At 41.5% G+C, this 576716-nt stretch overlaps 17 protein-coding genes and 1 long non-coding RNA gene across 37 annotated transcripts; 11 read left to right on the forward strand and 7 right to left on the reverse strand.

Moving 5' to 3' along the window:
• Positions 1-14679: 14679 nt before the first annotated feature.
• Positions 14680-27197, reverse strand: tfap2a (transcription factor AP-2 alpha). 2 transcript variants are annotated; one of them, XM_035143112.2, is made up of 7 exons: positions 26970-27197; positions 23927-24346; positions 22735-22786; positions 20890-21115; positions 19898-20016; positions 17940-18081; positions 14680-16421 (listed from the first exon to the last, which is right to left on the reverse strand). In XM_035143112.2, exons 1-7 carry the CDS (start codon positions 27018-27020, stop codon positions 16136-16138), a joined length of 1296 nt encoding a protein of 431 aa, XP_034999003.1. In that variant the 5' UTR covers positions 27021-27197; the 3' UTR covers positions 14680-16135. The 2 variants fall into 2 exon arrangements, with proteins under 2 accessions (XP_034999003.1, XP_034999004.1); XM_035143113.2 differs by lacking the exon at positions 26970-27197 and adding an exon at positions 24874-26009.
• A 5521-nt stretch (positions 27198-32718) lies between these two features.
• tmem14ca (transmembrane protein 14Ca) lies at positions 32719-36028 on the forward strand. 2 transcript variants are annotated; one of them, XM_035143030.1, is made up of 6 exons: positions 32719-32806; positions 33098-33160; positions 33246-33330; positions 34606-34707; positions 34850-34937; positions 35842-36028. In XM_035143030.1, the coding sequence occupies exons 3-6, from the start codon at positions 33255-33257 to the stop codon at positions 35897-35899; spliced, it is 324 nt and encodes a 107-aa protein (XP_034998921.1). In that variant the 5' UTR covers positions 32719-32806; positions 33098-33160; positions 33246-33254; the 3' UTR covers positions 35900-36028. The 2 variants fall into 2 exon arrangements, with proteins under 2 accessions (XP_034998921.1, XP_034998922.1); XM_035143031.1 differs by having other exon boundaries at positions 32753-32809.
• Positions 36029-36070: 42 nt separating this feature from the next.
• On the reverse strand, positions 36071-50765 carry mak (male germ cell-associated kinase). Of its 9 annotated transcripts, none has more exons than XM_035143022.2 (17): positions 50626-50765; positions 47967-48057; positions 47759-47864; positions 46041-46095; positions 45419-45540; positions 44131-44213; positions 43159-43291; positions 42719-42890; positions 42045-42212; positions 41430-41732; positions 41063-41268; positions 40778-40917; positions 40131-40280; positions 39316-39402; positions 37468-37587; positions 37114-37176; positions 36071-36880 (listed from the first exon to the last, which is right to left on the reverse strand). In XM_035143022.2, the coding sequence occupies exons 3-17, from the start codon at positions 47860-47862 to the stop codon at positions 36720-36722; spliced, it is 2067 nt and encodes a 688-aa protein (XP_034998913.1). In that variant the 5' UTR covers positions 47863-47864; positions 47967-48057; positions 50626-50765; the 3' UTR covers positions 36071-36719. The 9 variants fall into 9 exon arrangements, with proteins under 9 accessions (XP_034998913.1, XP_034998911.1, XP_034998912.1 ...); XM_035143020.2 differs by having other exon boundaries at positions 37114-37209; XM_035143021.2 differs by lacking the exon at positions 44131-44213 and adding an exon at positions 44662-44741 and having other exon boundaries at positions 37114-37209.
• A 1355-nt stretch (positions 50766-52120) lies between these two features.
• plcxd2 (phosphatidylinositol-specific phospholipase C, X domain containing 2) lies at positions 52121-58833 on the forward strand. Its single transcript, XM_035142655.2, has 8 exons — positions 52121-52635; positions 53401-53537; positions 53686-53805; positions 54478-54531; positions 54659-54814; positions 55830-55940; positions 56247-56377; positions 57970-58833. Exons 1-8 carry the CDS (start codon positions 52533-52535, stop codon positions 58127-58129), a joined length of 972 nt encoding a protein of 323 aa, XP_034998546.1. The 5' UTR covers positions 52121-52532; the 3' UTR covers positions 58130-58833.
• A 3880-nt stretch (positions 58834-62713) lies between these two features.
• On the forward strand, positions 62714-107378 carry phldb2b (pleckstrin homology-like domain, family B, member 2b). Of its 5 annotated transcripts, XM_035142709.2 has the most exons (24): positions 62714-63121; positions 70489-70545; positions 70665-70788; positions 72380-72478; positions 73289-73372; positions 83074-83193; positions 85413-85597; positions 85854-87050; positions 90480-90854; positions 92194-92355; positions 93154-93291; positions 94848-94976; positions 96415-96570; positions 96725-96835; positions 96993-97067; positions 98568-98714; positions 100122-100262; positions 100390-100489; positions 101578-101728; positions 103974-104064; positions 104161-104307; positions 104607-104826; positions 105081-105166; positions 105379-107378. In XM_035142709.2, the coding sequence occupies exons 1-24, from the start codon at positions 63089-63091 to the stop codon at positions 105517-105519; spliced, it is 4269 nt and encodes a 1422-aa protein (XP_034998600.2). In that variant the 5' UTR covers positions 62714-63088; the 3' UTR covers positions 105520-107378. The 5 variants fall into 5 exon arrangements, with proteins under 5 accessions (XP_034998600.2, XP_034998603.2, XP_034998604.2 ...); XM_035142712.2 differs by lacking the exon at positions 98568-98714 and having other exon boundaries at positions 62716-63121; XM_035142713.2 differs by lacking the exon at positions 98568-98714 and having other exon boundaries at positions 62716-63121; positions 100125-100262.
• Positions 107379-109750: 2372 nt separating this feature from the next.
• On the forward strand, positions 109751-124965 carry LOC118098314 (TLC domain-containing protein 4-B). Its single transcript, XM_035141984.2, has 7 exons — positions 109751-110115; positions 113014-113183; positions 114875-114964; positions 115397-115455; positions 116006-116100; positions 120691-120764; positions 121038-124965. The coding sequence occupies exons 2-7, from the start codon at positions 113023-113025 to the stop codon at positions 121354-121356; spliced, it is 798 nt and encodes a 265-aa protein (XP_034997875.1). The 5' UTR covers positions 109751-110115; positions 113014-113022; the 3' UTR covers positions 121357-124965.
• A 3760-nt stretch (positions 124966-128725) lies between these two features.
• bco1 (beta-carotene oxygenase 1) lies at positions 128726-134730 on the forward strand. The gene is made up of 11 exons (XM_035142660.2): positions 128726-129210; positions 129309-129437; positions 129806-129935; positions 130563-130710; positions 130807-130957; positions 131437-131657; positions 131805-132059; positions 132154-132259; positions 132366-132460; positions 134004-134115; positions 134265-134730. Exons 1-11 carry the CDS (start codon positions 129147-129149, stop codon positions 134417-134419), a joined length of 1566 nt encoding a protein of 521 aa, XP_034998551.1. The 5' UTR covers positions 128726-129146; the 3' UTR covers positions 134420-134730.
• Positions 134731-142436: 7706 nt separating this feature from the next.
• Positions 142437-150640, forward strand: zc2hc1a (zinc finger, C2HC-type containing 1A). 2 transcript variants are annotated; one of them, XM_035142768.1, is made up of 10 exons: positions 142437-142530; positions 143101-143168; positions 144452-144568; positions 145099-145125; positions 146170-146311; positions 146638-146780; positions 147489-147594; positions 148328-148403; positions 148848-148952; positions 149234-150640. In XM_035142768.1, the coding sequence occupies exons 1-10, from the start codon at positions 142512-142514 to the stop codon at positions 149367-149369; spliced, it is 939 nt and encodes a 312-aa protein (XP_034998659.1). In that variant the 5' UTR covers positions 142437-142511; the 3' UTR covers positions 149370-150640. The 2 variants fall into 2 exon arrangements, with proteins under 2 accessions (XP_034998659.1, XP_034998660.1); XM_035142769.2 differs by lacking the exon at positions 145099-145125.
• A 12163-nt stretch (positions 150641-162803) lies between these two features.
• LOC118098704 lies at positions 162804-166098 on the forward strand. Its single transcript, XR_004694198.1, has 3 exons — positions 162804-162933; positions 163305-163461; positions 165112-166098. It is a non-coding gene; the product is annotated as an uncharacterized LOC118098704 (long non-coding RNA).
• A 3703-nt stretch (positions 166099-169801) lies between these two features.
• On the forward strand, positions 169802-414457 carry ctnnd2a (catenin (cadherin-associated protein), delta 2a). The gene is given in 26 exon segments (XM_035143145.2): positions 169802-170231; positions 205724-205854; positions 247910-248022; positions 275653-275687; positions 276092-276196; positions 280801-280973; positions 285978-286032; positions 286832-287042; positions 287404-287521; positions 288525-288657; positions 293651-293821; positions 307655-308018; positions 336166-336298; positions 345452-345665; positions 355018-355204; positions 368405-368442; positions 368445-368521; positions 371074-371256; positions 374118-374291; positions 376427-376577; positions 389975-390224; positions 393752-393836; positions 404617-404743; positions 410353-410484; positions 410928-411004; positions 412043-414457. Coding segments are annotated over 25 exon segments (3855 nt in total). The 5' UTR covers positions 169802-170231; positions 205724-205725; the 3' UTR covers positions 412463-414457.
• An 8979-nt stretch (positions 414458-423436) lies between these two features.
• LOC118098374 (death-associated protein) lies at positions 423437-436747 on the forward strand. Its single transcript, XM_035142115.2, has 4 exons — positions 423437-423647; positions 425219-425318; positions 431694-431736; positions 435167-436747. Exons 1-4 carry the CDS (start codon positions 423593-423595, stop codon positions 435284-435286), a joined length of 318 nt encoding a protein of 105 aa, XP_034998006.1. The 5' UTR covers positions 423437-423592; the 3' UTR covers positions 435287-436747.
• Positions 436748-442116: 5369 nt separating this feature from the next.
• On the reverse strand, positions 442117-457440 carry ankrd33ba (ankyrin repeat domain 33ba). 2 transcript variants are annotated; one of them, XM_035142111.2, is made up of 6 exons: positions 456589-457440; positions 446685-446814; positions 446271-446411; positions 444644-444785; positions 444337-444535; positions 442117-443661 (listed from the first exon to the last, which is right to left on the reverse strand). In XM_035142111.2, exons 1-6 carry the CDS (start codon positions 457012-457014, stop codon positions 443116-443118), a joined length of 1584 nt encoding a protein of 527 aa, XP_034998002.2. In that variant the 5' UTR covers positions 457015-457440; the 3' UTR covers positions 442117-443115. The 2 variants fall into 2 exon arrangements, with proteins under 2 accessions (XP_034998002.2, XP_034998001.2); XM_035142110.2 differs by having other exon boundaries at positions 444337-444565.
• A 2108-nt stretch (positions 457441-459548) lies between these two features.
• LOC118098372 (ropporin-1-like protein) lies at positions 459549-469422 on the reverse strand. The gene is made up of 7 exons (XM_035142112.2): positions 468428-469422; positions 466772-466904; positions 465852-466049; positions 464980-465103; positions 464154-464315; positions 463393-463568; positions 459549-462042 (listed from the first exon to the last, which is right to left on the reverse strand). The coding sequence occupies exons 2-7, from the start codon at positions 466900-466902 to the stop codon at positions 461982-461984; spliced, it is 852 nt and encodes a 283-aa protein (XP_034998003.2). The 5' UTR covers positions 466903-466904; positions 468428-469422; the 3' UTR covers positions 459549-461981.
• On the reverse strand, positions 469416-476148 carry LOC118098373 (ropporin-1-like protein). Its single transcript, XM_035142114.2, has 6 exons — positions 475975-476148; positions 475091-475223; positions 474282-474402; positions 473753-473914; positions 473028-473203; positions 469416-469963 (listed from the first exon to the last, which is right to left on the reverse strand). Exons 2-6 carry the CDS (start codon positions 475219-475221, stop codon positions 469903-469905), a joined length of 651 nt encoding a protein of 216 aa, XP_034998005.1. The 5' UTR covers positions 475222-475223; positions 475975-476148; the 3' UTR covers positions 469416-469902.
• A 1209-nt stretch (positions 476149-477357) lies between these two features.
• On the reverse strand, positions 477358-491194 carry nup58 (nucleoporin 58). Of its 4 annotated transcripts, XM_035142547.2 has the most exons (14): positions 490766-491194; positions 490183-490391; positions 489139-489171; positions 488774-489049; positions 488365-488527; positions 488181-488246; positions 487786-487960; positions 487054-487133; positions 486777-486895; positions 486372-486454; positions 485913-486114; positions 480207-480290; positions 479380-479478; positions 477358-478943 (listed from the first exon to the last, which is right to left on the reverse strand). In XM_035142547.2, the coding sequence occupies exons 1-14, from the start codon at positions 490843-490845 to the stop codon at positions 478774-478776; spliced, it is 1839 nt and encodes a 612-aa protein (XP_034998438.1). In that variant the 5' UTR covers positions 490846-491194; the 3' UTR covers positions 477358-478773. The 4 variants fall into 4 exon arrangements, with proteins under 4 accessions (XP_034998438.1, XP_034998439.1, XP_034998441.1 ...); XM_035142548.2 differs by lacking the exon at positions 480207-480290; XM_035142550.2 differs by lacking the exon at positions 479380-479478 and having other exon boundaries at positions 490766-491192.
• An 824-nt stretch (positions 491195-492018) lies between these two features.
• On the forward strand, positions 492019-504063 carry mtmr6 (myotubularin related protein 6). The gene is made up of 15 exons (XM_035142869.2): positions 492019-492248; positions 495011-495142; positions 497543-497705; positions 497842-497999; positions 498681-498809; positions 499436-499570; positions 499747-499879; positions 500005-500114; positions 500380-500505; positions 501137-501186; positions 501525-501618; positions 501714-501820; positions 502514-502648; positions 502771-502897; positions 503411-504063. The coding sequence occupies exons 1-15, from the start codon at positions 492225-492227 to the stop codon at positions 503765-503767; spliced, it is 1980 nt and encodes a 659-aa protein (XP_034998760.1). The 5' UTR covers positions 492019-492224; the 3' UTR covers positions 503768-504063.
• Positions 504064-510303: 6240 nt separating this feature from the next.
• amer2 (APC membrane recruitment protein 2) lies at positions 510304-515158 on the forward strand. The gene has a single exon (XM_035141907.2). It carries the CDS (start codon positions 510492-510494, stop codon positions 512568-512570), a length of 2079 nt encoding a protein of 692 aa, XP_034997798.1. The 5' UTR covers positions 510304-510491; the 3' UTR covers positions 512571-515158.
• A 3670-nt stretch (positions 515159-518828) lies between these two features.
• LOC118098933 (beta-1,4-galactosyltransferase 1) lies at positions 518829-521730 on the reverse strand. Its single transcript, XM_035143190.2, has 2 exons — positions 521224-521730; positions 518829-520596 (listed from the first exon to the last, which is right to left on the reverse strand). The coding sequence occupies exons 1-2, from the start codon at positions 521677-521679 to the stop codon at positions 519928-519930; spliced, it is 1125 nt and encodes a 374-aa protein (XP_034999081.2). The 5' UTR covers positions 521680-521730; the 3' UTR covers positions 518829-519927.
• Between the last annotated feature and the right edge of the window lie 54986 nt (positions 521731-576716).

Consider the following 576716-nt stretch of genomic DNA (forward strand, 5'->3'; position numbering starts at 1 on the left):
AAAATTGATACCTCGATGAATCCTCCTATGTTTAAAACCACACGACCATGTGACTCATTCTCATTATCGTCAGACTGAAATCGAAAGTGATCCAGTGGGCCAGCACTCAGTCACTAGAGTCACTCGTGCGTAGCTGAGTGACTAAAACATACACAAACGTTGAATCTTGAAGTCAATCCTTAAATTGTTGCTTCTACCTTAAACTGTGCAGAGTGTAAGCAAATGGGATTGAGGCGGGTTCAGCCCAAAAAATCAATGGATCCATGTTTCCCACATGGAGTCCTTGTTCCCAGTTTTTGGACTTTTTTAGTTTAGTCCGAACCAAAATAACAAATGTGAAAGTCGAAAGACCAACAGACAAAAATGTTGTCCAACCAAAAGAGAAGGTCTCGGTCCGGATCCAACATTAAATGGTAGAAGAAGAAAAGAAGGTGAATTGGCTTTGCAGGGTTGCTTGTAGGATATCATTAGATGTTCATCTTGATGGTACTAACACCATAATTATATTACACTGCCAATGAAATTAACCAAGTGAACCGGTTCATTCGTTTTTTTCCATTCAAATAAAGACTACTTTCTTTCAATGCATTTTATTAAAAAACTTTAGCGAGTATAATCACCAAACTGATGTCAGACGCACGCCTATCTACAAACCAATCAAATGTATAGGTAGACGCCGCCCATGAAGGTGATGAAAGGATTTAAATATGTCATACAAAAGTCTTTAGTGTGTTCCCTAAATTACAACGTGAAACAAAAACTAAAATGTAATGTAAAGTAAACAATGTAACAAAGACATGAACCTTGACTTGAGACCACGGTCTGTTCTCTCAGGGTGTAAAAAGACCTTAAATCCACAAATGCACCCAAAAATACACTTGTAAAGACCTGAGCATCTGTGTGACATAGACCAACAACAAATACATACACAAAATCCATACTCCTACATACTGCATGAATCTGTTCTCCCAAAAGTCAAACCGTCCCTCCGTCCCATAAGTAGATTAAACCACAGGACAAAAGTCCAAATCCAATTTCTTATCACGATTCCTTTATTTCCCGGGTTCTTGCCATGAGTGAATTGGTAAATCTAACACCAGTGATAACACAGGAGAGAAAAACAAGCAGCCAAGAACATCAGGTGGCTTTGTTGGTGGCATTACTGCTGTGATGGTGATTGTGAGCCTGACACGTTTATAATTAAAGCAATTTGTACATGCACTTTAAGCAGTTTCCTGCCCTTTTTTTTTACGATTGTCATGCAAGTTGCATGTTCTTGCAAGAGTAATTCTTCTACCTCTGTGGTATAGAACCAATAAAACGAGGCTTAGTCAGTGACTAGTCATAGCACGGAAAATATTCATCATTCAGCTGCAGACTGGCTGCTGTTTCGTCTCTAACTCCGGTAAACATGATCGAAAGAATTAACCCTGTCATGTCAACCTGTCATCCACCGAGCTGTTTGCTTTACCCTTGGTCGGGAATAGAAATGGAAACTCAGAAAGTTGGTGGAAATTAACAGCAGGACTTGTGTCAGCATGGGGGCGGACTCGTAAAACACCTGTTTGCAGTATGTGGGCCTGAAAGCTGGAGCTGTTAATAGCCGGCCATAAATCGCTCACTCCATTGTTCTGTCACCAGGTTGCAGGCCTGCATTTCTCTGTGGGATTCATGAGGTAAAACTTTGTTGAAAAGTATAAACCGCCCCACCGCCACCCCTCCTGTTCTCTGACATCTACCATTTAAAAGGGCCCACCATACCTTTGAGACCGTAAAACACACTTCAGAGCAGCTGACCCCTACACACAAACATGCAAATCACCTCCACCTCAGTTTCAACGTCTTTGCAGACAATTTGGTTATGGCCTCATAAACTTTATAAAAAATTTAAGAATAAAACATTAATGTCTTCTTTTGTGGTTTAACAAAGTAGAAAAGTCAGCTGTTTTGGTGGAATGCTGATATTGGGATTAATGTTTGCACGGAAAAACACAGAAATGCTTCAGGAATTCTGCGACATCCACACAACTAGGTTTTCATTAGAAAACAGGGTTTTTGGACTCCTACGCACTTAAGCAGTTGTATCTTTGTAAAATGTCGAATTTAAGCGGTTAGCACCCAACAGGTTCAGCAACGCACGTGATTGATTATCTATGTTGCCTTCTACAGTGGTAGTCGAGGCTAATGCTGGTTGTTTTCTTCCGGAAAGGGGTCATGTGATCGGAGCCTGACGAATCAGCGAAGGCTATGTCGTGACAGAAAAGACCCAATCAGCAAGTGAGCGTGTGTGTCAACATCATTGGTGCCAAACTTCTCTGTTTCCGCCCGCAGCTTCAGAGTTTTCTAACTCAAACGGGTCCAGCTTGGTTTCCAAACTTCTCTGTTATAATGGCTCTAAAACTCCGGACTGTGGACGGGCGTATCCGTAGTGGGGTTGATGTGTTTTCAAACGAAAACGTGGTTGTGTGGATATACCCTCAGCTGCTATTGAACAGTGAGGGTAAAGCCAGCTGTGAGGGGTCTTTTACCTGATCAGACTTTTGACAACAAACACAAGCTGTTTGGGAAGAAAGCATTGAAGGTGGGTGAGGAGCACATATCACCTGGACGACCTGAGTAAAACCCCCCTACCCCTGCACCCCTTTTTATTTTTGAAATCGACCTGTGGATGTCTATGGCGTCTTGCTGATGCACCACAAACAAAGGAGCAAGGGAGAGAAATTGCGAGGAGGGGCTAGGGGAAAAAAAGAGCAGTTGCTCCCGGACAAGCCCGGACGAGACAGGAGGGGAGACCTCTGGCCTTCCACCGCTCGTCCCTCAGAGTCTCCTCAGACGAGGGGGGATCGGCCCGCGCTAACTAGCTGCACAAAGGCAGCGGGAGGAGCAGAGGGAGGAGAGTTGAACACCTGAGATCAGATCTGTTGATCACTTGCCTGGAGTAAAGGGTCGTCCCTGCATTCATTCATTCTCCCCTTCAAAGAGCCATTCCAACAAAAAAAAAACTTCAAGGGGTTACAGAAAAAAAAAGAAAGTGATTCATTGTGTCTCTCATTTGAGACAGGCGTGATCATTTGTAATACCGCGATGTAGCTTATAAACTCGAAACATCAAAAATAGTTGATAGGTTGTTATTTCATTGCTGATTTTCATTTTTAAACAGACCCCAGTTCATTAAAATGTTAATTTCATGAATTATGAAGCAGATTTTTGAAGGGCCGAGAGTGAGGACTGTGAGTACACCATGTTAAATGAAGAATGCTAAGTATGGAGTACTGAGTGCTTTCCATCTTAAAAGACAGACGGAGTAAAACCGAAAAAAAAAAAAGACTAGGGCCACACCAGCTTTTCAACATTCTCTGTCTAGTTAATGTTGGGAGGCTCTAATAAAAAGCCACCATGTGCCAATTGAGCGCCTACAATTAGCAGATTAGAGTGATAAAGAGGTTGCATGGCTGCAAGGCACGGGGCCGCCTCCCCGGGCCCTCAGGGCTCCACGATGGGCAGGAGCAGGAGGAGGAGGAGGAGGGTGGGTGTGGGCTGAACCGCTGATGAAGGGCCCAGATAATCTCTTCCTCCCTCCTCCTTCCCCCGTCTCTCTTTCCCCTTCTACCACCACCCTCCCATCTCCCCCACCCCACCCAATCCCTCACACTCCGTGCCCCGGAGCACCTTTTGCAAATACCTGCTCAATATTCCAGTTGGGGGTGCAACAGTGGCGGCGGCGGCGGTGGTGGGACATGTGGTGTGTCTGCAGACGGGAGATACAACGCACACAAAAAGCCGCTTGAAACAAAAAGCAGAACATCTGCTAAAGCGATTGCGGGGTAAATATGTTTGACAATTATTGTTTACAGTGACAGTGGTAACAGTTTCAACACCCAAATCAAAACCCCGCCATTTCTCTATTTGCAAGTGAAACAGATGGGCCTACAGCGATCCATTAGCAACCTGTCAAAAGCTTCGTTCCCAACTTACTTTTATGCCTTTGCTTCTTCTGCAGTGTGACAGAGGAGAGGCACTATTTGGGCATAATGATTGTTATCTACTCGCCCGACATAAATCAGATACCGTGTACAGTTTTTCTTTCTTTCTTTACTTTCTCCTGCCAGTTTCTGTTCAATGAGGGCTGCTTGAATCCACATTTGTTTCTCCCTCTTCACATATTATTATATTATTCATGGAGATGCATCCGACGTAGCACTTCGGAAAAAGAAGAAGAAGAAGAAAAAAAAACCTGCAAAAGGGATAACGACTTTTCTACTGGTTGTTGTTTTTGTTTGTTTGCCTCCGCAATGAAATCGAATACATTTGGGGGCATTTGCTATTTGTGAGAGTGAGATTATTCAACAGTACAAATTATTAACAAGTTGCCTCCTTCATCACGCTCTCACGCGGCTGCGAGAGATCATCGCAGGCTGTTATGAGCGGCGCTGCTTTGAATACGTTGGTAATCAAATCAATTCTGAAATGAGGGAAGGGCGGCAGGAGGCCTTTTCCTGCATTTTCTTTTTTTTTTATTGTTTTACACGCACCGTTTAGCATCAAATATACAGTAGAACAGACCATAAGTAAGAGCACACTCTGTATGTGCATGCGTCTGTCACTGTCTGCCCACTACGAAAGTACGTCGACTAAGACTCGGAGGCGTTATCTACCTCTACCGCTGTCACCGTTTCCCCCCTTGCACTGTACAGCTCTAAATACGCTCAATCAAATAATGTGTTAGGAATAATTAACCTCAGAGCACCCACTGGTTCTAATTGGCACCTATTAGAGGGCTGTATGATTCCTTGATAAACACCGAGAAGAGAGAGCAAATGGCAGCAGTGGTGGGCCCAGGTTTGATTGGTAAGCAAAGTGCGGGAGCGATGCATACCGGGGGTAACCAACATTTAATTATCAATGAGGTTTTCGCAACACTTTAGAGAGGCCCCGGGCACCGTTTCCTTCAGTAGTAGTAATGGGCTCTTTTTAATGGAACTTGTGTTAAACATGGTGCTGCCACTGCAAAGCTTTGGCGTTCAGCCCTTAGTTGTGGCTGCTTTAATTTAGGTGACTACTGGAAGAAGACGGAGCTCATTTGGGGGACACACTTTGAAAGTGTGCGCCACGGCCACGGAAGGAGATAAAGAGGATGCACATACTGACTTCACATAGGCCGCATTTACATTTTCTCATTTGCATCTGCTTTGCAACTTCTTCCAGGACTTGGGTTCGGGGAAATAATTCATTTATTCAAGTTGCATCTAAGATGTTGCAAAAAGTCTGCTAGTGAACTTGTATGAGAGAAAATTACATATTCTGGTTTACAGGCAAAGTGCAACTTTTTTCCAAATTATTAACTTTAAATGGCTTCACCCTATAGCTGTGCCCAATATTCAGGAGCTGCATTTGGAGAGCGATTGGGTCACAGCGGCGCAACTAGGCTGTCCCATTTGGAAGGCTCGTCCAAATGTGGCCAACAAATTCGTCCTTTCATACAAGAGCAACGAAGGCTCCAGTGGGTTGACCCATCTCCGGCCAACCTATCTCAGGATTTGTGCGCTTCGGTGACTAACCGCTTTTCAAAGGGATAATGGTGCGGGCAAGCGATGAGACGTCCGATGCCTACACTTTTAAATACAAGTATCGGGTTTCAACTGAACCATATAGCTAACGGTACACATTTAAAAACCAAGGGACATTAAACAATTTCTTGTCGTGTTCAACTGCCTAACCTTAACCCAACTGCATTGAGCGAAAGAGGTGGGACAAGCTGGTGACGCAGATCACGGAATCCTCCAATTTCTTTTACAATTCAAAAAATACATAGGCTTGCTTCTCTTTATAATATGTATTTTACAAAGAATTGTGAAGTTGATATGATCAGATTTTGTACCTCAGATTAAATTTGCATCCTCTGTGACAGTGTATTTATCTATCTGAAGATGACATATTAAGCTTGAAGGAGTAGAAACATAATCAGGAAACGTTATTATAGGTTGGGACACCGGTGATTTAAGCCAAAAAAGAAGGTTATTTAAGAAGGTTACACTATGATTCTGATTTTAGAGACAGTTGTTGTGTTGTTTACCCTTCATCTGGAAAGCCCAAGATGTCATCCTCCTCTTCCAGTAAAACTTGCACTAGAACCAACACTGGGCCATGGTGGGGGGGGGGGTTGTTAGGTGGCTTGAGGCAGAGCCAAGCCCGAGTCTGACCCAGTTTCCAGGGGTTCCTAATAGCAGGCGTCTGGGAGTCGCAGGGTAACCCTCCATCATCACCAACTCCTGTAATGCGGCCTAGCATGTGCCAATCAAGCCCAACGCGATGACGAAGTCCGTCATGACATGGCCATCGTCCTCTCTCCACTTTTGCTGCCTGGACATCTCAAACGGAAGAAAACATCCCAGTGATTATGGCATTTCAGTGTCAACTGGCATGTTGAGTTTGACCAGAACCTCGAGACTGACAGTGGGAGAGACAACATGTTTGTGAGCGTCGCAAAGTTCGCTGAGAAAGGTCGGGGGGGGGGGGTCTGTGACACAAACGTGTTCAGTGATAGTAAATAAAACTTGTTCTGGGAAGCCAACTATCAGACTACATTAACGTCCACGGCGCTATTCGAAAAAACCATGAGTGGAAAAAACATCAACACTTTTTTGCAGAGACAGTGAAAAACACCAACTTCAATTACATGTAGATTTGAGTGTTGGCAGAAAATGTGTTTCTTATGAAGCGGGTTCTCAAGAAAGTTCACACTCGTTTTTCCTCCATTTTGAAAATGGTCTTTTTCCATTTTCCGGCTGTCAGGAGGGAATCCTTTTTCTGGACACTCGCATAGAGGCTCACTAGAAAAGAGAGAGAGGAAGAGAGAGGGAGAGGGAGAGAGAGAGAGAGATACTAAGTGAGGAAGAGAGAGAGAGAGCAGCACATCTGACAATCCACTGGCATGAAAGTGAGCCCCTCAAGCTAACAAATTCAGAGAGAAAATTACAGTTTTGCGCATTTGTGTCAATATGCATGTCAAAAGGTAATTGGGAAATTGTTCTGCAACGTCAAGTCCTGTTGGCAATGTTTAGCCTGTGGTAAGATCAAAACCATTTCTTCACAGGCTTGCAGAGGCCAGACCGAGCTCTTGAGCTCTCTCAACCACACAGGTCTCCGCTTTAAGCTAATAATGTGGCTGTTTATCATAAAGTGAATATGTTATTATCAGCCGGCCACAGAAACTACTGAGAATGACAAAAAAAACTGCCTGGACCTTCTGCCCTGTCACGAACGATTACAGTTTTTATGCAAGTATATAATTTTTATTTTCATACAAGGGCAACTAACAGGTTGAAACGATCAATCACAGCAACAGAATAGTTTTCTTTCATAGACGTTCATGTGGTCACCCATAGCATAAATCCATTAACATCATTTGAGGGGTATTATTAAGGCTTTTACGCATTTTAACTTGTGTATTGTACAAACCGTGACCAAATTTTTTAAACCCTAACCTCAGGCAAAGTAGATTTACCTCGTCTTTTTTTGCCCAAAACAGTGGAACAAAATATAACCAAATATATATCGTGCCAATTTTAAATAGAAGAAATGATATTACAAAAACAAAAAGAAACAACACAAATGCAGCCTATAGTTTCAAATTGAATGTTATCCTAACATTGTGTCCATTTTTCGAAAAGCCGATTTGTTCTAAGTGAATAAGTGAAACAGAGGGTCTGCCTTGAGGTGTTGTTTAACTATACCATAAAGAGTTCCATTAGTTTTGGTGTCAGCAAAGACTTCTCCTCGAACAATAGTCTCAATGCTGTTTCGCAGGGTTTTCCACTCTGTTATCTGTAAAATTCGAGGCTAAACAATGAAATCTTTAGCATGACGGAGAGGAGAAATACACAGAGCGCTCGCTGAAGAAAGACATCTCAGCAAAGTTGGGAAGATCAATGCATTCAATCTATTAAAATGCTAAAAGTAATATCCTTTGGTTTTCAAGTGAAGGCCTTCACTGTTTTCACGCTTGACAGTACCTATATATTTTATATTTCTGTTAGGGACCACATGATTTGAGGCCTGCCACCCCTGACCTCTTCAGACATGTAAAAAAAAAAATGAATCACTGTCATTCTTATGCATATGATACAAAGAGCATGTGGCCTCCACAACCTCCTGATGGCTCCATGTGGAGGTTCAGACATGTGAGTCTGGCTCGGAAGTGGCTCATGATCTTTTGGTCACATGTCACGGACCCCCCTCTCTTTTCTCCATCTCTCACAGTCACTCCTAACTGTTAAAAAAAAAGAAATGTTGGTCAATAATGTGAGAGGTTAAAATAAAATTAAAAATTAAAAAATACAGGGAGGAAAAAAGGAAATATGTATTATATTGATCCCTAACTCATCTCTGTGATTGTGATGATAATGGTGGTGATTCACCTTATTTTCTATTTTAAAATAATGGTGAAAAGATGGTTTCAACCCAACGTTTGATTTTTAAAAAGAAGCAGTGGCGAATACAAATAAAAAAACATTATCAAGATATAAATTGTGGCATTTGTGGAAATGTGAGCTCTCAGAATGAATAAACCGCAGTCAGAGCACAAGTGTTTTCTCTCTCTCTCTCTCCGTCCCTGGCTGACCTGAAGGCAGAAGTAAACCCAAATGGACAGAATGGGCTCTCTCACCTGGCATTAGAGTTTTAGGTCCATTAAAATGCTTCAGGGGTAAGAGGTCAATATTGTGTGTCCCATTTCTTCAGAAATAAATTTCAGCTATCGTCTCCATTTGGGAAATAAAACCGACAGTATTGGGGGGCAAAAAACGAAAACAAATACAGGCTACATATTCTTTATTTGAGATTCAGAGAACTGCGCAAAGTCTTTCCAGTGAAAATGAGAGAGAGAAGAAATGGTTGTTTTAAGTGACCTCATCGAGCTTTATGGTTGTTTACACAACTATTTTATTATGTTCTAACTTTATTTTCCTCCTTTTGTTTTGATGGGCTTCATGGGATAGTGCGTCAGGTGTGCGTGAAACCGTTTCTGTTGTATTGTACATTTACATTATTGTAGTTAATATAGTTATTATTATTGAGCTATATTATTTATGACTTAATGATGAATAAAAAAATACCCAACAACAAAATACGCAGTGGTTCACTCGTAGATAGACCAGAGCAACGAAAAGAAGAGGGGGAAAGAGACGGATGGAGGAAGAGAGAGGGAAGGGGGGGTGGGGGGGTTGTGTACCAGTCGCAATAGGCCCAAGCCAGTGAGTTGATTAGGTTCGGGATAGAGGGAGAGAGAGAGGGAGAGAAGCTGCTGCGGCTTTCTTTGCGCGCAGAGTCTAAGTCCTTTATCATGGGGAGGCACCGGCGTGGCCCGGAGCTATTGCTGGCCTGAAGCGAAGTACCAGGGAGAAGGGAGAGGGAGAGGGAGGAGAAAAAGAAAGGAGAGGGGAGGTCTATCATCAAACTTCATAATAACGCTTGGGGTTTACCACAGCTGCGCGGTGACCCTTTTATTTTCCTGTGATGGAACAGATAGCTCGCTATGAAATAGTGTGAAATTATCATGTCTATTAATTCAGTCAGACACATCCACGGCTCTGTCACCCCCCCCAACCTCCACCTCCTCCTCCTCCCCCTCCTCCTCTGTCTTACTCCATCCCTCATCCGTGGAAATATGTGATTTCTATAGCAAATTTCTCCATTTTTACTGCGAGTGATTTTTTTCATTGTTGATGCACGGAAAATAAGGCGGGATGTTGACATGGGGCGTTAAAGCGCCGTGTGTGTTTGTGTGTGTATGAATGAGTGTTTGCAGGACATAACACTGCAGGCCTGCACGTGTGCGCCTTCATTCGCTTTACGCACTAGCAGGAGAAACCGTGCGCCTTTGTAAATTCATTCCAAGAAAGCAGATATTTGTATTCCCTTATAGAATCACCTTTAACTGGATACAGTTTGTCCACCTGCTTTTGCACCAACATTTCAACATCTAACATTAAAATGCACAATATCTCCCATAAGTCTGGAATGTATTCTTAACCAAATGCAATGTCCCCCAAAACTTAGTCTGGTATGTCTTACTATTTATATTATTATTTTTATGAACAGAATTAGTGTCATTAGTATCGTAGTATTGGTGTTATTATGTAATGTTAATTACTGAAGAACAATTGCTTATATTTAAAAAAGGCCCTCAGCCTTTTGGGCTCCCAAAGCTGCTCTGATGCTTCAACAACATCTGTGAACCTCTGTAGATGATGTCCTTTGCCACTTTCGGTTTATAATTTCCCCCCAAAATAACAAACACATAATTCAGCCATTTCTCCCCAGAACTCAGATTAGCCATGTCAGCTTTCTGCTTGGATGACCAGGCTGATTGTTCCCTTCTTGACTGAATAACACTTGGTGTTCGGGAATGAAAAGAAAAGGCGCATGACCAAAAGAAAAGTCCCCAAATACAAGAAAAAAGTAATTTTCATTTGCAGTCGTTGCTCGTATGTGTAAGTTTTCCCAGTAATGTGCTGCAGAAATATTAGAGAACACGGTGCATCCAAATGGGATGACATGACAGAAACAACAACATGAGTGGAAAATAAATAAAAACCCGGTTCCTTTTTTTTAGGGATGTGGCTGTGTGCGTAAAGAACGTGGGGGTCTGGTTTGATAAAAGGTCTGGGGGTTTGATACAGAGAGGGAGCTGATTGAAATGGCGTGTGCCTGGCTGAAGGGAGCCAGTGAGGGACAAAGCCCCTGCGAAGCCACGGCCACTCGAGCAATTATTCCTCCACGCTGCATTTGGATTAGTGCAATGGAAAGAAGCATATGTTTGGCCCGGGGCGACACACTCCCTCCCCCTGGCTGACTGCATGCAGAGGATGCAGGGTAGAGACACAGAAAAGAGGCAGAGGGAGAGAGAATGACTAAAACTAGAATATAAACTGCATTAACCGAGTGGAGAAACATTAACACAATTTTAATCCGCTCTTTTCTCTCTTATATTTGGGGAAACACAAGGCTGTGAAATTGTCAGACCCCCGAAACTGGAGGACAACAACATTATACGTTTGTATGTAGTTGCATAGTTATATAATGTTACTGAACATGCATGTCCTGTAAAGTAAATAGTTTGCTTCATCATATCCAAACATGAATAAAACTACATCAGCAGGATCAATATCAAATGTGAATCAACCTGTAACAGGGCATCAAATACTGTGATCGCATAAAAAAGCCTGGGAAATATAACATCTATGCATTTATAGGCCTATATATTCTGTTTATGTGTGTGCGCCTGCAGAAGTGTGCGTAAAGAAGCGCGCGCATGTTCCTCCATGCAGATGGCAACTAAAACCTGATCAAAACCTCTCGTTTTTTTTTTTGTGAACGAACCACATTGCGGAGGAATTGTCGAGCTCCACTTGCCTATCAGGAGAGTTTTTGTTTATTCAAAGTGACTTAATGTGTTCTAATCGATTAGCTAATGTCTCAAGTAATCAAGGGCGATTTGGTGGGAGTCGTTGACCTCTCTTGGCTTTTGCGCCCCGGCTCTATAAGTGGCTAAAAGGGGGTCAGCGCCCGGCGAGAATGCAAAGCCCCCAAATGACGGCTGATGTCAAGAGTTGAGGACAATTAGCCATTATTTGCGCCTCGTTGCGAGCTTTAAAGTCAAGTAATTGGATTCAGCCAATAACCATATCGAATTTAATGGAAACCCGTGCGGCCTGTCCGAGTCACTTATTATAGAGTTTAAAATAAGTTCAAAAAAAAAAATGTGAAAGTGGCTCAAATTGACATCATAGAAATCTGTCGATGGAAGCGGCCATCTGGTTCCTATCATTTAAGAGTTATTTTCTCCCAGTTCTTCAAGAGCATCATGAGCATGTTTAGTCCATCGAAACACCTCTCCGTCATTAATGAGGAGAAAAGTTTCCAGCGTTGTGTGGACACTGACACCTCTGCAAAGATATTTCTCTCTTTCTTCATCTTTAAACAAGCACTCCAATCTCCATCCCATTCCCTCTGTTTAAATGTCAGGGCTGGGCTTAAATCAAATTCCGATCATGCCAATATAACATTCGTGGCAGTACAGTGCAACCCCCCCCCTGAAAAATCTGTGCCTCGTGGTTTGCCCTATATCTTCTGCAGGCGAGCAGCTCCAAAGCATTGCCTCCCAGCGCTACAGTGCAGACTGTTGTAGTGGTGGTGCTGCTACGGGGTAATTAGGCCGTGGCAGACACTCTTTCCACCGAGGAGCAGTGATCTCAGCAGCATCAGCTAAACACTTTCTGACCACAAACATGGCTGCTAGCGCGTAAAAGTGGGATGGGTGGGGTGGGGTGGGGGGGGGCACATTCGTAAAGAGGACTGATGAGCGCAGCAGTGACGTGCAGCTGGTTGCGGGGGAAAAAAAGTTGCGTTGCATGACCGACAGACAGTGTTGAGTAGAATGCGACCAGCGTGAACAATAAATAAATATGTTTGTGGGTATTGGCACGCGAACACCCATTTATCCTTTGAATGGATCCAACAGAAACACACAGCATTTATTTAAATCGGGTTATTCGATGGTGCAGCTTTTGATTTGGACCAACACACACAGCTCTTGTCTACCAGCAGACAAATATGGCATCAAATAAGCAGTATCATTCAAAAATAATAAAGGAAAAATAAAGATATATCTCCACATAAACCCACGTCATCCGTCACGATCATCACCTCCTTGCATTTTTACGCTTAATCACACATAATTTATCATTCCCACCTCTCCAGGCCTGTATCTTTTATTTTCCACATCATTTGACAACAACAGACCTCACACTTATAATAATAATTATTAATTATAATACAGGGAAGCCACTGTAATTGCTTGAGTTGGAGTCAAGCAGGATTGAATTAACCAAATTCAGCTGACTGGCTCTTCTTATTTCCGACTTTTGTTCCAAATGACTTTCGCTTTGAGGCAATCACGAGAAACCAGCTCTACCTGCTCCACGTCCCATTTTTTTCGTAATAAAAAGGAATGCTAATTATTAACTAGTATCGGTGGAAACAATAAAGCAATCGCAAGACAATAGGATTTGCAGTTTCTTTAACACTCCAGTGCCGTTACGCATGCAGAAAGACACAATTACAGGCCTTTTTATACGCATCCCGCCTCATCTCAGACTGATAATGCGCACAAATATGGCACACACCATTGTTGCAGATAGCACTATTTCTAATGCGCAAAAACCTGTTCCCATTCAACCGAAGAAGAAGCTCTGTGATACATTTATTAAATAACATTAGCATTAATGATACTGCACGTGAGGGGCTTCCCTTCTCGCTAATACCAATGAATGCTGCTTTAATACGATTGTTTTCCCCCTTAAAGTGACTATTTATGCTTTTCTCTCCCCCACCCCAACCTCCACCACCAACACGCATCCACCACAGCAGGAGCAGCCGGGGTATAGTCGTCTCTCTCTCTCTCCCCCTTTTTTTTTTTTATGAGTGAGCTATTGTGCCCGAGGACAGGATCCCACACACACAATCTGAGGCCCGAGCCAACAAAAACAGGGGCCCTGACAGACAATGCTGCGCTTCACCTGCTCCAGCACCGTGCATCGCAATTATGCCAAGGACATGTACAGTTAGGTTTCATTCACCCTGCTGCAAAACAAGCGCCTCAGAATTAAAACCAGGGGAGAGGAGAGAAGAGGTGGTGGTGGTGAGGGGGGGGAGAGAGAGGAATTGTGCAGATAACAAATATGGGTGAGGGAGATGAGGGAGGAGGGGTCGTCCAGCTCCATATCTCCCCAGTGTTACAGTATTTTTTTAAAGCTGCATGGTTACCAGACAGTGAAATAGGAAAAAGGGAAAAAAACAGCAACACACAAGATGCATCTCTGCACATCACTCGCCTGATTCATGCTCCAGACGACATTGATTCCCGAGCTATATAGGTGCCACGCCATCGATACACAATCAAATGTTATGCAACCAGCGCTCCAGTCTCTGCAGCTCACGAAATACAAGAGGAGAAAGAAAGAAGAAAAAAAACAACAGGAGAGACCAGCATCAGATTTTTTTTTTTGTTGTTGTTGCCATTACAGCCACAGTTATCGACTCACTCAGCCAAACACAGCGAAATTAAATCGCAGTTAGAGGAGATTAGTTATGAAAGTATTATGATTATATCACCAAAACACATCTCCAGCACACTGATTGTTCATTGATTACACCGAGAGGCGAAACAACACAGCCTAACAAATATTTGATGCGCGTCTTTGAATAAGACTCCAGCGCAGAATAAACCGGTGGTGCCAAATATAGCCCTGCAACATCCAAACATTGCGCACCAGGCCTATATACATCTCAGAGGGTTTTAGCTGGAGGGGTGGTTGCTGCACACTTCAAACGCGAATATATCCATTGTTGTGAGCCACTTGGCCTGCATGAGATCCTGTGCTCTGAACTAGGGAGTTTAAAGTAAGAATTTTTTTTTTTTTATTATACTTGAGGGAAACAATGAGTTCAGCTGCTTATTGCAAGGAGCAATTGTCAGGGGAGACTTAAGCTCAATTACTGTAGCCGTTCAGAATGGGGAGAAAAAAATAGCAAAGACCAAAAAAAAAGAAGAAGAAAAAAACACCCAGGCTATCAAGCAAGTGAATAAAAAATTTAGAGATATGAATAAAAATCGAGATGAAGCGTATCAAATATTTATTTTTTTCAGGGCAACAAAGGACTATAATACATTGACAGGCATGGGAACTATTGCCAGCACATGTCTATACAATACAGCTAAAACCGCCTCCAATTTTTGGACATTATCGGACATAACAGGATATCAGGTGGTCCCCAAAAAAAAATTTTTTTTTGAGTGTCTTCCAACAATTTTTTTATCTAAAAAAAAGAGACAATATTCCATTTATTGCTTTTATGGTGCTTCAAGGAGAGAACAAGGGGTGAAACGTATTCTGATTGGCACAACACATAAAAGCTTGTATAAAAACGAAAATAGAAACACACACACATTCCACACACACACTCACACGAGAAAAAAAACAGTTCTCCTCAGGGTCTCACTTATGCTCTGTCTCAAATTAAAAAACTGCAAAAAATAAGGATGATATATAGAGAGAGAAATGGAAGTTTATTTCTATTAAATTTGTTCACTTGCTTCAATGTCGCCTCAACATGCTACAAGAGGGCTGAATTGAAATATCCCAGAGAAATAAAATGAAAAAAAAAATATCCCCCAAAACTTCTTGTTTTCTAAAAACCATAAAATCACATGAAGAACTAACCGAATATTCAAAAACCCACTAAAACAGGAGGCACCAGATAAATAAAAAAAAGAAGTTTAAACAGACGCACCATATTTACAATTCCCATTAAATTACACATAAATAAATATATACATACATGAACACTGATTCCCTTATATAACCGCGAATCGTGTTGAAATTCAAAAAAGTTCAAGTTGGTCGCTTGGAGAGAGAGTTAGAGAGAAGAGTGTGTGAGAGTCTACAACTGAAGTCATGACAGGGAGCTCTGTGGAATTTCTCGTTGTTTTTCAAGTTTATTATTCACAATACTGATAAGAATTCATCCTCTTTTAGCTTCGGTGTGTGTTTTTTTTTTTCTCGTCACAATCGTAAAATGGAGATAGAGAGGGGTCGCTGGATTTCAGTCCATTCGCTGCAGCTCATAAAAAAAGGTGGAGGTGGAGGGAGTACATAAAAAGTCCTCTGGCTGAGGCTGTGGGCCTACACCTTTTTTTTTCCCTCCCTCTGCCCCGGAGCTCATCCTCTGCAGCCTCCTTTTTTCTTTTCTTTTCCTTTCTTTTCTTTTTTTTAAATATCATTTCATGTGGTTCAGGTGTTGGAAGAAGCAGAAAATACTTGCGTCATTTCCTCGGTGGATCCAAAGTTGGGATGTAAAAACAAAACCAAAAAAAAACAAAAAACATGTAAAACCACGCAAGATCAGGAAGTGGCACAATTAACTTTTATCAATAGTATTTATAAGGTATTTATAATATTTATATTGGATGGGTGGGGGCCAGGCCGAGGCCGAGGCGGAGGGGGTGAGGGCCGGTGTGGAAGCAGGGGCCCGGGGGGGTTTTGGCCCTCAAGTGGAGGCGGGATGCATGGAAACATCACTTTCTGTGTTTCTCGTCTTTGTCTCCGCCTTTAGTGCCGTTATCGTGACTGTTTGGGTTGTTGTTGAGGTACATTTTGTCCATGGCTTTGATAGCCTCGGTCAGATAGTTCTGCAGGGCCGTGATGGCCGCGCACAGCGCCGGGGTCCCAAAACCGTGCGAGATTAGACTGAAGTGGGTCAAGCAGCTCTGGATTCCCGGTTCGAGGATGGGCTGCGGCCGCGAGTTCCCCAGCGGCGAGCGGTCCTGGGACAGCAGGTCCGTGAACTCTTTGCAGACTTGCCTGTAACAGAGGGAGAGAGACAGTGTCAGGCCCGTGGGCAAAACCCCTTCATCTGCAACCACAACTCCAATGCACACAGACGTGTCCTGCAGAAGTGGCACGCAATTTGCGCGCCACCCCATGATATCGTTTTACGCAAATCCCTGCTTGGCCTTTAATGTCCCGATAAAAAAATGATAAAACATGAAAGGACCAGAAAGTCAGTCATGTCTGCAGGTGGCTTTAAATCCTTAGTGTACCTTTTTTTTTTTTTTAAGCAAAACATCTATTAATGTAATAAAATTACTGTTCTTATTCTACTTTCGTTCTAAAAAATAAAACTTTGGGGAAAATAGAATTACTCTCAGCTCATTGGCAGGGAGTTTTACTTTTATTATATATATAAATTCAGGGCAAAAAAAGTCTTATGGAGGCAAGGTGAATATTTTTTTCCAGTGTAAAAACAAACAATATCAAAACAGTCAGACAAAAATACATTAATTCATGCGTTTATTCGTTCAAAAGACATTTCCTTTCATGGAACTTATAGCCCATATTACTTAAATGTATTCCCCTGTGAGTTCATGTAAAATAGATTCATGGGCTGGGCTATTTCATGGGTATCTTAATAACGCTCTGTAATAAGCGGTTATAGCTGACAGCTGTTTGATTATGGCGGCCCGTCATCAATATTAAACGCAGGCCTCTGCGCTTATCTGTGTCCCGCGCAAAGGACTTTCCCATGTTTCAAGTAAATGCGTGAAGGGGGAAAAAAACATGTCCAATGGCAGCGCTGGATGAGGACCAGCGATCTGTCAGTGTCACTGAAATCACAGGGCAAACAACAACGCTGCTGTGCGCGTGGACGAGCGGAGAGAAACCCCATTGGACGCGCGTGCACGCAGCGGGGTACATTCAAGTGCACTAATGTGTTTTGTGTATTTTCATTATCGTCATTAATTGATCATATCGTATCAATGAAATGCATTTAAAAAAGAGAACGTAATGGAATACGTAATTAAGAGAGATGTCAAGTGTAGTGTGTGTGTGTGTGCGTGTGTGTGTGTGTGTGAGTGTGAGTGTGAGGTTCCTAATCAAATTAATTGACAGGAGACACCATGTATCAGAATCTAAGTAAGAACACATAAACTGTATGTGTGTGTGTATTAATTAATATTAGGTTGGTAAATAATTATGTATAGACCAACATGTACATAGATATATATTTTATTTTATGATTAAAATGAGTAATTATTATCAATATATAAATACATGCTAAAAACAAACACGTAAAGAGGGAATAAACGTTTAAAAGAAACTTTTTTGAAATGGAAAAATGGAAAATTAATGTGCAATATAATTAATGCTGCTCCACATTTAGATGTAGAGCTGTGTGTGTGTGTGTGCGTGCGTGCGTGCGTGCGTGTGTGTTTGCAAACTGTCAAGTAAACAAGACACACACACTGGGCATGCACAGACAGGGGGGTGGGGGGGTACATTTCGGTGCAACACTGAGTGAAATGTGATAATAGCACTTACTTTGTGGCCAATAGCATGTTTTTTCTTTGGACTTGTTCGTTTGGGTCGGAATGCTGACGGTTTACATATTCAGCTACTGCCTTGGATGGAAACTCGGTCTCGCATACATAACCAAAATCCCTGGCAAGATGCACCGCCTCGCCTGAGAAAAGGGAAAAGGAAGAAGAGGGGGGAAAAAATATGAGATTGAATGTTGTTTGTGCTTATTGAATGTGGCCACATCAAATCCAGGGGCCAGTTCACACTCCTCGCACCAACACTTGATTAATCTGATGTGAGCAGAGCCTCCACTTGTGTTCACGCGTGCAGACAGCGGGGTTATGGCACCTGTGCCTCCATAACAACATTAATGATGATGAGAACAATAATAGCCCATAATAATAATACTAATACTAATAATAAAGCAGCCCCTGCGAGCTGTCAATACGCATCAAGCCTCCTCCTCCTCCTCCATACCGTGAGAACGCTTTAATGTGGAGGAGACACAATAAGTGGATATGAAATATAGACACAGGCATCATGCTTAACACCATGTCATTGATTACCAATGCCCTGCGCATTATTGGAAGTCCAGCAGATCACAGGGACATGCAATTTTAAAGGGCTATGTCTAAATCTCACGTTTCCTCCTGCACATACTTCAGCTATGAGAATCACTGCAGGTTTCAGTCTGAGCTCGTTGAATTTCTTTTTTTTTTTTTCTTCTCCCCCCAAAGTCTTTGGTTTTAATTTCCTGAAGCAGTTGAGTTTGACTGCGGGGCTTCCTGTCCATAAGCCCCGTGCTCCGGAAGAACGCATGCGCCAATTAGCATCAAAAGCTCAAGTCCAGTAAACTCGTTTTCCATAAAATGGAGGGGACCATAAACAATGACAGCTCTCCAGAAAACACAGTGGATCTTCACTAAATGACCGACTGCCTTCAATACCCCCCTCTCCCCACCCCCCTCTCTCTCTCCCATATCTGCCACCAGCCGCTTATTACTCACAATCATACATTTCTCCAGGCTCATTACAAATACAGCACCAAATTTCTACGGCGCACAATGAATATTGCATCCGGGCCCTCGTCTGTAATAATGATTAACAGGGACCAATGAACCGTCACGGGCTCTCACCTTTTGCAAACCCACAGCGCACCAAATACCACCGCACTGAATAATAAGGTTCAACTCTGCAAGCGAAATGGATTTACCCACACGCGTAAAAAGGCATCTCCTTACGCGCAACCATAACGGACTCATTTATTCTTTAATAGGCCCCAAAACATATAGCTCCCAATAGGTCAGAGCCACTCCATTTGCATGCAACAAAAAATCTTCACTGAGAAACCCAAAAGCATGGAGGGGGGGAAGCAGAAGCTATTAACAGAAGAATTAAGTCACCATTAAAAAACATCAGCCCCTGCGCGCGACTGTCGCCGTGGCCGTGGCTGTATTAATGTTTGAAACAATGCAGGGTTAATAAATCAATCGACTTCTTCATCCGTGAGGTGAAACAGCTCAGCGGTGCCCAATAAACAAGCAGCACTCAATAATTAACTGGACTTCAACACAAACTCATCCAGCGTGTAAACTAGGCCAGCCGTGGACCTGCAAGTGCGCTCCTGCAAGCGAGGGCCAAACGCTGCAGAGCCACAAGAATTACCAGCACCGTTCCCCCTCTCTCTCTCTCTCTCTCTCTCTTCCTTGTCTCCCACTCTCTCTCTCTCTCTCTCTCCCACACCACACACACTCTCTCACAGACACACACACACACACACACACACACATCCTTCATGGTTTATTACTTGCGAGGCAAAGTCGGTCCACATTACACGGATGAGCGCATATGCTGATTTAAAACACAGAGAAAGAACGAGAGGGAGAGAGGGAGCGAGAGAAACATTCCCAGTTCGCAAGCACCTGGTATCGCGGGAGCAGCGAGAGTGGGAACGTGATTTACGGCAACACCCGACTTACCCTCGACTAGTGACGTCAGCAAGGTGACGTTGGCTGCCTTGCGTCTGCCCGCAGGTAGATTCAAGCCGATTTTATCCAGCTTCTCCCTTAAGGATCTTCCTCCATTCTTAGACTTGGCCCTGTGACAGAGGAACAAAGCGGAAATTCATTGTAGTGGATGACTCTCTCTCTGAGTGGGCATTCATTTTGAGGATGGATATGTTCTTCATTTTGCAAAGATGCACGCTGCCCTCCAAATATATGGCTATATGTGCATGTTTGAAATGGCCTATATAATATTGCAGTCTTGCATTTGTGAACAGGCAAAAAAAATTGTGCACAAGCGAAAAGTCACTTATGCATTGCCAGATATTTTTACTTGGATGCATAGTGCTTATGTGCATCATATGAAACCCATAGCTCCTTTTATGCACTAATTAAGAGTGACTGCATTGGGCTCAGTTTGTCTGCATGGCTTTATATACTCTCCTCCACATCCCTGATATACAAACTATAGCTATTTAACACTATAAAAGAGCCCCGTGCAGCCCTTCTTTTCTGCAGCAGACAAATACTGTACAAGATGAATAAATAAAACCCTACTTAATAGGCAGGGCTGCGTGTCTGCAGCACTTCACTCGACAGTTCACTAGAGACCAATGTTTTCATGCGTAATGCCTTCACTGGGCCTATAGAGCTGAGGTTGAAACAGACTAGGCCTACATTAATTTAGAGAGGGAGGGCGAGAGAGAGAGAGAGAGCGAGAGAGCGAGCATGGGGAAGTTAATAGGGAATTTAACAGACCCCTCCTGCTTTAAATGCAGGAGCTAGGTGTCATGGTTGGTCGATTTTAATTATTCTTGGTACAGAGGAGAGAGAGAGAGGCAGATGCATGCTCACAGAAAGAATGGATTGGCGTATAGAGTGAGAGAGCTCGAACGCACTCGCACGCACGTACACACACGCACAGGTAGGTATTTTCATTTTTTTTTTTTTTTTCACTTCACACTCACCTCCTCAGCACCCCGCCCAGCAGGGAGGCGTTGAGGCACTCGGGCGGCGAGAGGCGCCTCTGCACCTCGGCCACCGTGACCTTGTACTTCGACGTGGAGCTGAGCAGGGAGAGGCGGCCCGGTACCGAGCAGAACACCTCGTTGGGGTTCACCACGCCGCCGAAGAGACCGTCCTTGTTTACGGGGATGGAGGAGATGTTGTTGTGCTTGGATAAGGACACTGGACCTATGGAGAGCCAGGGGAGAAAGGGAGAGAGGGAGAGAGGTGGGAGGGGGTAGTAAGAAAGGACAGGGATGGAGGGATGGAGGGGGGAGAGAAAGAGAGAGAGCGTGCTCAGTGAATTTCATGCAATGCAGAGCCTTAACTAAATGAGAAGGGGGGATTTAGGCCTTGGATTTTGGAGTTTAGCACCACATGTGTACACTTTCAGCAACAACATGTAATCATATTAATAACGAGAATAATAATAATAATAATAATCGGATAATATTCTTGTGCATAGAATCATTACTAGTTGCCACAATTGTCGTTCAACGATACAAATGTCCAATATTTCCATTCATGTTCTTCAACATTAAAAAACACTGGCCAATGTTTTTGCGCACAAATCTCTCAACAGCAAGACCCCCCGAGGGCCTGTGCGATCCCCCCAGGCACCATATTTTAGAACATAGGACAAGATGGAGAATATTATTATCAGTAGTATTAGAGTGCGTCACACCATGCCTCGACTCAACCGAGAGATTTGGCAAAACTGTGCCAATTCTGACACAGATCTTCGGTATCCAGCACAGCACCACGCATCGGCCCGTGTGTGATTTCATTGCACTGGGCTTGGTTGGTTGCTCGGGTGGGTGGGTGCGGTGGTGGTGGTGGTGGTGGTGGGGGGACTCAGCACACTACTGGGCTTTCCACCGTTTTTTGGTGTTGCAGTAACAAAGGGGGACCGACCGTGCGCCTTTTTGGATAGATCACTTGTGACATTAATGGCTCAGGGGAGCCTAATAGAGACAATAGGAGCTAAACGAACTCTTGAGATTACTAATATAAGAAGCCAATTATCACGTCGATGCGCAGATAGGCAGACTCCAAAAAGAATGAAGAATGGAGGGGGGGGGCTGTGACGGAAATAAAGACCAAAAAAAGAAAGAAAATTCAGCTCCATGTCTGATCTTGTGAGCTCTAATTTGACCTGACAATGCGCTTTTAAACTTGACCATGGAAGCAGGCCTCCTCCTGGTACTGTACCAATAATTGTTTGACAGCAAATAAGTCGAAATGGAGCAATATAATCCAAGAAAGCTTCACCAGAGTGCTGTAAGTATGAAAATCACATTTGGAGACGTTGGAAACCATGTCAGAGGACGGATTTTTGAATTCCCTCTAAATGACAGCATAAGGCTCCATCCAGCGGCACCAACTTCCATTTTAGATTTGACCATGCAGTGATTTCCAGCTCTATATTGGCCTCCGTGCACCGCTCCGAGTGCCAGGATAGTCTATATAGCTCCGTGCGTCTTTGACCATCAACACCACGGGCCCCCACAAAGCCCACCAGCTCTATACTCATCTCCACGCCTGCTCTGAAACGCTGACAGTAAATTCCATCAGCGAGAGGTGGTGGAGAGACGGAGAAGAAAAAAAAAAAATAGGTGCAGCCAGTTTGATGCACTTGGAAACCATGTAATGAAAAATAGGCTACTGCATATTAGGATCAGTCAGGCGTTACCGCATTGCATTGAGTCCTCTCAAGCAGAAATGGTGCATGGTGCGCGTGTGTGTGTGTGTGCATGTGTGTGCGCCCAGCCTGCAACATGCATGCTATCTCGGAGGAAAGCGCTTACCTTTTTTAATTACAGTCTGGTCGGGGATGTGAATTCCTTGATCCTCAACAGGCTGCGACACAAATGCAAAAAAAGAAGATGGACAATTTTAGCACACAAAAGGAAAAGGGGGCAATAAAAAAATCTGTGTGCATGCACGAACAAAAGCCACGGGCACGATCAGCCAACATGGAGGCTCTGGAGGCCCATTCCTGTTATTATTGTCCAGGAGTGCTTTCACTGGCTTTTTTATTTTTCTTTATTTTTCCACTGATGGACGCGTTTCCAACAGATCACAAGCTGCAGACTTAAATAACGACGCCGTGTCGCCCCATAATCCTGACCTAATTCTGCCCTCATATTGGCTCCACTCACAGGGAAACTTCTAATCTAGATTGGATAGTAATTACGGCGGCGCAGCCTATTAAAGGCCTATGAACTAATTAGAGGATTATCGGTGTTTGTTTCTGATTTTAAAAAATCGGGAGGAATGATCCCAATAAGGAGGAGAATTATTATTATTATTATTATTATTGACTGTGTTATCGTTCATCTTTTTGCTAATCGACCTAAACTCAATTCTGGTTGAGTGGTGCAGGCAGGACGGCCATCTCAAATATTATTGTAAACTGAGAAATTAAATAAAGGCAGAAGACACGAAGAAGCCCTTGTTAAATCACAGGCGTACAGTGTGTGTTGTTGTGTTTTTTAAAATCCATTTCATTTAATTTGAGTTATTACACTGAACAACACAACATTGGATCTGGCTATAACAGCGTTTTAAAAAGATTAGTTTTTTTATATATTATTACAGAGCTCAGAATATATCTTTTTGTCATGCTGATTTTTCAGGCAGTGAAAAATGGCCGCATTAAGAACTACAATGAGCCCGAACCCGAGTAATTAATAATAATAATTGAATGTATGTCATTTATAAGACAGGTAATAACAATGAAAACTGTTTTATAACATTTCTAAAATATGTTTTAATATTAATACCATTAACACATCAAATAGGATAGTAGGATGTTTCTGTGAAGAGTACTAATAATCAAAAGAGAATAACGTAAAAACATCACCACCGTTACTCGTTGTAATTATAACAATATTGATACAAAAATTATAGTAGTGCTCAACTGTTCCTAATATAAACACCAACACCACGTTTTATTTATGTTTTAGGTCACAACCCAGCAGGGACACGCTGTCTCACCTGAACGTCTTCTAAAGAGTGAGGTATTCCATGGATAGAGATAGAGTCCGACAGTCCCGAGTCGAGACCGTGGCCGGACGGCAGCAGCACTTCCCTGCGGTAGTCCCGGCACAGCTGGTGCGGCAGGCCGCGGTGCTGGTGCAGCAGGCCGCTCTCCTGGGCCTGCCGCTGGCCCGGCCATCCCGGGTGCTGCGGCTGCTGCTGGGCGTGCAGCGAGTTGAGGGAGTAGGGGTCGTTGACGTGCGAGTAAGGGTCCTGAGACTGCGGGTAGATGGGCTGGTAGGGCGGGGGGAAGTACGGGGGCTGGAAGTCCGAGTTCGGCGTGTGGGAGAGCGGCGGCGCGCTCGTGTAGGGACTCTGGCCCACGCCGCCCAGCTGAGGTAGCCTGGCTGTCCCATTGCTGGTGCCGTCGTGACGATCCTGGCAAAGAAGCACACGGAGAGGAAGGTTGATTTGAGCGTGAACACATTTAAAACACACAAAAAAGACTCAACGTGAACGTGCGTGTTTGTCCTCTTTGTTTTTACTGGATGTTCTGCGGGCTGGTGTCAGGGTATTATCAAATATGGCCCGAGTGGATGACAGGAATTTGACTTATTAATACATTTTACTCCAATTTTTAACAAAAACACACAACATGTCCACACAACTGCTGCAAGTCCACATTTGTTTTTTTTCTGTGAATAAAATTATATGATAATACGTTTCCAAAAAGTTAAATGAAACAGAAATTCCGGAGGTGAAATGCCTTCAAATAAATTTGCATTATATCACTTATTTTTTTTACAATATGTCCCACGGGCTTTACGCGTGCAAGCGTTGCAAAACATGAATCACCTGGAGGGGTAAAAATTATATAAATATTATTATTATACAACAAAAAAATCTGATAGACTAGACAAACAATACCCCCAAGTATGTGACGCGGTGAGGCTCCAGCAACTTACCATCGCGGAAAAACTGTGCACCAACATCTGAAAGGATTTAGTGCGATTCAAGCAAAGAATAATGGGTTGAAAAAGACACTATTTGGAGTCGGGGCGAGCAAAAGTGGAATAACCAGCAAACCAGGAAGAAAAATATCGATATTTTTGCCCCCGAAAAAGACTTCTTCTTCTTCTTTCCTGCAAGACCACAATGGCCCCGGCGATCAGATATGTGCCACAGTAGCAGGACGATAATCCATCAGAAAGAAATGGTTAGATCCCCGCTGCCCTTCATCCGGAGCTATAAAAAATGCTGATATTCGGTGGCGTCTTTGTGGATTTTTTTAGGTCGAAAAGTTTCTCTCGGTGAAAAAAAGAAACACCCCTCTTCTCCTCGTCGCTCTCCTGGCTTCTATCACACTGCTGCCGTCCCCTCGCTTGCGCTCATATTAGCGAAAAGAGCCGCTTCTTCGTCTCCCCTTCTCGGACTCCTAATGGAACGCGCTCATGGCTATTAATATCACAGGAATACTTAATAATGATAACAACAACAGGGGAAAAGACCGGGTTGAGAGTGGCTGAGGCGCAGGACGCAACTCGAGGCAGGAGTCTGAGCTTAAATGACGTCCATTGAAAGGAGGAATCAGTATATCTAATCAGAGATGGGGAGGGAGAGAGAGAGAAAGAGGGAGTGAGTGAGAGAGAGAGTGTGGAGGGAGTGAAGAGAGAGCGAGACAAAAAAGAGGGATATTCACTCTCGTCTGGCGAATCAGAGAGTGAGGAAGGAGGAGGAGGAAGAGGAGGGGGGCTTTTTTAAAAAGGGGGTCCCAGGGCCAAAGCGCAAAAAAGTGAAATAAAGACAAGGGAATAGAGGGAGCTGGACAGCCAGCCAGGGGAAGGAGAAGGCAGGGGAAGGGAACAATTGTGCACCTCTGAACTGGGTGAAAATCCAGCAGCAGACTCATACACGGGCACTGCAGCCGGCTCGTATCTACCGCTCATCCCTTTGTTTTCCACCTCAGACTCCGACAGCGAGCTGTCCTCCACGGGTCTCCTCTCTCTCTCCTCTGCCGAGTTAATCCACCGGTTCCTCCTCGACTCCAAAAAACGCACAGAGGCTAACTTTTTAACTTTGACCCGGAAAGACGGAGAAAGGGAGAGAAAAAATAAATTCCTAAAAGTCTGTCTGTCTTTAGGGCCGCTCGGATCCGGCGCTCGAACCAACTTTTACGCACGACTGTAACAGCTCCAACTGCGCTTCCTGCTCTAATCACACGTTTTTAAAAATGACCAAACACCGGCTGGGGACCGGTTTCGATTGACAATTTTGTTCTATATTTTTCTTTTTTGCGTTGACACAACCGGGAAAACACTTTCGCCTGCAAACTGACACAATCGCTTCGGCGCCGAGCTTTTTGTTTTCCTGCTCTCGCGGCCGTCTCTAGCCCTCCCAGGACTGGACGCGCGGCCGAAAACACGTCCGACTGGCTTCTCCACTCCCCAAACAAGTCCCCGATATTGCTGCACAACTTTGCGCCCACAACAACAGCCACTTAGTGTATGCACACACCACACACACACACGCACACATGCACAGAAAGCTGCACGCAAAAATCCAAGCAGCTCAAATTGCACGGATATTAAAAGTGAAGGGTAAATGCCCGTGCAATTTACGCAATAAATAAAGCAGACCGTGTTAGCGCTTAGTGCTGTCAATGAAATTAAAAAATATATATATATTTGTTTTAATTAAATATGACAAGCAATGATTTCACGTGTCATTTAATATTTGTAGATATGTGTAATGTGAATTCAAATAGAAATAAAATAGTGGCACGAATTTATTCATGCAACTAAAATATTTGACAAACTTGTTATTATCATTATAAATATTATTGGACTACATACAAATAGGCTACACAAAAAATAAAACCTTACCAAATTAATAAAATACAATGATTATTCCTCCTGAGCACAATTAAACAAGGATGACATATGTGGACTAAAAACATAAAGACATTTCCATAAAATAATTTCTCTTAGTAAAGTTTTAAAAATATATATTTTTTACATCGCATGACACAATTTTTTAAAAATTAAAAAAAGCAGCCCCTTACCTCGCAATCTTCATATTTAATGTTATCTGTTAATTTCCAAAGCATTTTCATGGGTTGTAGAGGTGGCTGGTATTTTGAGTGTGTGGGTATATCGCCTTATATCGCCCTTGTTTTCAGTCAGTGAATTGTGCTTCCCCCGCTCAGAAAAAAACTACTTTTTATTGAAGCTGTGTGTTGCTCGCTGTCTGTCTTGCGCTCTGAGGTCTCCCTCTAATGGTGGAAGTACATGGGGCTGGAGCAGCTCTGTAATAACGCTGGCACAGGGCCTCATTAGCATATCAACAGCCGTTTGATTTTCTCCCCCTCGTCTGCTCACACAACACCAATGGACACCGCACAGGTAAAAAACCGAAGCAGCACATGCATTACTTGACATCATTTCTATACCGTTCATGGTGGTGTGTGTGTGGGTCAGTGTTTGTTAAGGGGAGGGGTGCAGGGTATTGTCATGCATGGGGACCTGCTTGCACATGGGACGGTTTTATGGTCATTTTGCATGTCTTTCCGGGGGTAAGGAAAAGCACACAAGACCCCCAGAAATTACATTTTAAGAACATTTGTTTTATTTTGATTTTTTTTTAAAGGAGCAAATATCTGTCCTGTGAACTTTTGGCGACTGATTCGCTCCTTTTACGCACAACCCAGCGTCTTATTGATTAGTTCTCTTGATGTGAAAACACTGTACCTATATGCAAATACTCCCCCTGCCACACACCGACCTGTACTTTTCTTTTCTTTTTCTTAAACTCCCAAACTGTTATTTTAATCCCATTGAGAGTGGAGACCTTGAGAGGCCATTCTTTCAATGTTATGTTAAAAAGGGGTGAACCATGCAATTCGGAGCGGCTCTACAGGTCCATTGACGACATGTAAGGGCGCATGGGTTTGGAGATAAGGTGGGGGGGACGTCAATAATTAACACAACAACATGGCCTTGTTTCACTTCAAATACCGGTTAGGTTAGAGGGGGGGACCTGTCTCGGCCACTGTCGCCGGCCGAGCCTTCACCTCAGCGGGTCGTGGGTCAGGAGACAGGTCGCCACATCTTTAAGGCGTTGGCCCCCGGATTACCATTTGTACTAACACCCTATTTTTACGCGCAGTTGTCATTAATGATAATGGAGCGATGATACTGACAATGACAGCCATGCACGCTTCTAGAAACTGTGTCTGGGGTGGATGTAGTCTTTTTTTTAAAGGAGTGAAACTCGAGTGTTTTCAGGAAAAGTCGCCTCTTAACCCCCCCGCCTTACCACACACACACACCTACCTCAGAAAGCAAGGCCAGGTTTGCAATTACGCACAGGCAACTTAATAAAGAATAAGGCTTTTACCCAAAGTTTGCGTATGGATACGAGACATGTAACAGCTGCATGCACACGCAGATTTATGAAAAGTTACAGTGCACATCGAGGGCTCGGCGCAGTGTTTTGAATACGGTTTGAGTTTCAGTAAACGCTGCACAATCTGAGCCACTTTATGTCGTTTTTATCCATTTCTAGTTGATTTTAAAAACACACCCTTTACATTACGATCTGTCTGAAAGACGCACGGAGACCTTACAAGCTACAACAACATGCGATCAACATCCAGAGCAAAGCAAAAGGAGATGGATCATTTTTGGAGTTGGAAAAAACAACAAATATCTCAACATCAAATATAGGAGCGTCTAGTCGCTGTACCAGCTCTCTTTACTAAAAACAATCCACCGTGCCTCATCCTACAGCTACTCGACACTTTGACAGTTTTCTTGGATTTTTTTCTCAGGCGTGTCTTTGTCTTAAAGTAAGCAGCACATACCTGCCATTCCCCCATCTTGCCCATAATTGACATTCTTTGTCTTCTGCTGGGTTTGTTTTTTTTCCCTCGTCTTTTTTAGTCGATCCGTTGCTGTGTCTGTCTCATTGAGCCTTCGGTCCCAAACGTATACACCCACTGTGTTCTCACCTGGACCGGATCGTCTCACCTGGCCATAAAAACGGTGTGAGGCCACCTGGTGACGCATGCGCACTGCGCCGGGTGTGGACGAGAAAGGAGAAACTACATGAGGAGGGAAGAAAAAGTGAAATGGCCTATTTGTCTGTGTGTGTGTGCAAGTTGGGTTTGTCATGTAATTTGTACTAGACAACAAGCTATTCGTGTTATTAAGCCAATGGTAATAATAATACAATACTGAAAATATTTTTTTTATATATGACATTAATGCCACTGCTATTAATAAAAAATATTTGGAGGAATGTTTCAATTTACACCTGTCCATATAAAATCCTGACAATTTATTTGCATGAAGTGAATTTACATCTGAGATAAATGTTGTTTATGGAAAGTGAGTAAATGTGTGTTGTGCACATGAGAAGTCAGACAACTTGTTAAATTTCCAGTAAAAACAATATAGTAAAGACACCAATAATAAAGAGTAGTTTTTAAACAATATTCCTGCAAATTAAAGTAAAATAAGGTTAAAATATCAAGTATAAACATTATCCTACAGGTTTGTCGTCAACTAGTGCAAGAGTCAAAAATAACAGATCTCTTAAAGTTCTTTAAGTCAATTTGCCTATCCATCTTTTCTTTCTTTTACCGTTTTGTCTTTGAACGAAAACATGAATTCTCGCCGCAAATGAAACTGTGTCAAGTTAAAAAACTTGAAGGTTAACTGCCAACATCATTACTTCTGCACAGAGAGCTCCCCTGCTTTTGTGAGGGTCATTATTTATTTATCCACTGTTTATTTCTAATACATACTTATGTAGACCCCTCGGGCCAAGAGCGAATGAGCTTTCCCTCCCTCACTCTCTCTCTCTCTGTCTCTCTCTTACGCACGCACGCGCGCACACACACATACACACAGACAGTGCAACATATGCGCTTACATAGGTGATAATGGTCCAAGCTTTAGTCCAAACCCCATTTTTTCAGAGAAAACACACAGACACACACACACACACACACACACATGCAGAGCTGCGGAGCCCGTCTCCAGCAGACAGCTGCACGGATGCTTCTCCACTTCAGACACTGACATGAAACACATTTCATGCATGATCACAGAATGCTGGACAAACTTCTCACAGGAAAAAAAAACTTTCTCTTTTTATTTCCCCCCAATAAACCATTTATAGTTCATATTTTCCCCCAAATATATAATTCCACACATGCATCTATAGATTTTCTCTTCTGGTGTTAATGTTTAAAACAAAGCCTTCATGTCTGACTTCAAAAGGCGCAGACATTTTAACTGCACAATAACTGAACAATACCTGCAGCTATATAGACCCAGACCTCTACCAGGCCTGGACAAAAGCAGGGGAGAGAGGGAGGTGGGAGGAGGATCTGAAATATTGTTTGGGGGGCTCTGCGCACTTTGGGGAGGAGTGGAGTTTTAACGCCGAGCTGTCGGAGAGTGGGGTTACTGTCTGACAAGAGCACGGGGTCCCTTTTGAATATCCAGCCGTGTTTGTCTAGGGCTTGGTTTCAAGCACTTCCACCATGGCACGGGGCCTCCGGCAACGTTCAGCTTACTAAAACGGCGAGGCTGTGTTTCATAGACGGTTGCACCTCAGGCACCTTGTACAGCCATTCAATAAAGGACACTGATGAATGTATTATTATTATTATTATTATTATTATTGTTATTGTTATTGTTATTGTTATTATTAATAATAATTATATGTGTGTGGTGCGTAATTTCGTGCGTAATTAATGCGTAATTCGAGGTGCCAAAAATGTTCAGAAACATCCCAGAAGGCTTTTCCCCATCCCTTCATGGTTTCTGCTCCTTCCCTTATACTTTTAAAATACTGATCAGTGGTGACACTAAATCCTTAACCCCCATTTTTTGAGCAATTGGACTTGGAATATCATCTGTAAGAAAAGACGCACAGTTGGATTTGTGGCAGATTTCGTGGCTGATGACACCAACAATCCCGTCACAGCCACTCCAGGTACAAACGCCCCGTGTAGCCTCGTAAAAATATGAGATTGGTGACAGCTGAGTGAGGTTTCAGGCCCCCCCCGTCGTATGAAACGCTGGCCCTCAATGTGAAAAAGTTGTATTCTAGCGCCATCTTCCTGCAGGAGGAGAGCGGGGACACACAATGTGGCAGGTAGCTGGAAACCATAAGCTTGTGTGCACAGTGAGTGAACGTGCCAAAGTGAAGTCTGTGGATCAAAAGGGACATTTTCAAAATAAGAGAAATGAAAATATATTTGGAGAAATTCACAGAGGGGGAACAATCAAGTACAGTTAGAGCTTAGGGACGTCGTTGGGGGGGATTTGTCCCAGAACACAGTAAAACCTAATGTAATCCTGTGGCGCCATCTTGTGGTCGTGAAAAGGACACCAGCCTCCATTGAGTGACTGAGGCTGCAACAGTTAAACTGATAAGAATATAGACTAGATACAGTTTTATAAATAGACAAGGTTCAGTCTCACATACTCCACTCATACAGGAGATTAAGACGCTTGCCAATGTGTGTGTGTTTGTGTGTGTATGTATATAGGCCTACACATTCATATATACTGTGTGTGTATATATATATATATATATATATATATATATATATATAGAGAGAGTGCTGCACATTTATGCACTGTATGTGGGTATGAGTGGCAAAAGCTGTACTGAAAGGCGAGCGGCCATCAGGACTAGAAAAGCACAACAAGAAGAGAAGAACTACAGACCCTTTTACTTGCATCTATTTTAGGAAAAGTGAGGTCCCACTTTAAGAAATTAGCTTGCTTGCAGCAAATCCTCCTAAACTCCATCAGACTGGACGGAAAGCGTCTGTTAGCTCATCTCCTCAGGTCTTTGCACAGATGTTTAACTCTGAGGACTGTCGAAGAGATGTCCTGCAGTCATTCGGGTGTTTTCCTCTTGTCCTGATAGGTGAACCATCACCACAGTCTCAGGCACTCTGCAGCAGGTTTTCATTCATCTCATATGGTTTCATCCAGCCCAGTCCAGTGCTGCAGAGTAACACCGACTGTGGATGATGTTGCCACCACCATACTTTACCAAATAGATATATTAGCCCGTATTGTATTAAACATTTAAAATGCTGCCAGGCAAACTCCAAATGAGATGTCATGTAAGTCAAGAGTGGCTCCTGCCAAGAGCTTGCTCCGAATATTCTCTCAGCAGTGTGGAGACAGGTCCTTGGATTCCATGACTTGTTTTTGTCCAGTGATGCCGTGTAAACCTTGTATGTGCTTTTCTACAACCGCGTCCAGTCCATTCACTTTGCTACAGGAGGACTACAATCGTCTTGGGAATATAATTCAATGATATTTACAGCAAACAGGATGTGCCTGTGCCACAGTTTGCAGCAAAGGGTCTGAATACTTTCATAAATAGGAGATTTCTTGCTTTTGATTCATAAGAAAGTTGCATTCCTTATTAAAAAAAACACATTTGTCAGTATGGGATATAGAGATATAGTGATAAGCAAAATTATTTGATCAATTTAAGATAAACACAACAAAATGTCATAATGTAATCATAGGAAATTGGAGCATTATTATTATTATTAGTTGTAGTAGTAGTAGTCGTAGTCATAGTAGTTATTTTTATAGAAACCCTGTTCGAGAAAAAACTAAATGTAATCCTAGTAAATATGAACATTATTATTCTTATAAGCCTACTATTATCTTTATTTTTAAATTTTTAGTGGATGTTATAGTTGTGGTGTTGTAAAAACCCAGCCTCTTAGCATCTGGCGCCTACATTTCCCATCATACACCCCGCTGCACGGAACGTGTGCACCAATAATTAGTGCTCGACGAGGAACAGGCTGCATCTGGTGGTCGTGACGGAGGAGAAGCAGAAGAACCCAAGGTTGTATGTGTTTATATTTATATCAATGTTTGCTTCTTGTTGAACACGTAAAGCTTCCGACTGTCATATAAATAAAGACACGTGTTCCTCCATCGGACCGGGTGTGTTTATGTCCTGTGTGTGTTTGTGTGTAGCTAGTTCAAGCTAAGGCTCGGTCAGTTATATTCTTATCTAACGAAGCGCACACGGGCTCGCCCATGAGGCCACAGTTTAACGATCTAGTTGTGAGTGTGTGTGTGTGTATGTGTGTGTACATGCGCTACAATGCTCCCGTGTCTCCTGTTGGTTCAGCTCGTCCTCTCCAGCAGCTCCGGGTCGCAGCTCTCACTCGCTCCTGCAGAGCTTTTCACTCGTGTAAGTCAACAACAGCAAGAAGTGACCTTGACCTGAAGGGTAAGTGTGCACTGTCTAAAGTGTGTGTGTGTGTGTGTCCTAACAGGTGTCCAACATGTCCACGGACTGGGTCGGTTACGGGTACGCAGCGCTGGTCGCATCCGGCGGAGTCATCGGTTACGTCAAAGCAGGTACGTTGGGAACTAGTTTTCGTGCATTTGTTGCAAATGTGGTAACGACCTTAACGGTATGGAGTGTGTGTGTGTGTGTGTGAATAAGTCATTGCACATGTTGCACCGTGTGTGTGTCGGTTATTTCACATTTTTCCAGAGGTGAGCCAGATAAAGAAAAATAAAGTGCAAACATGCAGGACAACAGCTGTGCAGAGGGGGCTGTTAGTCGTGGGATGAAGTTTAGAAACCTGATGGCCTGGTGGTAGAAACTGTTGTTGAGTCTGATGGTGCATGCAGCCCTGCTCCTGTACCGTCTGATCTTCAATGGTCACAACTAGAGCCCGACCGTTCTATCGTTTAGCCAATAAAAGTCAGTACATATGAGCCTGTCGCCGACATATTGATATCTGTGTTAATGTTTGCCGATACGAAAACTTAGCAATGCTTATAAGGCCTTGGCACACTAGCCATGTACTTTTTCCGTGTGATTAATTAGCATGTTAATACTTTTCAAACCGGTATTCAGAAGCAGCTGTAGAGAAAGAAACCGACTTACTCCTCTATAAATAGATTTACTTTATTGATCCAAAACTGGGAAATTACTGTGTTGCAGCAGAGAGGTATCAGGCACATAACACACAGAAATATAAGAACATACATATAAAAATGGGACCTCCCTCAATTTTTTAAACCTCAAACTATGATCTTAGTTCTCTGCTATTGCAGCAGCACTTCAAACTGCTGACAGACATCCTGTTTACTCTGCTGAACCTTCATTGAAACTCACCATGTTTACCTCTCTTCATCAGTATTTGGTGTACCCAGGTATTTTATATTACTTAAACACCAGAAATGGTACTTCGGTGCCTACATTGGTATTTTTGAATGCTGCGATGTAATTTTTTTTGCAGTATCTTCAAATGCTTCATATCTGTAAAATGTGTATAATCCACGCTAAACGTTTTATTGGTGTTTTTATTTATAGTTCTTTATATTGAAGTGTATGGTTAAACTGCAAAATATCCAGCATCAGTTATATTTTGTCATAAGGATTTGATCATAACCCCGGCCAATATATCGTTATTGGTTATCTTTTACTCCCCAATATTGGTATTGGCCCACAAAAATCTAAATCGGTTCGGTGAGCTCCAGTCACATAACCCCCGAGGTGACCTCAGTTTCCACGTCCATTCAATGATTTGTGTGCTTTGAAATAAACCACACACCAGTCCATACATATGTCCGGGGGACGTCACGTGCAGGTGTTGACCTGACGCCTGTTGTCTGTTCCAGGCAGCGTCCCCTCTCTGGCTGCAGGTCTCCTCTTCGGGGGCCTTTCAGGGTTTGGTGCCTACCAGATCTCCAACGACCCCAAGAATATTTGGGTTTCCCTCGGTTGGTACAATATATTTTTGTGTTGCATGTGGACAAATGAGATCTACCTTTCCTGAGAGCGTCAGTGTTTTTCTCTGTGTTCTTCATTCATCCTGTATTTGTCAACATTTACCAATATTTCACACCACATGCTTCATTCCAGCTACTTCCGGAGCTCTGACTGGCGTAATGGGAAAGAGGTTCTATGGGTCCAGGAAGTTCATGCCAGCGGGCTTGATGGCTGCAGCAAGGTATCATTCATTTCATGCAGAACATACTGGAGAAGTAATAATGATCAGTGCTAAGGACAGGATGTGGTGTTGTGCTCTGTGGAAGCAATTCTGTATTTTCACTGTTGGAGTAATTTGCAGAAAAGTTGTCTAACGGGTAGGAAATATATAAAGTTTCAAGTTCTGGCATGCGTAAAAATGAACTAAACATGGATGGACATTGGGTAAGAACTACAATGTGTGTTTTTTTTAATGGAGAAATTATAATTATTGTGCAGTATCATCTCACATCTATATCAGCTAAAATGAAGCCTGGTCAGCAGTAAGTATTTGTTTTATTATGAAAGCCTATGACACCCCCTTCACTTACGCTCAAATAACTGTCACTACCGACTAGTACATAAAACTGTATCGCAAAAACAGCCAGTGTTGAATATATCCTCTGGGGCTTTGCTGCTTGTAAAAAGTGTCTAAAGTATTTGCATTTGCTTGCAGCAAGCTCTGCACGTAGTTGCGGAGGAAACTCATTGACAGCTGCAGGAGTGCAGGTGCTCTTGACAATTCACAGATACTTTTCCAAGAACACAACTCAACCACCAAAATGGGAGCACAAGGAGGCCAAACCCAGTTGATTTGAGTAACTGTGTATGTAGCATGTGTTAAATCGTGGGTTACGGGTTAGGTTGTGGGTCATTTAGCAGCCCCTGATGGGTCCTGATTAGGAGATAGTAACAGGTCGGGTACGGAGCTTTGCTGGTGCGAGTTGGCAAAAATGGAGCCACGCAGGACTCTGGCCCTTTGCTGTTAATCCCTGATAGAAACTTGCTCGTAATGTGACATTCCCTTTAAAAAAAACAATACTTTTTTCATTTTGTTGTTGTACATCTTCCATCGCTCTGATACGACCTCTGTTATCTTCTCCCAGTCTTCTGATGGTGGGGAAGCTTGGCGTGTCACTGCTCCAGAAACCCCAGCCGTCCTGATGGAGCGAAGATTGTGAAGTGTATCCCGTCGTCTGCTTCAGGAGCCGTGTGTCATTCAGTGTTTAAAAATATGTTTGAAATATTTCCCATGTTACATGTTTGAAATATAGTACTTTGTTTATATAATAAGAATGTCTGCTGTGTCCTTTATTTAAAAAAAAGAATGCTATGAACTTTCAAATATTTATTTGTATAAAATGCTTACAAAATTGTCCGTTTATGCTTTGCATAACGTAAAGATGTTTGAAGTCACCTCACAATATTAAGAGTAAGTTGATGTTGGCCTTTCAGCCATTACACTGTGAATCTATCGGCTACACTATGGTGGATAAAAGCAGAGAGAATGCAGCATTAACAGTTAATAAAATCCTGTTAACACTTTGTCCATGGGTAGTGAAACAATACTTGACAATTTAAAAACTAGTTAAAAAAGCTATGCAACATTTAAATCCTACTTAGAACATCCACCTGCTAACAGTAGAATTGGCTCACACTGAATCCTCCAGGGAAACAGGGATTGTCTTGCAGACAGGATCAGTCTCGGTTCATGGCAACCTTCATCTCCACAATATACAGACAGCATAAGTTAAGTTGATCTTGCCTGATGAAAAATGTCTCAGCAAAGAACGTGGGATGTGTCGTGCACACCTTGATGTGTTATTTTTTTAGAGCAACATACAAAACTATCATATTTCCTCCAGATTTGAGCTTAAAAAAGGTCCAAAATCTGCTCGTATTCATTTTCAGAAGGTTCAAAGTTGTGTACCCATGGCAACGCCGCCCAACAAGCAGAAGTCGTTGCGTCCCCTTTTCCCCAGAACTACCGATTTCCGCCATACTTGGATGTCCAGTCCATTCTTCCGTGGACGGGCTGTACTGCAGGGGCTCTGGTCAGGAGGTTCCCAGAGGTTTTCCCCAGAGCTGAGTAGCTGGTCCCCTTCGCCTGAGACCCGTCCGTCCTCCTCTTCCAGCCCTCGTAATCTGTAAGGAACACGCCAGTCAGTTTACACATCTACTGTATTTAGCCACGTACATTTTTATTAAGAGCATTTCGATATATAATGCAGTAGAAAACAATGAAGGACAACTTTTTTCCACTGAAATGCTAATAATGATTGAAGCGGCAAACTCTAAGATTTGAGGTATAGCAATATTTATATACTTGCAGTATCCTATGTATAATTGTATCTGTGGCAACGAGAAAATGACAATACCTTCATTGGTTTCACTCAAAGATGAGTTGGATGTGGGCTTGGGCTTTGCCGCTATAGCTTTGTCTTTTTTATTATCAGGAGAAGAAGAGAGATTGACTGGAAGAGTGAAGAAAGAGTAGCAAGTAGTAACAGTGAGAGAAAACTTGGAACATGGAAATAAGTGAGGAAGGGGAAACTGAATGCAGGAAACCAGGTATAATGGCCAAGTGGGGGCCGATAATGCAGCGAGCAGAAATGAGGAACGTAAGGGGGAAATAGTGTTGGATTTATCTCAGATCAGATCCGAGGTGATCTGGCTAAAAGTATCAAGAATCATCATGCTGGCATATTGACATAGATGAAATGCGTCCTTACTTGCGTGCTGCCCAGCCAAAGGAGCAAGTTGGATTCTCTGCCCCACTGAGCCCACCTCTTTCTTTTGGAATGAAGGGATGTAACCACCTGAGAGGTTGTACTTGGTGCTGACAAAGTTCCCTGTACAAGAGAAGAGAGACATAGTTAGTGTTTTTTGTGTATTTTGTTGTTAAACCTTTCAGGTACCCACCTAGCATGGACTTTAGGTCAACTTCCTATAAATCCATCTCTGAGGCCATTGGCTAAAGTCCTTTGGGGCAACGGCCAAAATTTTGGCTATGAGTGGCCAAGACTCCGCCTTCCATTCACGTACACCCTTAACAGTCCGACTTGTATGTTGACAGTGAAACTTTCTGTGGGTGTTTTAGGTCCAGGTGACATTTTGGGCCAATCTCCATTAACGGCTATCTGCATATGAATGCCGATAAATTAAAAAGCAGATAGCCAATGGGTTTCAGTTAATGTAGTCCACCTCCACACAGACTCTCAATTGGATTGGTCAAACTAGAAACTGCACCAAAATCTTTTTTCCTTAGCCTAAAGATTCTGCATATTCACATGCAGACTCTTTAGAGATAATATACAAGTTAACAATGACTACATTGAGGCTACAAGAAACATACAAATGAAGAAAGCTAACAGCTAGTAGATGCTCTTGTAAATTGTGTGTGAAGTAGTTGCTGCAAATGCAACAAGAAAAAAACAAACAGACCAAAACAGATGAATAAGGCCGAGTGATTGAAGTCATTCAATTTTCTCAAGTGACACCATCGACCTGCTTCACCAGCACTCGCAGATGGTTATCAGTATAATTAGTCGAGAGCCCCATTGTTCCCACATGAAGCTGTTGTGGTTGTAGTGCAATTTACCATCTATTTAGCAACGGGTGTTCTTAGTTCCCAGGTTAAATTGTGTATTTATACCCTCGTCTCCTGCAGAGCTTTTAGCTGCTGGCTCTCTTTCTCATGTTAAGTCACTGGCTGAATACCTGAGGCTTGCTTGTATCAGAGGCCATGCTGGTTGTTAGTTTATCTCATTTTACCCTCAATCCATAGAGCTCAACAGCATAGTTCCAGAAGTAAAAAACGTTCATTTTCTGTTGAGTATAGCTTCTGATTATAAGCCAGAATATTTCAACCACCCAAGGTAGATTTACAAGATTGAGAAACAATGTTATATTATCCTGTAGAAGCCTCAACTTTGTATGGTATCAACTGTGTTGTTAGAAAAAAGGCCTAGCCTGTCTACCTGGTTCCAGGCTTAAAGGTTCAGTGTGTAGAATTTAGTGACATCTAGTGATGAAGTTGCATGTTGCAGCTGAATACCCCTCACCTCACCCTCCCCTTCCAAACGTGAACGAGAACCTGTGGTAGCCTTCAGTTGTCAGTGGTGTTAAGTTTGTCCAGTCTGGGCTACTGTAAAAAAAACATGGCGGCCTCCGTAGAGAGGACCTGCTCCTGATGTAAATAGAAAGTATTTCAATATAAAAGGGTAGGGTAAAGAAACCAACAATTTGTACCATTTAGATTAAACACACTAGTGAAAACATAACTAGGATTATTTTATATTCAATTTCTGTCAATAGATCCCTTTCACCTAAATCTTGTACCCACACTGGACTTTAAAACTCTTTTAATAAGGATTTTCTGGAACGTCAATGGAACCAGAGCCGTTCTAAATGTTGCCACTCACTGTTGTGATCTACTCCAACTACAGCTACACAGTTTGTACACTAAAGAGCTTTAGCATGGCTAGCACCTTACAGTCATCAGATATCTAACTCTATACTATTGCTAACAAGGATGCAATACAGCAAACAGTTCTCATGAAGTCATTTGCTTCAAGTACCTTTGGACAGATCAATTTTCTCCAGTATTCTTTCTTTAACAACCGTTTTCTCTTGTGGGCTATCCACAGACTTAGAGGAAGTCTCTTCTATTCTCACGGCACACAAAGGAGAGTTGGAGGGGAAAGACATGCAATCAGAGAAAAAGAAGAAAAATAGATGAGAAAACAGAAATATCACGAACATGCTGGTGTGTGTGTTTAAATGCCGGGGAGGTGGGCCAAATGAGCAGGGGGTGCGAGGGCCGTTTCAAACACTTGATCTTATACGGACAGTCTTAATCTCATGAATAAGCAATGGGGAGGGAGAGACGAGGCCAAAGAAAGAGACGGAGGAGAGCGAAGGAGGGAGCACAGCGGGGAGTCATATTGTGTGTCTGTCTACATGACAAATGATTTTTAGAGGGCTCCCATCTCTAAATTCGCAGACACTTAGGCCCACCCCTGACACGGCTTTGTCCGCGGCCCCGTAACTACTGATCAGGAGACATTAGCAGCGTCATTAGCATTTACGGCTTTAGTGTCACAGAGGACAATCTCATATCGTGTAGCGGTGGATGACAGTGACAGTTGCCAGGTTTCCACCGCATGGCGAAATGAGACGAGTCACAGCGTCATTATTTACGTCGCTGAAGACTTGACTTGATGGCAAACACAGACCCCGTTCATTAATGCAATATAGGAAACTTGCATTAAAAGACCTTCGATTTTGAATTTCTGTTATTACGACAAATTTGTTTATAGAAATATACTGGAGCTCAGGACATTATCTTCCTCTCTACATTACGGGAGCTTGATAATCAACTCCTCCAACTCACCTGCATTGGTTCTGGTGACGGATAATCCTCCTCCAATGGGAGCAAGTGGTTTGTTCACAGTGCTAGAGGACGTCTCCCAGAGATCCCGCAGCGTCATGCCGTTCATCTCCTTATCGCCCGAGGAGGTCGTCTGATTTTTGCCAATCAAACCTAAAAGCAGTCAGAGGGCAACTTGGGTTAGAGAGAAAGCTGAGTCGCCATGCAAACAGCAGTTCAGTGTTTTTTAATGCCTGTAATCTTACTACCAGAAATGATGACTATTAATCAAACAATATAATCTGTGATTCACATCATTTACTCCCACACTGTTACTATGATAATATTTTTCATACTACTTCATAATGTATTTTAAAATAAAATCTATATTTGCAATTTTCTCTGCACAGTAACAAATTATATTAAGAGACACATTGCATGAATACATAATTACACATGTATAGAATAATAATCTATATTGTATTGTTTATTATTATTGCACATAATGCATGTATTTCTATTTTGATCTTATTGATTTATTCTTATTTTAATCTTAATAGGTGACACAGAAACCCAAAGTTAGTTACACAATTGTTTTTATTACACCAAGTTATGTTGACCTCATTGCTATGATAAAGATTTTTGATTGGCTGTTAACCGTGCGGACTTACCAGGCAAGTACCGTGACTGGCTGAGGTAGTGCTGCCGTGCAGCAGATCCTGGAAGACTGTTGTCCATCTGGCCAACCTTCACGTTGTTGGGCAGCTTAGTAACTGTGCTGAAGGAATACAGAGGTTTCTGCTCCTTGGGCCTGAGAACAGAAACCAGACAGAATGTTATGCATCACACTAAGAAGGCTTTCACACCAAAGTTGTTTAGTCCGGATCATCTGACTTTTCAATGCTTACATTTGTCCAATTGGTAATCCAGTTCTATGCAGACATGGTGGCACTTACTGTGAGTGGTGCTCCTTAGAGCTCTTCTCCTCCTCTGCGTTTCCCAGGCTCGGTTTCTTGGAGTTGGAGACTGTGTTTTCTAACTGGTCGGTTTCCTCCATGCTATCCAAGGTCTTGGCCACCGTCTGGCCCCAGCGCCGACGACTGCTCTTCAGCCCCCCCATCCCGCCACCCCCAGCGCTGTTTTCACTGCCCTGCGATGCTTTCTGCAGAAGGGAGAGATATAGAAAGTATCCACACAAACTGTCACATTTGGACTAGGTGCCCTTCAGTATGTTCTGTATCTACAGAATCTTGAGTCCCATCATTCTTTCATTAAACACAGAATGCTGCAAATAACTTTCTGAGGGCACACAGAAACACTCACTGCATGGCTGACACCTCCTGGTTTACTCTCGGCTTGAGGCAGAGGGATCTGCTGAAGAGGCTGATGATGATGATGATGATGATGATGATGCTGCTGCTGCTGCTGCTGCTGCTGCTGCTGATGATGATGATTTTTAATTGAGGGTGTGGAGCCTTTGGACTCGGAGGAAGACTGCTGGTGATCAGTCTTGGTCTCGGAGGTCTGCTTCTGGGCCGGTGGCCTGGCTTGGACTTTTTTGACCTCCTGGCTTTGAGGACGAGGCCCCAACACTTGGCCTACCTGGAAGTACGGGTAACGCAGGGCCTAGCGAGACAAAGATAGGAATACTTTGCTATTCTGTTCTTCCGAATATTCTATAACCACTGGGACTTATTTAAAACCTGAACATACAAACAACATGAATAACAACCATAGAACCTCCCTGCGTGCTCAGACCTGCAGGGAGGTTTACTTAGGCGGCCCGCCCAGGTAGATAAATAATCACATCAGCATATTTTACTCTTTTCAAACATACAGACTTTTGGCCACACAACTGTCTTATTTGCATTAGTGGCAGTAATCCAGTGGAGACCTGAGGCTTCTCTGTGGCAGTCGTTGAGGCTCAGTCTAGCCTACCTGCACGGCAGTGGGTCTCTTTTTGGGGTCCCACTGCAGCATGTCCCTCATCAGGGCTATGGCCTCATTGCTGGCGTTCGGTATCAGGGTCTTTAGGTGGGTGGGCACACACTGGGGGAAGCGGAAGTTCATCGCAGAAGCTAGTTGGTAGCCCTCTGACCAATCCATCTAATGGAGAAGAATGGATGGTTACACGTGACTATATTCATTCGTAAGACCAAAATAGAGATTTTGCTTCACTTGTATTAATATTTTTGTGACTCAGCTTGAGGTTTAATGTTTAATATTTCTAAGTATACATTCTACTAAACTAGAAACCTCTGTTAAGGCCCAACAGTCCCCTTCTTAAACCACATTTAAATTCACTAGATTCAAATTTCTTATTTGGAGCTACACCAAATTACACAAGCTATATATTCACCATCTTGTCCTATGCTCTAAAATGATAACTCCCCTAAACGTGCCTCATTTCTTTTCATCAAGATCCATGAAAAACATAAGAAATCAATGAATATCTGGAAAAATGCCTGGAAATGTTAAAGAAAGTGAAAATTCCTGGATCTACCCCCTGATCTGGATCCGCACCAAAATATACTAGGGTGTCTCCTGAGCCATACCGCATCCTTCTACCAAGTGTTTGCACTCCCAGCTCTCTCCATTCAGCCTCTTCTCACCTTTTTGACGGTGCCCAGCACTTGGCAGATCTTAAAGATCTCATCCACTTCACTGTTCCCGGGGAAAAGAGGCCTGAGTGTGTAGAGTTCAGCCATGATGCAGCCCACAGCCCACAGGTCAATAGGAGAGCTGTAGGTAGACGACCTGAGCAGGACCTCTGGAGCACGATACCTTCACAGAGAAAATACAAAACCTAATTCTCAATAGTGCTCAGATAAACAAGCCATAAACAAATATGTATGACCCAAATGAAAGACCCTGTTCATTTGGGCCACATATGAAGGGCCCCCTATACTCAGCTGACGTCCTCCGACCTGCTACAGTTTCACAATGAGACTTATTTCTATGTTAATTGCACTAACAAACTGTAATAGATGTGTAAATATACTTTTTTTATTTTTATTTTCAATGGCTACTGATGTCTGGAAACTCCTCTCACCATCTGGTTGATACGTAGTCTGTGTAGGGAGGTTTGGAGCGGATCTCTCTGGCCAGTCCAAAATCTGCTATTTTGACCAGCTCTGGACCCATGCACAGCAGATTCTCCGGCTTCATGTCTCGATGGAAGAAGCCTGTACAACAGTTAACAACACGCTTTTAGCCAAATGAGATTACATACACAATTACTCTGTAGAAGCATTTTACACTTTGTGCAAATGATGAGTAAAATTCAGAAAGAACTGGAAAAAAATAGAGGAGCAAGTAAAAAGGTTCTTATTTGTTTGCATGGAACCACAACTGATTTTTGTACTTCACTTTTTTGTATTTAAATTAACCAGGGCCACATTGTTTCTCCTTAACATTAACCCAGCAATTTTAGTTGTGTTTCGTTGTGATGGTTGCATACGAAGGTGAATCCTAAATATGGCTGCAACCTTACTTCTACCATCAAGCTCAGGTAAAATGAAATTAAACGTCTCTCAATTAATCAAGTTTAAACCTTGAGAAGTTACAAAGTTTGATGTCACAAACAAATATGTCTTGGCCCAGATTTATATAGAATATATCTAAACTCATGCATTAACCTACATTACCTCATAGACATAATCAATAAAACAATATGCCATATTATTAGGAGTCTGTCTGAGGGTTCCGACAGAGTATTAGGGACATATTGGAAGAAATCAGGAAAACCTAAAGTATAACTTAACAAGATGATTCACATTCCTCACTTTAATGAAGGCAACAGGCTGATCCTTTGATCGCCCCCTGTAAAATGACACGTAGCCTAAAATTACGTCTTTATTATTGTAATATTATGACTTTATTCTCGTAATGATTTGTTTGCCCTTTTAAATGTCCCTAATACTCGTCGTAGGGAGTCACATTGACTTCTAACTATTACAAAACACAGCATCCAAGCTACAGGTCGAGCTATTTTCTGAGAGAGTGAGAGAGTAAAGCCTCTTACCATGCTTATGTACAAATACCAGCCCAGACAGCACTTGAAACATGATGTTCCTAATTTCATTCTCTGAGAACATCTTATTCTCTCTAGTCGCAGACCAAAGAGATGGAAGAAGAAGAGAGGAAAGACAGATACATGCAAGAAAAGAAGTTAAAAAGGGAGGAAAAGCGCATGCATTTAAACTGGATGTGTGGAAGCATGGGTTATGTGTGAGACACTTGCCAGCTTGTTGTGAACGAGTGTGGATTTTATCACTCGCGTAAGAGTTTGAAAACTTCCTACCCAACATATGAGTTATCCACACATCCGTTAGTTAGAGAAACGAAGATCAGAGAGTCAGGATGAATGAGGCAGTTATGGAGGGTTCACAAACTCCAAGATTCTGATCAGCTAATCGCCAATTTGATGAGGCAGGTTGAAAGAATTCCTAATTTGTAGTGAAGTCTTTAATTTGACTCTATAGAACTCTTGATTGAATCTTGCAGTGTGCAGCCGCTCCCATGCACAAGGCAAGAGGAGAACACGTACACCTACCATGTTTGTGAATAAACGACAGGCCTTGTAATATCTGAAAGCTTATGTTTCTTATAGCTGACTCGGGGAACAATTTTTTTCTGGAAACAGAAAATGGATATTATTCCAGTTAACCCGCTAATGTGAGCGCCATTAAATAAACATCACTCTGTTTGCTGTTGTGCACAGAGAAGAACTGGTCAAATATGCTGAAAAACAAATCACAAAAAACACATAACTGTCTCCCTGTAAAACCAGAACATACACAAACACACTTGGGTATGTCCAAGCATTAGAGCCCATGGGCGGTTGGAAATCAGCCCGTATCTCAGTATCTGCGTTTATGTTTGCAGATATGAAAAAGTTTATTTTACAGAATAAACAATGCACAGGAAGATGTGCATCTATGTTTATATTTTACATTAAAAAATATGTTTTTTCTTTGCTCAAGTTCCATATATTTGGTTGTGTTTGTATTTTCTTTTTATTAATAACGATTTATAGTTGCCAAGTTTATGGATAAACTGTAAAATATATAAGTATATATATATATACATAAATATCAGCCAATATATTAATATAGAATTTTTTCTACCCCCAATAAAACAGCATCGCCCCTCCAAAATACATCTTGCCAATTTATATATCTTTGTCGATATCTATATCTATATCTATACCTATTCTATATATAGAATAAATCACCATCATAATACCCCATAATACCTCGGTCAGGCTCTACCAAAAATGTCGCCATAAAGGGGGATGTTTAGCTTCTTACCTGTCCTTCATAAGCTGGTAGAGGTTCTCCTTCATGTACTCAAACACAAAGTAGAGGTGATCGTTCTCTCTGATGACCTCCTTCAGTTTCACCACATTTGCATGGTTCAGCTTCTTCAGTGACTGTCGTGACACACCATGGGAGAAGGATGAGAAAAAAGAGTTCTTGCACATGTTTGATATCAAGACTATAATGGATACATCTCACAGATTTGCTCTGCAACGGCGTTTTAATGTTTACAGCTACAAAATGGGAAATTACCTGAGAGTAGGAACACTGTCTCACAGTTCTGAGTTAAATAGTGACACACTAGTTATGAATGTTGAATTTTAGTGATGTGCAACATGTATTAAATCTCATTGTACAAAAACGAGGCATTTTGGAAAGTTGTGACTTGCAGTATTTTTTAAACAGTTGTTGTTCATGCAAACGATATACATCATGGTTAATTTGATCCAGACCGAAACCTCTATTGGTCGGACTAAATTTTAATTCATTGGTCAAGACCCTGAACTGAGCACTTTAAACACCTGTTGCTTTGGTTTGGACTGAATTGAAAAAGTCTGAAGTCTGGAAAAAACAAGTCAGGTGTGAAAGCCCCTGAACGTATCACTGTCCTTACCTTCACTTCTCTTAGGTTCATGCATTCCTCCCATGAATAAAACTTCCTCTTCATCCTATTAAAGACAAAACACAGATGTACAGTATATGCATATGCCAAGAGTAAGAGATGACGTCAGGATTGCAGGCCGTATAAATTACACCCAACATATGGTCACCGTCTTTGCAAAATTGTTTTGTGTGGCTGCATCAATAATTCAGCTCTTTTGACACGTCTCTGACTTCAGCTTATTTCATATCATGAGCAAACCTCCAACACCTCTGTATTTTGACGTGAAGTGAATTGATGTTTTTAACGTTACACACGCTTCACAGATTAATTTCTGACCCATTGATAACCTCAAAACACACGTTGTGTTGCTAAATACATGAAAACACCACACAACCAGCTGGGATATGGCACATCTTTTACGATAGCTCCCCTCCCTCTAAACTTATTTAAGAGTTACAGAACTTCCAGATATCTATTTTCTACTCTCTGGGCACCTTCCTTCTACAATGTCAGCAACCTGACACACCCCCTTCTACTTTCACTCCCTTTCACGGTCACCACAGGTATTGTCTTGCATGGTAACCGAATGATCAACGGGTGGACACATCTCCCAGGTTTCTCATCTATTATTGAACCCTGCTGCCACGCTGCTGAAACAAAGCCATGAAAGCCGGTTTGTTTGCCTTGGTGATGGCAGGAAACCATTGAAAACCTCCGTCCGGGAAGTCACTTTGAATTTCTTTTCCTGCTATTCATCAAAGACATAATTCATCAAGCAAATACAAGTTTATGAATATTTTGTACATCATCTGCCCAAAAGAACCGTTTTTACCAGGCAACAAATGTCAAAGACATTGGTTTAAAAGGTTGTGAGACCTAAAAATAGACTTAAAAGACTTAAAAGACTCAAAATGTATTTGGGTTCATAGTGTAGAATTGAAGTGAAGACTTTATATGCTCTCTGTAGGAGAGTTTGGAAATATTGTCAAATTCAAATAGGATATTCCTCTTTTAGTCTTTCATTCAATTTCTCACTATCCCTATATTGATGATTATTGATGCTTTTAAACAATATTTCATGTAAACAATGGGTATGCTTTACTTATATGACTTTACTATAAGATAAAGCAACAGTAACTGTGAATCATATAGTGCTGGAGGATATGGCAAAATATTATATCAACACAAAATGTTCCATATCAGTCGATATTTGTTTTGTGTTTACATATGTGTCTTTAATCCTTTTCTTTTGCCATGACTTTCAAATGATGTTGTATTATTTTATCTGCTGTCTATGATTTTAGATTTTGTACAGTATCATTTGCTGTCATTGATTTTAAATAACGTTTTTTTAATTGTCTTCTTGTTTTTGTTTTGTCCTCTTTGTGAAGCACTATGCAACGTCTTTTTTGAAATGTGCTATACAAACCATGTTATAATTGTTATAATTCTCTTGATAATTGTCCCATTATTATTGTCCCAAGACTGATTATTGCTCCTGAGTGAAGGTTGTGGTTTTAAACTTCTCTTTATGAGCAGAAAATGACAAACACCTAACAAACAGGGAAACTATTTTGAGGTAGATCAATTATGTGTTATGTCTCCTCTCTGATCGATATATTGATATAGTAATCGGATATATATACTGGACATTTGTTACATTGTTATTGATGAAAACTATATCCTGATGATTAGTGAATTGAAAGTTAAATGGTCATCACTCTCACCTCTTGATAGCCACCAGTTCTCCTGACTCGTTGCTTCTCCCCATCAGCACACTGCCATAGGTGCCATCACCCAGCTGCCTCAGGGTGGTGTAGCGATTCATCATCACTACAACACATTTGTTTCAACAACTTCTTAACTTTCCTGACGCATGAATCAAGTTATGGAAACACACCACTGGTCCTTTCATCAAATGTCTTTTTTGCTCACCTGGTCTTCAGGTTCACAACTCATCTTCCAGAAACTGATCCATGGTTGGAAAATCCTGGTGTGGCTCAGTCAACACTGGGCATTTGCAAGTCTTTGGTAAAAAAGGAAGGAACAAATATCATCAGGATCAGACGCGATCATTTGAACTAAATAAAACTGCAGGTATTTTTCTTAACCCAGAAAGCATCTCAAACTCTTTTTTTGTGATCTGAGAACAAATTCAAAGCCAGGACCATTTCTTGTTGTTTTGCTTATGGAGGAGAAGCAGGTGTGTGTCACACTGGTATGAGGCACCAACACGACGACCCAAAGGAGATGACATAGGCAGCCCTGGGCAGATTAGGCCCACAGGGATGTAAATAGGCTGTTACATCACTGTCACTACTTACCGACATGCGCTACCTTCCCCAAGCACCCTGCCCGGCAAGAGGATTTGACTGTTAGCTTGTATAATCGGCCAAATAAATCTCCCTCAGGACTTTTCAAAAAATTCTATGGAAGCAGAAAACGAGCAAATGAGCCGACAGATACCCTCAAAGCAACAAGTCGGAAAAACGTAACTGGTATTGACAAAACTGCACTGCTGCCCAATGTTCTGTATAACTCTGCAACATGCTAGCCTGGACATTTCAACTTTCATGCAGTCAGATCATATCCATAGCCGTGTGCATTCTTACACTGACATTACATAAATACCCCAATAGAAACTATGATAGGTTGAGGACCCCCCCATCCAATTTATCCCCGTGTTAGAGGGAAGATTGAAAAGAGATGAGTTGTCCAATACATGTTAGTTTCTGCAACAGAAGGCCCATAGAAAGCATTTGGTGGGCCCCCCAAAATGTATGTCATGATATTTTAGCTTTTAAACATACATCTCGAGTTTTTAGGGTATGATGCTGCATGCATTCAATGCTAATAGCTCCTGAAAAATGTGTGTGCCTCAATGTATCCCATAAAATAGGCATTTAAAATGTCCTCCGGGTATAAAATCTTATATAAAATGGGTTGGTTGTGGTTTTCGTACTATCAGGGGTCATTTACTGGTGACAAGAGGCAACAATTGAGAGACTGTGACCAATAAATTGATAGAAGACTTTTCCCCTTATCTATCAATTCACTTTACGTTTCTCTGGAGCACAGCAGTTGAAAGGTGGAGCTGTTCATACAGCGTATATCCACTGAGGAGGTGTAGGAGAAAAGTGGGTATTTGTGAAGAAACAAAGGTCAATGGATTAATAGATTGAATGAATTGGTTTCAAATAATAAGCGTAATGATGTTGAAGATTAGGGCGTAGGGATTTGAGTTCCATCTGTGAGCTGTTTTCATGAAACTCTAGTAAGTGCAACCACTCTGCTGTGTTTAGATTAAAGAAATATAATTGCAGGCGGGTCAGGGGCAGCTAAACAAAATAAGATCAGTGTTCATTTCACTTGAAAGAAGGAGGTGACCAACAGCTCCCATCGAAAGAGAATGTCCAAACTGAATCTAGCTCTCTGCCTCTTGACGATGAACAAATCAGTTCAGCCAACATTTATGTGAATGTTTAGTTCAAATAAGAAATCGTTTCTCAAACCAACAATACCCTGCTTGATATTCAAGTCTCACTGAGACAATGAGCGAGAAGACAAGTGGAGAGGCTGCTCAGCCCTCAGCTTTCACATATGGCAATCTGTTGTGGAGGGATTTAAAGGGAATTAAGATATATCCAGGCCACATGACATTAAGAAGCTACTCAAGGTCAATCATATTGTAAGCAAGCGTAGACACTAACCTGTAAGTGACCAGGAAACTGTTCAATGTGATGTGAAACGCGATTACTCACTACACATCGGTATGTTTGCCGATATAGGTTGGTTATTACATTTTAGTTTAAAACATGTTTATTTTCTTAATAGAACTTCTATATATTTGGTTGTATTTGTGTATTCTTTTTATTTAGAGTTATCAATAACAACGTTTATGGTTAAACTGTCCTCAATTGTCTCTGCTCCTCCCCCACAACTCACTGGCATCGCCCTTGAGGTATTAACATGTTTTCACCCACAAGTAACAAAACATATCGAGGTCATCAGATTCATATTTAAGGAATTATTACTCAATAAAGTTATATATATTTGGTTGTATTTCCGTTATCTATTTATTTCAACTTGTTAATAATAATGTTTATGGTAAACTGTAAAATCTAAACCCTTGATTGTATTTCTTTCTCATCATGGTTTGATAACGGCAACGGAATCATTGACAAGTTTTTTTATCAATAGTATCGGCCAATATATCGGAAATTTGTTTACTCCCTAAGATCGGTATGGATGCCAGGCCCCTAAACATCCATATCTGTCACACTCAAGTGAATAGCCCACTGAGACTTTGCTTTCCATATCGGCAGAGTTAACACATAAAACTATAACATCAGAATTACGGATATTGTTTTGAGGAAGAATATAAAGCAAAACACTTGACAGTTGACAGTTTAGTTCCTCTAGCCTACCAATAACAACAAGTATGGTTTTCTCACAGGTTGTTTCTCCCCAGTAAGAACTGGGTGTTCAGGGTTAGGGGGTAAGGGGGTTAGGGGAGGTTCAGGTACCGGGAAACCTGTCGTCCAGGGGAACACAGTTTGACACAGAACCTTCTTCCTCTCAGTTTTAAACTCACCATTTCAGGGTGTAGTTCCTCGGCTGCTGTCTGTGTCCTCTGAAAGCACCGAGTGTCTTCGGGTCAAATACACACTGTTTAATCCCCACTCGCTGCGTGCGTGAGGGTGTGTGTGCGTGTGTCCGCTCCCTATGGAAACGTACACACAAACACGGGACGCTTCTTTAAGCTGCTAGGTGACCAACGGCGCGTGCGTGCGTGCAGGGGCAATGCTTTGTGGGACTTGTGGTCTTTGGGGTGTCGGCGATCGGTCGAATAAACTACGGAAGTATACAACTATATAAATATAGTATATTTGTTAATCCTGTGACTCCAAATAAACTGCCAAACAGATTGAGACAACACAAAGTCTGTTTTTTAATTAACCCTAATATAGAAGATATATAAGTTTTTCATACACCACTCTTTTACACTATTGTTTGCTAAACATGTCATTTTGCACATTAGTGTCCACTTGCATTACTTGTATTTTTTCCCTAAAACATATACCAACCACTATTTCACATGTATTCATTTTATTGTGAAATTCATATGTATAGAGGTACCATCTTTATATTAGGGTTCATATTGAATCCTACATACACAGCATATATACATGTACACCATTTACGTTTATTTCGATGTCTCCTAATGTGGGCCTAAAATACAGTAAACATCCTCATGCAATCATGCATTTTACTCATTTCTCGACAAATAATATCTACGTCTGCAGTGAAAGGTGTATATTGTGTTTATTATGTACATATTCTATGTATTTTTAATTTTAATTTTATTGCCTATTTTATATCTTATAATTTCACATATTCTCTTGTCTAACTAAATATAACGCTTTTTTTAAGTGAATTTTGCCAGCATGAGATCAATACAGTTTATCTTATCTTATATCTTATCTTATCTTATCTTATCTTATCTATCTTATCTTATCTTATCTTATCTTATCTTATCTTATCTTTATCTGGATGTTTCAGAACCACAGTAACCAAGCTGAACAGTTTTTTTCCTCCTGAAAGATGTTGAATTGTATCATGTCTGCAAAAGTAATCAAAGTCTAAATCATAGTTTTCCAGAGACTCACGTTTGGGAGAACTGAAATACAGTGGAGGGGGTTTGATCTGAAACTCAGTGGTAGTTAAAGTGCTGCACCAGGAGATGGCGCTGCCTTGTTGTGGTTGTCCATCTCAGCCAATGAACAGACTCAGATTGGTCAGCACACAGGTTCTGATGGAGAGTCACTGAGCCTCTGAATGCTCATGCGCACAATCAAACGTCGACAAGCAACAAAAACATGGGATTTATGTTTTATTTAACACAGTGTAAAAATCATTTTCTGTTTTATAGAAGAAGAGTCTTTGAGGGTGAGGACTGGTTGCTAACTGGACTAACTGGTTGCTTCTGCTCATGCACGTCCTCTTAATCATCCCACACCAGTTAAAGAGCAACTCACCTTTTACCTGAGAGATTACCCAGACCTGTCTGTTCTGTGTGTGTGTGTGTGTGTGTGTGTGTACCCAGGGGTGGTCTTTGCTCACACACATACGATACAGGTTAAGCCCAAAAGCAGGAGAAGGGGGATAACAAGTGGGATTTCGCTATAAGAGGATTATCCCGGTCGTTTACCACCCGCTGGTCCTGTCAACATGTGCCCGGTTCGCCGTTTGGAGCGTTACGCAGCGCAACAGCGTGCCACAGCCTTACCTGGAACCGGGCGAGGAGAGGACTCAAGCTGGATGTGATTCACACGAGCGTTCACTAGATGTAATACTATTGTGAACTTATATTGTAACGTTCCAATATGCCATATATAGTTGTTTTGTATCTACTGGGAGCGCACGGGAGTCTCACTGGGAGTGCGTCCGCGCCGGCGAGCGGTTTCCTGAGGCGTGGACTGTTGACGGGCCGTTTCTGACATGAAGACGAGACCAGCCGGGATCGGCGATGTCCATGCCGACTGGATGGGTTCGCTCCCCTCCAAGCTCAGTGCCATGCCCCTGAAACACCTCGCCGTGCCAGGTGAGCCCGGAGCGCGTAGAGATGTCCCCTTCTCTCCATCACTGTATGGATAGTGTCACACTGTTAAAGGACAACACAAGAAAAGTGTTGTGAGTGTGTGTTTGTATACTTGTACTTATATCTTATTTGGAGCTGGACCTTAGGGTGTGAGGACATTTGGCTTTTTCAAAGACCTGTTTGAGGGTTAAGATTTGCTTTTGGGGTTACTGTTAGAATTAGGTTATGGTTAGAAATTCAGTTTTGATGGTTAGGGTTATAGGAGTAAGATGTGCATTGTGGTTATAGGTCAAGGTTAGGGTTAGGCGTGGATTAGTCACAGTCAATGGGTGAGGGATAAGGGTTCGGTTAGGTTGTCTACAATGGATGCAAAAATCCAAATAAGTATAGCTACCCAAGCCTGTGTGTGTTTGTTTGTGTGATACAGCTTTCAGAACTTTCTCCTCTATAAACCTTGTTGGGACCAATCCTTTGGATCAAATGCTGGTCCTAAAGATGCAAAATATAAAAAGTCTGAGGTCCTGGTTAAGGTTGGGGGTCAGGTATGAATTGAGACTAGGTTACAGTTAGGATTAGACATATATTTCTTGAGGTTAGGGTGTTTGTTTCAGTTTCTCCTTTGCAGCTTTTCAGTCTTTTTATTTTCTTTCTTGCCTTTCCGTCCCATATGTTCTGACAGTTTCCCTGAAATGAGTCATTTTCCGTTGTCTTTGCTTTTGCTCTGTTCCTTTCCTATTGTATTACCATCATCACCTCTTTTTTAAATAGGATCCCATGATTCTTTCACCTTCTGGGTGGATGTGCATGCTCCCGTGGGCCCAGATCAGAAGGCTTATGTCAAATACCTGGCCACCATGTTCAGCGTCCTAGCCAAGAAAGTCATGGTGAAGTGGTCCATGACACAGGTACCGCTCACAAACCAGCAGGTTGCAGATGATTTGTGAATAGACATATTTGGGGCATATTTTAAAATTTGTGCATGTGTTTTACTGTCCAGCAGATGTGTTGTGTTTTGTTGTGGGCCTAACACGCGATTGTGATGTGTATTCCTAGAATCTGACTTTCAAGGAGCAGCTGGACGCTGGAATTCGCTACTTTGATCTCAGGGTCTCCTCCAAACCAGGTGAGCCAGGAAAAGAGATTTACTTCATCCACGGCCTCTTCGGACACAAGGTGAGCAGAGCACACGTTTGCTGACGTTGTCCCTGTTCAAGTGTTTCACATTTCTCTTTGTAAACTCGTCAAAGTGCAAAGTTATCTGTCACCGCGTGGGATGGTGTTGGCCTTGACTAGGGATCGAATGTTGTTTATTTACTTTCAAACGTCCCTCCTCTGAAACCGGTCACACCAACATGTGCCTGACCCACACACTGTTTTGTTTCAAGTGGGTCATGAGATGGACCTGTGGCTGTTAAATATTAGATAATAATAACAACAGCTGAATGCACTATAACAGTTTACAATCATCAAGCCACTTCAGTTGATGCTTTACTACATCTGCCAAGGAGGTTATGTCCATTGGTTGTTAGTTGGTCTGTATGTTTGTAAGCAAGATCATACAAAAACTACGGAGCAGATTTCCACAAACCTTGGTGGAAGGATGTGGAATGGGTCAAGGAAGAACCCACCAAGTTTTGGTGCAGATATATATCAGGGATAGATCCAGTATTTATTTTTTCCTTAATATTGAGAGATTGGGCATTTTTCAACCTTATCTCCATTTTCTAAGGAAATAATTCATGGATCTTAATCGGAAGAAATCCAGCACATTTAGGGAACATATGAGTGTTTTTATACAGTTTTGGTTTGATGTCACAAACAACATTTCGTCTGTTCTCCCCAAAGGTCAGTGACGGTCTGCTGGAAATCAACTCCTTCCTAAGCAGACACAGGAAAGAGGTGGGAAGAACTTTCAATATGTATGTATTCATAAAATGAAATAAATAAAACACTGATTCGAATATAATCATGACCAGTGAGAGTTTTGGATGATCAACTGATTGAAGGTAACGTTTGATTGGTTTAGGTCGTGTTCCTGGACTTCAACCATTACTACGCGATGGGCGCAGAGCATCACGTGTACCTCATCAACCTGCTGCGGGAGGTATTTGGCAACAAGCTTTGTTACAACTGTGTAGTGGAGAGCGTTACTCTGGACTACCTGTGGGAGAAGAAACATCAGGTGAGATCCGGCTGCATCAATCAAAGTAGTTACAACATTATCTTAACATTTCGCAGTTATTTCATTGTTTAGAAAATTGGGGGAAAATCGCAATAATCCTATCATATAAAACTAATTCTATCTGAATTGGCAGATCTCATAGTGAGATGTAGTCACCTGCATTTCAGGACTGTCCCCTGACTGCATGTGTGTGCACTCCTATGCATGCATGAGTGGCTGCAGCAAAAAAAATTATGCATGCAGATCTGCAAGTAAAAGCAGTGTGCAGGGGTTTATTGGATGGTGCTTTAAACCCTTGTTAATGTTAATCTGTGCTGCCTCTAACTCTCCTGGGCAGGAATTAGTGGCGAGCATCATCCTATTACCACGCCTTCTTCCATCCAACGCACCTTCTCTCGCCTCACGTCATCGTATTCAGCGTTTCTTCAAGTCATTCCTCTACTGTTTTTTCCCTCTCTTTTTCCTCCTCGTACCTCCACTCAGCCCCCAGCTAAACATCCTTCCTTCTTTATTTGACCACTTTACCTCTTACCTCTTGGTTTGCGTGTGCATGTGGTTCCTGCTTTAGATGCAGATAGCGTCGCGTTGCATCTGCATTGTCCCATTCGTGTGTTTCATGCTGATAGCCCGCTATCAGTTAAATCTGGTCCTATGACCCTAATCTGTGATTGACTTAGTTGGCAAAGAAGAGGGAGCTGGAGATGGCAGCCTTCACTTCCTGCTCTGTGTGTCACTGTTCTTACACTGATGTCACAACCCGAATCTAGAGCCGTGACAAAATATGAGGAAAACGCTGGATAGTACGTTGTTTATCTAGAAATAAAATGAAATAATTAAGGGTAGGATCCCATGATTAAATTAAAGGGTTATAGATTATCATACATGGAGATTGGTGTTAAGGTTGCAAACGAACATGTACGGGCTCTGATGTGTGTGAAGATGAAACGAGTAAGGAAATTAGAAACACTTTCTCCCGTGCTGTCGTTCAGTGTCTTTCATTTTCTGCTCTTCTCAGGTAATAGTGTTCTACCATCATCCCTCTGGTCAGGGCAACCCCATCATGTGGCCTGGCAACAAGATCCCTGCTCCGTGGGCAAACACCACTGAACCCAACAAGCTCATACAGGTCAGAAAACTACAGTCAGACCCCTGCTATGTGCTAAATTCCTAAAGAAAATAAGTTAAAGCTGGCACCTAACTGCGCAAAGGCCAAACATTCCCCTTAAATTCAATCAACCCACTTTAAATTAACACACTAATAGATATATGTCCCCTAAATATGCCTCTACTTTTTTTTCATCAAGATCCATGAATTATTCCCCGCAAAATGTCAAAAGCTGAATATACAGCTATCCTGAAAATAATCCAGAATTCTCCCATTAAACTGATGCTGAGACGAGATTTCTTCCATTTTACATTCTCATGTCTGCAGTTCCTGCAAACCACACTGAAGGAAAGAGCCAAACAGGGCTCCTTCCACGTGTCGCAGGCCATCCTCACCCCCAGGGTCAACACTGTGGCCAAGGGCCTGGTCTGGGGGCTCCGTAACTACCTGGTGGAGAGGTCAGTCACCACAAGTCTGGGTCTGTTTATCAGAAAGTGTGACAGAGAGAGGCGTGGTGGACTATTCCAGATGTGTGGAGCTACAAAATTGAACATGTCAACAGCATTGTTGGTTCTGATGCATCGCTTTTACACATAATACATATAATCATATGCAGGGTTGGAAATCTGGCTCTGTTGAACAAATCTGATGTAAAAAAAAAACTTGGTGTCATCCTGGACTCTGAATTAGATTTGGCAAGCATCATCAGCAGTGTCATAAAATAAGCTTTTTATCATTTAAGACACATTACAAGAGTGAGACAATATTTTTCACATGAGGAGGACATCTAAGTTTTTTCTTACTTTTTATTGTTTTAACATCTTTAACTGTCCTATTTCATATATTTTGAATCACGCTATGAAAAGGGTTATTATAATTATTGTTATTAATATTATAAATCCAAACCTCACCTAAGAATCTCAAAATCTTCATTTATGAACTCTCATATATGGCCAGGAGGGGGCAGTATAGCAAAAGCTGCATATACCTACAACTAATAAGAAGTTTGCCAGTCGTGTGCAATGTGTGCAGGCCCTTGGAAAAATAGGTAGAACTTGATTGATTTGAAAAACACAATGTCAACAAAAACTTTCTAAGGTTCTACTTCTTAGAACATATACCCTGTCTTCTACATTGATGTACAGTCATGTTGTAACGACACCAGTGTGGGTATGTGTTTAATTTTAATAAATATTTGAATATTATAAAAATACTCTCCAGGCACATGTGTTTAGATTCTCTGTTACAATATTATATCTCTTCACTGTTTTATCCAATATTTCGGAATAATCTAAAGTCGTCAAACAATAGAGGCTCAAACCATAGACCAACCCATTTCATCTCTCAGATTAGAGATCTTATTTCCTAGACCTACATTTTCACTCATCCAGCTCAAAAAGAACCCAAGATTTGAGTGGAAATCACGTTAGAAATCCTGACTTGAGTCGATACCCACCAGTGCCTTTAAATCTGAAAGAGACCGCCTGTGGTGCTGGGGTATGTATGAAGCCCCTGTATGGACGCTGTGGCGAGACAGGAGGTGGCCTAATTTTGCCCTTCCGAGGAAACGGGATTGTTTATCGCCGCTGTACAAACACTCAGGCTTCCTGGTTTTGTTCTGCTGGCGGCTCAAACATAGCAGAGAATTCACAGGGTGTTGGAAGTGATACAGTTACAGTCGTGGCATGTGTGTGTGTGTGTGTGTGTGTGTGTGTTTGTGCCAGGAACCAAAAACAGAAAGTGTCCCGGAGACTTGATTTGGAAACAATAGTGGCACAGTCGTCTCCCACTGACAGACACATGCATCACTCCCTTTCTCCCACGTCCCAAGCCGTCAAAATATTTCAAAACCCTATCAACAGCTTCATCAAGGAACAACTGACTGTGGATTTCTGCTATTACTCAGTTCCTCTAATGCGGAACTGAGTCATTTCTCATTATACCTGAGAAACCAACTACAGAAACTTCTAAAATTCTAAATCAATCAAATTCACCAATAATCAACTATCAAATCTAATCTAAATCCATCTCTTATTTTTGGTGGCTCTAGGAACCTGCCGACCATCATGTCCTGGGTGGAGGCTCAGAGGCCGGGGAAGGACGGCGTTAACATCATCACCTCAGACTTTGTGGAGCTCACGGACTTCGCCAACATTGTCATCAAACTCAATAACCGGCTGTTGTCCGAACAGGAGGGCAAAGCAAGATGACACATGTTTGAACAGCGGCACTAATGTGTGTGTGACTGCTGAAGCCATGGGAGCAAGATTCTGTGAAGTTAGTTTTCATGATAATGTATTTTCTTCCATCACTGATTCAAATGAGGATTTTTATCATCAGCTGTCCCTGGCACATTAAAGCAACGCTGTGTAAGTTTTTCTGAGCAACAGCGCCCTCTGCAGTCACAAGTGGTGATGAATTCTGTCGGGCTCCATCAAGCTCTGACTGAACTGAAACACAACTGAAGGGTGGATGTTACCCATGATCCCCGGCTTCCTGAACCAGAAAAGCTGCTGCTGAAACAAATTCACCAAACTCTTTTTGGAATTCTTCATATTTTCAAAGTACAGTTTGGCATTACACTTGAACTCCCTGGAGCTGATTACATATTAAAATACCAAAGGTAAATATTGTTGACATCAATGTCTAAGGAATGTGTGTACACAGTAGAGGTAGTGGGATGCGACTGGGACAAATATTCCGTTTACAGGCAGATAATTACATCCATATTTGTCATGTACATTGAGTCTATGAGAGCAAAGGCCTAACGAGATGGTGATGCAATCTGTTTACCTTGTATTCCAAACTCACTAATAATTATACCATAGTAACTCTGAGCCCACGAGCAAAGTTGGCTTTTCAACTAGGCTCTTGGTGTTTTTTCCAATAATTAAATCAGCACGAGACAAAATTAGAAGTTGCAATTTTTCCTTTTTTTGGTTTTGTTTCCATGTTTAGCGAAGTGTATCCACTGTGGTTTGTCGATAGAGTTTAACGAGAGATGCAAACGCTGGCATCTTTTTATACGTTCCACAGAATTAAATAAATTACAGGATTTCAGTGGGAAAACCAAATATGTGTGGAACCTGTGCCACAATCCTCATAAAACGTATGCAGCCATATGCACGCGGCAATAAATGGTAACGTTTGTAGTGTTTTTGCTATTTGCGGACATGGAGACACAGAAATAGTCAGTATATGGCCGTGTCCAGCATATGTCAATGTGCAGCACGTTCCATAAAACATTCACGCATCATATAGAAACAATGGGAATGCAGACTGAATTGTTTTGGATCTCTCTCGGTGTGTGTTACTGTGTTTAGTGTGCGTTCATTATGGGCCCGGTGATTACCATATGGGACATAGACAGGAGTGCAGTGGCAGTCAACCTGCATTCCTGTGGTCAGAGTCGAGGGGAAGACGGAGAGGACAGGAAGAGGACAGCAGAAGAAGATGAAAGTAACTCACAGAGTAGATGCCTTTATTCAGCAGACAGGAAAGAAAGAGTAAACGAAAGGAAAGAAAGAAAAATGACAGAACTCGGATGACTATAGAAAGGGAGAGGGAATGAATTCCCCTGAGTGTCGATCAGTGGGAGGATGCAGAGAGGTTCCTTCAGCAGCACCATCATCTAACGGAGACAATTTTTTAATCTGCCCTACATTACTTCACTCCCTGAGTAATTTGAGTGAAATAGCTTTTCTGTCAAGGCCATGTTGTTTACACAGTTGAGTGTGATCACCAAGCAGTGCAAAGCTAGCACACACACACACACACACACACACACACACACACACACACACACACACACACACACACACACACACACACACACACACACACACACACACACACACACACACACACACACACACACACACACACACACAGCTAAATAGTGCAGTAATTACACCTACCATGGCAGGCAAGTGAGAAAGCAGAGGAGTACGCAGCCCCAAGTTATGCAGAGCCTTCTCTCTCTCTCTCTCTCTCTCTCTCTCGTTTTTAATGAGTTAATTATTGATATAAATACAGAGTGAAACGTCATGATGCCGCTGCTCCATCGATCCACCGATCGCTAATGTGCAGACTCTGGCTCCAAGTGATGTCATCGGTGCAAGATGGCAACGTGCGTATTGGGGATAGTGGGAGGAAATGACACGTTGCCATCTTTATTTACAACCTATTGTTCAGACTCTTTGGCTGCAAAGCCAGGGGTCAGTCGGAGTCTTGCTCTCAGTTTGGATCAAAGTGCCCTCAAACTAGTTTGCAACAATACCCTCAATAATCCTCCATTTACCTCTGTGGTCAGTGTTTAGAGTGTTGAAAACCCATTTTTATTAAGGATAGATTGATGGGCAGTTTACTAACTTCAAATCAAATCCATAACACAACGGAGTGTGTTAAAAGTGAAGAGTCTGAAGACTTTCTGAAGCCACTGTACATCAACACAAGTGATGTCAGTGAGCGGAGCCAACCAGGCCATTAACATAAATTACACACAGATTTATTAGTGCTCTCTTTTAGACCACGATGACTGCAGTATTGAAACAAGTTAAAAACAAATGGTAATGCTCAGTATCTTATGTCATGTCCTGAATCTCGCACAGAGGCAGAGGGAAGAAACAGAAAGACCTCACTTCCTCCTAAGCCACTAACAATGTCAATTTCATCCAATTATCTGTACTGGAGATGTTGTTTAAAAACAAGCAGTTTGAATAGTTCCACCCACACAAATGCTCAAAGCCTTACACCAATGACGTGATAAAGGCTATAATTCAATAATAATTTGTTTTCAATAATTCAATTTGTACTGGTACTTCAAAGTAACATGTGGATGTTAAGTGGTGCAGCAACTGTTTCATGCAGGATGGACTGCACTGGAAAAATAACTTCACGTGAAAAGGAATGTAGGCCTTTAAGTAATGGCTATTAAAAACCTGTTCAAAACCTAAGCTGGAGGATTTATCTGAATGAAACTGGTCTTTCATGGCGGAGTCTCCTAACGACGGGTAGAATCCTTCTCCAAACAGCTCCAGAGTCTGTGCTCGGCCTCCTGGGATCACATGGGAGCTGAGGAATTGGCTCGGGAATGCTGTCGAGCCCACGGGCGCTTGGATGATGTCACCGGGAAAGCGCACCATGCTCTCATGCCAGCGAGCATCCATGGAGGCCAAATAGCTCTTGGAGACACTTGACAAGAAATACATCAAAAGGAACTGCAAGAGTTTTATCCTGATAACTTGAAGCTGTTCCCAATTTAAGACTTTTGGCTCCTGTCTACATTGAGTTTACGCCTAAAATGGGCAAAAATAAGGGGAGCGCACCAAACAGAAGCAAATTTGAGAGGTTTCTACTTCCTCACCAATTAGACTTTTTGATGACATAACGTCTCCTGATTTCCTCTGTTGCTCCTGTCATAATGACTACAGCCACCAGAGGGCTCTGTCACTTGAATATAAATGTTAGGTTTTTTTTGCGGAATTGGCTGAAAAGACATGAACCTCTTCCACCTGAAATCACCCATTCTGATACAGGCCTAGTGGCAAACCTGCATGATGTCTTAAGGCGAAGCATGACTGTACATGTAGCTGAGATTTTTCAGATGGTGCACATAACTTAAAAAGGAGCAAAGGGTGTGTGTGTGTGTGTGTCTGTGTGTCAGGTGTTGTGTGTAAAATGCAATATGTGTTGTCAGGGAGGACATGTGGCTCTTTTTTATAGGATCATTTTTATTTTATATTTTATCTTTAACATTCTGATTCTCATAGTCTATATAACTGTTATTTTGAGGAAAGCTAGTGAACTAGGCTCATGAACTCAATGTCCTCCTGGATAAATGTGCATTCTTGTCAGAGGTGTGCTGACGTTGGGTCTGTCTTGAGGTACGTTGTGGGATTCGATCATATATTTAACTTCCCCTGTTTCATTATGAAGAGTTTTGCATTGTGAGATGGGCGTCCCTCACTACAGGTCTTTCACCAGGAGAACACACCCACTAGTATGTTCGGTCAGTGGCGGATCTAGGATTTTTCTAAATCGGAAGCCATAAAGGGGCCACAATTTACACAGAGGGGGCCAATTCTGTGTCAACGTCCATGCACACTTCCTGATTCAGTAAGGTGCACAATTGTAGTCATTCCTTGTTTCCTGTTAGCGCTACAGCTTTGACCAAAGCCTCATCATTGAACATATTTTGAAAATTGTTCCTTGTTGTGTAATTGTCACATGTATTGCTAGCTAAAGAGTACTAACAGGACACAGGCACTTCATTTATAATTCAGAAACTGGAGTTTTTGAAAATCTTTACTTTGAAAGGTGTAAAAAATCTCTATTTAGTGACTTAAAATGTTTAAAGGTTAGTTTTATAGCAAAATATCTGCTTCAGTGTAGACAGGGTATAAGTGACTGTACCTTAAGACTGGACTGTGTTGTGAGAAAAGCCGACTGGTCTGCATTCCTGTTGTAATATCATTAGTTAAACATGCGTCTTATCATTGTTTCTTATCATTGCTGCCAAGTAGTTCTGAAAGAATGCTCTCTCTCTCTCTCTCTCTCTCTCTCTCTCTCTCTCTCTCTCTCTCTCTCTCTCTCCCCTTTCTTTGTCACTCTTTATTTCCCCCCTCGCTCTCCCCTTGTCTCCACCTCTTAAGGCTTCTCCCTTTGAAGCAGTCAGAATGAGAGGTCAAGTGTAGGTGCTCTGTTAACACCTGCACCTTATTCTTTGTGTGTGTGTGTGTGTGTGTGTGTGTGTGTGTGTGTGTGTGTGTGTGTGTGTGTGTGTGTGTGTGTGTGTGTGTGTGTGTGTGTGTGTGAGTGAGAGAGAGAGAGAGAGAGAGAGAGAGAGAGAGAGAGAGAGACTCCCTCCCTCCCCTTGTTCCCTCTCCTGCTCAACTTTCCAGCTGTTGTTGCATTCCTCTACACGTCGCAATTGGCAGGGGCCGCCGGCTTTTTCACGTTTGTGTGTGTTATGTTTGAAGTGTGTGTTCGTGTCAGGGAGCCCGGAGCTGCGGTCTCTCCCCATAGGCATCCAGAGGTGGCTCACTGGGAATGTGTGTGCTGTCAAGCAGAGACCGTGATCACCAAAGGGGAGAAGTGAGGGAATATTTGTATCTGGAGTTCTTGTCAGGCGACATAATCCTGGATCTGGGAGCTGCTGCTGCGTAACCATGACAGAAGTGGCCAGTCCTGCTTCAATAATGGTGAGCTCATTTCTTCCACTGTGTGTGACTCTCATTGGGCTAATGAGGCTCAATTTGATTTGCAGATTTTCTTCATAGGAAATAAAACACAGGAGAAGTTTTGTTTCTTTCTTATGTTGACATTGGAATCACGTAGATTATTCATTATATGATCATATTTTATTTCAATATTGCCCTTGATTACGAAAATTTATGGCATATTAAAGGACCCTCAACAGCCAATCAGAGCAGTGTTTTGACTGATGATGAATGGTTTACAAGATATTTTATATTGGTGTTTGAGTCAGAGAAATCCTTCCTCCATATGTGATATTCAGGCACAAGCTTAGGCTGATGATATAAACACAGTATCACAGAGGAAGAATGTGCATGATGTGTGAGTGCGTGTGGAGCAGAGTACCTCAGGTCAATCTGTGCATCTATAGTGTGGCTCTTGATGTAGTATCATTAGGCTAAGTCCTCAGCTACAAGTTTAAAAATTCATATGTGGCTTTATAAAAGCACTTCTCCATCAGAATGCTCAGCATATGTTGAACCTGTCAAGTTGGCTCTGGCCAGGATGAGGAAATCAGCTTGACAAGACTTTTCCATCATAAGGACTATTACTAACTCCAAGCCTGATAAACATCTGGTATGTGGTATGTGTGCAAATATGCATGTACATGTACATATAAATCTATACAGATGCTACAGCACTAAAATGAATCTTTCAACCTCGCAGCAGTGAATGTATATTTCTACCCTTAATTTTTCGCCGAGGGGTTGTAAGTGGGAGTAACTTAAATGTCCAAATCTGTGGATGTGATGACGTTTCTAACACCCGATGGATGCAAAACTAAGAAAACTAAATGAATACGAATATCTCAGGATGAAAAAGACATCATACAAGGAGAAGACAAAGAAAGACAATGAGATTAAAGGGCTCTTGGGGATGAGGACCGACGCTGGTGTCAATGCGGAACTTAAAACTAAACAAATTGCATATTACTTTTTTAGTCTGAGTAAAATGTTGATGTCTGAAAGTTGGTTCAGTTTCATTTTTGTGGAAAAGGATCACATTTCCCTTCATCCCTGGATTCTCTACTCTGTTATTTCATTCATCTCTTTTTTGTCCCAGTCTCCCCTTCACGCTCTGTTTGTCTCTCTTCTTATCTCACATTCCTCTTTTCTTTTCTATCCATCGTTTCATTTCACCATGTGAGCCATTAGCACTAATGTGGGTCATGTGTCCCTCCAGAACTTCACTGTTCCTCCACTTGTGGACATTTTCAAAGACACACACACTCAGTACATATTTAATTTAGATTTCCTCCTACTCTGAGTCATCTGCAGCAACAATGGACTTTGATTCCTGTGAGGACTTTGCCTTTTGTTAAATGAAAGAAATGTGTGGGAGAGTTTGAATTTGGTTTTAACAATGCTGGCTAGTATTTGTGTTTGGCAGGAGTTGAATGTCAGGTTGTGTTAATCGGTTCGAGTTTACACCAAACATAAACGCACACACAATGTATGTTTGGTGTAAAAAAAAAGGTATTCTGACCCTTTCACTTTTTCACTTTCTGTTGTGCTGAAATGTTTAAACTCGTATCCACATCAGTGTACATGTAGCACCCCATAATGACAAAGCTAAAGCTGTAATTTTAGACATTTTTTAACAAATGTTTTTAAAGGAAACTAGAATTACCACCTCTGCCAACCCGTCAAGCTACAGGAAATATGGTCAACATTTTCTTCTCCTGAGTTATGGCATTGAACAAGAAATGTATTTTTGCAGAACATTATAATGTCAGGGTGGCTTGGTGTTGTAGTGGTTAGCATTGCTGCATCAGAGCAAGGTTCGAATCCCGGCTTGGCTGCACGTTCTCCCTGTGTGTGCGTGGGTTTTCTCCCGCCACAGCCCATAGACGTTGGGGTTAGGGTAATTCAAGACTCTGGATTGTCCGGTGGTGTGAATGTGAGCGTGAATGGTTGTTTATCTCTGTATGTTGGCCCAGCATCTAGTGGTCGGGACCTCAGAGTGTGTCAAAGGTTCACCTTCCAACTGGACAATGACCCTAAACACACAGCCATGACACGACAGGACTGGTTGAAAGACAGCTCTTTGAATGTCCTTGAGTGGCCGAGCCAGAGAGATGACTTGAAACCAATCAAACACCTCTGGAGAGACCTTGAATTGCCCGAGCTCCACTGACGGACAGCTCAAGAACATCTGCAGAGAAGATAATCTCCAAATCCAGATGTGCAATGCTTGTCGCGTCATACCCAGAAAGAGTTGAGGCTGTAATTTCTGCAGACGGTGCTTCAACAAGGTCCTGGGTAAAGGATCTGAGTACCTTTATCAAGTGATATTTCAGGGTTTTCTTTTTAACACATTTTTCGCTTTGCACTCATGGGGTATTGACTGTAGGTTGAATAACCGATTTAAATGATTTTAGCAGAAGGCGACATAAAATGTGAAAAAAGTCAACAGGTCTGAATACTTTATGAATAAACTAAAAGTGTCCTGTGGAATCAGGGACTGAGAAGTACAGTGTTTTATAATCTGTGTTTTTTTAAGGGGCTGTCATCTATGTCGCGTGTGCCTGAATGACTCGGGCTCATATTAAACTAATTAAAGTCCTGTTGAAGCTGATTTAGCCACGTGAGTTGCTCCATACAAGGTCGCCTGAGACGACTCCATATTAACCAGCATCTGTGATACAATACTGGCTTTGTCAGGTGGGAGGAGGAGAGGGTGACACTGGAATGTGAGGGGAGGGGATGTCTGTGAGGAACAGAGAGATGGAGAGAGGGGGAGATAAAAACAGAGAGAGAAGCCAGGCACAGAAACCAGCAAAACAGATTAAACACAGGCAATACTCGTAAATATATATGAGACTGAGAGCAAAAGAAGAAGAGGAGGACTTGTTTTGGCTTTGTATCAAAGGAAATAAAGTTAGGAAGACAGAAGGAAGGAGGAGATCCTGTAATAACCAGGTGACGCTATCCACTCATATTTTAAAGAGCAGCTGAAGAGTTGTGGAAATGAAGGCATACAGGATTATACCACATGTATAACACCCAAGCGTGTGCATAAGCACTACTCAACACAGGCACATTATTTCCCCTGATACTCTGCAAGCAGTACAAACAACTTCACATTTATTTACACGACCAGCAATCTTTTGTTTTCTGACCTTGTTTGATTCATTTCATCAGCAGCTGGCCTTGTTTCGAATAGATGGAAAACAATGCATTTGATTTTAAATAAAACACTCGTGTCTCTACACTTATCATTTATTATTCATTAATTTATTCTCCTGTTTACCTACAATATTTTGCTAAGCCATAACACAAACATGTTTTTTTCACCAAATAGACTCAACAATGTCTACATACCAACAACTCCTATTTTCCTCTTCTGATCCTGTCATTATGACTACAGCCACTAGAGGGCTTTGTCATTTGAACCTTAATGTCCTTTTATTGCATATTCCGGCTCATGTCCATCATCTTGAAGAGGCGCCTGCTTCAAAAGACCCTCGAGCCTCAGGCCACTGTGAGCCCCTTTAATAACGCGGCCAGATGCAGTGAAGAAGCAGATGGCCAACATCAGATATCTGCCTTGAAGTAGAAAATACTGATGACTTGCCTGTTGCATAATCGTCTGTGCTTTCTGCTTTTGAAATTGTTGGTGTGGGAACCCATATTCCAAAGGCAAATTCATGCAGAGACCAAAAAATGCTAAAGTTCCTATTTTGAGTCGCCCATATTGCAGATTTTACTTAAGAGCTTACAACCAAAAAGGCATACATGTATGCAAAGGACTCTATGATGACAACTAGTGCTCAATATTCAAAATCAGTGACATTAACAATGGTGATGAAAATGGCACTGAGATGTGGTCATGAGAGTGCAGACTGCATTACAACCAGAAAGCAGAAATAATGCAGAAGGAAAACAAAACAGGAGGAAAAGACCAAACAGATGGAGAGGAAATACAGAGGAAATAGAGGTAGTAGACAGAGGGATGAAAACAGAGGATGAAGAAGTAGTAGCCCGGGATTGCAGGGTCTTTCCCTTCTGGCTTCACGGATTCGCTCCCTGTCTTTCATCACTTTCCCTTTTTTTTCATTAGTTCATGTATCTCTCTGTCTCCAGATGCAGGTTAAACACAGCATTTTTGAGGGCGACTCAGCTGTTCCGCAGATGGGATCAAAGAGAGTTTGTGGGTGCATGCACCGTCTCGACTGCAGATTTAAAAAATGTTTTTGTATTTTCAAAGTTATTTCAGCCAGTCTTCAATTATTTAAAGGGCGAGTTCTGAAGTACACCAGATTTAGGATTACAGGTGTTTAAAGTATGAGATCGGGGCCCAAGATTTTTTCCAAAAAAAGTTATTTGTTATAAGTTAGTTATTTGATGCTATAAAAATGAGGTAACAAGTCATGATTGACAGCTGAGACTGACTCACGATTGTTTGAGCGCACATTTCGGCAGGACCTTGATCCCATTGCTCCATCCCTGATCCCTACTGTGCACACTCTGGCTAACTAAAATGATAGAAACAAATTATTTGACATTTACTTTGACATTTTAGTTTGGTCAGTGTCCTATCCACGAACATGGAGGAGGCAGTGCCTATGACCTCTACGACAGGTGAGCGGGTGAGCAGGACACATTGTCCTCACTTTTCGGGGAGCAGTCATGTCGTCCATCTTTATGTACAGTCTGTGGTTAAGAGTGAAACAGAACACGTAAACCATGTTAAAGCCAAAACAATGAGCTGAAAGAGGCTAACAAGGTGTGTAGATCTCCAGGAAACAGCAGAGTCGACTGATAGCGGTCTGTGGGTTCACTCTTCTTATTTTTATCAATATTGTTTTGTTGTTTAACCCTTTATGCCCACATTTACCCCAACCAGCCAGTAGTCCAAAGGCCCTGATAGCATCAGATTTGGTGTTTGGATCTAAGAACCTAAGGAGAACTCAAGGATGCCAGAGCCAGAATCGGAAATCGAGGAGGGGGTGGGTTGACATACTTCACTGCTTTACTTTGCTAGAGCACAACAAGGCCAGGGAGATGTGTCCTGACCTGCCCAGACCGAAGCTCACCTGGTGAGAGGAAGAAAGAGAACGACAGAGACACAAAGTTTGGGAACAATAGAGTAAAGAGAGGAGACGAGGGGGAGAGTCGAGGAACCCGTCCGGAAAGGACGTACAGGAAGGAAAGAATTGGGAGGAGAGAAAGAGGAGGAAAGAGCTTTGTCACTGTTTTTCACAACAGTCTTCCTTGAACTTTGTGATTTGACTTTAACCTCGATTTCTCATCTGGACTTCGTAACTCTTGTCGAGCTGATGTTGCCATCATACATTAGTGTGTTTGCTTTGTCTACACCAGAGAGGAAAAAAGAAAAAAACTCAGTGGAATGTTGGGCCTCATATCTTCATGCGATAACAAAAAGAGCTGATGCGTGACCGTATTTGTGGATGTTTGTGTGTCTGAGTGTGTACGTGTGGGTATAAGAGCTATAAGGGTGGTGTGTGTGTGTGTGTGTGTGTGTGTGTGTGTGTGTGTGTGTGTGTGTTTGAAGGCAATAAGGGTGTCAAGGCAGCAAAAGGAAGTGAACTCAGAAAGGAAGCTGGCACTGAATTAGAGGAAGTGCAATGGAGCTGACTTTAATTTGTGCTTCCTCTGCTGGTGATTGGAGGAAAGAACGGGAAGGAGGGGAGAGTGACAGTAGAACGGCCAGAGGATGGGGCAAGGAGAGAGGGAGAATAAAGAAGACGAGACAAACAGTCGAAGAAATAGAGTAGTTATTAAGCATCAGGAAGAAAAAAAAAAATAAGAATGGTAAAAAAAAAATGGTGGTGAGGACAACAAGGAGAAGGAAGAGGGAAGGAAGAGATGACAGAGGGTAGTCAGGGAGATGTGGTTGGGGGTGGTTTCCTGTAAGCAGCAATCATCTGTGCTGTGGTGAGAAGCTTTGAATGGGTGAAGCACTATGTTTGTTAACAGCATTGGAGTCACCATGTGGGGGGGGGGGGTTGGGGTCACACCAGAGACCAGTTTTGGTTCAATGTAAATATGTATAAAACCAAACCAGTCGTTCCCTGACCTTAACTAAGTGCTGTGAGGGCTTTCACATAACCACACAGCAAGATGAATTATGCTGACGTCACTACAAATAGATATTGTGCTGAAAGATCAGATAAAACCAAATCCGTTGACTATGAACGTTCAATAACTGAAGCAAAGGTTTATCTCCTCATGACCATGAATTGGCTAACATAATGTCCCTGTTAATTTATGACATATTGGCCATGACAACTTGAAATTTGAACTTTGGCACAAAAGGGAAGCCAATGGAGTAAGGGTTCATCCTCTGGGGAGCAGGAGGTGGTGTTTTCATTACTGTTTGTTTCTCTTTTTGTCAAACTTTTTGCAGGATTACGTAAAAATTGCTCTGCCGAAACTTGGTGAAATGGTGCGATGTGGGCCAATGAAGAATTGATTCATTTTCGGAGTGGATTTCATCTTCCAGGGATTTTTTTTTTCTCACTTTCTTTAACATGAGAAAAACAAGTTTTTTTCATTGTGTGAATTGCTCATGAAAAATAAGAACACTCAGTAGAGTGCATACCTCTGCCAAGGATAGATATCAGTTCCCTAAATGTGCCTGATCTTATTCATCAAGATTCATGACTTATTCCCTGGGAAAATAGAGAAATAGTTTAAAACGCCCTATCTCGCATTATAAAGAAAGTGAAAAGAAATATTGGATCTGCACCAAAATTAATTTGTTCTTTCCTGATCCATATCACATCCTTCCAAGTTTTGTGGAAATCCGTTCACTTGTGTTTGTGTGATCTGACAGTAACATATCTTCCTTGGCAGTGAAAATGCAGAGATAAAAAAAATATAAACAGGTTAAATTAGTTTTCGATCCAGATAATGATCCAGATATCTTGTTTTAAAACATGTACGTGATAACATGGTGATAAAGTGGCCAATAAGCCTTGGAGGAGGTATGTGCTCTCAGAGTGACTATCTGTGTTTTCATGGAACATTTCTACCAGTTCTTCCCAATACAAGCCTGTGTTGTTGTGTGTGTTTGTAATTTTGCTCTCCAGTGGTTTTTTTCCCTGGAAGACTTTCACACAGGGAGTTCCTCTCATGTGGGAACCCAACATGCCACTCATAGTTTTTCTTCTTTGAGTTTATAAGTAAGTGTAGCTATGTATGGGTATAAACATCAGATGTGTACAACTTACTCTTTACTCTATTACTTTGCTTTCACATAGGAAATATTTGTGTCCTTACATGAGTGTGTAAACTTTTGACCTTTTCAACAAGAAAACTTCACATGATTTGCTTTTTTGCTGCAGGACTCTGAGAGGATGTTCCAACCGGAGTCAGATCAGATGTCTCCAGTTAAATCGAAGGTAAGACAATACACACAAATACATTTGTTGTGTCATTAAAGAACAAATAATGGATTATATTACATATAAGGTTTCTGAATAAACTAAATGGATCTTTCCTCTCTGACTGATTCTTGCAGTCTCCAAACCTGGACCTGATCGACACGGGGAAGGGGCTGAAGGTCCAGACAGCGACGCCTCATCTCGTTAGCTTGGGCAGCGGGAGGCTGAGTGTGGCCATTACGCTGCTGCCGCTGAAAGAAGGTAATGCACATGCTGCATAGACATGGAAGGATTACACTCACTCCAACCTGTCAGATCTTCCTCCTTATTCCTCCCTAGTTGTTTTCTTTCACTGCCCTTCCTTCTCTGCTTTTTCCCTTTTTTTCCATGGTTTCTGGAGACGTGTGCTGGGAGTGGTTCAATAATTGAAAGTGTTACTCTATCCTAGGTCATAATAAAGCCACACAGGACGACTGAAACCCATACTTATACAAATTACTGCATAAACATCCCTGGTTATTTCTGTTTATTTTTATTGGGGAAAGAGAATTATCCCACTCTTGTGCTACTGCACAGCCTGAACTCACAGTTTACCATAAAAGTGATGACAACAACCCAAACGGTTGTAAAACAGTGATGACTCACACTGCACGGTTCAATGGAAGTGATTTATACAAAGAGTGAAATCCCCTTCTTCCAATCAACTGAAAGACTGAGATCCAGTGTATCATGTTTTATCATTATTATGCATTATGTTTTCAGGTTGTCCATCCATCCCATTTTTGAACACAATATCTCAAGAACACCTATCGGGAATTTCATCAAATTTAGTACAAATGATCTGTTGGACTTGAGAATGAACTGATTAGATTTTGGTGGTCATGGCGTCAAAGGTCAAGGTCAAAGTGACCTCACAAACCCCTTTTTTTACCTTGTGAACATGCTATCTTCAGAACGCCTTGAGTGGATGCTTTCAAATTCGGCAAATAGGTTCACTTCGACTCACAGATTAACTGATCAGATTTTGGTCGTCAAGGGTCAAAGGTCAAGGTCACAGTTGCTTCACAAAATATGTCTCTTGGCCTCTTGAACATATGTCAAGAGAATTTCTTCAAATTTGGACCAGTTCTGGACTCAAGGATTATCTGATTAAACTTCTGTGGTCTTAGATCATATGAGTGTGGAAAAAAAATAATGCAGACTGAAACTGCACTGGTTTAACACAACCACAGGACACTAATTCTAGTGCATCCTGAAAATACAGGCATTACGTACACACACAGACACACATTCTCAGCACCAGCTTCTAAATGGATTTTAACACGTTCAGATGGTAGAGCTGTAGTCACAATGACGAAGTACGACAGTAACTGTTGGCTTTAGCGATTGCAAGAGTGATTTCAGCCACAGTATATTTAACAGGATAAATGGAACAAATACAGTACAAAGGTCGATTGCAATGGCAGAGTCAGCATTGTGACATTTTCATTTTCTACTTTTTCATTGTTGTATAAGCCTTGCCACACATTTTCTCCCTTCTTGGTGCGTCCTTCCATTTCACTGAGGCATGCCAACAATGTGAACAAGCCATTTGAGGACAAATGGGGGTCTATTTTTCTCCACAATGTGTCTACTGAGGAAGAAGAATAATCAGTTCCAATTCATAGTGCAGTAGTGCCTCTTTAATTGCTGGCATACACTATAGTTTAGTTTTTTAACTGAGATGGAAAAAGATGCTGTCCATGAGTGTTTGGTTCAAATGGTGTCTTGTTCACCATCAAGCCTGATTTAATTTCTATGTTGCTGATATTTTTACTCAAATGATGATCACGTGTATTTATTGATGTTGCAGGGGTGACTCGCATCGGCCGGGAAGATGCTCCAGTTCCTCAGGATATCACCATCCAGGGGCAGGGCATCGAGGCGGAGCACTGCCTCATCTTCAACGAAGGTTTGTCTCATTTCACTTTCTCTCAATAGAATTTCTAACACTGGTCGGCCTCTGAATGTGTACTAGATTTGCTGAACCTAGTTTACATTGATACAGCACATTGCAAAGCGTGCATGGGCCATTGACCCCAAGGCATTTTATCTTTTTTATTGTGTATTCCTAACATCTTACTTTTGTTGAAACTATTAAATGTACTGAAAAAGAATTGTGCCTGTGAAGTGAGATTACAATTTATGAAAAGAGGATTAATTATTGTTAGAAATCTGCAACAGAACTTACCGCAACACACTTGCACAACTCTGAAGGGTCTGATCTTTTAAGAAAGATAATCTTTCAAATGAGATTTAATGAACTATTTAGCTAGCTAGATAACTGTCTGTAAGCACACTGTCTTGTGTAGGAGTGAGGGAGAGTTTGTTTTTTTACTGCTGCTGTTAGACTCTTCAATCATCTCTGCTCCGTGCGGACCACATGCACCTTATATATACCTAACTCAGGTTTTCAACTAATTTAACAGTGCAATAATTATTTTCTATCCGTGCAATTTCAATAACATGTGTGTGCAATCTTATATTTTCTTATCTTATAAAGTGTTTGAAAGTGATTACTCTTAATTCAGTTGCTATTTCTCTGTGGCACATTGTCTTTAATTGTTTCCGATTAAAAGGGTTTTAATGACAATGGTTTTGTGTGTGGTAGGATAGGAATGAAAATTGATAGTGTGATAGTTATAGGAGTAAATTTAAACGTGCCCTTCAAATTTTGAAAGTGTGTTTAAAGCTGAGCCTCTTCTCATATCCAATACAACAGGAGGGGTGGTGACCCTGGACCCCTGTGGTCACCTCTGCAGTTTGGATGGAGTCCAGGTTACTGCGCCTACGCCACTGACACAGGGTGAGAGGTTCAGTGTACAAGCTTAGAAATATTGCCACCTACTGGTCAATAGCAGTAAAGAGGTGGACTGAAGTTGATTTAATTGCATCAGAAGTGTATATATTGTACTTCCAGTGTGTGTGTGTGTGTGTGTGTGTGTGTGTGTGTGTGTGTGTCTGTGTGTGTGTGTGTCTGTGTCTGTGTGTGTCTGTGTGTGTGTGTGTGAGAGACAGAGAGTGGGGTTGGTTTGTGGTTTGGGTAATGTGCATTCCCTAAAGCCTGAGTCATGTACGTGCACAGTTGACGTTACACTGACATTCTGCAACAACAAGTATATTTATGCAGGGTGTGTGCGTGCGTGCACATAAATGTATGGGCCCATGTGTGTGTTTCTCCCAAACCAATGTGTATGTGTGTTGCAGGTGGTGTACGTGCACCTCTGGTTTGGTTTAAATTTTGTAGTGATTTACAAAGTGAGCTGCTACAGTGAGTCATAGCTTCCAGAAACTGCAGAGGATGCACTCTTCAACTTTACATTAAACTGCAGAACACAACACATATACACATAGAGAGAGAGAGAGAGAGAGAGAGAGAGAGAGAGAGAGAGAGAGAGAGAGAAGCCTCCCACATTCTCTTCTCCTATCTTTCTCCAGCCCTGCCCACGTGCCTGTGTCTGATTATCCTCTGCCTGTATCTTGATTAGTTCATCTCCTCTGTCTGTCTTCTCTCTTCTTCTCTCTTCCCCCAACGTCCCAGGATTTTTGCAGCTGAAGAGCACATTCAGTTTCACGGTGTTTTGCCATCTGTGACACTTTCCACTCTCCTTCCCTTCTTCCTACTTTCACTTTTGTATTTCACAGACACGTTTTTTGCATTACACCAGCTTTTTGTTTCCCTGTGGGTCCATCCTTCCACTTTGCACTTTTCTCCTTTTCACTGGGCCCTGTGTGGCCTGCCCTGTTTTGGGTTAAATATTGACAGGCCTATTTATCCTCCCAGCGTGCCTGGCCGATTCAAATATTGACATCGTGTCGGTGTGTCCACACACAGAAGGCCGGGGTATTGTGAAGAAGCAGGAGCGGGGAGGGGATGGTTTGAAAACGAAAGGATGGAGGAAGGGAAAAAAGGGGTTAAAAAAAGGGCATGGTTTGGAAAATCATGCAACAAGTGAGAGAGAGAGAGTGAAAGAGAGAGAGGGTGCGCTCTAGTTTGAGTTACTCCAACCACACACACACACACACACACACACACACACACACACACACACACACACACACACACACACACACACACACACACACACACACACACACACACACACACACACACACACCGAGTCTGGAGATGATTAGCTTTGTTTAGGAATTGATCTACTCTGTACTTGGGACTCGACCTGGAATCTCATCAGCTTCACTACTAACTCGCTGGATCAGCTGGAGATTCCTGCCTCACAGCGAGAACATTCCCGGGTCGAATCCCAGTTTGGCCGCGGTCTTTCTATGTCTTGAGTCGCCCAATGTCTGCCGGGATTAGCTCCAGCTCCTCCTGCAGCCCTCAGAGCATTAGCAGTATAGATAATGAATGGATGTTCAAATGTTTAGAATAGTTACAGTAAGAATAATAGCAGTGTTTCTTAACAGTCTAGTAGCCTTTATATATGCACAGTTTTTCCAATGGGGATTTAGTTTTCTCAAGGAAGCAGGTCTATTATATTTTGCTGTCAATATGTTAAACTCTGGAGTAAGAAAGAAGACTGAATACTTAGGACCTAAATACTTCAGGGAGGTTAGTCTTAAATATTATAGATTATATTACTACATGATCAAACCACTGTGAGGCATATGAGAGGGCGGTGCAATCGTTCAACACTTAAAATTCTTCATTTTGCGTTTATAATTCGCTAGTATTCCAAGAATTTTGGGGGCCTGGACCCCAATCTCACCCATGTTAAATCCGCCTCTGCTTGTACTAGAGCATAATATGTTCACACAGCATGACAGACACAGAAATGATGTCAATTAAAAATCACTGTGGGCCAATAACTGCACTGACAAACAAGCAGTGTTACTAATACAGGCCTCATTAATTCTGCTTTTATTTCTGTACACATGTCAGCAGGGTTTTAGGAGCCTATAAAACCCAATCTCCCAGCAATCACACCAGTCTGGAGCGAATGCAAATCTAGCTGCTGAATTAAATGCAACTACTCTTAACAGCCACTCCGCCCCCCCGTCAGTCTCCACGCACACATGCACCGTCTGCACACCGTCTGGGTCCATGTCTCGGTTGCAAATCACAAATTGTCTAAATGAAACACGAGTAGCACAAACCCCTGACTTGGGGCTATAGGGGGCAAAGTTCTCCCAACAAAGCCTTTGTCTTCTCAGTGGTGTCTCTTCCTTTCCTCCATTTTACCCTTTCAATTTGTCTGACCCTAAAATCTCAATCAACCCCTCCCTCATCTGTTGTTTCATCTTAGAAGCTGCTTTTGAACTACGTTGTGGTAGAAGAACTCAGCAGAACTCAGCTGCCAGGCTATTTTTACCAGATTTAACAGGTCGGAACACATCACCCTGGTTTTTGCCTCTTTACACTGGCTTCCAGCACGTTTTAAAGTTAATCTTAAAGTTATTTTTAATTATTTACAAGGCTTAATGGTCTGACTCCTCAGTGTCTTGTGGATCTTTTATCCTCACACAACCCTGCTTGCACCTTGAGATCCTCTGGCAGGGGCCTTTTAACTGTTCCAGATTCTTGGCCAAAGACTAAGGGGGACAGAGCTTTTGAAATAAGAGCCCTGAGGCTCTGGAACACCCTGCCAGAGGAAATACAGCAGGCTATGTGAGTAGCTTCCTTTGAATCAAAGCTTAAAATATACTTTTAACATAAACCATTCCATGATTTTAACTAGCTCTGCCAAGGAGGTTATGTTTTCGTTCATGTTTGTTTGTTTGTTACTAGGACTACGCAAAAACTATACCCAACTGACTTCCATGATAGTTTGCGGACAGGGGCATCACCCCAGGCAGAACCCATGGATCAACATTCACTTTCCTCAACATTTCGAGTTAGGGCGTTTTTCAACATTTCCGTAAATTTCTCGGAAAATAAGTTATGGATCTTGACGAAAAACATTTGTGCATGTTCAGGGGACTGATATTTTTCTGGATCTAGTGCATTTAAATGTGGTTTCATTAAGGGATCGTTGGGCCTTGGCGCAGGTATGTGTGTGTTCTAGTTTTTCTACTTTTTATGGGTGGTCATACTTAAATTTCTTTCACATGTTTAACTTTTTTTTATTCTTTTGAGACTGTTTTTTATTTTATTCTTGTGGGTTTTTTTGTTTTTTTGTGAAGCACTTTTCAAACTTTGTTTTGATAAGTGCTCCACAAATAAAGATATTCTAATTAAATTAGAATTCAACCACCAATTTTAAAAAGTTGTTTTCAAAGTCATTCTCTACAGTCAAACTGGTTGGGGGGTTACTCTAATCCAAGGTATTTCAAAGAGAAAGAAAGAAAATAGGTAGGTAGACAAAGAGAAGCTGAGGGGGCGTCAGACGAATACCTCACTGTCGAATGGTCTTTAAACCCCATCTACATATGGGGGTGATGGCTTACGACTCTACTGCTTTAAATACGGTTTTCAACACTTACAGCCCTGTTTTCTCTCCTTCACTCGTTTATTTTCGCTAAAGACATATACGCTTGGTACAATTACAATTGTTGGTAGTTAAAACTGTGTTCTCTTGAAAAATTCGAATGTTCCTCCACCCCCTTTCCTTCCCAAAGTTTGGTTCAGTCCTGGAGTCTGGCTGGTGGATAGTAAATCTGTGAACTTTCCTCCTCACAGAGTCAACACAGGCAGACATCAACACACACACACACACACAGGGAGAGAGAGAGAGAGAGAAAGGGGAATAGTGGTTTAATAATTCATTTATCCCCTTTTTTTCTTTCTTTGAGGAAGATTCAGGTTATGTTGTAGTCATTTATCCACAGTGAGAAGGAAGAAGTTTGGTGTTTCTGTCGTGAGAAGTGCGCACTGAATGGGAATCAAAAGGTGTGTAACGGATTTCTTTCTTTTTCTCATCTCTTCTTACAGAGAAGCAACAGTTAATTAACTCAATTCAATTTATTATTGAGACCGTTCGACTATACTGTATATTTAATATTTGTACCCTGCAATGTTTGTAAATGAAATAGTTTGTTGTGTTAATTTGCGACGCTACACATCTCATGGCCGTCTGTTATATTTAATCAAGTAATTAGCAGTTTTTGTCATCATGCTAGCACAACCTTCCTGCCCCTTTGTTTTTGTGTGTGTGTGTGTGTGCAAAGCTGAATCTGGATATGATGGGTGTGTGTTCAGACTCTCTCCTTCACTGATTCGGTTTATGGCTGATTCACCTTGACCACAGCACACTAAAGAAAAGTTAAATTTACTACATTTTATTATGTTCAGTGGTTACACAAAATAAAACAATCTAAATCAACATGTTTTTAAGTTGATTGAAATAAGCCAGATGTACCCAAACATGTCACATGTGGTCAGAATCGATATTTTTCAGTGAGTTACCAGTGACATATTGTGATCAATGTTTTGAAACTAGCCTCATGTGCTCTTTGAACATGTTTGGGCAATGCTCTTAATCTGAAATCTTCTAGTTATCATCATGGGTCGATAGATTTGCATTTGCTTAAACTATTATCTTACTTGACCCTTAAATAAGCAGTGTAAGCCGTCTCAGCCAGTCAGGATGATATTAGGAGCAGATATTATTTCATTAATTTGTGGGTTAGCAATTGAAGAATTTGTCACCTCCACCATGGAGGTTATGTTTCACGTCGGTTGATTTGTTTGTTTGTTAGCAAGATTATACAAAAACACCTCGATGGATTACCACAAAACTTGGTGGAAGGATGTGGTCTGGGGAAGAACCCGTTAAATTATGGTGCGGATCCAAGAATGGTTTTATCACTTTCCTCCACATTGCAAGATTTCTGTGTATGTGCAATTTGGTGCAGATCCAAATCTGGATCTGTTGACTTTAAATGTGGTTTCATAAGGAGACTATTGGGCCTTGGCAGAGGTATGCACTTAACTGAGTGCCATTCTACTTTAAATTTTCAGTATATCGTCTTTTAATTTTTTTTTAAAGCCAGTTAGATTCTATGGAAGCTGCTAGAACTCCAGTAAATTGCAAGGTCCATCTGCCACTATAGATCAGTATCAATATGAATCAGTAGAGCTGAACTCACTGAACTGATCGTTTTTTAACTCAATGATTTATTTTGCCTTATGCTTCACATGGCATGTTCGTTCAGCAGGAGTTAAGTTGTGAATCAGTGCAGCCACTCAATCCAATCCAGCTCAAGCCAGGGTGGGAAGTCAAACTCGTTCCATCACACCCTGCTTGTGGTTCATCGCCTGCCCCTTTTAATGGAAATAAGCTAGTAGCGTATGCCTTGGGCTAAAATAAATTAGCTGGCAGGATCACAGGGTGGTGTGAGTGCATGTGAGAGAGGGAACTAGCCTGAGGGCATGAAGAGAGGGTGCGTGGTCAGGATACCTGACACCTGAAAACAAAACCTGCTTCATTGTTCTGCGTGTATTGTTTTCATAAGTCTTTCTTCTGCCTGCCTCCAGCGTATATTTTTTCCTCTTACGCTATAAAGATAAATGAAAGATAGATCCCTTTGTTATCCGTTTGTGTTTACCTTCTGATAAATCAGAGGTTGCGGAAAGTTTATCCCTGTCCGTTGGGAAGTGGGGGGGGGGATCTTTGCGGATACGATTTGAAATGGAGCAGACAGAAGATGGCTTCTGAGCTGGTGCTCAGCAACATTATTCTTGTGAATGAGAGAGAGAGAGTGAAATAATCTACACCAACTCCCTTGAGAAAGATCAGCCTGGTGTTTGTGATGATACTGCTGGACCCGTTTGCCCCAGGGAGGGTTAATTTGTGGTTTTGAGGCCAAGTCACACTCCCACTGGGACGTGTGTGTGTGTGTGTGTGTGTGTGTGTGTGTGTGTGTGTGTGTGTGTGTGTGTGTGTGTGTGTGTGTGTGTGTGTGTGTGTGTGTGTGTGTGTGTGTGTGTGTGTGTGTGTGTGTGTGTGTGTGTGTGTGTGTGTGTGTGTGTGTGTGTGTGTGTGTGTGTGTGTGCGCATCTTTGCGCGCATCTTTGCATGCCTGAGTAAATTCCTCTTCAGTTAAGTACCATGCACGTACTATTTCCAGGATCTTAGCAACATTATGAGGACAGCCAGTTTTTCAAACAATGCATACATTTTGATTTGAAAACAAAAATTATTGACAGGCTGCACTTTGAAAGTTTTAATTGTTATCACTTTGGACATCAAAACTGACCAATTAGCAGGTAGTATGGGATCTTTGTCATTGGTTTATTTTTCATTCTAACCCAATGGTCTTAATTTGCCAGTTCCTCCACTTATGTTAACCAAACAGAAAAGCAGTTTTGAGTTTCTCCCTCCCATAACATTGCGGCAAGAGTTTAGTTTATTCGGATCTACGTAGGGACATAAATTGACTCCAGACGTGATACAGCTCCTACATCTGTGTCCTCAAAGACTCTGAGGTCTGACTTTGTAGATTGCAAACTTTCAATTATCCTATAAATGTATATACAGACTAATTTCAAGTTTTATTGTTATTGAAGAAGGTCTGTGCCCTATGTACTTGTTGGGGGGTGCTGGCGCCCCTTGCTTCCATACTCAATTAGCCCGTAAACAAGAAAACACGGGGACAAGATTAAACGTGTTTTGTTGTGGATGTGGTACGTCTTTGTGCGCGGAGGGGAGCGAACATGTGTTTGTCCTGAATAACTTGCATAAAAAAGTTAGGTCGGACGTCAGACTTCAAATTTGATCTGTGTGGAAGAACTTATGATTATGCTGTTTGTTCCCTTGTTATTGTGTTAGATGAATTTAAGGGAGTAAGTCCTAAGACTAGGAAAGATTAGTCTCCATATATCTGCTAGAAATAGATTCAATAAAGCGTGTACCTCTGCCAAGGCCCCAACAAGTTCAATCAAGCCGCACCACATTGCACACACTCACATCGATATCTGTCAACTCGCTCACGGTGAATCCTGCGAGGGTCTCCTGCGGACTTTATACCAGGGGGCCAGGAGGGGAAAGTCCGCAGAAACTCCAGCGCCTCTCACTCGGACATTTGGGTTCACGCACGCGCCTGATCTGGAGGATCTCCCGAGTTCAGTGCATGTCTCAAAGAAGCTCTAGTTTGTTGGAAATGCGCTCAGTAGTTTTTGCGTAATCCTGCGGACTAAAAAACAAGCAAACGGACAGTGGCTGAACCCTAACATCCTTGGGGAGGTAATAATAACTCGAGGTCCAAAACAGAGAAAGGAAGTATAATGAATAAACGGTATATTTGTTGTTATCTCGTTCACATAGACACACATACGGCTGGTATTTGTTTATGCTGAGGGAGGGAAGGAGGAGAGGATTAGTTATTTGTTAGCTAAGGAAGAAGGAGGGGTGGAGGGCTGTGAACAAATGAGGGGCTGACACACTTTGCACATGTTGAGGCCATTGAAGATAGGAAATTCGATTTTTACAAGGGCTGGTTAAGTGTGTGTTTGTGTACGTGTGTGTGTGTGTTTGTGTGCTCGCAGATGCCTGTGAGTTTGCTGCTTAGCAAAATACTGAGAGCTACTGCGAGTCATTAGGCAGACCCTGTAACAAGACACATTCCCATTGACGCATGGTTTGTGAAGACATACACTCACATTACTCATGTCTGTTGATGAGAAAATACATAGTGTGTGTGTGTGTGTGTGTGTGTGTGTGTGTGTGTGTGTGTGTGTGTGTGTGTGTGTGTGTGTGTGTGTGTGTGTGTGTGTGTGTGTGTGTGTCTTTCTCTCTCTTTTCTTCAGAGAGATACACATCTTTTTGTTCTCCTTGTCTTGATGCCACTTCCTTACAGTTTTTGCCTAAACCTGCACGGCTGTGTTAACTTGAGTATATTTGAAGAGGTTGAGAGTCCAGCTGTGTAGACTAAACATTTCTTACGCTGTTTTTGTGCGTGTGTGTGTGTGGTGTAAGCTCCACCTCAGTGCTGCACTCAGGTCTCCCTCTGTGCTGGGAAATTGCAGCTTTGAAAGCAAAAAAAGAGAGAATCTGCACTCTCGGCGCTCTGAGGCAGTGTCGAGACAGGTATGACCTCTTGGAGCTAAACTATAATCTCACATTATGCAGCTTTCGAGTGGAGGTGTCCATGGAACTGCACGTGAAATTGGAGAATGAGGAATAAAAGGAAAAGTCGAGATCAGAACCGGGGAAGTGGGAAGGAAAGAAAAAACGGATCCTGCCATTTTTCCATTCTGTCTTTTTCCATTCACCCCTTTGCCATCCCCCTCCTGCCTCGGTGGTTATGACGAGCTTCAGGTCCAAGGAATCTGATGTAACTGTAATGGAGCTATTAAGGAGACGTTGTGTTGTTTTAGCCTTTTACTCACATGCTAACATTGTGGGGGTTTGCTCTAATGCTTATGTGAATAAGGATGGAGGTCGGGAGAGGAAAGAGAGCAAAGATGACGTGTGTCTTTTTTTGTCAGGCTTGTGGTTTTGTATCTTTTCTTTATTCAGTGACGTACTTTGATTTCTGACTTGGCATCTCTCAACTTTCTTTAACTTTACAGACTGTGTGTGTGTGTGTGTGTGTGTGTGTGTGTGTGTGTGTGTGTGTGTGTGTGTGTGTGTGTGTGTGTGTGTGTGTGTGTGTGTGTGTGTGTGTGTGTGTGTGTGTGTGTTGTGTGTGTGTGTCTGTCTGTGTCTGTGTGGTTGTGTCAGCACTGCCGTCCCTCTCCTTCCCCTCTGAAGTATTTGGACAGCTGTGGCCGACTGTGTGTATTACAGAGGTTGTGACCCTGACATCTTGTTTAATACCTGGCCCTCTCAGTCTAATTGATGGCCAGAATAAACACTGTGGTCTGCAATTGCTGGTTGTGTGCGAGCATGTGCAAGTGTCTGGCTGTGAAAAAAATACTAATTTTAAAGCTCCACTCGTGACTCTTCATACAGTTTTCGGGATATACCGAATAACCAGAACTGTTTTCAGACGTGAATTTTGGAAAATGTCCGGCCCCCTATTTCTGAACTCTGCCCGTCTCCTCTTGTAGCCTCTTCTCCAGTTCCTCCCTTCTATCGTCCCCCTCCATCGCCTGCGTTCGCATTTTCATCTCTCCCTCATGAAGGATAATCCAATCACCCAATTAGTCTATTGAGTCTTTTTCAGCCGTTCACATATGAAGAACGCAGGAGGAGATATTCCTCGTCAGGCATGTTTTCACAACAGGAAAATGCACAGAACAATCAGGTGAGGGGTGGCGTCTGAGTAGAGCAGGCAGGAGGCAGGACATGATGCATAATTACTACTGTAGAAATCCTGTTTTTGTTTACAGCACATGACACTTTCGTCTGCCCTTATTTCCAAGTGGACGTCTCCACTGAAGCGCTGTGAATTTCCCAGACGTTTTCCCGCTGCTTTCTCACATGGGCTCACAGACATTTTACATAGGGGCCGACGGGAAAATGTCCAGAGCAACTGACTCTGGCGTGTCAGTGTTGATGTGTGCAGACTTAAGAGTGTGTCTGAAAGCAGCTCTATCCACTTAAATGCCACGACTTACTTGATTGTGCTTTTTGGGGTCTTTACTTTTCTTTCTTTTCTCTCCAGGTTATTCCCTGTGTCTGGGTAAATCCTACTTCTTCCGCTTCAACCATCCTGAGGAGGCAAGCAGAATGAAGAGCATGCTTCCACAGAAGAGTCCTGTGTCGGCTTTGGCCTACAACACAGGTACACACACACACAGACACACACACACAGAGTAAAACCCTTCCCTGACCCCTGAACTGCAGTTAATCCCTGTTCTTTTTTTCTTTGTTCCACCCCTCTGCCTTTGTTCTGCTACATCACCATCTTTTTTCCTCCACCTCCTCGGTTTTCATCCTCACGCAGCTGCTTATCACCTTTTTGTCCACCTTTAGACATTCATCAGCTTTTTTTTCCTGTTGTAACATCAACACCCTTGCAAAAAAGTTGTAGGTAGACACGACCCAGGCAGGTGTGTAAGATCAGTGTGTGTATGTGTGTGTGTTAGCAAGAGAAACAGGTAGGGTGGGGGCAGCTCTTTCTTCCAGCGCTCTCAGATGTCTCTCAGAAACACACGCTTGCACTGTCACACACATGCTTAAACTTAAATTCAAAACATGATGGAATGTTTTCGTCATCTGGTGGCCCTTCATCGCCGTGGTGATTCAGCTGGACTCTGTTGTCTCCTTAGTGATTGATCGGCCTGTGTGGAAGGTGCAAGCACGCCATAATCACTTGAATCCTTGCTCCTTACACTCCAAGACACAAGGAATGCAATCCTGTCTCCCTCAGCCTTACATCTCCGACTTATATTGCTCTCTCACACACACACACACACACACATCTGTGTTATTACTGGCTGCCAGCATCTATAATATACCTTTCAGATTGCCAAGACTCCCACTCGGACATGTGCACCTACAGTGAAGACTCGCACAAAGGCAAGAGTGGCCAGGCATAGATGAGAATGGTCACAATAGAGGAGAGTTGATGCACACCAGACCTCCAGTATAAATCTGCCCATGTATGGACACAAATACCCAGAGAGTGTGTGCGTGTGCAGATCTTATGATGTCTTTGATTTTCTGCCCCATTTCTCTCCACATGGCCCATGACGTGCACTTTTAGATACTTTACTTTCCCTCGTACAATACCACTCAGCGAGGCGGTAGTAGCTGTTGAATACGCTGCACTGTTTTCTGCAACACACATGTACGCTCTTGGCATGTGGACATGCAGCGTACTCATTTCTCTCAGGCGGAGCCGCAGCTTATGTGTGTGGGTGTGTGAGGCAGTCAAACACTGGGTGGTCCGAGCTGACACATTGTAATAGCTCCTTTTTTCCACATAGCACCACACATGATAAAGAAAAACCTAGGTAGGTTTCCCACACATTCCTTTCCACTACCACAAGTGTTTTACCTACCTTTTTTGATGACAATATTTCGAGATCAGGCTTTCAGGGATTCTCTAAAACAGAATTGACTTGGAGCTATCGATCAAATGAACTCCAGCTGATCTTGGAGATATTTTACAATTTTCTGGCTGATATTTCCGAGTTAAATTTAGCAGAGAGGAAGTAAAAACGGACTTGGTTGAGGTTTGGAAAATAGACCCTTCCACTGCTGAAAACGGCTTTAAATAAAAGGCTGTAGAAAGGGCGGGGGGGGGCCTCTTGAGGGTATTCCAGAATATTTTGTGGTCTTTTTCATTTCCCCAAATCCTATAGTGAGGAACTGAACTCCAGTTAGAGTTGAGCTGTTTTTCTTGGATCAGATGGAGGGTTTTGTGCGTGCGTGCATGTGCGTGTGCGTGTGTTGGTTCCTTTTCTGGGGGATCTCCTGCCAGTTGGGAATTGTTTGGGTTTGGTTTGTTCTGCCAAGGGCCCAGTTTATGAATAGCTGCAGCTTCAGGTAAATGCAAACTTTCTTTTTCTCTTCTTCCTGCCACCATTTGTGGTTCTTAACCCCTCGTTTTTTTACCTCTGCTAAGGAGGTTATGTTTTCACCCTTCCATTTGTTTGTTTGCAAGCAAGATTACTCAAAAAACACACTGGATGGGTTCCCACAGAACTTGGTAGAAGGATGCAGTATGAGTCAGAAAAGAAACCATTACATTTTGATGCGGATACAGATCTGGGAGCAGACTTTCTTTAACATTGCATGTTAGAGTATTTTCCCACATTTTCCTTGATTTCTCAGAGAATAAGCCAAGGATCTTGATATAATCTTTGTACATATTTATGTCTTATCCCTGCTATACAGATGTTTTTGTTTTGTACCTGTCTTATCATTTATTTTACACACAATTGTTTCCTCATCCTGTTTCTCTTCCCCACGACTGTTCACCTGTATTTGTGTATCTTCACGTTCCCATGTTGTCCATTTATTTTCTTGCCCATTCTACCTCTGCCCTCCCTCCAGACTACCTGAAGTTTAGCAGTGACTACAGCTATGCGGTGGTGGGCGGCACCAGCAGTGCAAGGGGCATGCGGTCGGCCTCCGAACTCCGAGACTTGATGGACACCCTGCAGCGCAAGAAGACTGCCCTGGAGAACAGCCTGAGAGCCAATGGGAATGCAAACCCCTCCTACTTCAGCATGACACAGGTCGGCCATCATTTAGCTCCACTACAGGGTTTATTAGGGGCACTCTTTTCCAGTTACCCTGGATGTTTGTCTTGGGCTAACCACGGTTCACCCATTATCCCTTGGCTCTACTAAAGTGTTGAACTGGCAACAAATGATTTAGTCATAAACTTAAATCTACTGAAGCTGCACCATTACATTCTGTGTATAAATGTGCATTAGACATTACAATAAGATGGCATTTTTAAATATTTCTATTCTCTTTTCTTTCTCTCAGTCCCCCCCCACAACACCCGTCACAAGTCCTTCCACATCCTCATCAGCCTGTCAGGAACAGATGAGGCGATTCTATGGCTCGGATCGTCCACCCATGTCTTTGAAATCTGCCCCCCCTCTTCCCCCTGGACGTCGATCTGACCCTTCCTCCTATCTGGCCTCCCGCTCCTCCCGCAACCAGGACAACTTCAGTGTCGGTGACAGCCGGCGACTGCATAGCCAGAGCTCCTCTCCGTTGCTGTCCGCATGGAACGGTGGAGGCTCTTCAAGTTCTGTTGCTGGTATGGATGGCTCCCTCCTCTCTCTTCCTCCTCCCTCCTCCTCCTCATCCCACACTCCATCGACAGGAGGCGCAGTCAGCATGCCCTCAAGCCCCCGTCTCGGACGTCGCAGCTGTGGGAACCAGGAGCCATCGCCCAGCAGTCGACCCAGGAAATACTCAGGGGGCTCGCTGAATGGGATGATGGGAGGAGGGTACAGCCGCTCCCTGCCACGCCTCTGCCCCTCGTCCTCTCCTCATGAAAACGGTAGATTGATGACCTTGTCAACGCTGCCCCCACGCAGATCCGATACAGCTGGGAGTCACAAATTTAGTAGAGACCATTACAGCAACATCAGCCAGGATGCAAACCACTATGGTGCTTACAGCAGGAATCAAAATCTGGGAGAAAGTGTTGTGTCTATCTCCCTCTCCTCCACCAAGAACTTGCCTTCTACCACCCCCTCCATCTCGACCACAACAGCCCCACCTGATGTGACCATCCCATCCAAAGCGGGGGGCTCCTCATCACCTCGTGTGGCCAAAAAGCTCAGTCTGACCTCCTCTAGCTCAGTTGGCACCATCAGCTCCACAACCCCCAGCTCTCCAGACACAGAACACTATGCCAGCCATGGAGTCGCCCAATCAATGGAGCAGACTTTGGCAGAAAAGGAGAGGCGGGGGGGCGATCTTGAACTCAATGGTACCCTGGGGTTTGGTCTTGGGGAGAGGAGGTCTTCGTTTGGAAAGGCGGGGCTGGAGCCTCGGATGGGGTTCGGTGATAGACGGACGTCATTTGGAAAGGCAGGAGTGCCTCCACAGGGGGGCTTCAGGGAAAGAAGGGGCAGCATCAGCTCACTAAGTGGGAAGGAGGAACTGACTGACTACCACCAGCACCAAAAAGAGGAGAGACTACGTGAGCAGGAGGTGGAGAGACTGGTGAGTTGGAGTTTGTGTGCAGATGCATAAAGAACGCCATGTTTTCTTCATGTCTTCCAGCAAATGTAAATCCACACTGTGGGAACATATTTTCATTTGATCGTTGATTGTTACGATTACTGAAGGTGGAAAGAAAAGGAATGCGTTTAGGAATGCCTCCCTCCATCACTGACCTCCTCCTTGTCCTCTCAAACACACTCTCCCAGGGAGCTTAACACACACACACACACACACACACACACACACACACACACACACACACACACAAGCACACAAACACACAGTGAGGTTCACCACTCTCACAGATGTCCCTGGCAGTTAACCGTTTCTAACAGGACTATTCTTAACCCTGGGCTTGGATTGTGTGTATGTCCGTGCGTGCGTGTGTGTGTAATGTGTGTTTATATCAGTCATCTGGAAAACCGCCCAGTGTGGTTCGGCCCACCGAAGAGCCACAGAGCACATCAGTCAGTTGTCGGTCAGAGAAACTCTCGAAGATTAGAGAGCAGAGTTGTCGTGGAGCAGGTGGAAAAACATACAGATTCTCAACATACTGTGTAATGACAAGTGGACTCAGAAATCCCACTGTCCTTCTCTCTTTACACCCAGAAAGAGGGGAGCGTAGATGAGTGAACTGGTGTCTTCTTCTTTAACTGTGAGAAATAGTTTTCTGGATGCTGTACAAACTAAACTGCTCCACGAACCTCCCAGTGGCTTTGGGCTAACCTCCACATGTTGTAGTTATGATATAAAGATGGAATGTCCTGCTCTGAGACATTTTTACTTTGTTTAGTTTCAAGATGGAATATTTGCTTTTCACCCCACAGTTTTAGGTTTCATTTGGTTTAGTCTGTTATTTTTAGTAGATGATATAAAAGACTGCAACCTCCTCTGAGGCACATGTGAATATGCATTTAAATTGAAGCAGTGGTTTGCATTTCTTTAATTAATTGTCAAAATGATTATTAACTGAATGTTTTGAATAGCAGGTTCTAAATAACTGATCACATAAACTGGAATGTTGTAAGCAAGTCATTAGCATCATCAAGTCTATTCTCAAGCTGTGTCTGCCCTCTAGTGGTGGTACAGGAAACCTGCTGGGGAACACAAAATAGGTATCTGACCACATTACCAGTTGTGCCATTTACAATGTGCAGCTTAGATGGATTTGGTGAGTTTTGGTTCAATGTCAGTTATGGCATTTCATCAGCTCCCATCTAAGTTTGCATTTTGTTACCAGCCATCAACATCATCTTGTGTTGATTGTGTAAATGGTTTCGAATTTACAGAATGAACAAGAGAGCAGAAATTTGGTTGTTAGCATGGGATCACTGACAAGTAATGAAGAGAAACAAAGGGGCATAGATTGGAAAAAAGAAAGATGAAGAGAGAGTGAGATTAAAATGTTGTAATGGAATGTAAGGGCCACATTGAAGGGAAAATAATTTTGAGAATAATGTCATCTTGAAACAATGAATGAAAAACTACGACTTTGAATATCATGCAGGTCTCTTACCGTCGACCTCTACCAAACATGTCCTCATCCACAAAGTGACAATTTCCTCTCTGTAGTTTGTTCTTTGGAATAGACACAGTTTCTTGCTCAGTCCGTTCAGAGTCTAGATATTTGTGATAATGTGCTGCTGATGTGACAAAAGCTGACATTTTGTATTGAAACAAGATGTTCCGCATTCCTCATTTTAATGCATGCGGCAGGCTGATCTTCTGATCCTCCAAAATGACACCTAGGCTAAAATTATGACTTTGCGTAATATTCATTTTCTTTCTTAAAATGTTAGAAATTACACATCAGGATTTAAAAAAAACAAAATATTTTACAGCCGGCATTTTCTCTCATTTTCTCGCCAAAGTACGAGCTCATGCTGCGTCTCCCAGCATGATCCCCTCGTCTTTCTCCCTTCACATTAGTCCTTCCATCCATCTTTTTTTTTATCGTGGCCGCTGTCTGGCTCTCATCTCTCCCGCTCCCATCTGTCCCTCTCCAGTTGACAGCTGATTACTATAAGGGCTCCACAGAGGCTTGTGGCCATTAGAATCGAGCAAGGTGACAAACTGACACTTGCTTGTTTTGGTCTCAGCTCCTGGTTCATATTACCCAGTACACTGTGAATATCTGCTTGTTTGCATGCACACATAATGTACAAATGTAAAGTACATTATCAAACAATTTAATGTTGTGATTCATTATTAGTTTATAGATTTCAGTCATTTTTTTGCATTTCATTTCTAATATAACATGTTAAATAATAAATATAATGTATGTTTATTGCGATGATACTTTTCCTACATAGGATAGGACATATCTCTCCAGCCTTTCTAAACAAGGAGGTTACTGTATCATGACTTTCACCTGGTTCAGATTCCTTTTTTTGAAGTACAATTCCCTGGAAAGAGTCTTGTTTCCTCAGTGGCAGCACACAGACACATTCCTGTGTCTGGAGCCACGGCTTGTTCTCGCGTACTCTTCCGATCATAGTTGACAGCTGTCCACCGCCTCATTAGCTCACACACACACCCCGCCATCCCACGTTACATTTTTCCTGCCTCCATCTTTCCCTCTCTAACATTACTCACTCACACAGGCTCCTCGTGTAACTTACTACTGAACCTGTAAGAGGACTTTTCCACTCCGTGCAGCCTCTGTAGCTCCCCCATATAGTTTCATCCGGGCTGGACGAAGCGAGGGAAAAAGGGATTCTCTCTCCCAGGATTCCCAGTGAGAGGAACTTAGACTTTCTAGTTGGGAAATCATCTACTAAAGTGGTGTGTGTGCAATGGCATACAAGAAATTATAATCCAGAATATATTTTCGACAAAACCAGGACAAAACAGACAGTGATTTCTGCGATGCTTCCTCAGGTAACCTGAGCACTGAAGAGATTTTTTTTTTTATGATGATGAAAATTATAATTCTTCTGTGTTGTTGTGACTCTGCTCTAGAACCTTTTAAACAATTTGTGCTTTGAGCAATTTTACATTTTCTATACACAGTATGCATGAAGAAAGGAAAAGTGAGAACTGGTATGAAAAAGGGCAAAATGTATTGTTAACTGGTTTTAAAAGTCAGAAGTTGTTGCACTGTTTGACATCTGTTTGATATATCTCAACTTGTAATATCTTTATTTAAATTGTGTGTTATTATAATTTGGGGCACACATTCAGCACCACTCCTGAGCTTTATAAAAATATCTTTTTTATTTAATTAAATAGGCTTATATTGCATTTCTGTTGCATCCTAACAGCAACACTAAAAAACTGACTACACAATTTGAAATCAGGCCTTTTCACTTTTAAGTACACCTTATTAAATAATCTGCTACTTTACTACAATAGTCGACGACAAACCTTCTACTACATTTGCATACGCTGTAACTCATGCTCGTGTTTATATGTGTGTGTTTATCTCAGGAGCGACAGCGGCTAGAGACCATCTTGTCTCTATGTACGGAGCTGGGCCAGGCCGAGAGGGACGGTGGCGGCTCAAACTCAAGTCCCGCCTCAGCTGTGGCAGATCTCCAGAAGATCAACCAGGAGCTCCAGAAGCTCCAACTGAACGATGATGACGACGACGACGATGACGCACCGTCTGTCTTTTCTGACTTCTCGGCTGTTATCGACACCCCAGGGAGCGGACACATGACCTCCCCTGGATCGGAGAACGGTTTCTATGATGACGATCTGCAGTGGCGCAGAAGCCACCGAGACAATAGGGCAGAATCCCCCACTGTCAGTTTGCGAAGCTTTGCCCCCTCACCTTCTCCGCGTACACAGAGGACCAATGAGGTATAAGAAGTAGTATTTGATTTCTAATTAGAATGCAGATGTCTACTTTGTGTTAAAACAACATCTACAGCTCTCCTATTAATATCACATCTTCTAGTCGAGCATTGAATAGGGGACTGATACGTGAATTGATTCCACCACATTGGTTTGTTATTCTCAGGGTCACTTTACCACTTTCAGGGTGGCACAGTGGTTAAGTGGTTAGCAAGAAGGTTCTTGAATCGTATCCCAGTCTCTGTTGAGTTTGCATGTTCTCTACGTGTGTGCATGGGTTTTGTCAAGGTCCTCCTGCTTTATCCCAAAGTCTGTGACATGCTGAAGCGTTCATGTGAAAGGTGATGCCTGGGTAGGTCGAGCAGGAGGCAGGGCATGACGTTTAAATATTTCTGTGTTTTTGATCCAAAAGCTTTAGAATATTGTTTTTCCAAGTCAGCGTCTTCTACGTGTATGGTACCTCCTTTTCCTCCTGAGGAATTTGTATTCTATTCTTTTTTCCCAGTTTTGCATTAGTCAGCTTCAACGTGCCCAATTCTCCGGACATAATCCTGCTGTATTTTCACTGGAGTTTTTACGAAGGGGCCGGCAGGAAAAACTCTGGGGAATGTCCCCAGCTACTGACTCGGACATTTTTGCGCTCTCACATAAAGCTCCTCTGGATAATTTCAGGAGATTATCCGGAGATCCGTGCATATCAGAGAGCAGCTGAAGTGGTGGGGTGTAATTTGATATCACTGGTCATTACAACAGGACTATCCTACTCATTATGACAAATTACAAGTGAAGAGAAGAGTACTAGAACGCTGGCAAGAGAGAGACCGGAGACTGCACAAGTTGGTGAATAGAAGTGATTTCTAGTTGTTTTGTGTCATTGTGTGGGGAAGCTGTAGATGTGTTAAGAGGCACAGTTACCGTCTTGGATCTAGAGATAATTTTTTAATGACATAGGACAGGAGTGCAGGGCTGCGATGGTTGCTCCTTTGACTTTGGTCAGCTTCTTAAAAGATTAATCGGGATTAATTGTGGGAAGTGTCGACTCGCCATGTTCTTTCTGAAAGCTAAGGATCACTCCTCTTAATACTTGGAAAGTCTTGACACACACATACCTCACATACGCAGATGTGAGATATTTACAGAGCTTTTATTAGATTAGAGCTGGTCAAGTGTGGGAACTTATAATGGAGAGCTGGTATCTATGTGTGTGTGTGATATAATTATGAATACTGTCTGTGCTCCTTTTCCACATTATGCCACTGATTTAGTACAATTGTGGAGTGGTGGATTATTGTTACAGCCACCTATGAATGCATACGATCTCTAACTCTCCTGCTGATGTCACCAGGCTCTGGAGGACGCAGCTCGCCGCAGCAGACAGGACGTGAGACCTTCAGAGGAGGAAGTGAGGCAAGTGAAGGAGGAGAGGATCCAGGTGCTGAACAACATGGAGGAGCTGGAGAAAAAGATCAAGGACCTGGACAACCAAGTGGAAGAGTCTGCCTGCGAGGTAAAGCGAAGAGACAGCTCATGATTGAAATATTTAATTTTGTTGAAATGTATATTTATATAGAGGTCAGATTATGTTATGTTTAGTCACAGATCGAAATATTTTTCTAAAAAAGTGAGACAATTATAACTTTACTCTATTTATTAAAGAAAAATTATAACAAGGAACTTTTGCAAAATTCCAGGGGTTCAGTGTTTAAATAAAGTTTAGCAATATTAGCAATATTTAATAATCCCCTGACAAATGGAAGCGCAGTATGAACAATAGTAATTTTTTTGTTGTGACTTCAGTGTTTCCCATTAATTATCTTGACTGCGCCGGATTGTCATATTTTAATTTGTGCCACCACAGTTTAATAATGAACCCAAAAGAATTTGCACTTCTTATAATAACATAAGATATTTCTCTCTGTGAGGTTTTTTCCTGTTGATTACTTGTGAAGCTGTCGTCTGTAGAGTTATTTGCCTCATGCTCGCTCTGTCTCTCCCGCTTGGATGCTTGTGCTATCGTCCATTAAGTTTTTACCATTCATGCAGACAGTCAGACCTCGTAGTTTCAGCTGCCACAGACTGAATCAATTAAAAGTAATACTGTATTTTACACTAATATTTAAACTTTGCAATTAATCCCCAGTTCACATGTGTTCCAAATTGTGGAAGTCAACCTGTATTACACCACTCAAACTCTTGTGTCTAGGTGAAAAGCTCACATTTACAAGTGGTGACATTATAAGTTATAATAAAATTAAGAATACAGCAGGTCTTCATAAATCAGCTCTGCTGTGTGTATTTGTCCAAGGTGGAGGTTGAGCGAGCGCTGGTGGAGGCTGAGCAGGAGTCAGAGGTGGCTGCTATCCAGCAGGAGAAAGAGGCTCTGGAAGCTCTTCGCAACAAGATGGCTCACATGGAGACCAAGTCCCAACAGGAAAAAGACAAGGTACGCTGTGTGAGCTTTGTCGTTAAACAATGCGAGTGAGTAGGTACTTCTACTAAGAACCTGTCGAGAGGACACTTGAAATGTAAAGAGGTTTAATCCACAGACTGATGTTTGCTGATGAATCTTCTACAAATTGTGAGAATCACTTTTGGGAGTCATTAGTAAGGAATACTTGGGAGAGGGGCAAAACGTACTGTAACTAATGGGGGGGGGGGTTACAACAACAGACTGTATATAAAATGGACAAAATGTAAGCCAAATCATCGCAATTGCCTAATTGGCTAGCTAAGTGTGATGTGAGTCCGCATGCTTAGATTATTGGTGGATAGGAGATAAGTCGCTCATTTTCTCAAATGGATGTTTGGTTTCTGTCCTTTTAGGTAGTTATAATCACATTGGTGTACTTTATTTTCCCTGTAACATTAGTTTTAATGAGTCATTTGATGCTTCAAAAACAGGGTGAAAGTTCATTTTTGACAGCTGAGACTCAATTGGTTGAGTGTGTATATCAATGGAACCTCGATACTCCACGCCTCAATCACTACTGCGCAGACTCTCTGGCTCCAAATGACGATAAAAGCACAAGATGGCTGCTCCCGTATCAGAGATATTTAGGCTTTCAGGAGAAAGTGGAGACGCATCGTCCATCTCTATATACAATTTATGGTTTAAACCAGCAGCCTGCATTTCCCCTCCCAAAGTGTGTGTGTGAGTTTGATAGTGAAATTACATGTGTTACTCAAAGAGTCTCCAACATGTTGGGATCATGTGACTGACTGATAGGTGTTAATCCTTCTCATGCTGTCCCTGGTCCAAATATATATCTGTCAATACTGCCCAGGGTATAGCGGTCACCGAGCACTCCCATCTTACCCACACTGCCGTGGGGGGACGCACACACATGTGCTGTGAAGTTCTTCTCTGTTGGATTGAGTCTTACCCTGAATGGGAATTTTCCATGCACCCCACATTAGAGGTACATAAAGTCAATGGTAAAACCCCATTAAGATAATGAGTGAGTCAGAGGGAAAGACAGATTCAACAGTTAAATTCTAAACATGTTTAAGAGTGGTGAATGTGAGTGCTTGTACAGGTTTTGGGCGTGTGCGTGTATGTGTGGTATTTATTGAATCAATCATTCAGGTGTTAGTTAACCTTCTGCTGAAACATCTGATATATCTCTTTCTTTCTCACCCATCATTCATTTTCATTCAACAAATAAAGGAAAAAATGCAGGAAACAGAACTAATGAAACTTTACATACCATCATCCCACCTTCCTTTTTACTCCCTGCTCCATTTTAGCAGATCTTACTTCTCCAGCTTTCCCTCCCTCCCCTCCCTCTAGGCTAATATCGCTGACCCAGTCGCTGTAGTAATTAACCGTGGCTCCCCAATCCAACTAACGCTGCCATCCTCTCTTTGTCCTGTTTGTGTGTGTGTGCGCGCGTGTGTGTGTGTGTCTTTGTAATTATATGTACACAAAAAACCATGTACACGGTACATGTGTCCTTGTGTGGGCATCCTCTTCATGTGTGTTCACGTGTGTATGCGAAGGCGTGTGAGTTGCTGCAGGCAGAGAGGGGCAGAGTAGAGAGGTTGGCTCAGATTGTGTGTGAGCAGCGCTCCCAGCTGGACAGCTGCCCTGAGGCCACCAAGGAGCCCCTGCAGGAGCAGCTAGCCAGGGTCAGTACACACTCAACACCGCACTCATGCATGCACAGGAAGAAACAGTTGGGTCCAAAAAAATCGGACCACTTTCCCTTTCTGGTGAATGTGGAAAGTGAATCTCGGGCTAAATCCACACAGCTACTCTATCTTCACAAGTGTTTTGGCTCCAAATCAGTTTTAATCCAAGTCCATATCACTGTCCATTTGTGTGCCGGTGTAAACGTGTAAATTTGGTTGTTGCAGATTGTTTAAATAGTAGCTCGCCTCCATGTAAGCAGTTGTATCTGTTAGCAAAGACAAGAGGGTCAGCAACACTATTAAATGTTGCGTTCTACACTGGTTGCCGAGGCTGATGCCGGCTGTTTTCTTTCGGAAAGTGGTCATGTGGTAGGAGCCTGACGAATCAGCAAAGAGTACGTTCTCCAAACCTCCATTTCTGCCCGTCCAGACTAAAACGCAGCCCCAGAGTTTTCCAACTAAACCGTGTCGGCAGTGTTTCCTAACTTCTCCATTTTTGCATCTCTAAAACTTGGGAGTAGTGTGGCCGACAGACGTATCAGTAGCAGAGTTGATGCGTTTTCAAAACAAAGACGTTGCTGTATGGATGTAGCCTCAGAATCTTGAGTGTGTAAAACCCGAGGATCCATGAAAGTTAAACACAATATGTAGGCAAGGTTACAAGCAACAATATTCAACAAGAAGTGGGAACTTAAGCCGCTGTGCTCACACACTGGGAGCAGAAAACCAGAACAAAATCCGATCAATGTACTATAAATGTGGAGTTAACATGATGCTTGCCTGCTTGAACTTGCATGTGAACATTTTCTCTCCTCAGCTAACTTGCTCTCTGTGTCCATCTTCATCTTCACTTCTCACTCTCTAACTAACTAAGTCTTTATTTCATGAAATGGTTTGATCCTGTAAGAGTATGAGTTATCTCGATGGATGAGCTCTAAGATCTGTTTGGGGCTCACAGAAATCCACGACATATAGAATGTCGAGGCCAAGTCTCCATTCTTTTTACAACTCTTTAACTCTATATTTTGGGTAAATGCTTGCAGAATGTAACATGTTGCCTAAACTGTAAAACACTGGTTATGCTTTGGTGTAGTTGTCTGCATGACGGTTGAAATAAGACATCAGGTGTATTAGCAAATGAGAAGGTGCCTGTCAATACATGATTGCTTCTTTATTTCTGTTTTTCTCAAAGCAGTTGGAAAAAACTTTTTCAGGTAAAATAAAAATACACAACAAAGATTCATATATGACTATAGTGCAAAATTATAATAATCCCGACTTCTAAGCTGCTTTTCTAATAAAAAAAAAGAGTTTTCAGGGTTTTTTGTGTGTGTGTTTATCAACCACTTGCATACACACTTGCATACACACTCCTGTATACATGCATTCCTTTATCATGCCTTTTTACCAATGCATTATTCTTGTGTGTGTTCAGGACTGTGAGGTGCTTGAGACGGAGACCAAGCGTTTCGAGGACCTGGAGTTTCAGCAGCTTGAGAGAGAGAGCAGGCAGGACGAGGACAAGGAGACGCACACACAGCAACTTCTGCGAGAGATCGCAGATTACCAGCGCAGCACAGTCACCCGCAAGGTGACAGCCGCCTCTTCGCGATTGACCCGACAACAATGTTTTGATTTAATATCAGTCCAGAAAAATCTTGACTTTGTATTTTAATGTAATGCAGTCTTTTTGAAATGTTTGTGAAGAAACAAACCATCATTATTTTCCCTTTCAAAAACGTCAGGCGCGACTGTTGACTCTGAAGAAGCAGGCGGCACAAATTACCCAGCAGGCTCAGCGAGAGAAGGAGAGCTTCTTGAAGGAGAGGAGCAACCTTGAATCAATGCTGCAAAGGGTACAAGGAAATCCATGTTTGCATGTGTATGCATGGGACTGTTCTTTGCTTCTGCATGTGATAAAAATGTTCATAAAAGTCCAGCATCAACAAAAGGTAATTTTTTTTAAATTAAGTTTTTTATGTTTTGCTTCCCTTTTGTTTGCGTTTCTTCTAGGAAAAAGAAAACCTTTCCCAACTGGAGGGAAAGCACGCCGACCTCACTGGAAGCAGGGGTTTCACACTTAGAGAGGTAGGTTTATTTCACAGCTGTCACACAAGAAAATGAGAATGATGCCTCCTTTTGAACTATTTATAAAAAAGGGAAGGGAGCCTCCATTATTTGAATGGCTGAGCGTTTCCCTCTGTGCTTGCGAGGATCTTTTAGTGACTGTTGCTGTGACGGCACATCGGCTACAATTATTTCCCCTCCAACAAAACTATAGACACATGTTTTCATGGACACCGATGTTCCGATAATAACTCGATTAAGACAATAATCAGAAAAAGTCAATGCCATGCAAACAGCATTTTAACTTAACCCAAATAAGGTCATACTCAGAATAAGCAATAATTCAGTCAAGACATGTGGACTTGTGGAGCATTCTGACCTTACTCACATTATGTTAACATGTATAGGTCTATGCTCAATAGTCTGAATATTACTGTCCATGGAAACGCAGTCAGTGAGAGGGTGCAGTCAAAAATTACACCCCCCATCCCTCCTTTCCTCTTTTTCCTCTAGAATCCTCTGCGGCTTTTGTGTTGTTTTACTAATTTATCCCTCTATCCCCTGTTTTCTTCTTTGTCCAGCTTGTCTGTTTAAACCCATTTCTTCCTATTGGGGATTTCCCTGATCCCAAGCCGACTCCTTTCACATTGGGTATCTGCCGATAGAGTCCGCTGCCACACTTGCTAAATTACGTTACTTAAATGTTGATTAAATAACCTACTGTCTGTATTTCACACATATTTGAAATAACACAGCTGACATAGGTTACTCACAGCGACTGCTGATATGAACTACCACCGGCCATGTTTGTCATTTTACTGGAGAAAGCAAAACTGAGCACTGCCTAAAAATGAGAGGCTGCTAGTGTAATGTTTTCTATACAGACTGTTGAGGATAATTAGCGTTGGAGCATAGAGAATCTGAATTCAGATTCCATCACCACTGCGTCCAAATAATATTTCACTCTTATACAGTACATACTATCCTCCCTGGCTTAAGCAGCTTGATGCTGCACTGTAGAAGCCAGGTGTCTTAAAGAAGAGGAGCTGCAACACAATCGAGATGAAGTGGACAAAACACAGCCAAGCATTGTTTTGAACAACAATTTGGATTCATGTTGTTCCATCAGATACAGATCCATTAAAGAATGCCTGGATCAGCCAGATCCTTAGGATCGTCTTCGGACATCTCTACCTCCAATGCTTTGTTCCTCCTCTCCAATTGGTTTCTTGTTTAGACTGCCAGGAATCAGAGTTGAGACCTATTATAATAATTCAATGCACATACTCACACATATTAACCCTGAGGTAACCTCGTAGGAAAGTGAATGGTCTTGTTTATTCCTCTTAATCACTGTTAACAGTGTAGCTTGTCTCTAATTGACAGGACTTTCCCCCAGTTTTTTGCCTTGAAACTAAAAGTCTGCATCATTCTAAAGACTACTTTGTCATAACATATTAATATGGCTACGCTATGCCTCACCCCTTCTCTCTCCTCCATTTCTCTGTTGATGCTTTCCAGGGCTATGTCACAGTCAGTGAAATCAATGAGCTTTACTCACAGCTAAGAGGAGAACCTAAACCCGCCCCTGCTCTGGCCAATGCCTCTCCTGACTCCGAGGCAAAGCCCTCCCCTGGCGACGACACCCCCAAACCACTGGAGGATGAGGTGTGTGTGTGTGTGTGTGTAGTGGTGCAAAGGGCTTGCGTGTGTTGTTAGTTACACAGACGCAGATGATACAAAGTGTGCGTGTGAAAAAAATATTTCCCCTCCTCCTCCTTTTATGTTTTTTCACTTCTCTGACACGCTCCTCTCTTCTTTCCAAAGCTCTATTATTCTTCCTCACCTGCCGACTGTCACTCCTCTTCCTCCTCCTCCTCCTTCTCCTCCTCCCATCGTAATCCCCGCCCCTTCCCCAAAACCCCCTCTGTGCATTGGCCAGAGAACATGGTGTCTTATCGAGACCCCTCCCCTCTCCCTGACTCTCCCCCACCTCCTCTTCCTGTCAAAAAACACCACCACCATCTCAGCCAGGTAAAGTGAACTGTAGATATAGATTGTTGAAAATGTAGTTGTAGTGCACGATGGACATTTTTTTCCCTGCAGCCATTTTGATATGAAATTGTAGGCAAACACAAAACCCAAATCAAAGCGCTGCTAAACAACTGTGTGGACATTATTATGAACCTTTCTGTTGGTGTCTATAAGGTGCAGAGGCTAACGACACTGGCACGTAGTAGAGCCCATCTGCTATGGTCCAACAGTCCCCCTAAATACAATCACACCAGTTCCACACATTTATAAATATCAGTCTCCTAAATGCGCCTTTTTTCATTGAGATCCATGAATTATTACCTGAGAAATTGGTGGAAATGTCTCACACAATGTTAAAGAAACTGACAAAAATTCCTTTGTCCGGGTCTGTGCCAACATTGAATGGATTTATTTCTTGGCTCCTGTTCCCTCCTTTCACCAGGTTTTGTGTAATTCTGCCGAAACTCTAACAAGCAAACAAACCAGCAGATAAAAGTAAAAATTGAACCCCCTTGGTGCAGGTATTAGCAATTTAGCGAGCCAACAGTTGAGTAGCGTAATGCACTGAATGCAAACGCACAATGACAGAGGGCAATGATGACACCTGTTGGGAATATCAACATTTTGGGGGGCGTCTTCTTGTGAACATGGTAAACAAGAAACCATTTGAAGGCACCAACAGAGCTTTGATTATTGTGTTTGCGGTGTTAACCTATTATCTCATGTCAAGATGGCTGCTGTGGAAAGAGGTCAATGGAGTGTGGTTTTGTCTGCCACATTGTCTTGTCGTCTTTTTTCTTTCTTACTACCACTAGAGGGCAGCAAAGTAAGAAATTTAACAACTCATACTTACAGTAGTTAGAAAAAGGTGGGACCATGTTAAATCACCTAAAATTAACTAGGATTATATTGATTGTTAATTTTAATTGAAATAAATGTTGAGAATTAGAAATTAATTAATAAATATAAAAATGAATTAATGTAAAGATTAACGGTTTACATCGTTTTTTTGTGTGTCTGTATTTGTGTGTGTTTCATCAGCAGTTCCGTTTGCTGGAGGAGAGGAAGAGGTCTGAGAGAGATGGGTCCCATCTGAGCGACACATTACCCAGGAAGAAGGTCACTCCCAACATGAGCCGCCAGTTCACGTGTGCAACACTCGGACGCAGTTACCCCACCAAGGTACACACGCACAGATCAAAGACTAAATAACCAAATTGTTAATCACATATTATATGAAGTTATACTGTTTATTGATTAACTAAAGGAATAAGTAAAAACGTTTTTTTCTCTTCTTGGTTCTTCATAGTCCCATCAGCCCCTGGTACAGAGCACAAGCTGTGGCAGCATTCTTCCAAGGATTTTCTCGCTGTCCAGCAAGGAAAATGATTCTCGGTGTTTGCATAAAGGTACACACACACACACACACACACACACACACACACACACACACTTGCCTGGAAACCTGGAAACCTAAAATAGGGATGAAGAGAGAGCAGGCAAGTGTTTTAATCTGTCAGTTGTCTCCATCTCTCGCTTGGGTTGTGACATGGAAATAAGCCTTATATGGTCACAATAACCCGAATAGGGTTTTGTGTGTGGGTGTGCACATCTTTGCGTTTTGTTTATCTGTCGGGAAAGATCATGGAGGAATGCGAGTGGAGGAGGGCTGTCCCGTCAAGTGATACAGACCGTTACAACAAGTGGACAATTTTCGTCCTAATGCTTTTGAGTATGAACAATTAGTCTTGTTGTGTCAACTGTTAGAGGTGTTTTATACGCGTCTACTATTCATTGTTACTACTATTGTTACTATACTACTATCTACTATTCGTCGTTACACGTAAACTTCCTACTGCAAAAGCAATCTTTAAAAAATCTTTATATCATTATTTTCTATCGGTTTGGACGTTTGCTGACTTGTGGTGTTGAACCTAGATTTTGCTGCTGTGAGATAAGTTTAATGTGTATTTGGTCTTTAAAGAAAATGGATTTACTTATGTACCACTTTTAATCTTTTTTGTGCCTGACACTGGGATGTGTATTTGGCCCCCCAGTCCCTTTGGTCCCTTGATGTGGCTCATCAGATGGGTGGGTCTGCTGCATGGAGCTGATAGTATCAGGTTGTGTGTGTGTGTTTCTGTTTCCTGTACCCAGAGGCTGAGTTTGTCTCTCTTTAAAGTATCGGCTTTGTAATTTTGCCACCATTCCTCGCTCTCGTCCTGAGGATGTCTCATATTTCTTAGTCTTTTGAGTCTTTTGTACACTGTTAGTTTGACAATCTGGACACAGGAAGAGTTGCACCATTAAGGTGTGGATATATTTCGTTTCACCGTGGCGGGACATTGTGATCCAAACTCGAAGCTGTCTGAGGAAAGCGTTGTGCCAGAGGATGTGACTGAAACAGGTACAACATGGATGTGCAGGAAAACACGAGAGTACTGTTAATTAACTAAATGTCTTTTCTCTCTCTGTTTGTGTTTTTGTGTGTTTCCAGGTCAACCTGGCTCTCGAGCCGCTTCCCAGACCAACGTCTACCTCGATGCCTTTGGGTACCGTGACAACCAGGCCTTTGACACGATGAGCATGGATAGTACGGACTCCATTGAAACCAGCATCTCTGCTTGCTCTCCTGACAATGTCTCCAGGTAAGTTCACACGTGTTTCACTGTATATACTAATAGAAGTTAAGGGAAAAATAAAAAAGAATTGATCCTGTTTGTGCTTCTGAACGTTAAATCATCTCTTCCTCAGGCTGATAAGTGCTATGAGAAAACTGACAAACCACGAAAGAATGACAAAAAAGGATGAAAGAAAACAAGAGAGAGACAGAAAACACAAAAATGTCCCTTTGTGGTATTTAATATGAAACACTGATTCTGAGAAAGGGGGTGGGGGGCGGTCGGCAACAAAGAACAGGACAGAAAAAGTAAGTTAATGTAAAAAGTGTGTGGAGAGGTTTCCCGCCTTTCATGGTCCCTCGCAGGATTTGTACAATTGTGTGTGTTATGAGTCAAGGGGAACTCTTGATTAGGGCTCCTGGGGGTCAGGTTACAGAGGAGAGAAAACATCGAAGTGTGTGTGTGTGTGTGTGTGTGTGTGTGTGTGTGTGTGTGTGTGTTTGTGTTTGTGTGTGTGTTTGTGTGTCAGTCAACCCCCTCAGGTTCAGATGAACTGAGCGAACCAGTTTAAATATGGAGGTACATTTTAGGGGTCCAGTCAGTCTGGACTAAAACCATGTGTGCCTGCTTTCCCCCCCCCTATCACGTTTTTTCCAGTGGTTGCATCTGTCTTTTGTCCCCCCTTCTCTTGTTCCTCTCAATGGTTTGGTCTTGTTTCCCTAAACCATTTGCAGATTGATCTCCCTGCATTGTATGTTCTCCTCTGCTCGGCTCCAGTTTGAATTGTGTTGCTCCATTTTACATTGAATTTCAGAATGCGTGATGGTGGAACAACAAATTAGTTTCAGGATAGTAAAGAAGTGGATTTAGTTTTGTCACCTTGTCAGTGAAGTCCCATTTTGTGGAGATGCAAGTGCTGGAGCAAGATCAAGTTGTTTTCAAGTAACCCAAATACTTAAAGGAATAGATTTGCTCTGGGTTAGTCTGCAATGACTATGAGTACGATTCCCTCTCGTCGACTGAGGTAAGAGAAAGGCAGGGGGGACTGTAGGAAGAGGAAAGGATGGAGTTGAATGTGTAATGACCTGTAGTTTTTGTTAATGAAAGTGAATTACATTGAACATGTTAACTACCTGTATAGAACTTCCCAAATCCTATACTGTCTAATTGGAGGCATTCAGAAGAGCCCTACCAGGTTATTGGTTGGCGGGTAAAAATTGGCCAATATGAGCCATTTCAGTTTTAGTGTTGCAGATATGCACATTTATGAAAACATTTATTTTACAGTATTAACAATGCACAAAAGATGTATTATTATATTTATATATATTGTGGAGTATATTTAGATGTATTTGTTTGTTTTTAATTTAGTTCTTTTATAATAAAAGTTATGGTTAAACTGTAAAATATCAAGTCTCAATTACATTTCTTTGTCAAAGTGTTTTGACAATGATGTTTTAGGATAAAAAAAAATATATATTTAATATATTTGTGTCAGGAAATGTTATTTCTCCCTTAAACCTGTATCTGCGTCAGTCTCAGAAATCCATATCGGCCGGGCTCTAGTGTTCTGTTGAAACTGACAATGAAAAGCATTTTTCTTCACTTCACCATTTACTCTTGTCTTTCCTTCATCTTTCCAAAGCTTTCTTCAGATGCTCTAGTTATTTCCTCCCTCTCTCTGTCTGCCTGATTATTTTAAATAATTTGATTGGATATTGTCCAATGTCTACCAATCATCTTATCCAAGTTGTGATGTCATCACGTTTTCCTTTTTGCTGCAGATAAGAATTAGTGTGTTTGCATGTCAGAGGAAGAGAGAAAAAAGTACTGTTATTGATACTGTTATTGTTACTGATAAAATGACAAAACATGTGCACAAATCTCTTCCCTGTGATAATTCATGTGATGTGTAGATAATCAGCTGCCTGGGTGACCTGAAACTAGAGCGGACGTGATTGTCTCTACTCCTTAGATTGGTTCAGCTCACACACAAGCATAATACTGAGAATTCTCAGCAGAGGGCAGCATTTGGGCGGGAATCTAACTAGTGATTGTATATGTCGAAGATGTACAAAGTAAATATTAAAGTCAGAATGGAATCAGTTCGTCATATTCACTGCTTGTGCATCAGGTTTAATTCATTAACATTACAGCTTCATGACATTTGCAATGTGATGAAATTGAAGGTTCAACATGAAAAGATGGTTTGGTGTTTGTTTTTTCTATAACCTTAACTTTAAAATGAATGTGTTGTGTTTGTGCTCCGCAGTGCCAGCACGTCAAATGTGGCCAAGCTAGAGGAGATGGAGCGTCTGCTGAGAGAGGCTCAGGCGGAGAAGAACCGTCTCATCGAAAACAAGGTCACTAAAGAGATTCATGCGGCCTGATTTCAAATCTTAAACCTAAACACCAGGAGACACAACTTAAACTGGTATGTGAATGAATTATTTCTTCAGGAGCAAGAGATGGAAATGCGAAAGCAGGCGCTGGATGAGGAAAAGAAAAGAAGGGAGGAACTGGAAAAGAGGCTACAGGAGGAGACGAGCAGACGCCAGAAACTCATCGACCGCGAGGTGAAACTGCGAGAGAAACAAAGGGCACAGGTGAGAACTCGGAAAGTACAGTGTTGGTGGTTATGTGATTATATTTTGGGACACCACCCTAATTACAACCAGTGGAGTGTTCAGTGTCATCAGGAAGAGGTTTCGTATCCTTTCCTTTCTACCTAAAGATAATTTAATATAAGCATCACCCATTAACTTTTTATTTTTACCACCAACTGCTAAATATTGTATACATCTCAATGGCTCGTAATTCTATTTCTAATTAATAGAAATTAGAAACGCATCATTGTCATGACATGAACCGGTTCCCTCTCCTTCTCATTCACCCTTCCCTCCAGTCCCGGCCATTAACACGCTACTTGCCAGTGAGAAAGGACGACTTTGACCTGCGGGCTCACATCGAGTCGGCGGGCCACAGCGCCGACACATGCTTCCACCTGTCCATCTCCGAAAAGACCTGTCGCGGTTACTTGGTCAAGATGGGAGGCAAAATCAAAACGTGGAAGAAACGCTGGTTTGTCTTCGACCGCAACCGACGCACACTCTCCTACTATGCAGGTAGGACAGAAGATTTACACACACATGCACCCAAATGAATGTGTGTGTTGGTCATACGGAGCAGAGGAGATTATATATACATTAAACGTATCGCTTTCTTATCAGAAAGGAACTTTACAGTGAATTAAATGTGTATTTTATCAGTAATTATTATTTATGTATTTTTTTTATTGTCAAATAAGTATATTGCCAAAATTGAGTGGAATTTCTTATATTTTCAACTGAATATTTAATTTCATATTGATCTACTGCAGATAAACATGAAGTCAAGCTGAAAGGAGTCGTCTACTTTCAAGCTATTGAGGAAGTGTATTATGATCACTTGAAGAATGCACATAAGGTATGTGTTTGCATCCTTTGCATATACTGTATATTACTCCAACAGCGATGAATGCTACTCACCCTTGTTGTGAAAAATAAGATTTCTTATCTTTTAATATTCATGTCTAATATTCTTCTGTCTCCTTCCCATCTTTCTATATTTTTTAAACACATCCCACTTTTCCTCTTGCGCATTCCTTTTCGCTCATCCTCGTGTTCTTCTCCTTCCAGAGTCCAAACCCCTCCCTGACCTTCAGTATTAAGACTCACGACCGGGTCTACTACATGGTGGCTCCCTCTCCGGAGGCGATGAGGATCTGGATGGATGTAATCGTCACAGGTGCTGAGGGATACACCCAGTTCATGGTTTAGTGAAGGGGTTATGGCGGCGGGATACGCCGACATGTTACTGCTCTTTGTGGCTCCAAAGATTATTTCTTTTTTTATCCCTGGACTTTTTTTGAAGTGTCTGGATGGATATTGTTTGCATCTATACTGAAGAAAGAAAACAGTTTCTGCTGAGACAGCTGCCTTGAGTTTTCAAACTTTCAATATGGGCAGGGTTTTACAATTTTATGTGGACCATTCATGTGAAATAGAATAGGCACATGTATGATAATAATTTTGACATTGTTAGGCAATCAGGTTCAGGCCAAAAGAAGAAATTAAGTGGAGGAAATTGGTGCTATGGTCACTGCAGTGCCTTGCAGTGGGCTCAGGAGTATCACAATGATTTGCACATGCAGGTGACATTAGTATTTTTTTTTTTAATTAAGGCGCTGACTGTAACCATTTTTTCAGCCAGCTAAATTGAGCTTTATTACGTCCATATCAACATCTTGTTACTTACATCTACAGGGGAAATACATAAAAAGTTGTGTCTTAAAATGCTAAGTGCCAAACAACCTTCAATAATTTTAATGTGTCTTGGAACAACTCAAATTTTAAAAGGATTTATCAAATGTCAGATGATTTCAAGTGCATTGTAAATCATTTATTCCATTTTATTTGTACACAATAAATAATGCATATAAAGTTAGCAAATGTAGCTGAGCAAATATATTTTATATTTAAACTTTTTCATCTTGATTTAATTACATGCATCATATATATATCTGTCCTAAAAAAAGTGCCTTCTTTCTGTGCATACTCAATGTAAATATCTATTTTCTATGAGGTTCCTATTAAGCTTTAAGGTTGTATTCTTATATGCTATATATGTCACTAATAATTCAAGTCACAGCACATTTACATTGGGCTGTAATTATATGCTCAAAATAGTGATCAATCATGTAGGATGTATTATTATTCTGGGTTTACAAGAGTGTCACCATGGGCTCAGAAATGAAGATGAAACCACTGTGCAATCGTGTCATGTGACATGTCTTCATCAAGAGTTAAATCAGAAAGAGGAATATTGACTTTTAATAACCCTCAGAGTCGTTATATTTGTACATATTGTTTTCTTTAAGTTGTTTTAAAACAGTTATCACATTTAATGAGCCATTATCCACTTAAGACTCCCGTTTGTGCCTTTTTGTCATATTTTGTCTATATTTTTAAGATCTACGTTTATCTATACACTAAATGCTGAACTGTCTGTGGTGAGAAAATGTGCAAATGAAATAGAAATATGTTCCTGTGTGGTTGACTGAGAAAAATGACTTGTTTTATTATTTGCCAGGCAGACAAGATCTATGGTACACAAGCTCAATTAATAGACATTGAGTCGTAAAAACGGGCAGATAATTGTGCTGCTTTGGTCCTTTAGCTTTAAATGTGTTCCTTTGATTGTCGTCAATGTGATGTATTTGTTTCAACTGACGATTCCGCATTGATTACTGAAGCTTCTTTTATCATCCTCCACACTACATCAGAAAACGTCCTCTGACTAGTACGTTCATTATATTGCCTCATGACATTGCTTTTTGTTTTGTTGAATTGACCAAAGTACATGTCCATGACGTGCAATATAGACAGTACACACACAATGTATTCATGTTGCAGCTTTACTCTGAAGATGTTTAATTCATGTTTCCCCTCATCAATTTACACTCAATACCCTGTGGCAGTACAAAAGCAGCATTAAGAAATGCTAAATTATTAAAGGAAAAACATTTTTCACCTTTTTTTTAAATAATAATTTTTATGTTGCTCCTACTATACTGTATTTATGCCAATGCATGTATCTTTTGTATTTCCATATGAACAATAAAATACAATTTACTTTTGTTATTGTCCATTTTGTAGTAAGTCTGTTGAGGAGCACACTATGCCTCCCTATGCTTCAAAATAATCTACAATAACAATTTTGCATGGATGAACACCACTGTAACTTTCGCTTAACAAGCCGTTGCTACCATTTACATTACTGACCTGCAATAGAAGCTTAAAGGAGACTTGATGCTTTTTTCATTTTTTTTTCTCTAGTGTATTATATAGTTTTGTTTGTGTATGTAAAGTTTTGCAAAGTAAAAAATCCCAAAGTTTGTAGTAAAGGGAGCTCTTCTCGCTCGCTGGACGTTTTTGACAAATCACCACAGAGTGGGTCAGCTGGCCAATCAGAGACTTGGCATTATCGGCAAGGGGAGGGGCTTAAAGAGACAGGAGCTAAAACCAAGTGTTTCACACAGAGGCTAAAAAGAGGAGCTACAGCAATAGACAGGATTAGGTATGTGATGTGTTTTTTTTAACATTAGAGCATTTCAACCTTTTAAAGTAATAACCCACGTTAGAGCTGAGACGGATTGTGATTGCGAAAGGAATCATTTTCAAATCACGCACTGTGCCAGTTGTGAGGGTTCTGTTGAACGTGTGTGGCAGAGTTCAGTCGCAAAGGCCAGTATAGGAGTCATGTAAATATATATAGTGACACTTTTAAACCAGTAGTGTGCCCGACTGCAAATCAGGTCACTGATGACGTCGGCCTGACCACATCTTAATGCTCAAAATACTCAGCAACACAATAATTTGATATACTGCACCGAATGATCCTTTAATATGTCATTTGCCCTCTGGTAATGTTTATGGGTGGACTCTGCACTGCAATCAGCATATGTGGGAAGAACAGGGACTGTATCGTCTGCGGCTTGATAAGAAATTCAATTGCTGTTTCCGAACAAAGATATGATCAGATCAAATAAAGATATACATACTAATATATGTATATAGGCAGGTAAAGTAAACAATATGAAGTAGTCTAATACCCTTGCACAGTACATTTCCCAATGGGGCCACTCATTAGGCCATTCATCAGTCCACAAACGTTGCAGGACAATATAATCCAGAGACAGACACGTAAACGCCATCAGTTAAGGGGGAGATTCAAAAGCCTGAATGGATTCATTGATATAAAGACCAGTTTGCTTTACTGGCTGGTTTACCCTGGATCAGTTCAGTTCAACGAGCCTTGGCTATAAATAGACTGAGTGAGTGTTCTTGGAAAGACCACTGTGTGTGTGTGTGTGTGTGTGTACTTGTGAGAACCATTTTGAGCCAAGAACCTAGAGAGTGAGGACATTTTGGCCGGGCAATTGCCACAAAGAGCACTTTGAGTTAAAACGCAGCACTCTTAAAGGGATAGTTCACTGGTAAATGAAAATGGACCTATTATCTACTCACCACTATGCCGATGGAGTGGTGGGTGAAGTGTTTGAGTTCACAAAACACTTTTGGAGTTTCAGGGGTAAACAGCATTGTAGTTAAATCCAAAACAATTGAAGTAAATGGTGACCACTTCCTCAAATGTAAAAAAAACAACAGAACGCCTCCATACTGCTCCTGTGGTGTCACCCAAGTGATCGGAAGCCCCGACAAATTCGACTCGAAACGGCGCAATTTACACCATGTTTATAGCCTAAATGTCCACTGTTATCCTCCCATTAGTTACTGTTACTATCCTTTTAATGAGTGCTACACAGGCAGATTAAAAACATACCGATTAATTCCTTAAAGGTTCAGTCTGTAGAATTGAGTGACATCTAGTGGTGAAATTGGATGTTGCAGCTGAACACCCCTCACCTCATCAACCCCTTCCAAACATGATCAACAATCTGTGGTAGCCTTCAGTTGTCATAAAAGCTCAAAAGGTGTTTAGTTTGTCCAGTCTGGGCTACTGTAAAAAAATAAAACCATGGCGGCCTCCGTAGAGAGGACCTGCTCCCGATATCATTTCGAAGTATTTAAATATAATGGTAAAGAAAACAACATTTCATAAAATATCGATGAAACACACCAGTGAAAACATCACAAAGATTATTTTATGTTCAGTTTCTGCCAATAGATCCCTTTCACCTAAGTCTCACACACTGGACCTTTAAACCCTGAATCGATTAATTAATAATCCCAGCACAACTAGTAATTTCCAGTGCAATAAAGATTAAGGTTAGGTATTTAGTTGGGATGGTAACAGTCCAACTATCAATTTTATTCAAGGATTGTTTGAGGGTTAGGGTTAAATTGGGATAAGGGTTTAGGCACCATGCCAACGGGTGGTCCCACTGAACTAGACGCACGCGGGTGTGTTTCTTTAAGAATTCACTTGAAATATGATCTCTGCGGGTTGGAGAGCGAGAGAGAGGCTGTGTGTGTGTGTGTGTGCGTGCGTGCTACCTCACACACACCAACACCTCCCACCCTCTCCTGTGCTGTCGCTTCAGTAATCGAGCGTCGAGCTTCACGATCATCGCCTCTGCAGCCACCATGCGCGCTCCATGTTGTCACACTGTGGGCTTCTCCTCGGTGAACATCGCGGAACGGGCACGGAGCAGCGGCGGGAGGACCACCGCACACCCCGCAACTTGTTAGCGTGCGTGCGTGTGCGTGTGTGACAGGAAAGGCAGGCAGGCTGTGTTTTCGACATGGATGTGACGTCTTCTGCCCAGCACACACGACTCCGTTCCGCGCGTGACCCTGGGAACCACACAGCGCAGAGAGTGACGCGCTAATCATCTGGATGAAAGTCAAAAGGTACGTTCGGTTCCTCCACCTGCGCTGTTTTCGTGTGGGGGGGGGGGCTGCTCCACACTAACACCACCAGGCCAGTGTCTGGTCCTCCAGCTGCTGTCCAGGCAATGCGGCGTGATTTGGCTTTGTGGGTGTGTGTGTGTGTTTGTGTTTGTTTGTGTGTGTGTGTATATACGTGCGCACGCTTTGCTGCATGGCTTGAAATCCTTTGACGACAACGTGTTTTTCGGTGTCAATGGGATTCTAACCTGCGTCTTGTTTTCGTGACGCCACCGAAATGCTTTCGTTTCCACGGCCCACCGCGTTTCACGCAAGCGCATTTAACCGTACGTGCCAGTCGTCATAGGAACATGGAGGAGAGGAAAACAACCTTCCAGGAAGCAACCTGTGTCTTTCCCGTGCAGTAGAAATAAGACACCACCCCTTCTAGGGAAACTGATGCCAGGTCTGTTTTTGAGGCGTGCCCAGGCCTGCAAGTCCTAATGGCTGTGATCATAACAAACTAGAATAACCCCTAGTATAGTGCAAACCTTCACTAAGGCCCAACACCCCCTTAAAGGTTCAGTGTGTAAGATCATTCCTCCAGGGGCGTTACCAGGGGGGGGGGGCACAGGTCTCAAGTGAAATCTGATTGGCCCCTTTCCCCGTCAGTCATCTTTACTTTTTTAATATTTAATAAAGTAGTAAATGGTCTGTATCTTTACAGCCTTAATGACCACTCAAAGCGCTTTACAGTACAGCTTATTGCCATTCACCCATTCACACACACATCCATACAGGGCATCTATGGGCAGCACTTAGGCATGCAGATGGGGAAGACTGGGATCGAACAGTAGTCAGTTACCAACAGTACCCAAAATAAATCTGACAATTTGTTAAGAATTTTTGTTATTCTCAATCTGCTTAAACATACAACAATATATTCAGTGATGTGTGGCTTTGCTCAAAAAGGTGGAGTTAAGGGTAAACAAGGAATGACTTAAATGTGCATCTTTCTGAGTCAGGAACTGTGTATGGATGTTGGACATGTAAGTTGCCCCTCTGTCTCAATTTTGTGGCCCCTTTAAGGCAAAAATAAATCTAGATCAACCACTGCAGTCCTGTAAATACACATGCCGTTTTTTTTTTTTCATTCATTATTCCCTGGGATATTAGAGACAATGTTGGTAAACGCCTTTTCTCACCATGTTAATGAAAGGGAAAATTCTGGGATCCGCCCCCTGATCCGGATGTGGTTATTCGTCCAGTAGTGTTACGTAATCTTGCTTACAAAAAAAACCCCATACAAACCAACAAAGAGACTGAAGTGAAAACAAAATCACAATGATGATCAAAATGAGGTTAAAAAAAATCAGCAGGGGGCTGAATAACACTGCTCATAAGTCATGGTGTTACTTTGGGTTTACTTCTTATATACTTATTTATTCCAGAGTGTAGATTTTCACATGCACACATGCATTTTTGTTTCAACTAGTTTTTTTAGCAACAAATAACTAACAGACCTAAAATGATAGAAACCATCTTTTAGAAAAAATCAGTGACCGAAACCACCCTTGAGAAATATTTATTTGACCTGAGTTATTTCAGCTTCATTGTTGTACAACAGGAGAAAGTGGAGACACGTCGTCCATCTTAACATCCAGTCTATGGGGACATTCTATACATTTGTCCATGGCGTTTCCTGTCTGTAGCCTGTCTTTGAGTCGACCTCTATAACCATGTGGCCTTGGTTACAGTGTCCTGTATGGAACTTGTGTGTACCTTACACAGTCGGTGCTTTGTAAGCTTAACAAAAGGCATCAGGTATCACTTCAGGCAGAATCCTGCTTATAGTTTCTTCAAGTGTCCCTATAAGAACAATAAAAGTATTTCTGTCTCCCAGTATGCTATTTTAAAGTACTGCTACTCACTGACCACGAATGCATTATGTGCAGGCAAAAGGAGAGGGCTCTGTGGGAATGGCCTCAGTTCCCCGGTGGCTTTTTCTTGGTTACAGCGATTTCAGTGAGGCCCAAAAGCATTTCTTTGGTATAACACAGGAACAAAGGCCGGTAGAAAATCGCAGAGGCTAGAGCTCCAGGGAGTGAGGTGTGTGTGTGTGTGTGTGTTTTGTGTGCCTGACCTGGAAGATACCCAGTTCTATTACTGGGGAGACCCACTGTAAATATGTCTTTTAGGTTAACAGACTTGGCTAATAGCTCAATGAACCACGCTCCAAACAGTTCGGTGGTCAGGACTCACAGTGGCTGCAGAGCATGGACCTCTGTCACTGACATACATTTACATTTTACTGGCTGCATGCCAGAGTGAAGAGCTGCTAATTTTGGATCTTTTGTTGACGTGCTTTTGATCCAAATATAGACATGTTGAATAGATTTTTTGGTTTAACAATGGCTTTAAGCTATAGGGCCTGGTTTTACTGCACACCACAATAATTCAAGGCCTACATTTTGTAGTAAGTTGCGTATGAGTAGGAATGAAATAGATTTTGTTGAAACATTGCGTGCTGATGAGCATTTATAACATGAACCAATGTTCCACTCTCACAGGGTTGACCCCTTAAAGTTAACCTGAAATACCGGTCCCACATAAATCCCCCTAAAATAGACAAAGTACCTAAAAATTAGCTTCTAGCTGTTTGCCTTGTGATCCAGCATCACACGTGGGTACATTTGAGTTTAATGAGATTCATTACAATCCATTTTAAATACTTTTATGATATAAAGATCATTTGGAGTGAAGGTTGTGATTTTATGGGCAGAACAATGTATTTTTATATTGTTATATTGGGATAATCATTGATATTGTTCTGTTGCTCAGCCCCACTGGCCTGAAAACTTACTCCAATATCTAGGTCTTCCCTCTCTAACCTTTACCCTCTTTGTGTCCCTCCTCCCACAGTGGGGTTGGATGGCCATGGACCCATTCAGCCAGCTTATCCTCACCATCTCAGTGACCAGTTTCTTCACCTTCCAGTGGCTCTTCCACAAAGTCAGCCCCTGGGTGTCCATACGAGTCAGCCCTGGCTTCCTCGGCCTCGGTGACAAGCAGAAGGTGGAATGGAACTCAAGGTGACCTGACATGAACCGTTGATTTTGATGAGTTGTAAAACACACATGCTTCGTGAGGCAGGGAGTGTGTGCTCAGCTCAGATGTTGGCCAGAAGGGTTTTGTTTCAGCTGGGTCCAAAGATAAGCACTGGCAGTCAACCTACATATCTCCTGTGACACAAACATCTGACTCACCAGTAGGATGCATTGTGTGTTTTGTGATGCTTGCTCTACAGGGCACTGCTTCAAGGTTCTGGCAGTGTGGTGGAAACCCAATGCAATGTTTTATTTTTTTTTCTCAAACTGTATTATGCCAATGGAAACTCAATATTTTAACATGTCCCTACAGTAGTGCAACTGATTTACCCCCTACCATCCTCAACCTCTTGTCCACAGATTTTGGGCAGATTGTGCAAAATTCCAGTACAAAGTATAGAAGATAACTAAGTACATTGCTCAGTATCACAACAAGTTTAAGTGAGCAATGGTTTTCTTCTTAGATGCTATGGCTGAATTCATGTGATGCCCTTCACACTGTCTGATCATCCACTGAAACATGAATTTCCACAGATAATTCATGTGCCACGTGACAAACCTTTTAATGCAAGGTAGCATAAATAATGCATCGTGCATTGTTGTTTTTCAAAGACAGCCACTGTATCCTCCGTTATTGGCTCCTCCTCTACCTCCTAACCACTGCTGCAAGTGTGTTCCAGCATCTGTTCAGTTGATGTACACTCTTTTCTGTGTAGACAGTCAGGCCCCAAGCAATAAAATGACAAAAGAGCACAGGATGAGTTTTTTAAAAGATGGGATTTATTTATAAAGAGGTCAACCAAACAGAACTCTACTCAAAATACCACGAACAAAACAGTTGGCTCAAACAACTGACCAAACAAATGAGACAAGAAGGAGATAAACTGGCAGATCAAACCATTTTCAAATGTAACCTAATGAAACAAAATACTTAAACTTGCTACAACAAACCCCCATGCTGATGCAGCAATTGGTCTGGTCAACATTTTGCGGTGGTGTATGGATTTTTTTTTTATCTTACATTGGTGGTCTGGGGAAACTTTTTTTCCTATCAGGGTTTTTTTTAATGTTAAATCTCTAATGCAATAGCTGGAGATCCTTCTTTTTGGCAAGTTGTCTGATGTCAGATGGTAGTGATGATGATGCTTCTACTCTTTGTTGGTTTTAACCAAAACAACTTGCTCAATCAAATCCTTCCTCACTTACGGTAATGTCAAGCATGGCTTGCAAGGAAAGCAACTCTGCCTTGAATGAAGGTCGGCAGTAATACTACGTACAAACATGGCTGGTTAGGCTGTATTTGTAATGTCTGTTATTTAATCAAGATTTGCTTAATGAGAGTAATTGTCACGATGAGACTTGCTCCCCATAGTGAGACATCATTCAGAATATAATGAAAAGCAACTGTTGGACTGTCTCCCTGCTGGACTGGGACTATGTGCCATTCTGTCCCTTAAGCAGTGTTTTATCTATTAGTCTAATTGGTCTGAATCTGTCTCCAGCCCTGACCGGGAATCTGTTCATTCACTGTGCTAAAAGCTCAGAGCTAAACCTTAAAACAAAGCACTTCTGATGAATAAAGATAAATCTCTAAAAATCCTTTTGACAAGCTTATTTAACATCAAATCTCACACATCTCTGATCATACCTGTATGTTTTGTTTTTTTCCATTTTAGGACAGTTTCAACGTTTCACGCACTGTTGGTGGGAATCTTCTGTCTCTCCATCTTGTTCTTCGATGATGCCGTCAATGAAGACCCAGTCTGGTGAGAATTTGGCATTGAATTAGTATCGGGAAGGGAAACATTTTTATCAGAACATCTCTACCAGCCACAGTTATGATTTTGGTGATGATTGATCTGCCAGAAATGAGAAACCTCCTTTTTTAAATTGAGAAATTAAATTTAATCCCTATTGTTTCAAATATTACAAATAACTTTGAGTGTTACATCTTCCAGCATCATCGGTGGGGTCTGCTTCTGTGGTGTGCTAGAATAGAAAGCTTGACAGGCATGGATGAGAGGTGGGACTGGGGGTAAAGTTAGCTGATATTTGGCAAATTTTCCTTCCATTTCTTTTATTTAAAATATCTTTTTTTTAACAACCGTTTGGAATAGCCACACTTTGAAATTACCAAGGCCAGAACAAAGTGACTTTCATCAGACAAACCAGTCAAACCAAATGTGTATTTTCAATAGGGGAGATCCTACACTGGTGAAGACTAATGTGGCCATCACAACAGGCTACCTCATATCTGGTAAGAGAAACATACTGTTTAATTAAAACTTTTGTAAAAGATACGATACACTTGATCCTTTGATGACACCATTAAGTTTTAGCCACAGACTATGGCGATATCAGTCGATATCGAAATATATCGCGATATAATCTAAATAATCAGGAAATAACCTTTTTGCACATTTGTGTTTATGTAAAATGTCTGTCCTGAAGCAGTAGTGTTATAGTTATTCAGGGGTGGAAACCCGCTGAAACTATGAACGGAGCTGAAAACATGAACATAACTCTTTCCAGCTACATGATCTCATTGGCTGTTCGTGTTGTCTGTCAAAACATGGACAGGATGAGTTCTATCGACGTTATATCGGCATATCTTAAAAATCTCTATCGAAGAAAAGTTATATCGCGATAATTATCGATATCGTTTAATCACCCAGCCCAACCACAGACAATTCTAAATAAAGTATTTCAAGTTCACAGCATGCTTTTTATCAGTTGTATGCACTCCAAATGTTTTTATTGCACCAATGACATGTCATCTCTCTGTCCTCTGTACTTTTGTTTTGCAGATCTGCTGCTAATATTTTACTATTGGAAGGCGATAGGGGACAAGTTTTTTGTAGTTCACCATCTGGCAGCGTTGTATGCTTACTACTATGTACTGGTGAGTGCCCTATTGTCCAATAGCAGAACGTGCAGGCAAGATGGGAAGGAGACAACCAAGGGTGAACAGCTGTGTCCTGCCGAGTTGGGTGTTTTAACGAATTTAGTCACTGTTCAGTGTCCATGGCTGTCCCCACGCAGCCATTCAGCTCATATAGGTTAGTTCAATATGCACAGGTTAAGCATAGTGAGTATATGTGGAAAGAATGCACCCAAAACTGTACAAACATCAGAGAAGGAAATTATATGGATGGATAAAGTCCACAGTTTGGTGTTTTCAGCAGTGGCTACAGTTTTGACGTTGTTGAGATGTTTTTATGTTTTTGTTGCTACTTCTGTGGTTGTGTTTTGTCTCAAAACTATTGAACACAGTCTATACATTGTCATGAGGTGTATCGTACTAACATTGATATGCACAGGTGCCGTGTTAGGCTACATCCACACTAGTACGTATTCGTTTGAAAATGCATCAACACCACCTCCATTTCAGACATAGACTTCACCAAGTTGTCCTATCACATGACCACCTTCTGGAAGAAAATGACACAACTGCTTACATGCGTAGAAGACAAGATATTATTCAAGCAATTCTGGTCATGTAAAATGCGTTTTTAAGGCATGATAGTATGGATGGGATAACTGATGCAGAGCCAAAATGCTAGTGTGGACAGAGATCCTTTTTAGTTTGAAAACACTCAAATGAAAATGTAGTAGTATGGATGTAACCTTAGTTTGACATATTTCATTGAGGTCCAGCAGTTTGCGTTGTAAAGGCCCTCTTTCTGGTGACATCAATTGTGGGTATGGTTATTAGCATGATCACAATTCCTGTGCTGCTGGTATTCAGTTGGCTCCTATCTTGTCGAGCGTACTCGGCAGTGCTGTTCACTCTTGGTTCAGTCCGAAACCCTCTAGGTCTCCAGGATCTGTCGCATTATATACTATAGAAATGAATGACTATGGTATTTTTTGCATGGAATGCTCAATAATGATACTGGCTGATGACCCCCCCTCCCTCCCCCCCTTTCACCTTGCTCTTCCAGTTTCTGTGCTCTCTGTTTTGTTTTTAACCGATCCCCTTCACTGTTGTTATGACTCAAGCTGAGCTTTTCGGAGCTTAGCGCAGCTCAACTCCCGAGCGGTAACCACTGTGTGCATGCCGGCAGCTTCATACACAGACGGGGTATCTTTCTCTTTGCTGTGCATGCCAAACAAACAGTATTTGACTGTCTCAATAACATACCTGCCTATCTGCAGTGCCTTCAGCCTGTCTTGTTTTTGTGCCAGAACCTAAGTCTGCCTCCTCTTTCTCTTGCTTCACACACCTCTCGACCCTCTGCAGTGAGGGAATACTGACAAAACCGCTCAGAGAATGGCATCCATATGACCCCAGGTGGTTGAGGCCCTCACCAAATAGCCAAGTCCTTTTTCTAATACTATGCTGGAAGTATTCTGTCAGGTGTAACCAATGGAATTACTGTTGTTGTTGCTCTTAAAAGTCAGTCTTTTCCTTTATAACCATTTTACTTAGAGTGAAGAAAACTTGCAGGGAATTCCATCAGTTCCCCAACAATAAATGCTCTTTATAGGAAAACTCAAAAGGACATATAGCGTGCGTTGCTCTGCTTCTGAGTCCCCATACTTAAACTGTCCTTGGATTAAAAATAAAGAACTACATGCTTTACATTGCTTAGTTCCATACTTATGTTGCCAGTGCCAAGTTCAGCACAGCACTGAGGACGACTTGTGTCAATGCAGAAATCCAGATGTACATCTCACCCCATACAATATTCAAGTCGTCGGCTGGATTAACAGATTTCGTCTTAAATGTGACACGCATCATTTTTACTTTTTACACATTTCTACATCTAAATTGAAACCGTGTCACATTGTCATCACAAAGTTCTGATTGATTACTGACTGTAAATCTGGCCTTTCAGTTGGAGAAACAGAGCAAGCACCTGTGTCTAAAAACCATTAGGTCGGTGAGATGAAGTAGGCCATACTGTTACTGGACACTCGTGACTGTTTCCTCAGACCAGATCTGATGCTCATTTGGGATAACAGAATGAATGCTCCACATTTTACGACTGTGATTTAAAAAAGAAAACACATTGCGAGTCAAATTACTTCTGGCGCTATTACATTTGCAGTAAATTCTTCATAACCTTGGATGTCATTTTTCATTTGATTTAGTTATGTCTTCAAATATGTTGTCTCATTAGTTGTTGTGTTGAGTGTGTTTATGTGGAAGTGTACATGTAAAATACACAAAAACCCGAACCTATTCTATACAAACATTAAATCCTGAGTTGTACAGCCTAATCAAGGCAATTAAATGTACTTGGATTTGGGAAACCTGTATTTAATATGAATACATTTATCTTGGTATGTTTTGCTTATTGATCAGTCTGCCACTAATGTTGTGAGAGTGTTCAATGACTTTGACTGATCTGATAGCAGCATAATCTGACTTGACTAAAGCTTAACTAAAAAGCAGAACATATATATGCTGTTTAAATATCAGATGCATGCTTTCTTCTCAGTGTTGTTAGTCTCGCTTCTGAGGCGCTTCCAATTGTGGCGGCATCTGTTTTTTCATTTCAATAATCTTTTTCTAATGTATGTGTACAGTCTTGTCTGTCTCTGTGTCTTCCGCTGACTTTAACACAAAAAGCCCCTCTTTAAACCCCACATGCAAAAACTACCAACAAGCACTTTGGGGTGTGTCATCCCTGTTCATGCAAAAACTACCAAAAATGGGTTGTGTATCATTCAGAGACCCCAGAGCTGGGTCTGGATCTAGATGGGGACTTCTTTATTCCTGTCTTGTCTGCTGTTATTGCTGTTGTGTTGCACTGAGCAGATATGATGCCCAGTCACAGTATGGACTTACCAGTTCCTAGAGGTATTGGCATTCTCATGCCCGGTGGAAAGTTCAAATCGCAAGGTAGAAACACTGAAATGCAGATGCACCCTGTTTGTTGTAGTAAGTATATTTCAATGGCCAGATTTTGTTTCAGCCCTGACGGTAAGTCTTCTTTTTACATGCTTTATAAATCAGGCCACAAGAAGAGTCACCTTGAATCCATTTCTGTGGATGTTTTTGTCCAATTGAATACTGTAATACTGTTTTTTTAGCAAATTTAGACTTTGATTTGTTTTGTATTGACTGGAATGAGACATAACACCAAATAGCAGCTCTTGCTAAGGCTTCAGTCAAAACCTATAAATAAAGCCACAGCAGCTTTGACATAACAGATGATTTAGTATTGTGGCAAGGTCAATGTTTTTTAAGCTCGGGTCTCCTGAAACCATATTGGTTTTATGGTTATCTCTCATGTCATCTCTCTACTTAGCAGCAGTTGAAAAATTGTACAATTTATTTAAAAAAAAATAAATAAATAAAATAAATTCATGCAAGTATATCCAGGAATGCTGGAAGTAAGTCAGAGTTGGGGGTGCTGAGAAACAGTCTCAATAAAGAAAGCGCTTATCTTATAACAGGGCCTCTTAGCAAACGCAGCTGTTGTTGCGTTTCGTAAAACACATATGACTGTTGATATTACAAGTTTCATCAGGAATTGTCTCAAGCAGTCATAACTCAGCTCTGAGCTCAGATTACATACAAGACAAAGTGGCATTCCGGCCGTGAACTCTTAAACTGTGACATGTTTGGCAGTGAAAACATTTTACTTTTTTTCTCTGCATGGCTTTTAATCTCTCCTCCAACCAGTGGCTGGCTGAATGAATGAATGTATGATTGTACAGTATGTTTATCAAAACCTGTGCTTTTGATATTTGCTTAATACCGTTTTCTATTGTTGAGATATTATTCGGATGAATTGTCTCGAAAGTTATCTATATATATTTATATATATATAGATAAATCTGTATGTATAATCAAAGTTAGCTAGCAATAGTAGCTAAGATACGTTAGTGATTATTACCTCAGTGCAGACAAATGTATAGTTTTATGTGAGCATTTCTGCATTTGAACCGTGTCCTCTCGGTATCTTGAAAGATGGAGGATTATGGTGACGAGATTCTTACCAATTTTATATGAAAGTTTTGGACTAGGGCATTGAAAGTTACTGGCCACATTGATATGACTGTCCATCGCCAGTTCTTTGTGCCCCTCCTGTAGGGTAGTACGAGTTCCTGCTCTCAATAAATATAGAGAATGAATCATCAGGAAGGGAAATTGGAGATGGCAGTCTAATTTTGGCCTGCAAATTCTGAAGGAATAATAATGTGCCCTGACAGAGAAGGGTCTTTTGTTAGATGTGTCAAATAGGTCTAAGTTTGGTGGGAACTTCATGTAATTTTAGAGTTTCCCCCTTCCTTACAATTATTCCTTAAATTTAAAATCAAATACAAAATATCAAAGGTCCAAAAAAGTCTTTCAATCTTAAACATACCTTCGTTTTGATAGTTAATCGAGATCTTTGCTGTCATTGATGTAAGTGCTGTGGATCTGCTAGATACTGACAATGGATGGTGTTCACTGAGGAGCAGATCGCTCAGCAGCTTCATGCCTGCTGGTCATTTCATTTTCTGTGGTTTTCCTGTTCTTGCTTTGTTCTTCCAGGGCGAAGGAATGTTGCCTTATTTTGCTAACTTCCGTCTGCTCGCTGAGTTTTCTACACCATGTGTGAACCAGCGGTATGTATCCTCTTTGCGTTATTTAATTCAGGATTCAGGCTAAATTTTTTAACATTTCTTGAGATGTGTCAGAAGTTGTTTGGATTGTTAGGAATTGTAATTATATGCACAAGCAGTTTTCAAACCATTTATCTTAATAAAGCTGAGGTCATACCTGACATACTTAAACTCTCATGCACTGTAAAGGTTCAAGTTACTCATGAATGAAACTTTTAGATATTGACATTTTAATATTGCTAGATACTGTATTTTTAAATTTGTCTTCTGTTTCAGCTGGTTCTTTGAGGTACTAGGTTATGCCAAGTCCTCGCGACCCAACATGGCAAATGGCGTTGCCATGGCAGTAGTGTTTTTCGTGGTACGCATCGCCGTCATGCCCGTCTACTACAGTCGCATGTATGCAGTCTATGGCACGGAGGCCTTCTACCTTGTGCCGTGGGGTGGCCGCGTAGCTTGGATCTGCTCCAGCATCTGCTTGGATGTCATGAACATTATGTGGATGCATAAGATCGCCCGTGGCTGCTACAAGGTGTTGCGCTCAGCTCACCGGAGCAAAGCCAGCACGCCTCAGGAGAATGGGAAGACAGATTAAGGGAACCAGGAAGTCCGTGGCCACAATATGGACAAAAATGACGTCACTCTCAGTGCACTGGTTAGCAACAGGTGGGACCCCTCACATGTCGAGCTGCTTCAGCAGGAGCACACCTGGGATTTGTGACATTAAAAGGCTGAATGTAATGAGGGAAACTGAGATTCCTTTTGGAAAGTGGGTACAGTCACCGAGACGTACCGATGGACCAATCAACTGGCCGTCCGTAAGCCATGAAATGACGTCTTAGCAATACTCTGCGGCATGGCCACTTATTTTTCTCTTGAACAATTTTACGACTACACAAAAGAGGTTGTGCGGGGACAGTGGACTGTTAGCCCGAACCGGAAATTGTCCAAAAGTTTACTGTTCTTTACATATTTGTTAGTCAACGAATGAATTCAAAATTTGAGTTTGTGTCGACAAAGAGGCCAACACTTGAGGGAACCGTGTAATAAACGTATTGGTGCCATGAAATCATTGGGAGCTGCCTCCTGAGGGAGAAGAGTCTAGCATCACTTTTATTTCCCCTCCTTCTTTTAGATGCAGGTACTTGGTTGAGATGCACAAAGGGTAATAACTGAGAAGAATACGTATGAATACATCACCTGGTCACTCATTCGTTTTCATTCGCTTTTAAAAAATCAGCCTTTAAGAAATGTATGGCGACATTGTGAGTGTCTTGGTGGCATTTGATTGGTTCATTTATATTATGTAGGGGTTAAAGGGCGTCAGTGCCACGTATGTAGTTCGTGTCTTTAATCTTGCAGGAGCAGAAGTCGAACAGGACACTGATGTGTTCAGGGTACATCAGTGCAGAAGTGCTAAAAGGGAAACTGAATGTCAATACTGTGTTTTTTGTTGTTGTTTTTTTAACTCTTGATTTTGCAATGCAAGGACCGTAACCGTAATGAAATAGAGGCCACAGTTAACATCCAATTTGTAAATACACATGATTCAATGTGTATACGAAGTGACGTGTCACGTTCACACAAATATCTTGCCGACACTCTCCTCTGGGAGTCTGCGTTTTTTATTTATTTCACGTTGTGATGTATGTGAAGGGGTGAAACTGACGTGGAATCTGTGTCATAGACAAACCTAATGTTCAGTGAAGAGTTGTGAGCTGTGTCTCAATTCAGGGGCTGTACCGTTCAGAGGCTGCATTGGAAGAGCGATTGCGTCAAGGTGGCACGATCAGGGCCATTTCATTTTGAAGACCCCTTCAAACGCGGATGAGAAATTAGTCTTTTCATCCCCAAGAAATGAAGGTTTCAATGGGTGGATCTATCCCATCTATCCCAGAATTCATTGCGTTTTACTGTTTTTCAAAGAGGTAATGGCGCCGGCAAGTAATGAGACATCCGTTGCTGAAGTATCACACTTCAAGTCAACCAAACAGCCAATGTTGCGCACGTTAAAAAAATCAAGGGGCATTCAAACTTTCTCGCTGTGTCCAACTTCAGCTCCGTTGCTAGGTAACAGCAATAAGGGCGGGATGAGCTGGTGACACCCATCATCGAAATCCTCTGTAGATCAGACCGACTCATTGTGGTTCAGCCTTAGCGGTCTCCCCAGCCCGCAAAGGCCGCCTCCTTTATTGTCCGGGTAGACTGCGTCCTCTGAAGGAGGTCGACCCGTGAATTGGGACACAGCTTTGTCTGGAGGTTTATATAATATTCACACTTCCTGTTAATTGTTTCTTTACAGGCACAAACTGTTAATTTCACCCCCTGGGCAACAATTGCCAACAAGCTGCATGCTGCTACGTGTTTTACAATTGAGGAGTAGTTTTTGTTTCCCAGACAAAACATCTGTGTTTCATACGGTTTAGAAGTTTATGTCAGCAAATATTTTATAATCAGAAAGAGCATTGTAATAAAACCAGCCTCTGCCTCGTGTTGTATATGATTTACAAGCTGGACACAAGTGTTTTAAGTTTGTCAGTGGGTCTGAGTTCTACTTGTTTTGTTTAGCATCATTCTACTGACCCCCGTACAACACTGAACACACATGGAACAAGTCAGCTCAAAGGTATTTAAGGTATGTGTATCATCTGTTTAAAAATTAAAAGTTGCGATTTATCGGTGATCCGCGATACCTACTTGAATTTTGAACTGTAAATGTATCTTTTTATGAGCTGTACATCAAAAGCTGTCATATGTGAAAGCGAAACAGGGATTGCTAATATGCCTTGTTTATGTTACGAATTTTTGTTTTGTTGCCTTTTTTGTTCGCAAATTATTGTTGCACGTAGAATATTTTTGTTACTCGACTCCTCACAACACTGTGATTTACTTGTGTGATTTCCCCCCCCCCATGTACTATGTGATTGTTAAGCGTTTTGTAATGGAGCAGTTTCAAATGTAAAAAACCACGAGGCTTCTCGAGGCTGGTTGTTTTTGCTTTAGTTAAGGATTTTAAAATTGAAAACAAAAACGAAAAAAAACGTATGTTTATGTGCCAGTGATTGAATTCATTACAATTCCATGGTTAAAAAAAAATCTTTTGGTGTCGTCGTAGGATGATGCTGGTTTTCTTTTCCCATGCAGCAGTGCCAACTCGCAACGAGTTCAGTGGTTCTGATTAGTTCTGTTCTGTTTGCCATGGTAAAACTTTTCAGTAGGAGCCATTAAACCAGTGTGTTTAGATCAGGACGGATTTATGTATGTATGTATGTAAGGCATATGTCATCCACATCACAAGAGAATATCGCTTATCTCACGTGTTAAAGAGCAGCCAGGATGTGGCGTCTTAATACGTCAGTGGGATTCAATAGAAAATCTTGCAAGGGGTTTCAGGACGGCAGCAGACGGCCACTTCTGGGGGACGTGGGCGTCTCTGAGCAGGGTCATGCATGGTCAACGTCTTCATGCATTCACTATTACTGCATGTGGTATCGCATGGGTATGCACTGTAAAACAAACATATACACTTGCAAGAGTAATTTTGTTCTTTTTTTCTTAGTACATGTACATAATGATTACTTAAGCTTTATTCTTGTACTGTGTCACACAATGTAAATCCACAAATGACGAGGATGATGGTGTGGGGGAGAACATTTAACAACTTTAGTCCAATATCCAGCACAGAAGTAAATCGTTAAGGGAAAACTTGAATACTGATCAGCACAGTTCATAAGGACCTGGGCAGTGCAAATAGACATGAATACTAGGATCACCTTGCAACATAGGCGTACCATTGTCTTTAATTTATTAATCCAAGAGAACAAAACAAAGCAGACATTATGGTACCGGAGCGTGGCGCCGTCGTCTGCTCTGAATGTACATGAGAGATGTAGGTGGAAGGTTTGGTGACGTTCCATGAATGTGTTGGAGATGAGAAAATATTTGTCACTTACAGTTTTTTCACTTGTCCATTACAATAAATACCAAATTAACCCTCGGCCAAGAAAATAATGTTTTTTTTAGTACTGAATCAATGAACCATTAATGTGTTGCATGGATTTCAAACTACTGCCAAGAACATGAAAGTCATTATTACTGGGTACAGCTGAGCATATATAACAAATTATTATTGCCTTTGTTTTGCTCATTTTCTTTCAGGAAAAGCAATATACAGAAACTGCCAATAAAAACATAGTGAACTTTGCCATGTGGAATTTTATTGCTGAATTTTCCATTGAAGAATTTCTTCAGTCGTTGTTTGCATATTTCATATTTTTACAATTCTGCAAAATGTATGCATAATTTATTCTTTATTTAACTAAATATTATTTCAAAAATGACCAGAGAAGCCCTGAAAGGCTTTCTCCTTTTTTCAAGTTACAAAACACAACGCACAGCATTCCTGCCCGATGCTGGTAAGAGCAAGTTAACATCTCGTCAAACAATACAACAGAAATCTTTATCTGCTACATTCATTATTTTTTGTCATAATTAAGCACATGGGTGTCATCAACAACATATTCCCTGAATATGTTAGTGTATGGTAATGACTTTCATGAGCCACAGGAGGGCAGTGGTGCCTGTGTTTCTTTCCTTGTGCTGTGTTGTCATTATCAATAAAAAAGGGTGAACTCATTCATGTGTTTACTATAATCTGAAAGACTGCTGTCTGTTTGTCTGACCTAACATTGGACATACGAGTGAATGTGTCGGCCTGATACCTCTGCTTCTCACTTAAACCTCACACGCAACTCAACTGGACTAAAAGGGTAGATTTAGATTTTATTTGTATTCTCTCAGCTACAGTAAAAGGGCGTTGAACAAATTGGTTTGTTGTTGCCACTTTATCGTATTTTGCCCACAAAGCAGTCACCTGGTTGAACCAGGAATGTCGAGCTATGCTGCTTCAGGCAGAGATGAGAGTATCTTTGTTACCAGGGTTACAAGATATAAACAAGATGGGCATGTATCAGCATACAAAGCATTTCATCACAGACGATCAGATCGAAGATAATGCTGTGCACTTGTATAACTTCGGAAGATACAGCGTTTCCTCAGTTCCGGGTGAGTGATTTATTTGTCTAAGTGCTTTATTAAGCCCTCACATTGTACGTGTGTTGTGTCCAATGAGCAGCCGCTGCAGCTTTTCATACACAAAAACATAAAAGTTAAAATTTACATAAATGCTGAAAGTTGTTGATCCATCCTTTGGTGAGAGAGTATTTATTACACTTTTTTTTTTTCTTCATAACTCCCTTTATCTTTCTGTTGACAATAGCCTCCTTTAAAGACACATGCACACATAAAGTTACATCACAAACCTGATGAGCAAGTTTTCAAAGCATTTGTGAAATGTGACCGTTCAAGTAGGTTGCTATACTTGCATGAACGTTACATGAGAGTCTTACTTTCTGCTCTACTACATTTATCACCTTTGCCAAAGAAAGTTATGTTTTCATGAAAGTGATGTGATATAAACGAGTCTATTTGGTGCTTAGACCCTGTGATGTCATCAAGGTTGAAATGGGGCGTGGCTACATAGTATAGGAAACCCACTGGTGGTTAATGGGACCTCGGATATGTTGAAGATGATTGATATAGATGAGATGAGTGGACTCAGCTGAGCTCGACCCCGACACTGGATATGGAGACTGGAGGGGACTGGGTAGGAGGAGGGTTGCAGCGAATCACTGAAATAACTCCTGGTGGTGAGAGATGACCACGTTGGCCATACCCACAGCAGAGTGTGCCACAAAGTTACAACTGACATAACAGTTCATTACACTTCATAGGTGTGACAGATGCCGTTTAGCTGCTCACCAGAGCAAACACAACGGTGAATGTGTGAGCCTCTCGGAGGCTGTTTGCATGACAAGTGGGAACTTAACGCCCTCTTTTCACATATTAGTCCGTCTGCAGGTGAAATTAGCTGATTTCACTCACTTATGACTTAACGACGGTTAAAGGCCCAGACCAAAGGCTTCAAATCCCACACCTGGCTCCCTGCTGTAGCCCCTGGGCCTGTGCTCCACCTTCTCCTGTGAATGACCTCTGAGCACACTCCTTCTCAGCTTATACACTGAAAGTCTCCAACGTCCCTCATTAGCTGAGCATGTGGCATGATAGCTATACATGTAAATTGTATTGTCAGTGATAAATTGCGTGTACACTTGACCTCCTCTGGGCTTGGGCTGGGGCTATCTACTGTATACCCTTTGATCCCCCCCAATGGCTTGACTGCACTCGTTGTGTACACACACTCTGACACGTCAACAGTTTCAAGCAGATTTCAATGTCTCTGAGCTTCTTTTCAGATAAGACAGGTCGTTTCAGCATTTCCCCTCAGAATGATAAAAAGCTTATGCAACTAAAGTTCACTATATGTCATATTTATTGTGTATTTATTATTGAGGCAGAACATTTTTTGCAATGTGCATCTGTCTGAAAAAATGTTTGTCAGTGTACATGACACACAACTTTAAAAAATAATATCTCATAAGAGTCAAACAGACTGAACATCAGACCAAATCAGACAATAGGAATAATTTACAACAAAAATTAAGACACAGCCACTTGAACCAGTTACTAATTACATCCTGACTCAGACAGAGTTGTAAAAAATGTGAGGAATTGTTGTGTAACTAGTTGTTGGAAATGGAAGATATACGTGAGATAAGTTTCTTCGTGTTTCTTGTAGTTAGTATCCGTGTCAATGTTTAAAGAACACGTCATATTCAAGTACCTTTAACATAAAAAAAAACAGGTCACCACTGCAGCAGGAGAGTGGGAGGGTCACCTGCCCTACTGCTCCACAGATTACTCCGGTCATCTCAGGACAGGTTCATCAGCAGCTGGTTATTCCTGGAAACAAACATAATGCATGTTATAAAAGGATTAAGACGATATTATTCCACGAATGTCGAGTCAAGTTTATTTATATGGCATATTTCATAAGCGAAGCATTGACTCAATGAGCTTCAAGATAAGAAGCACCACAACAAATTCATGACATGACCCAAAAAATATAAAATGTTTTATTGGTGATTATTCCCCCATAAAAAATATGAACGTAACTATTTATTGCACGCACAGAACGTGCACGAGCACACACACACAATAAACACAGGATAACAGGTCCTAGTTAGCTGTTTCTGACTATGTTGCTCCACAAATTCTCAAGATAAATAGGTTGCACATGCACGGTGCATGTATATGACGGATATGCTATATTCAGCAATGTGAAGCCATAAAACAATACTGTGATCTTGATCACCACAGCAGATAAAAGCGATTACTTAAGAACTGAGATCATCCTAAATTCTCAAAGGAATAACAAAGAAATTATTCGATAGTCTCAGCTACAGGAGTTCATATATATATATATATATATATATATGCATGGATTTCTCCTCCTTTAGAAATACAGTAGTGTGTTGTATATTTGCAGAGCCTCGCTGCTGATTCAAACATCACACCCAGACAAGGGAAATATTGCCCAGAATGCATTGTTTTTAACTATTTTAATGGTAAACAGTATGTAACAATTTGGATGCTTTTTTCAGCCATTTGTTACAGTGTGTTCATATGTATTCTTTATATATTTTATATATGTGTGTACTTGTACTTACACTTTGTGAGGACCACTAAGAATTTATGGACATTATGGACATTATGAGAAAGTGAGGACATTTTGGCCTGTCCAAGTGTAAAACGTCAGGGTTAGGATTAAATTTAGGTCATGGTAATTGTTGGGGTTAGGCATTTAGGTGCTTTGATTTTGTGTGCGTGTGTGCGTGTGTGTGTGTGTGTGTGTGTGTGTGTGTGTGTGTGTGTGTGTGTATGTGCGTGCGTGCGTCCGTGCGCGCGCGCGCAGCATTGAACTCAACAGAGGAATATAAAACATATAAGGAAATAAAAACGGCCAAGGTGGTGTCTAATAAACTTGTATTGCACATTATGCAATGTGTTCGCAGAATCCAAAGGTGCAGTGACAGGTGAGCACTTCAACTGCATCTGCAATTTATGCAAGGACATAATGGGCAAAATCTCATGTTGCATCTAAATGACTTCCATCTAAGGGGACATGGTAAAATCCCATGTGTCTGTAAGGGATAGAAACTGATGAAACAGCAGCCGATGCCTCCAGCAGGTGAGGAGTGGCGGGTCAGTTCGAGGTAAAGCCCTCTCCGGGGAATGCGTTTCGCTGAACTGGTCACTGGGAGATTTCAATGAAATCATCCCGGGGGCAGCGTGAAGATAAGATAATCCGCCCTTTGCCAACTCCCCAGCAAAGACAGAAGCTTTAAAGGGAGTGGTCTGTGCGCCTGTTGGACTACAGTATTTCCCAGACACCTCCAAGAGTTCGTCGTCTCTCTGTGCGCAAACATGGCCCCAGACTTTTCAAAGAACGCAGAGGAGAAGCCGGAGCCTGCCAAGGCAGAAGTAAAAGGTAGGTCGAGTTTTTTTAATTTATTTACACTATTAAGAAAAGGACCAAGAGATGCACAAGTACAACACTGAAGGTTTGTTTTGCTTCTTTTCGAATAGGGAGCATCCCCGATTGGTTGCAAGGCACCCTGCTGCGTAATGGCCCCGGCATCTTTTCTGTGGGGGACACCAGCTACGACCACTGGTTCGATGGGATGGCCATCATGCACAGCTTCGCCTTTAAAGATGGTTGGTGTTGCAATTTTGTTCTATTACACAAAGTAATGAAAGATCATATCAGAAAAACTGAAAGCTTTGTCTTCTCTACAGTTATTGATCCGTGATTTTGTTCTATGTATTACAGTGTGAGCTAAGGAATGCATAAAATATGAAGCACAAATAAAAACACAATATTCATTTTTTCTTTTACCTAAATTAGGTGTAATTCGTGAAAGGTTTGATTAAAAAAAAAAAATAAAAGCCTTGTTTGCTTCTTCAGTTATTGATCCGTGACATTGACATCTTTGTATTCTAGTGTGGAGAGAAGCCAAGAAATGCAAATAATAAGCAAAATAGCACAAAAACAATCATAACAATATATTTGTTTTTTCTTAAAGGTGAAGTAACCCACAGAAGCAGATTCCTCAGAGGGGACACCTACAAAGCGAACATGGCTGAAAACAGGATAGTTGTGTCTGAAATGGGGACAATGGCCTATCCGGACCCCAGCAAGAACTTCATCTTCAAGTAAGAACACTCTCTCATTCATATCATGATCTTTATCATCTTAGTAGTCTGATTTCATTTTTACAAACTTACCACAAGGAATAGTACTACGGTAACTCTTCTACTTGAGGGAAAGTAATTATAAGTAATTAAGTGCTTTTCAATATACTTAAACTATTAAAAGTAAATGTACTTGTATTTCCCTAATGCAATGATCTACTACATCATTAACTGTGCCTATTGTATATTTTTGTTTAATACAAATATACTACAGACTAAGTCAAATGTTTCCTCTCCACAGTGATTGGATCAGTGGACCAATTCCTCTCTCATTATTGATTACTTTTAAAAAGATAAAAAGCAATGTGAATATGTACTGCAATTCTTTGCATAGTAGAAAATACTGATAGTAGATGATATATGTACCTACAAATAAATGTACTTAAGTACAGTAACACAGTACTTTGTTACATCCCACCACTGATAAAGGATATTCTAAGTATGAGGATAATCAGTGGTTGGTGTCGGAGAAGCCACCTGCTGTTTGCCTCCCTGGTGTCGATTTACCATTGAGATTGCAACTAAGAAATTAAGTCTTTTGTGTTGGATAATCCCTTAATTTAGCCCATTTCCTCCCTTACCTTTCAGGGCAATCACCTTCCTCAACCACACGGTGCCCGACTTCACCGACAACGGTGCGAGCAATTTCATCAAATACGGGAACGACTACTATGCCACCTCTGAAACAAACTACATCCTCAAGATTGATCCTGTAACCCTGGAGACTCAGGAAAAGGTAAAAAAAAAAAACAACAACAACAAGTGACCACTGTTGGTTGAACAATGGAGTGAAGAGCTGGTTTCAGACCTCCAGTGCTTCTGTTCCTCACAGGTGGACTACATGAAGTACCTGCCTGTGAACCTGGCTTCCTCCCATCCGCACTACGACAAGGAGGGCAACGCCTACAACATTGGAACTTCAATAGCAGAGAAGGGCAAGACGAAATACACTCTGTTCAAAGTCCCTGCCGCTTCAGAGAAAGGTATATAAACTTCATAACCTGCTCTACTTTGTCCGGTTCCCTCAGCGCTCTCTCTCTCTCTCTCTTCCTATCAGCTGCACTTTGTAGGAGTGAAAAATGAAGTTATGCAATTAAAATCAGTCCTTCAGTATCGGGTCCCATCTATTTTGCTAGATGTAAATTTTCGCTCTATAAAAAGATATCAGTTTCCACATCATCATGTCATACACATTGTTATGATAGTTAGAACAAAACCTTGTAACCCAACAGCGCGTCAATTTCAATTCAATTTCAGTGTAGCATTAGGGGGTCGATGCAGGTATTAGTTTTCACTTTATTTAACATTGTGTGATAGGGCACTTTTCAACATTTTCACCTTTTCCCACGAATAATTCATAGATCTTGATAATAATAAAAAAAGATATCTATGAGAGTGTGAAATTTGGTGCAGCTTGATAGTTGCACTGCATTAGTTTATTTTGTTTCTTTGGGTTTTTCAGACAAAGACAAGAATGCCCCTGCGCTGAAGAACGTGGAGGTGGTCTGCACAGTCCCCTGCCGCTCCCTGCTTACACCGAGCTACTACCACAGCTTCGGCATGACGGAAAATTACTTCATCTTCATCGAGCAGCCGTTCAAACTGGACATCCTCAAGATGGCCACGGCGTACATGAGGGGAGTCAGCTGGGCAAGCTGTCTGAAGTTCTGCCCTGAGGAAAATGTAAGGGAGCGTCGCTATCTGTTATGTTTATTGCTTTGTATGTGTCATACTTTATTGTCATACTACTGAGTGTTATGGAAGATTATAAAACCTTGGCAGCATGAGATTGACTCTAATTTACTTTCCAAATGATCGTTCCGTCCTCAGACTCTGATCCACCTGATAGACAGAAAGACCCGCAAAGTGGTTGAGACGAAGTACTACACTGGAGCCATGGTTGTCTACCATCACGTGAACGCTTTCGAGGACGACGGCCACGTGGTCTTTGATGTCATTGCCTACGATGATACCAGCCTTTATGAAATGTTCTACCTGAGCAAGCTGAAGGAAAACGCTGGCCATGACGAGAATTATTCCAAACCAAGCTACAGGAGATTTGTACTTCCCATCCATTCAAACAAGGTGGGATAATAATAACAAAAACTATAACAACAATAATAATACAGAAGTTTTGCGATTAAACTGGTTTTATTTATGGACTGGGTTTTTTTTGCAGGGCACTGCAGTTGGAGAGAACCTGGTACGACTCAAATACACAACAGCCAGCGCTGTGAAGGAGAAGGAGGGCAAACTGATATGCCAGCCAGAGGTGTTCTGTGAAGGTAAAACCACAAACAGACACTTCAAGTTGTATCTCCTACATTGTGTATCTGTGAGAGTAACGGATTTTTCCATACCAATACGAAAACTCCATTTTATCTCCATCAGGTTTGGAATTACCAAGAATCAACTATGACGTCAACGGACAGAGACAACGTTTTGTCTACGGCAACTGTGTGGAGGAATCTGCACTGGCAAAACAGGTAAGGTTCCCTATCTAATCTATGGGATTGTGTCTTTGGCTGGCAAAGCTCGAGTACCGTCTATCTTATCCACTTCACACTTGGCATGTGCATGTTAATGGCCCGAGAAAATCCAGTGTGGAATTTTGTGCGATTTCGACCCACGATACGTTCATTACTATATTAAACTTGGATAAACAGGTGTCCAGCACTCTGTCGTGAGACTCATCAACTTAAGTGGCGTTGTTAATGTCGACAACAGCGTATTCACTTTCCATTTCGGGGGCTGTGAGTCGAGCTTCGCAGAACTTTGCATAAACAGGCGAACAGCACCTTGTGCAGCAGCAGTGGCGCAGCTTCAGGGTCCTGTGGTCTGAGTCCTGCAGCCGGTCGTTACTCGCCACGGGTCCCTTTTACACTTTCAGAGAGAAAGCTGCAACCAGCATCACCGGCCGAGTAAACAGACCGTTCCAAATAGGCAGGTTTAAAACAGGCAATGCACAAGTTGTTTCAAATGTGGCTGTCGCAGAGCAGGCCTGGTGGGACTCTTGAAGAACAGAGACTTTAGATTCAAGGCCTTCGAGAAAGTAAATGTTCCGGCCGGCATTGTTTTTCCAGATTTAGGGAGCAAATTGCAGAACTGGGAATTAGCAGCTGGCACAACAGAAGATGGGAAATACTTTGTTCAAGTGTGAATTACCTATCGTGCCAACAAAGATCAAACCACTTCATGGCTACGGCTGTTATACCCACATCCTTTCCATTGATCGTAATTCGACACGAATGCACCAGAAACAATGGAAAGAAGAACTTCAAAGCGCTCCCTTACAAAGGTTTCATTCTTTGGAAGAGGGATTCCCTCGTGTCTCACGGTTTACTCACAGTCCACTGACGTAAAGAGGAAGGCACGGAAGGAAACACATTAGTTTAGACAATACGATTCCTGCTCATTCCCACTTGACACGTGTATTTTGTAGAGTTATAGCATAGAGCTGAACCGGCACCCCTTTGACAAAAGAGACATCGGAGTCAGTAAGTTACTTCAATCATAGATACAGATTGAGTCTAAACATACTTAAAACATATATATAACACTTTTTCATATGTGTTAACAGATGCAAGAATATTTGCCCCTTATTTTGTACTGATGCCTTAAATGAACCAAACATATGGCGCTCACATTTTATTAGATATTATTATATACTGATTAAATTCAGCAAAGATGGTTTTGCATAACAGTTTCTCTCTAGCTCTCTAACGATTAGTGAGTCACTCTGTCTAAAGTCTACCCCACTTAATACCTGGAAAAGAGCTGGAGCCAGTTCCTTAATGTGCACGGCCGACCGTCATGAATACGACGGTTGATGGTTTATTGCTCTTTTCTAAGAACATGGCTCGCAGTCGGGACAAAGTGCCGCACCATCACGTGCTTATCTACTAGAGGGATAAGCTATTAACGCTCGGCTCTGTTTAGAATTAGAGAACATTTATTTGACCCACCTCAACAAGCCAATGAATCACGCACCCACACACATCCACATCCTAATCTGTTCATTTTCTGCAGATCTCCAAGTTTGACACAGAAACCAAGACAATGGTTTATTGGAATGAAGAGAACTGCTGGCCATCAGAGCCCATCTTCATCCCCAAACCAGCCGGAGAGGCAGAGGATGATGGTGAGAGTGTGTGACACGTGCATGTGTGTTGTGTTACGTATGCTTGTGTACAGTGTCAGCTGGTGTACTAATTCATTTGGAATACTGGCCTAAAAAACAGGAGATTTGATAACCTGTCCGCTGTGACCCACTTTCCTTTCCATTTGCAGGTGTCGTCATATCATCAGTTATCAACTCCAACCCAGGCCAGTCTGATTTCATCCTGGTTCTCGACGGCAGCACATTCAAGGAAGTCGCTCGTGCATACTTGAGCACGGCGCTCCACAAGGACATGCATGGGTTTTTTATCCCGCAAGGAAATTAGTCATTAGGATATGTAAAAAAAAAGAGAAAAAAGAAATGCCTTTAGAGAACTTTCCACCAAACAAAAACTGCTTACAAATAGGATTGCACAGGGAAGGAATGCATTTGAATATTGAAAATGTTGTGTTTTAGACCGAAGTGTGATGAGGTTCCACGTAGTGTAGTTTCATGGACTGCCTCATCACTGTCAAATTGAACATATTGTATCACAACAAAACAATTTATTCATACTTTTAGTGCATATGTGTTGATTTTGTGAAGATCAATTTATAACATGTATATATCATTGTGTATTATGTAACCTGCATTATTCTATTGTACTGCTATGACTTTCATTGTACAAAAACAAAATAAAAAGTGTGACATGTATTCCAGATCTTTGCTTTAACAATAGGATAAGAATAAGTCCGACCCACACTTCAGATGTGGGGCTGTCACGGTGAGCAGTCGTGGTTATATGTTGTAATTACATATAGGAGGACATTATCTCTTGTCACAAACCCCCCTGTGACATGACCTAACAGCTAACTTAGTAATCTAAGATAGCTTAACTCACAAACAAAGTCCATTCACACGAGGTGAGTAAAAGCTGTGCTCAAGCTTCACTCGTGTGTAGAAGTTGTGTCTTCACGAGCTTTGTGATGAGCGATTATATACTGTATTTTGGTGACAGTTTTATAAAGTACACAAAAAATGATTTTAAAGGATTAATGGCATCACATATCCTTATTACTTACAAAACAAATATGACCAGCAATGTATTTTTCTGTGACTTAACTTGTGCTTTTGACCACTAGAGGGAGGGAAAGACCAGCTTTTACTCACTTCATGAATTTGTTTTGACAAAATTATTTAATTGCACATGAGAAGTCAAAAGAAAGTCGTAATTGAGCAACTTGTACAGTGAAGTCATCAACAACACAAAACCATGACTCGTGAATACAAATGTAACAATACTAAGATGACAACATGATTATGGAGGTCTCCGCTACATCTACTGAACCTGACTCAATGCACAAATTATTCTTGACCTGTCGAGCCAACGTAAAAATGTCATTTATATTCAGATTTATTAATGAAATTCTAAATAAATAATATTTCAAAAAATATGATATAATCAAATAATACAGAATATTATAGTAAAGAGGGGTGGTGCCTTGTCTATGTAAAAAGATGATCTGCTCTTTGTACAATCCCAATATAACAGAAACCCTTTAATGCAGTATATATGACACGTTTATACACACACACAGATCTATTATAAACAGTAAGAATTATACAAAACACACATGTGTACTTCAGTGCAGTCAGTATTGCCATTTTTAAATAAATTAAATTGTCCAAACATACTGTACATCATAAAATAATCATAATAAAAAAACTCACGCGCACGCACACACACATTTGGATGTGTTAAATGGATGGCAGTGTATTTATATAATGTTGGTTACCCAGGACACAGCAATATAATGATGACACTTTTTGTGTGTAATAAAGGATATTTATAGCTTGTACTTAACTAAATAATAAAAAATAGACACTGAGAGGGATGATTAAATATGTCTGGACATAGTCACTACCCCAAATTACTCATTATACCCAAGCATCGGAATAACTGAGATTTAAAGAATTAGATGTTAACAGCTAACTTCGTACAAAATGTTCATCACGTGAATCATAGGAAAATCATCATTAGAAAAAGAAAATTCTGTGTATTTTTAAAGACCAAGAATAAAACCTTTACAATGTTTTGAATATGTTGAAAAAAATCAGAAGCGACAGCAAGGATGACCAGCTTTTGGCAATTTCCTAAAAGAAGCAGACACTTACTGCGTACGTGAGGCCTGGTGGTGCACACAAGAACGGGTAGTGAGGATTGTGGGGTCAGTGTGTAAGAGCAGAGCAGTCAGCGGGTAAAACAGAGCACAACTCGATGGAACTTCACCACCATGACAGTGAAAGAGCAGGTAAATAATAACTTTCCATACATGTCTTATATTCCTGTGTACCTCATCCGCACCAAATTGAACACATTTCATCAAGATCCATTAATTATTCCCTGGGAAATTTGTGACAGTGTCAACAAAAAAAAAACTATCTGGCATTGTGGGGGAGAGTTCTTACTTGGCCCATGTCCCATCCTTCCAGATTCCTCAGGAAATCTGTTCAGTAGTTTTTGTTTTCCAACAAACAAAAAACGGACAGGGGCGAAAACATGATAATCTTGGCCAGGCTACAACATTATTTAGCCATACCCTTTTCAAGTTACATCATTAGTCTGATATATTTGACCCATGACATGTATAAACCATGGACTTTATACAAAGATGGACGAGGCATCTTCAAATCCTCCCACTATCAAGAAATGAAGCCAAAAATGAATGCCACCATCTTGCGTATTTGGAGCCAGACTCTGCAGCGTAGTGATCAAGGGATGGAGCCGCTGTATATGCACTCGACTAATCATGAGTCAGTCTCAGCTGTCAATCATAGATACAGACGTTTTGGCTTCACCTTTGAGGAGCAGTCATGTCGTCCACCTCTACATCCAGTCTATGTTGTTGACAAATGAAAAACACAGTGGCCGCCCTGGGATGTGAAGTTAACATTTAGAAAACGTTCCCAAATTCAGCACATGGATGGAGCTCGAACCCCAAAAATCATTGAGGGAGATTGTAAAGTCAACAATGAGCATTGATGAGGAAAGTACATGGGTGCGGGTGTTGATGCAATAAGAGCAGAGGACGAGTAGCTGTCCAATCACTGTCCTGGGATCCCTGGAAGCGTTTGAGTCTCACCTGTGGTGATTGATTCAAGGCGAGACAAAACTCAAATTCATCTGAAACCCTTGATCCTGCTCCCAAAGCCTTGAACGGCCTCGGTTCCCTTCTTTCCTTCCTCCTCCGAGCTGCTCGCAGACAAACAGGGCTGCTTCTGGTTATCCACATCATGATGTGTTCACGTGCATCACATCTGATCCTGTATCAACAACCCGAAAGGAAAGGCAGCGAGGAAAGAAGGCTTTTAAGGAAATGGGAACATAGTGGAGTGCAGGACGGACGCAGAATTGTGGTTGCCACGGTGATGTTGTCCTAATGGTAGGCTGGTGACAGCGTTGTGTCTTTATAGTCACTGGGTCAGTCAGAGGCCGAGCATTCAGGGATCAGGCAGACAACAGTGAGTGGGACTTTCCTGAGTCCAAAAATTTCCATTCAGTCACCTTCCCGTCGAGACTCCTCCTCTTTATCGGGAGAGTCCGGGCTTTTCTCAGCGTCTCCTCCTTCGCCTGACCAACGGAGAGAAAGTGAAATGGAGAGAAGCAGACAGATGAGTGAGTTACTCGACCTCTTCCAAATCTGTGCAGTTTGAAGAAATCCTCACAATTGAGTATCCAAATAAAACAGGAAAAACGCTACGTGTTTGAGAAGTCGTGAAAACATCGTGATATTTTGACCAGTGATGTTTCTCACCTGGTTTGTTGATGTTGAGCTGTGCCAGACTCTCTGACAGGTCGCTGGGTCCCTGCTCTCCAGGGCCTGCTGGGATATCATGGATGGCGTTCCTGCGACCGGACCGTCGAGAGGCAATGAAGTCCTCAAAGGTCGCCTCGACATCAGTCATCGCTGACAGACCTCACCATAGCAGGACCTGAAACACACAGAAGGACCAACTTAAGTCACACACAGGTGCATAGGGACACACACACACACACACACACACACACACACACACACAAACAAACAGCCAAAAAATATTTTCATGCAATTTCTATTTCATATATCTGCAACACAATTTTACTGTATATGTTCTGTCTCACTATTGTTATGTTTCCACTATTACCCCTTTGCTGCTGTAGCATGGACAATTCCAAAGGATTATCTTATCTTATCTATTAAAAATGCAACACAACAACCAAAAGCACACACTCACAGGGATAATTATGGCACAAAGGAGAATAGGACTGAATTCAAATGTCATCCCACTTGGACTAAGCCCTGAACATGCTGGGAGCTGTGTTGCCACAGAGATTTAGGTTAAACCCCTCGGCTGCTGACATTCTAATGCCCCGGATCAATCTGCCCTTCAGCACTGAGCGTGTTCTGGCCTCCCTGCCCCAATTCCACCTCTTAAAATCTGTCTTGTCTGAGATTTCTTTTCTTTTTTATTAACTTTATCTATTTCTTCCGACAGTGTCAAGTCAATGATCTCAGCTCCCACATCCATTTGTGGCTATTTCCAGAGTCGTGACTGACTGACTGACCGAGGCTATTTTGGGACTTTCCACTGTCATCATCAGAGTGCGCTGCCCCACTCAGCCGTCATCCTAAAAAACGGTGTCAAAATGGGCGAGCCCTCGACAGATGTTGTCTGTGTACGATTGGCAGACGCAACATGGGGGCAGCAGACAGCAAGATGACAGAGAATCAGTGTGTCCTCTCAAACGCTGATGCTCAGAAAATGATTGTGTTTCTGGATTTTGAAAATGTCTGCGTTTACTGCACAGAAGTTAGTATGGAATAAGTACAGTTGGAGAAAGTACTTTACTCTGAGCGTCAAATTGTTGTTTAAGTTTCATGTGAATTCATATCTCAATCAGTCACGTCTTTGTACGTCCTTCTCTATATGGAACATGAAGCTTAACGCTTACAGCCAACTTATCAACACATCTAATAGTGATTGATTATTTACTATCATAATTCATTTAGTTCTTAATACAAAGGTATTTATTTAGACTGAAGATGTGCTTGTTATTTGTAGCTAAAAGTGAGGTATTTGTGGCATTGTGTTCACTCTGCTCATATTCTGTGAAATATTGATCGACATTTTACATTATTCAGTCACACTATTGTAGTGTGTGTGTGTGTGTGTAATGAGGTCGCCTGTAGACCACAATATATCTAATATATCTAAGACAGACTCAAGAGTTTCTCCAGAAGATGTCTATGAACGCAATGCACCTCCCCCACTTAATCCTGCAGGGAATTGGCTGCTGTTGTGAACGTGTCTGAGCAGAGAAAGTTCAGACCCAATTCTTAGGACGTGTCTGAAAACAGCTTAACTCTAACTTAGGTTCATCGTATAGCTGTGTACTGTGTAGCACTATTTGCCGCATGCTCGCTCATAATTTTTTTGCCATAAAGTTGTTACCGGCCACGGAGACAGTCAAACCACAAAGTTTCCACAGACCTCAAAGTTTCCACACTTGTCGGGCACATACCTGCAAGTTGCATGCAATGCTGTTCTCTCACTCACGCGAGAACCTGTCTTTTGGAATTTGTTGTGTGTGAGAGCAACATTCATTCGTGTGCACAGGCCTCTCTCCTACAGCAATAGATTTGAATGAATTGTGCAGGAAACGCTGCAGGGAAATGAAAAGAACAATCCTGGATCTGGGCATTTCTTTGGATCTGCACCTAAATTGAATGTGTTCTTTCCTGACCCAAACCATACACTTGCACCAAGTTTCATGGTAATCCATCCAAGAGTTTTTGCATAATCAGACAGACAAACAAAACAAAAACATCACCGCCTTGGCGGAGGTTATACAAAAACACAACAAATCACAAAACATTGGCAAAAAAAAACGATCAGTCCATCCAAACAGCGACTACTGATAGCAGGTCCTTTTCCATTAGAAATGAACGCAGCTTAGTTTGTGTTTTGTGATTTGCACTTCAGGGCCACCGTAGTGCTCTGCCCTCTTTGTTACTGAGTAATAATGAAAGTAATCAAAAGAAACCTTGGCTGCTCCTGCTCTGCAACTATTTGATTTGTCCTGCTGCCAAACAAAAAGAGAGTATCCAATAGTTAGGTGGTCTGGGCCTGATGCCCAACTCTCTCTCTCTCTTTCTGTCTATATCTGTCTCTCTCTCTCTCTCACACACACACACACACACACACACACACTATACTCTCACACTCCTCATGTTATTCATAATTATAGTATCAATACCTCAACAGCTTTGCTTATTTATACAGCATCACATTGAATATATTCACTCACTCGTGATTTAATACCCTGAGCTGACTCCAGTCCAGAAAACCTTTGTGAGAATATAAACTAAATAATTTACGTATTCCAACACGTTAAGAGGCTGAAGTGGAGGAGCAGCTGCCCATCAAATATATTCGTGCGCGGCCACAAATCACTGACATTGTTGGCACTGTAGAGATCCACCCAAACTGATGATAAATCAATATCTATCATTCTGTCAAATATCACAAAGACACAGAGTTCAGTGAACGCAGCCTCCACGCACATCAACGTCACACATGGAGTCATGCAGGCGGCCAAACACGCACACTATCCTCCTATAATTACTATAATTATTGTTGTAATTATCATTGTTATTATTATCAGTACCTGTTTAGAGTAGGGGGGCGTTCCAATATTCGCAGGGGGTCGATCACATCAGCAGCTCTTCGGTATTTCCCATCACTCACATCAAGCCACTGCCAGAATACTAAAACTTCCGGATAGGATTTCAAAATAAAACCTTTATGAACCTTTTATATTATATTATATTATATTATATTATATTATATTATAAATATTTTTCCATCCATCCAATTTCAGTTTCATATATGTGCAATACAGTTTTACTGTATACTACTACACTACTACTTATTGATTACTTGTACTGAGTGTGTACTTTCATTATCCCCCTTTGCTGCTGTAATATGGCAAAGTTGAAAGAATTATCTTATCTTATCTTATTTTATCTAATCATATCTGATCTAATCTTATCTGAAAGTCAATCGTGTATTATTATTCATCCAAATAATCACATCAAAGAAACACTGGCACTCAAATTTACAATGAAAGCTAAAAGGTCAGCTGCCAGCACAAGACAGGACCCTTACTGTTCAGTGTGTGTGTATGTGTGTGTGTGTGTGAGCGAGAGAACAGTGATCTTGTTGTAGTGAATGCACACAGGCCACAGAAGCATCACATTTGCTGTGGTCTCACAGCATCTGGATGTGAATTGCTCCATTCAGTTGGCACATGTGCTCAATATGCTGAGCTGGGAACTTCCGAGTAGTTCAGCTCACAAAGGAAACAAAGATACAACTTGGTTGTGTGGTGGGAAAAAAGCACTAAAAGCTCTATATACCATTATTAGAATAGATTAATTAATATATTTGCAATGTAGAAGTGGCCTTCTTTCATTTCACTGTAAATATCACTGGATAGAACTGAATTACTTCTGGAGCAAAACTATGAGTCTGATTAAACCAATTTCTTCACCACTTGAAAAATAGCAAGATGCTTTAATGGGAATAATATTGAGAAATCCCCTCCCAGGCTCCACCTGCTGCTCAACCTACCTTGCATTAACACGCACCGTGCTCCAACAGCCAATGAGATCCTCGGATGTTGGGACTTGAAGCAGCATTTCCAACAAGCCGTTACTCTTGGTTACCAAAGATGAGTGATGTCAAGATGGTTCATTTGCAAACATTGGCTTCCTGCGTCAAATCACAGCATGGCTAGGCGTGGATTTCCCTTTTGGTAAAGTTTGCCCTGCGACCTGCGATTCGCATCACACGCGTGTCTGCCTGTACACCACCTTTTGGTGAATACAAACGTTTTTAGGATTAATTGTGATGAATGTACATATGTTTTAAATTAAATGAGCCTTTCACACGTGATCCCTTTCCATTGCTCTTTGTCATTATGCAAATATTAGAAAGTCAACGTGATGTTTAAACACTGTTAACGCAACACATTTTGTTTATGGCGGCCATATTTTCTGATCTATAACCTCACGATTCTGAAAACGGGAGATTCCGAGGAGCATGTGAATACACAGAGCTACTGCTTAGAGCTGATTGAGAAATGATGTTGATTGACATGCACGCAGCTACTGTTCAGAGCTGATTGAAAAAATAAGACACACAAAAGAAGGCAACACAAATGATCGTGTCTGTATTTAATGTTATCAGTGGACACAGGTACAGAGGTAACACCACGAATTAGAGACCTTGCTCGCTGTATGTGAGCGAACCCGGAAGTGCGCGGGAGGGAGTCCTCTTGTTCCTTCTTCCCGGTCCGTAACAACAACGGGAGCAGCTTCAGAGAAAATAACAAAATGATGGAGGAGGTGGAAGGTGAGAGGAAACGATGTTCAGGTTGATTTGGGAGCTGTTTGGAGACATAGTCGTGGTTATAACCGCTCAGCGTCCATGTTCTCAATAATAGCGGCTTATAAATGCTAATATCACACGTTAGGTTTGACGGTAACCTCCTCTTCTGTAGCAGGGTTTAGCTGTTGTCATGCTAGGTATCACCACAGGCTAACGGCTCTTTCTCTCTCTCTCTCTCTCTGTGTGTTTGTGGGTGTGATCCTGACATTAGCCACAGTAGCTGCCCCAGCGTTAGCATCATGCTAAACAATGAACTGTCAAATGAATGAAACCGGTGTACCGTTATTCTGACGGGCATTTCTATAATTATGTATAAATATGAGTGTATATATACACTATGCTGAATAATCTGTTACCATAGCTACAACCTGACCTCCTCTGTTTGTTTTCAGCATTTGGACATTGTTGGTGGAACCACTCATCAAATATTGCTTGTGTCGTTAGAAACTCAACGTTTTTCGTGCACATTATCATTTCATCGCTGCACACATTTATTTCAATCGGTCATTTATTTGTGTATTTATTTATTTGCAGACGATTTCGCCCCCCAGGATCTGGCTCAATGCAACACCTGCAAGAGATCGTTCAACCGTAAAGTGCTGGTAAAAGAAATCAAAAGCTTCAACAATCCTCTCCCTGTCATCGTGTCTGCAGTGCAGATGTTGTCTTTGATTCAAAGCCCGATCTGGGGTTGCTGTGGTCACAGTGTTTTCCTCAGTGATCATCAGCTGACAGGATGTGAGGTGTTTGGACAATACTGCGTCCTTGGCTACAACCCAAACAGCCTGCAGGGCGCAGCACAGAGCTCTTTTTGAGGAAGATGAAAGTATTTACAATGCAGGGAAACTTTATTTGTAAAAGCAGATGTTTCACATTTTAGAGAACACGGATTAGTACCTGCTATTGTGCTAAAACATGTGTGTGTCTTTACTTAAAAAGTCTAAAAGCAGGGAAGCTATGAAGTGGTACTAACAAAACAAACAGTTAAAAAAAAAGGGCAGCACCACTTGGACTATTCCAACACCACCCCCTTAGAGTGATATGTTCCCACTGCTAAATAAACCAGCATTGATCAGCATGGAAATAATGATGGGTTATGATGGTAAGTTCTAGTTTGGTACTGGCTTAGCCGGTGGACCATCATAGCTGTGCTGGTCTACTTGCACATGAGGCTAGTCACCAGTTTCCCAGCACTAGAATGTCATGGTGGTCACCAGGACCCACCAGCATGCCATGTTTATTTATTTATCACCTTTAAAGGTTCAGTGTGTAGAGTTTAGTGGCATCTAGTGGTGAAGTTACATGTTGCAGCTGAATAGCCCCTCACCTCACCCTCCCCTTCAAACATGAAAGAGAACCTGTGGTAGCCTTCATTCACCATAAAAACTCATAAGGTGTTTAGTTTGTCCAGTTCTGGCTACAGTAAAAAAAACATGGCGGCCTCCATAGAGATGACCCACTCCTGATGTAAATATAAAGTATTTCAATATAAAGGGCCCATTCTAGGATAAAGAAAACAACAATTCATACAATTTATATGAAACACACCAGTGAAAACAGCACTAGTATTATTTTATAATATATCCCTTTCACCCTAATCTTACACACTGGAACTTTAAAGACTGTTGTTGCTCCCTCTTATGTTGGTCACGCCTGGTCCTGCTAATTAGTCCAGTTAAGAGCATGTGCACTGCAGTGTGTATTTGATGTCAGTGCATTCAATGGGCCTACTTCTAAATTCTCATTTGTAATAAAGGGTTCTCACATTTAGCCTCACACACACACACACACACACACACACACACACACACACACGTTAATTCTACTAACTGGGACTTCTGGACTATTTGTGATACAGTGATTATAATTTTTCTCCCCCCCACAGGAGAAACATGCTAAAATTTGCCAAAAGTCAGCGACCAAAAGGAGGAAGACCTTTGACTCCAGTAGACAGAGAGCGGAGGGCACAGACATCTCTGTACTCAAACCTATCAAACCAAAGGTAAGGCTGCACCTAAGATGGGAATCCAACTTCAACTCCAGCTCCGAGAGACTTCAATTTGATTCTCAATGGGAGAACAAACTTCTTATTTTTTATTGTGAGGATTATATACTGTTTGGATAAATAGGGAATATTTATGGAGATGTGACCAGTTAAAGTCACACAGTCCCCCGCCCAAAGGTTCAAACTCCATTAGCTCATATCTCCCTTAATTAGGATTGGAGGCACTAGACATTTTGCTTCCATAGATTTCTCATGTGACCAAATCATTCTGAAAAAACATTTCATTAAGATTTGGGACGGTTGTGGCCCAAAAGTGGGATGATTTTAGATGTAATAACCCTACTAAACAAGATGTTTACACAAAATCCTGGAAATAATCTAAAAGTTCAATTATTTAAATATTTACATGCAACATTTCTAGGTCAGTAGATCAAATTCATCAAATTCTGCAGCTTCCATCTAAGACATTCAGTATTCTGTGTTGGCAGATTATTTTCAAATGTAAACCAATTTTAATTGTATTTCAGTCACAAAGTACATCTGCTACTGGGAAAGTAAGTTAATTTGCCTTTTTTTTATTTGTCCTTTCTTTCTGTGTACTTGAATTGCAGCAACTGAATTACTCCAGAGCCTCACCATATCTGGTTTTAGAAATAGTTTGCCTTTGTGGTGGTAGTCATTATTAAAGGAAAAAAATCACTTTCCTAACTACATTCTTCAACTCCCTTTAAGATTGTTTTATTTCTTTATTTCACCTTTTCTGCCTCAATTCTATCTGTGTTTTAACTTCACTACTATAACTCTGTGTCATAGGCTCTTGTTAATTTTTGACGACTCACCTTAAAACCACAGAGCTTAGTTTATGGCCAGTTGTTGAGATGTCAACTAAAAAAACAAATTTCCACTTGACTACAGCAGTACGCTCCCTCTGTTAGCTTGAATAAGAGTTGTTCTCAGTTTTGTGGCATGACTGGTTAAACACATACTTCTGTTTTTTGGAATTGAAGTCAAAACAACAAACCAGTCATTCAGTTGTCAGGATGTAAAATTATACACAAAGTTGTCGCATAGTCAAGATCCTGAGGAGTAAATAGTTTATTTCTTTATGTTTGTCAGACAAGCATGTTTAAGGTGTGTGATGACCATAACAGTATGGCAGGAAGTTGGAAGTCAGGAAACGATGTGTTACCACTGAAGCAGATGAGAGGAGGCCCACTGAGGTACTGCTGTCAGAAATCATCAGCCACTATGGATAAAAAGAGACATTTAAAAAGGGAAACAAAGTTCATTAATGCTGACAGTAGTAGCCGGTTATTGAGAGCTGCACTCAATAAAACATGACTCAAAATAAGAGGAACTAGAAGGGTACATGGATTTTACTGGAAAGGAATATTTCTTATTCGACAGTAACTGAATAAAGATCACCCCCCCCAAAATATAAATGACAAGTTATTCTCAAATCTGAATCATTATCCAGATCCTCTCCAAATTTCACAGGTTCATAGATATTGGCACTCTACACTAGCACCTCTCTGCATTATTACTTGAGAAATTCATAAAATGTCAAAAAACCTGTCCTCTGTGTTGCCTCCCGCCAGGCAGAGCCCCCCAAGAAGCCGTCCAACTGGCGCAGGAAGCATGAGGACTTCATTAATACTATCCGGGCCGCGAAAAATCTTACTCAGGTCATAAAGGACGGGGGACCATTACCCCCACCTCCTCCTCCTACATATGACCCAGGTAACCTCTAACGTAGCTCTATGGTGAGAATTACACTTAATAATTGATCCGTTGCTTGAATTACCATCTTTTAAGAACTACACGTGTGATGATAACTACAACAAGATAGTTAGCTGGGCCCACACATTCCTTTTTAGACTGCTTATGAATCAGGAAATGATGTATAAAAACTGGACACAGCAAAGTAAAAATTATAAATATTGCTTGTAAATGAGGGCATTGTACCATTTTTGGGGTTTAAACTTACAAATGAAAACAAATTCATGTATATGGCTGGATGATTTATAGTAGGCGCTGCCACTGGTATATTTTCTCACCTTCCTCAGACTATGTTCAGTGCCCTCACTGTCAGCGGAGGTTTAACGAGAGTGCAGCCGACAGACACATCACGTTCTGCCAGGAGAAGGCCGCCCGTAATCCCAACAAGAGCAAACTAGCAGAGGTCAAGAAGACTCCTGGTCGTACACAGGTAAACACACATGTGCAGCAGCGGCAATTGTGTGTGCACACAAACATACACACACACACATACACATACATATACATACATACACACATACTGAACATGCGCCTCAGCTGGTCCATCTGTATCTATTCCAACATGAATGCACTATTTATTCATAACAAGTCCTTGTCACTTAGCAACTGCCTTGATTCATGACTGGCAGCCTATAAAAACAGCAGGATCCTAACCAGTTTGGTAAAGACCTCTGCTTTTCTCATTATCATGAGTTGCCCCTAGTCATTGAGCAGTCTGTCACCTGCACTGTGCTGCTGTGGAATGAATCTATATTTGGGATGGATCTGAGTCTGTTTTCTCAGATTTTCTTCCTCTGTAGCAGTTGAAAACATGTCAATATAACCTTCTGCAGAGCCAGACACAGAACCTAGCTATAAGGGTGCAGGGAGAGCAGGTACCTACGCTCTATACCATGTTAAAGGAAGTGAAAGAAAACAAACTGGTTTTATCTGGGGTTTTTCCTTGGGTCAGGTCTAACCCCTCTAAAAATGTTCATGGAAATCAGTTCAGTAGTTTTTGAGTAACCTGACTGAAGGCTATGAAAATATAACATCCTTTCTGAAGTGTATTATTTCCGAGTTTTCAGGGAGTGTGAATACATTAATGCTTTGTATTGTGAACATATTTATTTAGCGTGGCCTTCTTCTCTATCCTCAGTGCAAGCCTCCAACTCCTGTAAAGAAGGCCAGCTCCACTGCTACATCAACCATCCCCTCAGCCTCTTCTCGTTTACCCCAGAGATCAGGTCTTGGACAGCCCACTGGTAAGAAAGTACTGCTGTGTTGATCATGCCTCTCACGGGGCAGTCTCTGGAGATGCACATTTTTTCATTGGCCAGGCTGAGTTTATTACACGGTTGAGTTCTTGACGGGTCCAGAAATTTGTGCTCGAACCCCGAAAAGACCCGGAAATGTTCTACCCGAACCTGACCCGGACCCGTCTATCGTGATTCGTCACCCGTGATTTCAGATCTGTTTAACGTCCATTTATTGTCACCGTGATAGGTGACAAAGGCGACTCGTTTACAATCAGCCTTGCACACACACACACACACAGGGTTGGTAATGAGTTCCACAGAGAAGGGACGGCGACTGAAAACTGTTACCCCAGGTTTGGTGCTTGGTGCTAGTGACCTGAAGAAGGTGGGCATCAGCAGATCTGAGGTGTCGGGTGGGGGTGTGCTGGTGGAGGACGTCGGAGAGGTAGGGGGGAGCCAGGTTGTTGAGGGTCTTGTAGGTGGTACAAGGTGGATTGTTGGACCTGAGGTTTCAGAAAGTTATGGTGCATTTCTGCTTTTCAAGGGGGGTAGGGATGTCTATTTGGAGGATGATGGCAGGATAATGTTAAACAGACATGGGACCTGCGATAGTAGAATGGGACTCGACCTATGGTTCAGGTGGACGTGTGAAGACCTCTATTACATGGACTACAGCAGTCATAGATAATGTATCTGTTGCTCGTTCACTCTTGTCTCCCACCCCTCTCTCTCGCTGTAGGAATCCCCGCTGGTAAGGTCTCCTCTGCAGGTTTAGTGAGGATGAATCCCTCTGGTATCACAAGCCCTCCATCAGGGTAAGTGTGCACGCACGCACGCACGCACGCACGCACGCACGCACGCACGCACGCACGCACGCACGCACGCACGCACGCACACACACTGTCTAATGGTTCCTCAAGCATTTGTTGGTTCAGTTTAAATGATTGTACCTGTGCTTACCACCTACAGTGTTTTTGCTTTATGTCTTTCATTTCCAATAGAATAATAACCCTACCCCTGGGAATTAAAAATTAAGTTAAGTCAGGCTGCCTGATAAACAATGAGAATTAAAAACAAACTTGATTAAACTTTTTCAACTTTGCTGTGGTTATTTTGTCTAGACAAGATCACTCAATCACAGAAACTCACATCAAAATGTTCAGGTCAATGAAACAAAACTCAAACAAAAAAAATCACTGTAGCTGTATATTCACATTGTATGTTTATGCTCTTGTTTTCCCCCCTAATTCCTCTGTTAGAGCGGGAATGAAGACACGAACAGCAAGTTCTTCGTACGGCTCCGTGAGGAACGCTTACCCTGGAGTAGGACTCAACAAGAAGAAAGTAGACAACAATATATCCAGGTAAACTAAGACAGAAAGAAAAACATCCATGCTATCCTACTAATCTATAATGACCTCTTGTGGTTAAGGTGGTTTGTTGCATACACCTCGACAGTCTAATCTGCTTCCAGTCAGTAACTTGTGTTATAGATACTCTACGTAGATGCGTTAAGAAGTTGTTATAGACTATTGTAAAATACCTACTTTAACATTAACAACCATTATCAGCAGCTCTAAAAATATAATTTATAACAACTTGCAGTACATAGATTGTAACCCTGCTGCCTGGTCGTCTTTCTCAGGAAAGATGCCGACGGCGGGAACGAAGTTGACAACAGCGAAATGAAGAGCAAGTTCTGTCACTCTTGCGGGACCAGTTACCCCGTTGAATCCGCCAAATTCTGCTGCGAGTGTGGCATCAGGAGGATGTGTATTTGAGCAGAGGGAAGAAAGGACACACACCAGTACTCAAGATCGCTTCAGAGAGTTTCATGAGTTGCACGTCCGTCCATTAATGTTCCCTGTGCTTTTACACTTGGGTTTCGATCACAGCAGTAAAGTCACCGGCAGACGGCTCTGCAGCGCTGTGTTTTCTTTATTTTTTCGTAATTGCTGTGATGAACAAAATTCAGATGAGGGGATTGAAATAAAGCTATGAAGTTGAAGAATTAGGGATGGCACGTATAACATCACATTACTCTTACAGTCCTGCTGAACAGTGCAAATTCTGCCCTTTTTTCACAGAGATACATTTTCATAACTAATCTGATATGAAGCTGTTCAACTCAGTAGCTGATATTAGTGAAACAGGAACAACTCACAGAGCTCATTACTCATAAGGAGACATTTTTCTTACTGCTGGAATTACCCACGATGACGCCGCTGTTCCCACCAGCTCATAAACTTCATTGCTGTGAAGAGGTGATGGAAGGATTAATAATGTGTAATGACAAGGAGAAAAAAAAATTCCCTCTCAATAGTTTTGTTCATGGGACGTAATGTGGTCTGATTTATTTGAAACTCTTAATTTTATTGTCGCCTTGACAGTAATTAGGAGTACCCTGCAGAGCTAAGTCAGTATCAGCAGTTAAACCCAATGCATCCTTAGGAGAAAGTAGAGGAGAGAAGAGTGAGAGTGTATATACAAGCTGAGAGGTGGGTTGTAAAATGTGAAGAAGAAGGTGGAGGACAAGTGCAGGACACATTATTAGAGGTAGATGTGATTGTATCCCTGTATCTGCAACCGTGATTTGAAACAAATCCCCCATCTGCCTCCACTTCCTCACAAACACTATGTTACTATTGACGTGCAATATGATTGACAACTGAAGAAAATGTGTGTTTCTCTAAAGGAAATGTTCTAGGAAAAGTATGTATATTGCCGCGGTTTGTCTGGGACCAGTCCGAAAAAATGAACTACATGTTAAAACGTCAGCGCTCCCTTGACCAACAGGTTCTAGACCAATATAGCATTTCCTCTGTCCCTTTTTATCCCCTCTCGTTTTATACAACGAAATCAGCTATTTATTTTCACCAAAATTGGCTGCATGTTTTGTTGATGTTCTGCAGAATTAAAATGTGGTTTTATTTTAATTTGTATGAAATCTAAATGCACCTGGGTTTGTTGCAGTTTTTCTTTTCCTCAAAACTGTCTTTTGTCGGTCTTCAGTCGGATTAAGAGTACAGTAACATTAAATGCTCTGTGTGGATATGGTTGATCTCTCTGCTTGATACAAAACAAAACTTTATGGCCCCACACAGTTCTTTTACAACTGGGACAACAAAAGGTGCATAGTTAATGATCATTAACCGCAAATTTCATGTCAGTCGTAGTTATAATAATCTGTAAAAAAGTAAGGCATTAATTCAACTTCCACAAGAGAAAAACACTATGTTAATGGTACATGACTGGAAATACTTGTGGTGCTGTAAATAATGTAGATCAAGGTTTTTCAAAGTTGGAGGCAGCTTTCCACATGGCGGGGGGGGGGGACTCAAAATGGAGGTCTTGCTATCCATCGAAAAAAATATGTTTTCACTCCTTCCGGGTGAGTTGAAGGACCCAGCTCAATTTCATGAACATCAAGGCAGCTGGAACCCGAAGTGGCCGTGTTTCAGGGGTCCCTGTGAAGCCCCCTTTATTTAGTGTAATGTAAGTTTTATGTCACACTGTAAAACCTAACAGTACATTTAATAAATGAAGTAAGTTACAATAACTTAATTCTCAAATAAAGTTGAGGCCACTCATCAATAATTTAAAAAATCTAAAGTAATAACTTAGTTATTTTGAGTGCACTTATATTTTTGGATCATTTAAAGTACTGGTGACATAATTCCATTTGTTTCATTGACTCATTAAGTTGATTTTATAATAATAATAATAATAATTTTATAATAAGTTGATAAGTTGATTTTATACTATAACAAAAAAATGTATTTCCCACAGGCTGCTATTTTCCTGTGGCTTAGGATTTTAAATTGTATTTTTGTTTCAGTTTATAAATCATCATATTGTGGATAAGTATGCATCCAGATAATCTTTAATAATCCTCCAAAGTGAGGATGTTAATTACATTACATTACTCTATACAAGCAAGTATTTTTAACAACTTTATGGACAGAAAATGTATTTACCAACTCATGATACTTGATTAATTGTGTAGCATATGTACATTTGCAAGTGTAAATGTCAATTGTTTCATATATTCAGCTTCTCAACTATGAGAATATATGGTTTTATTTGACAGAGAGCGGAGGGCACAGACATCTCTGTACTCAAACCTATCAAACCAAAGGTAAGGCTGCACCTAAGATGGGAATCCAACTTCAACTCCAACTCCGTGAGAGTTCAATTTGATTCTCAATGGGAGTACAAACTTGTTATTTTTTATATTGAGGATGACATACTGTTTGGATAAATAGGGAAACGAGCTTTAAAACAATATGAGAACAATTTGTGTGTGATCTATATTTAGGGAGATGTGACCAGTTAAAGTCACAGAGTCCCCCGCCAAAAGGTTCAAACTCCATTAGCTCATATCTCCCTTAATTAGGATTGGAGGCACTAGACATTTTGGTTCCATAGATTTCTCATGTGACCAAACCAATCAATTAAGATCTGTGACGGTTGTGGCCCAAAAGTGTTATGGTTTTACATGCAATAACCCTATTGAACATCTCTCAAGATGTTCACACAAAAACCTGGAAATAATCTTAAAGTTAGGCGACTCATAAACATGTAAAATATTTCTAGGTCAGTAGATCAAATTCAAGCTAAATTCTGCAGCTTCCACTTAAGACATTCAGTATTTTGTGTTGGCAGATAATTTTCAAATGTAAACCACTTTCAATTGTATTTCAGTTACAAATTACATCTGCTACTAGGAAAGTAAGTTGATTTGCCTTTTTTTATTTGTCCTTTCTTTCTGTGTACTTGAATTGCAGCAACAGAATTACTCCAGAGCCTCACCATATCTGGTTTTAGAAATAGTTTGCCTTCGTGGTGGTAGTCATTATTAAAGGAAAAATCACTTTCCTAACTACATTCTTCAACTCCCTGTAAGTTTGTTTTGCCTCAATTCTATCTGTGTTTTAACTTCACTACTATAACTCTGTGTCATAGGCTCTTGTTAATTTTTGACGAGCTTAGTTTATGGTCTGTTGTTGAGATGTCAATTCAAAAAACTAATTTCCACTTGACTACAGCAGTACGTTCCCTCTGTTAGCTTGAATAAGAGTTGTTCTCAGTCTTGTGGCATGACTGGTTAAACACATACTTATGTTTTTTTTAATTGAAGTCCTCAACAAGGAGTCAAAATAACAAACGTGTTGATTCAGTTGTCAGGATGTAAAATTTTACACAAAGTTGTCGCATAGCATTATGGCAGGAAGTTGGAAGTCAGGAAGCCATTGTGTTACTTTAAGAAAACATCCAACCGTCCGTCAGCTCATTATTTACGATAACACATTCAGTTCAAGTCATGACATCAGAATGACAGGTCGGTTGTGTAAACATCATCTCTGTGTTGCCTCCCACCAGGCAGAGCCACCCAAGGAGCTGTCCAGCTGTCCCATTAACCATGAGGACTTCATTTGTACTCTCCGGCATAGAGTAGCAATGAAGAACCACGGGACCATTAAACCCACATCTTCGTCCTAAATATGACGCAGGTAATCTCTAACGTAGCTCTATGGTGAGAATTTAGCTGAAAATGTTTAATTACCATCTGTTAAGAACTACAAGTGTGATGATAACTATTATTACAACAAAACAGATAGTTAGCTGGGCCCACACATTCCTTTGTAGACTGTTTATGAATCAGGAAATAATGATTAGAAACTGGACACAGAAAAGTAAAAATTACAAATATTGCTTGGAAATGAGGGAATTGTACCAATGGGCTCACATGCAGTGACAGTTTATGTTGAGCTGTACCCTAGATTGAAATGTCTGCTGTAAGCATAAACTAAGAAGTTATTCAGTAAATTTCCATTACACTTTCCTCAGCCTACATTCAGTGCCCTTATTGTCAGCGGAGGTTTAACAAGGGTGCAGCTGACAGACACATCAAGTTCTGCCAGGAGCAGGCCACCCGTTATTCCAACAAGAAACTAGCAGAGGTCAAGAAGACTCCTGGTCGTACACAGGTAAACACACATGTGCAGCAGCGGCAATTGTTTGTGCACAGAAACAAACACACACACATACACGCATACTGAACATGCGCCTCAGCTGGTCCATCTGTATTAATTCCAACATGAGTGGGGGGTGTTTGTGTGAATTTTCCCAGTAGAGAAGCAAATTTTTCCGATTTTCCCGACACAACATGAATGCACTATTTATTCATAACAAGCCCTTGTCACTAAGCAACTGCCATGGTGCATGACTGGCAGCCAATAAAAACAGCAGGATCCTAACCAGTTTGGTAAAGACCTCTGCTTTTCTCATTATCATGAGTTGCCCCTAGTCATTGAGCAGTCTGTCACCTGCACTGTGCTGCTGTGGTCATCTTTCTCAGGAACGAAGTTGACAACGGCGGAATGCTGAGCAGGTTCTGTCACTCTTGCTGGAACAGGTACCCCGTTGAATCTGCCAAATTCTGCTGCGAGTGTGGCATCAGGAGGATGTGTATTTGAGCAGAGGGAAGAAAGGACACACACCAGTACTCAAGATCGCTTCAGAGAGTTTCATGAGTTGCACGTCCGTCCATTACTGTCCCCTGTGCTTTTACACTTGGGTTTTGATTCACAGCATTAAATTCCTCGGCAGACAGCTCTGCAGCGCTGTGTTTTCTTTATTTTTCACCCACCCATGATGACGCTGCTGTTCCCACCAGCTCATATCCTTCTCAATTCTTTTGGTCATGGGAGGTAATGTGGTCTGAGTTATTTGAAACTCTTAATTTATAATAATAATAATAATAATAACTTGTATCGCAATAATCTAAACAAGGTTACAAAGTTACAAAAAAGAAATCCATGGCAAAATGAGGAATCAATTATAATAAAAGTTATTCAGTTCAGTTTAATTTTAAGAGCCATAACATAAAAAGGTCAAGACCATAAATTTAGAGAGACCCAAGAGTTCCCACAACCTGGACAGTAATTAGGAGTACTCTGCAGAGCTGAGTCAGTATCAGCAGTTAAAGCCAATGCATCCTTAGGAGAAAGTAGAGGAGTGAGAGTGTATATACAAGCTGAGAGGTGGGTTGTAAAATGTGAAAGACAAGGTGGAGGACAAGTGCAGGACACATTATTAGAGGTGGGTGTGACTGTATCCCTGTATCTGCAACCGTCTGCCTCCACTTCCTCACAAACACTATGTTACTATTGATGTACAATATGATTGACATGAAATGGCTTGTTTCTCTAAAGGAATTATTCTGGGGAAATTTGTGATATCGCCACGGTTTGTCTGGGACCAGTCGGAAGAAAACGTCAGTGCTCCCTTGACCAGCACGTGCTAGACCAATGTAGCATTTCCTCTGTCCCTTTTTTATCCCCTCTCGTTTTATACAACGAAATTAGCTAATTATTTTCAACAAATGAAAATTGGCTGCATGTTTTGTTGATGTTCTGCAAAAATTAAAATGGTTTTATTTAAATTTGTATGAAATCTAAATGCACCTGGGTTTGTTGCAGTTTTTCTTTTCCTCAAAACTGTCTTTAGTCGGTCTTCAGTCGGATTAAGAGTACAGTAACATATTAAATGCCCTGTGTGGATATAGTTGATCTTTCTGCTTGATACAAAACGAAACCTTATGGCCCCACACAGTTCTTTTACAAGTGGGACGACAAAAGGTGCATAGTTAATGATCATTAACCGCAAATATCATATCAGTCGTAGTTAGAATAATCTGTAAAAAAAGTAAAGCATTTAATTAAACTCCCACAAAGAAAAAAAAACTACATTTATTGCACATGACTGGATACAGTTGTGCACTTAATGCCATGTATGTTTACCATCAAGAAACATCAATGAAGTCCAAGTTGTGAGAGTGTGTGTTGGAAGGGAGAGGAAGCAGAAAACATTGTGCTGTAAATAATGCAGATCAGGGCTTTTGGAAGTGGAAGGCAGCTTTGCCCATGGCTGTGGGGTGGGGGGCGGCGAGCTCAGATGGAAGTGAAACAAATACTCCCTCTCTGGTGCTCTAGCGACTCTGTGTTTTTCCACCTGCTTTTCACCGGACTTCTCTGTTTGAGCTCCCCCTCGTAGGCTAACAGGCTAATCTATTAACGATGGCTTCTCTCCCTCCCTCTTGCTGCACTGCTCTCTCCTGCTCCGAGTGTCTCGTGTCCAGCTGCTCCTCTGCCTCCTTCAACAGGAGGATGGAGGCGAGGCTCCGCAGCTTAGAACCTTCGTTAGCTGTAGTTAGCCGGTGTTCGCTAGCCGCCGCGGAGCCACCTAGCTTAGCCCTCGCTAGCAGTCTCCCTCGACTTCTCCCGTGCAGCCGGGAGCCCAGGGCGGCTGGGTGACTGTCCGGAGGGGGGGGGGCATAGTGCAACATCAAAGCCCACGATTAAGGACACAGCAGTTCTCGTTTAAACAGATTGTCTCCACTCAGTGACACACCGCGGCAAGCCAGCCTCCACTATACAACACAACCAGCCCCCACTCCATCCGCGGTGCACATTCTCACCGAACATTACCGGGCTTGTGAAGCATTATGTTACGAGGATGTATGGGTGAATTCAAAATGAAAGGCGACCTTCCTGTTAATGGGACGTGACACTTTAACAGTTTGTGAAGTCAGTGAAAACAATTACGACTTAAAATTAAAATTGAGACTTAAAAAAAATCATGTATCATGACCACCCTGTGAATAATAAGTACAACCTTATTATGAAGAAAAATCTGAATTTCAAGCAACAAAACAAGAGACTGTCATTAAGAAACTACCTGTTTCCACTGAATTATTTCACTTCAGAATGACAGATCACCACTATCAGAACTATCTGATGAATAATATCAAAGTAAAAGCCCTCTAATTATCATATGTTCAATGTTTTTTCCTCTAATTTCAGATAGATATTAAAAATACACTACCTGTTTCCACTGACTTATTTCACTTCACAATGACAGATCACCACCTCAGAGTCTCACTCTGACAATATCAGAACCCTCTGATGTTTTATTTCAAAGTAGAAGTCCCTGAAGCCACAGTTTTTCAGTGAAATTTGATAATTGCATCCTGAACAATATGTCAGCCAAAATGAAAAAACTCACCCCAGTCATAAAAATACACACCTTCCCCGAGACTCTGGCAGAGGAGGTGGAGTTGCTGCTGTTTAAACTTAACTAAGCTACAACTCATTTGAATGTCTTGTTCTTAGTCTTCCACGCCCATCCAAGAAATCACAACAGCCAATCATATTTGCTGTAGTTTACCGTGCTCCTGGGGCTTATTCTGATTTATTTACTTAATTCCCAGAGTTTTTATCAAGCCTAGTCCTAAAAACAGGTAAAGTTATTATTGTCGGTGACTTTAATATTCATGTTGACAATAAAAATGAAAGCCTTAGTGTTGCATTCATTTCAGTATTAGACTCAATTCGTCTCAGTCAGTGTGTACATCAACCTACTCATTGTTGTAACCACACACTTGACCTTGTACTATCATACGGTGTGTCAAAATAAAGATCTAATAGTACTTCCTCATAATCCGATTCTATCAGACCATAATTTAATAACCTTCGATTTCTCATTATCACACCACATTAATGAAAAACTCATTTTCTAGATGTCTACCTGATAGTGCTGTAGCTAAATTTAAGGAAATAATTCCAATTACATTTAACTCCTTCATCCTATCATCCTTCACTATAACCAAGGGATTCTTTAAAAACCCTAACTCCACAGAGATTGACCATCTTGTCGATAGCTCTGTAAACTCATTACAATTAACATTAGACTCCATAGCGCCTCTAAAAAAGAAGCGTGCAAAACAGTAAATTAGCACCCTGGTACAATTCCAACACACATGAATTAAAACAAGTGTCGAGAAAACTAGAAAGGAAAATCACCTGGAAAGATAGTGTTAAAGCATATAAGATGGCCCTCCACAAAGCAAGAGCTGCCTACTACTCCACATTAGGAGAAGAAAATAAAAACAACCCCAGGTTTGTCTTCAGCACTGTAGCCAGGCTGACAGAGTCACACCTCCACCGAACCCAGTATTCCTCCATCCCTGAATAGCAATATCTTTAGGACCTTCTTTAATGATAAAATTCTAAGTATTAGAACTAAAATCTACCATCTTCTTCCCTCATTTGACACTATTACACCATCAAGCACAGAAATCTCAGAAACAGCTGAGAATCCTACCAATTATTTAGACAGCTTCTCTCTGATCACCCTTGATCAGCTGACCACAATAATCTCATCATCTAAACCCACAACTTGTATCTTAGATCCCATTCCGACAAAGTTACTTAAAGAAATTCTGCCCATAATTAATAGTTCCTTCCTGAATACAATCAATCTATCACTATCATCAGGATATGTACCACAGTCCTTTAAGTTAGCTGTAATCAAACCCCTTCTCAAAAAACCCACCCTGGACCCGGAGGTTTTGCAGACTACAGACCAATATCCAACCTCTGCTTCCTGTCTAAAATCCTCGAGAAGGCTGGAGCCAATCAGCTGTGTGAGTCTCTCCAGGAAAGTAATGTATATGAAGACTTTCAGTTAGGGTTTAGAGCTCATCATAGCACAGAGACAGCCTTAGCAAAAGTCACTAATGACCTTCTGCTTCAGTTTAAGGGTTTGAGTCTGTCCTCGTCCTGTTAGGACGATGATGAGTCATCTGTTCGCACCAAAGTTAACCACGGTGTTCCTCAGGGTTCTGTGCTCAGCACAATTTTATTCTCAATATATATCTCATTATATGTGCGGCCACATCGTGGATTATGATGGTGGATCGCGAAACAGATTGGGATCATAATGGAGAATCCTGTATCGTGCTGGCTGATCGTGATCATATTGGCCGCTCATTTATTGGGTTTGCATCTGATCGTGGATATTGGAGGTGGACCATGATTGTGTTGGCAGCTGATGGTGGATCCTAATGGCGGCAGTTGATCATGACGATAGATGGTGGACTCTGGTGGCATCTGATTGTGGTGATAGATCCTGATCGTGGTGGCAGCTGATCGTGGACTATGATTACAACAAGACTGCTTGATATACAATATCTACTCAGATACTCTACCATTACTGACAATAATTCCTCAATTCATTTACCTTTTATTATGCTACAAGCAGTTTATCCTAATCAATGCGTCAAATACTCTTTGTATTTTCTGATGTTCTCCATTACACGTGGCATCTATTGCACTTCTTATGTTTTCAATCCTTCAGGGTGAGTTGATGGATCACGCTCAATTTCATGAACATCCCAGCACCTGAAACCCAAAGTGGCCGTGTCTGGTGGGCTTCACATTGATCCCTGAAACACGGCCACACAAGCCTAATTACCACAGAACTTTGTAATTTTCACATCGCCTTACGTCTCTGCCTCTCAAAAATGCTTTCCAGCAGCATAATTATAATCTTTACAAAACCATAGGTCTCTAGCACCATCAGTGCTTTATTTAGTGTAATGTAAGTGTTATGTCAAACAGCAATAATTAATTACTGGTTGTCTATTTGATCAAATAACAAATGGTCGCACAAACACCTGAAAATAAGCTAATACTCACACTGGTGGTGAAGCAAGGAGGCACTTTTTCCCCTAGACTTAGTAACCCCTAGATCTTGAGCATTTTACGTGTGAAACAACACATGAGCATTTGCATTGCATTGATTTAGATATAAATATATTTGGAATATCCACTGGTCATATATCATATTAGTTGCTGTATGTGCTGGAAAAAAAAAAACATTTTACAAACAGATATTAGCTACATGATAATGCATTATTTATGATCCCTGACAGGAAGTGGAAATATTGACAAAGGCTCTATGCAAATATTTTTAGACACACAAACAAATATATATGTATAAATGTAACACGAGATATGTGGCAGTTGAGCATTTTGGCTACTACAGTACATGAATTAATTATGCACCATTTATCAAAACACCTATTCAATAAAAAAGAGCTTCTTACATTTATTCCAGATGAGTCAGGCCTGTGAACTGAACTCAACTATCTGTGGCGCAATATGCTCCTGAGGGGAGAGCATCAATGACATGGCCTGTGAAAAGCAGTGGCTTTGGATAACAGAGATAACAAAATATGTGCCAGGGCAAGTCACTCTTATCCAAAGTGAAAGCAAAACTGTATTCGATCACCTTAATGTTCCCTGGTCACGCTAGGGCGGCCGTCGTAGCATATTCTTTACAATCTTAAGTGCTTTAAGGGAAAAAAAGAAAAAAAAACATTGTAGCTTTAACTTAATCTTTCAAAATACTTTTGGGAATCTAATAATTGCTTCGTTGTGTGCATCATGCACCGTTTATGGAGTGTGATAGTCCAGTATGTTGGATGACCTTGGAACTCTCCACTTTGCTTCATAGCTTGTTCCTGTGGAACTTGGAAACACATCTGAAGAGTCAGTTAAGATAAACTAGTGCTTGAGAGGGTAGCTTAAATGAAGTGGGAGCTTCCTCTTGTGTAATCCAGTGAAGGACCGTGTTGCACAGAAGAGAACTGGAGCTTGGTCTCAGATGTCCGTAAATTGCGTTGTGAGCATCTCGTAGCATTCAGTGACGGCAGACAGGATCGCCTTGGCTTTGCAAAGATTTTTAGTCTCCTTGCTCTTGTGCTCGTTCCTCCTTCGTCTCGTCGTCCTCAACTTCATGTTGGGCTCTTTAGTCTAATCAGGGGAAGTCAAACAACAAAGACAACATTTTTCAATGGTGTTGAGCCCTTTTTACTGTGAGTTTACTTGTCAAACTGATATTCATTTGAATGGATGAACGTGAGTTACATACATTGCTAGATTATAACTGCATTTTAATGGTGCACTATCTTTCTGATATTCTGATATATATCAACCAATATTCATAAAATTTGGAAATAATTCCTAAGATGTTTATATCCAACCCTTAAGATAAATAAATATAATTGTCGCTTGACATTTTACAGTTTAACCATAAACTTTATAATAACTAACTATGAATAAAAAGAAAACGCAAATACAATCAAATATATAAAACTTGAATTAAGAAAAGAAACTTTTTACTAACTTTAAAACATATGTATGAACTAAATGCACATCTTGTCTGCATTGGTTTTTCTTTTGTAAAATCAATGTATTCATACAGACACATTAGTGCTGATACCAATATGTCCATGAAACGATCATATCAGGCAATTTTTATCAGTTAACAATCTGTCAGGAGCCATGACAGTGTGACCGAGTATTTGAAACCTGTACTGGTCTGGTTAGGCCCAAGGCTCAAAATAGGCACTCGTTTGCTTTGTTGTGTGAGTCAGACTTTAAGCATGAGCCTGAAATTTGATTCTGACCCAAGGATGTGCAAAATGGAGGACAGGTGAACAGCAAAGTTGATCCAGGGGCATTTTTTGCAAAAACACTAATGAATATATACTGTGTCTTAATTTGAATTTAAAGCACTACTAAGGGACGACTAAAAATCTTGGTGGCAAGTACAAACTGTATTTCTAGGTCTATTCTACTGAAGCTTGTCTCTGGCACAAATGTAATAAGTTTAACAATCGCATCGGCTCATGGTTGGATTCACTCCCACAACCGAGCGGGTTTTGAAAGCAGTCAATGAGTCACCGGCGAAAAGGCAGAAGTAAACGTTAGAGCCTGCCAACATTCCGCTGTCCCCGTCACTTCAAGAATATGCCTCTCACACAGAGAAACTGAAAGTATGAGTGCCCAGAGTTTGTCACTTTGTGGCTCGTCCTTTTCAAAGTACAAAAAAAACAACATTTCAACTACTTTTAACTATTTGAACCAATTCATTCCTGTGGCTCTTGACTCACCGATTTCTGAAGACAAGGGCAATTTATTGAGTTGAGAACCATTCTGGCCAGTGTGTCTGTGTGGGAAAGCCCTAAATTCTTCATTTTGCAGGTTAGGCTGTGCAGGGTACTCACAACGTTCTGCAGAATAAAGGTATGTGAGTGCTTTGAAACATTTGAATTATACAGTGCATGCCCTCAGTGACCACAAAAACAGAAACCCATATGCAGCCGCACATTCGATCACTTTTGGCATTGTGCTTGATGGCGTGGTTGCTCGGGATGGTGCTTTCTGTAAATCTATCCAAAAGGATCTTGCTGGAATTGCCCATTTCTACGTGGCCCTTAGAGTTTCTCTACTCCGTTATTGTGTAAAGGATAATTCATAGTTTCCGCACCCACCAGTCCGCTCTGGGCCTTGCGAAATAAATTTCATCATTTATTCATGTCCGCCACCCAAAATGTATGACCACGCTGACTGTCCACGTCGTCTGGGCATGCTTCAGGAACAATATGTCCACCTACTTGAATTGAATGGAATGTGGGATCAGTAATGCATGCTTGGAACGCCCTTTCATTATGACTGGAACTGTGGGCATCTACATGTGACCGAAACCGAGTATTGTTGCAGTAGATACACGTCAAGCAGGGGAAGGGTCTTTGTCTTCATGGTCACTGAAATATTTTTGATATTTTAGAGACTCAAATTAATTATACAAAAGGAATAACATACTTTTAAAAAATCAACAAAAGCAAAATGTACAATCACAATTTTAGCCGACAACTACAAAATAGCACTCACCGTGTTGTTTGCTGTGCAGTTACGTAGCTTTTGTTTTAATTCTTGGCAGGACGTGTTCAGCAAGTCTCTGATGTTTCCTCTCTTGGATGGATGACAACATAGAAACGGTCAATAATAGTAATATAACTTCGATCTTACTGCACTGGAGATTGTTTTGGAAATATTAAGTAGCTTTCAAATCATGGAGGCCATCTTGTCTCGTCCTGTCTTTGCAAAGGGGAAAAGCTTGTTTGCAATCGTTAAATGTATTATGTAGAAGTAAAACATCAGGTATCATCACATGCTGTGCTTAGACATATAGCAGTTCAGCAGTTGGTCAATCTGGGTCAGGGGATAGTAGAGGAATACGTATAGGCACATAGGATCTCAACATTTAGAATTAAACATGTCCTGTGGGAAAGTAAACAGGATCAATGTCTTACCGTGTTGTCAAGATGAGTTTTCACGATGACCCTGTAACTGATTCGAACTTCTTTGGGAGGCCTTATGCTGTCACAGGACAGAGACAGAGGTAGAAGCAGAAGAGCAAGAAGACTGATGCAAAGAAGAGGCTGAGAGTCAATGGAGAGAGAGAGAGAGAGAGAGAGAGAGAGAGAGAGAGAGAGAGAGGTCATTCATCTAATCAAAGACATTTTTCATTTAAGATACAAAACTCTGGACCAATACTGTGGTATTTGCATGAATGATTAGCTGTACTGCGTCATGTCATGAGGATGGTGGACTCACACACAACCACTTAATGAGTAATTCACTTTAAAAGGTAGGTTTATGTTGCTAAGTGTTCATTAAAAATACATTTGTCGAGGAAATTCTCTTAACTCAATATTACTATATTATATAATTATTTGTTGAACCTGATTTCATTTGAAGCATTGATTTGTGTGGGGGGGGTGTGTGTGTGTGTCAATCTCAATGACTTTTGGACCCCACTGTACAACAAACCCACACATACACAAATAACTAATGTCTCTTCCAATATTGGTTCCATATACACATGCAACCTGTTTCGGGGATGTGTTTGCCTGCGGTGGAATTTCAAGATGCCCTTCATCATCATCATCATCATCATTATTACGCCTCAGTTTTTGTAAACCACCAGCCAATTCCCGTAAATCCTGAATCCTATTTCAGTTTCCTTCTGAGAGGCAGCAGGGGAATTATTCACACGGAATTCCCCCTTTGTTTGGAGAAAGCCACTAAACCAACTTGTGGTAAATCAGCAGCCAGCCAGTCAGTCAGTGTGCGGAGGAGACGGCAGAGGGACGGATGCACGCGTGCTCGGCTCCTGGTAAGTTCTCGAACACACTCTTCACTACACCCTATCATTTATACCCCAGCTGCACACTTTTGCCTATTTGGCACAGGTTCGCCTCGACTTTGGTGGCTTTATGTCTCTTTAATCCAGTGCGTCACCACCTTTCGTGGGCCACTTGACTTCTGCAATACTTCTGTTTTTACTCACCATTGGTCATTCTTCACTCATATTCACCGCTGGCCACAGCTGGAAACCGCTCACATGTCCCGTGCGTCCTCGTCTCTCCACGCGATTATCTGCTGTGTTCTAGGGAATTCTCTCTTGTTTCCCCCGCGTCCTGCGCAACTCTCTTCTCCCACACACACACACACACACGAGCGCAGCATGTGATTTTACTTCCGTCCTGCACCACGCCGAGGTTTCACCTTACTCCCAAATAAACGCGTCTAACGCACAGGTCTGAAGCCTCTCGGGTTCCTTGGGACAGGTCTGAGCAGTGGCAGTTCCAGGTTTGTGTGGGGCCCTGGGCGAGACCCCCCCCTGTAAATAACAACCACAATTTTGTACGATCAAAGTGGTTACAAACACCAAAATGAAAAATGAAGAGTATAAACAATTCTGGCATGTAGATATAAATAAAATACAGAATACAATTTTGCAGAGCTTCTTATAGTCTACAGTGCAGAGTGAAGTTAGAGGACTTTGCGTTCATCCTACCTGGTTTATGTGCAATCATGATTTTACAGTCAATGTTTTTCATAAAATGATTTTGCTTTATTATAGTTCATGTGTGGCTCATATATAAGCTAGAATTATTTACTTAACTGCTTTTATTTTTTTCGTACATTACATGTCGGCTATATTCAGAGGTTTATTAAGCAAGTGACAACATCTTCAGACCTAAGTTTACAGCTTTTCAAAATAAATACTCTGTAATTTAGCTTGATATAAAGCATTGTAGCAACAAAACAAATGTTGTGCTTTTACTTTCTTTACTAAACAAACAAGAATGTCCCTAACGTGATGGAGATCAGCACCTACGACACAAATGCGAATGTCCGCGTCAGTTCCATATGAAGAAATACAAATTAATAATCTAATCATCAAAATGATTTGGCCACCGCTGCTGTTCTTTATCGTTGAAGAAGATATGTTAAAGTTGGTCCACATATGGACTGTTACCACTCTGACACACCCCCACTGACTGCTACAGAGTGCAATGTCCAAATTACACCAAATTCAACACTGCACTTCACTGGGCCATAAACGATAGACATTGCAGGTGAAAGGCCGACGAATTGAACAGTTTGGAAGATACGCGTTCCACATTCTGACAGAAAGACAGATGACTGTGAAATGAGAAGGTGAAATGATTGTTTCTGTAGACTTTGGTTATTGCTGTATTTGGTGAAGGTGCTGCTACATGTGATCTTTAATAAATGTAAGATGAGACATGGAAACATTACAAAATACTAATTTGTAAATTTTAATAGTGATAATATTGATAAAATAATTAATTGTGTACAGTGCTGAGATCAGAGTATCATCTAGTGTTGATGTTCTGCTGGCAGCTGGCTGTGCACATAAATTAAAGAATTATTAAAGTGTGTGTGTGTGTGTGTGTGTGTGTGTGTGTGTGTGTGTGTGTGTGTGTGTGTGTGTGTGTGTGTGTGTGTGTTACAGTCTTGGAATCTGCAGTAATTGAAGACATCCATCAGATTATGACAGCGTCGCAGGGAAGCTTTGCATCGTGGGACTTGGAACGTGACCAGGTTAAACATGACAATAGCAATCAAACATGTGATTTAGAGCAAGATCCCTCTTGTTTCTCCTACAGTATGCTCTGATTCACTTATAAACTATGTGTGAGGTGCACTGATAACATCAGTGATGTATCATCGATACTGTTTCTGTGACTTTGATTAACTGTGCTCATTTGTGGGCTGATGCAGACTTCTCGTGAGAAAAAAATCTACCATGTTTTTCGGATTTAAATGGATTTATATCTCAAAGAATTCTGAGATAATAATCATGTTAATTCCGAAAAATGTGAATGTGATACACTTATGTAAAAGTTAAATTTCAGCCAATATTATATTGGGTAATGGGATCTGTTTGTGTTGGTGAAGGAGCTGATGATGATAAAGGGTCTTTCATAATGCTGGGAGGGAATTGTTTGAGGGGAAGTTGGAGGGTTTCAGTGATGAAAAAAGTCTCCTTTGCAAATGAAAAGGCCGGATCACATTCCAGGCCAGATCACTTGCCTTTCACATTTTCAGAAAACAGATTTCTTTGTTGAGTTGGACAGCTCTGTGTGTTGTGTTGGTCTGTAGTGGGCTTTAAATGACTAAAATGATCACACCAGTGTTTTGTCTGATAGTTTTACCTCATTTTCTTACTATAAATTGCTGACCACCATAAATGTGGGAAGGCAGTCACTGGTTTGGCTTCATTTCATTACAATATGAAACTTGCACCTGTTACCTTATATTGATCAAATCAGCCTTTACGTGTGGATATTGCATATTTGTTTTAAGATGACCTCAAACCATATCTAATTCATTCTGTTAATCTAAACGGTCTGAACCTGAAGACATTGTCTGACTTTAACAATCTCATTGCATCTATTGTTACTATTGTCTTTAATAAAGAAAAGTTCATTATCACCAATTGTGGCTGTGTCACTCCCTTTGTTAACCAGCAAGCCATTCATAACATACATCTCATGATTTGATGAATAATGAGGCTACATGTTAGTTCGAACATCATTTATATTTAATACCTGACAATAACATTCCAACATGTAACTGAATGTGACTGGTTACACATGATACTTTTCAGTATTTAGTATATTCAGCAAAAACAAACACAATGGATGGTCTGTGTTAGAAACATGTTCAGTTTTGCTTTTGCTGTCAAAATTTGTTGGTCACACGCCCAAACACTGAATGCAGCTTTTCACAGAAACTTAGAGACATGAGGGCGTGACAGCTTGGAACTGATTCTTGCTTAATAATCTCGGGTTAAAACTACATTTCCTGTTAACTGTGTTGCAACACATTTTATTAATGGGATGGTTTTTGACAAAGGTTTTTGGGGTGACAGTTTTCTTCAAGCGGTCATATCATACATCCACTGAAAGTGTGGCATTGGCTGGAATGATACTACATTACAGTTTTAGAAAAGCTCTTTTATAATTAAACTCTACAAATAGGGAAATTCAAAAAGGTTTAAACATCACCCATAATTTTACAAACTAGATTTTCTTGCAGTATAAATATATATATATTTATATACATATAAATAAATATAAATTTGTCAAAAACATTCATTTGGATTAAAAGAGAAAAAACTTAATGTACATGGCCTTGAAACTGGATGGTTTTGTTTTATATAATGATTTGGGTAAGTCATGTCTCAGTTAATTGGCTCCATCTAGTGGTTACTCGTCAGACACGCATGTACACTCACACCCTTGCTTGGACTCACTAAGTATTTGAATCAGCCTCAACCGATTATAAACCTGATTCGTTTGCAATGGGATAAAGATTTTAGAATTTACCTTTCAAATACCCATTTGTTTGTAGTAGTATTGCAAATACAGGTTTGATGGAAGATTAAAGTGAATTGAGTTGTGTTCATATGTGCATGATACAAACAACAAACATGAACAGTTGTGTATGACATCACACAAAAAAACATTTAAAGGCAGTGGAAGCAGAACTGTAAAACCCGATGCTGTAAATTATTGGAATTGGAACACACATAAATCCTGATTTTCAATGAATTATGAGTAAAATGTTAGACTCATGATTGCTGGCCACTGTCCAGCAATAGAGTTTACTGTGGCAATAGGTAATAAAGATTATAGATCCAAAACCAACAGACTTAGAAACCTCAGCTGGGGCTGACATGAGTAAATTGAGTGGAATTGGATGATAATTACATCCGAAAATGTACCAGTGTAGATTTTTCTTTATTACTGACAGCAATACAGTCTTCTTTAGGAACAAACATTATCCATACTCAGGGAAGTTGCAAGGTAAAGCAGATAATTTATTGGCCACAGCAACGACAGTTTAGAGAACCCCCTTAAATTCTATGATCTGTGGGGAGATTGCAATGACACAATGGTTGAATAACCCTAAACAAGGCCCAATGCCACCAGCCTTCTGCCAAAAGCTTCTTGATTTTACATGTTTGGTTGTAGATGAGAATGTCAAAATCCATGTTCAACCTTTTGTTTGAATCTGCAGCCATCTCCTCTCTCCACATAGACTTCTTTTGGATGATGCATGAGAGCTTTCCCCCATCACTTCTAACCTTCCCAGCCTCTTGCTGACCTCTATACGCTCAGGGATTTTACCCCCTGTGGTTGACTTAACCCTATATAACGTGGTGGCTTTTTAAAAATTCCTCAGTTGTTATGAATTTGCTCGAACTTCTTAAATCCTCCTCAGCCTCGTCTCTCCAACATTACCGTCCTGTCTTCTGACTCTCTGATATTATAAAAACAGGTCAGGAGTCACTTTCCCTATTTACATTTTCCGCCCACACGTCGCTCTCTGGGCATCTCAGACCAACCCATTCAGGTCCTTGAGCTGATGGACTCGAGCACATCGCTCCCACATCCAGAACCATCTTAATGGCCTAAATGAAAACCATACTTGAGTGGACTCACTTTAAATGTGACCTTTACTTTTGATGGGCCTGTATTCAGTTGGGGTTGAATCACTCATGAGATGGAAGCGTCACTTTGAGTCTCCCTCCCCCGGGTCTTCAGTGCGTCCTCCCAGAGCATCCATCTTCCCACTTTGACCCTCCCCTCCCCTCAACATCTATTCATCTGTCCTCAACATCCAACACCTCAACGTCCATTAAAGCCTTTAAATGACATATTTTCCTATTTTCCTATTTTAATATAAACTGTTCAACAAGTGGAAAATATAGAATTTGTGGCAATTATATTCAACAAAGAAGTTTTGCTTAAATGAAAAGTGATTACTTATTGATGGTGCTATGGTGCTAATATTGATGCCACGTTAATTGTGAAACACCAATATAAATATTATAAGAGAACGATCAGTGAAGAACAAAGACAAAGGCACTTGATGCAGGACTGAGCACACAGAGCACATGATATAGACACACACATTCTATTTGCTCAGCAAGTCTTGACCTTGAGAAATCAGGTGTGTGTGTGTGTGTGTGTGTGTGTGTGTGTGTGTGTGTGTGTGTGTGTGTGTGTGTGTGTGTGTGTGTGTGTGCTTTTACAGATATCTTTGTGAGGACCATTTTGAGCCTACAACCTAAAGAGTGAGGACATTTTGGCTGGTCCTCACTTCTGACCCACTTTTAATGGGCTGTTTCAGAGGTAAGACTTAGTTTTATGGTTAGGGTTAGAATTAGGTTTAGGTTAGGGTTTGGGTAAAGCTTAAGGTTAGTCATTTAGTCAAGGTTCGGGTAAGGGGCTAGGGAATGCATTATGCCCATGAATATCCTCACTGAGATAGATGTACAAACAAACGTGTGTGTGTGCAAAGGGAGAAAGAGAGAGATGATGGAGTGCAGGTCGGGTGATATTATCATCATCATAACCCCATAGGGATCTGGTTGCCATGGGGTGTGTATGTGTGTAGAATGGGGGGTGTGGGCATGGGGGGTGGATGTGATGATACTGTGGAGAAAAACACTCTCGCCAATGTCACATTACGGGCCCGCCTTGGTTTTTAGATAAGGGCTAAGGTTAGGTTAAGAGTTCAGGTTTGGCAAGTAGTGTTTACGATAATGATAATGATAACAATAACTTTATTTGTATAGGTAGTTCAAAGCAGCCATTCAGCCAAATCGGAAAAATGAAAACAAAACACCAAAAGCAAACAAGCTCAATGATAGATTTAAATGATTTAAAATCAAAGGATAAAGCAGATATAACAATAGATCATTTTAAAGCAATGGAAACAGCTGTGATAGAAAAAAAAACAATCAAGTAGAAGCCACTTGGTAAAAGTACATGTTGAGGGAGGATTATGGTCATATTCAAGATATAGGGAATGAATAACAGCTTGTGTGTGTGATGGGGGTCAAGGGACTTTTTGGTGTCATGGTTGACTTTCCATGAACATGCACACATTGATGAACATGCACAGGATTGAGGGTGTGATAAAACGTTACTGCTCCCCGTGGAGGCACACTGTGACGCAATGATAAAGAAAAGGAAGGATTCTCAATGTGCACACGCAGTCGTCACACACACAGTAAATGTGCGAGGGCAACACCCAGCCTCTCCCCGCCGCACGCCGCCTGAAGATGGCGCTGCGTGTCTTTGTATGATGGCGGTGCTGCCACAGAGGGCTGCGCGCGTGCACCGGCGCGTGCACGCGGAAGGGGGGAGACAGAGCCGCTCGTCTGCCTCCTCTCGGATGGTGCTGCCTCCCCGCCGTCGCAGTGCTTTCGCCGCTCTCCTCCTCTCTCTGCCTCCCTTTCTCTCTCGCTTTCGTGCCCAGCGCCTCGCCTCGCCGCACCTCGCCTCCTCCTCCTCCTCTTTCTCCTTATCCCCTTGCATCTCTCTTCCACTCCCGTCTCGCATGCCCCAGCCTCGCACCCCCGGCCAAGCATCCCGGCAAATGGTCGCTCCATCCCCGGCAACTCCGGACGCAGGACACCGCGGAAAGGCGCACGGCTCCGCTGCCTTCTGATCCCGAGCACACTGCGGACTGGACTCGGAAGGAGAGGCGGACCACGCACGGGGAAGACACACGAGGAGGACGCCGGTCGCTGACAGTGGCCAGGATCTAATTTCGGTAAGTCGTCTTTTTTTTTCTTTTCTTTAAACACAACAATGTTACAGAGCAGGTGAAGGTGACAGCCGAGTCTCCACCTGGGACTGACTCTTGCAATTTTGGAGACGCATGTGCAGAAATGTGAACGTGACCTCTGGATCGTGCTTTAAAAATGATGCCCCAGCTTTTGGGAACAAGCGTGCGGCGCAGCTGGGCTCAGATTGCCCAGCACACAACATCCATTTGGCTCCAGCTGACTGCTGACCCAAATCCACCACTGGTTGTGCGTAAAAGTGCTCGAAGGGTGCGAAAAAAAAAGGCACCATGTAAACACGAGGGCTGTGATGGCTCTTCCTCTCAAGATCAATCCTTATTTTGTTTGGACAACTCCTTCCTCACCAGAGGGGTTGTTGTTATACACGTAAAACATCTGGATTCGAAGCCATGGTGTGGCACATGATTTATTTGTGTGTCCAAATTCTGTGCCTCAGGTTCCACAGTTCTGCACGTTGCTCATGAATCTCATTGTCTGCGGATGGCCCATTACGTTTTATGGAATTTCCTTTTGTCTGCATGTCTCTGGTGAATGGGAGGTGATACGAGGATAAGAGTATGGGTGAGACTCCATACCTTTTCCCACAGCTTTACTCCCGCTTTGATCAATAGACATTTGCAGGAGGGGGGTTGTGCTCTGGCAGTTTGTCAAGGGCGTGCAATATATCCAGCAGATGATTTTGAGGAGAAGAGGAGGAGGAGGAGGAGGAGGAGGAGGGCGGCGGCGAGGAGGGCCAGGCTGCTGTGAGGCATGCTGTGGGTTCATGTTCAACTGCATGTCAGCACTTGGGCCGGTGCATGATGGACAGCAGAGGCACAGATGTACAGTACAGTGGGCAACTTGTACTGGCACATGCTCAGGTGTGGAAAGCATTATCTTTCAGTGTGTGACACTTGGAAAATCCAAAAATTGGGTTTGCAGGTTAGGCAGCTGGTGTAGCCAGGTAAGCAGCCGTGTAACAAGGAGAAGACAATCCCCTCTAATTCCCCTTAAACTGACCTCTGGTGCAGGAACATAGGGATAAAGGTTTTTTTTTTCCTCTCCCTCCCGTGTCTTCCACAGATAACCAGCGCTCAGTCTGTTTAATCCAGCACATTATACACTTTCCCAGGACTTAAAAAGCAATGGCAGTACAACACTCTCCTTGCTCATGAGCCACACACCTTCAACAACTTCATAGATTTTTGTTGTTGTTGTTGTTGAAGGATAAGCAGCATTACAAAGGACCTATCAATGTGGGAACTGTCTGGCATCCCTCACACACTCTCACACTCCTCTCCCGCTCTATATTTCCTAAAGATTAGCTTCTTTTATGTCCTGTGAGTGTCTCCAGTGTTCATGAAATGCCTTGTCCTTCATCAGGGACACAGATTAAGCTAATTCACACAGCAGCACAGGCCTAAGGCCTAATCACTATGCTGCGCCGGCAGAACAGAACGGTCTTTACACTGTGGTAGCCGAGAGAAGGCGAGAGAGACAGGGGGGAGTGAGAGCAAAGGAGGGGAAGGCTAGCCGCCGGTGCTTATTGATCGGATGGAGGGGCTGCTGGCAGGCGTCCACAGGATGGAGTGCTGACGACAGTCCAAAGAGTTGCCGGGATGTGCTGGGCCGGCGGTTGCCTCACAGAGTGGTGCTGATGAGAGGGGACGACTTTGAGTTATAGCTATCCTCCCAGTAACAGAGCAGGGGCAGAGAGAATTTGAGAATACTGTAAGTGTTCTGAATTAGATTTTTTTCCATCACCACAGAGGGGAGGCTGGGTGTGGTTAATGCAGATAGTGTGAAATATGTTGGAATGGAACAAATAGAATATGTCATTCACGTAGTGACATATTGTACATCTGACAAAGGAAAGGCTGTGTCACATATCTGTGCTGATGCTCGGAGGACACGTTGTAGTTGCATTTTAGTGTCATGACTTTGAGCATTGTAAAGTTTTGATGTCAACATTGAAGGTTCATCTCATAAATTTGTTTTATATATTTAACAGCAGGCAGAAACTTTTGAGTGGGATGAGACTTAGCTCCTTTCACTTGTTCCAGGAATCGTTTATAATTCATGTGACAGCAGTAGCACATGGAGCACCTGTGTATGAGCAAGACTATGAGTCTCTACTATTTTCAGAGAGGCTCTTTTATACTTGGCCTTTGACCTCAAGCCCCCCTCCCCTTCTGTGTCACACTGTACATTTATTATTCTAACACAAGATACACCCAAAATTCAACTTGATTCATATATGTTCCTGAAAGAAGTGGGTGTGTCCATCTCCTCTCCTCAGTAGTGTGCTGTCTCCTCAATATTGGATTAGATGGTTGTTCAAAATGCATTAATGGCTTTCCTTTCAAGAAGCAGTGAGTCCCAGTGGCAGATATGGAAGCTCTTTGAGGTGGGACACAAGCCCAGAGGCAACATCTGATGCTGCTCAAAAGCTATTGTTGCAGTTATTATTATTGCTGCCAAAATAGACTGTCTTATATTATCAGTAACATTTTTGGTGATTCGACAATTAACCCAATTTCTAAACTATAGAGTATCCATATTTACGTTATATAAGTCCCTTTTTATCTTTTACTTCTACATGACTAAAAGAAAAAAAAAAAAAACTGAAATTACTGCCGTTGAGCATGAAGCAGCTTCAAGATGAATCAGAGACTGAAAAGCCGATGCTTTGATTTCACACGTTTGTGTCCTTGAGCTCCGTTACCTGCGATGTGTTGTTCAGGTTTACCTCCATATATCCACTCAACTGCAGGGTGAGTGGGCCTCAGGCCACTGGCTGACATTTGGTCCATACTTGCTGATTGCATTAACTGCATATTCATGGACATAGGGGATGTGCTAATTGACAGCCTCTCCGTACTCATCAATCAGATGTCTTGATGCGCGTGTCTGTGACTAGATGCGTATGTGCCCGTTTAATGATATAAAAAACAGTGATGTGTCACTGCTAATGAACAATTTTACAATATCCCCCATTACAGTGGAATTGTTACAAGATTGCAGACATGTTACACACCATTTAACCTCTAATATCACTCTTCTTCTCCCTCAAGGGTGCCGTATATAGTGCACTCAACATCGCTATGTTATCGGGATATGTCCGACCAATCCTAGATGTGATACGTTTTCCTAAAGTTTGTCCATTAGAGTCAGTCTTGAGATTCTTATATTTATAGGGAAGGAAATTAATCTAATTTAGGTTGTGAGAACTTGAAAGTATTTCTGTGTACACACCACAAATCATGCAGTTTGCCACATTGCATGAGTCAGTGCTACCGCAGTGTTTGGCAAGTTACTTGGAAAATGTAATCATGACTTACTTATTGACAAACTCAAACGGTATCAAAGTTATGTGATTAATTCAAAAGTAACTAGTTACCTTACTTGTTTTGTTACTTTTATTAGCACAGCTTCATCAAAGGAGACAAAATGCTCATCTTCAGGTTCATATTTTGAAATACTTGGTTTTACCTCCTGTCTCTTTAAGGCCCCCCTCTGAATAAAGCCCAGTCTGCTCTGATTGGCCAGCTAGCCCGTTCTGTTGTGATTGGTCAACTGCTTCCAGTATGTGTAGGAATTGTCGACCTCCAATCTTGCTTTACCTGGCTTTATACGAGGGCATAACAGCCGCAAGGTGTGATGTCACGGGATACCATGATTTCCCCAGAAGTATCGGCCTGATTACTGACGTGGTGTTTCAGGAACTTCAGGAGCAGTGTTTTCTGTGGCGTAGAGGAGCTCCCTTTACTTCTGGGCTTTGGTCTTTGTAACTTGGCAAACGATTACAATCCTACAACACAGTAGAAACTGAAAAACGCATTTCTCCTTTAAAAACTCAGCTAGTTTAGCCTTGGTGAGTACATGTACACGCACTCTGCAAAGCCACAAAGTAAATGTGTGGGTTTCTCAATACCTTCATCTCTGAACATTTACACTTACCTATATTTTTGGCTTGCCTCAGCTTGTAAAACAGATTTGGAGAGACGGGAAGCGGCTTTCCTGACCTTTTGAGGCATAGTATTCAAACACACTGCATAATGAGTGACCTTATACATGTACACATGGATTAACTTTATGCAAAACTAATACATTAGATTAATAGACACATATGAGTGAGCATGATTGATGTGACTTTTCATCTCCTATACAAGAGATGTATGCAGCTGTGCAAAGTGTGGTTCAGGAGAGCCCATTTGTCAACCCAAAGATCTGGATCCAAGGCCTCATTTGTCTCACTGGAGTGTCCTTGAGCAGGACACTAAATCCCTCACAGCTCGCAGGACGTTGGGTGGTCTCTTGCCCTTTGACCTCTTCGTAGTGACGGGGAACCAGGATGACTGATTTTTTCAAAAGTGTCAAAACCAATTGACAACATGGGAGTGGTTCTTGGAACGCCAACAAAGAACTGTTCAGGACTTATTGGATACTTCTGCTGACGTGACGTGGCCACCTTTCATTCATGCTTCCCAGCACTGAAACTGTATCCTCTCGCCATCTGCTGACCTTCATGTGAAAGCCAGAAAAGAGAGAGAAATTCTTGGCAGCTTCGAGGTCAAAGAAGTGGACAATGTCATCACATTACTGCAGCTCAGACAGCAATTGCTTGGGTTACCTGTTTGAGTTTGAGCCTGGCCTCTCTCCCTTTCAGTGGCTCTAAATGGCACTTGAGTTGAATTTTGAAGAATACAGTGACGAACAAATCATCTATCATGTATCGTGGCATTATGTTCAAATGCAGGGTCAATCGCAGACAGCAGGTGGCGTAGGTAGCCAGCCATCGCAAGTGTTGCTGAGCATTTCGTCTTCCTGTCACGAATATCTCAGACACTTCTTTCTCTTACGGTAAAAGACAAGCGAAGAAGATAACCTGTCCAAGTTAAACAATGCTTTGGATTTATGGCTTGGTTTCCACTGATGCCACACGTAGTAAAAATATATTGCCTCGTTGTACTGGAAGGTAGTAAAAGGTAAAACCATTCACCAATTATTGTGTATTGTAGTGATTAATGAGAGCAGGACGTTGAGGAACGCAGCAGGAAGAGGAGAGGGAGAGGTAGCGCGAGCGAGAGAGGGGAGGTAGGGATGTGTCGGTGTTGAAACGAGTCCAGAAAGGTAGCAATATGTGTGAATGAGTGAAAGAGAGGCAGACAGTCAGAAATGGAGAGGGGTGTGTGCGTGGATGCCTTGAGTGTTTCTGCTGCCAATTCTCCTCCCATCGTCTAATGAGCTCGCTGCAGATGGAACTCCCTCTGTCAGCCCTCTGCTCTCCTCCTCCTCCTCCTCCACTCCATTATCCTCCCTTCTTCCCTTCAGTCTTTAGCGCAAGGCAGGGGAAACAAAGAAAAGAAGAATTAGAAGAGAAATAAAGGAGGGGGTGTGTGAAGCCCAAATATGTGATGAGACAAAAAAGCATAAGGAGAGAGAGAGAGGGGGACTGAGGCTGCAGGTGAGAGGAGGATGGATTAACGATGAGGGGTAAATTGTGAAGAAGACGGGGAGAGATGGGCTGTAAAGTGAGAGGTGGAAATTTAAGAGCTATCGACAGAGCTTGTTGGGGAGTGGCAGAGGCTTGTCAGCGGTCGGAAGACGAGGCAGCCGAGAGGTTGTGTGAGAGGGTGTCATGATCTGAGCCTTAATGAGGGACGTTACAGGGACTCTTTGGACACTCTGGACTATTTGGACTCCCTGTTTTATTTTCATATCACCTGTTTCTGTTTTACTCCCGGTCTTTTTCTAGTTTTCCCGCCTCTGCCATGGTCTGCCCCGTGCTGATGTGTCCAGTTATCCCTGCCTCCCTTGTGTATGAGGACTTTGTGCTCCCAGCCCCTGTTGCTTTTATCGCCTCCCTGGTGTTTTTTCACGCTCCACGTCATTTTGCCGTCCGACCAGAGACTCACGCCCTTTTCACACTAATGGAGACATTTTGCAAGACAAACCTTTTTCTACTGTGTTCCTGTCGTCCGCACACCAACGTTTTAAAACTGAGATTTTTACAAAGACCTTCCAAAGGGTAGATTTTCAAAAACACAGATTTCCGTGTGTCTGGGTGTTCCTGTAAAATGGAGCATTTGGGAAACGATGACATCACAGCTTGCTGGTATTTGCCCAGTATTTAGTTGGACCACAGTGTTCTTCTCTGGTATTTGACAGATCGCTGATTTAGATTTTATAGCCACCTACTGGCCCCGCATGTATGTTTGAGCATTTGTATACATTTTTTGTGCTCTTATCTGGACAGATATATTTTTGTGATAGAGATTTTATTTGAAACGGAGGGGAAAATATCCACAGTAGTTTACGACAAGGACTCATTAAACCTGTCCATTCACATCTTCAATGCACCTACCTGCCTTCGTCTGCATCTTGGCCGAACCTCCTTAGCAGAGACCAGGGGTCATTAAATGCAAGAAGTGACGGAAAGGTGTGAAGAAAAAACAAACAATAGAGAGCGTGATGAGATAAAACCACAGCCCTTCACCACTGTCGACTCAGAAGCTTAAAAAGCTGCATATTAAAGCCTAATGGTCTTTGTTCAGTGCGGGGCCGGCAGTGGGAGCAATATGTCTGCGGTTGCCTCGCCATGACATCATGTCTGCGCCTGTCACACTGTACTTGCTAAGCTGAATTAATAATTGGATCAGCTAGCCAGGTCTGTCAGAGCTAATTGAGCATCAAAGACGAGCCATAGCTGGAGCGCAGATCATCTTGATTTCCCCGGGCGGAAATGTGCCGGGAGCTTGTATGACTTGTGTGACTAAGTGCGGAAGCGTGCGCGTTTGTTCATCTGCTGAAACGTCATCATGACCTTTATGGTATGTATGTGCGCTCTTCATCAGAATTCCAATACATCCACAGGTTGGGGAGACTGTGTGGCTGTTGGCTTGTGCTCTCGGTATGTGCGGTATGAATGTGTAGGAGCGTGTGTGGGTACTTTTAATACAATGCATTATTCTATAGCAAGCTGTTTCCCGCTGACGTTGTGTTAACAGTGTTGTTTGCATTTCTATTTCACTACCTACTCATTTCTGTTGGACTGTTATTGACCGAAAACAACGACTCTAGTGCTGGACAAAACGTTGCAGCTCTCGAGTGTGAGTGTTTTTTTTCCCCTTTCAAAAAGATATGGCATGATGACACACCAGGAAGCGGGGAGGTGTATTGCTGTTGGCTTCATGTATTGTCTCTTTGCACAGAAACATAGCATTATCCACCTGGCCGGTCAAGTGGGAAATAATGTGTTTGTAGGGATGTGAACACCTGCGCCTCTGTGTGTGTGTGTGTGTGTGTGTGTGTGTGTGTGTGTGTGTGTGTGTGTGTGTGTGTGTGTGTGTGTGTGTGTGTGTGTGTGTGTGTGTGTGTGTGTGTGTGTGTGTGTGTGTGTGTGTGTGTGTGTGTGTGTGTGTGTGTGTTGTCTCTGCTTTTACAGCGCACGTCGGAGACAGTGTCTTAGCACTTGAAATCCAGTCGTGCCAATATTTTCCAGTTGCAGCCGGCAGTTTTTACACCTGCTGCTCTGCATCATAGACTGAATATATAAATGTACATGTCCTCTTTACTACAACCATCTTGAAATGGAGCCAAAGTATTTGGATACAAATGCTGCCATCTTGCGCTGATGGCGTCGGTAAAGTAGTGATCGGGGGATGGACCTGCCGTATCGAGGTCCTGCTAATACACGCTGCTTGCCAATCATGTCAAACATGATGATTCACTCCATCAAGTATCTGGAAAAATTAACACTTGAAGATACATCAATGTGATAAGAACTCCCTGAGATGACAGACAATTACACTTTGGTCCATGTCCCATCCACTAACATGTAAGAGGCGGAGTTTATGACCTATTCTGTAACCAGCCACCAGGAGACTACTGAGATACTTGGCTTCACTTTTAGGGAGCAGTCATGTTGTCCATCTTTATATACAGTCTATGCCAGTGGTCACCAAAGATCACTTTTTAATTCCAAACGTAAGCCAAGATGTCAACCCTGATCTTCCAAAAAACCCACTTAGGAGGGTCGTATTTATTATCTTTGCAACGAGGACCGACAGTGGAGGTTTTAGAGATCGACCACTTGATCGTGATCGAAGGGTTGGTGAACACTGATCTATGCCCTGGACCTGTAGCCCCAGCCAGTGTACGCCACCTACAGGCCAGGAATGTAATGGCTGATGTAGTTCAACTTCTGAGGCTTGCAGGCGATGAGAAATAAACAGAAATATCATTCAGAATATTGTTTCAGAATGTCAACGTTGGGAAAGGAAAGCACAGGAATATTCTTAACATCTGAGTCAACAAGACAAAGTTTTACTGCCCATAGAGTTTAATTTGTTTTAGAATTTAATTTTCTTTTAATTGTGAACTATATTTGTATGTTGTTGGAGTAATGGGGCAGCAAAAGTTGACTGAAATGAGCTCAAATTTAATTTGCTGTCATTAACCTTAATGTAGCATACTTCACCATTCTCTGGAGTCATTGTAATAGTTTTACATCAACAGAATGGGAGAGAACAGGACAAATGAGGCTATGTATCTATCATCAGTAAATGAACATTTCTCCAAACAAAGGAGAATAACAACAAATGACTGGTGGTAATTTGGAGTACAATGCTATGAACCAGTCTCTCGCTGTGGCGAATCACTAATCAAAGGGATGGGTTTTCTACAGATTCTGCCCTTTGAGAGCAAAACATGATAGAAAACCCCCCAAAAAGATGGGTTGAAATGAAAGTGTAAAAGTAAAAATCTCAATGTTCTGAAAGTTAAAACTCCCTCCAGCTGTGTCTGATAATGAACATGAAAGGTTTGGTGCTGAACTTCAGATCATCTTTGCCAAAACAAACAAGCGGATGAGTCAAGATGTTTGCCTTCTGCCTCCACCCTGTAGTGTAGCAGTGATGATGATTAACTGAACTTCATTTCAAGTGCGACAAACAACTTGTGCAATATGTGTGCAACATCGCTGTGAAATCCTGCAATGGATTTATCTTCACTTTCACGCTCTCATCTATCAACTGTTACATCTACAAACCTGCATGTATGAAATATGTTATCTTTATGAAGCATGTTTACTTCATATTAATCGACCTAAACAATTTGAATAACCTAATTAATAAAAATGGTGCCAGATAGCCACTGTTTGTGCTTGGACTTTTTCTTCTGCAATTGGATTCTTCGTGCAACAAGACTGTTAAATTTCCCCAACCAATATAATACCTGATGTAGTGTTGACAAATGAAATTGTCCCGTCCTCGTGGGTACATTAGCTTCCCTTCTTCGAGAGTCCCGTACAGGCGGTTGCTTTAACCTGGCTGATGTAACCCTGCCCAACGAGGCGGGACAGCTTCATGATATATTGTATCACACTGTACTTTAAAGGTGGTCCAGTGTGACACCAAAACGGTAATGCATCATTCATTTTTTGAAACGTCCCATCCTTACTCTTGAAAAAATTTGTTGTTGTATAATTTACAATCTTTACTCTTACTTTCCAAAACCCATTTTGCCTTTATTTGCTTTTCTCATTCAAAAGATCTTGGGTAAGCCCTGAACCCAACCAACACACACACACACACACACACACACACACACACACACACACACACACACACACACACACACACACTGGTGTTTCTATCTTAAAAGCTCGAGGCCAGCCAAGTGGTATATGCCATATGCGCTGCCTGTGGTTGGATCGTCAGACGGCCCATGAGTGGCACACACTGATCCTTATCAGCCAAGTATTGCTGTGGCTACTTCCACCTGCCAATCAATCTCTCGCACATATCCACAGACGAAGGGTTTGATGAAAACGATGGGAGAGACAGAGACAGAAATGATGGGGATCAGACCAATATGACCCATTAATGGATCGAGCCACCTCACCTGATTGCCCTGGTGAGAAGGGGTTTGTGTGCGTAGATTTGTGTCGACCTCAATCGATGGTGGAGGCAGTTGAATGGAGGGAAGGAGATGGTGGAATTGGGGATCAGAAGTAGCAAAAGGAAGAGGCTGACATGAGAGGAAGACGAGGCAAAAGAGGGAAGATGCTTTTAGAAAACAACTGACACGCTCACTATGAACCACCTGTAGGACACAGATGACATAGTACAATTTGTAAGGAAGGAGCTGAGTGAGGATTTTAGCGGCGAGCGTTTTCAACACATCTGAAAGAACAGCCGCTGAAATAATGTTTTGACCGTGGGGCATTTTATTAGGTTGTTTATTGATGTGTGTTGACACTGGAGAGCTACATCCAGTCGCGCCTCAGCTCCCGCTGTCCACATTATTCGATTTCATTTCACAGTCTCTGAGCTAACAAAGACAGATTTTCTGTCCAGCTCCGCGTTGTGCTTGTTCCGAGTAAAGCTCATGTCAGTACAAACTATGTGCTCTTTCCTGATATTCAGCATTTTTATTCATGCCCACTTCCTCCTGAGGCATCCTTTGTTGTGCGGCACACCTGACAACAAAATGCTGTCTTTTAACTTGATAGTATACAGAGCACGTAACTTCGAGTGATGTTTTCAGATTAAAATGGAAGTGAATCAGCCATGGGCTGCAGAGAGCCACATAACATGAAGTTATTATGGTACAAAGAAAGATGGAGATGCATGATTTGTTTTGTTGCTTGTGATGGGCCATGAATTATATATCACAGACATCAGGAAGAGGAATGCTTTATGTTTAAGATTGTGTTTAAGTAAGCATGCAGTGGATGCTGCCGGTACTTGGCAGTTTGGTACAATTCAACAGGCTGGCTGATGGGAAATAAATCATTTTACTATCCCGACAAATACAAGTTGTTTAGCCTTACACTCCGACAAGACCATTGACTGTATTAATAGATGGAAGCGTCTCTACTTCCTCCCACTGTCCAGAAACGAAGCTGAAATATCCTGCATACGAACGCTGACATCTTGCGCTTTTGAAGCCAGAGTGTGTGCAGTATCACAGGGTAGAGCCGTGGTATCGTGTTCCCATGCTTTCATCGTTGTGTACAGTACAATCTGGGGAAACAACACTTTTCCTGCAACAATTCCCAAGGTCACCTAAAAATAAAACATAGCTATGAGTTGTTTGCACAGATGTCCTATTCCCAGGCTCTAATTGTTTGTTAGACCCTGGGAATCTTTTTATTTGAGAAATGTAAACCTAAACTAATTACTTTTGAGAGTTTTTATTGTAAATCTCTTAATGGTTTTAAAATGGCTTGGATGATCGAGTTTACCGTTGCCTCATTTGGTTGTCACAGACCTGTGCATATGTAAATTGGTCTCCGCTCATCAGTGGCAAGTGGTAACACAGGACTAAATCTGACACACAGAACTGGAAACCAACTCATGATACAGTATGTGTAGTAGTATAAAGAAATATGGACATGTAAAAGGGGGTCTTTAAATGTTTCATAAAAAAGGACGACGCTCTTCCTCAGCCAACCACGTCTTCCATTTTTCCACGTAAAGATGATTTTACACCAGACTCCACACTAATTCACAGTCAAACCTTGTTTTTACTCAATTTTCTTCAAAATATATTGTGTTTAAGAGGGATGTGCATAATTTCGGGAACTTTGTTTGCCAAGGGAGTGCTGTGGTTCCTCATTTGACATCAAATTGCCTCATAAATAACATTTGTTGTTTCTCTTTCATTCTCTGTGATATCTCTTCCATGGGTATAACCGTGCAGATCCCAGCTGCGGCCAGGCTGTGGAAGTGCAAGTGCACATTAATTTCACTCATCTGTCTTCTGTGGGTTGCATCTGCAATGTATAATTCATCAAGTAACTCTCTGTTGATATCTGCATATAAATGAACTTAGATATTGTGCAGCTCATGAATTTCTACTGGCGTATGTAAACAGTGGCCCCACAGAAGTACAGCAGCTCCGTTGTTACTGGAAAAAGTGCGTTCAGACCTGCACTGAACTCTGGATAAACCCCTGAAATTATCGGGAGTGGCTGTATGTGAAAACGCAAATGTCCAAATCAGTTTTTCCTGGCAGCCCCTTGGTAAAATCTCTGGAGAATGTCCGAGTTAGCGCATGTGAGAATACAGCAGGATATTGTGTGTAAGATTCACAGTGAGTGAGTGGGCATGTTGATCATGTTTCTGACAGACCAAATAAAAAACTGAATTCAAATATCTCTGGATGAAAAATAGGTGTTGAACAGTTACGCCAAGAAGACGTAACTTGGAAAGACTAAGATTCAAGAGTTTAAGAAAACAGCTTAAATTGCAGATTGCAATAATGGAATATGTGTGTCTATGTCAGTACTTTTTTGTGTTGATAGAAAAATTGCGAGAGCAGATCAGAAATGTGAAAGAACTACATGTTTCACACGAACACTGTGATGGCGATTTGGCATTTTCAAACACCATCTGTTCTTTAACTTTGTCTGTCCTTTTATGCAAAAGTTCAGTTAATTTATTCCGACTTATACAGCATGTGCCATGTCTGCATGATACCATTTTTGCTGTTCAATTGTATTTTGGGAGACGTTTTTTTAGTTTTGAACAAACCAAACAAATGCTGCTCACACATTCTTTGCAAAATTCCGCAGTGATTTGTGGAGATAAGATACCCCTTGCTGTTGTTTAGGCCAATTAGGCTTGAAATCTGCTGGCTTTGGGCTTGTGCCAGAGATTTGGAGTGAAAGTCTTTGTGTCAGGAAGAGGCTTTTCAAAGGGATTAAGGGGGAGAAAAAAGCCTCCCAGAAATGCATAGAAACTGCACAACTCAACACACACATACCATTTCTGTCAGTCTCATATCTCCTTTCTCGCCTTTGCCCTCTGTGGGCGGCAGATAGACAAGACGACACAACACTGGAGGTTGAATTAGTAACTCCCTGCCGCACTACTATCAGTGTGCATGTGTGATATAAATTGAACTAATTTGACCTGCGCTGCAGACACGGAGTGATGAAAGATGGTTTGTCAGTGTGTGTCTGCAAAGGACCCATTCAGGCTGTAATGGGCCACACAGGCCTCGCCAATAGATAAAATATTGATTGCACAGACGCACTCAGGGATTACATTTATTGCAAGTAGTTTACACTGTCTGGATCCTTACTCTTTAAAAGATGGTCAGTGTTAGTGTTTGCAGAATCATAAGGTCACATTTGAATGACATGGTGGTGATTTTGACCATTTCTGAATGGGAAAACGCCCATAAAGTTGTGGGTGGGGATCATAGACTGATGACATCACTGCTCCCCAAAAGTGAAGCCAAAGCGTCCTGATCTCCTCCCGGTGGCTGGGTTATAGGTTATAGGTCCAGCCTCCTCCATGTCAGTGGATAGGACATGGACCAAACTGAAAAATCAGGGTGCCCGTCAAATAGATTTTCTCATTCTTTGTATTTTTCTTTTTTTATGCCCTCATCTTCACGTCTGCATGTGTAAGGGAAAATGTGTCTTTTTCTTTTCCTGAAACAAGTAAGGTTAAAGATCAACCAGTTTTAATCTGCCAGGGTTAAACAGAAACGGAACACTGATTTCAAACCTGTTCGTCTCTTACGCATGACAAGTTTGTTAAACTGTTGAACAATCTCGGATCACGAATTCTCATGAAACCAAAGGCACAGTGAGGTGTCTTGGCTTTGATCATTTCTGGAGGTTCTCAGCCCGCCAGCGTGCAAAGTCTTATGACGGTAAGGCTGAGCCAGGAGTGGAAAGTTTTTAGATCTCGTCAAGTGTTTCAAAGCGTTACATCATTTGCATGTCTTCCACCAGAAAGTCTGCATTAAACCTCGTTTTAGACAGTCGGTTCCTTTTTTCCCCTCCATGTAGGGAGATTATAATGGGTCAGTGAAATAAATTTTAGTAAAGGAAACACAAGTATGGTCCGTGTATATTCAGGATGCAACCACACATACGGACCTTCTGGAGTTGTAAAATTGTACAAGAGTGTACATAGGCAAGAGTCCTGTTGCCTATGTACACTTGTCGAACTTCTGAAGATACCATGACCTGGATGACAGAGAATCTTCAGAATTTCAGTTCACTGATGGTCAGTCAGCCACTGTTATTCTTTCTCCTATTATAGCACATTCTCTAAGGCGGTGGGGGGGCCAAAGCGAGTACAGAGGCCTCCACTGTCTCTCCAGCGGCGGCTCACCGCCCTCAGACTCATGCCCAGCAGTGGACTCTCTTTGTTCAGTGACTGGTGCATGGGGGCTGAGTGGAGCTGGCTCCATGCTGTGACCGGCTCACGCACATACTACACTGTGGATGTACACGTGATGAACACGGGCACAGCGAATGCATCCCGGTGCCGGTACTTTAATCAGTTGAGGAAACATACTCCCGCTGTCTTGTGTCCTTGTCACTTGCACCGCAGGGTAAATAGAGGGTGAGCAGGTTACCGGCAATAGTGGTAATTATTCACTGGGCTGCTCTGGTTGCTATGACAGCAGAGCTCATTAGCCCACTGTGGAGATGGGAGTGATATAATGTGTCATAATAATGATTAGAATCTGTGAGGTGTACATCCAAGTATAGCAAGAAGAACTGAGTGTTTTATCAATAATGTTGTAATATGACTGTACATACTGTAGCAGTGCAGGTGTGCTGCTACTCTGACAATATTAGAAATGTATCATCATTTTTGAGAAATGTATTATCTTTTATCATTTTTAATCTGTCTGTACTGTACTGCTTGGCTGGTATTTTTCACATTCAGTCATATACATTTTTTTTTACATGCATTCATTCCCGTGATAGAGGCGGTTGTAGGAATACCCAAACAGACAGGGCCTCATTAACTGTGGCCTCGTGAGAAGGGAGCTGATCTGTCATTAAAGCGCCTGTTGGAGAGGAAACGGGAATCTGAAATTCAAATTTTTCACAGTAGCAGCCTGTCATGCATACTGGTGATAAGATGACAGAGGTCTGACATATAACAGCATGACCTGTGATTATTTCTTTTGATCTCTGAGGAAAGCTTATGGTCAAAGCAAACTAAATATTAACAAATTATCATAAAATGACAGGGTATCAGTGTTGTGGGTTAATATGAGGTTAATTGGACGAATCTGAGACTAAAGTACCTCCGTAGTTATTGTGTGTTGCTATTTAATGACAAGGCAGACACAAAAATCTATTTGCTCCTTGGTATAAATCTTGCATATGCATTCATTTAGTGTTAATTCAATTTGATGTTACACAAACACATGGATCAATTCCAGACCACAGTGAATAATAATCTATCAGGGCAAAAATGAAATTGAAATGAGTGTATGCTAAAGTCACTTTTTATGTGTACATTCATTTGAACGTGGACAGATAAGTTCACATTCAAACTGTAATGACATTTTTGATTTCAAACTATTCAGCGCATCAGGCTTAGAGGTAGTTTGTCTTGTCATCCAGCAGAGGGCGCTCACCATCGCCTTGACCTCTTGACCTGCCATTAATGTCACGTTGTATCGCTATGAAAATAGAGGACGCTCGCAAGCAAAGTCGACACTGCAGCATCTGCGAAATGTTTTGTGTTTTACACCATAGATGGCAAATTTGCATATCATGTCATCCATCCATCCATCCATCCATCCATTATCTTCACTGCTTATCGTCTTGAGAGTCGCAGGGGGGGAAGTGGAGCCAATCCCAGCTGACTTGAGAGGCGGGCTGCACCCTGAGCAGGTCACCAGCGTGTCAAAGGGCCAACATACAGACATACGCAACCATTCAAACCTGTTATGGTCTATTCAGAGTCTCCAATTAACCCTAACCCCAATCTGCTTGACTTTGGATCATTGGAGGAGGCTGGAGTATGCAGAGAAAACCCCACGCAGACACGGGGAGAGCCTGCAAACTCCACACAGACAGGCGCCGGCCAAACTGAGATTTGTGACATTGCTAACCACCCTGCCTTTGAGCCTTGTTGACTTTTGGAAATAGTGACAGCTGTAGGTTGTGGGATTAAATTAAAACCAAAAGCTGTTGGACAAATGGCTGAAAGAGAATTTGGCTGTCTGGGTCTCTTGATTTGGTCTCCTCCCATCAAACGAGCAGCTTTCTCATGGTAGCTGTTCAGTTCTCACCCTCACAGTCTAATTCAGGTGTTTAGGAGACAAACAGACTTGCTGTTGTCTGTCATTGTTTGTGTTGATTCATATTTTGATCCATATTTGGAAAATTACAAACACATAACAAGACAACCAAACAATACATGTATCTCCACTAGAATTTCCTTTATACTAACCGTCCTCTCAATTTTCTCCTATTTTTTACTTCCCCTTAATGATCACATACCTGTCCTACACAGCCCCACTAAACATTATATAATGAAACCCCACTTCCAGCAAGGCAATGATACATAATTATAACTTCAATTATATGATTGTTATTATTTTTATTATTATACGTCTATTCTCCAGCTTATTTAACGCACTGTTATTTTTGATAATGCATTAATTCCTGTTTTTTGTCTGTTTCCTTGGCAACCATTGTTCAAAAGTACTCGACTTGCTGTGCTCCTCAACAACAGTTTATCAAGGCCATCAGCTGGGGGAGGCATGTTTGATCAGTCTTTGTGTTTAACTCCTGATTCTGTCCTCCTTTCAAAAGCACTTGAAAGAACTCAATGTATTAGTCTTAACCCCCTCAAACAACCTTGATAGCTTTTGTTCTCTTGTTTAGGTGGGAGTCCGAGTAGTGGAATAGCTTCTCGGAAAATTGCTTTTGTGAACCTGCCGCTGCCTCTCCAAATCAAACAGTGTTTTTCTTTGTCCGTCTCTGTCCATCCATCACCCACACACACACACACTGGTAGAGGGCAGGACATTCAAGTGGCATAAAGTTTTACGATAAATGGCCCAAAAATGTGTCCACAATACACAATATGGGGTAAAATCTGGATTCTGATTAACCCTCTGAAAACAGACGTTCCGCAGACGACCCCTGATTGGCCACGGGAGGTTGTTCAAATCAACCTAAAATAAAAATCATATTCGATAAAACATTAATTTATCTGCAGCAGAAAGCTTTGTCATCTACCCCCGACTTTCGAAACTCGTGATGACATCCTTACGTTTAATTATGCACATTGAAAATTGAAAAAAAAAAAGTGCGGTAATGTCGGAGAGAGGTCCAGAGAAAATCTCTCAAAATACATTTGTTTGTTGACTGTTAAGAAATATTTTGTTTCTATATTAGAAATATTTTGGATCTGTACGATTTTTGTGTTCATATAGCAAAACATGATGAAAAAAGTAAGATTTTTATGTTTTTTACATTTATTATAATTACGTTTATTATGCTTTATTGACTTCCATAACTTTTTAGCTTAAGTTGTACAGATTTGAGAGATATGAAGCATTTAAAAATACCCCAAGAAAACCAATGTAGGAACTGGCGGACCATTTCTATTACAGAGTTCAAAGGGTTCAAAAAGAGTTGGCGCTGAGTTGGCCGGACTGTTGAAGGTGTCCTGCTGGGAGTAGTTAAGGCACATTGCTCATTGCTTTATTGTTAATGGTGATCATCCTAAAATCATTTAAAAAGTGTGCGGTAATGAACGTGTAATTGGCGACAGAGTTGAGAGAACAAGGAGTGGTTTACGGCGACGTCCAGGCCAGGAAAAAAGCCTTTCCAAACCCCTGAGGAAAGAAAGGGGAAGAATATCCTGACTGCTTTTTAATGATCATCTCTCTGTTTCAACACAATGCATTGGATTTATAAAGAATTCAATGTTCTGCGCCATCTATGTTTGTGCCTCCTTTGTTTTCTGTGGAAACTTGTTTTGAAAGCATGACTCAGGATTCGGGCAGAAATATCTCCTAACCTCACTCGCTTTACTCAGATCCGACGGAGCGCTCTGTCTGGCTTTCAATTTTCAGGCATATATTTGTATGCACACACAAAAACACACTCGCACACTCACAGAGTCAAACAGACAGACTAACCAGCTGCCCAGAGGCCTTTTGGCTTGTGAAAAGAACTCTATTGTTTTCTCTGTGATTCAGTTATTACACAGAGATTAACACAGTGGAACTCTTCTGTGACACCCAAGGGCTTAGGACCCAGAGAGAGAAAGAGAGGGAGAGAAACAGACAGAGCACTGAATGCCTTTATCCTCCTCACCCTTTCTCGCTCCCTCGCTCGCCCTATCTCCCTCTATTTCACTGTCTCTCTGACAGATACACACATACTTGCAAATGATGTTATGCACTTATTCAGGCATTGCCAAACAAACGGCCGCAATTATGGCTAAACATGGTGCGTTCGCCCGCGCACACACACACACACACGCACACACAGTCACAGAGCACCAATGCATTTATCTGGAGGAATGTGTTTAGTGGCTGATAAGGAGAATGGGACAATAACATCGAAACAGAAATGCCAGCACAGCGACATTCTTTTTCCACACAGATCTGCCCCACACATTTGAACACAGAATAAACACACACACACACACACACACACACACACACACACACACCTATACGTATACACCTGTCAGACATATAGACTCCAGTTATATTACTGGTAATAATCGGACACATTTTGAATGAATAGTGCAGCAGCAAAGAAAAGGATGTGGCAGAGCTACAAAGTAAATTATAACTTTGGTGCACAATGATTTACATTACAAAACAGCAGAAAGGAGTTTGAATACCACATTTGCAGCAGAACAGTCTTCCATACACAGAAGATGATTGTCTGCAAATACAACACATGACAGCCCCATATTAAAGAATTAAACGATGAGAGGAGAGAAGAAAGGCAGAGGAGTGATGCAGGCTGGTGAATGCAAAGAGAAAAGCGAGTGAGTGAGTGTGAGGATGACATCATGCAGATAGGACTGAGGCAGCAGGGTCCCAGTGGGATCTCCCTTCCTCTGACAGACTGTATGGCATCTCAGTGGGATCAAACGCAACCAGCAGGAAGACCTTCAGCTTCCAGCAGCTGGAAGAGCATGGGAATAACATCCAAGCCTTTTGTGCACGCCTTCTCTTGCATGTGCCATGTGTGCATGGGTGTCAGCTTCACTTGCTTGTGTCGCATGTGAGAAGGTGGCAGTACGTGTTAATACCATGTAACATAAAGTTTCGGGGACTGTGCTGGTCTTTCATCGTTTGAATCCACTGTCTTATTCTGTTCTTGTAGGGTTTTCAGTCATTAACTTGCTGTTGCATGAACCCCTGATTTCCTTTGTTGATTGCCTTTTTCTCAACATGTTTGAAATACACAGTACTACTTCCTGCAGTGTAGTACTGTGCAAATAATACTTCAGATGGTGCAGCAGCACAGACTGTGCCGACACTGCCTTTGTACAGACATCTGTTGAACAACATTAAAGGTTTTCACTGGATATTTCAATAAAAGCTATAATGATGGTGTTCTCAAACCGTAACCCTAACCCTTTGAGTTCATGGCTTGGTGTTTCTCAGTCTCTGTAGACCTCGGCAATACAATTGTAGTTGAGCATAGATTAGGACAAGAGAATACATACATTTCTAAAGCATTTAGTTTTGCTGGGAGAACAGTGGCCTCAGTGATTGTGAAATTTAAAGACTGTTTTTATAGAGTTGACCATCCAGCAAAAAGGTCCTTGGTCATGGAGGTGACAAATAACCCAAAGTTCACTCTAACAGCTTCAGAAGTCCTCAACAGAGATGGCTGAAGGACAATCATCTCAGCAGCACCCCATCAATCAGATTAGTAAAAGGTATTGAAAGCCTGCCTGGATTTTGACATGTGGCATGTTAAGGAGAGTATGAAGAAAATAATTATCTAGTCTGATTTGACAAAAATATCAACCCTTTGCACAACCCCTTAAAGCAGGGTGTCATGGTGGTGCTTCTAAGAGGGAGAGACAAGGAGGCTGGTCAGAACTGAAAGAAGGATAAATGCAGCCAATACTTAGACTGAATGTCAATGTCCCCCCTAAGGACTCAAGCCGTGAACTCTCACAGACTTAATTGACATCAACTGGTAAGTGATTGAGTGTGAGAGGCAGCAAGGGCTCAAAAGTGTTTAAATAGGAATGGGACACTCACGACTCTCTCTTACTTTACTCTGACGACACAGAAACATGTGGCTTTTACTTTGCGTTGTTTTCTTTCTTCTTTTGTTGTCTTACAGAGTGAATGAGAGGTAATTTTTAAACAATTAATTTCCTTTTTTTGGCAAAATGGCATCATTATGCAAAAATTAATAGGACAAGCAAATGCAAAAATCCTTGCTGTTAATCAGCACAGAGCGATGTGCTTTTACATACATGAAAACGTTTGGGGTTTGATCTGTTGTTCCGTCCATGTGTGATTGTTTATTGACGGGTTGCATATTGGTTTGCTTACCCATCTCACAACGCTATGAAATGGGACTCATGGGCTGAGTACTTGAGGGTGGATATCGGGACTTGGGCCACAGAGTTACAGAAAACCTGCATGTGACCTGAGGCTGAGGTGATGGTTCATCTCACAAGTTGCCCAAGCTCAGAGTTAAACCCCATGAACACCTGGAGATGACAATTCACAGACACTTCCCATCCAATCGGATTGAGCTGCGGAGGATCTGCATGGGATAAACTGCTTATATCCATGTGTGCAGAGCTTAGAGACTTACCCAAGAAGCCAGGTAGATGTTCCAAATATATTGGGAGCCAGTGATTTCGCTTGACTAATCTTTACGTTCAGGTTGTTTCATAGCGCTTGTAATGTAACTATTTTCTGGAACATGCAGTGATGATGGCAGCATGTGTGTGGTGTGTCTGTGTGTGTGCATGTTAGTGCAGGATCACTGTCGCCTCATGTAAATTGTGTTTGTATTAAATGTCAAAGGTGTGAGTGATAGGATGTGTGTTGATATAGCCATGTTGCAGACAGCTCCCGGCCCCTCTTATCCAACTCTCAGGGGTATATTACTCCTCTGAAGCCACAGCACAGCCTCTATACTGCGGCTTTATGGGTTTCATACTGTGGTGAGCTCTGCTGCCATCAAAGGCCTCTGCTATGGATGCAAATAATAAAATGTGATATTGTGGTGAGCTACATTATGAAGAGGAAGTTGCTGCTGTGGATGGAGTGGAGTAGCAATCTTCTTCTGAGTCACTTAAGTAAAGAGTTTAATGTGTTGTTGTAGCTTCACATGAATAAAAAAAATAGTTTTCTGTATCTGAAATTTAATTGAGCTGCTTTCAAATTTGCACTGAACTCCGGGAGGAGCTGTATTCGAGAATGCAAACGTTTGAGTGAGAAGCTCCCGACCAGAAATACTCTGGATGGTCTTTCTGTGTTGTTGATGAGTCTGACCGGAGAGTCTCCTGCTGTGTTGTCTGGAAAAAAAGGACAAGTAAATGTAGCTTTAAGGAGGAGAGATCTGAATTCACTGTCCTATTAGCATAAATTAGTAAATATGACAGGTTTACGGAAGCACCTTATTTGGTGTGTTACAATTTCTGCTTTTATCCAAATTTGATAAAATGAACACTTTGTAAAACTAAGAATTTAAATCTGCCACAAGTGAAACGGACACCTTTTTTGGTCTGTGCGCTTAGTACATCTCATTTTCCCCTTTTGCTTCTATCAAAGAGGAACGCTGTCTTTCATTAGATCAGACTCGGGCCTGCTCTGTCAGAGATAAAACCCAGTTAAATGTTGGCCTCTATCCCCTTTGATTCTCAATCATATCTTCATGTTCAAACCGGCACGTGATGACATTCATGGTCAAGGTTATCAACTGAACCTACTATATTCTCATTGCTGTCTGCCTGTGTAACATCATTTTTCTCATTCACGCACTCTCTGACTTTTCCTCTCTGTGTCTCCATTTTCCAGTAAACTCATAAAAGATCAGTAACAGGTTAATATTTTAAATTGGGAGATTTTTAATAGCTGTAATTTCATTATTTGTCTGAAACCCTACTTTGCTGCAGCAGCTTTTTTCACCCTCGGTCTTAAAGTCTCTCAGCTCTTGACCCACCTTCCAAATAGACTGGTCTGCTCTGATTGGTCAGCTGGCTCACTCTTTTTTTGATTGGTCAACTGTTCAAAGAGTGTGTCAGACATGTAATGTCCACCACTGTAGCCGTGGTGTCAGTTCCACCTTACATATATGAGCCAAACTAGCCAGTAGACTGGCAGGTTAAGTGGAAAAAAGGCAGTAATGCAAACAAGGTCTTTCAGAAGGAATGATATCCAATTTTCCATGGTCTTTCGTCTTTGGTACTCAGCAGACCTTTTTGCATGCATGAAAAGGCTATATGACACGCTAAAGGAAGGAAAAAATCCAGAAAGCACAACCTGCACTTAAATATTGGATATGGTGGTGCTGCTCTAAAAGCACATCTTTTAGTACAAACACGCTATTTGTCCACCTGTCAAAAGTGCTGGGAACACGTCATCTCCAGCATTAACAGACTGATGCTCTATAAAAACCAGTGGCTCTGATGATTGCTTGTGACGCATGTTGGCATTTTCCTAGCGTTCCAAGCACTTTCGAGCGATGACATGCTCATACAGTGTGCATGTATTTGAACACAATTTTGCAAATTTAGATGACATGACATCCAAGCTTTAAATTGGGAGAGATCGAGGGAACTGTGGGTTAGATTGTTTCACTTTTCTAAGTTAATAGAAAAAACAGATATGATGTATTATCACGAATGACCTGCCGCTCTGTGTTTATGTACGCTAAGTTTTTTATTTGCAAAGATTAAAGATCCTTTTCACTCTAACCACTCTGAGCATATTGGGGTAGAGGGGTCTTTCAATACCAGATAGCTTCAGGATGTGCCTTCATAGCAAAATAAATGGTATCTTATTTGGAGCTTTCATGTTCAGAATTAACTATCACCAGACTGATTTTCACTTCCGGGTCTCAAATGGCCAACCGAAGCTTGTTCATTGTTAATATCAGTCAATTTTCCATATTGTAAAATTACCAAGGTTCATATTGAAACTACAGTTGCCCACAGCAGTCAAACCGAACCTTCCTTTCAATCATTAATTAATTAATGAATAATTTTGAACTGCTCAAGATGGCCTCAGTCTGAACCAGCTGTGTTTTCAGGCAAGGGAGTAATGATGCTTCATTTTCCCCAGCAGGACCAGCTGGATGGTGCTGGATCTGTGGCATAAGAACTGTTGAAAAAAAGAGAGTAAAACACTATTACATTACTCAGATATCATCATCTCATATCATAAAGCGAAAAGGAAGGTGACGATTGTTGCACTGGAAATGTACTCTGGCTAAATGGCTTAACATTCACCATGGTGGGACAAGGAAAAACATTTACTTTGATAATGTTTTTTAAGATAAAGGCATAACAATATATACACTAACACGCCCCAGGTTTTTCTTGCATTTGGCCCAAAGTCAGTCCATTAAAGGCAGATACATACTGTAGTATTCTGTACTTAGGTAAATCTGTCAAAGTTTGAAAACACTCCGAAATGCTCATTGCCTTGTGTTTCCTGTGGTCACAGGATTTGTTTAAGTCAAGGACAGAGCTTCTGAGATATAACGGAAGCTTTCAACAATTGCAAAGAAACTGTGAGAGCCACGAACAGCCTTCCCTCAGGCAACTGCTAGCCGTTAGCCTTTATCACCGTTTTTCTCACAAAGACAGCGGACAGTATATTTTCACTGCTATAAATGGATTTGGGAATATTGCACATCATCACATGGATTTCTTTGTGTGCTTCAGAGAATGCATATGGCTTCTCTCGCCATATGAAATGGGTTTTTTGCTCATTCAATATATCATTGCAAATGCTGTGTCTCCTGTAAGGCTCATATAACATAAAACAGTGGGAATTCTCCACACAAACACACTGTGTACAATAGGTCTGGATTCAAGAAATAAATGAGAAGTTGAAACAGGAAAATGCTCCAATGCCTGGTCTACTGACTGAGGGACGTTGAATAAATGATTGTTGCTGATGGTCGAACTCTCAGCTGATCCACTGCACTTTAGAAGTTGTCAACTACGACTAAAAAGTAGTTTGCAACCCTTGTCAATGTGTGGGAGAGAGACAGGAACTTAGGTGGTTGGTGATAGGACGAATTCTCTGACTGTCGTCTGCCCTCCTTCTGCACTTCTTCTCGCTAACATTGCTGCTGCCAGCTTTAGTCGTAAGTGGGAAGGTTATGCATAGCCCTGGTTTTGTTGTGCTCTAGGTCAGCCATACATATGTTGCAGCTGACGACGTCATCTGCTCTGACGAAGTATTTCCACGCTGTTGATCATCTGTGGTCGCGTGGCCATGTTTCTCTCCGGCTCTTGCTGTCGCTGCATGTCTGCTGCTTTAGCGCCCACACCCGGGTTTCCCGCCCCCGCTGCTGATAAAAATTCAGAGGGGAAACCCTGCACACTGCTTTCTTAAAGTCATGCATGACAGCTATGACTTGTCAGTAACAACAGCGCATCCTGCTGCATATTTGCTCAGAATGCCACTGCCTCTGTTAGTGACGAGGTATGTCATACAGCTTTGCCACTTACGTTTGACAGTGTTTGTCAGTATTTTGACAAAGGCATTTTTGCTTCATCACTTGCTTCTCCTCTGCATGCAAGATTTCCACTTCATTGATCAAATCCGTCGGCTTAATATCAGACTGTAAAGGAAGGAGAAGGTGTTTGCATTCCTGTGTGTATAGTTGGCATTATGCCGATTATGAGGAGATTATCAGGTGGTTATTGTTCTGACAAGTGTGAAGGAAGCGAGAGGGAGGTGCGAGACAAAGAAGAGAAAATTGAGATTCAGACGAGGAAATGGCTGATTTCTTCCCCTCCTACCCTCTCTTTTGTCTTTGTCTCTCATCTTCTATCCCATCTTTTTTAGTCCTTAAACCTTTTACTGCTTATCGTCTTGATTACTTGGTGTCTTTTGCTAATACGCTACTTTCTCTACATTGTGATGGTCTCCATCTTTGCTGCAGTGAGGTGTGACTTGCTGTGACTTCCTGTCTGTCTCGCGTGTCTGGTTTCTTAGGTGACAGTGGAATTTGTGGCACGCTGCCTTCGTGCTGACAGCTCTGGCTTTCGAAGGTGACAGTATTTTTTCAAACGTGTTAATGAGCCACAGTACCCATTAGTCTGCCAGTCAAGGTGATAAAACCTGCTTATGGGCCGTCATTGTTTTCAGGCACTAGGCACAATCTTGCATTGGTAATCCATATTTTTCTTTCACCATTTATTGTTAAATCGCATATTAGATACAGGCTACATCCACACAACTTCATCTTAGTTGTAAAATCACCATCACAGTTGCTACGTTTACACTTGGTTTCCACAAACGCCAGAGTTTTCAAGCACCTAAAATCCTCTCTTATTTTATAATCCCTTCTCCTTCATTTTTCTGTAGCAAATGTAAATTTTGTGGGTCATACCACTGCTGTCGGAACAAAAAGTCTAGGTTACATTTATTCATGTGCTATTGTGTAAGGGCATTATAGAGGCTAGCTCAATGTACCTCTTTTTTATCCAAATCCAACGTCATTTGATATATGATATGTTTTCAATTCATTTACATGTCAAGGGAATTGTCATTATTTTGATCAATATTTCTACATCATATATAATGTGTCAGATCCTATTTGTCCAAATGTGATGAAGATTGAGAGATTCTCTCAAGAACTGGAGAATTTAAGGAGAAATGCGTTCTTCACAATTTGGCAGTAAAAGCAAATTCCAGATCGACAGTCTTATTTTTGTCACATCAATTTAATTTAAAACTAAAACTAATAAGTTGCACTCGTGGACATGTATGATATAGTGAGTCTAGAATCAAATGGCACCACGTAGGGCTACTCTGTCTGCCTACAATGCTGCTTCCTGTCTCTTGTCTGTCGTCCTCATGTCAAAATAAGGAAAAAACAGACCACAGGGAGAAACCTGCATTCTGTATAGCCGGAAAAAAGTTAGCATTATTTCTACCTGTCTTCCCTGGTTTCTCATGCTGGGGTAGAGATCTCTAACTTTGTATGCAGATGGCTTCCCCTGCATGTCTTCAAACCCGGCACCCAATCTAGGTCACCCATCTCAGTGCCTCCCAGCTGCCTGACTGAGCTGTGAGCATATATGGTGGTGTGCCTATGTGTGCTTGTGTGTATCTGTGTGCCGCACTTCAGCGCAACAGGCAAAAACAACAACAACAATAGATAATATATTTGCTTTGGCTCCTTTAAGAGAAACCCGTGAAGTATAACTTTTTGCAATAAAGTACCAAATAATTGGTTTACTTTTGAGTAACAGGGTAGAGTTTATCATAGAAATGCCACAGTTGCAGTAGCTGGGGATATTGACTGAAATAATCAATGATGCTGTCTCTGTTGACTGCTTGCACTGGTGCTTTTGATTGTGAGCAAAACAGGCCTCAGGCATCAGATCCCAGATGCCTGTGACCAGCCTCTGGAATCACTGAGGCCCAGGCACCGTGAGCCCCACCCGCCTCTCGTCTCACACGGTGGTCTTTTAAGGCTTCCTCTAGTGTCACCTGAGCTCGTGCTTATCTCAGTTTGACAGACCACCGGCGCTCATTTTCCAAATTTGCATATGGACGTTGACACTTTTATTCCCTTTAACATATTATGACATTTTATTACATTTTGCACTTTTGATGTTATTTGGAGCCAGAGTCGGCGCAGTATGATCGTCCTGTGGTATCAAGGTCCAGCCAACACACATTTTTCACAAAATGCATTGGCTTCACTTTTGTGGAGCTGTCATGTCGTCCACCCTTTATACAGCCTATGTAATAATCAAATATTTCCCTCTGCCTATTATTATCTGAGGTCTTATTATTCTGTATGAAACTGAAAAGTACTGTTGCAAATAATATTCATGGTGTAAAATAGCTGCCAAACATAAAATTAAAGTTGTTGTATCCCACTTTATTTAGCCTGTTCTGGTTCTTTTCATTTCATAAAAACTCCCCATAAGAGAACACTATCTATTTATAGTTGTGTGTGTCTGCATAATTAAAAATGTTTACTCTCTGCTTGACGCACAGGTGTACATTTTGAGTTGACACGTGGTGTGCATCAGTGTGTGTGCATTTGTCTACACACATGTACCGTGCACCCTCTCCATGAATTATGCATCATTCTGAGTTTAATATTAGATTTAACATGGAGGCAAAATGGAACTATCAATCATCCAAGAAATCATGGTAATAATCATGGAAATTCTGATTAAAGTTCTCTTCATTTCTCACAGCTCTGCCTCCATTCTGTGGGAGATGATTGTTCAAGCTCTTGTGGATGCTTGTCAAGTGCACACAGCTTATGAGCAACACGATATTTAAAACTTTCCATATTTCGGTCTATTTTATCCATTATTTTATATAGACCTCATTTTTTTAAATATAAATAGTAGAACGGGAATAAACAGGTTTGATACGAATCAGATTGTATTTGAAATTCAAATGAAATGAAAAGGTTGATGTGAGTCAGTTTTAATAAATGCTTCATATGCACAGCAATAGATAAACTGAGCTTTGACCTGACGGAATATGACATTAACAGGTGTGTGTGTGTGTGTGTGTGTGTGTGTGTGTGTGTGTGTGTGTGTGTGTGTGTGTGTGTGTGTGTGTGTGTGTGTGTGTGTGTGTGTGTGTGTGTGTGTGTGTGTGTGTGTGTGTGTGTGTGTGTGTGTGTGTGTGATCTTTGAAATATTATGCAGCTCATATAAGGTCAATTTAACCCTGTCAAAGAAAGCAGTTGAAAACTCTCTGAATCCAGTGCAGAAGATATTTTTCTTAGTAAAACTGGTTCACAGGAAAACAAAGTAATCAGCATTGGTAGCATTTCCCACAGAATAAGTTCAATCTATGGCGGCAATGGGGTGCGTGTACATGCACAAGAACATTGCTCTCACATGCAACAGATTCTGAGTGACAGGTACAGAGAAGAAAGAGTGAAAGAGAAGTGAAATGCATGCCACAACTGCAGCTGAATTAACGAGGTCTGACTGTCTATGTGGATGGTAAAAAACATTATGAACAGTAGAGCAGGCAGTGTGCAAGCACATGGTAGAGCAACAGCGTGAGCGAGCACGTGGCAAATAGTGTTACAAACACCAAGTTAGAGATCTCAAATGTTATTAGGAGAAGTGTAACACCGTTTTGGTTCATTATGAAACTGTGAAACCTTAATTGGATTAAGGTGTGTCGCCACAGTCCAGATAATTAATGGGAAACACTGAGGAAGGACTCAAGAACCAGCCTTGAATGGAAACTGGCTCACATCTTTTGGGAAATTTAATTTAGATTTACACTTACTAACGCCTGGAAGTAAAGCTTTGCCTGCCGCACTTCAGTCAACTTTTATGCACATACACAAATATCTAGTGTTTTTATGGCAACAAAAGCTCGTAAACTATTATTGCTGTGCAAGAGAGGAAGTCCAGGAAGGGGGGATACTTGTGTGTGTGTGGCAGGACAGACAACATTTATAGTTTTCTTTATTTTACATTTTGATGCTCATGTTCAGGCTGCCATAAAGAGTGGTTTAATGATAAATCACTTTTTAAGGCAGCCTGTAACTGCCAAAAAATATCCTCTGTTCTCGATTCGTTGCCCCTTTTCTACAAAATCATTGCTACATTTCTGTGTGTTTGCACCAATGGACAACTTATTTTATTCCATCTGGATCTGAACCAGAGCTAAATAATATTATGACACTGTTAAAACTCAACATCTCTTGCCTCAACATTTTAATGCATTTTAATTATGGTAAAATCATTTCAAAGATAGGCCATCAAGTCCATAGGTGGCATCTATGAATGATGCAGATGGAGCATATCATTACAATGAGGATTAAAAGAGTATTGAACTCTGATTATTATCAGATCAAGATGATCGTGTCAAGCATCTGAATGACGGTGATATTCTTTGAGGCCCTGTTTAGAAACGGTGGGTTCATGATGCTTAAATCTGTTGTATCACACTTCACAAAACAGTGTGCTGAGTGGGATTAAACACTGCAAGAGACAGTTTCAATGATTTTATCAAGAAAACCTTAAACTCTTACTTCTGCCGGCCTAGCTTTGCTGTTAAGTGAAATATTATTTTGTGTGTGTGTCTGTGTGTAATTGTGCCCAACGCTTGCGATGTATGGAGGGATTTAGTTCAGTTGTTGATTTAAGTTGCGTCAGTGGTGCTGTGGAAAGACCTGTGTGTTCTTTGGTCAAAAAGGGTATTGTGGGTTGTTTCCTGCTCTGTTGTTTGTAAGGTACATTTGTAGAAAGAGTGGTTTACGTAAAATACTCCTCAAAGTATATGAATGTGACCTGAGTCTCAGTTCGCTTTGCACAGATACAACTGGTAGAAATGGCCTTCAGAGAAGTACTTTTTACTTCTATACTTTGAGTGGATTTTAGAGCCTGAACTTATATACTTTTACTTGAGTAAAGAGGCTGAATCGGTACCTTGACGCGAGTCTTTTTTAACACAAGCGCCTCTGCCCGAGTAAAGACTGTGTGTATTGTTGCCACCTCTGTGTAATTGGCCCTGTGTGCATGCAGGCGGGAGACAAATTTCTGTGAATATGACAGGAATGTTGTATTTTGAGTTGTGCTGAGTGAGTGTTTGCTTGTACTTTGTGTTACATATACAGTTACAGATGCAAAGTCGGGAGTTTAGAGATTGTTCTTCACAGCAGCCATTTTGACATCAAAGGCGAACTCAGGTCTCTTGTATTCAGCCACAGAGCCTTCGTTAATGTGATTAGTAACACCTGTGGTTACCGACTAGTTCATCTCAAAATGGCTGCTGTGAAAAACAACTGTTGGGTGATTTTAATTTCTATCTTCTTCACCAGGTAAGGGCTACTGCCACACCCAGTCATATTTCATGTATTTTGGTTGAATTGTAACATGTTGTATTTATTATTTGAAGGAGCAGGAGTGAAAGTAAGGACATATGGTGGTGGAAATTCAAAGTTAAAGTTGTGGGAAAAAAAGCAGTATTTGCTAACTACTCCTTGATCCATCATGTTGCCCAGTCTGTGTATTCCTTGATAGGGAAAACCACAGGTATCAATAGCATTAGCTCGGGCTCTACAGTCAATGTGACACTGTGCCTGCACCCACAGCTCTAAAACCCTGAAACTGAAAAAGCAAAATGCAATTCAGCCATTATAAATTTGATTACTTACATCTGCACCTCTCCTACTGTGCCATGTCAAAATGTCTTCCATGATAAAAAACACTTGTGTGTTAAGGCAGACCTGCAGGAGGATTCAAATCCCCAAAGGAACCTCCTCCTCTTCAACTCAGGCTGCATGTCAAGGCTTTTTAAATATTTCATCAGTGTCATTTCATGTGAAGGGGAAAAGGCACGCTTTTGATTGTGTTCCTTAGAAGAGGAGCCACCCACTCACACACACACACTGAGGAAAGTAGCTTCCTCAACACGCAATACCTGGGACCTGCCCTAGAAGAAATAAGAATAATCAACCACTAGCCTGACATTTTGAAGTGGTCACTACATTTTTCAGCCGACACTTAAGATTTTAGCATTTGTTCTGTAGTTTTTTGTGAAATAGTACATCATCATTAATGCTTAATCCTTCTGTGGTGTTTATGGCAAGGACGGTAGCAGTTGCTGCAAACTGCTGGCCAGGCAGTCAGACCAATTAAATTTAGAAAAGGAAAGTTCTTCTCTTAGAATCGTGTGTGTGTGTGTGTGTGTGTGTGTGTGTGTGTGTGTGTGTGTGTGTGTGTGTGTGTGTGTGTGTGTGTGTGTGTGTGTGTGTGTGTGTGTGTGTGTGTGTGTGTGTGTGTGTGTGTGTGTGTGTGTCGCACGCACGCTAAAATGTCTATGTAAGGTGTGTTCCGCCTGAGGAGAGCAGGTGTGAAGGCCTGTCCGGTCACGGTGTGAGCATGGGTCAGAGGTGTCCATCCGGCTAAATCCCACTCATGGTGTGAGAAACCCCTGAGGTTGTGCATGTACGAATGTGTGGAGCAAAAGTAGATTTTTCAGTTGTAGGCAGACAGGGACGACTAAGCAGATGCCTACATTTAATATGAACGAATATTTAAAATTTAATGGATGGGATTATTTAATTGGATGGTGAGATTTAAGTGTTTAAATTTACTTACACTACGGTTTGTCTCTCCAACCCCCTTGACCACAATCCCTACATTTAACCAAATCAATAGACTGATTAGATTGTGCATTTGTTTAACTAAAATTAAATTCACAAACAAATAGTCAACATATTTTATTAGGATCTCAGTCGGACGATTTGTCTGAGTATGAAAACCAGAGGAAATGCTTAATCTGACCCCTAACCCCATACCTGTGAGATGAACTGGTGTTCTCTAGCCGAAGGAATTCCATAGAGCTGGAATACATGTTCCACCCGGAGATCTGCAGTTTCGACAGCAAAACGCACAACTATGGGAAATTGATCTGTGGTGATAGAATGACAGTTACCTTGGGATTGAGGCAAGTCTGTAACAAAATACAACGCAATATTAGACTCATATTGGGAATGGGTGGAGATCGTAATAGACCAGTCGCAAGCTTTCCCTCGGGCACAGGCTGAGCAGGCTGCCACCAATGCTCAAATGTCGGTCTCCATCGAAGGCCAACAAACACTCCTCTGAAGCAGGGAGAGAGTGTGATTGTTTCCAGGGTTAGAAAGGAAACAGTTGTGGACCCACATGCAGGACCTGTGAGCAAACAGCACCTGGGACAAAAAGACAGTTAGGTGGAACATTACCATTACAATCGAGTTGATACAGCTGTACATCTGTAGCCAGCTTAGATCTCCCAGATCTCTTCTACTACCAGACAGGAAGAAGGTGTCCTGGGTTTGTACCATTGTACCACCGAGAAAACTTTTTGTTTCATTTAAACTGTCTAGTATGTGTTGAATATCCTTAGCAATTATGGGTTGAGCCTAAATAGCAGACATCTTGTAAACGCTACGTCGTCTGCCATGCTGACAAAAACAGGAGTTTGAAATTGTCATGTCTCCCCCAGGCCTGAGCAAACTGAAGTGACAGGCCATCATACCTTCTCAGTTCAAGAGGAAACCTCACACCCGGATGTGCTACAATTAAATGGGTCCCCCGAGCTACAAAAGCCCCCTCTAAGCTGAGGATCCCATTACATTGTACCCTGCTGCACGTAACACGTCTATTCAATAGCAGCTCAACTGGGCCTGCTGACAATAGCCTTAGAGGAATATTGGGCTGGTGGAGGATTGTGACATTCGATGGTGAATGTTTTGGTACGAGGATTACCTCCGCAGCAGCCAATATACAGTGAGCCAACTTTGCAATTTTCTAAACACAGCACCTGCCTGGACACTAATCACAAAGGGTTTGCGCCCTCTCAATACACGAGCTCTGGGTTCCTCAGAAAACAAATGGTGCACGCTGTACGCAGAGGCCCAAAACTACATTTTAGCTGGGTTTTGGATTAACATTTAGTTTTGCTTTTTCTAATTCAGATGATTGCGTCTTATCAGAATCATTCAATTTTGTTTCATATGCAGAATGCAGTCGTATTTGTTTGCTTTTTATTTGTCAGTTCATTGTTCGTCAAGTATTGTGTCAGACAGCTTTTGGGTAATCTGATGCGCCAGTGCCACTAAACTCAGTTCGTCAATATCAGTAAATGCAAAACAGCAATTTGGAATGCCATAATGAATTTGGATTTTGTCCATATGTTAATAATTCAGACTCAAGCAAAAACGTACCTCCTAACTTGACTTGTTTTATTGAAGAGAAATAGTCAGACCAGATGGTGCAATATGGTTTTTGCTGGAGTTGCTCAGGATCTAAACTCTGGTGACTCATCTCCACTCAGGAGGGGAGATGCCAGACACAGAAGTGGTGTTTGTCAGTGAAAATAACAGTATGCAGGCCATCTTGCGAGCATCTTTTATTTACCAACACCACCCTGTCTTGCCTGCAGTCTGTCTGCTGGCTAGCTGACTGGCTGATAGACTTTACTGGATGTTTGATTTCCAGGCTGTCTGCATCCTTACTGGCTTGTTTACTGTCTGTGTGAGCTGGATGGCTTGCCTGGTGCTAATGGTCCATCACCGTCTGATTAGCTCTCTCAATGACATTAACATAAAAACTGCTTAAATCTGTAAAACACTCAAGACGGTAAGTGCACATACACCAGTGAGTGTATAGACAGTGTGAGATTTGGATCTTTTCATCAAATGTTAATACTGAAGGGCTCAGAATAGGCACATTGTGAAGTAAGAGTCTTCATTATGAAATCCCAGTCTCAATCAGGTCATTATTTTATCTTTTACTGAAGTCGGGTTCATTGTATTGACAAAATCCTGTCCCTTTGTCTGTTTACTAAAACTCACAGACCAATTTCCTGATTCATCTCGCTCCCTGTTTGTTCTTAGACAGGAAAGAGACACATGGTGATTTAAAACTATTCCAATTAATGTTACAGAAGTATTCCTATGCAATTTCACCCACTATTTCTAAATCATTAGAAGCAACTTTTTGTATGACTTCCTAACAATGTGCGGTTTGAAACAGTGAGAGTAAAACAATGCAGGAGAAAAAAAAACACATGGTTTCTCTCTCAACCTTCAGTCACCACAGAACTATGGCTTCAAATTGTAAAAACTATTTTTAACTAACTTGAGTGTGAAGTGGTCTTTCAGTGCAACGGAACTTCCCCTCTTCCTCCAAATTAGTTTCCCTCTTGAACTACGAACAATGACTTTAAAGGCTAATTAGGTTAATGAGGTTTCTGGAACTGTTGTGACCTCAGACCTGCAGTGTCTCTGTCATAATCTACAGGCAGTTCAGAGAGTGACAGAGTGAGTTCAGCCCCATAATAAACTGTAAAAACACATATTTACTGACAGAAACGTCTCAGAGGTTCCAAAAGTGCCTGGAGCTCAGTTGCGGGCTTCATATCTATTTTACCAGTCTGCACAGCAACTAGTATTACCTTTTAGTTATTTGCTGTCGTTATTTTGTGGTGCCTGGTTGTGTGATTGTATTTGTTTTGATTTGAGGTGTTGGTAGTTGGTGTGACATTGACACAGTGATAATCCAGTATATAACCTTGAAAACATCAGTGCCTGCAGTGCATCATATTACAGATGAAGTGCACCAAACAGAAAAGGCCAATCTATCCATGCAGGACTGATTTACATTTTTTATAGTTGATGAGGTGGTTGATGATGAAGGTGGAGACCTCAGACATTACTGAATTATTGTGACTCATCTCTTTGAAATGACCTGTCAATTAGAGACACGCTCCTCAAGTAATTAAAATCTTCATAAGTGAGGCATCACATTTTTAATGAGACTACAAGGGTCCCTATTTGTGAGGTGACATACTGTAATGGCAGTGACAGAGGTGTGATTGTGCATGCGTGTGTGGAAGTGTGTTTCATCAGAATTGTCGACTTAGGGTACACGTGTAAAGCTTTGGTTTCACCTGCAGATTAAATGTAATTTTCTACTCCCTCTCTACTTAGTCAGAACAAAATAGGCCCTATGCTGCTTTATTTGTTTTCTACCATGAAAGTGTGAGAAAATAGCTCCTGCATCAGACTGCTTTGGTAAATTTTTTTGATGAGAAATGATAAGCTGATATCAGCTTTTGTGGTCGTCTGCTCCAATCACAGCTCATTCTCCTGAATACTTAAATAATATCAGTCATTAAATGTACACTTAGCAGTGGTAACGGTTTAGTATGGACTTGTGTGCCTGTTTGAGTCTGCAGCTCAATTGAGGGGCTGCATAACAGGCTGTTTGAGATACGTTTTGTCAATATAATACATTTTTGTGGCGTGTGAATCATGCAAAGCTATTCTAGTGGATTCCCAGAATAAAAATATAGAGCTGCAGATGAGTAAGTTATTCAAAAGAATAAAGTATGACACTGTGGGCCTCCTCAGACCAAAAAGCACCCTCCCTTCACCTTTTATTGCATATGCATGCCAAATGATCAGTTCCTATTTACAATGTAGCCATGATGTAGGTTTGCATGATTGTTGTTACTTTGATTTTTGAAATGCACAGGTATCAAAAAGACATTTCTTTCCAATTCACATCAGATATGACATAATCTTGAAGTGTTATTCACACAGTCTAAAAAATAATGAAAACTGAATCCTGTCTGCGTTCAGATTTACAGATCCTTTTGAAGAATAGAAAACCGGATGCCTGATGACTTTAAAGTACTTTAAGTACTTTGCTTTTAGAATGTGATGATCTTCCAACAAAAGTAATACTGTATTTGAGAAATAGACCATTTAACAGATGCAGTCTTTAAAGAAGTCCTGCTTCTCCTAATCAAAGTGTAATTGATTGGATAGTCTGACGTAGATGCCGGGTGGCAGCATAGGTCTCATCCCTTATACAGGAGATTGCTATACAGCTTTATAAGTGGATCGACATTGATATGACCCATTTGTACCCTACTCTTTTTTTCTGCATAACTGTTGTTTTAAAACTGCTGGCTAGACAATAACTCTTCCTCTTTGTGTGTGTTAAATTAGCAATGCCGGTGCCAGATCAGCCTGCAGAGCAGGAGAAGGGGGCCATGGTTCCCCCTGTGATGCCATCGTCCAACGGCGACAGATCTGAGCCGGAGACGACCTCTTCAATCCTCGCCTCTGTCAAAGAGCAGGTAGGAACTCTCCCATGTACACATGTCAACCCTGTGTGGTGTTTACTTTGTGGAGAAAGGCACAATCTTGCTCTTGGTTGCTTCTCTCTCTCTTGCTCTTCTCATCTTCTCCCCTCTAATAGCACTTGAACAGCTCTGCTGCAGGGGGGGGGGGTCAGGAGGTTGTCACTGTTGTTCAGGGAAAGAGCTGCTGCACTGTTTTAAAGTGTTTAAAAGAAACCAAAGATTGATTGGTGCCAAGGGAATGCAAGAGTGTAATGGATGGAAATGATGGAGATTACAGGGTGAGAGCTGTAGCCAAGAAGGCATAATTGAAACAGTCATTCAAATCAAGGCAATTACTTGATGGGAAGTGTGTGAAGGTAGCTGCAGCCGTGCAGGAGGACAAACAGTGGGACGTGACGCTGCCTCGTTTCATGGTTTACATGAAGAAGGGGAAAGAGGATGTGGAGATGGGAGAGGCAAACGGATGATGCATGTCAGGGGTAGGTGAGGAGGAAGCTGGATGAAAGGCAATAATAATTTTCATGTTTTCCATTGGAAGTTACAGAGATTACATGTTGGACTGAGAGGAGAAGGAAGAGAAAACAGAAAGGAATAGAGACAGAAAAAGGGAATGATGGGAGGAGAAGTGGCTTTGCAGGCCTGATTGAATGTATGTGTGCAAGTGAGAATAGCTTGCAAAATTAAATCACTCAAAGTAGTATACAGTAAAATAATGAATCTCACAGTCAAATGTGCAGCTCTCTGTCCCCCTGAAAAACTCTAAAGCAATACAGAAAAGGTTAATCACGTTGCCTACATACATTGATGCTGAAGCTCTTTATCATTTAATACCATGATGTATATGTCATTTAACCTTATTGAATGAAGGACAAGCGCTGTTGGCAATTTTAGCTTTTTCTTCCCTTGTAAATAGATTTTTTTTTTCTTCCACCAGAGAACCACTCAGTGCTCTCACATTACTGAACCAGTGAAGCAAACTGGGTTTAGTCAGGTCCAAGCACTGGAGCACATTTGTACAGTGGCTGAGATGTCTAACACAAGCGCATTTACTGAAAACACAAATGTGAAAGCCACAACACGAATGCAAAAATGACAACTAACTACAAATGCAACACAACGGAAACACCATCACATCAGAAGTGAGCGACAATGGATGTTGACAATGAAAAGAGCCGAGTTACTTACTGCAGTCCAGTGAGTCGTCTTCTGTGAAAACCTCGTCAAAACAGCCGCAACTTGAAATTTGATACAAACAAACAATTTGAGCTCCCTTGACTGCATAGTAACTCTGCACGTTTCATTGTCAAGATCCGTTGTTGCTTACTGTTGGGGGAGCAAATACAGTACATACATTTCCCAAAAGGAAATTAATCATAGACTACAGCCATTGTTTAAGTCTTCTGCAGAGATCAGCTCTAAAAATCCCTAAAATTACCTTGAAGAAAATGTTCCTATGGCAGTCAGATGGAAACAGGAATGCATTTCCAGTCAGAATTTCAACTCACATGATTTTTATGATACAATAACTTCAAATAGCAGCACAGTGGAAGAAAAAGGCTGCGATGACCGTGGGAATGTATTTTACCCCGTCAGAAAAAAACTGAACTGATTCAGTCAAATCCATGCAGCTTTACTGATGTAACATTAATTCAACATGGTAGGTTTTAAAAAACAACCACCACTGTTTACATTACTCTTTTGCTCTGGGTGTTTTCATCCTTCTCCTTCAGCCTTCAAAATTTTTGCATACTGTTTAAAGAAATGTACTCGACGGTCTGTTCTCCTTTTTTTTTCTCTGAGGCACATTAGGTATCAAGAGGAATAAACCTGAATCTGCTGTTACAGAGCACCTCGTTATCTGGAACTGGGGAAATAAATAAGACATGTTTGCTGACGTATCCTTGAGCACCGGATTTGTCCTCCATGTGCTCCATTGCAGCTTATTTGTGGCCAGTAGTGGAAGACAGTAGCTGCACTGGATAGTTGGCAAATCTGATTGGGTCAACAGTAAATACCTCAAGTTTCAGAAACGCTCATTTGAAATTGACAGGATCAGATTAGATGCTGCAATTTCTCCACAAATAGTATTTCCACCAAAATACATTTATCACATTGATTTTGTTTCTGAAATTTACTCTAAAATCAATAGTTGCAAAGATGAATGCACTTGATATAATCCTTCCTCTGTTTGTGGTCCTACACCACTAGTTGTAGATCAGGTCGTGTGTATATGATACACTTACCTTCAGTAGGTCAGTTTGCACAACACCATCATATTTCATAACATTTATACACCAGACGCCTATTGATGTCTGCAGATAAGGGATGGTGTGGTTTTATGTGATAGCTGAAGTCCACTGTCAGACCTGGCGGTCGTAAAAGGATTTCAAGAATGAAACACAATTACACAGTGGAAGTAGTTTTTGATGTCACTCATGACGGGATGTTTTAAGATTTTGAGATTACTTACTAAATTGCCAGGTTTATTGAGCCAGAACATTTCTTTGAAACAGGATGGATCTTCAGTATTATTAGTCATGTTGGAACTAGGAAATTCCACAGACTCCTTCCCTTAAACCTGCAGGTTTTAAGCCTTTGTGCCAAGGACAGCCAGTGGCCGGAGGCATTATGTTTTTGTGTTGTCCAGACGCCTGTCCGTCCCATTCTTGTGAACATGATATCTCAGGAACCAAATTTGGCACAAATGTTCACTTATACTTACAGATTATGTGATTAGATTTGGGTGGTCAAAGGTCACAAAGGCTCCAAAAATGTTTCATAACGACATTCGTTTTACAAAATATTTACAACCAGACTAGAACACACAAAAAACTACAACTACTCAAACAAGCATGCTGGGCCAGTAAGTGGCAATAAAGTCAACATCAATACTTAAAAACAAGAGAAGACTGTGTGGTCAAAGAAATATTGGAAGGGGTAACCAAATGCAGGTAATATGCTGCAGTGATGCTAAATGTAGCTGCTAACTTGTAATTAGACCTAGCAGTAATCCCCAAACATAGAGAAACTGCTACAAAGCTGCCATTTTTGTTGTTGTTAGTTGCTGGGCATGCTGATTACATAGAGCACAACTTAGCCATGTGCTAAGTTAGCTGTGACGTTATTGTTTACCAAATGCTCAGTTTTAAGTGAAAACACGGATTCAGCAAAATTAGAGTTTTTTGAAAATCGGAACCTTGGAAGGAGTTTGTAAAAATGTCAGTCTTGGTGACACAAAACGTTTCACAAATTTTCCACATTAGCTTGAACAGGGTTTAAAAAGCCTTAAAAGTGTTGTGTTATATTTACTATGCACCGGTGTCAGAAAGCTGGTGTCCCATGTTTGGCTAGCACAGAAGAAATTAATTAACGATGAGGGAAATCTAATTTGATTCATATTTTTAACAATAGGAATAAACCAGGGGGCAAAAACATCTGTCAAACATCCAACAATTACAGTTGTCACAGATGATGAGCAAAAAAGACAGCCTTAAAAATGTCAACTGTCAGAAAAAAAAATGATTCGCAGAGAGCAATCGATTCGCTACAGCAACTCAGTCTGCTGAATAGTGGCCACTGGGAAAGTGAGCTGTCTGCACACGTCCAACGGAACAAAGATTTTGGTGAGCCGCCAGAGGTTGGTACATTGTCAGATGGCTGTGGGAGGATGAGAGGATTTCAGTTCAAATCCATTCACCTGTTTCATCAATGTTATTCTGTCTGGTTATAAATATTCTAATGATAATGATCCATATGCGGCTCTTTGATGTGTAAGAAGTATTAAATATACTCAATATATTTGCTTGTTTGCTTCACGTCAGTGTTTGAATTGATTAACGTATCAGAATTCCTGTTTGCGTTGTGATGAGTCATTCTGTACGTGCGTAAGTGTCTGGCTCCTTTTGAGCCGATTAGAAGATTGAAACTCCGTGTCATCACCAGGTATATTTTCAGGGTCACTGTTGGAGAGGTAGTTGTGGCCGTCGCTGTTGTCATCACCTTTTGTCGAATACATCCTCTCTCACATCTACAAACCCCACTGCTCTTGCTGCATGCCGCTGAATTACACCATGTTCATCTCACTTTGAGTTTGTTGCATGCAAGTGTAAAGTGTCCTTAAACCACTTGAGTTATCAAGGGTTCACAACTATTGGCGGCTTTCAGTACAGACTATTTGAAAGGAACAAGGTCTCGCTCAGAGCTGAGAGGGTAATGTATTTATCCTCTAGACTGCCAGTAGTTACAAGTGCACTTCATTGGCCTTTAGAGTGAGCTGAAAACTTTCCTCCTGCTGAGATGCTCGACTACCACTGTGATTATTGACCATGCCTATTCTTGACACTTTTAAACTCTTCCACAAGTTTCTTTTTGCATTGTTTTGTGTAGGTGTCTGTGTGTTAATTACAACTTAATCCAAGAGTTTGTGTGTATCCCAAAAGGCTTCTCTCCCTCACTGTCTGTCTCTGCCTCTCCGATTATCTCCCCTTTATCGATACCCTGTCTGCTGCTGGGGTTGACAGCTGTGTTTTATAGCCGGTATGAATTAATTCTGTCTCAGAGGCAGGAGGATCGTGGAGAAATGAAGCCTCTCACACACACACACATACAAAAAAAGCTCTCTTGAAAGGCATTTTTCTGGTTTTTAATTCGGGTTTGAATTTTTTTTTAAAGTTTGTGTGACCCTAAACAAACAGAAGTCCATGTAAGCATTCGATTTATTTTATAATCGTAGGTTTTCCCTATCACAATATTGAGTAAACCCTGCTTTTAAAATGCATGATGCAAACTTCTTTGGGCTGTGACAGTGGCAGTCATACCACCTTACAGTTCGAACTTTGATGGCACATGAAAAAGTGGATGTGCTGGTTCAAAGCGGTTTGTGCTTTGAACGGAAACAGGTGGTTCTTGGCTGAAAATTGAGGTGTGTGTGTGTGTGTGTGTGTGTGTGCGTCCGTCCGTCCGTCCGTCCGTCCTTCAACATTTGTATCTTTAACTGTGCCACTGTGAGAACAGATCATTTAGCTTGGGGCCATACAATTGCACATATGTACTCTATGGTCATCTGTGCATTCAGTATGGCTGTGGATGGGTTTTAGCCAGCCTTTTGTGAGTGTGTAAGTCATGTGGATATACTGTAATGTTGGAAATGCTTGTCTTTTAGATCAGAATAAATCACTCAGCAGCTCAGAGGAAATCGCTCAACTCTGCCAGGAAAGAATGGGAAACATGGCAGCTTTTTGCACCCACTACACCACACACAGAGATATCTGATTACACTGTGAAGACAAACCTGTCGTTCTGCAGTGAAGCAGTGGCCTTTTCAGTCATTCATTCAGTAGAGAACCGTGTGGTATGTGCTATCTAGTCTGACAGTGCAATTCTGCAGCCCTCAAAACACAAGTCACTCAAAATTTAGAGGTGTAGTTTTAATGTAAGCTGCCAAGGTGATGATTTGAGTGGGAGGTGTGTCCCAACAGCAGTATCCACTTGCCGTTTACACTGTTAGAGAGCATCTGAGGGACACTGGGGCAGAGAAGGGTGGTGTGCAGCTACCTCACCCTGGCTCAGAAGTGTTCTGGCAAAGGAAGAATCCTTAGTCGGCCCAACGGCTATGTTTTGCTTGTGTGTGTGTGTGTGTGTGTGTGTGTGTGTGCCTGTGTGCCTGTGTGCACGCTGGAGTTTGTGTGTGCCTGTGTGCACGCTGGAGTTTGTCTGCCAGTGGTGCTACCGTGTTCCATTTAGTCAACATCATCCAGCCAGCACCCCCACTGCACTGTCACCATCATCATAACTGGCAGCTGGCAGGCTACATGCTACTGCAGCTGTCATCCTTTGGGCCAAAGAGAGAGAAAACAAGAAGAGAGAGAGAGAGAGAGAACGGATTAAACATAAAAGTGTGTGTGAGAAAGGGAGAAAGACCGAGGGTATTGTGCAAAGGGCACAGCAGAAGGTGCAGGAATTTGTAGAATTGTATTGCTCGGTAGATAAATTAAAGGAGAAAGAAGGGAATTAAAAAGTGTAAGAGCGCATGAAAAGAGTGAAAAGAGAAAGAGAGCTGATTTTCAGTGGCAGCCATCCAATACCCAGCACTCTGAGACAACTACCAAACAAGATTCGCCAATTACTGCTTGAAGGTCAATCAGTGAAAGTGGAATCACAGAACAATGCTGTTTGTACACTCTCTGCGGCAGAGATAAATGATCAAGTGCAAACATTCTCAAACTGCTGAAAAGCTCATAAAAACAGAGGAAAAACAACAACTCTGGGATAAGCAACCACAAAGTGAAAACTTTTTCATCACAGCTGACAGAGGATAAGGGTGTGCTTTGCTTAGACCCCTGTGTCCTGCCCCATGGGAATTATGCCGCCATCAGAGCCTCCTTCCTCTGACATTGGAATCATAGACTGCATATAAAGATGGATGAAGTGTCTCCACCTGCTTCCCTGGTCCAGAAATGAAACTGAAATATTCCGGATACAAACGCTGCCATCTTGCGCTAATGATGTAATTTGGAGCCACACTCTGCAGTAGCGTTCAGGGGCTGATGCATGCGCTCAACCATTGCCCCCCCCCCGTTTTTATGTCATGAAATAACTCATTAATACCAAATTTTCCAGAAGTGTAATAAGATATATCAAAAATGACCATCTTCCAAATACATTTACTTGATGTTTAGTTTGACTTTTTACTTTGACTGATACCACGAATACGGAATAGACAGGTTTCTATGGCATATTCTGCAGCCAACCACCAGGGGGCGATTAAGATGCTTAGGTATCACTTTCAGGGAGCCATGTCGTCAATCTTTATATACAGTCTGTGGTTGGTGGTCCTTCCACTGTCCATTGGTTCAGACTCATTCACACTTTGCACCATCTGCTTACTTATAGTCCATTAAATGTTGCCATAAATTCCAATGTGAACACATGTATGCATTTAAAATGTCGTTTAAATATAGAAATATGCGACTTGAGACAACATATGTTCGGCCTGGACCTGGAACAGTACGTCGATAGCAACTGCAATAAACTGAAAACTGGGTCAAAAGTCTGCAGCCTGCCAAGGTTTCCCCCATCACTCTCCAACAAGGCCAGACTCGCTATTAATGTGTTCATTTGTTATGTGTCCACCTTTCCCTCCCAGAATTATATCTGGTCATTTCTGAACGATGCAGTATTCTGTAGAACCAGGAAGAACAATGATATTGTTAGACAGGAAGTCTAATGAGGCATGAAATCAATATGTACAATCCTGCCTCACCCGGAGCATGCTGGGTAATGGAGTGTCAGGAGTGCTTTGGAGCTGTTTTAATCACAAGGACCTTGGAATATCCACTCGTAAACAAGCTGGGTACTGCCAAAATACTGCAACCCCCCCGAGATGTGTGTGTGTGTGTGTGTGGTCCTGTGTGTATCTGTGATTACTTTCACATAATTAGAGTAAACTGTGTCCATACACCCGTACCTGCATGAAATGAAAACAGAGCAATGTGAATTACTGCATGAATTGAGTATGAGTTGGACTGTGAGACCCACATCATGAGTGTGTGATCATGGCGCCACTGGAAGGATCACAATGAACTCCTTTGTGCTCCTTCCTCCCCTCATGCGTATTCCTTCTCTTCCACCTGCGCTCTGTTTCATTAGCCTTTAACACGGCGACAGAGCCTCATACTGATCCTGCATGTGAAGTAAGAGCTCTTCCTGCTAATCACTTAGCAGCCTACTCCCTCTTCCATCCCCACCACAGGCCCACTTCCATCTGCATGCTAATGCTGCCTGAGCCCCGAAATGCAGCCCCGGCTCGCGTTCGCCCGCATGCTGATGAACTTGTTAGCAAAATCTTGAATGCTAATATTGCAACAGCCCGAGGGCTAATGTGTATCCTGAATGCTAATAATGTATTGAATTGGAATAGCAGCAGGTAACTTTAATGCTAATGGCAACATTTTGCAGATAGCTTTTCTCAACCCCCATTCCTTGAGCAATAATGATCTGTTGGATACCTGCCAGCAGGAGGACATAACTTTTCTCAGGATGGCTCTGTAAAAACTATAACCTCAGCTAATGTAGTGACTAGTAAGATGGACTTAAATTTAGTTTTACTGTGGCAATTTACATTAATTCTTTGTCAAGTGTCAAAGGTGCCATCCAGGCCTCAGCAGGTCTAAAGTAGTAGATTCTGCACTCTGCAGGAGTGTATTAAGTACTTAAACATTCACATCAGTCAGAATACAAATAAATACACATTTTCTACAGTGAAGGTATCATATTAACTTTTATACCTGAGTAAAAGTAAGTAAGAAGTTGGTTTTAAATATTTAAAGTATTAAAAGTAATTGCTAGAGTGTTGTCTATTCCCTAATGCAACGGTCTACTATAATATTAACTGTGCCTACTGTATATTTTATTTAATACAAGAATAATACAAACTGTCATATTAATTAAAAATGCTGCAGATGATGCTACTGTAAACACTTGAATTATCATGTTAAAAATCGATTTCAGGGGTTTCTGTAGTGAAAGTATTACCTGCCAACTCTGATTGGATCAATAGCCCAGTTCCCCTCTCGTTATTGATTACTTTAAATCTATAAAAGCAATGTGAAGATGTAACACAATGCCTTGTAAAAATACTGCGGCGTAGAAAGTGCAGGCATTTGCTGTCATGCAGTAACGTAAAAGGAAAAAATTACCCCCCAAAAATCTACTATAGTTAATTTCACTCAAGTACAGTAACAAAGTAAAAGTACTTTGTTAAATCCTACCACTGACACATTAATGATAATGTTGCAGTGAGTTAGTAACCTAGGGCTACGAATAAGAAAAAACTACATGGTGAGAGAATAGCATTGATTAATTGAACGTATCTGTCGGGCCCTCTCTTCACAGGCAAAGCTAAGCGTTTGGGTCAGGCACCAGGGGAGATATTCCTGTTGGAGAGATGTGGAGAAACGTTGTTGCTAAATCCAACAGTTGCTCCATCATCCTCAGTCCCTCGTGACACAAAACCACCGCAGACACGGCAGATGGTGTTGAGTGGGTGTTTTGAAGGGTACCTTTTCCCACACAGACTCCACACTGCTTCCACTTTTCCAGCCCCATTGTTTTCGGCCGTTTGTGTGGGTTACTACTTCACTGGCTGTCTCTCTCACTCTGCTTTTAAAGTTGCACTGTATGATGTTATTTATATCGACTGAACAATATGGCTTCTTTTTTCCGGCAGCCCGGAATCACCATAACTTTAGTGTGTGTACTATAATTTAAAGGTTGACTTCTTCCTTACACTCGGTGCCTCTTCATCTGGTCCTGCAGTCTTGCTGACATGATTAGAAAACATGAGATGTCCCAGTGTGGTTCAGCTTTATCCCTGTTTGAGAGGAAATAGACCTTTCATTCTCCTTGAGTCTCTATTGATCTGAAAATGAGAAAATGGAAAGATTACTCTGTGATGGAAAGAGCTATTTAAGAGCTGGGGAGTCAAAGAGCTCTGAAAACGCCAAAGTATTTATCAGTTAACGGACACTTTTAATCTTATTTATCCAGGGGAATGCTCGCTGATTGTGAAAACACTTTTGAATGGGGATCCACTGGATAGTTACTGTTTAACAATGTAGGAACTGGATCATTCAAAGCCTGCGGTTTTATGGCCCACATCTGTCAATTGCAGAGCCGCTAACACTGAGAAGTTTATAAATGCTGCTGGCCCAATTTTAGTTTGACAACTCTGGGGCTGGGTTTTCATCCGGATGGGCAGAAACTGAGATGTTTGGAAACAGCCGCTCACTGATTGGGTCGTTTCAGTCACAGCGTAGCTTTTAATGATTTGTCAGGCACCCATCACATGACCCTCTTCTGGAAGTAAACAGCCGCAGAGTGGGTAATCCGTTACAAGCGTTGTCCAACAGCTGTTCCTTTTACAATGATACAACTTCTTACATGCTTAGTCAAACTATCTGCTTACACCAGCATTCACATGCTCAGTGTACGTCAGGGTTCATGTGATATGTGTTGCAGGTGTGTTAGTATTGATGGGAATTAAAACTGATACCGAGTCAAAACTTTGTGTTGACAGAGATCTTAGTAGTGGGATAACACTGTTTTCAAATGGAAACATAGTATGGATGAAGCTTGTATTTAAAAATCTATTGTGCATTAGTCAGTTGCCGTCTTGTGTAGTTGGGGAAACGGCAGAACTGTCAGATTGTTATCAGTAACTGGTAAATATGGAATGGAAGTTACATAATATCCACAATAACCTTCACCTTGCTGTTTGTCACAATACGTCAAAATGGAACAGTGTAACTAATATTGTAATCAGGTGTACTATTGGTTTTGCCCCACTTTCCAAGTATTATTGACACTTTATTTGTCCATGTACGGTTATTGTCACTACATAGACTGGGACATGTTTGACTTGACGAGAGGGCAAGAGGTGCCTGGATGCACCTTGGGGTTTATGTTCCGTATCAGGTAGAGACCAACTTATTAGGTAAGCCGCCATTCAGTCTGTTGTTTAGGTCTAATGAAGGACCTGGTTTGTGGGCCATGTCCTTCAGTGAAATCCAGCCAATGAATTAGGACACAGTCACTCGTGGGAACTCTACAGCACAAATAGTCCTCCACTGTTGGACACTGAGCAGCTCCACTGGGGTAGATGGAGATCAAGTGTGTTGCTTAAGGCCACTTCTGTGATAATTGTTAAGGGAGCATATAAAGTGTTACTCATTTGCTTTCCCCCATCAAACATTGTTTTGCTAACCCTTGGTTGACTACTGTGCTGCCGTCAGACTGACTGCATTTACTCGATCATACTTTGCCCCCCAAGGCGACACTTGAGGGAATGTATGATCCTGTCTGTGTTTCTGCTCTAAAACGGGACTGACTGTAATCCCACTCTAAAAAGAGTTATCTTGCTCCACAGCCTATAGGAGATGTCAGAGTACTGTCTACTCAGTTACTGCTGCATAACATGCTACAGCTTGCTGCCTGCGCAGTCTTGTAGCGATCAGCTTGATTCCTCTTTCATCAACTGTTGAAGCTAGTGTAACCGGTCGAGTCTAGCGATGTCTACATTGATTTATATGATGAAAAGAAGCGGACCATCAACGTCTTTGGAGGCGATCTCTGTTTATTCTGACAAAACGAGCCAAAGCACAAAATCCTCTGGTCAATTTTGTACTTGTATGGAGCCCCTACACAAATTGAACAACACAAACAAGTCGGCTTTATGTAGGCTGTATGGCTTTGTGCCTGTATGCAACATTACATCCCCATATCCCGCTCCTGCGAAGTTTATTTTTGACTTCAGTTATCTCCATCGTCACATTCGCTGTAATATGCCAAAGCCCCTATACTGCACGGCGCAGCACGAATGCTCAGCTAACAGCTTCGCGCGGCGCCTTAGCCTTCTCCCCTAGGCATTCAAAATAGATAAATTATGATCGCACTCCTCTGCAGTTGTCTGGCCGCCAGGGTTGACATATACAGTGTAAAGGGACTGGCTAATGAAGAATGGCTCTGTCATTGGAGTTGTCTTGGAAATAAGGCGGATCGCTCCATCTCTCTTTCTCCCTCCCTCACTCCCAGCCTTTCCTGTTGTTCTCTCACTCTTTCTTCCTGTTAGTCCCTTATTGCTCCATCGCCCCTCCACTCATCATTCATTCCCTGCGTTTCACTCTGTCACCGGATTCTGCCTCTATGGAATAAATGAGATTTTGGTGTTGCAAATGCATCACACCCCCATTCGCCCAGCCCACCCCTCCACCCATAGTGCTTTGCGGCAGCTGGAGATGTGCATCTAACCATCTCTAATGAGTTTGCTCGTGTTCTGCGCTGTTGTTGTTGCTGTTTACGGTGAAGTGATTTGCGGTTGCCATAGAGATTGTCTCTGCTAAATGTGCCCGTCATTAGTTTGTGCTTAAAACTATCATAGCCGGTGGCTTGGAAGCTGGAAGGCAAATGAAATGTGATTAATATGATTTGATATCATTTCTCCGTTATCGTACTGCGGAAACCCTGTTTGTCTGTTAATATACAGATAGTTTTTTTTATTTTTGAATTCACATTCAATGGCCTGTGATGACAGAAGATATGCAAAGATTTTAATACCAGTACCACCAAGCATACGTTTACTCAACTTTGGAAATGAACTGACCTTCTTTCTTATGCTCTACATTTATTAAAAAAGATTAATAGTGCCTTTTCCAAAACTGGTTTATTTCTGTATTCCTCTCCTCTGTGATCAACATAGTTTTGACAAGCCGTCTCATCATAACGGAATTTCCTTTAAAACTGTTTCTGGACCTTAAATATTTTAGTGGTGGTGGGGGGTGAAAACTCATTTGCTATTTTCCCCACCACTTTGGGGTAGAAATGTCATATTGTCAGTGGGATATGCCCATGGAAGCAGCGGTGTGGCCTACATATAAATGTCAGTAGAGATGTTCTAAAAAAGATTGTGCTTTTCTGTCTATTTCACTCATTTCCTTTCTTCTTCCCTTCTTCTTTCTCCCCGCCTCATCGCTCCATCCCAACTCTCTTCATTCCACACCCCCTCACTACCTCTATTTGTTTCTTCCCCTCATCTCTCCACTGTTGTCCACCCTCTATTTTTCCTTACTCTCCATTCTATTTCATTCACTTCCCCTTTCTCTCTTTAAATTTTAAGCCTCTCTACTTTAATCTCTTGTTCCATTATCTATTATCTCTCAACTGTTCCCTTGTTGCTGTCCATCTCTCTCTAAAGTCTCTGTCGTACAACTCTCTGTGTCAGTCTGTCATCTTTCTTTCTTTTAGCTTTTCTCTGAATTTAAGCTCATTTCAATTTCATTAGCTTTACATGCTTAATTATTCCCCGTGATATGTGTTTTTAAAAATGCTCTGTACTTGCTTCCATGATCTTATCACACTCTGCATTCTTAACCATCACGCATGCCTGCACACACACACACACCTTTCTATTCTCCTCATTCCCACACAATTCCCTCTTCCTATTCTTCCTTCATCTGTCTCCATAAACAATCATCAGTCTCTTTTTCTGTTGTATCCATCTCCCAATCTCTCCACCTACCACAGAGCTCTCATTTTATACCTTCCCATGTTGCTGTGCAATCCCTCCCTCGGGCGGCCCAGCTCAGATCAACTTTGCCCTTTCACCTCCATTGCAATATGGGGTGCAAAGGCCAACACGACCTTTCTGTCAGGGGAGATTTATTCCCTCACCTTTTGCAGCTCTTGATCAGGGTCTGTGTGCATCTGTAATCTGCCTTTTGAAAGGTGAGGCATTCACTCTGCACCAGCCTGCCTCGGCCCTCCCAGATAGATGGCTGGGGACCGGGTCTGTCAACGTGGCATTAAACATTTAAAAACTCGGTCTGAATATCACTTGAAGCATAGCAATGGAGCCAGCAGTCTGGAAATCCACAGAGGGACGTAGATGAGAACAAGAGAGAGAGAGACTGTCAGAAGACTCTGATAAAGAGAGAGAAAGATGGAAATCTCTTCCTGTCATTTTCTGGTAAACGTAGAGACACAGTAGCTACATGCGCACAGACGATAACCTTTTGCCACTCTGGGCCCGCCGACACATTACAAACAGGTGGGACCCCATATTGTGGTAATACTTTCATTTCAATTTCAATAACTTGAGTAGAAAAGAGTGCAATATGTCAGTAACAAAATTCTTCCAGGTGGTACTTGTTGCTTTGATGTCCCCTGTGTTTTCATGGATAAAGACCAAAATCTGTCCTTAAATGAACAGTGTGCAGTCTAATAATCGTACTTTAATCTAATGGGCCAGTAGACTCAATCCAGTTGACAGAAATGTGCCAACGTGCAGCTTTGCCAATGCTGAGGCAGAGACGCTTGATAATGCTGCCAGAGTCGATCACAGCACAGCTTCATTTGAAAGAAATTTGTCATTTGCAGTTAAATGCACGACATAAAGGGAGACCTGCACAACTAAGTCACACTGGGTCTGGGAATGTCTGTGGCAGTCATTGGTCGTGATGGTTTCTTGTTTGCTAAGGGGGCTTTCACTTTTAGTTTGTTTGATCCGAACCTTCTGACTTTATAGTTCGAACCAAAATAACAGGTGTGCCTCAGACCCCGGTACGGAACAACAAACCTAAATTTAGTCTGACCAAAAGAGGTGGCCTCTCTCCCCATCAAACTGAACCAAAGTGTGGTTCATTTGCAGTGTGCAATTACTTTTTATACAAAGGAACAAAACGAATCAGAAGCAGCTTGCAGGATTGTGCATAGTCTTCCCCTCAGAAGATATAATGTCCCAAGGAAGAGGGCGTACGTGTGTCATACAAAATTCTTAAGTGCGCTCTTTAAGTTACAACATGAAACCTAAACTAACAGGATCAAATTTAAAACAATACGACAAAGACCTAAACCTTGGTTTGAATCATGGTTTCGACTTTAAATTGTGAAAATGTAGAACAGAAATGTGTCGTTTTCATCCATAAGAATCCTCAACTAGGTTGGTTTCAACATGTGTCCACAGCTGTGATATCCATACAACTGCTCCTTCAGGACAAGGAGCTTTTAAATGTTTCTGCCGTCACTGCTGATTGCAACAAGCTGTTAAAACTACAGCTGTACTATCACGCAGCTGGTTCTCAGGTCAAACAGTCCACATTAACAGGTGGGAGTGTGCATCAAGCATTTTCTCACATTTTTTCCGCCACTTTGCAAATGAGTTATTTTTTTCCCTTTTTAGTGTGATCACATATTTCGCTGATGAAGCAGCTGCAATTAGAGGTCTGTCACCAATCAGTCCATGATAATTAACTGCAACCTAGACATTTGTGCATCGAAACACTCAATTAGGCCTCGTTGAGAGGGTAGAGGAATCAATGGCTGACACATTCCCTGACCACATGTGCTCACACACAAAAAAAGTGCAGGACTTTGAACTGCGTCACCAGTTGGACAAATATAGGCTTGATCCTGAAATGAGTTGAGTTCCGATAGAGGTGCACTAACAGGACTGTAACACCTGAGCTCGGAGTCGGCACCTTCCTTCGCCTCACCTGTTCTCACCTCTCCTCACCTGTCATTGCCAACCTTTTGTTCCACTTTACTTCCCTCATTCTCCTCTTCCCTGTCATAATTTCCTTCGTTATCTGCCCCCCTCTATTTTTGACAGTTTCTCTGTGCCTCTTTTAAGTCACTCCCAAACGACAACGCCATCTTGTTACACGCCAGAAATACAGGCAAGGTCTTATGGCGTTTATGTAGAAAATTACAAACAGAGAGTGAATGCTGGAGGAGCAATTAAAGGGACTCAGCCACAGACACAAAAGTAAAGGACCTTATGAGAATAAAAGCAAGAGATAACAAAATAAGTTTGAATAAAACATATATAGAATAGAATGTACGAGGCCATGAGAAAGTTGAGCGAGGGACATGGTAGAGCATGTTGTGATAACTCTGACGTAAGGAGGGATGGCAGGGCGAGGTAGATTGGATAAAGAAGGAGAGAGTGAACAGCTGAGAAGGAGGAAACAGGAGAAGAATGACAGCGTGTGACTCAGAGACAGAAGCAGAGAGATGGGGCTGAGGTGCAGACTGAGTGTTTGCCCCGCAGGCCCGGCTGGCCAAAGGTAAAGCCAGCACATAGCACAACGTGTCACTCTACATTTTATCAACAACATACCAAGTTATTTCTGGAGGACGGGAGCTTCTACCTTAGTGACCTGGGCCAAGGTTTTTTTTCTTTGATTTCTGTAGCATGTACGTGTGTGTTAGTCAAGAGCGAATGATGCACTCGGCTACCAACAGTATTCTGCTAAAACACACGTGTCTCCCTGATGGCCTTTTGACATTTCCTTCATTCCACAGTGTCGGGGTTTCTGCGTGAGGGTTCCATATATATGTGCATTTGCTGTATGCCATCTTCTCTTTCCCTTGCTGTTGCACCCTAATGAAGCCTCTGACTTTTGCAGCTCATGAACTCTCCTGAGAGTCCCAGACTCATGCCCGGGCCACACTGGATGTGTGAGTGGTGTGTGTGTGTGTGCGTCGCGGAATGTCTTGTTTTTCATTTCAGCACCAATGTTATCAGGAGGCATTTCTAGAGTCGGGGTCTCGCCTATATTCTCCACATAACCCTAAAATTATTTTTCACCACAAACATGAATATTTGCAACATTTACTGCATCTGTTCTAAAGTTAAAGCATTTATGTTGACTGTGTCAGTTCATTTTAACAAAGTGTTTATTGGGAAATATTTGCAGAACTACAAGATGCACGGCTTCATAGCTCATCCTGGCATTTAATCAGGGCTACTTTTATTAGAGGAAATACAGTAGTCATCCTAGAAAGGTCAACCAATCAATCAATCAGAGACACATGTGAGGGATCCCTCTCCCAGCACAGACAGAATTGCAATATATGCTGCGTGTAAATGAGAACATTAACAAAGTAACAGTATTTAAAAACTGAATTTTAAGAAACAGTTTGTAACATAATAGAATAATGTGTCAAGTATTTATACATAAGAAAATGTCTGATAAAGATGAAGGGAGCAGCAATGAAAAATGAATTTGGGAGTTATTGAGTGTGAGTATGTGAGTTGAGTAAAGTAGCAGCTCCGCAGCAGATCAGCACCTGCACCCAGTGTGGCCCAGGGATAATGAGTGCACACTCCTGAGACTCCTGGCTAACATGCAAGCTTACAACAAATTACACAGAACGAATATATGCCCACATGTTTCACTCTATCTCGCCCTCAAAATCCAATCGAGTGGAGTGAAATACAGCATTGTCAGAGCAGACTGCTCGAGGCAGTATCAACGGGGAAGAAAGTACCTTTTAAAGTATTTAAAACAAAAATTGTAAAATGCACAGTACAACAATATCCAAAAGCAAATCTCTTTTCATTGTGTGAAAGCACTAACAACAGCCATGGCTGGAGGCTTTATGTGTTTGGCTTGTCTGCCTACCCGTCCTCACTCTTGTGAATGCGATATCTCAGCAACGCCCTGGGGGGATTTTCTTAAATGTGGCACAAATATTCACTTGGACTTGAGGATGAACTAATTATATTTTGCCAGGAATGTGTCGAAAATTTCAATAAAAACAATATCTTATACATGATGGAACAATTTTACTTTGCAGCTCAACTAGGTCCTCCATCACAGTTTCAACTTCTTACCTGTTAACTTACGTGCCACCACAACTTGCCAGTACATCACAGTCACTGTCAGAATGTGGTCTTGTGAAAGCTGCTTGTTGGGAAGCCAAACAGAAGAGCACCAGCTTTGTCCAAGTGCATTTGTCCTTGCAGTTCGCCTGGTGACGTCTTTTTCATCAACAAACACTTTTGGGAAGCACAACATTCCACATCTGCTTTTCTTGACAGTGGCCATGATGCTTTTCAGCAATGGCAGCTGCAGCAACAAGTGGGTGTCTGCGTTTTCCCTGACAGGCATGCAGCCAGAATGGGTCACCATGAAAAACATGTTTACTATTTTACATTGTTTTCTTTTGTAATGTTTTTGGAGGTGATTCGTCTATCCTTAAACTAACTGCATAGCTTTTGTCTAACCTGAAATTTATGGTCTTAGGCTGCAATTTGTGACAGAAACAGACACACACACACACACACACACACACACACACACACACTCTGTCTACAAGGCTTAGGCCCATTGTTTGCATATGGATAATCCCCAACACAAACTCTACGAGGAAAACATTTCAGGAACTGTAGCTCATCTACTGCACCAAAGCTACATCTGGAATCAAACATACTTACCTTCCCCAAGGAGGTTATGTTTTTTTATCATCTGTCGGTTTGTTTGTTGATTTGTTTGCAGGATTAGGAAAAAATAGCCAATATGATGCCAGTGCAGAACGCATTAAATGTATGTGTGGATCCAGTTAAAGGGTTGGTTCCAAGATTTTTCTATCATCATTCTCCTTATGAAAGAGTGAATTATGTGAACTTGAAAACATTTTCAGGTTCTCAGAAGATAATTTGTATTGTCATGAAATCATGCATTTGTGTTGAGTTTGTACAATTCTTTACTTCTTTAAATGTACCTATTATAAGTGAGGATTGTTTGGATTCCTGTTATCGTCGAACCCAGTAAACAGCAGGTTAGAATTGAAGATTCAACAGGGGAACAGTTCAGTGGAATGACGAGAGAAGGAAACGGGTTGAGATGGAGATCGAAAGTGTGAAACAGTTTGATGATCCTCTTCCTTCTATCATGGATGGAAGGAAATTAGGGTGGTCAGAAGGAAAGGTGGCATGAAGGAACTCAAGACTTAGGTGTGACAAAAGTGGAAGGGGTAAACGATGAATGACAGAGGAAAGGATGTAGGAAAAGTAAAGGTGGGATAAATACCAAACACACAGAGAAAAGTGTGGAGCTACCGTATAAACCTTGAAAGGCAAAGACTTTGGTTAGAATTACAGTTTTTGTTTTCGTTGCATTTATTATAGAAATACACATTCTGCATCTGCACATTCCACATTGCACATTGCAAGACAAATGTATCTTCTTTCAAATGGTGACAATCAGTATTATGAAGAAATATTAATGGCAAATGGAATATGACACTTTGAGGCAGAATAAATAAAAGGACAAACTGCAGGCCGTGGCACCAGGTGGAAACTTGCCATAAATCAGAGTTGGTGAGGTTGTCTGACAGATCAGTGCTCATGTGTGACATGCATTTGCATGGCGACGCAGATGGATGCTTGGGAGAATTAGGGGGGGGGGTCGGAGAATGAATGGATAAGAGAAGAATACAAGTAAGGACTTGAAGGAAGTAGAACAAAAAGAAAAAAACACACTAACAGCATGTCGAAGGAGTGTAAATGAATTTCACCTGGCCAATCGCTCCTCTGTATAACCTGCAAATAAACATTCAAACACACAGACACACATATATGTGCTTGCCCTTTCATACGTCTCCAGCGCTTATCGTCTTCTCTCGTGGCGTCTCCCTTCATGAAGCTAATGCTAAACACTAAAAGTGCTTTCCAACCAGCCCTCAATTAGATAACGGGGGTCCTAAAAGGCTGCTCTTTGCACCAGCTAGTATGAAATCAGGAGCACAGCGGTGGAGAAGGGAGTTTGTGGGTAATCACATCATCCAGCTCCTTAAACATGTTCTGCTCTCAGACCTGTCAACTGGGAACCTTGCATGTTTTTGATCCACACCCCCCTCACTAATGGCCACTTGCAATATAGAAATGCCACCAAGAAATGTTATCATATATATATATATATATATGTTATATGTATTATAATTTGAAATAGATTGTTAGAAATGGAGTAATACACTTGTTAGATATACTAATTCCAGAAATCTGTCTGTCTGTGTTACACATATCTTCAGTTCATTTTATCAACTTCACTCTTGGGATGTGTATTGTAAAGGGCCTAAGGAAGTGCAGTGTTGAATTTGATGTTATTTGGACGCGCCATACGGTCAATATTAATGAAATCTGAATAAACAGGCCACCAGCGCTCTGTAGCAGCAGCAGCTGGGACTCATTAGCTGTGTCTCAATTCAGGGGCTGCATCCTTCAGGGGACGGCGTCTACACGGCATGAAGGAGGCGATCGGCTATGAAGACGGCATAGGCTGAACCGAAATGAGACAAATCTACAGAGGGTTTCCATGATCTGCGTCACCAGCTTGTCCTGCCCTTATGGCTGTCGCCAAGCAACAGAGCTGTAGTTGGACATGACAAGAAAGTTTTAATACCGTGAAGCATCGGACGCCTTGTCGCTTGGTGGCGTCATTACCTCTTTGAAAAATGGTTTCACTGATATGCAATACATTTTGGGATAGTTTGGCCTGGGAAAGATCAACAGGATGCACCATTAGTGTCTCAGGAATGAAATGGGACATTCAACTCGCGTTGCTATGATGCAATCAGTCCTCAAATGTAGACGGTAAAGGATGCAGCCCCTGAATTGAGACACAGCTAAAATACATATATACAATTTACATGACATTGCTGATCACGACAATAGGGACATTCACAACAACAATGTACTGAGTCAAGCTTCACCGAATGTTAAATAAACGGCTGAACAGCTCTTTGTTCAGCAGCGGTGGCGCAGCTTCAGGGTTCTACGGACTGAGTCATTGAGCATTCGGTCGTTACTCGCCGCAGCTCAGTCACTGCAGGTCACTTGTGCAGTTTCAGAAAGAAAGCTGCAACCAGCATCACCACAGGCCAAGACAACATCCCATTCCAAAGACAAGTTCATCCAGAACGGTTAGAAGTGTTCACACCAGCACAGTACCTCCTTGATGGTGTGGCGTAGACTGAACCTGTATCACACTGATGAGTGTAGAAAAGTGCAGCAGGAGAATAATTATATGGCACTGTTAGTTTATTTAGACTAACAGCTTAAAAAGGGGTTTTGCTTTCCTCACATTTACAGCACTGCTATCACTGTGTGCATCTGAATGTACCCAAACAAGACTGAGTAAATGTAACTTTTTAATCACTTAAGTAAACAAAACCACAGGCGAGAGACGGTAATAATGGAAACACATTTTTGTGTAGTAAGTTATTATAATTGTAGCCTAGAAGCACAGGCACTTTTGTCTTCTTAAATAACTTGTACACAGCATGAGGGAGTTATAACGTCTCCTTCATTTCAAGAAGGGACATAAGTTGCTGATTCAAGCATATTTGGAAAGCAAATATTTTAGGTGATCAACTAGATCAGTTTCCTCTGTTTCTTGCTGCTCTAGCTCCTTTTTTAAACAGAGAGGAAGAAGTGATGTGATTGGCTTCAGCAGATGTGAATGTATTGTGCAGTCATACATCTAACGATACATTCATCCTGCTGTGACCGCTTGTGCTGCCACATGTTCAAACTTTCACTTTAGCTTCCATTTTTTTAACAAACAAAACCAACACTCAAAGACTGAAGAACATGTACTCATAAGTTTGTCTACAGTAAGCATGAGTGCTCAAGGATTTGTGCAGTAAAACATTGTATCAGTCACAAGTACATTCACCTTGGTAGGTGCCATGTAGTTGTGTTGAGATATAAAGTTTATCTCCAGAGAAAAGTAATTCCAGGCCGACCCTGGTTCAGTCTCACCACCAGGAGAAGGAAACGAAGATGCTTCTCCACAGGGCAGCATAAAATGTTATTGTTTTAAACCAGTCACACAGTCATAGATCAGGGTGCAAGTCTGCGCCATAAATACAGTTGCCTGATTCACAAATTTTCTCTTAGTTGTTTTCTTTTTATTTCCGTTAACCCATCACTCCGACTATCTCCACTTATCGGCAGCGTGTGTTTGCAAAGCAATAACCAGAACTGCAAAACTGTACGATTCCATTACTTTGTTTCTTCTCTTGGATGTTAGACTGCATTTATAGAGCTTTAGAAAAGTGAAGTGAAAAATATCCTTAAAGAGCCTCACCTACAGTGTCCATCTATCTACACTATACATACCCTATGTGTCTATTTATGCAGGCATTGTACCTCATTTCTAGGTATAAATCCTTGTGTATAAGTATGCATATTTCATATGCCCTTGCACTGTATTAATTGGTGTGTGTGCAGTAGAGTGTTTCTATCTGTGCACTGTATGCTTTTAGGCTACTCTGTGTATAAAATGGACTGTTGTCTTAATTTTGCAATATTATTTACATTTTCCAAAGCCCACTTCTGCCTCTGATCACAGCAGGATTAACTTGCTTCCGTCAATATACCCACGCCTTCACGTTTTAATTTCCGGAGGATTTATGAAATCATATTTCTTCTCCTCACAGGCTGAACTGTTTGAACAAACTAGATTGCAAAGAGACCGCTGCAGAAAACCACAGTGTGTGTTTTGCCGCTCACCTTCCCACAAGGGCTCGGTGGCTGAGTAAATGTTCAAACTGTAATTTTCCTGTAGCCTTCTGACAGCTTTGATCAATAATGCCATAATCACTAACAGCCAGTCACTAGACATATAAGAAGTCATAAAACACAGTGATTAGATGACAGTTTGTTCAGACACTGTGATACTGTTCCTCTCTGCTCGCTCAATCTCTTTGGGGAGCAAACTGTCACCTAGAAATGTTGATTCCACTGAATTGCAACAGCGAATTTGTTTTCTAGGAACCATCATCGCACTGCTGGCCATTGTTTTTTTTGATGAATGGAAGTGCTACAGTTATTAATGGCAACAGAGCCACCAGGTTCAATCCAAATTAAAAATACACAATCTTGAATTCCATCCATCCTTTGGTGATGCTTTTATTGGAACCCCTCCATTTCACTGACGAAACAGATGTCAGAGTGGATGATTTTGTCATGAACCTGCTCTGTATAGCTGCTTCCAGACTTGCACTGAGCTCAGGATAATCTCCTGAAATTCTCCGGAGGGGCTGCAAATTTATTTTGCTCCTGCTCAAAACTTTTCCTGTGCTGAAATATACGGTAACTGCTCAAGTGTCCCGTGCTTGACCAACGACAACATCACACCCTCATTGCGGGAGGGTTCACTTTACTTATTTTACTTGGAGGTACTGTGATCACTCACCAGCATGGATGGTATCAGTAAAGTCCTATTTGAGCATTGGAACACATCCGTGATAATATGGTCTGAGTGCTGACAAACAGCAGAGGCAGAGTTTTGATGGACAGCAATACAAAATGCACATGCAATCAAGAAATGGCCCAAAAATGAAAGAAAGTCCATAGCTCTGCCTTTCTTACACCCAGCTAAACACGCCAGGGGGCACGGCTAGAATCATGTTCTCTGATTTCTCCAATGCCTTTAACACCATTCATCCTGCCCTGCTGGGGAAGAAGACGACTGCCGTGCAAGTTAATGCTCCTCTGGTGTCCTGGATCACAGAATATCTTACCTGCAGTGCTTAGCATGTGTGCCTCAGAGCTATGTGTCAGATCCAGCGGTGAGTATCACTGGAGCTCCACAGGGGATTGTCCTGTCCCCTTATCTCTTTATCTCCTGTACGCCTCTGACATTAGGTGCAAGGTGTGCAGACCTGCCCCCTGCAGAAGTTCTCCAACGAATCTGCAGTTGTTGGATGCATCAGGAGGGAGGATGGTCCAAGCACCAGAGGGTGGTGGGCAGTTAGTGGACTGGTGTGAGTCACCTGCAGCTCGACATCAGCAGAACAAATGAGCTGGTGGTGAACTTCAGGAGATCCAGGACTCCTGCGACTCAACCTCCAATAGGGCAGACATGGTGCAAAAGGTTCTTGAGTACAAATACCTGGGTGTCCACTTGGAAATAAAACTGGACTGGACCAGGAACTCTGCGGTTCTCTACAGGAAGTTGCACAGTCTGCACTTTTTCCTGCAGGGTGCTCCGTTCCTTCAACGTCTTTGGCACCATGCTGCAGATGTTTTTCTGAGGGCCGAGGCCTGAGAGTAGCCGACACCAACAGAGTGAATCAGAGGTCTGGCTCAGTCGTGGGGGTGGAGCTGGACCCACTGGATGTAGTCGGGAGTGGAGGATGTTGTCAAACCTCCTCTCCATCATGGACAATGTCTCCCACCCTCCACACAGTGTTGTGGTAAGTCAGAGGAGCAGGTTCAGCCAGAGACTCAGAGAATGACTAAGTGCTCCACTGAACGCTACAGGAGGTCATTCCTTCCTGTGACCATCCAGAAATACAATTCATCCTCTTTCTGCTCATCTCCATCAGTACTCTGCTGTTAAACTACTGTCAATTTACGATTGACCCACATTAGCCTTTTGATTAATTTACCTTTGCAGATTGCAACTACTTTACTGCTAAATTGCTGCTAATCTTCTTTTTTGCACTCTTGTTCCTGTTTGAGATTCTATATCACACCTTACTTTTTACTTTGTGCACATTTATATTTGTACATGTCTATTTACTGTCTGTTTATTTATTAAAAATACTAAGTTTTTACTTATTTAGTTTGTTTTTCTCAACCGAGTGTTGAGCAACTGTAATAAAGCAATTTCCCCGTGGGGAATACGAATAGCTTTTCTGATTCCAGAAGAAGAAAGTCTGGCAAACACACAGTGATGCAGAGTCTCTCCCCCACCTCTCCAGGCAAAGCACACACATTCTCTCTCCACTAAAAGTGCTGAGTGTGAGGGATAGTGTCCGATGACAAATCTAAGGGACAAACTGCATTTAAAGCAGACATACTTTATAGTGCCCCCCCTCTTCAGCCAATCTTACCGTAATTCTTTGTGCACGGTGAGGAGTGAAATGTAGAGCGTTTTTATAGCACTACTCTGTTCTCGTCTCTCTTCAATTGTCTCCTCTTGTATATCAATCTATTAACTTTTTTTTCAGAGTAATAGAAAGACCAAAGCATTGTGAAGCTGTGCATCAAAGAGATGGCAGTGAGTCATCAACACCCTCTCCCACATTATTTGTGTGACTTAGAATAGAATGAAAAAATTCCCCTCGGAGCAATAATATGCTCAGACATACTCTAATACATAGTCTGTTTATTCAGTTGTTTCAACTTGAAAAGTGCATGTCAGCTCGAGCAAACTATTTATTTGGAAATCAGCGCTCGGGTAACTGACAAGTCAAATTCATATAAAGAATAAGTTCTTTGAAAAATAAAAAAATGAAGCGATCTAATTCATCAGTTTTTCTTTCTCTCTACTTCTTTTTCTTCCATCACTCCCTCGTCCTTTTTCTATGGATCCCTGACAAAATCACTATTCTTTGTATCTTGCTTTCTTGAACACAACCCCCTGCTGTCTTACACTGCTGTTTTTCACAGACTTGTCAGATATAGACAACAATATAATACAGTCATGCTCTGCTTGGTGAGGCAGCAAAGTCGTGTATATGTCAGGCTGCAAATCCCCCATTCTAAGGTTTTCTATTGGATTCCGATGAGGTAATGGGGAGACTATTGAAGTCAATGTGGTCAACAACGATGGGCTGTGACATTTACACAATGATTAAGTGGTCAACGAGGGGCCCAAAAAGAAAACATTCTCGACACTGATGCACCACCAGCCGCCTGGGCTGTTTGCTGAAGGCAGGTTGGATTCAAGCTGTTGATGCCAAAATTTGACCCAACCATCTGCAGCCTCAGCAGAAATCATGATTAAGCAGACCAGGCTTCGTTTTTTTCAGTCTTTAACTGTCGGGCTTCGGTGAGCCTGCGAACATATATTTATGTTCTTGGCTGACAGCAGTGGAACCTCATGGCTCCTGTGCTGTTGAAGCCCAAACGCCTCAATGTTGGACATGTTTTGCACTGTGCTTTTTAATATGCTTCTCTTCTCACCACAGTTGTAAAGACTGGGTATCTTAATTATTGTGTAGACTTTTGTATCGTAGATTGATGTCTCTATCACAATCGTTTCACCGCATACCCTGATCCATTGGGCTTGGGCCCTCTAATAAGATCCCTGTGATGATTAGCAAAAGAATTGCCAGGAAAACAGAAATAGCTCATCTTTACTGAGCCTTTTGTAGATCAACATGCTCACACTTGTGATCATCCACGAGATTGTACACTTAAAATGTCTCTTTAACGCAAGATCAACACGAAAACAAGACCCTTTTCATCCAAAGTATGATTACTGAATGCAATTCTTATTTTATATCTTTGACTGAGACCTCGTTGTCCCCTGCTTACTCTGCCAGTCATATTGAAGCTTCCCTGTGATTTTAGTTTTTTCACTCCCCAAGGTCAAGTAAGCGAGGGGGTGGTGATTTGCTCCTGTGCCTTTTTTTTTTTTTCCCAAAATCATTTTCTGTTCTCAAAGGCCATTTTCCTTCTTTTGAATATGTACTTGCATAACTCTGAAGGCCAAATACTCCACAACTTCCTGTGACGATCTATCTCCCTCTCGACTGAATGAAAACCCCCAAAAAAGAACCCATAAAATGTTTACACAGATTCTGACAAAGAGGCAGATCCAGGAATTTTCTTAAACATTATTTGATTGTACAGTTTTTGACATTTTAACCAGTTTGCAAGGGAATAATTCATGAACCTAGATGGATGGAAGTATGCTTCAGGGAAAAATCTGCCAAATTTTTGTGCAAATCCAGATCAGGGAGCAGATCCAGGAATTTATTTTTCACTTTCTTTAATATTGAATTTTCACCATTTTCCAAGGGAATTATTAATGGATCTTGATGAAACTCAATTCAGGTGCAGCTTCATTGAATTTAAGAGGACTTTAGAGCCTTGACTGAGGAAGGCAGTTTAATGACTGCCATTCCAGTTTATTTATACTTTCCTGTCATTTATATACAAAGCAAACAATGAATACTCTTTGCCCATCCTTTAATTTCCAAACCTAGTCTCAATAATTGTATCCCCTTTCTCAATGTGTAGGTTTAACCTTATATTTAAAAGAGTGGATTTTAATTAAACAATTTTAGTTTACACTGTGACACGGTAACTATTTGTTTCACACTCAGAGATAGCAGGTATTAGCATTGTCAATGTCACCATAACTGAATGTTAGCATAGCTCAAATTGCTGGCAGATGATTCTAATGTTGAACTACCTGCAATATGAAATAATATATATTTTGTGTGTCTCCACAAATCTGGAATTCTCTGGGTTCATTTGTGTAAAGACCAACTTGCAGGAGCTGAAATAATTAGAGATGGTATTTCATTATCAGTTTTGTTATTTAACCTGACTTAAGGTGGAATGATTTTATATTTTTAATGACAAACGCATCCTTCTCTGTAGTAAAAAGCATGTTGTAGTATAGTGAAGGCAGTGGGGTAGAAAAAGAACACTTGCCAGTCGTGGCTGTTAGATGTTTTATACTTTGATTGACTAAGATTCATGCAAATGCAATTTACACACTAATTATAATTTTATACGCTCGGCTTCGATGCATATGTGTGCACATATTTACACACGTGGGATTGTTTGTTTGCTGTTAATTTGCTTGCAGATTTTCCCAGCTTTTATTTTAGCTTAACCCCCTCACTTCCCACGCTATCCCTCTCGCTCAACACTCCTTTTCTCAGTTTTCTCTCTGTCTCTCTCTCCCTCTCTCTTTCTATTGAGATGACATGGCTCCAGTGCCTCTTGTGACGAGATGTTCTTCTTACGCTCAGTGACAGCCTCTCTGTTGCCAATTAGTGGTGGAGTCGCCAGCTCTGAGTTTGCCTTCAGAGATTACATCTCTGTCTGTTTACAACCCACAAATGAGACGATCCACTCAAAGGCTGGAAATGTTACGTGATGCGTGTTTGTGTGTGTGTATGTGTGTGTTAAACAGAGTTATAAGACTTGAGCATATACATTAAATCATACATCATACATGTATAGGTGTGTATTTATATGCATCAAATACTTAAGATACATTCTGTGCATATTTTCTATTTCTATATGTTATATGTTAATAAACACCTGAAGACTTCCTTTGGTTTTCTTTTTATGTAGATCGGAGCATTGTTGTGTGTGAATCCCTTTTTTGTGTGTTTGTTCTGTCATCCACAATGATAGTAGTGTTTACATCAAAAGAGGAGGAAATGGGACCGAAATACAAGTCCTAAAATCTGAAATTACTTCATGACACTCAGCATTCAAACTGTCTTGTGGAAAATTGTGCCACGGTTTAAGTGGAGCACACCTTTCCGTTACTTTGATCGCACTTGTTAAAGAAGTCCAGCGTCCCTGAAAAGGACAAGTATCACTGTATGTCAGCACATCTGAGTATAGAGATGAGACGACACTTCATTTGATACACTCGCCACTGTGTTAAAAGTGTGTTAACACAAACACACGCACAGTCAGGTCTTGTGAGGAGTGATCCTGATGTACCATTTCAATTGAATAATATTCCTTTAATGTAGCTGTAAATTACTTGCCCCACTGCAGAGCAGTACAAAGCTGTATAAAGGGCCTCAGACCCATGATGAATTAGAGTTAAATTACACAGGGCTCACATGTGTATAAAAGACATATTGAGAAAATATTATTCAACTGAAAATCAAAGGTTATTCCCCCTTTGTTAGACACACTATGCATTAGTGACTTTTGCTCTAATTGAACAGTCAGGGGGTAAATTAAATTCAGTATAACTCAGTAAGAGTGCTACAGCGTCACACATGACCATGATGAAGTGGCGTTCAGAAACAGGAACACACCGAGAAACTGCTGAATTTACTGCTTTCTTATACTTGTGTATTCCAAGCAGTCCAAGGATCAGCACCACGGACAGCGGCAGTGACACATTTTGGTTCATATTTTAATGATCCATCTCAGCCCAGTGGGAAAGCTGAAGAGAGACTGTAGATTCGCTCTGTTTTCTTTTTTTTACATCCAGTCAAAAAGATAAAGGTTTAGGATACTGTTGTCATTTTGTGCAGGATGAGCTTAACTCATGCTACAGTGATATATGTAAGATACGATAAGAAGTCCTTTATTAGTCCCGCAATGTGGAAATTTGCAATGTTACAGCAGCAGCAAAGACATCACATAAGTAGCATGCAGTACTTGGGTGAAGGAATATAAAGAAATAGAAATATACCACAATATATAGAAAAAATATAAATGTGATTAAACCGGTATATACAGTGTCAAGAAATATATTGTGTCAGAATATGTACAGTAAATGTATTGCACATAACGGTTTATATTGCACAGTGATAGATGTATGTAATGATATATAGATGATGCACCAAGACATGTAAATTATTTCACTATATTTCCATATGAACTCACTTGGTGTATGTCAGTGGTGGAGCAAAGTGGTTCCCAAACAGGATTCAGTGGACCCCCGGGGGTCCATGGCTAACTGACAGGGGGTCGGTAAACAGTTTCCACATTCATCCATTTAAATGATTGTGATATAGTCTGTGTTGATATGCTGAAATAATTTTTAATATATGTCCAATATCTTTCTCAGACATTTCTTTTGTGTTGTTTTTTTAAATACCTAAGTATAAAAAGAATAGATAATGTCAAATCATTCCAAGCAACTTAATTTTTCTTTAATTGAACACAATTTTTATGTAAAAGGATTTTACAAAATCCTGCTGTATACTCATACCATATAATATTGTGGTTCTTGCGATACCTAGAATTGTGGCGGTTACATCTTATGAATTATTCAATCCTAAGATTAATAGGTTAATTGCTTTTGAAAATTGTTTGTTTCTTTATAATAGGGGAAATTGTGATTGATATTTACGTCTAATCCGTTATTGTGTATAATATAATCCAAAAGCACGCCTTCCAAACAGAACAGTATCATCACCAAAAGTAGCAGTCAGACAGTAGCATCCTTTTTTCCTCACACCCACCACCATACTCGGGGCATCACAAGGCCCCAAACACCGCCCGTCACCGCCTGCTCATAAACTCATCTGAGTTTGTTTAAAAACAACAATAAATCTCCTGATATATTTAATTTGTTTGATTTAGGGACGTGTTAAGGCAGCAGCAGCCAGTTAGAGATTTATGAGAGCCTGCTCACGTGCTGGCAAATGGCAATCTGTTCAGCGCTGCGTCCCAGCAGAAAAATAACGCCTCTCATCGCAGTGAATCATCACACCTTCCGATTCACTGAAAACAAGCAGTTAATCTGATTCCCTGCTCAGTTTTTATAAAATTCCATGGTAGCACAGATATTGTGAAGGCGCCAGGCGAACACTGAGGATATTTGGGACTACTTATTCAAAACTGAGACACAAACGCTATTAGAGCAAGAATAAGAATGATTGAAACGCCTGCAGAAACTTCTCAGGGTTATTTGAGGATAAAGGAGGATTTACACATGATAATGCAAATATGTGATACATGCATATTATATAACCGCTTTAAATGCAGTTAAATAGATCTAATGTTAAATGTCCTGTTTCAAATGTAGCTCAAATAAAAAAAAAACTGAATCCAAGATCGTGAGACGTCGACCAGTCAGTGTCGTTGAAAAACTGAGATAACCGATGAAACTGCTCATCGGGAGGATGCCAGTGTGATATAAGTGACATTTTTGTTGATCTGCTGTTACCTCTAAATGAATGTGCGCACTTGACATTTCGCTGTGACGATCAGCAACCCTTGTAGTCATCATGTTATCTGCACAACAAGTGGGGAGGTTTGGGGGGGGGGGAAGCAGTGAGGGATTTATCCAAAGTACCACAACAGCCCAGTTTACAGCATCTGCTGGCTGTGTATCTCTTACACACAATTGCACGCAGTACTCGGTGTACATACCTACACAGGCTGTCTGTGTTTGCATGCGGGATTGTGTTTGTGTCGATTCACTTCACGTTAAATTGGCCACACACTTCCGCTTTGTTGGAATTGTGAATGATTTATTTTAATGGCGTAAATGTTCTCCAAAGAAAGGAGCTGGCTGGGAAGCTTGTTAAGCCCTTTACCCATCATGGAGAAACTATGCCGAAGGGCCTGTCTATGATTTTATCATTGTCATGCCTGTCGTTCTGGTTTAGGCTTAGGGACTGTCTCTCTCACTCACACACACACACACACACACACACACACACACACACACACATAGCTACACACACTCAAATGCTCACATGTACCTGCTTCTACACACGCTCATGCACATTGCAGATATGCAGACAATTTGGCCAGATAAAGGAAACTGTACAGTCGCCCTCACACACATATTGCAGCTACAGACACACATGCACTTGATGCCTCTAGACATTGTTTACTGGCTAGTGACCTGCTTTCGTTTCTCTCTTTTTCAGTGCCAATAACACTACAGTGGTGTAGGATCAACTGTTCTTAAACTCATTTACTGTGTTTGTGTGTGTAAACAGTCTTTAAGGGGACAGAGTAAAACATGTTTCTTTGTTCCATTTATGTGCTGATAAAAACCTTATCTTTGACAACAGCCAAAACCCTTTAACGTTGTTTCTCCCTTTCATTTCTTCAAATCCATTAAAAAGAAAAGTGGCCAACTGCTGTCGTTTATACGGGCGAGCAGTGAATATGTAAGGCCTCAACTTCATGATGTGGAGCTGCACTGTTGTCCGTATTATTGCCAGGGGCGGCTGTGGTTCAGGAGTTACAGTGGGTTGTCTAATAAAGGTTAACGGTTCGATCCCTGGCTTCTCCGGTTTGCAGGTCGAAATGGGCAAGATGCTGAAACCCCAACCATGTGTATTAGTGTGTATTAGCTTTATGAATGTGTGAGTGAAGGGGAGAATGAGACCCAATGTGTAAGGAAGGATTGGGTATTGAAATCAGCTGCTCTGACAAGTTCTTACACGGCCAGTGCCTACCGGACCGAATCACCACGCAGATTTCAGAGCTCTGCACTTAAATAGTTGCCCTGTTTACAGGCCACATAAACATCACATTAAAAACATTACAACTAACTCTGGTGGCAACACACTCTCTACATGGCTGTGGCATAACGTCAGCCTACAGTTTAACCATCCGTATGTGCACACAAGGGTGTGTGAGTGTGTGTATTGTTGCAGCAAGCCCTTCCGTCTGTGTCTGCATGTTTTATCCTTTGTCTGTGGGAGCATGCAGGCGCTTGCACCGGCTAATCTATCAAAACAAGTGTTTGTGATTACCAGTGGATGGATGACCTTTGGGGTCTCTGTGGAGTCCCCTGTCACATTGTGTGGTGGAGATAGAGGACAGGAGGGGAAAGAGCTGAAGGTAGAAAAGACACTTCCTTAGTGAATAAGTGTGTTTTTTTTCATACTTGCTTTTTATGCTATGTTTTTGCTGACGATATATATATATATATATATATATATATATATATATATATATATATATATATATATACACACACACATCCCCCTGCTTCATATTCATGCACTTGCACACAGTTTCAACTGGCAGCTGCCCAGTACAGCCACGGTTTACAGCTATACTTTATATCACTGAGCTGCTCCACTGGAGCCAAAACCGAGAGCGACTGCCCTGCTCAAGGGCAAACTGCCAGCAAATGTTGAGAGAAGACACGGTGTTTACACATTCACTTTACTCGCCCAGAATTTCCCAGGTGGTCTGAGAAAATTCAAAATGGCAGCTTTCAGGTTAAGAGTCATTTCTCTAATCTGAATCTGAATAACATTTATCTTGAATATCAAATGGCATATATATACTTTACGCACTCAGACACTGCCAGCATGTCTTTTCTGATTGATTTTTTAGAGAATTGCATACTTACATAATTTAGTAATTATGTAATTTACCTTGTTTTCTAATGAAACATTTCAGAGTGTGTGCTGTAACTATAATCTCATATGCAAGCAAGCTCCTTAAAGATGGACAACAACTGAACAGGTCTGCTGTACGTTATGTTAACACACAAATGCGCGCGCGCGCACACACAAAGATAGTGAGAGTCTGGTTTTCTTATATCTGTAACTTCAGATGACATATCGACTTCCATTTATTTCAGAGTTATTCTAATCTTAGCTATAACTTCTTCTTGTCTCAACCTTGTCCTAAACCTTATCCTAACTTTAAACATGTCTTAACCCTAAAATTGAATGATTGTCCCCATAAGAAAGAAATGTTATCATGTTGTGACTGTGTAAACATAGGGACACAAACACACAGGCGCGCGCACACACAAACACGCACGCACGCACACACAGGCACTCACACACACCCTCTCACACACACACACACACACACACACTCACACACAGACACGTGCACACACAGGCACGAAAAGATGTGATGGCATTTAGGCAGTGACATTTTCCAAGTGACATTTTGTCTATGGCCAAACCCATAGTCACTGAGTGTGAATCCAATCATGCTATCTGCTTCACTGTCATGGAGCCAACACTTAACGCATGGATGTGACCTGGCACACAAATGCCTACACACAACTCTCCAACCTCTTTTTATAATAATATTCTTTTGTGTTGTTCTTGCACATAACTAAGTATAAAAACAAAATTTGTACCCTCCAAACTGTCTTGACCTTGACATCCTTGACTTCCTTTCCCTAGCATTGTCCACATGCAGATATCATTTAAATGCTTTTTTGGCTATAAACCCCTACACATAGACAGAGACCATCATTTTCATGGAATCTCCACACATTGTTCTAATTTACGTCTTTCTTCTGTTCGTTTTACATCAGCAACTACATCTCACACTTTATTAATGGTTTAAGATATTTTGGGAATTATAATGCATCAAGTATGAAATAAGGTCTGTATCAAGTAGTACTTTTCTAGTTAGATCAACTGCTTACCTGGTGTAAAACTTGTTAATATGAACACTCCTCGTATTAATTATTCGTTCACATTTTTGGCTAAAGCTGTCTATTGATGTGGAGGCTAAGCAATGAAAAATAAATGACATGAAAACTGCTTTGGGCTACTGGAACAGCTGTTTTCAGTCTGTGGTCTCGATGAATTCCACAGAAACGAAATAAGCAGATTCTTCGTTTTTCTTTTAAATCAATGTATTTTACCGTCAATCGTGGCACCAGCAGAAATGAGGTTTCATCATAACATTTTTTGTCAATATGTTGCTCGACAACCAAACTGAATTGTAAATGTAATGTTTTGCCTTGAAGTGTTAGCTCACGGTAGAGACCAAATGGTGTTTGCTTCCTTCTTCCATCATTCTGTTGTATAGGGTGTATTTGTGTATACCAACTGCATGTGCATATACAGCATTAAGGGACTAGAATGTGTTTGTCTGTGGCTGCTCGCCTGTGTGGTTGTTATTGAATTTACCAGCAAACAGAGAGTCGGGGAAAGAGAGATGAGCGATGAGAGTATTTACAGTTGGATCGGTAGTGGTTAGCCCTCCTTATATAATGCCCTCTAATTAGACAATAAATCACAAGTTAAATACAGTAGAACTTTCAACACAGTATTCAAAGAGTGGCAGAGTTGGAGATTAGTTTGCGTTACTCATATGAAAACTAAACAGTCTGCTACACCACACAGTTCATCACAAACAAGTTAATCAATGTTACACTTCACCGACAAGTTCACGCACATTCAATCAAACACACACAGACGTTAAAGAGATGCAGCTGAAAGAAAAAATAAACAGAATTAACAAATGCTGCCACCCACGTGTGGTTTTTCAAGGAGCACATTTTTGTTCCTACAGAGGTTTGGAAGTGAACATTTCAGCGTATGGGAGTTTTTATAAAAGTTTCTATGTGAACAACATTTTCACTCAGCTGAGAGAGGAAACAATATTTTACTGACATAGTCCTTAAATGTGCTGATATCTCCACCAAGGCTAATGCCCCATCTCACCATGTGAAAGCAGTGTTTCCCATTAATTAGCTCTAGACATTGGCGGCCCGCCATATTCTAATGAACATTTCTCATCATAACATGAGAGATCTTCATACTTGGTGTTTCCCCCTGTTGTAGCATTGTGCTGTGTCCTGCACTATTTGCTGCATGTTTGCTCGCACGCTAATGCTATTGTCCATAAAGTTTTTACTGTCCAAGCAGACAGTCAGTCAGTTGTGCACATACCCACAAGTGGCATGCACTGCAGTTCCCGCTTTTACCTGAAAACGTGTCTTTGTCTGTGTACCTGTCATCTGTTGCAAAGATTGAATGAATTTTGTGGGAAATGCTGCAGGGAAAGCGAAACAAAATTCCTGGATCCGACCATTTTCTCCAATCCAGGATGAACTTGAATTCCTGACCCATATCGAATCCTTCCACCAAGTTTCATCCAGTATTTTTTGCGTAATCCTTATACTAGCTGAGAGACAAATAAAGCTGACTCATAACCTCCTTGGGAGAGATAATAAGGTCAGCAAAGAGGACATTTAGTGTTTAGTGCATATGTATGAATGCCCTAACCCTTACATTAAGCCTGACATTAAACTAAACAAACAGTGCATGTGTGCAGCCACACAAGCAAACACTGCCACTTTGTACATGCCTCCATTTGACAATCATGTAATGAGAACACAGAATGCTCTTTGCCCATCCTTCAATTTTCAAACCTACTCTGCCTTTTTCCCCATTCTCAATGTGTCATTTTATGTTATTCTGAATTTTGAAAGACCAAATCAATGCTAATATGCACCCATAATTAGGACAGAGAGAGCTGTTTTGGGTCTTCATGTGTGTGCCTGCATGTATGTTTAACCAGGATGACATCCCACATACCCACGACACTATTCGTGGGCTGCACAGGGCTTTGTGTTTGCAGCTCATGAGCTCTAGTTGACAGAGACGGTGAAACAGAAAGAGACGTCCTGAAACAAGGAGCAGAGAAAGTGACAGTGTGACAGAGTGAGCACGGGAGTGAGATCGGAGGCTGGGAGATGATTTTTTTTTTTTGCACACTGAGCCCTTAAATAATTTAATGAGGGAAAGATCTGTATTGCTGTGTTTGTGTGTTGAATATTTATAATGCATATAAAACTGGTAAGGGCCAGCTGTTGGCAGTCATGTGGCTCAGGCTTGTGCTGTTATTTTCAAAAGGAACCAAAATTCAAACACAAATGGCTTCTGGTGCATTACTAGTGGTTTTACCAGTTTATAAGTATGAAGGGTTTGGAAATTTACCTTAAGAATTCACTGTGAATATTTTCAGTGTTGTTAGAATAGTGACACACCATTAGCCTGGATGCAGCCTCATCTTATTTCCATCTGTTTAATGATGTGGCTCTTTGATTTGGCTGTCTTTGAAGCTGTTTTCCTGAATTCCTCTTTGCTAAATTACACTGAATCACTCCTAGGACTCAAAGTGAAAGTTTGAGTTGAGCTAAAAATAGTTCAAATCCAGAGCAGAGCATATACTGTATAGTTGCAAAACATCCCCAGAATGGGTTTGTCCTGTAACCTCTTTTTCTCTTCCTTATGTCCTATTGTTTCACCAGTTTGTCAGACTCAGACATGTACAAATGAATCCAAGGAGCATTCAGGTTCACTCTTGCTTATAATTTATTGCACAACAAATATAAGAAAATGCAGTATCTTAAAGAATGGTTAAAGAATAGAACAGTTTTCATTCATCTGCTTTTGAGATTGAAGCTTGTCACCCGCCTTCCCTCTTACACGCCATGTACACCAGACTTAAACACTACCTGCCCTCACCACCTGAGGAGGGAGGAGGGTGCATGCTTACAAGCACAAAAAACTAAAATAAATAATATCAATATAAATACAACTTGATGTGACTCCTACACCATTTATATGTAAAATTAATGAATGGGAGAATTAATTGAATCACAATTATACAACATATTTGTCGTATTTCACAAATCCTCCCTCTCGTCCACGATGCAAAAACTCGAGAAAACTGATTCAACACGTTTCATATCCGAGAGCAGTGTCCTAATGATTGCCTGTAGTCGCTGATTGATCGAGTGATCAATGAGATCAATGACATAATGAGATTTGTACCTTCTTTCCCATCAGACCAGCTTTGAGTATTTGTTTTTTTTACCCTATTTGTGATTGTTACTATTATTGGCAGTATTATTGTCATTAATTGTGTGTATTTTATGGGCCATAAATCCCTCAAGACAAGTGTTCACTGCTATGATCAGTACCCATGTGCTGTCCATTGCATTACTGTTATACCCATTATCACATTAAAGAACTCCCCTCAGGTATTGCTGCTAATGTAAATTATATTTTGTTAGACACAGGCTGGTGTGGTAAGTGCCAGTCATCACTGTAATAGGAAAGAGCAACATCCCTGTGTACAACAATAACAAAACGTGTCTTATGGAAAAAAATATGTGTTATTAATCAAACAGACAGAATGAAGCCAGAGCTGAGAAATATCCACTTTCCATCGATTCCTAACTCTAATATTAACCCCAACCAAGTACGGGATCAAATCTCAGCTCTCACCTTATACAACAATTGAAGTTGGATCGTATCTTTTTGTTCGGGTGTGGTGCCTCCACAGCACCATTATCTATACTGCTTATCCTTTGAGGACTGGAGCCAATCCCAGCTGACATTGGGCCAGAGGCCAGGGCCGACTTATAGAAACAAACAATCATTCACACTGACATTAAATGAGTTTCAAACTGTAACAGAGAAAACCCATGCAGTCTTAGCAAAAACATGGAAATGCCCCTGGGTTTTAAACTTGTGAGGTTTAAATCCAAAAACCTTCTTGCTTGAGGCGACATTGTTTACCACTGCATTAAGGTGCCACCTCCCTTGGTCCTTGTTATTACAATAATAATCAAATAATAGATAAATCTCATACTTTAGTTTGATTAGGTCAATGTGGTGACCAGTCGTCCTTTCTTTCCATTTTTCTTGTCCTCTCTTTCTTGCAAACACATGCAGAGGCAGCGGATCAGGTCTCCCTCCCTCAGCCATCGTCTCATATGACTTTCATCAACCGAGTCATCAAAGTCTCATCTGTCTTTTCTGTCCTCCAGTATTTGTCCCCCTTCATCCTCCCCTACTACTTCCCTCCTGACTCATGGTTGACCTGTCACACTCATTAAAGTGACAGACAAGTAGTAGGGGGAGAAATGAATCTCGGCTAAAGTTGAACCATACGTAGAGTACACACGAACGCAAAGCTATGATTTTAGAAAGGAGGAACAGGGGTTGTTGCTGTCGGGAAGTTTAATATGCAAAGGAGTGATGGAGGAGAGGAGAGTGACCTTTTTACCAGCGACCAATCGCACTTCTCTTTCCCACTCCTTCATCCCACTCATCTCATCCAGGTTTTTTCTTTCCTTTTGAGCTGATTGAGGAAGGCGAGAGAAAGAAAGACGGAGCGAGAGAGAGAGAGAGAGAGTGTTACTTCCCATCTAGAAGGTCGAAGCTCTTTTTGAAAGCCTTTTGTTTCTCATCAAAAAACAGCAGTGTTAATAGTTGCCCATAGGCCACTTTATAATGATTGGACTTTATCTGTAGAAACACACAGACGGCACACGCTCGCTTTATGGTGATAATACAAGAAACTTAACTTAAATTGTAAAATAACTATATTGATGCTTGTTGTTACACCAACAGTGGTGAAGCAATATGAGGACATGATGGCTATTTATCCCATTAAAGCTCTAATACACAGACCACAGCTACGTTATCCTGCATTCTGTCCCAATGTGTTAGCTCCATTTTTATTGCTTTAAAATGCTGTCTGTGTTTCTGTTCTATTGTCTTTGGGCAAACCCCCAAAACACTTTATAATGAGAATATACTCTTTGTCAAGCTGGAAAAGACACACACTCCTGCAGACACACAAATACAAATATAAATCCCAAGGAGCACTGCACAAGGTTGCATCCTGGAAATCAACCTGGTTTACAATTGGTCCATTATTTTCTGTCTTGCAGGAGCCATTTTTTTTACAGAGTCACATTATGAAAAGCCGCAAATGGCAATTTCAGTACTTGGTTGTAAAAGAATTCACTTTTTATGTTGTATTTATTAACCCGGTCATGTTTCTATTCTAAAGAGAGCTGTCTCAGTTGGTTTTCCATCGTATAATGTAATGCTGTCTGGATCCCTGTAGCACTGTCTCCTTTTCTCTTGCCCTCCCCCACAGGGAGGTCAGATATCATCTTGTATTGTGCCTTAAATGCCTCACTGAAGGCCCAAAGTGGAAGTTTTATGTTCACATATACCTGTGTATACAAGGGTGCTAGTTCATATCTGTATGGGCTTGAATTTGCACATGACCTTCGCCCTTGGGATTGATTTAGCAAGCCACTGCATATATATATACATATACTCTTATACCTCTTCAACGCCATGTTTATACATGATATACTGTCAGCTAGTCGGCTACTCACTGACACTGCCATGCTAGCTCTGACTGTATCGTAGATGTATAACTGAAATGAGCCGGTCTGGTCTATGGAGGATTTGTGTGATATGTGTCACCAGCTCATCCCGCCCTTGCAGCTGTCTCCTATTGCAACAGAGCTGATGAGACATGATGAGAACGTTTTAATGCCCAGCAAAGTGTAAGCATCGGACGTCTTATTGCTTGCCGGCACCAATGTGTCTTTGAAAAATGGTTGAATCTTGGAATAGGTTGGCATGAGAATGATCCACCTGTTGGAGCCTTAGTTTCTCTGGGATGAAAGGACGCATTTGGAGGAGGTTTTCAAATAAGACCAACGCCACTGTGACGCAATTGGCCTTGAAATGTCGATGGCTCCTGAATTGGGAGCCAGCTCATAGATGTAATGTACATGCGTTCACTCTAAAAGCTCTTGGGATCTGTCCCTGAGTCCATACCTGCTTTGTTTTCATGGAAAAAAGACTCAAACAGAGTACGCAGATCAACTCTGTGAGAGTAGTGCAGGTGTGTGAAGGAGCAAGGGGCGGAGGAGGAGTCAGGACCTCATTTGTTATGCTGACTGGTGGATGGGGGTTCTGCCGTTACCATAGACACCATTGTTGCTGCATGTGGCTGCTGCGCTTTGTTTCCTGTTCATTCCTGAGAGGGAAGCCGCGACGCATGGACACAGCACATGCACAACACAGTGGAATCCCACACCTAGTGCAATCTGATAGAAACGCACTAAGAGCACAAAGAGCTGAAACTCCCAACTCATCATTGTTCGCATCATTTGGGATGTGATCCACGCACATATTGAGGTAAAAATATACTGTATACAAAAGAAAATGTTTGTGAGGGATTTTGTAAAATGCACATGCAGAATAAATGAAGTTAAAGAGATAACATTGTAAAGTTGATGATGCTACTAAACACTGATCCAACAGTTGCTGTTCTAAGAGGGATCACACTCATAATTGAAAACATAGCGAATGGAATGTAGAGAAGATAAATACATGTGACACAGTCTTACTTTACTCCTTAAAACGTATCGCACAAAACAAGTATTTTGTCTATAAATGTATTTCTTTAAGCATCATCTCAAAAAAGTAAATTTTTCATATACGCTGAAAGGCACTTCTGTCACCAGTGTAGCACTGACACACATAGCAGGACACCAGATGTCAGTTTATCACTGGCTTTATCAACGTGCTCTTTCACAAAAGCTCATGGGTAAAGGCAAGCTCCCTCAGGCAGATCCCAACAACAAACCAGAGCCCGTCCCAACTCCCTCGGCTCAACCAACCCGCATGCATACTGACTTAAATGAACCCTCCTGATTGGCTAAGAGCACAGAAGCTGCTACGCTGACTGAACAGGGTCGCAACACAGTACTTCCTTAACCAAAGGGATTGTATAAAGAAAAGATGTGACAAAGGTTTATGCATAATTTAACAAATTTCACCTCAACACAGACTTGACGTAACAGATTTTCCATCTGCTTTGGCATTCAGGCATTTACCCTGGTACTGTAGAAGGTTTCATACTGTTCAGGTATTATATATACACCTCTAATTAGCATAATGCTACTTAGGGTGCAGGGATTTACATTTTTACACCTTAAGGATTTAATATAGTTGCAGCTGTGGCAAGGTGACAAAGCAGTCTGCAGTGGGGGAGCGGAGCAGGGCTTTGAGAGGAGGCAACTCACTGTAAAACAAAGCGGTAATTTATAATTATGGGTCCACAGAGTTTAGTAGACCCTGCTCACATTCCCAGCGTCACCTCGCTTCGTTAATCAAAGGGGTGGCTGAACCAGCTAGTTTGTTGTTTAAGTGTATATAATTTCTATGTGAGCTTACAGTATATGAGAGAACCATACAGTACGTGATGAATGGTGCCATTTGAGGGGCTAACCCTAACATGAAAAAGGGCTGCGTCAGCGTTAGACTGCGAAAAACAACGAAGAAGATGAAATTAGCACATTGACTCAGGTGTCATGCTTGACACTGCAGATTGGACCTGGAGCCGATTTAAAAACCTGTGTCTACTGCAGAGTGATTTGACCCGGGAGCGAATGCTGATTATGTCCATTCCCATTGCAGACAAAAAACTGATGTTATTGGGTGTTAGCGCATTTTTTGACCAGTGTGAAAATGGCTATATGGTACCTTGAAGAACACAGTGACTCTGTCTGCAGCATCAGTCTTTTTCTTTATCTCACCCCTCAATAAAAATTCTCTCACACTCTCATATGTACTTGCCTCCTTCACTCTCTGGTCGGGAGCCTTGTGGTGGGACCACATCCCAAATTAAATTATTAGAATCAGAAATAAGAATACCATTGTCTGCAGCATTTTCTCTTCAAAACTGCTGGGCCGTGAAAGAGCTACTATTTTGAAATAGCAAGTACATCATATGCACTTTACCGGTTCAACAATTCAGATAATTTCAATTGTGAATGTCCAACTGAATCATCAACTTTCATCTCTATTTTCATAAAAATGAAAAGACAAATAAACATTGTTGCGTAGTCAGCTGAATTTTCAGGGATGTGATGCCGACAGTGGCTCGACATGATGATTCCTTGTGAGTGCCAGGAAGTAGACTGCAAAGATTTGTATATAAAAATATACAGGAATAAATAATAAATATATTTTCCTGTCCTTGTCAACCAATTTTCCATGGTTTGCACAGGTTTGCAACACATGCTGAACGTGAGCATTTGGGGTTTCGCCTCTGACAGAAAAGCACTATATTATATTATATTTCTCTAATATTATGTCAAAGATGAAACTCAGTCACAACACTGTGCATAACTGTAATGTGCTATAAATTCAAATTTTGCTTGTGCACATTGTGGTAATACTTCAAAGATAAGTAAGATAAAAGATCTACCTCCACTAGTACTACATATGTACTGTATATGTCAGGGGTTTCCTTCTGTACTTTGTGTGTGTGTATGAGAGGGAGACAGGGAGAGAGACTGTAAAGATGAGTAAATTGCTGTAAGCATGTGTGAAAAGGGGGGAGATGAATTGCATTGTGCTCTGTAGTGTTTTGGGAGGAGAGGGGATTGAAGTGGGAGACTTGAGATAGACTAGGGATCAACTCATTCAGAGCTTCAAATGGCTTTGAGAAAACCAATCAAACCAGCGCACCCTCTCCCTACTTATTCGCTCACACACTCTCTCTTGGTCCCACATACACACACACTCAGTCGCACGTACACAGTGTCCTCAGTGGGCTTGAATTCGCTGCACTATTGATATGCTTCCATGCGGTAACATGCATAAGCACGGTTCTGCTTCCCACAAGAATCCCATCATTTTCTCTCGCTCTGTCTCACGCACACTTTGTTCCTCTTTATCTCTTCAGGAGCTTCAGTTTGAACGGCTGACCAGGGAACTTGAGGCTGAGCGTCAGATCGTTGCCACCCAGCTGGAGAGGTGCAAACTTGGATCAGAGGCAGGCAGCATGAGCAGCATCAGGTAACATGCAACCCCCTACTCTCTCTTTATCCATCTTCCTTTGTGTGTGTGGTGAGGTGGAAAGTGGGTATCAGGTAACACATACTGCCCCCCTCTTGTGTGTGTGCTGGTTAGGTTTTGCATGGAGAGGATGTCTTTGTGTGCGTGTGTAAAGTTAGAGCATAACAGAACCATGTCCCTCATGACGCCAACACTGACCTCACTATTATACACCTTCACCCTACCCTCGTGTACTGTACTGCACACTCAAACACACCACGGATACTGAGGAGAATACCCTCAGTGTGTGTATGTAGCTGCAATACACCCAGGGCGTGTGTGTGTTCTCCTGAGAACCCCTGCTGTGGGGTGCAATCAACAGCTGGACGGATTTAGATTAAACTGGGGTTGTAGACAAAATCACACACACACACACTCAGACGCTCATACAACACAAAAATGTTTTAAAATAACACCAAGCTTATGGGGAGTTTAAAATACATAATTTAAGACAAACGCATGACTTAACAATGATGTGAGTATGATCACACACTGCACAAACACACAAATATGCCCACAAACACAGTTTCCGAGGACCATACATCACGAATGCATCACAACCATTGGCAGTGTTGCAGAGTCGCAGGAACACAAACGACTTTGCTTTGCAACAGAAAGTCTGGTCAGGTCATAGTATCACACTTCCTGGAACCCCTCTCCACATATTCCAAGAATAATTAGCATATCAGCCACAGCCCCGAGACCCTTGAAAATATTTCATTAGGTTTCCCAATTAAGTCTGACCTTTCTGCTGCTCAAACAGTTTTCAGATGAGAGAAAGAGGGCTCTGAACAGAGAGAGACAGTCGAGATGAAGCAGTGAGGGGAGAGATATATGTGAGCATGCAAATTTAGAATTTTATGCTCAAACAGCTCAAACCTTTAGCTTATTATCCTCCCCTTTCTTACTAAATTACTCTTTTCTCATATTTTATTTCGTAGAGGCTTTGCCTTCCTCGAGTAAAAAAAACAGCGTAAATAAAGTAAAAGATTGTGGTTATAAATTATTTACTTTGTGACATTTTGTTTTGTGTGTGTGTGTGTGTGTCTACATTTGTGTCTATGTTTTTGTATTTGTATGAATTATTTCTGTCATGTCAAAGAGTGAAGTTCATAAATTCAGCATCCCTCTGGCTCCCTGAGGCAGCTTATTGCATAAGTACACAACCCTGGGGCAGCGAAACAGAGCACACTGAGAACAAAAAGACACTTTTGAACTTTCCCAATTCATTCTGTTTGCTGCAGCTAAGTCTTAGAAGAGCTGTTTTTGTAAAAGTTTGGAGGCTTCCTTCCACGGTTTGTGCCAGTTCTGTAATTTGTTAATGTACCTTGGTTGTGGTATAAAAGTAACCAAAGTACCACTGTCACTTATATATTACATCATTTACTGTGGTATGTTTGTGTTGTAAATAATCCATGTATTGATTCCACTGTGTAACACATAAAACACAACAAATAATCCTGAATATCTTAATGAAATCACTTATGTAAATATAAGTTTAACTTCACATTGATTTGAACAATTGATTTATTCTCGATGTCCCACTTAAACACATTCTGTCAATATGTCAACACAGTGTGCTCAAAAAAATATCCAGACCCCCTTTACTTTCTTTCACACTTTTGCTCTAGACTGTCATCTTCACTCGATAATCAATGATGACAAAGCAAAAACTGAATTTTTGCAATTGTATTACAAAGGAAAGACTAAAACATCACATTGACATAAACCTTCAGATCTTTTAAGTCCTTTGTTGAAGCCCCTTTAGTAGTTTTCTTGGGTATGACTAGACAAGCCTCGCTCATCTGGATTTGGGGATTTGCTGCCATTCTTCGCTGGAGATCCTCACATTCTGACAGGTTGGATGGACACTGTTTGTGTGATGGCCACTTTCAGCTCCCTCCAGAGATGTTTGATTGGGGTCAGGTCAGGACTCTGTTTGGGACACTCAAGGACATTTACCAAGTCACTCCTGTTGTCTTGGCTGTGTGCTCAGGGTCATTGTCCTGTTGGAAGGTCAACTTGATAGGCCCAGTTTGAGCTCTCTGGTTTTCATTAAGGAAATCTCTGTACTATGCTTTGTTCTGCTCTCCGTCAACACTGACCAATGTCTCTGTCCCTGCCGGCGAAAAACACCCCCACAGCATGATGCTAGATGCCATCAGCATCATGCTGTCGGGCCAGAATTGCATTCGGCAGGTGATGTGGGGCGCCTGGTTTCCTCCAGACATGACGTGTAGAATTGAGGCCAAACTGCTCAATTTTTGTTTCACCAGAACAGACTGTGCTCTTGGGAATCTTCAGTTCAGCAGAATTCTTTACCTTTTCTCCAGATGTTTCTCAGAGCAGTTCCTTTGACCTCATGGTTTGAGTTTTAATCGGATATGTGTTATTATCAGTAAGACCTTATATTTGACCAGTCAAATTAATTTACCACGGATAGACTCCAAACAAGGTGTAGAAACAGCTCAAAGATGATCAAGAGGAAATGGAAGACACCAGTGCTAATTTAAATAGTATAACAAAGACTTCTTTTAATGCCATTTTTGAGTGTTTACTGAATAATTTCACACAAAAAAAAGATTAGGTCATTATGGTGTATTGATTGTAGATTGATGAGGGATTAAATTAAACCAATTTCATCTCAGCTTGTGTAATTGATTGAGTTCATTTGATGAAAGTGTTTTTGTGTCGGCAGTGTCCACTTTCTATGCAAGTACTATAAAGCTTCATCGTGCGCAATCTCCTTTGCTCAAAAATATCCTTAGCGTATATTGCGGCCTTCTCTGTCAAAACCATTTCAACTTTTGGGAAAACAACCAAGCTCGTCTATGTCACTTCCCTCTATGACCAATCAAACTTGATAAGGGGGTGAGACTAACAATATCAACTTACAATATCAACTATTCGGGTGCTAGAAGATGTTTTTTGTAACCCAGCAACAATTCATGCTGGAGAGAAGCGCTCTGAAAATGAGGTCATGGGCACTTCTAGTTAAAAAACGGCTGCATGTGTCTGTGCCAACTATTGAGTGTCTGCCGTCTTGCGGTTGCATCATTTCATGATTATCACATCAGATATGGAGGACTGACCTCGCAAATCTTTTGAGAGTCCACATCCATCCGTATGTGTGCTCAAATCGGTCACTGCATGCTAACTCAAATGTGTCCTGTACATTTGTCTTTCATTTATGTTTATGCATACACATAGGACACATGTTACAACCCACTTCTGAGTTTGCATATTTTGATCCATGTTGATGATGCAAATTGTAACAACAGGTTTTTTTTTCCTTCTCTAATATTTATTTTAATCCAAACCTAAGTATAGATATTAGAGTCTGCAGTATTACTGTGAATGATCAGAGAGTGTGTCTGATTCTATTCAAAGAGACAGCGCTAACCTTTCCCATGGTCTCCTACATCACCACTCATTTTCTTCTCCTTCATCAGGGCTTCAGTGACAGGCAGCAGCTAAATATAGAGTGCAGTGGCTGGATCTGAGTGAAAAGGTGTTATAATGGAGCAAAGGGTAAAAATGAAGGGAAACAGATGAGTCTTTGCCGGGGCAGACTGACGCAATAATTCAGCCTGAGAATTTGACTCCATCAAAGGCCACTCTATTGATTTGAGTGCTTATATTATAGGCCAATTATTTAGGTAACAGATTATTTATTAAAATGGCAACAAAGTTGATCAGGAAGAAGAGTCACCAAGATTACAAAATACCAAAATGTGACTATAAATGACTACTATTTATATATATAAATACACACTAAACAAGTTTATGTTGAATCCCGCCCTTCTGCCAAGGACAGTAACATCTTTATGGATGTGGGTAGGATTTTTCCGGGGGTAATCTGACTGTGATTGAGGGAGTGACAGTTCTTTTCTAAGCCATTTGGTGTCAACCCTTAAAAGGGGATTCCCCCTTACCCTACAAATTGCTTACCGATCTTTTTTTTTTGTGGCCGTAAAGCTGCTGCTTCTATAGACACTCAGTGCATCCATTACCCTGTTAGAAGCCTGTTGAGTTAATTGTGCCTCATGTTAACCTGTAGTTTTGTGTGTCTGTGTGTTATTTTCCAAATGTGTGGGGTTGTGTACCGTCTCTGTTTGTGGGTTTGTATTTCACATGCTTTGAGCGAGTGCTGTGTGTGCTCTTTGGCAGCTGCTGTGAGGCTGCGTGTCCTTAGTTGAGTTCCGGTCGAAAAAGCAATTCAGGCATCTCCACTGACTCCTTCTCAGAGCTGAGGACCCTGAAAAAAAAAAGCCTGACTGCGATGCAGAAACCCAGGGCATTACTGACTAACATCTGTTCACACTGTGAGCTGTTGGCATGCGACACAACACTTTACAAGAAGAAAACACACTCTGGCACACATATACACCCACATGCAAACACGTAGACTCCAAACACCATGCCGAGACTAATTCATCATTTTTCTAACATTAGTGGTAAGTGGCAGCCAGTGGGAAACGTTTGCTCCTGCTGTCTCCTCTGCCCGACTGGCTGTGCAGTGCAAGCGTTCAATGCTCTACTAAAGGGGAAGTTAAGGTTGATGTATTTTAATTTGATTACTTTTTTCACCATTAGGAGGATGCCCCAAAAAAATTATGTAAAGATAAGACTTGTGAATCACATTGTCTGTAATTTACTTAAAATGTACCACCTCGCTGTGTGCGCAGAATAAAGAATTATTTAAAAACTTGTACACCTTGCCTAGTAACACTTAACTTTAAGTCCCCTATTGATCATCATTAAGCAGTAATACTTTTAATTGTCAATGGAAAGAATAAGGAAAGAGACATGGGCAAAGATAGAATCCATTCAATTTTGGTATTGATCTGGATGAAGAGGCTAATCCAGGAATTTTTAATCACTTTTGTTAACATTGGGACATTGGGTATATTTCACCATATTTTGTTAGTTCCTCAGGGAAAAAAAGATTTAGATGAAAGAAATCAGGCATATTTAGGGCACTGACATCTTACACGGTGTGCATTCTGGTGCAGCTTGATTGAATTTGAGGTCACTGTTGTGGCCTTGGCAGAAGTACGCACTGAGTGCCATTCTAGTTTGTACATTTAACTGTTGGGAAAATAAACAGCTACTGTACCTACTAAGCGAACCGTGACTTGGGGTAGGAGAATATCAAGGCCATATATAAGGTGTTGCATAGGTTACAGATTTACTGGCTACAAGCATACATAGTACCATCTTGATGCATTGTTGGTAGTATTAGAAGTATTTATATATCATATGATAGATGATGGAATCTGGATATTCAGCAATCAATTATGCTTTAGAGCAAATAATCCACAGTGAGAACAAGACAGAATAATGGTGTTGTAAAGCTATGCCATTAATTAAAAAGGACATAGCACATGAAAGTCTATTATAATTTGCCAATTATTTTAAGGCGGAAAGGTCACGTCAGATAATAAGAAGCCAAGCCAAAGGAAGGCAGCCCATCCGTTGGTGTGTAGCTGACACAGGAAGCTGAGCGAAACAAATGTGGTCTCTAAGAGACTGTTTTGTTGTGCTTCATGGAATTATTAGCGTTTAGTGGAGAGAGATGAGACTATCAATGCTGAGGGTGCAGGGGGAAAAGCAATGCACATAGAGAGAGGGAAAGAGAGAGGAAGAAAGAGACGGAGAAAGAGAGAGATGGCAAATAAATAGCTTTCATTACCCCGTGGCAGCCACAGAATAGGTTCATTGATTTATTATCTTCCATTTTTTTCTGTTCTCTTGCTCTCCGTCTTATGCTCGTTCTCATTGTCTTATTGTCTCTCACATTTGTCATTCTCTTGCTGAACACATCTATCTCTCTCTCCTCTCTAATGTTCATCTGTGAGACAGATGTTATTTTTGCTTTACTGTATTATCACTGTGCGGATGAACTGAATTGATTATCCATGTGTTCTCTCAACTTATTATACAGTATGTTGTGGATATCAGGAAGTGCATGTGTTGGAGTGTTAATGACTGAGCTTTTTTGAAGAGATCTGTTGGCCATATATTCTATTTGTTCATGTATGTTTGCTGCTGTCATGTATTAGTGTTAGGGTGAGAAGCCGACGACACATCTCCCACTATCCAGAAATTAACCCAAAATATATCAGATAACTATGCTGCCATCTTGACTATTTGGAGCCAGACTGTATTAGCAGTTGCGATCGGGGGTGGAGCCGCAGTAGCTATGTCCCATCGATACATGTACTTGACGAATCATAAGCCTCAGCTGTCAATCATGACGTTTGATTCCGTTTTTATAGAATTAAATTAAAAATAATCTTATCAGTTTGATAGGAACTACAAGTAAAATGACAAATCATCTTTTCAAAATGTATTTAATGTGTACTTTGACTTTTTAGCCCTTTTTAGTTCCCATCTGTTAACAGGGAGGAGGTGGGATTTATGACCTATAACACAGCCAGCCATCAGGGGGCTTCACTTTTGGAGAGCAGTCATTTTGTCCATCTTTATTTACGTTCTATGGCTGAAACCTGTGGATTATGGCTTCATTCTGTTTTCTGCTGCTGTTGAGGGTTTATGTGCATAACATAGAATCACAAGGTAGAGAAAAGACTGATAACAATATGGTCTTATATGGGTGGATGCATGTTATATATATATTCAGACAGTGACAAGGAGGCAGTAACAATTATGGGTGGTCAGAAACTCTAATCCCTGATAAATTAATCTTGGCAGCACATGCATATTGTGCATTGATACGTGTGTGTGAAGGAGAGCATAAGAGAGAGGGAGTGTGAGGTGTAAAGTTCATGTCCTGAGGCAGTAACAGCTTTCTGATTGTGTTGTTCGAGCTCACACATCTGCCCAAAGACCCCTCGGGGAGGTCGGAGAAAGGTAAAGCCCAGGTATCCAAGAAACGTGTGTGTGTGTGTGTGAGAGAGAGCGAGTGTGTGTGTGTGTGTGTGTGTGTGTGTGTGTGTGTGTGTGTGTGTGTGTGTGTGTGTGTGTGGGTGTGTGGGTGGGTGGGTGGGTGTGTGGTGTGGTGAGAGAGTGAGTGCGTGTGTGTTTGTGGGGGACGGGTGAAGACAATCATGTCACCACACACAAACACTTCCCGGCTGTATGCGAGTGCCCAGTCTCAGAGCTTTTTTGGACTATTTATTCTAATCAATCTGTGACATTTAGTTACACACCAGCAGCGGCCAGCTCCACTGTTTGTGCCCCACACATGACCACACACACACACATGCGCACACATGCATGCGCACACATGTCCTCACACCGTGCCCAAGACTTTTCTCAGAGGCAAACAGACTTACTAGACTATAAAGTTGTCCCACCCTGAGGAGCAGACATTCACACCAGTAGTATGGGCTTAGTCTTCACACACTTGATCACAGCTACTAATAGACCCCAGGCACACAGAGAGTGCCAGAAACATTCAGAGAAAGCCCCTCGCTTGTCTGTCATTCAGTCATGTTTTTGTCCAACTTGCTGCAGCTTTTTTTTCTGTTTGCTCTTGTGTTCTCTTCTCTTCTGAGCCCATTTGGCATCTGTGTATTAACTCTCATCTCCAGCTACATGTCAGCGGCTCTGTGGTCCTGTTTAGACTTTTATTAACATCCGTCCTGAGCGATTCGATCACAAATGGACAGTTACAAGTTCGTCTGGTCACACATGGCCTTAGAATGCGTACTGAATGTGTTATCGAATAGGTCTTGGTACTAGGTACACTTGGCTTGATGATGACGCCAGATTTGTTACAATTCATCCTGTGGGGAGCACGAATGGCTGCGGCACATTTCACAGAATTCCAATCATTTCACAGTCTATGATGTCAAACCGTGAACAACAGTGCAACAGTCACTGAGATATTGAGGTCTGGAGTAATGTGGTGGACAGAGCGAACAAATGGAATTCACAGCACCCCACTGCACAGCTGTCAAAATGAAAAGAAAAATACAAGTTTAAAGTATAAAAGAATTCTTTGTTTTTATCTACCAATATAAATTTGTTTAGTTCTTTGAATTTACTGCTTTGTCCTTTTTAATGACCCAACCAGTGTGGTTCTCGACAATCAAATGCATGCTACCCAGTATGAACCTTGAATATTCGGATCATGTCTGCACTTGAATCTGAAACGGCTTCACACACACTGCACACATAGGTGATCAGGTCAGGTTTATCACATTCGAACAGCCCTTTGACTTCATCATGCACATATCATTTTATGGCTTTTTACGTGCTCTCTCCCTGTTCACCTTCCTGTTTTTCCCACAACTAAAATACTGCCCAATTACTTCCCTTTATCTGACTCTACCCCACTCTCTGCCCCTGCGTTGGGTGATAATAGAGGGATCCATCACACCATTAGCTGCAGGCGTTTTTACAAGCTCAGCAAAATGCTGCATAGAGAGAACTCAAATTATAGGCCCCTGCATTATATACCTTAAAATACACCTCGTGTGTGTGTGTGTGTGTGTGTGTGTGTGTGTGTGTGTGTGTGTGTGTGTGTGTGTGTGTGTGTGTGTGTGTGTGTGTGTGTGTGTGTGTGTGTGTGTGTGTGTGTGTGTGTGTGTGTGTGTGTGTGTGTGTGTGTGTGTGATGATGATACTACGAGTCATGCTACCGCCCTAATGACTGATGATGCATTTCTAAGAGGAGTTGAGAATAATGGTGGCCAGTGGCGACATCCCTCACATCGCTTATGTTCCCACTGTCTTTCTTTCTGTATGCCTCTCTGTGTTGTGTCTCTGCTCTAAAACTACTTCTTTGCATTTCAGTGAGTGCATCTTTTCACATTTCACTGTGTATGAAGAAACCCTTCATTTCACTTTGTACTTCCTAAAAAGGGCCTGACAGCACTGCTAGCAGCCAGGTTTACTCTTACTTAAATAAAAACCTATCCGTTATTTAGCACAAATAAGATTAGTAAATCAATACGTTACTAATATAAATTATGAATTTTCTCAGCATACTCAACAGTGAGGTCAAAGGTCAGAGTCTGCTACATACTCGATGTAACTAAACAGCTCTTTTCTGATGATTTATTGTGTAATAGTTTCTTATTTAATTGCCTTAAACCGTATTGCCTTTCGGGATTATTAGCGTTGTCTCTTATTGTATATGTGTCTCTTTTTAAATGTCTTGTTTCCAACTGCAGCGAACTTGCCATGCATCTAGTACAAATTGCTGTACACGGTGTATTGCCAAAGTGTTTATAAATACCAAAGTTAGAGTTTATGTATATATGTTTGCTTTTATTTAAACAGTTTACGCAAATGCAAACAATCACAAGAAAGGTTTGTGTTCTCTATTCAAGAATTCTGCTAATTTGTGATGTATTTTCTCCACATAGATATTGGATTATTTTGTCCTACAGTCTCTGTCAAGGATTCTGTTGCATCTCTGTCAACACGACTCCTCAAGTGTACAGCCACTTCACAAGTGTACTCGATTAAAGATCAAATACACATGATCAACTTATATCATTTTGTTCGTTTTTTTTAAAAATAATAAATTTAAATACTGTCCACTGCCTGTCGTTCCAGCTGTCAACGTGAAGGCAAGTAGGTCGGCCATGTTTATTCCTGTAGGAGTCAGCAGCTGGTGACTCCATGTCAGTTGCAAGGATACAGAAGCCTGCAGGGCCAACAGCAGCAGTAGCAACGTGTGTGTGTATGTTGCTTTCATAGCCCAATGGGGACTTCAACCTTAATGCAAACTGAAAACTTGAGGCCCCCACAGGTAGACACTTTTAAAGACTTATTAGGGTTAGAGTTCAATTTTGGTTCGGCATAAAGACATAGTTAAAGATAGACATCAAGGTTGGTAAAGGACTATTGAATGCATTATGTCAGTGAGTGTCCCCCACGGGAATAGTGAAACAGTTTTTGTGTGTGTGTGTCTGTGGGGAATTGGGGGTGTTTGGTTCATTAAACATGCAAATGCATGCTTATCTTCCCTCAGCACTAGATAGTGGGGAGAATAGATAAGAACCAGTGAAACCATGCCAGAGTGGCAGACAGGGGGAGAAAGACTGCCAGAAAGAAATGGAGAGACAACCTCTGAAACAACCTCTGAGACAACCTCTGAGACAAACACTGAGACAAACAATGAGACAACCTCTGAGACAAACACTGAGAGATTTATAAAATGACGCAGTAAGAAAGAGCCCAAAAATCAAGGTGAGAAGTTGGAACAGAGGGGAAAGAGGAAGAGGCACAAAGAGAAATTACAACCAATGTTGGGGAAGGCAATGTCTCCCCAGAGGTTATATAATAGGACACATAATGGGTATTCGGGAATGAGTAAGTGTTTTGTTTGTTTTGACAGAAAAAATAAAACGTTCTCTTAGCATTGAGCAATTGTTTGTCCAACTTAATGTATTGAATTTGAATCCATTTATTAAGGTTGATTCAACTTATTTGCTATGTCCAACTTAATTTAATAGTTGGTCGAACTAATTTAACAATGGTAGAATTACACTAGTACACAAATTTGATCCCTTGTCAACAAAAGCTGGCCTAACAGAATGGCTCAAAGCTGAAGGAAAGCGACTCAATCACATGGATTTACCATCCAGCCAATGCTCGTCATCACTGTCCTTGCCCACGGCGTTGTTTCAGCCGGTCGCACACCTCCTAACTTTTTTGACTTGCAGCATGTGTAGCACAGCATGGATTGAGCCGGGGGCAAGAGTCTGCAAACGGGTCCATCTCCACAGACATTTCTATACGGATTAATGTCAATAATGAGGGAGCATATCCTGGAGGGAGATTGCAGAGACTGATGGTAAAGACAAAGCATTCTGCAGGAAACTATGGATAAGCCTCTGCGAGTGGTTTGTCATGGTTAAGAAGTGCGCACAAGTCCAAAGTGGTGCTCCGGGAGGAAACAAGCCGGTGCCAAAACTGTTCCCTCACGATTCCACTTCTTCTTCTTTGCTTTTTTCCGGTGTGTGCTTGTATTTTTTTGTCAGCTGTGTCACGATTGTTTGGGACAAGACTGTGTTGAGGAATTTGAGGGGGAAAGACGATTCAGTAACATGTGTTACATGCATGCCACACATATTACATGTGTTACCTGTACAATACAGTAATACTTTTGGCATTGATGTAACACTTAAAATCTGAGCTGTAACAATTAGTTGATAACTCAATTGACAGAAAAGTGCTTTTGATGAGTCAAGCATTTTGAGCGTTTCAAAGCTAATATTCTTTGGTTTCTTAATTAAATGTATCATCTGGTTTCTTCAGTTCTCTATGAGGGTGAAACAAATATCTCTAGGTTGTTGATTGCTGGTGGGGAGATTGAGGTAGGAGATAAGATAAGAGAGTTGATGTGCCCCTGAGATTATCTTAAAGAGCAACTAGGGTAAATGACAAGCTAAAAGATAAATGCTGAAGCAGGAATGAAAATATTTGCCCCATTGAATATGTATATGACTGATGTGACGTGAGACTCAGAAACATGGCTCCTTTCAGTCAGTACTGGAAGTCCTCAGAAAGCTCTCACCTGCATATGTACAGTATCTCAGAAAGTTGTGAGAGAGCAGAATGTGAGTGAGGTCGTCCTCCTCAGGAACAACACCCTGAGGCCAGAGGAATCAATGCCTGGAGCAGTTTGATGAAAGGTTTTTTACTCGTGGAGTTGAGGTCATGTGGGCGATAGGTTGTGCATTTATTCCATCGACAGGTTGTGCTTGTGTCTATCCTTGTGCACACAATGGAGCCTGGCCTCTACACAAACTCAAGTTCTCCCACTTTATCTTTGCCAACACTTTGTCATTAATACGTAACGACAATCTAAAGGGGACAACAATCGACAAAAAAAAGACAAAGTGTCTGTTTCGACGCCAAGCCTTTATTCAGCCTCGTTACCTCTGCTGCCTGCATGAATACGAAAGCCTTCAGCAGTTTGATACCAAACAAAAAGACGGGACAAATGATTGATTTGATTCATTAACTGAGGCATAAAGCAGTACTGCTGTATACTGTGCTGCGCTGAACAAAGCATCATATTCCCACAAAGACTTCACAGAGGATTTAGATCACGAGAAGCAAGCAGGTTTTATTTCCTTTGGGCCAGGGGTTGGATGTGGGGGCAGAATCCTCCCAAGAGCCATAACTGGATTCTTTGATTACACTTTTCATTGTGACTTTTATCACCTGCTCTGGATGCTTCTACATCGATTTTTGTTTTTGCATTGTAACCCAGTGAGTCACACGGCATCTTCGGCGTTGAGAGTCAGACGATGATTCAAACCTGACATAATCTTGTACACATTTTGTCGAGAGTCATAGTTTTCAGGTTTCAGCTTGTATATGAGCTGTGCACAGAGGGGATCCCGAAATGTGAAATTCCCTGTGAATCTGCATTGTTTACATGTTAAGGAATTAAAGAAATATTAATTCTAACTTATTATTATGCATATATGTACATATTCCAACAGTGTTTCCAAAAACGTTTTTTCAAAACCTTGGAGTAACGTGCAGATCTTGTTCCGCAATGTTCGAAAAGGCAAAAAAGATAATGCTTTTTTTGGTATAATCGACAAATCCAGAAGTCTGTCTTGAGAGGCTAACCCTTTAATAACTTTTTTTTTTTTTTTAATTGAATAAACCGATTTGCATTAACCACAAACATTGTATATCCCAATTTGCATTAACAACAAAGGACATCCATTTATGGTCAGGGTGACTGCAAGTCCTTAAAACGTCTTAAAATGTCTCGCAATTCAATTTTACAAATATAAGGCCAGATAAAGTAAAATAAATTCTATTCAGATTGGATAGGTCTTATTTTTTAAAACACATTACCACCTAAGTACTCTACAAAGATTTCTCCACTCTGCAACACTCGAGAAGATGAATCATTAGTTCCAGTGTGCGCTGCGGCAAAAGTCTTTCATTGGGTAAGTTTATGGGTCAAACTAATGCCTTTCTAGACAGCCTACTTGCTATTCTAAGAACACGGTGTGTGTCGAAAGTCTTTCAAACTAGGAAAAACGAGGATAAAGGCAGTGGAATCTAACGGAGATTGATCATGAATTTGATTTCAAGTGATGTTAAAAAGGTCTTAAAAAAACTTAACTTGTTTATAGCTGTAGACACCCTGAGGCTTTTACGGTACCTGATAGTTCGCTTTGTGCTAATCTGTTTTTGTTTCTTCACGGCCCTGTCTCCTTTAACTGGTCTGGATTTCCAGTCCCATATAAAGCTAGCGGCTTTATATACTCAAACTTTCAATCATGTTGAACATTGCCCATGTATATCTACTGTGAAATGGTCTGTTTGGGTCTTACTCGGAAAACAACTTTTGCATGCGTTGAAGCCAGCTGTCTCTGTGCTTTAATGCGCTAAGGTTGACATCTGGTCTTATGTTCTAGTCCTCAGGTCACTCTCCTGGCTATTTTCCACACAAAATAAGTCTGATGACTTGAAACGAGCAAAAGGAAAGTGACTGTAGTATTTAATGATGAAGTACATTTCACAGAGGATGCAGTAAGGACCAAATTCCAGTTCTAGATTATTTGTTGTTTTGTTTCATAATGCAGTAATTCCAATATTGCACCAAATAGACAAAATGAGTAAATAGTGACATTGAACATGGAGGTTTTTAAATGGAGGCCCATACTCTTGGCATAGAAGTTCCCTGAGTAATGGTAACCTAGCGAAATAGGGACAGTGAACAGGTGGCTGTCTCTCTTTCTCTGCCTCTCTCTGGGGTTCAGGGCGTCCTCTTGAACAGTGGTCTAGTTCCACTCAGGGTTGCGGGACAGCCGAAGTAGTAATGGCTGCCGCTGGGCTGTCCTCCTCGCATTCTATATAGGATCATTGTTGTCATTATGCTCTTGAGATGATGGATTTTTGAAGTCCTTCTTTCTTTTGTCATTTAGCCCCACTGCTCCACCGTCAATGTTTGTAACTAACTTCAACATCTTATAGACAAATACCCACCGTCACTGTAACCACCTGACTCATCATCATCCTAATACAGATGCAGCCAGCCAACCAATTGCAGTTTTTTTCTTATTGTGTCCTCCACTACTACTGTCATTACTACATTTTTTCGTACTACTGTTATTCCCATTTTCTCAATGTCAGTAATTTCCAATGACAAAAAATACATCTGAGTGTGATTCAGAATAGGCTGAAATAACAGCAGGAGGTTTTTCGCGTTTGAAAAGGTTTTAGAGGCACCTCTATTTGTTTGCTGTTGTCCCCATGAAAGTGAGACGTGGACTGAATCAAAATCCTCTTCCTCAATGCAACAGCACAATCACAGATTTTTCTGCAATCAATATACTGATTGCAAGCTGCAGGCCTGTTATTCACCTGAAGTCGTTACCACAAACTGTTTATTTTCCTCTTCATGCATGCAGAAATTAAATCATCAATCATCAAAGGGATTCATGAAAATCAATACTGTTCGATGAAGAGAACAAACACCTAGGAAATATCCAAGAAAAAACCTGTACGTTTCATATTTGACCCATACAGTCTCTAAATTACATCTTGTCATCTGTTTTGTGTCTCTATTTTTTAAGATGTTATCCATTGTTGACTTCTACACATTTCGTGCCAGTTAATGACAGCCTGTAAAATGATGAGAATTAACAACTTTGTAATGCTAACAGGCACAGAGAGAGACCAGTTAGCTGCACCCCGCGCTGTAGCCAGATGGCTTTTGTGTGTGTGTGTGTGTGTGTGCGTGTGCGTGTGCGTGCGCGCGCGCTGTAGGAGTCACTGCAGACCAGACATGGTGATATATTGTGATAGCCAGACCAACCAGTTCCTCTCATACCACTTAATTAAAACCTCAGCTCCCTGGGCCCCCAGTTCATGTCGGGTTACATCATTCATCAATCAATCACACAAACTGTATGTAATGCACAAATTCCCATGCATACACTATATATAAATGCATCCACCTAAGCTATGTGAACGACTTTATCATCATTTACACCTACACACACACCTACACCATGTTATTTGTTTATTAAATCATGAATATTCACTTTCATTTTAAAGATACTATGTGGCCATTCAGTGGAACATAAGTCATTGTACACCATTAATCACAGCGGGGGAGTGAGTGATAGGTCCAGCAAGGCATTACTACACTATAATATACATGCCCACGTTGTTGATTACAGACACATCTTTTCTGACTATGTGGCAATGTGTTAAATGAGATGATAATGATTACAGCTCTCGCCGGAGCTTGCTACGCTAAGTGCAATGAGTTCAACTATATCGTCTTCTAATTCCACAAATGCCTGTCTGGCTTTCCATCCGTATGTAAATATCAAGAACTGTTCGTCTGACCTGCTTCACACTTGTGTATTGTAAATGGCCCAGGGGATGTGCAGTGTTGAATGTGGTGGGATTTGGGCACACGACACGTTTCAATCTGAGGACTGAGGTAAACAAGTCTTTTTCTATGACCTCAGATCAACTACAGCATTGGACAGCAACTGGCTGCCTGCTGCCAATAATATCTGTCATGCCGTCCAATATTTCACCATATCAGACTGACACAGACATTCACGGCTGTTGCAGGTGCTGATCTCCATCGTGGCAACAACATTTATAGAATCACTTCCTCTTTAGCAATTTGTTTTCAAAGGAAAAGCTCAACATTTGTTCTGTCAGCTTTATATCAAGCTGAATTACAGAGCTTAAATTTTGAATGAATTTTGAACATGGGTTTGAAGATTGTCAGTTGATTAACGGTCATAATAATATCAGCAGTGCAATATTATATTATGCAATATAATATGCAACAGTAATATTGTAAAAACTGATTCTATATTGTGAAAAATAAAAACATTCACTCTGCACAATAGTGTTTATAAAAACCTCTGCACACAACGTTCAGCACACAAACAATAAAAAGTGAGAGTATATTGTAGAACTGTTTGAGGAGGACTCACTAAATGACGAGGAATAATTCTGAAGAAGCTCCGGAGCATTAAAGGGGACATAGCATGCCCATTTTACCACAAGTTGATATGGTTCCTTGGGGTCTTAATGAAATGTCTGTAACATACTTTGGTCAAAATACCACAAGGATCATTTCAAACAGCACCCTTTTTACCCTGTATAAAACAGCCCTCCACAGAGTGACCTGTTTTGAGTGCCTGTTCCTTTAAATGCTAATGAGCCAGCTCCCCCCTCCCCCCTCTCCCCCCATGATTTTAAACGATATAAATTACATATTTTATATGATATAAATTATCAAATATGCATCCCATACTTTGTATTCCCCTTCTGTTGTCCTGGAGTTTTAATTTTCCCAATCACATAATTAAATGTCCCCCTCTGCCCATCCACTACAAGCACACAAGCAGACAGACAGAGAGAAAGAGAGGGGTGGGGGCTATGAAGACCATCATTTACCCGAACCCCGACATTCAACGGGTACAACAACAAGCGGAGAAAGCAGAATCGCGGGCTGACCCTTATATATACAGTCTATGGGGCTGACCAGCAGAGAAGTGCTCGTCCCCGTGTGAACAGCCAGGCGGCTGCATGCTGAGAACGGCGCTGCGCTGCCTCGCAGCGGCGCTTCCGCGTCGGTGTACCCGGCGTAACTACTGTAACCCGGCGTAACTACTGTACCCCGGCGTAACTACTGTAACCCGGCGTAACTACTGTAACCCGGCATACAGTAGAGCTGAACACTGCGGAAGTCTTCCACACAGCTGGCAGTGTGGAAGACCGCTGCGAGGCAGCGCAGCGGTCTTCTCAAGCGCGCAGCCGCCTGGCTGTTCACACGGGACGAGCATTTCTCCGCGCTGGTCAGCCCCATAGACTGTATATATAAGGTCAGCCCGCGATTCTGCTTTCTCCGCTTGTTGTTGTACCCGTTGAATGTTGGGGTTCGGGGGTTACAGTAGCAAGACCATGTAGGGAGACTTCCAGTTCCTTGTTACGACACAAAACCCAGGAAGCGCAATCGAGTCGCTCAAGCATGACGTTTCTGACTTAGAGGAACTATAACAAAACGCGCGAGTGTTTTTTCCCCAGAGTTGTTGGGTTGGTAGACATGCCAGATACCCACATTAACCTGTAGAAGCACTAACAAAGTGGAATTTGCATGCTATGTCCCCTTTAACACAGGACAAGAAACCAGCACATTCCAAACAGGCAGGTTTAGAACGGGAGCTGCACTAGTTCAAACAAATGACCTGTAGAGTAAATGAATCAGCCAGAGGTGTTTGTTCCTGATCAAAAGTGAACTGCTGAGCAAGTGGCCAGAAGGAACGCCAAGAGTTCATTAAGTTCAATACTGCAGGAGGATTGACAGCTCCCTGTACTCTGAGACAAGATCACTGTCCATTATAATGTAAATAACTAGACAAGAAGCAATCCTGAAAAGGTTTCTATACTATTTGCTCACACAGAATTAGTGTCATCAAGCACTTTCTCCACTATCATTTGTTGAATGTTGTGCAAATCTGAGTTAAGTCTTGTAAGTTTCACTGTGTGCTTGTGTTTTTTTATAGTAGTAAGTATCCCACACTTAAAGCTGTCTCCCCTGAATCATGAATATTGACAGTATAAGACTCATGTTGAGCATTTATACTGATCAAACTGTCAAGCAGTGTGGTGTAAGATTACATGGGCGTGTGTGTGTAACCACTGGGTATTGGTAATTGGTCTCATGGGGGCCTCAAAGAGAGAGACATGTAAGGCGAATAACCTCTCCCCATCACACACACACACACACACACACACACACACACACACACACACACACACACACACACACACACACACACACACACACACACACACACACACACACACACACACACACACGTTTGTCTTTTAGTAGATGTGAGGACATTCAATGACCTCATGCATATCTCCTCTGTCTAACATTATTCACCACAGGTAAATACCAAACCACCCTATAACCTAATTATACCCTAAAACTATGTGTCAACATTCAAACAGCCGTGTAAAGTTGTAAGGACGACAATGGTTTGAACTAGATTGTGTCTGCACAACTGTAGAAAGACGAACACACACACATTATATTATATTCCTCCACTGGAGTTGAAGCCGCTGAGAGTGACTGTGACTGATTTATATCGTTGCATGCTTCAGCCCACAAAGCTTTGCGGTGCCCTCTCCGCCCATGACATCACACTACTGCCCTTGTATGTGAGTTTGTGTGTCTGTGTCATATTAATATGTGCTTATGGGTTTTATAGGGTACAAGAGATTTATTTTTCAGCAGACAAGCTATAGACTGTTGTCCACTTAAAGAACAAGATACACCTCCTTTGGTTAATCTGAAGGAACAGGTTTTTGTCAATGTAAATGGGAGGATGGGAGTGATTGACATAAGAACATAAAAAGCTGTGAGAGTGTTCCATCTGTCCATGAAGATGGACAAACAATCTGTTCCTGTAGGCTATTCCCAGTGCAGACAATATGCCAAAGCAGAAGTAGCCGACATGTGGTTTGCTTCATCCAAGTCAGCATTTGTTTGTTCATCACAACACAGCAGATATTTGAGTATAAAATGGGTAATCAAAGTCAGGATCTGTTGCAGATTCATTTTCGAGACCACAATCCCCTTCTCTAAAATTACAACTAGTTTTAAAAATGTGTCCAGACCAAAGTTAGTAAGTTCAACATGTGGAATACTCTTACTGGGTGAGGCTAACTGTTTCTGACTGCGAGCCAGCAATGCAGTTGACAATCTGGCCAAGTGTTTTCACGATGGTCTCTGTAATCTCTGTTAATCCCTTGCTGTTTTGCCTCTGATTTTCTCTCTCAGTAATACAGTGGTGTGTGAACATACTTATTAGGGTCAACATCACATTGAATTTGAGCAGTTTCTCTTTCATCTACCCAGCTGGAAACATTTGAAAATGCCCTTTTCTGTGGACATACAGTTTTGTCACAACACAACTGAAACCTCAATAAACCGTGTGTGAACCTGTGATTTGTGTTACATCTGCTGTGCTATAGAATCACTGCTGACTGGTTCTCCGGGAGCCAACTGTTCTCTGAATTTCACCGCACTTTGTGGCCCAGCACTGTGCTGATACATCATCATCATCATCTTTTGACTTTTATTTGCTGCTGTACTTAGCAGTCTGTGGTATTATAATTGTATGTGTGAAATATATGCTAATATTATTGCACATGCTATTATGATTCAGTAAAGAAGGCCTTAAATGGAGCCAACACAATTTGTCCAATTAATATCGCTGATGCATGTTTTTAAATTTCTTATGTTACGTCTTTCTATGACTATTGAAGAAAAGTGTAGTACAGAAAAACAAAATTAAAAACCTGTCAACCAAGGCAACATACAGTCTACAAAGCCTATCCAAGTACTTTCAAGTAGAGGATTATACAGTAGATATAAGTGTATGTGAATGCAAAACTACTGAAACTAAATCTACACTTACTTTGAGAACATCGGCTACATCCACACTACTGTGTTAAAAATTATCTCTGTCCACACAAGCATTCATTTTGGCCCTGTATCAGTTTTAATCCCAGTCCATACAAACACACGGCAAAACGCATTTCACATGACCGCTCACGTACACCGGGAAGGTGCAGTGGTGTAAACAGGAATTGCTGGAATAAAAGCTAGTCTCCGACACATGTAGCCAGTTGTATCTTTGTAAAACCATAATATACCTCGACTACAGCTGATAGCAAAGACAACAAGGTCTGCAATGCGTTTAATTGATATCCATGCTGCGTTCTACTCTGGTCGCAGAGGCTAATGCCGGTTGTTGACTTCCAAAAGGGGGTCATGTGATATGAACCTGACGAATAAGCGATGCTGAAAGGACACAATTATCAAACAAGTGTTTGATAATTGTGTCTACATTATTGTTTCCAAACATATCAGTTTCTGCTCGTCCAGACTGAACTGCAGCCCTAGAGTAGTCAAACTAAAACAGCTCCAGCAGTGTTTTCAGACTTTTCCGTTTTCTGGGCTATAAAACTTTAGAGTAGTGTGGACGCCAGGTGATTCCGTACCAGAGTTGATGTGTTTTCAAACAAACATCGAAGTGGGATGTAGCCTCAGACAGTCTTCAGTCTATACCTGAATGCATAGTAGCAGCCTCCAGCCAGTAAATGCTTACATAACATAGTTTGTTCTCTATTTAATTGCTTTTAAACTGTCTGCTGTGCACACGCATGGTTTACATTTTATAAGGCTCCTATGTCCCTGCATGATCTACAGTATGATCTGTAAGTGCTCCAGTGAATGTGTATACAAATGTATTATGCACAAACAAATCCATAAACCAGCTCTTTTGCATCTCAATACATCATGAGGGAAAACGTATTTAATATACATTTTCAGGTTTTATGATCAAGCAAAATTTATAGTTGACTAATATGTAAAGATAAACTCAATCTGTAGCTCAAGCACAAGATCACACTTAAAATCTTTATTATACCATTCAATAATCCACCATTAGTGAAACTTTTATTATAACATTTCACATTGGGCGCAGTAGAGCTTTTAATCTCTAGTTCAATAACGTGTCGTAACAGTCCAGCCGCAGTGATCCTCGTTAGATGAGTGGAATGCTCACAGTCCCCCAGTGTGTGTGTATGTGTGTGTGGAGCACAATAACGCAGGGCACACCTGGTGTCAGGCCACCCGTCCCTGGTGAATTATGCATGGGGGTATTCTGTCATTATCTGTGCTGGTGCAAAACAGCGATAGCCCACCTATCATAATAACTATAATAGCTCAGTGATTTAGACACACACAGCAGATGTACCAAGCTGAAATAGTGCAACCAGCAGGTGCTGCTCACAGTGGTTCACCGCAATTGTGCATGTGTCTGCACACAAAAGTAATCAAATGAAAACACACAGACACACACACACACACACACACACACACACACGTATATACAGGGGTCTCAATCCAACCATGGAGTAACCAAGCAACCGGGGTAGGCCTGTCTCAGCCCCTCCAGGCTCTGCGTTCTAAAGACATTTTTGTATATTTGTATTGTATTTTGCATATTTTGTATATTTGTTTGGTTTTTGTATATTTGTTCAATAAACATGTTTAGAAACAGTAAAGCCCTATATAGATGAAATTGTAAAGACTTGCATGTGTGCGTATATGCATATAGATGCTGTGACAACTAAGAGCATCCCACGATGTGTGATTGCATTTGTTATTCATGCTGACCTTTTTATTTATTTATTTTTCATTATACAGACACAATTACAATCACTGTTTTGTATCTGCTTATGTACAACATGTGTTATATGTGTAAAGCTGTATGATCTCAGTCTACTTCTGCTCTGCATGTCTTACGTGCATAAATGCACATACACTATACCTATTAACACATAAATGCACACTTGTAGACTAAACATATGCATATGAATGTGAAGGGCCTAAAAGCAGGAGAAATCTGTAGATAGCTGAGATATCCCTATTGTTTTTTTGTTCTATAGGAATATTGTTTTTTTTGTTGCAGCTGTCAGTTGTCAGGAAATAGAAGTCATCTCAATGAATATTGTGACGAATCAATTCACCTCCAGCGCCACTGTCTTTCAGCTGTCATATCCACAAAAGTTTGTCCCCAGCCTTGTTATGAGAACAATAGACTGCTTTTTGTATAGAGTATCAGAGACTTCACACACAAGTGTACACACACTCACACACACAGAGGAGACAAAGTACACATCCCTTACAATCACTCACATAAACAAAAACACATTTTGCTTTTCAGCCTCAGTGTTTTCGCATTTTTTGTGTTAGTTTGAGTCGGACGTGTGATGAAGTTTTGCGGTGATTTTATCCTATTTATTCACATGGACATTTTGCGCACTATCAACACAAAGTCAATTTCGAATCTCTCTAAAGCATCTTTTGAAACAAAAAAGTCCCTGATCACGCATCCTGCAGGCAGCTGTCAGGTCACTTGATTGGTCCAAGGGCGTTAATTCATTAGACACATGTTCATTGCTACACAAATAACATACTGTATATATCCTTCACTTGACACAGAGGCCCCTTCATGGAATTTCCGACTAACACCCGAGACGAGAGGGTCTGTATCTGGAGATCATGATGAATACTTATAGTAAAATGATAACTAATATGTCAACTATTATTTCTACAAATGCATGTCAATTATATAAGAAACCGGAATGTATGTGAATATAGTGCATACCTCAACGAAGGCCATCTGACACAATGCATCAAACTGAACAAACTCATAGGTCTCAACACAGTAGGTCCATCAAGTACCATTGATCCATCCATTCATAATCCTTGAATCCACCTCCATTAATTGGATTCACACATGAATGTAATAAATTCTTCCGTGTCCTGTTCCCAATCCTTCCATTAAATTGGATTAAAATTGGTTTAGTACTCTTTTTCCTGGGGAGAAAAAACAAATAAACAGACAAACAGACAACCTCAAAGATCTCCTAAATGTCATTTAGATTTATGGTAAGTACTCGTGATTGTTTTACACGTTTGTTTTCTCATTTATATGACCTCTTCACTGCCTTGTCAATAGCCTTTTGCATGTAAATATAACAATATATCGTTTGGATGCTGATACAAAAATGCCCTAGTGTTCTGCAGCATTATAAATGAGAGAGGACAAAGGGATGCTAGTATAGTGCACATCAGAGTTGGTTGGGTTTTTAAATCAGTTTTCCTTTATATCTTTAAAAATGAAATGCAATTATTCAACTCGTAAGCATTCAAATGCTCTGAAAGTCCACGCGTGTCCTTTTTCCGCCGCCTCTCATGATTCAAAGATCTCAAACTTAATATTCAAGTTGAAGAGGACAGAGACGTCATCAACACCCCCACTCGCTCCTTGTGAAGACCTGCTCTATTCACACATGGGATCAATCAGACATTATCCGCTTCAACTGAGTCACACATTTGCGGTCAGACAGATCCACTGGTTAATGTCTAGATAATTCAATGGAGCAGTGAAAGGGTGACAGCAGCTTACAACAATGCAGTTTTTAATGGTTTTAGTGATTCTGGGGTTTTATCTAAATCCAACAAGATAAAACTGTACCAGTCTATCAGAGCTGATTGTAATGAAAGAAACATTTGATTATTTTCTCCTGGAACCATCATGCCATTCTTCTCTATATAATTTTGACTTAAATGGCCACATGGTTACATATACAGTACATTTTAGGGGGAGATGGATTAATTGAACCTCCGTTCAAGCTAATTAGTACTTTAGGTTTATTGTGTAATGAAAATGGCAAATTAAATAGACTGAGTTGCTTTGTAATGACCAATTTCTCCCTTGTTTGGTGTCAATGCTTCTCTTTTGTTCAGTTTTATTTCAATCCCAATGAACAGCAGTTATGAAAAGTGTATCTTACTGACAGTTCAATGGACTATTAAGTTAGCATTGAATTAGCATGATGTTGGATAAATAGATACTTTATTGACCCCAAGGGAAATGTAATGCTCAAATTAGAGAAGCCATGTATGTATAACTTAGCTCGCTACATTTTTGTGGGTGGTAGCTTCTGTCTAGTGAAGCTTCATCACTACACTTTCAAAGCAGCCTAACACTGATTTAGCTTGGTTATTTGTTATCCCTCTTATACATGACCACATACTTTATGTCTATCAGGCTCCTGTTTTAATACAGGCAGTAATGAAATAGCCGAACGGCACACCAAGCCTTACGTCTATTCCTCGCTCCAACTCAACAGGGTTGCAGTTATCAAAGATGTAAAGTGATTTAAGTTGAATTATTGCGTGAATTTGACACCCTTTATATAAGTGTGGGTAATCTGTGTGTCTGTGTACAAGAATTTTGCTCTGTGAACAACTTGCAGCTGAAAGTCTTACCAAGAGCGAGAGTATGTTTGTTTGCATATTCTATTTTATGTGAGAGCAAACTGTGGATGTGTGCACGTGTGTTGTTTGCTCGCAGACGCGCACACTCACGCTGACAGCCTTATCAGGACAGGGAGTGTTACTATCTGTGAAAGGAGGCAGCTGGAGCATTTGAGCAGAACCTTGTGTGACAGTATGTAACTCTCTCAGAGTAATGTCTTCCAAGCTGAGACCTAATAACTCATGAAGGATGTGGCTTCTGGGATTACCGTCTAGATGGCTTTATATTTTTAGCATAAACACATTGTCAGCATGTTTACCTGTTTTATTTCTTTTATTTGTGTGTTTAAAACTCAAAAGTGCACTTTCCCAGAACCTGACATCACCTATAGCAGCACGTATCTAATTTGTACATGAAGTGCAACAAATTAAAGGGAAAAACGACTCTATAATTTTCCATCCATGTATATTATGTTATTTCAATGTAAATACATCTAATTCATCTTTAATATCTACATTTTCAAAGTTTAGCTGTCTACCACCGCAACACATTGCTCATTTCTGTTTTAGCCTTGCTTTTGAATATGTTAGTTATACTTTTAGTAGCCTTTATGTTACCAGTCGACATTACACGCCAATGCACAAAGTAGGACTACAGGAGCAAACTGTGTTTTACATCCAGGCTATGTGTTTGTGACTGCTAAATAGTGTACGTGCGTATGAGTGCATGTGAATTTCATTGGGGACAGTAGAGGACACTGTCTGTTAATAGTCGAGAAGTGAGGGTAAAATGTCTCTGTAATACAGGCTCACTGTTAAAAGAGACACTGCCTGGCTGGATGTAGTGTTGAGGCATTGCAGGCGAGAGTGTGCAACGTTGTGGAATAATACTTATTAAATATCTCTGCCCTGTCTATCAGCTCTGTGTCTCATGCAAACCTCTCTCTCTCGGTCTTGCCCTAGTCTCTCTAACTAACTACAGTTTAACACAGTGACACTACTGTTACCCTGTTGGATTTCCTTCAGGCACGGTTCCCCATCGCCTGGTTTTCATTCTCATTAAGTACAGCGCTATTTCTCTGAATCCGCAAAATTTAGATTTTACCAATGCAATGCAATCACTCCACCTATAGTCAAGGTGAGTTATATTTCACTAAGGTTGAGATTTTGCTTGTGGGTGGCGGTGTGTCCCATGTGCATCAGTAGTTGCTCGCTAAGCTTCAATTAAACCTTGTATTTGCTGATGCCAGTGAAAATAAGACCCTATCAGAAATACTAACATATATTTCGCTGACATTTTTTCTAGCACCAAATACAACCACAGTAGAATTTTAAAGATTTGCCTAACGTAATCCTTATACACAGTATAGATAGGCAAATGGAATTTTAAATTTAAGGATTGAAAATTTCTCCGCTGGTCCAAGCATTTAATCGAAAGATCCTTTGATCACTGTCCCACATTACTGACCTTCAGGCTGTTGCTGCCACATAATGATGGTGTTTCATTAGCCTTGCAAGCATTTCTTTTAGCTTCCAACTGACCTTTACTTACATCATTCAGCCCCAGCTGGAGAGTAATTGTTGAGTTTAAAAGATTTATCTTGGACAAATCTGCAGATTTTGCCATTGAGCTTTATTGCACAAGTAGATGCTCATTCCTTCTTTAGTGCGGTTATGTAACTGTTAGTTTGAACTGAAGAAATTAAGGACATGCTGCATCCTCAGGGGCAAGATAAATGGGAATCCTGCAGATGATGTCAAAAATATCAGGCATGGTAAAGCATTGACTTAGCCTGTCGTCAACATTTAATTGAAACCATAAAAAGCAAGTGAATACTGATTATTCCTTCCTTCCTTCCTTCCTTCCTTCCTTCAACCAGTAACCAATAATTTTCAGTAGAGTGAAAGGGCAGACGCTCTCAACCATCTTCTCTCACTCTCTTGACTGTTCATAAACAGTTGCTGTTGTTGTGTATTGGGCGGAACCTAAACGTAATTGCCTTCTGAGTGCTTTTAAGAACAATGAGTTGTATTACTCTGCATGCCCTGTAATAGTCTCAACACGTTTCACTAATCAAGCAGGTATACATTTAGGTTACAGATGGCTATGGTTTGGTTTCAGCCATGGTTTTAGTGTGCCATTGTGTGCAGGCTAACTCATGTGAAACGTCAGCAGCGCACAAGCTCCTACTGGAGCATCATTTAATCAGTCCTCACAAACTCTGAACTCTGGTATGGTCATCGTGCTTCAGAATCAGCTGTTCTGTAAGCAGCATAGGTCCAGTGGTTTTTAAGGATAGCAACCTACTGTCATACTTTATTTAGATAAACTTGCATACAAAGATGGACGACGCGTCTCCACTTCCTCCCACTTTACAAAAATTATGTCAAAATATCCCAGATCCGAACGCTGCCATCATGGATCATATACAGTCAGAGTCAACACAGTAGTGATTGGCTATAATCATGATAGTTCACTCTTTTTGTATAGTACCAAATAACCTTTCACTTGAACATCAGCGTTTTAACAGCTACAATGTCAGACACCATCTTTGCGAAAAAGTTGACATGCATTTTGACTTTTTAGTTTGGCCCAAATACCATTCACTAACATGGAGGAGGTGGGGTTTATGACCTATACTGCAGCCAACCAGCAGGGGAGCGGGGTCAAGACACTTTTGCTTCACTTTTGAGGAGCTGTCATATCCTTCTTTATATACAGTCTATACATGATGACCTAAATTGCTGGGTACTTTATTGCAACCATATTGCCACACATGATTCCCTTTTGATGTAAGTCTCCCAGAAATAGGCTGTTGTGTCTAAAATCAAACTGCGTCAACCATTTAGAAGACGCTCAATCTCTGGGAGACCAATACCATCTCGGCTATAATCATCACCATCATGTCAAATAGACAAATAAACACATGTCAACATATTCACTCATTCTCATAGACCTCACATTTGTTCACACACGAGAGCTTACAGGCACTTTTAAACACAAATTGTGCAATGACACTCAAATCACACAAGCACACACACTGACAGGCATTCAATTAGAAAGAAGTCTGGGCGTGTGGAATACCAAACAGTCTTAATAGGACAGGCACAGAAACCAGCCAGACAGCCAGACTAATGGTGTAGATGAAGTCAGATGAAAGAGTCTATATGTATCATTTAGTGTGTCTGTGTCTGTATTGATCTCACAGCTGGTGGCTCAATACTCGCCTTCAACTTTCTTTTTCTGCCTCTTTTTTTCCCCCGTCTGCTTTCTCCTTCTACCTGGCTTCGTCTTTTTCTCTGCGCTCAATCCCCCTTCCCATCAATCCCAGATCAATTGACAGTGATCAAGAGAATGGAAATACATCTTGGTTATGTTTGCGTCCGTGAGCGTGAATGTGTGCGTGTGCTTTGTAGTTGCGTATGCGTCCATAACACCATCCATTTAAGAACAGAAAAGACTCGTCACGATTTCATGCTGTAAAAATCTACAGTAATTGGCCTGGGCTGACTAAAAACTGTATTGACATTAGAGTTTTGTTCCCATTATTTTGTTTCTAATTTGTTTTTCAAACTTCCTCAGAGTAAAACAAATGTAGCTCATTGGCAGGTGCTGTCAGTCCAGTAAATAATATTAAATGTAAATATTTAAACATATTTAAAATGTGGCTGCTATTGTACAACTTTATTTAACTTTATTGTCGTAATTCTCTTATCATTCTTAACATTGACCGCCTCTTTCTTTTGCAGTTCGACGGATGAGCAATTTCGCTGGAACGCTCAAGGTAAAGTTCACCGTTCGCACAAACCCATGCACTTGCTGCTCAGCCATGCATGTAAAGTTATTGTTGCATGAAGTGACTGCTCAAACCTGTTTTTTTAAAGATAACATACAGACTTACATACACACAAAGTCCCAAATCTCCTTACACAAACTTAACATTCAATCCACTACACTTTTCGAACAACTTCATTTACACTCAGGCAGCTCCCAGGGAAGACTTATCAGAGTCCTTTCCGGCATTTAATCAAAATGTCCTAGAGCTCATAACCAAGACATAATGTTTGGAGTTTTATGGACTGTGAGAGTAGAGAATCGAAGTGTACAGTGCAGGGAGATCTCTTCCATCTCTCATCGTCTCCTTCCCTCATTTCCCGTCTCTCACATCCTGTTTTTCCTCTTTCACAGCGGATGGACAGAAGGATATCGAGGATGAGTTAACCACGGGTTTGGAGTTGGTGGATTCCTGCATTCGCTCCCTTCAGGAATCAGGGATTCTGGACAGCGGAGAACGTAAGTGGACTTATCAACATCAATGAGTGTGTGCTTATGTCTTCAGACAGGATATTAAACCAATCTGCTTAGCAAATGTAAAGAGACTTATTGCTGCTTCAAAACAATCTCTCAAATTTCTTATATTCTTGCTCAGTCACTCTTGACAATGAGGTAAGAGAGTGACTAAGCATATCCGGAATTTTTTTTATAAAAAACATATCTATGGTTGGTTTAAATACAAGGTGGGTGTGTAATGTTTAATTATGTTGTTCTGCTGAAAGCCAAGGAGAAAATGTTATCTTATTAGTCCCATAGGCCATTAGATATCTGGCCTAAGTGCAGCAATTCCCTGTGTTAATATTGAGCTCTCACTCAGATTTCATTTCTACTTACAGTAAGCGAGTTGAGTCGAGGGAGGATTTTGTTCCAGACCAGACAGTATCTAAAAAGTTAGATTAAGTATAATATAAAATGTGAATATGTCCCTTAGACACAAAATGAGAAGTGTAGTTTGGTACTGAAAGTCCAAGTTGCAAACCCTATTGCAAACTAGATACAAATGTCTTTGCTCTTCTGATGTGTAGATGGACAGAGAAACGACACACACACACACACACACACACCATGTCCCTGTTAGGTTTGTACCAATAACTGCCCAGTGTCCTGCAGCTTTTCCACCCTGTGAGCTTTGGATTCTGATGAACAAATTCAGTCTGTGATTGAGAGGCCGGCTGCGTGAGAGGTCTCTAAATGTGCTTGGCATTTTCTTTGCAGCTCATTGGATGTGGAACACTGCGTTCCTATTTTACTTATTGTCTGCTGACCTTTTTGATATTGGTTAATATTGCTGTAATGGATGGCATTTTAAGAGCATGCACATATGTGGGGTCCAGCCCATTTATACTCATAGTTTAGCATAGGCTTTACCATGTGTAAATTTGGTTAGCCATAGTGGAGAACCTATAGCATTTCAAAGTCTGGAGTTGTGTAGGATGACACAAACACTGGACAGGTTTTTGGAATATTTGCCTAAAAATTGTTATGTGTGCTTGAAACTGCATCCTTCTTCTCATCAATGCAAAGCAGCAACAGCAGAGGGAAAAAACTAGTAATTAAATAAAATCAAATAATTAGACTCTTATTTGTAGGAAGACCATGAGTCCAAATTTCAAAGGTCAAATGGACAGCACTTTTCATTGTGAGCACTCTTATTGTAGCTGCTCCGTACCCAGCTATTTTATTTACCTTCGAAAATATTTCTCTATCAAAGCATCACTTGATAAATTCGGCCCAGTTCAGTTTAGGCTGTAAGGCTCAGGCAATGAGTGTCCTCACATAGATAGAAGTAAGAGTTTGTGTGTGTGTGTTTCCCCCATAAGGGAACACTTTAAATAGCTAAATGTTAAATACACCCAATTATGACATGTCACTGTCTTCAGTGAAAGGCTGCACAAAACAAACTTGTTTTTTACTTTCAGCTGACACTGTAGTTGCTTGTGGGCCACACGACAGTAGATATATACATACATGTATTTTACAGGGACACACATAGTCTAGGAAATGAATGTAGTCAAATTAAATTCGATTCACAAAGCATTATAAGTTTTACTGTCAGGTTAAGGTTAGGTTTAGGTTAATGTCAGGTTAAAGTTTGGTTAAGGTAAGGGTTAGTGTTAGGCAAGTAGTAACTATGTTAAAGGTTAGTAAGTCTCAACAAAGTCATCTGAAGTCATGGAGACATGACTGCGTGTACGTGTGTGTGTGCATGCGCACATGTCTTCTATGGTTATTGGGGCCAATTTTGGTTCAATACCATCATTCTGAGGACATTTTGATGTTGTGAGGACATTTTGGTTGGTCCTCACAATTTCAAAAGCTTGTTTGAGGGGTTAGGTTAGGGTTAGGGTAAGGGTTAGGCATTTAGCTGTGATGGTTAAGGTAAGGGGCTAGAGAATGCATTATGCCAGTGAGTGTCCTCACATCTATAGAGAGACGTGTGTGTGTGTGTGTATGCGTATATGTGTGTGTTTGTCTGAGAGAGACTTTCATAATTATACTGAGCTGTTGAAAAATTCATGTTTCATGGGAAAATGGAGACTGAGACTCAACAGAGACACAAAAGGACGTAAAGCCCTTCTGGCGACAGTGTTCTTTTCATTTCATCCTCTCACACAAATCCACACACACAAACATCGCACACCCTTACATCACATTACTTACAACACCTACATGGTGAAATATCACACAAGCACAAACACATGTTAAACATCCCTCATTTGAACAAACTTAAAGATTTCCCTCTCATTTGATCATCACAAAAAACGCACTTTCCCCTCACACGTATGAACATGGAAACAAACACACACACTTTTTGTCACACGACACACACAATGTAACAAACACCAAGGCTGAGTGATAATAACTTTGGGAGCTCCCACTCAGACCGTGTAACACAAAGTGCTGTTTAATAATTCATAAAACGCTGGGAATGAATTGAGATGAGAAAAGACAGGTCTTTTATGAAGAGGAGAAGCAGCAGAGTTGGTCTTGGTTCACATCACACAGAGTCATGGGGAGAAGAAGGGATTCTGGGGGAAGAGAGAGACAGAGGGAGAGAGATGGAGAGCAGGCAAATAGAAGAACAATAATAAGGCTCTTTGTTATTTGGGGGATGGAACCGACATGCCATGAGCTCTGGGGAAGACACTTGTTGTAGACTCTGTGAGGATATATTCATGATATTCAAACATTTGAAATCTCAAAAGTAAGGAAAGGAGAAAGATCCTAGTTTGGCTTCCTTATGCTACAAACTATAATTACATACATTTCGTGTACTAGAACGTTGTATTCAGAGGGGGGAGAGAGTAAAAATAGCAACGTAATGAAATATGTATAGACTGCTGAATGAACAGGTCACAGACCTAACTGCTCTTCAGTGCATCGAAACCACACACACATACAGATAATGTATACAACCACATTCACCATTGACTACCAAGTGGTTTGTAACATTTCCCTCCAGCTGACCTCATCACCCTATACGCAGTTTAGAAGATAGTCCATCTTCAAAACGGCCTCATGATGTTCTTCTTCCCAATCAATATCAGCTTTATGAGCCCAGCAGGGGAATCAGAGTAAGGGGATTATTAATCGGTGCTGCAGTAGTGACTCTGTCAGGTGGTGGCGGTGATGTCGCTCCTAAACTGGGGTGGTGGGACCTTGAGATTGTTGTCTGTGTGTGTGAGCCGTGCATTCTCAGGACTGGGGCCGATGGGATACGCATCTTGATGACTATCCAGTACATTAAAGATACACATGAAGCGAGTACGTTTCACCCCCACTGCGATGCAGTGCGACTCCACATGACTAGATTTACAATTCAATTCAATGCAATGAGCTGCAGAATAATAGGACGCTCTGCAATTCAATGTGGTACAGAATTAATCTTGTTCTTCTCTTGTTCTCCTTCAGATTTATAAAGGAAGGCAAAGGTGTATTTATTTTTCTTTCACACATTTGTTTTGTTACTGCAAAATATCTCTTAAAAAGATAAAAACAGGTCTGGAACTTTCTCTGTCTTTAATCATTATTTTATAACCACACACTTTTAAAAGTTAAACATTTTAATGATGCTTTTGATTAACAATGAATGATACAAAATCAAAATGCCATAACTACATTTATAATGATGTGCCGTAACTACGACCAGCAGAACACCTTCAACAGCTCTCTGGTGAGCAGAAATCAGTGGGGTTGTTTCTATACTTATGTATTTATTATATAAACATTTGATTTATTATCCTGTAAAGATAATGATATTGGTCACACTTCTTAATAATAAAGGCATACATATATAGGCATAGCCTTCACAAATAATTACATATATATATATAAAGCTGATTATACCTGCAAAGATGTTAGAGAGGCATCCCAAATTGTAAAAATCTAGGTAATTGTATCATGAAAGTTTATGCTGTTGAACCAATTTGAATCAATGAATCCTATTATCCTCAGTGTGTGTGCTGTGTGTTATTACAGCCATACCTCACCATTCACCAAATCAGTTCATTCAGTCCTCTGCATTTTCCCTGTAGCTGTAGCTTAGACAGAATTGAGTTTGCCTCTGAAATCGGGGGGCATACGAAGCCACTTTGCAACATCCCGCGACGCAGCAAAGTAGAAATTAACATGTTTAGGGGGGTAAAGTTTTGAGTTGTTAGGTGTTCCATCTATTACAACTTTCTTATTTTCAGCCCTCCTCCTCCCATCCTCTCCATCTCCCTGCTCCTCCTTCTCCTCCCATTCTCTCTGCTCCTCTGTTTCTCTTCCCCTCTGCTAATAAATTATGTATGCCATCGCCAACTCAAGGAGTGCTGCACTGCTGCACTATCTGCTCTAAATTGCTGCTCTCTCTCTCTTCCCCATTTCACTCTTCACCTCTCAATCCCTCCTCTTCATGCCCCCTCTCTTTCTCACTCTTAATCTCTCTCTCTTCTGCCTCTCTCTTCTGCCCCCTTCTCTCTCTCTCTCCCCCTCTCTCTATCTCTCCATACACAAACACAAACTCAACTCAACCCTCTTCCTCCCACCCAACCACACACCGCTCCTGTCTCTATCGGTAGGACCGGCTCTCCTTTCCCAGAGTTCCTTGCAGCTCAACTCCACCCCGGAGGCTTCGCTCCAGTACTCTGCCAGCTACCATAGCAACCAGACCCTCGCCCTTAGCGACAGCATCTCCGCAGCAACTTCTCAGCGCAGCGGGCAGGTTGGAGGAGCTGTGCACAGCTACAACCAGGTAGGAAATGCTGCTGCGCATACATGATAATGCAGATGCTGCTGTTCATGATGTTGATGATGATGATGATGATAATGAAATGCACAGTTGGACAAGAATTGGTAAACTTTTGCTCAGAAGACTTTGACCACCAGAGTATCTAAATAATTGACATGATTTTGACTGTGAAGGGAATTCACCTGAAGTGACTTCTCCTCAGTTTATAAGTACAACTGCAATGAACTTTTAGCAATGTCTGAAGGCATCCAGACTTTTGAGGACCAGCATAGTGTTTAGTTATAATGTGCACGCTAGTTTCAGATTCCTTTCTTCTGTGATTCCTCGTCAGAGACCTTTCTTTTTCCTCTAACCCTTTTTTTCATGCACCAACATCATCAGCTGAGTGTACCTCTGACTCGCGTTGCCTTCACAGAATGTGGATTTGTTTATGCCCATATATACACTGAATCCCTTTTCATTAGCATTAATGAAGTCCTACTCAAGCAGTCGAGATAACTTTGTCTGTATCTTGGAGGCTAGTTTCATCACAAGTGATAGGCTCGGGACGAATTCCGCAAAGCTGTTTAGAAAGAGGAAGGTAATCAGATTATCATTGACCAAAAAGAGGAGACAATTAATTACACACAGTTATCAATGAGATCTCGGTTTTTACAGCAAGAGCCAGGTCAAAAATTAACCATGTGATGATGAAGAGAGAAACCCCATAAGAGTGCTGTCTAGCCTACACACACACACACACACACACACACACACACACACACACACACACACACACACACACACACACACACACACACACACACACACACACACACACACACACACACACACACACACACACACACACACATTTTTGTAAATACCTGCACAAGTTGTCAGTGATCTCTGAAGTAAAATGGGTGTTTGTTTTGTGATGTGTTTATTGCGTGTGTGTGTGCAAACCTGTGTGTATAGGCATGTGTTTCTTTGCACACAGTGACATGGTCTGTCTTTGTAAACACGTTTATTAATCTTTCCCCCCTACAGTCACACCAAAGCTCATTTCAGCTCATTTCATTTCTGGTTTCAGAGAAAGCGCTCACTCCTTCCCTTGATGAATAATAAATAAAGGGGGCAAAGACAGAAAAACAAATAGACAGACATATAGATGGAGGGACAGATGAGGCAAAAGGAATTATCCTTCTTTCTTTCTAGAGTCAGAATTATATATATTTCCTCTCCTTGTGTTGCAGTGTTCCTGTCCTCTTTTCCTTCCTCCTCTGCCTTGCTTTTCTCTCTGCTCACCATCTCTCTCTCTCTCTGTGTGTGTGTGTGTGTGTGTGTGTGTGTGTGTGTGTGTGTGTGTGTGTGTGTGTGTGTGTGTGTGTGTGTGTGTGTGTGTGTGTGTGTGTGTGTGTGTGTGTGTGTGTGTGTGTGTGTGTGTGTGTGTTTCTCTCTCTGATGTCTTTGGCTTGTCAGAGTAATGGGGCCAGTGCTGTCAGCAGGGCTTGTTGCCCATGAATAGCTTTACCCATGCCATTGCTGCTAGATAGGCAGATGTGGCTTGCATGGAGCTGCCTTTCTAGCATCACTAGCATGTATATGCACACATTACATGCATGTTTTGTTGGTGTGTTTGCAGACTTGTTCAACTGGGGGTAAATGCATGTATATGCACATAGGATTGTTTTGCATGCACGCCCTCCACCATGTGTGCATTTTCTTTTTAGCAAGTTTTCACAAGTGACTGTTTCAGGGAGAGAGAAAATGAAAGTCTGGCATGTTGCTGCTTCTCTGTAGGGTATTTATAACCCTGAGAGGCCCAGCTTTAATAATGCATGGATACATGGCACCTCAAACATCCCAGTGTTTTACTGGCGGGGAAAATAAGCAGCACTGCGAGATGACACAGAGCGAGCTTGAGAAAGTGCTCTCCCTCGCGCGGTGTGTCACAGCGTTACTTCTATGAGGGAATTCAGCCAACAATTCATCTATACTCATAATTTATTTACCCGGCAAATCTGCCATCCATATCCATCTATCTGTCTATACAGTCACCTATTCATTCCACAACATCCACGCACCTCTTCATCTGTCCAAAGTCCATTTCAGTCTCACTTTAAATCTTGATGAGCGAGGCAGAGCTGCAGCGTTGAGTAAAATCATGCGACATAAACCATTAACAGGAATCCTTAACTCAGTTGTGCTGGTTGTATCTCATCATCCTCATGATCTCTCACTTGGCTTCATAACCTACTAAACTACAAGGGACTTTTATGGTGGACACTCATAAATTGGCTCATACATATTCAAGAGTCCCTCTCTCTGGCTATTACTTTTACTAATATTCTTTTGTCCATGTGCACTTAAACTAACAGATCAAGTTACACTGTATACGTAAGGCATTTAAACATAAAATACTCAAATAGCTTTCTTTTAAAGACTGAAACTATTATAGCAGTAATCCATGTTTAGCTGAAGTTCAAGTTATAGGACCTGGGAAATCATTATAAAGACTTACAGCTCGGGTTGGTAATCATAGAAAATCTGAGCTAAGCTTTTTTAAAGAGCAGGCTACACTTTGAAAACATGCACCGGATAAATCCCACCACCTTCACCTTCTTGTGGCCAAAACAAAATGGAAGTGAGTCTAAATTAAATTAGCAAATGTGGCCCAAATATACTCCCAAAACAAATCTGGGCCTTTTGTGGCAAACATGCAGTGCTCTAGGCACCCGGCCTTTGGTTGACATGTGGTGTTGCAATGGCTTACTTGTGGCCCAGATCTGGCAAACAGGAGTGGACCACACATGTATCATCATTTTAAACAGTATGTGGGACCAATGAAAGTGTGACACAGCAAGTGTGTTGTGTGCCAAATCTGGGGCAAAACTGTTTTGCTATGTGGGAAAGTGGAAATTTAGCTTGTTTGCAGGACAAGCTCATAAAAGCTATTACTCAACCAATTCTAAATATAAACTACACTGAATTTACTGAAACCTGTTTCTGTTAATTTTGTATTTTTTCATCTATTATCATTGGTACAAGTTTTCTCCACACACACAATAACATGTTGTTGTGCCAGAACATGTTAGAAGACAAGTGGAAGCACCGCAGCTTACTATTCACTTGATACTGCATTATCAGACCTTATTATAATCTCCCATGTCTCTGCTTCGCCTCCTGTCCGCCATCATAAACTCTATGATTTTATTTTTAGAGGAGACTGCTAATCCACTCAACCGGTGATAAGACACTTTCCATGACCCCTTGTGCAAACACAGCAGAGCTAAACCAAAGGCCTGTTGTCTTCAGCAGACACACTTTAGCTCCTCACAAAGCAGGGAAATACAACCAGAGACTGTCATTGAGAACATAAGGAGATCGTGTGCTATATTTAGGTTTGCAGACTCCTGCACAATCGTACAGCTGCGAATATTCGCACCTCTCTTACTGACCAACTAAAACGTAACTCCAGATTGTATATATGTGTGTGTGTAGGTGTGCGTTTTATTGGATGACCAAATGTACCTCTTCATTATACATTACAAGGCAAGTGTGTGTTTGTATAAATGTGCGCACATGTTTCTACCATAATATACTGTAAAGACCTCTGAATAGCAGACAAACATGTGTGCATGTGTCATGTGTATGAAATGTATAAAATCTGAAAATATATATACTTGTTACTGCTAAGTAACAGAAGGTTTGAGTGCAACTACTGTATATTCAGTGATGACAGTGCTCCAAGGTGACTCAGTGACTGTGTGCTTGCATAATGTGGCCTCTTACAACTGCAGCCATGTCACTCTTGTAATAATGCATTTGAATCACCTTTACAGCGTTTAACATCCAAATAAGCCTATGAGGCTCAGTGAAGCACTGGCATATGCTCCCCACGCTCCCCGGAGGCTACAGTTAATTTATTAGAATAAACCCGCATGCTAGGTTTGGTAAAGAGGGATTGTCAGATTTTGTCTCAAAGACAGAACTTCACCTTTTTGAAAAAAGCAATGTGTTAATGATTTCATCACACGTTGTTTTCAAAGCTATAGGTATCAGTTTCGTTCAGTTTTATATATCTCGGTCCACAAAAAAATGACAAGGCAATGAGTTTACAAAAAATAAATGAATTAATTAATTAAGGAGAAAAGAAAATATATGGGCCGAAATGGTGTAGGCTGAAACATTAGATTATTATGCTCACTCTTCATACCGAGAAGAGTGCAACTGGCAACCCTATTAGGCCCTAGAAGCAATCAAATCAAACAGAAATAAACACATTTAAATTTTTAACATAATTAGGATTACAACTCTGTTGTGTATTTATTCATCATCTTGTTTTGTAACTTTTTTTTTTTAAACCTAAAGTGAGCTACACATTTTATACTATTCCTCTGATTCCATATTGTTCCAATTTCTTTAGTAGTAGGTAATGCTCAATGGTGTCGAAAGCTTTTTTACATCTACAGACACCCCCAGAGTATATTCCTTATTGTCCATTTCAGTGGATGCTCTGCCATTTCCATCACTGGCACATGGAGAACAGGCACAACCCCACACAAAAGAACAATATTCGCATTCAACGATAAATTGAGATTTCATGTGACGAAAGATGTTAAATATTTAGAAGAGAATATATGGATCGTGTAATGCTTTTATGGATTTCGAGGAGTGTGGTGCAGTGAGGCTTTAGGAGGAGTGATTTCAGTCAGTGGAGCTCTGTGGACTACACGGTCTGCCTCTGTGAGTCTGTTTGAATCACCCCTCTGTTCTCTGTGGGGACTTCATTACTAGCTGCTCTAGGTTCAATTGGGATCCTCAAAGGCTCGACTGAACTCATTGTGCATAAAAGTTCTGATGGCCAGTGCTCTTTATTCTATTTTATCCCATTTTCCTTAACTCAATCTCCCCCCCACGCCACAACTTCTCCCTCCCCACCAATCACTCCCTCCATTTGTCCCTTTCTTCGCTGTCACATCCCTTCCTCTCTAACTTGCCCCGTGTCGCCCTTCTGCCCCTCAGGTGACATCGAGCCGTGCCGCCCATCATCAGCAATCACAAAGCGGGGCGGGATCAGGTAAGGAGTCTCCTCTCCTCATCTCTCTCCCCTTGTGGAAATACATTTTCTTTATTATAAATTAATCTGACGTAGCATGAAGCACTGTGGATACTCAGAGATGACATTTGGAGACAGTGACGGACGTGCATGAGAATTGGCTTAAAAACCTTGCGAGAAGGAAAGTGTTTTCAGAGCCTGTAGTATGTATATTTGTCTCATCTGTACAATATTATTCCTCCATACACCGAAAAAGAAAATTGTTAAACAACTTAAAATAATGACTAAACAAATTAAGTCGTTCAAATCAAAGATATCGATTGTGTTAGTATTACCTCTTAAATGAAATTAAATCAAACAAACGTAATTATTTTGTGTGTTACCAATTGAAGTAAGTTTTTAAGTTGTTTCCACAATTTTATTTTTTCAGTGTAATTTGTACACAAGCCATATTAACTCCCGTCACTGGAGCCTCTCAATATTTCATGCTTTTATTTTCCCCTCCCTGATATCACCCCACTATTAAATATCAGGCATTTGCTCCATGTACTCCAAATGATCGATATCAGCTGAACCGTATGACCACTCGTTCTTCTAATTCCCAAGTTTATTAATTATAAACTTTTACTGAGGGGTGGGCTATGACCCAGGAAAGAACCAAATCAATATTGTTGAAAAAAAACAAACAGGCATGTTTATGGGATATCTGATGCAATTTGGTGCAGATCCAAATAAAAATGTAGGTGCCGTGGTTTCATAAGGGGTCTGGCTTGACGGAGGTTTGCGCTCCACTGAGTCTCTCCATTCTCTTGCTCTCTAGGTATCTACTACTCCAGCTCCACCTTGCCCGCCCAGCGTGTCAGTTCTCCTCTGTCCGGAGGAAGAGGAAACTCAGGGTCCAGTTCCCCCAGCAAGCTTCAGCGCCTGGGATCAGCCTCCGATGCGCCTGGGTACGCCACCACTGAACGCCTGCCTTCCTCCTCCTCTCCCAACAAACAGTCTACCGCTAATCGACTGGCCAAGTCTTACAGGTACAGAGCCGCAGTGGCTGTTACACTGATATTGATTTTGACGTATCGCTGTTACTACTGATGTATAATAGAGTCTGAGGTCTTTGAAGGTGGATAAAGGGGGTGGCAGATGAAGGAATTACTGTATTTACACATCAGTCATGCTTGAGAGAAAAGTAAATACATGATGATGGCATACAATAGAATTGAATAGGAAATTCTACCTTTTGAAGTTCATTTTCATCCAAGCTTTGTCGGCATGCGGGGGAACACACTCCACATTATATTTCTCACAAGTCACTGTATGTGCTAAATTGAATTAATCATTCAGAGCCATTATTTCTCTGACAAATTATGTAACTTTTTGCCATTTGTCTTCCAGCACCACTGTTGCCGTGACAACAGCAGGAGGGGCCGGGTCTCCCCTGAGGGTGGCATCTCCACCCAACTCTACAGCAGCGGGGGGAGGGGCCAGCTCATCATCGTCGCCTCTTCACCAGGTAGCTTTACAGTCGCAGAACTTTTAGAGCAGAAACATGAACAATACAATACCCTAAACAACAATGTTTTTATGTGAAGCAACTGTAACTGCACCAGAGTTTGTGTGATTATAAACTCTGTTCCTCAAAGTGTTGAAATCCACACAAACATTGACAAATAACTGAATCATGTCACACACACACTTGTGCACGGAAATACATTTAACTCATCCGGAACCTTCTCCCTCCGTCCGTGAGATAAATTATGACATCAAAATGTGTTTTTTTTTCCTCCTGTCATCAGTCTTAGTTAAATATTGTTCTGGTTTGATAATTATTTGAATTAGTCAGATTGTTTTGAGGAATTAATTGACTTTACCCATTAACAGCATGTTTTTCATTGAAGAGCAAATTATTCTCATGACAGTTCTGAGGATTTAGAAAGTGATCTGAGGCTCACAAAGATTAATGAAAGAACAACATTCATGCAGCAATGTCCACTGTCTCTCTAACAAAGCTGTCATTTACCTTCTGTTTAATTATGATATCACACAATCAGACTATTGATTGATGCCATGTGGTTGGGTGTTAGGAGAGAAGATCAAATTTATATCCACTTAATTATATCGTTAATTATGACAAAGGATGGGGTGTTGCAGCCAGAGAGTGATTGTAGATTCAGTCATATCCTCCAACTAAAATTGATCTTTATAAGTCAGTTAAAATTTTGAATGGATAATATTTTCAAATATCAATATAACATGAGTAAAAATAATAACATTGTTTGATTCTTATGTAGGTGTTCTAAAACTTAAATTACATTCATAACTAAAAGTGGTTTGTACATACAACTTTTTTTTTTATCTGAACCACACAGAATAAAAACACATCAATCATGTCAAATGTTTTGCTGTCATAACATTGCAGTGTAAAAGTAATTGCTCCAGTATATAGAAACCACTCTGTACATTCCCCAAGCCTCTTGCTAACATTTAAAAGAAAAAATACCTCCTTGTCTTTTCAGATGAGTTCAGGCATAGGGAGCTATGCAACTCTGTCTCCCAAAAGACTGGCATCTCACCACGCCTCCGACCAGTACAAGATCTCCCACGAGCTCTACGCTACAGCTACGCTGCAGAGACCTGGCAGTCTAGCAGGTGGGAGTTCACACACCTGTGCAGGTTCACTTCCCTTCAAAACAAATGTGAAATGTCTCTTCAACACAACCACCTGTGCTAAGGGATGTGGGGAAATCTCAACCAGCATCAATGTATCTTTGAGTGTGTGTGGCTGTTGCTGATCCAACATCTAGTGCCAGTGGAGCTTTTGCACGATAACCGGCCCCTGTGTTCTATTGCGTTGCATCTCGCTTTGATTCCAAGAAATGTCAAGTGCTGCATTCAGGTCTATTGAATTAGCCAGTCTTTGAATGTGCATATCAGTGTGTTGTGTTTGGTCCCTCAAGGTCTACTCTGTGTCACAGCAGCTGTACATCGAGGGAGATGTCAGAACATATTTGCTCCTGCTGTTGCATTGACTTTTTATTGGCTTTCTCTCTTGACTCTACATAATTGAGTTGGCCGAATGGCAAGCCCAAAATGAACCAGTGTTGTGCCAGCTGTTTATGGTGCATAGTAGGTTAGTGTAAATGCTGTCGGTAGCCCACTGTTTGAAGGACTTTACTATTCAGACTAAAGGCTCACGGGCTGCCTTTTTGGACGAAAAGAGATATGTCCATTTCAAACAATGTAAGTGTAACCTCCTACATACTTCCATGCGTCCTTTACATTGGCATGGCTGTTAAGCAATACATGCACAATGATTTCCCATGCTTCGTTTTGTTGTTGGTAAGCTTTCAGAAGACATGAACAAATACAGATAAGTGAACAAAAAAAGTATGGCAGAATAGACAGTCCCTCAGTGTGACCCAGGACAGACGTGTGAAAAGAATGTGGTCACATGTGGCCCACATCTCCTCCAAATTAGGTCTGAACAATCTGATCTCAATGCATTTTGTACTCTGACCTCACCAAAGACACATATGCCAGATATGAGCAGGGCAGCGATGTGCTTGATGAATTTCATCTTTCCTGAAGACTTAAATTGATTGACTGAGCAGGATTGATTCGTTTCTGACAGATCTCAGACTGTAACTATAACGAGCGGACCTTGGTCATATGATTATCAGAATTTACTCTGATGAGCTTGGCCATGCTGTGGACAACTAATCAATCCTGTAAATTTGCTTTCAAATACTTCACTGCGATTGACTGTAATTTATTTTGCTCACCATGTTTCCAAAACTGGACAAACAAAGAACTATTTGTAGTCACTGTTAGTTTGAGGTTTGATTATTCCCAGTGGGTGACATCCTCCTGGAAAAAAAAGCCCAGTACATTTTATCTGAGTAGCCTGTTTGAAGTGGTACTTAGCATCTCTACAGCAACTACTCTACAGTGAAGCCGTGCTGTGTGAAACAGAAATCACCTAAAAAAATAAATTCCCCTTCTCTTTCCTGAGCGGCCCTGAGCGATACAATCCACCATGTATGAATAGTGTCACAGCCGAGGAAAATGAATGACTGAGCCTCTTTGAGCAAATAGATATGATAACAAGTTATTAGTGATTAAAACTTAGATATGGTTTGATAGGTGGTGAATGAGCAGCATTGAATGGTGGTTGACAATGGAGCCTCGGTTACAGCAGGGATCACTTGGATATCTAAATGTACAAGTGCAGTGCCTGTTCTAAACCTGGCTGCCTATGAACTTACAGTAGATACTTTAACACAGTGTAAAGAGAGCATCAAATAGAAACAGGATGTCAGTTGTGTTTTTATTTAGATTTTTAATGTAGGCAATATTCTGTTTACTTTTTTTTTACGAAAACCACAGGACTTTGAGCTATCAAGGGACCAGGGAGTGTTTTTTTTTGCCTTTTACATTTTGTTATCTTGTTTAAATATTTTATTGAATCAAACATCATAGGAGGACATCTTTATTTTTTTCCCTCTGCGCATCATTCTGTCCTCTCTTCTTAAAGTTCCCTCTTCCTTTGAAAGAAAGAGGTCAGCACTTCGATGAGTGGGCCCTAGTGAGTCAAAAAATAACTGAATAAAGAAATAAATCTGAATCACCACGACTTCAAAGACAAAGGGAATGGGAGGAGGAGGGAGAGTTGGGATGAGTCATGCTGTTAATGGGTGTGTCCATGACTCTAATTAGCAGTCCTTCATGCATATTCTGACCATCGTTGTCTTTTTCTCGCTTCTTTTTTTCCCCCCTGTGCGCAACTGTCTTGAAATTAACCTCATTTCAAATTAGCTCAATAGGTGCCTTAATGTCCAAACTTAAAGCTCCCTCCCGTCTCCATTTTTGTCCTTTTCCACATTTCTCTCCATCAGCATTACCTCTTTTTTTTCCTCACTCCCTAATTCTCATTCCCTCTCTCTGTTGAAGTTTGCTTTCTCTGCCTGCCTGACTGCTTGCAGCTTTAGATAATATACGGTAAGATAAGATAAACTCACGTTACAGCAGCAGATTAGGTCAATAAGAGAACACGTGAAAGTATTAACATTTTATAAAATAGGAAATTAAATAGAAAATAAAACAAATAGGCAACTGTGAATATTTACATAATATAAACATTCAATACAGATAGAAATATTATTTGGAGGTGAATATACTGCATATGATTGCATGATGACGTATACTATTTTTGCATTATGTATGAGATACTGAAATAGATGTATACCTGTATATGCATATATAGACTGTTATAAGTATAAAGGAAGGTATGGTACAAAATATGAATATAACTAGTCTATAAAATGGTATGCGATATATGTACATAAATGGGTATAAATTCAACATTGTATACTAAATTGCAGTATATTACATATAATATAAGGGTATATATATATAAATAGGCAGAAATTCACAATAGTGTACAATATGAACATAAAAAACTGGATATATATATAAATATAAAATAATATGACCCTTTTTTTTTATGGCTGGGCAAGTTAACGGGCCGGTCATTTGAACACGCTGTGAAAAAATGTAGGACACAGTTGCATGAAAAGCAATCGCCACAGTCATGATCAAGACAGGCAAACCAGAGTCTTATCACTCACCATTCTAGAGTACACCAAGTGCGACCAGGCTCTTGTTCTTACCCCAGGCTGCTTGCATCACCCTACCTCAAAGACTATTCTACAAAGACGGTTTAGGATAATAGATCCCTACTGCGTATTTCTGTGCGAGTACTTGCTCTGATTCATCTTTAAAACACTCTCTTGGCCTTGTCAGTTTTGTTGGACAGCCAGGACGAGAAATAGACACCGGTGCTAAGCTGCAACAAAAAGCTACAGCACGGCTGAGTGCCACTCATGCATTGATTTCTGATATGATCTGAAAGATCGAGGGGGCTTCGACTGTGTTAACTTGATGCTGGATACACAAGGAGGTTTGAATCCGAGACTGAGCGCTACACTTTTCCCCTTCATCCACTGGAAAATCATTGGCACGCAACTAATGCGATATGATACGACATTAGCTCCACTGGACAGGCTCTCTTTCTCTTCATCACTCAATGCTTTCTAAGACTGCATATACGACTGTGTGCACGTCTTTTCACTTTATCTCCTGTCGTGCCACCAATGCATTGCTGACTCGCCTTTTCATACCCCGAGTCTCCACCTCCTTCTTTTCCTCCTCTCTCCTAATTTTCATTTTCATACAGAGGCTCCTGCCTTACATTTGTTCTGCTGTGTAATGAACAAATGCCTGCTGTCAATGACTTCCCTGCCCCGTGTCTGTGGGATTCCTGCCAAACGCAGAGCAAGAGGGGGGACACTGCATCTCATTATTTTATAGCTGACAACCAGCAATGTGTTCCGTGGAGATTAAAAAAATGAAACACAGAGGCGCTCCTTTTTTTTTTACCCCTTCTCCCTCGATCTCTGTCTATTTCCTCCTATCTCATGTGTCACTATGCATGTCTCTTTTTATTTTTCTGTCATTTTTTTGATGAGCTCTGATTTGGAGCATCTCTAACTCATCCTTTCCATACACACACACATTCCTGTACTCCTGTCTTAGTGAGGACAATTATATATTGCATTCCCTAGTCCGTTATCCTAATCATCCATCCATCCATCCATCAGCTGAGATAGATGGCCAAGTTGGGTATCACAGACGTCCCTCTCCTTAGCTATGCTTTCCAGCTCTTCCTGGGGGATCTCGGGGTGTTCCCAGGCAAGATGGGATATATAAAAACCCTCCAGCGAGTACTGGATCTACACCAGGGTCTCCCCCGGTAGGGCGTGCCTGGTAAACCTCCATCGGAAGACGCCCGGGAGGCACCCTGTCTGAACCACCACAATTGTCCCCTTTCGATATGCAGGAGCAGCGGTTCTGCTCCCAGCTCCCTGCGGATGTCTGAGCTCCTCACCCTATCTCTAAGGCTGAGCCCAGCCACCAGCTAACCTTAACCATCACAACTAAATGCCAAACTCTGACACTTAACTCAACCACATCGTCTTCCTTGTCCCAAAATGTTCCCACTTACTCTGATACTTCTATAACTACAACTATATGCACACACACACAACACCTAACTTATTGCCATTTCTGCTTTGACAATGTAAGACTGCACTGCCAACCTTTAGATTGTTGTGTGAGGACTGGGAAAAATGTCCTGTCTATCCCAAAATGTCCTCACTTTGTTAGTACACACACTCACCTACTGTTGCTGTTTTTTCCTCATCACTGTTTTTATCACTTCAACTGCACAACTGTCACTTTTTTTTCTTGAGTTATTTTCTTGGGTGCTTCTTCTGCCAGATTCAATTGTCCTAATTTATTTCTTCACAGTCTTTATATCTTGAGTCACCTCCTCCATCCAGAGTTGTTTCTATCACCGCCCTCCCATTCCACCTGAAGTTGTACTCCATCTTCCCTCCCTCCTTTCCTTCCCATCCCTTCCCTCGGTCCATAACTCTGTAAAACTCATGTGATCAGTTCCTCTGTAGCTCCCTACTTTACCTCCTCTTTCTCATAACTGCCTCTCTTCCATTTGTCCACTCTCTTTCATCCTCTCTCCTTCAGTCCTCCTTTCATCGTTTTTCTCCTTCTCTCTTTTCTCCAGGCTCTCGTGGCTCCTACAGTAGTCAGCATAGCCAGGAGCCCCTTCGGCCCTTGGGGTCCCCAGAGCACCACATAGATCCCATCTATGAAGAACGTGTCTATCACAAGGGCCCCATGAGGAGCCTCAGCCAGAGCCAGGGGCCGGACACAGGCCCCTATCGCAACAACACCGGTAAGGTCCTTGCTGTAATCTACAGCTATGCTGTTTCTTTCTTGTGTTTTTGTGTTTTTATTCACTTTGACATCCTGTTTGCTTTGCATTTTACAATGTTTTACACCAATGAAAACAAGAATCGTCTTATTTATATCTTACTTTTGTAGTATTTTTAAACCCAAAATGCATCTTGTAACTTCTCAGATTTGAAAAACTTTGGCACATTCTTGTGTCCTTGTCCTGTGACACTGCAGGAAAACAACAAAGATTATAATATTATGGATGAAATCTGTCTGTATACAAGCCTAGAGCTGAGACAAACCTGTATGTGGAGGCAAAATATGGTTCATTAGCAGCTTTACTTCACAGTGTCAGCCACACAGCATGTGTTCACCTCATGTTAATTTCCTCACTTACCCAGTGGCAGGTTTATGTGATGTATAGAGGCAACAACACTAATTGAGGTATTATGTTTCATTAGTTTTAAATAGCATGTATGTTATTTAACTGGTTTGGTTAAGGCTTCTTTATGCTGAGTAGCAAGTCCTGCAAACTTCCACAAACCAATCCAGTCCCCGGACAAATCCATCCATCCATCATCTATACATCTTGTCCTTCTGAGGGTCGAGGGGGGTGCTGGAGCCAATCCCAGCTGACATTGTGCGAGAGGCGGGGTCAACTCTCAACATATAGAGACAAAGAACCATTCACACTCACATAACTTAAAATACATTTTAGAATGTAAAGATGTGAATTTTGTTGCCTGTTACTATGGTTAAAATGATTAAATAATATAAATGTATGTTGTTTAGTCAAAAACAGTTTTAATACACCTAAGTAAGTGAGGTAATATTACCTACTGTTAGTAACGTGACTTTAACTACACTGTGCACGAGACGTAAGAAGCAAGTCTCTGTTTTGTTTACTCCTCTTTAATTGTTCTTTGTAAAACTGCAGCATACACAAAAGGATTTAGTGACACCTGTTTGCCGCATCACTGGAAGCTTCCACCACACAACATAGCAGTGGAGTCAAGACCTCCATCGACTCATTTAGTTTTTCCAGTTGAGAATGAATTCCAGTTAATTTTTGATCAGACGCACACAGTGAGACACCCGCTCTCACTCATAGCTCCATTGTTGCCAGCTGTGTGTTTTTAATAGAGCCTCATTGAGCTTATCTCAATGTGGGTTTAGGTACGCCATGTTAATCCCATTACCGTATCTTACCCACACGAAAACACCCAAGTCGGTCACGCCACATTCACAGCTCCCTCGATGTCATTAAACAGCCTAGCCTTAATAGCTATCATTAGCATTTGGGTCAGAATCACAGCAGTAAATATCCAGACCAGTGTTTGACTTGATCAGTTCTAGAATGAGAATTGCCTTGAAACGTGTGGCACAGCTTTTGAAGCGCATTTCAGAGTCAAGGGGCGATTGCGTTTGCTTTTATTATTGTGAGTTATTGCTTTGATTAGTGTCGGGGAAACTTCTGAACAGTGTATATAGTGATAGGATTGTCTTTTGCAAGCAGGGAGTAATAAAATGAGTGTTCTTCAAAGGTGTACAAAGAGGATCCAATGTTATCTTTAATTTACTGTGCCATGTATTTGTACTTTCAATAGATGGGTATAGGAAAACTCACTAAGGAAATTTGCACAGCAGCTAGAAAAATCAATACACCGTGGATTAGACGGTGTACATCTAATTGCAACACTTGAGATTAACAGTATGCTTCTGCTGCTATGATACAGTATTTTCATAGATAGTCTCATTTTGTTTGAGGTAAATCGTGTATCAGCGTGAACCTTTTTTTCACCGCGCACACACCCTGCTGTACTCGGCCCGCATAACTGCAGCGGTAAATCAACACACACTGAAGACAAACAGCACCTTGGAGCCACTGGGCCGTTGAATTGAGGCCTCGCCTGAGCACAGCATGTTCTAAAAGTCATGTGAATCGCATGTAGCGTGACCAGGAGATGGTGTAATAAGGATTCATAATGCACAGAGTGGTGGCACATAATGAACTGATAAGAGCTTTGCTGACACAGTTAGTGATAAGTCATTAATTATATCATAGTGCCTTTTCTTGGCAATGGCAGCATCACATTATTGGTTCATTAAGCTGGCATGGATCAATGTAATTAGTGCCATAAGTCATTTGGGTGGAAAGAGAAAGAAGACGTTTGGTATTTCACTTCAAAGTTAGCAAGGTTGTAGTCAGTTGGTCTATGTACGATGCAGTGTCAGTCTAATTTCACCTCATTTAAACAAGAAACTTGCAGTTCAATGAGTGCACATTACTGGCGACTTATCTCTCAATAGGTGGCAGCATGGTAGAACAAAAGCGATTCAAGTGTCACTTGTTTTTATTAAAGCTATGGACTGATTGTGACGTGGAGAGAAATAGGGACAGGCATTCCTAACTACTGCATTTTTGTAGTTGTCAACTATTCCCAAAAAGTGGTAAATTAATCGCAGGAGATATATTTTTTCCAACCTATGTCAATGTTAAAGAGAGTGATAGGACATTTTATGGTCGTTGATCGGACGTTAAAGTAATTCTACGATTGTGGTCGGTCTTCATGGTCCACTTGTTGCCACTTCTCCTCGCTAACTTTGCTGCTGCTAGTGTTAGCTGTAAGTGGGTGTAGCTTGAGATGTTTATGCATAGCATTGGTACTGATTTTCGGTTTACGATTTCTACACTGATGATTGTAGTCGAGGATCTGAAAATGGTCGCAAGGCTGTTGCTCTTGCTGTATGTCAATAACAACACTGCCCCCTGCTGCATAGTGAAAATGCCACTGCTTCAATATTGCACCGTGCTAAACCCACAGATGAAAGATGGCCAATGTCGACCAGAGTGTTTTCTATAGTCAACTAGTCAAGTAGTCTTTGAAAGCCCAGCAAACATGAAGAGGAATCATGTAAAGCAGACACTTTGGGGGGTCGAGACTACACTCCATATTTTGGTCTGTTTACAACCAGAAAAGTGCTCAATCATTTACTCTGCTTTGTGTATTAACGGCGACACTGTTAGTTGAGGATTTACTTTATTTTCTTCAGGAACTTGTGATTTGTGTCAACTCTCGACTGCAGCTCTCTCTGCCCCATCCACCGAGTCATAGCAGCAGTAAACAAACAGACGTGTAGTCTTCCGAAGTCCGCTGACGTTTATTTACAGCACAGCAGACAGCGGTTTGACAACACACTCGACAATTCGGTCAGGTCCAGTTTAGAACACTGTCAATTGGTTAACCTGTCTGTCTGCTTTGTTTCCAATGCTTCCTACTTTTAGCATCTATCCATCCATCAGTCCATCTTCTTAGTTTATACCATAGTTTGATAGTTCGTTCATTCGTTTGGTTTTTCCTTCCTCCCTCCCCCTGTTCCCTTCTTCCTTTATGTTCAGCACTATAATACTGCAATTATGATTGTGTGTGTGTATTTGCACTTTGCGTGTGTGCAGGCAGTGGCACGCACTGTTTCATTGGTGGATTAATCCAGGCCAGTGCCCCAGAGGACTGCAGGTTAATGTGGCCTATTTGGAGCGATAATTCCTGCATGGTCACAGTGTCTCCAGAGCACACATGCATTCTGCTACAAAGACGAATTGCAGCAAGAAAGAAAAGAAAAAAAACGCCTCGGGATATGGTTCACACATTTGTTTATTCTTCCAAAGTGACACTGTGTGTGTTTCTGAAATCAACCTCCACTTTGTTATGCTTCCCTTTCTTTCTTTCTTTTATGGTTTCTGATTTTGACATAGTTCTCATTCTCAATTCATTTAAGGATTTTTCTCTCCCTCTGCTTTCTTCTGATTTTCTGTCTCCTTTTATATACTAAAGCTGTATTGTTATCTTTCACTGATGTTTTTCCCTTTGTCTCATCTGTCATAGTCGCCACTAATTCAATGGACTGTGCATGTCAGTGGAATCTTTTGTTTCTCTGTCTCTCCCTCCATCCACCCCTTCCTTTGTTCTTACACTTTTCCCTTTGTACCTCCTGTCCTTACAGTATGTGTCATGGAGAGCTATCTTGTCCCATATTAATGACTCTGACCACTGGGAATAACAGTGACTCTAAATGGATGTGGCACTTTTTCTCTTTAATAGCTTAACATCAGGCATAGCTCAGATGGTGACAGTGCGAATGGGCAGATTCACTGCCGTGGCTATTTGTCAAGTGCATCTAGTAGCCAAGTTGAGCTATTGCTACTGATAAGGGGCCGTTATGTAGTTTAACATCACTCCCTGCAGTATCTTTGAAGGAGACGGACACAAATTCTTCAACAATCAGGAATCACTAAAAGCTCTGGTGAAACAAGGTTGTATTTTCTCAACCTTTAACAGAGGCAGATACTGATGTGCATGTAAAAAAGGTGGGCATTTGCTTTTTGTAGCATTTATTGCACACATTTTACAACATCACGACAGAAACACTACTTAAGTGTTTATGCCTTATCACCTGCCAGACAGGCAGCACCACGCACAGCGCTTCATTTTGCATCCGCTCCAAAAGCTTTGCTCATCTTGAACATTCTTAACTTTACTGTTCCTATAAATATATAGGCCAACCGTTCCTATATATATATATGTAATAATATTAGTATTTTCAGGATATATATTCACACATGTAGATATCATTTGTTTTGAAAAAGCAAAATGCACACTTGAAATTTGTATCTGCTTCAATATTGGTTCTCTGCTTACATTGTCAACCATTGTCTGAAATGCTACTTAAAAAAAGGGTTTGTAAAAATCAAGGGCAAAGAGCGCTAACAAACTACATTTCCCACAATGCAATTTACCTTTCCCGCGAGTATTTCAGCGAATCACAAAGTATTTAATTGGTCTCATGTCTTTAAAACAATGGCATCATATAAAACACACACACACACGTTTCATCTGGCTGTAACGAGAGAAACACGCAAACGTAACATTCAGTCTTACAGGTATATATATACACACACATATGTTAAATGGGTTGATGTGTCCATAGGTGGGTTTTCCATGTTGTCAGTATAAATGCTGTACGTGCTCTGAGGTTTGCAGATATTTTTTGTCCGTTGTAGTGCAGCTTCTGCCACGGTCTCAATTTCCTTGTTTCCTTGTGAGGCTGTGTGGCTGCAGGAATCACAGGAAATTTAAACACACTTTTATACACACACTTCCTCGTTATGTTTCGGCAATTAAATTTATGCAGTTAGCAGGACAAGGGATCAACTGTGTTACGTAAGCGCAACAGAGCGTGCGTGTGTGTATGTGGGAATTATGTTGTTTCTCGAAAGCAAAGCAGGATTGTTTCTGTTTGAAGTTGCAGCTCTGTCACACAGGTCTTTTTTCGCCAGTGTGAATGTGCGCACACACACACACACACACACTCAGCAAAAAGGAGAGAAAGAAATATGAGGAAGGCTCTGCATCAAACCATTAAACCGATCTGCTTCCTCCTTTAAATGTGCTGCTCCCTCTCTAATGAGATCTGTTTTCCTAATGAAGGCGACAGAACAGAGCGGGTGATGGAGGAGAGCAGGGCTGTGCAGAGACCTTTAGAAGGGAATGTGCTCAAAGTTAAAAAGGAGCTGCGGAATGACCCTTGCACCAAATCAATACTAAACCCAGCCTAAGTGCAGATGGAAAACTATACAAACAGAATATATATATTAAAATGTAAACAAGTGTTTTTTGTCTTTTTTGTTGCGCTCTTTGTAACCCAGCAGAATCCACTGGCTTTAGCTTAAGCTGCTTCATTTTTTTATCATCATTATGCGGCGTCCAAGCGAGATGTGAATTTTGGCTGCAGGATCATTTGTGTTTACTCACGTGAGTAATGCAATTAAAAGAGGAGAAGAGGAAGCTGCTGACTTGACCACAATTTCTGCTTTGTACCTGTTGTGGAAATGCTGGAGAAGCCAGAGCTATCGTGTGTGGGTCCACTAGACCATTCGGAGGCGCACACAGCTTGGGGGAATTTCACTGTCCTTTCCAGGAACCGCAGCTGTTCCCTTCACTACCTGAGGTCGACTGGGGGCAGGTTTGATGCTCTTCTAGCTTGAACAAGTGCCAGGATCTGTCTTCTGTGAGTTTCTTTCTCAACACTGATTGGTTTTCGCAACATTATGTCAGGTGCATTGTTCACTCAAGTTCAAATATTTGGAAGCGAATGAGGCGAACGACACAAATGAGAGCATGGTCATACCTATCCAAATGCAGGCGAGTACTGTGGGTCAAAGTTCACCAAGTTTAACTCTTTGCGAAGCCAAGCTGCAGATTCACTCTACCACAGGAAGCAAAAGGGCGAAGGTTTGTCACTGCTACGTTCATGCATGTGTGACTGTGCCCTGACACTTGACAATGACTGACAATCTCAAGTCTTTGTGCCTAACGCCACGTGTCAGGCAAAATGGAATACAAGAATTTGCATCTATTCACACCTTTGCATTGACTTTATATGTCATCTCATCGTGACACAAAAATGTAGTTTCCATCGCTTTGAATTGGAATTCTCGCCTTAGCTAAAGAACATTGCATCCCTTTTGATTCTAGGTTGTAGTTTCACTGTTTACCTGATATAGAAGGAGTGTCCCAAACATTTGCTCAGAAATGTGAGGCTCTATATTTATAGTTGCACGTGTCACCTGGTGCAGGAGAGTGAGAGGTGGAGTAAACTGTACATTTCATGAAATATACCACCAGTAAGTGTAATTCAATGAAATGTAAATAAAATTTAAAATAATCCTTAAAAACTCCATAGTAGTTACATAATGATTATTTGTTTCCAACATACTATTTCACCTTTCAAACAGCATTGGAAATTGACTGACATCAGTTGACCTTAATCAACTTGTTGTTATTGTTTGACCTTTTGGCTCCAGCACCTTCCCCCAGTCACTTAAACGAGTCATTCACCAGGCTCCGTCTGTCGCTATGGTTAGATTAGGTTTGTTTGGCCAGGATCAATTCCAGCTCGCCCTCTGATCCTGTTGGTCTCTTAATGAACCTGCTGTCTGTTGAACACCAGTCAAAGCATCGGGAATTGGAGCTTGATTATAACGTGTTGTTTACTCCACAGTGAAAACATTTGTGCTGGTTAAATGCCCAGTTTATGACTGCCACTCGGCAGCCAGCTATCAAACTGAAAGACAATGTCTAATCTTACTTTGATTTAGGAAGGAAAGGACAAGGCCCCATTATTTCTGTGCATTATCAAATGGAATTTTTCTGAAGTAATTTGATTACAAACCAGGGGCGGATCCAGGGGGCAGGGCCAGGGGGGCACTGGCCTCAGTGTGAAATTTGTCACCGACCTTTGACATGAAATGATCTGTGGCACTCTTCAGTTTAATATACAACTGAGTTCTAAAGTTGAATCCATGTGGTTTAACTTGCACAGTATTTACAGTGACTTTCTGCTGATGCCTCTTAAAGCTTTAATTACCAGCTCAACGCATCTGACTAACTCTACAGATCAGCACAATTTCTCTCCCTTGCGGAAACATATGGCGCTTAAATTCAGGTTTTATGTTAAAGTTGTGTCAGTAACTGGACACCATCCTCTCATAAACTGTGCACATAAGCAAAAAGTGTGCAGTCATAAACAAAAACACACATTAGTTTCCACAAAAACTGTTCATACCAGCGTTTAGTTTAGTTTATTTAAGGATCCCCATAAAAAAACACATGGGTGTGCCTGTAGTCTTCCTGGGGTCCTGAACATGAAAATACATTTCATATAAAAAGTAAATAGTAAGTAAATTTAGAACATTTAAGATCCATAAGGCAACCAAAACAGGTGACGAACATTGGCATATGGGCTTTCATAGAAACACACACACATTCAAATATCATTCTCGTGTCCCGTGCTGTCTCAGTTTACATGATTAGCATATTCTCTGTTTCATCAGCAATAATGAATTCATAACAGTAGAGAGGAAACGTTGATTTGTTTTTGTCCTCGGAGAGCACACTGATACATCTAATGTCAGCACAAAAAACAGCTTCTGACAACAACTGTCTTCATCAAACGGAAACAACAGCTCTCGTCTACTGTTTAAACCTGATTTATTCATTCATTGATTCACAGTTTATCATTGTAAACATTTTTATTATCTCTTTGTAAATGACCTGTAAAGTCACGATCAACGCAAGTGTGAAAGCCATCTATTTTCTGCCGAGTTCATTTCAGTATACAGTGGGCGAGCGGCAGAGAGCACAGGGGAAAGGAAATTCACATTGCACCATGCAGGGTGATAAACACTGTCACATCCAACTCACCTGCTTGAATGAAAAAGGAAACCTCTGTGAAAACAAGGGAAAAGCAAAGTCTGTGCAGAAAGGCCCTAGATTCTAATTCTTGTGAGACCACAGTCACAGCCACCATGTTTCCCATAAGTCTAATATACTTTATATACTGTATAGGAACTATAAATAGCAGCATGGTTTGTACTGGCTATGTTCCTCTTCACATTCTTAGATTTTTCTACATATTTAATCACAGAAAATATGTTAAAATCCATAGAATTGTATGTCTCTTCATGATTCTTCATAAGACTTTTACTATTGTCCTGTAAACAACATGGACATTAAGTAGCAGTCACTTGCCTGGAGCTCCTGTCTAAGGGACATGGAGTGGTCATAGTATGAGTGTGTTTGTGTGTGTGCACGCACACGCTCCTTTTCGTTTCCCTCTTAAGCAAAAATACTGACCTTATCAGGACCAGTTGTCCTCATGGTCACCAAAGCCTGGTCCTAGTGAGGCAAACCCTACTTACTGAGGTTAAGGTTTAGATGTGAATTGTGGTTAAGGTTGGTGCTGGACATGAATTGGTTATGTTTGGGGATAAGGTTTTGGTTGGACTGACCACAATGAATGAAAGTCAATGCAAAGTCGTAAGAAGGATAGCTGCACAAACCTTGTGTGGGGTGTGCGTGCGTGCGTGCGTGCGTGCGTGTGTGTGCGTGTGTGTGCATGTGTGGTGCATGTCCTCGAGAGCTTCCAGCTCAGGAACATCAAGAGCTGTGTGCTGGCCAGAAGGCTCTCCCAGGGATAAACAGGGGGAGAAACTAATCCTTACTCCTCTCCACATCCAGGCAGAGAGTGTGTGTGTTGCTGTCGGCAAGGTTGTGTGTGCATGCTGTTGACCTCAAAGCATTAGAAAAAGATGTGTTACAGGAATGCATGTTTAGTCCATGTCAATCACTCGCATGTTTGTAAATGCATGTTTGTGTCCTTGTGCACGTCTATGCGAGTGTGTGTGTGTGTGTGTGTATTTGCAGGGAGATTGAGAGACTGTACTGAAGGGTTTTGTGTAATCGTGCTGAGCGCCGAAGCGTGTCGAGAGAAAGGACATGTCCTCAGCTCTGATCACATAGTCTACTACAACCACAATAGAGAGAGAGGGGGATAGAACGGGTGTTAGAAGAAGAAAAGGAGAGAAAAACATGGAATGAATGGATGGTGAAGACAGGATGACAGATGAAAAAAAAACATTGGAAGCAGAGAAGGAGTGAACGACAGCGAGAGAGAGGAGAGCAGGACAAAGATTTCAAGAGGGATGGGTTGAGAGAGAAAGATGGATGGGGCATGGGTAGAGAGAGACACATCTAGATGGAGACAGAAATAAGTAAAGGGCAAAGAGAAGGGTGAGGGGAGTGATGGAGTAAAAGTGAGAGATAGACGGAGAGGGATTGAAAGAAATGGAGGCAGAGATGCAAGAATGAGAAGGGAGGATGGCCATGGAAGGCTCAGAGGATTGGTTTGATCCCCTCTTGCTTTTCTCTCTCTTCCTATCGCCCTGTTTTTCTACATATCTCATACATTCAGCGGCTGCCTCCTCTCAGCACTGCAAAGAAAAAAGTAAGCCCTGCTGTAAAGTAGCCGGCCCCTCGGCCTCGCCCGGCTAATTGCTGGGGTATCACTGTGTCAAATGACTAATAGAGTTTCCCTTCCCATCGCTAATCCGCCAGCAGGAGCGCAGCCACCATTTGTTTACTCTGGGTCGAAGCAAAGCAACACAAAGACACACCCGCCCTTTTTTATTTCCTCTCCAACACAATTTCACGCCGCCAGAGCGTCAGGTGTGAGGTGTGTTAGCGGTGCACGCACATGTGTGTGCTTGTGCACACGTTTCATGATGTGTTTAATTCTTTATGACACAGTGCTGTGAGTTTGTCTCATGCTGGAAAAGACACACCCTTGCATGTGTTAGTGGGTTTCACTATACTTGTGAGGACCTTTTCGTTTTCCATGTTATTCTGGAACTGCAAACTTAAATGTGTTTTATGAGCTGTAAAGTGAATTATATGACTTTTTAATATCACATTTATAACCAAATTTATAAGGGTTAGGGTTATAACACCAACCAGAGTTTCAAACCCTCTTGGACCTTAGTCCTAACATAGTGACAGCCATTTGGAACATCTCTAACTCACATTTATTTTTATTTGAAAAGGTAAACACCCTCTAATCGAAGGTTGGCAGCCCCCGGCCACCAGCGACCACTCGTGAGTTGGAAATCTGGAAAGCTGCGCTTAGTTTTAATTTTTGCTGAAACTAGACCCTAACACATCGTCTACCATTCAGAGATGGTTCCCATCCTCTCCTGCCCCTCAACTGTTTTTCACACACATCAGACTGGAGTCATTGCTTATAGCTAAACAACCTAGACTTTTGGTCTGTGTGTGTGTATGTGTGTAGGGTGGTCGGTGTGTCTTTGCCCCGTCCCCCAACACTGCAAGGAGAAACACTTCAGCTAAAGGTCAGGGCTGAAGTTAGACTGAAACTTTAAATTCCATGCTTAACTTAAACCCTGAAACTAACACTATTCTTTAACCAAAGCCCTGACTGACACAACTGCTTTAAAAGTTGAACAAATGTCTGAAAACTTCTCTCTAGGAAAGGAACACGATAATACACCTACACACACAGAGAGTGAGAAATACATGTTGATTTTCCTTTTTTCCCAGGCTATATTCGCTCTAAAGGTCAAGTCATCAGTCAGATTCCACCATTACCAGAGCAAATGATAAATTCAGCAGCTCTCCATTTACTAAAGGTAGGAGAAGAAGACAAGGAAAGAAAATGTTATGCAAACAAAAGGATGGACTTAACGAGTAATTTGGCAGGACACTTTTTCGGGTACCTCCTCTACCATCTCTCTCTATTTGTGATTTCCTTCCCTCAGCCTTTCAGCCTCTTCCCAAGGACATCCCTATTTAGTGGTCACAGCACGGGCGATAAACATAATTTGACAGGCCATTTTTTGTGTGTGTGTGTCTTCCCTCTCTCCTCTTTTCCCTTCTCCCCCACCACCTCTTTTGCTCTGAGGTTCATCCTCTTTGGATGTCGAGTCTCTCTATGTGAGTACTGATACAGATACTGGTGGCGTGCACTACTAGCCCGAAGCCTCGGCCACTAATGAGACATTCAGAAAGGCAGAAACGCCACAGACACCGTTTAAAGAGCACAGAAAAAGACTGGGGATCTCTTCTGATGAGAATAACTCTGCTTCATTACCTTTCCTTTACGCCCTGGTTTCTATGCAGCTCTTCTGTCTCTCCTCCGTCGCCTCTTGTTTCCTTCCTCTCCCCTCTGGTATTTCTCTTCTTTATACTGCAGCCCCATACCTCATCCCTCAGCTGGTTCTCTCTGTTTCCCGAGCTCTCTCACTCTTTCACTTCTCTTTCCCTGCCTATGATTCTTTGGATCTTTGTCAAATGTGGGGCATCAGTGGAAGAGCTCACACAGCCCGACGCCTCGTGGGCATTGCATGGCACAATCAAAATCTTGGATTTTTCACTGTCTGGCTGGAAAAGGGATTTTTGTTAACCTGATTATAGAGTTTTGAAATGAAAATATGCTAATGTTGTTTCATCATCCAAAAGGTTCCTCGTGCTTGTGGTGGGTCAAATAATGGAGTTTACCAGACTTGGTGCAAAGAATATAAAACAGGAGGTTTGGAATTGTTGTAGAAAGATTGGTTTAATCTGCCACCACAGGGGTGTGTGAGAGAGTTGTTACCTCTTAAGAGCCTTTTTTCAGCATAAACACTGATCTTGTCAGGACCAATAGACCTCATGGGGGCCAAAGCCCGGTCCTAATGAGGGAAATTGTAATTTTGATGTCCTGGTTAAGGTCAGCGGTTTATTCGAATTGTGGTTTGGTTAAGGTTAGAGTTAGGCATGATTTACTCATGGTTAAACCTCCTACAAGGAACTTTTCACTTTTGTTGAGTGTGGCGCCTCTGTGGACACAAGCGGTAGTGTGTCCACTGTCACCTGTCGTAAAAAACCTCGGTCCAGACAGCATGTGCATTTGGTTGTTGGTCAGGCTGTCCACAGTTAATGGAATTCAATGCAGAGTCCTAAAAAGAAGCGCTGTGCAAACCTGTGTGTGTGCATGTGAAAAGAAAGAGAAAGTGGGTTGTAAAGGTCAAGTAAATGCCACCACTCAGGACGACATTTAAGAGCAAAGTTTGTTGGCCACATAACGATGATGGACTCAGCACACACACTCATTCTCACAGCCTTCATTAGTTCAGTGCAGGGGCTGATACAATGTGTAAATGTGTGCGTTTATATGAGGCCCCTCTTGTACTTGTATACGAGTTGCATGGGAGTGCTTGTGTCCAGGCCCAGAGTGTATGCGGAGTGTGTGTTAGTTGTAGCGTGTGTTCCCATCCAGACATGGTTTTTAAAGGCTAATTCCCTTTGTAAGAGGAGGCTCGGGATGTTTTAAAGCCCTAGTCCATCACGTGGCCACATATTGATTCCGAGGCTTGATGATTTATTACATGCTTGTTTAAAGAACACATTTATCGTGTTTTTTTCTTCTTTTTTTGCATGTGCGTACATGTCTGTTTCCGTGTCCACATACCTTTTGTCGTAATGACGGATGGGATGGAAACCCCCCTCACCGCCCGGCACCCCCACCCTCAGCCGCCACATCATCTGTCTCTGTGTTTTTATAGCCAGAGAAACGAGGCTCCCAGACTCACATTAACACATTGATATATCGCTGATCTGCCACTCCCAACGCGACGGGGAAGGGAGAGGCGACAGCTACTGTGCCCCTGCAGTGCTGCTCACATCCCCTGAGCAAATCCCTATTCAATTTTCATCTCACTCTAAAGAGAGCTAGCTCGGTGTGTTATTTATCTATTTTTTATTTTATGAATTTTTTGTCCTTGTTGCTCACCAGGCGGGAAAAGGAAAAACGGTTTCTGCAATGGTCCTGTAGCTCCGTTACAAGCAAAGTCTCCACGTTTCATTGCATGGGCATGACGGACTATCACTGTTAACAAATGGTCAGTGTGGTGGAAGGTGTTGTTCAAGGGAAAGTGTTTTTTTTTATCATACGAGGCAACTGTACTTCATATTTGAATAGAACTATAGATAAGTAAGGAACTTATAATGAATAAAGGCACTATTTTACTATGGTTTGTCATGGAAAAGAAAATCACAAGCCTTCAACGGGAATATGTATCAAGATGTATATTGATGTACGCTAAATAATAGTTTTGTATTGTTGGTGCATTGGAAATGCCATGTGGCTCGCAGTATATAATTATAAGTATGTTCATATTTTCTCCTGAGCAGTCATTTATATGATCTCAACCTTCAGTCTACTCATCATATGTCAATATTTTTCTCTTCTCCCTCCTCAATCTCTCCCTCTGTTGAACGTTGTTCCTTGTTGTTAATCCTGGGCATGCGGCCAATATTTATCCATCCATATGGAGACACGCTCGTCTTTACCCAACAACCTGTTTGTCTCTCTTTCTGCCTCTCCTCATTTCCTTGGGTCTCCTCTCCTCTCCTTTATCCCACTCTCCGCCCTGCAGACCTCACCCAGCGTATCCATGACCAGGTCCTAAGTTATGTCCTCTGTCCCTACTTCCCTATCCTAGCTCCCTCCTCCCCTGGTGTCGACTCCGCCCCTTTGCAGCGCACAGCCAGTCACAGCACCGGGACAGGAAACTACAGCCGTGGCGGGACCAACAACTATGCCACAGTGGGCCCGGGCTACACCTCAAGCAACGTCGGCGACGTGTACGGCTCAGACCCATATGTGGCCGACCCCTACCGCACCCTGCAGTACTGCCCCTCGGTGGTGGAATCACCCTACAGCAAGTCTGGACCAGCCCTACCGCCCGAAGGCAGCCTGCAGCGCTCACCTTCCATCGACTCTATTCAGAAGGACCCAAGGTAGGATGAAAGGTCTTTGTGGGCTGCTGTTGTTGTTTGAGTGTGTGTGTTTCTGGAGTTTAGAGGAAGGAACGTGTGAAGGATTGTGTGGCAGGATAGGACACTATATAGACATATATGACTACCTATGGAAGAGTGCAAAGACACACCTGTTACATTGAATTGTTTTTGAGGACAAGATTGCATTGGATAACATTCCCTTTGGTTTGGTGAAACTTTCAACATAACTTACAGTTTTTTCCCCCTAAAGTCTTCAATACATAACACACACAAATACACACTGACATACACACATTCATGTTTCCGTCATGGTCCGTCCAGGTGAATTCTACCCTTTGGTTTAAAACACATCTCTGACTAAACATAATTTGTGGTACATAGTACATATTTTGCAAACCTCCGTCATTAGTTGATCACCATTTGTTCTCTCTCTAGGGGTCACATGGCATGTGTGTCCAAGCTTAGTAGGACAAGTTGGTTAAGTTTCCCTATGACTAAAAGCTGATGTGAGAACATCTTTATATAAAGGTGCCTCCCGATTAGCCAATGATCTGGGGCTAGACATTTGTGCAAGGATGAAATACACAGGAACACTGCGTTTATCTAATGCATTCATGAATATGAAGGCTCATGAGACACCAAAGAAACTTAAATCTATCTAATAATTCCTAGAATCTGTCTGTATGTGGAATGCATATCTCAAGAGCCATTCTTTTCATCTGCTTCACACTCTGCATGTGTGTTGATAAGCGCTAAAGGAAGTGCAGTGAGATTTGGACACATGATACGTTCAATATTAATACATTTTGGATAAACAGGCGACCAGTGCTCTGTAGCAGCGGCAACTGGGACTCATCAACTGCAATGACAACTGAATCTTCAGTTCTGGTTTCTGCGTCTACTGAGACCTTCTTAACCGAGCTGTGATTAAACAGGTGAACAGCTCTTTGTGCAGCAGTGGTGGCACGGCTTCAGGGCCCTGTGGACTGAATCTCACTGCTGGTCTTCGCTCGCCCCGCTCAATAACTGCTGGTCTTTACTGCATTTGTTACATTACAGAGAAACAGCAGAATTCACTTTTTCAAATACATACCGGGAAAGCACTCATTTCATTGGTCAACTAAGTCAGTAAGTTGCTTTGTGATTTAGAAAAAAATTAATTAGGTTCAACTATTTTTCCAGACGACTATTCTTGTCTGAGCTGCTGAACCAATGTAGTGGCCTCACATAAATAATTGAGTTTCTCTTTTACAGAGTGCTACTGTGGTTCATTACACCTTATTTACATCAGGACTTGTCCTAGGCAGAGGTACCACATATGCATGAAGACAAAAAACGACTAATAAAAGAGAGTGTCACTCGAGCCGCACACCAGTAGCTTCAGAAGCTCTATTTCACCTCCCTCAGTGTCAAGCTGTGTGTAGAAGATTCCTACTGGGCTGTGATCACTTCCACCCTCTTGTCTCTGCAATTAAGCAAAGCTCATTCACCCTCTTTATTTATATATATTTCACAGGACTCTTGATGTATAATTCCTTTAATTACAGAGCGAGAGGGACTGAGACGTCTGTAGATTGAGTCCCAGCAGCAGCTGTCAGTCACGGGAGAAAGGGACACGGAGAAGGAGAGAAAGACACTGTGAACGAGATGAAAGAATAGAAGAGGGTGGAGGAAAATAATTCAAACAATGGCAAAGAAAGTAAAGCAAGAAATGCATGAATAATCCTCCTGATACTGATAACGAAGCACTGATGGCCCTTAGACATTGTTTCACACAAACACAAATTATCAAAAATTCTCCCACTCTGTTAAAGGGGACATAGCATGCAAATTCCACTTTGTTAGTGCTTCTACACATTAATGTGGGTATCTGGCATGTCTACCAACCCAAAAACTCTGGGGAAAAAACACTTGCGTGTTTTGTTATAGTTCCTCTAAGTCAGAAACGTCATGCTTGAGCGACTCGATTGAGCTTCCTGGGTTTTGTGTCGTAACAAGGAACTGGAAGTCTCCCCCCCATTTCTCCGCGCTGGTCAGCCCCATAGACTGTATATATAAGGTCAGCCCGCGATTCTGCTTTCTCCGCTTGTTGTTGTACCCGTTGAATGTCGGGGTTCGGGGGTAAATGATGGTCTTCATAGCCCCCCCCCCACCCCTCTCTTTCTCTCTCTGTCTGTCTGCTTGTGTGCTTGTAGTGGATGGGCAGAGGGGGACATTTAATTATGTGATTGGGAAAATTAAAACTCCAGGACAACAGAAGGGGAATACAAAGTATGGGATGCATATTTGATAATTTATATCATATAAAATATGTAATTTATATTGTTTAAAATCATGGGGGGAGAGGGGGGAGGGGGGAGCTGGCTCATTAGCATTTAAAGGAACAGGCACTCAAAACAGGTCACTCTGTGGAGGGCTGTTTTATACAGGGTAAAAAGGGTGCTGTTTTATATGATCCTTGTGGTATTTTGACCAAAGTATGTTACAGACATTTCATTAAGACCCCAAGGAACCATATCAACTTGTGGTAAAATGGGCATGCTATGTCCCCTTTAAAACATTTATTAATAATATGCAAATTAATTCCTAATATATATATTTTATTATGTTATTGACTGTGTTAAATAAATAGTGAGTCTGACCCACGAAAGACCCATTTTCTTCCATATTCATACCAAGTGAGTGGCTTTTTATTGGTGATGACACCTGTGAGACATTAGTTGAAATGTATTCCTTTACCTTGAAACATTTGTGTTACTTGCAAAAACTGAGTGAGGAGTAAAGTAGCTGTAAAAAAAACTTAAAGTTTACATAAACATAGTCAATTAAAGCCATATTGCTGCAGAATACGTTTTCTTTTTGAGACTCTGTGGATAATAAACAAATAGGTTGAGAAAGTATACATAGGTGATCACTCTATTTCCGTAACGGCTTTAAGCTTTATATACTGCATATGCAAGATACATATTGTTTCTCCTGCTTTAACACTTAATATTAGACAACAGAAAGATTAAAACCTAGTATCCTAAGCCACGATTAAGGAAATGTGGCCATCTTGTACACGGTTCCAATATTTTGTGAGCTCTTTTGTGCATTTAACGCCCTCCTGCAGAGTACAATAAAACCTTATTTAATTAGAAGTTACCAAGTTATCAAGGACTGCTTTAAAATTCATACAAAACTGCTTTCGACTCAGTGTGTTGTTTACTTTTAATTTAGGGCAGCGGTGAGCATCAATTTATTACGAACCACAGGTAGCCAAAGTGCAGCAACTCTGAAAAGAGAACCTAGCAATTAACAGACTTCCATACCAACACCATCCAAAATACGGTATCCCTGTAAGTATGAGCACAGTGTTCGTTATAACTGACATCACTGGTCATGTTATTGCTGATCGTACCTTTTCAGATTTTTTTAAGGGGAACGTAAGATGTATTTTATAAACCTTCCATCCATCATTGGTACCGCTTTGAGGGTCTCGTGGGTGCTGGAGCTAATCCCAGCTGACATTGTGTTAGAGGCAGGTCATCAGTCTATCAGAGGGCTGACATACAAAGACAAACAACCACTCACACTCACATTCAAACCTAGAGTCATCAATTTATCTAACCAGACTTTGGACTGTAGGCGGAAGTCCCTGGAGAAAACCCACACAGGCATGGGAAGAACATGCAAACTCCACATAGACAGGCCCTGGTTGCAAAGCAGGTTGGTGCTAACCACTGCTCCACCGTGCAGCCTTTTGTATTCCAACAATGACGACCAGAGAGGTGGTTGACACAAACAAAGGGCGGCCCAATATACAACTAATAGAAGTTTTTGTCTTTTTTCTTTAATTTTGGGTGTATATGTGTATCCACTTTGATTTGCCATCTCTCAATTCTCTCTAGCTCTAACTATTGTTGCTGTTGTAAGACTGTAAAAGCCCTTTAAAGACAAAAAGTCCACTGAAGCACTAGAGGACATTTAATTTGAAACAGTGTTATAAAGGGTTGAGTAAATGAAAAATAACCTTTGCACTAAAACAATGACCAGAATGGCACTCAGTAGAGGGCATAGCTCCACCAAGGCCCAGCAGCCCCCTTGCATTCAATTAAGCTGCACCAAATTGCACATACTCATAGATATCAGTTCCCCTATTGTGCCTGATTTCTTCCATCGAGATCCATGAATTATTCTCTGTGAAAATGGTTAAACCCAAAATTAAACAGCTGATCCATACCTCACCTCACCTCACCTCACCTCACCTGAAATTCAAAATACAATCCTGCCTCTAATGAGGGCCAGTTACCTTCTGGAGCTGAGGTAAATAAAGGGTCACATCCACATTTGAAGAAATATGGTATGAACAAACAAATGCTTAATTAATTGTTGTTGTAATTTTGTTATTGGAAGTCTTATACAGGCTCAGTCCAGGAATCAATTTCCGGTTATGTTCCTGTTGCTTTTTGTTATTCTGTCCATTTTAAACACAAACGTTGCCTTAATTCAGGAAAACACATAATCTAATTTAGTTTCTTGTTTTTTTAAGTAAATTTAATTAAACCCCTAAGTGCTGATTTCTTAAAACCTTGCATGATCCTTCTTGATATTGCTAAATTTGAGCTTTGTGTTACATTTCTCTCTGCCATGAGGTTAAATAGCCTCCTACTCACACTCTCTCTCTTGCTGTAATTGGATCTAGCTGAGCTAACATGAAGTGCTAAATGAGTTAGCAGCTATTAGAGACAAGGAACACTGAGCGAGGGGCAGAGGTTATGTCGGTGTTAATGCGTGTCTGTGGGAGAATGCAGTGTGTGTTTGAGAGGAGACTGTATTTTTATGTATATTCTTTGACTTGTGTACATGGCTGTCGAGTGTGTGTGTGTCCGTGTCAGCCGGTTACACAGTTAGGGGCCATTACAGTCGCAGAAGAGTGAGCACGATAGAGCAGAGGTGAGGACAGCGACACAAAAGAGAAAACTCAATAACCGCTAATGGATGGCAGTGAAGAGAGGGGGGCAGAAAGAGAGAGGGAGATGAGATAGCGGGGAGGAAGAGTGGCAGGAGGGTCTGCTGAAGATGAAGTTAAAGGGAGGGATGAACCCAGCCGAGGAGAGGGGGGGAGGAAAGAGAGGAGGCACATGATGATGAGAAGGTGGGGAATACATGAAAATGGAGGAGAGGGGTTTTGGAAGGGAGAGGAAAAATGGAGGTTGGTAGATGAAGATCAAGGTGGAAGGAGGTAAATGTTAGAAAGATGGGATAAAAGTGTGGAGAAGGACGAGGCATAATTTAGATAAATGTTACAGCCTTCATTGTTCCGCTGTCTCTTTGAAAAAGGATTAACATCCAACTGGTTGCCCTGCTTAAACTGAATATTAACATAGTGATGTGTGGCGGACTGCAAGTGTCATGGACTAAATCCCACAAATTCATTATTTGAAATTTGGGAGAGAGAACTTATAAAGAGAATGAACAAATTGAATATGAATCGTCGATAATTGGGTTATACAAAGCATAAACACAAGTAAATAATTTACAAAATCTATTAATGAAATTCACAAATTGAATTAAGAATTCAGATTTTAATCAATAACCACTGCTATGAATTTTCATATCAGCTTTGATTTCCTCAGTCACTTAGCTTCTGTGATTAGCCTCTCCAGTTAACCTTTGGGCCTGACATTGGTCAAACGAGGTAAAACAATGTAAATTAACCACGGGGTGTAACAAACTCTCTGATTGGTAGGAGAGCCATTGCTAAGGGAGGCTAAATGAGTGAGCAAATCAAATGGCTAATAGGTTCAGGATAAGCTGTGCAGAAATTAAAATGATAAGATAAATGCCCTTTAGGATTCAAATCAGTTTTCTTCATTCAATTTATGAATTCATTTTCTGTTATTTCTGCTTTTAATCAGCATTTTCATAAAGTACATTCCATTATGTATTTATGAAGTCATGATGTTAATTAATTTTTAAATTAGGTTCATTCAGACCAATTTATGTTGTTTTTAAAAATCCCTTTTTTAATTTCAACTATTTCAACTTTCAACTTATTGATGGGTTTGTAAATTTCTCTTTTTATTGTACCTTAAAATATAGATTAATCTGTAATCTAGTCTATTTATTTAGATTAATAACAAATACCTTTTTTTTATTGACAGTATTTAATAAATGCTTTATTAAGGTTTCTTTGACACTTGCAATCCTCCATAGGGAGCAAGATGAAGAGCAAAGTGTTGAGGTGCAGCTACAGAACCAATAAAGAAAGGAAGAAAAGAAGAACAATGTTGGATGAAATGAAAAAAGGAAAAAGTAAAGGAGGATTTTAAGTGAGGGGTAGAAAGTACACAGCGAAGTTTTTGAAGGGAATAAGGGAGACTTACCTTGAGGGACTGAAGAAAGACAAAAAAGAATGAAAGGAAGGAGGGAGTGATGTAGGTCTCTGAGTACTGGGAGAGAGTGATGAACATTTGCTCGGGGAGGATGGGATTTGGGGACCAATGAGATGCGGGCCAATGGTTATTGTTACAAAGCTTGTCGAGGGCAGAAAACATCATACAAGCGGAGTTCCAGTGGAGGGGGAGAATTCACAGCGTGGTAGAAATGAGGATTGACGTGCAGAAGAAAGAAGAAGAGGTGTAATATTGTGATCAAAAAACGAGACTGCAGTATTGTTTCAACTGCAGGAGTGTACTTGTCTTATCTCATCATTCAGCCTTAAACGGAGACACAGCGTTTAGCTCGGGGGTAAGATAAATCAAACTCCCCATGTTGACATTTTCTTCACCAATCCAACATTTTTTAATGCAACAATAGCAGCTGTACCGTTAGAGATGTTTGATGTCTAAATTAATTTGTTCCACTAAACGTTTTGCATTTAGCTGATTGTTTTGCCAGACACGAACTGAAAACCCAGTGAACCATAATCCAGAAACCCAGGGTTAAAGCCACATCTCTGCAAAAATAGATGGAAAACACACATTGTATTGGTAAATGTAAAAAAAAAGTCCCCCTGCCTTTATTCTCTTAAGACAACACAGCTGCCGGCATGAAATAGCTGTAGTAGCTTGATATGACGTGATCCGATATGACATATCATTGTCAACACTCGCTATTTATTGTCAGCGTTTGTTGGCTCACAGGCTGAACACATTGCTCTATTAATGGAAAATCTGTAATGGTCAGCTGTGACTGTGCGTGCGTGTGCGTGTGTGTGTGTGTGTTCAAGGCTGGGTCAAAGGCAGGGAGATGGAGACAGTATGTGTGTGTATATGCACTTACTTTTGTGTCTGACATTTATAGTATGTGATAGCATAAGGCTGAGGCAATGACTCCCATGTGTCACACAGTCGACAGAACAATGACGTGGGATTCTGTGTGTGTTTGTGTGTGTTTGTGTGTGTTTGTATGTTTGTGTGTGTGTTACTGACAGAAGGTCAGTATAGTTTGTTTATTTATGTGCATGTGTGTGAAAAAGAAGCACTGCTCGTGTTCCTTTTTTTTGCGACCACTGTCTGTTCAAGTGCAGTGTGTGTTTGACACAAAGACACTTGGTTTGTGAGTTTCAGCACCATGGAGAGAGACACAAAGACACTTGGTTTGTGAGTTTCAGCACCATGGACAGTGACACACAGCTGCACATGGTTTGTGAGTTTCAGCACCTTGGACAGAGATAAGAGTTGGGGCTCATTACTGCTGTATAACAACTTTTGCTACAAGGTGCACCACCTGTTCTAACCATGTAACGACCACGATAACCTGCAATACATTTCTGAAAGAAGTAAAACATAACTGGTACATTATTGTGATGTAATATATAAATTTAATCCGCAAAATAACACAGACTTGGGGGCAGGACTTAGGAATGAGCCGGTCGGTACCTATTTTTGTCCTTTGTTATTCATCTGGGCTCCACATCAGATGTAGGGAAAAAAAGGAAGAAGAAGAGAAAAAAAAGAATTGGCAATGAGAGAAAGATGATAAGGAAGATAAATGGATATGTTAGTGACTGGGTGACTCAGGGAGACGGAGCAGGAGAGGGAGGACAGTAAGGGTGTGATAGGCACAGTCATGGGGTGAGCGAGGGATTTAAAAAAAGAGAAAGGAGGGAAGAAAGAGAGAGATAGAGGAAAGAGGACACACTCTATTGGCTCTCAGCACGGCCCAGGGGTAATTTCCTCTCCGCATGAGAAATGCATGCTGGGATATGGAATCACCTCCAAGGGAGGGTAATGATGCATTGCCAGAGCTTTGGCCCTGGGGCACAGCTGTGTGTGTGTGTGTGTGTGTGTGTGTGTGTGTGTGTGTGTGTGTGTGTGTGTGTGTGTGTGTGTGTGTGTGTGTGTGTGTGTGTGTGTGTGTGTGTGTGTGTGTGTGTGTGTGTGTGTGTGTGTGTGTGTGTGTGTGTGTGTGTGTGTGTGCGCGCGCTTCCTGGCCATCATCCCTGTCTGTTCTGGGTAAATTGCCCATTGTAGTTATTTTCCTTTTCTGAGGTAGCCTATCTGTTTGTGCATGTGTGTGTGTGACCTTGGGATGATAACAACGCCTTCTCTTCTATGATGAGCTTCACCCTCAATCTAAGGCCTGAGAGATAAAGGGACTCACATGTGACTGAGGTGGTTCTTTTGTTGTCATATACAGACACACTTACACCCATTTAACATTTAAGCATTTAGATTCAAGGGGAAAATAAGCTGAGGGTAACAGCTACATGATATTTGGCTGCGAAGCAGATAAAGAAATCCAAATTAAAAGCCTGGACTTTACTGCTGTGCTCACTGTTTTAGCAGTAGAATGATGGCGCCAATGTTAAAGCAATATTATTGTGTGTTTGTGTGTGTGTGTGTGTGTGGAGTCATTTAACTCCATCTCAATTTATGTGTCCATAATCAGTAATCATTTGTAAATGTGTAAAATTATCTTTAAAGTTGTGCTTGGATGAGCAAATGCAGACATAAATCTGTAGATGTGTATTCATAATCTCGGTGTGTATTCAGATTTGTCAGTGTTTAAAAAACAATCTGTAAATATGTGATGACATTTGCTAGTGTTTGGAGATTTGTACAGATTTGATACATCTTTAAATGAGTACATATATATTAATTGCTGAAAAGGCTTGGTGCTTTTTCTGAATATACATTTGCAGAATCTTTTATACATTTACAAATCTGATTAGGTACACAAGGATTAAGATACAGTTACACAACTATCACACACACACACACACACACACACACACACACACACACACACACACAAAATCTTGTTACTGTATTGGCCACCATGTTTTTGTATCGAGTGTTTGTGTTTGTGTGTTGGCAGGCTGTGTGATGTGTGCAGTCAGTAATGAACCTGTCATGTCCCTTTTGATCCAATCATTTCATTATTGTTTTTTACGATAATTACAGCCCCTAACATTCCCTTCTATTAACATCCATCAAACCTTCTACACACATACACAGGACCAGACACACACATAATGCAAATGCCCCCATTCAGCACAACAAACTAATGTATTGGTTATAGGGGTGAAAAAAAGGTTCTACTTCATGCTTAACAAAAGTACGGCAATAGATGCTCTCCGTCTCTCTTCCTCCCATCACTTCTCTGCCTCCATGTGTCCTGACACTGGCGGCATTTCAGAGGGATTATGGGAAAATGTCACACCAGCACAATTACTGTATATCTTCTTTCCTTCCCCAAGCTTTACTTCACCTCTCCTCTCCTGGAGCCCATACTTGACAGCACAGCCAAACCATACTCCATCAACAGACGTAAGCACATCCAGGGCCATAGATATCAGGTCGATCAGATTTTACAGCAGAAATTGTTTATTTTTACCTTATTAAAATAGGTCATATCATCAATATTACAACATTTTTGTGTGTTTTTACATCGTGTGATACTATTTGCATTGAAGTACTTTTACATTCTTGTATGGTTTAGGCAGTTTTTTTTGCACTTAGACCAAATATATTCGTCAGAGCTCTATGTTTATGTTATGATGAGTCTATATTCCAGTTGAGACAAATTTTCTCCGTGCAGGTCTGTGGGAACTGCTCACTGTGACTGTAGAGTACATCTCACTTGAATGCGAGCAGAATTCAGTTACATGTATAGCACAGTGCTATCAATATAAGTACCCTCATGGGAGGCTGCTACTAAGATTAATTTTTCCCTTGGACTTCAGTGCAGTCTTGCATGAACTCAGCGCTATCGACTTAACTCTCAGATAAATGTATCTCTTCTTTAATTACCGTTTTTTATTAACATTCACCGCAGACATGAATTTCAAGCAGCTGCTCGTCTCTCCTGCCGCTAACGTTGTACGAGGCGCAATCTTCTGTGGGGTTGCAGACGTTAAGGTCAGCGAGATGTACTGTTCTCGTGCAGCAGAGGGATCTTGACCTTTCAGCTGAATAGCTTGTAGGAAATCATGCGTCAAGTGCTTGTTATTGGACCCAGCAGGATCCGGTAATGACCACAGAACTCAGATAAAGCAGAAACTGGGTGGTGGCGGGAGGTAATAATTTGAAAGCAGATGAGAGAAACTATTTGATTAAATAAACAGTGAGCGTGTACAAAGGTAAACCTATTGTAGAGCTTTAGGATAGGGGTACGTTCGTCTTGCTGATTTAAAATCATAATTCCAATAGTTTCTTGTTATAGGTGATCACATTTAGCCACGCTGCCATTTCTGCCAGCTGGTACAACAGCAAATCATCTCATATATAATATATCATAATATCTAAGAAATAAAACCCACTCACACACAAACTCAAACCATTATTGTTCATAATCTAAGTTACCCTTTGGCATTAATATGCATTGAGACTGACTCACAAAAACAAATACGCTTTGGATAAATGACCTAAAGCTGATTTTAAAGAAACCTTTTAATAAATATGTTTTTCAAATATTTACAGTAGCCTTTTATAAACAGTATATTATTGAGCTAAACTTTTTGCGTCCTTGAAAGTTATTGCTCTTCTTGTGCCACTGTGAGATTCAACTTGGCTGAATGACGACAGCTCAAATAACATTTTACACAGGTCGCATTTAAGTCCTACATTGATTTAAATTCGTAAAGTCGCTGTCGTTATAGTACTAGATGTTGTAATAGATTCAACAAACTCAATAAACTGTATTCAAACTCGCATTAAACTAAATATGAATCCGCTATTGGAGACACGACTATAAAGTGCTCGGACAGAGGCTTGACTGGAAGGTTGTTGCTTCAGTCCCCAAACTTTCAGGATAAATTAGCATGAGGAGAGGAAACAAGAGCATTTATCAAACAATCAATCAATCAAATTTTCTTTGTATAGCCCATATTCACATGTCACTGGTCATATTCACAAGTTTGTCTCATTGGGCTTAAGAAGGTGTGGCATCCTTGTCTCTTAGCCCTCGACAAGAACTTCCATAACTACCCAAAAAAATAAGGGAATTGAAAATCTCATGATTAGCCACAAGTGAGGGATCCCACTTTCAGGAAGAACAGAAGTGCAATGGAAGCTGTCTGTAACAGAGCACGTCAACAAAATAACAATATTTACATTAATCATGAGAAAATATAGTGTCTTACATCAATGGAGAAATGTATCAATGTTTGAAGTGTTTAAAGAAAAAAACGTCTGACAGAGATGAAGGGAGTAGCAATGACTAATGTAATGATAGCGACATTGTCAGTAGTAGTTGTGTACGTGATTAGGCATATTGTTTATCTAATCAATCTTGATATCTACGATTCTGGATCTGCAACGATAAAGCACAAGGACTTTGTTCTTTAAACCTCCCTCCTTACCACCCAACACTGAAGTGCCCTTGAGCAAGGCCCTTGACCCCTAAACTGTTCCAGTGGAGCTGCTCAGCCACTGTCAGATTAGCCTGTGTGCATAGCTGCATGGTCATCGAATCTACCCTGGTTGAATAAAAAAAACGTCGATTGCATAGTGCTGATGGTAGCGGTTGTCGGTGGAGCCCAGCTATAATTGTTTCCTGTGTGGAATAACACTACTGTGTAAAAATAGGTGCTTGGCTGCATCATTATTTATTTCATTTTTTATTTTTGTTGCAGGAAACTCTCCAGTTTTGATCATAGAACCCCCTCCCCCCCCGCGCTTGTGATCTCCACACTCCATCCAGTTTTTTACACTGACTCATGATAAAATAACTCTGATGCATTCTCGGGGTGCTGACTCAATTTAGATGACTGGATCGCTCCATCTCTCCCTCTCCATCTCTACAGCACACTTCTGCAGGTAGAGCCGGCTTGACAGTGATGACGGGTTGTTAGGTGCAGGCGTTCATCCAGCACCTCAAGTGTTTTAACTCTCACTCAGTCTAAACACAACAGTTCCTCTTCTTTGCGTCTGCTAAAGCAGCCTGTCCATTCCTCTCTGTTTTAATCCCATCCACTCTCTCCATCACGTTCTCTCTCTCTTTCCAGCTCTCTACAAAGTGTTTCTCTCCAGTTTCTCTACTCTATTAACAACAGTCCTGTGTGTAAGTTTGCATCTGTCCACATCTGTGTGTGAGCACCAGTGCTTTCACCTCATAATATGAATAAAGGCCGTCCCTACAGCCAGTCAAACTTTCCATTCTGACCACGACTCAAGTCAAACACAAATCTTGGCAGAATGATGGCCAGAATAGAAGAGTGATGCAGATGGAGGGCAGGCTGTCGTATGAGTCACTGGACAAGGTTGTTGGTGTTGTCTTACCTGTGTGTGTGTGTGTGTGTGTGTGTGTGTGTGTGTGTGTGTGTGTGTGTGTTGTGTGTGTGTTGTGTGTGTGAATTCAGCACATGCGTGTTTCTGGGGGCAATGGCACACACTGCAGTTAGTAACATGTGCATTCATGAGTGAGCGTGTTAGCTTTCACCCCTGTGAACATTTTGTACTTTTTGTATTCTAGTAGTTCAATTTTTCACTGCTGAGGCATAAATCTTGTGAAAGACCTTTTATTTACATCAGGATGGATCAATACTAAGTGCACAGTTTTATGTCAGTTTGGATCTATGTTGCATTTATATACTGTCAGAATTAACTGCTGCTCTGAGTGACAGATAAGAGATATGTGAGATGAACGGCATTCTGGGGAATTTGAACCACATTTCTTTGCTTCATTTGCTAGAAATGATGTTTCTATACAACTAAACTGTATCAGCAAATAATAGATTTAGTAAAAATGACATTTTGACTTGATTATGTTTTATATTTACCCAATAAGACATGATATTCTATATTTACCTGGCTGTGTGTGTGTGTGTGTGTGTGTGTGTGTGTGTGTGTGTGTGTGTGTGTGTGTGTGTGTGTGTGTGTGTGTGTGTGTGTGTGTGTGTGTGTGTGTGTGTGTGTGTGTGTGTGTAAATGACTGAAACAATGCATGGACAGATTTGAACCAAACTTGGTCGGATTATTACCTGGTAGAGTATCTTCAGATGAATAACATTTGGAAGTGACAGGTCAACATAAATATAATATGAAACAGACATTTTACAAAATATCTCCACAGATAATAATGCTAGAGAGACGCTTTAAAGCTTGTATTAATGAAAAAAAAATTCCACATATGTCATTTGATAATTGACGTCATGAAGAAGTCACAGTGAGATCAGGAAATGATGTAATGCAGAGAAGTAAATACCCTTTTCAAGGTATCGATGGATCCTCTGGGATTTTAAACACCACATCAAGCTTATGTAGATCAATTAATAATTTTTGATCATGTGGTATCAATGACATCATCATAATATTACTATGAAGTTAGACAATGACATAATATAATGTAGTAATTCATTAACTTAACTACTTATAAGGTACGATCTTTATCTTGTTCAGATGAACTATTTCTTAAATTTGAGCATATACTCCAATGGTTTTCATTACAATGTATGCATTTAGCATTGTTCGACTCTCACAGCACTTATGTTTCACAAAGGATTGGGGTGTGCACGACTACAATCGTCCTCAACCACTTCCTGCTGACACCACTGATGTAATTAAATATAGTGCTTATTCATTCAAAAAACATTTTTCCTTCAGCCTCTGATTGTTTCCTGCAACTTGCTGTGACCGTTGAGTTGTACTAAAACATGATTTCTGGGAGACAGGATTGGTCACAGAGCTGGCAAACAAGTATTGCTCAAACTAGGTAATAATTTAACTTGTATTCCATGATGGAGCTTGCTCTAATGCCAGCAATCATTTTCCAAGGATGGGTGAACACGGAAAATAAAAGTTTTCTTACCAAATTATACGACTGTAGAGAATGCAGTCATCTGTGTCATTGAATTGTTGCTTAGTGAATATCAGGCAGAAAATAGACCTCAGATCAAATCTCATGGCTGACACCTAGATTCCCTTAATGAATGAGCTGGTGTTTCAATACGTATGCAGCTGTAAGATGTTTCATTTTACTGTTTGTTCAGTGGAGTCAGTGAATATCACCTATAATCTGCAGCATTGTATGACTCCAGCCACTGTGGAGCTCCAGCACGTGATGTTCCTATTGCAGAGCTCTATTCCTCATTCTACTCTTGCCTCCTTTCCTGTTTTATTTGAAACGGATGACTGCTTTTAGTCTCACTTTATCTGTTTTTGTGCGTGTGCATGTGTGTGTGTTTGTGTGTGTGTGTGTGTGGCTGTATGGCGCACATTCTCACATGAAAAATGTCATTGTTGTGCGATAATACAATCCTGTCAGAGATGTAACACAAACCCACTTGACAATAATCATTAATATTATGATAAGAACATCAATATCATCCTAATTATTATTGATATTATCATTATCTCAAGAACTGTTCGCCTTAGCAGCTTCGCACTTGTGGCATGTGTAATTTTAAGGGCCTACGGACATGCAGTGTCAAATTTAGTGGGATTCAGACATGCAAACATTCACTAATAATATAATTCATTAATAAACTTTGAAGAACCAAGCGACCAGAGATCTGTAGCAGCAGCGACTGGGACTCATCAACGCAAGTGATGTTGTCACAGGTCGCTTTTCACAGTTTTTCACAGAAAAATGCAACCAGCATCACCACAGGCCAATGAAACCCACCCATTCCAAACAGGCAGGTTTAGAACGGGCACCAGTTGTTCTTATCCCTCCATCTTCTTTTTTCCTTCCATCATCATCTGCTTTAATACACTGATGTTTGCACATAGAGGAAAGATGTGAACAATAAAGTAGAAAATAGCCCTCAATTATCTTAATTATTAATTTTACATCATGTTTTGTTGTTTTATTCATATAATCACTGCTGACTTCTTACTCGTTATGTCATCATCTCCATAGAAAGCATTGTTATCAGCATGTCCTTTATATTGTCTTGCACAGCCTTCAGCAGATACTGTACTCCCTCCATTTCTCTGTGCTGTATTATTGCCCCAGTGTGAACTAATGAGAATAGCAGGTGCATAAGCTAATCACAGGATTATTACTTTTTCTTCCCTCTTGCGTCACCTTGCTGATTGCTCTCTCTCTCTCTCTCTCTCTCTCTCTCTCTCTCTCTCTCTCTCTCTCTCTCTCTCTCTCTCTCTCTCTCTCTCACACACACACACACACACAGGTTGTACACAAGGCAATACTGAAACATTAATATACCCAAACCCACACAGTGCCCAAGGAGAGTTTAGTCACCTGAATGTGAACAACAAGCTACATTCAGAATCACAGTGGAATGCCTGGTCAGAGGCAAATTAGAATACATGATGGCGCCAGTTTGCGTTAGCTGCACAGGAAGGTTGATGCAGGTTTGGAGGAAAGTTCTGTGTAAAACACACCTTGAAATCGGGAGTTAGGCAATACACGTTTACCAATGTCATTTCAAAAGGCTGTAACTGTTTAAATCTCATGCATTGGGAGTCATGGGGGCCTCTAAACTAGAGCCGCTGTGTGAAGTTACTGTGTTTAATTTGTACAAATGTTCCTAATGGTAAAAGCCCCATTAGAGGAGTGTTTGTGGATGACACATGTCTTGATATCAGTGGGGGGATTTTTAGGCATCTGTGCCCAGTGGCTATTGGTTTTATGGTCCACAAACAATCACAGACAAACGCACTGTCACACGATTTGTGGTGGTTACACTTTATTATTATATAACTATTTAATTTGTGTTTTTGGCAATTATAAGATATCCGTAAGATAGACTGACTTTGCAAAGATGAGTTTCAGCAACTTTCTGAACATGAAATGGAAACTGTCACTGACTGTTCAAGGGAATAATGCTTTGTTTCTTTGTGTCACTAGAACACAAGCTTGGATTTCTCATACATATTTGTTTTCATTTTTTTTTTTTCTTCCAAAAAGTACATTTACATTGACAAACTTTGAAATTGTTTTGTGAACAAAACATATTTTTAGACCTCAACTTGACCCCACATCCTTTCTGGTTCCACCTTTTTTTATTCATCCATTTATTTATAGCATTGCAACTTGTCACTCTGGCCTCCACTTACCCTTTTCTCTCTGGTGTTTGCCTGGGGAAAAAAGGACAAAAAAAGAAGGAGAGAAATAGAGGAAAGGAAAACAGAGGAAAAAAATACAAAATTGCAGAGTACAGGGAGAGGGAAGGAAATAACAACAAGGTGAGTGAGGATAATGCTTCTTTAAGTGGGGTATAGCTGAAGTCAAGTTAGCAGTGTGTGTGTGCGTGCGTGTTCATTTCTGTGTGAGACAAAAAACAGCAAAGGCAGAGGGAGTAAAAAACAGAGTGTATGTGTTTCTGCGTGTGCACGTGTCCTCTTGTTTAACCTCAGGGCAGGTCTCTGACCTCTACAGTAAATGTGTGGCTCTGTAATGTGAATCTGACAGTTGATGAATGCATTACACACACACGTGCATATTCACACACCGACATAGACGGTGCTAATATGCAGCGTGACCTTATCAGTGTGAGATTCTCTTGGCAGAATAATTCTAGATAATTTGTGGTTACCTGACACACATACGCAAACTGTCAGTGTGGGACCTTCATTGGGGATGAGACAGGATGGGGAATCTGTTGGTTATATATTGTGAACACACACACACACACCCACGCACATACACACACACACGTACATGCTGGCTTCATCATTAGCATCATCAGGGTAAAAATAGCTCACCTTTCCCTGTTTGTCATTCAGAGGCCAGAGCCGACTCGTTGACATGATTGCATCTCAGCTTGCAAATCAAGAGACAATGGGGCAGTAATTTTTCAGCAATCTCTCCTCCATCCACCAACATAATCATCTGCCTGTGCTTTGATTGACAGAGTGTAGCTAGGGGGGGTTTGATTGGTCAATTTGTTCCCTTCTGTTGTCACGTGGCTAAAGTTAGAGTGGTTTCCTCGCAGTCTCATTGTGGGCATTCGGCTGATGGAGGTTTGCTGATGTCATGACCATTTGTGAGGAGTGGAGTGTACACAAGAGTATCCTGTTGAGGTCCACTTATCTCCTGCCTTCATACAAATAGGGAAATTATGAAAACCATTATAATCAGTCTTCATCGCTCCTGTGAACTGACCCCCTTGTAGGGATTTGAACAATAATATCAAACTTTGCTGTTCCTGCCACTTTATAGAAGTAGCAAAGAAGAATACACGCAAATGCAAACCACACAAAACTTAGTTGATTGGACTTGTGCAGTGTACGAGCTAAACCTGCTGTTGGTCCTGTGTTAATGCTCTGGAGTCTCCTTCAGAATTCATTAGTCATTAGTGAGTCTACAATAAACAGTCACTTTTTTATTGATTGTGTACGGGACATTGTGTGCAGATATATTTATAAACAGTCGATGGTGCAGAGTGAAGTTAGAAAACTTTGAGTTCATCCTTCCTGTTTCTGCACTGAAGATTTTATAGTCAATGTTTTTCATAAAATGAAACTGTTATTTTGTCTACATTTGCATGTAGGCTATTTCAGCGTTTTTGTCATGACGGAGATCAGCACATGCGACACTGGTGAATGTCAACCTGATACGGTATAAAACAACATATTATCAAAATGATCTGTCAGCGATGTTGACCCACAGTTTGACCCAGTCACTGACCACTGCTGTAGTTTATTAGAGGACTTAGAATAAAACTGTCAACTCTGTCTACACACTGAAGGCACACTGCCCCGCCCCCACTGATGGTTACAGAGCGCTGTTGGCCTGTTTATTCAATTCTTATTAATATTGAACGTATGGCAGGCCTAAATTGGGCCTTTAAGAATACACATGCCAAGTGAAGCCGATAAGATGAACAATTCAACTCAATTTTTATTTGTATAGCGCCAAATCCTAATATACATTATCTCAAGGCACTTTACATAGAAGTTTAAGACCTTAAAATATTTTATAGAGAAACCCAACAGTTCCCACATATCTCAACGTTTCTTGAGATATACATTCTACATACATACAGACAGACATTTGTGGAATTAGTAGGTTGCTTTTCTCAGGATAACACAATATACTTTAATCCTTCTTTTGCTACAGAAGAGTACATAGCTCAATATTACTGAGGATGGTGTGTGTGATACATTGTGATGGTCTTGGTCACTTCAGCCTTTATTGGCCCCCTCTAATGAATGCTGCATTCAACTGAGTGTATAGTAGGTTTCAGTGCCCCTATTGTTTGGCTGTGTAAACATCCTGTAATGTCACCGTGTAAAGTGGCAATAATGCCATTGGGCTGAAAATTACTAATCAGCAAATGTGGCATAATAGCTGTGTGTAGGTGTGTGTGCATGTTTGAATTTATCTTCCTTTGTAGATATGAAAGTTTATTTGTGTGTGTTTGTAATGAACATACAATATGCAAGGGTGTGCACTTGCCTTGGTATGTACAGTATGTGTGAGTGCTTTATTGAATGTTTGTGACCAGGTGTGAGCGTGCATACCTTTGCTCCGCTGCAATGTGTGTATGTGTTAAATACGCTGTGTATCTGCACCCCCTCCGCTGTTTGTGTGTGTATTTAAATGAACACCTGTCTGTCAGCTTAATGCCATATTAAATTAGGCCTCCAATTTTGTGTGTTCAGCTAATTACAAGGACTAGTGGCGGTGTTTTGTGTTTTCCTTACCATGGCAAAAATCGCTGCATGGCCCTGCACACTAATGCCCCCCTTCGCTAGCCCCACCCATGCCAGCCACACACACACACACACACACACACACACACACACACACACACACACACACACACACACACACAGAGAACGTTAGATGACATTTTCTACATTTTAATCTCCGACTAGACACACTTATCTAAAGCAAATTATCAAAAGGGCAAAGAGTGGAAAAGATCAACACTCATAAACTGCAATAAATTGACGAGGTGTTTGGGCGGTAGAGCAGTTCAATGCAGAGCGATAAAGTGAAAAACACAGTAACCCGTTAAACCTTAAAAGCTCCACATCCCCTTCTCCTTTCCTTTGGATTTGTTCTCTTAAAACTTAAAATAGTTGATGACGCGTACTTTTCTATGAAAATGACAAGTATTTTAACCTCATAAATGAAATGGACAAACGTATTTTGTATATTACAGTACCGTTGATTGATGTTGGTCCCCACTTAATCCTTATAATAACTTAATAATGGATCAAGCTCCCTTCAAGGTCGCATGACATACAATATCACCAGCTCTTTTTTCCCACCACCACCTGTCCCTCTGTCCCATTCAGTGTTTGTCAGTCTCATTCAACACCTCTCATTCCTCTCACTCAGTCCTTTGTTCGCTTTTCATTCAACCTCCTGAGCCTCCTATTCCCAGCTGGAGGACGCCACAGAGAAGACTATTGATTTTTCTCTTAGCCTGTGTGGTTGTTGCCTGGGCTCTTGATGGAAAAACTCATCCAAAAAAAGAGAGAGAGCGAGAGAGAGAGAGAGAGAGAGAGCGACAAGGGAGAGAATGAAATACAGAGGTGGTGGGATACTCAAACGAAAGGAGGAAATGAAGAGAGAGAAATTCACGTGGCCTCTCATATCTCTTTTACACCTAAATAAGCTGGTATATGCAGGTTTTTTAAAGGCAGGTAAACCCTCCAAAAAACTGTTGATGCCTATCTGTTTTCCCCCTGGTGAGTCATGTTCGATGTCACAAATGTGCCGAACACTGAAAAGCTCTCTCGCCTCACTGTTTTGCCAGTGTTACAAGGACACAGGCTTTCAATAAACCGTCACTCTTTTCTTGTTTACATGGTGCAGAGTGAGGTTAGAGAAATTGGCGTTCATCCTACCTGGTTTATCTGCAACAGACATTTTAGAGTCATTGTTTTTTATAAATTGAAACTGAATTTGCTTTATTTCTGTTCACAATGTGCAAATTTCTGTTGCACATTGTCTCCAAGATTTTAATAATAATAAGTGCACAAACATCTGTGGCTATTTCCGCGTCAATGACCAAGAGTGAATGACACTTGTATTCATTCCCATTGCAGATAAAAGCCAGATGTTTGTGGCTGGTTTTTGACCAGTGGAAAAGGGGCTATAGTGAAGGAGTGATCTATATCGTACACATGGCACAATCCTTTTTCTACATTTTTATGCTTGCACTGAATGCACACCCTGATTCTTCTCTTCCTCTTTATTTCGGGACAAAAAGCTGTTGCTCTTAGTCATGACCTCCTCTCTACTATTCTTCTCTATCTTTCTCTTTATGGTTTGTGGAATTCCTCTCTGTGGTATTAATACTTCCTGCTCACTTTTCTATTTGCATAGACAGAGGTGATCTGTGATTACCAGTCATTTCCTTTGCTCATCTGCAAGTGGGGAGCAGTTTGTATAAGGGGGGGGGGGGTGATGACAGAAGATCAGGTGCAGGTGGCTCGATGTAGTTTTCTTCACGTCTTTTTCTGGATGGGTTTCATCCCAGCTCCATCCTCCCATCTCTATCTCTCCATTTGTCTGCGGCCTGGGAAGCATCGCCCTCTCACTTCCCCCACCTTCAATTGATCCCCTTTATTGTGACTGGGATTTGTGTTAAGTTCTTTCAGCCGTGACAGAGCTCTACATGGAGGACATTTTAGCAGGAGGGAAGAGCATGTGCAAAGCATGCAATATTGCTTAAGGTGTTAGGGACCAGTGCACCACAGAAAATCCAGTGTGGTAGAACATGCAACCACTCCTACAGTTGTGAGTGCATGTTTTTATGTTTACACTTTACAGTCAAATATATTGTCGTAATACATCAATTACTATGTTTTGAAAGAAAAAAATGCAGCAGAAACATTTATATTGAACATTTAAAAACATAAAACATTTACGTCAAAATGTATTTTCCCAGCAGTATTGGTATTTTTCAAATCTTATGTCACTCGACATAAGATTGGACAGAATTTGACAAAGTAATTTTCCTTATGACCAGGCTGCTCCCTGCAGCTTTATACAGAGACTTTCTCATTAAATATAATCTGGCTAACATTATGTCTCCACCATAATGTTATTAACCAATGCTAATTAGTTTGTATTTGAGACCAGATGTGGAATTCCTCATGTGGTGGTTTAATGAATAGTCTGCTGACACAGTTTCAGTTTATATAAATAGTCCCACCTGGAACTATATAAGATGGGGAATAAATTCACACATATCAGACAGTTTGAATTTAAACTACATTTTTATTTTGCATCCTTGAGAGGAGAAAGATTCAGGTGAAATTCTCCGTGTCTCTTAGTAGTAATCTGAAGATGGCTGTGTGCCAAAGAGAGAACTTTCTTACCAGCGTTTGTCAGTATAGGGCAAATTAATAGTCTTAGCTGTTTTCCTGGATCGCATCTTAATTAAGTTGCACTTTTAATTAGAGAGACCTTGCACTGCATTTAAAGTCAATGTTTGTGCATCTCCACCTGCATCTTATTTTGGCTGTGGTTTATTGGAGGAATTGCTGAAGTCTCTTGTTTGTATTGACTTTAGTTTGATTAATGCACTCAGGTTGCATAGAGGGAAATTCGCACACATGCATACACATGGGAACTCAAACTATGAACTAAATAATGTGTTTACATGTGTATTTTGTGCTATCCCCTTATTTTATTGACATCCATACGGCCAAAATATTAAAATATCAGCAATGGAAAAAAAACACAATATGGTAGAAAATGAATATAAGGGAGAGGATGCACATTGTTAGGAATAAATACTTAAGTTAGTGTGGAGTGCTACAGTTATGACATAGCCAGTAGTGACATGGTAACACTAATCCGCCCTGTCCCTTACCATCGGCAGCCATATACCAGAGCTTTGTCATCATGGTCATCAATTCACAACGCCCCCTTCTATCTCTCCGTCCGCCCTTCGTCCCAACACGCTGATGAAGATTGATGTTCAGGTCCTAATTAGCATCTGCTTCTGTATGCACACTGCCAGTCTGTCCATTCCGGACCCCCTGATCAGTGAACAGACATGACAGGCCTTGTCCAATCACATTAAGGGCAGTGGGACAGGCTTCCTGTGTGGAGCTACGAGACCGTTCAAGTCCAGATTCCTATATTCTCGAGTTTTTTTTGTTTTTGTCAACAGTCGTGCAGCATTTGAGGTTTTGAAGATGGAAGGTGATATATGAACTGGTCTGATCATGCTTATGTTAATACTATTACAACTCGTGGGTCTATTTACATCACAGCGAACACAAGTTGTTTTTATAAAGACTAAAGAAAACAGTCCGCGTTTTATTCTGACACAGTGATACTGATCAGAGATGACACAAAACTAGTTTTCACGGAAGAGTAACAAACCCCAAACCTAAATCTGTGTAAATCTTCACTGTGAGATAAAGGTGCAGGCAGAAATATCACCTGGCATCAAACGCCAGCCAATAAAAGATGGCAAGGATGGTCCCTTGCTACCGAGTTGTTGATGCCAAACAACTGCTCATATGGCCGATCACGTGTTGTGTGTTTTGTTCTATAATATTACTGTAATGTATTGTATGTCCGGTGACAGGTGCAAGTTCTTCATGACTATGCTCAAGGCCCCTCAGCCTTTCTGTTCCTTTAGCTTGACTCTTCATAAACCTCTTAAGCCATTTATTTTATTAGCTTTGCTGTTATTTATCACATCCTCTGTTACATTATTCACCCATTCACACTTTGCCACTGCAGTTTTAGCCATTTGAGTTCAAGGATACAGGGACCATGACAATGAGCAATGCAACATGTATCGCTGTCACTCGTGTCTCTCCCCCCCACCTTCAACCTTCCTCAACCAGGCAGAGGAATTATTCACAGCAACAATCGACCAATCTGTGCGGAAATCTAGATTGTTAAAACCAGAGCATCACGCGGGGTAGTGCTTTTCAGATCGGCCACAGCTTTGCTTTCTCTACGCGTGTGTGTGCATAGATGTCTCCACGTGTGTACTGTGTATCAATGGTCATGTTGGGATTTCAGATAGAAGTTCAGATGTCTCATGGGACCTGGAGATGAAAAGAGAAGGAGATGAAGAGAAGTCTTATGAAATGAAAGAAATCCTTTGATAATCCTTGTATTTTCTTGTGTTGTACTCTTCTATCACATTTTGCCTCCCTTTTGTGTGTGTGTGTGTGTGTGTGTGTGCGTGCGTCTGCATCAAAGCCCTACCATCACACAGCAGTCTTTTCCTCTGTCCCATTTATATCACTCCTATATCATCCTCCACCATCTCCCTCGCCACCTGCCTTTATTCTCAGTATGTCAGACTGCCATACCTAGTGTTTCCTCAGCATTAAAAAAGAAAGTCTAACTAGTAGTGGGTGCAACTATTCTGAAAGTGAGACTCATATCTCTTCAAATGTCAACAATCTTATATCACGAAGCACAACAACAGAACTGCAATTACCCGTCTCCAATCCGCTGACACTGTAGCAGTAGGTGCAACCTGTCGAGCTCTCATTCCATCACATCTTTGACAAAACGCAGTTGTCATTTCACAATTAACACATGAAACATATAAAACATGTCAATCATAAATTTATATTATTCTAGATGTTTAGTTTAGTTCTCTATAATCCAAAAACAAGACAAATCAACACACCTATATACATTCCAATAAATAAAAAGGAGCACGAAGAAGAAGCGATCAAATCAGTTATACATAAATCAACAGTCATCATCATATCATTAATATTGCAATAAGTTCAAACGACTTTTTTTTATACTTTTTCTTAAATTTAATATTTGAGTCCTTGTCCTTGTCCTGTGACTCCATAAACAGAAACACACATTTACTTTAATGTACGAAGTTTTGAAATTACACTTCCTTCTAGGATCCTCGTCATTTGATATTAGGAGTCACCTCACCAGGCTTATACTGGCTGCAGTCTCTCTCCCCACGGCTTCCACAGCATTTAGTTTTGGTTTTAATTAGATTTCTACATTTAAATGTCCTTTTCATTTCTTTAAATAAACCAATTTTTTTGTTTAAGTCTTTTCTACCTTGTCCAGCCTTGTCCTGGGTCGTGGCATGTGCAAGCAGCTTTTATAGGTTTTGAGGTAGCGAAAAAAATCAGAATGAATCTTGATTTCTTTGAGATCCTTTACATTCACTTTGTTTATGAGTCGTATTGCTTATTTCTGTTCAGTGACGTAACCAAATAGGGAAGAATAACTGAACAATACAGAATATGAAGTGTCTATGAGAGAGGACAGGAGAGAGTGAGTCCACAGAGGCAACCGGACTGCACCTGCAGAAACTGTAACGGAAACTGCCGCTGGAGAATTGTGGATGCTCAGTCACAGCAGGTGCTGCAACTCCTCCACAGACTTATCCTTGGCACATACCCCTTTGTCTTGCGAGACAGAAGGAACAGGTTTAATTAGCCCAAGATGGATAATAACCCTAAGATTGCAGATAACCCTGAGATTGCAGACTCCCCCTGGTCAAAAAGCTGTGTGGGTATTTAGCGTGAACCCGACAGTTTTTTTTTTGGGCACTGCCTCTTTGATCGGTCTCTCTTTTATGGGATGTATCCCTCTCTGTTTGCATCCCACTGTTTCACATTGTTGGCTTGTCGCCTGGCAGTGCATCTGCCAGGGCTGTAGCTCTCATTAGTATCTGTGTTGACATGACTGGCATCTCATCCGTGGATTGTTTTTGCTCTTTCTCAAACCCTCTTTTTTATTTCTACATCTACCGGCTTTCTCTTGCCCGGTGTATCCACAGTATCCTTGGAATGCTCTGATTATTTCCTCAGCCCTCCTTCCTCATTGTCATTCTCTGTCTGCGTCACTCTCTTTCTCTCCCCTGCTCTGTCTCTTTCTCTCGCTCTCTCTCTCTACCAGGGGGTTTTAATTAATGGCGAGCCGTGATGCTTATCTTATCAGCAGATCACTCTGCTATCTATTAACGACACTGGCAGAGCTGTGAGGCTGCAGGGGATGGATGGCACACACGCACAAACGTTCACTTGCACTGAAATACACACATACACAAGAATGCACATCAACACATTATCAGATACCTAAATACACTGAAGTAAATGTCTTCCCAGGTCCAAAAGTTTGTGCACAATTTCAAACCAGAGTCATGCAGAACCGAGAAAGGCCATGCAATAACCTATAATAGCACTGTGCATATGACACATGACTCCTTTAAAACCAGAGTTGTTGCTTCTGGCATAATAAAGGCAACTTCTACTTTTGCCCTTTGAACATTTGCTGGGTCGTTGCCATGGCTGCTATAGTTAGCAATACTAATTTGCTGTCATTCTCTGCTTTCTGAGAGTCTAATCTTGGCTCTTTTCACCTCCCGAGGAGCGACGTTCACTGCAGGAGCACACTCAGCTTATGTGGTATTACCATGTGGCCACAGATGCAGTTTCCTGTTTGCCCGCAGTAGCATCTTGTGGTTTTTTCACATTACTCGCCCATTGCAAACATGCCTGCAATTCTGGTTGCTGCTTTCTGAAACTGTAAAAGAGCTGTTCACCTGTTCATTAAACGTTTGGTGAAGCCGGACTCAGAAAGCAATGAGAATCAGTTGTAGTTACCATTGTCATGATTGTCCTTTTTATCGTGATCGCCAACGTCACTTATGTGGATGAGTCCCTGTAGCTGCTGCTATAGAATGTTCGTTGCCCAAAAGTGTTTTAATATAGAATGTGTATAGTACGTATCACAGGTCCAATTCAACACTACATGTCCTTGGGCCCTTTACAATATACACGCCAATAGTGATGCAAAAAGGTTGAATGGTTCTCGAGATATAGGCGAGCCACAGACAGACATAGATTTTCCTGGGCCACACTTTTTACAAAAGATTGCAATCGGGTCTCAGGCCCCCGGGGTTCGGATGGACACACTGACAGACACACCGACACAAACTCACACACAGGCAAGCAGGCACCGAGGCAACTGTGTCCACACACATCACACATCATGATCCTATCTTAATCTTGCCACACACACACGCACTTAGAAAACAAACAACTGCCCTGATGGTATCTTGCTGTGTGACTTGAGGAGCGTCGTTTGAGGGTCTCTCCTCTTAAATCCGCTGAATGCCTTGGGAATTCCTCCCTCCCTCTATCGCTCCTTTGCCCCCCTACTTCAGTCCTGCTTTCTGGCTGAATGAACACTTATCATTTGGCAGATAAATAGTGGTCCACGCCGGAGCTTGCTTTATCTTTAAGAGCCATGTTTACTCCCCGGGAATGCAATGCTTTTCACAGATGTTTTGTATACGGCATTTGCTGGATCTGACAGAGATGAGAGCACGGTGTCAGGGCGTCATTTTCTGCTGCGAAATACCTCAGTCTCACACAAACATACAGGTCGATTGCCCCATACTTAGCATATTTTCATGTTTGGCGTGGTTGAACTAGGAGGCAAAGTGAATCACCATTTTTCACAATGGCTTGATGGGAATAAAAGCAACCTGCACTTAGGGACACAGCGGCGAGCATGATGGCAGAGAAAACAAAATCAATCTTCAAATACCACAATCGATGACAGATACACATTTTGTTTAGATCACACAGAGTTGAGTTTTCCAAAAGCACTGGGAGAAATCAAGAGAAATAAAGTATCAGTTAAACTGTTTATATATAGCGTGGTTATTGGAGAAAACTGCAGTAGACTTTGGAGACAGACACACACACGTACACACAGTCACCCACACTTTCTCACACTTTGGAGGATGTTGGAGAGCAATTATCAGTGGGGGATAATACAATAAAGGAAACCAGTTCCCAGGTATTACCAAGGGACCAAACATTTATTTCACTTTGTCCAGCGTGCTCATATGAGTGTAAACCCCCGTGAGTGGAAGGAATAGAACATAACTCACACCACTCAAACTGCTGACATTGTGCAGTCATAATGCTGTGTTGTGCAATTCCTCAAACTTTTAACCCCATTTACTAAGCTTACTCTGAACTATTTCTGGGCTTGTATTTATTCACAGCTGTGTTAAAATAATGCTCAGCCTTCGTTTTGCACTACATCAAGATAACTCAGAAATGCCCTTCAACATGGTATTCTCTGGGAGCCTCAAATTTTCCAGCCACTTTATTTTTGCATGGCACTTTGCATTTCAAATAAAATCAAATGCCACTCAAACTATTGAGCAAAAAATAGAGTTTGATCTGAGTTTTCTTTGGATCTCTTTGGAGCTTTTGTAAGTGACACTTTTGTCTTTGCCGGGCATGGTGTCTTTCTCAGAAACACAGACTTACTGTTTTTAGAAACTCACTCTATCTGGCTATACAGAATAACTGTGTCGTTCTTCAAGGAAAACCAAACTGCTCTTTAGTCTTTTTCAAATGCTATTTGAGCCGAATGTTTCCCCATCACTTATAAAGTTGTACGAGGTTGCCATCTGCTTAACGTGCTGGCCTCATCTTCACTTGCTCGGATTTCCTATTTGCCTGTGATCAGTGACAATGACTATGTTTTGTCAAAAAGGGCTTTCAGTGAGTGATTTGCATGATTTCTGTCCCACTGTGTTGCTTAGCTTGTAGAGCTATCTGCCATTAAAAGACATCTCTTTGGTTGAAAACAGAACAAAGTGGCGTTTGACATTTAAATCTCTCTTTCACTCATGCTGTCTTTCTTTGTCTGTTCTGTGTCGCCGTGGAAGTGAATGCATATCTGTACTTCTGGGTATGTTGGGAAGAGAGACTGTGATTTTATTAGACTACTTTCAGGCCATCTTCCATGTTTTCAGTGTGAAGTTGTGGAGGAATAAGTGTTATTGTCTGTCTCTCTGCAGAGAATTCGGGTGGAGAGATCCGGAGCTGCCAGAGGTGATCCAGATGTTACAGCACCAGTTCCCATCGGTGCAGTCCAATGCAGCAGCCTACCTACAACACCTCTGCTTCGGAGACAACAAGATCAAAGCTGAGGTTTGTGTGTATGTGTGTGTGCGTGTCTGTGTGTGTTTGGGGACACTGTTGTGGGTGTGCAGTGCACACGCGTGCAGTACACCAATGCACAACCGAGTGACAGGTACACAGAGAGGGCAGGTGTTAAGTCAAGGTCTGTCTGCCTGCTGAGAACTGCACGCCCATTTGTGCAAACTACATGTGACATGACGAGATATATCTGCCAACAGAGGACTGTAAAAAAAAAAAAAACTTTATGGATGTTTTGACAGTCCACTGACACTGTGGGATTTCTCTGGGCGCTGCCGATGTCCAGTTTGATTATGACAGACGGGGCAATGTGTTTGGGAGAGAGAGAGCGACAGCAGGGCAAAAAGTGCTGCACAATGAAACAGTGCAAAAAAGTTATTTAATGTTGTTACGTGAAGTGTACAAAAGAAAAATTATTAAACCGTGGTTGGATAAATTAGACTATGTCTGGCTGCCACACTAATATAAAACACCGGATATAGCCTCTGCATGATGAAGCTTGCAGTGATATACATCGATAAGCTTCGATATTTAGTTGTGTCTGACAAAAAAAGTTCAATTAGTCCTAAAGTCATGAGATTGTCTCTCAAAAGCAATTTTTTGACTAGACGACCCTTTGGAACTCTCTCATAAACCCTTCAAACAATGCTAATGTCAGTGGCATATGTAGATGCAGTCTTTCCCGAGCCCCCAGATATACACAGTCTTTTATTGCTGCTTACGCCCACACCCCAGTTTGTCACAAAGGGTAACCAGGCTTTCTCTACTGGAGCTCCCACAATGTGGAACACTCTGCATAGTCTTTGGCGTCTTTCAAATCAGTTTTTGAGACTTTTCTCTTTGCTTTTGTAAATGTTTGACTCTTGTTTAAATTTTTGCTATTGATTTGATCATATTTATTTAATTGTTCTACTTCCTCTGTGCTCATGTTCCTCTTGTCTGGATTCATTGTCTGGTTTTATCTCTGTCTGGGAACCATTTGTACATGTACAATTTTTTTTCCTCAAATTTACACCCCCCTCCCCATATTTTATCCCTGAATTGATAACTTGTACATGCAGGTGAGGACATTGGCCAATTTTATTAAATCGGTTGATAGCTGCTATAGTGTTAAAGTATTCACATTCAGAAATAAATACAAGTACACACACCAGCATAATGTGCACGCAAATGCATATACAATCGTAAAAGCTCAATACACAACAAAAATTGTATTAACCGTCTTCTAATGCAACCAATTACACATGAAGACACAGCTAATTCTCTCTCACAATGACCCACTTAAGCACCCACACAAACACACACATACACAAAAACACAATCCCTCTTGCATACAAAAACATTATACTTCATTCCCCTCCCACTCCCTCATCCACGCAGCTCTGAAAGAACCCTCAGTGTTCGTGTCTTTTGTAACGGGTGTAATTACTGCATGAATGGACGTGTCCAACAATAGAGAAAATGGCGACTGTGTATTGACAGTAGATGCTTTGGCCTGCATTCATCAGTCTGTTTGATTGTCTTGCTCAGGGCCCCGTAAACACTATTTACACAAATTAGATTGGGAAGAGATATCAACCAGTCAAAACTTGACGCTTCACATCACATCAAATAAGACCAGGCTTCCGCACTGCCACATGTGCACGCAAAGGCAAAATTCAGCGTTATGATGCAATGAGACACACAGAAATGTGCCCTCAACCGGTTTTCTTAAATAGTTTTTGATGAAAAATAAACAAGACAGGCGATCACTGAGCCAGATACAGCATATTAGTTTGGAGCCTTTAGTTAGAATGAAGTAACATATTGTGAAATTCATATTGGGACTAATTAAGTTTTTCCCTTTGGAACAAAGCACTCACCTGCTTAAGTGTTATAATGTTACGGTTTTAATTGTTTTGATTTCAGTGAGACAGGTGAATGGAAAAGATTCACTTGAGAATGAGAACAATGCTTCTGCACATTTCCGTTTTTAATAAGTTTTTTCTTATTGTGATTGATCATCCTACAAGGTCATAACATAGGTGTGCGTATGTACTGTAGAGTCAACATTTTTCTTTATCGCTGTCAGTATTCATAAAATATCAATCAAAGCAAATTTAAGTAGGTCTGGCAGTGGATTTTGTTTGTTTTCCCTCAAAGTGTATGTAGTAAAAGTCCTGCTTGTTCACTTACTATTACTTTTATTAAGTTTTTTAGTGGATGTTGCGACAGGTATTTTAGTTCAGTTACAAATGCTACAAAGCATAGTAAGATGGTAAACATACTACAATATTAAAAACATAACAGATAGACTTTGACACTTTATTTTAATTCATATGAATCTAATCTTATTCAAATTGACTGGACATCATAAGAAAGCCACACACCTGTAAATATACGGCCCCAAAATTTACACTGCATCCTCCATCCCTCATCTTCCACTTATCTGGGCTCAGGTCGCAGAGGTAGCCGACCAATCCCTATAGCCACACTTTCCAGCTCTTCCTGAGGGATCCCGAGGCGTTCTCAGGGATGTGTATGTAGCTGGGATATGTTGTGCCTTATGTGAGCTCTGTGTGCACCACGAGGTGTCCTTGTTGGGCCTGCCCCTTAAACCTCCAACGGAAGGCACCCAGGAGCATCGGTTCTACTCCGAGCTCCCCTGGATGTCTAAACTCACCCGAAGGCTGAGCCCAGCAACCAGATGGAGAAAATACTTGACTTTACTAAGATACCACTTATATTTTTAAGATATTGAATAATCTAATTTTCAAATGCGATATCTAAAGCAGTCCACTATGATTTACCATGATACCAGAGATACTGATAGGTATACTCAAAGCTCTTTTTTTTTTTCTCTAAAGGAAATGATAAATCAAATCTTAAAGTTGCTCATTGATTTCATAAAATTGCATAAAAACCGAGGCATAGACCGGGCGAAAAGAGAGAAAATTGCCTTCTGCCAGGGGCGGACTGAAACAATCATTTGAAAGCATTATTTGATTTCCTCACAGGCCGCTCTCACGCAAACATCATGCTGCTAATTTTGTCTGCTAATCCTGTTGCTGTCACCGGTACAAGACTAGTTATAAATGTGGCCTCTATGGTCGCCCAGGAAGAAAGTGATCCAGACTACAAACATTTGTGACTGACCAACAACTGTGAAAAATATGTACAATTATGCATATTACTTTTTTAAAACCGTTTTTTATGTAATTACAGGAGAAAGTGGAGGCCTCATGTGGAGGCTATTGTGTTGTTTTAGCAGAAATCTAATGTAAGCAATGGTTATTTCAATTAGTTAATATAATATTAGGTGAAGGGCAATATTTCTCAAAAACAACGGTAAACAAAAGTGGCGTTGCTGCTTACTGGTTACAACTCTTCATTTTCCAACCAACTCATACACAATGGATGACTCTTACCACTGATGGTCATTATCCAAAGCAAACAGAGTAGAAATATATTGCTGACACCAGCAGCGTCTCAGCATCAACACTGTCGACACACACATGCCTGTGAGGTGCAGCAGAACAGTGAGGTAGAGCTGTCCTGCACAGATGAGGTAAGAGTTGCTCCTGATGCAAGAGGTCCATCAACTCATCCCTGTTATATCATCACCGGTCAGGTTGCTTGTCCATATCCAGCCAAAAGTTAATAAAAGAAAAGTTCATAAACTTTGAATTAACAGATGAGCCGTGCTCTTTAGCAGCTGCGGCAGGGACTCACGACAATGGCATGTTCACAACAACGACATTGAAAACTGATTCTACAGTTCTGGGTTCTGTGTACGAAGTTGCTTCACCGAACTTTGAACAGGCGAACAGCTCTTTGTGCAGCAACGGCTTCAGGCTTCTTGGCTGAGTCGTGCAGCCAGTCTGTCGTACAAACACAAAATCTCACCCACATCAATGTCAGACTCCAGTTCAGTCACATCAGTGATGCATTTCGGGTAGCTGGCTTGTCGATATCCATTTATCCAACAGACCAGTTAAAGGGAAATGTCCCGAGAGGAGAGGAAAGGAACACGCTCTCTGACTCTGTGTCAGTCCTCTCCCTTTCTTCCTCACTTCATTTATTACTAAAAGCTTCTTTCACTTCATTTTGGTACCAATTCATTTCACTCCTTTCGAATGCTTTTCTTTTTTCTGCTTAATTATACAGCACAGAGTAAATACAAAGATCTTGTGGGTACTGGAGGCTGGATCATATTCTGTTGTGGTCATAATTTAAGTATATTCTCACTGTTCTCCAGACAGCCAATGAGATTAAGTCAATAGAATGAAAACTGTGGTTTTAAATTGTTAGAGCGTGAACTGTGCAAACTGCAATCTTGGAAAATCTGTTCAACATACATCGGCCTGAAAGATGAAGACACAGAACATTATAGCAAACACTGCACTAACATTGTATGGTCCTGTCTGTTTTTGCACTGTGCAATACCATATGCACAACGTTCCACTCTGATCAATGTGTGAAATGTTGCATTAGTCAAATCCCAGTGTCAGTTAGGTAAGTGCAAATGCTTTGTAGTTTATCAGTGTTATTAGAAATACTACAATTGACATCGGCCTGAGGCATTATGTTTTCAGGTTGCCCATTCATGCTTCCCATTCCTGTGAACACAACATCTCAAGAACGCATTTAGGGAATTTCTTTAAATTTGATAAAAACATTTAGTTGAACTCAAGGATGACCTGATTAGAATTTTGAGGTTAAAGGTTAAGGTCACTGTTACCTTAAAAAACCTTTTTTGCCGTGTAAGTGCATTATCTTAAGCATGCCTCAAGAGAATCCTTTCAAATTTGGCACAATATTTACTTACACTCATGGATTAATTGATTAGATTTGGTTGGTCAAAGGTCACAGTGGCCTGACAAAACATGGTTTTGGCCTCTTGAAGAAGATATCTCATGTCTGTCTTTGGGGAGACTTTAACCACTTGGAATAAAAACAGCAACTGATTAGATTTCAGTGGTCAAAGAAGGTCACGGTGAGCCAATATGAATCTAGAAAGAAAATGTCTGTTGACTGAAACTGCACTGGTTGGCAGAGGCATACAACCACCATTGTAGTTTATTTTCTGAGACAAATATTCCTATTTATAGAAGACAAGTGCTCTTATCAATCATATCTTTTTAAGTTATAAGCAAAACAACTCGTGGTTTTTCTAGCCCTCAGTTAACTTAGAGAATGTTCCTGGTGCCTGATTAGTTTTCATCTGTTCTCATTCGTTCAGTGGATTAAATTAATTGATTGATCAAAGTGTGTGCGTATTTTGTAAATCAGCCTTTATGGAACATTTCCCATCACCCCTCATAAACTGGTGTCAAACAGCCAAATTACTCAAAATGGGTCCATCGGTAGTCATTTGTTGGGATCAAACTCCTCGGGACCACACACTCAACAACACATACACTTGTATTCTCACACATTAAGTACTTTCATGATCCCCTGCTGTGAACAGTAGTGGTTTGTGTTTTTCTCTGTTGCTCTTACTCTTCAAACAACAGATTAAAGCCCCTGGTGTATTTGTCATGGTGGTTTCTCACCAGCTGTGAGTGTTACAGTTGATAATTCTGTGAAATTAGCTGCGGTGCTGCCTCACAAAGCCATAGGTTAATGTCATGTGTGGCCCATTAAAGAATACACCAAAGGGAAACGTAGGCAGTAAACGCATTTTGCCAAACGTAAAATTCTGTAAAGAGCTGTGAGCGCTAATCCGATTGATAGGTTAAATGCAAAAGGTTTTAAAAGCTGAAAGGTGTGACACAGCTTAGCTCGTTCTCCTCACTCACATTCAAGCAATTAATAGTCTTCAGTGTCTTGCTGATCAATGTCGACATTCCATATGTGGTGACTTTTATAAGCACTTGTTAGGCTTCACATGGTACCTTCCAAGGAACGTGTCACCCGGGCATCCCGCCGCCAGCCTTCACACCGACAGCCCCTGCGATTCCCACAATCCCAGCTGTCACCACTGCTAACTGTTACCACGGCAATGCTGTCGCTATGGGTTACCAATAGCCGTGACCGTCGCGGAACAGCGGGAGACAAAGACAAATCAATCTGCGCCTCTAATCTTCTTTACATGGAATAGAGGGATAGGCGCAGAGGTATTGGCAAGCCTTGTAGGTAGCTCAGAGGCAATACAAAGTAATAGCACCGTGGCTTTTATAGAATAACAGATTAACTGTGACATAAGCATAAAGAGGGATCGGCAAGGGTGAAGGGAAGAGGAAGGAGGTGATGAGAGGGACAGCAAATCAGGTTGAGCAAATTCTGTGGCCAGTGGTTGGTTTGACACTCATTGGATTCCAAAATCTATTTTAATTGAATAGATAAGCAAAGTGATTTTGCTTGATAAACTTACTGTGTCTTCAGACACCTTCATTACATCACTTTCTAAAAGTTTAATTTCCTCCTGTCTCTCTTTTTACCCTCATCCTCTCTTCACCTGCCTCACATCTGTATTTGAGAAATCAAACTTCACTCACACTCTTGGGGTCCTCATAAGGAAAAAGTGTGTGTGTGTGTGTGTGTGTGTGTGTGTGTGTGTGTGTGTGTGTGTGTGTGTGTGTGTGTGTGTGTGTGTGTGTGTGTGTGTGTGTGTGTGTGTGTGTGTGTGTGTGTGTGTGTGTGTCCTCTACAGAGATAGCAAAAAATTACAAAAATTGTCACACAAACAGTGCTTTAGGTCACTGAAACAGATTTTTACAAACTCCAGCTTCTCTGTACATGTTAAATGATGGCATCACAGCTTATTCACGCATGACCATGTGCCAGAAACAACAGCAACAGTTGCAGCTATATGCCAGTTTCTCTATGTTTGATTAGCAATGCGTTTGCAGTTTGCAGGTTTACAAGTTTGTCCGACTTGGACCACAGCATCCTTCTCTAGTATTTCACAGATCGTTGATGCAGATTTTATCACCACCTAATTGCCCGGCACGCATGTTATAGCGAGATTTTCTTTTTTTAAACAAAGGGAAAATATATACACAGTAGTATGGACAAGGCCTTAATGTCCCGTGTGTGGAGGAGAACCTACAGATAAATAAGAGGCTTTGAGGAAACTTGATTATGCAGTTAACTGTGAAAACCTTTTTTCAAGTTATCTGCCTGAGTGACTCTGCCTGTTGCAGCACTCCAGAGAGTAAATAAAAATGGAAGCATGAAAGACAGGTTTTCTCTGTAACACACACACACACACACACACACACACACACACACACACACACACACACACACACACACACACACACACACACACACACACACAATCACACTCGTTGCTCTATCCACATTCCCACTAGTGTCCTGGTGATCACAGCAGCTTGTTTCTGGTGATTAGTACTACACCCCTGTTGACTGGACTAAACACAGGCTGCTTTAAGCTCTTTGGCTCCCTGGGGCTGATGAAGATCCCTGCAGTGGAGAAGCAACCTGGGAGGGTTTAAAAAGCAATATGTGCAGCATCGTGAGGGGAACGCAGTTTGTCGCATGCTGAAGGGGAAAGGCAGAATCTCAATCACCAGAGTGCCCTCATTGTGATCCCTTAACATTCCTGACTGCCATGTTTTGTCATAAAATCTGAATATACTTAGAATTTCTGAGTTAATCATTTATTTGCTTGTCTTTTTTGTTTTTCTGTGCAAATGTATCAACACATATATAAAACACAGAGGTTGCGTGGTTTAGAGTTATTTTTATAACATTTAAACTAAAATAGCTGAGAGGTTAGAGCGAAACCTCAGCAATCACTTTGTTCCTTCAATTAATTATCCCGTGCCTGCTCTGTGTCAGCATTCTTACAGGTTTAAAACAAGCCAAAATGGAAACATCATTATGAAGGAAAGGGTAGAATGTCGCTGCAGACAAAAAAGACTGAAATAACCTTTTTGTCTGCTGAGATGGTGACACCTTTGACAGTCATATTGAATTTTCTGGGGAGTCATATCAGCCAGGGGGCTCCTCTCCGCTGTGTTTTAAGGTTTCAATACTTGCTGTCACTCGTCTGGTTAAAGTGGTAAAAAGGTGACAGAGAATGAAGTGTGGTCTTTTGTAGTTTAACCTGCAACGTAAAATTTCAAGCCTGATAATCATGCAGCTCCATTTCCAAGCATTTCATTTATACTTGACTTGGTGAACAGATCTGAAGGCTAGTTGGTATTTCACAGGTCTGGACACTGACTTGTGAGATGCCAACCTGTTTTTCCAGTCGTCCAGACTGGACAAACTTAACACCTTTGAGTTTTTATGTCATTTGAAGGTTACCACAGGTTATTGTTCATATTGTTTGGAAGGGGATGGTGAGATGAGGGGTATTCAGCTGCAACGTGCAACTTCACCACTAGATGTCACTAAATTCTACACACTGAACCTTTAAAACTGTCACTGAAATAATATTATATTACTAAATTATATTAATATAATATAGATTATATGGATTAGTTTTTAGTATGAAAATACTAAATATATAAAAGTCAAATTTTTCGTGGCAATGTGACGGTGAGGGATATTTTTTCTTTCAATTAGTTTATATTTATCTATTCATAAAGTTTCTTGTCATTTTATGCTAACAAGCGTTCCATCCTAAATATCCTGTATACACACTAACAAGCAGTTCTGCCTCCTGAAGCATGTAGCAGTATTTGGTTAGTACGGTAATTATGTGTAGAAGTATATGCATGCTCAGTAAACAACAAAGCGACAAAGCTAAAACAGCATATATACAGGAAAGATGGTATCGCAAGGTCAGACAGAAATATAAAAAATTCCATAACATAAGAGAGGAACAGAAACAGAAAAATAGGAAACATTGAGAAGCAGGTTAGAGACAGTGCAGTTGAATGACAGATAACAAACAGAGCTGGTGCTCCTTTCCTTCCCTCATCAGTGTAATTAAGTGTCATTTTGTGAAAGCACAGTCATTAGCTGTGTTGTAGTACGTTTAATTAGTACACATCTGGCTGGTAATCTGACTGGTAGGACACACACAATAGGACACACTATACACACAAAGGAACTACTTGCATTGACAAATAAACCTGCTGCTGACCACCAGTGTTTTTCTGACGGCAGACGTTAGTGTGCAGTCCAACTTTTGGAATCCATTGCAAATCCCTCACACGTTGTTTTGTTCATTATTTTCCTCCTCAGATCCGTAGACAGGGAGGCATTCAGCTGCTGGTGGACCTCCTGGACCACAGGATGAGCGAGGTGCACCGCAGCGCCTGCGGAGCCCTGAGGAACCTGGTGTACGGCAAAGCCAACGACGAGAACAAAGTAGCTCTGAAGAACTGCGGGGGGATTCCTGCACTGGTCCGCCTGCTGAGGAAGACTGGAGACGTGGAGATCAGAGAGCTGGTCACAGGTAAACAATTTAAGACACACTCCCCTAAACTCCAGCATGACTACGTTCTAACAATAGATTAATTTTATGTGTTACATTAATGGATGACTGCGGGTGTGCCTTACACTTGGTGCAGGCGCAATCATCATCACAACAACAATCACAGTTTCACACAACATTGCTTGGTTTCATGCTCACGTCCCATGCCAGCTATCTGTACAATGCTAAAAAGAAATCAAATCCACAACCAGATGAACACACTCCAGGTTCACCAGCTGCCTCTGGCTCCTCTTTTGCATGTATTTGATTGGCCAGTGCCAGGGCTTGAGTGTTTGTTTGAACACAATTTGATGTGTAGGTTAGGTATAACAACTTTGTAACTACACACACACACACACACACACACACATACTTATCACATGAGATGATATATTCTACTCGAGGCCCTTGGGTGTTGAAGAAAACACAAACACATGCAATGTGTCTTTTTCTAACTTACACAAACAAAGAGCTGCACACACACAGACCTCAAGCTTATACTGTGTGTGTGTGTGTGTGTGTGTGTGTGTGTGTGTGTGGGAGAGAATATGCTAATAATCAGTGTCTCACACACACGCAGTAGACAGCTGAAAGTATTATAGAGGTATATAGATTTTTATGAAGTGTGTGATCTGTGATAAGTGGGGATCTGGATGGTAGCAGTTTAGCAGATGTCCCAAAGAGCAGTTACATCAAGAACGTATGCAATTATTCCCAGAACATGAGGGCCAATCGTCTACTTCTCTGCTCCTCTTTTGGCTTCTCATTTCTCCCCGTTTCCTTCTGTCTCACATCAATGTTCTCATGCCAGCTTCTCTCCTCCTCACACCATTCTTCTCTCTCCTTCATCCATTTACTGTACATTTTATGCGGTTCAGTGTCTTGCGTCACACTGTGCTGCTGTATCTACACATGGATCACCATTGTTTCTCTTTCTTTGCTCATATATAGGCACTGTTTTGTTGCACCAAGGTACTCTTGAGAAAAGAGAGATATGTACAAGCTCATACAAGAGGATTTGACACCTACGACCACAAACTGCAAAGCGCACTCATTCACCAATACATGTACAGACATAAGTTGTTTTCAGACATGAACTCTGGAAATTGTCGGCACATTGGTGTCCGAAGTTTGGCAACAACAGAAACAGAAAAAATTAAATCCGAACAAAGGGTGGCGCTGCATGCAGGAGAAAGGACGTAACAGAACATCGACGCTTACATCCGCCCATATCACCAAAAGCATTAGAATCTTGTTGTCTTTCTACCTTGCACCTTTTTTTCATCTTGAGATATTTGGGGGGGGGGGGTTTTGTTGTCTTTATCAGGTAATATTATGTTAGAAATATATTCATCGCGCCCACTTGCTCGCAGTGAATCCTCCGCATAATCTTTTACTGTGTCTCATGAGCTTTCTCTGACATTATCCAGAGTTTTTACTTGGGGGCTGGCAAGAGAAACTCTGGAAAGTATCTGCAGCAACAGACTTGGACATTTGCCTTCTCACTTACAGTCTGTTGGGATAATTTTATGAGAATATCAGGAGTTCGGTGCATGCCTGAAAGCAACTAGAAACATGAATCCACGCACGTATACAAGTAAATAGATAAAGTTGGAAGAGCCACCTCACGCACAGTGACCTCTGTCCCCATTGTTCCTCAGCAAACACATGTCCGTGTTCTCTAAGTGCATCCCTGTAGGTCACCCATTCTTGGAGGTGAAGGGAACCTGGGGATCACAATAATGACAGCCAGAAAGTCAGTCAGGAGTTTTATTCCTCTCTTTATAGACCCCTGGAAAACTAATAAAATCAAGAATGGAAGAAGAGTAATATTTTCTAGACTTTTTCACTGTTATTGACGCCACAATAACTGTCGGAAATACAGCTTGAAAAAGGGATAGACAATAAGAGACACGTGGGTGGAGGGAGAAGGAAGGACTGTTGAGCAGAAACGGGAAAGATGGATGGAAGCAAGCTGTTACTTTCCTGCGAAAAGCTTTTGATATCGCAGATAATGAAATACAATAGGAAGATAGGAAGTGCATGGGGAAAGGAGGTGAGAATGAACAGCAAACAAGAGAATGTGTGTAATTAGTGGGAACGGTGGGAGGGAGAATAATAAGGAAGGATGAAGAGAAAGTGGATGTTATTTTACCAAATCATTCCTGCACCGCGCTCAGTGTACAGACTCCTGCCGACACAGAGGAAATCAACATTCACAGAAAGATTTTTTGTCGTCGAAGCTGCACGTCAGCGATGACATTCACCACAGTCACTGCGCGCCTATAGGGACAGCCTGGCACCTTCAAGTATATCACTACAGTACTGGAGAGACTAAAAGATTAAAAGCCTGGAGATGGAGTGCGTGTGTTTGTTCAGTGAGCAGATTAACAAATGAATTAAATGCACTGCAAGTCAAAATTTTTTGGTCGTACTTTTGTTCGGTTTAGTCATCTCTACAAAAAGCACACACACTCTCTCCTTCTTCCTTCCCTCTTCCTGTCTGTGCTCTTCTCTGTCTGGCTCTCCCCTGCTGCTGGCGGAGTGAATCAGTGTTACGCATGACTGTGCCCTGTTGTCTGTTTACCCTGGTCCTTAGCATCCAACTCTACATTTCAATTGCTTTCATGTCAGTACAATGGAATTCTGAAGTCTATCCTCATTTGCCTTGTGGCAAACGAATTACAACACTGCTGGTGTTGGATACCGCTTGAAACTGTTGCATAAATATGAGGCAGTTCAATTAGGCATGTGCTAACTATGGCTTTTGTCACAAATGAAATAGAAGAGAGACGACGTACAGTGAGCGAACTTAAGTGTCTAAGGGGGTCTGAGCGGCCGTGATCTATGTGGCCCACAAAGGAGACAGAGTCTTCGCTGGCTGGGTAGACCGCAAAGGCTGAACTGAAATAAGATGATCTGGAGGATTTCCATGATTGTCCCGCTCTTAGTGCCTTTGCCTAGCCACAGAGCTGTAGATGGATACGATGTCAAAGTTTTAATTCCCCTTGTTTTGTTTTTAACATGTGTATCATTAGTTAATCGGTTGAGTTGCCAAACGAACAAAACTCTTTGAAAAATGGTTAGTCACAAGCCGGTGAATCATGGGATAGGTATGGCTGAAAGGGTTTCCACCTGTTGGAGCCTTTTATTCTATGACACATTTGTTGGCTGCATTTGGAGGACCCTTCCAAATGGGACAGTCTACGCTGTGACGCGATCAGTCTTCAAATGTAGCCTATGAAGGATGCAACCCCTGAATTTAGACACAGCTATAGTGTTTCATCCTGCATTGGCCATTACAAACAGTAAATCAACCAACTGTGCTTTAATTAAAGCACAGTTTTAATTCAGTTGTATTACCTCCGCCAAGGAAGTTGTGTTATCAGACATGTCTGTTTGTTAGTTTGTTTGTTAGCAAGATTAAATAAAAACAAAAGGACAAATTACCATGAAACTCGGCAGGAAGATGCCATGAAGACCCTTTTAAATTTTGGTGCAGATCTGGATCAGAAGGCATTTCCAGGAATGTTTTTCATTTTCTTTAACATTGTGGGCATTTTCCAACACTCATTATTTTCCCTGGCAATGATTTACGGATCTTGATGAAAGAATCAGGCACGTGTCGGGAACTGATATCTTTGAATTAATGAATCTGGTGCAGCTTGAGTAAACTTAAGGGGACTGTTGGATCTTGGAGTAGGTATGTGCTCTATTGAATGCCTTTCTAGTTTCTATTGTTTTGGCATGGGCACCAAGATTTAAAAAAATGAAGTTTTGCAATAAACCACTACACACTGTGTATATGTTATTGTTGTGTAGCTGCAAAACAGACACAAGACAGAATATAGACAAGTCCCCAAATAATTGATTTTGATCATTAATCATCACAAGCTCATACTGGCCACAAGTGTAATCGCACCAAGCTTGCAACAAAATGGATGAAATGTTAAGAGAGACAAATACAGATTTGAACTAGAAATAAAAAAATATAGTGGCTTCAAAAGTCAAAGCAAGAGGTAACTTTCTCCCTCCTTCTAAAGTTATTGGAGTTAACCTGTTAATGTGTAGCTTCTGTGAATTTCTTCTTCAGAGCACTTCTGCAAACACCATCAACAGTGTCTTTAAAAAGAGCTAACAAGTGCTTAAGGAATTGACTCCATTGCTCTGCCAAATAGCATTCTTCTCAGAGCTTGACCTTCATTACTAATTGGTGGCTAAATGATTTGAAAGCAAGCAAGTAGCAGTTGGTAACCACCAGAGATCATCAGGGGCAGTGCTGCATGCACAAATGACATGAAGAGAAACAATCCTCAGCTGCTTGACATAACCAAAAGTGGCTGTGCTGGAGTCATAATAAATCACCCTCCTCATTATTACCCCTTTGTTGTCAGCTTAAAGTAGTTTAGTATTCTTTGCGATTAAAAATCTGTTTACGCCTGGCAATGTATGTTTCTTTTGGTGACCGGGAAAAACCTTCTATGTAACAATTTATCTCTGTGTCAGTAAATTTAGACAAGCTTTATTGGCTTCCTGGGTCTCGGAGTTAGTTAGATAGGGAGAAGTCAAAGCCCGCGGGCCTGTCAGTCAAAGTCCAGTCGATGCAGAGGCTTCAGGTGTCAATAGAAGATGCTATCCTAACTCATAGGCTCACCTTGAGGCAGTGGACCATGGCAAACTGACTGCTGATGCTGCCGTCTCTAAACTGAGAACTGCTGAGGAAAGTCATGTGTTGAAAATATGGATGAAGTTGTTATGCTCTGCTGGTCTTTAACTTTTTGGAAACTTGTGGCTAATGTCTGTGGCTGGAACACTGTCTGATATATGCAATTTTGGTTTGGTTGATTTGGTTTACGTTAGCTTGCGCAGCAGTGTTCAGACCTGGTGTAGCCTCCGTCCTGAGTGACTAATACATGTGTGAACACACCCAAATGCGCTCTGGACAGGGAAGCTGGAAGTCAGTCCCAATGTTGTTGTGTTAAATACAGTGCATACTGTAAGATTTTTTGATTTTTTCGTCTCAATTTGAATGGCCAAAAGCATTTTACACCAGCCTTAGATCATTTTACACATATAAGACAAAATGTTATTTCTACATCAGAAATAGCCTCTAAATTTATTTTGTCACATTAGTAACAATGCCTTGCACTTACGGCCCCCTTGCCCATAGCCCCCTGAGCACCCCTACGTCCTGGGATCCGATCACTCAGACAATTTGTGAATGTGGTCTGACATAATGACTGATACTTTTCTTAAATTAAAAGTAAAATCTTTCTCCATTACTGTGCTCATTCAACCATTTAGCCCCTCCTGAATCCACTCAATCTTTCATGCTCTATATCTTTCTCTCGAACGCACCGACACAGGCACACAGATTCAATCGGATACATCTGTACACTCAAACCGGGTAAAGCAACATTCTTTGTTCTTCATGAACACATTTTTATTTGCATATAGAGCAGGGAAGTGAGATCCGATCACAGGAGACACCGTCTTCACGCCAACCACTTGTAATAAGATCTCTTGGGATGGATGTTAATACTAGGTCTGAACAGGGCCTTGATTAAAGCATATACGGATTACGAAGATAAATCAGAAGTATTTGTGTACTGGTGTGGCGGATATATTTCTGCCTCAGCAAGCCCCCGTTTTTTTTTTGGTTGTTGGAATTGGATCGAGAGTCAAACAATAGTGCTGACATCTTTTACTTGACAGTATTTTCCAAAGCCATTTTAATTTAAATCAAAGTTCATAACATTCTCTCACAACATCTCAGTCATCACAGTGAATCCAGCTGGCAAACAAGAGACTGCACCTTTGCCAGGATGGTTTTTATTTCTGCTGCTTCCATGTTATAACATTTTTTGTGTCCCGCAGTAATTTCACTGCAGCATTTTCTCTGTGGGCAGCCCTGGTGGGAATGAAGCCCCCAGCACAGGCAGTGACACTTTACCCTCAATACATGACTTTACCTGCTGCTGAGAAATGTTTTCCACAAAACCGCCGCAGGAGTAAAAGTTGTCCGAACCCAGGGTCAATTCAGAAATTGTTAACCCGCAGTCTCCTACAATATCGTCCGAAATCAGTGTTTCTTTTTGTGATATCTCTTTCACAGACTTTCATAGACAAGCACACATGGCTGTGTAATTTGTCATCTTTGGCTTTACTCATCACCAGGTTTTGACCCCGCGGCTTTACTAATTTAAATTGCTCCACACAGATGAAAGCTGTTTAATAAAACATCGCCACTTGAGGCCTAACAGGCCTCACTCTCCCCTTACAAGTCATATAGTCTCATTTATTCATGAATTCATGCAATCATCTCCTCAATTCTCCAAACCACACAGCTCCTAGGAAACTGTCTGTCAAGCGTCTGAGGGGAACTAGTCCAAGGAGAAAGAGAGAGAGACAGAGATGGAAAAAAATGGACACACACACACACACACACACACACACACACACACACACACACACACACACACACACACACACACACACACACACAGAGGCTTGAGTATGATGTCATTGTCTGGTGGTCACCTGATTTTATACCCATAAGGACGCTGGACTTACCGAAGCATTACAGATCTATGTTTCTAGAGCAGGTGGGTGTGTGTGAACAAGTGAAAGCCACAATATCTTCACCACAGAAAAACAAAAAACGAGGAGTGTATTGTTTGTTCTTCCTTCTGCTCAGTCTTTGTCTCTATCTCTGGCTGCGAAGAACTCTCACACATCCTCAGTTTGTCTTGTCTGTGCACGCGTTGTTTTCACAGACAGATTGTTGTCACCTCATCAGAGACGGCACTGTTTTAACATGATGGCAATCACACACTGACAACACTCGCCACTGGAGAAGCAGACCAAGAAAGGGAGAAATGGAGAGAAAGAAAGAGATGCTTAAATGCACTTAGGTTCATGAGTGAAGTGTTTCTTTTCCAGTGAGTTCGTCTGTGTTTTGTTTGTCGATGTTTGAGCCTTTACCTTGAAACGAGCCCATGAGAGGAGAGAGAGGGAAACGAGAAAGTCAGGAGTTATAGAAGAAGATGTTGATTAGTGAAAGTAAATACAAATGTTGCCCCCACACACACACACACAGACACACACACTCACACAGCCTGAGTGTGAGCACTTGATTGCTGCCAAACAGCGTCCAAGGTCATTGCCTTATTATCACCCTTCTCTTCTTGTCCTCTTATGCACACGCACGCACACACTGTCCTCTTTCACTCTTTCTCCTTTCAACATTTCTCACACATTTTCTTCTCTTACATTCCTCTGCCTCCTTGACTGCATTTAATATCCTTTCACTCCGAATGCATCTTTTACATTTTTTTCCCCGCAATTTAATTTAGTTTGTTGTTTCAGTATAAGATTTTCCCTTGAATAAAGTAGTATCCTGGAGGTATGGCTTTTTAGAAATCGATTTAAAAACAACTTTAATTAGGCGCTAACCTTTCTGCTAAATGCTTTTTCTTTTGTCTGTCAATGTCTTACATTTCTCGTCTTGTTTCATAACCTTTTCTTTTCCTCCTACTCTAACTTGTGCAGTTTTTTTTATGTCATTCTCCTTCACTGCCTTGGCCTGGTTTCCCTCCCTCATTCTTTTGTCTGTCACTTTTGGATTGTCAGTATGACTGACATGATAACGCATCAAGACCGGCGTTGCTGTTGGTGACGCAAAACTGGCTGCCATTCAACGCCCTGTGCCTCCACGGCAGTTTGCATACACCACGTCAGAAGAAGTAAAGATTGTGAGGCTTAATCGTATCCATTATTAGTGACACAGCTTGCCACAGCCCCTTCCTCACTCTCCATCTTTTTAATACAATACGTATTGTAGTCATTTACTTGGCAGATTTACCTACAGAGCAGCCGCACAGAGGTTTCAGGAACTCAATGTCTTGCTCAGCTTGAATACTGCTGTCATTTCAGATGACAGTATATTTAATCACCGGTGTGCACCTCCCCGACGCCCTTATTTTTCATTTTGCAGTCACATCTAACAAGTCCTGAGCAGAAATTGGAATGTGCATAATGCATTGTGTAATGAATGTGACATATTTCAGCAGGCTGACAGCCCCTGTGAACACAGTCCATTGCGTACGCAGCACAGTGTGTCCTCAGTCGTGCCCGTATTTTATTTGTGTGGTAACATCTGTCATCTGGGACCTGAGACATCTGGAGTCTGACACCAAATATGTGAGAGATGGTGACCTTCCACACTAAAGCTTATTATAGTTTGTCATATTAAAACATGTTGCTCCTCTGTTGTCTCAATATGTTCCTGTCTTCCTAAGCTATCACTCAGCTGCTGCAGCTCTCTTCCCCTCTGATTAGTTTTCTATTTTTGTTACTCGCATCTCTGCCGTCCTCCATTTCACACATATGTTGAGACTATCTCCGTTATTGTGTGTCTTGCTCTGTCAGTAGGGATGACCCGAACAAGCAGCAGGGACTAGTTAACATATTTGTGTGTGTGTGTGTGTGTGTGTACCCATGCAGTATGTGATAGCATGTGTACAGTATGTGTGCTGTTGCAGGTCATTGAATGTCCTTGTATTGACACAAACTTGCAAGTTTTTCTGCCAACTCATGTGTGTCTGCATACAGCTGTGTACTTCTACTTTGCGGATACTTGTGTGTATACTGTGTGTGTGTGTGTGGGTGTGTGTGTGACAGTTTTTGCTTTTCTCCTGGACCAGCAAACTTATTCATTTCCTTAGACATCACTAATATCTTGTAGACTTTAGAGCCAGAGCAAGTTTCTTTCTTAAAAGTGATTTTAAAAATTTAGATTTAACGTTTTCAATTATTCATTTTTTAATTTCTACCTTTTTCAAAAGAAAATCAGAAAAAACTAAAGGCAATGGTCTTTAATTAAAGCTTTTCTGCAAAGTTCAGCAACCTGAGCAGCAGTCTGAGTTTCATTAGTTCTTAAAGGGTTCTCATGTTCTCAGAAAGACTCCTCCCTTAGTTTTTAGGGTACGGGTGCATCATTCCAGTTGCAATGTTTTACCCAGGATTAGGTGTGTATTTGCCAGTAAATGGTTGTTTGTCTCTATATGTTGTGATTCACTGGCGACCTGTCCTTCCAGGATAAGCGTTATAGATAATATATAGATGGAAATTCTCTCATTCATGTATAGCTCTGAAATAAGTCATTTACACTGTAGTACCCATTATCATTAGTGTAGCTGCCAGGATCTTCATAATGCAATTAGCAGAAATACAATAAAATTTGATATCATCACATAATGATGTGGTTTTCTCTTCAGTATTCTTTTAAAATAATGCGAAATCAAAACCACTTTCCTGATGTTTGTTTTTGCAGGTGTTCTATGGAACCTCTCGTCATGTGATGCTCTGAAGATGCCAATCATTCAGGACGCCCTGGCAGTTCTGACCAACAGTGTCATCATACCGCACTCTAGCTGGGACTCCTCCCCCAATCACCATGATGACCGCAAGCTCCACCTCCACACCTCGCAGGTGCTGCGCAACGCTACCGGCTGCCTCAGGTAAAAGCAGCACTCACGCATACATGAGCCCACTGTGATGGGAAATCATGTCAAGGTGAACATGTACTGTGTTTTTCTCCTCCTCGCTCTGTCTCTCTTCACTCATCTTTTCCTCACGCATCAGAACTACAGTATATACAGTAAATCAAATTATCATGTCTCTGATCAAATGAAAAGAACCCGATAGGCAGGTGCAGCAGAAAGGAAGCTACAGATTTAATTCAAACACCCGGTGACCACGGCAAGGTTCCAAAATCGAACCACAACCAATCACCTGTCATGTGTCTTGACCAACAGTTGCATGCTGAGTCTGGCTAACAGCTAAAATACTGACAGTGCACGCTTCATCTTTGACTCGTGTGTTTTTCCATTTGACAGTGAGTCAGGTGAGCACCACCTTTCTGCGGTTTTTGATGATCCCTGTTGAGACTGCAGAGCTTCAGTGTTTGAACACGAGGAGCGCAGTCAAACAGAGCCTGAGTGACTGGTTCTATTTTGCAATCGAGAATAAACAAGCGGAGAAGTTGGATCTAGAGCAAATTGTGGAGCACAGAGTTACGTTCAGACAAGTCAACAAACAGTGCTGCAGGAATGAGCCTTAAAACGCAGTCTTTTATTGTTTTGTTTTTACACTTTTGCTCCCTTTTAATTATAAACAGTTTAGTTATTGTTTATATATTGTTATTGCTTTCTTATATACGACTAATGTACAGCTTTAAGCCTTTTGTATGATACGTCAACATATATCATAATATCAACTGTTTTTGGCCGGGCTGGCAATAGTGTTTGCATCAAGGAGTCTTTCTGGGAGTCTGTCTGTAATTGTATAAAAAAAGTTGCTGACTATGGACGATGGGCATCTGCTTCAGCGTCCATGGATGTGTAATTACCAATTATCAATGTTCATAGGTATGAACAGGTGGCAAAATACCTGACTGGAATTTATTGGTCTTCAATGCGGTTCTCACCTGGAACAGCATGTATTGAAAAACCAACGCATATCTGCCTGGTAGCCTAAAGATGTTCTTCAGTTCATATAATAGATATCATTATTATCAGCATATATAATTTTTTAACCTCTCCCCCTTCCTCTCAGTACTTTTCTACTGACTTTATTTGTACTTTTATTTGAGCAAAAAGTCATTTTATTTCAATTGCAATTTTTCAATAGTCTCTCCACCTCTGCATAATTCACCATGGTCTAATTAGACTCTTATTGAACTGTGTGTGTGTGCGTGCGTTAAGACATTGTTCGTATATTAACTTTTATTTTAACACGTGGGAATTAATTATATCTGTTGAATCGTCACATCTTCACTGCTGAGTGACTACAGATGCACATATTCACCAACTATAACCAATATTCTGTGCACTCTCGTTTCTCTTCCTCCCCTCTCTCACTCATTCATCTCTCTCTCTCTCTCTCTCTCTCTCTCTCTCTCTCTCTCTCTCTCTCTCTCTCTCTCTCACTAACTTTTGCTGGTAACCATAGCAACACCTCCCCCACTTTTTTTCTCCCAGTACATTGTGTGTCAAGACTTTCTTTTTGGTTCATTGTGCCGATAAAATATGTTCCTCAGTTGTTACAGCTTGAAATAATGAAGGACGAACTCACAGCTCTGTAGAGCATAGTGTTTCTTTTATACACTGCAAAAGTAAATTGGGTTCATCCCATGAAAATGTTGCTTTGCCTAAACAGTGAAACTTTATTTAGGGCCTGTGTTTAGAAGATCCGGCACTAACAACAATACAAGTACTTCTAATGCCATGCCAATACAATAAAATAAAGGCATTAATACAAACTGCAATAGCTCCCAGTCATTTGAATCGGGGAACTTCATTAAAGCTAGGGTCCGTAATGAACTGATACATCCCACCCCCTCCCGTGGGCTCGCACGTCAAATTAACATCCCTACCTTTAAGTGATTCCAATTTTAAGTGATTGCAATTGCTGGCATCTAGTGTGTGGATCCTTTTTCAAATTCTGCCTTTGGTGTGTGCATCCTGTTTACAATACATTCAAAAAATTTAAAAATAAAGATTATAGTTCTAGTCTGCAGACAAAGCAATGAGTATGTGTGCATGTGTCAGTCAAAAGAGGAAGGTGCACATCGTTAAGAACCACTGTTTATCATGTTTTCAGAACCAAACTTGCATTCACTCTTTATGAGCAGCAGCTTACTCATGTTAGGTCAGGTTTCCAAACAGCCTCGTTAATTCACGGTGTGGATTCCACAAGATGATGGTGACATTTGGTACGTTAACACGATCGCATCACGTAATTTCTGCAGATATCAGATAAACAAACCAGTTGCTTTATGACACGGTGCATTGTCATCCTTGAAGTTGTCATTAGAGGATGTGGCCATGTTCAGCAGCAATACTCACGTTGTGGCATGCTAACAATGATTGATTGTTATTAAGGGACTAAATGTGTGCCAAGAAAACGTCCCCCACATCACAACACCTCCACCAGCAGCCCGGACTGTTGACACCAGGCAGGTTGGCTCCATGGATTCATGCTGTTCATGCCAGATTCTTTAACCCTGCCATCTGCAGATTCATCAGCTGAGGATTTGCTTGTCCGGCCTTCAACTGTCTGGTTATGGTGAAGCCTCAGATTGATGTTCTTGGCTGACAGGAGTGGAACCTGATGTTATAGTGTTGTAGCACATCCTCCGTGGTTTGACGTGTTGCATGTTCTGAGAGGCTTCTCTGCTCAGCACAGTTGCAAAGACCGGTTGTCTGAGTTACTACAGTCTCTCTGTCAGCTCAAACCATGTCCGGCCCCAAGGCAAATCCAACCACAAAGAAGAAATACTTGATTTCTTGTTTTTCTTTTACTATTCTGAGTAAACTCTAGAGAATGAACTCCTCAAACCAGCCTGTCTGACACTAAAAATTGCACCACTGTCGAACTCACTGACATAACCTCTCTACCCCTTACTCATGTTTGATGTGAACATTAACTGAAGCTCCTGATTGTTTGTACTGCACGCACCGCTCAGTGAGTACACATATAGAAACTTGTCATAGTACACTAACAAGCAAACCTACCTTCACAGAGGCAGCAAAACTCAGACTTTGAAGGCTTTATTCTGTAAGCTCATATATCACCGTAACACCTTGTCAGTGTAAGAATAAAGGTAAGCAGCACTTCAAACTGCAGCCTATCTTACAGTTGGAATTAAAACCTCTGCTACACAGGATTAAAAAGGGAACTTTATAACCTTTACGTCGGTAGGATTTATTGCCACACTGCTGTATTAAGGCTCCGTTTCAAACAAATTAGCCGTCACTGCTCACATACTTCCATGTGTCCTTTATGGTTATGGTACATCCACTAGAAGGCAACAAAGAGGCGAGTGTTTCTGTCAACAATGTCCATGGTGGTGGAGGTTGTGATAATGTACCTCTCAATGAAATAAGGGGCAAAAGCAGCTGTTTGTCCATGTGGTTGGGCGAAGAACCATCATATAGACGCCTGTGGTTTCTTACCAGCTCGTAATACCTTTACATAGGGTTGCCAAACAGTTATAATATTTGTCAGCAAATGTAACACTGCAGTGTCCATAGCACAACCCATCCCTTGAGTTATCTTGCAGGTGCAGTGAACCTGACAGTTTTAATGGCATTCGTGTTTGATAATGAGTAAGCTGGCCATGAAGCCTTCTTGTGTATGTCATTTGTATTTATTTGTCCCAGAGCATGAGAAAAACTGAGATCACAGAAATATAATTAATGTAAAAAGTTGTACATTCACAGATCATTGAGCTATGCTGTTATGCCACTTGTGAAAAAGGATTTGCAAAAGATTTCCCATGTGATTTGAATCCAATATAATTTAGCTGGATTCATTTTATTTTGGATACTTTGCATGTGATAATTTGCCATGTTTTGCATTTACATATTGAAATTCCCTTCACTATAACACCACTGTACCTGTGATTTTTTTTCTTGATTCAGACAGTGTGTACTTGACTTATCTTTAGTTAACATGAAGAGTAAATCTAATCTTGACTCCACAGAACAGCTATTGTTCATCTATATCCACTCAAACCAACACCACCCAGTCCTGAGACAGTGGAGAAAAAAACTCGGCGTCCACTCGACCATCTGTCTTTGAGCTTTGTCCTCAATCATCCACCAGCAGCATGTGCATGAAACCTCACCCCTCACTCTGCACGGCTCCTCTCAGAACGTTTCTAATGGTTGTATCCAGCTATTCAATGTCTCTCAAAGGCATTCTGGAGACATCACAACCAGGCTTTTGCACATATTCATATAATTTTGTGTGCAAGGTGTTGAATTGTGTGTAAGTGCATGTTCGTCTGCAATTAACATACCAAAGCAAGGGCTCCGGTAGCTCTAGTCTTTGCAGCATTGTGATCACTTTAAATATGAATAGCAGCTCCTGTAATTGTGGTGTTTAGGAATCTATTCAAAACATGTAAACATTGAATTCCTGCATATTTACATAATTCTTGTTATGAATGTTTTTCTGTCGAACGTCTGGCCGAGAAGTCAGCGTCAAGACGCCAATCCAACCACTTCTTCTTTTAAAGCCATTCCTCTGTATCAGTTGCTATTTAATTCCACAATAAATAAAAAACCACCATAGCTCTTCTGCACTGTTGTACTCCACCTCAGAGGCTCGACTGTATAGTGAAGTACCACCTTTGAGTTCTATTTTAAAATGTAACTACAGCTGGCAGCAGCAAGCGTGTAGCCCGGGTGCATTTAGAGACAGGGCAGCATAAATAAGCATTTGGAAGGTAAAATTCAGCGTGGTGTTTTTTTTGTTGTAAACCTCTGTGGCTTTGGTTGTCGGCGTTTCATAATGGAACAGCGCAGGAACTGCCATGGGGGGGGGGTCTGTGGTACAGTACTTGATGATTATACACAATAACTCAATATCACAAACACCTGTACCAGTGCAGCCCACTAATAGCTTTGCATTTGCAATAAATATCACACTGGGGGATTTTTCAAGGTTTTATTTAGTTTCTGGGTTTAATCGTAGCTGTGCAAATTTAACTCAGGTGTTTGTTTTTTTTACTGGTTTCCATTATTGATCTTGTATTTGGATTACATTATATTGTTAACTGGAATAAATGTGTCCACCTGTGTGTTGGTAGAGACTGAGTGTGGACCAACATTAGTTATTACCACTGGAAAAACGGGTAAAACAGAAATACTAGTGTTTTTAATGGGTGTTTATGGGTGTGCATAACTATAGGTAGTTTTTCCTCTGTGTAATATCTCGTATAGATACTAGATATTAGTATCTAGTACTGAAATTGACTTACTTCAGTTGGAAAACAAAGCAGTCACATTAGTTTTCATGCTGCCATTAGATGCCGTGCATGTCTGAGATCTAATCACACCTATTCTCAATTCATTTTTGAGTCTTTTTTCTGAGCGTTCATCAATCTACTAATTCCAGAAATCTCTGGTTGTCTTTTTTGTATTTGGAAATTATATCTTGAGAACCGTTTATCTTGTCAGCTTTATATTTGGCATGTGTCTTGTCAAGGGCCAGAGAAATTGCAGTGTTGAATTGGGTGCAATTTTAACTAATGGGGAGGTGGGGCAGCGGACCGTGTTGAACATGTCTTCTTCTACGTCCTTGGATAACCAACAGCAGCATGTGTACAACTTCCCATGATGAGAAACGAGCATACAGACTTATACCACCAACATATTCCCAAAAAATCTGTGTCTGTCTGTCTGTGGCTTGAATTCCAAGAACTGTTAATCTTAGCAGCTCAACAAGTGGCATATGCTGTTGGGACTTAGTAACATACAGTCGATGACGTTGTTGATCGCAACAACAATACATTCACTGCTGGTGACAATGGAAACAACAACGAATTCTCTAGTTACGACGTATTGAGTCGAGCTTCACCAAACGTTGTAATAAACAGGTGAGCAGCAGTTGTGCAGCAGCAGTGGCGCAGCTTCAGGGTTCTTTGGAGTGAGTGCCGCAGCCAGTCTTTACTCCCTGCAGCTTAATTACTGCAGGTGACTTTTACATTTTCAGAAACTGCAACCAGCATCACCACAGGCCAAGCAAATGGGCCACTGCAAACAGGCTGGTTTACAGCGGCCATTGCACTTGTCACATTTAAATCAAGAGGAGGTGTTGTAGTGGTGACAGCAGTATTAGATCTCTAAAATCTCTTGATAAGACTGCACACAGCATGATGCCTGGATTTCAATGAGATCTGTTTAGCAAAGGAATCATTATTTGCTGTTTTTCTTTCAGCAGCGTGTTTATCCCAAAGTAAGATGCAGCAACTTAAACTTTCAAGACCAAGTTCTCCGTTTTTGCCTGTGACTTCTGTAGACTTTTGACTTATCTGCCAAGTTTATTATTTCCTCACTCACTAAGGTGGCGCGCGCGTGTGCGTGTGTGTGAACCTCCACAGTTGCGGGGGAAGACAAATGATGCTGTCAGCGCACCGCTCCACACTGTGAAGTTAGAGATCAAATTGTAAAAGCTGCTATAGGAAAAGGAAAGAACGCAGAGCGGAGGAAAAGATGGCTAAAAGTTGGAAAGATGAGAACAGAGAGAATTAGGTAGTGGGGAACAATGAGACGGAGAGACTCAGAGAAGGGAGCCGAGACACAGAGAGTAATGAAGGTGTTTCTGCTGCTCTCCAGGGTTGTTTTCGATCTCAACGTCTCTTCTCTGAGGTTAAAATGACACAAGGCCACATTGTTCAGGTCCCTGTGTATCTCAGCTCAATTTCAGACCTCTCACCTCTCTCATTACCCTTCACTGTGTGCGCCTGTGTGTCTAACACATGAACACATTACATGCCTTTGCGTCAGTGTGTACCTGTTAGTGGGCATCCATGCGATTGTCTGTCTCATGTTAGAAAAATCATCAACACACCTACTCGCTTGCTGGGAATCCTGCGGTGTCCTCACATCGACAGGAGAGATTTCAGTGTTCAGTGCATGTCTGGAAGCAGCTTCAGAGTCGGCTCGGTTCAGGCTCTAATGATCACGTTTTTTGAGTCATTAATCAAAACATAGCATGAAAGTCGGGGTCATCGTCATCCACACTTATGTTGCCTGCAATTGTCCATCTTGGATACAGGAGCACAATTCTGAACGCATCTGTATATATACCACCTGAAGCTGTTTCAGTTATGCATGACTAAACAGGTGTGCTGTGTGAAAATGGACAACTCTGAAAAGTGCTATTTTAACATTAGAACATTTGTATGCCAACATGTTGTGCACACAGTTTACAGCACTGACGATGCACAACATTATCGCCGCATAAATCAATCCGAATGATGTGATGTCACCTTGTGTGAAACATTTAGAACTTGGCCTGCCAAAAAGAACATGTATGTATGCGTGTTGCGTGTGTACATATGTGTTTCTGACTATCTGCATATGTGAGCACACACACACAGACACACACACATTTGTGGCCACTGAAAGGCAAATATTAAAGTGAATCACAGCCAGCTTGGGGAGTTGTGTATGATAATGGAAATGAACTTGTGTCAGGGCAGCAGGGGTTTGGATAACGGGTGTGTGTGTGAATGTGTGTAGTTCTGTGTGTGTGAGCCAAGCAGCTAATGATCCTGATGGACACATATGTTGTCTATTCACACTTGTGCATACCCACACAGACACACATCGTGTTATCAGGCCAGACACAGGGTCTCCTGCAGACGGGTTCCCATAGCCTCCATTCAGGGGATGTTTACCTCCCCGCAGGTTGTTGATTTCTTGCCAAGCCAGAAAGAAAAAGCTGCCGCCTCTGCGCCGCACACTGTTTGTTATGTGTGTGTTTCTGTGCTCATCAGGATCACACCTTCGGGAAACACACTCAGTTTGTTTCCTTTCAGACACCCACAGATGTGGAAGAGAAATTGGATGAGTTATTAGATGAATCGATAATACGGAGTGCGTTGTCAGAAAGGAATTAGTTTCCATATTTATTCCATTCATATTAATTGGTGGTGTGTGTGTGTGTGTGTGTGTGTGTGTGTGTGTGTGTGTGTGTGTGTGTGTGTGTGTGTGTGTGTGTGTGTGTGTGTGTGTGTGTGTGTGTGTGTGTGTGTGTGTGTGTGCGCGTTTGTGCGTTTGTGCCATCTGGTGATGACCCTCTGCTGCCTGTACCTTCTCACACACACACACACACACACGCACCAGCTGTTGGAGACAGAGTCACTCACTGGTCGTTAGTTCCTTAGGCAACATTAGTGAGCAACTGTCTGAGATGTTCACATCTCTCCTTGTCCATGTTGCATGAATCTTCAAACAACTAAAACAACTGAAAGTGACGAATGTGTGATTTATTTATTGACTCAGAGTCACACAGTTGCACCATGGAAACTACAACTGATGCCAAATATAAAACACGATTTAATGACTTCCACTGCAGCTCTAGATACCAGGAACATTGTTTCCTAGCTTTTTCTCACTCATGTGTAACTGATACTTTAATAGCATTGTTCTGAACCACAGTATATATGTCTTAATACCCATAAGGATGTTTTTACTATTAGCATTACAGCCGTAATTACAATGAAACATCCTCTTTGGTGGCAGAATAGTGTAGTAGGAGGAGCAGTGGACAATGTGTACACTGATTGTCTCTGCAGATGAGGATATTTTCTATGTCTATTTTTGTTTGTTTTTAGCAGGATGACATTAAAACTACTCGATTACCATGAAATAAAAATCTGGATCTAGTAAATTTAAATGTGGTTTCACAAGGGGACAGTCTTTTAGTTTACATTTGAATGTGGATGGAAATTGCATGGGTTGCAGGTTTTATTAGTCTTATTTTAACTAGAACAATACTATTAATAGCTAATTAAAACTGAATTTTAGTTTTTGGTGCAGTGGACCAAATCATCCAATCACTCAATAGAAAAAAGTTTGTAGCCCAGAGCTGCAAAGATAAAAAATGTCTTGACAGGTTGCAAGATCTAGATACTAACTGCATGGATTGTAATGGAAGTTGGTGGGGTGACCTCAAGTACATAACTTTATTTCAGTAAGGCAATGTCCAAAAGAAGAAGGTGATGGAAGGCTGTACTTCATCCTGGCAGCTTCCATGTATATTTGTGTATGTATGACACCACTTCAGAAATGTTAGAGGGTTTGGGTTGTATTTCATGCCTGTTGGACAGTAGGGAGGAAATGAGGAAGAGGGTGATGGTTCATGGTTGGAATCTTCCCCCAAGCCACAGGGGTGCTGCTGAGAAAAAGTGAATCCTCTACTGTAACGATATAAATGTTCACTAGTCTTAAATTCCTTATGTGACACTCAGCTTCTGAGGCTGCCTTGGATGACATGTTTTATCTTTCTCTGCTCTGGTTTAAATTAGATTTGTTTGCATTTAATTGCAGACTTCCCTTTTTTCATTTCCTTATTTTTTGTTTTCATTTGTTCCATTTTTCTGTATTTTGTGTTTTAATGTTGCTGGCCCGTGCGACAGCACTGCAATAAATATTTTAATTTGGTTTTAATTTGTTTTTTTTCCGGGAAGAGGGTGCATGCCACGATTCTCTACGTGTTTACTGCCAAAATTTCCCATGAGAGTAGGCCAAATGTTTATTACATTTCAGAAATTCAGTAATTACTAAATATTACCATTAATGGCAAATTGTATCATTTCCATGCTAGTACACAATGTATTTTCCCAAATATTCTTAGGTGGAGTCAGGAAATGGCTTTCTCTTTAGGACTGGCATCAATGTTACTTTCCTGTTTCTTTACTGCGGCTAAAACAACAGTTAAATTCAAATGGGATGTTCAATTAGGGTTTTTGTCTTGTTGGAGGTAATTAGTTAACAACACAGGCTAATGGGTTGGACTGAATTAATGACATCAGATGAAGTTTAAGGCCCTGTACCAATTCCTCTTCCATCGATACAGTCAGCTTGTTTACATCTGTTATTTCAATGCAATGTTAGTCCTGTCCATAGAAACTTCTGCTTCGCACTGAAAATGTTAATACACAGGCGGGGACGTTTTTTTCTAACTTCCTATACTGGACACACATGACCTTGTCACAGCCATTCAATTTAATTTTATCAGATTTCATACTTACATTAATGAGCATTTTACCCGCAGCGGTCGCCATGTTGATTTGTTTTGTCCGTTCGTAAAGCATTCGGGAATTCCTAGATGGCCACCACCCCTACATCACATGGAGAAACACTACCCCTTCACAGCCATGCACGAAAAACAAAGGGAAATTACCAGCTGCAGTCGGACATGACTAGACAGTTTTCAAGCCCCTTGGTTTTTTAACCTGTACCAATGAAACCTGATACCCAAGCATCAGATGTCTTGTCGCTTGCCGGAGCCATTACCTCTTGAACAACTGTTTGTCACTGAAGCACAATGAATCCTGGGATAGGTTGAACCTGGAAGGATCCACCGGTTCGAGCCTTCGTTTCTCTGAGATGGAAGGAGATGCATTTGTCGGCCACATTTGAAGGAGCCTTCCAAATGGGACAGTCTTGTCGAGCAGCTGTGAAGCAATCGATCTACAAATGCAGCCTCTGAAGTGAGACACAGCTATTGTCTTTAGAATATGATTTGGGCTAGAAATAGGACTTGGACAATTCTGCTTCTGCGTCTCCTGTTCTGAGAGGATCAAATCCAACTTGAGCCGTTGTTTGAAGTCTTAGAAAAACTGAGCGTGCTAGAAAAGATCTGAATGTGACAGTAAATCAACTTTTTTGTAAGGTCTTAAACTACTACAGGGTTAAGTCATTCGCCCCAGAAGAAGAAAGCAGTGATATATAATGCAAAGTTATACTTAAGCTGCTGTTTGTGTTTGATAGTAGTTTTCAGGTGTAGAGTTCTGCTGGATAAGAACCTTCAACATTATTTATTTTTCTACCTAACTTTAAAATTCTTGTCCACAGCAGAATCAAGGACATCTTCAATCTTGTGAGATCTTTCACTTTCGCCTCCACCCATTATAAGACATCAGATATAAGGTGTATAAGGAAATCTCAGTAGAAGTCCTCCTATTCAAGGCTGAGTGGGAAAGCAACAAATAATCCAGCCTCTTTCTCACCCACCCACCTCCTGTAAACATTAGTCAAGGTGAAGCATTTTCACTGCTCTGTTGTTTTATGTCGGCTTGACAGAGAATCGTGTCTCCGCTAAGTGGGTTTCCCATTGTGCGCTTGTTTGCCCATTGGCATTCAAAGTGGGTAAAAATGATTTGACCTTCTCTTTGAAGCAGGCAGCCGTGGACGTGAAGTTTTAATTGAGTTCTTGCGTCCTCGCCTTTCTGTTTCCCATCAGTACAATAAGTGATTGACCTCATCTCGTACGGACTCGTGGAACAGCTGTGATCTCTTCATTGTGCCGGCGTGATGGACGAACTTATTCATTCATGACATCGCAGTCTCCTCGTACATGTAACTACTGTGTTTGTGTGTCATCAGCTTTTGTTTCGACATTCAACCATTCAAAAAAGATGTTTTAACTTATGTTACCAAACTTCAGTCATTGGGCTGTGGTTTCATTTGATTTCTTGCTCGTGCACCCGTGTCAGTAAAACAGCATAACGGATGTTTATTGCAGAATTTTCCTCGAAATAATTCAATTAATAAAACACACTATATGTTCACACAGCTGTAACCAAAGGCTGTGCTAGAACAGTGTGATGACACTGACAGTCATTGATTCTGGTGATTGTAACTGTGCAGAGGAATTATATTGAGTGGTTGTAACAATGAGTTCTACAGATTGCATGTGGACACACACACACACACACACACACACACACACACAATACATTACTACACAATGCTTGTTAGGGCTCTAACATTGATTTCCTAAAAGGGGTGTCAGAAGCATGAAGCAAACACAGACCCTCAATACAACAAATCATTTCTTGCTTTTATATTTCACTGATAATTTTTTAGAAGTTTGACTAAAGGAAATACGAATAGAATCTGTGTGACATTACCTATGTCTTTAGTTTAAATCTGCTTCTTGCTGTGTCTTTAAAGGAAATTGCAAAGTACACTGTATGTCAAAACTGCAAATAAGAAAATGCAATTGCAAAAAAGAAAACACTGCAAATATACTTGTGCACAGCACGTCCCTCCAATCAGCAACAAGCCTTGTCGATAGCATGTACCTTCAATCTCCGTTAGAACTTAATGCTGTCGTGTTTTGTGATTGGTTGTTGATTTGTAATTTATTTGTGTGCTTTGTAATTTGCCCTTGTGATTTGCACCATACTCCTCCTGTCTCTGAATTTAAATACATCACACGGCATCGTAATGTGTCCCTTTCGAGCCACTTAATGCTGGTCAATGACTAATATGAAGTGATCTTACAGTAATATGAATGTTCAGATGTGTGTGTCTATTATTTCTTCTGCAGAGTGATGTTAATATAATGCATTAATCAACATTAGCTCTTCTGATTGGCACTTTTGTAAAATGTTTTAATGAACTGTTATTCATTGTGCAAATTTATACATTTATTTGCCACAGGTGTTCTACATGGGGGAATAACAATATCTGTCCTAGGGTCAGATGAATGAATCACCGTCCTTCCCTCTGTGTGTGTGTGTATCACAAACAGCTTTGTGCTGAAACCCAAAGAAAACACACCACCCACCTGTACCTCCAGTTTAATTACAATTCATTGTTTCTGTGCATCACACTGGCAACGCTGCTAATAATAAATGGAACAATATTGTCAAATTATCAAAGCAACGCTGGTGTGTGTGTGTGTTGGCTGTGAAGTTCAGGCAGCGACTGCTCGACTACAGCAGCTTTTTTCCCTCTCCTCCTTTTCCCTTCTCTCCCTTTTTTTTGGACTCAAGTCAAGTGCTTTAAATTGAAGCGAGCCTTCGGGGCATAGATTGAGATGTATCCAGAATTTTAATGCTCCCCTTTCAATTGTTTAGTTTCGGGAGTGCTGCCAGGTTCCCAGTATCTGTCTCTCTCTCCCTCTCTCCCCCCTCTGCCTTTCGCCCTACATCTTGCATCATATGGGCTTTCCTGCTTTTTTCTGTCCTACTGTTTTATCTCACCTCCTCACCAACTCTTTCTTTCATGATTTAATATTTGGCAAACACACACACACACACACACACACACACACACACACACACACACACACACACACACACACACACACACACACACTGACCTGTAGTCTCTGTTTGTGTGTTTCAGGAATGTAAGCTCTGCAGGTGAGGAGGCAAGACGAAGGATGAGGAGTGTGACGGCCTGACAGACGCTCTGCTCTACGTCATTCAGACCTCGCTGGGCAGCGGCGAGATCGACAGCAAGGTGTGTGTGTGTGTGTGTGTGTGTGTGTGTGTGTGTGTGTGTGTGTGTGTGTGTGTGTGTGTGTGTGTGTGTGTGTGTGTGTGTGTGTGTGTGTGTGTGTGTGTGTGTGTGTGTGTGTGTGTGTGTGTGTGTTTATGACTTGTTGCATGACTGTGCCTGAATAAATGAATTCATGCTGTTATTTCTCATTCGAGCTTAATCCACTGAGCTTTGTATTAAAATCATACCAGCACGGGCGGATCCAGGCAGACAGGGGGGCTCTGGCCCCAGCTGAAATCGCCCCTCTCTCCTCAAAAGTCTTTGTTTGAATTTGTTAATAATTTCTGCTCAAAGCTATAGAGCAAACAGTAAATACAGTTGTGTGTGTCAGGCGGCAGGAGTGAAAATGATCTCCTAACATCTCTTATAGACACTGACACACAAGTCAACATTTTGTCACGGGATAAGGAAACCTGCATCTGCTTTCACTGCCAACTGCAGCCACGAGAAAATACATTTTTGATAAGTATTCAATTCAGTTGAGCTTGTGTTTTATTTAGGGAAAATTAAACTCTTAATTTGAAATAGTAGCAAAATGTCTTGCTGCCAATTTAGCTCTGCTAGTAGTCAAAGCTGAGTGGGTTTATGTTCACTTTGCATTTTTCTATTTCTATTGACGTGTTCACGTTGGCGTACAGTTTAATGTGTGTGTGCTCATGATTCAGTGTGTGTGGGCCAGTCAATGCTATACAAATAGTGTTGTGGATGGCCGACTCCTCAAGGTCTTCCCAGCCTTTTTCTAAATGGCCATCTTTAATCACTGTTTAAACGCCCGCCCCTCTCCGCCCTCTGACTGCAGTCATCAGAGCAGCGCTCGTAACTAAGACTGATTGGCAGCTGTAGCAGCAAGTGGTCACAGTCACAGCATTGAAGCACATTAGCCACATGTTCTTTTTGTTTGCCTTTTTGCATGGCTGGAGACATTATGTTTTCGGGTTGTCCGTCCATCCGTCCATGCGTCTGTCCTATTCTTGTAAACACAATATCTAAATGGTAAATGGTCTGTATTTATATGGCGCTTTTCTAGTCTTGATGACCACTTATAACTCTTTACATTACGATTTTGCCATTCACCAGTTCACACACACATTAATACAGTGCATTTATGCGGAGGACACACACACACTGTCGGCACAGCTGTCAGGGGCAATGTGGGGATTAGTATCTGGCCCACAATTCCGCCCAATATCTCCAGACTGCCTCAGGGGATTTTGTTTTTATTTTGTACAAATGTTCACTTTGACCCATGGAGGTTCTGATTATAATGTTGGGGTCAAAGGTCAAGATCACGAAGACCTCACAAAACATGTTTTTTGGCCTCTTGAACATCACATCTCAGGTCTGCTTATAGGGAATCTCTTCAAATTCTGATCAGTTTTCAGTGGTCAAAGGTCGAAGGTCACAGTGACCTCAGATGAATCTTGTAAAAAAATAATTCTAGTGCGAGGAAAAGAGTTGAAGCTGGAGCGTCGGGAATTTAAGCACAAGCAGGGGCTCTTTGAGTGCGAACGCATGGTTCTGAAATTAATAAGTCCTGCTCCTAAAGCTTCATAAGGGAATACAGGCAAAACTTTATTCTTAGACTGCTTTTTTTTTAAGTTTTTGGAGTGTGTATTATTTGCATTCTTGAGAGAGACCCCAGTGTTTGGAGTGCTGTTCTCTAACTGACACAGGCCCCTGACTTTCCTGTACCTTGTAATCATTTTGAAACCAAAAACCTTTCTTTTTTTCATTCCATAAACCACGCAACCAGAAAGAATAGCAATCGGAATTAATGTGTAATAACAGATCGAAATACGAAATGTCACAGTAAATTGAAAATAAAATGCAACTTCTCCTACATCATTCTATAATGGCATGTGATTGGAGTTTCAGACATGACTGCACCTCGCTGGAGTGAGACGTTATTTTGTTTGTTGCATCTTTCGAGGCTGTTCAGTTACACTCCTTGGTTGTTTTTGTGTAAACAAACGGTCAGACAGCAAGAAGATGGATGCCTTTGTTAATTTCCACTCTGTTGACTCGATGACTCCCCTTTTCACACACACACTCACAATGACAAGAATCGAATACATGCATTGTATGACACACACATTCATGTGTTCCCAGGCTGGCAGCATCACCTCTACACCTGGTGTTTAATGGGGTGTGACATGATATATTGGACCTGTAATTTTTCCTCATTTACCTGAGTTTCTTTTCATCTCATCACAAAGTCGGAGCAAACAAAATACAGAAGCAAATTACCTGTGATTATCTCTCTCTCTCTCTCGCTCTCTGTCTGGCTCGTGGGTGGGGGTGGAAGACCGACAGAGTGAAAGTGCCAGAGTGGGCGTTTTTTATTAGCATGCATTGACTGTGCGTTTGCGCTGTGTTTCCAGGCAAGATGTTTCATCAAACGGCATCAAACACAAATCTCCCGCCTCGGCTTTCACACCCCATTCATTTAAATCTCTCTGTTCTATACTCTCACATGTTTTATATCCCTCTCCCATCTCTCACTTTATCTCCAGACCGTAGAGAACTGCGTTTGCATCCTGAGGAACCTGTCGTACCGCTTGGCTGCCGAGACGTCCCACGGCCAGCAGGGGGGGCTGGAAGAGCTGGACAGCCTGCTTTGGGACGCCAATGGTCGCGACGGAGAGAGCTCCGGATGCTGGGGCAAGAAGAAGAAGAAAAAGAAGGGGGTTGACCAGGTGAGGAAGGAGATGATGGAGGACATAGGGGGATGACGACGTAATAACAACTAGAAAAGTTTGAAGTCTCCTTGTTAGAGATGCCTGAAGCCTGTGGTACGCTACTGGATGGATGAACACCGTTCTCCAGAAAGATGTTCCCTCATTGGTGTTTGCGTGACTGGTGGAAATGACTAATACAAACCCATGTATCACATCATATCACACCCAAACCATTCAGTGATTTCTCACGCTCCTTATGTGCCGTCATTATGTTTCTCCACTCATTTATTTAGATTTTTATTTTTATTTTTCCACCATCTGTAAATATACACACGATTTCAAAAGTAAATAGGGCAGCTTTCATGATGAAGCAGGAATCAGTGGTTCTCGCAGCCTCGCTCTCAGCAGGGACGTGTGGTAAATAATGGAAAACAGGGATGAAAATATAAATTTGGGACGGCTTCTTCTATTATATATTAACTCAAGAGTCACTTTTTTTTGCCTGTTTTGGTAATCGCACAACACTGTGTTGTGTGTGTGTGTGTGTGTGTGTGTGTGTGTGTGTGTGTTGCATTCTTAAAAGTGACAACCCCACTGCACCAAACGGATAAATGTGAAAATCAAATCTGTATTTGCGCTGGATTCATGCGACACATTGGCTAAACTCTCTACAGCTTCCCACATGCATTTTGTATTGAGAGAGAAAGAAAGGAATAGGAATTATCTTTGAAATTGCATTTGGAGATAATTACAGCTGTCACTGGTTCAGTCAGAAAAATGCTGGTTAATGACAGTATTGATATTGAATTTATAACCAAATGTATTAAACATGCTTACATAGAGTCCAGTTTTTGGATATATGGAAAAAGTTAACACCCTAAGGTACCAGTACTGTGTTCTAAAGGGATTTTTTTAACCTCAGACCAAACTTACAGGTGAAGTTGCACTTAAGATCAAAATGTCTTTTGAAACTGGAACAATTTTACATTGTGCACCTATAGCTACTATGAAGATGACAAAAATATTTATTGTTGTAACTTGATATATGTGTAACAATGTTGGTTTCCTGTTATATGAGCAGATAACTTGAATTTGAATGCATTATATACTTTACTGGTATTGGCAAACAGGACAGGTATAGGATATGTTTCTACATAGCAGAAAATGTGGAGCTTAAAACCACTTTTGTGTTTTATGAGTCTTACCCATGCAGATACAGGATATGTACAATTTTGAATTCTTGTAAAAAAATATTATGGAAGTCACCTATAAAACAGTTTCAAACACAATTGAAAATGTTAAATCTACTTAGAGAAGTTTAGATACACAAATGAACATATATACTTTCTTCATGTCTCTAGGCAACAGAAAGTACTCTCCTGTGAAAGAGTCAAAGCCCCATGTAGTACTTTCTCTACACACTTCAAACTATAAGAAGGCTTTGATTTCATGATCAGAGAATCTATGTATAGATGAAAAAAACACAGCACCTCTCCAAAGACACACTCTAGCCTAGTTTACCTTGAGACAAGGTGATGGGGGGGGAGAGCAGTGGAGCAAAGCCGAGAAGGTTGATGGGGAACAGGAAAAAATGAGGAGTGGAGAGAGAAGGATGGAGAAAGAAAAAGAGGAAGATAGGAGGAAATAGGAAGAGTAAGGATGAGATAAATCAAGAGAGAAAGAATCAAGAGGAAAGAAAACCGGGTTAAGAGGAAAAAAGGGAGGAGAGAAACAGGCATTAAAGAGAAGAAAGAGGCTCACAGTAAAGAGGTGTGGCAGAGGGAAGAGGACGGAGGTTGAGCTTGGACGTTTATCTCTCAAAGTAAAGGCAGAAGTAAAATATTTTGTCTTAGTGTCTCTTCTCATCTCTCTTCTGTCTAATCTTTGCCCTTTGTCGTATCTCCTCTCCATCACAACGGTTTGACAGGGAGTGATTTACAGGCTCTCGGAATGTCTTATAGGTTTGAAGCAGGGATGCTGGAAGTATGGTTGTGAGGGCGCTGCAGCATCTCCTACTGGCAAGCGGCTGGAACTGCAAAACCAAAACGTTAACTCAACAGAATGTATTTTTGACAGCATGCAGTCAATTAATCATGGTTATTTATTAAATGGTTAAATCCAGGTGTCACTACTGAACTTCACCCCTGTATCTTAAAAGAATTTCTGATTTCTTGAATAATGGCCCTGAAAGCCAAACAGCAAAGATCTATAGAGAGCGGCACCACCAGCAGCCGCTAGCTAACGGCGGGCAAATCTCCGCTAGCGATAAAGTCGTTGCTATAACTGTATAACGTCGCTGTGTCTCAGTCAATAATAAAATGTCTTCTGATGAGGAATTAACCTGCATTCCGTGTGTGAACTGTCCATAGCTGAATGAAGTGTCACGCTACCTTGACATGCAGGATGTTGGTGTTCCAGTTAGATGTCTGCTGTAGAGTAATATGTTGAAAACTGAATAAGTATTATAATTATATAAAATCAGGCACGTTGCACCTCCATCTCTGGCTGACCAGCAGCCCTGGTTTACAGGGTGGACATGTAGTTTGCTTTTAGACATCCATGTCATCATTTTGACACAACTCAAGGACTTAGACACATGAGAATATTTGCTCATTGACAGATCTTTCTTTCTAACAATGCAGATATGGGTATAAAATGATGGAGAATGGAGATAAACTAAATGGAAAGAGCAAGGACATTTAATGAACTGTTTTCTCTGCTCCTTTCCAAATTCACTGCTGAGGTCTATTAAGAGTAACGGCACACACGCTTGTTTGACCTCCAGTATTTTAAACTTTTCACCTGTCCTTCGTCAAAATGTCATTGTTCGTAAAGCTCTTCATGAATAAAAGTCCCAATCTGTGTCGTCCTTCTCGCAGTGGGATGGTGTGGGCCCGTTTCCAGACACAGCGGAGCCTCCAAAAGGGGTTCAGATGCTGTGGCACCCGACCATCGTCAAGCCCTACCTCACCCTGCTGTCTGAATGCTCAAATCCCGACACACTGGAGGGAGCAGCCGGGGCTCTGCAGAACCTGGCCGCAGGCAGTTGGAAGGTATCAGCATAGGTTTTAAATATTTTCCAAATGTTTTTACCTCCCCTTTTGTTTTTTCACATGTTTTGCATTTATTTTTTCCCAGGGACACAAGCAACTTAAACCTGTACAGACACATATTAACCAATAAATGACAATGAACAAAATGGTTGTATTACAATTACAAGCAGAATTAAAAATGTAAATTTGTATTAAAATATTGCTGTGTGATGGTAATAGTAGGGAGCAGTTACTCAGAGATTATTATTATTATTATTAATAAACAGTTATTGATAAAAAGGTTTTCAACACATTTCAAGCCCTTTTCATACAGAGACTGGAATCAGCACTTAAGAGTAGATAGAGCAATAAAATAGCTGACTGCAATAAAAATGTATCTGAGTTGAACTATGGGAAAGAATATGCTCATCATAAACAATAAATAGGACAATGTTTTAAGAACTTTTATTTTCTAAGCTTTTTTGAAGTACACAATGTGCTTGGAAAAAGGGACAATTAAAAAAATATGTTCATTGTTTTGTGGCTTTACTCAAAGCTCTAGAGGTCACAGTAAACAAGGAATGAACTAGATGTGCACCTCACTGAATCAGGACTTGTGGATGGAAGTTGGACATATAATTGGCCCCTCTGTGTAAATTGTGGCCCCTTTATGGCCCCTGATTTAGAAAAATTCTCGATCCACCACTGGTGTGAGGGAGGTGTGTGTATTTGAGTTAGATTTGCTAAGGGCCACTATTTTAAGATGAGTGGAGAGAGAGAAAAAAACAATGGGGGGCAGGTGGTCTTCAGGAAATCACATTTTCTATTTTTAGCCTCACTGCGAGCGTGTGCGTGTACATGCGTGTGCTTTGTTGTGTCTGCTCCAAGCTCCCACTCCCATCTCGGAGAATACCACTGCTCACAGTATCCAGAGAAGCAGCCGTGTGTTGGTGCACTGCTGGCAGACACACACTCTGCTCACTAAGCTCTTGGCAAAAACATATTATAGATAATTTCCCTCCGAGGGTGAATTATTTCCTGAAGTGATTATATGAACCACGGTTTGCCCAATTCTCAGTTTTAACCATAACATGTCCAGCCAGGTAAATTATTCTTTTAACAGAAGCTGATATCCAATCTTGGGTGTTGTTTAACGCCTCCCCAGTCTGCTGCTGTTGACCCACATGGCAGCACCTCTTGAGCTGCTTAATGTCGAGTGGATCCATTTAAGTGTACTTTGATGGTTATTGAGGGAGGATAGAGTGGTCCCTTAGCTCCAAACCTTTCTGGTTCCATTCTTCCTCTTGCAGTATATCACTTGCGAGTCAGCGCAATCATCCGCCACTCTCATATCGCCCCTGAATATAACGTCTCCCACACGACCTTGCACATTGTGCTTCATCCATCACTTTTCCCATTTCCTACCACGACCATTTAAATCACAGCCTCCAGTTAAAAACAAAGAAAGAAATGCATTGATTGAAAACCAGGTTTGACCACATGTAAGGTGAGCCAAACAAGCATGGTTCCATTAGCAAGTAGGAGGATAGTGTTATGATGCTTGGAGGTCTGTCGTCACAAATATTCATTATCTAATTCAAGAAGTAGACTGATATCACAGCTTTGATGAACATTACTGGAAAGTTTTAAAAACCTATATTCTCTGAGTAGTTGTCAAATTGTTTTGCTATTTGCAGCTAATTGTCACAAACAGCATTAAGCGATTCTATTTGCTTATATTATTTATATTTGTATCTTTACTTACATCTACCCTCATGAATAAACAACTGCAAATAAAATGGCACCCAGTAGAGTTATGAAACCACATTTAAATTCACTAGATCTTTGGATATACCCCAACAAAGATATCAGAACGCATAAACATTTTTCTTGATTTTCGTCAAGATACATGAATTATTCTCTGAGAAATCAACAAAAATGTCGAAAAATGCTCAAAAAGTTAAAATCCTGGATCGGCCCTTGATACTGCTCCAAATGTTCTTTTCTCACCCAACTGTTGTTTTTGCTAACTAACAGACAAACAAACGCAGACAAAAAACATCTCTTTGGCAGACATATATATATATATATATATATATCCCTTCCCTGCCGTGGCCCGATTTTGCCATTTAACTCATTCCTGGTTTCTCCAACAGTGGTCGGTGTACATCCGGGCTGCTGTGCGTAAAGAGAAAGGCCTTCCCATCCTGGTGGAGTTACTGAGGATAGACAATGACAAGGTGGTGTGTGCCGTGGCCACCGCGCTCAGAAATATGGCCCTGGACATAAGGAACAAGGAGCTCATTGGTGAGTACTAACAAAGACTTTTCCTAGAGCCGATATTAGGTGATGAATCATCCCCCTACCTGTGAGATAAGGTCGCTGCATTCATGCCATATGAATTTAGACACCGTGCACTGTTATGCTCAGTTGCCATATTTGTCGTTTGAGCCCATTTAATTTGATTCCTTCACAGCCGTTCTTTTGTGGTTTGCTGCTCTCAGGTTGTTTTCATTCATACGAATACAAGTCGAGACGTTGTGTTAAAGTGATGCAACACCAGGGTAAAGAGCCTGTGGCCAGTCGCATAAATTAGAAGTAATTGAACACAAATAATAACCTGCAGTAGTAATATTAACAATATAATAAAAGTAATAATAAAAGCCTCTGCCTTTTAGCAGTAATATAGTGTAATGGCTAACGTTGCACAACCATGGAGAACTAACCATGATTTATACCCATTATATATTGCTGTTGATTGCCAATTAACTGGGATCAATTCCATATAATGACCTTTAAGCTTCACATGCGGCCATACATTATTATACAGTATGATGGTGAAAGAGTTTTCTGTCTTTGATTTTACATAAAAAGTTGTTTTACCAAGGTTTGTTGGTGCGTGAGAGAATTGGTCTCTTTAGGAAAGACGGGGCAAGTCGTGTGTCAGGGAATTAAACTGGTGGTTGATGTGCGTTTGAGATAAAAAGACGATGAAGGAGAGGAGGAGAGGGATGCCGTACCACAGCAGATCATCACTTCAAAGGTTTTGCATGAGGCTTTGAAAACAGCAGCGCACGTCGGTAATGAGTGACCCTCATTCAGGCTTTCTGATCGGTAGCATCGCCACATGTACGGGATCACTAATTGACCTGATGTATCTTTGCTGTGTGTGTGTGGGGGTGGGCAGGTGTTTGTGATGCATGGTCTTCCTTTGTGGCTGTATCTGCTTCCGCACACACCACACACACACACACACACACACACACACACACACACACACACACACACACACACACACACACACACACACACACACACACACACACACCCCGATACCTTTTCTTTGTGTGTGTCCTGCATGTGACATCACCCCACTGTCTCTGGTATCTCTGATTATCTCAGCTTCCTGGTGGGCTCGACTGGTTTCTATAGCAACCCTCGGCCTCATGTAGGGGGCCTCTGGAGCCTCTGTGGCTTTTACTGGAGTGTTGTAGGAGCAACAAGGAACGCCACCGGCAAAGCCAGCACGCACATACTGCGATGGTCTGGCTGGCGCATGGCAGCGGATTATGGGATGATTGAAACATTTTGCACAGACAAGACACGTATCATTCTGATTTGGATGTTTTTTTGTTCATTTGTATTTACGTGTGTGTTTCTTCAATACACCAGCAGATGAATCAGCATTACTTTAAGTTGTGCTTTTTACCCATTAAAGGATTTGCAAGGATGTTTTTATACCATCCTTTTCCCAACATCTCCTGTGGCTCTCCACAATGAGTTGTCCAGTCATAACAGTTAGTCCTATTAAAGACTTATAGTCATGATAAAGGAGTTATTATTATAAAGGAGTTATTGGTTAGTGGCAGATTAGCCGCTAGGCGTGGATTAGGCGAATGTGGGTTCACCTGACATCACATTGAGGAACTATTGATGAGTTCAGGAGCAGTGTATTTTGAGAGGAAGACTTTTTACATACACAAAAAACATGTATAAAACACTACAGGGAAAAAACTAAAAACATAATATTATATTGTGACCAGGATTAAATAATAGTAATGTCAATATTTAATGGCATTTCAAGAGAGGTTTTTCTCCACCAGTTAATCTTCTCTTTATCTTTTTCTCTTAAAATATTTAGTAGGAACTAACTTTGTGTATATTTTTACAGAAGGCAAACAAAAATAATGAGCTAAAAGCAGCTAGAATCTGCGCGGAGCTGCAGGGTTGGCTGCCGATTCTCACAGGGATTGTCTTTACCAGCAACCTTCTCAGGGTTTCATTTGTTCAATATAAAAATGACTAATTGCTCACTGAGCCTAATGAGACTGCAATGATAACACTGGCTCTGTTTAGCGAGCTAACAGGGGAATAAACGATCAGCTTCCATTCATAAATCAGCTCAGTCAGCTTCTCCAGACGGTCAAATGGTAAATGAGAGATAAAGTGACCGAGTCAATCACACACAGAAGGACAGAAAGTGTCAGGGATGCCGAAAAGAAAAAGGAGAGAGGAGGAGAAAATTGAGAAGGTGCAGTTCGGGTTGAGCCTTTGCTTTTGGCAAAAGTGTGAGATGATAGGTGTGAACAGAAAAGCTCAGGAGCTTTGTTCGCCGTAGTGACTCCAACCTCTGAGTGCAACGCCTCCTTTCTTTACACAATGCACGTCTGCAAAACAACAGTTTAACCCGCATCAGCAAAGCAATTTCACAGAGCGCTTGGTGTGTCTTCGTGAGATCAAAGTTCCTACCTAATTATAACATTTCACACGGATCGCTTGAAGAAACCATCTCTTTCTGAAAAGCATCTCTTAAAACTCGTGCGATAGCGTGTCACAAGCTGTTAGTGCCGGTTAGTTCGGCAGCGTCACCATGGGGGGAATGCTAGTTCGCACGAGACCTCAGCAGAGCGAGCCGAGACGAGAATGGTCTTTCGCCCACAATAACGTCAGAGTGTCAAATCCTGAGAAGAGAGGCACGAGGCTGGAGAGAAGGAAAAGAGCTGAGAGGCCAAGTAAGGCTCGGGAGAGTGAATAGAGAGGGGCGGAAGATGAAAGTGACGAGGAGAAGAGGAGCAAGCAGTGATAGTGATAACCGCATATGTGTGCTTAGATTCCCATCCCTCTGTAATGTGATTTAGTGCCATATTGATGTCGCCGGGAATCAGTCTTTTCATCTGTCAATGTTTTTGTCTCCCTCCTGATTTCATCTCCTTCATAGTTTTTGATTTGCATAATGTACTGTACGGCTGTGTAGCAGTAAATGAGTCCCATTCTCTGATCCACCGTCTGTCAGCACAATTCTCCCCCATTTACTTACAGATGGTAATTTGACACACATGAATTGGGAACAGCACTCGAATGCCAAAAAGGGTTAGGTTTTTTTTTTCTTTCTTTTTTCACCCAAATACAGCAGCAATTTACGAAAGGTTCATATAAACACATGCTGTGCTTGCCACCAACCTAAGTTAATGTTTAATGAAAGAGTGCTTAATGCAAAAATCTGTATTAATTCAAGACATTTAATAATTTAATATAATGTTTTATGTACCAAGTCATTCGCTCTGGCTGTTAAATCTAATTGAGTTTGGGGTTTCTGCAGTTAATGTAACAGTCTTAGAGTGGATAGTACATTAAATATATGATGTATAGTCACACAGTTGGATGTAAAACTGTTAAGCTAATTCTATTTTACACATCTCAAACAAACGAGGCATTCTTCATAGAAAAGTGTATTAATTCAAGTTGTTTTTAAATAACTCAAAGTTTTTAATCCTTACAGCTGTATTGCATTTGTAGGACGGAGTATTAGGGCCATTTAAAAGAAAATCTAACCGTAAAGTCGTTATATTACAAGTTGTAATATTAGGTGAAAGGGTTAGGGTTAGTCATACATTTACGAGAATAAAGTCATAATATTACAAGAATATTGTTATGACTGCTTATAGCTTGCTGCTTACCCCCCCCAAAAAAAACAGTTTTCTTTATGCTCATAATATTCTGACTTTTATGACTTGTGTTGAATTATGACTTAATTATCATAATATTACAACTTTATACTCAATCAGGATGTTGTCATTTGCAATATTATGACATCGGTCTCACTCTTTGCGTTCTATTTCTTCATATGGCCCGAATACTCGTGTTGTGCATTGTAACTCAATCTACAAATTGATAGAAAATTGATATTCGTGCAAAAGACTGTAGAGAAAAAGACATTAAGGAAAATTATCCAATCATTACATTACATTACATTTCATTTAGCTGACGCTTTTATCCAAAGCGACTTATAATCGGCTTCTAAATACCAGATTTTTCTTGCTATCTTTTTCTATGTGTGGATTCTAATATCCAAAAAGCGTCAGGTCGAAAAATCCAAAACAAAATGTGAAACCTCAAAGAGCCGTGATATGAATAAAAGCAACACTAACAACACTGGATTAGTGCACAAACTATGTGACAATGACTTATTGAAGAAAATAAAGTCGATCAAGAAATCCACCTCCTAAGCTTTCTCCTTCCTCTTTTCCCTTCTCCTCCCTTTTCTTTGTCTTTCTTTCCCATGCCTCTTCTTGACTTAAGCCTCCCCTCCCACTCTCCTCCCCTCATTCTCTCTGCACAATGTTGCTCTCACCTTCCTGTCGTCAACATGATTATAACACCGCTTTATCCAACTAACTCTGCTTCTCTTCCTCCCTCCCTCTCCTCCTCCCCTCATCCATTTATCCCACACCCACAACTCCCTCTCTGTCTCCTGCTCGTGTCGTTTCAGACGTGAGCTCATAACGTCTCACTTCCCCTCTCTCTGTCACTCTCTCTCTCTATCTCTTTGTGTCTCTCGTTGATGACATCAGTGCTGTGGACTGTTACTGCGGAAACAAAAGTCGTACACCGCAGGGATGTCGCTCATTGAATGATTGCTGATGTCACGTTGTGTGTTTTCATTAGAGCAGTTGATTTACTGTAAATTGTATGTAGATAACAGACAGACAGACACACACACACACACACACACACACACACACACACACACACACACACACACACACACACACACACACACACACTCTCTGCAGTGCTAAGGATATACATTTACATGAAGCCTTCCATTGTAATGTTCTGTGAAACAAAAGTCTGGACTCATTGTGCTTGAAGACAAAAGTAGAGACATGACCATATTTCAGTCAGACAACTCACGTTCAAACGTTTATTGCAACAGTAGAACATGTCAGTGTTTGGCGTCGAGGCTCCGACTTAATCACTCCCCCAGATATGATTACATAGATATGATGCCAGTGTTGAGCAATTACTTATAACCCCCCATCAGAGCCTACAGGTGGATGCTGGGGTGGTGGAGGGGCTGAAGCAACACGCAGCAATACTGATGCAGCAGCAGGGAATGCAAAGCGAATGATGGGAAAATTTCCTCTGCTTAAATAGAGAGTATTAAATGATTGTGGAGACGGAGGTATGTCACATGATTGGAGCAGCGCAGCTCGAGTTGTCTGCCTGAACTAGCAAAGGGAATGTATTTACAGTGGTCATAGCAGAGACAAGTAGAACACACACAGGTTAGTAAAACTAGAACTATGCAGAAACATACAGGGGTGAAAGTAAGTCGTTACAGTCTGGTTTAAAGTCTGCAAAAAAATGACGTAAGTTTTGATGTTTTTCGTGAAGCTTGGTTTTATTTGAACGACAGGAATAGCAAACAAGATACGCAACTTCCACGGGCTATTGTTTAACTCATGGTCATGATACTGGCGCAAGTGCTTCGAAGGGTGCGTTTGATTTATTGTTACTGTACACCTACTTTGGATTTATTCCACCACCAAACCACACACTTTATGGTCGTCTTTTATTTAATTTGCTTTGGGTGAGGACGAAGGATAAATGGTTCCACCAGAATCCAAACATTGTTGTGATTTGCCGACACATAACCAACATATTTGTGATTGGTTTTCTTTCCTCATTTCAAAGAAAAAATGTCAAGTGTTTCAAGTGATGCATGAAGCTGTGAGTGCGAGAATATGAAGCAAATTAAAAAAGAATTCTGTTCACAGACCCTTCCTGTTGCTAAATATATTCCTCATGCATGCCAACCCAGTAGGTAATATTGAGCCAAGCAGACTCCTGTGAATGCCAGTAATGTGGGGCAGTGATGCGAAATTTAGCAGCGCCAAGTAACAAAATGTAGAGAAACAATTGTTGTTGTTTCTGTGGTCAGGTCATCAATATAATTTCACCTCTGCTAAGATCCTTAGTCCCGTAACTTGCCCTTAAGCTTTACAACTAAATGCTAAAATCCAACACTTCTCCTGCCCAATACCTAATTCTTACATAGAAAGTCTTAACCCTCCTTCAGAAGTTGTGAGAACTACAATGATGGGTTTTAACCACAATTGGTCCTCACAACCATAGAAAGAAATGTCTGACACACTCACATTGTAGTATTCTGCAAAAATTGCACTAAGCAATAAAATTACATTACATGTTTACCGCAGGCTGTGGATTCACGGCCAAACCGAATATTTTTAGATCAGCAGAGAGTGTTCATTTTGTGTTTCCCTCATCTGCAACCAACTTCTTACATATTTTGTCGTCCCTGCTGTCAACAGACTTCTCTCTCTGTGGTAACAACAAACAACTTTGGAAGAGATAGTGTGGGCATGTCCATCTTCTAACACAAAGCTGACACACACACACACACACACACACACACACACACACACACACACACACACACACACACACACACACACACACACACACACACACGTACGTCTCTATCCCTGTTGCAGAAGTAATTTATGAAATGTCTGTGTCGCCTTCAGGATGAATCCCGTGTGTATGAGGGTCTGACATGTCTTTTATCAGCACAATATGTTCTCTCTGGCATTCTTCATCCTCTGCTCCACTGTGCCAGACTGGGAACACATCAGACAGCAAAACAGAAATAGAGAGCAATAAAGAGACAGAGAGAGGGAGAATGAAAGTGCAGTCATATGATGATGAGGTTTTTTTAGGAGGGGCTCTGTCCAGGATCACACTCATGTTCCTGGGTGGCAACGGATCCAGAAACTTCTGTTGAATATGTCTCCTCTTCAACACCCATTTAGAGGCTGCACAGTATAACTTTATCTAATGACAATCCTCTATCTTATTTTAATTCTACAACAGAGTATCAGGGCCATGTTGAAGAAAGAAAAATATAGACCGTGAAAAGAACGCGAGCTTGCTAGAGTTTCACTCTCTCTGGATCCAAAATCTTGAACCAATCTCAATGTGAAACTATGAAACCTCTTTGAATATCATGCAGGTGTCACCAATGTTATGCAGTCGATCACCACCAAACATTTCCTCCTCCACAAATGAGATAATTTCCTCCAAGTCTTGTGGTTCTTTTTTCATAATGCACACAATCTTGCACAATTCTGTCAAACTCCTGAAACTTGATGATAATGTGGGGCTGATGTGCCAAATATTAAGTAAATATTATTTGTGAGACCTACACAAGTATACCTCAACAAGATGCTCCACATTCCTCATATTAATGCAGGTGGAAGGCTGATATTCTTATATTTCCCTTATAAACTGACACAGAGCCTTTTTACGTGGCCCTAATACACTGTATTTCACTGGGAGTGTGAGAAAAACTACATTGTGTGTGTGTGTTTGTGTGTGCATACGTCTTCTCCATCACGCATCTTCTTCAGTCAGTAGAATGTGTTTAATGAAGCCACAGGTTCCTCACGGGGGGAAAAAACCTCCCTGCCTTTCCTCCCCCGCTCCCTCACTCTGCGTCTCTCTCTCTCTCCCTCCTATGCACTTTACTCTGTAAACCTGTCAACCGCTCACATCAAAGAGAGACACAGAGGGCGAGATGTAACTGATGTGAAGAGCACCAAATACAGAGGGACAGAATATTTTACAACGGGGAAGCGACAGCATGGCACTTTCCAATTTACCTCCATTTTTTAAGCTCTTGAAACCTGCTGCGTAAACCTACTTAGGGTCGGGGGTATGTACAGAGATGAAGATCAAATAAGCTGAAATGACATTTAAAAAGGGCTAAAATGCTGGGATCAACATTGGGATGACTTATATATATATATATATATATATTATGTATGTTTATATATTTGGTCTTGAGTTGAAAGGAACACACGTCACGCTACAGTAAAGAATCAGGATGGAAAGCAGGATGTTGATAATTGGTGACCTCAGTGTGTGTGCGCGTGCAAGCATCTGTGTGTACAGTTTACACTATGTGGCTTCTTTTCAAATTGAATTTCCAATTGAGTCCATAACACTTAATGCATTAGAATGCTGAACTGTTCTACACTATGGAATATAGTGGAGGAAAAATAAGTAAAATTGGAGTCAATAAAATGCTTCCTCTCTCCTTCCTCAGTGACGATATTGTTTTTTCTCCAGGGTGTGTGTGTTGGGGTAATTTTGTTTTATAGGCTCATATTCAGTCTGAGATCTCGGAGGCTGACACCCAAAGACCATAAACACATCACTTTAATGTTTTCAATAAAGGAATAATCCCACAGAATAGAAGGAGAAACCCACACCGTGTTCCTTTGAATCTGGCGCCCCCTGTTGAACATGGGATGAATATATCACACAGAGGCACTGACAACCACCTAAAGCCTCATACATTTCAAACAGTTATACATATTAATATACCTGCAGTGTTGAAATGTTTGCATTGGGCCTTTAAGACAAAAGTTATCACAAACTCTGTGTCTTTTCTTCAAATTTAAAACAGATTCCTGAGGTGCAGGCTAAACTACGTAATGTGTGTCTATTATTAAGGTGGTAAACTTTCATTGTGTTTTTATTCAGTCCACCACACACTCACAGAACCCAGCAAAGAGACATACCAGATGCATTTGCTACCAGTAAGCACACAGCACCCCACCTCAGAGACCCCAACCCAGTCACAGATAACTGTGTAATAACCATCCTCTATTCTCAGACCGCTGGACGCCACAGCCAATCAAGTCATGTCATCTTTCCCCACATCTCCCTGAGACTATTACCTCCAATTCTGCTTGAATAACACTCTCCCTTCTCCACCAGTAAACAATCAAATCACTCCATTGTTGAGGGGTAATTGCATCTCTTTTAAATCAAATCAGCCATTATGGCCCCGATGAAGCACGCCCTGCTCCCCGGGAGTCGGCGACACATAAGGGAATGCGGTGAGGAATACATTACCGGCTCTGCCTCCCAGGTGAAGACGGGTATATCGGAGGACCTGTGTAATACAGGTTTATTAGACTGTGCAGTGATCAGCGCGGGCCGTGTTGCTCTCCTCGAGGACATGTTCCAGGTGTAGCTTGCATTTCAGTGGCAGAGCAAGTAGGTGTAAGAGGAGGGGAGCAGATTGCACCCCAGCATGTAGACGTGCTGTCTGTGTCACAGTAGGACTTGCAGGGAGTCACCACTCACTCGTGAAAAAAAATCTACATTTTCACTTTGGCTTTTATTTCTTTCCCCTTCGGTGTTGAATCCTGCCACATCACTGTGAAAGCAATAATTGCTTCATGACTTCAGCTTGGCATCTGGTTGCATATATTACAATATGAGAATTAATCACAGTTTTTACTTTGTGACACATTCATATTAGTTATTTGTTGCCAAATTATCTCAAACGTCTCTGAGATTAAATTAGCATCAATTAAACCCCAATATTTTAACAAAGGTTTTCATCAGGGTAATGAGCGCATCAAAAACTTTGCTTGAATTTAGCGACATGAATTTTGCATTGATGCTAGGAAAGTGCAGCTACTCCCTTTCATTTATATTAATCTATACTATTTAATTCATCAATACGCTATTTACTCATAGTATCTGGTCATAGGAAAGAGGGCAGATTTTATGGGGCTATAATGGTGTCTGAGCACAGCTTTGCTTTGAGTCTGAGGCTTTGCTATTTATGTCTATTTAGTAATAATATTTGTTGTTTAATTCATCGTAGGCTGATAAATTATAAAATGAAAACACCCAAGAGACAAAACAATGACGTGTTGAGATTGTTGGGATAAAAAAACGTGTCCTATATAAACCTCTTGAATCAAAACAAGTAACATAGGAGAAACATCCCCAAAACAAATATAAACTAGAATGGCACTCAGTAGAGTACATACATCCATCAAGGCCCATCACTCCCCTTATGAAGCCATTTTTACATTCACTAGATCCTTTTTTTATTTGGATCTGCACCAAATTGCACACACTTGTTAATACCAGAACCCTAAACATATCAGATTTTTTCATCAAGATCCATTAATTACTCTGAGAAATCCACTAAATTTTTAACACATTTATCTCACAAAATAAGTGGGTGAAAAAAAGTCTTGGATCCGCCTCCTTATGCAGATTCAAACCGAAATTGACTGGATTCTTTCCTGACTCATGCTGTCCCAGCAAGTCCCAGCGGGTCCCAGCAAGTCCCAGCGACAGTCCCTGCTGACAGGTCCTGATGGGCCGGGCAAGGTTCAGACAACAATTTAACAAAATTATATTTAGATTCAGGGTCATGTTGGCTGGGCTAACCGACTTGATTGTTTTAAATCGTACATGTCTGTAATCAGGGAAAACTGCATCAGGCTCAGGTCGGGTCTGATGCGCGTGTGTGAATTGTCAAGGTTGCTTTCTGAGAGGCTTTGAGTAATGCATCTCACTGCTCAGTGATTTTCTGTATAAGTGGCATTTTTTTCTAAAATGTTTTAAAGTATCGAAGGCCGTGTGTGTGTGTGTGTGTGTGTGTGTAACTTTCTCGTTCTTCTCTTAGTTTCTTATCACTTCCTGTCTTCCCGTTCCTCTTCTTTCTTTCTTTTTTACCTATACAATGTATATGATGTGTGACTGCTGTGTTGTCTCCCACTTCCACTCTTCCTCTCTCTAAAGTCCTTATCATCTTCCCTGTTCTGTACGTAATGTGGATGAATGTGATGATGTTGCAGAGACTGATAGGGATATGAATGCAGGCACCTGTGTAATCACACACAAACACACACACAGAGAAATAGAAATGCAAGGGATATGCTGACAGCCCTTTATCAGACCATCTGTCTCGAAGCCAGAAATACACACATACAAAGTTCCCTGTGTCTTTTCTCTGTACTCCACACGCTCCTTTTGTTATTACTGGATCCCCAACATTCAGTCAGTTGATAAATTAGTCACTCACTCAATCAGTCAGTCAGTCAATCAATAAATTGTCAGTCATTCAGGCAGTAAATTTGCTGGCAGTCAGACAGTAAATTAGCCAGTCAGTAAATTAGTCATGCAGTCAGTCAGTGAATAATTCATTCGCTCACGCTGAAATTAGTCACATCATTAAATAAAAAGCAAGTCGTCAGCTAATGATTCAGTCAGTCATCGGCTGGTAAATTAGTCAAATAATGACTTTTATTCTTAGGACGTTGCTTAACTTTGTCCTCGCAGCCAAAAGACAATGAGGCTTTAACCTCTGCTCAGCCTGAGATAGCCACGGAAACACTCTAAGCTTCACGTGCATTTGGGAATTCAAAGTGTTTGTTGGACAAGGACGTATATAATCTTCTGCATGCAAGTGTATGTTATATTATGAAGGTTGATGGTGTCATCTGATTGTCCTGCGTTATGTTCTCAGCCACTTTCAAATCACAAAGACTTGCAAGAGGTAAAATGTGAGCGAGGGATTTACCACCAGGCCGAAGGTGTCACTAGATAAATGGATGAAAAGATACCCAGTATGCAAAAGTGGGGAAATTCTGAAATACAGTGAGAAAAGAGTGAATAAAGAAGGAGGAGAGGAATAGAGACTTTTTAAGTTAAGATGCAGACTGCATTCTGCAATTTTATGATAATAATAATATATTATAATCAAAATATATATAATATAATATTATATCTTTAACCACTTGACCTAAACCTAATTTTTCCACCTCAGAAAACATAGCAAAGGTTCGGCCATTTATTAATCAGACAGACCTGAAAAGCTTACTGCAATGCACTTTTTACAGGCCTCCCAAAGAAAACAATAGACTCCAGCTCATTCAGGACTCTGCTGCTCGGCTGCTCACCAGAACCAAGAGGAGAGAACCCATTAGTCCAGTTCGAGCTGCTTTGCATTGTTACCTGTTACACACAGGATTGACTTTAAGGTTCTGCTCCTTACATACAAGGGTCACAGTTACATAGCTGACTCTCTAGTTATCTATGTTCCCTCTAGAACACTGAGATCATCTGCAGCAACTCTGAGAGGTTCCCAACAACAGACCAAAGAAAAATTTGAGATGTAGCTTTTGTAAGTTATGCTCCAAAGTTGCAGAACTAGACTGTCGCTATAGAGAAGCTAGTTCAGTAAACTTATTTCAAAGAAAACTTAAAACATTTCTCTTTGCTGCAGCCTTTAACTAGATCTGCCACTTGATTGCACTTATGCAATTTCTTTCTTTCCTGTTTTTATGAGTTTTTCTATTTACTTATTTTTCTTTTTTTTTCTTTGTTATGCTACTTAAAATCTGTTCTCTCATATGAATTGCATTAAACGTGTTTTTATTTTCATGTATATTGTATGTAATATTGTCAGCACTTTGAGCTGCATTTCTTGTATGAAAGGTGCTATACAATAAAGTAAATTTGTATTATTATTATAATATATAACTTTTTTCTTGTTAAATTCCAACTTTACTCTCTATAGTTTTTTCATTAACTTACAACTTGTAATATTATGATATTATTGATGTCATGATAATACAAAATGTCATGATTGTTGTTCTTCAATATGTCCCTAGAATTCTGTTGTTCTGCACTGTTACTGCAAAAATATGTTATTTTAGAAAATGAATTTGACAAACAATGAAATCCGTGAAATCTAAAATCATTTTGCATTCTTATTTTGGCCTCACTTTTCTCTGCCGCCAGAGACAATGTAATGGTCCATTTGAGGAGGATACGACAGTAGCTCTAGCACTTGCAGTGGCACTTATCTGCTTTATCTCGAAACTGGCGTGCACTGTTTCAAAGGGTTTTGTTATTCCCAGCAACACATGTCATAGAGATTCATTCTTAAGGAGACGTTCGATTGACTCAAGTGTTGCTTTTAGTGAGAATCCGTGTCCAAGTGGCTCAACTGGGTAGATTTAGTTCAAACATAATCACGTTTCAAGCACATTATTTTTACCTCTGTATCCAAATGAATGCTTCAGGAAACATGACTTGAGGGTTTTGTCCTGTGAGTTCAAGATCTTTCATGATGTTCAAAGCATTTCTTACCCTTTGACTACTGCTCACTGCCTCAGTCAGCACAAACACCTCTTTCCGAGCATCTCTCATTTCCTCTCCTGCCCTCCATTCTTCTGCTCATCGCCCGTTTGCTCTGATCTCTCCTTTCACTGGCCCATCTCCTCAGCCATCTTCATATCCGCTGTTCTGACTCTATTCCTAAACTCTGCTGAGAGTTTTTGAGGAGTTGACTCAGAAACCCTACAGGGAATAACAAACAGTTGTTTCCTTATTACAGCCCATGGGAAATTATGTTCAGTAGTTCCTCTAAATCCGTCCCCTCCGTTGTTCACATAATCCATCCCAGGGCAGTTTATTGAACAATCTTTCAAGGTGCTTTCAACAAAATTGGCTATTTACAGGAGGATGTGCAGGGAATTAAATCTGACCAATATTTCTGTCCCTCTCCTTTGCGCCAGGTAAATATGCCATGAGAGATCTGATCCATCGGTTACCAGGCAGTAGCAGTAGCAGCAACAATAACGCCACCAGCAGTGGGACCTCTGGAACCATGGGCCCTCCCAGCAAGGCCATGTCGGACGACACGGTAACTGCCATCTGCTGCGCGCTGCATGAAGTCATCACCAAGAACATGGAGAACGCCAAAGCTCTGCGCGATGCCGGCGGCATCGAAAAACTCATTGGCATCGCCCGCAGCAAAGGAGACAAGTGAGTGGGCCAAGGTTTCAACTTAATAGTATAAAATGACACGGTTCAGGTTATTTACTGTGAAAGTGAAGTTGCTGATTTGTTTGAAAATGATATTAACATTTACGCTTCAGTTGGCCGAGACATTTCACACGAGCACATTAACAGAAAGCTCAAATGCATAAGTGACAGGACCACAAAAGCAGCAGCCGAACTATAAAAGCCGCAACACAAGTGCAAAAGCCACAACAAAAATGCAAAAGCAACAACACAACTACAAAATCCACACACCGTTCTTCTTTGGGATGCTTCAAGCACCTATATCGTAACACCTCAAATAGACGAGCATCAAATTATAAGCGGCGGCTGGCTTAAATGCAGAAAGTCTTTTGCTTGTCAACGTCTGTTATTGCTCACTTCCACTGTGATTGTGTTTCCGTTGTGTAGCTTTTGCATTTGTGGTGTCACTTCTGCATTCATGTCGTGGCTTTTGAATTTGTATTTTCCTTTACTGTGCTTGTGTGGGACCTATCAAACCTGACTCCATACTTGAGTTACCACGGTTTCTTATTCTGCATCATTACGTCAATGGGAAATTTCCCGGGGTGTAGTGCATCATTGCAGTTGACATTTCTCCAAAGGACAGTGTGACATAGCCTACTTAGTATTTTGGGAAACCCTTCAGACCCATTGTAGGGTCTTGCAAAGTTTAAGAGTTGTGTTCAAGGACAGCCTGATTAGACACTTCACTGCTGAAGAAGTGACACAGGTGACTTTGCAGTTGTGGGATTGTTTTTTCGCCCTAAGAAGCATGTGAAAGACAAAGTAAAAAAAAGTGCAGCATCTTCTGAACCATATTGCTGCACAGTTTACTGTATAACATTATACCACAACATTTTACCCTACTGTATTCAGGATTAAAGGCTATTCATTGCTACTATTAAGATCATCATCATCACTATGCCACTTAGAGATGGTTTACACCACTAGCTCAAGCACATCAGAGGATGAACTGAGGACCTTCATTGTTTGTTTTGTGTCCATTAGTTCCTATTCTGTTTTTTTGATATTTATCCCAGTATTAAGTCTTTACTTGGGCCAAATATCATCATAGGAATCAATAAAGGATTATCTTCATATTGATATTAGAGAAATGTATTCATCGTGAGCTCTTAGGTGTGTTGATGACGTTTCTAATGTTGACAGATGCAAAACTGACAAAAGAATACAATATCCCAGGGTGAAAAAGCGGAGCCACACACAAGAAGCCGGCGAAGACGTCAAGAGAGCTCTCGGGGATTAGAGACGATGTTACTGTCGATGTGCTGTAAACAAAAACCTGTGATCGCTGCAGTGGAATTAAGTTGTTACATCCTGCATCGACCTGTCGCACCACCCCTCACCTGAACGCTCCAGAGATTTCTGTGTTGTTTAGAAAGCGTCTGATCTTGTGCTTCATTGTCCATGTGTGAAAGGCTAACTCCGGAGAAAGTCTGGACCCAATTTTGCAGAGATCCTCTGGAGTTCATGTCTGAAAACGTATTTCATACATGGATTTATTTCTGACCCCAGAACCGATTTTCTTACACTGCTGCTTAAGTGGTTATTAGATCATATTGACATGATGTATGTAGTAGTCCTAAATTTCCCTCTGGATCAATAAAGTCTCTATCTATACCTGTTAACATTTGCCTCAGAGAGAAAATTATGTTCTGTTGCCTGAATAAGCAAGAGAACAAAATAATGAGTCTCCCCAGGACAACCAGCTTTGAAAAGTATTTGAAATACTAAAATGTGATTAGTATTTGAACATTACATGCTGTAATACCTTTCATGGTACAATGCAGCACACTCCATACAGTCAGAAATGACCTGTGCCTTAATGCAGCCACACATCCATCATTCATAACAGTGTCTGACTTCCCCTGTGACCAGTCATCCATGAAACACTGCTGGAGAACAACAAGTAAGATGCATCAAGGGATGTACTGTAACTCCTGTCGCCATGGGAGACTGAACTAGGTGTTCTGCCCAGCTGCTATGGCAACCAGTGGGTCAGGGGTTGCCATGACACCAGAGTGTTATCAGATGGAGGTCAAATGGTGATTTATTGTTATGGAGAGAGGCTCAGGTCTATTTAGGGAACTGTGCTCAAGGGCTCCATTACCCAGAGAGAAGAGGTGCAAGAAAACCTCCATAAGTGCGAATTTCACACTGAGTGTAGCTCGCTGCTAATAGCCCGCACATCTTCATTTTCTCAGGATAGGTACACGGAGGATAAATGCTCCTTATCAGCGGTGCCTTGCTGCATTTATGCAATTACACACTTTCAAACTGGGAAAAGGCCCATTACAGTTCAACCACAGGTAGCCACCATATCCTGAAGCAGCACAGGACCTGAAAAATAAATACATTCATTATATATACTACTTATCCTTTGAGGGTCGTGCCAATCCCAGCTGACAGCTGAGAGCAAGAGGCAGGTTACAGCGCGGACAGGTCACCAACACACACAGACACACAAACCTTCACACACCTATTGTCAATTTAGAGTCTCAGGAACCGTCTTGCTGAGAGACAACAGATAACCACTGCACCACTGTGCTGCCCCTGAAATATACAACGAAATGAAAATAGAATAATTTTAACATTGGCTTCTGACCTATACCCTTGTAACAGTGAATTTCATAAACATACCATCATACAAAGAGCAACATGATTTTTTCCAAAGCTACAATGTTGCTCCTTGGTGGTTGTAATTTATTGCTGCAGTCAAATGCAATAACTAACAATCATCTTGCCAAGATAACCATGGTGATTAGCAGAACAACATACTTTTTTTTTTCACTTAAAACACAGTCATACTTTCTCTAGGTGTGTTACGTTCAGATGACATTTAAGTAAATCACTGGTAGCAGCTCTCTGCATATGAATGCAGATAAATCAAAAAGCTCATAGCCGCCTCTTTTGCTCTGTGAGCAACCAATGCCTGCTCAAATGTGATTGGTCAAATGGAAACCAGAAGGCTTCCCTCCCCATATTCACGTGCAGAATCTGTTTAGAGATTCATTTGTGTGTAACTATGATTCATTCCAATGCTTTGTGGGTTTTATTGATGGCAATCTTCCAAACACTTTCCGTGCATAAAATATGAGGTGAAATCTGCTTTCAGGAGGGTTTTTGTGAAGTTTGGTGGACAAATGCTAAACGAGCATCCCTGTTGCTTCCCTCTGTAGCCGTGAGAAGGGCTGGGCTTATGAAACGACTCCTAGTAGACTCATTTTTCAACTAAGTGGCACTGATGGGACCATTAGCATTGCAGAGAGGGTCATTTTAGACTCATCTAGAAACTCTCTGTTTTGTGCAAGGGAAATCATTCTCTGCTCAAAAAGAGCAATGGCCCTCTTACTTTTGAAGCCACCTCAAGTGCCCCTGGCCTGCACACACCTTGTGCAGCTAAGCAGATGGAGAGAATAACAACATTGTCCATATTATCCAAAGGAATGTGGTTCCAGGAGAAATAACTCTGAATCGTTTTGTCTCTGCAGACACTCAGCGAAGGTGGTGAAGGCAGCCTCTCAGGTCCTCAGCAGTATGTGGCAGTACAGAGACCTACGCTCCCTCTACAAGAAGGTAGGATGGAGTACACACCATGCACCGTTTGGTAGGTTTCGATTAATCCTGCAGTATTTCGGATAAAAGAATGAAAAAGTAAAAGCTGAAAAGATCCCTGCAAGAGTCTGCAAAGCACATCTCATTTGCTCCTCTTCGGAAAAACGTTTTTCTGCAACAAAAAAACAATCTGCAGTTTCGTCCCAACCAGAGGACTTTACGTTTAATCTCCTCTAGTGGGTTGTACAGGTTTTTTATGTACTGTATGTTAACGTTCTGCAAAGTTAAATGCTCAAAGTTTTTAGTAAAGGGAGCTCCTCTCCACCATTAAGGAAAAAGATGGGATGCATAGTTCCTTCACTAAATATACAAAATGTACACTGTCTTGTACCTTTGCCTTTTCTTATGTTTTCCAATATGTTTTTGCTCCAAATGAAATGTTGCTCACCATTCATCTTGTCGGCCTTTTTGTTATACCGATTTTCTGAAACATCATTTGAGAAAATGAAAGGTTAACATGTATTACTGGAGGCAGAGCCGTTCTAGAAGTGGGCAGTCACTGTTACATTCGACTGTGAACTGTGCCATTGCTCTACAGTTTCATATTTATTTATTCTTTCAAGCACGCCATGTGAAATTATCAAATACCCCGTCGTGAAGCCCTGCCGTGCAGCTGCAGAGCTGAGCAGACATCTTGTGTTATTCAGTGTTTATTCAGTTTATTAACACTAAACAGGTTGGGTGTCCAAATTGCACCAAATTATGATCAAAAGGTACTTTCTTTCGGACGCCAAATACACACGCCAAGTGTGAAGGTGTTCCCCACTGTTTGTTTCCATAGTTGTGAGTCACTAATTAACCTGATGAAAAGTGAAGCTCCTTTAAGGACTTTGGTTCAGTTTATCCTTTCCTATCCTAAGAGATCCTTTAAAATACATAACTAGATAATATATTCATAAAATCCCTTTTTATGTCAGAGGTTGTGAGGAACTCAAACTTGTTTTTTTTACTGTCCCTGAGACGAAAGGACGACGTTGAGCCCTGGTTTGGGGATTGGCCACTGTAGTGTGTGTGGTTTTTGGCATCACTGTGTGTGTGTGTTTGTGTGTGTCCCTTTGCCTCGAGGTGAGTCATAACCACCTCCAAACAAAAGAATAATGGACGTCTGCCGGGCACCTTCTCAAGTGAGCAACAGTGTTTACAGAGAAAAAAAAGGCTAAACACACACACACACACACACACACACACACACACACACACACACACACACACACACACACACACACATGCTTGACATGATGCATTCCTGAGCCATTTGAGGTTGTGAGGACCGGCCAAAATGTCCTCACTGCCATTCAAAATGTAGTTTTTACAACTACAGAAAGACATGCAGACACACAAACACACAAAGATAGTCAAGCAAGCTAACACAAGTGCTAATGGTTATGTAGCTCTTATGAAGACTGAATGCTTTTGTCAGGAAACTGGAAGCTCATTACAACAGTGGCTCACAGATGATGACAAAAAGCAAAATGTGAGGAAATCATAAGGTCAAGAGAAATTATTGGTTTGTGTGCTGCTCTCAGAGACACACTTTTATCTTTCTCACTCTCTCAACTCACACACACACACACACACACACACACACACTTTCCTGCTTTTCAAATCACAAATACCTTTGCACACTTGCAACCTGATTAAAAGTAATGACAGATGTTCTGCTACTTTCACTTGTCAGTAATGAATGTTGTTGAGTGAATATCTGCCACCAAGGTTATCTGGCTTTCAGGGCCACTGAAACCTTTACGGGCGTAATCACTGAGTTTCACTGAGTTATTTAGAAAGACTAAGTAAGACACTTCAGGAATGTGTCCTTGGCTTTGAATGTTTCTTCTCCATTTCTATGTGGAGAGAAAAACCAAGAATGACGTCAGTGATTTGAGCTGCAAGTTTGTGTGAACAATGGTATAAACGGATGTGTAACCTAACGCTATATAACACTCTAGCCCTGTGACAAACTATGCCTTTGTGATTATTTCTCATTCTCCTCCCCTGCCCAAACTCATGCAGATTTTCCTCCGTGACGTCACAGTTTACTTGCACAACTTTTTTTTTAAACGGTAGAGACATGGCCTTGGTTGAGTCCATTCTTGGTGCAACTCTTATTTAGGCTGTTTAGGGGGAAGGACATATTAATATTATTCAGTCCTGTCACATCTTGAGACTCAAATGTAAAATCTTTAAAGAAATCTAGTTAGCAGAATATCAAAAGAGACTATTTGAGCACCGCAGCACAATCCAAATCCTGTGTTATTTATCCCTGATGATAAACTGCGGGATTTCATACTTGAATTTCAAGTAGCCGCACTTCACTTTTCAAAGAATCTGTCCATCCTCCAAAATAAAATCCTGAAACAACAAGATTGAGCTGTCGTTCTTTGAAGAAGCGAAACAAAATCCTTCACCCAAAATATAAATTAGTTTCCCACCTGTTTTGAGAGGCGAAACAAGAAGCACTCAACTACTACAACAACTACTACTCGCACGTTGATTTTGTGGTTTGAGACCGTTTGCTGCAGTCACTCGAGGACAGGGCCGCCCCGAGGCGTCAGTGTGTCCTCGCCTCATCCTGACAACTGAGCCACTCTCTTCATTCGTCACCCTCTCATCTCCAAGTATTGCTCAGGACAGAATCCCCATGCGGCCCCTTGAAGCCTCATCTGCTTCACACTTCTCTAATCATTGCCACTGGATAGCGTTACACTTGGCTGGATGGCACACCAATAATCAGACATGAGGGACATTGGCTTTACATGACAGACTAGTAGTTCTTTTTCAGACAATTATCACCTCCGCCGAGGACGTTATGTTCCTGTTTGTTTGTCTGATAGTAAACAGGATTACACAAAAACACCTGCACAGATTACCATAAAACTTGATGGAAGGATGAGATATGAATTGGAAAAGAATCCATCAGAATGTGGAGCAGGGCTGCATGGATCAGGAGGCGGATGCAGGAATATTTCGTTTTCTTTAACATTGCTAAGGATTTTTTTCAACACTTTTGTGATTTCCTCAAGAAATAATGTTTAGATCTTTGTGTAGAGTGAAAATATCTATGAAATTTTCTGTGGGCCTGGATAATAATTCAGATTTTCTGAATCAAAATGTAAACATTTTAAGGGGGGATTCAATTAATATGGTAACAAATCTTACTTTCAACTATATCAGCGAATGGATACATTCCGTCTAATGTAAACAGCTTGCAGAAGATTTATGTGCAGAAAGAATATGTTTCTTATGCAATACATGAATATGCAATATGGTGATAAATTGGCCAATCAGTCTTTGCGGTCTATGCGCTCTCCAGGTGCCCTTCTAGCTTGTTTGTTTGTGAACGTAAATCTTATTCAATTGATTCCTGTGAAAATTAGAGGGGTATGGCATGTTCCAAGGGAGAAGCCATTCAATTCTTCCACTTTCTTTTAACTTTGCGAGACAGGGAGTTTCTCAATATATTCATGTGATTCCTTTGAGAGAACTGCATTGACTTTGATGTAAATGTTTAGGGGACTGATATTTATGAGTGCATGTGATTTGTTGCAGAACCAAATACAAACTCCAGATCTAGTGAATTTACATGTGGTTTCACAAGAGGACTGTTGAGCTTCAGACGACTGCAGATAAAGGGAAGAAAACAACGGTCTTAAGATTGATGGCTGCACATTTTGAAACAACAGAGTGAAATGTCTTATTTGATCCAATACAATGTAAACATTAGTCAAATAAGACAAAAAAAGAAAAACAACTTGTTGAACATCAACAGCAACCATCAAACCTCGTCCATCATTCTTAAATTGAAAAGATATCATCTGCAGTTTCTCCTCTAGAAACATCCCTTTTGTGCGAATTCATCCACCTCTGCTTCATCCCAATGTTTCAGTGATCAACATCTCATCATGCAGTTTTAATGTTGCTGTTTTCCAAATTTCATTAAATGCAGCACGTCTAAAGCAGTTAAAGGAATGTTCACAGAAAAATTTAAATTCACTCATTATCCACTCACCACTATATCTCAGGGGAAATCAGTGTTGCAGCCGAAACCAATACAATTGAAGTCAATTGTGAGGTAATAAAACAACAGAAAAAACATAACATGCCTCCATACTGCTCGTGTGATGGTATCCAAGTGTCCGCAAGCCCTAAGATTAAAGTACAACTCGAATCGGCGTCATTTACACCGGGTTTTTAACCTAAATGTCCTCTGATATCCTTCTCGGAGGCGCGTTCACGTACACACTTGTACATCGGAAACCCACGCACACACTCCCCCAATTTCCGGTAGTGGACTTTAAGGCTTAAAAAATGGTGTAAATAACCTTGTTTACCCCTGAAACTCCTAAAGTGTCTTGTGGACTCAAACACTTCCATCAGCATAGTGGTGAGTAGATAATGAGGGGTTTTATATTTTTGGGTGAACTATACCTTTAAGCTCCTGCTTTATGCTATATACACTCATTCTAAAAATAAGTTTTCAAGGCTGATAGACAGCCTGCATTGCTGTTTACTTCCTAAACCGCATGCAGACAACCTGGTTGGTGACAAAGCAACCTAATTTCATAAGTGCAAATTGTTGCTTTAGAGGATCCACACTTTGACTTTATCGCCCGATTCCAGAGCTTGAAGTGAGTGACTTTACTCTCAGTATCCCTGCGTGACGTATTAGGTCATGGGTGTTAGGTGCAGCAAAAATCCTGTTAGCCTCCAATCCAAACATGGATTAGCATACAATTTAGTCGCGAGTGGAGTCGGGTGTCTCTGCAAAACGTTTCAAAGCGAAAAGCAAAAGGGGGAAGAAAGAGACGCCGGCAAAAAGAGGAGAAGGAGAGAGGGGAAGTGAGGGGAAGAGAGTGAGATTAATTCCTGAATTCTCAGAGTTACAGAATAAGCGTGCTCGGGTGTGTGCATGTGTGTGCGTGTGTGCGTGTGTGTGTGTGTGTGTCTGTACGTTCGGAAAGTAGACAAGAGTGTTGGGTCAATAATGAGTCAGTCTGAGCTGTGGCAAAGAGTTGTTTGCTTTGAAGTCTCGAAGTAATGAGAGCTTTTTGAAACGCACTTTCACTGCATAGAAGTTATGAGCATGGGTGCGTGTGTGTGTTTGTCTCAGTGCGTGAGGGTGTGTTATTTTGAAAATGTGTGCGTTTGTCAAGAAGAGTTAATCACATCCTCCAGCGGTGCCATGGGAGCGGTCCACGCTGAGAGAGAGAGGGAGAATGAGAACGAGAGCTGCAAACGATCTTTGCTGCCCGGCACTTTTTTAATGCCCCAGCACACAAAAGTTGTGGGCCCATAAATAAACCGTCGAGGCATCTGAGGTGATTTGAAAGATCAGACTTGCAGCAGTCATTAATAAACGAAAGCCAAAAATCAGTTTGCACCAACAGTAGCACCAACTTAAGGATAAATCCCACATAGCTGTGACCAGAGGGCAATAAAATACTTTTACCTGTGTTTATTCAGATTATTTGACAGGACTAGTGCAGTGCCTGTTCTAAACTTGCCTGTTTGCTTGGCCTGTATTAATGCTGGTGCTACTTCAGAATTATTCCTTGTCTTTAGTGAGTCCTCCTCAAGGACTTCTACAATATACTTTGTATTGTTTGTGTGCTTGACATTGTGTGCAGAGCTTTCTATGATTCAGAGTGAAGTTAGAAAACTTTGTGTTCAGATTTTAGAGACAATGTTTTTCATAAAATGAAACTGAATTGGCTTTGTTACTGTTCACCTCTGATGTTATTTTTTCTTGTTGCCGCATCATGGCTATTTCAGAGGTTTCAGACCCAAGTTCACAATTTTTCAAAATAAAAGCTCTGTAATTCAGCTCGATATAAAGCATTGAGATTGATAAAATGAAGATAAAGAGGAAGTGATTCTATGAATGTTGCTATGACGGAGATCAGCACGCGGGACTCCCGTGAACATCTGTGTTAGTCCAATATGGTGTAATAAAGATAATCAGATTATCCAAATGATCCGACAGGGATTTTGCAGTTTCACCCAGTTGCTGACTGCTGCTGTAGTTTATCCTGTAGATGAAGTTGGTCCACAGACTGAAGACTGTCGTGTGTGTGTGTGTGTGTGTGTGTGTGTGTGTGTGTGTGTGTGTGTGTGTGTGTGTGTGTGTGTGTGTGTGTGTGTGTGTGTGTGTGTGTGTGTGTAGTGTTTAATCTACAATCCCATGGTGGGACATCTAAGGTAATCTTTTAAGTAAACAACAAATGTGCCGAACAGGTCGACAGGAGAACTAAACATGAATAAACATTAGAAATAAACCTATTCTTCATGAACCAAATTCCCCGTCTCACTCACACAAACTCTCCTGCACATTCTACGCTCAAGCTTAGCAGCAAATATTGCATTGTATATTCACAACATTACACTTTGTCATGTCCCTGCTCAGTGCATAATTTCTGTCAGGTTACTGTGCCTAATTTCTTGATAAATCACCGAGCTTGGGCACTTAATCACACACTCTCTCCAACACACACACACACACACACACACACACACACACACACACACACAATATGCAGGCACACATGTCATACTCATGTCACCCACATAAATCACAAACTCCACAAATCACAAAAAGCAGATACACATACGTATGACAGATGGGGTTCAGTGTCAGAGAGATGCTGTGTTTGTCACACGTGTGACAGATTTACAATATGGTCCAGGGATGTGTAATTCTGAACGTGGGTGTGTTTGTGTGGTATGAGTGTGTGAGAAATGTGTGTGAGGTCATTTATTGCACAACTTAGTCCTTCAGAGGATCATTGGAAATCAAATGAATACATTTGAACAAATCGTATTGCAATGACACCATAGGTGCTCCAAGGGAATGCTACTGTCCAATTTCCAATTTTTGTTTTTTACATTTACATGATTACATTTTACATTTTTTGCAGCAATAAATGAGATGCTCCTCTTGGAGAAACGGGTAAAATGAATGCATCATCCATTCCCATTCAGCGTAAACAGGAAGAGACAGCGAGATGAAGATGAGCGTTTGAAAAAGTTCAGTCGACATCAAACCAATATCAGGCGTGTGAAGCTGCCTTGATGTTTCTCCCAGTTTCTCTCTGAAGCTCACCTGTTCTCAGACAGGGAGAGATGGAGGTGCACTGAGATAGCCTGTCTCGGTGCAAAGGGCGAACAACAGTATTTTAATGAGACGGAGAGGTATTAGCCACAGCAGCCTCTTACAGTTCTCTGCGCCGTTTGCAATAAATGTCGCAGAATAAAGGTCAGTTCCTAAATAACCAGAACCACAGGCGGTGAAGATAAAGAACGCCGGAGTGAGAGGCAAATTATCCCTGTAAGCATAGATACGTCATGTGTGACTAAAGTGCTTGTAAAACGGAAAATCTGAGTGTGAAATCAGAGAGAGTGAAAAGGATTGGCAATGTTTAGTTGCGTCGTCGCCGTGCCCCGCCGGCCACCCACCTCTCAGCATGAGCAACCTTTTACAATTTTTCCCATAATTGCTGTCTGGCATTCGTGCCCTCAGACACACACACACACACACACACACACACACACACACACACACACACACACACACACACACACACACACACACACACACACACACACACACACACACACACACACACACACACACACACACACACACACCTCATTTGTTGCGGCGGTAAATGCTTGTTACCTCAGAGTCCCATGACCTTCAACTAACCATCCAGTGATGGTGAGAGCAACAGGCAAAATAGTTGCCTGGCAACCTGATTCTTGGGGTTGTGTTAGAGTTTGAGTGTGAAGGAGAAAGAGGTGGTGGGTGTAAAATGGACCAGCGGGAACATATGATTAGTTTAAAATTCAAGGTTTCGGGATAAACAACATACACTCTATATTAAGATGAACAACATGGCTGCTGCAGTTTAAGTCATAAACCCTGCCTCCTCCTTTGTTAGTAGATGGGACATGGACCAAACTAAAAAGTCAAAGTACACGTCCAGTCATTTTAGGAAGTTCTGATCACAGTCCAAGTGTTCATTTTTACAGAACCTGGTTTTAATTAGTTATTTGATGCTATAGAAATGGGGTGAAATGTTGTCATTGACTGGACTGAGTTGTGTGCATGTTTCTGCAGCACCTCGTAACCACTCCATCCTCTGCTCCATCCCCTAATCGCTACTGTGCAGGCTCTGGCTCCAAATAGCGTCTTTGCTGCAAGATGGGAGGAGCTTGAGATGCATTGTCCATCTTTATATACAGTCTACAGTGTACACTGAACGAGCACACCTGGACTGAGGATATGGTGCAAACTACTCCAAAGACTTCAGGCCTCCAACCGGTGTCTGATTTGGTGTTGATGTACCATTTAATTAACCCATTAAACCTGATTGATTGTCTGGTTGAGCAGACATTACAAACAAATGCTGGATTTTCTAAAGTTTTCAAGGATACCAAGTTTGTCAGGCTGAAATCTGAGCAAACAAAAGTTGTTCTGAATAACTTATATAAATATCTTAAGATCAATGAAGAGAGGGATCACGCTGATGTTCAGGATATGATACTGTCAGACTGTGTGTAAGGAAGGAAAAATAGGGGAAATCTGTGTTGAGGCATTAAGGTACTTTACATAAAGAGGCAATCAGTGTGAAATCTATGGCTGTGACTGGCTTTTTAATAGATTTAATATATATACTGTCCTCTATAAGTTAGATTTTTCAAGGGGCTTTAGGACAAGACATATCACACAGAATGCATCAATGATTCAGGGTTCGGTGACAATGCTCATTTGTGTGTGTGTGTCTGCGCGTGTGTCTGCGCGTGTGTGTGGATAAATAGATTAAGTGGAAAAGAGAAAGGGTGGGATGGCGGAGACTAGAAGGCAGCTACCTTTGAACCGCTGTGAGTCAGAGGATCCAGCTTTCTATTAGACCTCGGTGTCGTGCCAGGATACAGGAGTCAGGGGAGGACACAGGACTGTGCCCAGTTCAGCCCACCTCTCTCCCTCCACCTCTCCATCTGTCTCCCTCTTGTTGCCTCTCTCCTTTTGTTACTTTCCTGTCATCACCCTCTGTTTCTCCTCCTAGCTGCTCTCATTCCTTTTTTGTCTTCCTGAGCTTGCATCTGTTTCTCCCTCCTCTCTTTCTGCCTCAACCCCTCCATTCCTCAGCCTCTCCCTCTCCTCCTCTGCAGTCTAACTCTACTGATTCACACTTTCTCCCATGTGCTCACACTCACCGCAGTCTAACCCGTTTTCCACGGCTTAGCCGTGGCCCCCAGACGGTAAAGCAATGATAGGACATGTCTCCATTATCTTCTATCATCGCATACACTTTGCTTTCAGAGGTTGCCAATTATCTTAATGCTAAATTGAATTTTGGTTCCAGCTCTGTGGTTGTTGTTGACTCTCACTATTCATTTCTATGAAAAGGGCTTTGCTCCAATCACTGCTAAACTAATACAGATACAAAGTCATCGGCTTGGCAGTAATTATGCTTGTGCATTTGTTAGTTGTATTAATTAGCTTTTCCTGCAAGGACATTAGGATATTCACTAAGCTGAGACTCAATGCAAGCGCAGTGCTTCATGGTGTATGTGGACCGCTGTATGTGCCTGTGTGGGGGCTGTGTATTTGTCGGTGTCCTTCAGTGTCCACAAGACATTTTTGACTTCCCACGTGTTTGTAAACTCAAGGAAACCAACTCTGAAATGTAGTTTCTCTGAGTGAGAGTTTCATTTTTCAGTGAGTCATGTCCAAGAGGCAGAAGTTAGGAGGTAGAGTGGGTTGTCCATTTACCAGAGGGTCGTTGGTTGGATCCCCGTGCAAGCAGTGTGTGAATGTGTGATGGAAATAAAAGCACAGCATATTTGAGCACTGTATGAATGTGTGTGTGAATGGGTGACTGCGGCTTGTATTGAGTGGTCGATAAGACCAGAGAAGTGCTGTATAATTACAGTCCATTAACCAAAGAAGGCAGAAGTTTACACACAACTGAAATCACATCTCTTTTGTTGAATCAATTATCCCGATCTCCCATCAGCTCAAGTTACTGTTTATCATACGTTTTTAGGAACATTTAGTATTTTTATCGATGCAATCAGTCAGTTTGTCTTTGCTTTCAGCTACTTAGACAATTGTTTTTTTCAGTTGAACATTTCAAATTCACTGTGAACCTTGTTTCACATCCCCCTAAATTCCAAACATTGCTTTCATCATTCCAATTGTACTTAAATGATCTGCATATGTGCCGTCCACTTGTGCGTCTAGGAGAAATCCTAGTTCTACACTTTTTGTGTACTGAAAATATTGTCTGCAAATATTGTCCATGAAAAAAGATAAAACCGACACAGAGCCGGCTCCGTACTGTGTTGTGGCCTCAATTACAACTTAAATCAACAGTAAATATTAGAGCCCTAAGTTTCTAACCCACCAAACAAATTGAACAGGTAAAAAACACTCCTTTACCCTTTTACCTGAAAGGGCTGCCTCAATATAAACTTTGGCTCCTTCACTTTTGAAGGAGAATAGCGACATGAGGTACATGGAGGGTTTTATCTCCAAACCTCAACAGATACTGTTCTGTGATTTATCAATATTGAATCAGTGAAAAAACACCTCTCGGTGCACGAAACTGCTGCTGTTGTACTTGAGATTCTTCCTTGAGATTCTTTTAAAATATTTACTCCTCCTTAAATTTTTTCTTAGCTGAAAGTTTCAAAGGTGAACCTTGGTGGATGATGAGTTTGGTGTGTGTTTGTTTTGCAGGATGGATACTCCCAGTATCACTTCGTAGGCTCGGCCTCAACGATAGAGCGAGACAGACAGAGGCCCTACTCCTCCTCCCGAACTCCTTCCGTCTCCCCCGTCAGGACGTCCCCAAATAACCGCTCAGGTGAGGAACACATTACACTTATTATTTATGTGTTGGTGTATGTGTGCGTTTTCCTTCCATTACCTCTCTCTTAACAAACTGCTAGAATTTGAAGTTCCAGTTTGTAAGATTATTTAGCGGTGACACCATCACCACACGCTTCCCTTTCAAACCTCTGGGTGAACATGAAAGCAAAGTAAAAACATTAAAGGCCTTCTATAGAGCCAGTGTTTGGTTTGTCCTTTCTGGGCTACTGTAAAAGCATGATGCTGCAACATGGCAGATTTGTTTCGGCTACCAATCGTTATTTATGACAAAAGTCCTGCTTGTAGGACGATGACTTCAGGTCAGCAATAGACCATAGTTAAGGTGCATGTCCCTCTAGACAGACAGACACAATAGCATCACGAATTGGCAGTAAAATAATTAAGACGTTGGCCTGTAGCTTCAACTTTTGCCAATCGATCAGACTTTCCATCGAGGCTCCGAAGCTGTTAACATCAGCGTTCACCATCTGCAGGCTCTCATGCAAATAAAGTGTGATTATCATTAGCCTGTAGCTCGAGCCCGCCGGCCTTCATGCTTCGTAAAGGGTGCATTAGCATTAGCTGTTAGCATCAGTGGTAGGAGATGCCTTGAGCTGTGATTTCTCCACACCAGGCTTAGCAAGCTGATGAGGCAGAAAAGTACTTTTCCTTCCTCCCAGCTTAGAGAGGTCTTCAAGGAGAGAGGCAGGGAAAAACTGTGTGTGTGTGTGTGTGTGTGTGTGTGTGTGTGTGTGTGTGTGTGTGTGTGTGTGCGTGCGTGCGTGCGTGTGTGTGGAGACAGTAAAAGAGGGAGGGATGAGATAAACAGAGAGGGAGATAAAGAGAAAAAGCAAGGAGGCAAGAAGAATTAGGGATTGAGGGATGGTTAATGCCGAGGCGAGCAAGTAAAGGATGAGGATTTGACTTTGGCCAGTGACATTGAAAATTAAAGCATTAGGCTCAGAGAGGCCGTGGTTAACAGTGAGTTTAGAACAGCTATGGGGGCGTTCTTCTCTAAGGGGCGTTCTTAGACATGACGTGCTGAAAACCCCTAAAACATGGCCTGAAGGTTGTTTTTGCTTTTATAAAATGGTTACTACATATTCACAGTGAAGTTGCGTAAAATAAACACATATAAATGTATAAATGTATTGATAACACATAACGATTCGTCCGCCAAGCAATGCAGTCCTTCAGCAACACAGTGATAACCAATGCAACAGAGAGAAAGAATGCTTAAAGATTAGAGGGATTACATCGCCATTAATTGTGCAACTGTTTAAGTCGTGTTGTCCTTTATGCTGGTATACGTTTGATTCTGAGTGGTGTTATATTGCTCCAGCATCTTGGGCGTCAGTAGCTGCCTTCAGACATGCACTGAACTTTAAATAACCCCCCCGACATTATCCGGAGCAGCTGCATGTGAGAACGCAAATGTCCGAGTGAGAGGCTGAGGACTTTCTCCGGAGTTTCTCCTGCCAGCCCCCTATAGAAACTCTGGAGAAGGTCCTAGTGAGGAAACAGCAGGAGATCCTTCGCAGGGTTCACCGCAAGCGAGTGGGAGTGTTGTCTTACACATAGAAGACACCGACAAAGATGTTAAGGGAGCTTTTGGTGATAAGAGCCGATACGCTGGGGTTGATGTGCTGTATAAAGCACTTGGTGGATCTCTGCAGTGGAGTTAATACGTTACATCTTGCCTCTGCCTGCTGCACCATCCCTCACCTAAACGCTCTGAACAGTGTTGTCATGAACACGTCTGACTGGAGACTCTCCTGCTGCATTGTTTATGTGTAAAAGGGAGAAAGTCCAGACTCTATTTCGCTGACAACCTCCAGAGTTCGTGTCTGAAAACGGCTTTAGATTGCAGGGGAAATTCACTTTGTCACCCCCTTGATGTCACGGTTAACGTACCGTAGATCGTGGCTCTAGTTTGTCAGCTTAAAGTGGAGGTAAAAGTGCGGTGAAGTGGGCGGCAGCAACAAAGTATTTGTCCAACAAAGCGACAGAACACAGCAAGTTCCCTGAATGCCCAAACATAAATCCTTACAGGCTCTTCTTGTTTCTCTCATTGTACATTCCCTGAATGTATAAATTACTGCTGCATTGACTCAAAGGTGTGTTTTTGTATTTATGAAGTATTTTACAGCTGCTTTGAACAAAGCACAGTCAATCATAATCAGGAACTGGAATTATCCGTTTTATAAAAAGAGATCACAATGTGTGGATGTGCAGGAGTTTGGGGTAAAATGGCTGGAAATGACTCCCATGCTTCCCCCCCACCCTTTGACTTTACGCTCATCTAGCCCTCGTTCACCCGTTTCATACTTCTCCTCCTCCTCCTCTTTGCAGTAATCCTACTTTCTTCTCACCTCTCCCTCTGATCTCTCACTCTGTGCAGACTGCCTCAATGTTCGCGCACACACACACTCACATATACACAAACCCTCATGCATCCATATCTCCTCTCTGCATACGCTCCAGACTGCAATCCAGCCCCTTAGAGACGGATCAAAGCAGGAGGAGTAATGATGGTGTGCAGGCACAGTAAGAGAGGGGGAGTGAAAGAGTTGGTGTGAGGAAAGAGTGATAGAACAGATAGAGAGAGACGAAGGGGAGGTTGCAGGCTGCTCGGATGGCAGAGAGACACAGGGAGATGCAGAGGGGAGAGCGAGACCTTTGCATCCATCATTACCCCCGCAGGGTCCTGCTGTGTTTTGCACTGATAAAACAAGTCTCCCAAGCTCTCATACCCAGCGGTTTCAAGGCAGGTCCCCACGGTAACCGTTACCACTAGCGATGACTCCGTCTCTGGGGGAGTCGTGTGTGTGTGACAGCTTTGAGCGTCCACCTTAATGGAATGTGCCGCGAAAGGTGTCAAATGAGAATAATTAAATATCAAAGGTGTCAAAAACAATCGCTCTCCCTGTTTCTTTTGTTGCACTAAACGTTTTGCAATTTCATTCACCATGAGCAAACCGAATCATGTGGGGGGGGTCCGGGGGGGATAAGAGGTTACAATGCTTCTTTGCTGTCGAACATTAAAAATATGTTGTCCTTTAGTATTCAAATACATAAAGTGAGCTTTCTAGACACTCTTTATTCTTTAGTCTTATGTGAGTTCTACCCCGTTGCTATTACATCGGGGTATATGAGAAATCCAACAAAGGCTTTTTGTGCTGATGTTTTTTTGCAGAAACGTGGGAAACATTTATGCTTCTGCAACTGAGAGCAGTGTTCTCCAAATGCGTGCACGTGTTAGGACAGATATTAATACACACACATATTCAGTATTGATGCACATGTGTTTCTCTCCTGCAGCTACAGTTCCACAAACATCCACAGTTCTCAAAGTCAGGTTGAATGGGTCCAAAGAGAAATATCCTTCTCTTCTGCCTGTAAAGGTTATATAGATAAATGTACTGTAAAAAAAATACACAGTGGATAGTTGCAGGAATGTTTAGCTAAGCAAACTGAAGGGGCTGATAACACAGGTAGGCAGGATTCTGGCAATTCAGTGTGTCAAGATAAGAGCAACTTAGTAAGCATTTCTGTGCCATGGGGGGATTACATTGTGACATGCTGGGTGTGTGTGGAAAAGAGAGAGAGGGAGATTGAATGTACAGTGTGTGTGCATGCATGTTTATGTATGAGCACTGCAGCCACATGTGCAGTGATCCCTCCAGTTTGGTAAAAAATACATTTGGTCTAAAAGCTTGAGAAAGTGACAGGAAGAGGGAAAAAAAGGGTTCGAAGAGGTAAAATACATTTGCAAGTCAGATAGCAATATATAATTAATAATGTTAAATAATAATAGTAAATAATAACTAGAGTGGCTCTTAGCAGAGCGCATTCTTCCGCAAAGGCCCAACAGTCCCCTTAAATTCAATCAAGCTTCACCGCATTGCACACACGCCTGATGATTTTCATCAAGATCCACACATTTTTCCCTGGGAAATCAGTGAAATTCTCTAAAAACTCATTAAGTGATAAAAAAAGATTCATGGATCTGCCTGCTGGGAGTTGGTGTGCTGAGGGGGCTGCAGCACCTCCTATTGGCACAGTGCTGTCACTGCAAATTTTCAATATTTGGTTTAATCTGGGAACATTCAGTGTGTTTTCCGCAGAGCCTTTCCAAAGCACAAATGTAGAATATGACTTAGTGAAATGAAAGGATCATGGATTTTAGTGGCTGTAAAAGTGGGTTAGAAAAACTGGTTTCTTTATTTATCCTTTTCATTCTTTATTTATGCTGTTCATTCTCTGTTCATTCTTTATTACCAGAGATGTGTTCAGGTACAATTTATCGTTAGCCAGGGAGTCTTGATCAAGATGGGAATGATATAATTGCCTGAAGTCTAAAAGTTTGTTGCCTGTTGTAGTGTAAAATGTTCTAAAATTGGTTTACAATAGTAAACAACTCAAATGAATACAATACAACCATGAAAGCTGCCCAGCTGTGCTGCATTTAACAAGAAGGCATTATATAGGCTTTGTCTCAGCACCCCAACTCTGAGTGAGTTCCAGTACCCCTGCCCTGGATTCAGATATGCCAAAATGTACCCATACTGCACCCTTCCACCAAGGCCCAACAGTCCCCTTATGAAACCACATTTAAATTCAGTAGATCCAGATTTTTGTTTGGATCTGCACACACAAATATCAATCCCCCAAACATGTCTGGTTATATTCATCAAGATCCATGAATTCTTCTCTGAGAAATAAATGAAAATGTTGTAAAACATCCCATCTTGTAAAGTTAAAAGTGAAACTAATTCATGGATCCACACCAACAATCACTGGGTTCTTCCCTGACCCATAACACATCCTTCCACCAAGTTCCGTGGTAATCTGACCTGTAGTTTTTTCTGAATCTTGCTTCCAAACAAACCAACAAACAAATGGATATGGGTGAAAACATAACCTCCTTGGCGCAGGTTAAACTATCGCTGTATTTCCAAGCAGGTGATACCAGTGTTTTTTTGACAAAACATCAGTCTAGTTAACAACTTCAATCTTTTGAAACAGATAACATTAACATGGCATTACAACTACAGCATTACAGTTTTCAGTGGAGAGCAGCTGACTGCTGCTGAATCTTTTTTCCAGCTGCTAATGTCTAGTTTACCACTTTCAGACCTGGATGTTCCTCATGAGCTTTAAACACAGAAAGTGGAAATTGAGGAAACGTGCCAAATGTTGATATATTTAAATAATGTGTCTAAAAGCTGATGTATATGCAGTGTGTGTGTGTGTGTGTGTGTGTGTGTGTGTGTGTGTGTGTGTGTGTGTGTGTGTGTGTGTGTGTGTGTGTGTGTGTGTGTGTGTGTGTGTGTGTGTGTGTGTGTGTGTGTGAATTCCCAGAAGTCCTTTAACAAGCCGAAGGTGACCCTTAATGCTGACGGGCTAAATGATGAATAATGACTGTGCACCTTAAAAAAGACACACACACACACGCACATGCACATACACATGATAAGTAATAAACCCAGCAGCCCAGCAGTGTGTGCCCTTATGTGTATGCTTATACTGTGTATAATATATATATGTGTGTGTGTATGTGTGTGTGTTTGCGTGTGTGTGTTTGTGTGTGTGCACGTTTAGCGAGCGCACCAGCCTCCCCCAGAGAGATGATGTGTCTGAAGGAACGTAAGATGGACTACGATTCCACGGCAACCAACGCTGGTTTCCATAGCAACAAAGGCGAGCACACATCCCGGAAAGACGGCATGGCAGGTGTGTGCATGTGTGTGTGTGAGTGTGAGTGTGTGCGTGTGTGTGTGTGAGATGGAGAGACAGAGAAGAATTAAATTATTCTATTTTATCCCTCTCTTTATCTTTCTTTCTCTTCTATTTTCATTCCCTGATTCTCCTCTGACTCCTCTTATCTGTCTCTTTTTCAACCTCAAACTATTTTTCTTTTCCCTCTCACATACTTTTATTTTTTGGGGTTTCTCTTTCTCTCTCTCTTCCATTGTTTTGTTTATCTAATGCTCTCTTTTATTTTCTTTCATTCTCTCTCTCCCAATATTCTCATGAGGTCACTGTGGACAAACTAATTACCTTTTGTTGTTCTTTGAATTATTATTATCAGCAGTAGAAGTGAAACTAGATCTTCAATCATTCGTTGACATAAAAGGTTTGTGTTTCTCTTTTCTTCTTATCTTTCGTGCATCCAGTTCAAGTATCATGCGGGACGTCTACATTGTTCCGAAACTCTTACCTGACTGCCAGTGATGATATCAAGCAAAACCAGGTGAGTTAACACTCTGTAAATGCAGCCTTACACATTTATAAGTAGACACAGTCGCAGTACAGCACAGCAGGTTTTAGCAGTGTGTGTGTCATCAGGGTTGGCATAAATTGGCATAATGTCATGACAAGATGGTTAATACCAGACGTAGCAACAGACGTAGCAACAGGATGGAAGAGGCACAGAAAAGTGTCTCGTCATGATAAGTCACACACTGGATGTGTGGATGTGTCTGGATGGGCAGGAACAAAGTTGTTCGGAAAGGATGACGCAGACACTAATAAGTTCACATCTGTTTGCTGACTGGGTCTTTTCAGTCCCGACGCAGCCCTTTCCGTAAGAAGATAACCAGCATCAGCCTCAGCTACCAGTGTATAACGTGGATCAATCAATCAAAAGCGTCACTGACCCTGTTGTCTTTGCTGTGCAGTTAAATTTAGCATTTGACAATGATACAACTTGCTCATGTTTAGGAGACAAGCTACTATTGGAGCTTCTCGTCTGTAGCCTAGCTCTTTCTACAACTAACATGCCCAGTGTATGTGAGTGTGGTCGCGATATATGCATTTTCAAGCATGTTAGTATGAACGGGGAATAACACTGATAGGAATCCAAAACGTTGGTGTGGACAGAGGTCGTTTTAGTTTGAAAACGCCGCTTTCAAATGAACAATGTGGTATGGCTGTAGCCTGAAACTACACACAAGACACACACTAACACACAAAACTAGCCTGTGGAAGTTAAATTGTCCCCTTCAATACCTGCATGTAATAGAGAATTCACAGCATGAGTCCCTTCCCACTTGATACCAATCTGAGCTGTTTTACCTTTACTGCCTGCCTCTCGTAATGTTCTCCACCATGTGCAACCGGCCCATCTGTCCTCTCTCCATTTCTCACCTTTTTTCTCTTCCCTCTTTTCACTTTGCTCCCTGCACACTCATTTCTACCACTCTCCATTGTTGCCTGCTACACCTCGCCCTCACCTCACCGGCTTTCTCCTTCCCCACCCACTCTACCATCACCACCGGTCCCTCACCAGATTCCAGCCCAGCCCTGCGTTGTGCCCCCCCAGCCCCAGCAGGACAGCCCGTCAGCAGCCGTGCTAAAAGACTACGACCCCTACCCCGCCCCTCCTTCCTTCCCGCAGCCGCCGCAGCCTCCCCCTCACAGCCAGAGCCGGAGCTTCGACGAGGCCTACTACGAGGACCAGGGGCCACCGCCTCCTCCGTCCCAGCCACAGCCACAGGTACAAGTGCAAGTACAGGCCCAGCCTCAGGCCCAACCCCAGCAGCCGCCGAGCTCAACCGTGCCGCCCCGGGACCCGCGGGAGGACCTGCGCATGCATCTGGGCCTCAAATCCACTGGCAACTACGTGGACTTCTACTCAGCCTCTCGGCCGTACAGCGAACTGAACTATGAGACCAGCCACTACCCAGCCTCGCCTGACTCCTGGGTCTAGTCAGACAATAATGGGGGAGGGGGACAAGAGAGATTCTGTGTATGCTTGTGTGAAAGGGATTATTTTTTACAAGCGATCAGCAGCAGATGAACCGAAGGTGACAGCGATGGCGTTTTGAAAAGGTATCTTGTAGCCGAAGGCAGGAAATTAGTGCTCCTTTAAAATAAGATGAAAGACCGATTTGGGAAAGGAGTGAAGTCAGGTGGAGTGACAATGAGAGTCTGTGCATGTGCATGCCAACATTTTCCTTTTCTTTTTAAGACCACTTTATTTCTTCAAAGTCAGCTCCATTGTAACGTCGAGTGGATAAGGAGCAAGTGGGAGTAGATATGAAGTGTGGTGGAAGTGTGAGAGACAAGTGGGCCGGGGAATACAGAGAGAAAACGACCAGGCACAGAGAGTACACCGAGGCCTGGAGAGGAGGACAGAAAAGGGATGGAGAAATAATTGGAAGCAGATGACTCTATAGAAGTGTGAAGACCATTTTGATAAAGAAAGAGGGAGGCAAAGAGGAGAGGCAAAGATGGCATCAGGGTTCTCGAGGAGGTCCGGAAGAATACAAGCACAGAGGAAGATGAAAGCACATCAGACATGTTGTGGATGTTTACCATTTCACCCCAGTGACAAAACGTAGCACTGCTTTTATCCCCCGTCTTTTTGTTCCGATGGCCTTGCTGCCTACAGAGACGTCTGAATTTGTTTTCAAGGAATGTCATCTTCAAGAGACTTCTTTTATCACATCATTCTTTTACATGTTTTTTTTATTTGTACTTTTTCTAAATTTTCACTTAAAAAAAAAAAAAAAGGTGATATAGTGTGTATATTACACGTTTTTTGATGAAAATAAGATTTTTTTTCCATGACTGAAACAACAAAAAGCAACAAAAATCAGTCAGCTGCAAAAGCAGAAAACACAGAAGTCGTCAGGATGGATTGCCAGTGGATACCTTTGCTTTTTGCCCTTTCCGAGCCCGAGAGGGAGCCTTGCAATATTCGTGTTTCTCTCTCTCTCCATCAAGTTAATTTTGATTGTTGTGGACGTGCTCAAAACGTCAAAAGCAGTTCTCGGCTGCCAGAGCACGAGACAGGCAGAGCCGCTCCCAAGCTCCCAGTCAACACAAGTTCTTTTTCACTGCCTCAAGAAAATACGTGTGTGTCCGGAGCCCTTCGGAAAGGGTCGTCTTTTCCTTTTTTGGGGAGCAAATTTATTGGACCGTGTAATTTTTCAGCGGTTTCTCATCAACAGTAAAAAAAACATAAGAACTCATCTGTCCAACAAGAGCCACCATAGATATTGTACATGTCCTTGTACAGTAGAGAAAGACTGAGAGAGACGTGACATTGTGCCAAACTTTGACACCTCCTGTGCACCCGTCCTGTGGGAATTTAAAGGGACATTCTGTCGAAGTTTACAGACAATGACCGGATGACTCCCTCTGCTGTTTGTAACTTTTATTTTCTTGTGTTGATCAGGTGAGAACATAAGTTATTGCTGGGGATCATGGGTAACATCTCCCTCCCATAGATGTACAGACCTGCCTCTCTGTGTTTGCTGAGCATGTGTGGGCGCGTGGACACGTGTGTGTGTGCGTGCGTGTGTGGGTGTGTGTGACCGTATGTGTGGCCCATGTGTGTACACGTAAACTTGAGCGAGCGTATCTATGCATGCATGTGTGTAGTAGTGTGCGTATGCCTCCGTTGCGTGTATGTGCGTTCCTGTACAAATCAGTGTCCGAACAAGGCATTCCTACCGACAGTTTGTCCAGTTTTACAACCATGAAAAACCAAGGTAAAAATCACTAGAATGAAGTGTTGATATAGAATGACAAATGTATAAATCTATGAATATAAATATAAATATATATATAATTTTTATGTGCAGATGTCATTGTCACTAAATGCAACAAATGTTAGCGGAGAAAAAAAAAAAGATTATGTGGTGTACAACAGGTTCACTTTGACCTAAACGTGGAAACTGCTGATCCCCCCTTCAACAACCCCCCACCCCAACCCCTCAATCGAGACAAAAGACAAATCCCACCTGAGGACGCTCAGGCTCTGGTGCGAGTTGTGTGTTGTTGTGTGTCCATGCTTCTTAGATGACCGTGCTGAGAGAGGACCGTACTTGAACACAAGGATAAATAAAGACTCTTTGCAATCAAACACCCTTCTCCCCTGTTAATGAACTTCTAGGCTGCATCCACACTCACTTAAAGGATGGTTTCCTTCATTTGTGTCTTTCTTATCACACGGATGTTTGTTCAAGTGTTTGTTTTCCTGGTAGCTTTCATTTTAATTAGTCAGTCGTGTTATGAAAACGTAATAATTGACAGCTGAGAGTTATCGAACATGTGTATTCACAGTAGCAACCGCTGCTGCACTAACTCTGGGTCCAAATGTGCAAAATGGCAGTGTTGGTAACTGGGATATTTTGGTTTCATCTCTGGAGCTCAATTTATTTTAATGATCAAATAATTACATTTTAACCAATTTTGGTAGATAATATTTTACTATAATACACTTGAGTAAAATTTGATTTCAGTCTCTGAATAAAATCAAAACGAAAAAGAAAAGTCATGGTTTGTTGGATCTCCCGCAAATATTTTTCTTGAAATGGTTTCTCGTCCTCCACTTTTTCCACAAGGTAAGATCTGTTAATTATACATTTGTACATATTGTCGAGTCAACACATGTTGTGCACAGCAGATACGATCTATGCATCTATGTTATGTTATCATCTGCGTACGTTTGTCCATGATTATTGACCATGAAATTTGGTGGTAGGTTCCAATAGGAGGGATCCCGTTGGGTCGATCCCTTTGTAGGCCGCTTGAGAATCCTGTTTTCCATCCTTTTTGTTTTGTGCTTGGGCAGCCCACAGAACCAGCCCACAGCTCTACTATACTGATGCAGCACATTCTGAATTATACAATGAATGTTTCAGAGCAGTATATACCTCTAGTGATATAGTGAGATGTCTATATATACACATCAGAGATACGTCCGCAAGCAAACAATCAATTATAAGTTCAAATTACTTTCACACTAGCAATTTACCACTGTTGTCTCCCCTGGCTGACAAGCAACACTGTTAACATCCTGATAGCATCATCTTTTCACACACACACACACATTCACTGGGGACTCTACACCGACAGGCATGTGGGAACATGGTACATGATAATGCTCTGGATCACCCCCTATTCACACACAGCCCTTTCCCATATTATTAATGTACTTACATTGCGTAGCGGTGACAGGCATGTTTAAGCACGACAGGGGTCTTAATATTTCACTGTAATGTTGCCCCAGAGTGACAGCGGTGGGATGTGGTTAGAGGAGTGTTCATCATAATAGAGATGTGAAGAGCCAACGCCAGGCCTCCTTACACCCACCAGCCTCAATTGTCACATTAAGGACAGTGGACAGACATCAAAGATGTAAAGTCCCACTTTGTATTTTTCCCATGTATTCTTTTTTTTTTTTTTTACAGTGTTCCCATATGACTTTGATCCCATTCTTGCAGAAATCCATTGAACTGAACTTGAGGCAAATTAAATAAATGATGCTGAGCTGGATGAAGCAGTATTTGTTACAATCCATTGGAATTCACGTCTCCCCTCACCGCTCTCCCCTCTCTCTTTTTCCCTGCCCCATCTTTGCCGTCTAGGTTAGGCCTGTGAAATGCGGTTTTGAGTAATAACTCCATTGCGTTGATTATTAACCTTCACAATAGAGCCAGGCCGCCTGTGTCTGAGCACAGTTCCATAGTGGAAGGCTGGTATGACTTAATGTGGCATGAAAATAGCTCTTCAATTTTCCACTCAGCGGCCTTCGGAGACGTGGCTCCTGTTCCAATCTCTGCAGGTGTCAGTCTTCCTGTTTCACTCCTCTCTCCCAACCCCATACATATGTTGCAGTTCTTAGCACTGTCGAGAGGTTTTTCTGCGTGTGCTCTGGCTTCCCCCCCACATGCACTTAAAGCAGTGATTTAGGTTAATTGAAAGCTCTAAATTGTCAGAGGTTGAGAATGGGTTTTTGTCTCTGTATGTTGACCCTGTGATACACAGTCAACCTGTCCAGGGCGTGCCCCACCTCTCGCCCAATGTCAAGGGGTAAAGATAATGGAATGGATGATGCACATGCATTGCAGCAAATAACGGAACTGGGTAGATGTTGAGCGGAGGGCGACAAAGTGAGATGTAAAGGGGAGAAGGAGACAGAAATACATTGGGGAGCAGGTGGAGGGCCCATGATTTACACTCATACGATTTGACTGTGAAATCAATTTGTGTTTAAAGAGACGTGAGGTGCCGTGAAGCCGCTGTGAGCCACAAATAGACCCCGAGAAATTAATGCTCTCGTCTAAAAGTGAAGGGGAAGGAAGGTTAGTGCCTCAAGGGGAAAGGAGGTGTTAGGATGGACAAGGGAGAGGAAGATGGAGAGGCGGGCAAAGAGTTGTAAATAAGAAATGGGGAAGGACAAGAAGATTTTGGAAATGTAATTAAAGGCATAACAGCAGCTACTATGTGAACAGCAGCAGAAGAAGTAAAAGGCCTCTGAAACAATGTATTGGAAAAACCCCAAAAAAGAAAAATCTATTTTCTATTTGAGCAGTTTGTCAACTGTGGCTGCAACAGCTGGCATCTGAAATCGGGGCCCTGTTCAGGGACGAGGTTTGAGTCACAGGGGCTGCTCTGTGTGAAAGTGTTTTTTTAAAGTTCTGAAAACCTAAAGTTTCTGTAATTTACATATACCCTGAGACACCGGCTGATAAATATGTGCAAGTCAAAGACAGCCAGAGCCAAAGTCAGAGAAAAAAACTGACTGCAGCGCTGACACGATCTAATCTTACAATGCTGTAGAGCGTAGATAAAGATGAACGATGCGTCTCCATTTCGTCCCTCTATCCAGAAATGAGGCCAAAATATCCCGGACACACACGCTGCCATCTTGCACATTTGGAGCCAGTTCAGTAGTGATCAGGGGATTGAGCCACAGCAGTGGGGTACACACAATACACATTTTTTATAGCATCAAATAAGTAATTAAAGCCATACTTACTGGAGACGTGTTTCCTAAAATGACAGAAACTCTTTTATTGAAACTGTACTTTTACTATTTTGTTTGGTTCATATCCCACCCATTAACATAGAGAGAGCTACGGTGGCCGAGAGAGCTCAACGCAACAACTTCAAATGCAGAAACGCGCTGCAAAAAGTCACAACACATGTAAATAGCTGAGCCCTCTTGGCCACCGTAGAGAGACACCAGGGGGCGAGTAAGACGCTTTAACTTCAATTTTGGGGTTCGCAGTCATGTCGTCCATCTTCCAGCCACAATAGAAACACTGATTAGCAGTTTTTTTGTTTATAAATTCATTACAAACAATCTCTTTTCCACTACATTTTACGTTGCATAATAACAACTAACATTGCTTGTAAAGTCAAAAAGAAATGGACATGTTGGGTTTGTAATTGACCAGAAAACAGTGTGTGCTGAGCTTCCTCTGTTCTTTACTCTGCACTAAGAGTATGGTTAGGATAACGTTACAGAAGATAAATGAATGAAGAGGACAGTAGAGACAGAGGAGGAGGCAGAACAACAGGCTTTTGCAGACAAAAGTCTCGAAAGCAGTCAAATCGAATCTCTGCTTATTTGAATCAAGTACATGAACCTCTCATTTTTCCTGCTGTCGGGAATTCTGCTGCATCTAAGGGATATGCAAGGAGGGGGGGTAGATAAATACAAAGAGGTGTTCCCACAGTGAGATGTTCACTACTGGTTGACATGGGTGTTATCAAGGGTCATTTACACCTGCGGGAAGCGCCAAGAATTATTCCACAGGGCACTGAGACGTGACAGTGTTGATAAGTACAGCTGAGGGTAGTCGCAGCAAATCAGGAGTGATGGAAAACCTTTATGGAAAGCCGAGCACAGGAATTCTGAATAAAGCTTTGTAGTTACAACAACAAAAACTGCACTTCACAGTAAGTTAAGAGGTTAGATGTTTAATATGAGGTTGTGTTGCCTGGTGACTATTCCATGTTGGCTCTTTTGAAATTGTTGTCATGGCAAGTTTGGGTGAGTATGAACGTAATAACTGAACTGCACCTGGACAGATTTTCACCAAACTTGGTGGCAACATTATGTAGGACAGTATCTCTAGATGATTCACTTCTGGAGCTGATTGGTGAAGGCGAAGCTCGAGGTCAACAATAATGGCCCAAAAAACACATTGTCCAAGATATATGCGCAGGTAATACTGCTAAAGAGACAACCTGAAGTGTATATTGATCACAAAAAGATACTGCATCATATGATATCATGTGATAAGTGACATCATGAAGAAGTCACAATGAGAATGACATCATGCATAGTTCAAAAATGTGAAATATGACGAGGACAGTTTATTCAGATTAACCAATCATGTAGTATAAATGACTGTGTACCAAGAAACTGGACCCAGTTTGCAGAAATAGAAGTAACAGTTCATAAAAAGACTATTATGTTTATTAACGCAGTAAAACGCAGAGGAGTTCTAAGAGCAGCATGCAGATCATTTTCATTGAGCTGAACTGGCCAAGATCAGAGCAGGGCAGGTGACGAGACTCAGGGAGAATCATGATGATGTCATTATGAAACTGCAGTATCACAATATATTTCTTATTTGTTTATCAGCAGAAGCTTGTTTTCTAATTCACAGGTAAGTTGAATTCGTATTTATCCTGATTTCCTGAATATCTATCCTCATCATACACCCACATACAGTAACCCTCATTTAAGCAGCAGGTTGATGAGTATTTTGTCACTCAAATGTGTGTGTGTCTGTGGAGCTATATGATGGTTAAGTCGAGTGTAGCCACTTTTGAGTTTTCGAGGCACCTTGGAAAACTGCCTTCGCTGTAAGTACCTAACTTTTCTTGGTGCTAGTGAAGAAAACAACTGTTTCCTGACTGAACTTGACCTGAGCCCTGTGGTGGAGGAGAAGAAGAGCAAAGAGAGTAAGGCCTGTATGGTAATCAGCACCGCTAATCAATGTTCTTGTTGCACTGCTTCTATTCTCTTTTCTGTATCCTCCCCCTCCACCCTATTTCAGTTTGACTGTGATTGACATGACACATGCAAAGACGTTGCATATGGATGTTACACACCCATACATGCACATGCGCGCACACACACACACACACACACACACACACACACACACACACACACACACACACACACACACACACACCATAAGGCTCCCTGTCAGGTATTGAATAGTCAATGCTGCAGAGCAGAGCAGACGCCTTGGTTACTCATGTGTGATAGTGCTGCTGCAGTGGCTCCCACAGAGCAACAACAGGGTGATATGAGAGAGAGAGAGAGAGAGAGAGAGAGAGAATGTATGTGTCAGACGTACGATTGAATAAGTGTGTGGGTGGGTGGGTGCGCGTGTGTGTGTTCACCTGTCAGTCTGAGCCAATTCACTCACCTGTGACGTCCTCATTCTGTCTCTCTGTAAGCCATCACTGGGAGTGCTCCTCTCAAAGGCCGCGGCACTGCACACGTGCACAGAGCGCTATCAGCCATGGGCAGGTGCTGAGATCACTGACTTCTGAAGAGGATTTCTCCTTCGGCAGTTTGAACATGTGCCATATATTTTCACACTAAGTAATGAATGCTCCCCCTGTCTCTCTGTGTTTTTACCTGTGTGTTATGTTAGTCAAAGAGGGAGAAAAGGGCGTGATGAACAGAATGAAGGGTGGAGGGAGAGAAAGAGAGATAGAGGAAAAAAGAGCTGAAAGTAGAGCTCTGTATTTGTCTTTTGCTTCCTAAGTTGTGAGTCTTCTCTCAGCGTCTCTTCATCCCTCAGTGTTTCTGGGACATCACAGAGTTTTGTCGGAGTGACAGAGATGATGAATCCTGCAGGACACAAACTCCCACACAACTGGGGACACGTCTGGGATGTAGGGAAGATGCATTCTTCCATCTAGTGGCCACGTACGTATGTGCACACACTGTGTGTGAGTGCATGGATGTATGCACTGATAGGCCGATCCGGGTTGGGCTCAGTGATATAGTTGGAATCAATATCATAGGTTTCTTTTCCAAATTAAGTGAAATGACATTAATATACAGTAAAATGCTTTCATTAAAAATATTAACAACTAAATAAAAGTTTTATTCCGTAAATTATAGATTTTTATCACAGGAATATTTAATTGTATAATGGTCTTGAATGTTAAAGTGCAATGAATTACAAAAAATACAGATCTATTTCTGAATGTACGTATTTTTATCTGTATTTAAAAATGTCTCTGATGTAGAATAACTAAAAAACTAAATAACCTTTACTGTAATTTCCCAGGAAGTGTTGTTGCTGCCAGACTTTTTGTTTTACAATGTTAAACATTCGTTTTGGTAAAAGATAAAATTTATAAAATTGCTTTGACTCAATCATAAGTTTTCTAACATTTGAAGAGATATCCCTGATGATGTCATAGTGATATCATCAGCGTTACTTCAGCTTGGGACTGGAGAAAATATATTAACAGAATCTACAGAGTTACAAACTGAAGCCATGTGTTAAGGGTCTACCAAAAATACCTACAAATTGCATTATGGGAAATGCAGTCCCACACTTTTTTAGCACACTCCTTTTTTTTAATACTCTCTTGCATGTAGACTAAATTGCTGGAGTAGATGTTTGATTGATTGTTGTTTTCATGTTCGCTAATTGATCCTGAAGCATTCCACAGTCCACACATATTTCCCCATGCAAAAAAACAACTCAATTCATCCCTTTCATCTTTGAAGTCCTGTCTCATGAGGCTAAGGACTGTTTATTAGCGTACAGTGCCAGTCAGGGCCCGAGCTGCTGTTGGCAGTTAGAATGACATCTTAATCAATGTGTCTTGATAAATATGAGTTAACAAAGTCCAAACATTTTAATTAAACATCTTGATTCATCATTTTATCAGCAGGCTGGATCCTGACTCCCTGGTGAACTCCTGGCCTTTTGATTGGTTGTCAACACCCTCCTCCGGGGACAATAATGCCCTGGCAACAGATTCTTGCACCATTGCTCATCAACAGTGTGTGTGTCTGTGTGTGTCTGTGCATTTGGTTACAGTCGTGTGTCCAGGCCAATAGTCAACTCTATAATGGTGTCACTGCAGTGTTAAGTGACAGCTGGGTTCCTCACTTCAGACAATCAGGAGACAACCAGGAGAAATAATGTTATGGTATTTTTATTTATTACATTATAATTGTTCAATAACGTTACAGAAATATTGTGTTTATGGAACAATTAATGTCACTGCCACAGCCTCAACTTTTACTACACACACACACACACTCTCTTACTTCACATTCACCAGTATCTAGATATACAGTACCACAAGGATTAATGAACAGCTGTTCCACCAACACAAACACACCAACCCTAGACAGATACCTATAGATGCCATATGTTTGAAGAACTCAATATGCTATATCAGTCATCTGGGGAATGAACAGAAATGCTGGAAATTAAATATTATCCATAATATCATTTTTTTCCCTTCTGTCCTCTCGGTTACTTAAAACACCTCCAGGCCTCCCCTGCATATCTCAGATTCGCCCAAGGACACTGTCATGTCTACCAATTAATGAGCCACTGTGGAAAGTAGGTGGTCACTGAGGTCACAGAGTCACACAACTAGTTTCTCTTTCTCTCTGTTTGAATGTTGCATTTTCGTGTTCTTCCTGTTTCTGCTGCTGTTAAAGCACAGCAGCTGGCTCCCACACAGCAGGTGAGGGGTGGAAACAGGCTTCTTCATTAGAAGAGGTCTCCGCTTGATAAATGCTTCAGGTTCAGAGGCTGTGTAGCTGGACAGCCACTTAAATATGTTGTGCCACGTCTGCAGAGTGTGATCTCAGTGATATTTAAATGGTTTATGGAATGGATGACACCTTACATAATAATTTTGTTTGACATTTTAGCATAAGCTCAGTTAGAGCTTTAAATTGTTCTTTTTCTGTCATTAAACACTTAAGGTGATGCATTGATACTTAACTCATCCGTCGCTGCAGATCCTTTGGGGACACAGTCACATTTCTTGCATTCATGATTTAGTGTAAAGTAATTTCAATGGTATTGGAACCACTGGGAGAATTCAAATGGAATGAAAATTAGACAAGAATAGCATTAAAAAATAATGTCATAAATATTGGCAATTCACTCAATAATAATTGAATGTCAGATTTATTTCTAAGAAACTGTGCATGCTGCTGTATCTTTATGTTCCCCTTTATGATTCGTGTGTGTGTGTGTGTGTGTGTGTGTGTGTGTGTGTGTGTGTGTGTGTGTGTGTGTGTGTGTGTGTGTGTGTGTGTGTGTGTGTGTGTGTGTGTGTGTGTGTGTGTGTGTGCGCGCGCATTGTATTTGCCTTTTGCTTTGCTGTCAAAGCACTTTGTAAACTCTGTTTTTAAAGGTGCTATATAAAGTTTATATAGCACACTTTAATATAATAATAACAATAATTATTATTATATTATATATATGTAGCACTTCTTAAAACAAAGTTACTTACTAAAAGTGCTTCTTAAATAAAAGACACCACTAAAAATACATTAAAGTAACATTAAAAACAAATAAAAACCATCATAAAAGAAAAAAAACACTAATATTCTAGCAAAACCTCCCAATACAAAAATAAACCTCTAATTTGGTAAAAAACAGGGAATGCAATAGAACAAAAGTACATTTAAAGATTCAAAGGAAGTGGACTCAGTCTGCTGTATTTCCTCAGAGCTCTTGTTTCAAAAGCTTTGTCCAAATACACATTATGTATATATTTATGTAACAGTTAGATATAAACGCCTTGAAATATTTAAATCATAGCAACTCCCTTATTCTGACATCACCTTGGACATCACGCATGAGACCGACGTCAGTGCGCTCCTTGCGTCCCCTCGGCGCCCTGACGGATGGCGCATCACGTCATCACGCCATCACGCATCGTTTCCAAACAATGCTGAAGGAAAAGCCACGTTGACGGTCCGGACTGAAGTGAGCTCCTGAATAACGCTGCAAGGTTCGAGTCGCGTCCCGACGCCCCGGCTCCCTCACCTCGCCTCAGAGACCCGCTCGCAGCCGACATGTCATCACCGCCGAAGGAGAAGGTGGAGACCAAAGGAGGACACCCCCCTGCAGGTACAGATCCACGGGCTGTCTGTGCTGCTGCTCACAGCTGCACTCTAACACGAAGGCCTTTGCTTTCTGCAGGACCTCACAGCTAAAAATCACAAATCACATGACGATGACTAACACAGAGGCTGAAGCCGCTGCTGACAACGTGGCTCCGCTTGTGCTCACGCGGACACTGGGATCTGCTTCATTCGTACATTTCGTGCATTTCCTCACTTCCTGATCCAAAGGGAGATCTCTGCAGCACCAGTGAAAAACAGGGTGTTCCTGTGCTCTTATATAAGGGTTTTATATGTGTAATGGTCTCTGCATGGTGGATGACGTGGAGGTCATGGAGGGAAAAAAACAAGAGCCCTAAGGTGTACGTGGACATGAGCCGTGTGGCAGGGCACTGGGTCACAGCGGCTGCAGGCCTGATACTGAGATAACGAGTGGGACCTCGCTCCCAACCTGTGATTACTGAGGAGGCCCAAAGAAGCAGTTTAACCAGGCCTGCAGGTGTGGTGCTGTCTGTGTGTGGCCACTGACATTATTACTACTATTAACTTTGGAGACGTCAGAAGTCCTGCAGCGGCTCAGAGTTCTGTCTCTTGCTCAAGGGCACAAGTCTTTCAGTTGAGGGACTCGCTTCAAACTAGCTCTGCCTCCCTGCTGTACTATTTACCTATCAATCAAATTGTATCTGGATAATACATAATAAATAAATCACTAATTTGCCTCATAGTATGTTATCCTCTTTCTTTAACCCTCAACAAGAGAGCAAACATCAGGTAGAGCCTCAAGTGAGGGATCCCTCTCCCTTGATGGAGGCGTCGCGTGTAACAGCACATCAACAAAATACCAGTATTTACATCAGAGATGTATTAAATGAATCTGTTATAATAATAATCCAGGATCAGCTGCCACCACGATCCACAAAGTTATGATTCTATTTTTATTAAGAATAAATCGTAAGCTTATGTTACTCATCAAGTTCTAATGTTCCCTTGACAAGGAAAGTACAAAATGCTGTTTTCTATTTTAGTCTCCAAACTCAACATGGTTTAAGTAGAAACCTATGGAATCAAAATGTTATATGTCTTGTATTTTTATTAAAGGAGATTTGGACAAACAAAATTTGAAACTTATTTTGGGGGGGGGGGACTCAGTGACTTCGGTCATATCTTCCTTGATGTAGGTCACAGAGAAATGGCGTGCTGATTTGGTCATATGAGAAACCCCTCACAATGCTGTTATGTTTGATATTGGGGAGAGCATATAATGTTCAGAGAACCATTTCTCTGTGACCTACATTAAGGGAGATATGACCAGTCAAAGTCCCAGAGTCCCTCCGGAAAGTTTCTCAGCACATGTCTCCATTGATTAGGATCAGTGACACATGACATGTTGCTTCCATAGGTTTCTCATGTGACCAAATCAACACGTCAAATGTCATTAAGATCCAAGTGTCTGTTTAATATCAATATCTTTGTATTTCCTAATTCTTTTACATTTATAATGAATTACACTTATGAGCTCTTGAGGTAATGTCCTTCCTTGACTGTATTTTTTTCCCCTCCTTTGTTGGTGTGTTGCAGTGAAGGCAGGAGGGATGAGGATAGTGCAGAAGCACCAGACAGCTGCCGTCCCAGAACCACTCCCCAAAGAAGAAGATGACGAGGAGTACGTCAGCAGCAGGTAACAGACCCACACAGTCCTGCAGAATGACAACGTAACACGACCAAAAACAAAACCAACCACAAAGAGATAAAACGACTCTAAGAGATGTCAAACGTTTAGAAAAGAGACTTGAAATGGCCACAAAGATTTGGAACAACTGCAAAGAGAGATAAGTGACCACAGATAGATGTAAACCAATTTGGCTTACCACAAAGACTTAAAACGATGGCAAAGAGACACAAACAGCTGCAGACATATGCAATATGTTTCCAAAAGGACCACAAATAGACTCAGGGACTACAAAGACAAAGATACTAGATACGCACAATGACTGTGAAGAGAGACGGAACAACTGCAGAAAGATGCTTAATGACCACAAATCACTGCCATGTCACCTTCAAGTTTGAGTGTCTCGATCTCAGGAGAGGTGAGGAGCACATTGTGTCCCAATCTGTCTGTGCACAAGTAAAACTGAGAGACCATCGACTTTACGACTCCATGGGTTGTTAGTAAGATATAACTCCCACACATACTGTATAATAAACAACACACCACGGCTGCTCTCACGTTTCAGTAGGGCTGCACTGTGTGACATCCTGCTGCAGACCCCTTGTGTGCTGTTGCCACAGCATAGACGACTAATTGAGTAAACAACATAATTGGTGCATAATTACAGCATTAGCATCTACAACCCATTTAGCAGTTGCTATTGTTTCCTACAAGCAGCCTCGGTTTGCAGTTTTTGTTCCGTTTCCATATTAGCATGTTAGCTCGAATCCATTGTTTGTACTGTGGTAGAACCATTGTGCGATTTGGGTGGCACACGTTCATGCTTATTTTCAGTGTGTGTGGGTGTGTGTGTTTTTCCTCTCGGAAACAGATATGAAGAAGAAAACACAAGTCTTTTTGTTTTTTAAGATGAAAAATTTATATTTTATAAAAGTGTCTGTCCAGTAGAAACTTCTGGACATTGTAATGACTTTTAATTTTCTATTTAATTAAATTCAATGCCTTTATCATCATTGCACAGTGAATAAAGAAATTACGTTTCCCAGTGATACAGATGGCAACATAACTCAGACAGGTTTTAGTCTAATAAATCAATATGAAAACAAACAATTAACAGTATAAAAACTTGCACAACAAACAACACATAGTAAACTACTTCAGGAAGAGCAGAGCGGCTGCATCTGTTCATGCCATTCAATTTTTGTATTTAATTATTAAGTACTTTATGTATATTTATGGAGTTTATGGTTTGAGGCTTTATGACAATCCAAGCTCACAGTCTAAAGCACATGGAGCATTTAGGACGTGTGCAAATCCAATTTTGCTTCTTTAACCGTGGAAAAGTCTTTTGACTCTAAAAAAAGAAAAACACCCTATGTTAATTCACACTTTTGTCATTTTAAATGAAAATCAAATAACCAATGTGTTTTTTATAAAATAGTGATTACGCCCACATACGTCTACTCAATATTCATGAAGGCCCCTCGGCTGTGTGCGTATTGGTACAGGTGGCATGTTCACACCACATATCAGTTGGTGTGTGTATTAATGAGAGGTGATAAATGGGAACTGACAAGCAGTGCAGTGCAGCGAGCAGGGTTCAAGAACATTGCCAACTGTCAAGAATCTTGCTTCATGCGTGCAACCTCACACACGGATTAGATTATTTATTGTATGTTATGCTCCCCTTCTCTTTGCCCCAAGATGATTGACACAAATAGAAATAGCACCAAAGACCAGTTGAAAGTTTGAGGAGGAACTTGTCTTGTTTTGTCCCAGCAACAGTGCAAAACCCAAATATATTCAGTTTACAGTGAAATAAAGCAAAGCAAGGCAGCAAATACTCAGATTTAAGAAGCTGGAAAAAACAAAGTCAGTCATTAAAGTTAAATTAAATATAAACTTTATTATTTGTGAGTGGGAAGACATTCCAAAGGGCAGAAACTTCATGAATCAGCATTCAGATTTCAAAGAAATGGCTCCCTACTGTTTTTATGATTGTATTATCTCCTTTATTCCTTGCTTTGCTTCTCACTTAAAGATGCAACGATAGAGCAGCCAGCGGAATGCCTGACGTAAAAATTCAATATAGAATTTTGTGGGTGGAAAACTGGCTACAGAGCCGTACAGTGTTTAATAGCAGCCTGAATATTTATACTGCAAAAATATTTCCTCTTTATACGTTGCAGTCAGAGAAGAGGAATCATGACTGGGGCTGTGAAAATAAATTATATAAATAGTGCGTTTTAATCACGGAGGAACCCCATTTTAAATCGGCCTTCAACTTGATTAACTCCCTTTGGCCCGGCCAGTTTACCTTTTTCCCGTGAAATGCTCATCTTGAACTAAAAGTGATGTGTTGGCCCATCCAAAATAATATGCAGAGCACCTGCACCGCATCAATAAATACAGTCGGTGAAACTCTCTCACACACACACACACACACACACACACACACTCTGTCCCTCTGTCCCTCTCTGTGTCACGGTGATGGACGTCTAGCAGGTGGCTGCTGGGTAAATTTCACATTAGTAGCAGCCAGTGAAGCGTTGTAGTCAGGGGAAAACCTGCCGCACCCAATCTAGCTGAGATGGACAGATGGGGCAAAGAGGGAGAGATAGGTGGCTGGATATGGCAAGGAGGAGAGGGAAGGTTTATTTTGGTATGGTGGCCGAGGGATGCCGTGGAGATTGAGATGCAAAGAGGCATTACTTAGTAAGAGAGGGGGTAATAGAAGAAGGGAAAGGTTGGCTCGGGGGGGGCGGGCTTGAGATAAGGGCAAGAAGCATATATGGAAGCAAGGTGGTGCCCCAGCAGAGGCTTCCTACTCACCAAAGCCCCTTTTCCATTGGTCAAAAAAACCTACTGACACACACTAACAATGGGAAAGGATTCAATCAGCATTCCCAACCGGGTCACATGACAGGTGTTAATGGGCTCCAGTTCCGATCGGCAGGGATGGAAACGTGACACCCCGGTGAACATGCTAATGTGCATTCATGACATCGATAATTACACATCAGGGAAAAAAACAAGAATACAATTGACTTTTTTAGTGTTTTTTACCTGCATTTGTGATACATAGTGATGTTGCAGTGAGAGTTTGAGAATCAGGAGAAGGAAGAGATGGTAAAAGAGCTAAATAGATGGAATGTGGTCGTTTCATCACTTCAGTATGTGATGAGACTATCCGCGAAATGTGTAAAGACAACATGCAACATCATCATGGGCCACATGTCTGTTTGTGCTGTCACCTCTCCGACATATTTGGTCGGGAGGTGAATGTGTTCCCGTCGCTCAGAAAAAGACGGGCTGGTGCTGCGTGTGTACGGTTTTCACATTTAGCAACTAGTTGAATGTGCAGGAAGCAGACAACTCATGGTTAAAAAAGAAAGTTGAGAGGAGACAGGCAACAGGCGTATGTTTCTATGGCAACCACCACCTCGCCCACGACAGCAAGATTCCTGCTCTGCTGAAGCGGACGGAGAGAGATGGGTGGGGCAGTGTTGGCGGTGAAGCTAAATATAGACACAGAGAAACCTGAAAAAAAGCATTCATGTACATTTCACTCTTTTTGAGTTATTTGTTCAGATTTGCATCTTGTACTGTATCTCCCTCGCTCTTTTTTTTTTCTTCCTCGTTCGCCTCCTTTCCTCCAACTCGTCTCCTCCTTTGTCACAAAGCAAACTCCTCACCAGGCTTCCCCACAGCTCTCTACTGCCCCCTGCAGGCCCCCCTCTGTCTCCTGATGTAGCCACACAACCACAGCAGAGATCTGTCACTTTTGCTTTGTCTCGTGTGCCCTTTTCGAAGTACGGCTTTCTTTTCCACCAAAGAGGTAGAGAGGTGTTGCTTGCATATTTCCTATAGCAAATGCTTTTGTGTTGGTCTAGATTCAGGTATGGCAGAGCATCGTGCCATTTTCTTAATCTGTGATTAAAATGTCTTCAAACGGATTGTCTGCTGTCTGTTTGATAACCATCACTAAAATATGTCATGTGTCTTCACAGTATCTATATATTTAACGCCCAGCCAAGTGTAACAGTCTGTCTGACTTAAAATAAAGCGTTTCATACTTTTGACGGAGTCTCCCTGACAGGCTGACACATCACTCATGTTTTGTCTCTCGAGACACATCTGACTGCTCCATCTCTCAGGCCTTAAAAATCCCTCCAACAAAAGGCAAAGTTTGACACTAACAGGATTCAAATGCAGTAGTTTTACACCTCCCCTTTCTTTGCAGTCAGTAAGTCAGGATTTATCCTCAGATTGATCGTAGTGACAGACGCAGATCTCAACAGAGACATGTGACAGCCCAGCATACAACCCATGTGAATGTCATTCCTCACTTTAGATACGTTTACTGTACGTATGTACTAAACAATGTAGAATGTTGTTGTCATTCGTAGAAAGACAGCTGACTGGGCTGTTTTCATCGTTGTAGGAGCTGAATGTTTACAAGCTAGTTTACAGCTCGAAGAGCTCGTTGGATTAAATGAGGAAATCTGGGATCTCGTAATGCCAGCATGCCATTTTTCTCTTAACCACCATGGGTGTAATAAAAGCAGGAACTCCTATGCAGCATATCCTCCACCAGATGACAGTTTTTCTACATAAACAACCGTGATGAATCTCTCATTTCTCTGTTTTCTTCATCTATTCTTTCTCCAGTTCTGTAGCTCATATATTCTTAAATTATTTAAGATTCCACTTTGAAGCCAAATGTTAGCTAGATGCTAACACTTCAGAATTAAAATGAATGAGAAATACACTTGCTAATTCAGTATATGCTCTGGTTTAGTTAATTGAATTGCTAACAGGATGAAACCATAGTGATACACACAGCACTTCTTAACAAATGAAGGGTGTGAAAATTCAACAGGTCTCTTCTTTGACGTGCTCTCAGAGGATCCCAAAATGAGAGCATGTTTTGAATTTACAACTTTTTTAAAAACGCATTTACTCCCAATGGTTTAAAAATTAATATACTTATAAAAATAAAGAGCCTTATAATGAATCTCAAGGCCAAGGGCCCCCATTGGCTTCAGGGCGAGGGGCCCATTCCCACTTTGCCAATGTACTGATCCACCATTGGATTGGGTTGATGACATGATTCTGATTGGGACCTGTCAGAATCGATTTCACGCCTGTGATTTGATAGTAAGTAGATCGTCTGGCATGAAGATACTAAAGGTAACCGCTTGTTATGTGTCCATGTGTTACTGTCTCTACCTCTTCGTCCAACCTAAAGGCCATATACCAAACCATATGTTAAAGTGTGTGTTTGCAGGCAGCAATAAGGTCTGTCAAAAGTGATATCATGCACTCGACTTGATAAGATGTGCTGTGTATATTTCTCTAAAACCCAAACCCCACATTTTACAAGTGGTTACTGAGGAATTCAACATATCCAAGCATTAATCTAACAGCAGGGTAAATACTCTGAGATAAGCAGCAGAAGGCAACTCAGTGCCAAGAGGTTGATTGCAGAGATCCTCAACCATTTCTAAGTGATTCGCAGATGTTGTGGAATCCGAAGTTGTGTGGATTCTGACGGCTGAGGTTGCACTTTGTGGTCCGTGTCCGACACTTTTAATCTTTTCAACATATTTAGGTTGTTAATGGGGTAAGCTCGGAGCTGGACACGCTTGCTGTTATAACTAATGTCTTTGACTGGAGTTTTGAAGGTGGCTACCACAACCATACTCTTTTGCCCGGGGGGGTGACGATGTCATAAATTTGGACGCCGCTCGTTTGTCATGTCAAGGTCGATACTTACCTCGGGTTCCACATTTCTCCTTCTTGAATTTTCTCTCCCTCCATCCCTTCCTCTATGTCTGAGTGAGCGCTCGCCTCCCTCTCTCCCCCCCTATCGTTTCCCCCTATCCTCCCTCTTTTTGCTCCCATGTCCCTGTGCCCTCTCATCTCTCCTTGCCACTTTCCCCCCTCCTCTGTCCGCCCTCACCTGCCTTTAGCCTTGATCTCCCTTCCTCTACCTTTCCCTTCTCTTTCCCAAATCCTTTCTTTGTCATCACCTCCCTCCTTTCCCCCTCTCCCCTCCTCTCCTCCTGTCAAGCTTTCATCCAGAGGCAGTGAGCCCCGGTGTTTGGCCAGGATGATTTGGAGCTATTTAAGCTACTGGCAGGTCCATCCGAGTGTGTGAGTGAGAAACACTGTGGGTGTTATTTGTGAGGACAGGTGAGGATGTTCGTGCGTTGGTGTTGTGCGACTTCTTGGGGGCTTGACGTAGCCAGATGGGTAACCTTTCATAAACACACAATCACCAGAGAGAAAAGCCCAAGATACACACTGCTCAATGTCCACAATGTTGTTATACCGATATGTAATTTTCATTCTTTCTCTTTATCTCTCTTTCTTCCTTAGTCCACCAAAGGCTCCTGTTATCGTGTCTGGAGTGGTTACAAAGGTAAGACACACACACACACACCGCCAGTAGTGTTGAAGTAAGCACTATGAGCTGGTTTATATCTGGGGCATGAGCTCTACAGGGAGAGGTAGAGGCTCAGTGCTATGATAAAACGAAAGATCAGTAAAAAAAGGAAGAGAAGGGACTTTTTTTTCTCTCCACTGACGCCAAGTGCTTGATCACTGTGTGGGAACTGTTTGGTTTCACTCTATAATATTCTCATAATAATAATGGCTTTTTTATTATATGTAGTAATAGCTGTTGTAGTCTGTATTGTGTGAAGTCTCTTAAGACCTACTACCATACAAAATAACCACCACCACATTTTGCAACTTCAAAAATGGTTTTAACCCGACACACTGTCAACAAAATATAGATGTGACAGTGGTACAGCCACACTTTGAAAAGTGGGTTACAGTCTGTGGATAGCTTCAGCCATTTTGCACAGTCGCATATTGACGGCTTGTCGTCCTTATCGGAGCAAAAAGCTGTAAATCAATACATGCTTGGGGTAAGACGTGTTTTAAGATTATGTTGGGGTTAAAACGCAGCACTCTGGAGGAGTGATATAAGGGGCAGGTGCATGTTGGGGCCTTGAATGTTGATAAACACTTCGAAAGTCCCTCATTAAAACCATAATTGATTGGTTAGAATCCCACCATAGAATGAATAAATGAATACGATAAGGTTTTAAAGACCACAGACACAAGTGGGTCTAATGACAATTTGATAAATAATAATAAAAGCAATAATAAATAATAATATTCATAATAAGAGAGATATATTGATATCAGACCAATTTAGTTTTACAGATTTTTGTGCATGTGGGGTAATTAATTTGATAAATTATCCTTAAATTACCAACATTTGATGGATAAAATATATTTCGAACAGAGTTCATTTAGAATTGATTACAGTTAAAATAATACAATGTTTGAAGATGTAGGGTTGGGCAAGCAGGAGTCATGGTTAAAGTAGAGCAAGGAAATCAAGGTAACGGCAATGTAGTGTCTTTCCTCTGAAGTCATGGATACGTGCGTGTGTGGTTTAAAAAAAGTGTCCTTGACTGGCTGAATGGCTCTGTATCCTGCCCTGTGTCTGTCTGTGTGTGTGTGTGTCTGTGTGTGTCTGTGTGTGTGTCTGTGTGTGCTTGCAGAAGATAGCGTTGATATCAGCAAGGTGGCAGGCATCCCATTTATCCCCCTGATCCTCCTCTAGCCTTCCCATTTGCCCCCCTATCACTGCCATCAAACCCAGAGGCAAGCACTGCACAAAGCCTCAGAAAAGCCTCATAGGAGCTAAGTGAAACACTGTGTGTGTGTGTGTGTGTGTGTCTGCGTGTGTCTGCGTGTGTGCGTGTCTGCGTGTGTGTGTCTGCGTGCGCGGAGTGTGTGGTCCCCTGGGACTTCACAAAAATAAAACATTTCCTGGCTATGTGTTTTCTGTTTTTCTCTTGAATGGTACAGCGAGACACTAGAACTCTATCGTCTAATAAACGTTATGTGATGAGTCTGGTTTAAGTTTAGACCTAGATGCGGGTAATGCTGCTGGGACCTAAAAGGAGTATTCTTATTCTTTTATTTTTTCCCATTTCATAATTTTAATGGACTTTAAGAAAATAGATTGTATAAAAAAACAGCAAATATGCTTTTACTTCTCCAGATAGATTGAAAAAGTGAAAATGATGTAGGACACCAGGAATCGTAGTGTGCCGCAGTAATAGAATTAATTTGTTGCATTCCCTCCTGTACGTCTGCATCACTGGGATGGAGATAAAGAGGAGGTTGAAGCTTCAGAAGAGAGGAGAGGGCCTAATGGAGGTCAGATCCTTCCACGTCCCCATACAGTTAGCTGTGGAATTGGCTTTAAATCAAAGGAACACACATGTGCACACTGTGAATGTTTTGTGCCCACCTACACATAATGTGCAGACATGCAGGGAAAAAAAACGAGCGCACAACCGCCCATACAGAACACAACCGTGCAGAGGGAGGATTAGGGTCAAGCGAGGATAGGGTGGGCGAGTAAAGTTCAGTGAAAGGCTTAGAGACGCAGTCGATGTGTGTCTGTAAGTGTAGAGCATCGATTTATATTGGCTATATAACTTTATCCAAGTGGAAAGCCGAAGAACTCAGAATATGGAGGAACGGCATGTCAGGTGGTTATATTAATGCTGGAGTAGTGACCTTCACATATGGCAACATCTGGACAGATGATCAGCAAAAAACACCAATTTAACTCAGTACTGTAGTCCAGTATGATATATTATGGAAATAATAATGATCTTAATTATGTGTGCACAGCTGTAAACTTCATTTATCCACACAAACTAATGTTTCTGAAAGGAGCAGATATAAGAAAGGGAAAATCCCAAAGAAAGCTGGCATGTAGAGATTAAAAAAAAGAAGTAAGGATAACTAGGAAACAAGAGGAACTGAGTCATAATCGTTGAAAGTCTCTGAATTAAAAATGTAATGAATGAGCAAATTCCTGCTTTGAACCGTTTTCGAAGCAGAGCTGTTTATGGGCCTTTTTCTCTGAATGAGAGGTTGAGTTTGCAGAGCAGATGAGCAAGGCATTTCCTCATTGTTAATATGATTATCAGAGGCATCATATTTATATTATATTACTTCATATTCATTTCACACGTAGGTTTTCACAAACCAACATTGGGAAAGTTCTGAAAACGAATATATATATAAACAGTGTGCATTGGTGTTTTCTTCCGTTAATTGAATTCCTGATGTTTTGTCTATGTTTGATGGTCTTAGTGTAACAACCACAGCACTACTCTACTACTGCTTACTAGTAAACTGGATGAATGATAATGGAGCCGTATCTTGCTGCAGTGGCAGATTCTTAGCAGACGAGTTGCAGCGAAGCTCGTGGGTGGTGTCAAGAGAAAGTTCAGATTCAATCAGCCGACAAATGTATGATCAACAGGAGTGAGGCGAATGTTGTCCCTCGAGGTTTGAGCGCCGAGTCACACCACAGTGAAAAGAATCTAAAATATGAAGCTCTTCATGTGCAGTTAGTTTAGCCGTTGTTTCTTTACGCTTCATGTGATGGGAAACTGCTTCAAAACTGCAAAACTGATTTGGTCTCGTGTGACGTTTCAGCGTTTTAATATTGGTCATCAAGAATAAAGAAGCCCATCTGAACTGAGCAATTGTTCTAGTCCCTCATTTTGGGAGCAGTTTCATCTTGTTTAGTGAACACAATATGTTTGAACTAATAATAAGGCTAGGGCCTGTAAGGATTAGCTTCTAAGCCTTTTATACCGTGGCCCTGAGAGCTCAAATACACACAACACATTCACATGGAGTGCTTTGAGCTCTCAGGGCCCACTGTACTTTTCTGTTGAAATTCAAAGCTTTAAACGCAGGTGATTCTCCTCTAATGTCCTGATGACTGACTTTATTCTGTGCAGGGTGACAAGGACTTCACCCCAGTTGCTGCCCAGGTGGCCCACCAGAAGCCCCAGCCTGGTGTCCCCAAGCTGCCCTCTGTCCAGCAATTCAACCAGCACATCCACCAGCCCCGCAAGTGAGCCAGGCACCAGGCTACAATGGCTCCGCTAACTCCACCAGCCGGCCTTCCCAAGGGAACACACAGGATGAAGAGGTTTCCCCACTTGGAACAGATCTCCCCCTAAATAATTGAAGTATAATGTTTTGTGAGCCTTTTGTCAGCAACAGGCACCTGATGCTAATATAGCCATTTTAGAAGTCCCACTCTTTACACCCTTGCTGCAGTGGTGCAACTAAATTCTGCAATTTTGCATCCACTCCTTAAGAGAGGTTGTTATAACAGTTGTACAGTCTTAATATGGTGTAAATGGGCCAAGGTTCTTCTAAAATGGCTATTTTACTTGGATTCAATTGCTGAGAAATTGGTCTTAGATCTGAGTCTCTGGGGGCAACTCTCACTCCACCGATGTGCTGACAAATACCACGTCACTGCAACCAGCCAATAACAACAAATCTGTCAATCAGGCCAACTAACCAACCAATCGCCTCCCAGTGATGAGCCCAGGCTCCAGCCTTCTACCTACGAGCTTCACAGACCAAAAGAACCAATCGACGAATCCAAGAGGTGGACAGAGGTCTTGCACGATCGCCACAAACCAAAACCACAGAGAGCATCTATCTAAATTGCAAGAATCAGTTCGATGCGAGTGTATCACTGAGACCGTTGCCAAAGTGCATGTGCACAGCCTGGACCAGAGGAAGTAGAGCGTTGCATGAGAGCACTAACCCATCATTAGCCCAAATGCTGAGGTTACCAGCGACTGACCAGCATTCCTTACGATGCCTTCCCCCATAATCCCAACAGAAATATCCATCAAAATATAGATGTGACTCATCAGCAATCAGAGTTTTGAAATATATCCACACTAGAGAAGAAACTGATTTAATAAATGTCCAGTAAGAATAAATGAGACAACCCATCTTTCTGTAATGATGGCCGTCATTACCCAAGTAGTTACCTGATGCATGTCCTTAATGTTGTGACTCAATATGGCTACTTACAATTATAGCAGAAGTAAACAATGCTACTTCCCTCTTGCTACAGTGTCCCCCCTGTTATTACCTTTAACACAGGAGAGCCTCTCTCTCCTCTGATCCGCTCTCCTAGCAATGTCAACTAATATTAATGCAAACCTGCTTCGTCGCCAAAAAATGTCCTCGCTGTGCAGCACACGCAAACGCGCACCTACCTTTTTCCTTAAGCACCCATCCCCTTACACTCAAGTGTCATTTGTTGCAACAACAAAAATGTTCAGGTTTCCAAGACGGAAAGAAAGAAAAGAAATTTACCTTACCAAGAATGAATGATCTCGTATGTTAATTTAATTCAGTTTAAAAGAGTTTTATTTTAGTTTTTTTTTCTGTTCTTTTTTTTTATCATGAGTAAATTGTTCAAATTGTACAAATCTTTAGTCGACGAGTGGACTTGGGTAGTAGGTGTGGTTGTCATAGTAAATAAAGATATTGACTATCTTGAAAAATGTCTTTATAAGCTTGTCTTTGGGTGAAAGGGGCGATGACTGAACAGAAATCTTGTTTTGTCACATTAATAAAATTATTCTTAGCTCACTACTAGATAAGGGAATTGCAAAGTTGTGACATTTTAAAGAAAGAAATAGTTTTTATAGCGTTCAAACTCATCCTCTTGAGAATTTGAGCATCCTGTGGTGAATTAGCACCCTGCTCCAAGGGATGAGGGCTCAGCTGGTGTTTTCAAATGAAACAGAAGCATCTCTCAAAGAGCTGTTTCCCTTCAGAGCGTGCACGCACACACACACACACACACACACACACACACACTGTGCACCAGGTGTTAGTGCATGTAATCCATTATTACGCGAGCATCTGTACCAAGGTGTTCTGTCAGCTTATGTTAGCCCAATAAACCAGCCAGCGCTGGCTCAGTTGGTACGAGTGTGTGGCGCCAAGCTGAAACCCCCCCCCCCCCATTACAGCAGACACAATCTCCTTGACTCTCCGTGTTTGTATGTAGTTCTCTCAATGTGGCAGACCTCTCATCCCCTGCCGTGCCCTATTAGACCGACTGGAGGAACACAAGAGTATTACTGCTAGAATATGTCATACGGTCCTTGCGCAGAAATTTCTGGTTCTATGAATTCCACAACAAAGGAAAAAAATTTGATCCACATGTCGTCTAAAATACTTAACTTTCATAGCTAGTTTAGTCCATAACACTGACAATTATATCATTAACAACAAATATCTGCCCATGAGCAAGGCACTGCCATGAAATGTAGGTATAATTAGGTACGTTTATCCAAAAACTCCTTGTAACCATGACTCCGCAGGTAAAAGAGATTTTCTATCTATGGCGTCAGTCTGACTCCAAAACAAGTTTTTTTTCAGCTTGTCTCCCACCACCATAAAAACAATCAAGGTTATAGCACTTCACTCTCAGCACTGAGCCATTCTCATTTAGCTGCACTTTATTACATTATCCTTGAGTACACACCACTAGCTGCCGCCGGCCATGTGGACCTCGGGAACATTAAAACCGGCTTTGACTAGTTGGGACTGAAGATCGTCAATCCGTGCCTCGGTTTGCTCAGGCAACAGCAGCAGGAGGAGGAGGAGGAAGTGTTGTTTCAGTCGGGTCAGGACCACCTGAGATGTGCACATATTCGTGTTGATAAGGTAGCAGGGCTTAAATCACAAAGTTACTGTGACATTTCGGCTTCAGTGTTACAAAAACCAACAGATTTCTCCTCCTACTTCAGAATTTTTTGAAATCAATGTTCCAAGTATCAAACAAAACCATGGGTGGCACCCATCAAACAGCATATTTTATGTCAAACTAACCCATTTGCTGTCATATAGACGGTAGAGGACAGTACTTTTTATTTTTTCCTCCTGGGAGACGTTTTTTATGTGTTTGCATAAGAAAAATATTCTCTGCCAAGTTTTCCCAACTTTTTATCGATAAGGGCACCACCACTTTAAAATCATTTTCAGTTTGTACGTTGTAAATAGTTTTGGTGCTGAGTTAAGTTCAGGACGTGATCATTTATTCATACTTTTTGGTCTTTTCACAAATGGAATTCATTAATAAGGACCTACTTTATCCTTGAAGCATCAGAGTATAATTTCAATACCAAGAGGGGAAAAAAAATCTAATTATTTTGCACCCACATCTTAAAGAATGGGATGGATTACATTTGAGGTTTGATAAATCAGATAAAATACAGAGAAACTCATTGTGAATATAAGAATAAGAAGTCTGACTATAAGAAAAGAGATCACATTCAAATGGAAATCTTACTATAGCCCTCTCACGTTTATCAGGATCTATTCTCCTGCTCATTTATGCAATCAACCGATCACGGGGCAGCAGTGCGGTGCATTAAGCCGTGCTGACACAGGTCAGGAGCTTTAGGTAATGATGTGATTGTCTGTGCCAGACAGGTTGTTCTGAGTATCTGAAACTGCTGATGTGGATGTGAGACTAGTCTAGAGCTGACGGAGAGTCTGCGGTGACTCACATAACCACTCTTTACAACAGTGGGTGGGCAGAGCAGCCTCTCAAGAATGCGCTACATGTCCAACCTCGGGGCAGATGGGCCACAACAGCAGCAGAGGATGTTGGGTTCCACTCGGCTGCCAGCCAAGAGCATATGTCTGAGGCAGCCGTGTGGCCCTGGCTCGCCGACATGGACTGGACACTTTAAGACGTTTAGCCTGGTCTGCTGAGTCTTGATTCCTGCTGAGACGCACAGATGGTGGGGTGGGAATGTGGTGTCGACAGCATGAATCAATAAACCTCACCTGCCTTGCATTTTAACTAAGTTGTATACTTGGACCTATGTTTCAGCTGTTGTATATACTGTAGTATACATGGATTACATACTCCTACTTGATATACTGCACATATCTCTGCCTACCACATATATCTTATTACCTTTCACCAAGGAGGATACATATGTTTCCGTTTGCGTTTGTTTATTCGTTTGTTTGTCTGTCTGATAGTTTGCAGGTTTATGCAAAAACTACCACGAGATGAATGTGGTCTGGTTCAGAAAAGAATCCATTAAATGTTGGTGTGGATCAGACATGTTCAATGGACTGATATCTGAGTGTGCGCAATTTTAGAAAATTTAAATGTGGCTTCATAAAGGGACTGTTGGGCCGTGGCAGAGGTATGAACTCTTCTGAGGGTCATTCTAGTTTATATTTAGTATTTCCATTTAGATCTGAATATATTTCTATTCTTTTTTGGAGCAACGTAACGAAACCCAATTTCCCCTGATTATCGATAAAGTATTTCTGGTTTTGATTCTATGAGTGGTGTCATGGTGCAGGAAATGTTTTCTTGAAAAATAATGAAATACAGTCTATTTACCAAGTGTTAGTATGGTGTTCCTAATAAAGTACTCAGTAAGTGTGTTGTAGTCACTGTATCTGCTGTAGTCATGTTTGTGATGCAGATGTTAGACAGAGATTTGTGTCACGTGCACGGTCAGGGGCGGATCCAGGGGAGGGGCCAGGTGAAATGTGAGTGCCTAACAGAATACTGTCTGTCAGTCACTTTGTAACAATACTAATAGTAAATATGACAATTTCTTAAGAACTTTTATTTTCTAAGTTTTGGAATTACAGCATATTTTTTGACAAGAAACAATATCTAAGTAAATATTTAATGATGTGTTGCTTTGTTCAAAGCTATGGAGGTAACTGTAAACAAGGAATGACTTAAATGTGCACATTACTGAATCAGGAATTGTGCATGGATGTCCTTTATGAGAATTATCATCAATACCACTTACATGTACTGTATGTAACATGCAGAAATCCTTATATGTAGTTCCAATACCTAACCAGCAGGGGGCCCCTGCCAAGGATTCCCCCTCTCCAGGTTTGAGAGAAGCATTCAGTGCTGATATATAGATTCAGGTCATCCTGTCTAAACATCACCCAGCAGCATCACAGCACGAGGACATAACAGCCATCATTGTGTCAGTGGGTGGCGCCCCGCTCACTTGGCCACTTCTGAATTTCCTGTGAGGGGGATTGGGGTGGGGGGTGGGGGGGAGGAGGAGAGGTGGGTGGGAGGTGGGGGAACTGCTGAGCAAGGCTGTAGCGTTTCATAATCTCAGGTTACAATCTAAGCCAACAGCTGTTTGAGCTACAACGATGACCTAAATATCATCCAATGCATTCAGGGGTAATATATCTTCTCTCTCTCTCTCTCTCTCTCCCCCACCATCCCTCCCCCACACACACGACCACTTTCCATAAATAAAACCATGGGATCTTTCTTCAGGTGGTGCTTCAACTGCATTCTGAACTTTCACCAGTTCACAGAAATACCGTCGAAGCTTTATGGAAATGCTGTAAACTCACTGACAAAACACTTAAGGAGTAAAACATTGCAAATAAATAAAGCTCTTATTCATGGTGAGAAAACCTAGGATGTTTGTCAACGTTAAATATGTTAATCCCGCAACCACTTGTTCAGTGTAGGACTTCAGCAAATGTGCTCGTCTTTTGTCGCGTTCAAATGACTTCCTCGAAGCAGAGGGCCACTCTGAAGTCAATGAAGTTTATTTGAGGAAACAATTTTTGGGACACTATTGCCCTTAAAACCCTTAAGCAGCTCATCACCATTTATATTAGACGCACACTCTTGGATGGTACTTAAAGCGCAATCACCACAAGGAGTCAGGACCGTGAAATTGTGCTCTCGAAAAATCCAGACAATGTCACATCATTTGCTTTTCCCCATTCTGGTTCTGTGTGTTTAAACTTACAGCTGCATTATTTTCACTCTTCTAATGTTAAAACAGGGAGACAAGCTCTATAATAGGCGAGCTGTTCTTATCAAAGGGTCCATGTGCTACTGATTATTTCTTCAGCTCTACTGTCACACTGACTCTGGTTCAGCAGTTTCTCAAACTCTGAACTGGATTTTTCTCATTAATTAGTAAATGCTGACACAGCCGTCACACTATCGTTTTACTCTTTCTTTATTATTCTGCAATTTTGGGGCTCTGGTCGCCAGGGAGGGCTGCATGCTTCACCTGGTTTCAACCATCGTCCGTATATAAAGATGGATGACACCTCTCCACTATCCAGAAATGAAGCCATTTGGAGCCAGAGTCTGCACAGTATCAAAGCCGCGACAGACAGTTCCCGTTAATACATGTTCTCCGCCAATCAGGAGTCAGTCTCAGCTGTCAATCATAATGTTTCACCTTGTTTTAATCCACTTTCAAATGAACATTTGAACAAAGTACCTAGAATGACAGAAATCATCTTTGACAAAAATGTATTTGACAAGCACTTTGACTTTTTAGTTTGGTCCATGTCCCGTCTATTAATATGGAGGAGGTGGGATTTATAACGTAAACTGCAGCCAGCCACCAGATGGATGTCGTCCATCTTTACATACTGTCTATGATTTAGACATCGAACCGTTCTGCTCATTTTCCAACTCTTCATTCTTTTTTAATTATTCAATTCTATACTTTTCCTACAATTTTTGGGCTTTGATCCCCAACAACTACCGCAAACTTCAACCGGTGTCAACCCTTCAAAAATTACTGCATATTTAGGACATGAGTGCTTGCATTTTCCTTTTTTCAACTCCTAAATACTGCAATTTCTGGATTTATAATGGCTGTCTACTAGAGTGGTGACATTACGCAAGCACGTGGTTACATCACCACAGGCCTTCATGTCACATCGTGTGTTTCCATCTTGATTCAAGCAAAGTGTTTCAGTAACCCGGCATTCACACACACACACATATTTTCAGCTCGATAAACATCATCTTGTCGTTTCCATGATTTTCTGAGGCATTTGAAATCATGATAATATTACAACACATCCAAGGTTACTGTTAGCAGAGGCGTTTTATTTCGTTCACCTCATCCTCATCGTCTCTACACCGAATGCACACATCTTGGAGTCGCAGTTGCATGATACTCGAAGAGTCACTGATATAACCAGTGTTAATGTGGTTTTTGCAATGTAAACAGTTCATGGGAGAGAATTTTGAAACTTTCTTCCCACCTGGTGAGATGCAACATCACAGCAGTGCTCTACAATTCAGTCTTGGTCCCAAAGGTTAAGACTAGAAAACACAACTCTTTACACGTCAGTAGGTGAAAAAAGTTCATGTTGAATAAAAAATAAAGTTCTCTAATCTCTAATATAAAATATCTATAATCAGTATCAGTAAAATTTGTCTTAAAGCTAAACAAAAAATATTAACAAATATTGCTGTACAATGACATTACATTCTATAAAAGCTTAAGTTTCGCATTCTCAGGCAATATGAAATGCCCCTATCAGTATTCTCCACTGAATATTTTAAAGACATTATTCCATAACATCTTCAATGAATTGCTTCCATTCGTTTAAGAAGAAAGATGAACACATTCCTGCTGTGGTTACAGTCTGAGTGAGTGTGTGTGTGTGTATTAATCTTCTGCTTTACAAAAACACTGGTGTATCAAGCATCCAAAGAGTAACAAAAAATAGTTTTGACCGTCCATTACAAAGCAATAAATATGAAAAATAAGTTACCTAAAACATTTCAAGTATCAAATCCCCTGGGTGTCGCTTAGAATCTAGTGTAAAACCCCTTTTGAAGAGGCCAACCTGCATCTTTGTTTAGAACATTTCAGGATGCAGCATAGAGCAGACTGCTGCAACCTTCAGTCTACCGTCCTCTTTCAGGAACACTGCTGGTAATTCGAGTCTCCTCCTGAGCGTGAAGATTGTTGAAAACACCTTGAGACCAAATAGTTTAATTTCATGGCTTGTCCAGCTTAAAACTCTATTAAGTTTAGGTTTACTGAACATCATCACATCCTTTGAGGCTATGATATTATTTCCTTTTCCCGGCAGCGAGGTGTCTCTTGGTTACGGCCTCCAGCCTCCTCCTCTCTGCCTCCTCTGCTTTCCTCCTCTCTTCTTTTAGCTCCTTGTACCGCCACTTCGGGATCTGCAGCAGGTGCCCGCTTCCATCTTTGGCGCTGCTCTTCCTCCGGACCTTTTCCGGTTCGTAAGTGGGTGCGGGGGCCTTGGAGACCCTCAGTTTGGGGATGCTGAAGCCGGGCCTGACGCTGCTCCTCCTCAGCACCATGTGCACAGGCAGAAGGCTGGTTCTCCGCAGCTCCAGGGCTTCATTGTAAGCCCCCAGGCCCAGGCTGGAGCTCCTCTGTCGGGGCACCAGGCTCTGGGGTTGGAGGCTGGCTCGGCGGTCTGCAGAGTGCTTGGCCACGAGCGTGACCCGGGAGTTCTGGAAGAGTTTGAGGTGTCCATCTACCCTGTCAGGGTTGACGGAGCGGAGCTCTTTGGCGCGCTGCTGGCGAATGATCTCAGGAACTGCATAGTGCCGTTTTCCCACACTTGGGGGACTGTCAGGACACACCTGAAATAAAAATCAGTCGCTCAGTGGTTTTACTTACTCACTATAATCTGGTAGTATAATATCAATGGCACTTCAGTAGCAATACCAGAATTCTTTATTTATTAATGAAAAGAACTGAGATAATCTTGCATAAATAACCTGCTTATCGGAAAAGACTGCCGTTAATTATATCCTTTAATTAGTATCAACTAATCCCATGAAAAAGCTGATTTTTTTAATTAAACTAAATATTGATTAATGCCTTTTAATAGCATTATTACCACAATAGTATCAGTTAATTTGCACATCACTTCTCTGACACAGCCGTGACAGGCCCACATTATCCTACATTTGCACATGAATGCTAAACACACAAACATCAACTGTCAAATTTCAAGCCTGTAGAAAGTGATTTTCATACCGTACAAGATTGTCTGGCTGCTTTATAAAGGAAATGAGCATTTATAGGAAATGAGCAGGCATCTCCAACTATGCATGTGTGCAGATGCCACCAGGAATAATGCAGAGGGAGACTTATTCTTCCTTATCCCACACAGTAGTGTTACTCATTGGTTCACTTTATCTCAGCCTTTGTTTCAAATGTGCTTGTTGTTGTGAGGCATTCAGCGACAAACATGTGGGATTCTGTCTAACGCTGATTAATTAAAGGAAGGGATCTGGTGCTCCGTAACTCACTGTATGGCACGCCACAGCAATGGCGGGGCTCCTCATTGCCGTTGTGATAGAAACCATGTGGTCGATGGCGCCCTCCTCTTCAGGGTTGGTGACATTCGCGATGCTGAAGACGTTCCGAATGGTGTCGGACAAGCGCTGCAGACAGCCCCGGGGCTCCTGGGATTTGGTCACCAGTGACGTCAGCGGGGGCCACTCTAGACTGTGGGGGAGCAAGTTCGACATAAATCCGCTGCACAGAGACACTGAGGGTAAGTGACTCTCACATGCTTAGTTCATGCTGTTGCTCACAGTTGACTAACCCTTTTACCTGTATGATTCACAGAATTGGTTGGGAAAAGGCCGCTCCATCAGACGTGTCATCACCCAGGCGGTTTCGTAACGGCCCGTAAATAAGGCCCAGTCCCTGGCAGTCAAGTGGCGGCCAAAGTCTTTGGCATTCAGGGCGGCCCCTGGTGGACGCAACAAATACAGTAGAAAATGTCAAGGAGAGAGAATGGCAGAGGGTGGATACACAAGTATACAGGTTAAAAAGGATAACAAGGCAGACGTTGTGTTGGTTGTGCTTAGAAGTGATGATGAGGGGATGAGGAATGATTGAAGATTCAAAAGTTTGTGACTAATTATTTAGGAGAACTTGCACACACCATCATGCAAATCTCACAGGGCCAAAATCCCCAAATGCCCAAAATATTAGTGCTGCACATTTAATCTAATCTCTGTCTTTATCTTGATGTCAACATGTGCAATTTAATATATCTGGTCATCATCTACAACCACAATAAAGAGACAACCAAGCAGTCACATTTAGGCCATAGACTGTAGGGCGACATGACTACTCCCTAAAAGTGAAGCCAAAGTGTCTCGCTCGCCACCTGGTGGCTGGCTACAGTATAAATCATAATCCCCACCTCCTCTATGTTAGTTAATGGGACATGGACCAAACTAAAAAACTCCAAATGGATGTTAAATAAATGTTCTCAAAGATGGTTTGTGTAATTTGAGGTAGTTCTTCTCACACTGATAAGTTTGGATGAATTTAGTTGTTTGATGTTATAAAAACAGGACCCAACGTCCTGATTGACAGCTGAGATTGACTGACCATCAGTTGAGCGTGAATCAGTGAGACCTGGACACCGCAGCTCCATTCCCTGATCATTACTGCACAAACTCTGTCTACAAATGCACTAAGATGGTAGCATTCATACCCAATGTATTTTGGCTCTATTTTTTGGTTTCAAGGAAGGAGGTTGTGCATTTTTTTATATACATTCTATGATTTAGACAGTAGCATGAATGGTTGTTTGTCTCTATATGTTGGCCATGGGATATGCTGGTGATCTTTCCAGGGGTGTAAACTGCCTCTTGCCCACTGTCAGCTGGGATTGGCTCCAACCAGTGTTTGGTCACATGACTATCCAGAGGGCAGACGAGATAAAAATGCAAATTGTAATGGCGATATTTAGGATTCAGGCTCAGTGACAATAGGAAGAAAGAGGTACTGTGTGAAGCATGCAACACAACAAACCCATGCAGAGAATAGTATCATGAATGCATGACAGCCGAAGAGACAAGTTAAAAGCCAGCCTGTAAGCCAAACTGAATAAAACTGAAAAATGAATCGGAAGGTGTTGTGCCCATCACCAAAGTTAAACTGAAATCCTGTTAATTAAAAACCCTGGCCTCCTATAATTCCATTTGTTCCAAAGGAGAGTTCTCATCTAATAACTGCCAAACCATTTTCAAATTGTCCGTCTGTTCAACAATGCTGCTGAGAATGATAAAGCAAATAATTCTCTAAAGATCTGGCCAGAGAATCTAGGTAATGTGTTAAATTTAGAATCTGACAGTGCAACACATTCGATTCCGACGCCGAGTTTGTGTTTGTGTTCGCGTGTATGAAATCCGACAGCTACAGTTTTGCACATTTGCCTCACCTGCCATCATGAGCGAGCGCACACATTCCACTCTGCCCTGCATGGCAGCTTTCATCAGAGGGGTGAAGCCGTGGCAGTTCCTCCTCTCGATGTCCAACCCAGAGTAGTAGTTCAGCAAATAGTTGGTGATGGTTATGTGGCCTTGAAGAAGAACACAACAGGGGGAGATATTAACTGTGGGTCACATTTCCACATTGTCCACCATATTTTAGACAAAACCACATTCACAGCAGTACCGACGTGTTTTTTCTGCTCGTCTGTGTGTCTTCACCTGTGTCAGCATTAGTCAGCATGCGGTGTGTATTTGTATCTGCGTGTGCATGTGTTCACGTGGTACTGTAAATGCCTGTGTGGATGTGTATCTAAGCCTGATATATTACTGTGTCCGTCTGTGTGCGTACGCGTGCAACTTACCTGCTTGAGCAGCAGTTATGAGAGCCGTGTTCCCCTCGCTGTCCTGCCAGTTGACATCCAGATACGGACACTGAGACAGCGCTATGACAACATCCACGTAACCCTGGTAGCATGCAAACAACAGCCCTGTCTGTGATGAATAAAAAAGTGACAGGACACAAAATAGAGATGGAGGAGTTAATATACAAGGCAAAGGGTGAAAGGCTTATGTTAAGATTCAGCAAAATTGTTCCGGTAACAAAAAAAAAAACTTGCCAAAGCCAGGCTGCAGTAAAATGCTGACATATAGAAGTTACATGAAATAAAAAGTGATCATAGCGGTGCATCTTTTAAAAGTACGACATCTGTTGTGTTTTCACTGAGAACCTGAACTCGGTGGAAAAATAAGCTGTCTCTGCTTCTGTTGCTGTTTTTTCAGTGAGCATTTGTGTGCGTTTGTTTACCTGCGTGTGTCCATACCAGAATAGCCACCCTTTGATGTGTTGTGTGTGGCAGGATGTGTAAATGTTAGTCTGTGAATGTGAGTTTATGCCCGTTTGGAGGGTGTTTGAGTCCTGGAAAATTTGTGTAAAAGTTGAGTACCTTCCAGAGGGTGCACACAGTTTCACCGGCCAAAACAAACAAGTTTACCACCAGAGAGAGAAGAGAGGTGGGGGGGGCCTGCATGTAGGATTTCGGAACACAGAGTTCTCAATAGATATGTCATGTAAAATGTATTTCTATATACACAGAAAGAAATGTCTTTCATTATAGATGGGTCATAGCATCAATGGAATACACAATCACAATTGATAAATATATGTAACGAATAGGAATAGAGTATGGAGAACTAGAGGGGGTCTTCGGAGAGAGCATAGCTACGCCAAGGCTAATGCCCGATCTCGCCATGTCAAAGAATCAAATCCACTTCAAAAGTTATTGGGTTCTTCCTCGGCCTGTACTCCTTTGCTTCCTATATGTTACAGGGGAATTCCAGAATTTTTTCAACATGAGCCTAATGTTTATAAATGTGGGTATGTAAATGAGTGGTAGCGGCATTAAAACCTTCGGTCCGGTATATCACCTCCGCCAGAAGCCACGACATGACACGGCAGTGCTTGGCTACAATGTATTCTCATGGGGCAACTGCAAAGGTTGACAAAATATTCACAAATACAAAATTGTTATTCTGGCTCTTTGCTAACATTATGGCAACATTACACATGTCTCGCTCAATGAGAAGTCTCACTCTCAAGTCTCCTGACATTTGAGTTGATCCAGGAAGATGGAGGTGGAAAGGAGAGTGAGAATTGAAGAGAGGAGTTTGGATTTTATTCAGAGAAACTCAGAAACTTTTTCTGACGTGGACAATGTCGATGAAGCATTTCTTTTCAATGACCTTCTTGTTTGAGCTGGAGTACATGGACGAGGAGCTCCTACTAACTGAAAAGCAAACGAAAGAGAGAGAGAGAGAGAGAGAGAGAGAGAGAGAGAGAGAGAGAGAGAGAGAGAGACAACAAGCAGAACTAGGTGCTGCACAGTTGCAAAGCTCAGAATCTCATGCAATGTTTCCAGACTGTTAGTCAAGACCTTGACTAACAATTTGAGTTTTGTATTTCTGAAAAAAAATACATTTTAAGCGGACATTTCGTGTCCAGTTAATATCGCAATTGCCCCATAAGATTATAGGTACTGTCTCACATGCACACACACATTCCAAAGTTTTTATAAGTGCCAACAAATCTACACACCCACATTTATAAACACAGGGCCCAGGTTGAAAAATATGAGAATTCCCCTTTAAGAGGCAGCAGGTATACAGGAGCCTGCAGCCCTGCTCACTTATGTGTACACATCACCGCAAGCCACCGCAGTGGAGCACTGAACATATGTGACACAACACTATGTGAATATGTGTGTGAAGAATATTTTACCATGACAAGTTAAAAACTTACAATTTGTTCCACAGTTAATGTTCCTTCAGCCGACTTGATTTGTGAACCTACTCCAGTCACACAATGTTCTCTTCATAGATTTATTAAATGTAACCCCCTTCAAGGATTTTTTGTCTTGGTGTCAAAGCAGCACACTGTGTTACTCCACTGAATAATTTTTCCAAATTCTGGTATGAATGTGATAAAACGTTCTGTCTCACTGAGAAGAATAAAAATACAAATGAACAGGATTGGCACAGAGAGGGCCTGAAGGTTTAAACAACTTTACAAAGTTTGTGCCAGCCTCTCCCGTGTCTTTCTACGACTCCTACACACACATACACACAAACACAACGTTTGCAGAGCTGTCCTTATTTGGGCTTTGCATTCATGGTGAACAGCCAAACCAAAATCTTATCCCTAACCTAACCACTAACCAACATCTTACCACTAACCTTAACTAGGACCTCCGAAATTAACTTTTGCCTGATTTGATCTTGTCAGTAGACCTCATGGGGACCAAAGCCTGGTCCCCATGAGGTCTACTGACAAGATCAGTGATTATCATGGAAAACGTCCTGAGGTGGTAACAAGAACGAGGACACACGCAAACACTGACGTGTGTGAAATAATGAAGTTAAATGTGGATCTCCAAATTCAGAATATCTCCACTCACTAACGTTAAAAGTAAAATAACCTATAGTGTAATTTAACATCAAGGCTAAATGTTTGTCTGCATCATGTCACATCAACATGTGACCAATCTAAAGCAAATTTTTCAGGACAATGAAACATCCCCACAACATGTGATGGTCTGATAAATCCTATTACCACAGCTTCAATTATATTACCGCCATATTCAAATTTGTCCTGCCACAGTTTAATAGTTAAACAAAACTATTTTTACACTTCTCTTAGCGAGATCTCTAACTGTACTGTAAATGTGGTCCGTAACGTTTTTAACAACCACGCAGACTGTCAGGCCTCATAGTTTCAGCTGCAGTTGTGGCATTCTCTTACGCGAGAATTTGTATTTCCCTCTTTAATCTGAGTACCTGTCACTCGTAATCTGTTGAGTTTGAAAGGAACCTTCATGCGTGTGCATCCCAGTTATCGCAATATATTGAATTAATTCTGTGGGAAATGCTGACAATGTGCTCGAACAAGGCACAATTTTCAAAATATATTAAATGATGTGTGGCTTTGCTCAAAGCAATAGAGTTAAAAGTACACAAGGAGTTACTAAAATGTGCAACTTGAATCAGGAACTGTGCATGGGTGTGATATACAAATAATTGTCCCCTTTGTGTAAATTGTGGCCCCCAATTTAGAAGATCCTCGATCTGTTTACCTGTTAGTTACAGAAGTAAAACATGCCTGGCTGTCATCCAGCTCCAGATGCAGTCCTGTTAAGTGTTCTCAGCCCTGAGAGTTTTGAGGTGGAGAGAGGTCCTGTGGAGTAACTGGCGGATTGTCTGGGAGAAATTCACTTACAGCGGCACCGCGCCAGAGAACTCTATCTGGTTAAACCTAGACACACACATGTAGACATCGTCTCTCGCTTACTGTCTCACACGCACGCACACACATACTTGGCAGCCCTCCAGCCTGGCAGTGTTGTACTTTAGAAACATGCCCCGCAGCTCGTCTGGAGCAATTCCATCACACAACGTCCCATTTTCTCTGTGACACAAACATTCACGCACACACAGACCCTTTTCTTCAGTTTTCTACTTGGCACACCTTAATCATACAACAAACGCACAAACTACAACAGAATTGGTCATCATGTTTGGCTGCAGAGGGCACTGTTCCTCAGTAAAAGTTACATAGTGTTGCTTTAAAGCTGCTGTAAAAAAAGTAGTTCAATATTTTGGAACACTTATCCTGATGCAAGAAAGTATTCTGCTTGAAAAATGGAAGTATTATTAGTATTAGGTCAGTGAGCTCTCATTCAATCTGAACACAGATACATACACACAAGAATTCTGGACATCTTATTATTATGCCATGTAGACACATAAACACAGGGAAAGACACTAACATACACACACACAGCCTCAGTAATCTGGGGGATATCCAGGACTAAGAATAGAAAGGCTTAGCCTTATCAGTGAGCCAGACACAAAGAGAGGGGGAGGGACTGAGTATTTACTGTTGAGGTGAGAATGCTGTAATGATAATTGGCTCCAACAACAGTGACACACTGCATCCCATATATATAGATTATAACTGATAATCAATTTACAGTTTCTTCCAATGGGTTTTAAATTGCAGATAATCAAATACCTGCCCAGAAAAAGAAAACAATTTGCAGTATTATCCAAGACAGCATCCAAAACAAGGAGAAGCCGGTTTTATCTCCACATAATGTCTAATATTGGTCTCTCACCATGTAACCAAGATGCTCCCATGTTTGTTTCCTGAACCAGTGTGAACTAAAACAATCTAGCTTCCTTTTTGTTTCCTAAAGAAAGACTGACTTTTTCAAGTAAGTACTGGTCTAAGCCATAGACTGTATATAAAGATGGAAGACATCTCTATCGCCGCCTGGTGGCTGGCTGCAGCATAGATCATGAATCCTGCCTCCTCCATGTTAGTGGGTTGGACATGAACTGAACAAAGTAAATGGTTTCTGTCATTTAAGGTTGTTCTTATCACAGTGTTCATTATTCTGGTAAGTTTGGTTTTAATTAGTTATTTGATACGATAGAAAATGCGGTGAAACATCATGAATGACAGCTGAGACCGACTTGTATTGGGTCACGGGTCGTCCATCTCTATAGACAGTCTATGGTCTCAGCTAACTCCTGCAAGTCATACGAGCGACAAACAAACTGTCCCTCTGTATAAACTAAATACAAAACTTAGCATCCCCTTTTACAATCTATAGCACATCTTTGTCTTCAAAGACAGGCTCTCACACACACACACACACCCTCTAGACCGCCCTCAATCACACACACACTAAAAGCGTCACAGACACACTGGGCTGTGTTTCTGTCAATAGCCTCCCTGTTATGTTGTCTTTCTGTCTGCAGCTGGGCGTTCACACGGCTGTATCAAATCAAATGTGTATGACTGTCGCTTTGATTTTTCCACTTATCTATATTGGCTAGCAGCATCATGCTCGCCACCCTCTGTGGTGCCAAATTTCTGTCTTTCCCCCACGTGTCGCTCATTCAGTCTGTCTGCCCGTTGACGTGATGGTCGATCCGTGCTGGTCGGCGCTCTCTTTGTGCATCAGACACTCTGTGGTCGACTCTGTCACATGCTGTCTTAACAGGCAGGCCTGCAGTGTACTGTATCTGTAATGGTTTGTCACTGTATGTCGGCCTATTTGGATAATCTGGTGTGTGTGTGTGTGTGTGTGTGTGTTTGAGAGAGAGAGAGAGAGAGAGAGAGAGAGAGAGAGAGAGAGGTATCAGCCCCGGCAGGGTGGCCTCATTCAAGTTGATTGGATTCTGTGTGTGTCCGTGTGCATGTGTGTGCGTGTGTGTTTATGTGTGTGTACGTTTGTATTGAGTTTTATGCTTATGCACTCTACGAGGGACACATACTGTCCTGAACAGGATCAGAGGTGCCAGTGGACACCAGTATTCATCTGATACGTCACATTTAAACTCACACACACACACGTTGCCTAAAAGTCCAACTTTCACTTGGGATAACCCCTCATGTTGAATGACTTGTTCTCTTTTTTACATCTTACGAGACATTGCCAATAGTTGCTGAAATGTCATGCATCGCAGCAGTCACAACACTGAGAATTCAGGGATTCTGAAGGAGAACTTAATTCACATACCTCCATACGAACTACATCATGTATATATTGTGAGGTTTCTTGTTAAATTTAGTATTAATGCTTTGCTTAGTTGAAACTTCCTGTCCTCTAATACTACAGGAGACAGATTAGTAAATTAAAGTCTGGCTTGTTTTGTTGTGACCTGGATTCCAGTGAACACGGTTTCAACAGGTACTAAAAGATTAACACAGATGTTTAATGACACAAATCTTTCTGCTAGATAAGCAGTTAAGTAAGCCTAGAAAAAGATTCTCAAGTTATGATTAGAATGACACTCAGAAGAGCACATATACCGCCGCCAAGGCCCCAAGTTCCCTAAATATGCCTGATTTTTTATATCAAGATCCATGAATTATTCCCTGTAAAATCGATGAACATTTAAAAAAATCTTAAAGATTATATTACTAAAGATTCAAGTCTGCATTTGTTTTAGCTGGACATAACCTTTGACCTCCCTGCTTGTATGGAACAGGGATAACATAATTATGCACATCAGATATAACAGATTAGCCAGGCTATTACACTCTTTTTTTGTATCTTCACAATATCTTTATTTTTATAGTTCAAAGTTTCATGAATTTAAATATAATTTGACAAAAACTCGTAGTTTCGTTCTCTTGCAAGATTAACAAATCATTATACTGAAACACTCCCTATAAACTGCTGACCAGAGAAAAGGGAAATGGAGCACATGCTGTAAATGGTCACAGCCGGGCCTGGGATGTACTGTAGCACCTCTCTTTGTCTTACACACATCACATTGTCGACCTGTCTGCTATATTAGGATGTTTCAGGATGTGAAACACACACACATGCACGGACACTAATGAGCTTTGCAGATTCACATCAGCGTGTTTCCAATAGATGTGTTGCTTAATCTTATTGTGTCTGTGTTTTTGTGCACACACCCTGAGGTCAGCAAATGCACTATAGCAGACATCCTGGTTATCTGTGCAAACATGGAACTTTCTTGCTTTGCCTCTCACACTTAGACAAACGTATGCAACCATTTGTTGTGGGGGTGCTTGCCAAATTAATCCTCATGCCTGTAGGACCTTTGACCTTTCTCTGTTGGGTTTTGCGCATTATGTGCATCTTTTTATATTCTGAATAAACACATATATCTGCACACTGTCTATACTACATACAATCGCTAGGAATGAAAAATGCTTAAGAATCAGGGGGATCTCAACAGGAGAGGTTTTTTGGCATTCCAGTGATGTCATGCTACTCTATCTCCCCATGAGCTCATCGGTGATTACATCCAGTACATTCAGGGAAGAGGTCGGTTTGTAGAGAAGAGGAGGGGAAAGGGAAGAAGAGACAAAGACAGATGGGGTAGCCTCCAGGTTAGAGGCCCAGATTAGTGATGTAAGGTCAGGACTATGAAAACAGCTCAGCTTCACTGGAGAGCTGATGTTCCGGTACCGACACGGCATTGGACAACTGCTCCAAAAACAGCAGTTACACTGTTCTGCCACTCAAGTTATTTCCAGTAGCATAGCATTAGTCACAAATAGTTAAGATGTCAGCAGTTTGGCAATATTTCATGCTGAGTGTACATTTTAACAGCTTTTAAAAGAAGTACTTGTTTAGTGTTCCTACATTTATTTATATGTGTAATTTTTCAGTTATGACTGTCAAACTAGATTATACAAGAAGTTCCACGGCCGTCATTCTTTGTGTATTTGTTTTTCAAAGGGATTAACATGAGTCAGGTCACACAACAATGATAATAATTGTGACTTCTATACAGGGTTACTAGCACACAGCTGTTACATTATAACAACATTATATAAGTTCATATTTGTATATGCTCTGGTGTTTTTTTTTATGTACTGGTATACATGCAAGGGCAGGTATCTGAATCTGTATGTAGGTAGTATAAAAGTACTAGTAAGCTAAGCTATGTAAAGGTGATGGTGAATCTTGCTCTCTCAGCTTTCCCTGGATAAAAAGGAGCCCAACGCTAAAGTACAATAACACAAACACACTGAGTCACAACAATGCACAATAATATGGGATTCAGCACAGGCCTCAGTGCCAACTAATTCAATTACTATTAGCAAAATGTCCAGATGAATGAAAGCTGGTCTGGCAGTCCATAATTATGGATTTATCTCTCCGCCCTGGGCTGCAGTTCTTTGACTGGAGTGACCTTTTTCTACAAGGTGCAAATGGAAACATGTTTTACATATATTGATATTTTTTAAGAAAGCAGTAATTATTAAATTGATAAATTACCTTCAGTGAAAAATATAAGATATTCAGTCATTGAGGGGAAAAAAATAGCAGAGGCATAGGAGTGCTTTATCATTAAAAATGGCAGATTATCAAGATTATGTATAATATTGGTAAAATTGTAAATGGGGAAAACTTCCCTCCTGGCTGTATACTTGGGAAAAGTTTTGGCTTTTAACTTGCATACTCTTCTGTTATACATATAGGCTACATTATGCACATACACTATAAAAGATATATATATGTGTACTCTATGTATACTATGGGCTATTTCTGCGGATATCAGCATGGATGATGGAGGAAATTAGCACCCTCGTGTTTCTGTAAACTGCTACTCAATACTTCATTGAACAATTTGCTATGTGGGTCCTGGGTCACAGAGGGTGGTGACGGGGGGGCAGGTAGAATAAGCCTTCTCTTTTTTGGAAGTGAGTGTTTTTCCTATCCACAACCTTATATCCTATATGTCCACATTCAGACTTTAGGGAGGGGAATGAGGAAAATGTGAGGTGCTACTATTATTACTGTGGTTTGTGAATATGTAAGGTGGCAGCTGTGACCCAACTCTCATGTACCTTAACAAATAAAACAAATGAAATCCCCGGATAGCCCGAGATTAGTGTAACAGAAAATGCTTCATCCCTTTTGTGGAATTCAAGCTTTTTACGAAATGTTTTTATCCTGCCCTTAATGACATTTTGTTAGTATATTACACAAATTGAGTCCAAATATAGAATATGAAAATGCAGTCATACAAACACACACACACACAAAAAGTTTGAGCATGCACACTTTCACACACACAGAGGAGTGTGTGTTCTCCTGACCTTCAGAGACTTGTGTTTGTTTTTAAAGCGCTTGAGGCTGCTCGCTCTCTGAAAACTGAGGTGGGTCATTGCAGAAACATACAAAGAAAACACTGATATTGAGCGGAAAATTATTAACAAACATGTACAAGGTGAAAAATTTAGCATTTTTAAGCCAACTGGCAGATGAGATATATAATTATTAAGATGTAAATAACTTTAAGTTTTCTCTGAGGCTGAGCATAATCCTTACGTTAAACCTGTGACATACAGTACGTTAAGGTTTTAAATAGAGGTCGAACCAGATCCTCTCCCAAGGCCTGGGAATAGGTGAGTAAGTCACTGCAGAAGGCTCAGGCTTAATTATTCCAACAACTACTGAATGTGAAGCTTCTTGTCTGAACCTGTTGCACCGGGTGGCAGGAGGGTGGCAGACGCTTCAGTTTGATAAACAGATATAGTGTGAAACATATAATGTCCAGCTGAGGAAGATCACTTTATATCCTTACTTGCTCCATAGTCGATCAGTTATGAGACCAAATACGCTATGATATGTAACTGGAGCCAATATAAATGAACCTTGTCCCCCACACACTGTTCAGACAAGAGAATTGATTCATGTTGTGAACAACTGTGGTGTATGTCTGTGTTGTGTATGTGTACTCGTTTTTGTTGCCTTTTAGTTGCATTTAAGACCTTTTCTGCTGTAAATACTGACCTTGTTCTGACCAGTAGACCATGGGGACCAAAGCCTGGTCATAATGAGGCACAAAAATTATATCTGAGGGAACTGGTTAGGGTTAATGTTAAGATGTGGAATTGGCTTAGGTTAAGGTTAGGTTTAGGTATGAATTGGACATGGTTGAGATTAGGGATAAAATGTGTATTGTGGTTTGGTAAGATTAAGGTTTGGGTTAGGCATGAATTGGTCATGGTTATGGTTATGACCAATACGATGTGAACTGGGGTTAGGTTAAGGTTAGAGTTAGGTATAAATTGGTGATGGTTAAAATTAGGGATGCTGTTTTGGTTAAGTTTTCCACAATGAATGGAAGTCAATGCAAACTCCTGATAAGTGTATCTGCAGCAACCTGTGTGTGTGGATTCAAGAAGTGTGTTACATATTAAGTTCATCATACCCTGTTGTTCTTGTCCGACTCCTTGACCTGCTCCTCCTTCACTCCATGTCGGATCATGATCCGGACGATGGCCGCGTTGTTGGTGCAGCACGCCTGGAAGAGGGACAGGGGCTCCGGGCTGTCCGGGGACGGGGTGCGCTCCGAGTCCGCAAACGCATCGTCCGGCGGGTAGAAGGAGTCGTCGGACGCGATGCTGCGACCGTCATCCAAGTCCTCGAAGTCCACTTCTTCGAATTCGTCCTCCTCTTCATCATAGTCCTCATCCTCGCTCGGGTAGTCATCCTCGGAGTTGGACGGCGGCTCTTCCTCTATGGTCGGGTGGACCTGAGAGACGCTTCCCCCGACTTTTTGCTGCGGATGCTGCTGGAGCTGGAGCTGCTTGACCCGGACGCCTCCTCCATCCCTGTCGTCGGTAATCAGAACCATCTAACCCCCGGGTCTAGGGCACCGTCCTCGGGGTGGAGCGCAGCCTGGCGCGCTGGGGGCGCACGCATGGGACGAGCTGTCTCTCCAAGACCAGACTCTCGTAAAACAATTACATCGTCTGCGGGAGCTTTAATTACACAAACCCCTTAATCTCCTGAACCATGTACAGTCAGAGCGGGTTCCCGATCATCCTCACAGAGCCGCTGTCACCTGAGATCTGAAGCTCCCAGGGAAGTGAGATCTTTGCGCTGAGCGGTGTTCTGTCCGGAGGAGACATGCATGGAAGTAAAGCCTCTGGAAAGTGGAGCCAAAGCAGAAAATAAAGCGCAGGATACACGACCGGCCCACGTTGGGTGGAGAGAGACAGTTCTGTGTTAACCTAGAGTCGTGTAAGCCGATTAGATGCGACTGGGACCTCTCTCTCTCTCTCTCTCTCTCTCTCTCTCTCTCTCTCTCTCTCTCTCTCTCTCTGATAAGGGATTATTGCTCTCTCTAGAAGCACCAGTGAAACTTTATTATTTATATATGTGCCTGACTTACTTTAATGTGTATTTATCAGTATGTCCTAAAAATGTACAGTATCAGAAGTTAAAACAAACATGCTCTTTCTCAATAGGCCAGCAAGTCTGTATAAGGCTGGGGTGGGAAACCTCTGGCCTCCATTTGGTCCATGAGACAATTTGATTTGGCCCATGACATAATTCATAAATAAAAAAAAATGCTTGTTGGGACATCCTGATAATAAGTCGTCCACTCTAGAGGTAACAAATACGTGGAGTGTAACTTACACAGAACATTTACAAGGGATGATACATTTTTTCTCTCTGTAATTAATAAATTCACTTTGATTACATCAGCTGTTATGGAAAGAAAACAATTGCATAATAGTCCCAGTGTGTGTAGCCTTATTATAACTTCATCTACCCCCCGTTGAGAGCTCTACTCTCGTGTGACTCGTCCATCTCCATGGTATCGTTCTGCTGCCGTGTGGCTGACAGCCAGTTTCCAATCCTACAGATATATTTATCCGTGGAAAGTTGTAACTGTCTGGTCGAGCCACACACACAATCAACAGAGTAAAGATAAATTGTAAATCTCCAGTATTAGAATTAGTTGAAAGTTTGTCAAGTAAGAGTTCAGGTGAAAGTCAGCATCCTAATTTTAGTAAATAGCTCATGAACTTGGTTTCAATCCACCGATTCACTTATACATCTCCCATGTACAGTGCAAGTATGGAGATGTTGTACTGTGTTTTACACTGTAATGCAGGGTGGGTCCTAAAAGCTGCACTGTAACATTATACCAGAATATGTGCTCATGCAAGGGGAATATTAATATCATGAGAGACCAGGAAGAAAAAGGGGCTCCCCCTCTAGACTGTGGACTGTATCTAAAGATGGACGACATGTCAGCACTTCCTCTCACTATCCAGAAGTTAAGCTAAAATATCCTGGATATGAACGATGACATCTTGAAATTAGCGATCAGGGGATGGAACCACAGTAGCTCTGGTCGATGCACATGGTTGACAAATCACAAGTCAGTCCCAGCTGTCAATCACATCAAATGTATCAGAAAAGTGAGCACTTGAACAAACAAGAGTGTGATAAAATATTTAACATCTTCTTTGACTTTTTAGTTTGGAGGCAATTAAGATGCTTTAGCTGTACTTTTGGGGAGCAGTCATGTTGTTCACATTTATATACATTTATACACCCTAGAGCCACTCATATGAGGAAGACAAAATAAGATAAAATCACAACTGTGTATAAATCGAGCAAAGCAAAGCATCAAAAGTAGGTAAAAACCACAAACCATAGATTGTGTATAAAGGGAGAAAAGCTTAAAAAGCACAAGATGGCCGCACCTGTATCGGGGCTATTTTGGCTTCATTTATGAAAAACAGGAAGGAGTGAAGATGTGTCGTCCGTCTTTATAAAGACTCTAAATAGAGTAGAATCAGCTTGTTTTTAAATAACAAATTACCAGGAATTACTGCTGGGCTTTTGAATTAGACTGCATGTCTTTTAGCTAAATGGAACTAAATATTAGAGAAACATTGGAGATACACATGTGTCTAACATGTCCTAAGCAGTATGCAGTCCAGACAACGCCCTTCATTTTGAACACTAATATTTTCTGTTACCAAAGCTGAGCCGTGTTACAGTTTCCAGCAGTGCTGCTCGGTGAAACGTTCAGTGGGATAAAGCTGCCATGAAGCCAACAATTAGCTCTCTTAGTAAAAAGGAAATCTGGCATTAACTGGTATTTTCGGGGGAAACGAGGGAGTAACTAGAGTCAATTACATTGCAGAAATCCATCAATATTTTAATATAAAACCCTGCGAGCAGCCCGGAAAGCACTTAACAGTTTCCATAAAAGCCTAGCATGTTTGGCTTTTACATTTGTCAGTCATGTTTTTATTTTCTTTCTTGTCGAGGAGATGTGTGTAGACAGCTGTGTTGTGAAATAAAAATCAACCATTAGCGTTTGCAGTGGTTTATTTGACACCGTAAACTGGCATCAGTGGCTGCTATTTAGCCCCAGCAAAATTGGAGGAAACAATTAATACTTATTAAGGAGACAGGCGGTTGTTTTTAAAATGAGAACACCTCAGTTCCACAAGACCTCTCACATGTTCGTGTTTGCTCTGAGGTCTGTTCAGTAACACAGCTGGTGGGGTGTTTGTAGTTCATTCAAGGACTTCTAACATGTAGATTTAATCCCCCCTCTCATATGTCCTAAGTAAAATATCCCTCAATGTGCATGCTGTTGCATTTCAAACTACTGTACATCATAGAGAAGTACAGCCAATTGAAAACAACAGATTTGTCCATTCACTTTGATGTAGGTGGATTCATATTCTGTGATGTGCGTATGAATTCACGTGAGACTGAGACACAATGTAAACAGCACAACATTTGCAACACCCTCCCTTGCAGAGCCGATTGCATCAGCTCAACCCGGGACTCAGAACAAGATCTAAGTTCCGTGGACAGATAACCACAGGGAGCTGACTGGAGCCCTTCTGTGAATGTGTGTCGTGTAAATGTGAGATTTATGTCATTTTATTATATATTCACAGCTCTTTCAGACAACTATACTTACCGAGAGTATGCCACTCCAAACTGTAAGAACTATTTTTAACCCAAACCCTTTGTGGCAGATTCAAGAGAGCAGCAAAAACAGGACTGTGTAATTTGTATGATTGTTGTTGTCTTGTCTGTCTCATTTGGGTTGGGAAGAAGTATCGTTCAACAGTCATCACAGACATGATGATTTCTTACAAATCCAGCCGTCACCCAAGGCCACACAGGTTTAAGCCGAAAAAGCAGTCCACTGTTTGTTGCATGAAATGTCCATGCAGTCACTACAATAACCCTGAGATGTTAACAGACTGTATTTATATAGTGCTTTTCCAGTTTAATCGACCACTCAAAATGCTTTTACAGTACAAGTCACCAATTTCCCCGCAAGCAAATGCACAACGCTTCTATACGTAGCACTTTTTTGATCAGGGGCAATTTGGGGTTTAGTATCTTGCCCGAGGATTGTTCTTGTGGAGGAGCCAGGGATCAAACCAACGACCTTCTGGTGAGTGGACGACCCTCTCTACCTCCAGAGCTACAGCCGGCATTACATTAGAAGAATTTCCAAGAACTTCTAAGACATTATCCGGGTTGTTGTAAATATGTCTTTGACCATAAGCATTAGCCGTTTTAGATGAAGAAATGACTAGTATAATTTTTAAAATGAACTTTCTCAGTCGATCTTATTTAGGCCACATGTACCTCACGAGCACAACATGGTGGGTTTAGACAGGCTGCTGTATGGCTTCCCTCATTCAGTCATTCATGTATTCCCCCTAAAACCACAAACATCCACAACACTCCAACACACCATGGTCTCTTCTGTGGCATACCTGGAGCAGGGCGCTGCACAAAGATCTGTCTATGAGTCTCCTCTATGACACAAGCGCCGAACTGTTAGTGACTGAATAAGTGACCAAAATCCAGTGTTTATGTCTGGGTTCTGAGGGGTTTCTGTTGGTTTCTGAGAGGATTTGCTTGAAAATGTTCTCCTCTACTATCCTGTCTATTAATTTGAACTGATTAGAAAGTCTCCACATCACAACTTAATCAATTAAGCCACTTAAATTCAGGGACAGAAAAATCATTAGCTCTCAAGTTGAATGTGAGAAATTGAATAATCCACAAGGGTTAATTAATCCATTTTAATCAGCCTGCAACGGCCCTTAATTAAGTGCTGTCTGAGAAGCGTGCTCACGTATGTAAGAACTTTGTTTTTTGTGAGAATATTTTGCAAATGCTCATAGATAAAAATCAGTATTAAATAATGCCACAAAATATATTACATAGGATTAAACAATATATACTTTTACCCTAATGAAACAAAACAGCAATGAATTTCACGAAATGATAAAAGTCCAAGGCACTTTGCAGAAGAACTAAAGTTCACTCGCCCACACAACCTTGCTGGAACGCTGTTGAAGCCAGTGTGTAGGTGTCTTAAAATGTAATGGCTGCAGGATACTGCCTCGGAATCCACAGACTTCTCTTGAAAAACACAGTAATTATCCTGTATATTCCTTTTCACAAGGAGTTAAGGTCTCAATAATTAATTTTGAGATTTAGAATTACGAGGTTTATTGTTCCATTAAGAAGATGATGAGACTTAAAAGAAAAGAAAATGCTTCGGAGGTGATTGCTTGATTGACAGGCATCTGGTGGTTATTGCTTGCTCATCCAACCTCAACATTAAGATGTGATGAACATAAAATTCTCAGTTTAAAATGCATTTTGGGCAAATATAGGTTGTGCCAATGGCAATACATTCAATACTTCGCTGTTCACTGTTAAACAAGCAACATTAATTTTGAAATGCACTTTCACTGTTCTTGTTCAGGCCTTGATGTGGCTCTGGCGAGGTCTGATGAGTCAGGAGGTTCAGTCCATGTGGTCCTGATGGATGAAGTCCAGAGGTTTTATCATCCCAGTTTGGAGCTCCCTGGAACATTTACAACACAATATATATCATAAATAAACAGATGAATAATTAAAGTAAAATCTGTCAACACAAACACCTCTCAATACAACATATGTAACACATGAATAGTTAGAAAGACAAGAGGCTCGTTAAGAGGCAAGGACACTAACAGTACATCATATGTCAACACATCTGTGTTCTGCAACTGCACAATACGCCATGAATCATGTTTCCCCTGGTCCTTCCCCTTGAATCTGTTACGCAACAGCGACAGGGAGGAACGCTAAAGGGGAACCTCGGTGTCCACTCTCTCTTCTCCAATCTCTATCGCACTGCTCCGCTACATTCATCGTGTCCCTGGAGATGTGACGTTACGTGCCAAACTCAGAGAAACTGTAAAGGTTGTGCAACGAGCTCCACCCCGGAGCTGAGACTCCTTAACCACTAACACCTTTGTAGTGACATCATGTTCACCCCCCCTACATCCTACAACAATGGAGCTCTAAGAAAAACATGACCCTGTTTCTCACTGTTCGCTGGACGGTGTCGGAACAGAAAGAAACAGATTGGTGTATCAACTTTATCTCCTGGCCTTGTAAAGTTGTGCTGATCAATGCATGATAACATGGTTTATGATTTTCTGGGTGACTAGAACTAGAATTGACTCTTTTAGATTTATCTACCAGGATAGATGTGACCCACAGACTGTAAATAAAGATGGACGACATGACAGCTCCCAAAAGTCAAGCCAACGCATCTCGATTGCCACCTGGTGGCTGGCTGCAGTACAGGTCATAAACCCCTTCTCTATGTTAGTTCATGGGCCATGGACCGAACTAAAAAGTTTAGACAGACGTAAAATATTTTTTCCTGAAATATGAGTTTATTCTTATTAAGCTGATGTTTGGTCAAGGGTTAGTTTTCCAGCAGATTTGATTATAATTTGCTCCTAGTAAATTGCTTATTTGTTATACGAACTTAATCTTGTATTTTTCTTTGTTTTCATTTATTGTAGAGAACTCTAATTGCGCTTTATAAACAATCTTGACTTGACTATCAAAACGGGGCTAAACGTCATGATTGACAGCTGAGACTGACTCGTGATTGGTCGAGGGTGTGTGTTGATGGGTCCTTTAAAGCAGTACAGAGTTCTTTGAAGATATTGTGGGACTTTGATGTTTAAAACTATGTTTGTCATCCTGAGGTAGAGAGAGAGATATTAAGTAAGTCAAAAAAAGGCACAAGTGAGAGGCTGTAAGAGACGTTATTGAAATAGCCTAATTTGCCACCGCCTACATCCACTCTGTTTATCGCAAGATACATGTAGACATCTCAGGAGAATACATGCACACACACACAAATGACACCTACACTTGTGGCTGCAGGCTGCTGAGGAAGTCGTCAATGTGGTCCTGTGGCACGTCCCCATCCAGGCGAGCAAGATAAGTGTAAATTTTCACAAAGGTGTCAAACGGGATCATGGTGGCGCCGTCCTCCTCATCCTCTGTCAGGATCTCACAGGCGAACTTCAGAGAACTCCTGAGGGTCTAAGAAAGAGAACCACACATTAAAAAAAGTGACACACAAATATACCAGCAGCATTTAAGGATGAGCACAGGCACACACTGCAAATACACTTACATGAAACTAGCTCACTGACAACGACCTTGTCATTACAGAACATGACTGCCCTCATGTGGTTAAAGAGTTCAATGACCCTATTCACAGCAGCTAAATGTTCCTTACTCCTCACACTGAGCACATGAAGTTGTTAATGCTGATCTGCATTTGCAGAATCTAAGTCATTATCCGCAAAGTTCTTAAAGGTATTTTCTTTGATCCGTCGCTGCTGCTCTATGTGCATCTTCTGAGCAATCCTGGGCTTAATAGAATTGCAAAGACTCACATAGTCAGAGAAGGATTTATTCTTTCTTTCCAGAGTCTGGGGACCCCGATAGAGAAGTCTGGATCACAGACGCCTGAAGCTAGTTTAAACACTATAAGACAAGATGACTGCAAGTTGAATGGAAAAAGAACACAGCTGTGCTTGGCCTTACATTGGGTTTTGAGGCTCAAAGGAAGTGGTATAAAGTGGTATTAGCGTTTCTCTCTGGCCTTATATAACATCTCACCCCTCCCAGAGCGCTGCAGCCCAGGGCGAAAAACTGCATCCAGTCAATGTCTGAGCTGAACCTGCCCAGCGACAGCAGGGTCTCCATCTGATCCGATGGTAAACACAGACCCTCCCATTTCTTCTGCAGTTCCTCCTTGCTGCAAGTTGTCTTCTGGGACAGCTGTGGATGTAGTAAGTAGCGGTTAGGGGAGTTGAAGAGAAAGTAATCATTCAGTTATTGGTTTAAATAAACAGCAGTATTGGTTCTGGGGACTCTGGCAGCCAGCAATAATTACTTTTATACTGAGCTATGTAATAAGAAACAGCAAGGATTCATACAGAAGAAGAGGAGTTGATTCTTGCTCCAAGGTGGAATATTTCTGAGCACTGTCTCAAATCAACAGGACAATTTCCTAAAATAAACACAATTTTAAGAATTACAAAGTTAGTAACTCTAATAGTAAAATCGCTTGCGTGAAGACAGGCATCCTCACAAAGTTAAGACTGGTGCTCAGGTGTTGACCTTTAAGGAAATATTAATTATTCATTTCTTTTAATGGATCCACCACAACAAGATTCCCCAGGTGAGGGGAAATGGGTTCACAATAATGTAAAACTTTAATGATCCAAAGGGAGAGGGGGCGACAACAATGCAACAATATGCAAATACAGGAATAATTGTGTAAGCAAATGTGGTTATTAAACACACACAACCGATAATAACACACAGCTCTGGAAAATATGCAGTGCACTAAATCCATTGCTTCTCTTCCAGCAGCAGCAGTGTGAGGTAAATGATCATGTGATCAGTTCCATGAGGTTTGGTCCTGCTGTAGAGAAAGTACCTGTTTGTGAAGAGTCTTAAGCAGACCTGGAGTCAGCCCAGTGTCTGTCTTCTGGGTGGCAGCGTTCATGTCAGAACGGTCTTCAACAGGCAAGTGCTCTCCATTACACAGTCCATTGAAGTATCTGGAAAAACAAACACTCACAGCATGCAGTGCCTGTATATTATCTTAACTTAACTTCACCCAATCTGTCTGTCATTTAAATTCATCCCTAAACATGCCAATCAATTGTAGGCCTAAGTTGCTATTTTAACAATATCTCATGATGAAGAAAAATGTATTCATCGTGTGTTGTATTTCTTTGTGTTGTTTACCATCATTCTCTAAAAGGCTAAAGGGGAAGACAGTTGTTTATTGTACTTCACAGTCTTACAGTGAACTCGTGAGAGGCAGCAATGAATTTAGTGGTTTTGAGCAGCAAAATAAGTAGGTGTTACTTTAAGGGCATCCACACATGATGTAACCCAGGAGACATTTTAATTGTTTGTGTTTCTCCATGTGACTCACTTAATTGTCTTTTACGGTAAACACTGCCAAGCTACAACAGCCAATAAAATGGCAGAGGATAGAAAAGTCCTAAGGGGAACATTAAAAATATTCTTGATATATCTAAATATCATCCTCTATTTTTTAAGTATTTATCTTTGTTAGAAAGGTGTTTTACAGTAACATAGAGGCTCACGGGATCCAATTACAGCAAGTCAGTGCCAAGATGAGAGATTCAAAGGTGAAAAGGGCCGACCTCTTTTCTTTGTACAGTGATGCTGCCCGGAGACACTGTTTATGGTGTTGTTTCAGAGATCAAGATCATAATGAAGACAAATCACACGTCTCCTCTGCCTAAATCACTGCTGACAGACACTGAGGCTTACGTTGAAGACCAGAGCAGCAAGTCCTTGGGCTGCGTTTGGATGGCTGCCTTGGTGAAGTTCTGGAGGATGATGGGCAGCTCGGGCGGGACGCTGATTTGCTGGGAACAGTACATCGTGTCTGTCTTCTGGGGGGCAACGTTCATCTCGAAACGCTCTTTGACGGGCAAACGCTCTCCTCTATACAGTGCATGGAAGTATCTGGAAAAAGAAACAGTCACGTACATGTCGTGTCTTAATTTAACTTCACCCAATCTGTCTGTCCTTTAAATTAATTCCTAAACATGCCAATCAAATAGGCCAAAATGTAGAATAGAACACAAGTTGCTATAAAACACAGTGTAAATGACCTCGTTTGGAGGCGAATATGAATGTCGGGGCTTGCGAACACTTGGACGACACCACATGAGCAGTATGGAGGCATGTTGTGTTTTTTCAGTTTTTTTATTACATCTGAAGCTTTGGTCACTAATTTCTTCAATTGTATTAGATTCTGCTGCAACAAAGTTGGATCCAAGGTATAGTGGTGAGTAGATAAAGAGTGAATTTTCATTTCTGGGTGAACTATCCCTTTAAGAGCATCTACACAGAAAGTAACCAAGGAGACATTTTAATTGTTTCTGTTTCTCCATGTGGCTCAATTATTTGTCTTTTCTACAGTAGTAGTGTTTACTGTAAAAAAGACAAGCCAATACAGCCAATAAAATGGCAGAGGATAGAAAAGTCCTAAGGGGGACATACAAAAAAATTCTTGATATATCTAAATATCATCCTCTACTTTAAAAGTATTTTTCTTTGTTTACAGTACAGTGATGCTGCCCGGAGAGACTGTTTATGGTGTTGTTTCAGAGATCAAGATCATAATAAACACAAATCGCAGGTCTCCTCTGCCTGAATCACTGCTGACAGACACTGAGGCTTACGTTGAAGACCACAGCAGCAAGTCCTTGGGCTGCGTTCGGATGGCTGCCTTGGTGAAGTTCTTGAGGAGGTTGGGCAGCTCGGGTGGGATGCTGATTTGCTGGGCACAGAACATCGTGTCTGGAGGCGGCATGGCTGCAAGATGAAACAAAGCAGTGGAGCACTTTGAGATCCAGCCAATATCAGGTCTGAAAGGACATTTTAGGGAAAGTGCCTGGCCACGTAAATCTACCCACACTGCCAATAGCAAACCATTAACATAAAAAACACATTAAGATTCTTTAGACTTCGCTATGGATTGATGCTGCTACACTGGAGGAGTTTAGGAATATGGATGTAAACATGAAAGCATGAGATACAAGCTCAAACAGCCAAACACACATATACATCTATAATATCCTGGTACCAGTGTGTTTTTGCAAGATAAAAAAGAAGATCCCTTTACAGTTATTATCACCACTTTACATATTCCCTGCATAACAAATGCAGCTGGAAGTTAAAACAATTATATTTGAATATAACATAAGCTGCTGCAGAGGTGGTGTGTTTACATTGACAGCTGCTGAATCCACTGTATAGACGTTGAATAAAGAAAATTATTGACACCATTGTAGCATTAAAGTAGTTAGCTTGGTTAGCTTAAGATCAAAGACATGTGGTAAATAACTCTGTGCTGAAATAACGTTACATTATTCATTACTGTATTCATTAAACCTCCATGACTATGAAAAACACAATATAACAAAGTCATCAGAATTTGTGCATTCATGTACTAAACGTTCTTTAACTTACGATCTCAAACTAACTTTAGAGTTAAAAAGGCATTTTTTCTTACGGAAATACTACAAATACTTTGTAAAATAAACACAGTAACGTTACCTGTACGGTTTGGTGGTGAAATTACACCTTTTCGTGAAAATCTGTGATGAAATATGCTTGTCTGGTTTAATAAAGGATATTTATACACTTATGTGTGTAATATCGCAGTAAGGGCAAGCTTAAATCGTGGCAGCGGCCGCTCGTAGAGCGGCAGCTGCCTTTGATGCCAGTTTAGAGGCAGCTGCCTTTGATGCGAAACTAGTTAGAGGCAGTGATAAGATGTTAACTGGGGTCATGGGATAATTGGTCATGGCTAAGGTTAGGGACTGTGCTATACTCATTTGTAAAACATGTCTGTGCAATATATATCGTTATGTGTAATCCATTTATTGTACATATTCTGACACATAATATATTTCTTTACATTGTATATCCCGGTTTAATCACATTCATATTTTTTCTATATATTGTTGTATATTTCTATTTCTTTATATTCCTTCACCCAAGTACAGCATGCTACTTATTGTATGTGATGTCTTCTGCTGCTGTAACATTGCAAATTTCCCCATTGCAGGACTAATAAAGGACTTCTTATCTTATCTTATCTTAGGATGTGAACTGGGGTTAGGTTAAGGTATGAATTGGTCATGGCTGAGGTTAGGGATAAGAAATGAACTTGGGGTTAGGTTAAGGTCAAGGTGAGGCATGAATTGGTTAAAGTTAGGGACACGGTTTTGGTTAAGTTGTGAATGTGAATAATTGGAAGTCAATGCAAACTCCTGATAGGTGTATCTGCACCAACCTGTCAATATGTGTGTTATATATTAAGTTCATCATACCCTGTTGTTCTTGTCCGTCTCCTTGACCTGCTCCTCCTTCACTCCATGTCGGATCATGATCCGGACAATGGCCGAGTTGTTGGTGCAGCGGGTAGAAGGAGCTGTCGGACGCGATGCTGCGACCGTCATCCAAGTCCTCGAAGTCCACTTCTTCGAATTCGTCCTCCTCTTCATCATAGTCCTCATCCTCGCTCGGGTAGTCATCCTCGGAGTTGGACGGCGGCTCTTCCTCTATGGTCGGGTGGACCTGAGAGACTTTTCTCCGACTTTTTGCTGCTGATGCTGCTGGAGCTGGAGCTGCTTGACCCGGACGCCTCCTCCATCCCTGTCGTCGGTAATCAGAACCATCTAACCCCCGGGTCTAGGGCACCGTCCTCGGGGTGGAGCGCAGCCTGGCGCGCTGGGGGCGCACGCATGGGACGAGCTGTCTCTCCAAGACCAGACTCTCGTTAAACAATTACATCGTCTGCGGGAGCTTTAATTACACAAACCCCTTAATCTGCTGAACCATGTACAGTCAGAGCGGGTTCCCGATCATCCTCACAGAGCCGCTGTCACCTGAGATCTGAAGCTCCCAGAGAAGCTCTCTCTCTCTCTCTCTCTCTCTCTCTCTCTCTCTCTCTCTCTCTCTCTCTCTCTCTCTCAGGAGTATTTATCTTTATGTCAAGGTGATTCTTTTTTTCCTGATAATATAATCATGCAAATCTCTGTGTGACATTGTTGAGAGATCCACAATTTATACGTAGCCCATGATATTAAGAAAAACGGCCAAATCTCTGTTGTTAAATTTATTGTTTCACCAAGTATGTTTTAAGTTGCTCTGATAATGACATTGTCTCATTGGCAGATAGCTCAGTGACTCCCTTATAGGGATAGTTCACCCAAAAATGACAATTCACTCATTATCTACTCACCACTATGTCAATGGAGGGGTGGGTGAAGGGTTTGAGTCCACAAAACACTTTTGGAGTTTTAGGGGTAAACAGCGTTGCAGCCAAATCCAATACAATTGAAGTAAATGGTGACCAATTCTTCAAAAGGAAAAAAAAACAACAGAAAAAAACATAAAATGCCTCCATACGGCTCCTGTGGTGTCATCCAAGTGTCCGTAAGCCCTGGATATTCAAATTCGACTTATACACACTCATTTGATGAAAAGGCCCAAAAATTAAATGTCAAAGAAGGTGAAAGAAAAATTCTGGTTGTGCCCCTTTTTCCAGATGCACACTAAAACTAATGTGTTCGCTCTCAGCTCATGGCCCATCCTTCCACGTTTCCACGTCGAATCAGCAAGTTTTTAAAATGGAGAAGTGAACTGTCATGAAACTAGCAATTACGGCTGGGCTTTTGAATTAGAATCCATGTCTTTTCGCTAAATGGACCTAACTATTAGAGAAACAATTCAACGTCAAAAGTGGAGATACGCATACATGTGTTTTTCCCTGTCCTTGTTCAGGTCTGATGAGTCAGGAGGTTCAGTCCATGTTGTCCTGGTGGATGAAGTCCAGAGGTTTTATCATCCCATGTTGGAGCTCCCTGGAACATTTACAACACAATATATATCATAAATAAACAGATGAATAATTAAATTAAAATTAGTCAACACAAACACCTCAATACAACATGTGACACATGAATAGTTAGAAAGAAAAGAGGCAGGTGCTGATCAATGCATGATAACATGGTTTATGAATTTCTGGGTGACTTACACATGGATAAGAACTAGAATTGACTCTATTAGATTTATCTACCAGGACAGATGTGACCCATAGAGTGTAAATATAGATGGACGACATGACAGCTCCCAAAAGTGAAGCCAACGCATCTCGATTGCTACCTGGGGGGTCGTAAAACCCCTTCTCTATGTTAGTGGATGGGACATGGACCAAACAAAAAAGTCAATACAGACATCAAAGTATTTTTTCTGAAATATGGTTTCTGTCACTTGAGTTTATTCTTATTAAACTGATGTTTGTTCAAGGGTTAATTTTCCAGCAGGTTTGATTATAATTAGCTTTTAGTTCATTAGTTATTTGATGCTATTTATTATCTTATAAGAACTGTATATTGTATTTCTCTTTGTTTTCATTTATTGTAGAGCAATTTGGTCAACTCTGGTTGTTTTAAATTTGCTTTATAAATAAACTTGACTATAAAAACAAGGAGAGACGTCATGATTGACAGCTGAGACTGACTCGTGTTTGGTCGAGAGTGTGTGTTGATGGGACCAGGAAAGCAGCTCCATCCCCCAATCGCTAGTCTTCAGCAAAGTTCAGCACTGCACTAAACACAATCCCAATAGTTACTGGGCAACTGGAAAGTACCAGCTGAGGAGCAGGGACTTTTTTAGGGAGAAAAAAACTTTGGGTTTAATTTTCAAATAACCAAACTCAGCCTCTATAATTCTGTTTGGATAATTAATGTTTAATTAATCTTGTTTAAAACTTCTTGGAAATTCACATGAGTAAAGTTTCTATCGAACTTTGTGCTAAAAACTGGGTCATGCACATCCTCATGCATGGTCTTTGAATGATAGCTTGTGGTTGTGTGGTGTTATTGAATAAACTAATAACATCATTAATAAATTACAAACTGCACACAACAGCTTTGATGGCTGTGATGCCAAATCTTTGATACCCAATGTCTCGATTTTCATATGTCGCCTGAAAAGAGAACTATCTATCCTTATCTGAAAGTATTCTGAACAGATTAAAATGAATGCCGGGTTATTTTCAACATACTATTCGACTCGACTGTCACATTCACAGGAAGATCTGTTTAATCTCTGACACTGTTCATTCTTTGCTGTGTCATATGGGTGGAGAGGCTGCAGTCATCAGGTGATCAGGGATTCTGTCTGTCCTCTGATCCCCTCTGACTCGGCTACAGCTGCAATCCTTCAAGGGGTAAGCTTCTCTGTGTGTGTGTGAGGGAGAAACATGTTTGTGAGAAAATATGAACATCACATTGTGCCTTTGCCCCTCGTGCGATCGTGTGTGCCTTCTGACAAGTGTGATAAATCTGTCTGAGCGGGCATTTGCACTAGCCCATTTACAGTATTGCATGGAGGAGTGAACAAAAAACCACAGGAGGTTTGAGGCCTTTTACACGAATTGAAAATCACATTCTCGTGCCCCTGGAGCTTATCTCTTTACCTCTCCTCTTTTTTTGTCTGCTGAGTGAAATGAATCCGCCGGCGGAGGAGAGGCCAACTGCTGCGAGTCTGCGGGCTGAGAGGTGGTGCCTATGATAAATGAACTTTGGCTAATCCAGACACAAGGGAACGGGCGATACAAGAGCATACACACAGTCCACCTGACAGCCTGTGTCAGGCCGCTTTGTGCCTCTCTTGCTGCTCATTAAAATATTCTCCACTGACTCAAAAATAGCGGCGTCGTTCAGCTGGACAGTGATGAATAACAACCCACTGTGCCTGATGCTAACAATTGATGGAACCAATTTCCAGGTAATGGGACAACAGCTGTGCTTGAAGGAGCATTAGTGGGCCCATTTATTAATTGAACAGTATCATTTAGACTCCTTCCTTCCTGTGTTTCGCTGCTTTCCGTCTCTCTTTTCCTCACGCCCTGCTGATGCAGAAGTTGGACACCTGGATCATGCCGTTCTTCTTGTTGCTGTCAGATGTCTGTCTATCTCACGACAGCCTCTGAGGCCATGGGACCAGGCTTGGCTCTCAAACTGTCTGTGCTTTTTTACCCTACTGACATTGACTTGCAAAAAAGTTGGGGGCCAAATACAGCATATTGTACCTACAGCTTGGAGTAGTAGCATCTTCCAAGAAGGTTACGTTTTCATCAGTGTTTGTTTGTCTGTATGTCCGTTATTTAGCAGCATTAAAAAACAACAAGACTGATTTCAAGGAAACTTGGTGGAATGATGCAGTGTGGGTAATGGAAAAACCCATTGCATTTTGTTGTGGATCCGGATCATGGGGGCAGATCCAGGAATTATTTTTCATTTCCTTTAACATTCCGAGATAAGATGCTTCCCAGGGAATGATTCATGGATCTTGATGAGGCACATTAAGGGAACTTATATATGTGAGTGAGTACAATTTGGTGGGGCTTGGTTGAATTTACGGCGACTGTTGGGCCTGAGAGGAGGTGTGCGCTTTACTGAGAGCTATTCTAGTGTTATTATTCATTAAATATATCCCTTGCCAATCAAACCATAATGTTGACCTAATCAAACCCCAGGAGAAATTTAAGAATAAAATATCCAGTAATAAAATAAACGGCAGTAATTCTTATTTGAGGTCCAAAAATGTCATGTTGTCTTGGTTAATACTTGAAGACATCATACGACCGTGATTACTGAAGCTAAGGAGTTTTTATAAGAATTGTAAGCGGCTTAATGCAAGAGGAACTGATTTGAATGTGAAAAATAATTATGACTGATTAAAAAGAGAGAGTGAGAGAAGTGGGAAGCATTTCTACAGGAGACGTTAATGAAATAGCCTAATTTGACACCGCCTACATCCACTCTGCTTATTGCAAGATGGACAGCTCGACATCTGAGGAGAATACACACACACACACACACACACACACACACACACATACACACAAATGACACCTACACTTGTGGCTGCAGGCTGCTGAGGAAGTCGTCAATGTGGTCTTGTGGCACGTCCCCATCCAGGCGAGCAAGATAAGTGTAAATTTTCACAAAGGTGTCAAACGGGATCATGGCGGCGCCGTCCTCCTCATCCTCTGTCAGGATCTCACAGGCGAACTTCAGAGAACTCCTGAGGGTCTAAGAAAGAGAACCACACATTCAAAATAAGTGACACACAAATATACAATCACTTTTTAAGGATGAGCACAGGCACACACTGCAAATACAACAACCTTGTCATTACAGAACATGACTGCCCTCATGTGGTTAAAGAGTTCAATGGCCCTATTCACAGCAGCAAAATGTTCCTAACTCCTCACACTGAGCACATGAAGTTGTTAATGCTGATCTGCATTTGCTTAGGCAGAATCTAAGTCATTATCCGCAAAGTTCTTCCGTCGCTGCTGCTCTATGTGCATCTTCTGAGCAATCCTGGGCTTAATAGAATTGCAAAGACTCACATAGTCAGAGAAGGATTTATTCTTTCTTTCCAGAGTCTGGGGACCCCGATAGAGAAGTCTGGATCACAGACGCCTGGATCTAATTCAAACACTATAAGAGAAGATGACTGCAAGTTAAATTTTAAAAAATCGCATCTGTGCTTGGTCTTACATTGGGTTTTGAGGCTCAAAGGAAGCGGTATAAAGTGGTATTAGTGTTTCTCTCTGGCCTTATATAACATCTCACCCCTCCCAGAGCGCTGCAGCCCAGGGCGAAAAACTCCATCCAGTCAATGTCTGAGCTGAAGCTGCCCAGCGACAGCAGGGTCTCCATCTGATCCGATGGTAAACACAGACCCTCCCATTTCTTCTGCAGTTCCTCCTTGCTGCAAGTTGTCTTCTGGGACAGCTGTGGATGTAGTAAGTAGCGGTTAGGGGAGTTGAGGAGAAAGAAATCATTCAGTCATTGGTTTAAATAAACAGCAGTATTGGTTCTGGGGACTCTGGCAGCCAGTGACAATGACTTTTATATTGTATATGGGGAGCTGAGTAGTTAAGACTTAATAAGGGGAATGACAACAATGCAACAATGTGCAAATGCATAGAAAATTGGGTAAGCAAATGTGGATATTAAACACGCACAACCGATAATTACTCACAGCTCCGGAAAATATGCAGTGCACTAAATCCATTGCTTCTCTTCCAGCAGCAGCAGTGTGAGGTAAATGATCATGTGATCAGTTCAATAAGGTTTGGTTCTGCTGTAGAGAAAGTACCTGTTTGTGAAGAGTCTTAAGCAGACCTGGAGTCAGCCCAGTGTCTGTCTTCTGGGTGGCAACGATCTCCAAATGGTCTTTCAGAGGCAAACTCTCTCCTTTACACAATGCATGGAAGTATCTGGAAAAACAAACACTCACATACATGCAGTGCCTGTATATTATCTTAACTTAACTTCACCTAATCTGTCTGTCATTCAAATTCATCCCTAAACATGCCAATCAAATAGGCCAAAATGTAGAATGGAACACAAGTTGCTATTTGAACAATATCTCATGAGTAGGACCAATTAAATCATCCTGCGTTGTATTTCTTTGTGTGTTTACCATCTTTCTCTGAAATGCTAAAGGCGGAGACACTGGTTTATCGTACTTCACAGTTTAAATTACTTTTACAGTGAACAGAGAGTAGTTTTGAGCAGCAAAAGAAGCTTTTGTTACTTTCGGGGATCTACACATGATTTTAATTGTTTCTGTTCCTCCATGTGACTCACCTAATTGTATTTTGAGGTAAACACTACTAAGCCACAACAGCCAATAAAATGGCAGAGGATAGAAAAGTCCTAAGGGGGACATAAAAACAAATTCTTGATATATCTAAATATCATCCTCTACTTTAAAAGTATTTTTCTTTGTTAGAAAGTCAGTGCCAAGATGAGAGATTCCCAGGTGAAAAGGGCCGACCTCTTTACAGTACAGTGATGCTGCCCGGAGACACTGTTTATGGTGTTTAAGAGATCAAGATCATAATAAACACAAATCACAGGTCCCCTCTGCCTGAATCACTGCTGACAGACACTGAGGCTTACGTTGAAGACCACAGCAGCAAGTCCTTGGGCTGCGTTCGGATGGCTGCCTTGGTGAAGTTCTTGAGGAGGTTGGGCAGCTCGGGTGGGATGCTGATTTGCTGGGCACAGAACATCGTGTCTGGAGGCGGCATGGCTGCAAGATGAAACAAAGCAGTGGAGCACTTTGAGATCCAGCCAATATCAGGTCTGAAAGGACATTTTAGGGAAAGTGCCTGGCCACGTAAATCTACCCACACTGCCAATAGCAAACCATTAACATAAAAAACACATTAAGATTCTTTAGACTTCGCTATGGATTGATGCTGCTACACTGGGGGAGTTTAGGAATATGGATATAAACAACATGAAAGCATGTTTCACAGAGATACAAGCTCAAACAGCAACACACACACATATATATATATATATATATATATCCTGGTAGCAGTCTGTTTCTACAATAAAAAAGAAAATCTCTTTCTCCCCATTTTTCCCTGCATAGCAAATACAGCAGGAAGTTAAAACAATATTATGTCTTTGAATATAGCATTAGCTGCTGCAGAGGTGGTGTGTTTACAGTGACAGCTGCTGAATCCACTGTATAGACGGTGAATAAAGAAACGTATTGACACCATTGTAGCATTAAAGTAGTTAGCTTGTTTAGCTTAAGATCATTATGGTAAATACCTGTGCTGACCTAACATTACTATTACTTTTTTTTTAGATGTATTCATTTAACTACCATTACTATGGAAAGCACAATAAAATAAAGTCATCAGAATTTCTGCATTTATTTGCTAAACGTTAACTTACAACCTCTAACTTTGTCAAATGTTGGCATTAGAGTTAAAAAGGCATTTTTTTCTGACTGAAATACAAATACTAAATAAACACACTAACGTTACCTGTACGGTTTAGAGGTGAATTGTCTTCGTAAAGGTCGCGGATTTATCTGCTGAAATATGCGTGGCTGGTTAAAATAAAGGAAATGTATAGTCCATGGATGTGATGTTAGATCCGTGGATGTGTAGTGCAGCATGGTCGCCTAGTAACGGCGCTCTTCATCCTGTCTTTTAAAGTCTAGGAAGCTGCTTGAAGCCCATCACCGCCCCCTACAGTTAGGAGTACCTCACAGCAGATATTTTGACTTGACACGTCAGGAAAGAGATGGATGGATGGATGGATGGATATCGTAGTTTGTGCTTTTTCTCTTATTCTGCTGGTATCTGGAGCTGCGTGATCCACATCTGCTACTTCTAACGAACAATGATTATTATTATTTAGTATTAATAACTATTTGTGTTGCTATCACTGCTGATGAAATAACAATTACATTTACTATCATTACCACCCCCAAGTGCTTACGTGTTACAGGAAGCTGTGGCTCAGGGGGTAGAGCAGTTCAGTTCTGCAACCAGAAGGTCAGCGGCTCAAATCCCAGCCCTTGCCCAAGTGTCCATGGGCAACATGGTGAACCCCAAAAAATGCCCTAATTGTAAGTCGCTTTGGATAAAAGCGTCAGCTAAATGACATGTCATTTAATGTAATGTGTTCGTCCTTGTCCATTTGTTAACAGGATTACACAAAAAACACTCAGCAGATTTCCAGGAACTTGGTGAAAGGATGGTACGTGGGTCGAGAATGAGCACATTCAATCTTTGAAAGGATTCAAAGGATTTTTTATAAAACCTTCTTTAACACTGCGTTTGACATTTTCACCCATTTTCCAGGAGAATAATGCACAGATCTCGATTAAATCTATGAGTGTATGTAATGTGGTGCAGCTTGATTTAATATGGGGACGATTGGGCCTTGGCAGAGGTATGCACTCTACTGAGTGCTATTCTTGTTATTCTAAAAACCAGTCTGGAAGTTCTTGAATAGACCAGTATATACAGCTGTTCCTGGTCCCTCTCCCCACTCTAACCAATTTCTCTCCTCTAAACCCAACCATTTTAAACAGACGTCTGTGTAGCCAGAGTCCAGGTCTGTCTAATGTTTCTTGCTCTGTAACGTGCCTCAAGATCATGTTATAATTTGTCTCTTTATAAACAAGACCGAACTGAATTTAACTTTTAAAAATTGTCGAGCTGGAATAGACACTCTGTAACCATACATTGAGTTTCTGAAACGTATTCTATATCTATCTTTGTGCAATGCCAAGGAAAATAAAGTAGATGCAGGCAAAGGCAACGTTGACAATTCATTATCTGTTATGAGTCTTTATTGTCAAATTAAAATTGAACCTGTTGCGAACCCAAAGACACATTTGGACAAACACATTGACATTCTGCGTCAACACATTTATTGAAGTGATGCCATAAACAGGCAAGACGTCATATTGAAGATTTTATTATTAAACAGCTTCTTGAAAATACAGGTTTACACAGACTGTGATTAGAAAATAATAGTACAACTACCAGTATTTGGTATCAGAAAAGACTTGGGACAGTTTAAAAAAGCAGATTAACCGCCACACAACCACAACAGAAGTCGAGCAACTATGATGGACACACATGCACATTCACACAATCACTGTCAGGTCACATACACCGGCAAGTGCAAACTTGTTCTAGCACGTCTATAAACTTAGTCGCTTGGGTAGAATCTGCTCGTGAAAATCCCTTTTAGATTCAGCTGACTTAACATCTTACGGGAGCCGTGTAATACAAGCAGCGCAGTTTCCTCTCCCGACTTCTTACAGTGGTACACAGGGAAAACAGAATGTGTCTAAAAAGTAATTAAACAATTATAAGGATGGAGTCTAGAGAAAACAAACAACACAGGTTATATGGACTAGATACCGAGGTGGTAGTCCCCCTTTTTTTTTTTTTTACCCCTCTCCAATGTCTCTTTCTCAACCTGGTACAAAAATAAAACTGTGCTTCCCCCAAAAAACCCACCCTGGACATTCTCCTGTGGCTAAAAAACTATCCAGAATCAGATGCTAACCCCCACTGATACCAACTCTGCTGTTCTCAACCAATACCCCATGACCTTCTTCTCCTCACACCTTATCTAACCCTTCCTTGGACAAGACTTGGGCCACGTCGTCATTTGAGAGGCGTTTCAGTGCAGGTTTCCAGTTGATAGAATGTTTTAGCACTGTCCCTCTCGAAGCGCAAAAGCTTATCCATCCTTGTAAAAATTTTCAGACTAAAGCAATTCCTCACAGAGCTGATATGACGTGTATTTGACCCAACTCTGTCCGTGGCTGGCAACCCAAAAAGCATAGCAGCGTTCCAGATCATGAAGTTTTGAGGTGATGCAAATCTGCAACTCATATTTACATTCATGCAGCCGCTATTTTTAGCCTTTCCAAAGACATCTACTGCATTGACCCAGAGTAACCGAATATAAAAGGCCCAAGTAACTGACAAAAAACTGAGAAGAACATGTTAATATGGGCAACTTTTTGTATGAGTACTGAAATTTGGAAGAATACTAATTTAAATGAAATCAATGTAGAACAGTGTGAGAGCGAAAGATGACACTAGCTGGTCAATGTGATTTTATGATCCTGTGTTGCTGTTCGACGTTGTATTCAATCACGTCCCTGATGATTTCAGCAGATTTACATTTTCTTTGACTGCTAGTTCTAAGAGGACTATTGTATGCTTGTATGCTTTTTGGGAGACCAGGCTTTACCCTGTGCAAACCCCATGCTGGTCAGTTGCAGGGCTTCTCTCTGTCTTTCCCTGCTCCTATCTCTTGCCTCTTTTATTACCAGCAGGGGGCTTCTTGAGCTGGAGAAGCGGCCCTCCCGTGCCGAAGCCGGCGGCCGGTGGGTTCGACACGCCGAAGGTCAGGCCGGCCGAGGGGTTGATCCCGGGGTTACTGAAGTTGAAGCCTGAGGTGCTGCTGCTGCCAAAGCCTAGAAAAGCAAAGACACACATCAGAGGACAGATAAAATGTAAGAGAAGTTAAAACAATGGAGCAAGCAAATGATAATAAAGAATACCCAGGGATTCTAGTACTTTTGCTAAGTTGTGAACAGATTTTGTCCATCTGGTGTAAAACCCCCTATCCTAAACTGTCAACTAGCAAACTGCCAGCACACTAAAAGGATGGTGTTGTTGGCTTCTCACAGCAGAGAGGGAAGCAGAAAAACTATAAATAGTACAGTAGTAGTACTTTGTTTTGAAGCTCAGGATTAATTTAGTTTATATAGGAAGCATGTCCAATTTCTTCTAAGTGACATATGCTTAGAGAAATATAACAACTTAGGAGGTAGACTAGTGAAGTCTGTTCCGACTCTGTCATTTCTGGGGGACTGGGTATGAAGGGGGGTAGATACAGTATGTATGTACCTGCACTCAGACTGCCTCCTGTGGGCTTACTGGTGGAGGAGAAGGCAAAAGAAGAACCCCCAGTCCCCACCCCACCAAATCCTGGCCCACCACCAAAACCTGTAGGGGAAAAGTAATACGGGTGTAAGTTGTGTGGGCCTGACACACTGGAAACGAACACAAGCAGCAGCGCCTCAGAGGGTAAACACAGGCAGGTATGAGCAAACACGTACGCAAAAACAAATGCCACAGCCTGATCAATACAGCACCATTCACACAGCCTGACTTCTGACAGGGACACTGCAGTATGACCCACAGAGCGCTGCATGGCAAAGCAAAGGTCAGAGGGTGAGGGGAAAAACAGGGTTTTCATACCAGCCACAAGAGAACACACCAACTTTTGTGTGCGTTCAGACCACTTGTTCCCACACTGTCAAGTGGATTTGCCAGATGTTTGAGTAGCATATACACACAGATTAGTTTTAGAATAGCTCGACGGGTGATTCTTTTTCCACCAAAGGTGTCTTCCAGCCAATGAGTCACATGTGAATGTAAACAGTGACATGGGTTTGTTTAGTTTTCTTGTGGTGTGAACGCACTTGGCTTCTTGTATGAGGAAGAACAGGGAAAATAAAAAATAAAAACTGCCAAGCATTGATTGCAACACTCTCTCAGACACACACACACACACACACACACACACACTACCTACACTAAACGTTACACAAGAACACAAAGGCTCTATCGAAAATAGCTGTCTGACATTAGATGGTAAAGTGTGTAAGGAAAGGGCAAAGTTAAAGGGAACATTCATTTAAAAAAGAAAATAATAATAACTGAGGTAATACCTCCAAGGGTAGAAGAGCCCAAGCTACTGCCCACTGCCGAGGCAAAGGGGTTTCCAAACCCTGCCCCCAAGGGTGCCTGGGTCCCTAAGGCACGGAGAGAGAGCATATCCTTTACTCCTCTGAATGTGTTGTGTGTGAGGTCAATTGTGTTCCTCCTCTCCTCTGACACAAAATATCTGGCAGGAAACGATCACCATGGCAAAAAAAAAACACATTTTGTAACTTGAACTACTGTCTGGTGAAACTAACTTTTTTCACTCTGTAAAGATGCTTGCCTTTATATAAAAAAAAAAAATTAAGGAATCCCAATCAAGCAGGTTTTTAATAAGTTGTTTTTCTAAGTACCTCGAAGAAACAATGTGCAGTAGATGGTTAAACATTTATCCACCGTATCATGGTTGTGTTTGCTAAGTAACTAATCTGTAATCCCATCATTACCACAGTGTATCTGCAGAATCAGGCAATGCACAATGCTTTCAGAAATATATGCCCTTTAGAAATATTGTTTTAGACTACTATCCCTGGTATTGCAGTGCAGTTACTATTGCTGACACTGTGGAAATAAAAAATGCTGCTAGTTCTTTCACTCAGAAACTTGTCTTTTTCCTCTTTGCAATTTTTTTTTTTTCCTTTTTGTACAATCAAATGTCCAATTAGTCCGCATTCTTACATCAACTTCAGTCGAAAAAGAAACAAGGACAAACGTTTCTTTGTTTAAAAATGGATTTATTGTCAATTTAATATGCAAGTCCACTTACATTAAAACACAAACAAACAGTTTTGAACAGGATTGATTGTTAATTGCTAACTGCTACTGCATTGGACAAGTTTCAAAAATTTTAAGAATTTCTGAGAGTGAATGAACTAGCATACACCAAAAAAAAAAAAAAAGAAAAAATCACACAACTGTTGAATATAGTTTGAAAAGGCACACCATATTATATATTAACTATACTGCATCAACAGGCATTGGTTATATAGGTTCAAACACATTCATCTACAAGTAAAAGCACTCAAGAGTTAGATAAGAACTGTGGATTTGGCATCTGTACCTGCCTCTCTGTGAAATCGTCAAAATAAATTAAACGTATTGATATGTTAGTTTGCCTGTGGAGGTTAATATGGGCCATCGTCCAACAGGAACACACCAACCTTTGTGGTTTGTGTTTGTTTAAATACTTTCAGTGTATTCTTAGACATTCTTTGAGGTTTAAAAACACACCAAGACAAGACCTTGGATAAATTCACACATGCTTACAGGCTGCAAATACTTGGATTAAGTCGGACGTAGGTGAGGTGACTGTTTAAAGAAGTAGTGTCATTTTCAGGTAAACATTAATTAAGGTGTAGCTTGGCACAGAAGACATCACAAGAGACTGACTCATTTCCCCACCCCAACAATGAAAACCTGTAACTGGAGTCGTAGCTCCACATGTAGAAAAACCACTGCAAAAAAGGCATAATGTAAGCATATGATAGTCAAAAAGGAAAGAAACATTCCAAACAGTAACAGCCAACCATTCAAAAGACCAGACCGTCTGGATCTTATCGACTCATTGAGCCCATTTTGGTGAACTGCTCTGCTGAAGCTCAACACACACACACTAAAAAAAGAAGAAAAATACCATATAAGCCATTCATGATTCTCTGGTTTCAGAATAACTCACATTTAGTTGAGCACTGTAGGCAAATTGTGGTGCTAGTACTCAAAAAAGTAATAAAATCACATTTTAATTCCTTCACTTGTTAAAAAAAAAAAAAAAAGAGGTAAATGGGATCACCCCTGCTGTTGTAATGGCATTCGAGAAAATACAGCAGTCAGCAGTTGCATACTGTACATGTTACTGACAGAGATTGAGAGGATATCTACTAATAACTTAAAGGCCCAACCAGCTTCGAAAGACCAATAACTATATCACATAATCATTATAATCATTGTTGTGTCAAGTATGAATGTAGAGATTTGGAAGACAATATGTTAAAGTCCAACCTAAACCACGGAAAAAGTAAAAGTTTCTGGGCAACTCTGCAATTCAGCTAACAGACATCCAGCTCAGTCCAAAACTGTTTCTCAATCCCACAAAACGTAAGTGTTGTTTAACAGAGAACTGGAATGTCCAAAGCAGCTGTTTTTTCAAGAGAGTATCACCATGACTTGCAGCAATACACAGACGAGTGAACGCGAGCTGTCACTTTTTATTCAAAATTTGAACTTGGGGGGGAGGATTCATATTTTAACTGAAGGAGTTTGCATTGTGATCCAGCAGAGAGCGCTCACTCAGCGTGACCTGTTGCCTGCGCTCTTGATCTCTTGATTAGTAGAGTAAGGCAGTAATGTTGCATTGTTTTGTTACGGAAATGGAGGACGCTAGCAAGCAAAGCCGTCCTGAGGGGAAACAATTTTGAAGTAATCGTGATATTGATTTGAAGTCACATCGCCCAGCCCTGGACAGAGGGCCTGTCTGTATCCGCATCTGACGTCTAGTTTTAATGAGCCTTCACTGTTCAACGACAACTAGTCTGCAGGCTCTCCTGTTCGCTCTCCACCAAATGAGGAAGCGGAGGAGGCACGACAGACGAGTGGAACTTTATCTGTCTGCGTGTGCCAGGAGGGGGAATTTGAATACATTCAAATGAATTGTGTGTCCAATTTATTCTAACTTGATTTAAAAAAAAAAAAAAAAAAGTGACAGCCCCTAGAGAGAATTGAAAAACTGTTGATGAACCACATTTCTCTGTCGGCACTCCTGTGTGCCAAAAACTCTCATCAGAATAATCTACATGAAGCAACGCTGTGTCCTTTCAACATCAAACAGTGCGACAATAAAGAGATGAGGACATTCAGTCTGACCACACTCCGGTCTGTTCCATTTGGCACCAATGGATCTCACTGGCACTGACGGACCAGTGTGAGCAGCAAACATCTTTCTCTGAAAACTACCAAACTACCTCAGCTCAACTACAAACATTTCCTATTTCACCAAAGTCCATACAAAGAACCTCCACCTTGGATAAAATACCTGAAATTACACCTTGTGAACAGCACTTTTAGCCTTTTCATCGAACTTATTGGAAATATAAAATGAACCAGCCCGGTTACACTTGACAGTAGCCCTTATGTGACACAGCTTAAATCAAGTAACAGTGGACAAGCAAACCAACACAATGCATTTTAGTACTCAACGGTGAGATAATACAGATTCTTCATATTGTACATGAAGCTTAAATAATCAACTTCTGATCTTTGTTCACAACACTTGATTGTATAAAAAAAAAAATTGTGTATCCAGTGACAAAGAACTGGGCTAATCTTTAAAATGTTATCAGTCTCACTTTCACAAGATTAAGTATGTGTGCAGGAATGGAAAAACATTTGTTTAAATTTTCATTTCAGGCAATTAAATAGTTTCAGTCCTGAGTCTTTTGGCACCTTTCAGCTTATGTCTGATGAGGGACAAACTTGAAACAAGCTTTTGGCTGCACAATCATCCACCGCGCTGACACATACAAGGGTCAAACGAGAAACAGCTTGAAGTAGAGCTGCGTGGTTAGTGTTTTATGTGCTTTGATACGTGCCACTCTGCCGTTCCAAGTATAAGCTACAGAAATTTACAAAAATAAACTAGAAATAAATAGGTAATAAATACTGAAGAGACTAAGACATCCACTTGTGATCAGTACAGATGTGCTGATACCAGCATTGGAAATGCCTCCGATACTGTAGAAAAATCTATGTACTAATCCGATACCATGTCTTTAAAGTAGATTAGTTTTGCCCAGATAATACTGCAATTTGCTTTCATTGGAAATCAGAAATTGGTACTTGGTATCAGCTGTCAGCAAAGGTGTCATTATCCAGGTATCAAAATCCGTATCAGAGAAAAAAAATGGCATCGGAATAGCTCTAGTGATCATTTGTTTATGAGTCAAATATTAGAGAATAAAACACTCTTTGGCAATAGGGATGATAACTTATGCTAAATATTGACAGTGAATCTGGATCTTCTTTGTGAAGAGCCTTGTGTGTGCAATCTATGGTTAAGCAATGGATGTAAAGAATATTCCCATTCCTACTCAGCACATGATTAAATCACCAAAATGCTAATTCAGAATAGCTTCTGAATGCCCTGCTACGTGATCAAATGTATTTCAATGTTGTAATGGTATTACACTGAAAATAATTGGTCACATATTTTGTCTGGGGAAAAACTGTTTTAGCTTCTGAGCAAATTTGCAGACTATTGTCAAAGGAATGAAGGAGAAATTTGCAGTTTTTTGCAAAAAATATTAAACTATGCTGCCTTTGTAACCTGAACCAATTAAAATATTGCTTTCAAAGTTTTACTACACATCTTTCAAAGTTTACAAAAAAAACAACATCGGAAACATGCTAATATACAGAGTCGCTTAATTTTGTTAATCAAAAGTGGGTGCCCTGATATGCCAGTGAAATGGCATTCAAATCAAAGCCTACAAAAAAGGCTGAAAATGTGTTCAGCACATCAAAGATGTGGGCAACAACCATAATGGACACTACTTTACTTAACCAAGTCATTTGTTAAATGTTTAGGTAAAAGTATATTTGTGTACCACTGCGTGCTGATGTGGCGGAAACTATAAGGTTATAACATTAGTGTGTAGGGCTCATCTACATACTCTGTGGGATTGTACCCATCCCCAAACAAACCTGTAAAACACAGGAGGCAGCGAATCATACTGCTCAGTCGTCGTCTTTATGCTTATGCTGGATATTAATACTGCGTTGAATAAACTATTCATATAGATTTTATTTGAGCCTGAACCCACATGGTAAGAACAAGAGAAGCTTTAGCTTCTATGAACAGTGGCATCACAATCTTTATATTAGCTCTGTATTAAAAACATGTTTGGGAGTCAGTGAAGAAAACTGATGCCATTTGGCAACAATTGGAGACTCCTTACTTAAGAGCCACATTACAATAAATTGATCATTTAAACATTAACTGATCACCCGACATATTCTTTTTCAAAGAAACTGTCCAATTCCACTACATAACTTCCTTCACTGATTCGGCTCATTTCAAGCAAAACACACACATCCCAACTCAATGAGATACAGAAGATCTAATAATAACTTAGATTCAAGTTGATAAAATAGAGATAGTTGGACTTTCTCTTGTACTGTATAATTTCTTCAATAATGTCAGCCTCATATCTCACATCCCATTAGAGAGTGCACAGAGACAAAGAGAGGAAACGGGTGAAGGGATTTGCTGTATTATCAGGGTATGTATGACATTCGTTGTCTGTATGTTCAGGCTTCGTACCAACACTGGCCAGACTCTGGTATTGAATTCACACTGTGGCCATCTATAAAATGTCAATGTGTTACTGTAAGGCGCACAACATAGACATGCCTAACTATTCAACAGTCAGAGACAAGGTGGTAAGGCAGCACAAAGGTTTCCTGTCGGAGTTTAGCGACAGATTTATCTCATCTCTCCCTTTCTCCCTCTTTTCTTTCACTGGATAAAGTACAGACACTATCTTTGTACCAGCTAAGGCTGTTTTTAATTTCCTGTTATCATTTGTCTGTGCCCTTCTGGATTTTTTGTTCCCAAAATCATCTGTCCTCTCCAATAATTGTTTTTTTTTCCTCCTCTCCCTCCTTCATACTTCTTTACAAGGTGAAGCTGAGAACTTTCTAGAACTTGAAGGCAGTCAGACCTGTAGTTGGCTGCTGTTGCTGGGTCAACGTGGCTGCCATGGCAACTGCTGCGGCGTTGGGCACACTGGAGAATGGGGTGGGCCCAGTTGTGACTCGCGGCGTGCTCTGCCACTTCCTGTTGGAGGCCCGTTTGGACTCGAAGACGTCTGTGGAGTCTTCCAGGAAGGCTCGGCGGAAGGAGAGGTACTGATGCTTCAAGATCTACAATGTGAGATATGACGGCGGATAAAAGAAAAAAGTAAATTACACAACATTATACTACCATGACATTGGGTTTGGAATCTTGACAACTTAACAGGATTTTGTACAACAAGATAATCAGATTTTACTCAACTTAAAGCTGATGATCATGAATGCCTCTGCACTCTGCCTTAGTAAACTTATTTTAAACTAACAATTCTAAAATCATAACAATTTTTAAAAACAATTTCAGACAAAGCTGGAGGTAAAGAACTGACCTTGACATTTTCATGAACTGACTGGAGCTGGGCGGCCTGAGCAACAAATGTCTGGTACAACTTCTGCATGGCCAAGGTCAAGTCTGGAAAGAAAACATCCCAAAATATCATTATCTGTGAGCAGATCAATTGAAAAGTAGTGGAAAAAAAGAGCAAGAAATAATGATCGGCAAGAACCAGTAACTGTAAGTCAATGGCACTGTAGTTGTCAGTTTGTTTTGATTAAGATTTCGATCAGTGTTTAACTTGGAAATTAAACAAATATACATTAAAGAAAATGCAAATGTCCTCTCATCACTCTTTTCCCTTTTGTTATGAGACTTAATTGCAGCACCTAATGTTGGCTGCCATTCAACCCTCCTAGGCTGGTCTGAATCCAAGTCACCTTGAGAAAACCCTGCTTACCCTGAGGGGTGATGTGGGAGCCACTGCTCTGCGTCGTCAGGTGGTTTTCTAGCTCCTCTATCTGCTGGCGGTACTGTTGCAACTGCACCTCGAACTGTTCAACCAGACTGCGGAAATAACTACACACAGAAAGATGTGAAATTAACGCAGCAGATCAAATTTGGACAAATTTAAAAGTTTTCATTTAAAACAGGGTTAAATATAAACAAGTTTGGATAAATAAATCCATCTGATTGCAGTATTCCTAAACCCCTTTTGATTTGCTTGGTTTACTTACTCAGATGGTGCAGTGTTTTCATGTTGAAGTCCAGGGGGAGTCTTTTGTGTCCGCAGTGCTATGTCAGCATTTTTCAGCTCCTTAAGAAGAAAGGAAAAGAGCATGGTCCAATTTCTGTATTGATAGACTCTGTATAACCTCAGGATTTATTCTAGATCCCTTTCTACATTTCAGGTCATGGTGTGAAAACCGCACACAGTTGACAACCTAAACAATTACTGCTCTCTCAAAGAAGTAGATTTGTCTGTAGCCATAACCTTTAGGGAAATACCACTTATATTCACTATGGTGTAGACCTGGAGCAAATTCAGTGAATTCTATTTATACTTTGTGACTGAAAATATTTAACAGCATCTACAAACAGGTTAACATAGAGATCAACTATTTTATTAGGGCAGAAACAGTGTGCTGACATAATCTGGGTTTCTGCAGGTTTCAATTAGTGAAATTTAAGACTTTTTAAGTATATAGTTGATCTATGTCAAGTACAACAGATGAAGGAACATCAGTCTTCTAATTATTAACACTTCCTCATAATTGTAGATAAGTTGAAGTAGCCTACCCTTCCCGCACATGCTCTGCAGAGTATACGCTGGATATTTTACAAGCACAGAGCCGCTAAATTAAACCACTGGCTCGACCACCAGCACCAATGCCTCACATGGAATTTAATTCTGTGGGAAACACTGACATCTCCCACTTAGACTTGAGTGTGACATGTACTGTTTGTACCTGCGCCGTCTCCAGCTTTAACTTATCGATGGCCAGAGCTTGGCGCTGCAGACCACTGGCGTTGACAGAGAGAAGCTGTTTGAGACTCTTGATGTCATCCTGGACTTTCGAGATGCCCTTAGATGACATCCTGCTGATGTCCTCCTGAACCTGTTTCTGCTCTTTCACAAATTTTCTATTGAAAGAAAAATAAAGACCATTAGAAAATACTAAGACAACAGAAAACCTATTTTCCAGTTATACATCATCAGCAGCAAGTGTTTATAATTTAATCAAATGTGAATGATGGGTTTTACAAATCTATGCACCAGCACTTGGAAAAACCCATGGGCACAAGAAGAAGTCATCAACCGTGTCTGCATTGAAGCAATAAATGCACATGCAGCAACACTTACTGGAAATTGTCCACATCCTGACAAATGACTGGGGGCAAATTTTCATCTTTTAGAGCTTTACTGTCCCTGAGGGAGAGAGGAAATGTTTTTCAGGATAGGAAGCCACTCAGAAACAAAACAGCTGTTAACATTTTTTTATATTACTGTACAGTCGATCAAGCATTTCCATTATAATAATGCTTACTGTGCGTTGGCTCCAGACGATGAGTCACTTTTATTCTCTGATGAAGTGCTGAAGTCGACTCCTCCCAGGCCAACGCTGGGGGCAGGGGCCACTGATACAGCTGTGGAGGTTGCTAACAGAGAACCTAACGTCAAGCTGCCTCCTCCAAGTGTCTGACCCAAACCTACAAAACCAAGCAAACACCTTATATTAAAGACAGACTTAAGTAAAGACAGTTGAGTTATTATCGAAACCACTGCAGCTACATGTCCTCATAGTTCTATGTAAAGGTCCCAAAAACGTTTCTTGGCTGCTTTCACAAAACTTCAAAAACATTTAAGGATGAGCTTCTGTATGAAAATTTCTTATTAGCTTTACAAAAAAACTTTCATTTACATTATATGTGTTTGGCCAGCTGTCTGCATCTCACCTGTAGAGGCTGTGTTGGAGAAGAGCCCCCCGCCCAGTGATGGGCCCGCTAAGGCTGCTGAGGTGGTTGTTGTGGCGGCACCAAGACCGAGGGTGAAGGCCGTGGCTGCAGGCTGCTGCGGAGCCATGGATGTCAGGACTGAACCAAACGTTAAACCTGCCCCAGCAGGGGCTGACGAGGCGGTGGAGGCGGTGAGGGAGAATGGTGTTGCTGAGGCGGTGGGCTTGTTGAAAGCTAGGCTAAAGCCTGCGGGGGCAACCGAGGCGGCTGGAGCACCTAGGAGAAGTGTAGAGGTACAAATTAACTATAACCTAGTTAGGTTTCAAATGTCCTACTGCTCAAACATCTCAGAAACACAAACATACCTAATGTAAGGCCTGTGGTGGGTGCAGCAGGGCCTGAAGGGGAACAAGAACACATTATGAGACAAGGATGCAGGTGCCAGAGGACAAGGACTTAATTTTGCTGACGATGTCTTAGACCCCGTTCAGACTCAGTATTTTCATCCATCCCGATTGATCTGGGGTCAGCGCTAAGTAAAGGTCTGAACACACCCAAATGCGTCCTCAATGTGTCCATGTGACCGCATTCAGAGGTGGTCTTTGATGCACGTGGTCACATCAGCTGACATCCTCTGAGCTGTAGTGTCACAATGAACCGAAACAAGTATGTTTTTTCAATGGCTGTGGCTCAGGATGTCGAGCATGTCACACCCCAGTGTGTAAGTGGTGTGATAGGGAAAGTGCTGCACGTGGATGTACTGTGTGAATGGCAAAACTGTAGTTTAAAAGGGCTTTGAGGGGTTATTAAAACTATAAAAGACCATTTACCACTTATTTTTAATTAGCTAATTAGGGCTGTAACGATTCTCAAACCGAGACCGAAATCACGAGGCTAAATGTCCACGGTTTCAGGCAGAGACTCCCCACACCCTGCAACATCTGCAGCCTGTTGAGCTCTTTACATCACTAATATAACAAAACTTATGTTTCTTTTCACAATAAACATATGAAACTGTTATCAAAAAACTATAAATCCATTTAAACTTAGCAGATGTTGCACGTTACACCTGTAGCGACCAGTGATGGATCATGTCACAGTCCACCTATCAGAGAATTCATTCACGTCTTCCAAAGTCACACCCACAATCATTCAATAATCCAATCACAACCCCAGACCACAATCCCGCTGAATCTGAAAAAAAACAAAAACACATGGAAGTGACTAATCGCTTCAGGGCAACGAGTGTGGAGGTCGGAGGGGATCGTCTGTTAAACGTTTACAAAAACGCGTCGCAGAAGTCCGCGTGTTGTCGCCGCTCGTCTCGTAAATCCGGAGAAAATCCGTGGATTGTTTATTCGCAGTGAGATCTGATCCCAAGCGGTGACAGGGAATGTATATTTTCATACCAGGTTGGAACTGGGCCTGTGGGATGGTGTTAGTTTGGGCAGGCGTGTTGAACGACAACCCTCCTGCGGGCTTCTGAGCGAAGAGGCTGCCGCCGAGGCCGCCGCCGAGGCCCAGAGACGCGGTGGTGTTGGCTATGGAGGCCGGGGGAGCTGCTGCTGCGCCAAGAGCAGACCCAAAGGAGAAGCCACCGGTGCTGGCTGCAGGTGCACTGGACGGGGAGAAAGGGTATCAGAGTAAAACATAGGGCGGAATCATCTATCGTTGCGTTGATGATACGAAGAGAAATACAATTTATTGACAAACCACTTAAGTGATGGAGCTTGTAAATGAACATCACATGAGGATTTGAGCTTAAAAGACATGTGGGAATTCAAAACAGGTGATTGTAAGAGCACATGCCCTCCTACTGTTTACTATATGCATTGTAATTGAAATATAACAAATTAAATGATAGTCGGTGACGTGTTCTGCAACAAAACGTCACGCAACTTGAAGAGGAAACATGACTTCCAACACAAACACCGGTTTACTCCGGCTATGGGCAGCGCTAGCTAAGTATGCTAACTGACAACATGTCATCACCTGGTTGCTGCTCCGAAGGCGAACCCCCCGCCCGCGGTGGCTGGACCGAGGGTCCCCGATGCAAAGTTGAAGCCGGACATTGTTTATTTAACATTAATCACCGAGCAGCTTATCTGGACTTCAGCTTTTAGCCGAGATGATCCAGCATCACAGCTAACACGCTAGTTAGCCATGAGTGACACCGGCGTGAGAGACGGATCTGCGGATTAATCTTGACTCAGAACACAACAGAAACACGGCGGTTGTAAAACTGAAGTCCGCTTGGTTTCCGCTCTTCTTTTCTTCTTCTTTAGTTCTGTTTATGTGCCAAACGTCACAGTTCGAATCCTCGCGTGCTGCTTCTTTTCCTATTGCCCGCCTGGCTGGTATTTCCCCCAATGCTGTTGCATTTCGGGTAATCTTTCCTCCAACTACATTTCCCGTCGTCCATATCACTTGTTTCCGTGTCGCGTGATTTACATCCGGTCTCGGGTACTTCCGGATGTTCCCACAGCAACTTACTCACGATAGAGGCACACAAATTGCTTCCGGTATTACTTTCAAAATAACATTTATAAAAATGTGAGACATAAGAAAATATGGTAGATACATGTATTGGAGTAATTTCAAGATTGGTATTGTTTTCACTCAGAATCTCTGTCGTTAGTTTTTGTGCATTTTGTGCACAATGTTTTTTTTAAATTTATTTCCTCTCCTTATGCTGCTGATTATCCATTTTGTGAGTGTTTTTCTACAAATTTATTATCTTTATTATAAACGTTCAAACTGAACTAAATGTTTTCTTGAAATACTTGATTGCTATGTGTTTTCTTATAATAATAATAATAATAATAAGAAGAAGAATAAGAAGAAGAAGAAGAAGAAGAAAATTAATTTATATAGCCCCTTTCACAGTAACAATGTGCTTCACAAGTATAAAGATGACTAAATTCAAAGCAAATAATAATAAACTATTTCATTTAATTGTCATTATTGTTGGGTTTTTAAAAAAAAAAATCTTATCCTACATTATGGAAGACTGGATACCAAAGAAAATAGGGCCTGAGGCAACACATGCATTATTTCTTATTCACTCGGGTACCTTAATACTTGCATATTGTGAAAAGTACTGCTATTTAATATAGCCAATGCAAGGTTATTCATATCTACTTATACATGCACACTTTACAGAGCGTTTATATATTGTGAACCTTCTTTTTTAAGTCTTCTAAATACACGAACTTTTATTTTTGAAACCCCACACCGCACGCGCTGACGTGAGCACCGGGACCTTTACGCGGATGGAGGAGTGACAATACTTGACAATAAACACAGAACCGTGTGTCAGCGACAAAGTTCGGGCGGTTCGTGCACCCTCAGCCGCCACGTTCCCAAATGAACGACTCTTCACCGGAGGTTGTCGCCTGAAGCTCTCGGTGTCTCCGCCGCTGTCGTCGTTTCTCACTCGGTTGGGGAAGAAATGGAGCACATCCGGACGCCGAAGGTAGCTAACGTCAACAGCTAATCGCGAAAGGACGGGATTACAGTCAGCAGCTCGGCCTTATCTGCTTAACGCGGGGAGGGAGGATGTTTGCGATGTGTGTGGTGTCGGTGACGTTCGCTTGATATCACCGTCCAGGCGACATGTGTGTGAATGTGTGTGTGTTAGCCTGGTAGCTAGCAGGTGTCGCCAGCAGCACAGACGTGACGTGCATGGATGAACTGTTTGTTTTTCCTCTGCAGCGCTTCCTGTTAATCAGTCAGTGCATCCAGAGTGAGGAAACACCCCCGGGCTGCATGCAAGCTTAATGTCACATTCATTCATTCATTTCACTATCTGTTGTTATCCTAGACATAATCAAAACAACCAGGGGCTGTGGTGATTCTTCTTCTTCTTCTTCTTCTTCTTCTTCTCAGTTTACTGACAGATCACAAACAATTTAAGGTGCATACTGCCCATCTGGGATTATTCACACTTGTTTTTGACTGGCTCAGCCAAATCACATGAGCTCTAAATCACTTCCTGGACTCCAAAGTGAGGCCAAACAAGCTCCAGAACAAACCGGAGGCCTCGCTGAGCATCACTAGAAAAGTCCCCGATCCAAAGTTGAAGCCGAACATTCTTATTTCAAGAGGCGCACATCTATCAACCAGCAGTTTATTTGGACTTCACCCACCTAGCCTTGAGTGGGCATCTTAAAATGACGCGTAATCGCATATTCAATTTATAAAATCAAACATAAAATCTTTAAAGTTTAATGTATTGAAGAGCACAACAGTTTGTATGCTGTTCACCGAATTGGAGATGTTGCCCATACCATTTCTTTTGCTTCCCAATACGTTCCTTGACTTTGCGAAACGGCTGATAACGAGTAGAGTTTGAAAATGCTCCCAATCATCGCGAAAACGCCCACAATGCAACACTCTTCATCTCCATTTAAATAGAAAATCTTACGTGAGGACCACGTATTTTGTCAAATATAGGACAACAACAATTTCTTCCAAACGTAATCTCTACAAAAATATGTTAACAGCTGTTTGCCACTGACCCTGTGTGGAAGTGATGATTGCTGTCAGGTTAAACCCTTTTAAACAAATACAATCAGAGAAAGGATGACGTCGAACTTCTTTTGTTATGTAGTTTTACAATAATAACTGGAATTCACAATAATGAACTAGTCACTATCACTTTTTTTTAAACCTTAAAAAAGCAGTTCGAAATGAGTTTGATGGTTCAGTGACTCGGAATAGACAGAATTATGTCACTATCATTCCCATTCCTCACCCTGACCGTCTGTCCTTGCTCTATATGCAACTTTGGTGTGCGAGTACGATTTCCTGTGGGAAGTGTGGAACTGACACAGCTTTAATTGCCAGAATCAGTCCCAGTAAAGCTGGACTGTAGATCAGTTAAAAAGGCTTGGAAGTCATTAAAAACCAGTGTTCATCTCCAATGTTCAGCAAGAAAACTTTTTTAAAATATCAAGAATTCAGAGTTTTGTGTATCTGTTACAGCGGCATCTCCTCTGGTTCAGAAAACAGGGGATCATGGGTAATATCCAGCGCGCAGTTGTTTCATTTCTACGCAGTCGGAGCTCCTGTCAAAACCACTTTATCGCTCAAAACACAGAGCCCAATATAATTAATCACCACTTGTGACTCCAGAGGGAGCTATTGCTTAGTGTTGCTTTAAACAAAGAGATTTACATAATGAACAGACATAATGAGCCTTTCTGTATCTCTGTCCCTCTGATTCACTCAAACTCGCTCCTCGACTTCCTGCTGAGAAGAGCCCGCCCTCGCTGAAGCCGTTCCTGGTAGACAGAGATGGTGCTGAAGCATTTCATCATATCTAAGGGAAATGCAAACAAAGGAGAGGATGTCTGAGTCAACAACTGAACTCTCGCTGTGATGAATCATGCATTTGGACAGCTTGCAGCCACAGCTACAAACAGTTCAAATCCCTCTGTCCGATGTTTTTTCAGAGTGAGGGTTACTTGTAACAACCAGCATACTTTCAGCAATGAGAAAACCTATTCTGATGGCTTTTAGAGGCGAAAACGGACTGCACATGTCCATGAAGAGTATTTTACAACAGTTTCTCAGGGTATATTTCATGTTGGGATCTTGTTAAGGCCTATGATATTTATCTAGGAGTTTAGTTTAATACAGAGCCTTTCCTAACTCTTCAGCCCACGACCCAAACAACAGTGCCACAGACTTGCCAATTATCCCAGAGGGCTGATGATAATTGGAATGCTTTCTCTTTAAATGTAACTTGTGTGTTTTAACTTTTAAAACAATTATGGCTAAAATATGATGTTGAAAACTACCTGAACTGTAATTTGTCTGCCTTTTTAATGAAGTTAGAAATGGGTGTTCTGACCACCAGGAAATATAAAACCTTTTGTTCATTACAGCTACTGCACCACAACCCTCTTCCTGTGTCAAACGTTTAGTAAATGTTTCTCAGAACTGATGGGATGGGTTAATGGATGAGGGCACATTTTGAATAACCGGTAGTTGGTAAGGACCGGTTCAATTAAAGAGCAGCAGGTTCATTTATTATGGCTGTTGCATTACTCAGTGACAACAATCATTAAGCCTTTTTATTCCTTATTATTTTCCACTGTTATTATAATCAGACTGGCAGCTAATACAGAGGAGTAGGTGGTGGGTCAGCTGAAACCAGTGCCAAGTGCCCACCCTTTCATTTTGTAACAGGTGTCATTCCTGACTGTTAATGATTTCTGGTTTTGCTTGCAGGTGGAGCAGGTGCGGCTGTTGGACCGTTTCAGCAACAAATCCACGAGCGGCACACTGTACCTCACAGCTACACATCTCATCTTCGTGGAGAGCAGCTCTAACAACTCAACCTCTGCCGGTCAGGAGATCTGGGTGAGTAGATCTCAACATATTATTTGTGCAAATCCCACATTAGCAGGATTTCTGCTGTGTAATGTTGCCAGTAGTTTCCCAGAAACGTGCATCTTTTTTTTTACCTTAATCTGCAGCCACTTTAATCTGTTTCTGACCTCATGAAGCACACTGTGTATAACACTGACATGCAAAAAGGAAGAAGTATGCAACACTGTCTGTGGTAAGAGCAAGTTGGGTCGGGTTTCAAAACCTCATTCTACAGTAGCAAGATGCCTGGGGAAGCTTCTGTGCGTGCATGGGAAGTTTGTGTGTGTTAATCGCATCCACCTTAAAGAGGATTACTGTTCTAGCCCAATGAGAACTGGGTTATCCATGTCTGACTGCAACATGTCAAAAGGGCATCCTGATTTGCTGGTGATCACCTCTTTTGAATGTCGCAATGGCAAAACACTGGCAGTGTTACGATGTGAATGAAATAGAAGCACTTTAAAATGTACAGTGCTTTAATATAGCAGTCATCGGAGAAGAAAGATTATTGGGAAATGTACAAGACTTTTGGGCGCATGTAAAAACCAGTTGGATAATGTAGTAATAACTAGTATAGCCCTCAGTAGAGCGAATATCTCTACCAGGGCAGAACAGACCCCTTAAATTCAATCAGACTGCACCAAATTGCACAGACTCATAGATGTTCATATATAGGCTTGATTTAAAAAAATAATAATAATAAAAATCTAGAACCATGGATTATTCCTTGGGAAATTAGGGAATAATAAAAAAAATGCCTCTTGCAATGTAAAAGATGTTAAAAACATGACTGGATCTTCCCCCTGATCCAGATCCGCTTCAAATTAAATGACTTCTTCGCTGACCAATACCGTCCATGAGTTTTTACCGTTGTAGAAAAATAAATAAACGAGTGCAGATGAAAACTTTAACCTCCTTGGTGGAGGTAAAAATAGTGTGTCCAGTGTTTGGATAGCCACAGTAGCTGGTCTGCATTGTTCAAATGTTCACGTGGCATAAAACACTTTATACAGCTGGTCCCAGGCTACGACCTCCTCCCAACCATCCTTCCTGCTTTTTGCTGAGGAAAGGGATTGTGTGTGTGTGTGTGTGTGTGTGTGTGTGTGTGTGTGTGTGTGTGTGTGTGTGTGTGTGTGTGTGTGTGTGTGTGTGTGTGTGTGTGTGTGTGTGTGTGTGTGTGTGTGTGTGTGTGTGTGTGTGTGTGTGTGTGTGTGTGCATTTGTAGAGTTTACTGTTGACAGCTGGTGAGATAAGTATTCACAAGCTGTGTGTACACAGTGATTACTGACAGTTGAGTGATGATCCAGTGTGAAGGAATGACGCCTCCGACGTATACATATTTTAAACACTATAGCACTCTATACTATCTGACCTCTGCAGCTCATCCAGAATGCAGCAGCTCGACTGGTCTTTAACCTACCTAAATTCACTCGCACTAATCTGCTCCTCCGCTCCCTTCACTGGTTACCAGTGGCTGCCCGCATCCGTTTCAAAACATTGGTACTTGCGGACCGTGCTGCGAACGGATCGGGTCCAGGCTACATCCAGGACATGGTCAAACGTTACACCCCAGCCCGTTCACTCCGCTCTGCATCTGCCGATCGGCTTGTTGCTCACTCACTGCGAGCTAAACACTCTACAAAATCACAACTGTTTGCTGTCCTGGCTAATGACATCAGGACAGCAAGAAGTCTATACATCTTCCGCCTCAAACTAAAAACACATCTCTTCCGACTTTACCTTGACTAAAAAAATATAATTAAAAAAAAGTAGCGATTTAGTAGCACTTATATGGCACTTACCTATAGCACTTTGTAGTTTGGCTTTCTTGAAGAAAATTGTACTTTCTTGATTCTTGTTTTTCTGGCTTTGTACCCTCAAGGTGGAACAATATTCCACCTTGAGGGTACAAATATATATATTGTATATTGTATATATATTGTAAGTCACTTTGCATAAAAGCGTCAGCTAAATGAAAGGTATGATTGATGTAGGCGAGCTGCTGTCAGGCTATAATTATGTCCTCTTTAGAACTACTATGTAAGTTATATGCCTTGCAGGTACTAGTTAATTCAATTTACTTGATGCAGAAAATAAAGAGACCCACAAAATCGCCATTTGTTCTTTTTTATAGTTCCTTAATGACAGAATTTGACCTTTTTGTCAATGGGTTAAATACTGGTTCTTCATTATCTCTAGTGACATACAGACTTGTAGTGATAATAGCGCTTGCATTTCTACTGATCAGCTGCTATAATTGTATCGTAAATTTATGCTTTTTTCTTTTTTTTTTTTAGAGTAATCCAGTCAAATAATAGGAGGCAGATCCGCACTTGATTAGCACCAGCAATCCACTGAAAATAATGAACTCTCTCTCTGTCTTCCCTGTAGATTTTGCATCACCATATAGCCTCTGTGGAGAAGCTGTCCCTCACCACCACAGGCTGTCCTCTGGTCATCCAGTGTCGTAACTTCAGATTGGTGCATTTCGTGATACAGAGAGAGCGAGACTGCCACGATGTCTACAGCTCGCTCCTGCGTCTTCTACGGCCTGGTGCGTGTCAGTGTGCCTGTCTGTGTTCAAATGTTTGTTGCTGTCCTTGCCCCATCCTGTCTTATAATGTATGATATATTAACACACTCTACATTATCAAAGCACTTATCTTCTGGTTGTCTTCTCCTCCACACAGTATCCTATCAGGAGCTCTACGCTTTCTCCTACAACCCCAAACAGAATGACCAACAGAGAGAAGAAGGATGGCAGCTCATCGACCTGAGGGCAGAGTTTGAGAGGATGGGTGTCCCCTGTGACCAGTGGCAGCTCACCGATGTCAACAGAGACTACAAGGTGGGCAGTCGGCTATAAGTTGAAAACCATCAAGTTAGTAGTAATTGGTTAAGTAATAATGAACATTTTATTAGCTTTAGAAAGAAAGAATTAAGGAATGAATGACTTTCTTCATCCCCACAGGGAAATTCAGTTTTCCCTCGCAATCCGTTTTAGCAGCAGGGACTGAGACCCCGTTTAGACCTGGAATCCATCGTGAGTGATCCGATCCACAAGTGGTCAGCACTAAGAGTTTCACAGCATGAAATCTTCTTTGCCGTTTTTAAAACAGTATTTGCCAGTATCGGCGGCATTTCTTATGCCGGTAGTCTGTAGTCTGTAGTCTGCTGGGGTAGAATGGCAACCCACCCAAATACACATGTGACATGTTTATTTTCATATAGAGCGGGGAAGTGAGATCAATCCCATGCAGTCATATGAGATGCAGGTTGAGTGTGTGAACAGACGATCTCGGCGCTGTCCACTTGTGATCAGATCAGACAGTGACCCACATCCTTCCTACTCAGAACCAAACAGATCCACACCATAGTGTATGTCAGTGAAAGGACATACATAAGTCGGAACTAACAAAGTAAACGTGACAAAGCTGACCAACCAGGAGATGTCGGTCAACATCTTTTTGTATCCCTGTGTGTTTGTGTGTGATTGTATTTGTGATGTTTCCGTGTCTGGTTGTTCCAGGTGTGTGAGACGTATCCACGAGACTTGTATGTTCCCATCGCAGCCAGTAAGCCTATCATTGTGGGGAGTTCCAAGTTCAGAAGCAAAGGACGCTTTCCTGTACTCACATACTTCTACCAGGAGAAAAAGGTACTCTGTTATCTGGCATATTTTTTATTTGTATGTTATTTATTTGGTTTGCTTGTTGTCGTAGTTTATAGAGAGAATGTGAAAGGGGAAAAAACTTTGCTCTGCATGAACTGTTAACCGTATTAAGCACATTTTACAGCACTTTACCACAACCTGAGTTCAGATTTATTAATTTTAAAATAACAACAATAGGAATTTTCATCTATGTGCCACGATCCTACGCAGACACATTATGATTCCTAGTATTCCAGGTTTCTGTCCTGTCCACATTATGTGGGACTTTCTTTATTGTTTCAACTTTGTCTGCACTTAATCACTGTGGTTTATAAAGACTGAGTACAAGCACAGCCTTTGTAGTGTACCTCAAAATGGCTAAGTGGTAGTTATCAATTACCCTTTTATGATCGGAAAGCTGAAACACGACAAAACCAAATGGCTGTTAAGTTGCTGTTGACGTTTGGATTCCTATTCAATTTTATCAACACCAGCTCAAGTTGTTAAATTATAGATGATACATAAAGGGAGGTAATGAACGTGGTCAAATGATCAGTGTTGGCCTATAATTTAGCTGCAGTATTTTGTCCGATCCCTGGTTCTGATCGCTATCGACTTGTTCAAACTGACAGGCAGCAGTGTGCCGATGCAGCCAGCCTCTCTCTGGCTTCAGTGCGCGCTGCTTAGAGGACGAGAGCATGCTGCAGGCCATCAGCAAAGCCAACCACAACAGCCGATTCGTCTACGTCATGGATACTAGGCCGAAGGTAAGGTGGTGATAGCCAAACAAAGACCTCGGGATAACGTGTCCAAGGTTCATAAAACCGCATCAGGGTTTTTGGTTGTTCTGTCTGTATAAGTATGAACAAATGAATATCTGTTCACAGGAGTCTTGCCATTATTCGTTTTTTTTTTTTTTAAATCTGTTCTTTCCGTCCTGCAGTTGAATGCGCTCGCTAACCGAGCAGCGGGTAAAGGCTACGAGAACGAAGACAACTACTCCAACATCCGCTTCCAGTTTGTTGGCATCGAAAACATCCATGTCATGAGAACCAGTCTGCAGAAACTGATAGAAGGTCGAACACGTTAATACAACACAGATCGCAAATATATAACTGAAGAAGAATAGGGTACTATTCAGACAAAGCAAATAATAGGTAAATGGTTAATCTGACAGTTTCTTTCTGTTTGTGCCTCTCAGTGATTGGAAATCGCTCTCTCTCCATGAGTGACTACTTGGTTGGCCTGGAAAGTTGCGGCTGGCTGCGGCACATCAAGGCCATTGTAGACGCCGCCATTTTTCTTACCAAGGTAACTTTTTCTTCTTGAGTTTGTTGCTCTGGAAATGCATTTAATGGCACATTAAACCTGTTTTAATTCAGGATATTCAAATATTCCCATAATGTTCAAAGCCTGCAGCAACAACTATCATGGGCTCATCACCGGCCCATGTCCACTTGTCCATCATAGTAATTTACAGTCAAAGATTGCTTCCTGGTCCCGTTTAAATAAAAAATCATCATCAGAATATTAAATTGTCTATGTCTTAAGTAAATGTCTTCACTGTTGATCCCAGGCGGTGACGGTGGAAGGAGCCAGTATATTGGTTCATTGTTCAGACGGGTGGGACAGAACAGCCCAAGTCTGCTCCTTGGGAGCATTGCTCATGGACCCTTACTACCGTACCATCAAGGGCTTCATGGTACAACACACACACACACACACACACACACACACACACACACACACACACACACACACACACACACCTTTACTACACACTAACCAAAAATAATATATCATTATGATACATTGGGGAAACACCTTTTATATCGTTTCATGAAAGTAAAAAAACAGACCTAATTTGTTATTTATTATTCATGACATTATACTGAAACGATCATCTTAACTCTGATCAATCACTTTGGTGGGGGGGGACTGCACATAATCCAGACACTTGATAAAAATCAATGCCCCGCTGCCCCTCCTGAGTAATAGCTAATTACTTTTTTGTTTTTACATTGCCCAAATTTTAACCTCTTAATTGACCAGATTTGGCTTTATGAGAAATCATTGTACGGTATTTTTATATGCATTTCCTTTAGCGCCCGTGCCCTTCGTAGCACTCATCTGAGCCTAAAAACCCAGTCTTAACCCTCAAACAACACTTTAAAGTTGTGCCGAACCAAAATGTCCTCCCTTTTTCAAGTGAATATATACACACACACACAGTATGGTATTTCTTTAAAGAATAACCTAAGAGCGTAATTTAAATGTCTGCTAGATGTTTATTTTTTGCGCCATACTTGATCTTCCCTTGCATTTGTTTGCAGGTACTGATAGAGAAAGACTGGATCTCCTTTGGTCACAAGTTTGCAGACAGGTGAGCTTTGAACTGGTTCACCCTAGAGATTTAGTCAGTGTTCAGATCCAGAGCAAACTCAAGCAGGATTATAATCATAGTCACCCCATTCTATTTTCATTATATATTCCACTAATCTTGCTTCTCGCTTCCCCAACACTTGCCTCTTCTCCGAGAAGACTGCTCAAAACAGCTAATTCTCAAAATATTAATAGTTCTATATTTTTTTACTGCTGATGCGCTACAGAAATATGAATAATTAATAATTTTATGATAGATCTTTGCAAAATGAATGTTGAACAAGTTAATCATCCTTGATGTGTTGTCCTTATATTTATTGGTTATTATTTCTATTGTAGGTGTGATCAGTTGGATGGCGATCAAAAGGAGGTTTCTCCGATCTTTACTCAGTTCCTTGAATGTGTCTGGCAGCTAATGGAACAGGTCCCACAGGTTTGTGCTTTGAATGAGGTGTATTCATTTGTAAAGTATTTGCTTAATGTGTCATGCAGTTTTTCAAGAGACGTATGTATAACTTATGTACTCAGGCGTTCGAGTTTAGCGAGTGGTTCCTGCTGCAGATCCATGAACACGTCCATTCCTGTCAATATGGAAACTTTCTTGGCAACAATCAGAGGCAGAGGGAGGAGCTGCAGTGAGTCAGACACGCACACATTTGTGTCAAGGTTTTGTTTCATGAGTTGATTGGTTATTTCGCAGACGACAACATATTCTACGTTCATAAGAGGGCTAGAATATTTACGATCTTCTCTTTGCTTTAAAGTGAAGATCTACAGACGGATCCTTGACTAACTATGATCTACACAGACACTCCTTGTTGAAAAGGTGGTGTAAGCAAACATAAGCAGAGACACCAAGTTGTGCTGTGTGGTTTTACAAGGATCTCACCAACAAAAGAAACCTCCCTTCAAACATCAAATCAAACGACAACTAACTTCAGCTTAGAATAGCAAATGTTCATTTAAAGAATGGGCTCATTGTCCTATGTCGGTAACATCCTCATGCTGTACCAGCTTTTAACAAACATTCATCCTGGTTTTGTTGGTGGATTGAAAGTGTGACAGATGATATTTCCACATTTAAATCTCTAACCACATCAATCTAATCTGCTGCATGTTATCAGGCTATCAAAAAAGATTAATGTAACAAATGATGGTTTTAAACCCACATAAGGGAGTTTTAATGAGAAAAGTCTTTATATGCACTCACCTATATATACTTTCTGTGTTTGATCTCATATTTAACCTCAGTTGTATGGGTCTAAACATTCACTTTGTTTGATGATGTGTAAATGTCTTGTTTGTCTCTTAAATGTTTTGTGCTCAAGGCTCAGAGAGCGGACGCACTCGCTGTGGGCATTTCTAATGAGCGAAAAACAGAACTACTTGAATCCGTTCTACAGCCCTGCATACTCTGAGCTGCACCCTGTGCTGGAGCCTTCGACCCTGCCTTACCATTTCAAGTCAGTGCGGCCTTCCTCACCTTCCCGGCTGTTACATATTAATAGTCCTGCGCTTTGATTGTCCCCTGTAATCCTGTGAATGGAGTCTTATCTATGTGTTTGTGTGCGCCTGCGTTTCCAAGGTTCTGGAGGAACATGTACCACCAGTTCGATCGCTCCATGCACCCACGTCAGTCTATCCTCAAAACCATTCTGACTCTGAGGGAGAACAGTCGCAAAGCCGAGAGCACAATGCAAGCCCTGGAGAGCGTGAGTTCACAAACAATTTTGATCTCTGAAGCCCATATGCTGATTTTATCATTTTGCATAGTCACTGTTGTTAAATAGGCTACTGTATATACCTCCGGCAGGGCAGTCCCCTTATGAAGCCACAGTTAAATTCACTAGGTCCAGTTATTTGGATCTGCACCAAATTTCTCGCACTCAATTTCAGTCCCCTAAACATGCTAGTTTTTCAGCATCCAATAATTTTTCTCTGAGAAATCAATGAAAATGTAGAAAAACATCTCACAGAGCTAAAGAAAGTGGGGACTAAAAACGAATGGATCCAATCCACACTGAGACATGATCTCAGTTACCACACATCATGTTTACTTTCCAGAAGCATTTTTAGTTTGAATAAAAACCCATCTGCATTACCATCACAATATTTATATTTAATTTTGAAACATTTTTAAATATTTTAACTGTTAATGTTCATCTGAAATATGCTGTAATATTCAGAGAATGTATTTGTTTTCCTACTCCTCTGTCTCTCTTCAGAGGCTTCAACAGCTCGGCGTGACCCCAGTCGCGACCTCTGAGCCCCCCGTGGCTCCCCCCACCAGAGACCAGCACTCCAACACCCTCCCTCCGCGTCCAGACTCCCTCATCCTGGGGGCGCCCATCAACCACAAAGAGGTGCAGCGGCGGGCAGAGGAGGACGAGCAGGAGGAGGAGGAGGTGGGCGAGGAGGCCACGGAGAGCACCAACACAGAGCGGACTGTTGAGGGCAGCAGTGGCAACGATAGCAGGAAGCACAGCTATGGGGAGCTGGAAGGGACATTCAACAGCGAGCTGTCCAAGGAAGAGCCGGCCATTGTCAGTCTGGAGTTTGGTGTGGCACGCATGACCTGCTGAGAGCGAACGGGGGGGCTGCTGTGGGATACTGAGGCGCAGGCGTGACTTGACGAAAGCGTGTGCATGTCAAGGGGAAGCTGTTGCTCTGTATGTGATTATGTGCTGATTACGCAGGGGTCCTGAATGGGCCGAGTGGATGAAGTCGTATGTCTTTGTAGTCTAAATCTCTATGGAAAGCCTCATCATTATGTCATATATTGCACCTATTGGAAAAAAGGCTTGTTTTTTTTATTAATGTTTAAAAGCACTATGAGGAGGAAATGAATAGAGAGGCGAATAAATTCATCTGAAAAATGGTGCGTCTTCCAGTTTGTTTTTATGATAAAAATTATATTCCTATCAATGTGTCACAATACGCAAGATGAAAATCCACACAGACACTTTTTTGGCACCAGAAATATTTCATTTCATGTCATCCCAAAGGCTTGAGTCCAAACTAATCTGGATGCTGCTCGTGACCTGAGCTCATCTGGCTCAGATTGGACAAAAAATTAAAGATAATCTAGTAAATTATGCTGAGCCAAAATTGTGTCTCCACTGCTGTATCTGGATCCGGCTAAACTGCAGTTTGATTTGTGTTTTAAGTCGTCAGCTGCCATTTCGCTTAATTGACAGTTATTTTTTTTACAATGGACCAGGGTCCAGCTGTCATCTGTCGCCGTCATTGATCATTTAATCCTATTTTACCTCTCGCATTGATCAGATAATCTCACTTCCTAACGCGCATTGATCCCAAAATCCTATCGGTCACCGTCTCTGCCATGTCGGTGATTTATGCTTTATGGCGGCTGACTGTGATCGGGGGTCACTGTCTCTCTCACACACACACACACACACACACACACACACACACACACACACACACCACACACACACACACACCACACACACACACAGACACAGACAAGGCCTTAGGTCATGAGTTGGCTTGTCAAATAAAAGACATGATTTGCTGGACTGTTTTTAAGTTCTCCAATACGTTTTCGGAAGCTCAGCAATAACCCCACACAGCAAATATATCACACTAAGTATATCTGCATGAACTATAATCTATAGTGTATTATCTATCTAATATAATCTATAGTTTTTGCCATGTCTTGGAGCAATACATCATGGGAGCATGTATTGCCCAGGGGATGTAGCATGTGAATTTGGGCCATAAATTCATATTAATTTTTCAGCTAAAACGTATTTTGGCTTAAATTTGTTGATACGGTAATTCTGTGTTAATTCCAGACTACGGTTGTAAGTTTTGCTTCATGTCAAAGGTCAGAAAGGATTTAATTTATGCACTGTACGAGCAAACGCGCTCCTCAACCGGTCTAGCTGCAGAGAGACATACTGGATGTTGTTAAAGCTGGATGACGTAAGGAAAGTCAGTCAAACGTGTTTCTGTGGAATGCAAATGTATGTTTGATGGCACGGTTCCAAACTATCTCCCTCTGACCTGTTTCTCCTGTTTTAGTCAAGCCATTATGCCTTTTCAATTACGTACTGGAATTTGTGCTCGCGGCTTTTGAGGTGAACTCCATTCTTTAGAAACCAGTCTTCACCATCCTCCCAGACGAGTCAGTCTCTGAGTAAATAAATGTGTCGTTCTTCAGCTACACCAGCTTTCAGTACAGATGCAGCCTGACAGTACGGTGTTATGTATGCACCCCTTGTGTCAGCTTTATTCCAAACCTCTGTCAATTGAAAGAAAAAAGGGGCCCAGTGATTGGTGCAATAAGTACCCATACGTAGAAGAAATATAAAGAGGAGGGTTTTCAGCAAAGATTTGTTTCTACCCTTCCTTTTTACCCCCATTTTGAAAATCTTTTTATACCTCTATTTCTTCCAATAGAGGGGGCTGGCTGGGGAGTCGCAGAGCTAAGGTGTGATCTGATTAGCAAATGATTCGCAGCGAAATCGCTTGTCAGCTCGGGTTCCCCCACCCCTGCTTCAGGATAAACCGGTGTTTGGGCAAGGTTGGAATGCCGACCAAATGCTTAGTCTCTCTGCCTTCAGGCATTATCTCACATTAAACATTGAGAACAAGCTGCTGCTGGGCTCTCCCAGGGTTCTGAATCATTCAGATGTGCAGCACATGCCATGCTGGTAGAACACTGAAGACAAGGGGGAAACACTGCTGTACTTACACTCAACATAAACCCAGACTCATGCAAGACAGGCAGACACAGTCCACATAAACACACACACACACACACACACACACACACAGGTGGTGTCCATGCAGGTTGTTCGTGTGTGGGTCTGTGTGTGTCTCTCTCTCTCTTGCTATAACATTTGACTAAAATCCCCCACCTGATGATATTTCACCTATTTTCACCTATTTACACCAAAAATAAATTGCAATTATGTCACTGATTAGTGCAAAATAAACGTGTTTCAGTGTATCAGATTAATAAGATGCCATAGGTCTGCAATCTTTTGGACACTTGGGCAACTGCACTCCTCCTATTCATTCACTTGTACAATGAATGTATCACATCACACATATTTTTGCCTTTTTTTAAATTTTCAAAGTATGGTGTTTTATCATTTGTGTCGAGTATTGCATAGCATGGCCACCGGTTCCTTCGGGGAGCTCCAACCCAAATGGTATATTGCTTAAAGTTTGGTTCTGAGATGACTGGCTGTGGGCGAGCAGGCCGTTTGAGGGCTCTCGGGGGTGTGTGTGTGTGTGTGTGCACAGTTTTTTGGAACGTAAAAGTGTTTGCGGAGTCTGTGCTAAGATGGATTAACAACAGTTAGTACCACTCCCTGTTGATTAACAGTAACAAAAGGGCAGAGAGGGTAATCCCAGGGGCTTTACTTCTGTACATATGCACAAACATGGCACACACCCACACATACAATATAGCTTAGTTTAATCGGTAGCTGGAAGACGATGATGAAGAAATGATGAAGGGCACGCACACACTCTCACAATACCATTTAAATCTGATTAAATACTAAATGAACACTATCAATGAAACTGAAAAGCATCTCCCGGAGATTAAACATGATGTTTGAGGTTGCACTTCAAACATCAATGTATTTACCTAGTGGCAACATTGGGTATCATACATTGGATGATAAAACATAGTGGAATAATCAGAGGAGGCTTTACAAGAGGAGACTCTGTTGTATTTCCAGGGAAAAACAAACGCATGCATCACCTCGTAATCATTTGCATCTCTGGAAGATTTTGCATGAGCGGATGGGAGCACTTTATTTTAAATGCAAATAGTGAAACACTCACAGAAACAGGCAAGTTTCTGTTTGTCCCTGAACTCGGAACGGCAAAGTTCAACCCCACGCACATACTTATTACTCTTACTTAAGTAAAGAGAGTAATGTAGTAGGCTACTTGTAAGATAAGATAAGATAAGATAATCCTTTATTAGTCCCACAAAGGGGAGATTTGCAGTGTTACAGCAGCAAGAGGGCAGTCAAAAATGTAATAATAAGCAAACATGCTATATATTGTAAATATTTGGAATAAAAACTAATACATACAGTGTGAACGGAATATACACAGTGAAATGGACTGCACATAAGCCATTGAATTGCACAGAGAGTTAAGAGAGTACTCCCTCCACCACTGGATTGTGGATGAAGTTCAGTGTACAGTGTGCATGACTACATGTCAGGGTAATAACTGTCCAGTCCCTTTAAACTCATTCTATCACTAATTTGGGCAGAACTTTGCAATTTGAATGTTATATATCCAGCATCTCGTCATCTTATTGAATAACATACTCAATACATCCATCCATCCATCCATCCATCCATCCATCCTCTCCTGCGTTCTCTCTGTCACACGCACACACCCAAGTGCTTTTAAATACAACATCAATATTCATATCCAGCAGCAGAGTGTTTTGGGGGTTTGAGAGCACATTCAGCGCGTAGATGCAGACATTGTGCAAAAGTTGCACACGCTGCATCGCACGCCCACACACATGAGCAGCTTTATTATTAGAAAAACACAGCGCAGAGGCAACGAGAAATGTCCTCTAACTGTCCCACTTAGTGCCGAGATTCCCTCAAGGGGCTGAAACGGGAACCCTATTTAGACACCAAAAAAAGGGGGGGGGGGCTTCTTCTATTGAATGTGTGCACTTTGTCTTCTCTGTTACAGCTGAAAAGACACAGCAGAGAAATGAATCATTAGGGTTGGGAACAATGCACATGTTGCATTTTGCAAATGTAAATCCAATCAGAAATATCCATAGAAAGCCCATAGACCACAATTGTTATAGTTTCGAAACTTAGAGACAGCTGTATTTTCTTTTCGTGTCTCGGTGTCTTCCTCTAAACTGGTGATTTCCCACCAATTTACGATAACGCTGCTTTACTGTCGTCGGAAGGTTTTAAACAAGCATGACGATGTGCATTTCCACCCCTAGACCTCTGCAAATATCCTTTGTCTCACCGTGTGATAACTGAACCTACTCCTCAATCCACCAGCCATCTGCTGCTCAGTGTCAGCTTCACGTCCACCCATCAGCCAGCTGACCTGCTGTAGCCGTAGCTGCTGGCCGTGGGGCATTCTGCTTGAGTATCTGGTGTACCTGAAAAACTGCATGCTGGGTGACTGACTGTCTGGAAAGCGGGCCGGCTGAGGGGACTGACTCGTGGGCCGAGTGGGCAGATTATCTTTCTCATTGGGGGGAGAGCATAAGGAAGATACGCTCCAACGCTCCACTCTGGGGAAGCCCACTGAATGTGCTTGTGTGGGTGTGAGGACGTCTGTGGATCTGTGTGTGTGTGTGTTGCCTTGGGCGGATGAATGCAGACATTGTTTGATAGCAGTGGGCTGGAAGAGGAGAGTCTGTATGCCCACAGTGACTAAGGAGTAGAAGGAGGAGGAGAGAGAGAGAGAGAGAAGGAGCAGGGGAGGAAAGGAAGGTGGGGAGCGGAGGCTTGTAAGTGGGTCGGGGTATCTGGGAGATTCATGGGGGTTGGGAGGATAGAATAGGCAGTGAAAAGAGCACCCATGGTGGATCACTCTCAGCACGGAAAACTGGAGAACTCAGAGATGTACCTTCCAAAATAAGTGGCTCAAGGGAAGCTGCGGAGCACCCACTCAAAATATTATCTTTTATATTAATCTCTGTAATATATAATGTCAACAGAAAGGTTGTTCTCTTGGCTGCACGTCACAAGCAAACCAATCTCAGAGCCCTTCGGCTAAAGTTTGACGACAAATAAGCCTCTAGGGGCAATGGCTAATATTTTGGGGCATCCAGAGTAGACAGCTGGTATCTGTTCGCCGTAAACTATTTACAATCAGTCCATGCAATCAAACATTTCTCCACACACAACACAAACAGTGAGACTTTTGCAGGTGTTTTAGACCCAGACGACACTTTGGCTAATCTCTACAGATAAATTAAAAAGCGGATAGCTGAGGCTTTTTGTGCCACGTAATTGGCCTCTTTTGATCTCCACACGGACTGTTTACCTGCAGGTTAACAAAGCCTGCTCATACATGACTGGTCCAACTGGAAACAAACACCCACGAGGCTTTGGTTTATTGTGGTTACAAACACACAGACACATGGACGTACCCAGTCAGGATGACAGTTAGATATGTTGTCATCACTCACAGACACCTGGCCCTGTGTGTCCATATGGAAGAGGGCTCAAGGCCATATGGCCTATGTTGTGTGTCTGGCCCAAACTGTGTTGGAGGCATGTCTGAGCTGGATATGAGTGTGTGCATAACAACACTGAAATATAATTGTTTTCCTTTTCAAAATCCATATCCCGGCTTAAGCCCACTCATTCTGTTGATCAGCAGGTCTTGTATTTCAATCCTCTAATTCAGGCTTGTGACGCGCTTATTTAGTTTACTTTGAGCTTTTCCGCTCTCTCTCACACACAGACGCACACATGCACAGGGCGAGATGAAGTGTGTGACGTGAAGAATTTGTAATGTCCTGCGCCAGTTTGCCAGAAACTTGACCTACCTCTTGAAATGATGCAGTAAGACACATCAACTAAAATATTCATATATGTAAAACTTGCCGCTATTACGTAGTTTGCTTTCATTTGTTTTTTACATTCCCATATAGATAAACAGCATCAAATCCAAACAAACCTGAACAGCCCAATGATTTGCCATTCCAATCGCATGACTCACTGAGAGAGTTTGCATAAATATATTAAACTCATGTTTAATCTTTCATATTGCATCGGTGAGTGCTTATCTCCCATTTGCCAAATGCACTGAGACGTGTGCAGAAGGAAACCTGTGCAGGACCAAAGGGAAGGATGTAACAAAGTCCGGCCTCGTAGATTGATGAACGATTAAATGAAATGAGCAAACGGTGCATTGGATGGAGGATGAGGGGAGGACAAGGATGGGGGGAGGGTGGGGAGGAAAGACACTGGCACCCCGCCAACGTTGACGAAAGCTGCTTAGCCCACCCAGTTGCCATGGATACAGTAAGGAGCAGCACCCAGAGAGAGAGAGAGAGAGAGAGAGAGAGAGAGAGAGAGAGAGAGAGAGAGAGAGAGAGAGAGAGGGAGGGAGGGAGGGAGGCAGAGAAAACCAGCAGGCATGCATTAGAGTAAGTCAGAGTGGGAGTGAGAGGACCAGACAGCAGGGTGGAGAGAGAGGGTGAGTGTATGTGTTGCCAGAGAGAGACGGAGAGAGAGAGAGAGAGGATAGCAAGGCAGCTAGAGAGCTCGAGGGAGACGATAGAGTGGGAGTGATAGCGAGAGCTAGATAATGGAGGTGCAGTCTGAGTGCGTAGAGCCTCCTGTGGCCCCTCAGTGTGACCCCCAGCCCACTGGGAAGATCAACAAAGCTGCCTTCAAACTCTTCGGAAAGCGACGCACCGGCTCCGGAATGGCCAGCTTCTTCTCTTTCAGGAACAAAGGGGCCACAAACAGCGGGAGCAACGGGAATTCTGACAATGGGAATTCTTTGAATGGGAATGGCTCGGCGGCGGAGCTCGTTAGGAGTAAAACCCACGATGGACTAATAGGCTCAAACAACGACACTGATGGACAGAGAGGGGACGGACTCGCCAGCTTGGAGGTAGGACCGGTGAGGTCTCTCAGCAAATCGCTGAGTTTCTTCTCTCTACTCCGACGTGGGAGTTTTAGGTCGAGTGAAAATGGGGGGTCGGGACTTGTTAGAAGAGGGAGGGGCCTAAAGGGCTTCTTTAGCAGCATGCGATGGAGACGAAAGGAAAAAACTAACGAGGGAGATGGGGTAGAGGTGGAAGGTCACAAGGAGAAGGATGGGGATAGTACCGACTCTGAGAAGGTAAAGGATATTACTCTCACCCTTGAACCACCTCCGCATCATCACCAAGAGGATTGTGGGAATGCAGAGGCAGAGCCTAACCTCCAAGCAACAGAGACTCCCATTACTACTGTTACCATGACACCACCACACTGTGTTGCCATGACAGGGCCATCTGTTGAACCAGACTCCCCCGTTCCTTACACACCCACTGACTCGCCGCTGCGGCCGACCATTCAAAAAGCCAAAGCCTCAATTTCCAGCCTCACCCCCTCCCTTGCTTCGCCCCCCTTGGACCGCTGCAGCACGGGTGACCCACCCTCGGAACCATCGGTGGACAGACTCTGCTCTCTTCTCTTCAATGACGTCACATCCCTAAAGAGCTTTGATTCACTGACAGGCTGTGGGGACATTACTGCCGATGCAGACGATGAGGGTCCGGCGGGTAATGGGGGCAGTGGCACGAGCAGCAGCAGTAGTGGCGGAGGAGGGGGGCCTGTGGGAGCAAGTGTTGGGAGAGCTGTTGGTATCGCTAGTGCCACATCCCGTGGATCCCCGTCCAAACCGCCTCTACCTTCCCAGCTGAGCCAGCCCATCTTCTCTGTTTCCTTAAGCTCAGGGCATGCCTCCCTCCCAGCCAGGGCTCGGGCTCCACCTCCACCACAGCAGCACCCAGCTGGTAGTGGTGTGGTGGCTTACATGGGTGGAGGGGAAGAAATGGCAAGTCCAGAAGGAGTGGACGATGCAGACATGCAAGGGCTCTGGCACATGCTGCCCTCCACGGGGGACAACTCTCCGGCTTTGCCCAGATTGCACCAACCTCCCTCCACCACCCCTACTTCCACGTATCCCCCTCGCTCCAACCCCTCAAGCAGCCACCTTTCTCTAGCCTCCAGGATTTCGGAACGGAAGGTACCCCAGGTGAAGGCACTGGGGCTCAGCAAAATTCCAGTAGTCGGTGGAGCTGCAGTTCGGGCAGCTAAAAGCTCCCTCCCTCACACACATGGCCGCCATCCAACATCACCTGGGGAGAAAGAGCCACTCAGTGATGAGGGCTACTGGGACACACCCTCAGCAACACCCACAGCGACGCCTGATGAGAGCAGGCTGCAGCGTAACCAGAGGATGGCCCTATCACGCGACAGCTACTCTGGAGACCAACTGTATGACCTTTACAATGACCCTGAAGAGCATGAAGATGATGAAGAACAGGAGGGAGATGACGATCTAAACAGTACCCCTTCTCCATCTACTGAGTACAAACTGAGCCCCTCATCCCAGACATCTCCTCCTTCCTCCTCCTCCTCTTCTTCATTTCGATCGATGAAAGGCAGCGCCAGCCTTCCACGGGACTCCAAAATCCCAGTAAGCAACAAACAGTCATCACCGCCCCACTCTGTGAGCCAGTCAGCCCTGTCGTCCGTTCTGGAGGCTGAATCCCAACCACCAAAGACCGAAGCGCCTCCCCCAGTACGCACCAGAATCCCTGTATCCAAGGTGCCTGTCCGTCGATCTGGAAACAAACCCGGCAGCAGAGGAACTGCCCACAAGAAGTAGTTTCTGTCAAACTGGTAGTTCTCCCCCACTAATGTCTGGACTTGAGTTTGTACCTTTCTACAGTGCGGTTTATGCACAGCCAAAAGTTTTCCCAGACGCAGAAAAATGTTGAGCTGTGGAGTTAACAGCCTATAAATTCCTCTGAAATCCTAAAAGCACTCACTCCTCAAGTGTTTTGGCTTACGACGACTAGAATGAGTGGGTTTGTTCACTTGAGAAAGTCACGAGGAGACTCCAAAAAGCTGGGTTCACACTTCATGGCCCCTCGCAGGAACATTGGAGGTTGACTCTTGACAATCCATGGCCATGCAATAGACACCTTTGCCTTGTAACTTCCTGGAAAAGCTCCTGACCTACTGACACTTTGATTCAGCTCAAGACTGCACACTGCGATAAAGAGGGAAAAAAAACAGCAGAGCACCTTTTTTATATCTCTTGTTTTTCTTATGGAATTCCAAATCGCATAACTCAATTTGCTCAGAAGGACCTAATCTAAATTAAGTTTTTCTTTTTGTTTTGGGTTTGTCATCTTGTCTAATCAGTAACAAAGTACCTCCTAATCCTCTGAATTTAGAGCCAAAGTTTGAAAAAACTGTTTTCATTTCACGTCCTCTAATAGTCTGGAATAAACTCAACAACATCCACAGCCTGGGATGACCCACATTTTTTTGTTTCGCTGTTGTATGTGTATTTTACTTTTAGCTCTTCTTGTGACTGTGCATATTTCTAAATGAATTCTGAGATCTGAACTGGTTGTAAAACTTTGCAGCTACAAATACAGGAAAGCTTCTCTGCAGAAGGCTCCAGTTTGTTGACTGGTAAATAATTTTATTTTGGAAGTTTGGATTCAGCCTGTGACATTTGGATCTGCATCACTACATCACTGGAAGTACATCCATCCATCAACCTCGGGGATTTACAAGTGTTAAGCTACAGATGGAAACCTGGAAAACTATCGCAATATTTATACCTGGAGGGATCGCTTGCACTGACATAACACACGGACACACACACAACAAATTGTGTAAAAACCTTTTTTCTCCATCTCTGCATGCAGTGCCACACACACGCACCCGGCACAAAGGTCAGGAACATCATCTAACACTGAAGGATCTAAGACACACACTGTTCAGCCTTTGGTACTTTCTTCGTAGCTACACTGGATGACTTTCTTCTCGAAAGACACATGCACTAACAACTATTTTTTTCTAGTTAGTACTTTCTCCTTCACTGGATTTCATACTGTTTTGTAAGCCCTGTTTTCCTAGGTCACATTGCACAGATCTTAAACTGTGATTGCACCAGCTTCTCTATACTCTGCTCTCTATCCGTAAAATCTGGGGACTGATGCTAACTCAGAGCAGAGTCCTTCACCCCCATTTCCGGGCTTTTGTACTTGTCGTACAACCTCATTCTAGGAACCGCTAGCTGCGTGTGAATCTGAATGTAGCTTGACATCATTGTAGATCATTGGTCAGCATATATTTTCCCCTGTGTTGGTGTGTTTTCCTCTTTGTCCCTCTTTTTGTGGGGGCAAGACAATGGGCGGAGTCCACTGTTTTCTAAGTCCCCCAGTGTTTTGTAAAACGGAGACAAGCTACTGCACAGTGTGTGCACTTGTATTACGAATGAGTAGTGTGTGTTGCAGTCCTAAAGGGCCTTTGTCAGTGACTCAGTGAGGCAAGTTACTGGGGGCAGAGTGTTCTCCACCCTTTAGATGAAAGAGAGGGGTTCTCATTGGAAAAGGCAAGTTTTCTCTAATCCGAGCCACAAGGGGTTCCAATGACATTTGAGGGACGTTCTAGTTCATGATAGCTTTCCATCTGGTTTAGGAGCCGATGATTGATCCACAACGCTGCTCCAGGTTCAGGTATCTTTTCAGCCTCCTGATGGTGTAGCATAGAACAGGCCCTGGAGTAACCTGATCCCAGGTCTGCGGCGAGAGTATTTCTCACCCAGAGGAAAGGGCAGAGTAAAGGTCACTTGGAGAGCCGAGGATGATCACGTCCGTTCATGTCTTTTTGAATTTACGGTAGCATGCAATCAATTTCATTCATCCTCCCTCTGAGTTGAGGAAGGGATTGAAAGAAATCAGGTGGAAAAATGGGTGGAGTAATGTACAGGGTGGGCAAAAATATAAACCATCACGCCTGGTAAAAAATGTGTGATACTTTTGGTTTGCTGACGAAAACAGTTCGCTGAGTGGTACAAAAATCACAATTATAACTCCCTGTGAATGGGAAACCACACAATCAAATGGTTGAACTAGACAAGAATTTATCATGACATTTTATATATTTAACAGGTTTTGTTCAAATCCTTGGTTAATGAATTTGTTGACTGTGATCTGTTGCGCCGCTGCACAGGGATGACACCAAGCATGGAGGCCAGCATATTGCCATGTGGCTCAGCTCCCTCTGTTTTTGTTTTCTCTCCTTCCTCTCCTACACACTGAGCCTCCATGTGATCACTGCATTGAAAACATAGTTATGTTTTTTATTTGTTATCTTTATTTAACCATCTGTTCACAGTGTGAAATCCTTTCACTTTTCTTATTTAATGAATAAAACTGTGTTTGCGCTGACAAACGAGCTCATGACTCTTTGTAACCACGTTTACGGATTCCATTAATGCCGGCAGCTTCATGTGCTTAATCATATACTTATAGACGGAGAGAAACAAGACTGAGCCCTTCTCTCCTTCACTCCCCCTCCTCCATCCTTCACACCAACACATCCTGGGGGCTCCGATCCCCAAAGGGGCACAGGCTGTGGATTGGGGAGAAACAGAGAAACAGAGATGCTTTTTGTTGATGTGTGGCGTGTTGCATTTTTGTTGTGGAGCCACACTTGCAAAGAGCGCCGCTTGGCTTGGGCATAATAGGTTATCAATACATTTTATTGATTGCTGGGATGAAAGCCTGATGGATGTGTCATTGTCTGCTGTTGGACTCCAGAGGGGTAAAAGGAAAAATATATGCGGGGACGGGGACAGACGCGCAACATGACAACAAAGAAGCAGCTGACACACAGCTGATCAATGTGGAAACGGAACCTGTGCATGTGTGTGTGTGTGTGTGTGTGTGTGTGCATAATAAACATGAAATCGAAGGTCTCCTCATTTCAAGAAGACACATGTTGCTGTAAACAGATCACATGTTGTTGTGTTGTGGGTGCAGCACATGAAGCGTATTAGGAGGAGGATTTGGTGCAGTGCGAATCCCCTTTGTAATGGTGCAGCAACACCCCCCCCTCCCCTCTTTCTACTCAGCTTCCTCTCTGTGTTCCTGCACGCTGAGGTCTGTGTAAAAGCCCTTACGTAAGACCATAACACTCACTTTTTACCAGCCCACCACATCAAAGCTATAGCCATGCTGACAGGGAGGATGGTGCACGCCGGTGCGCGCATGTGTGTTTGGCTGATCTCATCATTTAATCTGCCGCTGCTTTGGTGCTGCGTGTGGACATTCGTTCTCATTGTGTGTGTTTGTGCGTTCGTTTTTGTGCATAAATCTGATGTGCGTGCACGACAGGGAGGATTTACTTTGTGCTTGAACACAGGAAATGTTGTGTAAAGCACTGAAGAAGAGAACAAGAGGTTTGTTCAGGTGCGAGTAGGCGTCAGTGGTCTTAAATGAAGCCTTTATTTAGCCTTTGTGACTTTTGATAAACAGCAGCCATGGGGCACTAATGATGAGATGGTATTCAGATGTTAAAGCAGATGTGTTTATATCAACACAATTTGTGCCAAATAACAACACACTAATGTGCTTCTAGAAGGACCCCACATTTTGTGTTACTTCTAACGCAACAAGATTTCCATTGAATTTTCAAACACATTGACTGTGTCCAATATAATTGCACAACTTATTTTAACAATCATACTTGAGATGTATCTCTGTGTGGAGTTTGCTCGGAAAAGTGTTTCAAGGATTTTCTTGTTTGTGGCTTCTTTTTGCTGGAAAAGAGGAAAGGAGTTTTAAATTGTTATTCGCTTTGTCAGTTTCTAAAAAGCTATAAAAAATCCATATTATAAATTTGTATTTACTACTGAGTACATATTTAGTAGGATATTATAGTAATTATTTAAAAAACTTTATTGTAATAGCATTCAACTAGAGCCTATAAGAAAACTTCACAGCATTACAAAATACAGGATATTTATATTTTACAATTGGCCGCAATAAGTTACATAAGAGAATTTAGAATAAAAACCACAGGAACATATTTAAGTTTAGTTCATGTGTGTGTGTGTGTGTGTGTGTGTGTGTGTGTGTGTGTGTGTGTGTGTGTGTGTGTGTGATGGAGCCTTGAGCACCATTCAAAAAAGCTGTACCCCACATTCTGCATGGCAGCCTCTCTCCAGTTGTTCCCATAGTTACTCCACTAGGTCAACCAATGAAAAGAGGGGGCCGGGCAGGAAGGAGGATGGGAGAGTGCTGGGTCTCTGTACACTGCCAGAGACGTGACTGGAGCTGAACTGGTGCAGCTTATTTCTACAAATAAACACACACAAACATGGCGTCGCCGATGTTGCACCGCCATGTTTTTCCAGTAGCACATTTATGTTACCTGAAGGCAACTGTAGGTTAATTTACATACTTGGAAGCGGAGGGGGAGGGGAGTCAGTTGGATGTAGTGTGCAACTTCACCACTAGACCTTACACGGGTTCTTTAATAATCCATCAACAGAATCTTTTAGTAAATGAGTAATGGCATAATTCAGATTTCATCCTTTAAACAGGGTTCTGACCTTTAGCACACATCCTCCACTCTCATCAATTTCTCGCTTCTACTCTGCACCACCTTAAACCTCATGAGCAGCCGCCACCACCATCATTTCCTTTTCTGTCCATTCTCTCTCTTTTGGTGTTGTTTTGTTTTCATCCCGTGTCCTGCCTCTCCTCTCTCGCTCTCCCCTCCATGAAGCTGCATGGTCCCTCCGTGTTGTGTAATCCTCCCACTTGTCAATAATTCATCAGCATACGACCTTTTGGAATGTACACACACTGTGATAGAACTGAGCATGCAGCAGAATGCGATGCTGGGCTAAGGTTTCCTTCTTCAGAGGGGAATACAGGTAAACCTGGTTTAGACTGGTGAACAAGGGCGGTAAAAACAACACGGGACCAGGGTCACTTGACTCTTGGCGCATCTCTATAGTGAAAGATTTTCTGTTTTAAAAAAGGATAAAAATGGCAGGAAAGTAGATATTTGAATTAAGTTCCAATACTGAAATGGAGCATGTGAGCAACAAAACAGAATGTGAATTTAATTATGAGTCACAAGATGAATGTTGAGGGACATTTTACGATTTGAGGTCAGAGTTAATGGTCTGATACGTAACGGACTGTGCTGAAACATTTGTGAGATGCACAAATGGTCCTGTTTTTTTTAATCCCACTACTGAAAATTGTAACTACATTTTACTATTGCAACAATTGAAAATGGTTCACCTGTGTGATCGTGTGTTTGTTGTGGTGTATATTCCAGGAAACAGAATCGTCTTTCCAAAGAACCCCCCTCATGAATGGACTGAGACGTCATCTGTTTATATACAGAGACAAACCTGACGACGGAGGACAATGTAGACAATGTCTGACGAAAGTGATTTTGGAAACTCCAAACTGGTCATTCTGGTTCTCTGTGGCTCAGGGGATATGGGTGAACACCCTTCGTCTCTCGCCTGCCGTGAAAATAACCCAATGTCACACAACAGTGAAGATGGTGTAGATTTCTTTTGTTCTCTCTATCTCTAGCTCATTCTCAAAGCGGGTTAGATTCTGGGATGCATGCATATTACATTCTGTAGCACGCATGAGAAAATATTTCATGAGAAAATGCGAGCCTCTCTTGGGATTTTGAAATAGGCTATCTCGGATATTATGAAAAACTCAAGCAGATTTTTTTTTTTCTCAAATAAGAAAATAGTCCGTTCTTGATTCTTGTTGTTCTGGGTTTGTACCCTCATGGTTGAATGCACTTATTGTAAGTCGCTTTGGATAAAAGCGTCGGCTAAATGAAATGTAATGTTAAAATGAATGCAACACGCTTCCATGCCTGGTTTCAGTTAAGTTGCAAATATAAGTTCTCTAATGCGATCCCAGACAATCTTAACTGCAGCCTTCAGTGAACTTTCCCCCAGTAAAGATCAAAACTGCACCCAGAGGACATTTGTCATTGTTGATAGGATGATGAAACGCTTGCTTTCTACACCAGTGATGTTCCAGTTTGCAAGAACAAAATGCACAGGTTAAAATAGTTTTTCACTCACAGTTTAATTCCCATATGTTCCAATTTTTAGCTTTGGTGTTCACTGGTAATCACAGTGCTGGACCGTATAGGGGTCATACCTTTCATTGCGAATACTTCTCGATAAAAAAGGTACAATGATCACATCGGTTTGCAGCGTGCAGGACATGACTTCATGGAAAAAGGCCAGAAACGAGTTGAAAAGCTGTCGTAAAAATAAAAACACCATAGCCATTCAAATTATATTTTTGATCATTTTGTACCCAGAAAATGATAACAAGAGCCCCTACAGCACATTAAAGCACACAAAATAAAATATATAATATATTAACATAATATAAATGAGAAATAAAACATCAAAACCCTCCACCACCTTATTGACCATCCTATCACCTACTTAGGAGCAGCCTCACATCCAATTTGACTTGTGGTTTGGATCAAACAACGGACTTCTCAGGAAGACGTCTCAATACATCAGTTGCAGGGCGATTTACTTCTTTAGTTAGGTCTAATTTGCAGTGGATTATGGGTAAAATTAAGGCTGTTTTTCAAAACCAAAATAGATGGCTGACCATGAAACCTCACCATTAGGCTCAATTAAACAGCTAAATGACACTTTACAAGACAATATGCTGTGGTTAACAATATGGCATATGGCATAGGTTGTTACCATGGAAACGTGGCTCTTAGCTGTGCATTAAAATAACTTAAATTCAGTTTATCTTGAGTTTTGATGAGCTATGTGTAATATTTTATGGATTAAAGGACAAATTGACCCTTGTTCCACACTACACACCAATGGAACACATGAGAATAGTCTTTTAATCCTCTGCCATTGTGCAACCGTTCAGAGAAAAGTCCCTGCCATGACAACACGGCCTCCGCCTAAACCAAACATGTCTCCACCTTGTTCAGGTTGGAGCCCCAAGTTATTTCATGAGCAAGAACAAGAAATGTGAGATAGTAAGAAATTGATGGATGATGTCTTGTCAAATATAAGTAAAAGAAAATAAACTCTGCACTTCATTGTGTTTTTCAGTAACTGTTTGCTCTCTTGAACACACACAGCAGTGGTTCAGTCCAGAATCTACAGGTTCCCCTTTCATTCATCTTGGCGGACCCTGAATATCCACAGTGATATAAGTGTACAGTATATCCTTCACAATCTCCTTGACTGTGTAGTTGAGGGAGTTAATCCCATCTTGATCCATGGTCCTCTGGGTTTGGCTTAATTTGCCGGGGTTCTCTGGATTTTGCTCATTGTGCAAGTCTCTCTCGTGTTTGATCATCTTGTACTTTCCCGTCAAAAGGTCGGGGCGAGAAATCGACATCCCGCGGACACTGATCCGCCCGTAGATATCGTCGTCCTCGCCGCCCCAGCCCCAGTAAGTGTTCGGGAAGCCGTTGATCTTTAGGTACTGGTCCTTGGACAGCGAGGAAACCCCACCAAAGAAGGAGTTGTACGGTAGCTGGAAATTAAATTTGTCCATCGCCACAGCCAGGTGTCTGGGATTGTCGAAACACCTGTAAAGGTTGCGGTCGTTCATGGGAATCAGGTCTATGTCAGAGAAGACGAAGCAATTATAATCGTAATCCTTCAGGGCTTCCACATAACCCACATTCATCAGTTTAGCCCGGTTAAACACTCCCTCCCCATCCTGGTTGATGAGATACACGCCATAATCCAACTGCTGCCTCAGCAAGATAGGATGGAGGTAGTAGAGCCAGTAATTCAGGTGCTCGTGTCGGTTTCGGAATGGAATGATAACTGCAACCTACACAGATGAAATAACTTAGTCAGCAGGGCAAATACAAATTATCTAAGAATGTTAATTGACGTGCCCTATCCAGCATGGGACATGAAATCAAAAAATAAAATATAAATTAAATGTACAAATATAGTCTACATAAAACCGACACAAAACTGTAATTCTTTTTGATACATTTTTTTTACGGTTTGTAAAAGTATTATAGACATATGTCATTTAGCAGTAAATTGCAGAAGTTATTTTGTAGTTAGTAAATATCAAAAGCACAAATATTTTTTCGGTGAGTATTGGTTACAGTCAGATTTTTTTTATCCAACCTGGGACAGCAAATAAAAATAAAATAAATACAAATACATTCAACATAAACAGTTTTTAATGAAAAACTAAACCTAAATATAGTAATCTGTCTGTGTGTGTGTGTGTAGAGGTTAGAAGTTATCAAGCGCAAAAGTTTTCTATGTGATTTCTTTCTTTAGAAAAACTGTTCTCGTGACATGAAACCCATTGCTGATTTGCTCATGACGATCGCAGATGTGTGATTTCACAAATAAATATAAAATCAAAAACTGATCCCCTGACTTTTGACACCTGTTTGTAGAACTACCCCTCCAGAATATTGAAGTCTTCACCTACCTTGTGTTTGGAGACACAGTCCGGGGGATGGTAGCGGCCTCCCTCCCGCAGAGGGGAGCTCACCTTCCGCCTCACCTCATCCAGAGTCAGCTTGTGACTGAACTCCACGGCGAGGGGCCCGACGAGATCCGGGGGGTTATCGGGGCACGGCTGTGTACTGTCCGCCGGCGTGGTCCCCTCCTCCTCCTCCCGGGGGACACTCGGGGCTGGGGTCCTCATCTTCAGCTGCACCTGTTGAACACCTGCCTGCGTCTCCAGCGTGTCGTTCCCAGCGGACCCCCCGTGCTGACGCCGGGTCAGGGGGTTGAAGGTGAGGGTCCCGTTGTACAGCAGCAGCACCCCAAAGAAAGACGCACTGAGGAAACCAAACAGTGTGAGGATTTTAAACACTTTCTTAAGCGTCGTTGCGTCACCTCCTCCAAATCGAGGAGGACACTGGAACCCTGGGATCTGCATTTCTCTTTGCGAGTCATACACAATGACCAACGACACACCAGACAGGTGTCTTTTGTACTCACCTGCTTCCTGGTTCAAGGAGGCAGTTCAGGACCCACACATGTTCTTCACAATTATAAATGTATTTATAAAGCCAGTGACTGGTTTAGTAAGAAAAATACGTCAGTGTTTCTGAGAGAATAGTATATATATCATGTTTTAATCCATTTCTATATATTCTCCAAGTACTTTAAAACTTTTTTTTAATCTATTTTATTTAGCAAAAACAAAACAGAAACATAATGTAGCCCATAAACAGCCTGATTCTGTTATGGTTGACACTTTTTTACGTTTTCACAGTAAAGTCAACTAAGAGGAAAATATTGGTGAAATAGTCCCTGTAGTAAAAAGCAGTGTGAGGCCTGATGCTGTGAATTCAAGAGCATGTCAATAGTCCCTGTGTGTAGCCAAACTGCGCCCTCTACTGGTGTGAGATTGATTGTGCTGCTTTTCATTGGGGACTTCTGTTCCACTTGAAGGACAAGGAAGATATTTTAAAAAGTTCAAATAGACAATTAAAAAAAAAGCAAAAATTCAAAGGATTATTATTTTACTGCACAGCAAAGAATAGTTTACTCGGGTCATGAATAAAGGTAAAAAGTCAAATTGAAAAAGCAAATTCAATATGTGAAGAGATTATTCGAAAAAGGTAAAGTGAAAAATTGACATAGGTAAAATTTGAAATGCTCAAACTGAAAGATGAAATTGTACAGATGAAATAGAAATGGAAATAAGAAAAGGGAAACATCTAAAATGAAACTCACTTTACTGATCGAGATTTGACATTTTAAACTTCATCTTTATCATTTTTTCACCAGGCATTTTCCATTTGGCGTTTCAATCTGTGTGTAAATAAAGAGATGCGGTCCAAAGGCTGGTGGGAGGGTTTGAAAGTGTAATTTTAATAAGATATCCCCTTAGTGCATTTTCACGAGTTAATAATCTCCTGAATACAGTAGAACAGAGCAGATTCTTTTCTCAAGTGAATGCAATACACTTCCGTCCTCATGCATCCAGTCTCTCTATTAAGTAGCAAGTTCCAAACATACTGTAATTCAAACTTTCCTACAAACTTTATACGTTAAAATACTAGTTTGACACAGTAAAATCAAGATCACTAATCATGTTAACACCCGGCTCACTTATAGCCTATGTGAATACTTAAAAATCATATCCAGTTACCTTATTGAATATGGACTTAATCATTCTCTCCTATCAAAAGTTACATATAATCTTTTAGGCTGTATTTTAGACCAGCCACATTATTTGCACCCCCTCCAAAGTGCCCAGATCATGACCAACCATCAGGCGACTAGCCCCACTTCCCTGACACCCACCAGTGACTGGGTGTTAGGGGTCTGCTGGGGTCAGGGCCTTCTTATGTGGACTTCACCTTTGGCGTTAGCCATAGCAAAGCCAGTTAGAGGATAGAGCGCATACAAAAAATAAATAGTTACTAGTTCTATGAGTATGTCCCATTAACTACAAGACCAGCCGGCCCCCTTTTTTGATGCTATTTGCTGAGTATCAACAAGAGGGGAGCATCATATATGCTGGGGTCTTACAGTTTGTGGCCACTATCCCCTGATTGGACAGTTAGAGTAAAGATGTGTCGGTTCACCAATAACAAAGTCCGTTAGAGGCCTTCGCTCACGCTCATGGTGCTGGAGTTACATCCAGTAACTACTATTTCTTATGACTTGACATGGTGTCCATTCCAGGGTTCACTGATGCTAAGTGAGGCCTGCAGTGTATTCCCATGCCCCGTATTCTATCTGCTGATTATATGTACGTAAGCCATAGCATTAAGTAATAAGTAGTGTTACTGACACTAGTAAAATAAGCAAACGTTCCCACATTCCCTGACATTTTCCCAGGACTTTGATGGAATAATGCTTTCTGTCACCATGGGGATTCCGCTTTGTTTTCATTACTGCCTCAGTTATGTGATATGCAGTACACGGTTAATATGTTGACATTAGACTCAAATTAACTCGGGTTCTCGGGGGTGGAACAGCCTGAAGAGCCGAGCCAAGATGTTACGAGACGCTGTTTGCTCAAAAAACGCAGTCCTGTGTAACAGATTTCTTACAGCAACTGTAAAAGCTGAACTATTTAACCCCTTAGAAACCAGAATAAACGGGCACTTTCCCAGCCTTGTCAATTTTATCCTCTGCTTGTGGTCGATGTTCGAGAGGTTAGTGAGGAGGAATTTAATTTCTAGATTATTAATCTGTTGTAAATGTAAACTTTGAAAGGTAATTAAATGAACTTTTAAATGAACTTTTTTTAGTTCAAAGAAAGTTTTGCTGCAAACAGATGTGTATTTAGAATAAGAAAGAGTAAATTCACGAGACACCTAGGGGAACACGTGGGGTTATTTCTTGGGAGGCCGCAAGTGATTCTGCTGCCAAACTTTGAATGGACAACATGTGCGAGTCTACCTACGAGTGCAGTTTAGCATATAACCACTAGAGGGTAGTCCTGTATCACCAATAAACAATTGACATGTAAGCCACAATGTAGAAAAGGGAATTAGAGCATCCAAAACACACACACACACACATATATTTATATACACACATACACATTACATGCAAACCCATTTATGTGAGTGTTCCTGTACACACACATATTTATACATCTCTTTTTGCAAGAATCCTTCTTTCCCTTCTTAACCACACACTTTTGGGATAAATGTGCCACTGTTTGTAGAGAAACCTGATCCCAACGCCTCTATAGAAGGAATCCAGCTTTGGTTTGAACAATTTAATCGAATTTCTTTCTTTCTCTTCCACCTCCACCCACTTCTCTCTTTTGCTTACTTTTGCTGCTCCCACCGATTTGACTTTTAAGAAGGAGAGAGATACCTACAGAGAGACGTTCACATGCAGAGTAGGAAGCTCGTTGGACGGACTTCCAATCAAACACAGAGCTACGCAAGACCGGTGCACCCCTGCTGCAGATTCAGCCGCACACTGTGGCATCCCCTTTGGAGCGGGGCGGGCCTGCCTTTTCTTGGGACGTTTTTCTTGGCGTGCATGCTTGTGGTGTCAGAGGGACATCTGTGCCTGTATAATTTCTTAATTAAATAGATGAGACAGAATTGTAAAACAAGTGCTTTGACTCTTTCATGCAACCATTGATTTTCTGTTTCAGGCTTTGTCAAAAAGTAGTTTTTTTGAGATAATTATCTGTACACCACTGACACGCAGATGCTGTTTATTTATGCAAATACCAGGACTTTCTCACACTCGTGGACTTATTTTCAAATGGGTCACACTCTATTTGATACTGAAACAATTGTGAATAGCATGGCAGAGACGGCAGTGGTGCCAAGAATAGAATAAAAACACTAGGGCTGTGGTGGAGAAGACACAAAGCATTGTTTTAAAATACATATATACTGTATATGTAACATGCTTTTGTACATTTTCTTATTTTAAATGTCAAAAGTATCAGATGCAGTTTTAGTCGAGAGTCGACACTCACACAAATATCCAGAGCAAGAGCAAGAGCAAGAGCCAGGCCAACGCATCTATTTTCCCTCTCTATTCACAATGTGAATAAATTGCATACATTCAGTGTATTATTATTTGCAGTCATATCGACAGACATGAACACACACACACGCAGACACACACGCATGAACATTTATACTCAACCACAGCTCTTAAAACAGCCCTTACAGCCGAGAGAACTCAGCAGTTTAGTGAAACATGATGCCCAGACCATAAAAGTGTGTATGTGTTTGTCTGTGTGTGTGTGTGTGTGTGAGTGTGCTTGGTTTTGAGTGGTCTCAGCTGTGTGGGACGCACCGCAATGACAGCCAATCAGAGCTAATTCAGAATCAGAGTGGTTTTGATGGCTCCACGTTCTATACGAGGGAACAAAGTAGTGTGTGTGTGTGTGTGTGTGTGTGTGTGTGTGTGTGTGTGTGTGTGTGTGTGTGTGTGTGTGTGTGTGCATGCGTGCACACCTCTCAACCTTCCTCTGTACTCCACCTGCTTCTCATTGCCCAAATGGTCTGGCAAAATCGGCTTTTTGAAATATTAGCATTTGTATACCACGGCTTTTATTTCACAGGCACAAAACGATGGAAATAAAGTTGAATTTGAATAGAAAAATAATCAAATAATATACATTTAAAAGCTCTTTTTGTCTCCTTTTTCGAGGGAACTGGATGTTTCTCACTTTTCTTTTTCAAGTTTAATATTCAAGGCACAGTTGTCAGCTGTCAGTTTAAATGTGAAATGTCCTCCTTGGTGACAAATTATACGTCGAAAAAACCACATAAAGTGTCATGGTGTAGTATTTTGCCGCAGAACAGCCTCACTGGGCCTCGTCATTGATTCTACGAGTCTCTGAAATTCTGCTGGATGTGACGGAACACCATTCTTCCTATAGATATTCTCATATGTAGTGTTTTAATGATGGATTTGGAGAGCACCATCTAAATTCAGTCTAAAATCTCCCATGGGTTTTTCTTTCAGATCAGTTCAAGTGCAGATGTGGTGACTGTGAAGGCCATTTCATACTTTGTCATCTCTCTCTGGATGAGGACCCTGTCATCCAGTTTCTCCACTCATTTTTCACTTTGTTCCTTTCATTTATTTTCACCTGACTTTCTATTGATCACGATCAGTTAAATCAGCCCTGACTCACAACTCTTCCTCGTGTCCTTCCTCTCCTTTTCTGAGATATCCGAACTTTGCGTCACACTACGCAGCTCAATTCAGACACTGTGTATAAAGATAGATCCATAAAAAGTGAAGCCAAAGCCCCTGGTGGCTGGCTGCGGTATAGGTCATAAATCCTCCTCCTCCATAAAAGTCAAAAGTGCATGTGAAACGAATATTTCTCAAAGATGGCTTCTGTCATTTTAGTTAGATATTATCACACTAATGTTTGTTCAAGTGTTTATTTTCATTTTATTTACGTTTGGTTGTAATTAGTTATTTTGATTATATAAAAACAGGGTGAACTGTTATGATTCTGTTCCGATCTTTAGAAGGAATATTTAATTAATCTGTTTGGACTCTTTGTGTTTATGGACCTTTAAGTGGTTGTTTACCTTGTGGTTGTTTTTTTTTTGGATTGAGTTTTTTTTTTGTTCTCGTGTATTCAGTTATTTCCTGTTTTATTTTGTTACTCACCCCTGTGTCTCATTTCAGTGCACGTCTACTTCCTGTCTTTGTCTGGTTTCCCTCCTCTGTGGATTTCCTGCCCATATGAGATACACCTGTCGTGGTAACCTAACCCTGTGTCTCTGTCACCTCGTCGCCAGTTCGTCTGGTTTCGCTGTGTCGTGCGTTTCAGCCTTTTTCTATTTTCCTCGTGTTTCTGTGTGTGTTGATTGTTGAACTTTGATTTCGACCCTGCTCTTTTGATTCTGTACCTTTGCCTGAACTTTGAGTCATCTGCATTCACAAGATGGCTGATGGGATAATTTTGGCTTCATTTCTGGATAGTGGGAGGAAGTGAAGACATGTTGACCATCTTTATATACAGTCAAGAGACAAAACTTATAAAATTATGTACATACAGTAAATTACACACATCTTTTGGGTCAATGTAGCACCGGCGAAATTCTGGATTAACTACACCCAGGGGTAAAAAGACAATGGATTTTTATGTTATATTTTAATATTACTGTCGGGTTTATTTGTACAAACTAAGGTATTTAATACAAGGTTGTAAACTGTTTTTATTAACTCTAAATCCTTGTAAACATTGTGTACATGTCACTATGTCTCACTAGTGTTACTGATTGTTTTTAATATGTGAGTCCTGTGCAGGTTTGAATGTCCTACCCCTTGTTTTGTAGCACAATGTTTTAAAGTAAACTTGTGCCTGAAGTGTTCTGTCAATAAGTGAAGCAAGCATAGAACATTAAGTCATATCAACTGAGAGTGAGTGTGACTGTTTCGAAGACATGTCATCCTGCATTGTTAGCGCTGCACCGACATTAATGACAAGGAAAATCAAAATAAAGTCTATTTTTGTTGACCAACGAGTCATGGTGCATTACTGTCCCCAAAGGCTGCATTTATCTTCAGTGGTCTGAGCCGCCAAGACCCTAACAATGAAATATTTGGACAGGAACAGGAGACCTCATCCTTCATGGTTACAGAAATGGCTTCTTGAAAGAGCAGGAGGAGAAGATGGAGACCACAGCTGATGAAATGACAAATGTTCTTAGAGGGAGAATCAGGAAAATGTGTCCATTTGAGGTTTTAAATTCATACAGGTGCCACACGTTCATATAAATAAACCTAAAACTTGAAGTAGAGCATATATGTCCGCCAAGGCCCAACAGTCCCCTGGAGTTCAATCAGCCTGCACCAGATCTCACCCCCTCAGACACCAGTCCTCTAGATGTGCCTCATTTTTCTTTCAGCAGATCCATGAATTATTCTCTGGGAAATCTGTTCACACATAAGAAAGAAAACATCCTATCTCTTACATCCCCCAAAAGAAACAAATAAATGTAAATAAATAAATATTTTTTCCTTTCTCCACCTTATAACCTATTACTCAAAGCAATTCATTCATCTATTTATTTATTTTGTTGTTGTTGTTGTTGTTTCCCTTTTTCCTTTGTTATCTGTCATTCTGATATAGTATTGTTTGGTGTGATTTTTGTGTTGGATTTTGTGTTAATTGTTGTGTGTTTTTTTCGTGAACTATGCAAAGTCTCTTTTGTGAATGAATAAATGAACAGTATTTATTATTATTATACTTATTAATACATAAATAAATAAAGTGTATTATTATTATTTATTTGTATTAGTACCATTGCCATTTATAATAACAAATTAATGAATAAATAAATTGTATAATTAAATTATTATTGATAAAACATATTATTAGTGTTGTTGTTGTTGTTATGGTCATTATCAATAAATAAATAAAGATGTTTCGCAGTGAGGTCACAGGTCACGCAGGGATCTGTGCGTTGCCAGTGACAACAGGGAGGAAAGCAGGAGCAGGTGTAGTAACACCAGAGGAAGACAGAGACAAACAGGAGGAAACCAGACGAACCAAAGAGGAGGAAACTTCACTTTCACTCACGCGAACAAGAAGTACAACTTACTCCACGTGTTGTGACACGATCACTTTCAACCCGCTGTGAGTTTTGAGAGCGTGGACACGTGGATGTTACAGATCTGAGACCAGGCCCCCGAACACCCAGAACATGAAACTTCTCCCAGGTAAGAAACTTTCTGCGCGATTTATTTCACCATTAGAGTGTTACTAGTTAACGAGGCAGCGTTTCATTCACTGTGTGGACACAACGAGGTGCAGGTGGATGTGCAGGCTGTGCTGTGCTGTGTGTGTGTTGTGTGCGCGCGCGCGTGTGTGTGTGTGTGCGCGCGCGTGTGTGTGTGTGTGTGTGTGTGTGTGTGTGTAGTGTAGTGTAGCGTAGTGTTGCAGTAGTCTTGTTTGGCTTGTTTGGCTTGTTTACATATTCTCTGACTTATTCTGTCTTCATGTAAACACACACGGTTCAGTGTGCGATGATCTGACTGTCTGACATCAATCAATCAATCTTCATTTGTACAGCACCTGTCATGCAGATTGTTTCTCGTGTAGCTCAAAGTGCTTCACAAACAAAAACCCTCAAACCAATTTTAAGAGCTATTTTATCCATATTAAAAATAGATCAGATGAATTATAGAGTAAAGTCAATCAAAGGGGATGAAAACCTACTAGAATGGTACAGAGAGTGTAAACCTCTGCCAAGGACCTAAAGTCCCCATGTGAAAACAATTTCTACATCCAGATTTAAATCTGTATTCACACCAAATTGCATGCACCAATAAACATCTGTCATCAAGACTGTTATCAAGATTCTTGAATTACACGCAAAAAAGATCTCACAATGATCAAGAAAAGTGATAAAATTCTCTCAAAACAGCCACAACTTTGTCCGGATTGGCACCAACATTTCTTGGCTGCTCATCCTTCCTCCAAGTTTAGTGGAAATCTAGTAGTTTTTATCGTAACCCTGCACAAGGGTGAAATCTTGTTCATGAAACAGTCTACTCTTTGCTGGAGGACCATTTGAATACATTTGCATTCTTGTGGTTGGGTTTCTTATTTCAAATTGTTTCACTGCATCTTGTTGACCTCTCTCTCTCTCTCTCTCTCTCTCTCTCTCTCTCTCTATTATCTATAGTGTATACTGAAGCTTTTGCTACTAAGCTTAGCTTTTCAATGTTTTTCTTGATATCTGGTTTTTATTTCATACAGTTATTTTTTTGTCAAATAACTATACTGTTGCCATTTGATAAGTTTGCTTATAAGTCTGATATTTATACTTCCCACACAATACAGCTGTGGGTGTGTTAAGTTTAACAAAGGTAATATAGTCTACATATGGTATATAGGGCTGTCAGGTTTTACAGAAATCAAGTTCAAACAAATTTCATAGGAAGCACAATTTATGCGACTGTATTTGAATATCCCCCCAGCTGATAGTAGGCGCCCTCTGCTGGATCACGAGGTAAACTAACTCAGACACCCAGGAGGACATTTCACATTTAAACTGACAGCTGAAAACTGTGTGCCTTGAATTTTAAACTTGAAAAAGAAAAGTGAGAAACATACATTATTACAGTGAGAATATGATCTCGCCGCAATTTTCAACTGAATTTTGAATAAAAAGGACCAATATGGCGGAGGTGCCTAACTCTGTGGTAAAAATATAGCCTGCAACACAGTTGTTAAGTGTGTCCTAGTGTTTTACATCATTGTCAGTCTGACTTTGTGCAACATCTTTAAAAACAGGAGCGTTAGTGCTGTGGATGGTACAAATTAGGGTTCGGTCATGTTGGCTGATCCACCTTTTTCATTTTTTTCATGCTGTGGGGAAAACACTGGGCTCTGGTCGGGTTCAGACACAAAAAAACAAAATGGCTTTCAGGTTCGGGTCAGGCGCGGCTAGTTTTCTCTCTGGCTCGGTCGGGTTCTGATAGAAAGTTGCGTCCTGAGCCGCACTCTGAAGTGGCCACGCTCTAAAAGCTCTCGGCTTTCAACAACACGCTCACGTTGTTAAAATAGAGCCCGTGAAGTTCATGTCACGAGACGTGGGGCCTGGCTCAGTCTTTGCTGCCTGTGATGTGTTGCACTAACTCTTCAAGAACACTTGTAATGCATCTCCCAGGACCTGGGTATCTGTCTTCCTTTTGTGTATTACTGCGCTGAATTAATTTCTAATAAATAATGGGAAGTGTTCCGCGCAGTTAGAATCTCTGACAATCTTTGAATCGTGAAGCAAGAAACGCTTCTATTACTGCTCCTCTTCTTCCCCCACTTGTTCTTCTTCCCCCGTTCTCCCTCCTTCCTCTTGACATGTGTCACATTTTGGGCTCCTGCTCTCGAGGGATAAATGCCAGATTACATGGTGTAGTATTTTTATCCGTAGTACATTAACCGGCGGAGCTTACAGCATCAAAGCTTGGAGGAGATCAGCACACAGGCGCGTGCATGGAAACACACACACACACACACACACACACACACACACACACACACACACACACACACACACACACACACACACACACGCCACGCGCAGATCCACACTCATATCAGAACTGAAACAGAGTGTAAAGTGCTTTCTTTGATCTCTCCCACCCTCCTGTTCCTAATTACCCTAGTGACACACATACATGTCAACACACACACACACACACACACACACACACACACACACACACACACAAAGAAATGAATCCATCCTGTGAAACCACAAAATCTAAATCATTGAAAAAGTGATGAATTAGACGTCCTATATTCAAAACTTTGCAGGGTGCGTGATTGCACATTACTCATTCTGAAATTATGGAGACATTACATGTGTGAGGCAACGATTTGCTTGTTATAGTTGATTTCTTTTCTAGATTTTCGAGTATGTACAGTAAACCAGTCATACTGGATAAGTATGGTTTATGGGTTTTGACGCTATATTCTATTTTGTGTCTTTTATGTGTGACTCTAGTGGAGGCAAGACGAACTGTGGAGTCATTTTCATAGCGTGTCCTGTCGTGTTTAGTGATACATCTTAGTAGATTCAGTGGGTTTACCTGCTTGTGACATGTGTGGAATAAACATGGTTTGTGTTTCCAACTTTACAATGGTAGCAAAGGTTTTTTTTTTTATTTACATCAGTGGGACACGTGTGATCCGTGACGTGGTCCCATTTTTTTGCAGTAACATTATGATGAAGCTGAAGGATATTTATAGCCTCTTGATTGGACATCTTTATATTTTTCACACAGACTCAACAATGCCAGTAGACGTCATTTCGGAAATGACACAAGCAATAATCATTTGGCATTTTAAAATGATCCACTATGTTATATTACCCACTGCTAAAGCTCATACACAGTGATAAGCCATCAGATATTTCCCCCAGTTTGTATCAAATTTACTTTAATTATTCCTTTTATAGCTTTTCTTAGTGCTTTTTTTTATGCAGTCTGAAAAGGAAGCATATCTCATTAAAGTTCCAAGCCAAATAACAAAATAGCAAAGCATTGACTATGGAATACAATCCAGAGAAATTATAAAATGGCAGCATCATTGCTGATGCCGCTGCCTAAACCAATTATTATTTATAGATTGTAAACTCTGAGGTTATTGCTCTTACAATCTCGATGCCCATCGGCTATCGTCTAACGATGAATTAGTCTCCGGGGGCAGCGGCCAATATTTTGAGACTTCCTTGTGTATAGCGGATATCCGGGGTCGAGATTTACATTCCAACAACTTTCTGCCAACAGTGATACTTTTTGATGGTTGATTAAGGTCTAGGTGTCATTTTGGCTAATCTCTATTAACTTCTATCTGCATATGAATGTAGATCTATTAAAAAGCTATAAGCTGATGCATTTCAGTCGATGTATTCCTCCTCCTCTGCTCTCCACCCGGACTGTTTACCTGCAGGCATCCCAAAGCCTGCTCAAACGTGATTGGTCAGTCTAGAAATGGACACCAGAAGGCTTCCTCACCTAAAATGTTGTCCCTTGCCGACAGACTCTGCAATTTCACGAGGAGTATATTGCTCTTATGCTTAAAGTGATTAAGTCACGGTTATTTTAGGTGAATACTGAATACATTCTGTATAAATCGGATCAATAGCTGAATAAAACATAGACCAAAGAATAGTCAAATGTATTGAATAAAAAAAAATCTGTTAACTAAAATCACCAAAGGCAAAACTCCATTCCAGGAAATAAGAAAAACACTCTTGCGCTTAAAAATTGCTAATTGGCTACTCGTCCATTTCGTTCAAATGCTGAGAATTTCTCACGAGCTCGCTGGCCGACGGCAGGACTGGACGTGGGCCGCTCACCTCGTCGAGAGCACTGCCCGCTTGAATTTGGGGCCTGTCAACTGATCAATAAGGGCATTTTATTTTTGCTTTGTTTCCACCACCGTAGCTTGATGTGTGTAGAGCCTTGCCCGATTTCACGAGGTCACCCAGAGCTCGGAGCAGTGTGGAGAAGAGGGTTTTCTCTGGGTGTGTGTGTGGTGTGTTGTAGATTGAAACTGTGTATGTGTGTGTGTGTGTGTGTGTGTGTGTGTGTGTGTTTGGTTGGGGATAGCTGCTTGTGGGGGCGATGCAGCATCAGTGAGTGGTTGAGGGGCTGGATTTGCCCTCCAGTACATGGTGTTTGGTGAAATCATTAAGGATCTACTCAATGAGGGCCTCAGGCTTGTTTTCCATATCGAGCAGCAGGTGGAGAAAGGTGCTGTTGGTGTGTGTGTGTGCGTGTGTTTATCTCTGCTTAAAGCTAGGAAAGTGTGTATCTGATCACCTTATAACCCTTTTGAAGCAAACTTTGACCCTCTAGTTTGACCTTCACCCTCTGAGGTCAACTGCTGTATTACTCCAGGCCGCACTCGTTGGCTCCAATAAATCACAAGGCCTTTTTTTTTTTACACTAAAGTGGCTCATCATTATATTAATCGTTAAAATGTTTATGCTGTTTGATAGAACATCAGATTATCTGTTGTGCTCCCAGTCAAGTAAGATTAATTAGTTGCCTACACCAAGAAGGTTATGTTTCCATGAATGTCTTTTTGTTTGTTATAGTAAGATTCTGCAAAAACTAGTGGACAGATTACCACACAATTTGGTGGAAGGATGTAACATGTGTCGGGGAAGAACCCTTTCAATTTTGATGCAGAATGCCCATAACATTTTGTGGAGAGGTGAGGCTTTACATTTTGGAACAGATTCAGAGAAAATACCGGATCAGGGAATTTCTGTAAACTTCCTCTAACAGGCGAGATAGGTGGCATATGCCTTGCGCTCTCTAAGTGGCCATCTAGTAATTTTTTAATTTCTTGTTGAATAAAGTCAGAAAGCTCCCTGAGCCCAAGCCGATGTCTTCAGGTTACTTATTTTGTCAACCCAAACGCAAAGATATTTTATTTTAAACTAGAAAGAATCGGCCCAAAAGTCATCTTAATATAAATCAAGTCACACCAAATTTCACACACTCATAGATATCAGGTCCCTAAATATGTCTGACGTTTTTATTTGGACAAATTTCTTGGAAATTGCTGAAAATGTCAAAACAGCCAATCTTGCAGAGTCCCTTTGTCCAGATCCATGCCACAATGAAATGGGATCTTTCTTGGCTGATGTCGCTTCCTTCCACCAAGTTTCATGGAAAACCCAGTAACCAACAAACAAACAGACAAGGGTGAAAACATGACCTCTTTGGCGGAGGTAACTAAAAGGGCAGTCAGAGAGTACTTACCTCTTCAAAGGCATCCTAATGTGCTAAAACAAAAAAGGAGAAGGAGCAAATGAATTGATGATGAAAACGGTTAAGTTAAATGATCTATTTTGCTTCACGTATTTGCGATAGAGTCTCTTGCTGTTGTCCGGTTTCTTTGTGCTACTTGCTCTTTGGGTAAATGAGAGTCATCCGAGGTGGAGCGGAGTGTTAACGTCTGTCTCTCGTTCTCTGTGTGGGGTACGCGCTCCCACCAGGGGTAGCTGACAGGAGATGTCTGTGGCTTACCACACACTGAGAGTGCCGCTCTTCTTTAATCTCCCTCCCTCTCGTTTGCTCTGTGTTTCTCTCTCCCCATCTTAATTTCTCTCAACTCTGACACGTAGAAGCCTTCCCCCCCATCTTAAACACTGAGCTAATCCTTCGGCAGGTTTTCGGGGGGGTATCGTGCTGTTTTGGGACTCTTCGACTGACTCAACGGTTTAGTATCATAATGGCTGGTAAACACCTGTCCAATTAGGCTGATTGTGATGCACCTCAAACTGCCAGACAGATCCTGTGGTACGGCACAGAGATTTAGCAAAACATATAAGTACCTCTGCTCGAGTGGGGTGTTTTTTTTATTTTTTGCAGTTTCGTGACAAATGTCTTTCTGTAAATCCAGGTTTAGTGAAGGATAATTGAGGGGACTTCAAGAGTCAGTTGTCAGAGAAGGACAAAAGCCTTTCCACTAGAATTAAGTCCCGACGTCAGTTTGCTCCGTGTCACAAAAGTGGAAAAAAATGTAGTTGTCCAAGGTTGATGAGGAGTTTTTTCTTTCTTCTTTTTTTTTTAAATTCAAACACGTCTAAACTTAAAAAGTAGTTCACTGGCTTTAAGATTTTTATGTTTTTCATTAAAAAAAGTAGCTGACGAAGAGGTGACAAGATAAGAAGAGACATTTTAGACGGAGTATATTTGGTAACAGAAGATCACTCGGTTGAGGAATTCATACGCAGGGTTTTTGACAACTCAGTCGCAACGTTTTGTGGCATATTGTAGCACTGCTCTTTGAACCACACAATACAATTATTAAAAACCACGCTTTCTGTCACTATCACCTTATTCATATTTTCCTCCCTCGTCTCGTTGGCAGGAAGACGTACAAAAGGGTTTTGTATTTGATCAGTGCCAAGTTGTCACGGCTCACGTGTGCACAGGAATGGGACGTCTGGGGAATGGAAAGGGCTGAGCGACGTGGTCCAAACATCATGTCTCTGTATGTTTTTTAGCCTGAGTGGTGATAGACAATGTATATCGTCCTACTTTCTGCGGTTTGGACTAACTTTCAGTTGTAAGTCTGTGAAGCTGTAGGTGTGAATGGTTGTTCGTCTCTGTATGTTGGCCCTGTCCAGTGTACGCCCCCCTCACCCTATGCCAGCTGGGAGTGGGACCAGCTCCCTCCCCCTACAACTCTTAAAGGATAAAGTCTTAATAGAGTCTTTCTCCCTGTCTCTAATACAAAATTATAAAATATCATAATAACACTATTTGGTAAGTCAAATGTGCAAAAATCGGCCGTACAGATTTGTGCTTTCTCAAACGTGGCTGCCCTTGATCGCGTCCCTGGTATATTTGATGATATTTCTTCACTGCAAGTTTGAAATATTCCAGTTGCAGAAGCTGTGCTGTGTAACTGATGCTTCCCTGTTTAGTTTAACATTTCAAATTGATTTTCTTATGGTCGTTAGGCATAATACTGTAAGTGGTTCATAAGGCAAACAATCGTTTTGGATGATCTATTTTTTTCGTAATCAATTTCTAAAAGGCCATATTGTAGATAGTGTGACGTCCATGTATTGTTTGATTATAATAAAGCAGTTGTAGGTGCTACATAAGTAATAATGAAAATGTTCAATCCAATGATTTACACAACCAGTATTCAGAAACTGTAGCTCAAAACGAGCTGCCAGGACTTTGTGTAACTTTGTGATGTCACAACAAATCCTGCAATTGTTGCCCTCAGCTATGCCCCCTGCAGGGCCCACCAGAACCCCCCCCCCGACCAACTTTTCAGGAGGGTGTTTACCTGAAAGCGGACATATTTTTATACACTTGACTCTTATTAGTGTTTTGCTCGGCCTCTGCAATGATTCCTACAGTTTTGAATGCGATATCTCTGGTCAAATCATTTCTCATTTGGTCGAAACATTCCTTTGGACTCAAGGATTAACTGATCATTTTTTGGTAGCCAAAGGTCAAGGTCACTGTGACCTCACTAAGTATGTGTATTATTTTTCACATATTTTCTGATATCTTAAAATCAGCTTGAGGCAATGTCTTCAAATTTAGTAGTAAACATTCACTTGGACTCCAAGATGAACTGATTGGATTTTGATGGTCAAAGGTCAAGATTATTGTGACCTCACAAAGCACATTTTTTACCTAGTTAATTGATTTTCTTCCCACACATCGTTAGATTACATTTATTTTTCTGTTCTGAATTTCCTGTTTTATCAATTGCGTTTTATGAGTTAGACTTCGACTGAGAACCAGCCATTATTGTGGCCGAGTGTGAGTGGACTACAAACTTGCTTACTCCCAGTAAAGGGATCGTATCCACCGCTCGTAGACTGAAAATAGAGTAGGTTGCTTGATGGCTATATCTCTATTTCTGCCATAACTTTTCCAAATAAGATGCCTTCGAAGTAATGTGAAAGCCAATGTTATTGGTTTTTGCATTTCTTTTTATTCCTGGTGTATATTTTGTTTCATTTATTTAATATTATTGACTTTAACCAATTTCATATTTCACATTGGCCATGGCTATTTTACACTGTACAATTTGTTTCTATTAACCAACTGCTTATAGTGATCCTTTTGACCCGGGACACACGTGATCACTATAAGTGGTTTCCACTGTCCAATAAATGTCCAAACAACTGAACATCTGATGCAGTGCTTTTTACAAACCAGGTGTTTTTCAGCAGCATGGAATGGCACCGCATCTGAGAGAGGAGAAATGTAAGAAAACAACACACTATATTAATATAAATGGTTTTGTGTCAGCCTATATTTTATGAAAACATTTGAAAAGTGTATGTACTGGCTCAGAATGCCATTACATTTAAGGACAACATTTATAATTTTCTTTTTTCCTGTGTGCATCCAGACGCTCTGACAATTTTAATTGTGTGTGAGTGTGCATAATTATGAGTGTGTAATAAATGATTCAGCTGACCTGTGTGTGCTGCAATAAGTGTGAAGGTGGTGGCGGCCGCCCTGCAGGCACTGGTGCTGCTTTAGGAAGACATCACTCTCCGGGCCAGGCTCATAATGAAGCACAGTGCACAGGCGGACAAGATAAGATGGCAGAGTTATGAACATCTCTCTCCCCCTCTCTCTCTCTCTCCCACACACACACATTTCCTCCCCCCTCTCTCTCATTTGGTCACCCTCCCATCACACGCACACATACCGTTAATGCAATCTGTTTCTTCCTTCGAGCCAAACACACTCTTTCTGAGAATGATTAGACAAAAATAGTGGATAGAGAGAGAGACGGGGAGAGAGAGAGAGAGAGAGAGAGAGAGATGAATGGAGACATGAAGGGACATGTCACACCATGCACGGAGCACTAGGTCTGACAGGAACCCTCAGGACATGGCACTCGTTTCAAGTGGGGTCTGAATGGAGGTGGCACAAGGCTGTCATTGCTCTCTATTTAATTAGAAGACATTGTCGTTGTGGCTCAGAGAGGGCAGTTGGAAATCACAGTCAATTACATCCAGGCTACAACACGAGTTTGGCACCGCGAGTCAGCTTGTCACTGCTTGTCACAGCTTATCTGATGCTGACCGTAATGGCTTCATACTATATATTTACAGCCAATGAGGGCAAATGGAGTGAGGGGATGTTGCTTTTTTTTAAATAAAAATGAACGGATGTTGTTTTAGTTGTTTAAAGCAAATTTATTCGATTTTTTTGAAACTCACCAGTGAAATAAGAAAGAAATAATGACACATTGATATATTGTTTATGATCTTTTATAAAGAAACTGCATCGTCAAAAAATTGTTTTACCTCATAGTGATGTGTTTCGTGAGATGAGAACCGTCCTAAAATCCTCAACAGTCACCTTCCAGTTCCACAACTTTTATATGTACCCTCCTGTTCAATATACAGAAGAATATACCCAAGCAACAAAACAAGAAATGCACAAAAAGGAGTATGAGAAGCACATCAGTCGCCTTTGTATTACCTTTGTTTGTCCAGATGGGAAACTGTGCTTGAAGTCTCACTACATTTGGCCTTTTCCCACAAGTTCAGGGAAAATGTTCCTACTCTGTATGCAGAATCTTTCAACAACACCCATCACCTGCGAACCACTCAGTGCCTGATCCCCATCTCTAAACACAAAGGAAAATGCCTGTCAAATCTTGAAAGAAATTGCGTACCTGCATTTGAAAATCCATTAGGCAAGGCGAGGAAGCTGGAGCAGTGGAAGGAGATGAAAGGGTGAGTCATTCGACGGTGCTGCCGTGTGATTTGAAGATGGAACTCTAACTTGGCCGCATGGGTGAAAATAGAAAAGTTTATGGACACATGGTCACGCTCCTGTGTAAAGATACACCGGCACGGGTGCATGCATATGCTCTCGGTTTGCGGATTGGGACACGCGCCTACACGGAGCAATGGGCAATGTCCTCTGCCACTTAGACCCCCTGGTGCTAAAACCCCCCCAAAGCTACAGGAATGCACACAAATCACCGGTCATAGCCAGAAAGAGCGATGGAGGAGGGCGGGAGGGGTAATCAAACAAGAGAGCACTTGAGGAGGAAACGGCGGGCTGTTGTTCTAGTGCCGCCATCCCCATCCTCTCTAAAATGAAAGCCTGTTCTTCCCTTTCCATCATCTTTTGTTGTGTTGCTCAATCTCGCCGTCCTTTAGGCAAAATCATCTACCAGAAAACCGCTCTAACACTACCACAGATTGAAAGTAAAATGCCTGTTGTTTTCATGTACAGCACTTGCTACCCTGCCCGTCTGTTTCTTTTTTTTTTTACAACAGAAATGTTCGCCCCAGCTTTGTTCCCTTGAGGAGAGCCTCGCTTTGTTGAGATCACTACACTTATATCCATGAGGACAGGGAATTCGGAGGCGTTTGGGTTTGGCCTCATCTCGAGTTATTCTCTTCTTAAAACCACTAAAAGCCAAATGATGTCAGTCAGGGAAAGAGAAGCGAGGCTTGCAACAGACCCTGTATCCACTTGATTTTAGCTGGAATCGAGACATAGGAATGAACAGGATAAGTCGTTAATACTTACAACTCACAATTCAGTGATTCCCCTTTTCATTTATATTTGTGTACTGTATGTGTTTTCCATCTTTTTCTACCAATGTGGGTGTCAAGTGTACCATCACAGTTCTGGTATTTTTTAACCTGCGCCCTGTACTTACAAAAACTGGATTCAGACCAGTGGATCGACCCCACCGGCAGCTGCTACACGGTGGCAGTGGCTACAATGTAATTTGATGGGGAAACTGCAACAGTCCACCAAATGTCCCAAAGGTTTTTTTTTGCCTCCAATAAAAGGCTCAAATCAAATGGTTATTCCGTGTCTTTGCTAAGACACACATGTCTCGATCAACGAGAAGTCTCACTTGCAACCGTGCAGTAGCTGGCTGTTGTCCCCGCCTGACTGTTGACTCTGGTACAGTGTGGATAGCCACGTGTTTGCTACGTGTTGTGTCTCCTCAAAGTACCGATACTAGGATATAAACCACAGGTCTCTATGGCGATGATCAGGCAAACTTTACACTTGTGTATCCCACTGAAGCTGTGTGATCCCACATTCAGGTGTCGGATGGTTGTGTCCTTCGAAGGCTAATGTGGTACCTGACATTTACATGCAACCATTTGATCTGAAAGAGCATTTTATTTTAAATGCACAGGTAACCCTCTTGACTTTGTTTTCCTGCTTGAGTGCGTGTTTCATCTAAAATGTCACTTGTGTTCAGGGATGCACTGATCCGACGTGTTCGATACTGATCCGTTACCAGTGTTTAACTAATAAGATGTATGCTTCACTGCGTGGAAGAGACTGGGATCATTTTTTGGATTAGTAAGGCAACATCAGGCTCGGCTTAAGAATTTACTCCTGTAAAACAAAATGTAACAAATAAACACATGAATATCTATAAATTGACTAATTTAATGTTCTTATTATCCCATAGCAGTTGTAGTCACAGAACTTTTTGACCTAGAAATAAATCCAAACTGCTTCTGACCCATTAGTTTTATCTCCTTCAATGCTAAGATGAGTTTTATTGAGAGAATCGGTATATTAATGGTGACTACAGCTTGTATTCAGTATCCAGTATATATAGTATTCTGTTCCATATTTAGCAGGAGAGCAACATAATATGCTGCACCTTGCTTGCAATGTTTGTAATTTGGCTTTTCTTACAAATGATTTGTACTTCTCAAATTTCTAGGATTTTTTGAATGGCTATTAATTATCTTTTTATTAAACACAGAATGTTTTATTGTTGGTGCAGGAGGAGAAAATAATATAAGAAATATTTCCATAATTACATTTTCTCCCCTGTCCGTTGGTTTGTTTGTTGGTTGCAGGATTACACAAAAACCTTTTGAAACGGCTCATGACTTTTTAAATTACTTTCTAAAATATGGCGTTTTTTGGATATTTTCACAGATTTCCTTGGAAATAATTGGCGGATCTCGATGAAAAAACTCTTTTATAGACTCTATTATTCTGTGCAATTTAGTCTGGCTTGTTGGAATTTAAGGGGACTGTTGGGTCTTGGCAGAGATATAAGTTCTACCTCTGCCACCTCTGGTTATTTGTTGTTATTTCATCATATGCATTAAGAAACCCATATTTGTCCACTATTCAATTATATATAATAAATCTGGTTTCGCCAGCTGGTAGGGATTTGTTGTTTTGTCCAAAGAGCACATTACAGTGGTGTAGATACATGAGGTCGGGTCGTCCTCCTCATGCTCAGGTCTTGCACACCTCTCTATTACTGCATTCGTGAAGCATCGAGATTTGTTTATTCCCTTTGGCAGTCCATGAAAGATGCTCTGAAAACACCCTTGTGTGTATCTTCCTCTCATTTCATGGTATTATTTGGAACTTCCCTCTTTAGTGGTTGAGTGATCTGCAGGATGGTCTGCTGGCAAAGTAAACACACATTCGCAGATCATAATTGTATGTCTGTCCTCGTTTCAAACACTCAGCAGCATTTACATTTTGCCCCGACCGCATCCACCGCAGATCTGAAACATCAATTATTTCAGCCATGTTTTGAGTTACCTTCTGATTGCAGATGTCTTGTGACTTGTTCTGCGTAATCTATACATGACTGTAATTGAGCGAGACCTAAGAGACGAAGAGGAGAAATGGTAATCATCAAACATATACAGTATAAAAGATGCACGATAAGGCTTAAAATAACATTTAAAAAATAATATTTATGGACATATTCAGGCCACATGAACTGCCTACGCAGCAGCACTCTCCAATGTAAATGCACATTAGCATATATTATGACTTGGTGAGCTATGCAAATAAGCTGCTTTAATTAGGGATAAAAAGTAATCTTTGCCTCTCAAGGAAGTTTTCTCGAGGCAAGCGGGGCACTTGGCTGTCAACGGGGAATTAACTAAACAAAAGCTCTGTGGAAAAGCACAACTTTCCCCTCATCGGACTAATTCCCAGTGTTTTCTTAGTTAATGGCATCATGATTAGTGCCTCACTCAGTTGGTCTCAAAGCTCCTCAGCTCGACTCGGCTTTGAGTGGCTTCAAAACCGCAGCCTGAAACACTAAATGTGATCGGACGTTTCTGGGTTGGCGAGATGGCACGTTGGATTAGTCGCTGTATTAATTATGCTCTTAAACAATCAACAGCTAAGACTAAGGTTCCACTTTGATACCGAGCTCGGTTTCGCAGAAGTGAAGTCCTGCCTCGATGATACGCGCTGAACCTGAAACATTAAGTGTTTTTAAATATAGCACGTCGTTTGCATACCAAAGGCCCTCATGAAAACTTGTCAAATTAGCAGGAGTGGCTTATATGACTTATTTCAGTTTAGTTTTCTGGAAGCACACACACACACACACACACACAACTACATCATCTCTCAGAGACAGTTTGTTTTTTAGGTCACAGCAAGTGGAGCAATCAAGAGGATTGCATTCATGATTCTATATCATTTAACCTTGTGTTTATGCTTTGCACGTCAAACTAACAGATTTATGTAATTACCTATTGCATATAAATGCTGATTAGTGCCAATCTCAGGTTTATTTTGTGGTTAGTGAGTGATGCTGGCTGTGCTTTCAAAAAGCTTCAACCCTTAGTCTGAATTGGTAACATGATTTCAACTAACGGTACGGAGCCAGTTTTGTATATGTGGATGCAGATTGTCTATCAATGCATGTACAGTACATCATTTTACCCTCATTTTACACTCATTCCTCATATAAGAGGTTTTTGTTTTTTGAACAAGTAAACACCATTGTCACTTAGTCAGCATTAAACCAAGAATATATTATAACAAAACAAAATTTCCCTACAGATCTACAGATGTCTCCCAGGCTTCCAAACAATGAGCCATTAACTCCCACACTTCTCATTTACAAATTTAATTAAATTGAATTCAAATCTCCACAATATACAGAGTGAGACACTAATATATTTTGAGGAAATGGAGTCAAACTGGCAATGATCATTCATTTGAATGCAAAAGTGTGTGTTCTGTCTGATTCTAAACTGGGAGCATAGACTCATTATAAAGATGGTCAAAAATGACAGGTGGATGAAACGTTGCGATTGGTCAAAATGTGTACCGGCTCCATCCCCCGATCACATGCAACATGGTGGCGTTCGTATCTGGGATGATTTCAGATCATTTCTAATTAGTGGGAAGAAGTGGAGACGCGTCTTCCATCTTGTCTGTGACTGAAACAAAGAGATAAGCTGCACATAGAGGACAGATATCGTGAAGTTCCTCAAGCTGAATTTCCTTTAATGGTCCCTGTATTCCCTTCCAGCAGCTGCCAACATGACGATGAGCAGGAACATTCAAATAATGAATACTATCGTCAAAGTTTCATTAATTTAATCCCTTGTAATAATCTTTTAATCAGAAATAAAAGCAGTCGTTTAATCAGATTTCTCAGAATAGTTTGGATTTTAGAGAAATAAACTCACTGCAGTACAAAATCCTGTGGTCACATATTTCTATTAGGTTTTTCCTGCTACTTGGCCTTTTGGTTCAAGCGTCTCCTGCTTAGGTGATGTGGCAGTTATTGATTTTTTTTATTTTTTATGCTACTGGCTACCGTGCATCACCTGGGAATAAGGAGTTGTATGTTTGATTTCATGGAGTTATTATATAGACACAGGGGGGCTCTGGGTAGTTTGAGGGGCCTATAGCAAGCGCGCAAACACAAACACACACACACGCACGCACACACATCTGCTTGGTAGGGGCCGATTGTTTCAGATGATGGATGTCACACTCTCACCCGTCAACACAGTGCCCCTGCTGCTTTTAATTGCCCAATCAGAAAGGTGGAACATTTGTTATTGTGGGGCAGTTAGGGCCAGATGGCAAGCTATGCACACGCATGCGCACACACACACACACATAAACAAGTGCACACACACACACACACACACACACACACACACACACACACACACACACACACACACACACACACACACACACACACACACACAAATGCATCATCTACCTGTCTTTAATCACTTTGACTGGGGAGGTGAACAGTGCTCAAAACAAAACAAGGTGTCTGTATCCGTATTGATGACAGTGCCTCGCTGTTGTCACGACACATTAAAACGCTGTGACACCTGTAAGTGCATCCTCTCTTTGTAACAGTCCACTTTAATCTCAGGAACAACAAACACAATCTTAGCAATGAAACCTAACAGCGGGGTTGTCGCTGCTGACGTGAATTCACGACAAACTCCGCGTTTTCAGACACATAAAAAGGAGGCAAAAAAATGAAATCTAATCAATTTTGCTTCAGCTTCACACATTTCCTCCTCGGCGATGACTCTCTTGTCTTTGTTGTTGAGCGCTCTTTCCACTGGAGAGTCAATAAACTCAACCAAATCTAGTTTACACTGTCAAACTATGACCTCGAATCAAAGTTATACATGTCATCTCGATGCCGTGTGCGTGTTCGGCCCGTGTGAATCCTGCTCTCTGAAGGATGCGGGACAGGAGGTCTCTTAGTACACACCCACACACCCACACACACGCACAGGCTCAGCTGAGTGATGGGCAAATGCTGTTCTGTGCACGAACAGAAGGAGGCAGTGCAATACCAGAGAAAAGGAGATTCAAGCCGTTCTCTCTGTCTGTCTCTCATTTTATCCTCCACCTCAGTCCTGTATTGATATCACTATTTTCCACCACATTCTGCTCCATCTTTTCCTTTTTTGCACGTCTGTCTTTCTCTGACTCACTCCTTTGTTCACACACACGCATATATATGCGTGTATATATATATATATATATATATATATATACACACACACACACACACACACACACGCACACGCACGCACGCGCGCGCAGAAAGACACATGCAAAAGTGTGAAGTAATCTCAAGTCTGATACACCCCGCTCAATTATGAGCTACAATGCGTGTAATTAGAAAAGAATAAAATGCATTTCAGTTTTCATTAATGAATTTCATTGATTGGCTCTGTCTCTTTGTTCCTCGTGTTTTGATGAAGTTAACTTCGAGGGGGGAATAGACACAACACTTCCAGTGCAATCAGACCGGCCGCGGACGTGCATGTGCGCTCATGTGTGCGACATCGGCCCCGCGTGCGTGTGTGTGTCTGTGTTGTCGTTGGCCGATTTTTGACGGCGTGTCTTTTTAATCTGGCCAGCAGGAGAAAATAGAAATAGGCCCCACCACTAGAGAAGGAGAATTAAAATCAGAAGAAAGAAGTAATAAATCACGAGATGAGATGGGGAGGGAAGGGGAAAAAATAAAAGAGAGCGTTAAAAAAAGGAACGAGTGGTGGAGAGCAGGCCAGAATAGATGAGGTGAGGGGAAAAGACATAATTGGTAGTGTGTTTGGGGACATCTTGCTGAAACACAGTAAAATAAACCACAGCTGGAATAAGAGAGGAGGAGCTGAACTGAGAGCACTCATATATATATATTTCGGACTACACAGAACACTGTGTGTGTGCATCAGTGACTTACAAGTGTGTTTGTTGGCAGGCGTGCATGCCAGCTCTTCTGCGTTTTTTTAATGCCAGTGGCCGAGCCTGGATGGACGGGTACACTTAATGCCCACACCTTTTGTTTCCATGCATTTTGTGCGTATGTTTGCTCCGAGCTTGTGTGTTTGTGTGTCTGCCTCCCAAGCTCTCCCTAGTGTGTGGGTGTGTGTGCGCGGTGGAACAGAGGCTCTGTGTCAGCAGCGGTGTGCCCTCAGTGAGCCTGTCTCTAATTACAGTCTAGGGTTTCTGCGTTTCAGCCCGTCCATCTCCCTGTTTAAACCCGGCTAAGGCTGCCAGGCCCCACTGAGCCAAGGTAAACCATACAGCTAATTAGACAGACCGGCTTCCATCTCTGTACCAACCAGGGAGGTGGGTGGGAGGTGGCGGCGGCGGTGGCGGTGGAGGGAGGGGCATAAATGGAGAGAGGGACGTAGGGAGTAAGAGGGCTGAAAGGAATAAAGGAAGTATGGGTGGAGGGTGCAATGGCTGGAGAAGGAAGGAAGGGAGTGAGGCTTACAAGGTTACAAATTAAATTTTTTTTCCTCAATTTAACATTTTGTAGTGTAAACTCCCGAGTTACACGTCCAGTGTGTGAGATTTAGGTGAAAGGGATCTATTGGCAGAAATTTAATATAAAAATAATCCTGGTCATGATTTCACGAGTGTGTTTCATCTAAATTGTACAAATTGTTGTTTTCCTTACTGTAGAATGAGCCTTTTATATTTAAATAGTTTATATTTACATCAGGAGTGGGTCCTCTCTACGGAGACCGCCATGTTTTTTTTACAGTAGCCCAGACTGGACAAACTAGACTTCTTGTGAGTTTTTATGACGACTGAAGGCTTCCACAGGTTCTTGTTTACGTTTGGAAGGGAAGGGGAGGGGAGGGTGAGGTGAGGGGTATTCAGCTGCAACATGCAACTTCACCACGAGATGTCACTAAATTCTACACACTGAACCTTTAACAGCGACACCCTGTCATTGTCGTCACACAAAAAAACACCCCCAAACACTTCAACGCGTGCATCAAACGACGTCTCCTACCAAGTCGTTTGTCTCATTTGCATATGTTCACTCGCGTGCATGAGCGTGGGGAGGGGCACTGGCAGGGGGGGGCGCGACAGATTTTGTGTCATTACAGTGTTTAGTCTAAAGATGTTTTGACACCCACTAGTGCGTTTTTGAACCTGGAGGAAATTTGCATATTGTAAACAAATGTAAACGGGGGGAGAAGGTCATTGGTCAACCTGGGGCAAGCTAATCTGCATAATTGGCTCCGGTGGTTCAAATTATAGCCCCGCTGCTGCTCTGCTGAGAGAGGGAAACAGACGGGGAGCAAAAGGGAGGGGTGCAATTACAGTCATATGCAGCCAATGAAAAAAAAAAAGTGGCTTTTCTATTTTTTTTTTTTCTCCGGCCTTTGCCTCTCCTCCCTGGCTCCTCCTGACCAATGAGAGCGCGCCGTGCTGCCCGGCAGCAATCAGAAATTCATCTCGCTCCACGACAGCTAAACCCCACCCCCCTCACCGAAGAGAGAGAGAGAGGGCGAGGGAGACAGGAAACGAATGAATGAGAGAGCAAAAAGAGAAAAGAAGAAGGAAAGAGGGAAAGAGAGAGAGAGAGAGGGGAGTGAGAGCGGGAGATGGCATCTAGACTCGCCAGTCTGGGCGGTGCAAAATGTGAGAGTGCAAGGCGCAGGGAGGGCGAGGATGGGAGAATGAGGGTGTGAGGCAGACATTGGCTCTGGGAAAGGAGCTAAAACGAGAAGTGGACAGCGAGCAGAGAAATGGAGGGGAAAATAAGATGCTACTGCTTTGTGAGATAGGGTGACAGATCTGTTCTGCTCGCCCCAAACACCATTTTCTCCTGCCCGTCCTGTCCTGAGTGGAAAAAAGCCACATTTGCAGATCCTACACCTTATCACTGAAATACTAGAAATCATGTGTGTGTGTGTGTGTGTGTGTGTGTGTGTGTGTGTGTGTGTGTGTGTGTGTGTGTGTGTGTGTGTGTGTGTGTGTGTGTGTGTGTGTGTGTGTGTGTGTGTGTGTGTGTGCAGGGAGAGGTTGGATAAGGGCACAGTAAATAAATCATGTGTGGCTCATTGGAAGAAGGTCACCGGCTGGACCCTGCCTGCACACTCGCACACACACACACACACACACACACACACATCTACACGTGCTGACAGGCCCCTGCCCCTCATTTCGGGGTGCTCTGGGTGATTCTCCCAGCGTAATGGCTTCTACCCCATTTCCAGTCTCCTGTCTGAAAGAAATCAGACACAGACCCTCCAACAGTAGCTCTCACACACACACACCGACACACACACACACACACACCTGGCCAGTTGGGCATTGGGGAAAGGGAAACGGATGGAGACAGTCGGGTAAATATGTTCTTTTGTAGATATTTGGTGTTTGTCTGGCGTCGGCATTCTGTATATACCTTATCTCTTATTATTTTTTCACACTGCATTGTCCACAGCGTTGTGTGTTTCCAGTCTTAGCTGTGTGTGTGTGTGTGTGTGTGTGTGTGTGTGTGTGTGTGTGTGTGTGTGTGTGTGTGTTTTTTTCGTGTCAGCTTCTGATTGTAAACACCCTCTCATTCTTATGTATGTTTAAAGAGGCCAGTGCTCGAGTTTGGCCTTCCTCTTCAGCGCGGGTCTCGTCTCTTCACAGGCACGCTGCTTTGTCAGGGAAAAGAGCGGCGGCGTGAGTGCACGCACAGGTGTACTGCCGAGCCGCAGTCAGATTTATTGCACTGAGCACCGAGGTGAGTTTCGCTGTCAATCGGGATGTTGCAGAACCAGTTAGATGGATTTTTTCAGCAGTTACTTGTCACACGCTCCGGCTCGAGGTGGAGGAAAGTTGACACCTTGAGGGATTTAAAATGGCTGCAGTGACTTATTGAAAACTCTCACGGTCCATTGAATTGATTTATTCATACCGCCCGTGTCCTGTAGTCGACAGAGTTGACGCTGAACTTCTCGGAGAGCTGCTTGTCAAAATATTTTTGCTCTTTCTGGCAGTTTGGGTCATAAATTAGGGCAGGAAATATATTATGATGATATTCTAATTTTAGAAAACATTGTGGTGGTGTCTGAGGCTGGCTGAGGCCTCCTGTGCATGAGATCTCAACATGGGGTTGATGTTGTGGCATTGACTGGTTCTCCCGGCTCACAATGCTGAATTAAAGCCCCATTCACTGGTTTATAACTTGTTGACAATCGGCACGTTTTTATGTGTCGAACTGTGTGACGGACCGGATTTAGCGGGCGAGAGAGGGAGAGACGTGCAGCGAGGGAGAGGGAGAGATGCATATGTCTGGATTTCTATCTGTCTGCGGAGGGCGGCGAGTGGGAGGGTCTATCAATCATTCCCAATCATTTATATTCAGCGGCTCATATCACTTTGCCACGATTGAGAGTGGGAGCGAGTCATTTGCATAAGGAAGAGTAACCGTTGAAGAGCTGTCAGAGTAAACAAAATGTATGGCTTTATTGATGTATATACGTTTGGTGTCTTTTGTTCGGTGTGAAGAGCCGAGGATAAAATGTGTGTGAGTGTGTGTGTGTGTGTGTGTGTGCGGTGACGGATACAATCGCTGCCGTGCCTGAGAAATGGGGCCTTTTTTGACAACTTCCGCGTCGCTTTTGTTCCATTTCTTCATTTGCCTTCCAATGCCTCAGTCAAGACAGTAATAACAGTAATGACAGTAATGTATGAACGTTTTTTACAACAGACGTCTGAAACCCCCCAAAAAATCCAAATAAGAAATTGCTCTTTTTGGACTGTTGTGGGAGATTATGCTTTGGGGAGGGAAAAAAAAGGGTGTAGTTTCAAGTCCACAAAGTAATGATGGGAAAATTGAACAAAGAGTAGAAAGTGTTTTGTGGAATGGCTGCGGATGCTTGAACTTGAGAGTGTAATAATGAAATCGCTTGCTCACTTTGAACTTGAGGATTTTTGGTAGAAAAATTAAGGGAAAAAACACATTTCTTCTTGTTTGCTCTATTCAGACTTGTTTTACAAGGATGGTTGTATGAATACAATCTAATACCACTCATGTACATACATCCGTGCAAATATATATTAGCTCATGAAATATTTTGTGGTACTCGTATATTTAAATATTATCAAAATAACAGAAAGATTACCCAGAAATGAAACAGGCAGACGTGTGTGTCTGTTTTATTTTTGTCCAATCCAATAAGTTAAATGTATTGGAAATCACACTGAAGTGTAAATCATTGACATTATTGTGTAATCATCATATCATTGTATTACTTACTTATATCATATACGTTAAGGGCTGCAATGACAATAATAATTCAAAATATTGACTTTATTATTTATTCGGCCGATTTTTAAATAGATTTTTTTGACATTTATCTAAAAATGTGTCAAAAAAGGTCTTTAGCAGCTTTCCACATCCCAAGATACCGTCTCGTTTTCTTACAAAACACAATTGCGAAAATATATGAGAGAAAAAAGCAGTCAATCCTCTCAGCCAGTGAGGATTGGTTTCACAGTTTTTGCTCAAGAAATGACAAAAATTATTAATTATTTATCACAGTTGCAGATTATATTCAAGTGTAGTTTAATAGATTGTAAAAATTCCAGACATGTTTCCTCTGCTTGAAGTCCTTCGTCTTCTTCTTCCCAGGTGTTATTCCTGAAAGTAGGGTGTCTGCTAAAGAAAGGAGGACAAGTTCTTCATTCCGTGATCACTCTTCATCTCTGACACATTGAAGCATACACACGCAGGTTATCCATTATCTAGTTTGTAAAGTGTATTTTTTTTTTATTAACTGAGTCACAAGGATGTCTTTCTGGAAGGTGGAACAAAAAAAGAAAAACGTGGTCATGCTACTCCTCCCCTCTGTCTCCGTTCCTTCTCTCTCTCTCTCTCTCTCTCCTCCATTTCTGCCCATTTCTGACTCAGTGTGTGACCTTGTGTTTCCTGCTCTGTTAGTGTGTGGAAATTGGGCACACCTAACTACAAGGGCTTAAGTGTAATCATCTCTTTAACTGCAAAAAAAAATAAAAAATGTACGGATGCACTGTTCCTCCCTGGAAAAAGAGAACTCCCAACATTAATTGAGGGATATTACTGTTGAGATCAATTTCCATGTTTCTGACAGTGATATTCATTCCCCCAGACCTGAACAAATATTTATGTCTGGGTGCAAAAAGAGAGAAAATTACAGAAGAAGAAGAGAGAGAAATCAATATGAATACTGTTCCCTCATTTCAGCTAGATTTAAAAATCAAATAAATATACAGTTGTCTTGTATCCATACAGTGAATTTATAAGGATTACATTATTGTCAAGCCATTTATCTGGTATTTATTATTTATTCCTTTTATTCAAATAAAATATATATAAGAAAAAAAGAACTTGTACATAAAACCAGATTTACCAGAATATTGAAAATAAAATATTTATCATATATCCAGAAATGTAATTCTGCCATTTGCATGCATCCCTCTATATTTGTCCAAGTGGTAAGACTGCCAATAGGGGCCAGTGTGTAACCAAGTATAGGGCCTCAGTGAGGCCGGCATTCATTGGTGGAAGAGAGAGACAGAGAGAGCGAGGGAGACAGGCTGGGGGTGAGAGAGGGGGGAGCAGGTGGGGGAGGACGGAGAGAGGAGGGCCATTGTTGGAGGGGTTATTGTGAAATGGGAAACGGCAAACAAGGCGGTCTTTAACTCTGCTTATAGAATATGTTAAAGCGACGTCTGTGATGCGCCGCGTGAATCATTTGCTTTATCATAAAGTGCATTTGCGACGCGCACGTCATAAATATGCATTAGTACGAGTGTTTTCAAATTTGAACCCCCCCCCCCTTGTCTCCCCCTCCCCTCCTTCTCTTTTCGCTTTAGTGCTAACAACACAAAAACAACATTTTTAAAATGCAACCCACCAGTGGATGTTTTGGAAACATTTCCTATTCCCTCCCTCTCCTCCCTTTTTTCCCCCTCTCTCTCTGTCTCTCCTCCTCTCTCGCTCTCTCTCTCTCTCCCCGGTAAATCTGCTTATTGTATTATTATGTGGGACGATTTTGAAAAATATCTTTTGAAGTCACAAAGTAATTAGAAAATACCAGGAATTGCTACGATTGTACTTATAATGTTGCTACTACAAGTACACACATTAACTGCTCTCTTCCTCCCCTCCCCTCACCCTCCCTCGCCCTCTCTTCCTCTCTTCCTCCCTCCATCTCTCTCTCTCTGCTGTTTCATCTTCATCATCAAAATCCTGTTTCTAATTTCTATGGATTTCCTGCCAGGAGCAGCCACAGCGCTGACCCCCTTAACTCGGACATATAACGTTCATAATATCCAGATTAAAATTTCTTCTTTAAGCTCTTTTTCGACAACATGTGAAATTATTTCTGCAATCAACCACAAAGCCAAACCCCACCCACACCCTCTGTTCCTCCCTCGACTGTGGCCTGGCCGGCACAAACATAACTTCTTATGCAGATGCTCTGAATGCACCCACCACCCACCTAGCTCTCTCTCTCACACACACACACACACACACACACACACACACACACACACACACACACACACACACACACACACACACACACACACTCACCTCCCCCTGCTCTTGTCTCTGTGCAATTAGAAAGTGAAAGACTGCAATAAAGGTGGCGCTGTACGAGGAGGGCAGTTAATGAAAGAAAGGATTATGGGTAAAGGCAGCATCAAGGGGAGATTAGGAGAGGACAAACAGGGCTCGCTGAGACAAAAGATCCCACTGACGAGAGCTGCTTATATAGCATACATAAAAAAATAAGCACACACACACACACACACTGTGCGAGTGCGACCATGCGTTTTATGTATAGATATGCATAAAACCCTTTTTTAACACCAGCCCAGATGTGCGGTTGCGTCTCTGAATTTTCAGGATCGTGTTCTTATGGAAAAGTACAACTCCGTCGACATGTAGCAAAATACAGATCCTACAGTACAGGGTTTAGCCAAGATGTTGTCACGTAATCCCTGTGAGCTCAGAATTAGAGGACCGCCCCCTCCGAGTTCAGAGGAGTCTTGAGATACTAAGCATTAAAGTTTTCCAAATCCAGAAAGCAATAGTTGTAGGTGGGGCACTTATATTGATAGGAGAGACATTTAATCCGCAAATCCAAAATCTCCTGACAAGACAAGCGGGACAGTGAGCAGGGGGACGGATTCGTTTTTGTTTCAGTTTAAAAGGGAAACATGGATCACAGATAATCATTAATAATGCTAATATAAATGATGATTTCCCAGCTTTCTAGTCCACTGAGTGAGACCCTCGCCGGTCCACCTGCATAGCCCACCATGATACAGGCGAACGGCCTCTTTAAGTAGAGTGATAAGCACTTCGGCCTCGATGCTGAACAGGGAGCAAATTGAAAGTGAAGATTGCCTTCCCATAGACTTTATCTTTTCCCACTAAAACAGGGAGCGGGCGGCTACGACTACACCTATTGATTTTGCAATTTCAGCAAATTAAGAAGGAGACAGCCGGGCCTATTAGAGAGCTGTCTGTGGCTCGGACTAGCATGGCCACTGTGGTCTGTGATGGTATGGATACTGAGAGAGAGAGAGGCAAGGAAAGGATGTTCATCTATTTTTGGGCTTTTGTATAATTATGTTTTTAACCCTACTTAGCAGGATGTGTATAAATACGTATAGAGCCATGAAATCTCTTAATTTCGTGGCGTACAATATTTCACCAGCAGCTGCAACAGCAGGTTAGCTGAGGCTTACATTGCTGACGGATAAATATAACAGGAGGCAATCAGGGTGAATGAATTACCTACGCATGTGGCCAACCTCAGGATTTCAGTAATAAAAAGAAGCTAAAGGCCAATCTGTACCGCTGTAATATCCACAGCAATATCCATGGCAATATGAAGAGTAATGAGAGGAATACAAATTTCTATAAGGGCGAGAAAAAAAAAGGCAAAATTCAATTACATACATCAAATAATGCGAGGTTGTATAAAAAAAAGCTGTTGGTTTGCGTGGACTGTGTTTATATATTGGAGCTTTGTGCGTTGAGGGTTTTCCAAGTCGAGCAACAAGAGTGAGCACCAATAGGTCAACAGTTTCCGGGGGGTTTTTTTATTCCAAGGAAGTAACCATCCAATCGGACTAATCCTTGATATACATTCATTGGCAGGAGGTGAATCTTTCTCAATTTTCAATCTGATTGCGTTATCAGCCTGTATGGCTTCCATATTGGAGTTTTAATATGGGGAATTCAATAGGAGAGGTGATGGATGATTTCTCTGCCAAAGGGTGAACATTTCTCATACTGATGGCTTTTTGGGGTCTGCTAAAAATGATGAAATATGAGTTTTTATTTTATTGATCATTAGTCTCAGGACTGCACCTGCTTCACCAATTTGTTTCCAATCAAAATTGGCATTAAGATTCATATTTGGTATCACAGCGGCGAAATTTTCTCATTATTCATTCGATAACGACGGGGAATTACGAAGACGAAGAGCAATACAAGGCGCCCAATTTGTTCAATTTCCTCTATTGTGATTATTTTTTTAACGTTTCCCTCCTTCGGCCTGTTTTGCATTGAATTTTAAAGCGCTGCCCTAAGGCGTTGGGGGCGTCTATCAAGTGGGAGAAATTAAATTCTTGACCACTTTGCTTACTGGAGGTGCAAAACGGTTTTACAATCCACCTTGGGATATAAAAATGCGCTAATTGGGCGAATTGTGAAGTAATTCCCATTTTCTGTGACATCTAAGTTATGTAATGCTCTATGTGTTGGCCCTGTGTATGTGTGTGTGTGTGGGGGGGGAGAAGTGTCAGAGAATAAGTGTGAGAAGTGAAGGGAGCGTGAATGGGAGGGCTCGACTATAGCAACTCATTATGGGAATCACAAGCTAATTCATTGATTGCCCCTCGGAAAGAGACGGCTGCTAATTGTTAGGTAATTAACATGGCAAGCTGTAATTATGTTCGCCTAAGGACCCGATTAGTGTTTCTGAATGTCTTATGGGCTCTGAGGGGCTGTATCTGCGTGTGCGTGTGTCTAAGCCTATCTGTTGGCTCGAGGACAGATGGCACATTGTCAAAAGCTGACATGTTTTGTTTTCCCTGATGTGTCTGTGCCGAGAGGGAGAGAGAGAGAGAGGGGGCAACATACAGAGAACCATAGAGAGAGAGAGAGAGGAGACGAGCTGCGCCCAGGGACTTGTCCTTTTGTTTCAGCATCGTTAATTAAGTGCTAATTGAGTGTAATTATTTACATCATCACACACAGCGAATGGAGATGTCAAGTGGCAGAGGCGCGGAGGCAGTTGATGGCAGAGGCGGAGGCAGCTGAGAGCCTCAAGTCTGTTTGACGGCTGCATCGTGGTTCCAACCCACCGGCAGCTGAAAAGGAGCAATTAGCAACAAGCTGAAATCTCATCGCAAAACGGTGCCCGGAATTACCGCTGCGTTTGAATGGTCCATTCTGCTGAAATGACCCGGACGTATTTCAGCGGCTGTTATAATAAGAGCAGTTCTGCAAATGATAAGGAAAGGAGCTTTAATGCTTCCTAACTCCTTTTAGCATAGGAAACACCGGGCCGTCCTTTACGAAAGGAAAGGAGAAAAGGCCGTCCCGCAATTGATTGCAACAGCAAAAGTTAAAGCGACGCAACCTCATAGTTGCACCTGGACAAACCTGCGTAAATAATAAAACGGCAGTTTTATTCTCGGGACATGATCCACAACTGAGGTAAATCCTCACATTGGTCTGATCTCCTGATTTCTTGTGGCACATCCGTCTACAAGTATTTTGATCTTATAGTTCACACCATCATCATCAGAACTAGATACAAATGTAAAAGTCATTTCAATCCCCCGATTGTTTTTTTCCCACCTACAGTATATTCCTCATGCTATCATTTTATTTGAACATTTCAATTATGTTTTATTTCTATTTTCAATCAAATCTGTTTTGTTGTGACGGGTTCAAAAGGTCAAATCCCTCTGCACAAACTAAGCTTCCTTTCTTAGGACGTGTCATTCAGTTTTGGACAACTTTACTGTAACCGTCAGCACACAGTGTGCAGCACACTGTACCGTACAGTCTGTGCGTGTAATCTGTTTTAAATAAAGTTTTTTATGTAAGTGGAGCCGGGTTTTCTCCTCACCGCGATTCTCCTTTCCTAACTGCTTAAGGCCTCTCCTTCACATCTTTCCTTGACCACACGGTGTTTTCCATCAGGGTCAAGGAAAAGTGGTTCGGAAAGATGATTTTTTTGACTCTCCGACCGCAGCCCCTCTCTTCCACATGCAAACTTTAGATGCTCATGTGTGCCGCTCCCCCTTTTGTGTCATTTGATCCACTTCCAGCGCATTTTTTGCAAAAATGAAAGTATGAAATGTTCAGTGGAGACACAAGGAGAGAGACATCACGTGGGACACAAAGTGACAGTTATCAGTCGGGTAGAGAACGAGTCCAGGCAGGATATCTAGCACGTTAACACCTCCTGCTAATCAACATGACAGAGTTTCGACCTGCCCCAGAAACCACACACACACACACACACACACGCACACACACACACACACACACACACACGCACACACGCGCGCACACACACACGCACACACACATGCACACACGCACACGCACTGTGGAGGGCGCACACACACGTCCATGTTCTCACGCAGTCCCACACATGTGCTCACACTTGTTTTAGAGTCTTGCACTTCCACTATCTGAACTATATTAATTCTGTCTGCAGCTTCCTGTGGGTAAAGACTGTACTGTATGTATATGAAGTTTGTTAAATTGTTAAGAAACCAACAACACGTTACACCCCTCGCGTCCTCTACATCTTCATCAGAAAATCACTGAACCTGGACACAAATCTGGCAGCGGCTGAACTCCTCTCCCTCTGGTTTTGTGAAGACAAATGAGCGGCAATGAATCTTGATCATTTGCTACCTCTGTCTGCACATAAGCACCTTAAAAAGGCCGCAGCAGGCGCGGAGGGAGCCGGCGTTGGCTCGATGATTGCTTGAAGCATGAAGAGCAGCGATTTGAATAGCCGCAACCCCAAACAAAGACAAAGTGCGGCCCCGTGACAGGAGAACGAATGTCACTTAAATATAAGTTGCCAAAAGGTCACTTAACAGCGAACCAGAATAAAACAAAACCCGAGGGTCCTAACGGGCGCGCATCACGCGGCGTTTTTTTTGTTCCCAGCGTGGTGTTTATTTTGAAGAATCGCAGTCAAGTAGCTGTGACATATTGCTGTTTTTAGACTTTAAATGTATTAAGAGGGAGCCAGCCTATATTGATGTTGTAAATCAATACTGCTGGAGAGGGGAGCTAATGCTGCGGTGTCAAGTGTTCCATTCAAAACTTACACATTTTAACAGGCTACGTGCTGAGCAGCAGCTTAACCTCCTCACAGAACAGTGTGTTTCGGGGGCTTTTTATATAGTTTATGTCGTCCGTGGAATATGTTGCGTTCAAATGTCTATGTTTGGGTCAGTTCAGGTCAGTTTGAAGTACAGATAAATGAAAGAGGTGATGTCATACTCCCTTTTTATTTTTTTTTCCCGGTTTCGTCTCTATCACTTAATTCTCGTCTTAAAATGTCCCCTGTCTCCTCGCTTGTGTGCAATTAGCAACTTCTTTGTTACACATTTTCAAAGTTCACAGCTGAGATTAGAGAGCCAGATAAGAAGAAAAAGGAAAAAACGCTTTGCTTAAACGCACAGCTTAGTTGGGCCAAACGCTGCAGCGCGGCGCACACTGACAGCCTTGTGATCAAGACTGAACAGCGAGCGGGCGAGAGCAAATAAGGACTACTCCATATTCAGTGTGTGTGTGCTTATGTGCATGCATGTATGAGCCTGCGCGCGTGTGTGTCAGTGTCGAAGTGTGTGTGTGTGGAAGAGCTTAAGTGTGAGTTTTGTGGGTGTGTGAGTGTGTTGAGGAGGGGCGGGGGGGGTTAAGCAGTGGGGTATTCTCGCCTCTGGTCAGAGGTGGAATTAATTTTAGCTGGCAGTCCCATGCTGCGGTCATTTGGTTTAAAGGGAGGTGTTATTATCCTGATTTGGCCGTAACGGCTGGGGATTGGATACCCGACTGGCAGTTAGACACTCTCCTTTAAAGACAAAGGAACTGGAGAGTGTGTGTTCTTTTTAGGAGGAATAAATAAGAGTGGAGAAGCGGCTCGTCAGGAGAGTGTCAGTGGATTTCAGACGGATGCAAAGAAACTGCAGAAATCTAAAACAACATCGTTTAACGTACATTCATAATTTTGTTTCAACACTTTGAAAGGATAGAAATTAAAAGTTTTTCTTTAGCTGCTTATTTTAGAAACTTAAATGTTTCACAAAAAATGTCAGATTACACGACATAAAGTAATTTAGCATCAACAAATGCTGTCACAATAATTACAATCGGATACCGAGCGATTCCCAATAAACAAACGGAGAAAGACAATACACTAAATATAATTAAAGATGCTGGCTAAAGAGTAATTCCATTGTTTGTTCTTTAGTCTGAATCTAAGCCCCGATTTCATTCAATCAAAGATCCATCTCATGACAGAGAAACCCAAATGACCACATACCCCCTTTAAAACAGCAGCCATCTGCCAAGGAGGGCCTTTTCAGCGGCCCAATCATTTGCATAACCAAAGGATGATTATTTTTCCCCCTATGAAAGTTGAAATGACTGAATAATTATAATGTAGTGGATTAGAATGAGGGAAAAACATGCCTTGATGTCAGAGAAGATTGCTGAGTAGTCACTATAATCGCCGCTTAGGTTTTTAATCAGAGTGAAATATGGGCCATAAATTATTGCCTTTCATGCAGACTTGTGTTTATGCACCGGCGCATCACAAATCTAATTTTTCAGCATTTTTAAGAGGCTTAAAAGATAGTTATTTTTGTTCAGGAACTCTGAATTAAAAACCGTTGGAGTATACTTTCACTCATGGGAATTATCCTTCCATACTGTACATTCTTTTCCCAGAATGACGTTATAAACTCGAAATAACCTGCCCCGGCGAGGCGCATCACAACAGCCTCTGCTTTCATACACGCCAGCCAACTGAAATACAAATATAAAATACATGACATGGACCTTTAACTTCCAGCTCGCATTGTGTAATACCTGGAAACCGTCTCCTTGGTATCCTAAAGCAGCGTGCTTTGCCGCTCTGAACGTGTTGCATCACCCTCGACAAAACTCCCAAAAAAGTACTCGCTGTTAGACCTTATAGCCGATGTACGCTACTGTACAGCGTTGTGTAGCGCGGAGGCGAAGAACACATACATTTATTTAAAATACCTTTCAGCCAGAAAGTGAAAGATGGCTTTAATATTACAAAACACCTCGGGATACAAGCGCGGAGATAAGATGCTCTGGGTCTGGGGAGAGGGAGAAAAATAAAAAAACGGCGCCCATACGCACGCCGGGTTTATCTGTGAGCCCCGTTCTTGCCGCTCACACGCTAAACACAGCAAAGTCTATGATGCCTGCTCGCCCCTTATCCTTAACTAAGCAGCAAAGCCAATCCATTGTGCCAGATCCGCCTGTAACAAATTCATACATCCATATCGACACACCAGGAAACAAGGCACCTAAGGAGAGAGGGATAGAGGGATGAACACAGAGATGGAGATGGATATATTTCTCCTTCTCTTTTTTTTTGGTTGGGGGGTGGGGGGGTATTAGCAATCAGAGACCAGCCCCCCCTTCGTCTTTACAGCTGTAAATTGCTTTGCCATCTCTTCCCCCAGCAGTGTGTCTTGCCAAATCTGCCCATGATGTATCATTATCACAACTTTGGGTGGAAATCCATAGAATCAATAGGTTTGTCAGGGAAACTCACGCCTGGGATTGCTTACACGCTGTGAGGCTTGTTCATCCGCTAGTCGGGCCTATTCTGCCACAGGCAACGGCAAAACAATGCACACACGGGTACGCCCGGGATGCACGTGAACGCTCACGCACGGACGGGGGGTGTGGTGGTGGGGGAACACAAGGCCTGCATGCACTTATGCAAACAAACACATAAAATGCACCGGGGCAGTGACACGAGGACGGAGAAACCATCAATCCACGTCTCTATCGCCGTGTCTAATTATGTGTGTGTTTATGTATGTGTCTGTCCTGTCCTCCCGTCTGCCCCTCGTCTCTGCCTCTCCGTCTGCGCTTTAGTTCATTAGTCGAGCTGGTCAGCAGGAGCTGGACGGACGTCTCTTCCCATGTAATTACTGTCCAGTAAACAGGTCAGAAGGGTGGAGTCCAGCCACAGCTGCTGCAGCTTTCAGCAAGTCACACACATATTCACACATGTGCACGTACACATGCAAGCGCACACACACACACACACACACACACACACACACACGAGTGCACACACACACACACACAAGCACATGCACACACTGGCTGCGGGTCCTGAGCTTTCAGAGTGGTATTGATTGGTTGGGCTGTGACATCTCCTAAGCCATGTCACCCCTGTGAAAGAAGCCTCCAAATTGACCAATAATAAAGTGGTGGAAGTTGTAGTGGCACTCTCCTGGGAGCTGTCCGTGTGGACTGTGTCACTGTGTGTGTGAGTGTGTGGGTGGGTGAGAGCCGTGTCTGTGTATGTATATGATTGTGTGTGTGTGTGTAGTTGATATACAGTATGTGTGTGCCCTCTTTCTTCGCTGTCCCTGTGAAACCACAGTGATAATGACCGTTACAACACATTTATACATCTTCTGCAGCTGCTGTTATAAAGCGCAACCTGCAGTAATGACAGTGGCTTTGCATGAACACATAGTTTTGCTATATCATCAGCAGTTTATATATAAAAAATATTTAGTAAAAGGCAACAAGAATACAAACTAACGCATGCTCATTTAATATTTATCAGTGTGAAACATGTATGTACTCCCATAATTAATATATGTAAGTTAAATATACTTTTACCAATAATTACAAATAGAATATAAGCTATAATAAAAAATTTAACAAAGTAAACATGTTTGTTATTTCTTTTTTATATCTGTAATTCATCTGAGTTTAACAAGTTCCTGGATAATAAACCTTACTTATATAGCACCTTTCAAAACACAGTTACAAAAGTGCTTTTACTTAGTTAAGTAAAAAATAAGGCAAGCAATCATAAAGCAATTTGAGGATCACACAGCAATAGAGCACAGATACAGAAATAAAACATGTTACAGAGAAACTTGTATATAATAAAACGTAAAATTATACTGATGGATGGTGAGATCGTGTCTTTAAGAGAGATTTAAGACGGGAGTTTGTCAGACTGCTCACCTCAGGGAGATGATACCACAGAGTGGGAGCCCTGACAGAAAAGGCCTGGTCACCTCTGGTCCTCAGCGGGGACTGTGGAGTGGCGAGCAGGGCCTGAAGTCGCCGAGGGCCTCATGTTACGACATGCGGTGTCAAAAGAAGTCCAGAACGGGCCTGAAAAGTTCCCAATAAAATCTTTAAATCCCGTTTTAAAATATAATGAAATTCAATGAATCTTTTGACAGCACGTCCTGAAACAAAAATGTAAAGTTTTACATTCATTTTACAAACATTGCATCCACCCACCATGTGTTTCTGTTGATCAGAGCGACTGTGTAAGATATGCAGTGAAGCTCTTACAGGGCACAAACTCTGCTCTTACCAGAGTTTCATTTACAATGGCAAGAAATCGCACTTTGCCTTTTGATCTCTAATTCAACCGTTCGCTCCAACCATGTCTGGCTAAGTGGCCAAATAGCAACAGCATTGTACAGTACACATTATGCAAATACGCTTGGCTATACTTGGCCCAGCTGAATGTATGCTTATTAAAAGCTCACAAGCACGTGAAAGAAAATGCACATTTGTGAACACGAGTGCGTAGAAGCTTCACGGAGCTTTTATAATTGTATGGTGCACATGTATTTCAGCTCAAATGGGAATTCATTTGAAGCACAAATAGCCGACACTGTCTATTATGTGTGTTTGCAGAGTTTCCCGCTCGCCACTCAATCCTTAACGCTGCTGCCGTTTCATCTCCATTTAACATGTGTACACGTACGTTCTCTTAAAATCGTCCGTGTTGAGATCTGCCAGAGGGGGATCTGTTCGGATTGCGCGAGTTGTCTTCGCAGAAACTGACAAACAAATCTCACCTCTGAATGTGGAAATAAAAGTTCAAAATATAACAGGTAGCCCCTCTCTCCCCCTCCAGCCCGTGTCGCTGTATAACAAATAAAATATATACTAAGATATAATATGATATTTGTCTGTAATGGCCAGAATCCCCCATAAATGTAGCTTCACACTGTTGACAATTGTTTTATAAGTCGAGTGAACACACTTTCATGAAGATGCTTCATTTACTGAGTCATTAATCTTCACTTTGAGAGCGAGATCAAACTTTATACCAAAAACAAGTGTTTGTGTGTGTATGTGTGCATGCACGCATTCCAACACCAACCTCATTATAACGCCGCTTTATGCACAAAGACCGTGGGGTCACATTGATTTGACTCCCTGGAGTATTAGCATGGGATTACAGCGCCTTCATTGATGTGTGTGCATGTGTGTGTGCGAGCGAGTGAGTAAGAGAGATGAGAGAGATGAACCAAGGGTAATTAGTCCATAGAATGGTCTGACATGCTGCGTCTCTGCCATGGTGTGTGTGTGTGTGTGTGTGTGTGTGTGTGTGTGCGTGTGTGTGTGTGTGTGACAATGTGAGTGAGAGGGCGAGTGTATTTGTGCGCCCTCATTAATTCTTTGTACTAATACAACCACCACCCTGCTTGAAGTGTGAGACTCTTTGAGAGCTTCTCATCTCTGTGATTTAACACTTTGATCTGAGAGTTTGATTGTGTGTGGGCGGAGGGATGTTGGTTAATGTTAGTGTGCGCATGTCCCATTTGTATTAACTTGTGTGTGTCTGTTACTGTACTTGTACTCATTAACTTTGGATGAGTTAGGTTAAATATCAGCAAATTTTCACCTTTGGGCTGATGTGAATGTTCCAGAACGCGACAGATACATGTTTTTTTGGGGCAGATGCCAATTTAAGGGAGTAAAGACTATATATCATTATATCGGCATATATTTTGAATGTATACACACATATATTTACTGTAGGTTGTTGGTTGTTTATCCATTTTATGTGTTTTATTATATGTAGCAGGGGACTAGAATTGGAAATTAGCAAAAGTTCCATTTCTACATGTTAGAATTAGAATTAATTGGCAAAATTTTCTAAAAAAACGTCTTTTGTCTTTGTTTGAGTTTAAACTATTTAATGTTATCTCAAAACATAGTTTTTCTACATTGTGTTGTTTCATATCGGCACGTCTTGGACAACAGACACATCTGCCGTACGCCGATATCGAACCAACGATCTATCGGTCATGATCTTGAGTGTAACCATCAGAGAGCAACATATCCAGCACTTCACAAGCGTGTGTGTGTGTGTGTGTGTGTGTGTGTGTGTGTGTGTGTGTGTGTGTGTGTGTGTGTGTGTGTGTGTGTGTGTAATGACAGCCATTTCAAACACTTGGTGGATTATTCATCATCACAATTTGCATAACTTTGAAGTATTTATAGCATTAGCGCAGCAATTACAGTAATTAACATGGGAATCCATGTCAATGGGCCACTGCCACGAGGCAAGTGCAATTACAGCTATGCTAATTAGGGTTTGATTAAGCTTTTAAAGAACAATTGGCTTATTTAACTGAACATATTCAAGAGGCTGTAGAGACATTGAACCCCCCCACGTTCCCCACCACACATGCACACACACACACAGACACACACACTCCTGTTGGAGTACTCCTTCACATCCGCCTTTGAGTTTGAAACATTCACACAGAAAACACACATGTGCATGTACAAGCACCAGGTGTGCGAGTGGTGGAGTCGCACACAACCCCCTGTCGACACAAAGATACACACGTATACAAATCTCTGCCCTACATGCACATACACACATGGCTGCACACTCACTGCGCCCCCACCCCTTCCCTCCCTCCTCCTTTTGTTTTGTCCAGCAGTCTTTGCGTCCAGACAAGAAGACAGGATGTTTTTTTTTTTTCATTGAACAAGAACAATTTGCTGTCTGATGTTGGAAGCCTCATTGCAGTGACGGGGCCTAAATTAAAGTGTTGGCTTATTAAAGCCTGTGTGTGTGTGTGTGTGTGTGTGTGTGTGTGTGTGTGCTTGTGTGTGTGCGAGTGTTCCTGACACTGATCCGCCCAATAAACTCACTGTCCATGACTAAGAGTGCGCTCGCAGCAAGACAGACACAATTGCCTGTTAAGTCAGTGTTGCTTTTATTGGGCCTCCCTGACTTCTGCCTTGATGTGTGTCACAGCTCAAACCAACATCAAGACACGCTGAGATTATTTTAATGAATTTAAGTCTCCTCTCTTTGCTGTGAGGGTATTTCCTGATTGGTGAACTCTGCACATGTTTTTACACCTTACAAATTACCTTGATTTTGCCGGATCTTCTGTTTATCTCAATTTTCTTTCTGAATTTGATTTACTTTTTTTTTTTTTTTCACCACTGAGTGGAATACTGTTTTTAAATATTTTGAATGGCAGGTAGTGATTGGGATTCTCTCTCACTGGATCCGTGCTAGAAGCTTTGGTCTTTTTAGTCAAGTTCTGCAAGTCAGATATAGAACAACGATTTAAAACCTAAAACGTATTTGATCCAAGTCTGAGTAAAGGCAAGGCATGGTTATTTATACAACACAAGTCACAAGGCAATTCAAATGTAATCCAGAGTTGTGGAAATACTTTAAAAAGAAGATATAAAGAAGAAATACAATTTTAAGAAACACAGTAAACTCATGGTGGTTAATACTACTTTACAGAGGCATAGAATAATAAAAAACTGTTCTAATAATGCATTAAAATTGCTTTTAAAAGACAAAAAAGGGGAGAAAACTAAACAATAAATAGTTGAAGCAAACAATAGTATTTTGATAATGTTTATATAAAAGGATATCAAGTTTTTTTTTAAATGGTAGAAGACTGAATATGTCATTGTATTTTTGCATCTGTTAAAATTTAAGTTGTAAGTACATCATGATTTCTCATTTATTGTTAGACCTTCGTGTCATTGATTTACTGAGTTTAAATCCTTTATTGATTTCTTCAGTGTATTTATTCAGCCAATGTAAGGGACTGTAGTTTATTATGATTGTTAGAGTTTTGTGTCATGGACATAATTATGGGAAGAGATCTCTTGATATTCCACAATCCGAGCACTGGGGAGGCCCAAGAGTGGAACCTTGAGTAACGCCACATTTTCTTTTCTTTTTTTCTTGTTGCTCAAATTCATAATTACCAATTGACACAGAGTAGTCTATCTTGTAAATATGTTTTGAACCTTTACACCACACTACCAGAAGGCCATATTTTTTCAGTGTCGAGCAGTATTTTATGGTCAGCGGCATTGAATGCAGCACGGAGTTACCAAAACTGAAACTTTTTACACATCATTGCTAAGTAATTTCTGTCAAGCCTGCCAAAAGAGTGAAAATGTGCCAAATTAGGTAGAAAGGCCTGGTGATGTAGCCATTTAGGCCAAGATGAGAGATTGTATGTCATATCCTTAGAGCTTTATCCATGAAAAAAGAATCCACCGGCTCACATGACTCTGTTGATAATGCTCAGGAGGGATGGAGGCTTGAAGGTTTGTTAGTCTGTCAACATGGATGAATAAAGTGCATTCATTATTTTTATTGTCATTAGTATTCTCTGGGAAAAGGCCGGCCTTGCCCGCTTTAGTTATTATCTCTCTTTAGTTTAAAGATGTCATTATGAACCCAGAGTTTAATTTATCTCCGCTTGTTTTCAGCTCGTATACTCTCTAGACTTTATGTTTCAAAACACTTGCGAGCATTTCAATTTTTTTGTCATGATGCAGGGGCCCATTAAAATATATTGCTTCATTTGTCCAACAGGGACCTGCCAAAGACCCATGGCCAAATTGTTTTTGCTCCAAACTCCTAGTTGAGGCCAGCTGTTTTAAATGCGCTCATAAAAAGCAGGACTTCATTTTGTTTGCGAGCCTCTATAATCACAATTGCAGAGGACGAAAAATCAAAGCAGAAAAAAAAAGAAAAAAAAAAGAGACTGATGGAGTCAAATTGTGTGTCTTATGGTCTGAGTCACTCCGGGTCAGCTTGTCAATGAATGTCACTCACTGCCATGTCAGGGTCACTATGGAGCAAATAAAGGGCTGCCTTGAAAAGTCTATAATAGCCATTGACAAGAGGAGTGCTGTTTATTTGTTATGAAACGGATGAGCACACATACGTAGTGTACCTGTACATTCACAGAGCGTACACACTTACCTAAACAGCCAAATGCGCACATAAACACACACACACACACACACATACACACTAAGTACCTTCATTCAGCTTAAATCAATCTCTGCTCCCAAGTTGCTGTTTGTGATCAGTAAAACTGCATATTTGTGTATTTGTGCGAGTCCGTCTGACGTGTTTCCATATGTGTGTGTGTGTGTGTGTGTACGTCCTGTATTTGTGTGTGTGTGTAACTATCCATGCATGTGTGCGTGTGGCTGCGCGGTGTTGTGCAGCTATCATCATTACCCTAGTCAATACCCACATGTCCACGTATTGATCACCGTATCGATGAGCGTTGAGAGATCTCAGGCTGAGGCAGAGCCTTGTGGATCTGTTTAGACTTTAACTGAGACCACACAGCGAGATCAGCTCAAGTTCAGCTAAAGATCACTCCAGGGCAAGATTATTGCCTCTTAGACGGCTTCACAGGCGCCATCGAATGCACATCTGATTATAGTATATCAAATAAAAAATGCACACTGCTGCTTGTGCATGTTTTTATTTATTTTCTTCAAAAGAAAATGTTTTTTTAAAGGGCCCGAGATATTTCAACACATTACTAATCAATAGATGTAATGTTTTGTCCTTATACAGCCATGTTGATCAGGAGTATATTGCAGTTGAAAGTGTAAATGATGTAAATCCCACACATAGATTTAGTTCACCGAGATTCTTACTCTTTTTTTAGGAAGTTTAATTCATATTTATTAGGTAAAATGTTTATAAAACCACAGACATGTCAATACAAGGTTTCAGAATTGATGTGTTTTTTGTTATTTTTTTACTGTATTCTTCTTTGCACCTCTACATTCAAGTTCTGGAATTAAACACACCTAACAATAATCTTTTTTTTTTAAAGAATAAGAATGACTTTTGATATATTTTTGTCTTTTGTGTTTTACCTCCCTTTTCTGGAAAATATATAGAAATATAGACATATGAGAACAATTGTGAAACACAATGAAAGTTGTTCTTTTTAACTAAGATTTTTATCCTAATTCCTAATTTAGAGTAAATTAGCACTACTAATGGTGGTTGTCTATAAAAAATGATTGACAGTTAACTTTTGCAATAACAAAAACTGGTTATTCAATATCAGCATCATCAAAATGATGAATGATTCATGTGTGATTTTTGAAATGTCGGGACACGAGGAACATGTTTTCAAACTAAAATGGTCTTTAATCTAAACAAACATACATTTTCATGAAGCCTTTTTGCTCCAACTAACTCTGACACTCGGTTGATTTTTATGCACTTGGCTGTGGCAGATTGACGAGACACCGCTGCCAGCGCGCCAGAGTTTGTGCGTTTTCCTCAACAGTTTACACAGAATTATGTGATGTGCGAATGTTAACAACACATCATGGAGTACATTTCCACGGCTGCATTGTAGCATAATGTGTGTCAACACAGTCAGTTTGTCTGAGCCTAAAAAAAAAACCCCAAGAAAGAAGCCTGCAGGCCTCGTATGTTTTCTCCCTCTCCAGCTTTCCCATTCCTGACCCTCCCATCCTCTTCACCATCCCTTTCCCTTCTCCCTCCTCCACCCGCCACCCAGACTCCCCTCCTCCCCCTCTGTCGTCCCCCCGGGGTGTCCTGAGACCCTTCATTACTGTCACCATGGTAACACCTCAACCATTTGACAGTGGTCCCGGACACTCCTCTCCTCTCCACCCACCCGTCTTCTTTTTTCCTGACTCCTTCTTTCCTTATGTCCTTGTCTTCCTCCCCTCTTTTTTTTTTTTTTTTCTTAAACCCCTTCACCCCCCTTCTCCTCCCCCTCCGTCTCCCCTCCCAAACTCCCTCCTACATACTCTCCAAACATGGCTTCCGGACAAAAAAGAAAAAATCACCAAATCACAGCAGCAAGTGGGGCATATGATGATGGGATGACCCCCTGAGGTTTTTGCTCTCTCCCCAACCACTCCTTAAATGGCTGGAGCAATCACAACGTCCTAACACTTTGAAGTCAAGTCCCAATTCCACTCTTTTTACTTTATCCGTCTGTCCGTCCGTCTGCCCGTCTGTCTGCCTCTCTTTTTCTTACACGCTCTCCTCAAGAGTCAAATTGGCAGCCGTGCGTGGGCCCGGGTTGCCGTGACGAAGGGATGTCGTGCCGGCTGTTCCTGAACCAAATCAGTCGGCATCCAATTAAACATGGGAATATTGATCTCATGCCTCATTTCTGAGGATTAGTCTTCCCTTTGAAACATGCTCTGTTTGATATACGGCCATGATGAAAACACACACAGACACTCGTGTGCTCACGCCGACACGATATACAGTAGACGCTGGGAGACACGGGCGCTGCCGGCGGTGGTTCGCCCTCCAGGTGTGACACGCAGATCGCCTGTCATTAGGGCTCACCTTCATGTTGGTGACCGTTGATGGTGTCACCGTGAGATTGAAGGCCGCCCCTGTTGCTAAATGTGATGCAGAGTTAACGCTCCTATACTGTAGGTACATGTGCAAACACACACACACACACACACACACACACACACACACACACACACTGGTTCAGATCAGTACTCCCTGGCCACCTCTGTGCTCAGTAGCAATGTTTTAATCATGATCTTTTTTTTTTTTTTGTAATTATAAACACTCTGAGACGCCCATATCAAAGAACTTCATAGAATTCAGGCCTATGGGTATCCTTGGTTGCTTTTACACACACACGCACACACACATGCACACCTCACTTCAAAAGCAGGCCCTTCTTTTTGAGCTGCCTGTGCGACGTTTGCATACACCTTGAAGGCCTTTTGCCCGGAGCCCCAAGGTCAACACAAGTTGTTTGTGCGTGTCGTGTCGAGCCGTCCCCTGGGCTCAGCTGCTTCAGAGGCCAAGCCCCACTTTTTTTACACCGCAAACGCCCCATCCTTCAAAGTCAGCCGCCAACGTCTGTGGCAAACGAGACTGCGAGAGCTCAAGGAACAATCAGCAGAAACTGGCAGACTCAGCGAAAATAACGTGCTATTGTATACATGGAAAGTTTGCAGCTCAACGGTTAGTTCTGGGTGTTTCAGAGGGAAATCCTGAAGATAATGAGATAATCTTTAATCCCGTTGATTGCAGCGCTGTCCTCCCAAGACATGAATGGGCATTGTACTTTGGTGCTGGTGATGTTTATCTGCATGACCAAACTCATCAGCTAAATGCTGAGCCAAATATAACATGTTAAGATGCAGATATTTAATCTTCAATCCAAATAATAAGTGAAAATAATCATCCCCTCTTGCCTTAATCCCAGTTATTTCATATGCTTACGCTTTGGCATATTAAATCGTGATTGATCACGAAGACGTCCACAATCTACTTTTTCGAGACTGTGACTGATTTATTATATATTATATTATATCATTGTTTTGAATGATACCTAAAAACACTCCAAAATCACAGTTTCTAATTCTATAGGCTACGCTCCAAATTAATATAACCCTTCCAAAGCAATGTATTGTTATTTTGAGTATTTCTGCTGGCATTTTAGTCGCATCACTTGGAAGTTTATCAGACTTTGTTACATTAATTATCAGAAAGGCTTTGGATTTTTACCTTGAAATTGTGGCTGTTTTGTGCACTTGTAGCCTTGGGTAAATTTGAAAAAATATAAAACTCACACACTAAAAAATGAATGTATAATACGGTTAAGGACATCGATTCAGAATTTATTTGAAAGAATCCTAGAAAAACAAACGCATAAAGTTGAATTTCTTTTCAGTTATTGAGCTTTTTTAAAGTGTTCACTTTATGAAATGGATAAATAAGAATCTTTGATAAAAGCGGGACGACCGTCAGACGTTTTATAACATTTTCAGTGAGGATATTATTATGGACATGAAATAGATCACGTGCGTGTGTGCTTTGTGTGAGGATTATTGAACACGGGACAGGAGTGTGTGGTGTGTGGGTGTTAAACAACAATAAAACAATTCACTGTTGCATATCCTGCACTATAGCATTGTGTGTTTTCTTGTACTGATGGAAGTTCTTGGGCTTATTAGAAGTTTGATTATTGTACTTGCGTAAATAGAAAACTGGATCCTGCCAAAAGTGGAAAATATGAACTGTTCGACCAATGAATTTAAATAAAACATTTGGAGAAGCGGCCCGCGGTTCAAGTTTAAGACCTGCGCCTAACTTCGGCATGAATTATAAAACCCATGTCTTTGAGAACGACCTTGTACTTTCCACTTTACCCCCCCCCCACCACACTCTGTAAAGACCATGAAATGAAAGAAATATGTGTTGTTGTCGGGGCAAAGGAGTGCATGGTGTCTCCAGAGTCATTTTCATTCACAGATAAACACACGGCAGCATCGGTAAACAAGATTCACGGGGAAAGAGTGAGACACATTTGATAGTCATAAAGGATTTTTTCCCCTCAACAGGCAGAGATCAAATAAACTCTGTGTGTCTGAGGTGCCGCGTAGCCTCAAGCAGTGAAGCATAAATTCAGAACAAATCTTGTTTCTCTTACAAGGGTATTACTTTAATTTTGGTGCTTGAGCCCAAAAAAATAAATAAAAAATGCTGAACGAGGGCGCAAATTATTTAAAAAAACAACTTTAACCCTTTTCTCAAAGATCAAACCATCTAAACTCCCTATCAGAAAAACAAATGCTGTATCCTAGTTCAAGTTGTCACCTCATATACCACCTGACCCCGCAGCTCCCTTCTAAAATCAGTTTTGTTTCAAAATGAAAAAGCAATTTTCCTTGGGTTTATAATCCTCAGTAATAGTCAACCATCATTTTTAATCTTTAGATGCATTTTAAATCCAAGCTGTAATGTCTTAACTCTCCGCCAAGGTCAAATATCTTAGCAAATAAGGCTTAAGCTTTGTTTTATATGAAAGAATTACATGATTAATACCAAAGAATTAATCACGTACTCTTCAGATCTCCCAGATTGGGTTTGTGCTAAAGGATTACGCTGTCCTACTTTTTTCACATGGCATAAATTGACATGGAGGTTTGTTTAGCAAAGTACTGCTAAACACATTCTTCTGAACTCTTGCACAGGGAGCCTTGATTGCAGGCTGCGCCGTTCAATGGTATTGCATTCCTCTGCAACTTTCGGGATAATCTTATTATCGTGTTATTAACAGTCGGTGCCGCACCGTTCAAACCATGACGACTGTGTCGGGGGGGAAGTTTGGGCTTCAGTGAAGGAGTTTCAACACATTTAAAGAAATAGAAGCGAGGTTATGAAGTTGAATAAAATTTAACTCCAACGTCTTTTTTTTCTTCTTGTAATGCAAACAGGTCAGTGTTCATGATGGAAATGTGAACAAATTCTGTCCCATTGATGGTAAACTGGGCGACTGTCAATGGGACTTTTACAGGGAAACGACTTTGCTCCTGTTACTCTCTAGTTTATAGGTCTCAGAATTAGATGAGACAAAACTACATACTTTCTTTACTCAAGTAGAAGTACAGATACTTGTGTTAAAAATGACAGTACAGGCTCTGAAATGTACTCAAAGTATAAAAGTGAAAAGTTCCGTCAGTCGTTCAAAACAAACTGAGACTCATGTTACATTCATGTAGTTTGAAGACTACTTAACTAAACAAAAAAAAAACCAATATACTAAAAACAGGTGTTTAAAGAATTTTCCAGGAGGACATGTGTAACTGTGTATGGAAATAAGTATTCTTAATTTGACCAAGGCCAGGGATGGGGAATGTTTTGTTGCTCTGCTTTTTCATCAATGTTGGCTGATAATTCACTTTCTTTCATGTTGGTTGTCCTTGTCACGGACAGACTGTGTTCGTCGTGCCTCTTCTCCGTGGTCGAGTCTCCCGCTTATCTGTTTTGTCTTGTTGCGTCTTTTACGCCGTGTTACGCCGTGCACTGTGCACTGAGAGATATGTAACAAGGAAACTTCTGATCTGTCTTATTGTCCCATCCGTTTAGGTGGAAATCTGTCTCCATGAGGGGAGGCAGAGTTTGATGATGCAAAATTAGAAACAATGGATAATTCCCCTCAAATGCATTATCATGAAAGTAAAACTATTTTGAAAAGGGGAACAAACTACAGATATCTGACGAAGTGTTACCTTTAAATTATTGCCAAGAGTGTTTAAATAGACTCTAAAGTCGCAGAGATGTACTCTGTTCATTTTGGGCAGGTCATTTTGTAGCAGGGTCATGGGAAAAGGCCAGATTTTACAAGGTTAAAGGGTAAAGGGAGTAAAAGTAAATAGTTGTCAGAAAAAAATATATACTCAAGTAAAGTACTGATGCCTCAAAAAGTACCTTAACAAAGTATTTGTACTTGTTTACTTCCTTCCTCTGCTTAGAATACACTGTTAACTTCCCGTCCTCCTGTCTTCCTGGAGTACAGCTTTGCGAATGAGCTGTTCCTCATCACAAACACTGATTTGGCATCAGAGACTATAATCTGATCAATTCTCCTTTTATGCGACGCCAGGAGAAGAGAAAGTTTAGCCTCAGTCATCATGTGAAAACCCCAAACCCAAGTCATCAGCTGCCACCTCATGTTTTTGTATTTATGACCACCCAGGAGGGCATCTCTTATTAATGTACACTTTTATAAACTGGACAGCAGTTTCTCTCCTCACCCCCCCCCCTCTCGTACGTCCAAACAAACCGTGATTTATAATTCCCATGATTTACGATCTATCAGGGTGCTGAGGCCCCACCGTCTACTCCACCAATTTTTTTTTTTTCTTCTTCATCCACTACAGATAAAGTAAAACTAGATGTAGATGCATTGGATTATTTCATTCAAAACCTGCTCATGTGTTTTTTATGCACAATAAATCTAAAACCACTCGGAGTGTCACGGCGATCTGTTGCCTCCGCTGCACTTTTATTGCCGGGCGAAATGATAAGTTGCTTTGTAAATTGCAGGGGTAGCGACACATGCATATTAATGGAGGGGATCTGGAATGTCCCTGTATTTTGACCAATGCAAAATAAATAATTGCTGAATGTTTTGTGGCAAAACTTATGTCGTGGTCACTTACGTTAAGAGACAGGAGCAGACATATATTTGAATCAATGTGTACCAGCATGGTTAATTATGAAAGCATCGAGCATTCATGATATGCAGTTTAGTTGTCATATTTTTTTTAAATGCTCACTGAGAACAGTCCTATCTTTTTGAAAGCTGCAAAACACATTTTTTTTTTTTTTTTTGGAAACATAAAAAACACTCCTCACTTTTCAAAACACTCTGATCCAGTATGCTTTGTTATTTTCGTTTTTACATTTTTATGAAAAATCTGAAATGAGTTTTTCTGCAGTCGGTGTGAACGTATGCGATTATCATATGAAAGCTCATATTTGACCCTGCGGAGTCAGTTGCGTTTAGGATCCATTTTTGAGTCGGCTCGCCCCTTTTGTTCTGGATTACCTTGGATATCACCTGGCTGCGACTGTGAGTTTAATGAATGCTGATGTCTCTATACGTGACAGGTATTGCACAATGAAAATGTTTCAGTAAAGCTCACTATGTGGGGTAATTGGCGCTGTTTAAAAATGCATCAGGTTCAGCGTGGTAGCGTTAGACACATGCGCAGACATACAAGCACACGCACACAGACACACACCGACACACACATACATGCACAGTCTCACACACACACAGTTGCATGCTTGGCGCTTCCTGATCTGACCCGTCAAAACTCATTAAGGCTTAAAACATATTTCCAAATGACATCTGAAGTCTCCATTAGAAAACCACCAATTACCGCTGAAAGATATCCCCCCACCTGCCTGCCACATTTGCATATGATTGGAGCGATCAGTTAAAATGAGAGCATTTTGGCTCCGCTCAAAAATTCACAGTACGCTGCCAGATCAAGGGTAGGGGGGGGGGATGGAGGCATAGTAATGTGAAGTCAGCGCTTTAACTGCAGGTTTAAAAGTTGCCTGGACTGCGGGGGTGAGAGTGGGGTTACATCCTCAAAAAAAATCGCGGCTATAGATATAAGTTGGACAGCAGCGGCCCGTCTTTGTGCAGCTCTCAGCATTGGAACTGTTTTGCCGGCGCAGAGTGGATCTAAACATCTCTCATTTAAATACATTTGAATACAAGGACGAGAAATAATAGGCACTGAACATGGAGCTCTATTGTCGTGGGAGTGAAGAGTGCAAGCAGTGCAGTTTTGGCGCAATTATGAATGTTTTAATGGCAAAGTTGTGCCCATATGTTTAGCTTTTTTTGTTTGCCACAGTTGAGGAACGTGTGTGTGTGTGTGTGTGTGTGTGTGTGTGTGTGTGTGTGTGTGTGTGTGTGTGTGTGTGTGTGTGTGTGTGTGTGTGTGTGTGTGTGTGTGTGTGTGTGAGAGAGACATTTAGGGCCTTTGCATCAAGAAAAACAGCACTTATACCCATTACAATCAAGATCATTCATGCTCAGCTCATCCTTCCTGCGTCTCTCTCTCTCCCCTCTTCATTCTTTTGTCTCTGTCTGTCAGTCTGATTGTCTGACCATTACCGCCTTGATAAAGTTGTCTGAAGATGAGAAGTCAAGTCTTCAATCAGTGCAGAAGTAGGCCAATAGATGTGAATCCAAGCATATGTCAATCAGAGGCATAATCACCAAGCCTGTGGCCGAGGTGGGAACTGTAACAGTGGACCCCCGTGAATGCACAAACACAAACACATGCGCACACCAACATGCACACGTCCACTTATGCGTGTATATGCATTCTGGTGCACAAAAGCAACTGCGTGCACACGTTTGGGCTCAGGGTCAGAGACATCGATGTGTTATCAACGATTTCTGATTATGTTCTGTTTCTATGGTGCTACGTTAGTTTCAATAGGCTGATAATTAGATATTTGATTGACAGTTGTTGCAATTAGATTTAGTCTCATTGGACAGGTACAACTTTTGAATGGGATGTAATATGCAGGCCTGTGAGTGCACAGCACAAAGCAGTGAATGGAAGGTACAGTCCAGACAACACAGTCGACATTATCACAACTGAGTCCTACTGCTTTCATGGGCAAAGTTTCAAGAGCAGCTGTCTTTTTTTTCTTTTAAAAGCCAGAAATGAATAGAGATAATTTCTTAACCGAACATATAAAAGGCTTCACTATGATTTCTGGCTGATTTTAAAGCAGGTACCATGTGTGGGATCCAATTGTCCCTGAGCCTTATTCCCTGTTCTCTCACCAACACTGGTCGCTAAAGGCCTAATACGCAACAAACAAATTATTAGCTGGGACCGAGTGCGTCACACTGGCGCGACTAGACTGTCCCATTTCGAAGGCTCCTTCAAATGCGACCGACAAATTAGTTTTCCATCCCCATAAAACGGGTCGGAGCCTTCACAGTCCAACCTATCCCAGAATCCAATGCGCTCCCGTGACAAACTTTTTTGAAAGAGGTAATGGCAACGGCAAGGGAGGAGACGTCCAATGCATCACGCTTCAACTCAACCTAGCAGCTAACGGTACACATGTAAACAGGGCACATTTAAACTTCGTAAACGTCCAACTACAGCAATAGGGACGGGAAGAGCTGGTGACACCGATCACGGAAATCCTTTGTAGACCAGACCGTCTCCATCTGGCTCTGCCTTCGTGGCCTATGCAGGTCTTCGTGGGCTGGGTAGGCCGTGTCCTCCGCATGATGCAGCCACTGAATTGAGACATAGCTTTTGATTATGTTCTGTCCTATTGACTTGAATTTGCATAAGAAAAGATAACGCACATGATGATATCAAAGCAAAGTCAGGATATAACCTCTCTTAAAGATCTATAGGAGCCTAGATACAGTATATTAAAAGAAAATCTATGTGTATGTCAGTCAAACCACATTGGATGAGGTTGTCAGACTTTGCTAAATGTGAGAAAATTAAAAAGTAAATATAATAGCTTGAGATAATATGAATTGGGTTATTACCCTTCCTGTTGAAAGAAAAACATGGTGATGACATTGATTGTAAGGTGTGAGACATTTTCCTCATATGCAACAGACAGTAATGACCGGGCTGATGGCAGGGCGATCATTATCACCGTAATCATCATTGGTATAATCAGGACTGTTTTTAGTGGGAGATTGCTTTGAGCCTGTTATTGGTTGTTCGGAGTGTTCGGACACACACACACACACACACACACACACACACACACACACACACACACACACACACACACACATTTATATATATATACACACTCACACACCCAGATAAACCCAGTGGCTCTAAACAAGGCTCTTCATTGTTTCCCATGTGATTAAAACCAAGTGCCGTTGAGTCTCTTATATTGTCATCAGCCTGCTTTTGTGATGTGTGTGTGCGTGCGTGTGTGCGTGTGTGTGTGTGTGTGTTTTGTCTCCCTGCAGTGGTCCTGCTCTAAATGAATGTCAGCTTGCCTTAGTCCAAGCATGGGCCCCAATGCGGCCGATCGATACTTCATTAGGCCTGGATTGTCTTGTGTCCATGCAACCTTGAAGCTGTTCCTTAATTACCCCGGCATTAAGGCCCTGGACGGCGCTGTGGACCACGCTGCACTAAGGACGGCCAGACCCAACAAAGCAATGACCCCCACCCGCATCTCCCCCTTA

This window comes from Hippoglossus stenolepis, chromosome 19, assembly GCF_022539355.2.
Source record: "Hippoglossus stenolepis isolate QCI-W04-F060 chromosome 19, HSTE1.2, whole genome shotgun sequence".
Lineage (NCBI taxonomy): Eukaryota > Metazoa > Chordata > Actinopteri > Pleuronectiformes > Pleuronectidae > Hippoglossus > Hippoglossus stenolepis.

What these genes read in the sequence shown, in the direction of transcription:
- tfap2a (XM_035143112.2), bottom strand. Translation starts at nt 27,020, where the DNA reads ATGAAAATGCTTTGGAAATTAACAGATAACATTAAATATGAAGATTGC. An exon ending in CCAGACTGTAATTAAAAAAG is followed by an intron (nt 21,116 to 22,734) that starts GTAAGCGCTTTC and finishes GGCTCTCCATAG; the next exon opens with GTCCAGTGTCCTTATCCAAG. An exon ending in CTGGGCGGGGTGCTGAGGAG is followed by an intron (nt 20,017 to 20,889) that starts GTGAGTGTGAAG and finishes CCTCTGTCACAG; the next exon opens with GGCCAAGTCTAAGAATGGAG.
- tmem14ca (XM_035143030.1), top strand. Translation starts at nt 33,255, where the DNA reads ATGTCCACGGACTGGGTCGGTTACGGGTACGCAGCGCTGGTCGCATCC. An exon ending in CATCGGTTACGTCAAAGCAG is followed by an intron (nt 33,331 to 34,605) that starts GTACGTTGGGAA and finishes TGTCTGTTCCAG; the next exon opens with GCAGCGTCCCCTCTCTGGCT. An exon ending in GGCTTGATGGCTGCAGCAAG is followed by an intron (nt 34,938 to 35,841) that starts GTATCATTCATT and finishes ATCTTCTCCCAG; the next exon opens with TCTTCTGATGGTGGGGAAGC.
- mak (XM_035143020.2), bottom strand. Translation starts at nt 47,862, where the DNA reads ATGATGAATCGCTACACCACCCTGAGGCAGCTGGGTGATGGCACCTAT. An exon ending in CAGGAGGTGTCAGCCATGCA is followed by an intron (nt 41,269 to 41,429) that starts GTGAGTGTTTCT and finishes TCCCTTCTGCAG; the next exon opens with AAAGCATCGCAGGGCAGTGA. An exon ending in GAAAATTGATCTGTCCAAAG is followed by an intron (nt 37,588 to 39,315) that starts GTACTTGAAGCA and finishes TCTCTTGTACAG; the next exon opens with GGAACTTTGTCAGCACCAAG.
- plcxd2 (XM_035142655.2), top strand. Translation starts at nt 52,533, where the DNA reads ATGAAGACGAGACCAGCCGGGATCGGCGATGTCCATGCCGACTGGATG. An exon ending in TGAAGTGGTCCATGACACAG is followed by an intron (nt 53,538 to 53,685) that starts GTACCGCTCACA and finishes GTGTATTCCTAG; the next exon opens with AATCTGACTTTCAAGGAGCA. An exon ending in TAAGCAGACACAGGAAAGAG is followed by an intron (nt 54,532 to 54,658) that starts GTGGGAAGAACT and finishes TGATTGGTTTAG; the next exon opens with GTCGTGTTCCTGGACTTCAA.
- phldb2b (XM_035142709.2), top strand. Translation starts at nt 63,089, where the DNA reads ATGACAGAAGTGGCCAGTCCTGCTTCAATAATG. An exon ending in CCTACTTCAGCATGACACAG is followed by an intron (nt 85,598 to 85,853) that starts GTCGGCCATCAT and finishes TCTTTCTCTCAG; the next exon opens with TCCCCCCCCACAACACCCGT. An exon ending in GAGAGAAACAAAGGGCACAG is followed by an intron (nt 104,308 to 104,606) that starts GTGAGAACTCGG and finishes CCTTCCCTCCAG; the next exon opens with TCCCGGCCATTAACACGCTA.
- LOC118098314 (XM_035141984.2), top strand. Translation starts at nt 113,023, where the DNA reads ATGGCCATGGACCCATTCAGCCAGCTTATCCTCACCATCTCAGTGACC. An exon ending in AAGGTGGAATGGAACTCAAG is followed by an intron (nt 113,184 to 114,874) that starts GTGACCTGACAT and finishes TTTCCATTTTAG; the next exon opens with GACAGTTTCAACGTTTCACG. An exon ending in GTCAATGAAGACCCAGTCTG is followed by an intron (nt 114,965 to 115,396) that starts GTGAGAATTTGG and finishes TATTTTCAATAG; the next exon opens with GGGAGATCCTACACTGGTGA.
- bco1 (XM_035142660.2), top strand. Translation starts at nt 129,147, where the DNA reads ATGGCCCCAGACTTTTCAAAGAACGCAGAGGAGAAGCCGGAGCCTGCC. An exon ending in CAGCTTCGCCTTTAAAGATG is followed by an intron (nt 129,438 to 129,805) that starts GTTGGTGTTGCA and finishes TTTTTCTTAAAG; the next exon opens with GTGAAGTAACCCACAGAAGC. An exon ending in CCCTGGAGACTCAGGAAAAG is followed by an intron (nt 130,711 to 130,806) that starts GTAAAAAAAAAA and finishes TGTTCCTCACAG; the next exon opens with GTGGACTACATGAAGTACCT.
- zc2hc1a (XM_035142768.1), top strand. An exon ending in ATCACAAGCCCTCCATCAGG is followed by an intron (nt 148,404 to 148,847) that starts GTAAGTGTGCAC and finishes TTCCTCTGTTAG; the next exon opens with AGCGGGAATGAAGACACGAA. An exon ending in GTAGACAACAATATATCCAG is followed by an intron (nt 148,953 to 149,233) that starts GTAAACTAAGAC and finishes CGTCTTTCTCAG; the next exon opens with GAAAGATGCCGACGGCGGGA.
- LOC118098374 (XM_035142115.2), top strand. Translation starts at nt 423,593, where the DNA reads ATGTCATCACCGCCGAAGGAGAAGGTGGAGACCAAAGGAGGACACCCC. An exon ending in GAGGAGTACGTCAGCAGCAG is followed by an intron (nt 425,319 to 431,693) that starts GTAACAGACCCA and finishes TTTCTTCCTTAG; the next exon opens with TCCACCAAAGGCTCCTGTTA. An exon ending in TGTCTGGAGTGGTTACAAAG is followed by an intron (nt 431,737 to 435,166) that starts GTAAGACACACA and finishes TATTCTGTGCAG; the next exon opens with GGTGACAAGGACTTCACCCC.
- ankrd33ba (XM_035142110.2), bottom strand. Translation starts at nt 457,014, where the DNA reads ATGGTTCTGATTACCGACGACAGGGATGGAGGAGGCGTCCGGGTCAAG. An exon ending in AGTCGGACAAGAACAACAGG is followed by an intron (nt 446,815 to 456,588) that starts GTATGATGAACT and finishes TATTCATCACAG; the next exon opens with ACAGGGCTGTTGTTTGCATG. An exon ending in TTGCTGTGGCGTGCCATACA is followed by an intron (nt 443,662 to 444,336) that starts GTGAGTTACGGA and finishes TTTTTATTTCAG; the next exon opens with GTGTGTCCTGACAGTCCCCC.
- LOC118098372 (XM_035142112.2), bottom strand. Translation starts at nt 466,902, where the DNA reads ATGCCGCCTCCAGACACGATGTTCTGTGCCCAGCAAATCAGCATCCCA. An exon ending in GCTGCAGCGCTCTGGGAGGG is followed by an intron (nt 463,569 to 464,153) that starts GTGAGATGTTAT and finishes TCTCTTTCTTAG; the next exon opens with ACCCTCAGGAGTTCTCTGAA. An exon ending in AGCAGCCTGCAGCCACAAGT is followed by an intron (nt 462,043 to 463,392) that starts GTAGGTGTCATT and finishes TAAATGTTCCAG; the next exon opens with GGAGCTCCAAACTGGGATGA.
- LOC118098373 (XM_035142114.2), bottom strand. Translation starts at nt 475,221, where the DNA reads ATGCCGCCTCCAGACACGATGTTCTGTGCCCAGCAAATCAGCATCCCA. An exon ending in TTGCTGCTGTGGTCTTCAAC is followed by an intron (nt 474,403 to 475,090) that starts GTAAGCCTCAGT and finishes TTGTTTTTCCAG; the next exon opens with ATACTTCCATGCATTGTGTA. An exon ending in AGCAGCCTGCAGCCACAAGT is followed by an intron (nt 469,964 to 473,027) that starts GTAGGTGTCATT and finishes TAAATGTTCCAG; the next exon opens with GGAGCTCCAACATGGGATGA.
- nup58 (XM_035142547.2), bottom strand. Translation starts at nt 490,845, where the DNA reads ATGTCCGGCTTCAACTTTGCATCGGGGACCCTCGGTCCAGCCACCGCG. An exon ending in ACAGGCCCAGTTCCAACCTG is followed by an intron (nt 489,172 to 490,182) that starts GTATGAAAATAT and finishes GTTCCCCTTCAG; the next exon opens with GCCCTGCTGCACCCACCACA. An exon ending in GGGCTCTTCTACCCTTGGAG is followed by an intron (nt 479,479 to 480,206) that starts GTATTACCTCAG and finishes TTTCCCCTACAG; the next exon opens with GTTTTGGTGGTGGGCCAGGA.
- mtmr6 (XM_035142869.2), top strand. Translation starts at nt 492,225, where the DNA reads ATGGAGCACATCCGGACGCCGAAG. An exon ending in TAATGGAACAGGTCCCACAG is followed by an intron (nt 501,619 to 501,713) that starts GTTTGTGCTTTG and finishes TTATGTACTCAG; the next exon opens with GCGTTCGAGTTTAGCGAGTG. An exon ending in AGGCAGAGGGAGGAGCTGCA is followed by an intron (nt 501,821 to 502,513) that starts GTGAGTCAGACA and finishes TTTGTGCTCAAG; the next exon opens with GCTCAGAGAGCGGACGCACT.
- amer2 (XM_035141907.2), top strand. Translation starts at nt 510,492, where the DNA reads ATGGAGGTGCAGTCTGAGTGCGTAGAGCCTCCTGTGGCCCCTCAGTGT.
- LOC118098933 (XM_035143190.2), bottom strand. Translation starts at nt 521,679, where the DNA reads ATGCAGATCCCAGGGTTCCAGTGTCCTCCTCGATTTGGAGGAGGTGAC. An exon ending in ACTGTGTCTCCAAACACAAG is followed by an intron (nt 520,597 to 521,223) that starts GTAGGTGAAGAC and finishes TCATCTGTGTAG; the next exon opens with GTTGCAGTTATCATTCCATT.